Source organism: Bufo gargarizans, chromosome 2 (genome assembly GCF_014858855.1).
Source record: "Bufo gargarizans isolate SCDJY-AF-19 chromosome 2, ASM1485885v1, whole genome shotgun sequence".
Classification (NCBI taxonomy): domain Eukaryota; kingdom Metazoa; phylum Chordata; class Amphibia; order Anura; family Bufonidae; genus Bufo; species Bufo gargarizans.
The window spans coordinates 564,847,557-565,275,611 of NC_058081.1; the positions used below are offsets into that span (position 1 = coordinate 564,847,557).

At 44.3% G+C, this 428,055-nt stretch overlaps 1 protein-coding gene across 22 annotated transcripts; it reads left to right on the top strand.

The window, feature by feature from the left end:
• Window positions 1–128,668: 128,668 nt before the first annotated feature.
• Window positions 128,669–383,507, top strand: FLT3LG (fms related receptor tyrosine kinase 3 ligand). 22 transcript variants are annotated; one of them, XR_006387915.1, is made up of 15 exons: window positions 128,669–128,959; window positions 134,216–134,324; window positions 165,904–165,937; window positions 168,502–168,613; window positions 209,068–209,149; window positions 237,774–237,878; window positions 239,821–239,883; window positions 259,408–259,551; window positions 261,075–261,207; window positions 271,406–271,528; window positions 289,241–289,356; window positions 333,664–333,755; window positions 335,852–336,671; window positions 350,993–351,974; window positions 383,177–383,256. XR_006387915.1 is itself a non-coding variant. In XM_044281671.1 (13 exons), the coding sequence occupies exons 4-12, from the start codon at window positions 168,603–168,605 to the stop codon at window positions 307,586–307,588; spliced, it is 801 nt and encodes a 266-aa protein (XP_044137606.1). In that variant the 5' UTR covers window positions 128,669–128,959; window positions 134,216–134,324; window positions 165,904–165,937; window positions 168,502–168,602; the 3' UTR covers window positions 307,589–307,613; window positions 383,177–383,233. The 22 variants fall into 22 exon arrangements, 14 of the variants coding, with proteins under 14 accessions (XP_044137606.1, XP_044137598.1, XP_044137605.1 ...); XR_006387910.1 differs by having other exon boundaries at window positions 333,696–333,755; window positions 383,177–383,255; XR_006387912.1 differs by lacking the exon at window positions 333,664–333,755 and having other exon boundaries at window positions 383,177–383,255.
• The last annotated feature ends 44,548 nt before the right edge of the window (window positions 383,508–428,055 follow it).

The following is a 428,055-nucleotide window of genomic DNA, read 5'->3' on the forward strand; positions in this document are numbered from 1 at the left end:
TCAATGGGTCAGTGGAAAAATCGGAAAATGCACCGTTTGGCAGCCGCATCCGTGATCCGTGTTTCCTGGCCGTGAAAAATATATGACCTGTCCTATTTTTTTCACGGCCAACGGTTCACGGACCCATTCAAGTCAATGGGTCCGTGAAAAATCACGGATGCACACAAGATTGTCATCCGCGTCCGTGATCCGTGTCCGTGTCCGTTTTTTCCTATCATTTCAATGGCAAACTTGACTTAGATTTTTTTTTTTCATTTTTCATGTCCGTGGATCCTCCAAAAATCAAGGAAGACCCACGGACGAAAAAACGGTCACGGATCACGGACCTACGGACCTACGGACCCCGTTTTTGCGGACCTTAGAAAAAAAACGGTCGTGTGCATGAGGCCTTAGGCTACATATTTGAGCTATTGTAGTAGGTGCAAGATAATGAGGGCTAGTTGTGTTTTTAATAATTCCATACCTTTCCCTTAAATCAAAAATAAGGGTGGGGGGAAAGGTACAGGAGAGGCACCAAAACCGAGCAAAAAAATACACTAAAAATTATTTCGTATCAAGCATAAAACACCTGCTTATCCTGCTGACGACCCCCCAGTATAGTAAGTGCCTCATTGGATGTCTGTTCATCCATTTTATTCCTTGTTTTTAACGTTGGTTTTTAACCTCCACCTTTAACCCTCTGTGGTCACCACAGCAGGGACTTCATTTTATCTTATTTCAACAATTCTTTTTCTATTTTCCTTTTTTTTTATATATATAAAAAAGGTTTTCCATTTAGATTTAAAATTGTTATTAAAAGTTTTTTATGTTTATTATATATATATTTTTTTTTTTTACCTACATGTATAATATCCTAACATTTTAGCACCTTGATACGAAATAAATTTTAGTGTATTTTTTTTGCTCTGTTTTGGTGCCTCTCCTGTACCTTTCCCCCCACCCTTATTTTTGTTTTTTCAAAATCTACACTAAGTGCCCTGACTGGACACTTTTCGGCTGCCACCCTTGCGCTACTCAAACTCCAGTCACCACCACTGTCGGCGCCTACTGTAAGACACAAGGGGATTTTCCTTTCTAGATCCTTTAGTGTCTGAATAAACCTCCTCCTTTTTTTCTTCTTCTTCCTATTTCCCTTAAATCAACAGTTTAAAGGGGCTGTCCACAATTATGAAATAAACATGGCTGCTTTCTTACATATTATGTCCACATATTATGTCTAGTATTGCAGGTCTACTTAATTGAAGTGGATAGAACAGGGCTGCAATACCACACAGCCTGTGGGCAAGTTTGGTGCTCTTCATGGAAGAGTGCAGCTAGATTTTTTTTATAGTGGACAGGCCTTTAAAGGGAATCTGGCAGCTGAATCTAAGGGTCCATTCACACGTCCGCAAAATGGGTCCGCATCCTTTCCGCAATTTTGCGGAACGGGTGTGGACCCATTCATTTTCAATGGGGCCGGAATGTGCTATCCGCATTTGTGGATCCGCACTTCCGTTCTGCAAAAAAATACAAGAAAAGGCATTTTCTATGAAAGTGCCGGCGATGTACGGCCCGCAAAATGCGGAACGCACACTGCCGGTGTCCGAAAACGCATACCGACGTGTGAATGGACCCTAACTGTTTTGGTTCCATCTCACTCAGTGACCAGATTGCAGAGAATAGGCAAATTAGTTCCTGGGCGCAACTAGGTTGTTGCCGTTACACCCAGAGCCACCGCTCACTCTCCTACATGCCACGCCACCACTTCGACTGCCAGGGCCACGCAGTGAAGATCTAATTACGTCTGGCCCTTAAGTCTTACACCTGCGCCTTTGTTTCAGTGTTTGGCACAGTACAGTAAAGAAGCACCCCAGACAAACATTGGCCGGGTGCTCCTGTACTGTGCCTGAGCCAAACACTGAAGCGAAGGCGCAAGAGTGAGACTGTCAGTCAAAATGGTGGGAGCGTTGCCTGCAGGAGAGTGCACCTATGTGCTCATTTGCATATTATTGAAATGCTGTTTTCTCTGCGTTGCAGCCACGGAGCAAGATGGGACCAACACCAATATATTTAGCTGATAAGAGCACATCTCCCACGTGAGAGGTATTTAGTGACCGATTCCCTTTCATTAATGAACAGTCCCACACTAATAACATGCACCATGCCAGATTTTCGACCATTAATGTTATTCTAACCCTCAAATTGCAACAGAAACATGACTGGAAAGAAGTAAAGCTTATGTGAAGAGAACCTAACTAATGTGCTCCAGATCGGTCTTCATTCTGGGGCTCCATCATTTCGGGGTGTTGTGCATGTCTCTTGTACTGCAATCTCTCCGCACATGGCTGTGTTCACATGCTGCAGGCATATGGAGTTTTTACCAGTGTGTGAGCAGACATGTCATGGAAAGCAAGACCCTATAAAGCTATATCATGAAATAAATCTGGACATAATTTTATTGTGTGTAGATGTAAAAGTCTACATAAACTGTGGAAAAAGACAAACTTCTGCTTAAATATAGTGATAATTCCAACGCCCTGTATTCATTCTGCATATACTGTAGACTCACTTATATTTTCACAAATACATCCTGTGTGGGAGATTTTACTAAGAACTAAGGGTAAATATAGTTCAATTGTAAGCTGCTTGTGGTCTGAAGTAAAGAACATTGGGCATACACGAATGTGTAGGCCCCACAAATGTTACTGTCTGTGGTTGGAGATGAAGGGTCTACTACCTTCCTACTCTATTGGAAATTCAGTTATGTTCCACTTCAGATTGCATGAAATCTAAACCCTGCAGCTTAAGGGCAACTTATAAAAAGATCATACACTTCATAGTCTCTGGAGCTTCTGAGAACTGGAGACAGCGCGAGCAGCTAGACTTCCTCCAAATAAAGAACACTACAGGCATGTGCTCCTCAGCTTGACATGGCTGGTTACAGGGGTCAAAATTGTATTGACTACATGTATTGTCATCCACACAGTGCAAAAAAAAATAAAAATCCACTGCATATATCGACCTGTGTAGATTTTAAAGTTTTTTTGTTTTATTGACCTATCCTAAGGATTGATCATCATTATCTGATTGGTGGGGGTCGGACACTTGACACAACCACCAATTGGCTGTTTGAAGAGATCGGTCTCTTCACAGGTTTCCAAGCACAGCACTGTACATTGTATTATGGCTGTTCGTGGTTTTGGAGCTCAGGCGCATTCACTTCAATAGGACTAAGCTGCACATAGGCAACAGGACCAGTGAATGGGTCACTGGCCTGATTAACGAGGGTGTCGGGAAGCTTCCTGACTAGTTTGAACTAGCATAAAGCTTCTTTACATATTTTACTTTAGGAAATGTCATCTAAAAATAAGTCCCAGTGAATCCTGCAATGTAATAGACATCACTCTAATGACATTTTTACATACAGTAAGGGGTTGTCCCTTTAGGGTTTGTTAACCTTTAAGCTTCCTCAGAAAAATAAATCCTGACTGAGTCAAACCGTGCCGCAGATCCGTATCCATTGGCCTTATACCATCTATGCAATTGTGCTTCTTTCTTCATTGGTCCCCTGATGAACCGGATTATCTAATAGGGGACCTGCTTGAAAATTTGGAGACCACATACTATTTGGGACATATGATAAACTTGCATCATCCAGGACTGGGAACTACTAGACAGGTAGGGATTGTTTATTTAAGGGTAAAGCCACCGAGAAGTGGGGCCGCACCTTTCGGGGCAATTACTGCGCTTTTAGGCAGGGGCAGCATAGTCATTGAGGGACAGATTACCTGATGCCTAAAAGCAGACTCTTGTATATTGATGATCCACTCCTGAATACCTTGCTGCCTACTAAGAGATCTCTAATGTCAGTGGTGGTGAAAGTGACGATAATGACGTGTGTCGATGGACATCACGTGGGTGCCCACGAGAGAGGAAGAGGAGGGCAGTTCTGAGGTAGAGACGGAGCAGCAGATAGGTAGGAGAAGCAGGCAGAACATACAGTGCACAGGTGGCAAAAAGCAGACTGCTAATGTACAGTATCTGGAACGAGCCATCCACCACGCACGGTCACACGGCCAAATGCACTATATAGAAAGTATACAGTCAGGTCCATAAATATTGGGACATCGATACAATTCTAAAAATGTTGGCTCTATATACCACTACAATGGATTTGAAATGAAACAAACAAGATGTGCTTTAACTGCAGACTTTCAGCTTTAATTTGAGGTTATTTACATCCAAATCAGATGAACGGTGTAGGAATTACAACAGTTTGCATATGTGCCTCCCACTTGTTAAGTAACCAAAAGTAATGGGACAATTGGCTTCTCAGCTGTTCCGTGGCCAGGTGTGTGTTATTCCCTCATTATCCCAATTACAATGAGCAGATAAAAGGTCCAAAGTTCATTTCAAGTGTGCTATTTGCATTTGGAATCTGTTGGCTGTCAACTCTCAAGATGAGATCCAAAGAGCTGCTACTATCAGTGAAGCAGACCATCATTAGGCTGAAAAAACAAAACAAACCCATCAAAGAGATAGCAAAAACATTAGGCGTTGCCAAAACAACTGTTTGGAACATTCTTAAAAAGAAGGAATGCACAGGTGAGCTCAGCAACACCAAAAGACCCGGAAGACCACGGAACAACTGTGGTGGATGACCGAATAATTCTTTCCCTGGTGACAAAAACAGTTTGCTAGATCAAGAACAATCTCCAGGAGGTAGGTGTATGTGTGTCAAAGTCAACAATCAGGAGAAGACTTCACCAGAGTGAATACAGAGGGTTCCCCACAAGATGTATACCATTGGTGAGCCTCAAATACAGAAAGGCCAGATTAGAGTTTGCCAAACGACATCTATAAAAAGCCTTTACAGTTCTGGAACAACATCCTATGGACAGATGAGACCAAGATCAACTTATAGCAGAGTGATGGGAAGAGAAGAGTATGGAGAAGGACAGGAACTGTTCATGATCCTAAGCATGCCACCTCATCAATGAAGCATGGTGGTGGTAGTGTCATGGTGTGGGCATGTATGGCTACCAATGTAACTGGTTCTCTTGTATTTATTGATGATGTGACTGCTGACAAAAGCAGCATGATGAATTCTGAAGTGTTTCACAGTGGACGGCGCTTCACAGTGCAGATGGACAATGACCCAAAGCATACTACAAAAGCAACCAAAGAGATTTTTAAGGGAAAGAAGTGGAATGTTATGCAATGGCCAAGTCAATCACCTGACCTGAATCCGATTGAGCATGCATTTCACTTGCTGAAGACAAAACTGAAGGGAAAATGCCCCAAGAACAAGAACTGAAGACAGTTGCAGTAGAGGCCTGGCAGAGCATCACCAGGGATGAAACCCAGCGTCTGGTGATGTCTATGTGTTCCAGACTTTAGGCTGTAATTGACTGCAAAGGATTTGCCACAAAGTTTTAAAAAGTGAAAGTTTGATTTATGATTATTATTATGATGTCCCATTACTTTTGGCCCCTTAACAAGTGGGAGGCACATATGCAAACTGTTGTAATTCCTACACCGTTCACCTGATTTGGCTGTAAATACCCTCAAATTAAAGCTGACAGTCTGCAGTTAAAGCACGTCTTGTTTGACACAATTCAATTTTTTTTTCGCTCTATACACCACCACAATAGATTTGAAACGATGTCCCAATATTTATGGACCTGACTGTATATCACACCAGTAGAAATTATTCGTTCAAATAGCGCTTGTCATTGTGTAGCTGCGGTAACACAGCAAAACCGCAAACAAATGCTGCACTACCCAAATGCACTACAGGGAGTGCAAAATTATTAGGCAAATTAGTATTTTGACCACATCATCCTCTTTATGCATGTTGTCTTACTCCAAGCTGTATAGGCTCGAAAGCCTACCACCAATTAAGCATATTAGGTGATGTGCATCTCTGTAATGAGAAGGGGTGTGGTCTAATGACATCAACACCCTATATCAGGTGTGCATAATTATTAGGCAACTTCCTTTCCTTTGGCAAAATGGGTCAAAAGAAGGACTTGACAGGCTCAGAAAAGTCAAAAATAGTGAGATATCTTGCAGAGGGATGCAGCACTCTTAAAATTGCAAAGCTTCTGAAGCGTGATCATCGAACAATCAAGCGTTTCATTCAAAATAGTCAACCAACAGGGTCGCAAGAAGCGTGTGGAAAAACCAAGGCGCAAAATAACTGCCCATGAACTGAGAAAAGTCAAGCGTGCAGCTGCCAAGATGCCACTTGCCACCAGTTTGGCCATATTTCAGAGCTGCAACATCACTGGAGTGCCCAAAAGCACAAGGTGTGCAATACTCAGAGACATGGCCAAGGTAAGAAAGGCTGAAAGACGACCACCACTGAACAAGACACACAAGCTGAAACGTCAAGACTGGGCCAAGAAATATCTCAAGACTGATTTTTCTAAGGTTTTATGGACTGATGAATTGAGAGTGAGTCTTGATGGGCCAGATAGATGGGCCCGTGGCTGGATTGGTAAAGGGCAGAGAGCTCCAGTCTGACTCAGACGCCAGCAAGGTGGAGGTGGAGTACTGGTTTGGGCTGGTATCATCAAAGATGAGCTTGTGGGGCCTTTTCGGGTTGAGGATGGAGTCAAGCTCAACTCCCAGTCCTACTGCCAGTTTCTGGAAGACACCTTCTTCAAGCAGTGGTACAGGAAGAAGTCTGCATCCTTCAAGAAAACATGATTTTCATGCAGGACAATGCTCCATCACACGCGTCCAAGTACTCCACAGCGTGGCTGGCAAGAAAGGGTATAAAAGAAGAAAATCTAATGACATGGCCTCCTTGTTCACCTGATCTGAACCCCATTGAGAACCTGTAGTCCCATCATCAAATGTGAGATTTACAAGGAGCGAAAACAGTACACCTCTCTGAACAGTGTCTGGGAGGCTGTGGTTGCTGCTGCACGCAATGTTGATGGTGAACAGATCAAAACACTGACAGAATCCATGGATGGCAGGCTTTTGAGTGTCCTTGCAAAGAAAGGTGGCTATATTGGTCACTGATTTGTTTTTGTTTTGTTTTTGAATGTCAGAAATGTATATTTGTGAATGTTGAGATGTTATATTGGTTTCACTGGTAAAAATAAATAATTGAAATGGGTATATATTTGTTTTTTGTTAAGTTGCCTAATAATTATGCACAGTAATAGTCACCTGCACACACAGATATCCCCCTAAAATAGCTAAAACTAAAAACAAATTAAAAACTACTTCCAAAAATATTCAGCTTTGATATTAATGAGTTTTTTGGGTTCATTGAGAACATGGTTGTTGTTCAATAATAAAATTAATCCTCAAAAATACAACTTGCCTAATAATTCTGCACTCCCTGTATATAGAAAGTATATTATTGGTATATCACACCCCTACTAGAATCAGTTTTTTTGAGGGGCAACTGGTATATCACACGAGTTGAAATTATTTGTTCCAATAGCGTTTGGCACTCTGTGTAGAAATTAATATTAGAAGTATTTTACACCCCTAAGTCACACCGATCGATAGCACACCTATACCAGTCCTTAAATTGACTTTTGTGGCACTATTAGCTAGCGTTTGGTGTCCCTAACAGCCTGTCCCTGCTCCACACAGACTGAGACTGAATGTAAATGGCTACCAGATCAGGTTTGTTTATAAGGTAGGGGGTATGTCCATGTGCTGAAACGTCTCAATTGGCTGTACTGTACCACCTGATGGATGTGTCATGGGTCAAAGTTCTTCACAATGTAAAAGAATATGGCGCCGGCGGACATCGCCATATGTTCGCCCGTTAGGCGAACCGCGAACAAGCAAAGTTTGCAGCGAAAGAACCGCTGGGCGAACCGCAAGGCTATCTCTATTTGTGGGTGTAATGTGAAAACATATGGAAAAGCTCAGAGTATAAATACCTTTTCAAGGCACTGTATCTGTCACCGCGAGAACTCTGAGAAGCTCTGACAGACGTTCTTCAGTACCTCTTGCTGTCATCTAGTTGCACTGATTGCATCCCTTTATATCCCCTCCCATACTGCATCACTTTGCGGTTTATACAACTTCCTGGATTGTGCTCACTGCTAGATGCTGCAACTGCTGGGTCCTCAGATAAGTCTTTTCCTTTATTTGTGTTTTCCTCTTGGCTTGATTCTAGGTGACCCTGACTCTCTCCGTATTAAGTGCAGGGAGCCGGTGGTCGTGTCCCCTCACTATTGTAGGGTTTTCAGGTGTCACTCAGTCTAGGTATGAGGGCATGCAATTTTCTATCATTAAGATCTTTGCATGGGCTGAGCAGTCAGGGAGAGCTCTAGGGCTTTTATAGCGCTCACCCATATGTTCCTTAGTTTGGGATCAAGTCAGTTGGATCTTCTAGTTTTCTGCAACACCATCCGTGACAAGATCTTTATTAGCAATACCTAATAATTTAATTTGTCCGGCGTATAATAGACCCTGTGCAAAAACTTAGGGCCCTATTACACAGGCAGATAGAGCAAACGATTGAGGGGAGGGAAGCATTTCCTCCCGTCAATCGCCTGCTCGCAAGAGGAGGAGACTGCTGCTAATATATTCAGTATATGGACAAGCAAATGCTCTGCACGGTAGGCAGACATCTTTCCTACGGGCACTGAGAGGTTTTTTCACCCCTCTGCAGCCCTGATCGCTGCCATTGGCCGTATTTTGCAAACTGGCCAATCGCAGCTCCGGATGGAGTTTTATCCATTTATGGAGCTGTAGGGGGGTTGCACTGAAGTGACTAGTGCTGAACTAGTCCGCACCTGTCTCCCCCGAGGTGAGGCAGGGGACACCAGTGTTTGGCATCCCCTGCCCGCACTGCGATTGGCTGGAACAACGCTCCAGCTTATGGCAGTGCTCTAGCAGCACAGAAAGGACTGAACCTCTCTGCAGGCAGCCATTCTAGCTGGTGACTGCATGCAGAGAGGTTCTGTCCTTTTCTGTGCTGCTTATTAGCTTGCTGGGACTTGTGGTGCAATACCACTGCTTTTTGATCTTTTGCTGCTGAAAGAAGAAAAACATCTGGAATTGCTGGAATTTTTTTCATTTGTAGCAGTTCCAGATCCCTAAACCACCTTCCATCCCTGTCCCTTTCTGTCCCCCCCCCCCCCCCCCGTCCTTTATTTACGTTTGGTCCGTGGATTTTTTGGGTCATTTGTTTTTACAATTTTCTAGCTCTGCACAACTTTTTCTGCATGTGAACTGTGAACGCCAAGTGCTGTTCAGTGCCTAATTACATCTGGTTAGATTTTTTTTGCCAATTTCTCCTTTTTTTTTTGTTCAAAAAGAAGAAATTGTAGTTAGGGCTTTATATAAATATATATAGAGCTCTCTCTCTCTCTCTCTCTCTCTCTCTCTCTAACATAAGATAAAAATACAAATCAATTCATAAAATTATCATGTGGAATAAATAGTGCATATCCAAAAATCACATATATTCATATAATACCCTGCACTGATAAACTACATGTATATAAGTGTAATATACAGTATATCTGGTACAAACATGATTAGACAATAATGTGTTAATAGAGTGCCATGCGCAATGAATTAATTATGCTGAAGAGAAAAGCGCGAAGGACAAAGTTAACTATACACACCAGATGGATCGCGATCTCGTGTATCAGCAACGCCATAGTTCGGCGTGTCAACATAGCTACCGCGCATGCCCAAGGGTGCATATAATGATCAAGGACCTCATGATGTAAGGCCGCTAGTGGAGCCTGCGCAGACCAGTAGCTTTCACCACGCGGCCATCTTGGAAAAGGTCAAAGACGACCTATGTCACAGGCGCATGCGCCCAACGTCATAAGGATAGCTGCGCCACATTAGTGATATGGCAAAACCATATCTAAAATGAATAAGGACTCACATGAGGCACTCTCCGACAGTACATAAATCACAAAACTGGAGTCACACGTTAAGTGGAAACGAATATGGTAAGACAACCGAGTGGTAGGATGTATAAAAGATTTTCCTTTACAAGTATATCGACAATTGACGCAGCCTAGACAAGGAAAACACCCCAGTCCAGGCTGCGTCAATGTAGATTGTTTCATGGCTCTTTTAGATCCCACATCTGCACTAACCAACTGGTCACGTAAACACCTTGATCTATGATACGAAAATAATGGAGGAGATCTGAATTCTGGGACATTGTTAAGACAACCACCTAATATACTCCAATGTCATCTGAAAATTCTACTGATATCAGTACTCAATTCATTGAAGGTAGAGCTGAACGAATTCTGTCTGGTCTCGGTTTGGAACTATGACAGGCCAATGTACTAGCCCTATTTAATTTACATTTTAAAAAAAGCTGACGGCGAAACGCGCGTCGGGGCACAGTCTGACAGTGTTGTGGTAGATACTTGGGTCAGTATGCTAGATCTTCTGCCATTTTCATGGTACTTTGCTATGGCAGTGTGTGTGATAATGTCAGTGGGATCCAGGGTCGGAAGTCTGACTCTGTGACCATATAATGTGGACAGGATAACACTTTTTGTATGCACTGATTGCACTTTCCCATATACAGGTCCTTCTAAAAAAAATTAGCATATTGTGATAAAGTTCATTATTTTCTGTAATGTACTGATAAACATTAGACTTTCATATATTTTAGATTCATTACACACAACTGAAGTAGTTCAAGCCTTTTATTGTTTTAATATTGATGATTTTGGCATACAGCTCTTGAAAACCCAAAATTCCTATCTAAAAAAATTAGCATATTTCATCCGACCAATAAAATAAAAGTGTTTTTAATACAAAAAAAGTCAACCTTCAAATAATTATGTTCAGTTATACACTCAATACTTGGTCGGGAATCCTTTTGCAGAAATGACTACTTCAATGCGGCGTGGCATGGAGGCAATCAGCCTGTGGCACTGCTGAGGTGTTATGGAGGCCCTAAGCTCATCCAGAGTGTTGGGTCTTGCGTCTCTCAACTTTCTCTTCCCAATATCCCACAGATTCTCTATGGGGTTCAGGTCAGGAGAGTTGGCAGGCCAATTGAGCACAGTAATACCATGGTCAGTAAACCATTTACCAGTGGTTTTGGCACTGTGAGCAGGTGCCAGGTCGTGCTGAAAAATGAAATCTTCATCTCCATAAAGCTTTTCAGCAGATGGAAGCATGAAGCAAATTTTGCATGTCATTCGGAAATCAAGGTGCCAGAGTCTGGAGGAAGACTGGGGAGAGGAAATGCCAAAATGCCTGAAGTCCAGTGTCAAGTACCCACAGTCAGTGATGGTCTGGGGTGCCATGTCAGCTGCTGGTGTTGGTCCACTGTGTTTTATCAAGGGCAGGGTCAATGCAGCTATCTATCAGGAGATTTTGGAGCACTTCATGCTTCCATCTGCTGAAAAGCTTTATGGAGATGAAGATGTCATTTTTCAGCACGACCTGGCACCTGCTCACAGTGCCAAAACCACTGGTAAATGGTTTACTGACCATGGTATTACTGTGCTCAATTGGCCTGCCAACTCCCCTAACCTGAACCCCATAGAGAATCTGTGGGATATTGGGAAGAGAAAGTTGAGAGACGCAAGACCCAACACTCTGGATGAGCTTAAGGCCGCTATCGAAGCATCCTGGGCCTCCATAACACCTCAGCAGTGCCACAGGCTGATTGCCTCCATGCCACGCCGCATTGAAGCAGTCATTTCTGCAAAAGGATTCCCGACCAAGTATTGAGTGCATAACTGAACATAATTATTTGAAGGTTGACTTTTTTTGTATTAAAAACACTTTTCTTTTATTGGTCGGATGAAATATGCTAATTTTTTTAGATAGGAATTTTGGGTTTTCATGAGCTGTATGCCAAAATCATCAATATTAAAACAATAAAAGGCTTGAACTACTTCAGTTGTGTGTAATGAATCTAAAATATATGACTATAAGTCTAATATTTATCAGTACATTACAGAAAATAATGAACTTTATCACAATATGCTAATTTTTTTAGAAGGACCTGTTTACTGTTGCACCTGCACTTTATATGTATGAATTGTAATTGCCATACACCTGAAGACTGAATAGATTTTTAAATGTTCTTAATGTCTGTGAGGCCAGAAATGGTTGTAACTCTGTGAGTACCAATAAAATTGATGATTATTTAAAATGCAATTATTGATGGAGTTCTAATTTGTGATTTGAATTGATCTATGTATCTATATATTGGTTTCGCTAATGGTGATACTGGATTGCTTACGTAGCAAATAGAGGGAAACAAGTTTTGGTTGTCTGTGTGGCATTGACCTGGTCCCTAATCTGAGCTGCTGTTAACCTGCGATTTCTGAGGCTGGTGACTCAGATGAACTTATCCTCCGCAGCAGAGGTGACTCTTGGTCTTCCTTTCCTGGGGCGGTCCGCATGTGAGCCAGTTTCTTTGTAGCGCTTGATGGTTTTTGTGACTGCACTGGGGGACACTTTCAAAGTTTTCCCAATTTTTCAAGCTGACTGACCTTCATTTCTTAAAGTAATGATGGCCACTCGTTTTTCTTTACTTAGCTGCTTTTTTCTTGCCATAATACAAATTCTAACAGTCTATTCAGTAGGACTATCAGCTGTGTATCCACCTGACTTCTCCACAATGCAACTGATGGTCCCAACCCCATTTATAAAGCAAGAAATCCCACTTATTAAACCTGACAGGGCATACCTGTGAAGTGAAAACCATCAAGCGCTAAAAAGAAACTGGCTCACATGCGGACCGCCCCAGGAAAGGAAGACCAAGAGTCACCTCTGCTGCGGAGGATAAGTTCATCCGAGTCACCAGCCTCAGAAATTGCAGGTTAACAGCAGCTCAGATTAGAGACCAGGTCAATGCCACACAGAGTTCTAGCAGCAGACACATCTCTAGAACAACTGTTAAGAGGAGACTGTGTGAATCATCGCCTTCATGGTAGAATATCTGCTAGGAAACCACTGCTAAGGACAGGCAACAAGCAGAAGAGACTTGTTTGGGCTAAAGAACACAAGGAATGGACATTAGACCAGTGGAAATCTGTGCTTTGGCCTGATGAGTCCAAATTTGAGATCTTTGGTTCCAACCACCGTGTCTTTGTGCGACGCAGAAAAGGTGGACGGATGGACTCTACATGCCTGGTTCCCACCGTGAAGCATGGAGGAGGAGGTGTGATGGTGTGGGGGTGCTTTGCTGGTGACACTGTTGGGGATTTATTCAAAATTGAACCAGCATGGCTACCACAGCATCTTGCAGCGGCATTCTATTCCATCCGGTTTGCGTTTAGTTGGAGTCAGTTTAGAATTTTGCACGAACGCACCATCTGCGTGTGTGCATTTTGCAACCACTGAGCATCGACCAGTAGTATCCATTACTTATCGCGTCTGCTCAGTTTGCACTGCCCGTTTTTTTTTTTACAGAAAAAACTTTGTGCAGAAAATACTTATTTTTTTGCAGAAAACACAATTTTTTGTATAGAAAAGACAATTTTTTTCTCATTTTTCCTTAATTTAATTTAAAATTTATTACAAGCCCCTTCACATATTACTCAGTATTGGAGTGTGGATGTCTTGTACCACACTCGAATTTACAGTAATACCATGGCTCGTAATCAATTCCAATCATTACTTAAGTTTTTGCATTACAACGATAATGCACAGTGCCCACCCCAGAATGACCCCGCATTTGACCGTCTGTTCAAAATTAGGCCCGTCCTTGACCACTTCAACGCAAAGTTTTCAGAAGTGTGCACCCCAGAACAAAATATCTACATAGACTAATCCCTATTACTTTTTTAAAGGGGGGGGGGGGGGGTAAGATTTTGCCAGTACCTTCCCAGCAAGCGGTCAAGGTATGGCATAAAACTAACAAATCTGTGAGAGTAGCTCTGGGTACACTCACAAGTTCCGGGTTTATGAAGGGAGGGAAACCAGGATTGAACTCCCAGAATGTCCCCCAGTCCTAGGAATTAGTGGGAAGATAGTGTGGGACTTACTGCACCCACTGCTCGATAAGGGTTACCATCTATACGTGGATAGATACTACACGAGTCTACCACTGTTCCAGTCCCTAAGTTCCAGAGGTACTGTGGCGTGTGGCACAGTACGCAAAAATCGGAGAGGTCTCCATAGATCCCTGGTAGTGCAACCACTAAGAAAAGTAGACAGTCGTGCTCTTCTCATTGAGAACATGTTGGTGGTTAAGTACAAGGACAAGAGGGATGTCCTTTTGCTGACCACCATTCACAGTAACACCAGCTCCCCTGCCCCAGTACGTGGTACCACTACCACTGTACCCAAACCAAACTGCATTCTGGAGTACAACAGGCACATGGGTGGGGTTGATCTTTCAGATCAAGTTCTGAAGCTCTACAGTGCCACACGAAAAACAAAAGTGTGGGACAAAAAGCTGGCCGTGCACATTGTACAGATGGTGCTGTACAATGCTTGAGTGCTATTTAGATGTAGAGGCCAGGCAAGAACATTCCTACAATTTCAAGAGGTGGTGATAAAGGCCCTAATTCTTCCAAACCAAGCAATGGAGGGCTCCTGTACTTCTGCAAGTTATGGTGCCCGAGTTGTACCTGGGCCACATTTACCTGGTGAAGTCTCCCAAACAGCGAGGAAGGGAGGGACCCAAAAAAGATGCAGGGTGTGTTCCAAAAGAGGGATAAGGAAAGACACCATTTACTACTGCGAAACCTGCCCTGAAAAAACTGGCCTGTGCATCAAAGATTATTTCAGAATATACCACTCATCCATTGAGTATTAATTTAAATTCATCCTTGATGTATCCTGTAGTTTTACCACCTTATATCTCTGATTTAGTCTACATAGCTTACATATCCACTTTTCACCAACCACTACACATTAATTTCTGTGAAACACCTGTTAGGTCAAAAGTGCCCTTTCCACCACTTAAAATGTTCGTACGGGGGTGCTCTTTTCAAAATGGGGTCACTTCCAGTAGGTTTTAATTTCTCGGGACCTCAGGAATTTTTTAACATGCAACATGACACCTAAAATCCATGTCTGTTTATTCAAGCCTGCAAAAACTATATTTTGCACTTTGCCTCTAGAGCCCTGCTGTGCACCCATACAGCAGGCTACAAGCACATGTGGGGTGTTGCTGTATTCAGGAGAAAATAGGTAACAAAATGGGGGGTACATTTTGTTCTGTTACCCTATGTGAAAGTGAAAATGTGGGTGTAAAGCAACTTTTTCTGGAAAAAATTTCTATTTTTCATTTTCACAGCCAAGTGTTTCCTAATTCTGTGAAACGCCTGATGGGTCAAAGTGCTCACTACACACCTTGAAATACTCCTTGAGGAGTCTATTTTTGGAATGGGGTAACTTTTTGGGGGATTCCACTGTAGGGGTACCTCAGGGTGTCTTCATATGCGACATAGTCTCAAAAAGCCAATCCTGCAAAATCTGTCCTCCAAAAGCCCTATGGCGCTACTTCCCTTTTGAACCCTGCCATCTGCTCATACGACCGTTTTTTAGCACATTTTTTTTGGGGGGGGTTGTAAACTGGAGAATCAGGGTACTAAATTATGAGGTTTATTTTCCTTTTAACCCTTGCTATGTTACAGCGAAAATTGAAGAAAATGGAAAATCTGGAGAGAAAAAAAATACATTTAGAAATTTTACCTCAATTTCCCGTTAATTCTTGTGGAACACCTCAAGGGTTAGGAAAGTTTGTTACATCAGTTTTGAATAATTTGAGGGGTGTAGTTTCTATTTCCATTACATAAGCCCTTAATAAATCACCTTATAACTGAACTGGTGCTTAAAAAAAATGTAAGCCTTCTAACGTCCTAAATAAATGAAATGACATTTACAAAATTAAGACATCATAAAGTAGACATGGAAAATGTAAATTAATAACTATTTTGTGAGGTATCACTATCTGCCATAAAAGCAGATACATTCATATTTAGAAAATAGTGAATTTTTTCAAAATTTCTGTCAATTTGGGCTTTTTAATAAATAAAAAAAGGTGAAATATTTTTACTCAAATTTACAATTAACATGATTTACAATATGTCACGAGAAAACAATCTCAGAATACCTTGGATAAGTAGAAGCGTTCCAAAGTTACAAACCGGATTCCCAAAAAGTTGGGACACTATACAAATCGTGAATAAAAACTGAATGCAATGATGTGGAGGTGCCAACTTCTAACATTTTATTCAGAATAGAACATAAATCACGGAACAAAAGTTTAAACTGAAAAAATGTACCATTTTAAGGGAAAAATATGTTAAATCAGAGTTTCATGGTGTCAACAAATCCCCAAAAAGTTGGGACAAGGCCATTTACACCACTGTGTGGCATCTCCCCTTCTTCTTACAACACTCAACAGACATCTTGGGACCAAGGAGACCAGTTTCTTAAGTTTAGAAATAGGAATGCTCTCCCATTCTTGTCTAATACAGGCCTCTAACTGTTCAATCGTCTTGGGCCTTCTTTGTTGCACCTTCCTCTTTATGGTGCGCCAAATGTTCTCTATAGGTGAAAGATCTGGACTGCAGACTGGCCATTTCAGTACCCGGATCCTTCTCCTACGCAGCCATGATGTTGTGATTGATGCAGAATGTGGTCTGGCATTATCTTGTTGAAAAATGCAGGGTCTTCCCTTAAAGAGATGACGTCTGGATGGGAGCATATGTTGTTCTAGAACCTGAATATATTTTTCTGCATTGATGGTGCCTTTCCAGACATGCAAGCTGCCCATGCCACACGCACTCATGCAACCCCATACCATCAGAGATGCAGGCTTCTGAACTGAGCGTTGATAACAACTTGGGTTGTCCTTGTCCTCTTTGGTCCGGATGACATGGCGTCCCAGATTTCCAAAAAGAACTTCGAATCGCGACTCGTCTGACCACAGAACAGTCTTCCATTTTGCCACACTCCATTTTAAATGATCCCTGGCCCAGTGAAAACGCCTGAGCTTGTGGATCTTGCTTAGAAATGGCTTCTTCTTTGCACTGTAGAGTTTCAGCTGGCAACGGCGGATGGCACGGTGGATTGTGTTCACTGACAATGGTTTCTGGAAGTATTCCTGAGCCCATTCTGTGATTTCCTTTACAGTAGCATTCCTGTTTGTGGTGCAGTGTCGTTTAAGGGCCCGGAGATCACGGGCATCCAGTATGGTTTTACGGCCTTGACCCTTATGCACAGAGATTGTTCCAGATTCTCTGAATCTTCGGATGATGTTATGCACAGTTGATGATGATAGATGCAAAGTCTTTGCAATTTTTCGCTGGGTAACACCTTTCTGATATTGCTCCACTATCTTTCTGCGCAACATTGTGGGAATTGGTGATCCTCTACCCATCTTGGCTTCTGAGAGACACTGCCACTCGGAGAAGCTCTTTTTATACCCAATCATGTTGCCAATTGACCTAATTAGTGTTAATTGGTCTTCCAGCTCTTTGTTATGCTCAAATTTACTTTTTCCAGCCTCTTATTGCTACTTGTCCCAACTTTTTGGGGATTTGTTGACACCGTGAAAATTTGAATCAACGTATTTTTTCCTTTAAAATGATACATTTACTCGGATTAAACGTTTGATCTGTCATCTACGTTCTATTACAAATAAAATATTGACATTTGCCATCTCCACATCATTGCATTCAGTTTTTATTCACAATTTGTTTAGTGTCCCAACTTTTTTGGAATCCGGTTTGTATTACCACATAAAGAGACACTGATTTGCAAAAATCGGACTGGGATTTAAGGGGAAGAGTGGCTCGGTAGTGGAGGGGTTAAGGGAGTGTAATTTTTATTGTTTTAGATTATTGAGAAAAAAAACATATCTAAGGCTATCTGTTTTGGTTTTGCACATCAGGATGCATCTGTTCTGTTAGGATGCAGTTGAGTGAAATCAAAACGGATCCGTCACTAAATACATTGAAAGTCAATGGGTGACGGATTCTGTTTTTTAGGCTCCTAAAAGAACGGATCCGTCACCATTGACTTAGGGTGCATTCACATCCGCGTTTAACGTTTCGTTCTTCTGATCCATCAGAAGAAGAAAGAGAGAAAAAAAGACAGACTCAAAAGGATGACAACTGATGCAACAGAATCAGTTTTTTTTACAGGATGTTTTTTTTTTTTTTCTCTCTCTCTTCTGACAGATCAGAAGAACGGAAAGCTAAACGGTGATGTGAATGCACCCTTAGGGTACTTTTACACTAGCGTTATTCTTTTCCGGTATTGAAATCCGGGAAAGGGTCTCAATACCGGAAAAAAAAAAATGCTTCAGTTTTGTCCCAATGCATTCTAAACGGAAAGCAATCTATTCAGTATGCATCAGGATGTCTTCCGTTCCGTCCCTTGTACAGTATTTGACCGGACAAAATTCCGGAACACTACCGCACTTGCACTTAATTTCCATTGAAATGTATTAATTCTGGATCCAGTACCAAGTGTTCCGGAAATTTCTGTATCGCTGGATCTGGTTTTCCAATCTGTGCATGCGCAGTACTTTCTAGCTTTGAAAAAATGTAATACTGGATCCGTTATTCCAGATTTAAAAAAAAAGGAAAAAAAGATATCCACGGTCTCGAAACGTAATGCTGCCGAAACGGACGACATTCTGATACATCCCAAATGGATCTCTTTTTCCATTCCGAATGCATGAGGACTAAACACTCTGCCGGATCTCAATACTGGAAAATAACAACGCAAGTGTGAAAGTAGCCAAAAATAAACTGAGCCAGGAATATGGGTAGTGTCTTTCAGTTTTGGAAATGTGAGAAAATTTAATTAATCTGGGAAGAGCTGTTCTACATAAATAGGAGGCCCAAAAAAACTCGTACTACAATCATCAACCAAATATGGAAGATGTAAATGAAGTCAGATGAGAGTTTTAGGGAAAAAAAGGAGATTAAATTCCTCTTTAGTTTGGAAAGAGAAGTTTGCCAGGCTTTTCCTACTATCTGAGTTGGTGCAATAGGGGCATGCAAACTTGGGGCTGCAAGGCCACACTATTGTGTAGCAGTTTACAATGAATGTAGAGAGATCAAAGGGGTTGTCTCATCATAGACAATGGGGGCATATCGCTAGGATATGCCCCCATTGTCTTATAGGTGTGGGTCGAGAACGGAGCCCCGCAAGGTAGTGGCTGGAGGACTCCGGTCCGGCCACCACCAAACCGGCTCCCCATAGAAGTGAATGGGAGCATACCGAGCATTTGCGGCCCCCGCTCTTGTTCATTTCTATAGGGCCGACAGAAATAGCTGAGCCAGAGATCGGCTATTTTTGCCGGCCCCATAGAAAATGAATGGAGGGCATGCACAGTATGCCCTCCTTCACTTGCGGGGCTCCATTCTTGATATAGGTGTGGGACCCGCACCTATAAGACAATGGGGGAATATCCTAGCGATATGCCCCAATTGTCCATGATGAGACAACCCCTTTAAATGTTGGGTAATCATAGGAACAAAGGATGCAATTAATCCGTCCAAAGCTAAAACTTGGGAGGGAAATTTGTGAAGAAAAAACACAAATATGGGCATGTAAATCGTCTTAAAAATTATGTTGCAATAAAAAAAATGACAAGGGCAGGGACAACCACACTTTATTCTTCAACTCAGTTAAATGGGTTGTTTTTCAAACCAGCACCTGACACTGAATACTTTTGTAATTGCATGTAGTTAAAAATTTTGTATAGTGCCACCTGCTGTTCGTTCCCTGTCCAGCTCACTGGGGTGGACTCACTTGCTCAGTTCCATTCTTAAGCTGTGACCAGCTGCAGCAGACAGAGCATGCCCTCTGCGAAAGGATAGTATGAGCTGCCACCTTTAAATAAGTCTAGTAGATCAATTGGGGCAATGAATGAAGAGATCACTGGATCCATGTAAGGTACAGAGCTGGTTCTAGCTTTATTAGAAAAAGGTTGTCATGTACTGCATGATGTCCAATTTTCATTTTTCTACATTAATAATGTGATAAATTCTTTAAGCACGCAATAGTGATCCACCTCAGCTCTAACCAGAACACCCAGGTATTTGAACTGAATAGCACATTGGGGCTGACCTGGGAGGTGTAGAGGGGGTGATGGGGATCCTGCTAAAGAAAACATCGATTTGGCCCAATCCACCTGCAACCTTGAAGAGGAACCAAACCATTCAGTTAATACAAGAAGAAAAGCTATGGCAGAACCATCATCCACCAAACAACCAGCGTTTTATTAGCTGAAAGGGGGATTGTGTCACCAATTGATACCCAGAGATTTCCCTTAACCCTTTCGGGACATTACATTTTTCCAGTTTTGTTTATTCTCTGCATTCCTGGAGCCAGAACTTTTTTCTTTCTTTCCCGTTCACATAGACTTAAATGAAGGCTTGGTTTTTGTGGGACAAGTTATACTAGGTTTTTCCAGGACAAGTTATACTTTCTAAAGACATATGATATTGCACATGATGTAGTAAGAAGCTGGAAAAAAATCCAAATGGGGTTGAATTTGAAAAAGAAAGAAAAATCTAAATCCGCCACAGTTTGTGAGGTTTGTTTTTATAGTGTTCCCGATGCAGTACAAGTGACCCATGCCCATTCTTTTCATCTTCATATTTTGACCTCCATAACATTTTTATAGTTAAGTCTATGGCTTATGAGTTTTCTGATTGCTTTTGTAATGACCGGCGTCACGCAAAGGGAGGGAAAAGGGAAGGCCCTGCCCAAGGGAGAGGGAAAGGTGGTGACCCCTGACTCACCTTGCGGCTGGCACCTGACTGCCCTGACGTCCCTAGACGGGTTCCTCACCCGTACGCCGATCACGTGCCTAAACCCTGGCTTTCCCTAAGATGAGCCCTAGGTAGTGAATGGGGCGGTGGGATCACTAGTCCGCACCACTGACACTAAGAAGAAAACACCAAGGAGAGGACAGACAATACAGACAAACATATAATCCCAGGTGGGCGACAACAGCAGACCACAAAGGCCCAACAGGGATCCGGAGGGTAACGTTCTGGAACAACAACCAGGGAACGCAGCAACACAGCTCCAGTGGGTCAGTATAGAAGTCCAGGCAGGAAGCTCTATATCTGGCAACCAGAGAAGTGTGAGAGGGGAATATAAGGAGGTTGGGAGTGCTGGACAAGGAACAGCTGAGGAGAAGGAGCTACGGATCCCTGAGTGAGCCAAAAAGGGTTGGCCATTTTGGGATGCAGCAATATCTATGATGATTATTTTTTTATTGTTTATTTTTATTCTGGGAAGAGGGTTTGATTAGAATTTATATATTTCTTATATTTTTAATTTCTTACTTTTTTATAGGCCCCCAAAGGCCTAGCAAAATGTCATTGTCAGATTGCCATTTCTATTTAGCAATGAGATTTATTACATTGCAAAACAAAAAATTCTGCATATTCCAATGTAGTTCTGCCACCTGCAGGCCTACATTTGAAAATACCTGTGAAAGGTCTGGTAGTCTCCAGCAGGCTCAGGCCTTTCAGAAGAAAGAAATGGCTCCCCTGACCGCCACGTGGGGGAGCAGTTTCAGTCCCGGAAGCAGCTCTCAGATGCCGTGGTCACATCTGACTACAAAATCTGAGGGGTTAAATGTCTGCAATTGGCATGAACGCCAATCGCAGACATTAGCATCAAGTTTCTGCTGTTTAAAACAGCACAAACCCAGCTGCTATTTTTACAGACCAAACTTTTGCAGTATATTATGGTGGACGTCCAGAAAAGGGTTAATGAGTTCAGATTGCCAAATTTCTGCCACCAAGGGCTCCATGAAGCTTTAACATTAGGTAAAATACAGTGCCTGACCTGGAAAATCCTGGGAATGAAGGGACATTAATTTACAATACCCTGAGGGACTTCTTCATATGACCTAATTACAGATGGTTTTAAAGATGCCAGGTACTTATACTTCCCTATACAAGTTAAAGCAAGTCAATAGATTGTTTACAAAGGGTATGTTAGAGTTTTATGCTGAAGAAATCGGCTCTCAAATCACCGCTGAGTTACAACATGACTTCTAAATAACTTTATTAAAAGGTTGTTTACTTTTTTGTAAAAAGGTTCTATGACATGAAGGCGTTATAGTAATTGTTCTTATACAGTAATTCCTAAAAATGAAATCTATGATGCTCCAAATTATAGTGGTTTCTCCAGGGGTAAGAGTGTATGACCGGTCATGAAAAGAATCACACATAGACAGGATATGTGGGATAACTCTTCTGGCTTCCCTCCAGAAGCTTCCATAACATCTTAAAGGGGTTGTGTCACTTCAGCAAATAGCATTTATCATGTAGAGGAAGTTAATATAAGCCACTTACTAATGTATTGTTATTGTCCATATTGCCTTCTTTGCTCGATGGATTCATTTTTCCATCACATTATACATTGCTCGTTTCCATGGTTACGACCACCCTGCAATGCATCAGAGAGGGCCGTGCTTGCACACTATAGAAAAAAGCATGAGCCTATGTGCACTCCCATGGTCCCGGCCACCAGCCAGTACTTTTTCCTATAGTGTGCAAGCACGACCACTACTGATGGATTTCAGAGTGGTCATAACCATGGAAACGAGCAGGGTATGATATAATGGAAAAATGAATCCAGCCAGCAAAGGAGGCAATATGGACAATACAGTAGTAAGTGTCTTGTATTAATCTTTGTCTACATAATAAATGCCACTTGCTGAAGTGACACAACCCCAATAAGGACCTGGTTACTGGTGCTTTGTGCCCCAGGATGAGCATTCTCGTCCTGCGGTCCTTCCCCTGCTCCACATGCAGTGCCACGATTAGCGGTAGGGGTCCGACTGTTACTGACAGCCGGACCCCTTCTGCATCCACCAGCATCTCGATAACACTAATACCGGTGGATTAACCTCTCATATACTGTGGTCAGCGCTAACCGTGGCATATGGGAAAAGGGGGTCAGTCAGCACATCCCAAAGCGCAGGAGCACGTTGCTATGGCTGAGAACAAGACTGTTAAACTAGACATACAATGCAACAGCTCACTGCAAACCAAATAAAGTACAAAATTGCGTCACAATTGCAAATGCTATGCTAATAAGTTAGAGATGCTTGGCAAATCATTTTGTACAAAATTATTTGAGCCCGTCTGCCGCGCGTCAAGGCGATCTCTAGTTAGACAGGTTCCTAACACAAAATTCTATCTGTTATGTGCCATGAAGGCTATCATATAATTCAGCAAGTGTAGGTTCCAGGCATATGGGAGGTTCATTTTCCGCACTGACTGCGGCATATGGGAGGTTCGTTTTCCGCGCTGAATGTGGCATATTGGTGGTTCGCGCTCACTCTTGATCCACTGCGCTGCAGTGACAGGGATCCAATGGTCCGCAATCCGGAAGTTCCGATGCATGTTCTATTTTTTTGCGGTGCAGACGGATTACGGACCCATTCAAGTTGAATGGGTCTGGATCCGTCTGCGGAATCCACACGGAATGGCAGAGCATTTGTGTAATAAACTGATAGTCAATGCAGTACAATACCGACGTTTTGTACTGCATTGAAACAGGGATCAGACCTGTTTCAATTACATTTTCAAGTAAAAAAAAAAAAAAAGACCCTTTCCCATAAAAAGAGACATATAAAATTATAAAAAATAGAAAAAAAATATGAAAAGACATATTAGGTATCACTGTGTACATACCAACCTGCTCTATAAAAATTTCACATGATCCACCCCGTCAGGTGTACACCATAAAAAAAAAACTGTGCCAAAAAAGCTATTTTTGATCAGCTTACATCACAAAAAGTGTAATTTCAAAAATGCTTTTAATGTGTAAAACCTAAATATGTTAAAAAATATGTTATTAGGTATAGCCGCATCTGTAAAAACCTGCTCTATAAAAATATCACATGATCCAACCTGCCTGGTGAACGCTGTAAAAAAAAAAAAAAAAAAAAAAAAAAAATTGTGCCAAAAAATGTATTTATTTTTGTCACTTTACATAAAAAAAAGTGTAATACCAAACAATCAAAAAGTCATGTGTACCCCAAAATAGTACTAATCAAACTGTCACCTCATGCCGAACAAAAATTAGCCTTTACATAAGATAATGGCCCAAAATAAATAATAATATGGCTTTCAGAAAAAGGAGACACAAAAACATGATTTTTTTTCAATGCTTTATTATGTAAATCTGAAACAGAAAAATAAAAGTGGATATATTTCATACTGTCGCGTCCGTAACAACCTGCTCTATAAAAATAACACATGATCTAACCTGTCAGGTGAACGTCATAAAAAAATAAAAATAAAAAACTGTGCCAGAACAGCCATTTTTTTGTTACCTTTCCTTACAAAAAGCATAATATAAATCATATGTACCCTTTGTAGCCACTCTTCTTTCGGGTTAAATATGAGGGCCCTAAACGAGCCTCTAACAGAGAATTTCTTAAAGGGGTTATCCGAGTTATGGAAAAAAAAAAATATTATAAAACTTAACAGGACATACATATACATTAGTTAAGCTTGGTTTCTTAAGAGGAAACCCATACTTACACCTTTGCACAGTTCTGTTATTATTGCTTTGTTTACATGCTGCAGCAAAGCTGTGGGGTGTGTAACAACAATGACTGAGCTCTCCCTAATGAATATTGGTGGGTGTGAATAATCATGATCAACTAGCTCACACAGGCAGAAGATCTTCCTGTCACATTGCAGATACACAGATATATATGTATCTAAGCTATATGACAGCTATACAGTACAGACCAAAAGTTTGGACACACCTTCTCATTCAAAGCGTTTTCTTTATTTTCATGACTATGAAAATTGTAGATTCACACTGAAGGCATCAAAACTATGAATTAACACATGTGGAATTATATACATAACAAAAAAGTGTGAAGCAACTGAAAATTTATCATATTCTAGGTTCTTCAAAGTAGCCACCTTTTGAATTGATTACTGATTTGCACACTTTTGGCATTCTCTTGATGAGCTTCAAGAGGTAGTCACCTGAAATGGTCTTCCAGCAGTATTGAAGGAGTTCCCAGAGATGCTTAGCACTTGTTGGCCCTTTTGCCTTCACTCTGCGATCCAGCTCACCCCAAACCATCTCGATTGGGTTCAGGTACGGTGACTGTGGAGGCCAGGTCATCTGGTGCAGCACACCATCCCTCTCCTACATGGTCAAATAGCCCTTACACAGCCTGGAGGTGTGTTTGGGCTCATTGTCCTGTTGAAAAATAAATGATGGTCCAACTAAACGCAAACCGGATGGAATAGCATGCCGCTGCAAGATGCTGTGGTAGCCATGCTGGTTCAGTATGCCTTCAATTTTGAATAAATCCCCAACAGTGTCACCAGCAAAGCACCCCCACACCATCACACCTCCTCCTCCGTGCTTCACGGTTGGAATCAGGCATGTAGAGTCCATCCGTTCACCTTTTCTGCGTCGCACAAAGACACGGTGGTTGGAACCAAAGATCTCAAATTTGAACTCATCAGACCAAAGCACAGATTTCCACTGGTCTAATGTCCATTCCTTGTGTTCTTTAGCCCAAGCAAGTCTCTTCTGCTTGCTGCCTGTCCTTAGCAGTGGTTTCCTAGCAGATATTCTACCATGAAGGCCTGATTCACACAATCTCCTCTTAACAGTTGTTCTAGAGATGTGTCTGCTGCTAGAACTCTGTGTGGCATTGACCTGGTCTCTAATCTGAGCTGCTGTTAACCTGCGATTTCTGAAGCTGGTGACTCGGATGAACTTATCCTCCGCAGCAGAGGTGACTCTTGGTCTTCCTTTCCTGGGGCGGTCTGCATGTGAGCCAGTTTCTTTGTAGCGCTTGATGGTTTTTGTGACTGCACTTGGGGACACTTTCAAAGTTTTCCCAATTTTTCAGACTGACTGACCTTCATTTCTTAAAGTAATGATGGCCACTTGTTTTTCTTTACTTAGCTTCTTTTTTCTTGCATAATACAAATTCTAACAGTCTATTCAGTAGGACTATCAGCTGTGTATCCACCTGACTTCTCCACCACGCAACTGATGGTCCCAACCCCATTTATAAGGCAAGAAATCCCACTTATTAAACCTGGCAGGGCACACCTGTGAAGTGAAAACCATTTCAGGTGACTACCTCTTGAAGCTCATCAAGAGAATCCCAAGAGTGTGCAAAGCAGTAATCAAAGCAAAAGGTGGCTACTTTGAAGAACCTAGTTATGGCCGTGACTCCTTGGGAGCCACATACAGTTGCCCGCGGTTTGGGTAGTTGTTTCAACCGCAGCTTGAGGCATGTTGTTGTCTGCCTCAAGTGCGGTTGCCGCGGACAACAGTGATGTGTGCGGTTCCCTTGGAGTTGTGTGCGTGTGTGTATGCACGTTTGTATGTCTGGTGTGCACTTTGTGTTCTGGTGTGCACTTTGACACTTTCCCTTCACTGTGGCTGCCCGTGGCAACGTTTGGTATGATGTACATGTGGTGGCAGTGTCCCGGCCTTCGGGCTGTCTCCCAGGACGGCTGCCACCCATGTCGTTGGCTGCGGCAACAGCCACAGTGTGATCTTCGTTTGGTCACTTCCCTTTTATGTGTGTTTCCCTTCTGTGGTGCTGGAAGGGTTAACTCCCTTCCCAGTGTGTGTGTGTGATGTCACTGGGTGTGTCCGACTGTGGGGTGTGGCTTCTTGGCCTATATAGCCTTGGTGTGTGGCATGGCTCAGGAGGTTGCTTCAGTCATGCTTGGCTGGAGCAGCCTCATGTGCATATTACCTGCCAGTGAGAGCTACCCCTGTGGTCATACTGTCACGGCTGAGGATGGGGAAAACCCTCAGCCGTGCGATGCCCGGTGATGTTGTGGCTGCTCGACCAGGAGAACAGGATAGGGAGCAGGTCACCTCCTCAAGCATCCCTAACCTGACCCTAACTCCTACCTGCATGGGCCGACCTTTAAGGTAGGAGGACCCATGCGCAGGAACCTCGGAGCCCTGACTTACCCTCTGCAGATCCCTGAGCTAGGAGCTGGGTAAGATGACCTACTCCTCCAAGGTACGGAGGAGCAGGAGTCTCAATGGCCAAGCTGCTGGGAAAAAGGGGAACCGAAACAGACTAATGGAAATGGCAGGTGAACTAAGAAGTTCCACCAACCTGCCACAGCCTTGCTGACTGGATCCCTGAGCTCACACAGAATCCAGAACCATTAGCTGCACAAACCAAACGAACAAAGGTCCCAACAGTACATCACATGGACATCACATACAACATGACATAAAACATAAAGTGACATTCTCTTTATGACCACAGGGGTCGCTCTCACTGGCAGGTAATATGCACAGGAGGCTGCTCCAGCCAAGCATGACTGAAGCAACCTCCTGAGCCATGCCAAACACCAAGGCTATATAGGCCAAGAAGCCACACCCCACAGTCGGACACACCCAGTGACATCACACACACACTGGGAAGGGAGTTAACCCTTCCAGCACCACAGAAGGGAAACACACATAAAAGGGAAGTGACCAAACGAAGATCACACTGTGGCTGTTGCCGCAGCCAACGACATGGGTGGCAGCCATCCTGGGAGACAGCCCGAAGGCCGGGACACTGCCACCACATGTACATCATACCAAACGTTGCCACGGGCAGCCACAGTGAAGGGAAAGTGTCAAAGTGCACACCAGAACACAAAGTGCACACCAGACATACAAACGTGCATACACACACGCACACAACTCCAAGGGAACCGCACACATCACTGTTGTCCGCGGCAACCGCACTTGAGGCAAACAACAACATCATGCCTCAAGCTGCGGTTGAAACAACTACCCAAACCGCGGGCAACTGTATGCGGCTCCCAAGGAGTCACGGCCATAACCGTGGCCGTGACACCTAGACTATGACATATTTTCAGTTGTTTCACACTTTTTTGTTATGTATAAAATTCCACATGTGTTAATTCATATGCTATATGTATCTAAGCTGTATGAGAGCTATATCTATCTAAGCTATACCATAGCTATATGTATCTAAGCTATATGACAGCTATATGCATCTAAGCTATATGACAATTATAGGTATCTAAGCTATATGACAGCCATATGTATCTAAGCTATATGACAGCTATATGTATCTAAGCTATATGCATCTAAGCTATATGAGATATATATGTAGCTAAGCTATGTGACAGCTATATGTACTGTATCTAAGCTATATGAGAGATATATGTATCTAAGCTATATGACGCCTACATCTATCTAAGATAGCTTAGATACATATAGCTGTCATATAGATTTGATACATATAGCTGTCATATAGATTTGATACATATAGCTGTCATATAGCTTAGAAACATATAGCTGTCATATAGCTTAGATACATATAGCTGTCATATAGCTTAGATAGGATCACAGGAAGGGAGCTGGCACACTGTTGAATCTTTCTGCATGGCTGCCGGCACCTGTAAGGATCGCAAAAGGCGCGATCCCTCACAGGAGCCGCGGCAGCCAGAGGAGAGAGAGGGGGGCGAGCACACAAGGCTCTGACGTTTTGTGTACAGAGCCGGGCCATTCCCTAAGGCAGGGAGAAGCCTGTACACGAGATGTCACCACTGGAGCCTGGTGGATGACGTCAGGGGTCACGTGACCCACATCGTCAGTTCAGAAACACTGCAGAATAAATAATGTGAGTAAATTACAAATATATTTTTAATAATCGTATATAACATATATAGATATAACTCTGATAACCCCTTTAAGGGTGCTGGCATACATTGCAGTTGTGACATGCATTCAGGATGCAGTTTTTTTTATTGTAGCTAGTTGAAATTAATTAAATAATTCCCACAATGCAGAACACTAGGGTTTATTGAGGCTGCTAAACTGGCTAAATTGAAAACTGCATCCTGAATGCATGTCACAACTGCACTGTGTGCCTGCACCCTAAGGCTGGGTTCACACGGGCGTTGGGCATGTTTCTTCTTCACAGAAGTTCGGGATTGGGTTTGGTGTTAGGTAGATTTTATTATTTTCCCTTATAACATGGTTATAAGGGAAAATAATAGCATTCTTAATACAGAATGCTAAGAAAAATGTCCATTGAGGGGTTAAAAATAATAAACAAATTGGTCGCGTAGCAGATCTCCTCTTCTTTCTTCTTGATCTGGGTAAAGGACCTTTAATGACATCACTGCGCTCATCACATGGTCCATAACATGATCCATCACCATGGTGATGGATCATGTGACGGACCATGTGATGAGCGCAGTGATGTCACCACAGGTCCTTTTTCTCCTGTGCATCAAAGAAGAAGACAGAAGAGAAGTCGGGCTGTGCGACTGAGGTGAATTAAATATTTTTATTATTTGTTTTAACCCCTCCATCCCTATTTTACTGTATTAAGAATGCTATTACGTTCCCTTAAAACGGCCCCTGTCACACGGGTGAGTTTTCCCGCGTGGGTGCAATGCGTGAGGTGAACGCATTGCACCCGCACTGAATCCGGACCCATTCACTTCAATGGGGCTGTGTACATGAGCAATGTTTTTCACGCATCACTTGTGCATTGCGTGAAAATCGCAGCATGTTCTATATTCAGCGTTTTTCACGTAACGTAGGCCCCATAGAAATGAAAGAGGCTGTGTGAAAATCGCAAGCATCCGCAAGCAAGTGCGGATGTGGTGCGATTTTAAAGTTAATTTACTGTATTATTTTCCCTTTTTAACATGGTTAGCATGGTTATAATGTTGTGAGTGTGGGGATGTCAGCACAGGTCCTGCTGAATGAAGATAGAAGAATCTTCTATCTTCATTCAGCAGGACCTGCGTTGACATCACCGCTCTCACCACGTGGTGAGCGCGATTACATCATCAAAGGTCTTTTTGCAGGTCCTGAAAGAAGATGATGCCGGCTGCGCGATCAAGTGGATATGGTGAGTTAATTTTTTTATTTTTTAACCCCTCAATTGACATTTTAGTAAGCATTCTGTACTAAGAATGCTATTATTTTCCCTAATAACCATGTTATAAGGGAAAATAATAAAATCTACAGAACACCTAATCCAAACTTCAGTGAACCACATTCAGTTTTTTATCACGCGCGTACAAAATGCTTTGCACTCACACGGAAAAAACTGACTGAAATTGCGTGCGCACTTGCACAGGTTTCCCGCAATGCACACGCGACGCATCCGGAGAAAATCCGTGACTCATTAGGTCTGGATGCGTTCAGGGTGCGTTCAGTGAAACTTGCACCATTTTGCAAGCAAGTTCAGTCAGTTTTGTCTGCGATTGCGTTCAGTTGTTCAGTTTTTTCTGCGCGAGTGCAATCCATTTTGATGCGTTTTTCAAGCGCGTGATAAAAAACTGAAGTTTTACAAACAACATCTCCTAGCAACCATTAGTGAAAAACGCATTGCATCCGCACTTGCTTTCGGATGCAATGCGTTTTTCACTGAAGCCCTATTCACGGGGCCAGGGCTGCGTGAAAAACGCAGAATATAGAACATACTGCGTTTTTCACGCAACGCAGAACTGATGCATGAAAAATCACGCATTGCACCCGCGCGGAAAACTTGCTCGTGTGAAAGGGTCCTAAGGCTGTCTTCACAGGTTTTTCCACAAACAAGGGCAAAGCCAAAGTATTTTTGCTGTAATCTCAGAAAACCGCAGCAAAAAACACTGAAATGAGGGTGCAACATTTAGGCTGGGTTCACACGGGCGTGACGGATTGGCTCAGGGTGCGTTCAGTGAAACTCGCACTATTTTGCAAGCATGTTCAGTCAGTTTTGTCTGCGATTGCGTTTAGTTGTTCAGTTTTTTCCGTGCAGGTGCAGTGCGTTTTGATGCATTTTTCACGCGTGTGATAAAAAACTGAAGGTTTACAAACAACATCTCTTAGCAACCATCAGTGAAAAACGCATCGCACCCGCACTTGCTTGCGGATGCAATGCGTTATTCACGCAGCCCCATTCACTTCTATGGAGCCAGGGCTGCGTGAAAAACGCAGAATATAGAACATGCTGCGATTTTCAAGCATTGCAGAAGTGATGCGTGAAAAAAAACGCTCATGTACACAGCCCCATTGAAATGAATGGGTCAGGATTCAGTGCGGGTGCAATGCGTTCACCTCATGCATTGCACCCGCGCGGAAATCTCGCCCGTGTGAACTCAGCCTTACACAGCCTAACAGGATTTTTATAAATGGGTTTTCTAAGGCTTGCGAATAGAGTTGAGCGAACACCTGGATGTTCGGGTTCGAGAAGTTCGGCCGAACATCCCGGAAATGTTCGGGTTCGGGATCCGAACCCGATCCGAACTTCGTCCCGAACCCGAACCCCATTGAAGTCAATGGGGACCCGAACTTTTCGGCACTAAAACGGCTGTAAAACAGCCCAGGAAAGGGCTAGAGGGCTGCAAAAGGCAGCAACATGTAGGTAAATCCCCTGCAAACAAATGTGGATAGGGAAATTAATTAAAATAAAAATTAAATAAATAAAAATTAACCAAAATCAATTGGAGAGAGGTTCCATAGCAGAGAATCTGGCTTCCCGTCACCCACCACTGGAACAGTCCATTCTCAGATATTTAGGCCCCGGCACCCAGGCAGAGGAGAGAGGTCCCGTAACAGACAATCTGGCTTCATGTCAGCAGAGAATCAGTCTTCATGTCATAGCAGAGAATCAGGCTTCACGTCACCCACCACTGTAAGAGTCCATTTTCATAAATTTAGGCCCAGCACCCAGGCAGAGGAGAGAGGTCCCGTAACAGACAATCTGGCTTCATGTCAGCAGAGAATCAGTCTTCATATCATAGCAGAGAATCTGGCTTCCCGTTACCCACCACTGGAACAGTCCATTCTCAGATATTTAGGCCCCGGCACCCAGGCAGAGGAGAGAGGTCCCGTAACAGACAATCTGGCTTCATGTCAGCAGAGAATCAGTCTTCATATCATAGCAGAGAATCAGGCTTCACGTCAGCCACCACTGCAACAGTCCATTGTCATAAATTCAGGCCCAGCACCCAGGCAGAGGAGAGAGGTCCCGTAACAGACAATCTGGCTTCATGTCAGCAGAGAATCAGTCTGCATGTCATAGCAGAGAATGAGGCTTCACGTCACCCACCACTGCAACAGTCCATTTTCATAAATTTAGGCCCAGCACCCAGGCAGAGGAGAGAGGTCCCGTAACAGAGGATCTGGCTTCATGTCACCAGAGAATCAGTCTGCATGTCATAGCAGAGAATCAGGCTTCACGTCACCCACCACTGCAACAGTCCATTTTCATAAATTTAGGCCCAGCACCCAGGCAGAGGAGAGAGGTCCCGTAACAGAGGATCTGGCTTCATGTCACCAGAGAATCAGTCTGCATGTCATAGCAGAGAATCAGGCTTCACGTCAGCCACCACTGCAACAATCCATTGGCATATATTTAGGCCTAGCACACAGGCAGAGGAGAGAGGTCCCGTAACAGACAATCTGGCTTCATGTCAGCAGAGAATCAGTCTTCATATCATAGCAGAGAATCAGGCTTCACGTCAGCCACCAATGCAACAGTCCATTGTCAGATATTTAGGCCCAGCACCCAGGCAGAGGAGAGAGGTCCCGTAACAGAGGATCTGGCTTCATGTCAGCAGAGAATCAGTCTTCATGTCATAGCAGAGAATCAGGCTTCACGTCACCCACCACTGTAAGAGTCCATTTTCATAAATTTAGGCCCAGCACCCAGGCAGAGGAGAGAGGTCCCGTAACAGACGATCTGGCTTCATGTCAGCAGAGAATCAGTCTGCATGTCATAGCAGAGAATGAGGCTTCACGTCAGCCACCACTGCAACAGTCCATTGTCATATATTTAGGCCCAGCACCCAGGCAGAGGAGAGAGGTCCCGTAACAGACGATCTGGCTTCATGTCAGCAGAGAATCAGTCTGCATGTCATAGCAGAGAATCAGGCTTCACGTCACCCACCACTGCAACAGTCCATTGTCATATATTTAGGCCCAGCACCCAGGCAGAGGAGAGAGGTCCCGTAACAGAGGATCTGGCTTCATGTCAGCAGAGAATCAGTCTGCATGTCATAGCAGAGAATCAGGCTTCACGTCAGCCACCACTGCAACAGTCCATTGTCATATATTTAGGCCCTAGCACACAGGCAGAGGAGAGAGGTCCCGTAACAGACAATCTGGCTTCATGTCAGCAGAGAATCAGTCTGCATGTCATAGCAGAGAATCAGGCTTCACGTCAGCCACCACTGCAACAGTCCATTGTCATATATTTAGGCCCAGCACCCAGGCAGAGGAGAGAGGTCCCGTAACAGACAATCTGGCTTCATGTCAGCAGAGAATCAGTCTGCATGTCATAGCAGAGAATGAGGCTTCACGTCACCCACCACTGCAACAGTCCATTTTCATAAATTTAGGCCCAGCACCCAGGCAGAGGAGAGAGGTCCCGTAACAGAGGATCTGGCTTCATGTCAGCAGAGAATCAGTCTGCATGTCATAGCAGAGAATCAGGCTTCACGTCAGCCACCACTGCAACAGTCCATTGTCATAAATTCAGGCCCAGCACCCAGGCAGAGGAGAGAGGTCCCGTAACAGACAATCTGGCTTCATGTCACCAGAGAATCAGTCTGCATGTCATAGCAGAGAATGAGGCTTCACGTCAGCCACCACTGCAACAATCCATTGGCATATATTTAGGCCTAGCACACAGGCAGAGGAGAGGTTCATTCAACTTTGGGTAGCCTTGCAATATAATGGTAAAATGAAAATAAAAATAGGATTGAATGAGGAAGTGCCCTGGAGTCCAATAATATATGGTTATGGGGAGGTAGTTAATGTCTAATCTGGACAAGGGACGGACAGGTCCTGTGGGATCCATGCCTGGTTCATTTTTATGAACGTCAGCTTGTCCACATTGGCTGTAGACAGGCGGCTGCGTTTGTCTGTAATGACGCCCCCTGCCGTGCTGAATACACGTTCAGACAAAACGCTGGCTGCCGGGCAGGCCAGCACCTCCAAGGCATAAAAGGCTAGCTCTGGCCACGTGGACAATTTAGAGACCCAGAAGTTGAATGGGGCCGAACCATCAGTCAGTACGTGGAGGGGTGTGCACACGTACTGTTCCACCATGTTAGTGAAATGTTGCCTCCTGCTAACACGTTGCGTATCAGGTGGTGGTGCAGTTAGCTGTGGCGTGTTGACAAAAGTTTTCCACATCTCTGCCATGCTAACCCTGCCCTCAGAGGAGCTGGCCGTGACACAGCTGCCTTGGCGACCTCTTGCTCCTCCTCTGCCTTGGCCTTGGGCTTCCACTTGTTCCCCTGTGACATTTGGGAATGCTCTCAGTAGCGCGTCTACCAACGTGCGCTTGTACTCGCGCATCTTCCTATCACGCTCCAGTGCAGGAAGTAAGGTGGGCACATTGTCTTTGTAGCGTGGATCCAGCAGGGTGGCAACCCAGTAGTCCGCACAGGTTAAAATGTGGGCAACTCTGCTGTCGTTGCGCAGGCACTGCAGCATGTAGTCGCTCATGTGTGCCAGGCTGCCCAGGGGTAAGGACAAGCTGTCCTCTGTGGGAGGCGTATCGTCATCGTCCTGCCTTTCCCCCCAGCCACGCACCAGTGATGGACCCGAGCTGCGTTGGGTGCCACCCCGCTGTGACCATGCTTCATCCTCATCCTCCTCCACCTCCTCCTCATCCTCGTCCTCCTCGTCCTCCAGTAGTGGGCCCTGGCTGGCCACATTTGTACCTGGCCTCTGCTGTTGCCAAAAACCTCCCTCTGAGTCACTTCGAAGAGACTGGCCTGAAAGTGCTAAAAATGACCCCTCTTCCTCCTCCTCCTCCTCCTCCTCCTGGGCCACCTCCTCTTCCATCATCGCCCTAAGTGTTTTCTCAAGGAGACATAGAAGTGGTATTGTAACGCTGATAACGGTGTCATCGCCACTGGCCATGTTGGTGGAGTACTCGAAACAGCGCAACAGGGCACACAGGTCTCGCATGGAGGCCCAGTCATTGGTGGTGAAGTGGTGCTGTTCTGTAGTGCGACTGACCCGTGCGTGCTGCAGCTGAAACTCCACTATGGCCTGCTGCTGCTCGCACAGTCTGTCCAGCATGTGCAAGGTGGAGTTCCACCTGGTGGGCACGTCGCATATGAGGCGGTGAGCGGGAAGGCCGAAGTTACGCTGTAGCGCAGACAGGCGAGCAGCGGCAGGATGTGAACGCCGGAAGCGCGAACAGACGGCCCGCACTTTATGCAGCAGCTCTGACATGTCGGGGTAGTTGTGAATGAACTTCTGCACCACCAAATTCAGCACATGCGCCAAGCAAGGGATGTGCGTCAAATTGGCTAGTCCCAGAGCTGCAACGAGATTTCGCCCATTATCACACACCACCAGGCCGGGCTTGAGGCTCACCGGCAGCAACCACTCGTCGGTCTGTTGTTCAATACCCCGCCACAACTCCTGTGCGGTGTGGGGCCTGTCCCCCAAACATATGAGTTTCAGAATGGCCTGCTGACGTTTACCCCGGGCTGTGCTGAAGTTGGTGGTGAAGGTGTGTGGCTGACTGGATGAGCAGGTGGAAGAAGAGGAGGAGGAAGCCGAGAAGGAGGAGGTGGCAACAGGAGGCAAAGAATGTTGCCCTGCGATCCTTGGCGGCGGAAGGACGTGCGCCAAACAGCTCTCCGCCTGGGGCCCAGCTGCCACTACATTTACCCAGTGTGCAGTTAGGGAGATATAGCGTCCCTGGCCGTGCTTACTGGTCCACGTATCTGTGGTTAGGTGGACCTTGCTACAGATGGCGTTGCGCAGTGCACACTTGATTTTATCGGATACTTGGTTGTGCAGGGAAGGCACGGCTCTCTTGGAGAAGTAGTGCCGGCTGGGAACAACATACTGTGGGACAGCAAGCGACATGAGCTGTTTGAAGCTGTCTGTGTCCACCAGCCTAAATGACAGCATTTCATAGGCCAGTAGTTTAGAAATGCTGGCATTCAGGGCCAGGGATCGAGGGTGGCTAGGTGGGAATTTACGCTTTCTATCAAATGTTTGTGAGATGGAGAGCTGAACGCTGGCGTGTGACATGGTTGAGACGCTTGGTGACGGAGGTGGTGGTGGTGGTGTTGGTGGTACATCCCCTGTTTGCTGGGCGGCAGGTGCCAACGTTCCTCCAGAGGCGGAGGAAGAGGCCGAGGCGGCAGCAGCAGAATAGGCCGAGGCGGCAGCAGCAGAAGAGGTAGCAGGGGGAGCCTGAGTGACTTCCTTGGTTTTAAGGTGTTTACTCCACTGCAGTTCATGCTTTGCATGCAGGTGCCTGGTCATGCAGGTTGTGCTCAGGTTCAGAACGTTAATGCCTCGCTTCAGGCTCTGATGGCACAGCGTGCAAACCACTCGGGTCTTGTCGTCAGCACATTGTTTGAAGAAGTGCCATGCCAGGGAACTCCTTGAAGCTGCCTTTGGGGTGCTCGGTCCCAGATGGCGGCGGTCAGTAGCAGGCGGAGTCTCTTGGCGGCGGGTGTTCTGCTTTTGCCCACTGCTCCCTCTTTTGCTACGCTGTTGGCTCGGTCTCACCACTGCCTCTTCCTCCGAACTGTGAAAGTCAGTGGCACGACCTTCATTCCATGTGGGGTCTAGGACCTCATCGTCCCCTGCATCGTCTTCCACCCAGTCTTGATCCCTGACCTCCTGTTCAGTCTGCACACTGCAGAAAGACGCAGCAGTTGGCACCTGTGTTTCGTCATCATCAGAGACATGCTGAGGTGGTATTCCCATGTCCTCATCATCAGGAAACATAAGTGGTTGTGCGTCAGTGCATTCTATGTCTTTCACCGCTGGGGAAGGGCTAGGTGGATGCCCTTGGGAAACCCTGCCAGCGGAGTCTTCAAACAGCATAAGAGACTGCTGCATAACTTGAGGCTGAGACAGTTTCCCTGGTATGCATGGGGGTGATGTGACAGACTGATGGGGTTGGTTTTCAGGCGCCATCTGTGCGCTTTCTGCAGAAGACTGGGTGGGAGATAATGTGAACGTGCTGGATCCACTGTCGGCCACCCAATTGACTAATGCCTGTACCTGCTCAGGCCTTACCATCCTTAGAACGGCATTGGGCCCCACCATATATCGCTGTAAATTCTGGCGGCTACTGGGACCTGAGGTAGTTGGTACACTAGGACGTGTGGATGTGGCAGAACGGCCACGTCCTCTCCCAGCACCAGAGGGTCCACTAACACCACCACGACCATGTCCACGTCCGCGTCCCTTACTAGATGTTTTTCTCATTGTTATGGTTCACCACAACAACAAATATATTATTTGGCCCAATGTATTGTATTCAAATTCAGCGGGATATAAATTTGAGGCCTAGTATTTAGGCGCTGGGTGACCGGTATGGATTTAGTGACAGAATTAGACTTGGAAATGCACAGAAGCGTGTGTGTGAAGTTATTCTGAATGACCCTATGTGCACCTTGAATATTATATACCCTTTTTGGGATAGATTTCAAATAGCTCTGATATAGCAGGAACCACTAAATTATGAAATTGCTAAATTGGGAATTGTATTTCAACCCAGAACAAAAAATGTGCTTTGACGGACACTAAATATCTTGCCCAGCAACAACAGTACAGCGGTAACGAGAGATTTAGCAGGATATAAATTTGAGGCCTAGTATTTAGGCGCTGGGTGACAGGTATGGGTTTAGTGACAGAATTAGACTTGGAAATACACAGTAGCGGGTGTGTGTGAAGTTATTCTGAATGACCCAATGTGCACCTTGAATATTATATACCCTTTTAGGGATAGATTTCAAATAGCTCTGATATAGCAGAAACCACTAAATTATGAAATTGCTAAATTGGGAATTGTATTTCAACCCAGAACAAAAAATGTGCTTTGACGGACACTAAATATCTTGCCCAGCAACAACAGTACAGCGGTAACGAGAGATTTAGCAGGATATAAATTTGAGGCCTAGTATTTAGGCGCTGGGTGACAGGTATGGGTTTAGTGACAGAATTAGACTTGGAAATACACAGTAGCGGGTGTGTGTGAAGTTATTCTGAATGACCCAATGTGCACCTTGAATATTATATACCCTTTTAGGGATAGATTTCAAATAGCTCTGATATAGCAGAAACCACTAAATTATGAAATTGCTAAATTGGGAATTGTACTTCAACCCAGAACAAAAAATGTGCTTTGACGGACACTAAATAACTTTCCCAGCTACAACAGGACAGCGGTAACGAGAGATTTAGCAGGGATATAAATTTGAGGCCTAGTATTTAGGCGCTGGGTGACAGGTATGGGTTTAGTGACAGAATTAGACTTGGAAATACACAGTAGCGGGTGTGTGTGAAGTTATTCTGAATGACCCTATGTGCACCTTCAATATTATATACCCTTTTAGGGATAGATTTCAAATAGCTCTGATATAGCAGAAACCACTAAATTATGAAATTGCTAAATTGGGAATTGTATTTCAACCCAGAACAAAAAATGTGCTTTGACGGACACTAAATAACTTTCCCAGCTACAACAGGACAGCGGTAACGAGAGATTTAGCAGGATATAAATTTGAGGCCTAGTATTTAGGCGCTGGGTGACAGGTATGGGTTTAGTGACAGAATTAGACTTGAAATACACAGTAGCGGGTGTGTGTGAAGTTATTCTGAATGACCCAATGTGCACCTTGAATATTATATACCCTTTTAGGGATAGATTTCAAATAGCTCTGATATAGCAGAAACCACTAAATTATGAAATTGCTAAATTGGGAATTGTACTTCAACCCAGAACAAAAAATGTGCTTTGACGGACACTAAATAACTTTCCCAGCTACAACAGGACAGCGGTAACGAGAGATTTAGCAGGGATATAAATTTGAGGCCTAGTATTTAGGCGCTGGGTGACAGGTATGGGTTTAGTGACAGAATTAGACTTGGAAATACACAGTAGCGGGTGTGTGTGAAGTTATTCTGAATGACCCTATGTGCACCTGCAATATTATATACCCTTTTAGGGATAGATTTCAAATAGCTCTGATATAGCAGAAACCACTAAATTATGAAATTGCTAAATTGGGAATTGTACTTCAACCCAGAACAAAAAATGTGCTTTGACGGACACTAAATAACTTTCCCAGCTACAACAGGACAGCGGTAACGAGAGATTTAGCAGGATATAAATTTGAGGCCTAGTATTTAGGCGCTGGGTGACAGGTATGGGTTTAGTGACAGAATTAGACTTGAAAATACACAGTAGCGGGTGTGTGTGAAGTTATTCTGAATGACCCAATGTGCACCTTGAATATTATATACCCTTTTAGGGATAGATTTCAAATAGCTCTGATATAGCAGAAACCACTAAATTATGAAATTGCTAAATTGGGAATTGTACTTCAACCCAGAACAAAAAATGTGCTTTGACGGACACTAAATAACTTTCCCAGCTACAACAGGACAGCGGTAACGAGAGATTTAGCGGGATATAAATTTGAGGCCTAGTATTTAGGCGCTGGGTGACCGGTATGGATTTAGTGACAGAATTAGACTGGGATATGGCCAAAAAATAACCACACTATTGCTGGTTAAATGCACTTGGTGACGGGCGCAGCTTGCCCCTGATGTAGTATATGGCCAAAAAATGAACAGACTATTGCTGGTTAAATGCACTTGGTGTCACAGCTTGACCAACCACACTACTGAGGGTTAAATGCACTTGGTGACGGGCGCAGCTTGCCCCTGATGTAGTATATGGCCAAAAAATAAACAGACTATTGCTGGTTAAATGCACTTGGTGTGACAGCTTCACCCTGATGTAGGCTTTAGCCAGAAAACAACCACACCATTGAGGGTTAAATGCACTTGGTGACAGGCGCAGCTTGCCCCTGATTTTGTATATGGCCAAAAAATGAACAGACTATTGCTGGTTAAATGCACTTGGTGTGACAGCTTCACCCTGATGTAGGCTTTAGCCAAAAAACAACCACACCATTGAGGGTTAAATGCACTTGGTGACAGGCGCAGCTTGCCCCTGATTTTGTATATGGCCAAAAAATGAACAGACTATTGCTGGTTAAATGCACTTGGTGTGACAGCTTCACCCTGATGTAGGCTTTAGCCAAAAAACAACCACACCATTGAGGGTTAAATGCACTTGGTGACAGGCGCAGCTTGCCCCTGATTTTGTATATGGCCAAAAAATGAACAGACTATTGCTGGTTAAATGCACTTGGTGTGACAGCTTCACCCTGATGTAGGCTTTAGCCAAAAAACAACCACACCATTGAGGGTTAAATGCACTTGGTGACAGGCGCAGCTTGCCCCTGATTTTGTATATGGCCAAAAAATGAACAGACTATTGCTGGTTAAATGCACTTGGTGTGACAGCTTCACCCTGATGTAGGCTTTAGCCAAAAAACAACCACACCATTGAGGGTTAAATGCACTTGGTCGCAGCTTGTGCTGGCGCACCACAAGACACAAAATGGCCGCCGATCACCCCAGAAAAATGTGACTGACAAACGGTCTGGGCAGCCTAAAAACAGTGAGCAATTGAGGATCAGCAGCTCAATGATCCACAGCTGCAGATCGATCAGTTAATCAAGTCCTTTGGAGGAGTTAATCTGCCTAATCTCGCCCTACTGTCGCAGCCGCAACCTCTCCCTACGCTAATCAGAGCAGAGTGACGGGCGGCGCTATGTGACTCCAGCTTAAATAGAGGCTGGGTCACATGGTGCTCTGGCCAATCACAGCCATGCCAATAGTAGGCATGGCTGTGATGGCCTCTTGGGGCAAGTAGTATGACGCTTGTTGATTGGCTGCTTTGCAGCCTTTCAAAAAGCGCCAAGAAAGCGTCACAAAAGCGCCAAGAAAGCGACGAACACCGAACCCGAACCCGGACTTTTACGAAAATGTCCGGGTTCGGGTCCGTGTCACGGACACCCCAAAATTCGGTACGAACCCGAACTATACAGTTCGAGTTCGCTCATCCCTACTTGCGAATAAAAATTCAACAAAAGTATTCCTTTTGTGGAATTTTTATTAGGTCTTATGCACACAACCATATTTTTTTTTATCCACATTTTTGTGGTTTGGACATGGACCCAATTATCTATCCAGCAAAAAAAATATAAAATTGAACATGTCCTATTCTTGTATGTATTTTGCAGATGTACTGCCTAGTTTGGTACTCCAGGCTTGGCAATGTTTTTTTTTTTTTTTTTGCTTTTTGATAACTTTTTATGACATTTTTTTTAGGAAGGCAAGGCAAGGCCTTTTTTTTTTTTTTTTTTTTTTTTTTTACAAAATTCACTGATCGGGGAGGTTGCTAGTATGACAACACCAATTATGTTATGTATACATATATTAGATATATATATATATATATATATATATATATATATACACACTGCCTGTCCAAAAAAAAAAAAAAAAGACTTTAGATTTGATTACGGCACGCATTCTCTGTGGCATTGTTTCGATAAGCTTCTGCAATGTCACAAGATTTATTTCTATCCAGTGCTGCATTCATTTTTCACCAAGATCTTGCATTGATGATGGTAGAGTCTGACTGCTGTGCAAAGCCTTCTCCAGCACATCCCAAAGATTCTCAATGGGGTAAAGGTCTGGACTCTGTGGTGGCCAATCCATGTGTAAAAACGATGTCTCATGCTCCCTGAGCCACTCTTTCACAATTTGAGCCCGATGAATCCTGGCATTGTCATCTTGGAATATGTCCGTGCCATCAGGGAAGAAATAATCTATTGATGGAATAACCTAATCATTCAGTATGTTCAGGAAGTCAGTTGACCTCATTCTTGGAGCGTGTACTGTTGCTGAACGTAGACCTGACCAACTGCAGCAACCCCAGATCTTAGCACTGCCCCCACAGGCTGGTACAGTAGGCACTAGGCATGATGTGTGCATCACTTCATCTGCCCCTCTTCTTACCCTGATGCGCCCATCACTCTGGGACAGGGTAAATCTGGACTCATCAGACCACATCACCTTCTTCCATTGCTCCAGAGTCCAATCTTTATGCTCCCTAGCAAATTGAAGCCTTTTTTTTTCTGGTTTGCCTCACTGATCAGTGTTTTTTTTCAATAGTTTTTATTGAATAATTCAGATTCATACATGAAAAACTAGAGAAGTGGGAGGATGACAAATCCCCACTACTCTTGAACAGCACAGAACTTATTCCAGGTCTGGCAAATACAAATTTCGGATCATAATATTCTTATACATGTTGTACATCATGAAGACAGTTTATCAAAGAAATTGAGTGACTGTTATCATTTTGGTTACATATACCTAGTCGTGTTCACAACTCTAATTACTTAAAAGGAGCAACTAAAAAGTCTGAAATAAACGTCTGCGGGTTAAATTCGCAGGTCGCCAGCAATCAATGGGAACTTGAGGTCAAGCTTAGCGACTATTCTGTGAGATACATCCTTTGAGACACATCCGAGACAGGTCAAGGAGGGAAATCTAGATGGAAAGGAGGAGAGCCGACTGAGACTCAAATAACCCTTGAGTTAAGGAAAACCTGGCCTTACCCCGTGGGCCCTCAATAACCTCTGAAAGAAATCCAGTTACACCAAATCCTCAAGAATTTAGGGTGAGATCTCATTTCCCAAGAGGACAATTCCTCTAGGCGATAAATCTGGTCTATCTTTTGGAGCCATTGTTCTGTAGCTGGGACCTCGGTTGACAACCATAGAAGGGGGATTAGTAGTTTAGCCGCGTATATTAATTGTTTAAACAGTGCTAGATTGGATGGAGGAGGATCAGTAGGGAAAAGATTTAGAAGGGCAACCTCTGGTGATGGGACAATATTAGATTTACAGATTCTATTACAAGTCTGAAAAATCTTTACCCACCAACTAGCTAGGACCGGGCATGACCACCATATATGGAGAAAAGTACCTTTGTTTTCAGAGCATCTCTAGCATGTGTCCGAGGCCGATACAGAGTACAGGCATGTCTTGTCAGGGGTTTTATACCAGCGAGTGATAATTTTGTAGTTATTTTCCTGAATTTTGACACAACGTGAAGCTTTATGTGGGGAGTTAAAAATATTAATGACATCCTCAGGGGGGAAGCATTTATCTAGGTCCTTTTCCCATAATCTGATGAACGCCGGCGTCAGCGCAGTAGGGGGAGTCCTTATCCTGTTGTACCATTGTGAGATTGGTTTACGTGGGGGGGAATTTAAGGAAATCAGATGCTCAAACCAAGTTACAGGGTGTAATAAATTCTGTACTTGAATGTGTTGAGACATGTAAGCCCTTAAAAAGAACGTACCGTTAAAGCTAGAGCAAGGGACCTTCAATAGGTCATTTATCGCTTTGACAGAGAGCAGTTGTCCGTCTGCATAAAGGTCAATCAATCTCACCTTAGCCTTGATTATTTCAGTCGGTAGACTCTTTTGCAGGGCCTGGGGAGCCAGTTGTAGAATATCTGTTGTATTAAGAATAGAAGATGGAAAAGGAGAGCCAAGGGGAGAGGATTGCAGGGCCTTCCAGGCATTTAGGGTGGCCTTCATTACTGGAGAAATATGTGGATGGGGAGGCGGTATTGAAATTCGTCCAAGTAGCGCAGTTCTAAAAGGAAGTCCTAGTAAGGCTTCTTCCATAGGGACCCAAGATTTATGTTTGGGGGCTATCATCCAATCCACCACTCTGGTAAGTAAGATTGCTTTCCCATAGAGTTCAGGATCTGGTAATGAGACCCCTCCTCTCTCTCTCGGATAAGATAACAACTTGTAGGACAGCCTGGCTTTTTTCTTGTTCCATATGAAGGCTCGGAACATGGACCGAAGTTTAGTGTAATATGTAGAAGGGACTGGAATTGGAAGAGTCTGTTGGAGGTAAGTGAGCTTAGGGATAACTAAAGAAAGTAAAATATTTTTCCTCCGAAACCATGAAAGTATGGGGACATCCAGGGAATTCAGGTCTTCGGACAACTTGTTTTGAAGAGAAATATAGTTCAAGTTGAAGAGTTGGTTTGGATCCATGGACATTTTAATCCCCAGAAACGTTAAAAAGGGGGCAGACCAATTAAAGGGAGAATTTGCTTCCAGATGGTCTTTTAAGGATTTTTTAAGGCCTGTGGAGATGATAAGCGATTTACTGTGGTTAACTTTGAAGTTGGAATAGGATCCATAAAACTCCAAGTGTCTATAAATAATAGGGAGAGATCAGTGTTTTTTTTTTACGGCTACACAGCTGTTCAGTCCCAATCCCTTGAGTTCCCTTCGCATTGTGCGTGTGGAAATGCTCTTACTTTCACTATTATACATAGCCCTGAGTTCTACTGTTGTTTTTCTTTGATTTGATTTCACCAAACGGCTAAGTGATCGGCGATCACGATCATTCAGGATTTTTTTCCTGCCACATTTCTTCCTCAAATATGATGGGTCCCCATTATCCTTACAGTTTTTAATAATGCATTGGACAGTTCTTTACCCAACCATGCAGTGCCCCATGATTTAAGTAGTGGCCCCATGAAAGAGTGGGGATGGTGGCTCACCAGCTTTGGCAGTGACAGTAGTGGCCCTATAACAGAGTGGGGATGGGGGTCAACAGCAGTGGCAGTAACAATGACAGTAGTGGCCCCATAACAGAGTAGGGAATGGTGGCCAACAGCAGCAGCACTGACAGTGACAACAGTGGCCCCATGATAGAGTGGGGAGTGGGGGCAGCAGCAGTGGCAGTAAGGCTGTGTTCACATCACTGTTTATTTTTCTGTTCTTCTGATCCATCAGAAGAACAGAAAGCTAATAAAAAATGAAACCTGTATTTTGAACATCCATAAAGCCTCTTTCAGAAGGTCAGTATTTGTAAGCAAAGAACTGGAGTGGGTCCAAAACAGATATACACTCACCTAAAGAATTATTAGGAACACCTGTTCTATTTCTCATTAATGCGATTATCTAGTCAACCAATCACATGGCAGTAGCCTTAATGCATGTAGGGTTGTGGTCCTGGTCAAGACAATCTCCTGAACTCCAAACTGAATGTCAGAATGGGAAAGAAAGGTGATGCAAGCAATTTTGAGCATGGCATGGTTGTTGGTGCCAGACGGGCAGGTCTGAGTATTTCACAATCTGCTCAGTTACTGGGATTTTCACGTACAACCATTTCTAGGGTTTACAAAGACTGGTGTGAAAAGGGAAAAACATCCAGTATGCGGCAGTCCTGTGGGCGAAAATGCCTTGTTGATGCTAGAGGTCAGAGGAGAATGGGCCGACTGATTCAAGCTGATAGAAGAGCAACGTTGAGTGAAATAACCACTTGTTACAACCGAGGTATGCAGCAAAGCATTTGTGAAGCCACAACACGCACAACCTTGAGGCGTCTTTATTGAACCACAGGGTAGGGGTGAAGGTATCTTCTCAACGCGTTTTGGGGTATGAGAGAGACCCCTTCATCAGGAGCATATGAACCTTATGCTCCTGATGAAGGGGTCTCTACTATACCCCGAAACGTGTTGAGCAGATACCTTCACCCCTACCCTGTGGTTCAATAAAGACGATTGGCAAGAAGTGGGATTGGACTGCTGTCATTCCGTGAGATCTTATAGGCTACCCAGGTGCAGGAGGTAATCCGGAGGGTGTTTTGAGTTTATTCCATCTGATACCTCCTGGGTGAAGTGAGTTAAATTTGTTTTCTCTTTTAATCTACACTATGACATTGTCCAATTGATCTCTAAATGAATTTCTAAATGTGTATGCCACAAGTCTGTATACGTATATACACAAAGAAATACTTTGGAGACTTCAGTCTACGGATTGTTACTTTCCAACCAGTGGATCCACACAATATATATCTCCATCCGAGGGACTGTGGCGCCATTTAAAGGGGCTAAAAAACATTTTTGCTTCTGTTTTCTCTGTCTTCTCCTCCTCATCTGCCAGTTCATCCTCCTCAGGGCTCAGTTGGCCATGAAATGGAGGTGCCATGTCTTCTGTTCCCTCCCCAATCAGATTTGTCAGCATCCCTTCCAGGACATGAAGGAGTAGAAAGACATAATTCATCCCATAGTCCTGGCGACTGACAAAGTAGCCTCCTCAAAGGGCCTGAGCAAATGGCACGTGTCATGCATGAGCTGCCATTGGCTAAGGTGGAAGTTACACTGGGCAGTAGACTTGTCCGTCTTTAGCATTAAGAAATCGTTGACCACCTCCCTCTGCTCATGGAAACATTGTGTGATGTTGGGAAAGAGCATTTTGCCGTTGCAGCTCAAGAACTGTGTGTTTTGAATGGTAAGAGTGCATGCACAGTTTCCTGGACATTTTTAACAGCTCTTGCAGTTCAGTGGAAGACTTGAGGAACAAGGTGATGAGACTGAAGATGTGTGCCATTCAGGGTGCATGGGTCAGCCCTCCCTGAAGCAGCGCAGACAAAATGTTCTTCCCGTTATCAGTAACTATGGTTCGTATCTCAGCAGAGTAGCACATTGGCACAGAAATCCCAGCATTACAATGAGGAGGCGACATCGCCATCACATGGCCAAGTTCCTGGTGTGTCTAGGCCGTAACCACATTTACCCAGTGGGCTGTGAATGACATATATTGCCCTTGACCATAGTTACAACTCCATACGTCAGCGCTGTTGTGAACTCTACCAGACACCGAAAGGTCCAAGGACTGGCCCACTTTCTGCTCAAAGTACGTGTGCAGGGCTGGAACAGTTTTTTTGATAAAGTAATGTTGACTTGGGACTCTCCACCTTGGGTGGGCACAAGCCATCAGTTCTCTGAAATGTGCAGACTCAGCTACATGGAAAGGAAGGGACTGTAGTACCAGTAACTTGGCCAGGTACAAGTTCAGTTTCTGCATCGCAATCGCCTCGTGATTAATTGCTGTCGAAACAAGTGACAAGGAGTAGGAGCATCAAGAGAAATAGACGACATTGAAGTTGATGGGAAGGAACAACAGCTTACTTCTGCTGATGTTTTCAAGCCCTGACTGCTGGAGAGGGAGAGCGGGACGATGGGAGATGCAGTGGTTGCTGCGTCAGGCTGTAACACTAAATGAACGGCACGGGACTTGAACTTGTGATGTTGTAATTGGTTGTACTGTAATAGTTGTATATTACAGTGTGTAATAGAGGCATGGCTGTCATTCTATCTACTCAGCACTGTGCAATTGCATTTGCAGTTTGCCTTTCGGAGAGCTTATTTCCTCTGTCTATGAGCTCAGAAACCATGGGTCACTATTGATCATAGAATCTGCGGTGTTAAACTACTGGAATTAAAGTTATCTCCAATCACTGCAGTGAGTTTGGAGCTAGCTTACAACAGCTAGCACTCACAAGAGATGGCACAGGCACAGCTACATTATTTTTGTAGTTTATATCCAGTATGAATAGCTGTTCATAAGAATGAGCTAAAATTTCTCTAAGATTTGTACGACTAATCAACAATTACCGAAAACGTTTAGTTGCAGATATTGTTGCACAAGGAGGTCACACCAGATGCTAAAACCAAAGGTTCTTTTACAGCTCACAGACATGTGATAATGGATTGTTTTCTCAATAAATAAATGGCAAAGTCAAATAATTTTGAGCCATTTGTTTGATTTGGTTATCTTTCTCTACTTTTAGAACTTGTGTGAAAATGTGATGTAGTTTTAGGTCAAACTTAGGCAGAAATATAGAAAATTCTGAAAGGTTCCCAAACTTTCAAGGATCATTGTTTATGCTAACAGTTTTTGTTAGCATTGTATAAAATATCACTACCTTATAGATTGGTGTGAGAGGGTACTAAAACACTGATTTTAACCGGCAGTGGCTGTGGATCAACTGACCAGTGTCAACTAACCAGTTTGACTTTGGGCTAAGCCTAAGGTCGTTGTCCTGAAACTCCATAGTATTCACCCTTTAACTCCTGTACAAGTATCAGGACTTCGACACAAGGAACCAGCCAGGCTGCTACCTCCTGGAGTAGTGCTGGTGTATTTGGCTGCTGACCCACGGGGTTCAGAGACACCGATGCAAAGCACAAAGGACTCTGACAAAAAGTAGATTGTAGACACTAGACTGAAAAAATAGTAAAATTAGTAGAAAAGGTAATTAAAGTAGACTGCACACAGTCCAAAGCCAGGGCAGTCTGAGTACTTCCGTATTCCCAATAGCAATTCCGCCGTTGGGCAGGCATAGTACGTGCGTAGTCCAGGTCACAGTTCCAAGGTCAATGCAGGCTGCAAGGAGCAGAATTGGTAAGCAGGCAAGGTACGGTACATGGGTATAACAGTTCACCTCAGCTGGTTGGTATTTTTAGGCATATTTTCCCCATATACTGAAATCTATGGAAACACAGCTGAATAAACACCACCCAGAGCATGTTACTAGGATAGGTGAGGGGTACTCAACTAGTGGTAGTAAAGTTGCACATCCCTTGGTCTTTTGTCAGGTGAAGGTTGATCACCAACAGTAAAGATGCCATCTTTTTAACATTTTGCAAACTTTGTAGAACTATTTAAATTCTGATTTATTATTGGTTGTTAGTGGGAAAATTGGCATCTTTTCTCTTTCTCTTTTCCATTACATTTTGCATGAAGCCCCAGAGTTGTAGAACATACTTTGGCCTTTGCTTCTTGGATGTGTTCAAGCTTTGGAAAATGCTTTTTTCTGAGAAGTCCTCAGTGTTTCCACAAGGTCAAAAAAATAGTTTGATATTTCCCCCCTCATTTGCATAATTTTAATGGCTTACAACATCTGTCAGAAAGCAACAACTTCCACACATTAACAATCTCTGCATCACAAAATGGTTTCTTGTGTCTTCCTAAAATCCAAGCAACCGTCAGTGATGATTCGGTTGATTTTTCTTGCTAGGAATATGAACTAATGAGCCACTTTATAGATGCTACATATGGCGCAGTCAATGAAGCAGGATTTTTTTGCTCGTATCTGAGAGTTTTGTAGATAATTCTGTTCAACACCTTTGTGTTTTGTTTCATAATGTCGCTGTACATTACTACTTTTTATAAAGGCCACTGTTTCTCTACATATTAAACACAATTAGGTTTGGGTTGGCAACATTCATAAGACAGAAACCTCGATTTTGGGCCTACTTTTCTTTTTTTCTATTCATGTGTTAGCCATGGCTTATTACACCTTTTTTGTACAAGGGTGGACTAATAGGTAGGGCTGGCTGTCTTGCCTAGGGCAGTGATTGATGTATGGCTAGATGCTACCAGCCTCCTGGGACAAAGTGTGGCTTGGATGATGGGGCAATAATGCATCTGCAAGCTGTAGAGCTGTTACTAGAGGTGGCTAAGTAGTGGTTGTCCTCCTGAAGACCTGCAAAATATGGGAGGCCAAGGTGGCCTCAAACAGCACTGCGCTACCTTGCTGCGCTACCTGACAGCACTGTGTGCTACTCTAAGGTACCTTTCACACGAGCATGACGGGTTTAGGTCCGGATGCGTTCAGGGTGCGTTCAGTGAAACTCGCACCATTTTGCAAGCAAGTTCAGTCAGTTTTGTCTGCAATTGCGTTTAGTTGTTCAGTTTTTTCCGCGCTGGGTGCAATGCGTTTTGATGCGTTTTTCACGTGCGTGATAAAAAACTAAAGGTTTACAAGCAACATCTCTTAGCAACCATCAGTGAAAAACGCATCGCACCCGCACTTACTTGCGGATGCAATGCGTTTTTCACGCAGCCCCATTCACTTCTATGGCCCCTTTCACACGAGCGAGTTTTCCTCGCGGGTGCAATGCGTGATGTGAACGCATAGCACCCACACTGAATCCTGACCTATTCATTTCAATGGGTCTGTGTACATGAGCGTTGTTTTTCATGCATCAGTTCTGCGTTTCGTGAAAATCGCAACATGTTCTATATTCTGCGTTTTTCAAGCAAGTGCGGGTGCGATACGTTTTTCACTGATGGTTGCTAAGAGATGTTGTTTGTAAACCTTCAGTTTTTATATCACGCGCGTGAAAAACACATCAAAACGCATTGCACCCGCGTGGAAAAAAATGAACAACTGAACGCAATCGCAGACAAAACTGACTGAACTTGCTTGCAAAATTGTGCGTGTTTCACTGAATGCACCCTGAACGCATCCGGACCTAATCCGTCACACTCGTGTGAAAGGGGCCTATGGGCTTGCTGTGATTTTCACGCAACGCAGAACTGATGCATGAAAAGCAACGCTCATGTACACAGACCCATTGAAATGAATGGGTCAGGATTCAGTGCGGGTGCTATGCGCTCACTTCACGCATTGCACCCTCTCTGAAAACTTGCTCGTGTGAAAGGGGCCTAAAGATTTCCTGCTCATTCTCAGGCCTCATGCACACGACTATACAGGGAGGGCAGAATTATTAGGCAAGTTGTATTTTTGAGGATTAATTTTATTATTGAACAACAACCATGTTCTCAATGAACCCAAAAAACTCATTAATATCAAAGCTGAATATTTTTGGAAGTAGTTTTTAGTTTGTTTTTAGTTTTAGCTATTTTAGGGGGATATCTGTGTGTGCAGGTGACTATTACTGTGCATAATTATTAGGCAACTTAACAAAAAACAAATATATACCCATTTCAATTATTTATTTTTACCAGTGAAACCAATATAACATCTCAACATTCACAAATATACATTTCTGACATTCAAAAGCAAAACAAAAACAAATCAGTGACCAATATAGCCACCTTTCTTTGCAAGGACACTCAAAAGCCTGCCATCCATGGATTCTGTCAGTGTTTTGATCTGTTCACCATCAACATTGCGTGCAGCAGCAACCACAGCCTCCCAGACACTGTTCAGAGAGGTGTACTGTTTTCCCTCCTTGTAAATCTCACATTTGATGATGGACCACAGGTTCTCAATGGGGTTCAGATCAGGTGAACAAGGAGGCCATGTCATTAGATTTTCTTCTTTTATACCCTTTCTTGCCAGCCACGCTGTGGAGTACTTGGACGCGTGTGATGGAGCATTGTCCTGCATGAAAATCATGTTTTTCTTGAAGGATGCAGACTTCTTCCTGTTCCACTGCTTGAAGAAGGTGTCTTCCAGAAACTGGCAGTAGGACTGGGAGTTGAGCTTGACTCCATCCTCAACCCGAAAAGGCCCCACAAGCTCATCTTTGATGATACCAGCCCAAACCAGTACTCCACCTCCACCTTGCTGGCGTCTGAGTCGGACTGGAGCTCTCTGCCCTTTACCAATCCAGCCACGGGCCCATCCATCTGGCCCATCAAGACTCACTCTCATTTCATCAGTCCATAAAACCTTAGAAAAATCAGTCTTGAGATATTTCTTGGCCCAGTCTTGACGTTTCAGCTTGTGTGTCTTGTTCAGTGGTGGTCGTCTTTCAGCCTTTCTTACCTTGGCCATGTCTCTGAGTATTGCACACCTTGTGCTTTTGGGCACTCCAGTGATGTTGCAGCTCTGAAATATGGCCAAACTGGTGGCAAGTGGCATCTTGGCAGCTGCACGCTTGACTTTTCTCAGTTCATGGGCAGTTATTTTGTGCCTTGGTTTTTCCACACGCTTCTTGCGACCCTGTTGACTATTTTGAATGAAACGCTTGATTTGCAATTTTAAGAGTGCTGCATCCCTCTGCAAGATATCTCACTATTTTTGACTTTTCTGAGCCTGTCAAGTCCTTCTTTTGACCCATTTTGCCAAAGGAAAGGAAGTTGCCTAATAATTATGCACACCTGATATAGGGTGTTGATGTCATTAGACCACACCCCTTCTCATTACAGAGATGCACATCACCTAATATGCTTAATTGGTAGTAGGCTTTCGAGCCTATACAGCTTGGAGTAAGACAACATGGATAAAGAGGATGATGTGGACAAAATACTCATTTGCCTAATAATTCTGCCTGTATAGATATATATATATGCACACCCAGCTCTATATATACCCTAACTCTGTATATACCCCTGCTCTGTCTGTATGTATATATATATATATATATATATATACAGTTGCAAGAAAAAGTATGTGAACCCTTTGGAATGATATGTATTTCTGCACAAATTGGTCATAAAATGTGATCTGATCTTCATCTAAGTCACAACAATAGACAATCACAGTCTGCATAAACTAATAACACACAACAAATTAAATGTTACCATGTTTTTATTGAACACAGCATGTAAACATTCACAGTGCAGGTGGAAAAAGTATGTGAACCCTTGGATTTAATAACTGGTTGAACCTCCTTTGGCAGCAATAACGTCAACCAAACATTTCCTGTAGTTGCAGATCAGACGTGCACAACGGTCAGGAGTAATTCTTGACCATTCCTCTTTACATAACTGTTTCAGTTCAGCAATATTCTTGGGATATCTGGTGTAAATCTCTTTCTTGAGGTAATGCCACAGCATCTCAATCGGGTTGAGGTCAGGACTTTGACTGGGCCACTCCAGAAGGCATATTTTATTTTGTTTAAGCCATTCTGTTGTTGATTTACTTCTATGCTTTGGGTCGTTGTCCTGTTGCAACACCCATCTTCTGTTGAGCTTCAGCTGGTGGACAGGTGGCCTTAAGTTCTCCTGCAAAATGTCTTGATAAACTTGGGAATTAATTTTTCCTTCGATGATAGCAATCCGTCCAGGCCCTGACACAGCAAATCAGCCCCAAACCATGATGCCCCCACCACCATACTTCACATTTGGTATGAGGTTTTGATGTTGGTATGCTGTGCCTCTTTTTCTCCACACATAGTGTTGTGTGTACAACTTAACTTTGGTTTCATCTCTCCACAGAATATTTTGCCAGTACTGCTGTGGAACATCCAGGTGCTCTTGTGCAAAGTGTAAACGTGCAGCAATGTTTTTTTTGGACAGCAGTGGCTTCCTCTGTGGTATCCTCCCATGAAATCCATTCTTGTTTAGTGTGTTAGGTATCGTAGATTCTCTAACAGGGATGTTAGCATATGCCAGAGACTTTTGTAAGTCTTTAGCTGACACTCTAGGATTCTTATTCACCTCATTGAGTAGTCTGTGCTGTGCTCTTGCAGTCATCTTTACAGGACGGCCACTCCTAGGGAGAGTAGCCGCAGTGCTGAACTTTCTCCATTAATAGACAATTTGTCTTGGACTGATGAACAGCAAGGCTTTTGAAGAACCCTTTCCAGCTTTATACAAGTCAACAATTCTTAATCGTAGGTCTTCTGAGAGCTCTTTTGTGCGAGGCATCATTTACATCAGGCAATGCTTCTTGTAAAAAGCAAACCCTGAACTGGTGTGTGTTTTTTATAGGGCAGGGCAGCTGTAACCAACACCTCCAATCTCATCTAATTGATTGGACTCCAGTTGGCTGACACTTCACTCCAATTAGCTCTTGGAGATGTAATTAGTCTAGGGGTTCACATACTTTTTCCACCTGCACTGTGAATGTTTAGTTTACATGGTGTGTTCATTAAAAACATAGTAACATTTAATTATTTGTGTGTTATTAGTTTAAGCAGACTGTGATTGTCTATTGTTGTGACTTAGATGAAGATCAGATCACATTTTATGACCAATTTGTGCAGAAATCCATATCATTCCAAAGGGTTCACATACTTTTTCTTGCAACTGTATATATATATATATATATATATATATATACCCCCATCTCTGTACAGTACAGACCAAAAGTTTGGACACACCTTCTCATTCAAAGAGTTTTCTTTATTTTCATGACTATGAAAATTGTAGATTCACACTGAAGGCATCAAAACTATGAATTAACATGTGGAATTATATGCATCACAAAAAAGTGTGAAACAACTGAAAATATGTCATATTCTAGGTTCTTCAAAGTAGCCACCTATTGCTTTGATTACTGCTTTGCACACTCTTGGCATTCTCTTGATGAGCTTCAAGAGGTTGTCACCTGAAATGGTTTTCACCTCACAGGTGTGCCCTGTCAGGTTTAATAAGTGGGATTTCTTGCCTTATAAATGGGGTTGGGACCATCAGTTGCGTTGTGGAGAAGTCAGGTGGATACACAGCTGATAGTCCTACTGAATAGACTGTTAGAATTTGTATTTGGCAAGAAAAAAGCAGCTAAGAAAAACGAGTGGCCATCATTACTTTAAGAAATGAAGATCAGTCAGTCCGAAAAATTGGGAAAACTTTGAAAGTGTCCCCAAGTGAAGTCAGAAAAACCATCAAGTGCTACAAAGAAACTGGCTCACATGCGGACCGCGCCAGCAAAGGAAGACCAAGAGTCACCTCTGCTGCGGAGGAGTTCGGAGACGTTCATCCGAGTCACCAGCGTCAGAAATCGCAGGTTAACAGCAGCTCAGATTAGAGACCAGGTCAATGCCACACAGAGTTCTAGCAGCAGACACATCTCTAGAACAACTGTTAAGAGGAGACTGTGTGAATCAGGTCTTCATGGTAGAATATCTGCTAGGAAACCACTGCTAAGGACAGGCAACAAGCAGAAGAGACTTGTTTGGGCTAAAGAACACAAGGAATGGACATTAGACCAGTGGAAATCTGTGCTTTGGTCTGATGAGTCCAAATTTGAGATCTTTGGTTCCAACCACCGCGTTTTTGTGCGACGCAGAAAAGGTGAACGGATGGACTCTACATGCCTGGTTCCCACCGTGAAGCATGGAGGAGGAGGTGTGATGGTGTGGGGGTGCTTTGCTGGTGACACTGTTGGGGATTTATTCAAAATTGAAGGCATACTGAACCAGCATGGCTACCACAGCATCTTGCAGCGGCATGCTATTCCATCCGGTTTGCGTTTAGTTGGACCATCATTTTTTTTTCAAGAGGACAATGACCCCAAACACACCTCCAGGCTGTGTAAGGGCTATTTGACCATGAAGGAGAGGGATGGGGTGCTGCGCCAGATGACCTGGCCTACACAGTCACCGGACCTGAACCAAATCGGTTTGGGGTGAGCTGGACCGCTGAGTGAAGGCAAAGGGGCCAACAAGTGCTAAGCATCTCTGGGAACTCCATTCAAGACTGTTGGAAGACCATTTCAGGTGACTACCTCTTGAAGCTCATCAAGAGAATGTCAAGAGTGTGCAAAGCAGTAATCAAAGCAAAAGGTGGCTACTTTGAAGAACCTAGAATATGACATATTTTCAGTTGTTTCACACTTTTTTGTTATGTATATAATTCCACATGTGTTAATTCATAGTTTTGATGCCTTCAGTGTGAATCTACAATTATATATATATATATTTATACCCCCAGCTCTGTATCTACCCCAGCTTTGTTTATACACCCAGCTCTGTGTATATACACCCACCCCGCCTTCCCTTCTCCTCATGCCCAGAAATTTTTTGTAGGAATGGGCCAGAGGGCGCAGGTAGCAGACACATACCTGAAAAAGCGAGCGATGTGTGCATGTGCCGCTCCTGTTCACTGCTGCGCTGCTTCTCCTGCCTGCCGCTCCGTCTGGTCTTCAGGAACTTGGTGAGTATAGCGCACTGCCCGCTAGTACTGTTCGCTAATTGGCGGCATGTGGCAGGCACTGTCTGCTGAATCAGGAAGTAGAATGGGCGGCCTTCTTTTATTGATTGTGTGGGAATGGGAGGATTAACAAGGGGCAGGGAGCGGTCCCCCAATGTATGTGAAGGGATGGTCGGGGGCACTGACACATGACAGGCCAGAGCGCTGTCTTTATCATACAAAGGGTATGCTAATGACAACACTGGCCTGGGATGTATTTTACAGCCCCTAATAGACATGGCAAAGTGCCAACGCCTGGGATGTGTATTGGTAGCTGTAAAACACATTGCAGACTGGGTCTCGGAGAAAGAGAATGCACGCTCCCGTGTGGAGCGAGGAGGAGTTACAGAGAATCCGTCAGATGACGGATTCTTTGTAAATCCACTGAGAGCAGCCTGCTGTGCATAAGAAGCACAGCAGGCTGTAGAACCAAAACAAAAAACAGATAGAGAACCAATTGGAGAAATGATTTTCTCCATAAAATAAATTAGTGTAAAAATATAATAGTGGCAGTGATTTCCTCTTGACTAATAGGGGCGTTCAGAATTAGGCGATGGTCATCTGATAATGTGGGGAGAAGGTTAGCATTAAGATAAGGTGAGCTAGATGTTACTTCCTCTGAGGGTGCAGTGTATAGAGATTCAAAAAAGGATTTAAATTGCTCCTCGATAGCCAGAGGATGAGAAATGGAAGATCCCGTGTGTAGCTTCAATTTGGAGATTTTCATAGCAAAGGAAAGGTTTGATGATGGAAGCTAGCAATCTGCCTGGTTTATTGCCCCAATGAAAGAATCTATGTTTTTGATAGTTCACATCTAATAGTAAAATGTAAGTTGGTTGTGCACACCTCATATGGAATATGTATATATATACACAGAGCCTTCCTTAAGTAAGTATCAAATATTTATTATACATATAAAACAATTTATTAAAATATTGTATGAAATCACTGATATTCGAGATATTTGTCAATGAGGGCCTTGATATATGGTAACCGTAGTGGGATAAAAACTTTAATATGGTTCAGTCCCTGGGATGATTATCTCTTAATAAAACCAGATATTGTGCCAGCAAACTAATAATAAATGTATTATAAATAAATAAATAAATGAATAAATAAGTGAATTAATCTATCACAATTGATCCAAAATAACACCACAATATGATATGTGCAAAGATATGTGAACCTGCAAAGGAAAATAGTTGAAAGACCGTCCACAGTGGGACCTCCTGGATTTGGTGTGTAGGATAAAAGATAAGAATTATTAAAGGTGCAAAACTTTCATTGGTGAACAAAATTATAGGCAATATATAGCCACAATGGAGTGAAAACCACAATAGTAATACTAAAAGCACGTTGCGATATATTTCATCCAGCAGGTCAGCGATGTTCCCACTGCACTATAGAGGACAATTGTTTTTTGTCCAACAGTAATGGAAATTATATATCATCCAGCAATATTATGACCGCAATAGTTAAAAACCACAAAAGTATAAAAATAAAAAATATGTTCCATCCAGCAGGTCAGCGATAGTAACACTGCACTATAATGAAGAATTGTATTTTGTCCAGCAATAGTAAAGATTGTATTTCATCCAGCAATATTATAACTGCAAAAGTATAAGAGTTGTAGTTCCTCCAGCAGAACAGCGATATTAAAACCGCACTGTGATATACAGGGATTATATTTTACCCAGCAGATTTGTTCAACTTTGGTAGGATTTCAATGTCTATTGAAGTTGGATACTCCCAAGTATATTGCTATATATCGTTTCTCCAAATAGATTACCATATACAATGTATCAATATGTCGGATCTCTCCAGCTGGAATGTCATATAAGTACGGGTTCCGTCATGCAGTCTTGCGATTTCAGTCTATAAACCGGCTTATTAATATTGGTTCACTTAAAGTAGCTGAGTATTGCATCTGTTATTCACAGTTGATTGTCTCTGGTTTCGGATCCTGGTCTAGGCGACCTGGTAGTATCGCACTGTTTGTAATAACCCACTGATGTTATTAGTATCTGTGGCCGCGGCGTCCCACGTGCCTACACAGCTCGCAGTGCTTGTACCTTCCGGACTATCCTCACGAATGCGGGATGATTACAGGGCCCAAGTTGCAGGTTAGCATAGCCGAACATATCAACAATATAAAAAAAAGGGTATGACAACCACTCCCTATCTAAACATTATTAAACACATCATAATCAGGATCCTACAGGTTCAATATTTACTGCGCTTGAAAAGGTCCCTACACATTGGAGAGGAGGCAATCACATCTTTAGAATGTCTAGACTGGAATCTAAAAGAATTTACGAACTAGGCACCCTCCTCCCCAATGGATTCAATGCTGACCTCGAAATCTTTGGCTTTTTATGAATGCTATTACTGATGTGAGACGCTCCTTGCTGACGTGAGATAGCAGTCAGGCTATTTTACCAGCACTACTATCTCCCCTCCGCATTCAGCGTCCACATCCATACTTCCATCAACAAGTGATGTTTTTTGACATTTATGATGTTTTTGGTCTCCTATTAATTGCCTTCCACTAACATCACTGCTTACAAGAATTATTAGTGATTGTAATATATAGTATATACAACACTATATAATATGACATTTCTATATCTACTCTTATTTTATCACTATTATTTTTTATTCATGTCTATAGCTATCATATAATCTCATTAAACCAGCTATATATCCAAATCATAAGTTTGTGTATTGTAAATTAACTGTATATTGAAAAAACTGCACCAAAATTGCAATGCGCTTTGTCCAACTGCACCCATTTCCGCTATCTTTCCCCTGCACCCAGCGTTCATATTCATATTTTGATCAAGTATGTCTTTTGGTCTCCCATTAAACATTATCTACTAACATCATTGCTTGCAAGAAATAATAGCGATTGCAACATATATTATACTAGCAGAAGGGCCCGGCTTTGCACGGGTACATTTCATCTATTTAATTTTATGTTGCCGTGTGTCATAAAAAGATATCAACAGTTTTCCCCATAACAGTGACCTCTACAGTACCCGCCCCTTTAACAATGACCTCCACAGTGCCCGGCCCTTTAACAATAACCTCCACAATGCCCGCCCCTTTAAAATTGACTTTCACAGTGACCGCCGCTTTAACAGTGACTTTCACAGTGACCGCCGCTTTAACAGTGACTTTCACAGTGGTCGCCGTTTAACAGTGACTTTCACAGTCGCCACCCCTTTAACAGTGACTTTCACAGTGACCGCCCCTTTAACTGTGACTTTCACAGTGACCGCCCCTTTAACTGTGACTTTCACAGTGACCGCCCCTTTAACTGTCAACGCCCCTTTAACTTTGACCGCCCCTTTAACTTTGACCGCCCTTTAAATGTGACTTACTGTGACCGACCCTTTGGCCTCATGTACACGACCGTTGTGTGCACCCGTGGCCGTTGTGCCGTTAGACGTTTTTTTCTGCGGCTCCATTGACTTTCAATGGGGCCGTTGAAAACTCGGCTTGTGCACCGTTTTTACACCGCGCCCGTGACCCGTGTTTCTAGGCCGTGAAAAAAATAAGACCTGTCCTATTTTTTTCACGGCCAACGGTTCACGGGCCCATTCAAGTCAATGGGTCCGTGAAAATCACGGATGCACCCAAGATTGTCATCTGTGTCCGTGATCCGTGTCCGTGATCCGTGTCCGTGATCCGTGTCCGTTTTTTCCTATCATTTCAATGGCAAACTTGACTTAGAATTTTATTTCATTTTTCATGTCCGTGGATCCTCCAAAAATCACGGCAGACCCACGGAAGAAAAAACGGGCACGGATCACGGTACAGCGGAACCACGTTTTGCGGGACGTTAAAAAATACGGTCGTGTGCATGAGGCCTTTATCTGTAACTTTCACCGTGACCTCCCCTTTAACTGTGACTTTCACAGTGACCGCCCCTTTAAGCAGTAAAGAAATATGGCTCGGTTGTTATGGAAACCTTGAGTAAAACTGTGTTTATGGTAGTTGGGATTTGAAGAGAAAAACTTGCAGGCTTGTATTTGGGGGGGCTCATTTTTTGGGAATATATCAGGAACGGTATGTCCTAGAGAGCTGAAAACCTTCCCGAACACCTGATGTACCTATGTGCCAAATTTGGTGAAGATCAGTCCAGTCGTTTGGTCGTGCATAAAGAACGTCTAAACAGACAGAAATTAATTTTTATATATATATGAGATAAGAGATAATAGTATATACAATATGATATTTCTATTTTACTATTATTTTTTATCTATATCTATAGCTATACGTTTAAACCATAGTATTGTGCATTGTAAATTAAGGCCTCTTTCACACTACCGTATGGCTATTTCAGTGTTTTGCGGTCCGTTTTTCACAGATCCGTTGTTCAGTTTTTTTGTTTCCGTTGTGTTTCTGTTTCCGTTCCGTTGTTCGGTTCCTTTTTCCGTATGGCATATACAGTATACAGTAATTACATAGAAAACATTGGACTGGGGATAACATTTTTCAATAGATGGTTCCGCAAAAACGGAACAGATACGGAAGACATACGGATGCATTTCCATATGGGTTCCGTTTTTTTTTTGCGGACCCATTGACTTGAATGGAGCCACGGAACGTGATTTGAGGGCAATAATAGGACATGTTCTATCTTTCAACGGAAAAACGGAAATGCGGAAACGGAATGCATACGGAGTACATTCCGTTTTTTTTTTGCTGAACCATTGAAATGAATAGTTCCGTATACGAACCGTATACAGAACGCAAAAAACGGCCCGCAAAATGAAAAAAAAAAATACGGTAGTGTGAAAGAGGCCTAAATGTATATGAAAAGCTGCACTAAAACCGCAATGTGTTTTGCCCAACTGCACCCATTCCTGATACAACCATGATATCTGCAGTAGAAGAGTGAATCCAAAGCAGGTTTTCCAACCGACTTAAGATACTGACCCAATAAGACTATAAAAGGTCTACCATATCTGGGGGTCTCCTAACCACTGAGGAAGGAGACTGAGATCTCCAAAACGCGTTTTGGTGAGAGAGGATCCACAGCTAAATATCATTTATCAGCACCGGACCCCCATGTCCTCAAGAGCGCTCTAATCAAGTATTTTCCTGATGCTGCAACTGCAGCTACGTAAAAACTATCCTGCACCTTGGGCCCTGTAATCATCCCGCATTCGTGAGGATAGTCTGGAACGTACAAGCACTGCGAGCTCTGTAGGCACGTGGACGCCACGGCCACAGATACTAATAACATCAGCAGGTTATTACAAACAGTGCGATACTACCAGGATCCAAAACCGGAGACAACCAACTGTGAGTAACAGATGCAATACTCAGCTACTTTAAGTGAACCAATATTAATAAGCCGGTTTATAGACTGAAATCGCAAGACTGCATGACGGAACCTGTACTTATATGACATTCCAGCTGGAGAGATCTGACATATTTATACTTGTGGTCGGGGTTAATAATGGCGAGAAGGAACTGACCCCATCTGCGGCCCCCTCAACTCTAAAGTGGCTAGAATTATGCCGTAACCGCGGCGATGTAGGGACGCCTGAATAGAGGGCAAAAACAGCAAACTTAAAAGGCAGGATTTTCCTTTATTACAACACAAAATTACAGAACCAGATTCTGAAAAGCAAGCGACATTTCGACCTTAGGATGAGGAATATACCTGCTAAAACACGATGACCGCCAGCGACCTAACTTTTGGATGACGTGCGTTGGCACCTGATTTTTTGAAGCTGCGGATGCAGCCCCGATGCGGAATGAATGACCCGACACCGAAGCTGGATCCACACATAAGCTGGCCAACAGAGGGCGTATATGGGACACAAATTGGTGGGTTGTGAGAGGCGATTGGCCAAAAGGCAATAATGGACTACTCGGCCCAAGGCCATCTAATGCTGCCAGTAACTGATTGAGTACACGGACGGGGCACCAATGGTGTTCTGTGGGGAAGAATGACACCTGAGCCGGAGGACCCACCTTCTGTTTCGACGCTGGCTACAGAAAAGAGAAACTCTCAACACTCGGAACCAGTTGGCTAATCGCTACGAACTTACTGCTGTTGGAGGAGCTCGTGAACTCACCAGGTCTCAAAACACATAAAAGGCTAAATAAATAGCAGCTTTGAGCACTAGGCTAAGGAGGAAACCATAAGGACCCTTGTCTAAGGCGTCAGAGAGATCACGGAAAACCTGACCTGAAATAGCCTGTCTACGGACCCGTCCTTTCACGCTACATTTACCCAGACCCCTCAAAGCGGCCTTAACAGCGTGGACAGAGAATAAGGAACCCCGATCCGGGTAGCTCACAGCCAGAAAGTGCTGAACACCTGCTAGGTAGGACCTAACCGTATTATGGGATAACTTCGACTCGGAGTGACAAAACCCTATGAAAGCAAGAACATATTCTATAAAGCTGGACTGCCCCTGAGGGAACCGCTCCTGGAACCTACAATATGTGTTCCACCCTGTGTGGTAAGCTCTGGCCGTATTAGGTGAGAGAGATTTAGCAAGCGACATGTGCGCAGTAGCTAGGTGTTCAGTTAGACCAGGACTAGTGACTCGTGCGGAGGAATCATGGCACCTGTGATGTCCGCTTCTGGCATGATCTGAAAGAAAAGGGAGGTATTAGCTCGTGACAAGGCATCCGCTGCCATGTTTTGTGTACCAGGCAAGTGTGCACAACTGAAATGGAAATGATGCATTAATGAAAGTTGTACTAGACGCCTCAGGAGACTCATAATATGTAAGGACTTAGACAAACCGCTGGTTAAAATATCGATAACAGCTACTTTATCTGTTACAAACAAAACTGAGCAATTAGACCAATTGCTACCCCAAACACGGGCGGCCGCGACCATGGGATACAACTCAAATAGTGCTGAGGTCTGCAAGAAACCCGGGATTCGTCTGACTCCAACTGGCCACTCGCCTGCCAACCAATGGGTGCCAAAAATGGCTGCAAACCCTGAACTTGCAGCTGCGTCAGAAAAAATTACAGGAGAACTACTACATATTGCGGGAATGAAAAAGGGAAATTCCTTTCCACTGGTGGAGAAAGTGATCCCACATGTGAAGATCCGCTAGAGCCAGACTGTCTAAGTGCACCGGGCTGTGCTGACAAGGTGCTGAGGGGAGGAGTGTCAACAAACGAGAAATGAAGGACCGGCCTTGTGGGATTATACGCATGGCGAAGGTCAGCATGCCCAACGGTGATTGGAACTCGCCTTAGTGGTCACAGTAGTAACCGTGGACCTGTGTATCACTTCCCTGATCCTGACCAGTTTATCTGTGGGTAACTTCGCTAGCATGTTTTGCGAGTCTAAAACAATGCCCAGGAAAGTGATGACAGTGGACGGACCCTCAACCCTCTTAGGGGACACTGGGACGTCTAACCGAGAGAAACAATTCAGAAGCTTCTTGAGACCTACTGGGGCAACTCCTGGCCTCTCTATCAGCAAGAAGTCGTCTAAATAATGGATGACACGCTCACACTGTACCTTGTTCTCTAACACCCAGTGGAGGGCCTGTGCCAACTGATCGAATAACCACGGGCTGCTTTTAGAGCCAAACGTGAGCTTCGAAGAGAAGTAATACTGGTCTCTCCACTTAATCCATGCCACTGCCAGAGGGCCGGCATGATCGGGAGAAGCTTAAAGGCGTCAGATATATCCGCCTTAGACAACGCTGCTCCAGGACCTAAGTGCATGATAATAGCTATGGCTTGGTCAATGGAGGAATACTTCATGCTAACCTCCTCCGATGGGATGAGGGAGTCGAGACTAGCTACATGGGACCCATGCGGGGCTGACAAATCAATGATTTATTTATTTTATTTTTTTCTTATATATTTTTTTTCCTTTTTTTAAGAAAAACTCTGGCGATACTCGAGAAAAGGGAAGCACGGACCTAGAAAAGAAACATCAAATCATGAAACACCAGTGTACAAGCGTAAACAGGAATTAAAACGAAACAATAGTAATGCGGAAACCAAAAGTAACTACGGTAAACTGAGTGGAACAAACGCGCTGCATGTACGACTGAGTCTAGTGCAAAGAATCATACGGCGTAAGACCATTGCTGTGTAGCAGTACTATAATATAGTACCAAACTGAGAATAAATCCTGATTAACCTACACAAACAGCCTCAGCCTCTTTTTTTTTTTTTTTTTCTAATATGACACAAAGTGCTGCAACTTAAAGAGAAGCCTGCTGAGAAACTACAAAAGGGGTGCTTAACAATATTGCCTAAACCACACTTGACCCCCCCCCCCTTATATATACGAAATATTTTATTTTAACTCCTTAGTGACCATTAATACGCCTTTTACTGACTTAAACAACGGAGGGTTTAGCTAAAACAGCTTGCTTAATCAATCAGTACATGTACTTAAAATGGTGCATTAAAAACTATAACTTGTCCTGCAAAAAACAAGACCCCATACAAGTAAATTGATGAAAAAACACTTGGTCACTAAGAGGTTAATCTTCACCAGCAAGCAGGGTTCTGACCTGTGCACTGAGCTGGAGCAGGCAGACCTGACTAATAGACCACCGAGCCTGCTGCAGCTCAGGCTCCCTACCTTCCTATCTAACTGCACGGCGGCCCGTGCAAGACTTTACGGCTGCGCCGAAGTTGGGAACACGCTGTCCCCTGAAACCCTACGATGAATGGCCGCGTGGGGAGCCGCACGTAGCTCCCTTGCCGATCGTTCCGGTGCGGTGGTGCTCCCCCTCACCTTGGGGAGCCGAAACACCGCCGGCCGGACTACGTGGACATGGATGCTGGATGAGGCAGCATACTCACCTTTGACCGCAGACTCGTGAGCCCAGGAACGCTGCCGACACCTGCCTGCATGTGTGGTAGGTAGAAACAAGACGAGACGTTCATTGAGGGAGGGGTGTATGCCGGATATAAAGGCAGCTACACCCCTCCCACAAATGCAGGCCAATAAATCGGCCTTTACACATTGTATATGGTAATCTATTTGGAGAAAAGATATATAGCAATATACTTGGGAGTATCCAACTTCAATAGACATTGAAATCCTACCAAAGTTGAACAAATCTGCTGGGTAAAATATAATCCCTGTATATCACAGTGCGGTTTTAATATCGCTGTTCTGCTGGAGGAACTACAACTCTTATACTTTTGCAGTTATAATATTGCTGGATGAAATACAATCTTTACTATTGCTGGACAAAATACAATTGTTCATTATAGTGCAGTGTTACTATCGCTGACCTGCTGGATGGAACATATTTTTTATTTTTATACTTTTGTGGTTTTTAACTATTGCGGATGATATATAATTTCCATTACTGTTGGACAAAATACAATTGTCCTCTATAGTGCAGTGGGAACATCGCTGACCTGCTGGATGAAATATATTGCAACGTGCATTTTATTGTTACTATTGTGGTTTTCACTCCATTGTGGCTATATATTGCCTATAATTTTGTTCACCAATGAAAGTTTTGCACCTTTAATAATTCTTATCTTTTATCCTACACACCAAATCCAGGAGGTCCCACTGTGGACGGTCTTTCAACTATATTCCTTTGCAGGTTCACATATCTTTGCACATATCATATTGTGGTGTTATTTTGGATCAATTGTGATAGATTAATTCACTTATTTATTTATAATTAATTTATTATTAGTTTGCTGGCACAATATCTGGTTTTATTAAGAGATAATCATCCCAGGGACTGAACCATATTAAAGTTTTTATCCCACTACGGTTACCATATATCAAGGCCATCATTGACAAATATCTCAAATGTCAGTGATTTCATACAATATTTTAATACATTGTTTTATATGTACAATAAATATTTAATACTTACTTAGGGTACTTTCACACTTGCGGCAGGACGGATCCGACATGCTGTTCACCATGTCGGATCCGTCCTGCGGCTATTTCGCCGTGCCCGCGGACCGCCGCTCCGTCCCCATTGACTATAATAGGGACGGGGGCGGAGCTCCGGCGCAGCACGGCGGTGCACGGAGAAAGCCGCCGGACTAAAATTACTGCATGTCAGGCTTTTTAGTCCGGCGGCTTTCTCCGTGCACCGCCGTGCTGCGCCGGAGCTCCGCCCCCGTCCCTATTATAGTCAATGGGGACGGAGCGGCGGTCCGCGGGCACGGCGAAATAGCCGCAGGACGGATCCGACATTGTGAACAGCATGTCGGATCCGTCCTACCGCAAGTGTGAAACTAGCCTTAAAGGGAATCTGTCACCTGCTTTTACCATTTTAAGTTGTCACCATCTCCATGTTCACTAAAGTACCTTATTTCCAGCAGTCTTCTTTTTCTTTTATTTTGTTTTGTTCTTTTGATATAAAAGCGCTTTTTATGATATGCTAATGAGGCTCCAAGGTGCCCAGAGGGGCGTTTTTTTCCTTCTCCGGTGCCCAGTGACGCCCCCCTGCAGTGCCCAAGAATGCCTCCTGATCCTCAAATAACCTCCCACAGCCCTGGCAAACGGTTCCGCCCCCTCTCCACGTCATAGTCTACCTTCTAGAAATGCCCCGTCCTTCTTCCTGTCGGCAGTCAGAAAACTTGCGGAGGCGCAGTACCGCCTGCGGCCTGCACGATCATCAAGCTCCTGAGGGCAACAGCCTCAAATGTCTCACTGGGCATGCGCTGAGCCCAGTGATGTAACCTGAGCGCTGTTGCCCTCAGAAGCTTGATGATTGCGTAGGCGCAGGCCACAGGCGGTACTGCGCCTGCGCGAGTTTTCTGGCTGCCGACAGGAAGAAGGACGGGGCATTTCTAGAAGGTAGACTATGACGTGGGGAGGGGGCGGAACAGTTTGCCGGGCTGTGGGAGGTTATTTGAGGATCAGGAGGCGTTCTTGGGCACTGCAGGGGGGCGTCACTGGGCACCGGAGAAGGAAAAAAAACGCCCCTCTGGGCACCTTGGAGCCTCATTAGCATATCATAAAAAGCGCTTTTATATCAAAAGGACAAAACGAAATAAAGTAAAAAGAAGACTGCTGGAAATAAGGTACTTTAGTGAACATGGAGATGGTGACAGCTTAAAATGGTAAAAGCAGGTGACAGATTCCCTTTAAGGAAGCCTCTGTATATATATTGTAAGGGATCGTCTCTAATTCGGGGGTCAGTCTCACAGAATTATCTTCATAACCACTGGGTTTCAGGTCCAAACAGTGCAATTTATTTTACACTCTTCATACACTACATGGCATAAAACAAAAGCCTGCCCGTCTGGGCTCTACCTAGACATAATAAACATCATGGAACCAGGTGCGGCTTACCCCAGACATACAGTCCACCAGCCCTCAGGCTGTAACAAATGCAATACCTTTGGAGGTGGTTGTGGTCTAGCAGTCCTCCCGACTCTGACCTTTCAATGCTTGTTCCCGGGCGTCCCCCAAAGTCCAGGCTATTACATAGCCTCGTGGCCCCTCAGCCTTGCCTAGCTGAGACCACACTGACAGAGCCTCACCAGACCTCTGTCTGCACACTCTCCAGAGTGAGACCCACCCAAGATCCAGTAGCAGGATTAAATAGGATCCCTGGACATGAGCATGCCCTAAGTCCCAGACTGGAACCTGGGGAAACACCACCTCAATGTTCACGATGCCACATATTCCCCCCCCCCTCTGTTCAAACCTGTGGGGGTGAACACATGTACCAACTGGATGCTCGTGACAGGGCATCCGCATTATACTGCCATCTTCCGGCTCAACATTCCCCCTGGAAGAGATGGCCAGCGTCACATGCTTCCCTTTATTTTGCCAGAGCCAGGCCATCAGAGCTTGGTTTGTCATAAACACTGCCTTCCTACCTAGACTACAGTGTCTAAGGGGCTCCTCCGACTTCTCTGCGCTGGAGAACTTCGCTTTCTGGCTTGCTTCTTTTCCAGATTTCTTCTTAGGCCCCCAACCTATAACTTCCGCAACCTTTACAGCCGAGTTTTCCACGGGGAGTTCCCGCCTCCTCCTTTTGTTGGAGATCCGGCTGGTCAGTTTTAAACCACCCTTCAGCCGCTCTAATGTCACCTGGTGTTCCCACTCACTTTGTTTCTTTAGTCTATCACCAGATAGCACTTCTCTTTTTTCTTTAGTCCCCACAGGGGTTACCTCAGGTTTGGCTTCAGTATCAGAGTCTTCTCTTCTTCAGTGACTCTCCCCACTTTGGCAGACCCCTCTTTAGCCTTATCCTTGGTCTTTGGAACATCTGAGGATTTCTCCCACTCCAACTCATCGGGCTTAGCTTCTTCAGCCTTTGAGTCTCCTTTTGGAGTCTTCATTCACTTTGTTAGCTTTCTCATCCTTCTCAGACACGGCATCATATACTTCCAATCTAAATCCCTCCTCCTCTTTCTCATCACGGTTGGAGGTACTGGGGACACCAGGGTCTTCACTAGACTCGTCGTCTTCTGGTATTTTCTCCATAGGCTCATCACCCAGGATATTGTTCTCCTTTCGGGCAGGATTCAGGAGAGCCAGTCCATTGTAGTAGACAGGATCCTCATACTGGTCATCCGTCTCCCCGTATTCCTTCCCCAGAAGACTGCTGGCTTTCTGGAGGGCATTGACAGCAGAGGAAATGTCTTTCATGACCAGGTCCTGGCCACACACTGCCATGAATTTCTTGTCTTCTGCATCCACATCAGCCCCATCAACTGGTTCAGCAGATACATCTGCTCTCTTCTTCTCTGCCTCGGCCGACACCACAGCGCCACCATCTCCAGTCCCATTCCTAACAGGCTCTGGCTTAGACTTCTTGACGTCTTTGAGAGGACTCTCCTCTTCAGGTTTCTCATTTACCACCTGTTGCTCGAGAGCATGCTTAGATTTCTCCAACTCAAAGACGTTCTTCCTGACGTCATCTTTTGAGCTCATGATGAGATATTCCATCTCTGCTCTGAGTTGCCTGTTCAGCCTCTCAAATTTATCTCACTCCTCAAGCACTTTTCCAAGGGCTCTGGCCAAGGAGAGGACTTTGGTCTCCTTCTCCCGAGCATCAGCCTCCGCTCGGTCACGTTCTTCGGTATATCGAGCCGATATGTATTTCTCTTCAACCATGGTCAAACTTCTTCAGTTTTTTCTCCAATCTAGACACAGTTTGTCTCTGGTCGAGTTGATCGAGTTGAGCCATCCTGGCTTCCAAATGTCTTTTCTCCAAGAGAGCAGATTTTTCTGAGGCGCTGTTTAAGACCTAATCAGCCAGCTCATCCCTTTCCTGCTCTGCATGACGTCTGGATCGCTCAGAAGCTACAAGTTCCTCTTGGAGAATTTCTGCTCCTATTTGTGACTCTAGATCCTTCAGTTCATTCATCTCTTTCTGAGTCTCTTCCTGTGACTCCTCTGGAGCTTTCTGCAGTTGCTCTGCGATTACCGCTAGTCCCTTCTCTAGTGTATCTAGGGACTGTGCAAATCGAGGGAAAACATCTTCAAGTTTGTAGCTGTATTGACCTGTCAGGTCATCTACCCCTGCCTGGGTATGGGTCTCAGACAATAAGCTTCCATCTCCCCAGTCAGCTCTCGTCCTGTCCGGTATAACTGTCATCTGGTCGCTACTTGTAACCACCTTAGTTTCACCAGAAACTGACATGGCAGCCTTACTCTCTGAGCTGCTATCAGCCACATTACATATATCACGTGTCCCACTTTTGTCATCATCATCCCTGACCACACACAAGCTAATCCCCACATTGGACATTTCCTCAGTAACCATAGAACCCAGTGGAGACTGCATACCCCCTTCTGGTACGTGTGGTACATACTCTAGCCATGCCACATTGTCTAGAAAGGGGTCTACTAGCGGTGTTCCTTCAACATTTATCAACACTTTTACATCAGACACATGTTTACCAACAGGGGGAGCTTCTTCCCCAATAACAGCCTGCAAAGGAAAAGGCATGTCATTATTATCACATATTTCACATGACATCACATTCCCATTATGCATTTCGGCAAACATGGTACCATCACTTTGCACCTTATCAGCTCCACTGTTTCTAATGGTCACTTCATTTAATGGGCTAGGTATCAGTTCTGCGGGAGTTACGTGACCGACCGCAGAAGTGTTTCTACCCCACAAATCACGGAACAACCTTCTCTCATGTACAGGCGAATTTACGGCAGCAAGTCCATCAGTCCCAGCTGTCACTATAGCCTCACCCTAAATCAGACAGTCCTCATTAACCGCATGTCTGTCCAGCATATTTATCACAGGTTTCCATATTGTGCTACCTCTTATCCGGGCCATCATAGGGTCTCTAATTTTCTCCACCCCATGCCTAGCCTTGGTCACAGGCATTTTGGGCAACACAACAACCTTCTCCCCTGCAAAGTCCTGCGAGGGAGCAACCGCAATAGGCTTCTGGCCCTTTAACTCCACACACATCAAAACAGTTTTCAGCAGCACCTGCTGTCTCGCCGTTGCCCCTAGCAACCGACCGTTGCCCTTCTCTCATGGACAACCTGCCCGCATCCGACACCAATTGTAAGGGATCGTCTCTAATTCGGGGGTCAGTCTCACAGAATTATCTTCATAACCACTGGGTTTCAGGTCCAAACAGTGCAATTTATTTTACACTCTTCATACACAACATGGCATAAAACAAAAGCCTGCCCGTCTGGGCTCTACCTAGACATAATAAACATTGTATTCCTAACTCGGCTATACGATAGCGTTCCCACATGGAACCAGGAGCGGCTTACCCCAGACATACAGTCCACTAGCCCTCAGGCTGTAACAAATGCAATACCTTTGGAGGTGGTTGTGGTCTAGCAGTCCTCCCGACTCTGACCTTTCAATGCTTGTTCCCGGGCGTCCCCCAAAGTCCAGGCTATTACATAGCCTTGTGGCCCCCCCAGCCTTGCCTAGCTGAGACCACACTGACAGAGCCTCACCAGGCCTCTCCTGCACACAGACTCTCCAGAGTGAGACCCACCCAAGATCCAGTAGCAGGATTAAATAGGATCCCTGGACATGAGCATGCCCTAAGTCCCGGACTGGAACCTGGGGAAACACCACCTCAATGTTCACATTGCCACAATATATACATATTCCATATGAGGTGTGCACAACCAACTTACATTTTATATTTATTTTTTACCTTATAGACAGGATGTGTCTATACTGGGTGGAGCACCCGCTCCATATAGAACAAAGAGGTGAGCCGTCACAACCCAATACATTCACATCTAATAGTGCCCGCTCATGTGCAACTGCCTCCGCGTCCATTTTGGCATTTAGGTATTGTTGTTTTGCTTCAGGAGTGTTACAAAGCTTACATTTCTTATATGCTTGAGTAAGGCCCCTTTCACACGGGCGAGAATTCCGCGCGGGTGCAATGCGTGAGGTGAATGCATTGTACCCGCACTGAATCCGGACCCATTCACTTCAATGGGGGTGTTCAGATGAGCGGTGACTTTCACGCATCACTTGTGCTTTGCATGAAAATTACAGCATGTTCTATATTCTGCATTTTTCGCGCAACGCAGGCCCCATAGAAATGAATGGGTCTGCGCAAAAATTGCAAGCATCCGTAAGCAAGTGCGGATGCGGTGCGTTTTTTACGCATGGTTGCTAGGAGATGATAGGGAATTTGCAAACCCATTAAAGTCTAATCACTGTATTATTTTCCCTTATAACATTGTTATAAGGGAAAATAATAGCAGTCTTAATACAGAATGCTTACTAAAATGTGCCTTGAGGGGTTAAAAAAATAAAATAATTTACTCACGTCATCCACTTGTTTGCGCAGCCGGAATCGTCTTCTTCTACTTTCAGGACCTGCAAAAGGACCTTTGATGACGGTGACATCAGCGCAGGTCCTGCTGAATGAAATAATCTTCTATCTTCATTCAGCAGGACCTGTGCTGACGTCACCGCGCTCACCACATGATGAGCGGGATTACGTCATTAAAGGTCCTTTTGCAGGTCCTGAAAGAAGAAGAAAGAAGACGATGCCGGCTGTGCAAACAAGTGGATGAGGTGAGTTAATTAAAATTTTATTTTTTAACCCCTCAAGGCACATTTTAGTAAGCATTCTGTATTTACAGTGAGAGGACGTGATGACGTGATGGAAGCGTTTCGTCCTCCCTCAATGAAGGTTTACCTCCGTGGTGTGTGGCGGACTCCGTGATGGACGGCGGCTCTGACTTCTGCTGATTCCTGCTGCTGATTATCTGGCTCTGGATCTCCCTTGCTGTATCTCCACTGGCTGCTTTCCCTATTGTGTGATCGTCTCCGGACAGAAGAATCTCCCCGTTGTGCCTGTGATCTGAAGTTGGAGTGCGATCTGCTGGCTGTGGCGTTTCCACCTCCTCCTTGTGTTACAAGCAGATGCCAGGTCTGTTTGCCTCTCTGCCCTGCCGTCTCATAGTCTCCTAGTGAAGATTTTGCAGCTCTGCGGACTCCCTGTGCTATTCCTCCGTATCGACGTAGCTGTGCAGGTTTTACCTGCCTCATTGGCTCCTGGCTTCACTTCCCTTTGCCTTCTCTCTGTTGTTAGTTTCAGGATTTCCTGGACTAGAGCCGGGGGTTGAATCAGAATGGAAGACCCTGAAGACCCTGAGAAAACTTCAGATCGGTGACATTTATCCTGGCTGTTCCCCCTGGTCTGGACTCTTTGCTCTCCCTCTCTCCTTTGTGCTGTGTGTTTGTTTTTTGTTTTTTTATCTAACCCTATTCGATCTCAACTAACCCCTAGGGTCAATTCTATCCTCTAACCCCTACTCCCCTGATTTCCTGGTATTATTGAGCAATTACTAACTTTCATTATTGAAGCTTTGTGGTAAAAAACAAAAAAACAACAACGATATATACGATATATAAAAGCTATACTGGGATAGGGAGAGGGAAATAAAAAAAAGGCAAGGGAGGGGGACGCTGAGGAGAGAGAGCCTGAAGAGAGAATAACAAGGAAACCTCAGGGGGTCAGAGGGGGAGAAGAAGATAAGGAAAGAAGATAAAGAAATAAAGGAGAAGAAAAGAAAGAAGAAAAACAGGAAGAGGAAAAAAAACTAAAAACTAATATATAAAAGGGAGACGAGAAAGGGGAATGCAAAAAGGGAAAAAAGAAAAAAAAAACGCCCCCAAACAGAATAGACGTTTAGGTCGGGACTAAAAGTAAAGGTGGATACTAATATGAGAAAGAATACGTGTGAATATAGATCGGAGGAGGCACTTGAGGGGGATCCCCATATTGCAGATGGGGAGATGCCCATGGACAACCCCTCTCCATTAGAGGAAATTCTATTAATTGTTAAAAATAATGGAAAAGCGATAGAAAAAATGGCCGTTCAATTGGGGTCAATACAGACGTCCTTATTATAAAAGATGATTTGACAAAGATCCGGGACAGAATTAAAGAATTAGAGAACACAGTGATTAACCTGGAACAAGAAGTGAAAGCATTAAAAGAGGAGAATATCACAGCAAAAATAGACTATAACTATCTGGAAAAAGAAAAAAGTTGATTTGGAAGATCGGTCAAGAAGATCTAATGTACGAATTATTGGTCTAATAGAAGACGCTGATGATAAAAAATCTAGTAGGAACAATACAATCTATTATTTTTGATAATTTTGGGAAGGAACATTTTTCATCTTTATTTTTTATTGAAAGGGCCCATCGAATTCCTGGGGGTAAACACCTTCCGGGGCGGCCACCAAGGACGATAATAATTAAGATGGTGGCCGCGTCGGATAGAGATATGATTTTGAGGCAAGCACATGACTCTCCCCCGATTCTGTATAATTGATGTAAACTTTCCCTTTTTCCTGATTTTTCAAAAGAAGTTAAAGATAAGAGCCGCACCTTTCTGGGTGTTAAAAAACATCTACAGACCAAGGATATTAAGTACTCTTTTTTTATATTCGGCTAAATTAAGGATTGTGTTTAATGACACTGTGCTCTTTTTTGAGTCTCCAGATGCGGCCACCAATTGGCTAGATCGGAACAATGTTTGAAATCTGTGTTCTCTACTTCTGTTCTTTTTTGGAGGTTCGGTGGAGGGAGTGGGGGAGGGATGGTCCTAGTTAAGAGGTCTGTCACTTTTAGTGATGGAGCAAGAGGGTCATGGGGTTTTGGGGTGGGGGGAATTAGAGGGGAGGTTGGGCTATGGTGTGTCTATACTTGAGGTGGGGAGCGGACTGAAGCTAGGGGAATCTATTAATTGGATACCTTAGGAATAAGAGATGGTAACAAGAATATGTACGTGGAATGTTCGGGGTCTGGGGGAGAAGATAAAAAGGCAGGTGGTCTTAGATCTAATAAGGAGGCATTTACCAGCTATAGTTTGTCTGATAGAAACCCATTTCACACAGGATGCAATTGTTCGACTCGGGGGAAGATGGGCCACACAGGTTTTTAACTCTACATATACTAGCTATTCCAGAGGAGTAACAGTCCTTATTCATAATTGGACCAATTTTGTATGTCTGGCATCTTCGCTTGATAGACAGGGCAGATATGTGTTTCTCTATGGGAGGTTGGATCAGAACTTATGTATTTTGGCCTATATTTATATCCCTCCTCCTCTCTGTATACAAGTGCTGATCTGTTTGATGACGTTTGTGGACAATGGCCTGACTGTCTGGTTATATTCAATGGGGATTTCAATTGTGTGATGAATCCAGAGGTTGATAGGATTACTATGGGAAGGAATATCTACTCCCCGACTCAGGGGTCCCCCTTGGCTCGGTTTTGCCAGGAGGTTGGCCTTGTGGATGTCTGGGACTATTTATTCAAAGGAAAAAGAGCGTATTCTTGAATCGTATGTCTAGAATCGATCTGGCCCTGATAAATACAGGATTTATAAATTGGATCAAACGTATCAAATATGAGACCAGATCTGTTTCAAATCATGTACCCCTCCTAATAGAGCTGTACATGGGCAGGAATAGTTTTAGGCAGAAACCCCCATTCAGACTGAATCCCCATTGGCTATTAATAATTGATAATCATAAACAGATAGAAAATTAGATTTCTTCCTTTTGGGATAAAAATGCCTTTTCAGCTAAATCTCAACTTGTTTGGGATGCATTCAAAGCAGTTATGAGAGGGATTTTTATCAGCATAATTGCTAACCTGAGTAAATGCTATGCCATCAAGCAGAAAGAACTAGAGGAAGCAGCTGTGGCTGGGATGAATGGATATACTAAGTTAAAATCAGAGGAAGCTAGAGAAATTATGCAGAGGACAGGCCAGGCTTTCTCTGATTTTCTTCTGGATAAAGCGCAACAGAAAATATTTCTCAGAGGCCAGGCGTCCTGGGAAGATGCTGGCTAGGGTAATAGCTAGCCAGGATCCAAAAAAAGAGATATGCAGTATTTGAAATAATGGAAATATTTATAAATTATTTCTGTCATCTATATGAATCAGAGAGTGTTATCTCAGAGGAGGCGATTGACTCATATTTGGATGCTATTTCCCTTCCAGTTCTCACAGCTATTCAAAAAGAACGTTTGGAGAGGGACCTATTTATTCAAGAGGTAGATGACGCAATTAAAATTTGCTCAGGTAATTCCTCTCCTGGAATTGATGGATTTTCATATGAGTTTTATCGTAGATATAGGGAGTTTATTCTTCCTCATCTATGGCAAACTCTCTCTGATTCAATAAAGGAGGGATCTCTTCCAGAAACAATGACAGAGGCTGTTATTAAATTGGTATTAAAGAAGGGTAAAGACCCCAATGACTTAGGGTCATATAGACCAATTTCTCTTCTTAATACAGATATTAAACTTTTCTCTAAGATCCTGGCGATCAGGTTAACTAGTGTTATAATATCAATTATACAGCCAGACCAGACTGGTTTTATGCCTAGTAAAGGGACCCATTATAATTTACATTGTCTTTTTACTAATTTACAGACGTCTGGAGGGGATTCACGAATGGAGTTTCCTGTGGAGAGTGCTTCATAGGATGGGATTTGGCCCCAGGTTTATCGGTATGATAAAACTTCTGTATAGTTCCCCTACAGCAAGATTGAATATAAATGGGTATCTTACAAGAAGTTTCCCTATGACTCGCCAGGGATGTCCACTGTCTCCCCTCTTATTCGACATCTATATTGAGCCCCTGGCTGTTACGCTGGGTTCAGACCTGAGCGTTCTGAAACGAGCGCTCTGTATGCGCGATTGTACGGGCGTTTACAATCGCGCATACAGAGACTGGCGTTCACACATTGTCACGCGTTCCCGAATTTCTATGTGCGGGAACGCGCGACAAACGCCCAAAAAAAAGCTCAAGCACTTGTTTGAGCGTCGGGCGTTTTACAGCGTGATCGTACGCGCTGTAAAACGCCCAGGTGAGAACCATTCCCATAGGGAATCATTGGTTCTTGCCTGTTGTGCGTTTTACAGCGTGTAGGAACGCGCTGTAAAACGCTCAGGTGTGAACCCAGCCTTAGAGTGAGACAGGACCCTAAGATTTTGGGGTTTGGGATACTAGGAATCGAAGATCGATTCTCCCTTTATGCAGACGATATCTTATTTTATGTTCGACAGACACAATATACTTTGCTGAACATTACTCAAACGATACACCAATTTGGAGAGTTCTCTGGTCTGGATGTAAACCGGGAAAAAACTACCTTTATGCCTCTGGATAATAGGTTTATGTCGTTAGATAACCTTTCACTCCCTAATGAGGCCCCTATGAATACTCTGAAAATTTCAGATTCCTTTGAGTATTTAGGTATTATAATCTCTCCTAGGGTGGAAGACTTTATTTCGCTTAATCTGACTCCACTGATAAATAAGCTGAGGTCCAAAATAACAACATGGCTCCGTTTATCTCTGTCGAAGGCTGATAGGGTATCTCTGGTTAAGATGGTGATCCTTCCCCAGATATTATATGTCTTTAAGAATTCTCCAGTTTGGATTGGGGATAGATTTTTTAAATTGATAGAAATAATTATTAGGGACTTATTATGGGGGTGAAAACGTGTAAGACTTAAATTAGATTATTGGTATAAGCCCTTGGAGAGAGGAGGAGTTAATCTCCCTTCCTTCAAGGGCTATTTTTTGGCCGCTCAGTTTTGTTTTCTTCGTGAGTGGATGGATAGTCCGCTCTGCAAGCACTTAGTGAATAGATCTCCTTTTGATAATTTTTTTACACTGCTGGAGTTGGATCAATTGACCGACCTCAATAGAGAATTTTAATCCGCCAGGAATTTGCTTATGAAATCATGGTATTTGATTAGACTTTGGTATGGGGTGAAAGGGTTAATTGGATGTACTCCGCTGTGGTACAATAAGCACTTACAAACTTTAGCTGAATTAAGTAAAGATTTATATTGGCAAAAAGGTAATATTTTTTATTTGACACAGGTAGTAGGAAGTGGGGATATTGTTTCGTTCACGGTATTATCACAAAGACAAAAATCACAGAAATTATCATGGTTTCGGTATTTACAGTTAAGATCGGGACTGTTAAGTATTAAAGAAAAAAATTGGTTGCAAATTCACACTTGTACATAATTTACCAAATTGATATTGTATTTGGGGCAAAAGATGAAGATTTTTCAACTTTATAAAAGTTTAATTACAGCACGATTTGGTGGTATCTGGTCCCCGGGTCAGAGGGCCTGGCAAAAAGAATGTTTAATGACACTTGGAGGATCAGGAGAAGTTAGCTCAGGATCTAAAACTTGTATCACATAATTTCAATCACGTTTTGGTGCTGTTTAATGTTTTACATAGACTTTATGTCACTCCTTCCTGGCTTAATAAATGTGGTATTAGGGATCATTCTAATTGTCCTAGGTGTGATGTTTCTAATGCAGATTATTTGCATATGTTCTGGTCTTGTCCAGAGCTGAAACAATATTGGGAGACTATTCACAACTATATAGAGAAAAAACTGGACGTTTGGATTCCTTTTATTGCTGAATGTTGGGTATTGGGGGATCTTGCCAAGGTGGGTTGTCACCAATATAAGCAAATTCTTTTGTTTAAATTAATGTTTTTGGCAAGACTCCTAATAGCACGCTATTGGTTTGTGCGAGATGCCCCTAGTATTAACACATGGTTAAACTTGGTAAAGACCAATAAGAGATACAAACATATTTTGCATAAGCAAAGAGATAGAGAGAGAAAAAATGGAGCAGAATTTGGGGAGAATGGAACCCATAGAGCTCTCTCCGGTCTCCATCTCTTCATCCACCATTCTTCGGTCATGTTATGAGGGCTGGTGGAGAAGTAGAACACATCATGGGATGGGAGGGATGGGAATTGGCGCGGGGTGGGGTTTTACTTTGGAAAATGATGCTAATGTTGTAAATTGTTTGTTAATATTAAAATAATAATAAAGTTAATAAAAAAAAAATGCTATTATTTTCCCTTATAACCATGATATAAGGGAAAATAATAAAATGAATAGTACACCTAACCCAAACCCGAACTTCAGTGAAGAAGTCTGGGTTTGGCTCTGTGTACCACATTCCGTTTTTTCTCACGCACGTTCAAAACGCATTGCACACACGCGGAAAAAAACTGAACATTGGAACGCACTCGCAGTCAAAACTGACTGCAATTGCATGCCTACTCGCACGGTTTTCCTGCAATGCACACGCGACGCGTCCTGAGCAAATCCGGGATGCCCGTGTGAAAGAGGCCTAAGACGAGTTCTCCGCACGGGTGCAATACTTGAGGTGAATGCATTGCACCTGCACTGAATCCGGACCCATTCATTTCTATGGGGCTGTGCACATGAGCTGTGATTTTCACGCATCATTTGTGTGTTGCGTGAAAATCGCACCATGCTCTATATTGTGCGTTTTTCACGCAACGCAGGCCCCATAGAAGTAAATGGGGCTGCGTGAAAATCGCAAGCATCCGCAAGCAAGTGCAGATACAATGCGATTTTCACCCATGGTTTCTAGGTGACAATCGGGATGGGGACCCGATCTTTATTATTTTCCCTTACAACATGGTTATAAGGGAAAATAATAGCATTCTTAATACAGAATGCTAGGTAAATTAGGGATGGAGGGGGTAAAAAAATAAATAAATAATTAAAATCACCTCATCCACTTGTTCGCGCAGCCCGGCTTGTCTTCTTTCTTCTTCTTTGATGATCTGGGAGGAAAAGGACCTTTGGTGACATCACTGCGCTCACCACATGGTCCACCATGGTGATGGACCATGTGATGAGCGCAGTGACGTCACCAAAGGTCCTTTTCCTCCCAGGTCATCAAAGATGACAAGTGGATGAGGTGAGTTTAATTTAATTTTTTTTATTTTTTAACCCCCTCCATCCCTAATTTACTTAGCATTCTGTACTAAGAATGCTATTATTTTCTCTTATAACCATGTTAGACAGAATACCTAACCCAAAACCCGAACTTCAGTGAAGAAGTCCGGGTTTGGGTCTGGGTACCACATTCAGTTTTTCTCACGGGCGTGCAAAATGCATTGCACTCGCGCAGAAAAAAACTTAGAACGCAACGCAATCACATACAAAACTCACCCCACTCGCAGGCAAAATCACGCAATTTTCCCACAACGCACCCGCATCCTATCCGGCCCTGACACGCAACGCTCGTGTGAAAGAGGCCTAAGGGTTTTTTGGGTTGAGGATAACGAGGCCATTAATTTTTTCCGTTTATGAGAGACATAAGAAATAATCTGACCTCGGATAACTGCCTTGGATGCTGCCTAAAAAAAGGTTAATATCTTCCCTATGGCTCTCATTCTCAGAGAAATACGTCATCCAGAAACCAGAAAGCATATCCTTAAAATCCTCGGAGTGGAATAAATATGAAGGAAAATGCCATCTCTTATAGAGAGGAATTGACGTGGTTAGGCAGACTCAAAAATGACAGGTGCATGATCTAAAATCTAAATATCCATAATTTGGGACGATTTCAAGAGGTGGATGCATGCATGAGGGGAAAGGCAATTCTCGCATTAGAGTTATGTACATGTGAATAGTGAGTATATTCAAAATATGTGGGGTGCAATAATCGCCAGGGATCTATAAGGTCTAGATGATTAATAAGTGTTTGAATAGTGTTAGATGTATTAGCGGGGGAAGATGAACGCTGTTGAGATCTACCTGAAAGCGTATCACGAAGATCAATAAAATCCCCCCCCCCCCCCACTATGACATTATTTACATCCCAGGTGGCTATAACTGTCAGCAAAGAAGGTCCTGTTGGATGCATTAGGAGCATATACATTTACCAAACAGTAGGTTGTACCATCAATAATGACCTTCACCAGGAGATACCTGCCCGCTGGGTCCTCAATAATTTTCAATAATTTATGTTGGATCAGTGAGCTAAATAGAATAGCCACACCCCTAATTTTCCTACAAAAATTGTCCAGCAGGAGCTTGCAAACTGGGTTAAAGGCTCTTCACTTTTCTACCACTGCTGAGGAAAAGTCCGGGAATAATAGAAGCTTGGAGTTCTCGTAGCTAACTGTAGAGGCTTGGCAGAAGGCAGCCATTATTCTGAGTTTATCCTGATAGTTGAGGATCCGAAAAATAACAGGTCTCGGTTTAGAGGAGTTGTCAGCTCACGAGGGGCCCACTCTGAGCGCGCTCTACCAGAATTTTGTATGTGGAGCCCCCCAACTTTAATTCTTGGGGTAGCCATTCAGAGGTGAACCATAAGAGTTCATTGGGACGGATGGTTTCAGGTACTCCAATAAGGCGCAAATTGTTATGCCGGGATCGATTTTCCAAGTCATCCACCTTGTTTTGCATGATGAGCAGTTGCTCTTTTTCTTCCAATTGTTCGCGGCAGGAGTGGACTGTGTCTTCCAGATAAGAAACTTACTGTTCGACCTCTGTTAGGCGGGTATTATGGGTAGTTACTTGAGAGACCATAAGGTTAAATGAGGACTGGAAGGCCTCCAGCCTAGTATCAATAGTTGGCATGAGTAGATCAGAGATAGCCTGGGCGGTCGCTTTTGAGGCAGGGCCGGCCTTTGGGGTGTGCGGGCTGTGCGGCCGCACAGGGTGCCATAGCAACAGGGGCGCCGGACGGCCGACACAGCCCGCCGAACTCTAAGTGAAGTCTGTCTACTACAGTACAGTACTACTACTTACTAGTACTGTACTACTATTAATATATTTTGTCGCCGCCGCCCGCCGGCCATCTACAGCACAAGAACATGTATGAGTCAGTCACGGTCCGGACTAGAGACTGAGTGAGGAGGGGGCGGGGCGCGCGGCTGCTCTGCGCTCCGCTCTGCTGCCTGGACAGAGCAGAGCAGACCAGACTGGCTGCTGGAGTGTGACAGGCCGCAGCTGCCGCACAGGCAGAGAGAGAAGAAGGAGGCGGAGCGAGCGCCAGCCAGCAGCAGCAGCCACAACACAGAGTGAGACTCCCACAGTCCACACACAGCACAGGTCAGCAGATGTATGTATAATATTAGTTTTAAAACTTTTATGATTGCCAGGCCTCTAAGAAAAGGGGAGGGAGGGGGCTATTACCTAATATTTTATGGGAATTGGGAATTTAAATGATGTCTCCTGACTCCTTTGCTAGCAGGTGGAAATTTGCCAGACGTCCAGGTGAGCCCAGAGCGGACAGAGGTCAGAGAAGGGGACACCGCCCGGCTGTACTGTAGAGCGCTAGGCAGCCCCACTCCAACAATCTCCTGGAGGAAGCAAGATGGTATCCTACCCCCTCAGATGAGAGGATGAGCCGTGCATGCGGTGCTGCAGATACTAGGGCTGCCACGATTAATCGATGTAATTGATAATAATCGATAACTGGATTCGTTGTCGACGAATCCAGTTATCGAATAATCGCCGATTCGTTGCTATGCGGGCGGGCGCCGGGCGGGCGGTTTACTTTAAGTCGCTGCATCTTTATTTTACCTTACAATTGTGACGCTCCAGTAACAACTACAGGCAGAGAGGAGGGCGGCGTAACGTCACTTACTCACGTGACCCACTTGCTCCGCCTCCTTCATTCATAAAGTGGGCGGAGCAGGTGCGTCACGTGAGTAAGTGACGTTACACCGCCCTCCTCTCTGCCTGTTAGTTGTTACTGGAGCGTCACGATTGTAAGGTAAAATAAAGATGCAGTAAGTGATTAGTCTGCTGTGAGCAGCAGGGCCGGCGCTGCTATGGAGAGGGGGATCGGTCTATGGCACCGCTATGGGGAGGGGGGAGGATCTGTCTATGGCACTGCTATGGGGAGGGGGGATATGTGCACTGTTATGGGGAAAGGAATATGTGCACTGTTATGGGGAAAGGAATATGTGCACTGTTATGCCCATAACAGTGCACAGATCCCCCTCTCCATAACAGTGCACATATCCCCCTCTCCATAACAGTGCACATATCCCCCTCTCCATAACAGTGCCATAGACAGATCCCCCTCTCCATAACAGTGCACATATTCCCCTCTCCATAACAGTGCACAGATCCCCCTCTCCATAACAGTGCCATAGACAGATCCCCCTCTCCATAACAGCGCCACCCACGGATCCCCCTCTCCATAACAGATCTTCCTAGGCCATTATTCAAATAATCGTTAGCTGCAGCCCTAGCAGATACATAGAGGTCCTTACTGTCACAGGTCGTGCATGCTCACCGCTGCTCCCTATGGTTATTTTCCCTCTCACTTTCTATTCCTCCTGTCTCTCTCTCGGCCCGTCCATCTGCTCAGGCCCTCACCTCTCTTGGTTTCCTTGATTTCTGAAGCAGCAGCCTGGAAGCTATCCAGAGGCGGATTCAGGAGCTGCAGGTATCTGCTATAACCTGCAGAAGCCATTGACATAGATACTGCCCTGGCCAATGCCTCAGACCTTCCATACAATGGTATAATGATGAGCGATCGGTCACTCCCTCCATCATAGGCTGCCCATGGTGACACATACTGTAGTGACCAGTGGCTCTAGCAGGAGTTAGAACGGCCATGATGTAAAACTACCCCTCACGTATTGTCTGACACTGCACAGACCTGTTTTCTTCTTCTCTACCTAACATCTCACCAAATCTACCTTTACCTGTCCCCTTCTACCACTACCCTATCTCCATTGTCAGCAGAATTGGTAAGGTGCTGCACTTTTTTGGGGACTTAACGGAATGGAAGGTTTTAAATGGAGCCGATATTGGAGAAATGGGTGTGACCACTGAAGGGGTGTGGTTACTGAGGGGCGTGGTTACTGAGGGCGTGGTCACTGAGGGGCGCTGTAAAGCTTTCTCGCACAGGGCGCCTAAAGGCCTAAGGCCGGCCCTATTTTGAGGTATCCATAATAAGGTCTGTAGACGTATTTACTGGAGCGGATGGAGTTTAACTGCAAGTCAGGGTTCTAGATCCCTTAGCAGCAGCAGAACTTTTCCCCATAAACTTATCCATGGGGTAGCAAAAAAGGTGTATATTCACTGTATAGGTTGAGGTTTAATGCTAAAAAGAACCCAGCAGTCACATTTAGCAATTGTATTACATGAGGAACCGAACAAAAGGTCCTAAGGAGTAATGAGGTGCTGAATATATGTAACTTATAGCAGCTATGGGTTTAGTCCCTCAATATGAAGATTCAATGGTGGACAGTACCAGAAAATAATGCAGGCTTAGATGTATATAATAGCCCAGCAATACGAGGGTTAATGTGATCAGAGAGACAGTCAGATGAAGCTAATGCAGCTTCTCCGGTCCAGTGGTAAACTGTAACTGGTGCAGGTTCTGATTGTGCAGCACTAGTATAACCTGGGCCACAAGCAGCCTATGGCAATGAAATAAAATATATGGGGCAGAGACTCACCCTGCAGCGCTGGTTCTGTGCTCAGAGAGTAATGGCGTGAAAATGGTGGTGCGCCCACCGGGATGTCCAGCAATCAAATAAAAAGGCTTATACGCCCCTGTACCCCTTTGTAAGCTCACCCGGTCCAGCGGCACAGTTGGATGGATGTTGCAGAATGGCGGCCTGGTATGCGCGGTAGCGCTAATGATTGTGCACTGCAATAACTGCAAATAGCCATCGCTGCCACGAGGCAATGGAGGAGGAGACGGTACAGGCCGCAGTGGTGGAGGCCGTCTCTGTGGCCTTCGAGGTAGGAGGGGAGTCGAGCAGATGGTCCTTGCTTTGTCCCAGCCTTATCCGGATGATGACTGCCCTTGATACCCAACAGGGTGAGTGCAGGGCAGCCGCTGCAGAGCAGATGAGCCGGAGCTCATCTAAAATAAGGCCATCACGTTGCGCTGACTCCCAGAAGTCCCGTATAGTTTTTCTTGTGTTTTGATACTGATAAAATAATAAAAACCTTGGAAAAAATTTGGTTTATTTTTTCATCGCCATAATCTGACCCCTATAACTTTTTTGGAGTTATGTGTACAGAGCTGTGTGAGCATTCATTTTTTGCAGGATGATATGTACTTTTCATTGATACCATTATGGGGTGTGTACAACTTTTTGATCACTTTTTAATTTTTAGTGGGAAACACGCTCAGATGCCATAGTCAGAATTGACCACAGCATCGGAAATGTGAAATATCCTCGAACGGCATTATTGCCGGTCGCCAGTGGCGTCGCATCGCATTTCTGTTTTTTTACAATAGTGTTACTGGCACATTGAGGGGGCTTATTACAATACTGGCACATGATGATGGGGGGACTTAATACTGGCACATGATGATGGGGGGACTTAATACTGGCACATGATGATGGGGGGACTTAATAATGGCACATGATGATGGGGGGACTTAATACTGGCACATGATGATGGGGGGGACATAATACTGGCACATGATGATGGGGGGACTTAATACTGGCACATGATGATGGGGGGGACTTAATACTGGTACATGATGATGGGGGGGACTTAATACTGGTACATGATGGGGGCTTATTACTGGCACATGATGGGGGCTTATTACTGGCACATTGGAGGGCTTATTACTGGCACGTGATGGGGGCTTATTACTGGAACATTGGGGGGCTTATTAGTGCCACGTGATGGGGGCTCTTGTTACTGGCACGTGATGGGGGCTTATTACTGGCACATTGGGGGGCTCTTGTTACTGGCACGTGATGGGGGGCTCTTGTTACAGGCAGTGGCAGGTTATTGAGGGCGCTTATTACTGGCACATTATTGGTGGGCACTATAGGGGCATCTACTGAGGCCACAAAGAAGGGGTGTTTTATATGGGGGGCTCTGTACAGTAGCATTTTATACTGGGACACATTATGGTAGGTACTATGGGGAAGGGGTATTTTATACTTGTAAATTATGGGGGACACTGAGGGCATCTACTGGGGCACGATATATGGGGCATTTTAAAATGGTACATTATGGGGAGCACTAGCAGGAAGAGGGGAGAGGAGCACTATGGAGGCATTTACTGGGGGCACTATATAGGGGTATTTTATACTTGCACATTATGGGAGACGTTAGCTCAACTGGGGGCATAAGGGGGTATTTTTTGCACTGTCACATTATAAGGAGAATTATTTCTACTGGGGGGCATTATGGTGGGTTTCATTACTCCCCCCATGATATGAGCCCCCTAGTAGCAGCACCAGCCTCTCCCTGCTCTGCTATCCCTCTGCCCCTTCTCCAAATCCTTATTATGAAATCTTTCTCATTAGGATAAAACACAACATCAGCTCCACCGAGCCCCCGGCCAAGTGTTGAAGTGGCGTCCGAGATCCCCAAGGGCCAAGCTAAGTAACTGTAAGTGTTCATGTGAAATATGTTTATGTTATATATGTACACTCCTGTGAGAGGCGGGGAGGGAGATCTGTGGATGACACTGTTATAGGGGGGGTGATCTGTGGATGACACTGTTATGGAGGGGGAAATGGGGATGACACTGTCATGGGGTGGATCTGTGGATGACACATATAGCATAAGATGCTATATACGGTATGTGGCATCCACAGATCCCCCCCATAGCAGTGTCATCCACAGATCCCCCTCTCTATAAAAGTGTCTACCACAGACAGCTGGACTTTTCTTCCCTGTTGCGGTTTTAGGTATTGGGTAAAGTATCGCAGCATTTCTAAGCGTACTTGTGTAAATGTATCGTTGTTATAGCTGCCCCCCCCCTACTTTTGTCCTGGCCCCTAGTGTGCCCCCCCCCCCCCCTTCCAATTTGAAAGCTAGAGATGCCACTGCTGGTCGCGGACATGAGCCGTGGGTATCTGCTGTATGAAACATCAGGCACCCCAATGCTATGGTGCCTACTCCGCTCAGGAGAGGGTGCCATCTTTAAAAGCTTGTGCAGTACAGCGCTGGTCGGGAAAGGGTTAAAGTGTACCCAACCTTTTAGTAACATTGCATTAATTAATTAATCAGTTTTCTCCTTTGTATGCTGAATGTCTAGTTTGAAGTTCTCCCAGTTCTCACCTTGAAACCAGACAAGGGGTTAAGAGTCAACTTATTCCTTTTCTTTCTGAAGATTAAACATTGACCTCAGAATGTACTAGGAATCCAATGGCATACATCCAATCCCAGTCGTAATCTGCATCTTTGTATCCACAATCAGATCACTACATATTGTGAAGAACTTGTAATGAATAAACTGGGCACTCTCAGGATATAGGGATCATACAGTTATTTATTAGTGTGTAAGACAATAAAAAAGAACACTAAAAAGAGAGAGAATATGGCCCTCCTTTTGGAAATCTATGTACTAAACAGCACTTCCTCACTATAACTAGCACTCTGAATCTAGATAAGTACTAATAACTTGTTATGGCATATTCTTGAAATAAAACGGCAATAAAATGGTACAATCGATTGCTAAATCACAAATTATTCACACAATAAAAAACGCATATATAGCGTAGACGCTGAATGTTCACTGGGAAAACTACAAATGTCACTGTTGCGAGTTATTCCCAAACTCACTGATAAAGATCTGAAGCTCCAAAGTGACAGTTATGAAAAGGCACCGTGGCGTGATAGTCCCACAACAAACAGGTATAGCGGCGTCCCGCTCTACAGTCGTGGCCAAAAGTTTAGCGAATTACATAAATATTTGAAATTGGAAAAGTTGCTGCTTAAGTTTTTATAATAGCAATTTGCATATACTCCAGAATGTTATGAAGAGTGATCAGATGAATTGCATAGTCCTTCTTTGCCATGAAAATGAACTTAATCCCCAAAAAACCTTTCCACTGCATTTCATTGCTGTCATTAAAGGACTTGCTGAGATCATTTCAGTAATCGTCTTGTTAACTCAGGTGAGAATGTTGACGAGCACAAGGCTGGAGATCATTATGTCAGGCTGATTGGGTTAAAATGGCAGACTTGACCTGTTAATACCATTGTTAACCATGGTGACCTGCAAAGAAATGCGTGCAGCCATCATTGCATTGCATAAAAATGGCTTTACAGGCAAGGATATTGTGGCTACTAAGATTGCACCTCAATCAACAATTTATAGGATCATCAAGAACTTCAAGGTAAGAGGTTCAATTCTTGTTAAGAAGGCTTCAGGGCGTCCAAGAAAGTCCAGCAAGCGCCAGGATCGTCTCCTAAAGAGGATTCATCTGCGGGATCGGAGTGCCACCAGTGCAGAGCTTGCTCAGGAATGGCAGCAGGCAGGTGTGAGTGCATCTGCACGCACAGTGAGGCGAAGACTTTTGGAAGATGGCCTGGTGTCACAAAGGGCAGCAAAGAAGCCACTTCTCTCCAAAAAAAACATCAGGGACAGATTGATCTTCTGCAGAAAATATGGTGAATGGATTGCTGAGGACTGGGGCAAAGTCATATTCTCTGATGAAGCCTCTTTCCGATTGTTTGGGTCATCAGGAAAAAGGCTTGTCCGGAGAAGAAAAGGTGAGCGCTACCATCAGTCCTGTGTCATGCCAACAGTAAAGCATCCTGAGACCATTCATGTGTGGGGTTGCTTCTCATCCAAGGGAGTGGGCTCACTCACAATTTTGCCCAAAAACACAGCCATGAATAAAAGATGGTATCAAAACACCCTCCAACAGCAACTTCTTCCAACAATCCAACAGTTTGGTGAAGAACAATGCATTTTCCAGCACGATGGAGCACCGTGCCATAAGGCAAAAGTGATAACTAAGTGGCTCGGGGACGAAAACGTTGACATTTTGGGTCCATGGCCTGGAAACTCCCTAGATCTTAATCCCATTGAGAACTTGTGGTCAATCCTCAAGAGGCGGGTGGACAAACAAAAACCCACTAATTCTGACAAACTCCAAGAAGTGATTATGAAAAAATGGGTTGCTATCAGTCAGGAATTGGCCCAGAAGTTGATTGAGAGCATGCCCAGTTGAATTGCAGAGGTCCTGAAAAAGAAGGGCCAACACTGCAAATACTGACTCTTTGCATAAATGTCATGTAATTGTCGATAAAAGCCTTTGAAATGTATAAAGTGCATGTAATTATATTTCACTACATCACAGAAACAACTGAAACAAAGATCTAAAAGCAGTTTAGCAGCAAACTTTGTGAAAACTAATATTTGTGTCATTCTCAAAACTTTTGGCCACGACTGTAGATTCAACCAGTAGCGTCCCACTGGGCGAATAGCATTCAAGTCTTGTTAAGTCTCCTGTCAGCAAATATTCGATTAAAAAGATAGTCTTACCGGAAAGGTTCTCCTCACCACTTTGCTGCACACCGTCGCTCTGCTGGGTCGCGTTTTTATAAATTACCTCCAGACTTTTTTGAGCGGTCAGGTTGTTGAAATCCCACTTAGGTAAAAGTTTGGCATGTGCAGCCCGGTCTCTGCTGTAGGCTGTCACGGATTCCTTATACTTTAACCTTATCGTGGTGTTGAGCAGTGTGGTACGAGGTTCTGGCACTATCTGTTGGTCCTCACTCTTTCAAAGTTCGGGGTCCTGTTAGAGCTAGGCGCGTTTCGGGGCTTAAGGTTGCCCCTTCCTCAGTAGCTACCCAGATAATACTGCTCAGGTTCTGAAGACTGCTAAAGACTCCCTTTCATGATGACTAGTTTACTTTCAGGTTGCCCAACTTCCCTTTCAAGTCAGTAAGTAGGTACCATTCTGTGTACTGGAAATTTTTCATCATTTTCTGAAATTCAGCTTCCGGTAGCTGCTTACTAAAATATACCTTCCACTTATCAAAAAAATGGGACATTTTACACAACTTTTGTTTTTATGTTTCTAATTGAGTCATCAATAGGAAGTATCTCATTTGTAATTGAACTTCTGCGATTGAGGGAGCTTTCGGTTGTAACCATGAGTTCAATAGACATTTGAGTGCCACCAGTAAAGCACCATCTACCAACCTAGGTACTGCCAACTTATCTGGGAAGTCGTGAAACAGAACTACCAGAGGTTCTAGTGGTAGGTCTAACTGCCATATTCTCTTTATCCAGTCAAGAGTTTTTTTTCCAGAATATACCTACTTGTGGACATTCCCAGATACAATGATCCAATCCTGCTTTTGATAAATGGCATTTAGGGCATTCCGTTATCCTGTCAGGTAGGCTATTCTTGAATGGGATGTTAAAGGCATAAATTGCCCTATGCAGCAATTTAAAGTGAGATTCCCTCAATTTTTCACATGGGACTGCTCTCCTCACTCTCTCCCATCCCCCCATAATCTTATCAATTCTTTCACTGAAGCCCAAAAGTGGTTTCCATCTCTGGAATCTTTTAGTGGACAAGCTATTATCACCCTTTTCTCTCAGGGTTTTGTAAATGTCAGAAAGTGATACTTTATCTTCTCTTTGCTTCAGCAGAATGTCAAAGGGATTGGAAATTCTTAACTTGGTAATATTGTAGAAATTGCTCCCTATAAAGCCCATATTTATTTTGTGGTTCCCCCAGCGATAGATATCTAGGTTCTGCCTCATAAATAATATGCAACATTTTGTGTACCTAGCAATCTCCAGGGATGAAACAGCTTTGTTTTGCTTAGATTGAAATCTGGATGATTCCGTAAAGGCATATGTTTAGATGCTAAAAATGAGAGACTGAACATTTTCTGGATCTCCTTCCAGGTGACCACCGTATCCCTGATCACTATTGAGTTTTTTATATTTGTATGTAGAGAACCCAACCTGGAATGAAGTAGAGATACAAAATCATATCCTCCCGCCAACTCCCTCTCCAGACTGCAATTAGAGTAATGTGATGTCCAATTTAGCCAATCTCTACAATGTCTGAAAAGACATGCCAAGTTGTAACTTTTGATAAATGGCATTTAGGGCATTCCGTTATCCTGTCAGGTAGGCTATTCTTGAATGGGATGTTAAAGGCATAAATTGCCCTATGCAGCAATTTAAAGTAAGATTCCCTCCATTTTTCACATGGGACTGCTGTCCGGGTCTCCTTCCAGGTGACCACCGTATCCCTGATCACTATTGAGTTTTTTATATTTGGATGTAGAGAACCCAACCTGGAATGAAGTAGAGATCCAAGATCCCATCCTCCCACCAACTCCCTCTCCAGACTGCAATTAGAGTAATGTGATGTCCAATTTAGCCAATCTCTACAATGTCTGAAAAGACATGCCAAGTTGTAACTTTTGATGAATGGCAAAAGTTGTAACTCCTCACATCCGGCAATTTTAACCCTCTTTTATTTATAGGGTCTCATAATGATCTTAAAGCTATACGTGTTTTTTTCCCGGACCAAATAAAATTAGTAAGGGCCCTATTTAGACAAACAACATCTGCATGTCGGAGTAAAATTGGCATAGTCTGCATAGGATATAATAGTTTTGGGAAACTAATCATCTTGATTAAGTGACATTTGCCCATCGCTGACAGTGGCAAATTTTGCCAACGCTTTAGTTCCTGCTTTATTTGTGCAAATAATGGCAGGTAAATAAGGGTGTATAGAGAGTGAGGTGTACGCCCTATTTTGATCCCTAGGTACGTGATGTGGGTTGTGACTAAAGACACCGGACAGTCTCTCAGGACGAAATCTCTACTATGGTTTCCTATCCCTATAGTCATTAGCTCGCATTTACCTTGATTTACCTTAAAGCCTGAAAAGGATTCAAATTCCCTCATAACATTAAAGATCTTGTTAATATCCCTTTGTGGGTTTGACAAGAACACAATGATGTCATCTGCGAACAGTGACAGTTTAATCTCCTGCTTACCTATTTTGATACCTTCAAATATTTCTGTTGACTCTGCCCCGGCCGGAAGTGCGTCTGTGCTAGCAGGTGAGCTAGGAGGACGTTCCCATTCAAAATACAGACTAAGAGATAACGGCAAAGAAAGAAGTACTAAGAAGTAATAAAGAAAGAAGGGGTACACCTAAAAATCCACAAAGGAAAACAACGCAGAAGGATTTAAGGTACAGATACCGTTGCTATTTTAAACGTCTGACGTTTCCTCCAGAGATTATTGCACACATACCCCAGATATCTGGCCGACACACCGCGGTAGTATTGCATACAGACCCCTCACACAGACAGCTGGCTGACACACTGCGGTTTTATTGTATATGTACCCCTTACATAGATAGCTGGTGACACACTGTGAGATATACCCCTTACACAGACAGCTGTCTGACATACTGGGATTTTATATAACTCTTTGTCCCCCCCCCCCCTTTCCCTCTTTCCTCCTTTTTCCAAAAGAGGCAGTTAACCATTTATCTAACCTATTTAAAGGGCAGTAGCTGCTTGGTTTGTAATTCCAACGCTAATGCCCAATATCACCGACGGGTGATATTGTATTATTACTCATATTATATATATATATTTAACTGAAGGAGGACAACAACTCCTTCCTAGGGCATTTAGCTGCGGAATCATCTTACACAGACTGATTTTTTACAAACCCCAAGCAATAGGAGCGCAGGGAGGTCCACCTTTTATTGCACATATAATCAATAGTAACTCGCAGCAACAGACGTGTGAACTGGCAGGTCAGCCGCCAACGCTGCCCAGTCCGCCCAAGCCTTACCATAACCAGACCAGGTCCATGGCACACTGAAGCTCGAATAAGGGGTATCAGCTGTTCATCGGTATGTGCCACAGGTGAGTAGGGTACCGAAAACCCTCCGGCGCCGCGTCCGGCACAAGCTTCCAGAATTCTTGCCAACGAAAACGTGAGAGAGCATCAGCAGCAACATTGACAACACCCGGAACATGTGAGGTCCGTAAATAAATGTTTCATTGCAAACATTTAAGTACAAGGTGACGTAACAAAGACAAAACTAGGAGAGAAGAAGAGGACAATTTGTTAATGCAATGTACAACCGCCATATTATCAGTCCAAAAACAAACACGACTGTTTTGCAGTTTGAAACCCCATAGTTCAATAGCGACTATAATGGGAAATAGTTCTAATAAAGTAATTATAGAGCAAAGACTGGCAGTGCGCCATTGAGATGGCCAGGAGGCGGCACACCAGACCGATCCCAAAATGGCGCAGAAACCCAGGATCCCGCAGCATCGGTAAAGAAGGACAGGTTGGGGCTGGAGATTTCAGGAAGCTGCCAGCACATGTGGCCGTTATAACACTGGAGGAAGTCACGCCACACATATAGGTCACGCTTCAATTGCAGGGTTAAACGGACGTGGTGATGGGGATTATAGATACCTCGTGTCACCAGAGATAAACGTCGTGAGAAGACCCTGCCCATGGGCATAACCCGGCAAGCAAAAACTAGAAGCCCGAGAAGGGACTGAAGCTGCTTGAGGATGACAGATTTTACCACGCAAAAACCTTCAATAAGGGCGAGGAGCTTAGACAACTTATCCTGGGGAAGTTGAAAAACCTTTGCAGAGGAGTCAATTTCAATACCTAAAAAGATAATAGAAGTGGCTGGGCCCAGGGTCTTATCAGCAGAAAGAGGGACGCCAAACCTGGACATTAGAAAACAAAAAGAGTTCAAAAGAAATTGACACTAGGAGGAATCTCCTGGGGAAACAAAAAGAAAATCGTCCAGGTAATGGATGATGAAGCAGGAACCATTTTCATAGCGGATAACCCATTCCAGGAAGGAGCTAAATAATTCAAAGAAATGGCAGGTAATGGAGCAACCCATGGGGAGACACGTGTCGTAATAGTACTGCCCATCTACCATGCAACCCAGCAGGTTATAACAATCAGGGTGCACCGGAAGCAGACGGAAAGCTGCCTCGATGTCAGATTTTGCCATCAATGACCCCCTGCCAGCTTCCCGAACTAAAGTTACCGACCTATCAAAAGAAACGTAGGAAACAGAGGAATCGTCTTTTGGGATACCGTCATTAACCGAGGTGGTAAATCAGGCAAAAGCACCCGGGCTTCCGCTTGGGAACAAGTCCCAAAGGTGAAACTCGGATCTTGGCAAAAGGGGGAAAAGTAAATGGGCCAGCTATTCTTCCCAATTCTACCTCCTTGCGAATGTTATCTCGCATTTGGGTAGCGGCTGGCAGAAGGTAAATTATCGGAATGAATGAGGACGCTGGAAAAATAGAAAGGGATGAAAAAACCGAAGGAAAAGCCAAATCGCAGCTGTGCCTCTGCACTTTTATTGTGGTATTGGTCCAGCCATGGGGACATCGCGACCACGCTCACTGGAGTCTTTCCCACTAGAGGGGGCTAAGGGTCTGGGGGGGACAAATCATGCCCAACGGATGGCCGAATGGGACCCACCACAAACTGAGCATTTGTGTTTGTACTTACAGAGTGCGAAGAATTTGCAGTGTCCTTCGTTATAAAGCCAGCAGGCTCCTGTTCTGAGAATGGCGACAGGCCCCTGGCCGCCGGAAAGGAGACAGGGGCCGCAGCTGGAAAGGGGGGAATTCTCTGAGACATCATCAGACGTAACCAAAGATCTGTGGCTTTGACTCCCCAACCAATTTCTGGTTGGAGTGCCAATCGTCTACGGAATTCTTCATCATACCGCCACCAAGCGGACCCCCAGTGAGGCTTGTAAGCACTATATATGGAATCCATGTAAACAAATAATTCTGAACAGTGTTCTGGGTGCTGCAATCCCATAACATAGCCCAAGACTGAAAAAGCTTGTAACCAATTACCCATGGTGTGAGCTACCTTAGGCCTGCGATCTATAACTCTATTGGAGTTGGGCCTACGCTCCTTATCAACTATGTGCTGATCAACTGTAATCAAGGACCAAATATCGAAATACTGGTTGTTCCAAATTTATATACTGTGGTTCTATTCTGCTATTAATAAAACACCTATTTTGGGCAAAAATCTTTAATTGCGTATCTGTACGTGTGAGATACACCCTTTACATACTGTTGTTCTATTCTGCTATAAAAAAAACACCCATTTAGTGCAAAAAACTAAATTTTTCAGCCTTTGCTGCATATGTCATTGTGAGATACACCCTTTTAGATACTGTGGTTCTATTCTACTATTAATAAAACACCCACTTAGGGCAAGATCCTAAATTTGAGAAATATGAGGAGATGTCAAATAAGGGACATGGCCCCGATCGTGGTGCTGCTGGTGGAGCTCCTGTTGCAGGGAGATGAAGTGGTCGATCTGTGCCAGATACACGAACAAGTGAAACACCTTCCTCAGATGCGAGTAGGCGACAGACCCTGCAGCGGTATTTGGTCGGGCCTAATGCGGCTTTATGAATGGTGAGGCGAGAACAAGTACAGACGATAGTAGATTGGGTTGCTTACAGTGCCTCCAGTTCCTTCACATTGTCTCCCACCCAGTCTCCTGCTGAAAGATCAGAGTTGGCACCTGCAGACGATGTCCATCAGTCTTTCACCTCACCCCCTTGCAAAGCAGCCAAGCAGTCTGAGCCCCAAGTCATGCAGCAGTCTCTTCTGCTTTTTTATGACTCTGTTAGCAGGGTTTTCCAGGGCCATTCACATAGCCCTGCCCCAGAAGTCGAAGAGATTGAATGTACCGATGCCCAACCACTTATGTTTCAAGATGAGTACATGGGAGGACCATCGCAGCACTTCTCGGATGATGACGAAACACAGGTGCCAACTGCTGGCGCTTTCGAAAGTGTGCAGACCGACAAGGAGGGCAGGGGTGAAGACTGGGTGGAAAATGATGTGGAGGACAATGAGGTCCTCGACCCCACATGGAATTAAGGTCATGCGAGTGAACTGTGTAGTTCAGAGGAAGAGGCGGTGGTCACACAGAGCCACCAGCACTGCCACTAGTCCCCTAGACAGTACGCCTGCTATTGCCCACCTCAGCAAGGGACCGAGCACACCAAAGCCAGCTCCAAGGAGCTCCCTGGCATGGCAGTTCTTCAGACAATGTGCTGACGACAAGACACGAGTGGTTTGCACGCTGTGCAATCAGAGCCTGAAGCAAGGTATAAACGTTCTCAACCTGAGCACAACCTGCATGACCAGACATCCAAGTGAAAAGCACAAGCTGCAGTGGAGTAGACACCTCAAAAATCAAGAAAGATCTGCCAGCAACACCACCAGCTGGGTCACCAAGCAACTCCACAATGTCCCACGGAAGCGTTCAGCTCTCCATCTCTGGATCAGAAGAGGAAGTACCAGCCCACCCACCCGCGATCCCTGGCCCTGAATGCCAGCATTTTAAAATTACTGGCCTTAGAAATGCTGTCATTCCGTCTGGTGGAGATGGGGAGTTTTAAAAGCCTTATGGCGGTGGCTGTCCCAAAGTACATTGTGCCCAGCCGCCACTACTTTTCCAGGCGTGCCATCCCTTCCCTGCACAACCAAGTGGGGGAAATAATCAGGGGTGCACTGTGCAACTCCATCTGTGGCAAGGTGCACCTCACTACGATACGTGGACCAGTAAGCACGGTCAGGGACGTTATATCTCAATAACAGCACACTAGGTAAATGCAGTGGCGGCTGGGCCCGAGGCGGATAGCAGTTTGCCGCATGTCCTTCCACCACCGAGGATTGCAGGGCACTTCAGTTTGCCTCCTGTTGATTCCTCCTCCTACTCCACTTCCTCATTCTCTACCGGATCCTCATCCGGTCAGCGTAACACCTTCACCACCAACTTCAGCACAGCCATGGGTAAACGACAGCAGGCAGTTTTAAAACGTATCTGTTTGGAGGACAAACCCCACACCATGCAGGAGCTGTGGACGGGCCTTGAAAAACAGACCGATCAGTGGTTGGTGCCAGTGAGCCTCAAGCCCAGCCTGGTGGTGTGCGATAATGTGCGAAATCTCGTAGCAGCTCTGGGACTAGCCGGTTTGACGCACATCCCTTGCCTGGTGCATGTGCTGAATTTGGTGGTGCAGAGATTACTTAAAAATTACCCCGATATGTCAGAGCTGCTGCATAAAGTGCGGGCCGTCTGTGCGCGCTTTCAGCGTTCTCACCCTGCTGCTGCTCGCCTGTCAGCGCTGCAGCGTAACTTCGGCCTTCCCGCTCACCGCCTCATATGCTGGCCAGACTGTGCAAACAGCAGCAGGTGATAGTGGAGTTTCAGCTGCAGCACGCACGGGTGAGTCTCTCCGTGGAACAGCACCACTTCACCACCAATGACTGGGTCTCCATGCGAAACCTGTGTTCCCTGTTGCGCTGTTTCGAGTACTCCACCAACATGGCCAGTGCCGATAATGCCATTCTCAGTGTTACTATCCCACTTCTATGCCTCCTTGAAAAAACGCTTCTGGCGATGGAAGAGGATGTGGCACAGGAGGAGGAGGAGGAAGAGGAAGAGGGATCATTTCATAGGGTTTCCGGCCAGTCATTCACAAGTGGCTCCGAGGATGGGTTCCTGCACCCACAAACGCCAGGTACAGAATTGTCCAGCCAGGGCACAGTTCTGGAGGATGAGGAGGAGGAGATGGAGGAGGAGGAACCATGTTCACAGCAGGGTGGCACCCAGACCAGATCATGGCCATCACTGGTGCGTGGCTGGGGGAATACAGAGGACACAGATGATATACCTTCCACAGAAGACAGCTTTTCCTTGCCTCTGGGCAGCCTGGCACACATGAGTGATTACATGCTGCAGTGTCTCCGCAACGACCGCCGAGTTGCCCACATTCTAACTTGTGCTGATTACTGGGTGGCCACGCTGCTGGATCCCCATTACAAGGACAACGTACCATCCTTAGGTGGAGCGTGATCGCAAGATGCACGAGTACAAGCGCACGCTGGTAGACGTGCTGCTGGTGGCATTCCCACCTGACAGCAGGGGCACAGTGGAAGAACAAGGTGAAGACAGAGGAGGAGGAAGAGGTCGCCAATGCAGCTTGGGCACCGCCAGCACCTCAGAAGGCAGGGTTAGAATGGCCGAAATGTGGAAAAGCTTAGTCAGCACACCACAACAACCAGCACCGCCAGCTGATATGGAATGTTTTAGCAGGAGTCCGCATTTCATCAACATGGTGGAGCAGTATGTGTGCACACACCTACACGTACTAAATGACGGGTCTGTCCCCTTCAACTTCTGGGTATTCAAATTGGGCACATGGCCTGAGCTTGCCGTTTATGCCTTGGAGGTGCTGGCCTGCCCTATAGCCAGTGTATTATCTGAACGTGTGTTTAGCATGGCAGGGGGTGTCATCACAGACATGTACAGCTGCCTGTCCACAGCCAATGTGGACAAGCTCACGTTCATTAAAATGAACCAGGCATGGATCCTACAGGACTTGTCCGTACCTTGTGCAGAATAGACATGTATACCGGCCTTACCCAGCCATTATTATACTACAGCGCAATTGCTCATTGTTGTATTTTTGATTTCCTGTTCGTCCTTGGCAGCACACACCAAAGGGTTAAGTCCCCTAGGTACAACCAGAATAGAGACCAATTAGCAAGCAATAGATTGATTAATTACATAGTACCTCCCAGTATAAAGCACCACAGAGCACACAGAGCCATGTATTTTATTTTCTCTAGGCACTTGAAGAGACCACAACTCCCACAGTTATCCCCTGCCAGGAGTGATACTTTCAGTCCCTCACCCTGAAGATGGACGCGAGTGTGTTTTCCCCAGTGCAGTCGGCAGCACCTCGCTCCATTCTCTGCTTGCCTCCCTCTGCATAGTGTGGGTTGAGGTTGAGGCAGCAGAGACGCGCGCTATAGGGGAGGCGCATGCGCGAGATGATACTGGGGAATCGCGACGTCTCGCGCATGCGCACTCCGCTGGCGCGTCCCGGAAGTATTTAACTCCGTGGTACCGTTACTATGGGCGCTCGCCAGGACGCTACTCCCACTGCTTGCCGAGGTAAGTAAGGAGAACGTTTGGGGATAACATGCTTGGCAGGATCTGGCATAGGTTTGATACAGCTGTCCCTTCCTCTGTGCACACTGTTCGGTGGTGATTGGGGTGAAGGAATGATTTTTACTGATACTCCTTATCTATTGTCAGATGTCTGCCTCCCCCGAGGAATCTCGTAAGAGAAAAAGAAAATCCAGACACGGCTCCTGCAGGAATTGTGAACAACCTATGCCAGATGATGCTCTTTCTGATCTGTGTCAGGGCTGCACCTCTGTTCGTTCTGAGTCTCCTCCCTCCCAGGATAATGACTTTCTGCACTGGTTTAAGGAGCAGCTATCGTCTGTTTTTAATGAAATCAGAACCTCCAATAAAAAAACCAAAAAATCGCAGGAAACCTCGGAACCTCAGTTTGCCTTATCCTCTGACAGTTCCTTGTCTGAGGGAGAGATAGACTCAGATTCTGAGGATATGGAGGACACTATGCTGTTCCATAAGGAGAACCTGGGGGATCTTATCAAAGCAGTCAAGCACACTATTGAATCCAGTAGAGATATTTCTAATAAGTCAAAATGTGACAAGCTGTTTTACTTTCCTAAATCAGGATGCAAAGCCTTTCCAGGGCACCCGCTGCTCAATGAGTGGCTAAAGCAGGATTGGGATAAACCGGATAAGAAACCGGATCCCAGTTCCAGATTTAAACATACATATAAATTAGCGGACGACACGTGTAAAGATTGGTTGTCAGTTCCTAAAGTAGACCTTCCGGTGGCCAGATTGTCAAGGAGGGCGCTGTTTCCTTCTGAGGAGACTTCCTTGATCAAGGATCCAGTAGACAAGAAGGCGGAGTCTTTTTTGAAAAAAGCATATGCGTCCACTTCTTCTTCTTGTGTACCGGCCTTAGCCTCTGTGCCAGTGGCAAGATCTCTGCGGATCTGGCTGTCCCAATTATCTCATGACCTGGAAGATGGAGTCCCAAGGGAAGAGATTTTAAAAAATATCCCGGTTATGAAGCATGCTTCTGAATTCTTGTGTGATTCGCCATTGGATTCATTAAAATTTGCATCACGTTCTCTGGCTCTCACTAATGCCGCCAGAAGGGCCATATGGATTAAGCAATGGTCAGGTGACCTCTTGTCAAAGTTCCACTTTTGTAATCTTCCATTCCAGCCCACGTCCTTGTTTGGCCCTCAGTTGGAAAAAATTCTGGAGTCATTAAATGACAGCAAAACTGCTAAATTCCCGGAAACAAGAAGGAAGCCTTCCAGATCCTTTCGTTTCCAGAGAAGAAGATCTCCTAGATTTCGGAACAAACAGCAGTTTGACAGACAAAGAAGATTCCGTAACAACAGACAGGAGAGACCTGACTTCAGGAAAAAAGATAAGAAGCCCACAGAACAATGACGCCAGGCCTCAGCCCCGGGTAGGAGCAAGATTAAAAGAATTCACCGCAGCATGGGAAAACACATCGAACGACGCCTGGGTCATTTCCATTATCCGGAGAGGTTATGTCCTGGAATTTTCAAAAATCCCTCCAGACCGGTTTCTTATAAACCAGACAAATCCAGTGATCCTTCAACTGTTAGAGGAATTCACAGAGAAGGCGGCATTGGAGCCAGTGCCTTATATGGAGGCGGGCAAAGGCGTCTATTCCAAGGTTTTCCCGGTACCCAAACCAGGGAACAAGTGGAGGCTAGTAGTGGATCTAACGTACCTAAACAAGTATATTGCCAAGAAGAGATTCAGAATGGAGTCAATCCGATCGGTGATATCGCTATTAGAGGAGAACAGCTACATGGCATCGGTAGATCTCCAAGATGCATATTTACACATTCCAATCCTTCCCAAGCATCGGAAGTATTTAAGAATAGCGATTCGAACTCAACACAGAACATCGCATCTTCAGTTCACCTGTTTACCCTTCGGGATATCATCAGCACCCAGGGTGTTCTCAAAAGTAGCAGTAATCCTGACGGAAGCATTGCACCTCAAAGGCATATGTTGCATACCGTATCTAGACGACTGGCTTCTGATAGCGAACTCTGCGGCTCAACTATCAACAGATCTGAAAGAGGCTCTACTACTGCTCCAGAATCATGGGTTTCTGGTAAATCACAAAAAATCTCAACTTGTTCCTTCTCAGGAGATAAAGTTTCTGGGATTCATTCTGAATTCAAAGAAGATGAATGTCAGGTTATCCGCAGAAAGGATAATAGCTATCCAGAAACAGGCCTCACACCTGATCTCTGCCCCCAGAGTGACATTTCGGCAGGCCATGTCTCTACTGGGTCGGTTAACTTCCTCAGTGGATGCAGTTCCATGGGCAAGAGCTCACTTCAGAGAGCTACAACATGCCATCCTCACAGCATGGGACAAGAGTTATCACTCCCTGGACAGGAAGTTTGTGATACCAGTATCGACGCGTCATCATCTCAGGTGGTGGATGTCAACCAAACGCCTTCAACAAGGCAGAAGTCTGCAATCCCAAAGCCAGATTCACCTCACTACGGATGCCTCCTCCTGGGGTTGGGGTGCCCATGTCGACAGTCTGTGGGTGCAGAGGAAGTGGAACACAGCAGATTCCAAAAGGTCCTCCAACTGGAGGGAGCTAAAGGCGGTACGCCTAGCCTTAATTCATTTTCAAGATCATCTGAAGAACCGCAGTGTCCTAATCCGGTCAGACAACATCTCCACGGTGTACTACATAAACAAGCAGGGAGGGACGAGAAACAGCAGTCTCTCCAGGGAATGCAGTCTTCTGATGGCTTGGGCCGAAGTATGGACCCAAGAGATAACAGCAGTCCACGTAAAGGGTGCATTGAATGTCATGGCCGACCTACTCAGTCGCAAGAAGATGCTCCCGGGAGAATGGAGTCTCAATCCGGCGGTGTTTGCAGAGATCGAGAATCGGTGGGGAGAACCTCGTATGGATGTAATGGCAACGGAACAGAACAGGAAGACCCAAATATTCTGTTCCATTTACCGCTCCACGCAAGCATTTGCGATCGACGGTTTATCAGTCAGTTGGAAAGAAGGTCTGATTTACGTCTTTCCTCCAGTTCCAATGATCTCAAAGGTACTCAAGAAGATTCAGCAGGACCAAGCAGAAGCAATTGTGGTCCTACCTTATTGGCCACGAAGAACATGGTTTTCCCTAGCTCTCCGTCTATCCAGAGGGAGGATTTGGAAGATTCCACCCAGACGGGATCTCCTCAGTCAGAACGGGTTTCTTCATCCGAACCCCAACAACCTCAAGTTATCGGTTTGGAGACTGAGCGGGATTCTTTAATTCACCTAGGTCTTCCCACGGAAGTGATCAATACTCTCCTAGCTGCTCGAAAACCAGCTACAGTTAAGGTTTACAACCGAGTTTGGCGCATCTTTAAGACATGGTGCCAAAGCAACTCAGAAAACCCAGAATCCCTAAATGCGATCATTCACTTTCTTCATGAAGGCTTCAAAAAAGGTCTGAAAACGAATACATTGAAGGTTCACTTTACTGCAATAAATGCACAGCAACAAGGAAAATTTTCAAATAATCCATTAATCCGCACACTTTCTTCAAAGCCTTGAAGAATATTAATCCTTCCTTCCATTCTCCAATTCCATCCTGGGATCTGTCTGTGGTATTGTCCACTTTGTGTAAACCTCCATTCGAACCGCTTGAAGAAGCTTCCATAAAACACTTGTCTGGGAAAGCCTTGTTCCTAGTAGTAATCACATCAGCAAGACGTATAAGTGATCTACAAGCCCTATCCTGTAGGGAACCATATTTCAGAGACCTAGGCCACTCCGTGGTTCTACGCACAATGCCAGGTTTCTTGCCCAAGGTTGCTTCAACTACCAACATTAACCAGGAGATATCGCTCCCAGTAATCCAGTCTGATGCTCAAGACCAGGATCAAACTCATCTCCTGGATGTCAGAAGAGTTCTTCTGTCCTACCTACAAGTCACTTCATCATTCAGAGAATGTGAAAGCCTCTTTTTGCAGCATCAGGGCCCTAATAAGGGTAAAAGGGCCAGTAAAGCAACTTTAGCGAGGTGGATCAAAACAAACTATAGAGTTGGCCTACTCAATGGCTGAGTTACAGTGTCCATTGTTATTAAAGGCCCATTCAACAAGGTCTACAGCTTCGTCCTGGGCTGAACTGGCGCAAGTCCCATTGGAACAAATCTGCAGAGCCGCAACATGGTCTACATCATCAACCTTCATTAAACACTACAGGCTAGACATTCAGGCAGCAGAAGAGGCTTCTTTTGGCAAACGGGTGCTACAGTTGGCGGCCAGTGCTCCCTCCCTTTGAGTACTGCTTAAAAATCCCTTTGGTGTGTGCTGCCAAGGACGAACAGGAAAACGAAAATTTACTTACCGAAATTTTTGTTTCCTGGAGTCCGTAGGCAGCACAATATGCCCACCCTTAATAAATTATTGCTGCATACAATACATGGCTCTGTGTGCTCTGTGGTGCTTTATACTGGGAGGTACTATGTAATTAATCAATCTATTGCTTGCTAATTGGTCTCTATTCTGGTTGTACCTAGGGGACTTAACCCTTTGGTGTGTGCTGCCTACGGACTCCAGGAAACAAAAATTTCGGTAAGTAAATTTTCGTTATTTCCCACTCTTTTGGGGTGTACCCTAATCAAAAATAAGAATTAAAACCAAAAACCAGTGTTGGCTACCTCGTCCTCCTCCACTGCCGCTTCCACTACACCGCTACGTTTACTGCCTCCTCAAACTGCTACTCCATATGGAACTCCACCTCATAAATCAAGTTTTTTGGGGGGGTTTTTGTACGTATTTTATTTTAGTTTATGTCATTTCACTAATTGCTCTGTTACATTTTCAGGTGAAATTCACTAATTTTTGGGTGTGATATGCTACTGCTATACCTAGTGGACAGGTTAACAAAATTCACTAATTGCTCTGTTACATTTTCAGGTGAAATTCACCAATTTTTGGGTGTGATATACCACTGCTATACCTAGTAGACAGGTAAAAGAAATTCACAAATTTGTGTGGTAAATTTCCAGGTGAAATTCGCCATTTTTTTGGGTGTGATATACCGCTGCTATACCTAGTAGACAAGTTATAGAAAATTACTAATTTGTCCGTTTCATTTTCGGGTGAAATTCCCAGAGGAAGGCATCTGCCGAAACACGCGTCGGGGTTACGTGGCTCTCCTGAGGTGTAAATCCCCATACTATGGGTATGTAGACATTTAATGCTCTGGTGAATCTTTGGTACTTAGCTATACCCACTTGGGTTATCCATAAGTGGAAGCTGCTTGTGTACCCCAGCCATATTATTATGTATATGGAGTTTTAAGCTGTCACTATATATCTATATTTTTCTGTGGCATTTGACCATTGATGTGGTGACCTCTTATGCATTTGCGCATTTATTTATTATTAAATCCTCATTACTAAGACAGTCCATTACAAACATCAAACATTATTCATTATTCTTACATTATAAACACAGCATATATACAGTTATTGTTGCCCACCCCATTTACCCCTGTGCTTGTTGGTTGGTCCCCTTCCGGAAAAAAAAAACCACACATCACCTGCCTTCCTCGCCATCACCGCTATCCCCCACCCCGGGCCTCTATATGTTCAGCCATTTCTGCCACAGTCTAGTAAATCTAGCTTTTTTATTTATTGATACTAGATGGAATCTCTCACTAGCAATCGAGATTCTGACCAGATTCTCCCATTCCTTCACCGTAGGTGACACACTGCTACACCAGTATATATGTATTTCCTGGCGTAAAATAAGAGTTTTATTGCGTTTTCTCGATAATTTAAGTTGTCTATCCCGTCCATTACCCCAAGGATACATGTTTCAAACTCTACCGGGACTCTGCACCCATGATATGTCTCTATCCCTTCGTTTACCTTTCCCCAGAATTCTTGAATCTCTCTACATGACCAAAGTATATGGACGTCATCCGCTCCGATCTGTCCACATTTTTTACAGTCGACATCTTGAGATTTATAGAATTTCCTCAGGTCTTTAGGGGAATAGTATAAGCGGTATAATATATCAAATTGGGTAAACCTGTAGGAAAAGTTACGTGAAACCCTGTTTTTTGCCAATATCGCCTTTTCCCAGAATTCTATCTGTTGAGAGACAGATTTTTGCCATTTATACTATAAGCAATTGACTGCTTTCTTTTCTGTCCTCTGTTGTAATAAAACTTGATATATCCTTGATATCAGCTTCTTACTCGCAGTTAGCTTAGTTATATTGGCTATAGGCTGCGGAAGGGTAGATATATGTATTCCCTTTCCTACAGAAGTCCGCAGGGCGTGTTTCAATTGAAGATAAAAAAAGTCAGATCTCTACTTTCTAATCCACAATTATTCATAAGATCTAAATATGCAATTATGTCACCCTTCTTCCATATCTGTCCCAATTTATATATTCCATTTTTCCACCAGACTTCTTGTTGTATTAACTTTAGTTCTCTAAGATAAATATTGTCCCATAGTAGAGTATCCGCATGCACTCTCATCTGTGGCCACATATCTCTTACCTCCTTCCAGATTATAGTCCATAACACAAATAATGGTATTTTTTTGGTTTGCTGTTGTGACAAGATGTCAGCTTCCACCAATTGAAAAATATTTCAATTATTTAATTTTGGGGTAATCCTTGGGGTTAGGGGTAATTTGAATGCTTAGATATTTTACTGGTTCATCTATTTTCTTACTTTCCAGTTGACCCAGTATTAAGTTATTTAGGGAATCAATTGGGATACAGGCCGATTTTCCCCAATTTATTTTTAGTCCGGCATATTTACTATATTCATCAATTATCTGGAAGATCCTCAGAAGTGAACCATGTGAACCCACGAACAGCATAATATCATCTGCGTATAGAGCAATTTTTTCTTCATGTGATCCATACTTAAAACCCACAATCCCCCTATCTTGCCTGATCATATCTGCTAAGGGTTCCATCGCTATGGCAAACAGCAGGGGGGAGAGGGGGCAACCCTGCCTAACCCCCCTGCTGATAGGTATGTTATCAGAATACTCTCCATTCACTATCAATCTTGCGAATATTTCAGTATATAATAGCTTAATCCAAGAGACCAATATATCGCCAACTCCCATTTTCTTTAATGTTGCCATTAAAAAAGGCCATTCTATGGTGTAAAAAGCTTTTGAGGTGTCTAAAGTTAAAATCATACGCTCACCGCTGTTTGTACGTTCCACTTGGGTATTTACAAAGTATCTTATAATGTTTTCAGTTGTTCTTTTACCCGACATGAATCCCGTCTGATCCTCATGTACCAGTAGCGGCAGCATCTCTCTAAGCCTAGCTGCCAGTATTCTTGCTAGTAACTTATTATCCGTATTGATCAGTGAAATGGGGTGATATAAATATGGAGAAGTTGGATTTTTGCAGGGTTTTAAAATAAGAGTAATCAGGCGGTCCACATTTTAAGCAATTTTGGGATCATATTTCTCTATATTGGGAATAAACCTTAAACTGGATACTGTCTGTGCCTGGGGTTTTATTTTTGGTTATCTTTAATAGTGTATTATCTACCTCCACTGGATATAAAGGAGTTTCCAGCCTTTCTCTCTGATTTATAGTTAATGAGGTAATTGTAATTTCCTCCAGAAATTGTTGTATTTGTACTAAATTCTTATTTGTCTCTCATTTTTGGTTTTCCGCCATCAGTTCTCTTTTTGTTGTTCCGCCATCAAAAATAATTCATCTTCCATCTTGGTGACTTTGTCTATCCATTCCTTATAATTTTGCTCTATAGGATTTTCAATATATATTTTTTTCATATCTTTCCGCTTCGTGTTCTAGTTCTAATATTTTCCCCCTTAATTTTTTTTTTTGTGTATTGCCGTGTATTTTAAATAATCCCTCTAATAAAGGCCTTTGCGGCCTCCCAAACCGTACTAGTTTCCGCTGAACCTTCATTTATAAGAAAATATTCCTTGAACGAGATTCCCCGTTTTCCATAGTTAACTTGTTCGATATCTAGTGAACCTTTATTATTAGTGAAGACTAAATTTTTGAAGACTATTTTTATATCTTTTTCATCTTAATTCCACGAAATTATTCTCATGTAAACCTATAGTATTATCTCTCTCTTGCCTATGATGGTCCAAGGGGAAAGGAGGGAGAGTGAAAGGGGGAACGCGGGGGCGAGGGAAAGAGAAAAAAAAAAAAACACACCTCCTACGGCACAGGTGTACCAAATACCCACCCTCATATGACCCAGGATAGCCTCAGCCCTGGCTCTATTACTTAGCATTGCCCCCACCCTGCCCGACCCCAGCCCACTATACATCAGATCTTTTCTCTGATCCACTCACTCACCGACTCCGCTGAGTCAAAAAAACTGGTTCTATTATCCCATTCAATCCGAAGTTTAGCTGGAAACATCCTTGAGTACTTGTCATTATTCAGACGTAATATTTTTTTTACTTCAATAAATTGACTTCTTTCTTTCACCGTTTCCCTTGTGTAGTCGGAGAACAGCATCACGTCTGCGCCCATGTGATCCAGCCTACCCCTCTTCCTAGACCTACTTACTATCTCCTGCTTGTCCCTAACTTGATAATAGATTAATCATTACCTGTCGCGGTCTTGTTCCGGTCTTCTGTAGAAGATCTTCCGTCTCGGATATTCTTTTCTCTGCTTCTGAGAGTCTATCTTTATACTTTTGTAAATCTGCTCTAAGAAGTCCAACTACTTCCTTAATGTTCCCGGTCTGGATAGAGAGGTCCTTTATTGCCGTACTGCAATTTTTTATTTCTTGAAATATATCCTGCAGACTTGGCACTTGTTCCCCTTGTTTGGGGTTATTTTCGTCTGCCTCTTTTTGTTGTTTAATACCTCTACCCAGTCCGGGATTCCTCATCAAGCATGTTCAGAATAATATTTTCCAACAAACCAAGGGATTCACCCTCTGGATCCTGCAATATATCCTCCTTTTTTTTTGGGGGGGGGGGGACGGGGGGGTACGGGGGGTGCTAGTCTTTCCTTGCATATTAGTCAGTAGCTGTTTGGACTTTTCAGCTTTTTTGAACATGGGGGAGATTGAAGTGTTCAACTCAGGTTGTCCCCTCCCCTTTTTTCCTGCTCCCTGTCTAGCCATTTTATAGTCCGTGGACCACTATACAGCTTCCTAGAACTATAGTGAGGTAATTGACTCAATACACTCTAATAACCAATACAGACTAGTGATAGTTATCTTAATACCTTGGCGCAGAATATTTAACCCTGCGCCCTTTGGCTCCGAGGACCCTTCCTCCCGTAACCCTGTGTGTGACAGGCTGCCTACCAACCACCAGATTATATAGCTGCTAGATTACCAACAAGCAGGGCTTTTCAATATGTGGACTGTCGGTCACAAAAGGGGAATCAGTGGGTTGCACTTTTGCCCGCCCACCGTTTAAGATCGTACATATGTTGTTTCCGCATCGACCCACACATAATCCGTTCAATACAGAAACACAACTATAGATGCCTCCCGGTAAATAAAACATCAGTTAAATAAAATAGTCCCGGTTAGCTATCGTTAGTATAGTATTGTTGGGGCCTTTATGTTGAGTGTCCAGGTAGTACGATTAACAGTTAGTAATACACAGCGGTTAATGAGTTAGCACAGTTAATGAGTTAGCACACTTGGCAGTTAAGCAGAAAATTTCTGTTGCAATGGAGCCTAGATTGCGAGCGGCTGTTAGTTGTGTTAGATCCAGAACTTTCCGATAGGAGGTGACTCCCGTTGTCCCCTCAGATGGCCTTCAGTTGGACTTTAAAGTAATAACCTTCCAATTGTCATTCAAAAGAGTGTTTCTTCAGGGAGGAACAAAAATACCAAACTTCAAAAAAGCTAAATTTAGCCAACTAAGAGAGGCCATAGGCCTAACTAACTGGGACAAAGTCCTCAAAAATAAAAATACAGCCACAAAATGTGATATTTTTAAAATCATCCTAAAATCTAATTGTGAAAGGTACATACCTTATGAGAATAAAAGGTTAAGGAACAAGAAAAAAAAACTATGCGGATAAATAGAACTGTAAAGAAAGCAATACATGACAAAAAGAAAACATTTAAATCACTAAAACAGGAGGATAGCGAGGAGGCACTGAAAAATGATAAGAAAAAAAATAGAATATGTAAAAAACAAATAAAAGCTGCCAAACTAGAGACCGAGAGATTCATTGCCAAAGAGAGCAAAACTAACCCTAAAATGTTCTACAATTATATAAATGGTTTAAAAGTATAAATCTGAAGTTGTCAGCCCTCTACATAGTAATGAGGGTGGAGTTGCAGAGAGCGATGAGGAGAAAGCAAATTTTGTAGAAGGCTGTGCACAGTAAAATATAATTTTTTGCAGATGACACTAAACTGTGTAAAGTAATTAACACAGAAGAGGACAGTATACTGCTACAGAGGGATCTGAATAGATTGGGGGCTTGGGTAGATAAGTGGCAGATTAGGTTTTACACTGACAAATGTAAGGTTATGCACATGGGAAGGAATAATGCAAGTTACCTGTACATACTAAATGGTAAAACACTGGGTAACACTGACATGGAAAATTTATTTTAGTGAACAGCTGTAGAAACCAGTGTCAGGCAGCTGCTGCTAAGGCCAATAAACTAATGGGTTGCATCAAAAGGGGCATAGATGCCCGTGATGAGAACATAGTCCTGCCACTTTACAAATCACTAGGTCAGACCACATATGGAGTACTGTGTACAGTTCTGGTCTCTTGTGAACAAGGCAGACATAGCAGAGCTGGAGAGGGTTCAGAGGAGGGCAACTAAAGTCATAACCGCATCCGTTTTTTTTGCGGACGCACAATTTGCGGACACAAAAAACAACTGTCGTGTGCATGAGGCCTAAGTGGGGAAAATTGGCTTCTACTTCACAGTTTTTTTTTTGCCTTCCTCTGGATCAGCTTGCAGGATAACAGACCGAACTGGATGGACAGATGTCTTTTTTTCGGCCTTATAAACTATGTTACTATGTTACTGGTCACTGAGATGGTCTAAGGAAGGTCAGCCAGCCGAAAACCTTCACCTGTCTGATCTGCGATTATTAATTCCAATAAGAACATTAAAACGTCTTTTGGAGTATGCACGCAAATGTAGTCTGACCATGCTTCTTCTGCTGTTGGCTGCTGTCTATACTTTAAGAGGAGACAGATCAGAGGAAGAAATAATACATGACCGTAGGACCAGACCACACAGTCTGTAATGTCCCCAAACAAAAGTAGATTTTTAACAAAGGTTATTTTCAACATTAATACTAACTACAGCGGCTCACCTCCTTGTAGCTCTGGATATGGTGCTCTGTGAAAATGACTCACCTCGTCAAAAATAAAGAATTATATATAGCTAAGACAGGCACTCCTCAATTGAAAACATTCAAAGAGAATGTATCCTTTATACCAGGGGTGCACAACCCGCGGCCCACGGGCCCCATGCGGCCTGCAGAACCAAGTTTTGCGTCCCCCGTCTTCCTGGGCAGAAGCACAGCTGATTGTGTGATTAGCTGTGTTTCTGCCGACAGTGCCACATGACAATGGATGACAGCTCCTGCTCCTGCACTGTAGCAGGAGCAGGTTGGACCCCCTCCTGGAAGTGATAGTGAGGAAGCCAAGGAGAAGGCAGAAGCACTTTATCAGCGCTTCTGCCTTCCCCTCAGATAGATTAGCGGCACAATGAGCGTCTTGGGGCAGAGGAGCGCAGAGCTGCAGGGTCACGAAACCCTGATCAGCTCTGCCTTCTACAAACCCCCACAGGAGGCTGGTTACCCCTATTACTGGGCCTCCTTTGGATACCCCAGTTACAGTGGAAATAGTAAAAAAAAAAAAAAAGTCTCTCATTGTCTCCCAAAGGTCTTTCAGTGATGTCTTAGGGATAAATTATGTGTAAAAAATATGTAAAAAATAAGTTAGAAAATTTTGAAAACGAAATAAAAAAGAAAAATACAAATAAAAGAAAAAAAAAAGAAGAAAATATTATGTGGCAATTTTTTTATATTACAGAAAAATACCATAAAAATGAAAAAAAAAGGAAAAAGTGCAAAATAATAGAGTATTCATTGCCCCCCCCCCCCCCCAACAGACTTTTTATGACCTCTTGGGGGACATATTATGTGGCAAAAATATATTTTAAAAGATAAGTAATAAACCAATAATAAAAATAATATTAATATTATCAAAAACATATTAATAAAATACAAATAAAAGTTAAAAAGAAAAAGAAAAGGTGCAAATAAAAAAAAAAGGGTCAGTGTCTCCCAAAGGTCTTTTTATACAGAGGTAAATAGGTAAATTATCCCAGGGCGCAAGAATCCAGTCCAGATGGTGATAGTGAAAAGATACATTTATTGCAGAAGTACAACGCGTTTCGGGGAGTAGTTCCCCTTCATCAGGTATATAACACAGCATATGTTATGCAGTGTTATGTACCTGATGAAGGGGAACTACTCCCCGAAACGCATTGTACTTCTGCAATAAAAGTATCTTTTCACTATCACCATCTGGACTGGATCCTTGCGCCCTGGGATATTTTATCTATTTACCTCTGTATCCTACCACTTCTTGGAGACCTCAGGTATCTCTGACAAGAAGACATCCCTCCGCGGCTGCAGATCCACCAGCGAATCGTGACTCCAGTACATGTCTTGACAAGCTTTCACTAAAGTTGTGCCTACAGGTAGCACATCCATCTAAGGTGAGCCCTGTACTGGAACCATTTATTTTATCTGTCTACCAATGGTATTACCCTATGGTGCACCCTGCTTTAGCTTCAACAGCAAAAAGTAAATCCTGTGAATCCAAAGGTCTTTTTATGGCCTCTTGGGGGACATATCATGTAGCAGAAATACATTACAAATTAAGTTAAAAAAAGATTTAAAAAAAAGAATAAAAAATTCTTAAAAGATAAAACACCCACACCAACCAAAACTGTCACCATTACTGCCCCATTCATGTTAAACTATACATATTATATAACAAAACAGCCTACACAAAATAGGGAACTAATTATAGTTTGAAAAAAAAATACTTTTTAAAAATGTTTTACACAGTTTCCTCCAAATAAAACTACAAAAAAATTAATTATAAAGTCCTATGTGTCACGTAAAAAATAGTTGCAAAAATTATTTTGGTAGTTCAACAAATAAGATACACAGTTACAGCTGTTTGAATCACTGTTGCTAAATCACAAAAAAAGTGTCTGGTCATTAAAGGGTTAACCAATGAGCTCCTTCCCCACTAGTAAGTCAAAGCGCTTACTGGTTATTGCAGGGCCCCTATAACGGCGGGAGGCGGTAATAACCAGTGAGCGCCAGTCTCTGCAGTGAAGGAAAGCGCTTACTGGTTATTGCAGGGCCCCTATAACGGCGGGAGGCGGTAATAACCAGTGAGCGTCAGTCTCTGCAGTGAAGGAAAGTGCTTACTGGTTATTGCAGGGGCCCTATAACAGCAGGAGGTGGTAATAACCAGTGAGCGACAGTCTCTGCAGTGAAGGAAAGTGCTTACAGGTTATTACAGGGCCCCTATAACGGCAGGAGGTGGTAATAACCAGTGAGCAACAGTCTCTGCAGTGAAGGAAAGTGCTTACTGGTTATTACAGGGCCCCTATAACGGCAGGAGGTGGTAATAACCAGTGAGCGCCAGTCTCTGCAGTGAAGGAAAGTGCTTACTGGTTATTGCAGGGCCCCTATAACGGCAGGAGGCGGTAATAACCAGTGAGCAACAGTCTCTGCAGTGAAGGAAAGTGCTTACTGGTTATTGCAGGGCCCCTATAACGGCAGGAGGCGGTAATAACCAGTGAGCGCCGGTCTCTGCAGTGAAGGAAAGTGCTTACTGGTTATTGCAGGGGCCCTATAACGGCAGGAGGTGGTAATAACCAGTGAGCAACGGTCTCTGCAGTGAAGGAAAGTGCTTACAGGTTATTACAGGGCCCCTATAACGGCAGGAGGCGGTAATAGCCAGTGAGCGCCAGTCTCTGAAGTGAAGGAAAGTGCTTACTGGTTATTGCAGGGCCCCTATGATGGCGGGAGGCGGTAATAACCAGTGAGCGCCAGTCTCTGCAGTGAAGGAAAGTGCTTACTGGTTATTGCAGGGCCCCTATAACGGCAGGAGGCGGTAATAACCAGTGAGCGCCGGTCTCTGCAGTGAAGGAAAGTGCTTACTGGTTATTGCAGGGGCCCTATAACGGCAGGAGGTGGTAATAACCAGTGAGCGCCGGTCTCTGCAGTGAAGGAAAGTGCTTACTAGTTATTGCAGGGCCCCTATAACGGCAAGAGGTGGTAATAACCAGTGAGCGACGGTCTCTGCAGTGAAGGAAAGTGCTTACAGGTTATTACAGGGCCCCTATAACGGCAGAAGGCGGTAATAGCCAGTGAGCGCCAGTCTCTGAAGTGAAGGAAAGTGCTTACTGGTTATTGCAGGGCCCCTATAACGGCAGGAGGCGGTAATAACCAGTGAGCGCCGGTCTCTGCAGTGAAGGAAAGTGCTTACTGGTTATTGCAGGGGCCCTATAACAGCAGGAGGTGGTAATAACCAGTGAGCGCCGGTCTCTGCAGTGAAGGAAAGTGCTTACTAGTTATTGCAGGGCCCCTATAACGGCAAGAGGTGGTAATAACCAGTGAGCGACGGTCTCTGCAGTGAAGGAAAGTGCTTACAGGTTATTGCAGGGCCCCTATAACGGCAGGAGGCGGTAATAGCCAGTGAGCGCCAGTCTCTGAAGTGAAGGAAAGTGCTTACTGGTTATTGCAGGGCCCCTATAATGGCGGGAGGCGGTAATAACCAGTGAGCAACAGTCTCTGCAGTGAAGGAAAGTGCTAATTGGTTATTGCAGGGCCCCTATAACGGCGGGAGGCGGTAATAACCAGTGAGCGCCAGTCTCTGCAGTGAAGGAAAGCACTTACTGGTTATTGCAGGGCCCCTATAACGGCGGGAGGCGGTAATAACCAGTGAGCGCCGGTCTCTGCAGTGAAGGAAAGTGCTTACTGGTTATTGCAGGGCCCCCTATAACGGCAGGAGGCGGTAATAACCAGTGAGCGTCAGTCTCTGCAGTGAAGGAAAGTGCTTACTGGTTATTGCAGGGCCCCTATAACGGCGGGAGGCGGTAATAACCAGTGAGCGACAGTCTCTGCAGTGAAGGAAAGTGCTTACTGGTTATTGCAGGGCCCCTATAACAGCAGGAGGCGGTAATAACCAGTGAGCCGATCGACATGTTTTTTATTTGCGGCCCCTTGAAGGGGCAGGAAAGGGGGCGTGGTTACCGTGACTTGAAGCAAATAGGCCGCTGCCTCTGCGACTTCAAGCCTGACTAGGGAAGCGCGCCGGCAGGGGATTAAAGAACGTTTTTACAGCTTTCACTTCATCTGCTGCAGGAAGAAAAGGATCGTTACAAACACGCTGCTGGCTACTCTCAGGTACTGCTGCAGGCTTGGGATGTTTGTTGGAGGTGACAGGTTCCCTTTAAGAGCAATAAGACACAGTTGTGACTCATAGCATCAAAATTATTGTGGGCTGTGTGTGTAATAGACACCAGTTAGAAAATCAACTGATTATTGAGGCATATCACCTTGAATAACCACGTGGTGAGCGCGATGACGTCAGCGCAGGTCCTTTTGCGGGTCCTTCAAGAAGAACAAAGAGGATCCCGGCTGCGCGATCAAGTGGATGAGGTGAGTTATGTTTTTATTATTTTTTAACCCTCAGTTGACATTATACTTAGCATTCTGTATTAAAGAATGCTATTATTTTCCATTATAACCATGTCCCAGGTCATACATTCCTCATCTCCTTAGCAACCATCTGTGAAAATCGCCTCGCATCCACACTTGCTGCGATTTTCACACAATGCACAAGTGATGCATGAAAAACATCGCTAATGTACTCAGGATTCAGTGCGGGTGCAATGCGTTCACCTCACACATTGCACCTGCGCGGAATACTTGGCCGTGTGAAAGGGGCCTAAGTGTTCATGCTAGGAGCTGTAGTTTCACAGCGGCTGGAGTACAGAAGGTTGCGGATCCCTGCCCTAGAGTATGTCCACAAAATCAGAAAGGGGCTAGCAACCCCAGGGTAATCATATTAAAACTTAACTTTTAATTTCCTTGTGTATGTGAGGTGCCATACGCTACAAGGACATTAAAAGTTACATTTTATGATCATCCTGGGGTTGCTGGCCCCTTTTTGATTTTTGAATTTCCTTTGGGATGACTCTACTGACACAGTGTGACCTTTATATTGGTCTAGTAATATCTGTTTTAGGTCCACATGGGTCATAAATGGCAGCGGAAAATCCCCCATTTTCCTATGCACTACAAATGGTGAAATCCGCAGTTAAATTCCACAATATCAGTTGACACCATGCGGATTAAAAATCTGGACTTCAAGTCAATTTCTATGCAGCACGTAGATGAGATTTCCTAAGATATCCAGTTTACGGGTACCGTAAATGTGGCAGATGGAGTCCACATGAAAGCTCATTTGTGTTCACCGTGTGGAACATGGGTGAGTTTTTGATAGTCCATCTGAAAGACACCTTAGGTACGGTATGTGCCCATCTGCACTGAAGCTTTCCCTCAGGGGCCAGTATTCTTGCCATCACACAATGAAGATCACTATAGACCAGCGAGAGTAAACCTTTTGCCCAAACTGCAACCCAAAACTCACATATTCATCGCAAAGTGCCAACACGGCAATTTGACCTGAATACTACAGTCCAACATAGTATGTCTTCCATGTACTTTCTATCATTTAGCTATAATAGACTGCAGCGGCGGATTGGCCTGAGAGGAAATTTCCTGGTGGGGCGATGCACAGGGGGCTACATGAGCCCTTATCATGGCTGGCCAGTGGAAGTTTTGGGGGGGATTTACAGTGGATATAAAAAGTCTACACACCCCTGTTAAAAAAATGAGACAAAGATAAATCATTTCAGAACTTTTTCCACCTTTAATGTGACCTATAAACTATACAACTCAATTGAAAAACAAACTGAAATCTCTTAGGTAGAGGGAAGAAAAAAATATATGAAAAGGAAATAATATGGTTGCATAAGTGTGCACACCCTTAACCACTTCAGCCCCGCTAGCTGAAACCCCCTTCATGACCAGAGCACTTTTTACACTTCGGCACTACACTCCTTTCACCGTTTATCGCTCGGTCATGCAACTTACCACCCAAATGAATTTTACCTCCTTTTCTTCTCACTAATGGAGCTTTCATTTGGTGGTATTTTATTGCTGCTGACATTTTTACTTTTTTTGTTATTAATCAAAATGTAACGATTTTTTTGCCAAAAAATGACATTTTTCACTTTCAGCTGTAAAATTTTGAAAAAAAAACGACATCCATATATAAATTTTTCGCCAAATTTATTGTTCTACATGTCTTTGATAAAAAAAAAATGTTTGGGCAAAAAAAAAATGGTTTGGGTAAAAGTTATAGCATTTACAAACTATGGTACAAAAATGTGAATTTCCGCTTTTTGAAACAGCTCTGACTTTCTGAGCACCTGTCATGATTCCTGAGGTTCTACAATGCCCAAACAGTAGAAAACCCCCACAAATGACCCCATTTCAGAAAGTAGACACCCTAAGGTATTCGCTGATGGGCATAGTGAGTTCATAGAACTTTTTATTTTTTGTCACAAGTTAGCGGAAAATGATGATGATTTTATTTTTTTTATTTTTTCTTACAAAGTCTCATATTCCACTAACTTGCGACAAAAAATAAAAAATTCTAGGAACTCACCATGCCCCTCACAGAATACCTTGGGGTGTCTTCTTTCCAAAATGGGGTCACTTGTGGCGTAGTTATACTGCCCTGGCAATTTAGGGGCCGAAATGTGTGAGAAGAGCTTTGCAATCAAAATGTGTAAAAAATGACCGGTGAAATCCAAAAGGTGCACTTTGGAATATGTGCCCCTTTGCCCACCTTGGCAGCAAAAAAGTGTGACACATCTGGTATCGCCGTACTCAGGAGAAGTTGGGGAATGTGTTTTGGGGTGTCATTTTACATATACCCATGCTGGGTGAGAGAAATATCTTGGCAAAAGACAACTTTTCCCATTTTTTTTATACAAAGTTGGCATTTGACCAATGAGGGGCATGGCGATTTTTTTTTTTTTTTTGCATAAGTTAGCGGATATTGATTTTTTTTTGTTTTTTTCTCACAAAGTCTCACTTTCCGCTAACTTAGGACAAAAATTTCAATCTTTCATGGACTCAATATGCCCCTCACGGAATACCTTGGGGTGTCTTCTTTCCGAAATGGGGTCACATGTGGGGTATTTATACTGCCCTGGCTTTTTAGGGGCCCTAAAGCGTGAGAAGAAGTCTGGAATATAAATGTCTAAAAATGTTTACGTATTTGGATTCCGTGAGGGGTATGGCGAGTCCATGTGAGATTTTATTTTTTGACACAAGTTAGTAGAATATGAGACTTTGTAAGAAAAAAACAAAACAAACAAAAAATTTCCGCTAACTTGTGCCAAAAAAAATGTCTGAATGGAGCCTTACCAGGGGGGGGGGGGGGGGGGGTGATCAATGACAGGGGGGTGATCAATGACAGGGGGGTGATCACCCATATAGACTCCCTGATCACCCCCCTGTCATTGATTACCCCCCTGTAAGGCTCCATTCAGACGTCCGTATAATTTTTACGGATCCATGGATCGGATCCACAAAACACATGCAGACGTCTGAATGGAGCCTTACAGGGGGGTTATCAATGACAGGGGGTGATCAGGGTGATCACCCCCCTGTCACTGATCACCCCCCCTGTAAGGATCCATTCAGACATCCGCATGATTTTTTACGGATCCATGGATACATGGATCGGATCCACAAAACACATGCGGACGTCTGAATGGAGCCTTACAGGGGGGTTATCAATGACAGGGGGTGATCAGGGTGATCACCCCCCTGTCACTGATCACCCCCCCTGTAAGGATCCATTCAGACATCCGCATGATTTTTTACGGATCCATGGATACATGGATCGGATCCACAAAACACATGCGGACGTCTGAATGGAGCCTTACAGGGGGGTTATCAATGACAGGGGGTGATCAGGGTGATCACCCCCCTGTCACTGATCACCCCCCCTGTAAGGATCCATTCAGACATCCGCATGATTTTTTACGGATCCATGGATACATGGATCGGATCCACAAAACACATGCGGACGTCTGAATGGAGCCTTACAGGGGGTTATCAATGACAGGGGGTGATCACCCCCCTGTCACTGATCACCCCCCCTGTAAGGATCCATTCAGACATCCGCATGATTTTTTACGGATCCATGGATCGGATCCACAAAACACATGCGGACGTCTGAATGGAGCCTTACAGGGGGGTTATCAATGACAGGGGGTGATCAGGGTGATCACCCCCCTGTCACTGATCACCCCCCCTGTAAGGATCCATTCAGACATCCGCATGATTTTTTACGGATCCATGGATACATGGATCGGATCCACAAAACACATGCGGACGTCTGAATGGAGCCTTACAGGGGGGTTATCAATGACAGGGGGTGATCAGGGTGATCACCCCCCTGTCACTGATCACCCCCCCTGTAAGGATCCATTCAGACATCCGCATGATTTTTTACGGATCCATGGATACATGGATCGGATCCACAAAACACATGCGGACGTCTGAATGGAGCCTTACAGGGGGGTTATCAATGACAGGGGGTGATCAGGGTGATCACCCCCCTGTCACTGATCACCCCCCCTGTAAGGATCCATTCAGACATCCGCATGATTTTTTACGGATCCATGGATACATGGATCGGATCCACAAAACACATGCGGACGTCTGAATGGAGCCTTACAGGGGGGTTATCAATTACAGGGGGTGATCAGGGTGATCACCCCCCTGTCACTGATCACCCCCCCTGTAAGGATCCATTCAGACATCCGCATGATTTTTTACGGATCCATGGATACATGGATCGGATCCGTAAAAATCATGCGGACGTCTGAATGGAGCCTTACAGGGGGGTGATCAATGACAGGGGGTGATCAGGGAGTGTATATGGGTGATCACCCGCCTGTCATTGATCACCCCCCTGTAAGGCTCCATTCAGACGTCCGTATGCTTTTTGCGGATCCGATCCATGTATCCGTGGATCCGTAAAAATCATACGGACGTCTGAACGGAGCCTGACAGGGGGGTGATCAATGACAGGGCGGTGATCAATGACAGGGGGGTGATCAGGGAGTTTATATGGGGTGATCATGGGTGATCAGGGGTTTATAAGGGGTTAATAAGTGACGGGGGGGGGGGGTGTAGTGTAGTGTTTGGTGCGACTGTACTGACCTACCTGAGTCCTCTGGTGGTCGATCCTAACAAAAGGGACCACCAGAGGACCAGGTAGGAGGTATATTAGACGCTGTTATGAAAACAGCGTCTAATATACCTGTTAGGGGTTAAAAAATTCGGATCTCCAGCCTGCCAGCGAGCGATCGCCGCTGGTAGGCTGGAAATCCACTCGCTTACCTTCCGTTCCTGTGAGCGCGCGCGCCTGTGTGCGCGCGTTCACAGGAAATCCCGGCCCTCGCGAGATGACGCGTATATGCGTGACTCTGCGCAGGGCCGCCACCTCCGGACCGCACATCTGCGTTAGGCGGTCCGGAGGTGGTTAAACTAATACTTTGTTGAAGCACCTTTTGATTTTATTACAGCACTCAGTCTTTTTGGGTATAAGTCTATCAGCATGGCACATTTTGACTTGGCAAGATTTGCCCACTCTTCTTTGCAAAAACACTCCAAATCTGTCAGATTGCGAGGGCATCTCCTGTGCACAGCCCTCTTCAGATCACCCCACAGATTTTCAATCGGATTAAGGTCTGGGCTCTGGCTGGGCCATTCCAAAACTTTTATCTTCTTCTGGTGAAGCCATTCCTTTGTTGATTTGGATGTATGCTTTGGGTCGTTGTCATGCTGAAAGATGAAGTTCCTCTTCATGTTCAGCTTTCTAGCAGAAGCCTGAAGGTTTTGTGCCAATATTGACTGGTATTTGGAACTGTTCATAATTCCCTCTAGCTTAACTAAGGCCCCAGTTCTAGATGAAGAAATACAGCCCCTTGGCATGATGCTGCCACCACCATGCTTCACTGTGGGTATGGTGTTTTCTTGTGATGTGCAGTATTGTTTTTGCGCCAAACATATCTTTTGGAATTATGCCCAAAAAAGTTCAACCTTGGTTTCATCAGACCATAACACCTTTTCCCACATGCTTTTGGGAGACTTCAAATGTAGCCAGGCTTGGATGTTTTTCTTCGTAGGAAAAGGCTTTCTTCTTGCCACTCTACCTCATAGCCCAGACATATGAAGAATATGGGAGATTGTTGTCACATGTACCACAAAGCCAGTATTTGCCAGATATTCCTGCAGCTCCTTTAATGTTGCGGTAGGCCTCTTGGTAGCCTCCCAGACCAGTTTTCTTCTCGTCTTTTCATCAATTATGGAGGGACGTCAAGTTCTTGGTAATGGCACTGTTGTGCCATATTTTCTCCACTTGATGATGACTGTCTTCACTGTTTCCATGGTATATCTAATGCCTTGGAAATTCTTTTGCACCCTTCTCCTGACTGATACCTTTTAACAATGAGATTCCTCTGATGCTTTGGAAGCTCTTTGTGGACCATGGGTTTTGTTGTGGGATGAGACTAAGAAAATTTCAGGAAAGACCAACTAGAGCAGCTGAACTTTATTTGGGGTTAATCAGAGGCACTTTAAATGATGGCAGGTGTATGCCGACTCCTATTTAACAGGATTTTGAATGTGATTGCTTAATTCTGAACACAGCTGCATCCCCAGTTATGCAACCACTTATGCAACCACATTATTATATTTTTTTTTTTTTGTTTTCTTCCCTCCACCTAAAAGATTTCAGTTTGTTTTTCAATTGAGTGCTACAGTTTATAGGTCACATTAAAGGTGGAAAAAATGTTTTACATCACAGAAACCTGACATTTTAACAGGGGTGTGTAGACCTTTTATATCCACTGTATTTCGTGCTGCTGCTGGCAGTATTTTGTGATGGACTGTGGTATTTGGCTCTGTTGGCGCGGTATAATGGTCCACAATATGGTATTGCTGGCCCTGCCTTCCATCAATTTGGAACCGACTACAAAACGGGGCCACTTTTAGTATTTTTTCAGGGCCACTTTAAACTCCCAGTCCGCCTCTGATGGCCTGCCTACATTCAATGTGCTGCCTGTGCTGTTTATAGTGCGCAGTGCGCTGATGAATGGCAGGGGAAGTCTAAGGTATATTAGTACACCATAGACTTTTTCCAGGGTGCGGGTGCCCCCAGAGAGGGCTCTGAGTGCCACCTCTTGCACCCATGCTATAAGTTCACCACCACTGGTATAGACCCTATTACAAGTCAACTGGGCCTGGGTCAGGTGCAGTTCTGGTAGATAAATATGGTTTCCTAAACAAGGGGTTAAAAGTTTTTTGTGACTTTTTTATACTGATGACCTGACCTATCCTCTGGATAGGTCATCAGTATCTGATCCACAGGGGTCCGACACCCGGGAGCCCCGCCGATCTGCTGTTTGAGGTGAGCGCTGCTGCCTCCTCACTGCTTGCCAAGCACAGCGCTGTCCATTGTATAGTGGCTGTGCTTGGTATTGCAGCACAGACCATTCATTAGAATGGGATTGAGCTGTGCCGAGGTCATGTGACTGATTAACGTGAAATCACTGGCCTCTAGGGTAAGCTGCTGGAAGGCTGTGAGCACCATGGCTTTTACAAACAGCTGCTCGACGGGGGTCCTGGATGTCAGACCTCCACTGATCAGTATAAAAAAAAAAAAAAAACTTTACTATACCCATACTACAAGTCAATGTGATCTTATGGATGGATGTCATTTGGATCCATTATGGTTACCGTCATAGTGCAGATGTCATAAAAAGGAAGACAAAGGGATTGTTCGACATCAATGAAAAATGCGTGGATGGCTGGAAATAGCTTGAAAAAAAAACGGAATTAGACTTACCGGTAATTCAGTTTCCATGAAATCACCATGACGGCCACAAGGAGATTGACCCATGACCTCTGTGGGGGCAGGAAACAGAGAAGAGGTTAAATTGCCCCCTCCCACCACCGCACCTCAGTGTTCCAAAGATATCAAGTGCCAGAAGTGTCCTAGTATTTCCCAGTATTACACCATACCAGAAAAATACCGGTGAAAAACAAAATTTCAACAAAATTTCAACAAAAGAAGGGGAGGGAATGTATGGGCCGTCATGGTGATTTCATGGAAACTGAATTACCGGTAAGTCTAATTCCGGTTTTCCCATATTATCACCATGACGGCCACAAGGAGAGTTATAAAATTATTTTTTATGGGTGGGGGCAACCGCCTGGAGAACCTTCTGACCAAAGGAGAGGCCAGAGGTTCCAGACAAGTCCAAACAGTAATGTTTCACAAATGTGTGAATACTAGACCAGGAGGCGGCCCTGCATATATCATCCAGGGAGGCCCCTGCTCTTTCAGCGAAGGTAGTAGATACAGCTCTGGTAGAGTGGGCTCTAATATTGGAAGGAGGATCCAGATTCTGGTTCTTATAACATAAGGTAATAGTGTCCTTAATCCATCTTGCAATGGAGGATTTTGAGGCCCTGGATCCCTTATTCCTTCCAGCAAATTGGACAAGCAGACTGTCAGACTTCCTAAAGTCCCTAGTGGCTTCCAAGTATCTAATAACTGCACGCCTAACGTCAAGGAAATGAAATTGCTCTTCTTCCTGATCCTTGGGATTGTTGAAGAAGGATGGAAGTAGGATCTCCTGGCCTCTGTTGCGGTCTGAGGCCACCTTTGGCAGGAAACCTGGGTCTAGTTTAAGCACAATCTTATCCTCAGTGATGGTAAGGTATGGTTCCCTAATGAAGAGAGCCTGAATCTCTCCCAGTCTCTTGGCAGAGGTAATTGCTATAAGAAAGGCAGTCTTGAATGAAAGCAACTTGATTGAACAATCCTCCAACGGCTCAAATGGGGAACACATAAGATTGTTGAGAACTAAATTTAAGTCCCAGGTTGGGCTGCGGGACCTAAGTGTGGGTCTCAGTCTACGTGCAGCTCTAATGAATCGTTTGATCCATCTATGGTCTGCCAGGTCGGAATCAAAGAAGGCGCTTAATGCCGAAACTTGAACCTTTAAAGTGGATGGAGAAAGGCCCATGTCCAGGCCCCTTTGTAGAAATTCCAGAATTTTCTGGATACTGGGCCCCACGGAATTTGGATTTTCCTCGCCCGACCATGAGCAGAATCTCTTCCAGATCTTCAGGTATATCGCGGAAGTGACCTTTTTCCTAGAACATCTCAGGGTGGCTATAACCTGGTCTGACAGGCCCTGAGACCTTAAGAGGGAGACCTCAGGATCCAAGCCGTGAGCTTCAGGAACTCCGGATGAGGATGTAGCAAAGGACCCTGGTATAGGATGTCCCCCCTGAGTGGGAGTCTCACTGGTTCGTCTATTGCTAGCTTTAATAGAGGGGCGAACCAACTCCTCTTGGGCCAGAACGGAGCGATCAATATTACCGTGGTTCTCCCCTCCTGAATCTTCTGAATGACCCTCGGGATGAGCGGCAATGGAGGGAATGCGTACCCTAGATCCCAGCACCATTTTAGGGAGAAGGCGTCTACTCTCCAGGGATGGTCCCCAGCATTTAGGGAGCAGAATGTTTGCACCTTCGTATTTCTCCTTGATGCAAACAGGTCTATTGTAGGAAGCCCCCATCTTCGGGTTAGCATATTGAAGACCTCTGGGTTCAGTGCCCACTCTGTATGATCTATTACCTGTCTGCTCAAAAAGTCCGCTTCTAGATTCAGGGATCCCTTCAGGTGCATTGCTGAGATGGACTTTAGTTCCTTTTCTGCAAAGGAGAAGATCTCCTCTGAGATACTCTGGAGTCTCCTTGATCGAGTACCCCCCTGGTGTTTTAGGTAGGAGACCACAGTCACGTTGTCCGATAGGACCTTCACATGCTGATTTCGTATCAATTGCTTGGCGGCGAGAAGGGCTTCTCTTACTGCATACAGCTCCCTGAAATTTGAAGACTGAGCAGATATCAGACGCTTCCACGTTCCTTGGAAATAGGCTCTGTCGATTTTTGCTCCCCAACCGGATTGGCTGGCATCCGTGAAGACGGTAATCGACGGTGATCTGATCCATGGGACTCCCTGGGACAGATTCCTCTCCTTCGTCCACCATGAGAGGGACTTCTTTACTAATCCTGGGATTGGGAGCTTGGAGTCCAGAGAACCCTTCTTCTTGTTCCAGTGGGACAATAGCCAGGTCTGAATCACACGGCAGTGAGCCTGTGACCACTCGACCGAGGGTATACAGGAGGTTAGGAGGCCGATTAGGCTCATTGCTTCCCTCACTGAGCATTTTTTCCCCCGTTGGAAGTGCCTCACCTTGTTTATCAGGGACTGGATTTTGCTCTGTGGAAGAAAGGTTGACTGAGTTACGGAGTCTAGAGTAACTCCCAGAAATCTCACCTTCTGGGATGGAACCAACATTGACTTGGGTTCGTTCACTATCCAACCTAGTTGAGATAGGCGGGACAGAAATACTTCCAGGTCCGACAGCAGGAGATCTTTTGAGTCCGCTATGACTAGGAAATCGTCCAGATATGGCACTATATTTAATCCCTCCTGTCTGAGAGGGGCTATCATCTCTACCACAAGTTTGGTGAAGAGCCTTGGAGCGGCTGAAATCCCGAAGGGCAGTGCTATAAACTGGAAATGACGAATCCGATTGGAAGGGTCTAGGACAGCAAATCTTAGAAACCTCTGGTGATCTGGGTGAATGGGGACGTGCAGATAGGCATCTTTCAGGTCGATCGAGCACATAAATGCCCCTAGCTTTATCAACGGCACTAAGGATCTGAGAGACTCCATCTTGAACTTTCTGTAAAGAAAAAACTTGTTCAGTTGTTTTAAGTTTATGATGGTCCGGAAGTCTCCTTCCTTTTTCCTTACTAAGAATAGGGTTGAATAGTACCCCTGACCCCTCTGAGATGCGGGGACCGGGATTACAGCACCCTTCTTCACCAAGTCCTGGACTCCTTGAAAGATGTTTAGGTTGGAGAGTCTGGTAGGCAACCTCGTGATGACGAATCTTGCAGGGGGGAGAGAGGTGAACTCGATCCTGTAACCTTGCTGAATGATGTCCAGGGCCCAGGGATTTCTTGATGTTAATGACCATGGACCCAGGAAATCCTTCAGTCTCCCCCCTACAACGGCGTCATTGTTTGTCCTCAGATTTGGACTGGGGCTTGAGAAGGAAGCCCCTTCCTCTACCCCCTTTGGGATAAGACCAGCGGCCTGACTTGCCTTTCCCTCTAACAGACTTATTCTGTCCGCCGTAGGACCGAAAGGACTGGTTCTTCCTAAAGGACCTTTCCTCTGGGAATCCCTTTTTCTTGTCGGCCGCCTTCTCAAGTATCTCGTCTAGGACCGGCCCGAATACATATTCTCCTGAAAAGGGGATGGATATCAGTTTTAGCTTAGAGATTCTATCGCCCGACCAGGACTTCATCCACAAAGTCAGACGAGCCGCATTGGACAACCCTGCCTCCCTAGCACAGAATCTGATAGACTCAGCAGATGCATCTGCCAGGAACCCTGTAGCTGATTTGAGTAGCGGTATGGACTGCAGGATCTCTTCCCTGGAGGTCTTCCTGCTTAGGTGGTTCTCAAGTTCCCGTAACCACAGGTACATAGACCTGGCTACCGATGTTGCCGCAATGTTGGTCTTGATGTTAAACATGGAGGCCTCCCAAGCTTTCCTTAAAAGGGCATCTGCCTTTCGCTCCATGGTGTCCTTCAATTGGGCAGCATCCTCAAACGGCAGGGCAGTTTTTTTGTTAACCTTTGCCACCTGCACGTCAACTTTAGGGGTCCCGTCAAACAGCTTAGACTGAGAGGGGTCGAATAATAATCGATTTTTAAACTCTTTGGAAATCCCCAATCGTTTCTCAGGTTCTGACCATTCCTCCAGAATCATTTGTCTAATGTGTTTGTTTATGGGGAAGACCCTGGATTTTTTCACCTTGAGTCCCCCAAACATTTCGTCCTGAATAGAAACGGACCTAGGGGTCTCTTCAATCCCCATTGTTGCTCTGACTGCCTTTAACAAGTCATTCATCTCCTCCGAGGAAAAATAAAACTTCCTATTATTTTCGTATACCTCCCCCTCAGAGAGAGATGGATCATCCTCCCACTGCGTGGAGGTAGAAGCTTTATCGCCTGCGTCCTCGGATCCGGAAGAAAAAATCCTGGAACGCGGACGCTTGCGAGAAGGCTCGTCCTGGGGATCAGACTGAGCAACTCTAGCGGCCCGAATTTCTTCCTGAACCACCGATCTGATATTTTCCATAAGGGACGACTGTTCCTCCTGGATTACATCAGAAATACATGCTTTACAAAGCTTCTTTCCATAATCGTCAGGCAGTTTCCTTGCACAAGAGATGCAGCGAGGAGGTTTTTTAAGCTTTTTTTGCGCCTCTTTAGCCTGAAACAGATATGGAAATAGCGGTATCAGAAAATAAGGCTTTGGCAAAAAAAAAAAAAAGAATATCGTGCCATAAGACAAGCGGATCCCCAGAGGGATACTTACAGGAGGCAGAGGGGGAGCATCCAGCTCCATAACAGTTTGTACCTCAGGACCTGACATTCTGTAGGGTAAAATGCAGCTGCAGTACTCACAGACCTCAGATCAGCGTCCTTATGGCAGCTCCCGCCTTTTATTCAAACTGCTCTGCTCCTGCGCTTTACTTCCGGGTTGCGGCCGAACCCGGAAGTGACGTCACCGACGTCGGCGTGCGCACACGCCGGCCGCTACCAGCCCGACCCACAGGGGAGGAGGAGGAGGAGAATTGCGGCCCGGGAGCAGGCTCCAGACCAGCCGGAGCGAGTCCTCCCGATACCCCCCAGCCCAGCATGAGCACGCGGCCGCCGGCGGACTGGGGGAGCTCCGATGAGCCTCAGGTAACCAGGAGGCCCCTGGAGACAACGAAAAAGTAATAAAACAAAATCCTATCTTCATCTCCCTGCCGCCGCAGGGAGACTCTTCTCTGACCCTGGCCACAGTGGGGACAGGAACACTGAGGTGCGGTGGTGGGAGGGGGCAATTTAACCTCTTCTCTGTTTCCTGCCCCCACAGAGGTCATGGGTCAATCTCCTTGTGGCCGTCATGGTGATGATATGGGAAAACATGATTCTAGTCCCTTCTATTCATACTTGATGTTTCGTATCAGTTCAGGTAAATGCTGCTGTCAATCAATGGCCTCATCAGTGACATCATATATGACATCACATGTGACAGCTGAGCCTCTGAAGGAGTAATGGTCAGTCATGGCTGCCCTGGATAAGCTTGCCAACTGAACAGTCTCCACAAAGAGGAACTCAAAAGGATTTTCCGAGATTTTCTGATTACCTTTCTTCAGTATAGGTCATCAGTATGTGATTGGTGGGTTCCGACACCTGAGATCACCAATGATCTGCTCTTTGAGAAGGCACCAGAGCTCCCAGTATCACTGCTGCCTTCTCTGCGCCCACTAAGCACAGCGCCATACATTGTCTAGTGGTTGCGCTTGGTATCGCGTTCTGCCCCATTCACTTCTATGGGGCTCAGCTGCGCCTAGGCAATGTGACCGATGAACGTGATGTCACTGAGAGAAGGCCCCGATGCTACTGTGAGCCCTGCTGCCTTCTCAAACAGCTGATCGGCGGGGGTCCCAGGTGGCGTTCCCCCACCGACAGGGCTGTCTTTAACATTGATTGGACCCTGGGCAAGAATATACTTGGGCCCCCTGGATCCCATCTTCCCACACCCTAACATGCAATCACGCCCTTCACCACAACACACACAATAAAATCCACACACCTCGTAGAGTAGTAAACTTTAATAATGATGAGTGGCCACTAGAGGTGTTCCTTGGCTGTAATGTAAATGCTGCCTTTTTTTCTGAAAAGTCAGTGCTTACATTAAAGGGTTTCTACCACTTGGATTTGACATAATTAGGTGTCAGACACTAGCGCTCCGCTAGTGTCTGCTCTGCCAAACTATCCTGCTATAATAGATTTTGGGGCAGCCGTTTACCTAAAAAAAGAACTTTTATTAATATGCTAATGACCCTCTAGGTGCTATGGGGGCGTCATTAGCACCTAGAGGATCGGTCTACCTTCTCAAGATGCCGCCGCTCAGCGCCTCCCTCCAGCCCGCCCATCTGCTTCGGAATGCAGCAAACGGACGACTTCACGCGCATGCGCCGTGCGCGGCTGTATTCGGCGCATGCGCAGTGAATGTCCGACCGCTTCCCTGCTCAGATATCTCCACTGCGCCTGCGCCATTTCTCGTCTCTGCAGTTTGACAAACAAAATCTTAGTTTACTACTTTTCCATCATCGTCCCATCTTCTGGACAAATCATCCTACCACCCCCAATACTGTGCTCCTGTGCTCCCCAATACGATACTGCAGAAACAGATAAACCCCCTGATAATACTAGTACCATGCAGATAGTGCCCTTCAATAATTTTTGGCACACAGTGCCCTAAAATAACTGCGCCCAGCAAATAGTGCCCCTGACACTAATAGTGTAAACATAACGTCCCCCAAAAATAATTGTGGTAAGCTGATACTGTGCAAAGGTGCCCCCACAGTAATAGTGCTCCCAAAAGTCCCACCAATAGGAATAATTCTCTGCTAGAGCACAGATGGTAGTAATAGTGCTCCTACAGTGCCCCCAACATGTTCCCACTGTGCCCCAGAAGTAATAATGCTCCCATAGTGCCAATACTTGTAATCATGTTCCCCATAGACCGCCAGTAGTAATAAAGCCTATTATAATGCCCCCCAGTAGTAATAATTCTCCTTATAATGTGACAGTGCAAAAAATACCCCCTTTTAATGCCCCCAGTTGAACAAATGTCCCCATAGTGCCCCCATAATGTGCCAGTATAAAATACCCCTATATAGTGCCCCTAGTAAATGCCCCATAGTGCTCCTCTCCCCCTTTTTCCTTGTTCTCCCCATAATGTGCCCCAGTATAAAATACCCCTATACAGAGCCCCCCATATAAAATACCCCTTCTTTGTGACCTCAATAGAAGCCCCCATTGCCCCCAATAATGTGCCAGCAAGAAGTGCCCCCATAGTGCCACTCAATAATGTGCCAGTAAGATGTGCCTCCATAGATGCCCCCAAATAATGCGCCAGTAACAATTGCCCCCAATAATGTGCCAGTAACAATTGCCTCCATAGATGCCCCACAATCGTGTGCCAGTAACAAGTGCCCCCAAATTTTGTGCCAGTAACAGGTGCCCCCCAATCATGTGCCACTAACAGGTGCCCCATAGATGCCCCCCAATCATGTGCCGGTAACAGGTGCCCCTATAGATGCCCCCCAATCGTGTGCCAGTAGTAGTACCATATAAAAACAATAAACACTTATACTTACCTACATCAGGCTGGCAGTGATGTGATGCAGGCCTCTTCCAGCCTGTGTCTTGTGCTGTACGGCCTAGTGCCTGCAGCCTATCAGAGGAACGGGGAAGGGACACTTCTCTCCCTCCCCCGCCGCAGCACTTCCATCTGTATCGCTGTCCTGAGGACGGCGATACAGATTACTATGGAGATGAGCGCTTCCACAATGGAAACGCTCATCTCCATGTGCCCTGCCGCCGCCCCCCACGTCACCCAGTGGCCAGCGGGGCTCAAGAGGCAGCTGCCTTGGGCCCCCTGGAGAAACTGGGCCCCGGGCAGCTGCCCCTTTTGACCCGCGTTAAAGACGGCGCTGCCCACCGATCAGATACTAATAGCCTATCTAGAGGATAGGTCATCAGTATAAAACCCCTTTAATTCCCTTGGACCCAAGTCAAAGGCCTCTCGGCCAAACAAGGCCTCAACTCTGCACTTACCAGGGACAAAGAGCACATAATAACCGGCTCCAGGCGGCTTTCCCTTTGGAGGAGATTGCGGCTCTGGTTTATTTCCCAATTATCGTTCCAAGGCCTGTTTTAAAGGGCCAGACAGTGATTTATGGGGTGGTGAACCAACAGGTTAGAGGTCATGGACAGGGCAGGACCCCTGAAGCAGAGCTGCTCTTTGTGAGCTCTATTACAGGGGGGGTCCCAAATAGGGACCCCCTGACATCCACATGTCGAAATTAGCCTCTATAATAAGTCCCTATGAATATCTAAAATGGGAAAGTCCATTTTGGGGAGGGGTCCCGGGCATTTCCCAGGGGAACACTCAGCCCTGACGTGCTGGCTCCGCTTCCCTATGAGGGCAGGCATCTGGGCCGGAGCCGGGGGAGCACCGAGTCCGAGTCCTGCTTTCACTTTCAGTTTAAATTCCGAGAAATCCCTCAGAGTCTAATGACCGTTCTCCTGCTCTGCATCCCTCTGCGCCAGATATCTGCAGAAGGGCGCAAGGGGATTTCCACAGGACCTATAGAGCCGTGGGTGGCGACTTCTATTTAACATTCTGGAGATTAATACGGAAAACAAGTCGTGTTAGAGTCGAGCCATGTACAGCAGAAAGGGCGCAGTGTGAGACATCCGAGGTAAGTACCTGAGGCTGAGCGCTGGCTGCCGCAACCTGTGGGCTACTGTGCAGGCAGCAGGGCGACTGCTGGAGAAGGGTCCTGGTGGGCTACTTACTGCAGCTGTATACTGCTAGTTATCCCATAGATAATAGATGGATATGTGGTTAGATAGACAGATAATAGATATGTGATTGATAGATAATAGATATGAGATAGATATGTGATTGATAGACAGGTAATTAATAGATATGTGATTGATAGACAGGTAATTAATAGATATGTGATTGATAATAGATATGTGATTGATAGACAGATAATAGATATGTGATTGATAGATAGATAGCTATTAGATAGATATGTGATTGATAGATATATAATATATGGATATGTGATTAGATAGATAAATACAGAATATAAATATGAGATAGGTAGATATATAGATATTTGATAGACATCTAGATAAATAATAGACCGGTATGAGATTAGATAGATGATAGATATGAAAATGATAGATGATAGATAGATAGGAGATAGATATGAAATACAGATAAATACAGGCATGGGATTTAACCAGTTCCCTCCAGTTCTCCAGATCCAGTTGTTAAAATTACAACTGGATTGGAGAACCGTGTTCCGGCTGAGTCCCGATCCGGTGCTCTGGCGTCGGCAGCGGGAGATGTTCGCTTCCATTGCTGTGCGCGCCGCTGATAGTTTAGCTCCTTAGTTGGGTGGTATGTGTGTATAGTGTATATATGGTGTATTTATGTAGGTGTGCCATGTATATGGTGTATGTACCTGTAAACAGGTGTCATGACAGCGCATGTCCGCCATTGAGCAGGGAACCGGTTGTTAAAAATTTGAATCCCACCCCTGGATAGATAGATGGATAAATAGATATTAGATAGATGATAGATATGATATAGATAGATCATCAATAGATATGAGATAAATATGATAATAGTTATGAAAATTAAATATACATGGATGATACACATACAGGTGAAACTCGAAAAATTAGAATATCGAGCAAAAGTCCATTTATTTAAATAATGCAAATTAATAGGAATTGCATTAATGCAGCTTAAAATTAGAATATTGTGAAAAGGTTTAATATTCTAGGCTCAAAAGTGTCACACTCTAGTCAGCTAATTAATCCATACCCCCTGAGCAAAGGGGACCTGAGATTGTGACTTTGGGGTTTCATAAGCTGTAAACCATAATCATCCAAATTATACCAAATAAAGGCTTGACATATCTCGCTTTGCATGTAATGAGTCTCTCATGTGTTAGTGTCACCTTTTAAGTTGCATTACTGAAATAAATGAACTTTGCACGATATTCTAATTTTTCAAGTTTCACCTGTAGATAATGGATAGATATATAGATATAATAATAGATAGATATTTATTAGATAGATAGAAAAGATAATAGATACAAAGGAAGAATTTCTGCAGCACTTCAAAAGTAAAATTAATGAAAAATGGTTTATGGTCAATAAACCATTTTTCATTAATTTGTGCAAAAACCCTGCAATGTCTTAGGCCCCTTTCACACGGGCGAGTTTTCAGAGCGGGTGAATCCGGACCCATTCATTTCTATGGGGCTGTGCACATGAGCGGTGATTTTCACGCATCACTTGTGTGTTGCGTGAAAAATCGCAGCATGCTCTATATTGTGCTCTATTCACGCAACGCAGGCCCCATAGAAGTGAATCGGGCTGCGTGAATATCGCATAGCATCCGCAAGCAAGTGCGGATGCGGTGCGATTTTCACGCACGGTTGCTAGGAGAGGATCGGGATGGGGACCCGATCTTTATTATTTTCCCTTATAACATGGTTATAAGGGAAAATGATAGCATTCTGAATACAGAATCCATAGTACTATAGCGCTGGAGGGGTTAAAAAATAAATAAAAAATTATTTAACTCACCTTAATCCACTTGTTCGCGCAGCCTGCATCTCTTCTGTCTTCTTCTGTGAGGAATAGGACCTTTGATGACGTCACTACGTTCATTACATGGTCCATCACATGATCTTTTACCATGGTGATGGATCATGTGACGGACCATGTGATGAGCGTAGTGACGTCAAAGGTCCTATTCCTCACAAAAGTAGACAGAAGAGATGCCGGCTGCGCGAACAAGTGGATTAAGGTAGGTTAAATTATTTAAACATTTTTTTTAACCCCTCCAGCCCTATTGTACTATGGATTATGCATTCAGAATGCCATTATTTCCCCTTATAACCATGTTATAAGGGAAAATAATACAATCTACACAACCTTGAACCCAAACCTGAACTTCAGTGAAGAAGTTCGAGTCTGTGCACCACATTCAGTTTTTTATCACGCGCGTGCAAAACACATTTCACCAGCGCTATAAAAACTGAACAGACTGCAAACTGACTGTAATTGCGTACCTACTCGCGCGGGTTTGCCGAAATGCATCCGGACTTTATCCAGACACGCTCGTGTGAAAGAGGCCTTAGTCCTGTCACAGGACCTTTCTCAAGCTTGAAGGTCCTGTTATAGGACTGAAGGTTTGCATTTTTGTGCACATGGGTCAATATACTGTTTTATTAGATTTACTTTTGTAGTGCTGCAGAAATCCTCTCTTTGTATTGGACTTTCCTGGTCATCTTTCTGCTGGCACCACATCTTTGTTTTTGTTACCGTGCTGCTACTTTTGCTTTGTTTTTGATAGTGGCAGGATGTTGAATCTCCTTAGGCCTCTTTCGCACGAGCGTCACAGATTGGCACTGGATGCGTTCAGTAAAACTCGCACCATTTTGCAAGCAAGTTCAGTCAGTTTTGTCTGCGATTGCGTTCAGTTCAGTTTTTTTCTGCGCAGGTGCAATGCGTTTTGATGTGTTTTTGGCGCGCTTGAAAAAAACCTGAAGGTTTACAAACAACATCTCTTATCAACCATCAGTGAAAAACGCAGTGCATCCGCACTGTGTTTTTCACTGAAGCCCCATTCACGTCTATGGGGCCAGGGCTGTGTGAAAAACGCAGAATATAGAACATGCTCCGATTTTCATGCAACGCAGAACTGTTGCATGAAAAACAAAGCTCATGTACACAGACCCATTGAAATGAATGGCTCAGGATTCAGTGCGGGTGCTATGCGTTCACTTCACGCATTGCACCCGCAGAGAAAACTCGCTCGTGTGAAAGGGGCCTAAAGGTGCAGCAGAACCAAATACCACAGTGCAGCACAATATACTACCCCACCAGAACCAAATACCACAGTGCAGCACAAAATACCGCCCCAGCAGAACCAAATACCACAGTGCAGCACAATATACTACCCCACCAGAACCAAATACTACAGAGCAGCACAATATACTACCCCACCAGAACCAAATACTACAGAGCAGCACAATATACTACCCCACCAGAACCAAATACCACAGTGCACCACAATTTACTACCCGACCAGAACCAAATTCCACAGTGCAGCACAATATACTACCCCACCAGAACCAAATAGCACAGTGCAGCACAATATACTACCCCAGCAGAACCAAATACCACAGTGCAGCACAATATACTACCCCAGCAGAACCAAATACCACAGTGCAGCACAAAATACTGCCCCAGCAGTATCAAATACTACAGGCAGCACAATATACTACCCCATCAGAACCAAATAGCACAGTGCAGCACAATATACTACCCCACCAGAACCAAATAGCACAGTGCAGCACAATATACTACCCCAGCAGAACCAAATACCACAGTGCAGCACAAAATACTGCCCCAGCAGTATCAAATACTACAGGCAGCACAATATACTACCCCATCAGAACCAAATAGCACAGTGCAGCACAATATACTACCCCAGCAGAACCAAATACCACAGTGCAGCACAAAATACTGCCCCAGCAGATTCAAATACTACAGGCAGCACAAAATACTGTCTCAGCAGAAGAGCTTCTGGGACAATATATTGTGAAGTTGAACTGTGGTATTTGGTTCTGCTGGGGCGGTATTTTGTGCTGCACTGTGGTATTTGGTTCTGCTGGGGCGGTATTTTGTGCTGCACTGTGGTATTTGGTTCTGCTGGGGCGGTATTTTGTGCTGCACTGTGGTATTTGGTTCTGCTGGGGTGGTATTTTGTGCTGCACTGTGGTATTTGGTTCTCCTGGGGTGGTATTTTGTGCTGCACTGTGGTATTTGGTTCTGCTGGGGCGGTATTTTGTGCTGCACTGTGGTATTTTGTGCTGCACTGTGGTATTTGGTGCTGCTGGGGTGGTATTTTGTGCTGCACTGTGGTATTTGGTTCTGCTGGGGCGGTATTTTGTGCTGCACTGTGGTATTTGGTTCTGCTGGCGTTCAGGTGTCCGCCTGCTGAGCGGAACGGAGGACAAACGGAGCCATACTGATGCATTCTGAGCGGATCCGCATCCACTCAGAATGCATTAGGGCTGGACGGATCCGTTCGGGGCCGCTTGTGAGAGCCTTCAAACGGAACTCCCAAGCGAAGCCCCAAACGCAAGTGTGAAAGTAGCCTAACTATATAAGATCTGGAGCAGGGGCTGCCTGGCATACAGGAGAATAGAGCTCTACGTGCTGTACCTCCTGTAGGCTTCCACCCTAGACAGGGTACACGCAGGATACTCCCTTTTCTTTGACTTGCCTGTTTACCTTGTTAGCTTCATTTGCAAACTGAGAATTAGTGGTACTGGATGAATACGCCAAAACACATGCATCAGAACTCCAGGCTAAAGAAAAAAATCCCTTGGACACGTCTCACTCCCAAATTCAAAAGACAGATTATATTTTTTGGGTTGACAAACTAGACATTGGACTGACGATTGGCAGCCTCTAAACTGGACTGTGGACTGACTGCAGGGCTTTCACCCGACTGTGTACTCACCAGCGACAGTAATTATACTACACTAGACTGTGGACTGATTGACCTGAGAAACAATGTGCCTACCCAATGTTCTACCTTCCTGCCCCCACTAGAGGGAGCTTGCAGCATACTGTAATGCATAGACCGTCCTGGAAACTCTGGCGCGCACTGGCGCGCGCTGTTTCAGTAGCTCCCATTGCTGTGCATTCTGAGTTAGGGAAACAGCGCAGCCTGCTTCTGTAGTTCCCATGCACTGCAATGTCAGCTACTGAAACATCAGCGCGTGCCACTGTTACCCTGCCGACTGATGATCAAGACTATGTCTCATATCGCCTTAGTAACGGCGAGATAAGACAACCCCTCTAAGACAGAATATCTGATGAATATATTCTGACAATCTACATATTTTATCCAGCAAGGTAGTACCATGTACACATGGACCTCCACGTGGCACCGTGATGTGAGGCAGCTGGCTGTGCACCACCCAAAGTTGGATTTTTGGATTTAGTCCTACTTCAAAGCAAGTAAGTACTTGGATCTAGGACTAATACATTTCATGTGCCAACATATCGAATCTAACAGCACCATGATAGTGCTGACAGGAGAAACCGTGGGGTCATTTATCAAACTGGTGTAAAGTAGAACTGGCTTAGTTGCCCATAGCAACCAATCAGATCCCACTTTTCATTTTGGACAGCTCCTCTATGTTTATGCTTTCTTCCAAAAACAGTGCCACATCTGTCCACAGGTGGTGTGTGGTATTACAGCTGTACATTGTGGCAAAAATGGCGACAAAACTGCAATGTGCTATGATCCATAAAGGCAGACATGTCAGGCTACTTTCACACTCGCGTTTTGCCTTTCCGTTTGTAAGATCCGTCATGGACTCTCACAAGCGGTCCAAAAGGGATCAGTTTTTGCCCTAATGCATTCTGAATGGAAAAGGATCTGCTCAGAATGCATCAGTTTGCCTCCGTTCAGTCTCCATTCCAATCTGGAGGGGGACACCAAAACACTGCCTGCAGCATTTTGCTATCCTTCTGACGAAACTGAGCCAAATGGATCCTGGCACACAATGTAAGTCAATGGGGACGGATCCGTTTTTTGTGACACAATAGAAAATAGCCGTCTTGGCTATGTTACAGAGAATTCAAACGGATCCGTTCATGACGGATGCATGCGGTTGTATTATTGTAACGGATCCGTTTTTGCAGATCCATGACGGATCCGCCCTAAACACAAGTGTGAAAGTAGCCTAAACATGCCTGCAGTCAAAGGGTGGCTGGTCAAAGATATGTGTTAGTTTAGGAGGTTTGGTCTGGGGTCTGTACTTGGGGGGGGGGTATGCCTTCCCCCAACCGTGCTGTTAATCATAGCACATGGTCGTTGTTGGATGTGACCTATGGTTGTGGTACAGGTAAATATTGGAATGAATGCAGTGCTCCCACAAGTGTGGCCCTTTAAATATCCGATAGGCAGGGGTTCCAGGCAGGGGAGGGCTGGCAGCCTTAGTCCTGGGGGGCAAATCCAGTCAAGTGGCCCATTTTTAGCCCCGCCCATTATTTAAGCCCCATCTACAGATAATAGGCCACTCCCAACAAACACTGTACAGCTGACATTCTATAGTTGCGGCCTGTCTCTACAAATTATACGGAGAGGGGAGAGCGTGTCCTGGCTGCACTGTCTGCTTCACATTATACAATGGAGCTTCACATTATACAATAGACAGCAGCCGGCTACAGCCAGGAAGCTCCTCCGCTCTCCTCCCTCCCCAGATCCTGCTCAAGGCTTGTGGTTCCCCCCACCATCTGCCACCCGCCCGTGGCCTGCTGCCCCCATTTCGTCGTTCTCACCCAGCTCTGAATCCTCCTTCTGCAAATGGCAGGGGAAGGAGCCGGAGCATCTCCTCTCCTACATAGCGCCACATACCTCTCACATCCAGTGATGTCACCTTTGTTGTAGACGTTCTCTTTCTTTATCTTCTCCATTCAGACCAGACCGCCATGATGATTTTTCTGCCATCTCCCGTCTCTGCAGAGATTGACAAACAGACATTAGTTTCCCACATTTCCATCATCTTCTGAACACCCTTTCCTGCCACCCCCAATACTATGCTGCAGAAACAGTCCCCCTGGAAATACTACTACCACACAGATAGTGCCCCCAATACTGCGCCTGCTGTGCCCCCAATACTATGCTGCAGAAACAGTCCCCCTGGAAATACTACTACCACACAGATAGTGCCCCCTTAAACAATGATTGGCACACAGTGCTCTAAAAAATAACTGCGCCCAGACACTAATAGTATAAAGATAATGTCCCCCAAAAATAATTGTGCTAAGCTGATACTATGCCAGGGTGCCCCCCAAAGTAACAGTGCTCCCCAAAATCCCACCAATAGAAATAATTCTCTGCCAGAGCACACTTAGTAGTAATAATGCCCCTTTAGTGCCCTAGTAATCATGTTCCTCATAGGCCCCCAGTAGTAGTAAAGCTCCCCATAATACCCCCTAGTAGTACTAATTCTCCCTATAATATGACAGTACATGAAATACCCCTGCTTAGTGCCCGCAGTTGAGCTAATGTCTCCATAATGTATGCCAGTATAAAATACACCTATATAGTGCCCCAGTAAATGCCCTCATAGTGCTCTTCTCCCCCATCCCCATAGTGCTCCACTCCCCCATAGTGCCCCCAAATAATGCCCCATAGTGCCGCTCTCCCCTATAGTGCCTCCCATAATGTGCCAGTAAAAAATGCCCCCTTAGTGCCACCAAATGCCATAGTGCCCCCATAATGTTCCAATACAAAAGGCCCCTTTAGAGCCCCCACTTCCCCATAGTGCCCCCAAATAATACCCCTATAGTAACACCAGATGCCCCATAGTGCTGCTCTCCCCTATAGTGCCCCCCAGAATGTGCCAATAATAAAAAAAAAGCCACTTTAGAGCCCCAAGATACCCCCATAGTGCTCCTCTCCCCCATGGTGCCCCCCCATAATGTGCCAGTAAGAAATGCCCCCATAGTGCCAGCTCCTCCAATAGTGCCAGCTCCCCTCATAGTGCCAGCTCCCCCCCATAGTGCCAGCTCTCCCCCCATAGTGCCAGCTCTCCCCCCATAGTGCCAGCTCTCCCCCCATAGTGCCAGATCCCCCCAATAGCGCCAGATCCCCCCCATAGTGCCAGCTCTCCCCCCATAGTGCCAGCTCTCCCCCCATAGTGCCAGCTCTCCCCCATAGTGCCAGCTCCCCCCCATAGTGCCAGCTCTCCCCCCATAGTGCCAGCTCTCCCCCATAGTGCCAGCTCCCCCCATAGTGCTAGCTCCCCCATAGTGCCAGCCCCCCTATAGTGCAAGCCCCCCATAGTGCCAGATCCCCCCAATAGTGCCAGATCCCCCACCAATAGCGTCAGATCCCCCCATAGTGCCAGCCTCCCCATAGTGCCAGATCCCCCCAATAGTGCCAGATCCCCCCAATAGTGTCAGCCCCCTTATAGTGCCAGCCCCCCCATAGTGCCAGACCCCCCCCCCATAGTGCCAGATCCCCCCCATAGTGCCAGATCCCCCCCATAGTGCCAGATCCCCCCAAATAGTGCCAGATTCCCCCCAATAGCGCCAGATCCCCCCAATAGCGCCAGATCCCCCCAATAGCGCCAGATCCCCCCAATAGTGCCAGATCCCCCCCCAATAGCGCCAGATTCCCCCCATAGTGCCGGCTCCCCCATAGTGCCAGATCCCCCCCAATAGTGCCAGATCCCCCCAATAGTGCCAGATCCCCCCCAATAGTGCCAGATCCCCCCCAATAGTGCCAGATCCCCCCCCCAATAGCGCCAGATCCCCCCCCCAATAGCGCCAGATCCCCCACCCATAGCGCCAGATACCCACCCATAGCGCCAGATACCCACCCATAGTGCCAGATACCCACCCATAGTGCCAGATACCCACCCATAGTGCCAGATACCCACCCATAGTGCCAGATACCCCCCAATAGTGCCAGATACCCCCCAATAGTGTCAGCCCCCCCTTTAGTGCAAGCCCCCCCTATAGTGCCAGATCCACCCCACATAGTGCCAGCTCCCCACCCCACATAGTGCCAGCTCCCCACCCCACATAGTGCCAGCTCCCCACCCCACATAGTGCCAGCTCCCCACCCCACATAGTGCCAGCTCCCCACCCCACATAGTGCCAGCTCCCCACCCAACATAGTGCCAGCTCCCCACCCAACATAGTGCCAGCTCCCCACCCAACATAGTGCCAGCTCCCCCTGCAAAGAAAACAAAAAAAACCAAAAACACTGATACTTACCTCCATCAGCAGCGATGCAGGCCTCTTCTGGCCTGTGTCCCTGCTGTGTGCCGCCCGATTCAGGCGGCGCCATGATAATGACGTCATCGCGCTGCCTGAGCCGGCCTCTGATAGGCTGCCTATCAGAAGAACAGGGGAGGGACACGCCTCTCCCTGAGTCCCTCCCCTGCCCCACAGCGCACAGCACCAGCCAGCCGCCGCTGCTGCAATTATATCCAGGGCCGCGCTGCCTGTGGTGATCGGCGGTGCGGCCCTGAAGAAAAAAATATATAAATAATTTTTTATAAAGATGGGCGGCCCAGCGGCCGTTTTTTTAGGGCGGCCTGGGGGGCAATTGCCTGCCTGCCCCCCGGCCCAGCCCGCCCCTGGTTCCAAGAGTCCGACCTCTACTGATCTGATATTGATGACCTATCCTGAAGATAGTGTTGGATATTTCACACTATTATAATATATTTATATTTTTTTAAATCAGATCATTTTTATTATTATTTTCATATATATATATATATATATATATATATATACACACATACACACATACATTTGGGATACAAATATGATCATCAACAACGTGCAGAGGGACACTGTCAGGCCCAATAAGTATTTTTAGCTATCTATATGCATGCACAGGTCTTCTAATGTGTATTAAAAGTATATAAGTATACCCCCTGTCCACCTTATGAATACAGTAAAATCATGTTTGATAACCTGATAGAACCGCTCTCCTTTGCGCCAAGGGGCGGTGTTTCAGCTCCACTTGTGCCCAACCGCTGTTTTCAAGCGCCGCCCAGCTCATCAATATTCACTTCACTGGGCGGCTTCTGCTGTCCCCGACGCAGGCGTTTTTTAGACATATCTGCAGCAAGACATGTAGTGGCTGTGATCGCAAAGCCGGCGCAGGCGCAGCTGAAGCCGCCTCAGCTATGTTTATGGGACGCAGGCGCAGTATTATTGTGGCCACTGGGAGTGCCGGGCAAGGTATCCCGCGCATGCCCAGAAGCTGCAAGTGAGGCCGATGCCCAAAGCTTTCTATTGGGCATGCGCCGGATCTCGGAGCGTCAGGGACAGCAGAAGCCGCCCAGCGAAGTGAATATTAATGAGCTGGGCGGCGCTTGAAAACGGCTGTTGGGGCGCGGCTGGGCACAGGTGGAGCTGAAACGCCGCCCCTTGGGCGCAACGGTGAGCGATTCTATCAGGTTATCAAACATGATTTTACAGTATTTAAAAGGTGGACAGGGGTTATACTTATATGTTTTTATTACACATTAGAAGACCTATGCCTGCATATATACATATATATAGCTAAAAATACTTATTGGGCCTGACAGTGTCCCTTTAAAGACGTAATCGGCGCAGGCGCAGTGAAGATGCCAGCGCAGGGACCGGTCCGACAGTCACTGCGCCTGCGCCGAATACAGAAGCACACGGCGCAGGCGCGAGAATTCGGCCGAGATGGAGAGAAGTAGGCTGTCAATCTAGAGGAGAGGGGCGGGCTGGAGCGCACTGGGTGCAGGAGTAGTGAGTAGACGGAGCCTCTAGGTGCTGAAAAGACGCCCCCATAGCACCTAGAGGCTCATTTGCATAGGAATAAAACTATGTTTTTAAGCTTAACCGCTCCAGACAAAGGCGATACATGAACATGGTTAGGTACAGCGGACACTAGCAGATCGCAAGTGTCAGACAGCGAAATAGGTGAAAATCTGGTGGTAGAAACCCTTTAAATCCAGCTTCGTTATCAGATCATGCATAGAATGAAAAGATAATAAGAAATTACATTTGTATGCTCACATGTAAGAGACGAAAAAATAAAAAAGACCAAACAATTACCTCCCCCCTACCCCCTCTTGAACCGCACCCAGCTAGGTGTGAAATGTAGATCGTTATCATTCTCCTAACTTATAGTACCAGTATTCATATCAATAAAGATATTTTGCTGACAACCATATTGTGTCTTTCCTTCCCTCTAAGTTTCTTATCTTAAAGTGTTACTCCTCATATTAACCATCAGAAGATGCCTGGATGGCAGCCCTGGCGTTGTCATCCACAAACCCCAGATAGATTCAAATTTCTTGAGTGTACCTCTCTTGGTATATATACCCTTCTCGATCTCTATTAGCGTATTCATGCGGGTGATAAATTCCTGTCTGGTTGGCATTTCAGTGCTTATCCAGTATTTTGCAATCAGTTTCCTAGCATTGTACAGACGTCTGCCAATACCTATTGTTACGCCCTCCACCGAGTCGTCTTGTAGGAGGCCCAAAACACAGATCTGTGGGTCAGTCTGACCTCATAGATGATATCTAAGACATCCCGCCAAAAGGGGCCCAGAGCTGTACATTCCCAGGGGCAATACACTTAGGGCATTGAGAAGTGTCTCGCAGTCCCACCTTGTGCAGGAACATGGGTGTCCTGTACACTCTATGTATTGAGTATAAGGCCTCATGCACACGACCGTTGTTTTATTTTGTGTCCGTTGCGCCGTTTTTCGTGATTTTCTGCAGACTTATTGATTTTCAATGGGTCAGTTGAAAACTCGGCTAATGCATCGTTTGCCATCCGCGTCCGTGATCCGAGGTTCCAGTCAGTCAAAAAAATATAACCTGTCCTATTATGTTTGCGGGAAACGGTTCAAGTCAATGGGACCGCTAAAAAACCCGGAGGCACACAAGATTGTCATCCGCGTCCGTTTTTTTTTCCGATCATTTAACTGGCAAACCAGTCTTAGACTTTTTTTTTTACTTTCCTTTATGTCTGGTGGTCATCCAAAAATAAAGGAAGACACACGGAAACAAAAACGGAAACAGATCACGGAACAACGGAACCCCATTTTGCGGAACACAACAACGTGTGCATGAGGCCTAACTGTGAAAGCCTTTGAGGTTCACATAATGACAACATAGGACCTCTTTCCAGCACTTCCGTCAATTGTAAGTGCGTCAAAGGCCCCACATCTGCACTCATTGTCAGACTGGGGTGCCTAGGGCCCACCAGTAAAATTTATTTTGGGGGCCCACCCAAAGGATACATTAGAATATTACCTGCTAACACAGCAGCAAGATGCTACCAGAAGATTGAATATGGGGGTCCCTGCAGCAACTTTGAGAAGGTAGGTCCTGGGGAGAAGAGGACACTGGTAGCGTTCCTCTATAACTAGAAGTCATCTGAGCTCTGATCTTGTCTGTAATAATACACTGGGGAGTTTCTTTAATATTCTATTGTGTTTTCTAAATGAATATAGGCTGGTTAAGATGCTGTGCATTGAATATATGTACAGTACAGACCAAAAGTTTGGACACACAAAAGTAATGGTAAAGCAATGATAAATTTCTCCCCATGAGCTTGAAACATTCACTGATTAAATCTGGGAAATTCCACTTCGAGTAACGTAATGTGAATTCGAAGGATTTGAGAATGAATAAGCTTACGCAGACTAAGTGAATAAATATATACAGTACACACCAAAAGTTTGGACACACCTTCTCATTCAAAGAGTTTTCTTTATTTTCATGACTATGAAAATTGTAGATTCACACTGAAGGCATCAAAACTATGAATTAACACATGTGGAATTATATACATAACAAAAAAGTGTGAAACAACTGAAAATATGTCATATTCTAGGTTCTTCAAAGTAGCCACCTTTTGCTTTGATTACTGCTTTGCACACTCTTGGCATTCTCTTGATGAGCTTCAAGAGGTAGTCACCTGAAATGGTTTTCACTTCACAGGTGTGCCCTGTCAGGATCAATAAGTGGGATTTCTTGCCTTATAAATGGGGTTGGGACCATCAGTTGCGTTGTGGAGAAGTCAGGTGGATATACAGCTGATAGTCCTACTGAATAGACTGTTAGAATTTGTATTATGGCAAGAAAAAAGCAGGTAAGTAAAGAAAAACGAGTGGCCATCATTACTTTAAGAAATTAAGGTCAGTCAGTCCGAAAAATTGGGAAAACTTTGAAAGTGTCCCCAAGTGCAGTCACAAAAACCATCAAGCGCTACAAAGAAACTGGCTCACACGCGGACCGCCCCAGGAAAGTAAGACCAAGAGTCACCTCTGCTGCGGAGGATAAGTTCATCCGAGTCACCAGCCTCAGAAATCGCAGGTTAACAGCAGCTCAGATTAGAGACCAGGTCAATGCCACACAGAGTTCTAGCAGCAGACACATCTCTAGAACAACTGTTAAGAGGAGACTGTGTGAATCAGGCCTTCATGGTAGAATATCTGCTAGGAAACCACTGCTAAGGACAGGCAACATGCAGAAGAGACTTGTTTGGACTAAAGAACACAAGGAATGGACATTAGACAAGTGGAAATCTGTGCTTTGGTCTGATGAGTCCAAATTTGAGATCTTTGATTCCAACCACTGTGTCTTTGTGCGACGCAGAAAAGGTGAACGGATGGACTCTACATGCCTGGTTCCCACTGTGAAGCATGGAGGAGGAGGTGTGATGGTGTGGGGGTGCTTTGCTGGTGACACTGTTGGGGATTTATTCAAAATTGAAGGCATACTGAACCAGCATGGCTACCACAGCATCTTGCAGCGGCATGCTATTCCATCCGGTTTGCGTTTAGTTGGACCAGCATTTATTTTTCAACAGGACAATGACCCCAAACACACCTCCAGGCTGTGTAAGGGCTATTTGACCATGAAGGAGAGTGATGGGGTGCTGCGCCAGATGACCTGGCCTCCACAGTCACCGGACCTGAACCCAATCGAGATGGTCTGGGGTGAGCTGGACCGCAGAGTGAAGGCAAAAGGGCCAACAAGTGCTAAGCATCTCTGGGAACTCCTTCAAGACTGTTGGGAGACAATTTCAGGTGACTACCTCTTGAAGCTCATCAAGAGAATGCCAAGAGTGTGCAAAGCAGTAATCAAAGCAAAAAGGTGGCTACTTTGAAGAACCTAGAATATGACATATTTTCAGTTGTTTCACACTTTTTTGTTATGTATATAATTCCACATGTGTTAATTCATAGTTTTGATGCCTTCAGTGTGAATCTACAATTTTCATAGTCATGAAAATAAAGAAAACTCTTTGAATGAGAAGGCGTGTCCAAACTTTTGGTCTGTACCGTATGTAGTGCAGTAAGTATACTGTTCTATGTGCTACTTGTGCAGGAGGTGGGAGACTAGGGGCCCCCCTTCTCAGGGGCCCACCGGGGGATTCACCTGTACCCCTGTGGGCCAGTCCGAGCCTGTCTGCACTCCATTTATCCTTGACCTTTAGTGGGAAGCGGTCATGATAAAATGACAGCAGGGTTTTCTAAAAGGTGGAGATAACCCCCTTAGTATCCCCTCCCTTTCCTGATCTGGTCCGCTATGAGAGATGCCTTTATCGCGAGGTCAGTTACCTTCCCCTGTACTGCGAGGGCATGGCGCAGTTGGAGGTATTGATAAAAATTGGAATTAGCAATGTTAAATTTCTCTTTTAATTGTTCAAAACTCTTAAAGGTTCCGTTAGTACTGCAAGCAGCGTTTTGGTGTCCGCCTCCAGAGCGGAATGGAGACAGAACGGAGGCAAACTGATGCATTCGGAATGGATAAGGATCCGCTCAGAATGCATTAGGGCAAAACTGATCTGTTTTGGACCACTTGTCAGAGCCCTGAACGGATCTCACAAACAGCAACCAAAACGTGAGTGTGAAAGTAGCCTTAGGGGGCATTCACACCCCCGTAGCTGCAAAATATTGATGCAGTTTATCTGGGCCCCACTGAAAAAGTTTGCAGGCCCCATTGAAAAAACGCCTCTTCTTGTCCACAAAACGGACAAGAATAGGACACATTCTATAATTTGTGGTTCAGCATGGAGAAACGTCCAGTCCTATTTATATCACATAATATCAATTGGTTTGATAATTTTTTAGTTTTATCTTTATAATCAGTAAATAAAGTTCACAAAAGGTGTAACAATATTATTATTTTCCTCTTTTTTTACAATATAATAAGCCCATATTTCTGCCCTAACATCCCCTTTCCCTAATTGAGCCGAAGGATAAGAGGGAGAGAGGTTAGACTTGACACCGTATTTTTCGCCCCATAAGACGCACCCCCCCCCCCCCAAAAAAAAGTGGGGGGAAAATGCCCCTGCGTCTTATGGGGCGAATGCTGCCATTTTACATCGCAGTCTCTTCACTGTTTCCTGCTCGCCATCGACATTTCAGCGACTAGGTCATTGGTATGGGATACTGGACAACCTCCTTAATAATATCAGACACAGATATAGTACCATATCAGTGTTCTGTTCATACGTAATACATACATTAGGAAAGCAGAACAGATTATTAAACTTGGCCTCATTGGATTACTTATAAGGTCGTGCAAGCCACTTTAAGGCAATTAGCTTCTGCCAAGAAAAGAAGACGTCTCAAAAATTCTTGCATAACCAAGACTTGTGCTGATAATAAAAAAAACACAAATATCATTTGGAAGTAATTACAGATTTCTGTATCTGGAGACTGGAGCAAAGTGCAGTGTTTAAAGGGAATCTGTCACCCTGATTTTTATCTACAGTAATACGTGAGTAGCAGTGCAGATAAGGAGTCCAGATCGCTATTTTATTTTTCCTACTGCCCACTGTTCCTCTGCTCTAAACGTTCAGAGCTGCACTGAAATACATTGTCAGGACTGCCGTGCATGCGCACATGAGTCCTCTCCAGGGCCGGCCTTTGGGGTGTGCGAACTGTGCGGCCGCACAGGGCGCCTTGGCAAAAGGCAACTGTAATGGTCATGTACACACACACACAGGGGGGAGGAAAGTGATCACTGCGCTGCACCCTCACCCCTGGCCCTGCCTACTTGCCTCACGAGTTCTGATGACAGGGGACAACTGGACGGCAGTCCCTAACTTAGGATACGTGCAGGGAAGACAGACAAGACAAATAACGGATAGTGAACGCACCGGGTCAAAACCAAGAGGACAATGCAGTACAGAGGGATCAGCAAAGAATGGTCAGGAGAAGCCGGGGTCATAAATACCAGAAGAGTCGATAAGTACCAAAGGAGTCTGCAAAGAATAGTCAGGTGGGAGCCGAGGTCAAAATGCCAGGAGGAATGCGCAGTACAGGAGGAGCAGGCAAAGGATAGTCAAGGAACAGGATCAGGTAAGTATACAGGTATCCAACAAACTCCAGGAACCTAAATTACCAGGCAACCTGTGACCAGCAGACTGCCTGTATTTATAGTGGGGAGTGAGGGTCATGTGACATGGCCAGCGTCACATGACCGACAGACCGTCCAGTCGAGCGCCGAGTGATCAGCTTAGCGCTCAAGGCAGACCTAGGAGCAGGGAGCTTTGCAGCTAGCAAAGCCTCCCTGGGAACGAGGTCAAACACAGATCCTCGCTCCTGAAGCTAAGCAGCAGGTCTGCGGCTGATGGGAGACCGAGTGCGCCTTCGGCACCCCGTTACAGCAACGGTCTCTTACAGCAGGCCGGCCTGAGATTGTGTGAGGCGAGCTCAGCAGCTGCCAGGTCAGGTTCCGGAGCGTGGAGGAGGAGCTTAGAGGCACAGGCGCAGCGTCCAAGTGCTGCGCCTTCACAGAGAGCCGCGGAAGGGTCCGCTCAATGTGTGGGGGCTGCGGCCGGTGCTCTGCAGACAGGGAGGGAGCAGAAGACTTCAAATAGTGAGTACCTGTTCTTATTATGTTTTTTTTTACCAAATATCTTTCATTAAATGGGGGCAGGATCTAATTAAGGGGGCCAGGGGACTGTATAAGGGTGAGAGACACTGGGTATGATTAAGGGGGCAGGGGACTGGATAAGGGTGACAGACACTGGGTATGTTTAAGAGGGGAGGGGACTGGATAAGGGTGACACTGGGTATGATTAAGGGGCAGGGGACTGGCTTTGGCTGACACTGGGTATGATTAATGGGGGCAGGAACTGGGTAAAGGTGACAGGGTATGATTGAGGGGGCAGGAGACTGGCTATGGGTGACACTGGGTATGATTAAGGGGGGCAAGGTCTAATTGAGGGGGCAGGGGACTGGGTAAGGGTGACACTGAGTATGATTAGGAAGGGCATGGGACTGGGTAAGGGTGACAGGGTATGATTAAGGAGGCAGGGGACTGGCTCTGGGTGACACTGGGTACGATTAAGGGGAGAAGTGGATTGGGTATGGGTGACAGGGTATGATTAAGGGGAGCAGGGGTCTGATTAAGGGGTGCAAAGGGTTGATGAAGGGGTGCAGCCTGGGGATTGATGAAGGGGTTGATCTATACCTGCAGTACAGGGTTTTATGTATTATTCAGTTGATCGCTAGGTGGTATCTAGTGCAGCCCTATGTTATTTGGTATTTTGTTTATCTATGCTTTATTTGGCGCAAATGTTGGTGTACTGCATTTAGGAAATTCATATTATCTGTACACTGCTACTGCGAATCTTGCATTTCTTTTGAAAGGGCCTCTCTTTTAAATATATATATTTTTTTATTGTATCATGTAGCAGCATTATGGGTCCCAATGGGGGGGGGGGGGGGGGGGGCACAAGATTAGCTCGCACAGGGCGCCTGAACACCTAAGGCCAGCCCTGGTCCTCTCCATTATGTTAGCATGGCACAGGATAGCAGTCCGGACTGTGTATTTCAACGCAGCGTTCGGTGCAGACGGCAGGGGTGCAGGGGCAGTAGGAAAATAAAAAAATGAGAATCTAGACTAGTTCTCAATTTCACAAAGAGATTCGCTTCATGGCGAATTACTTTATCATGAAGGGCATTTCTTTGTGATTAGCGAGTGCAATGACGGGGAACGGAGTCACTTGCTGTCATTGAACCCCTCAGATGGCGCATTCATCGCTGATCGCGGCATCTGAGATGACCATTGAGGGCTGTCAGGGGTTAATCTCACCTTACAAAATACTCACCTTATCCATTTGATTGTGAAGAGCCCGCTGCGGCAATCTTGCTTGAAGATCCAGGGCGAAATCTCACACGGTGCGTGATGATGTCATCACGCTGGTTGGTGTGTTGATATTATACGTCACTGAGCATGAGATTTCACACAGGGTCTTCAATCAAGATGGCCGCAGAGGACTCTAAGTGCAAATGGATGAGGTAAGTATGATTTTTATTTATTTTTTACCACCATTTTAGGGAAAATTGTTTCGTTACTACGAAGCACAAGTAAATTCGGCTTTGCGGCAAATACAATTTTCCCAGAAATTCAAATCGAAGTCCACTTTGTGAACTTCGATTCGCTTGACACTTATTACCTCAGATAATAGTCCAAGATTGTGGGGACTAATTCTCTTTAACCTCTAGGTAATTGGATTCCAGAGCACCCCCCCCCCCTTTTTTTTTTTTTTGCAAGGTGCATGTATGTAAATGATGAATTCTTGTTATAATAGGTTGAAAGGAAGGAAATCCGACACTCAAAATGGATGAAGTCGTAGGTTCCTTTATTTGGTCATGCGATGTATCAGGTACAGAGGTACAGAATGATTAATAACCAGTGATGCCCTTGTCAGTCTACGCGTTTCAAACGACAACGCTCTTAATGACTGAGGAGTGTTCTAGAGTTACCACTTATGTAAGAAAAAAATGAAAAGGAGAAACCTCCCACTTCCTCTTCTGGCCACTCCCCTGGGAGTGGGTCAGCAGGTGCGGGGGGGGGGGGGGGGATGGATTTCAAATCATTACTCGTGATAGCAGACTGAAAACTCCCAGGTCCTAATTTTAACCCCATAATACATCACAAAATTAATTTTTTATATGGATAAATTAATTTTGTGATGTATGGGGTTAAAATTAGGACCTGGGAGTTTTCAGTCTGCTACCACTAGTAACGATTTGAAATCCCCCCCCCACCCCGCACCTGCTGACCCACTCCCAGAGTGGCCAGAGGAGGAAGTGGGAGGTTTCTTCTTTTCATTTTTTTCTTATATAAGTGGTAACTCTAGAACACTCCTCAGTTATGAATAAGAACGTTGTCGTTTGAAACGCGTAGACTGACAAGGGCATCACTGGTTATTAATCCATCATTCTGTACCTCTGTACCTGATGTATATCGCATGACCAAATAAAGGAACCTACAACTTCATCAATTTTGAGTGCCGGATTTCCTTCCTTTCAACCTAATTCTCTTTAACCCCTTCAGCTCCCTGCCATTTTCCATTTTTGTTTTTTACTCCCTATCTTCCCAGAGCCATAATTTATTGATTTTTCTGTTCTCATAGCAGTATGAGGGCTTGTTTTTTTGCAGAACAAGTGTTCTATTGGCACCATTTAATATTGCAGATGATGTAGTGGAAAGCTAGAAAAAAAAATTCAAATGGAGTGGAATTGGGAGAAAAATGCAATTCTGGCACAGTTTTATCTGTTTTGTTTTTATGGCATTCTCTATGGGGTAAATCTGACCTGTTACCTTATGATATCACATTTATTAGCTAATTTTTTGTGTGGGGCGATCAGACCAGTAGTTTTTATTGATACCATTTTTAATGATGTATGACTTTTTGATCACTTTTTATTCAATATTATTAGGGAGGTGAAGCAATAAAGAAAATCAGCCATTTTGATATTTTTTTTTTCATTTCGACATTTACAATACGGGATAAATATATTTATATTTTAATAGTTTGTGCATTTTGGGACATGGCAATGCCTATGATGTTTGTTTTGTATTGTTTCTATTTATGTTAATTATAGGGAAAGGGGGTCATTAGATTTTTTTTTATTTTGTTGAATATAAATTATTACATTGCTTGTCCAATACATTGCAAGATTCATTGCAAATTTGCTCTGCCACTTTCCTTACCCCATAGGAACTACAGCTGTAAAAGCCTTGATTACTTTGGGGAGATCAGGGCCTTTACATAACACCAATGGCTCCCCCAATCACAGTACAGGGGAGCCGTTCAGGCCCCAGGAGCACAGTGCTCCCGAGGAAAGCTGCATTGGATGTCATAGTCACAACCATGGCGGTTCTTATATATTAGAACCTGTTCCAGAGCTGTTTCTTTGGGCTACCTGCTGCTTTTTGTTACCTTTGCTGCTCAACTGATGTCATTTTGACACATGTGACTGCTGAATCCCATATCAGGCCTCAGTTTTATCACTGCATGGTGAACGCTGTGGACAAATAAAAATCTTATGGGTCTTGGAATAAAGCAAAAACAAAACCCCCAAATAATAAAAAAAAAAAAAAAAATCTATTTTGCAAAAGTAGAAATACGTAAAAAAAAAAAGTAGATACATTTTGTATCATCATCTCACACAATAAAGTTATCAGGCAGAGATAAGATTATTATATTATATGAATTATTATTAATATCATATATTAAGATTATAATATAGAAAGTTCATTTTGTGGCAGGATATTGAGCCTGCTTCATATTCAGTTTGTGCCAAGTTTACGACTTTGATTGTTAAATGTGTCTAAATCCGTGATGTTGTAGAAAGTGGTGAAGGTAAGATGTGACGCATTGGGGGAGTTTTCTGAAAAACTGGTGCAAAGTAAAACAAACCTGGTTGCTTATCGCAATCAATCAAATTGATCATTTTATTTTCCAAATGAGTTCTGAAAAATAAAAAAGGTGGAATCTGATTGGTTGCTAGGGGCAACTATGTCAGTTTTCATTAGCACTAGTTTTGATAAATCTCCCCTGGTGAGCCACAAAAATCCCCATTTGTGATAAAAGCGCTTTAGGGCTTTACACTGTCAGAATGTGACCTGCTTTTTACAGTATGCCTCCTTAGAGCTGGTACCCTTTCCCCTGCCTGAGGTGAACCATAAAATGGCAACCCCTTTCCTGCACACTAGGGTGGGTGTGCAGGTACAGTAGAGGACAGATAGCAGAGAAAAAAAGACACATTTTATGTTCACATGTTATAAAATTACGTGCTGCATAACATCTGCAGTGTAATCATTACAGATGACAACTACTAAACAGATATGTTACGTTATTCGCATATCATGCCAAACATGAGCAAGGCACGATACGGTCAGTATGCCGGTACTACATCTGTTTTGGACTGTATTGCTTCGGGTGAGTTGGACTAAACCCGATAGGAGTCGATCACCCACGTCTACTGCTAACCCTGGAATACTGCTCATTGCCTGCATGTGTTAATATTTAAAGGGTAACTGAATGTTTTCATCAAAAAAATCTATTTTAGCATATGTTACTGCTGCAGCAGCATTATGCATAAAGCAATATTTTGTTTCTTCACATAGCACTGTTTTGAGTTTTTCCCCTTAGTTATTTATGGCTGTTTAAACATTTACAATATGAGGAACTTCTCAAGATGGCTCCTCTGCCAGTTCTGAGGCCAAAACTGCTTTCCCTCACTTCCTATACACACTTGCTGTAGCCAGCAGCTCCCTTCCAGCCAATCAAATTGGATTACTGAGAGACACGCCTCTTCACTCTGAAGCCTAATGTAGGCAAGCAGTGTGAAGGACCGCCCCTCCGTCTTCCTGTCTTCTTAGCCAGAGACAGACAAGCCATAGCAACTGTCTATTAAGGGAGCAGTGGAAAGGGACAGAGGACATTAATGGAAGCTGTTATTATAAGGTAATTACAGATCTTTTGACAATCATCGACAGTCTAACTCAGGTATACTGCCTAGCTCTCTAATAAAGAGCAATCTGCCACCTGATCTGGCAAAGGCATACCTCCCAACTCAAAAAAGGACAATACAGGGGCCTGTGTATCGCACTGTGGCAATTTTTTTAATACTAAGCTACGTCTTTATTTCATCTAGTGCATATCTATACACACCCAATTATGCCCAGTCCCCTTAATGTCTCAACAAGGTAAATCCCTCTTAGTGCCACCTCACAGTAGTTATTCCCCCTTAGTAGGGCTGCAGTAAGTGACTATTCCAGTAATCTAGTATTCTATCGATTATTTTTTACGATTAATTGAGTAATCTAATAATAAAAAATAAATTAATAGACTGTTTTCCTTTATAAAAACTCAGACCCCCTGCCATCAGTCCCCAACACCCTTCGTTCCCCCCTATGCGATCAGCCCAAGTGCATCAGTTCCCCCAGTGCCATCAGCTCCATTATCCCACAGTGCCATCAGCTCCACTATCCCCCAGTGCCATCAGCTCCAACCTACCCCAGTGCCATCAGTTTCGTTCCCCCAGTGCCTTCAGCTCTCCCCCACCCCAGTGCCTTCAGCTCTCCCCCACCCCAGTGCCTTCAGCTTTCCCCACCCCAGTGCCTTCAGCTCCACTCTCCCAGTGCCATCAGCCCCTCCATGCCATCCATTGTCATGTCACCCACTCCCCCAGTGCCATCAGATCAGCCCCTCCATGTCCCCCAGTGCCATCAAATCAGCCCTTCCATGTCCCCCAGTGCCATCAGATCAGCCCCTCCATGTCCCCCAGTGCCATCAGATCAGCCCCTCCATGTCCCCCAGTGCCATCAGATCAGCCCCTCCATGTCCCCCAGTGCCATCAGATCAGCCCCTCCATGTCCCCCAGTGCCATCAGATCAGCCCCTACATGTCCACCAGTGCCATCAGATCAGCCCCTCCATGTCCCCCAGTGCCATCAGATCAGCCCCTCCATGTCCCTCAGTGCCATCAGATCAGACCCTCTATGCCCACACTCCCCCACTGCCTTCAGATCAGCCCCTCCATGTCCGCCACTGCCATCAGATCAGCCCCTCCATGTCCCCAGTGCCATCAGATCAGCCCCTCCATGTCCCCCAGTGCCATCAGATCAGCCCCTCCATGTCCCCCAGTGCCATCAGATCAGCCCCTCCATGTCCTCAGTGCCATCAGATCAGCCCTTCCATGTCCCCCAGTGCCATCAGATCAGCCCTTCCATGTCCCCCAGTGCCAATAGATCAGCCCCTCCATGTCCCCCAGTGCCATCAGATCAGCCCCTCCATGTCCCCAGTGCCATCAGATCAGCCCCTCCATGTCCCCAGTGCCATCAGATCAGCCCCTCCATGTCCCCAGTGCCATCAGATCAGCCCCTCCATGTCCCCCAGTGCCATTAAGTGGGAGAACTTGCACAATTGGTGGCTGACTAAATACTTTTTTGCCCCACTGTACATAACCCTTGTTCATAGTAAATCATATTATTCAACATATTTTTCCAAACCACAATTTATGGAATGCTAGTAGACGTCCACGGCTTAGGAATCTGCATCCTGTCACACATCAAGGCTCTCACTATAGCACCAGATATGCACTTTGGAACCATAAGAGATGTAGTATCTGCTAATATACAAATCACATGTCAAAGTGGCACTGTTATCTGATAAGACTCACTGAGTATTAACCCCTTGGTGTCGAGGCCTATTTTCATTTTTGCATTTTGGATTTTTCCTCCCTACGTTCCAATAACCATAACTTTTATTTTTCCGTTCACATAGCTCAGGGGTGGCCAACCCGCGGCTCCTTTCACCTTCGTTTGTGGCTCGCTCTGCAGCGCTCTGTCTACATCAGTGTCGGATTATAACTGGGGCGTTTGGGTCGGCAGCCCCGGGCCCAGGGTGAGTGAAGGGCCTATGCCGATTTGCTATCACAAACGCCCCATTTTGCGCCACCAGTAACATATAACAAATTAATAATCTGCAGCAGCAGTGCTTCACTCAGGCGCTGCCTGCTGCAGACAGTAACAGCTGGCCCGGGTCAGCTAAATGTGCAAAAAGGCCAATACTTACCAACCTTTAGGTTGGTAAAATCAGGGCATCCTAAACCCTGCCCCTGGGAACGCCTGGACTCTGACTGGAAACACCCACTTATGGGCAGAGTAATTGTCAGCTCCGCTGATTGTTGGCCTGGGACAGTCTGAATTTGCTGGGACTGTCTTTGAAAATTAAGGAAAGTCCCTGCAAATTCGGGACAGTTGACAATTATGAAGATCATAATATGAAATCCATGCCATGACTAACAATTTATCAGAACTCAGCTTTACTAACCCCCTCCTGTTTATTTCAAGAGTTAAATAGTAATTTTTGCCTTATGATTTTGTAAGGCTACTTTCACACTGCCGTTTCAGGGTCTGCCTGTGAGATCCGTTTCAGCGCTCTCACAAGCGGCCCCAAACGGATCAGTTCAGCCCCAATGCATTCTGAATGGATAAGGATCCGCTCAGAATGCATCAGTTTGCCTCCGTTCAGCCTCCATTCCTCTCTGGAGGTGGACACCAAAATGCTGCTTGTACGCCTGATGATGCAGAGCCAAACGGATCCGTCCTGACTTACAATGTAAGTCAATGGGGACGGATCTGTTTTCACAGACACAATATGGTGCAATTGAAAACGGATCCGCCTCCCATTGACTTTCAGTGTAGGCCAAAACGGATCCGTTTGCATTAGGCTACATGCACACGGCAGTGTTTTTTTGCGTCCTCCGTTCCGTTATTTTTGCGGATCGGATGGTTTCCCATTCATTTCTATGGATCCGTTAAAAATGTGGTGGACTCATCCATTTCTTGTCCGCGTCCTCTCTCCATGTTTTTTTACGTCCGCAAAAAAAGTATTGCATGTCCTATTCTTGTCCGCAATAAACGTTTTGCGGACCCATAGAAGTCAATGGGTCCGCCAAAAAATGCGGATGACCAACGGAAGCTATCTGTATGTCATCCGCATCAGTTTTTTTTTTTTTGCGGATGGTTGCTGGGAAACCTGTATATATAAAATTTCAAGAATTACAGCCTTCAGTTTTTTTTGCGGACCGCAAAAAAAAACCTGAAGACACGGAAACACAACCTACAAAATTTACAGACAATCGGAATGGATGTAAAAAAAACAGGAACACGGATCTGCTATTTGCGGACTGCAAAAAACTACTATCTTGTGCATATAGCCTTATCATGAACACTGATGAGCGTTTGCATTATCAGTGCGGATCCGTCTGTGCAGATACAAGACGGATCCGCACCTAACGGTCAGCCTGAATTCTTAAAATGCGGGAACGTACAAAGTCCGCGGTCTCAGAGGAGGCGACAGCTACTGACGCGGAAGCTGCCGCAGCAGAGTAATTGCACCTTAAGGTGCATTTGACCCTTCGGTCTAACGGGTCCTGGAGATTACTACCGTCATCTGACGTGACTAGGGTCCTTTTGGACAATTTGGATATCGCCGTGTCAACCTTTGGAGGCGGTACCCAAAGGTCAGACTCCGATTCCTGGAGGGGAAACATGAGTTTGAACCTCTTGTTGAGGACTGGACCCTTCTCTGGATGTTTCCATTCCGTAAACATGAAACGCTTAAGATTTTCGTCCACTTTGAAGGTTCTTAACCCCCTAGAGGTGGACGGCGGAGCTTCCCCTTGCTCAACATCGCGATCCCTTGACCGGATGGAGCGTAAAAGCCTTTGAGTTTTTTCGGCTGGGGACAGGAAAAGTGAGTCTTCGTCGTCCGAGGAAGAAGAAGAATGGTCGTCCACGGAGATTGCTTCCAGCATAGGCATCGGACCCGGAGATGATTCTCTTGGTCTCTTTGAGGCGAGGGCGCTCTTAATTTCAGAAATGGAATTTCCCATAAAGTCCTTCATCCACCCAAACATGTCGCTTACAGTGGGTTGCGACGGAGGGGGACGACATAACTGACACCGATTGTACTGATAGGAGTCCGGCATTGGCATCTCGCAGGAAGCGCAGACTAAATGTCTCTGCTTGTGGGCAGATTTGCCGCGCTGATCACCGTTAGGGGACGCCATCTAGAAGAAACGTTCAGTTTAGTAGTAATAGTAGTAATAGCCACAGACTGTAGCTTTAGCTCTCAGTAGTAGTAGCAGCCACAGAACTGTAGCCTTAGCTCTCTGCTCAGAGAGAGGAAGTACTCCTCTTGTTGTGGGCTTATATAGGTGGAAAGCTCCACCTCTGACCTTAGCTCGGCCCCCTCTGCAATAGCTCCGCCTCACTTAAACCTTTCCCTGAAAGCTTAGGAATATTAGCTTTTAACACATATATATAACATATATCCTTAATTCTGCAGCCTGTGGGGCTCATATTACCAAAATACACCTGCGTTAGGATAAACAAACCCAGCACGGAAACCGGTAGTCGTCGATGACGCACTTCCTGACGGCCGTGCAGCAGGAGCCGGCGAAGAGACGCCAGCGATCCAAACCCTGTAGGCGGACAGAGTGCCGATAGGCTCCGCCCCTGTAGCCTGGAACTGCCGCTACCACAGGTGCAGCATGCGGCGGATAACGGACCAACGATACCGTAGGCAGAGGGGACCGAGGGCGACTTTTGGTCAGGAGCTAGGACCATCAGTCAAGCGGTAGGAAAATCTTTATCAAAAACGAAAAAAAATATTTTTTAAGTAACAGGCCGCAGCCTGACCCGTCCTACTGTCCACAGAGACAGAGAAAAAAAGCACTGAATTATGGGCAGTGTGCCCTTTATAGGGGTGGGTTTTCTACTAATTATTTAATTATTGCTTGGTAGGAAATTTATTGTCATCAAAAATTCCACCTGTCCTACTAGTTTCACAGGGGAGAACTCCCCACTTGTGCTGCTGGTTAGGACGTAAGGGAAATGTTACTTACCGCTCAGCAAACAACGTTTTGATTGCTGGAGCTCATCTTACACTGCAATAACTCGTGCTCTGTAATCGGACCAGAAAGGTTGGTTTGCTGACTTTCTGCCCACAGTCCCAGAACAAGCAGGCAGCTTACATCTTGCCCTGTGACACTCAGCAGAGGGCATGCGCTGACCGGAAGAATGGATCCGGCATTCCGGTATTTTCAATGCCGGATCCGGCACTCATACATTCCGGCAAGGCATTGTACTCATATGCATTCAGGCAAGTCTTCAGTTTTTTTCGCCGGAGATAAAACCGTAGCATGCTACGGTTTTATCTTTTGCCTGATCAGTCAAAACTACATGAAGACATCCTGATGCATCCTGAACGGATTACTCTCCATTCAGAATGCATGGGGATATGACGGATCAGTTCTTTTCCGGTATAGAGCCCCTGTGACGGAACTCTATGCTGGAAAAGAAAAACGCTAGTGTGAAAGTACCCTTACAATACTGCCTGAATCCTTCTGGGCATGCTCTCGATCAGACTCAAGCATGTCTCAACCGAAATCTGTTCCCAGGTCTCTTCTACATGTTCCCAATGTCGGTGCATATTGGTGGACTCACTTTCGTATAAATACAGCTTTTTCTTCAACTCTACCCACAAGTGTTCGATTGGGTTGAGGTCTGGGCACTGTGTGGGCAAATCCAGCACCTCTACGTCATTGTCATTGAACCATTTATTTGCCAATCTTGGATGCCAAAGAGGCACAAAAATTACTTATGTAACCGAATGGAAAAAAGTTAAAGGGGTTTTGCCACTTCAGCAAATAGCATTTATTATGCAGAGAAAGTTTCCATGGTTACGACCACTCCGCAGTCCAGCAGAATGACTATGCTTGCACACTAAAAGCACCAGTCTACGTGAGCTCCCACGGTCCCGGCCACCAGAGAGGCTGGCATTTTTTCTTATAGTGTGCAAGCACAGGCACCGCTGCTGGATTACAGGCTGGTTGTAACCATGGAAGCGAGCAGTGTATAATGTGATGGAAAAGTGAATCCAGCCAGCAAAGGAGACAATATGGACAATCATAATACATTAGTCAGTGCCTTGTATTAACGTCCTCTACATGATAAATGCCACTTGCTGAAGTGAGACAACCCCTTTAAGACCGCCCCCGGTCAACTATAAGTGACTGAGAGCTACATATGTACACATGTATACACCCTCAGGCCTCATGCACGCAAACTTATTTTCGGTTTGCAATTTTTACAGATCCAATGCAGACCCATTCATTTCTATGGGGCAGCAAAAAAATGTGGACAGCACACGAATATGTGTGCTGTCCGCGTCCATTTATCATGTAGAGAAAGTTAATACCAGGCACTTACTAATGTATTGTTATTATCCATACTGCTTCCTTTGCTGGCTGGATTTGTTTTCCCATAACATTATATACTGCTCTTTTCCATAGTTACAACCACCCTGCAATCTATCAGGAAAAATGCCAGCCTCTCTGGTGGCCAGAACCGTGGGAGCTCACGTAGGCTGGTACTTTTTTCTATAGTGTACAAGCACAGCCATGCTGCTGGACAGCAGGGTGGTCGCAACCATTCAAACTTTCTCTGCATAATAAATGCTATTTGCTGAAGTGGCAAAACCCCTTTAAGGCTTTCAAAGGCACATGTGCTAAAAAAGAGTGAAAATGTGCCTGGTCAGGAAGGGGGTTAAATGGCCTGGTCTCAAACTGGTGAAAACTACTTAAAAGGATTGTGTTAGTGACCTGCTCCGTGTTATTTGCTGGTTATTTGTTTTATGACTATGTGGTGAATGTGACAGTGATGAACTTATATCTGCAACCACATTTTCTGTGTCATTCTATGTTCTTGTAGAATCATATTTTTTTCTGTTTTTAATTTGCTAAATAATCATAGTACAAAAAAAAAAAACATTTAATTGCCATACATATTTAACAAAAAAAAACACCCAAACTAAAGAGAGAGAGGGAGAAACGGGAGAAAAAGAAAAAAAAAAGTCTTATTTCAGAAAGCCAGAAACATCCTCAAGTAGTGACAAGATCCAAGAAGACCAGGCATCTATGTATTTATCATAATATCCTTCATACATACATAACCCTTGTTCATAGTAAATCCAAACCACAATTTATGGAATGCTAGTAGATGTCCACAGATTAGGAATCTGCATCCTGTCACACATTAAGGCTCATCAAGCACCAGATATGCACTTTGGAACCGTAAGAGATGTAGTATCTGCTAATATACAAATCACATGTCAAAGTGGCACTGTTATCTGATAAGACTCGCTGAGTATTAACCCCTTGGGGGTCGAGGCCTATTTTCATTTTGATCTTTCCTCCCCACATTCCAATAACCATAACTTTTATTTTTCCGTTCACATAGCTCAGGGGTGGCCAACCCGCGGCTCCTTTCACCTTCATTTGTGGCTCGCTCTGCAGCGCTCTGTCTACATCAGTGTTGGATTATAACTGGGGCGTTTGGGTCGGCAGCACTGGGCCCAGGGTGAGTGAAGGGCCTATGCCGATTTGCCATCCCAAATGCCCCATTTTGCGCCACCAGTAACATATAGAAAATTAATAATCTGCAGCAGCAGCGCTTCACTTAGGCGCTGCCTGCTGCAGACAGTAACAGCTGGCCCGGGTCCCGCCCCCATCAGCGCAGTGGTGGAAGGCTGGAACGAGGTGGAGTGGACTCAGAGCACTGAGAGCGGTCACGTGACTCAGTCACTCACTGCAGCTCCGCCTCCTCCTCTGGCACAGAAGGCGAAGCTGCAGTGCTTATCCCCGCCGCCAGCCGCTGATGTGCCCGCCCACGGCCCCATGCCCCCATCTGTGAGTGTACCTGTGTGTGACCTAATGCCCGCCACCAGTCTTCTCAGTGCCAGCCAAGCTGTCAGATTCATCAGACCGCAGGCTGGGTCTGTGGGGGTGGCAAGAAGTGGCGCAGCAAGCGCTCAAGCAGCAGCCAGAGTGAGCAGCAGCCAAAGCTCCATCCATAGTAAATTTTAATGAATGTTAATAATGGTACGCAGGGCAGGCTAGTGGGCACTCAATCAGAGCAGCAGTGGCAGAGAGACTCACTGAGGGTTTTTTTCATACATAAATGTAATGTTAATTCTCTGGAGTATTTCTGATAGTGACGGGATAATGTTGCTTTTCCAATTACAAGTGATGGACATTGTTTTAGCGAGAAATAGATTCGCCAACGCTAGTCTATATTCGGAAAGGTATATAATCCACCATTTTGATGGTCAAACACTCGGTGGGCTGGGCATGTGTGAGGAGAAGGATCAATTGTAATCCAACATTTTGATGTTCAAATACTCGGTGTGCTAGGCTGGGCATGGGGTGTTATCTGAGCATGAGGGTGTCATCTGAGCATGGGGCGGTCATCTGAGCATGGATGGTCATCTGTGCATGGAGCGGTCATCTGTGCATAGGCGTTCATCTGTGCATGGGGTGGTCATCCGTGCATGAGCGGTCATCTGTGAACGAGGCAGTCATCTGAGCATGAGCGGTCATCTGTGTATGGAGCGGGTGTGCTGCTACGCAGTTAAATTTATATAGTTTAGTTCGTTGAACCAGTCATATATTCTATATTTGGTTATATGCTCCCATCTAGTGGTCGTTTTTGGTACTGTGCTTTGTTTTTCTGTTCATGATCTGTCATTCATTTCTTTGCTCCACCCTTCTTCTGTGTACCTCACTTCCTGTATCTTCATTCTGCTCCAGGCATTTGCACAAGGTACACATGTATTCTGATGTATGCTTACAAAAGCATCATCTTTTGACCGCACAATACCAGAATCCATCTGTTCTGCTGTACTCTGTTATCTTGCTTACAGAATAAAGCAATTTACACGGATAAACTCAGTGTTGGTGAGTTCAAGCTATCTGATAAGGATTGTCCGCAGTGATTATATCTGCTTATACAGGCCAGGCATAGAGGTCTCACTAGGCATAAATCGCTATTACAACAATCTGAGTCAGAATAGTCAAAAGATGCATAGCATTCCTACAGCCTGCTGTGTACCTAATCTACAATCAAGCTCAGTGCCATCCGCCATCTAGTGAAAGCACATGGTCGCACAAGCTTACTGCACTTCAAGTGAATGTTCTTCTTAAAGAGACAGTACAATTTTTTTTGCTAAACCGTAAAAAATGTCTAGACAAGGCTCTGAACACTTTTTTATGGCTGAATCAATGTAGATACATCATGCCTCTGAACCGGCAGGCGTACAGGGAGCAGATTCTGCAGATATTACCGAATAGAGTGTAAGAACCAAACGTACAATAAAACCAACACAGAAACTCAGTGAAAACTATCAAGCCACTAGAGATGAGTTCTCCAGTAATCTGTCAGACCACTGGGACAGAACCTCACACCGCATGTCAGTTTTGTCACACTCTAATGATCAACCAGCTGAAATAAGAGACTCTATAAATCACCTATTTACTGTGTATGTACACTACCAGCAGCTGTCAGCAAAATACCCAGTCTTCTTGCAGGACTCTAATATAGGGTATTCTTCAGCAGAACTGACTAGGACTGATGCACTGAACCAATAAAGGGATCTCGCAGTGCAAAATGCTAAGCTTAAGGCAGAACTCCGCATTACTCAACTGCAGGAGATCAGATCTCACAGATCCACCACAACCAAGCGCACTGCACTTTCTTTCAGATGCTCTCGTTCCAGAAGATCAGCATTAAGCGACAAGTTAATAGAGGCCCGTGCTGATGCCGAATCAAACAAGGCGCAAAGCTGCTTTACCAGAAAGCAAGCAGAGATGGAAGCTCAGAGGGCAGCTCAACAAGTCAAGATGGAAGCTCAAAGCAAAGCTCTCCAAGCAGAGGCAGATTCACAAATAAAGATTCTGCAAATGGAAGGGGAGGAAGCAGTTTCCCTAGCAAGGCTGAAAGTCCTTGAACAAGCAATGGGACAAAGTACTAATTTAAACTGCCTTATCCAGCAAAACTGGAAGAGCACCAACAGTGAATACGTTCTTAAGCATAAAATCTGCAAAGATACAGTTATCTCCTGTACCTCCAACTAACAATACTGTTCTGACTCCCAACACAGAGACCTCTCAGCTCTATATGCCTGAGCCTCTTCAAGTCAACAAAGCAAGTACATCTATGCAGCAAACCGGATCAACTCATGTCAACAACAAGGTGACTTCCAGTGATAGGCCGCAGCTCAAACCAAAGCCAGCACAAGCCTTAGAGACTACACCACAAACTACACCACAGTTATATGCTCATGCAACATCACTGTACCCTGGTAAACCTCACCCTACATCACCAGAGAACTTTCACAACCAAGGGGTTCCACAAGTTACTTTGACACCAAGGAGTGAGAGACCAGACATGAATGACTTTGCCAGATACATGGTACTCCGTGAGCTCATTAACACCAGCCTCTCAAGGTTTGATGACTGTCCAGAGAGCTACAGGGCCTGGAGATCAACCTTCAAGGCTACTATTGCCGATCTCAACCTTACTGCTAAGGAAGAACTTGATTTGCTTATAAAGTGGCTGGGACCAGAATCTGCAGGTCGTGTTAAAAGACACAGAACAGTACATGTTGACCACCCAGATGCACGTCTTGTTGCTGCATGGGCAAGACTTGAGCAAGCCTATGGTAGGTCCGAAGCCATAAAAAGCGCTCTATTCAAGAGACTGCAAAACTTCCCAAAAATAGGGAACAAAGACTACTGCAAGCTCCAAGATCTGAGTGACCTCCTCATGAAGCTAGAGTTGGCAAAGACTGACCCACGTCTACCTGGACTAAGCTTCCTGGACGCCGCTCATGGTGTCAACCCAGTGGTGTCTAAACTGCCATATGGCCTACAAGAGAAATGGGCACAATAGGGCTCAAGATACAAAAGAGACTATAATGTATCCTTGTCTCAATTCTCATACTATTGCAGGTTCATTAGTGATCAAGCCTGGATGAGAAACGATCCCAGCTTCAGCGAACCCAACCTGCCTGCTTCATCCTCACCATCATCAAGGTATGATAATACAGCAGCTAAACGTAGAGACTTAAATAGAGCAATATCTGTTAAAAGGACAGACATCTCACCCTTTGCAACCTCACCTATTGATCAGGGCATTGTAGATGACAGAGATAAAGACCCTAATCGTCAGTGTCCTATTCACAAGAAGCCTCACCCTCTTAAGAAATGTCGTGGGCTTAGGGCAAAGACTTTACAAGAGCGTAGGGAGATTCTCTGGAAACTTGGCATATGCTACAAGTGCTATGCTTCTTATAGCTATTTTGCTAAAGACTATAAAGTTGTCATCAAGTGCACAGAATGCAGTAGCGACAGACATGTTACACCCATGCATCCTACTCCACTTCCAGACAACCTACAACAGCTTCCTACCTCCACTCCCATCTCAAATCATGGCGGGGAGCAACAAGGTCATGCTCCAACCAAAGATAATGTCTCTTCTTCATGTACAGAAGTCTGTGAAAAAGGCAAGGAATACAAATGCTGTGCCAAGATATGCCTAGTCAAGATATACCAAAGGGATCATCCTGAGAAAGCTGCTAGGATGTATGCCATAATAGATAAACAGAGCAACAGATCCCTGGTTAAGCCTAAATTCTTTGAGATCTTTGGCATAGAGGGTCACACAACACCATATACTCTCATAACCTGTTCTGGTCGTGTAGAGACCTTTGGCAGAAGGGTTGATGGATTCATGGTCTCTCATATCAACAAGGAAGGGGGCATACCCCCACCAACGTTAGTTGAGTGCGACCAGATACCAGACAAAAGGGAAGAGATTCCCACTCCAGAAGCTGTGTATCAACATCCTCATTTAATGCACCTTGTAGATGAGATTCCTGCAATGGACAAGAGAGCTGAAATCTTAGTCCTGTTAGGAAGGGACATTCTCAGAGTACATAAAGTACGCGATCAGTCGATGGGCCTGACAACACCCCTTATGCACAAAGACTTGACCTAAGCTGGGTGATAGTGGGTGATGTATGCTTGAATAGGATGTGTACGCCATCTGAGATCCACTCCTTCAAGACTTGCTTGTTGAGAAACGGACGTGCATCCCACTTCAAACAGTGCCCTCACCATTATGAAGTAAAGGAGAAGCTTCTTGACATCATCCAAATACCTGATGTTACTCCCATCCTTTGTGATGACAACCTAGGTACCACAGTGTTTTGTACTACAAATGAGGACAACAAAATAGCCTTGTCAGTTGAAGACAGAGAATTCATCAAATCGATAAGGAATTCTTTCAGGATGAGTCTAACAGTTGGGTTGCACCAGTACCTTTTCGTGCTACAAGGGCCAAACTCCCAACCAATTGTGAATAGGCTTTATCCAGATTAAACTCACTTCAACGAACAGTAAGGAACAGGCCTGAACCAGCGCCACCACTTCAAAGACACGATGAGTGCTGGTATCTGCCTTTCTTCGGAGTGTATCATCCACGTAAGCCAAAACAAATCAGGATAGTATTTGACTCCAGTGCCAAGCATCAAGGTGTATCCCTAAACAATGTTCTTTTCACTGGCCCGAATCTAACCAACAACCTTGTTGGCGTACTTATGAGATTTAGAAGAGAACCAGTTGCCATAACTGCTGATATTGAACAGATGTTTCATTGCTTCATTGTACGTAAAGACCATAGGAACTTCCTAAGGGTTCTGTGGCACCGTGACAACAACATGGACAATGAGATTATTAAATACTGCATGAAAGTACATGTTTTCGGAAATAGTCCCTCACCCGCTGTTGCAACATATGGTTTACAAAGGACTGCCGTTGATGGAGAAAAGGAGTATGGCGCGGATGCTAGACACTGTTGAGAAAGACTTTTATGTTGACGATGGACTTAAGTCTTTACCTACAGACAAAGAAGCCATAGACCTGTTCCAAAGGACACAAAGTATGCTTTCTGGCTTTCTGAGGCCAACCTCAGACTACACAAAATTGCCTCAAATAGTGCTGTTATGAAAGCCTTTCAACCTGGTGATCATGCCACAGGGTTTAAGGACTTAAATCTGGGAATGGACATGCCACCTATACAGAGAAGTCTGGGCCTCCGGTGGGACTTATTAAAGGACACTTTCAGCTTTCAAGTCAGCTCTACAGACAAGCCATTTACCAAGCGTGGGTTCTGTCAGTGGTAAACAGCCTATACGATCCAATGGGATTTGTGGCTCCCATCACCATACAAGGTAAAGCCTTACTTAGACAGCTCTCAGAGTCTATTAAAGATTGGGATGCTCCACTGCCATCTGACAAGCTTTCAAAGTGGGAGTCCTGGAAGCAATCTCTACACGCCTTAGATGGAATCCATATATCACGCTGCTACACCTCAGCTTCCCTTGCTACGAGCCGGAGAAAAGAGCTTCACATCTTCTCAGACGCATCTACTGAGGCCATTGCGGCTGTTGCCTACCTCAAGGTGAGAGACTCTTTTAATCAAACCCACATAGGGTTTCTGTTTGGGAAAGCTAAGTTAGCACCTAAGCCTGAGCACACAATTCCTAGGCTTGAACTTTGTAGAACTGTGCAAGCTGTAGAAATCACAGATTTCTTATTACGCGAGCTAGACATTTAGATAGATTCTACACAGACAAATTCTACACAGACAGTAAGGTTGTTCTGGGCTGCATATATAACCAGACTAAATGTTTCTATGTCTACGTCAGCAACCGTGTAGAAAGAATCAGGAAATCATCTAAGGCTACTTTCACACTAGCGTTCGAGCGGATCCGTTCTGAACGGATCCGCTCATATTAATGCAGACGGTGGCTCCGTTCAGAACGGATCCGTCTGCATTATAACTTCTAAAATTTCTAAGTGTGAAAGTAGCCTGAGCGGATCCGTTCAGACTTTACATTGAAAGTCAATAGGGGACGGATCCGCTTGAAGATTGAGCCATATGGTGTCATCTTCAAGCGGATCCGTCCCCATTGACTTCCATTATAAGTCGGAACGGATCCGCTCGCCTCCGCACGGCCAGGCGGACACCCGAACGCTGCTTGCAGCGTTCAGGTGTCCGCTCACTGAGCGGAGCGGAGGCTGAGCGCTGGCAGGCGGATGCATTCTCAGTGGATCCGCCTCCACTGAGAATGCATTAGGGCCAGACAGCTGCATTCAGGGCCGCTTGTGAGCCCCTTCAAACGGAGCTCACGAGCGGACACCTGAACGCAGGTGTGAAAGTAGCCTAAACCTGAACAATGGCATTATGTCCCATCTGAAATTAAACCTGCAGATCATGCTACTAGGCCAGTGTCTGCAAGTGTATTTGCAAATTCTTCCTGGTTAACAGGTCCTGAATTCCTGCTGGATCACACAGAAGAGACCATGGCTGACGTCTTTGGTCTTCTAGAACCTGACAAGGATCCAGAGAACCCAACTACCCTTACCCCAGCTACCCTGCTTATCCAGAAGCTTGGGTCCATTCCTGTTCCACCTGGAAACTTTAAAGACGGAAATCTGTGCTTTGATCAATGGAAGCGAGTACAGAACCTTGCCAACCGCTTCTGGAATCGTTGGAAGATGGAGTATCTTTCCACTCGGCAAGGACGCAGGAAATGGCAATAACAGTACCCTAACATACAAGTTGGAGATCTCGTTTTGCTTAAGGACCAGCAAGCCAAAAGAATCAAGTTGCCTATGGGACTTATTGTGAAGAGCGTTCCTAGTGATGATGGTAAGGTACGCAAGGTGGAGGTGAAAGTTGTAAGACAAGGGACTGTAAAGACTTTCATCAGGCCTATCACGGAACTTGTTCTGCTCTTGCTCTTTGGTGAATTAACTTATTGCCTATGCTGCTGAATCCTACCTGAAACTTCAAGCAAGAAGTGTTTGAACTTTACTTGTTACATTTGAAGCCTTACATTTAGTTGTTGCATTATATGCCTGTTCTCTTTATGTTTTTCAGGTCCTCGGACATCAAGCAAATGACTGTTGTTTATTTGCAATTATATAACTACCGTTATGGTTAAATAGTGATATTTTCAATGCCGAACGGGGAGTGTGCTGCTACGCAGTTAAATTTATATAGTTTAATTCGTTGAACCATTCATATATTCTATATTTGGTTATATGCTCCCATCTAGTGGTCGTTTTTGGTATTGCACTTTGTTTTTCTGTTCATGATCTGTCATTCATTTCTTTGCTCCACCCTTCTTCTGTGTACCTCACTTCCTGTATCTTCATTCTGCTCCAGGCATTTGCACAAGGTACACATGTATTCTCATGTATGCTTACAAAATCATCATCTTTTGACCGCACAATACCAGAATCCATCTGTTTCTGATGTACTCTGTTATCTTACTTACAGAATAAAGCAACTTACACGGATAAACTCAGTGTTGGTGAGTTCAAGCTATCTGATAAGGATTGTCCGCAGTGATTATATCTGCTTATACAGGCCAGGCATAGAGGTCTCACTAGGGATAAATCGCTATTACCACAATCTGAGTCAGAATAGCGGTCATCTGTGCATGGAACGGTCATCTGAGCATGGGGTGTCATCTGAGCATGAGGGTGTCATCTGAGCATGAGGGTGTCATCTGAGCATGAGGGTGTCATCTGAGCTTGAGGGTGTCATCTGTACATGGGGCGGTCATCTGAGCATGAGGGTGTCATCTGTGCATGGGCGGTCATCTGTGCATGAAGTGGTCATCTGAGCACGGGCAGTCATCTGTGCATGGGGCGGTCATCTGTGCATGGGGCGGTCATCTGTGCATGGGGCAGTCATCTGTGCATGGGGCGGTCATCTGAGCATGGGGCGGTCATCTGTGCATTGGGCAGTCATCTGTGCATTGGGCAGTCATCTGTGCATGGGGCGGTCATCTGAGCATGGGGCAGTCATCTGTGCATGGGGCGGTCATCTGAGCATGAGTGTGTCATCTGAGCATGGGGCGGTCATCTGAGAAATCTTGAAACACATTGTAAAAAAACAAAGATTGCCAGAAGTCTCACTAAAGGTAGGAAAAGTGGTTTAAATACACTTTTAAATGTTTGAAAACTCAATTGCAGTAATACTGTCGAGTGTACGCATATTATTGTAAATGTATAGCTTGTGGCTCCTGGCAGTCATACGTTTTTTTTTTCTGTCTCTTTGTGTCTGTAAGGTTGGCCACCCCTGACATAGCTATATGAGGACTTATTTTTTGCGGGACACGATGCATTTTTTAATGCCATCATTTAATTGACCATATCTTGTATTGGAAAAAATTAACTGCTGGGGCTCCGATCGGAAGGCAGAGAGATACAGGTGCCGTGATCAGCGTTGATTGCGGCACCTGAGGGGTTAAATGACAATGGCAGCACGATCGCCGCTCCCTGTCAGTGTGGGTGGCTGCCGGCTGTATGGAGTGGACCCGCTGCAGAGGCCAGCTCCATACATCCCCTCACACATTATGACATACAGTTACGTCATAATGTGCAAAGGGGTTAAAATCGAGAACTCCCAATACTGAAGCTTTCAAAGAAGATGAATCGGGTCAGCCGACCACTAAAAACATTTTGGACATTTATCTGAAGATCTTTTCTGGATTTCAAATAAAAACCTTTATCATATAATATAATCTGTGATTAATGTGCCAATGTGAACACACCCAGGAAGCATTATATGACACATATGTAATAGTAGGAAAGAAAATCTTCTCAATGCAATTGTTAAATATCACTTTTCCTTTTTTTTTTTTTTGCTGCCAGTTCAGGCCTCATGCACATGGCCGTGCCGTTTTTAGCGGTCCGCAAACCGCGGATCCGCAAAAAACGGAAGCCGCTCGTGTTGCCTTCCGTAATTTGCGGAACGGAACGGCTGCCGGCAATATAAATGCCTATTCTTGTCCGCAAAGTGCGGACAAGAATAGGACATGTTATATTTTTTTAACGGGGCCGCGGAACCGCTGGGACCCGCACCTATATCGAGAAAGGACCCCCGAAAGTGAAGGAGAGCGCAGTGCGCAGGCGCAGCCGTCCTCAATTAATTTTTATGGGGCCGCCGAAAATAGCCGAGCGCTGGCTCGGCTATTGCCGTCTGCCCCATAGAAATGAATGGGAGCATGGGCCGCGCATGCGTGGCACGCTCCCATTCACTTCTATGGGAGAGGCGGGGATTAGCGCTTGGTAGTGGACGGACCCCGAGAAATCTGAGGTCCTCCGGCCACAATGCTCCCTGCTCCGTTCTCGATATAGGTGCGGGTCCCAGCGGTGGGACCCGCACCTATCAGACAATGGGGGCATATCCTAGTGATCTGCCCCCATTGTCTATGATGGGAATACCCCTTTAATTGATAATATCTGAACAATGCACAGTGGGGCAGACAGTACTACAAGTCCTCCTTTATTTCTTGGAACATGAAAATGGCTTGGATATTAATGGAATGAAGATGGATGGCTTGGATAAGTAAAAGTGTTCCAAAGGTATTACCACAGTGACACAGTGAGAGGTTTGGTCTGGGAAAACAGGTATTTTCCTCCCAGCATGTGCTGCTGGGCTGATTTACAGCCAGGTGAGGTAAAATACTGGACCGGATTTTAAGTGCCGGTCCGGGTTTTGGCAGCACCTGGCTGTCCTTAAATAGGCAGCTGGGCTCCAAAGCCAGGTCTTTGTGTTGGGATCTGGGAGCCTGGTGTCTGGATGAAGGCTTGCTACCTGTTTGGCGTGAAAACAGGTTGGTGCTGCTATGGTCAAGGACTCTTTGAGGCAGAATTGCCGCATGGTGTGAATTACCACCAACACCGCAAGGTGACTTTTTGTTTGAATATGACTGCTTGTGTTGTCACTTGCCTAAAGTGTCAATAAAACACATCTTTATCCATCCTGGGATAGTAACTACATAATTGACTGAAAATACCCAAACGGAATTCCCCAAACTTTTTATGGTAGCTTGGCGTTTGTAATTTGCCTTGCTTTATATTTCAGAGATGTTTGCACTTACAATGGATAATTATTAGTTTAATGAATAATCAATGTTCCTGGGATGTTAAACAGAGGCATACTTCACAGCAGAAATCTGACGAAATATGCAGAGGGGGTAAGTTACTGTGTATAAGGTCACCTTTTTTTTTTAATTGAAATCGATATTGGCCTATGTGTTTTTTTGGAAATTTTGCAGAACCGATGAAATAGGGATATTGATTTAGGCTGAGTTCACACAGGCGAGATTTCCGCGCGGGTGCAAGCGGGAGGTGAACGCATTGCACCCGCACTGAATCTGGACCCATTCATTTCTATGGGGCTGTGCACATGAGCTGTGATTTTCACGCATCACTTCTGCAATGCTTGAAAATCGCAGCATGCTCTATAGTCTGCGTTTTTAACGCAGGACAGGCCCCATAGAATTGAATGGGGCTGAGTGAAAAGTCGGATGTGGTGCGATTTTCACGCATGGTTGCTAGGTGACAGTCTATTCACTGTATTATTTTCCCTTATAACATGGTTATAAGGGAAAATAATAGCATTCTGAATACAGAATGCATAGTAGGTGGTCCATTGAGGGTTAAAAAAAATATAAAAAATTAACTCACCTTCTCCTCTTTAACCCTCAATTGACCACCTCCTAAGCATTCTGTATTCAGAATGCTATTATTTTCCCTTATAACCATGTTATAAGGGACAATAATAACATCTACACAACACTGAACCCAAACCTGAACTTCTGTGAAGAAGTTTGGGTCTGGGTACCACAGTCGGGTTTTTATCACGCGCGTGCAAAACACATAGCACCCGCGCGATAAAAATTGAACGTCGGAACGCAATCGCAGTCAAAACTGACTGCAATTGCGTACCTAATCGCGCGGGTTTGCCGCAATACACCGGGACGCATCCAGAGCTTATCCGGACACGCCCGTGTGAACCCAGCCTTAGGCCTCATGCACACGACCGTTGTGTGCATCCGTGGCCGTTGTGCCGTTTTCCGTTTTTTTTCGCTGACCCATTGACTTTCAATTGGGTCCGTGGAAAAATCGGAAAATGCACCGTTTTGCAGCCGAGACCGTGATCCGTGTTTCCTGTCCGTCAAAAAAATATGACCTGTCCTATTTTTTTGACGGACAACGGTTAACGGACCCATTCAAGTCAATGGGTCCGTGAAAGAACACGGATGCACACAAGATTGGCATCCGTGATCCGTGGCCGTAGGTTACTTTCATACAGACGGATCCGAAGATCCGTCTGCATAAAAGCTTTTTCAGAGGTGAGTTTTCACTTCGTGAAAACTCAGATCCGACAGTATATTCTAACATAGAGGCGTTCCCATGGTGATGGGGACGCTTCAGGTTAGAATATACTGAAAAACTGTGTACATGACTGCCCCCTCCCTCCCCTGTAGTTAACTCATTGGTGGCCAGTGCGGCCGCCCCCCCCCCTCCCTCCCCTGTAGTTAACTCATTGGTGGCCAGTGCGGCCGCCCCCTCCCTCCCCTGTAGTTAACTCATTGGTGGCCAGTGGGCCCTCTCCCCTCCCTCCCCCTCCTAATTAAAATCACCCCCCCCCCCTATCATTGGTGGCAGTGGAGAGTACCGATCGGCGTCCCAGTGGAATCGCTGGGGCTCCGATCGGTAACCATGGCAACCGGGACGCTACTGCAGTCCCGGTTGCCATGGTTACTTAGCAATTTGTAGAAGCTTCATACTTACCTGCGAGCAGCGATGTCTGTGACCGGCCGGGAGCTCCTCCTACTGGTAAGTGACAGGTCTGTGCTATAGGCAATGCGCCGCACAGACCTTTCACTTACCAGTAGGAGGAGGTCAGGGCCGGTCACAGACATCGCAGCTCGCAAGTAAGTATGAAGCTTCTACAAATTGCTAAGCAACCATGGCAACCGGGACTGCAGTAGCGTCCCGGTTGCCATGGTTACCGATCGGAGCCCCAGCGATTACACTGGGACTCTGATCGGTACTCTCCACTGCCACCAATGATAGGGGGGGCGATTTTAATTAGGAGGGGGAGGGAGATGGGGCCCACTGGCCACCAATGAGTTAACTACAGGGGAGGGAGGGGGGGGGGCGGCCGCACTGGCCACCAATGAGTTAACTACAGGGGAGGGAGGGGGGCGGCCGCACTGGCCACCAATGAGTTAAAAACAGGGGGGGGGTCTGCCCCCTGCTGCCTGGAAGCACCTGCCAGGCAGCAGGGGGCAGTCATGTACACAGTTTTTCAGTATATTCTAACCTGAAGCGTCCCCATCACCATGGGAACGCCTCTGTGTTAGAATATACTGTCGGATCTGAGTTTCACGATGTAGCTCATATCCGACAGTATATTCTAACATAGAGGCGTTCCCATGGTGATGGGGACGCTTCAAGTTAAAATATACCATCGGATTGGAGAAAACTCCAATCCGATGGTATAAAAGAACTCCAGACTTTACATTGAAAGTCAATGGGGACGGATCCGTTTGAAATGGCACCATATTGTGTCAACGTCAAACGGATCCGTCCCCATTGACTTGCATTGTAATTCAGAACGGATCCGTTTGGCTCCGCACGGCCAGGCGGACACCAAAACGATTTTTTTTTCATGTCCGTGGATCCTCCAAAAATCAAGGAAGACCCACGGACGAAAAAACGGTCACGGACCTACGGACCCCGTTTTTGCGGACCGTGAAAAAATACTGTCGTGTGCATGAGGCCTTAGGCAGCAGCAATTTTTTTTCTTGGTTACAGTTCTAACATTCCCATCCGGTATATTTGTTTGATCCCTTCCTGCCGGGAGTAATATGGTAATATTTAGATATAAAGTATTATGTATGATGTTACATAATGTACGGTATGTTTTTGGCTACTAGCGTTTGTTGAAAATTGGCCGCAGCAACACAAGATTTCTTGAGACGACTTCTTCTTAGGGCTCATGCACACGACAATATGGCTTTTTCAGTTTTGTGCAGATCCGTTGTTCCGTTTTTTCTTTCTGTTGTGTTTCCTTTCCGTTTTTCCGTATGCCATATACAGTAATTACATAGAAAAAATTGGTCTGGGCATAACATTTTCAATAGATGGTTCAGCAAAAACGGAACGGATACGGAAGACATACAGATGTATTTCCGTATGTGTTCCGTTTTTTTGCGGACCCATTGACTTGAATGGAGCCAAGCACCGTGATTTGCGGACAAGAATAGGACATGTTCTATCTTTTCATGGTACGGAAATACTGAAACGTAATGCACACGGAGACACTTCAGTTTTGGTTCAGTATATGTACCGCATACTGAACTCAAAAAACGTCCCATGTACTGAACGTAAAATACTGTCGTGTGCATGAGCCCTTAAGAAGATTCTTTCATTTATTCAGAGATAAGAGCAGCAAGACAGCATTGAAATAAATATAAAAGTCAGGCAGAATATGACATGTGGTAGATGGAGGTGTGAAGCGGCGTAGAAAAAAGTCAGCGATGTGTGTCCTTATGTCCCCAAACACGCTTTTCTTATAAGTTTGAAAAATGACCAATATGGTAGAGGAAGCTCACCAGTTACCCTGGAGCCCAGCCCACTGACCACCCCACAGAATTTCTATAGCCAAGATAATAGTAATAATAATGGCTGGCTCACAGTAATTTGCACACAATTCCACCATTTAATATACAGGGAGTGCAGAATTATTAGGCAAGTTGTATTTTTGAGGATTAATTTTATTATTGAACAACAACCATGTTCTCAATGAACCCAAAAAACTCATTAATATCAAAGCTGAATATTTTTGGAAGTAGTTTTTAGTTTGTTTTTAGTTTTAGCTATTTTAGGGGGATATCTGTGTGTGCAGGTGACTATTACTGTGCATAATTATTAGGCAACTTAACAAAAAAAACAAATATATACCCATTTCAATTATTTATTTTTACCAGTGAAACCAATATAACATCTCAACATTCACAAATATACATTTCTGACATTCAAAAACAAAACAAAAACAAATCAGTGACCAATATAGCCACCTTTCTTTGCAAGGACACTCAAAAGCCTGCCATCCATGGATTCTGTCAGTGTTTTGATCTGTTCACCATCAACATTGCGTGCAGCAGCAACCACAGCCTCCCAGACACTGTTCAGAGAGGTGTACTGTTTTCCCTCCTTGTAAATCTCACATTTGATGATGGACCACAGGTTCTCAATGGGGTTCAGATCAGGTGAACAAGGAGGCCATGTCATTAGATTTTCTTCCTTTTTACCCTTTCTTGCCAGCCACGCTGTGGAGTACTTGGACGCGTGTGATGGAGCATTGTCCTGCATGAAAATCATGTTTTTCTTGAAGGATGCAGACTTCTTCCTGTACCACTGCTTGAAGAAGGTGTCTTCCAGAAACTGGCAGTAGGACTGGGAGTTGAGCTTGACTCCATCCTCAACCCGAAAAGGCCCCACAAGCTCATCTTTGATGATACCAGCCCAAACCAGTACTCCACCTCCACCTTGCTGGCGTCTGAGTCGGACTGGAGCTCTCTGCCCTTTACCAATCCAGCCACGGGCCCATCCATCTGGCCCATCAAGACTCACTCTCATTTCATCAGTCCATAAAACCTTAGAAAAATCAGTCTTGAGATATTTCTTGGCCCAGTCTTGACGTTTCAGCTTGTGTGTCTTGTTCAGTGGTGGTCGTCTTTCAGCCTTTCTTACCTTGGCCATGTCTCTGAGTATTGCACACCTTGTTCTTTTGGGCACTCCAGCGATGTTGCAGCTCTGAAATATGGCCAAACTGGTGGCAAGTGGCATCTTGGCAGCTGCACGCTTAACTTTTCTCAGTTCATGGGCAGTTATTTTGCGCCTTGGTTTTTCCACACGCTTCTTGCGACCCTGTTGACTATTTTGAATGAAACGCTTGATTGTTCGATGATCACGCTTCAGAAGCTTTGCAATTTTAAGAGTGCTGCATCCCTCTGCAAGATATCTCACTATTTATGACTTTTCTGAGCCTGTCAAGTCCTTCTTTTGACCAATTTTGCCAAAGGAAAGGAAGTTGCCTAATAATTATGCACACCTGATATAGGGTGTTGATGTCATTAGACCACACCCCTTCTCATTACAGAGATGCACATCACCTAATATGCTTAATTGGTAGTAGGCTTTCGAGCCTATACAGCTTGGAGTAAGACAACATGCATAGAGAGGATGATGTGGTCAAAATACTCATTTGCCTAATAATTCTGCACTCCCTGTATAACACAATATATAAAAACTATCTCTAAATTTACATTGTCTAAAAAACACAATTCATATCGTCCATTTCATCAACACGGTCCCTTTAAATGCGAAGCTCACGCATGTATAAAAAAAAAAATGTAGAAATAAAAACATGGTTTCATTATTTGTTTCTTCACTTTGGGCGTGGGGTTAGTAATATTAGTTATTTAATTGCATTCACACAGTTCCAATAATTAGTTATAAATATACTATTAGTTATACTATTAGTTATAATTAATAGATCTGTGTGAATGCAATTAAATGCTGGCTCGGCTATTTTCGTCTGCCCCATAGAAATAAATAGGAGCAGGGGCTGCGCGTGCGCTCCCATTAACTTCTATGGGAACAGCGCTTAGTGGTGGACGGGCCCTGGAAATCCGGGATCCTCCCTCCACAGCTCTCCCTGCTCTGTTCTCGTTGTAGGTGCGGGTTCCAGAGGTAAGACCAGCACCTATCAGACAATGGGGGCATATTTTTGCGATATGCCCACATTGTCAGATAGAAATATAAGATGTCTGACTAAGGGCCCTTTCACACTTGCGTTGTCCGGATCCGGCGTGTACTCCACTTGCCGGAATTACACGCCGGATCCGGAAAAACGCAAGTGTACTGAAAGCATTTGAAGACGGAGCCGTCTTCAAAATGCGTTCAGTGTTACTATGGCACCCAGGACGCTATTAATGTTCTGGTTGCCATAGTAGGAGCGGGGAGCGGCATACTTACAGTCCGTGTGGCTCCCGTGGCGCTCCAGAATGACGTCAGAGCGCCCCGTGCGCATGGATGACGTGTTCCATGTGATCACATGATCGATGCGCTTGGCGCGCCCTGCCGTCACTCTGGAGCGCCCGGGGAGCCGCACGGACGGTAAGTATGCTGCTCCCCCGCTCCCCACTACACTTTACCATGGCTGCCAGGACTTTAGCGTCCCGGCAGCCATGGTAACCACTCTAAAAAAGCTAAACGTCGGATCCGGCAATGCGCCGAAACGACGTTTAGCTTAAGGCCGGATCCGGATCAATGCCTTTCAATGGGCATTAATTCCGGATCCGGCCTTGCGGCAAATCTTCAGGATTTTTGGCCGGAGCAAAAAGCGCAGCATGCTGCTGTATTTTCTCCGGCCAAAAAACGTTCCGTTCCGGAACTGAAGACATCCTGATGCATCCTGAACGGATTTCTCTCCATTCAGAATGCATGGGGATAATCCTGATCAGGATTCTTCCGGCATAGATCCCCGACGACGGAACTCTATGCCGGATCCGGACAACGCAAGTGTGAAAGGGCCCTAAGACAACATGGCGGACTGTCAGATCTAATCCTGATTCTCAAACAGTGTTGACTGACAAATGTTCATCAAGGGCTGATGTCATTGCCGTATAACAGTTCTGTACGACCACTTAGTAACATAGTTTATAAGGCAGAAAAAAGACATCTGTCCATCCAGTTCGGCCTGTTATCCTGCAAGTTGATCCAGAGGAAGGCAAAAAAAAACTGAGGTAGAAGCCAATTTTCCTCACTTTAGGGGAAAAAATCCTTCCTGACTCCAATCAGGCAATCAGAATAACTCCCTGGATCAACGACCCCTCTCTAGTAGCTATAGCCTGTAATATTATTACACCCCAGAAATACATCCAGGCCCCTCTTGAATTCCTTTATTGTACTCACCATCACCACCTCCTCAGGCACAGAGTTCCATAGTCTCACTGCTCTTACCGTAAAGAATCCTCTTCTATGTTTGTCTACAAACCTTCTTTCCTCCAGACGCAGAGGATGTCCCTTCATCACAGTCACAGTCCTGGGGATAAATAGATGATGGGAGAGATCTCTGTACTGACCGCTGATATATGTATACATGGTTATTAGATCTCCCCTCAATCATCTTTTTTCTAAAGTGAATAACTCTAATTTTGATAATCTTTCAGGGTACTGTAGTTGCCCCATTCCAGTTATTACTTTAGTTGCCCTCCTCTGGACCCTCTCCAGCTCTGCTATGTCTGCCTTGTTCACAGGTGCCCAGAACTGTACACAGTACTCCATATGTGGTCTGACTAGTGATTTGTAAAGTGGTAGGACTATGTTCTCATCACGGGCATCTATGCCCCTTTTGATGCAACCCATTATCTTATTGGCCTTGGCAGCAGCTGCCTGAAGCTGTTTCTACAGCTGTTTGCGGTTCACCAAATTTCCTAGGTCTTTTTCCATGTCAGTGTTAGGCCTCATGCACTCGACAGTATTTTTTTGCGGTCCGCAAAAAGGGGTTCCATTGTTCCGCGATCCGTGTCCATTGTTCCGTGATTGTTTCTGTGTGTCTTCCTTTATTTTTGGAGGATCTCCAGACATGAAGGAAAGTAAAAAAAAAATCTAAGTCAAGTTTCCCATGCAAATGATAGGAAAAAAAAACGGACGCGGACGACAATCTTGTGTGCCTCCGTGTTTTTTCACTGACCCATTGACTTGAATGGGTCCGCGAACCGTTGTCCGTGAAAAAAATTTTTTCACGGACTAGAAACACGGATCACGGACGTGGATGACAAACGGTACATTAGCCGATTTTTCCACAAACCCATTGAAAGTCAATGGGTCAGCAGAAAATCACGGAACAACGGACATGGGACACAATAATGGTCGTGTGCATGAGGCCTTACCCAGTGTTTTACCATTTAGTATATACAGGTGACTTGCATTATTCTTTCCCATGTGCATAACCTTACATTTGTCAGTGTTAGGCTCCATTCACACGTACACAATTTCGTTCCACATTTTGCTCTTCCAGGTCTGCAATTTCGTTCCCCCCAAAAAATAGAACATGTCCTATTCTTGTCCGCAATTGCGGACAAGAACAGGCATATTCTATTAGTGCCGGCAATGTGCGGTCCGCAAAATGCAGAACGCACATTCCCGCTGTCCGTGTACACGTTGCGGACATGTGAATGGAGCCTAAAACCCCATCTGCCACTTCTCTGCCCAAGCCTCCAATCTATCCAGATCCCTCTGTAGTAGTATACTGTCCTTTTCCGTGTTAATTACTTTACACAGTTTAGTGTCATCTGCAAAAATTTATATTTTACTGTGCAAGCCTTCTACAAGATCATTAATAAATATATTGAAGAGCATAGGGCCCAATACTGACCTCTGAGGTACCCCACTAGTGACAGTGACCGAATCTGAGTGTGTACCGTTAATAACCACCCTCTGTTTTCTATCATTGAGCCAGTTACTTACCCACATACAGACATTTTCTCCCAGTCCAAGTATTCTCATTTTATATACTAACCTTTTATGTGGTACAGTGTCAAATGCTTTGGAGAAGTCCATATATACGACATCCATTGATTCGCCGCTGTCAAGTCTAGAACTTACCTCCTCATAGAAACTGATTAAATGAGTTTGTCTTTTACATATTCTGTTTTTTTCTTATAGTTTTTCAATGCGACCCTCCTGTTTTAGTGATTTAAATGCTTTCTTTTTGTCATTTCTTTCTTTCTTTACAATTCTATTTATCCACATAGTTTTTTTCTTGTTCCTTAACCTTTTATTTCCATAAGGTATATACCTCCCACAATTAGATTTTAGGGTGGTTTTAAAATTATCCCATTTTGCAGCTGTATTTATTTTTTTATTTTTGAGGACTTAGTCTATGGGTTTTTTGAAGTTTGGTATTTTTGTTCCTCCCTGAAGAAACACTTTTTTAAATGACAATTGGAAGGTAATTACTTTATGGTCACTGTTTCCCAGGTGTCCCCCGACCCACACATCTGTTGTTCTGTCAGGTCTATTGGTTAATACTAAGTCCTTTATGGCTGTCCCTCGTCAGGTCCTGAACCAGTTGGGAAAGTTAATTGTCTTTGGTTATTGCCAAGAACCTGTTTCCTTTATGAGACATACAGCTTTCAGTTTCTCAGTCTATATCTGGGTAGTTGAAGTCCCCCATAATGACAACCTCATTATGATTTTCCGCCTCGTCTATTTCGTTTAGAAGTAGATTTTCTGTGGACTTTGGTATATTAGGTGGCTTATAATAAACTCCTATTAGTATTTTATTATTGTTTTTCCATGTACAGTAGTTCTACCCACATTGACTCTACATGTTCATGTCCCTCACTTATATCTTCTCGGACTGTGGGCTTTAGTGGTGCAGAAATGTCATACATCATCCATAGACTTCATTTAGGCCTTACTGTACTGGTATATACTTTGTGTTTCATACTAATATTATTTTTTATGTCATATTCCATTGGAACCATATAACATCTTGTGGAGGGCCTACCATTCCTTAGTATGGCACACCTGGACTGTATGTGCTGTCATACAAACTACTACCAACAACTTTGCCATGTGTACGAGGTCTTAGGGACAGCACTGACATGATTAGGGTCCATTCACACGTACGCATTGTTTTGCGGATCCGCAAAACACCGGACTGGCACCCCAATAGAAATGCCTATTCTTGTCCTCAGCTGTGGACAAGAATAGGACATGTTCTATTTTTTTGCGGAGCTGCAGATCGGAAGTTTGGGGCCATGGACCGGAAATGCGGATGCGGACACATTGAAAATGAATGGATCTGCACCCGTTCCGCATAATTGTGGAACGAATCCGGACCCAAAGTGCGGACGTGCGAATGGAGCCTGAATGAAAAAGCCGGGACAAGCTCTCTTGGTATCAAAGGCAAATGTATCAGAATTCCCCCATCCCTAAATCAATTAATTCCTGCCAATCCCTGCAATTCCTATCTTAAATACTGAACATTTCCATTCATCCTGTTCCCATCACACATGTGCAAATCTTAATGCAGTCCTGTTGACCTCTCCTGTCTGCAGTAGGGCCTGCAACTCCATGCTCCATCCTCACTTAATATACGGTGTGTGTTTTTTTAGAATTCGTAAAAAGCCTTCCCCTATCCTCAATAGCACCCTAGGTGACTGCTAACTTCACCTACTCTTTAGTCTGCCCCCAACTAGTGGTGGGAGAAGTATAGAACAGCTGGCGGTCTAGTCATCTTCAAATAGGTTCTTATTTTCAGCTAAAGAATGAATAGCCTGTAGAACTACTTTTGCAGTAAATGCTGATGTTTGTTTTAGTGAGCATGTGAAATCTATTAAAACTGGGAATAGTTGCTCCAAGTTGATCCAGTGTATCTGAGAATACCATGTCATGAACTCTAATTAGAGATGAGCGAATCGAAGTTGACGAAGTGGAATTCAATCCGAATTTTAGGAAACATTCGACTCACACCAAAGTCGAATTTCTTCACGCTTCATGGTAACAAATCGGCTTTTTTACTAAAATGGCTGCTGCATGTGTTAGGACATGGAGCAAAGAACTCTGGGAACGAGGGATCACCCACAATGCCATGCATGCAGCCAATCAGCAGTCATCCATCCCTGTGATGTCCCAGCCCCATTAAACAGCCTAAGCCATCTTGGATTCTGCCATTTTTCTGTGTACTTAGTGCAGGGAGAGACGTCAGCAGGCGCTAGGGACAGTGCCAGGAGCGATTCTATTACACTTTGCTGCACTAATTGGGGATCCAAATAGCTGTTATATGTCTTATCAGCCGTTCAGCGGTGAACGTACATTGTTTGAGACATTTTTGTGGTGTATTAATAAGAAAAAAACATATGTCTTATTAGCTGTTTTGCGGTGAACTTACATTGTTCTACTGCCATTTTTGGGGTGTATTAATTAATTTACATTTAATTATTTTATTTTGCAGTATGTCATACAGACAAGTGACAGGCCCTTCAAAATGAACAGGCAGTGGCCATAATGTTTCTGTAACAGACACAAGTAGCAGCAGAAGAGGGGGGGTGGCAGCATGAGTCGCAGCGAGGGGCCTGAGCATCCAGTGTCATATTGCGGTCGTGTCTTGACCAGCAACCCAGTGGTGCTTGAGTGGTTGACTCGGTTTTCTACTTCATCACAAGTGGCATCAGACACCCCCAGCCAAGAGTCGGTGGGTTCATCTGACACAATGCTTAGTTGGCATGGCACGGGAGCAGGCCCTGTGCCCCCAACTGTCCCCAATTTTATAGCAAGATGAGTTATTGCTATTGTACGTTACTGATACTGGGCATTAAATTCCTATCTAAACAGTCACAACATCAGGGTCGTTATTGTATGAAGAATAGAAGGGAGAATGGTTGTTGTTTCCAGATGCTCACCTTCGGTGCATATATATATATATATATATATATATATGTATTCAATATACAGTACAGTCCAAAAGTTTGGACACACCTTCTCATTCAAAGAGTTTTCTTTATTTTCACGACTATGAAAATTGTAGATTCACACTGAAGGCATCAAAACTATGAATTAACACATGTGGAATTATATACATAACAAAAAAGTGTGAAACAACTGAAAATATGTAATATTCTAGGTTCTTCAAAGTAGCCACCTTTTGCTTTGATTACTGCTTTGCACACTCTTGGAATTCTCTTGATGAGCTTCAAGAGGTAGTCACCTGAAATGTTCTCCCAACAGTCTTGAAGGAGTTCCCAGAGATGCTTAGCACTGTTTGGCCCTTTTGCCTTCACTCTGCAGTCCAGCTCACCCCAAACCATCTCGATTGTGTTCAGGTCCGGTGACTGTGGAGGCCAGGTCATCTGGCGCAGCACCCTATCACTCTCCTTCAGCCTGGAGGTGTGTTTGGGGTCATTGACCTGTTGAAAAATAAATGATGGTCCAACTAAACGCAAACCGGATGGAATAGCATGCCGCTGCAAGATGCTGTAGTAGCCATGCTGGTTCAGTATGCCTTCAATTTTGAATAAATCCCCAACAGTGTCACCAGCAAAGCACCCCCACACCATCACACCTCCTCCTCCATGCTTCACGATGGGAACCAGGCATGTAGAGTCCATCCGTTCACCCATTCCTTGTGTTCTTTAGCCCAAACAAGTCTCTCCTGCTGTTGCCTGTCCTTAGCAGTGGTTTCCTTGCAGATATTCTACCATGAAGGCCTGATTCACACAGTCTCATCTTAACAGTTGTTCTAGAGATGTGTCTGCTGCTAGAACTCTGTGTGGCATTGACCTGGTCTCTAATCTGAGCTGCTGTTAACCTGCGATTTCTGAGGCTGGTGACTCGGATGAACTTATCCTCCGCAGCAGAGGTGACTCTTGGTCTTCCTTTCCTGGGGCGGTCCGCATGTGAGCCAGTTTCTTTGTAGCGCTTGATGGTTTTTGTGACTGCACTTGGGGACACTTTCAAAGTTTTCCCAATTTTTCGGACTGACTGACCTTCATTTCTTAAAGTAATGATGGCCACTCATTTTTCTTTACTTAGCTGCTTTTTTTCTTGCCATAATACAAATTCTAACAGTCTATTCAGTAGGACTATCAGCTGTGTATCCACCTGACTTCTCCACAACGCAACTGATGGTCCCAACCCCATTTATAAGGCAAGAAACCCCACTTATTAAACCTGACAGGGCACACCTGTGAAGTGAAAACCATTTCAGGTGACTACCTCTTGAAGCTCATCAAGAGAATGCCAAGAGTGTCCAAAGCAGTAATCAAAGCAAAAGGTGGCTACTTTGAAGAACCTAGAATATTACATATTTTCAGTTGTTTCACACTTTTTTGTTATGTATATAATTCCACATGTGTTCATTCATAGTTTTGATGCCTTCAGTGTGAATCTACAATTTTCATAGTCATGAAAATAAAGAAAACTCTTTAAATGAGAAGGTGTGTCCAAACTTTAGGTCTGTACTGTATATGATTAAAAATACAAAAATGACATTCCCCCAAAAACAATATACAGGAAACAGGTTACAAATAGGAAGGGATTTTGATGCTTGGCCCTGAAATCTCGTATAGGCGCCTACTTTACACAGGCAAGAGTTCAGTTGTTCCATGCCCAGTAGATCTCACTCGGCTGTCCTCACTCTGAGATCCAACCTGCGCAATTGAACTCCTGCTTGTGCATGTACCGGCGCAGTGGAGCTCTCAGGAGCAGGAACAATTTACTAGGGTTGATCATCTTGTAATATGTGTCAAAAATATATTGGTTACACATACTTTCTAAAATTGGAATATGCTATCACAACCAATCATAGAATAAAAATATTAAATAGAGAAACATACTAGAATGTTTAGTACTTTTTTCATTGATGGCCTATACTCAGGCTAGTCTATCAATAACTGAGCGGCGGCAGACGGACACCCCAAACCCCTGTTGATTCGCTGTTCTGCAGTAGCTCCGGTGCCGAGAGTCAGCAGCAAAACAACCCAGCTCCATGCTTTGTGTATTGATTGTGCCAGCTTACTGCAGGTCAGCTTCCATTCACTTCAATGGTAGCCGAGCTGCTGTGACCCAGAACAGCTACTAAACTTTGGAGCTACACTTCCTGTTCCATTTAGAGTAGTAGTTCCAGTGTCAGGCTGCAGGGAATAGATGGGGGAGCTGTGTAGTGTTGGACCCTCACTAATATGATATTAATGACCTATCCTGAGGATAGGTCATCAATATCAGGAGCCTGGAAAACCCCTTTAATTAGTCATATGATGGCATTGGGTCACTGTGCCATTGCTTAGTAGCATGTAATCAGGAATGCTAGGGTGTTGAGGATAATACCCATAGTGGGTTGAAACAGTTCTATTTCTTTTGATCTTTTTGCATTATTGAGTAACATTATTAAGTAACGCATATGGAGGCATTGTTCAGTTTATGGTGAGATGATGATTGGGGCCCAAGTAATCACTAGAACTATAAACCCTGGTTTCCCGTTTTCTCCTGCACAAGAGCAGGGCGTGGATGAGTTTGAATGAAGTCATGGTCAAGCCCACCTCTTCTGATTCATTCAAAGTCGACAGCACTGAAAGAGTACAGGGTGTATGAGCTACTGCTAATGCATTCAAACACTGCTCCCTTGGCAATTGGTAGGGGTCCCAAAGTTCACATCCTCACAGTATTTGTCTTTTCCTAAACTCTATAGTGATACCGTATGTTCACTTCTGCCTTAGAAGGTCTTTACTGTTTCCAAGTAGATTTTTAAACCTACTGAATGTTAACATGGAATTGCTTGTGACTTTAGATCAAACTGCACATGGTTTGTTTGCCATCTGTAACAGGGAGACACTTTCAGTAGGTCTGGATAGTAGCACACTGAGCATGAGTACAGGAGTACTTTTGAAAAGTCTATCCCCTTCACCCCTTCAGTACCGAGCCACATTTCACCTTAAATCCCAGATTTTTGCAAATCTGACGTGTCATTTTATGTGGTAATAACTCTGGATTGCTTTTACTTATCCAAGCCATTCTGAGATTGTTTTCTCGTGACACATTGTACTTCATTGCGTTGTACTTCACTAGCGTTTTTACTGGATCTGGCAGGGTTCAGCAAAATCGCTTCCATTACTGATAATACAACCGTCTGCATCCGTTATGGACGGATCCGGTTGTATTTAACATTGCCAAGACAGATCCGTCATGAAGTCCATTGAAAGTCAAAGGGGAACGGATCCATTTTCTATTGTTGCGTCTTGCTCTACATCCCAGGACGGAAAGCAAACTGCATCATGCTGCGGTTTGCTCTCCGGTATGAGAACGCAACCAAATGGAAAGGAATGTGTTTTGGAGCGTTCTGTTCAGTTACATTTTGTCCCCCTTGACAATGAATGTGGACAAAACGGAAGCGTTTTTTCCCCCGGTATTGAGACCCTATGACGGGTCTCAGTACTGGAAAATATTAATACTAGTGTGAAAGTAGCCTTAATATGTTTTATCTTTATTTATAAAAAAAAAAAGTTAAACATTTTACATTTCCAATATGTCTACTATATGTTGGCATCATTTTGTAAATGACTTTTCTTTTTTTTTAGGACGTTAGAAGGCTTAGAATTTTTATTTAGCAATTTAAGTTAGATTTAGCAATTGTTAATACTTTTAAGAAAATTTCCAAAACCCTAATTTTTAAGGACCAGTTCGGTTATTAAGTCACTTTGTGGGGCTTGCATGGTAGAAAACACCCACAAATGACATTTTAGAAACTGCAACCCTCAAGTTATTTAAACCAGATTTTACAAACATTGTTAACCCTTTGGACTTTCCATTTTAATCAATTTTTCCTTTATGTGTTAAGGGTTAACAGCCAAACAAACCTCAATATTTATTACCTTTATTACAGTTTCTGTAAACTTCAGAATCAAGGTAATAAATATTGAGGTTTGTTTGACTGTTAACCCTTAACACATAAAGGAAAAATTGGGCGTGGGTAATTATGTTAATGAGTTTTACTCCAGATTTATCATTGCAACTTTTAAAAAAAACTAGCTATCCAGGAGGAGGGTGGAGTAAGAGGAGTAGCTTCTTTAGACAAAAGTGTTAGGTCTAAGGATAAGATAAATTTATCAAGTAACATGAGACATTTGATAACTGTGGCATAAAGTACTCCAATGCAGATGCATGTTAGCCATGGTAGCGTGTACATGTACTTTATTTCATATTGCTTGTAGGTGCTAGTCTGATTTAGATTTTTAGGGGCATGAGACTAGACCTGTCCATCAGTGGCTTCCATTGAATAACATAGGAAACAGGCCATGCACAGTGTTATTCAAAAGGATGTATCATCCAGCACCTCTGCTGCCTCACCTTTGTCCACCCATGGGTGTCCTGCTCTCATTCCTACAGCACTGTAAGTATAAAATTAACCCATTCTACCCCAGGCCAGTTTCCACCCTCCTTCCCAGGCCATTTTTTTTTGCTAATCTAACATGTGTCACTTTATGTGGTAATAACTTTGGAACACTTTTACATATCCAAGCCATTCTGAGACTGTTTTCCCGTGATACATTGTACTTCATGACAGTCATAAATTTGAGTCAATATATTTCACCTTCATTTATGAAAAAAAAAAAATAATTTACCCAAAATTTTGAAAAATTCACACTTTTCAAAATTTCTCTGCTTTTAAAACAGAAAGTGATACCTCATAAAATAGTGTGGGGACTCCCTCTGGTAGACAGCATTAGCGGACGCAGTATAGAGGCAACAACAAGTTCTTTGGATCAAACAGTTAAGTGTTTTATTCAAACTTTAGGCAAGTGACAAAACAAGCAGTCATATACAAACAAAAAGTCACCTTGCAGTGTTGGTGGTAATTCACACCATGCGGCAAGTCTGCCTCAAAGAGTCCTTGCTGATAGCAAAACAGGTAGCAAGCCTTCCTCCACACACAAGACTCCCATATCCCAACACAGAGGCATTGCTTCTGAGCCCAGCTGCCTATTTAAGGACAGCCAGGTGCTGCCCAAACCCGGACCTGCATTTAAAATCCGATCCGGTATTTGACCTTACGTGGCTGTAAATCTGCCCGGCATATCATGCTGGGAGGAAAATACCGGTTTTCCCAGACCAAACCTCTCACTGTGTCACAATAGTTATTACTTAACATTCCCCATATGTTTTCTTTATGTTGGCATCATTTTGTAAATGTTATATATATATTTTTTTAGGACGTTAAAAGGCTTAGAATTTTAGAAGCAATTCTTAACATTTTTAAGAAAATTTCCAAAACCCACTTTTTAAGGACCAGTTCAGTTATGAAGTCACTTTGTAGGGCTTACATAGTAGAAACTACCCATAAATTACCCCATTTTAGAAACTACACCCCTCCAGGTATTCAAAACAGATTTTACAAAATTTGTTAACCCTTTAGGTATTCCACAAGGATTAAAGACAAATGGAGATGACATTTCTAAATTTCACTTTTTTGGTAGATTTTCCATTTTAATCCAGCTTTTTCTGTAACACATCAAGGGTTAACAGCCAAACAAAACTCAATATCTATTTCCCTGATTCTGTAGTTTACAGAAGCACCCCATATGTGATCGTAAACTGCTGTATGGACACAGGGCAGGGTGCAGAAGAGAAGGAGCAATATATGTAATGTCACATTTGAAGACCCCCTGATGCACCCCTACGGTAGAAACTCCCAAAAATTATCCCCATTTTGGAAACTATGGGATAATGTGGTCGTTTTGTTGGTATTATTTTGAGTTAATATGATTTTTGATTGCTCTATATTACCCTTTTTGTAAGGCAAAGTAACAAAAAAATTGCTGTTCTGGCACTGTTTATATTTTGTTGTGTTTTTTACAATGTTACCCTGACAGGTTAGATCATGTGCTATTTTTATAGAGCAGATTGATACAAAAACACCAAACATGTTTTTATGTCTCCATTTCTTTTTATTTTTCGTTGGAAGAGTTGACGTTTTTATTGGTACCATTTTTGGGTACATATGATTTTCTGATCATTCAATATTACAATACAAAATTACTACAAAAAAAATGTTTTTATACAGCAGGTAATTACAGATACAGCAATGCCTAATATGTCTATTTTTCTTTATTTATTTTAGTTTTACTAAAAGAATAATCATGTTTTAGTGTCTCTGTATTCTGAAAGCAATTTTTGCGGTTTGATTGGAACTATTTCGGGGTACATATGACTATTTGATCACTTTTTGTGATGTAAGGTGACAAAATAATTGATGTTTTAGCACTGTTTTAATTTTTTTTACAGCGTTCAGGTGACTGGGTGGATCATGTAATATTTTTATAGAGCATGTTGTTACGGACGTGGAGATACCTAATATGTCTGTTGTTTTTTTTTGTTTTTTTTTGTTTTTTTACCCAATAAAAGCATTTTTGTCTCCATATTCTTTTTTTTTTTTTTTATTCCAAGAATTTTATTAAGAATCAAGCAAAATTTTCCATACAAGTTCATATCCAACTCATTATTACTTTTATTCCTTTTTAACCCCACCCTTTAATACCCTTCCTTCCACTGTGGTGCGTCTCTCTGAATGAGGAGAAGTCAAGGCAAAGAAATTTAAAATTTCCAAACACCCCATATCCTGGTCCATTTTTCCTCTATATTCTATAATCTTAGATTAGACAATATGTTCCCCCAATCATCTAATTGTATGGTTGAACATTTAGCTCCCCAAGCCCTTTGTCCAGGAGAGCATGTGTTATTAAATAGTGCTTTAAAGGGGTATTCCCATCTCAGACAATGGGGGCATATTGCTAGGATATGCCCCAATTGTCTGGTAGATGCGGGTCCCACCGCTGGGACCTGCACCTACAACGAGAACAAAGCAGGGAGCGCTGTGGCTGGAGGACCCCGGATTTCCCGGGGTCCGTCCACCACCAAGCGCTGCTCCCATAGAAGTGAATGGGAGCGCATGCGCAGCCCATGCTCCTATTCATTTCTATGGGGCAGACGGAAATAGTCCAGCCAGCGCTCAGTTATTTTCGACGGCCCCATAGAAATGAATGGAGGGCGGCTGTGCATGCGCAGTGTGCCCTCCTCTCATTTCCCTGCTCCGTTCTCATTGTAGGTGCGGGTCCCAGCGGTGGGACCCGAACCTATCAGACATGGGGGCATATTCTAACGATATGCCCCCATTTTCTGAGATGGGAAAACCCCTTTAACCACCTCCCGACCGCCTAACGCGCCGATGCGTCCGGGAGGTGGTTGATTTACTCCTCCTGGACGCAACGGCGCGTCATCTCGCGAGACGCAAGATTTCGTCACAGCCGGCCCGCGCATGCGCATCGCGGGCCGGCATTTCGTCGCAAAGTATTTCGTCAGCAACCTGCCGGCCAATGATCGCGGCTGGCAGGTTGCTGATTTTTAAAAAAACCAATCAGAAGCCAGATAACCCATCATATTAGTAAATATGATGTGGTTATATGGCTGCTGTGCTCCTCTGCTCCTTCTTTTGGTCGGTTGGTTCCAGCAGAGGAGCACATATCACTGTGAGTACCCACCAACACCACACTTAGCCCTCAGATCACCCCCCTGAACCCCTATTAACCCTTTGATCACCCCTTTGATCGCCCCTGTCAATCACTAGTGAAAGGAAAAAAGTGATCAGTGCAAACTGTCACTTTTTTTTTCACTGTTATTGACCGTTAGGTTTTAGGTATAGTTTAGGCCCCTTGGTTAGGTAGTTTAGGGATCAGTTAGCGCCCAGCCCACCGCACCGCAGTCCGTTATTCGCTGATTAGCGTATTGCTAATCAGCATTTGTACTTTTATAGTATCTGGAAGTGATCAAAACTGATCACGGTCAGATCTATAATTGTATTAGTGTCACTTTAGTTCTCCCTCCACCCAAAACGCAGTGTTTGCCCGATCAGGCCTGATCGGTCGCCCACACGTGCGTTCGCCCACACCCGCCCCACCGCAGTGACAAAAAAATATTTTTTTTTTGATCGCTGCACATTCACTTTACACGCACTGCGGCGATAAAAAAAAAATCTGTTTTGATATTTTTTATCAACCGCAGCGGCCTCCGGTACTTCGCTAGCCTCCCATTTGTAAGACAGGCTTGCTTTTTTTTTCTTGGGTAGTCTCAGGGAATACCCCTAAATTTAGTTGCCCACATGTCAAACAGGGGGTATTCTTCTGAAGAGGCCTACAGGCTTCTGACCCAGTCGGATGAGGAATGGGAACCCTCATCTGATGAATCTAGCGGGTCAGAATACGAACCTGTAGAAAGCAGTGGCTCTCTGACCCAAAGTTCGGACGAGGAGGCTGAGGTCCCTGATAGCACCAGGCGTACCCGGCCCCGTGTCGCTAGACCGCAGGTTGCGCAGGATCCGCTTCAAGAGCAGCAGAGTGGGGCTGGTGCTGTCGGATTACGTGGTGAGGCATACACCAGCAGCCCAGCCCTTCCTGGACCTAGTACCAGCACTGCCGTAGAACATGGTGAAGTAGCGAGCACCAGAAGGGCAGTTGAAGCTGGTACGGTGGCACGTGCAGTAGTGACCCCGTCGCAGCCACCTGCAAAGACGTGCCCGTAGAGCCCCTAGAATCCCTGAGGTGCTGGCAAACCCTGATTGGCAGTCCCCAACTTCAGCCGCACCTGTAGTTCCCCCTTTCACCGCCCAGTCTGGAGTTCGGGTTGAGACAGCTCAGATCGGTTCGGCCCTGGGATTTTTTGAGCTGTTCTTGACTGCGGAGCTCTTAGACTTAGTTGTGGCAGAGACAAACCGGTATGCCACACAATTTATAACCGCTAACCCTGGGAAGCTTTTATGCCCAGCCTTTCCGGTGGAAACCAGTCCAAGTTTCCGAAATTAAAACTTTTTTGGGCCTCCTCCTCAACATGGGTCTAACTAAAAAGCATGAATTGCGGTCATATTGGTCCTACGAACCCAATTCATCACATGCCCATGTTCTCTGCTGCTATGTCCAGGACACGATTTGAGACCATCCTGCGTTTCCTGCACTTTAGTGATAACAGCACCTCGCGTCCCAGAGGCCACCCTGCTTTTGACCGGCTCCACAAAATTCGGCCCCTCATAGACCATTTCAACCTGAAATTTGCAGATATGTATACCCCAGAGCAAAACATCTGCGTAGACGAGTCCCTTATACATTTTACTGGGCGCCTTGGCTTCAAACAATACATCCCAAGCAAGCGCGCCCGGTATGGGGTCAAATTGTATAAGCTCTGTGAAAGGGCCACAGGCTATACACACAAATTTCGTGTCTATGAGGGAAAAGATCAGACCCTGGAGCCGGTCGGTTGCCCTGACTACCTGGGGAGCAGTGGGAAGATAGTCTTGGACTTGGTGTCACCCTTATTCGGCAAGGGGTACCATCTTTATGTGGACAATTTTTACACAAGTGTGGCCCTCTTTAGGCATTTGTTTCTAGAACGGATTGGCGCCTGTGGTACCGCGCAATCTAGTTGCGCGGGCTTCCCCCAACGGCTCGTTAGCACCCGTCTTGCAAGGGGGCAGAGGGCCGCACTGTGTAACGAAGAACTGCTCGCGGTGAAATGGAGAGACAAGCGTGACGTTTAAATGCTCTCCTCCATTCACGCAGACACGACAATACAAATTGAGCGAGCAACCCGTGTCATTGAAAAGCCCCTCTCAGTCCACGACTATAACCTTCACATGGGAGGGGTGGACTTCAATGACCAGATGTTGACTCCGTATTTAGTTTCCCGCAGAACCAGACGCTGGTATAAGAAGGTGTCTGTATATTTAATTCAATTGGCTCTGTATAATAGTTTTGTTCTCTACAGTAAGGCTGGGAGAACTGGATCCTTCCTAAAATTTCAGGAAGAGATCATCGAGAACCTCCTGTACCCAGGAGGTCCCGTGGCCCCATCCACCAGTGTAGTTAGCCGTCTACACGAGCGACATTTCTCCAATGTCGTTGCTGGTACCTCAACCCACCCGTCACCCCGAAAAAGATGTCGTGTCTGTAGCAGGAGTGGAATAAGGCGTGACACCCGCTATTTCTGTCCTGACTGTCCTGACCACCCTGCCCTATGCTTAGGGGAGTGTTTCCGAAAGTACCACACACAGGTACACCTAACATAGAGATCATCTCACCAGGACAGGCACACAGGGCTGTTAGGGCCCATTCACTCACTGCTGCTGCAAACGTCTCCTTTCACCTGGGACAAAGTGCATAACGCACTTCGCCACATCTTTGGGCGATTTGCGCTTTGCACATTGACCCATGGGTAAGGAGAGGTTTGTTCTATAAAGGTAAAAAAACAAAAAAACAAAAAAAAAAACACCAGTAAGCAAACACGTTAATGTTTAGTTCAAAAAGTTTAAGTTTACATGTTCTGTTCCAAAGTTAATAAAATTATTGCGTTGCGGCCTGGTTTTTTCTTTTTTTCTTTTTTCTTTTTTTACCTTCCAGGTGGACCAACCGATCGACTAGCTGCAGCACTGATGTGCATTCTGACAGAAGCACGCAAGTCGGTGTATGCGGCGCTGCAAGACGAGATTTTCTCCTCTGCAGTAACAGATACGTTTGCCGAGGCTGAACGGAAAATAAAAATCTCATTACCTGTATGCTCAATATAAGGAGAATAGCAGACACTCCTAATGCTGGCCATACATGTAATGATTGCGGAGACCCTCAAATGCCAGGGCAGTACAAACACCCCACAACTGACCCCATTTTGGAAAGAAGACACCCCAAGGTATTCGCTGAGGGGCATATTGAGTCCATGAAAGATTTAAATTTTTGTCCTAAGTTAGCAGAAAGTGAGACTTTGTGAGAAAAAAAAAAAAAAATAAATCAATTTCCCCTAACTTATGCCAAAAAAATACATTTCTATGAACTCGCCATGCCCTCAAGTGGGATCACATGTGGGGTATTTATACTGCCCTGGCTTTTTAGGGGCCCTAAAGCGTGAGAAGAAGTCTGGGATCCAAATGTCTAAAAATGCCCTCCTAAAAGGAATTTGGGCACTTTTGCAGTCTAGATGCGCAAAAGTGTCACACATCTGGTATCGCCGTACTCAGGAGAAGCTGGGGAATGTGTTTTGGGGTGTCATTTTACATATACCCATGCTGGGTAAGAGAAATATCTAGGCAAAAGACAACTTTTCCCTTTTTTTTATACAAAGTTGGCATTTGACCAAGATATTTTTCTCACCCAGCATGGGTATATGTAAAATGACACCCCAAAACACATTCCCCAACTTCTCCTGAGTACGGTGATACCAGATGTGTGACACTTTTTTGCAGCCTAGGTGGGCAAAGGGACCCACATTCCAAAGTGCACCTTTCGGATTTCACCGGTCATTTTTTACAGATTTTGATTGCAAAGTACTTCTCACACATATGTGCCCCTAAATTGCCAGGGCAGTATAACTACGCCACAAGTGACCCCATTTTGGAAAGAAGACACCCCAAGGTATTCCGTGAGGGGCATGGCGAGTTCCTAGAATTTTTTATTTTTTGTCGCAAGTTAGTGGAATATGAGACTTTGTAAGAAAAAAAAAAGAAAAAAAAATCATCATTTTCCGCTAACTTGTGACAAAAAATAAAAAATTCTAGGAACTCGCCATGCCCCTCACGGAATACCTTGGGGTGTCTTCTTTCCAAAATGGGGTCACTAGTGGCGTAGTTATACTGCCCTGGCAATTTAGGGGCCCAAATGTGTGAGAAGTACTTTGCAATCAAAATGTGTAAAAAATTGCCTGCGAAATCCGAAAGGTGCACTTTGGAATATGTGCCCCATTGCCCACCTTGGCAGCAAAAAAGTGTGACACATCTGGTATCGCCGTACTCAGGAGAAGTTGGGGAATGTGTTTTGGGGTGTCATTTTACATATACCCATGCTGGGTGAGAAAAATATCTTGGTCAAATGCCAACTTTGTATAAAAAAAAGGGAAAAGTTGTCTTTTGCCTAGATATTTCTCTTACCCAGCATGGGTATATGTAAAATGACACCCCAAAACACATTCCCCAACTTCTCCTGAGTACGGTGATACCAGATGTGTGACACTTTTTTGCAGCCTAGGTGGGCAAAGGGACCCACATTCCAAAGTGCACCTTTCGGATTTCACCGGTCATTTTTTACAGATTTTGATTGCAAAGTACTTCTCACACATATGTGCCCCTAAATTGCCAGGGCAGTATAACTACGCCACAAGTGACCCCATTTTGGAAAGAAGACACCCCAAGGTATTCCGTGAGGGGCATGGCGAGTTCCTAGAATTTTAAATTTTTTGTCGCAAGTTAGTGGAATATGAGACTTTGTAAGGAAAAAATAAATAAATAAAAATCATAATTTTCCGCTAACTTGTGACAAAAAATAAAAAGTTCTATGAACTCACTATGCCCATCAGCGAATACCTTAGGGTGTCTACTTTCCGAAATGGGGTCATTTGTGGGGTTTTTCTACTGTTTGGGCATTGTAGAACCTCAGGAAACATGACAGGTGCTCAGAAAGTCAGAGCTGTTTCAAAAAGCGTAAACTCACATTTTTGTATCATAGTGTGTAAACGCTATAACTTTTACCCAAACCATTTTTTTTTTTTTGCCCAAACATTTTTTTTTTATCAAAGACATGTAGAACAATAAATTTGGCGAAAAATTTATATATGGATGTTGTTTTTTTTTGCAAAATTTGACAGCTGAAAGTGAAAAATGTCATTTTTTCGCAAAAAAATCGTTACATTTTGATTAATAACAAAAAAAGTAAAAATGTCAGCAGCAATGAAATACCACCAAATGAAAGCTCTATTAGTGAGAAGAAAAGGAGGTAAAATTCATTTGGGTGGTAAGTTGCATGATCGAGCAATAAACGGTGAAAGTAGTGTAGTGCAGAAGTGTAAAAAGTGGCCTGGTCATGAAGGGGGTTTTAGCTAGCGGGGCTGAAGTGGTTAACTAATGATTTATAATATTGATCAATCTTAAACTTGTCACCTGCAATTCCCATTAAATAATTTAAAGGTGTAGAAGTATCTACCTGTAACAAAGATTTTTCTTTATTGTGCAGCGCCGAACATAACTGAAAATACCTAAACCAAGATAGATTCATTATATTCTCTCTTTTTGCTAACTCCAAAAATGACAGTATTTCCCCATTCCTCACCACCTGTGCAACATAAAAAATATTATTTTTCTGCCAATACCGATCCTCTACCAATTCATCTAGAATAATGATTATGCCAATGGGGCGTACAACTCAAAAATCCCTTTATTCCGAACCAGCCTCTAATAGTACACCAGTACTTACTAAACAGTTTCTCAGCCTCTCTATAATACTCTTGTATATTAGATAATTAGCCGGATTCCAGTAAGGTAAACATGCTATCATAGGAAGATCTGCTCACCAGGATCCTGCATAATAGACTTTTCTTCCATTTACAAAATAGACATAACTGTGCAGATATAAAGTAACCCTTAAAATATGGAAGGTTCAACCCTCCTTTTTCTGTCGGTTTATAAAAATGTTCCATTTTAAGTCTTATACGCTTTCTTCCCCAAATTATCTCATTAATAATTTTCTCGGTTAGTTTAAAAATGTATCCTCAATCCATATTGGGGAGTTCCTCAGAATGTATAGGATCTGGGGTATGTACAGGAACTATCGGCCCTAGATAGAGGAAGTCTGAGCCACGTCGCAATTTTGGCTCTCATTTTAGTTATCAATGGAATTAGATTAAGGAGAAAATAATCTTCGATTTTAGGAGATATCAACATACCCAAATATTCAAAGGAGTCAGAAATCTTCAAGATATTCAGGGGCCCCTCATTAAAAAGCGGAAAACGGTCTAAGGGCATAAGAGTGGTTTTTGACCAATTAATGTCAAGACCTGATACTTCACCAAAGGAATTAACCATTTGAATAATTCTTGTTATTGTAATATTAGTATTCTGTATAAAAAAAATAATACATCATCTGCATATAAGGAAATGCAATCCTCCCTTCCCAGTATCCCAAACCCTTCAATCCCAGAATCTTGCCTTACCCTAGCAGCAAGAGGCTCGAAATATATATCGAATAGTAATAGGGAAAGTGGGCATCCTTGACGGGTACCTCTATTCAGTGCAATGCTGTCTGTCAAGCCCCAATTAATATTCATCCTAGCCTTGGGGGACTTATGCAAAAGCTTAATCATGTTTATGGACCTAGCTCCGAATCCCATTTTTTCCAAAACCTTTCAAAGGAATCTCCTCTTCACCCTATTAAAGGCCTTAAAGGCATCAAGAGACAGGATAGAGCGAGATACCTCCCCCCTCCTCGAGAGATTGTATATTCGCAAATACTCAATGTAAATTATATAATTGATGTAATAACCTTAGCAAGCTTTGTAGCGAGAACCCTTGAAAGAAGCTTTACATTGGTATTCAATAAAGAAATTGGCCTATATGCCTCCATATCAAAGGGGTCCTTGCCTTTTTTTAATATTAATATTATTACAGCTGTCATTAATTCTGGAAAGGCACCATTCTCCAATGATTCCATAAATACCTTCAATAAACGAGGGAGAGTGACCTCCCTGTATTTAATAGTAAAATACATATGGTAATCCATCTGAACCAGGGGAGGAGTTTCCCGAACAAGCCTTTATTGCAGCCTCCAACCCCTGTAGAGAGAATTCATGATCGAGAAATTCTCTTTGAGTATCCGTTAGGACTGGTAGGGTGATTGAATCCAGATATGCATCCACCATTTCATCTGGGGTGTTCTTATCTGATTTATATAAGTCCGCAAAATACTTAACAAAAATTCCTTATATAGATTCTTGATCATCTATAATTAATCCTTCAGGTAAAGGAATAGTTGCTATTTCTTTTTTTTTATCCTGATTCAAAACCACCCTGGCCAACAGTTGGGCGGCCCGAATCAGCAAAATATTTTTGTCCCTTAAAGAAAAGCTTCTGCTGTGCCTTATCCAGAAGAAAATCTGAATATGCCCGGCTTGCGTTCTCCATAATTTCCCTATTTTTTTCTGTTTTATTCCTGGAAAATTCCTTCATAGCACCTACAGCTAACTCTTTTAGTTCCCTCTCTTTCATACCATTCCCCTTTCTCAAGTTGAAAATGTTACTAACAAATAGGCCCCCCATGAATGCCTTAAAGGCATCCCATACCATTTGTTTTTTTTCTGAATTATAATTAATATCCCAAAAACTGACAATTTCCTGTTCCTTCATTTTGTGATTATCCATTATGGAGATCCAATGGGGATTGAGTCTAAATGGGTGTCTTACCCAATATTTATCAATCATGGATACTTCCAGAGTAAATGGTACATGGTCTGATAAAGCCCTGGCCTGATATTTCAGCCACTTTATAAATCTAAGAGAGTTTTTATTTATCAATGCCAGATCTATCCTAGACATGGAATTTCCAGATTTACTTACACAAGAATGCGCTCTTTTCCCCTTCCCTAAATAACCCCATACATCACATCTATAAAGCCTGATTCCAAACAAAATCATGCCGAGGGGGATCCTATCAGTTTCTGGATTAATGACAGAATTAAAGTCCCCATTAACTATCGAAAGACATTGAGGCCATTGGTCCATAAAGGTTTACAAACAATTAAGTACATACAAAGAAAATGGTGGGTAATATAAATAAAGGCCAAAATACATAGTGTGCCAGCGAGTTTTCTATAGAGAAATACAAATCTACCTTGCTTATCAGGATGCCCAGCAGACAAAATCAATCTGATTATGAACTAACATTGTCACTCTAGAATAACTAGAAAAGGTGGCGTGACAAATCTGTCTGGCCCATCCCCTATCGATCCACCTGACCGTTTCCTCGGTGAGGTGAGTTTCAACTAAGCAAACAATCGCTGGTAGATGTCTCTGTACCAAATCAAGAATGGCCTGTCTTTTTAGCTCCACTCCTCCAAAGAGACATACCGCTATCCATCCCATAAACCCCCCAAACCATTTGATCCGCCACATTACTGCACCAGATCTCTTACCCAAGATCTCTTTAGAAAAGTCAGGAAAAAATGACACTTCCATTGTATAAAATAGGAGGGCATTCCCTAGCCCTTCTCAAAATGATATCCCTGCCTCGTCAGACCAATATCTTCGCCAGAAGTACTCATGGCTGCCTTCCTGGGATAGGTTCTCCCCCTGGCACCCGATGTGCTCTTTTACCCAAAAATAACGGTGAAAAATGTTCCTTTCCAAATTTCTCCAAAATTAAGGTCTGTATCATTTCAGCTGAACTTTTCCCTTCTGCGCCTTCGAGTAGACCTATAATTCTCACATTGCATTGCCTCAACCTGTCCTCCAAATCCACAACTTTTATTTTAAGAGTATTCACATCCGTACTCAGGGTGGAAATTTCGGATTTAAATGTTTTTGCTTCAATCTCCAGGGCCCCCACAGATTTTTCTATGGTTGTAACTCTGCCCCGTATCTTTGAGATATCCTCCCTTATCAGGATCACATCAGACTGGATTGCCCCAAGTTGCATTGAAATATTTTATATTAGTTCTCCATTTTTATTAACCGCCACCAAAATTTCTTTTAGCAGGGAAGATTCAATAATAGGCGAGTCATTTATATCCTCTCTATCCACCCCCTCCTCCTGAGAAGAATCATCTGCTAGTTATTCCACTCAGCAGTATTTTTTAAAACATTGGAATCAAACATCCCTTTTTGACCTGCTATTGCTCTTGTCATCAAATTAGGAGACTTCAAAAACTGATCGATTTTGGCTGATTCTGTAGGCTTCTACCCCATTTTAGAATAGTCCGCTGATCACCTGTTTTGCTTAGGACCCTTTTTTTCCCCATTTTTCTCTCTTATCTAGTGTCGAGCGAGCATGAACGGGCGAACTGGTGTTCGGCTCGAGCATAGCTATGCTCGGCACATGGCAGTACTTGGCCGAGTACCGCATGTGCTCGAGCACCATGCTGGAGTCTCCTCCCCGCACGTTTCGCAGCTGATAAGTACTGCCCTCACTGTAATGCCAGTAGCCATGTTGGCTACTGGCATTACAGTGATTGGCTGGCCAGAACACGTCATCGGGTGCATGTGACGCATGTTCGGCTCATTTGTAGTCAGGGAGAGCTGCGCTTCGGAAGGGACAGAGAGTGTAGGGAGTCTGATCGCAACCAGTTCAGTAGAAAAACTTTTCAAAGACCCAGAAGTCCTTTTAAAGACTATTGTGTGTGGTGGCAGTATTTTATAGCTACAATACAGTACAATTTTTTTATTTTTTGCAGCATTTTCAATACTTTGTATTTAGAGGCTGTCTGAAGTGACTAGAGACATCTGTCCAATACCTGCTGTGTGTCAGGGCCATAAATTGGAGAAATATAAAACTGAAAATTACTATATTTTTTCCATCATTTTCAATACTTTTTTTATAGAGGGTGTCAGCAGTGACTTGTGACATCTGTCCAATACATTCTGTGTGTCAGGGCCAGAGATAGGAAAAATATAAGTGAAATCTATGTTCCTTTTTCCATATACTCTGCTTGCTGTGAACTGTGACATCCGTGCCACATCTTGTGTGTCAAGCGTGCATATAACATTTAATATGAAGAAGGCGAGCAGTAAGGGACGGGGAAGTGGCCGTGATGCTGATGATTCACGCAGAGGCCGTGGCCCTGGGCATGTTGGAACTGTGCCTGCTGCCAGAGCACAAGAAAAACAATCATCCACGATACCTAGCTTCATGTCCCAGTTTGCAGGGCGTCGCAGGACAAAACTCTTGAAGTCAGACCAGTGTGACCAGGTGGTCGGTTGGATTGCAGCAGATAATGCTTCCAGTTGGTTAAGCACCACCCTGTCTTCCACCAAGTCCAGTAGCCAAGTCTGGTCAACAGAATCCTCTCCCTGATCCTCCTTCCTCCCACCATGGAGAGTCTGGTCAAAGAAGTGATCCCACACTCGGAAATTCCGAGGAGCTCCTTTCTTCGCCATTACTTGATTTGGCCCTCTCGCCAAGCACGCTTGAAGAGGGACATGAGATCTTGTGCCCTGATTCCCAACCTCTTGAGCATCCACAGTCACAAGAACATGACGGTGGGGAAAAGCAATTAGTTTTTAATGAGGTGGGTGATAATGAGACACAGTTGCCAATGAGTCAACCACAATTACTGTCTCAAGAGGTTGATGAAGATGATAAGACACAGTTGTCAATCACTGAGGTTGTGGTTAGGTCAACAAATCAAGAGGATTGTTGACCTAAGGAAGTGGAAGAGGAGGTGGTGGACGTTAAGGTCACTGACCCAACCTGGGGCGGTGGAAAGCCGAGCATGGACAGCAGTACAGAGGGGGAAGGATCTGCAGAACCGCAACAGGCTGGAAGAGGCAGTGGGGTGGCAAAAGAAAGAAGGCGGGCCACACCAAACAGACCCACAACTGTTCCACGGAGCATCCCCTTGCATAAATCTCCCTTGCCAAGGGGTAGGTGTTCCGCAGTATGGCACTTTTTTTAGGAAAGTGCGGATGACAAAAGAATAGTAGTTTGCAACCTGTGCCACACCAAAATCAGCCAGGGCGTGAACACTAGCAACCTCACCATCACCAGCATGATCCGCCACATGGCATCCAAGCACCGTAATAAGTGGGACGAATGCCTGGGTCCACAATCTGTGTCTGCGGGTCACACCACTGCCTCCTCTTCCCCTATGGTAAGTTCTGGCCAATCACCTGTTGAAGGCACCTCCTGCCCTGCACCTGGACCTTCGCAAGCACCATCAGCGACCACATCCACTTCCCTGTCCCAGCGCAGCGTCCAAATGTCATTACCCCAGGCATTTGAACGCAAGCGCAAATACCCAGCCATCCACCCACAGGCCATACCACTAAATGTGCACCTTTCAAAATTACTGGCCATGGAAATGTTGCCATTTAGGCTTGTGAACACTAAAGCCTTCCTCAGCCTGATGTCGGCGGCCGTCCCGCGGTACTCTGTTCCCAGGCGCCACTATTTTTCAAGGTGTGCCGTGCCCGCCTTACACCAACATGTGCCCCGAATCGTCACACGTGCCCTGACCAACGCAGTTACTGGGAAGGTCCACTTAACCCTGGACACATGGACAAGTGCATTTGGCTAGGGACACTACATTTCCCTGACGGCACACTGGGTGAACATTGTGGAGGCTGGGAGCGAGTCGTACCCTGGGATGGCACAGGTGCTACCGACGCCGAGGATTGCTGGCCCTAATTCCATCAGGGTTTCTGCCAGCACCTACGTTAGTGCTCCTACCCCCACTTCTCCCCTCCACCTCCTCTTCCATTTTCACCTCCGAATTATCCGTGCGCAGCACCAGTCAGCCGGAAGCAGTGTAGCACTGCAGTGGGGAAGTGGCAACAGGCCGAGCTGAAGCTAATATGCTTAGGGGACAAACAGCACACTGCCGCAGAGCTGTCGCAGTGGATAAGAGACCAGACTGAGCTGTGGCTCTCGCCAATCAACATATAACCAGGCATGGTTGTGTGTGATAATGGCCGTAACGGTGGCGGCTTTGGAGCTCGGCAAGCTCACACACATCCCATGCCTAGCCCACCTCTTAAACTTATTTGTTCAGCGGTTTGTCAAAACCTACCCCAATTTGCCTGAGCTACTGGTGAAGGTGTGCTGCGTGTGTGCACATTTCCGCAAGTCATCAACAGCTGCAGCCGGTCTGTCAACACTGCAGCAGCGCTTTAACTTGCTAGCTCACCGGCTGTTGTGCGACGCAAGCATGCGCTGGAACTCCACGTTCCACATGTTGGCCAGGCTTTGTGAGCAGCAGAGAGCAGTAGTGGAATACCAGCTGCAACATGGTTGTCGCCTTTCCAGTCAGCATCTGCTAATTGGAAGCGAGGAGTGGGCATGGATGTCTAACCTCTGTGATGTTTTAAAAAAACTTTGAGGAATCAACACAGATGGTGAGTGGCGATAACGCTATTATCAGCTCAAACGAGCGAAACGGTGCAATACCTGAAGGTCCTTGTTGAAAAAATGCTCCAAAAATTTCCATCTGACAACGCTGGTGGCGGAGTCCGTACTTCCTTGGCCAACAGGAGGGGAGACAAGGGGAACACACAGCAGTTCCAACAGAGGCAGGGCAACACTCTCCAAGGCCTGGGACAGTTTCATGACACCCCGCCAGCACCCTCACCCTGGTGCGCGGCCTAGTGTCACAAGGAGGGAAAAGTTTTGGAAGATGGTGAAGGAGTACATAGCAGACCGTGTCAGCTTCCTTAGTGATCCCTCAGTGCCTTACAACCACTGGGTGTCCAAGCTAGACACATGGCACGAACTGGGGCTCTATGCCTTGGAGGTGCTGGCCTGCCCTCCCGCCAGCGTTTTGTCTGAGCGGGTATTTAGTGCTGCTGGTGGCATTATAACAGATAAGCATATCCGCCTGTCAACTGAAAATGCTGACAGGTTGACTCATGAAAATGAACAAGGCCTGGATTGCCCCAGACTTCTCGACTCCACCAGAGGAAAGCAGATGAACAAAGGCACTTTAAATGTGTTGTTTAATGTACTCAATACACTGTATTCCCATGCACCCCTTCCACCACAAAAAAGGGTATATGGTTAAATCTTCCTTTTCTCATGCTCCTCCTCCTCTTCCATCATATCAACATGCTTATTCGTCACATATAATGCCCTCGCATATAATTTTTTAAAGGGTCAGCTCACCTGCAGGCCCTCGCATATAATGTTTTAAAGGGTCAGCTCAACTGCAGGCCCTCGCATATCATTATTTAGAGGGTCAGCTCACCTGCAGGCCCTCGCATATAATGTTTTACATGGTCAGCTCAACTGCAGGCCCTCGCATATAATGTTTTACAGGGTCAGCTCAACTGCAGGCCATCACATATAATGTTTTACAGGGTCAGCTCACCTGCAGGCCCTCATATATAATGTTTTACAGGGTCAGCTTACCTGCAGGCCCCCGCATATTTTTTTACAGGGTTAGCTCACCTGCAGGCCCTCGCATATAATGTTTTACAGGGTTAGCTCAACTGTAGGCCCTTGCATATAATGTTTTACAGGGTCAGCTCACCCGCAGGCCCTCGCATATAATGTTTTACAGGGTCAGCTCACCAGCAAGTCCTTGCATATAATGTTTTACAGGATCAGCTCACCTGCATACCCTCACCTACAATCTTTTACAGGGTCAGCTCACCTTCTGATGATGACAGCGAAGTCTTGCCTGTTGGTACTCTGGCACACATGACTGACTTCATGTTAGGCTGCCTTTCCCACGACCGGCGCGTTATACGCATTTTAGAATAAATCTTTTTTATTTATTTTAAAGAAGTAAAGTAGTAAGATAACATAATAGTTTCACAATGAAGTTTACTCATGCAGTTAGTCTTAGTTATACAATAGCAGTATATGTAGGTCATGTTATAACCGAAATAGGGTGACACAGGACCCTTGGAGAATAAGCAATGACAAAAATAGGGGAAATAGGGGAGGGAAAAGGGGGAGGGAGGAAGGGAGAGGCGGGTAAGGGAGTAGCGATAGTAATAGTAAGTGGGACTGGAGAATAGGTATTAACCAGGTCCCACCGCTCCCACTGTTCATTGAGTGTTTGAGTATCTGGGAGAGTCAAGGGGAGTAGTGAGGACTAAGGAACCATGGACCCCAGGTAAGCTGCCTAAATTTGAGAGAAGATAACTGTAGACGGTAGTGAGTGTTCATATCTACATGATGTGTTGAGTTCCTGTATGACTTTTTAAATGGTCAGTAGAGCAGGTTGTTTCCAATGACGAGTGATTACTAGCTAAGCGCTAAGGAGGATGTGTCCTACTATGTTCCTGTATGGAATGGCTATGTTATGTATGCCCAAAAAAAGTAGAACTAGTTCCGGGAGTGGTTCCATAGGTTGAGTTATTAAACTCGATAGTACACCAAAGACACTTTGCCAGTAGGGAGTGATTATAGGGCATGACCATAAAGTATGTAGCAAGGATCCTATATTACCACAACCTCACCAGCAGTAAGGGGAGGTTGACGGGTAGATTGTATGTAATCTTTGTGGAGTGAAATACCAGTGTAGGAGGGTTTTCAGACCTGCTTCATAGTGGGTGACGCATTTAAAGTTAGAGACTAAGAATCTAATAGCTAGAGCCCAAGTTTCATCCGGGAAGGACTTTCCTAACTCCGTCTCCCATTTTTTGATGGGTAAAGATTTGGCAAAGGTAGCTTTGTTTTCCAGTAAGTCATATATATATGTTGTGGTGTGTCTTTTAAAAAGGGATGGAAACTGGAATAATCTCATGACGTCTGAGTTAATTGGAGGTGGGGATTGCATGATTTTTGCAAGAAAATTGCGAATTCTCAAGTAGTTGTAGAATTCCGTGTGTGGGAGCATGAATGAGCGTTGAAGTGAATCAAAGTGAAGAAGGGACCCTTCCGCCATAATTTGAGAAATGGCACTAATTCCTCTGGTTCGCCACATTGTCAGATGAATATCTGGGATATTTAGTTCTAATGTGCGTGTAGTAGCATGTTGAAGGAGGAGGGAGTTCGAGTCACTCTGTGTTCTGTAAATTGTAGACCAGAGGTTGCTAACATGTTTTATCGTTAGTAGTTTTGTTATTTGGCAGGGTTGGTTTCCATAATAAGTGGATTAAGTAGTCTTTTAGCGTAGCATGGTTCATGGCGTGTGATTCAATCTGAATCCAAGACTTCGTGCCATCTGAGGACCACCACTCCCGAGCAAAGGAAAGAGCTATCGCTGTGTGATAGTCTTTGATATCAGGGAGACCCAGTCCACCGCAATGTTTTTTCTTAGACATTAAGGCTCTAGCCACTCTGGGTTTGGAAGACCCCCACATGTACCTGCTCAGAATAGCTTGCGCTTTCTTGAAAAATAATGTAGGGACCGGGATTGGGAGGGCCCGAAATATGGGGTATATCTGGTGTTTTACCGGGCTTTGGAATAGTGACTATTAATGCTTCAAGCATGTCTGGGGGAAAGGGATGTCCTTTTTGTACTCCATTGAACATGTCTAGCATGAAAGGTGTAAGAATGGGTTGGAATTGACGGAAGTATTCATTAGAGAGCCCATCAGGTCCTGGGGATTTGCCCAAAGGGAGCAATGCCATTATCTTGTTGATTTCTAGGTTTGAGAATGGGGCGTTGAGTGAATGTAGTTGTGCTTGGGTAAGCGTAGGGAGAGATGCGTGTGAGAGAAATTCTTCAACCAAGGTGGGGTCATTTTCTGGCAGCGGGGTTCTATCTTTCAAGTTATAGAGTGTTTGATAGTATAATTTAAATTGGTTAGCAATGTCTTGGGAGTCTATTAATTTTGACTTAGTTGTAAAGTGCAGTAGGTGTGGTATTTTGGACTTGGATTGTTGGGTCTTTAGTTGTTGTGCCAAGAGTCGACCCGCCTTGTTTTCTTGGGAATAATATTTAGATTTAAGTCTGAGGAGAGATTTGTGGTAGTTTTGGAGCAGTAAGCTACTCAGTTTATTTCGTGCTAACCTAAGTTCGTTGGAGAATTGGGTTGTGGGGTTGGTTTTGTTTATTTTCTCTAAGCTGGCTATTTGCTCTAAAAGTTTGCATAATGTCTATCTCTTTGAGTTTCTTTACTGTAACACTCAGCTTAATTAAAGAACCTTGTGGGCCTGCCATAGAGCAAACTTGTTTGTGACTGACCCGGCATTAAAGTGGAAGTATTCCTTTAAGGCCTCATGCACACGACCGTTGTTGTGTTCCGTTCCGCAAAATGGGGTTCCGTTGTTCTGTGATCCGTTTCCGTTTTTGCTTCCGTGTGTCTTCCTTTATTTTTGGAGGATCACCAGACATGAAGGAAAGTAAAAAAAAGTCTAAGTCACGTTTGCCATGAACGGTAGGACAGGTTATATTTTTTTTACGGACTGGAACCACTGATCACGGACGACAAACGGTGCATTAGCCGAGTTTTCAACGGACCCACTGAAAATCAATGGGTCCGCAGAAAATCACAAAAAATGGAACAACGGACACGAAAGGAAACAACGGTCGCGTGCATGAGGCCTTGGTGTGTAGAACGTTCCAAGTAGGAGCTCTGTGTGATTGAAACCGTTTTTCAAGGGTGATGGTATTCGGGGCGTGGTCTGACCATTTAATGAGGCCAATATCAGTGGAGCGTGTATGGAGTAAGGAGGTGTGGTCAACTATAAACATGTCTATACGTGATTTCTTTGAATGGACCGCGCTGCACCAGGACAGAGCTGAAAAATCCTCCCTTCCAGATCTCACAGGAATTTCCTGGACATGGGTAAGCAGTCCCTCCACAACAGGTAACCCCCCCCCCCCCCTCCACGGCCGGTGGCCCGTCCGGACCGCATTAATTTTTTTTTTTTTATTAACACAGTCACAGTGCACAGTAAAAACACACAGGCAGCCCGGCCCGGCCCCGCCCCCTTCACCGCCTGAGTCCACCTCCTCCTCCTCCATCTAGTTACCTACCTCTTCTTTTGCTCGTGCGGCAGTGCGCCCCAGGCCTTCCTGCTTCAGCCTCCAGTCCTGACCTGACTACTCCTCCTTGCTTTCACCCTAGCCAGGCCGAGCCGCGGACCGCCCACGCCCCCGCCCACTACACTGGGGCGGGCGGTCGGGCCTGGCTGCCTGTGTGTTTTTTACTGTGCACTGTGACTGTGTTAATAAAAAAAATGAAAAAAATAAATAAAATGAATGCGGTCCGGACGGGCCCCCAGTGGCGTAGGGCCCCATAGCCACTGCTATGGTTGCTATGGCGATCCCTACGCCACTGGTTGTAGGACAGAGTTAAAGTCGCCACAGAGGATCACTTTACCTTGTCTGAGTTTGTTCACATTGCACATGAGTTTATGTAGGAAAGCCAGCTGGTGTGAGTTGGGTGCACAAAGGTTTACTAGCCTGTATGTAATGTTGTTGATGGCGCACACTAGGATAATATAGAGGCCATTCGGGTAAATTTTGGTCTTAATGGGGGTGTAGGCAACAGTGTTCTTGACAGCAATTAAGGTACCTCTCTTTTTCTCGTTGAAGTGTGAGTGTAAAATGTTGGGGAACAGGCGGTGGTGTACTCTAGTAGCGTCTTCTTGAAGAAGATGGGTTTCCTGTATACACAAGACATCAACATTAGTGGTTAATGCTTCTTTCCACATATAAGACCTTTTCTGAGGACAGTTGAGACTTTTTATATTGAGAGACATAATCTTAAGACCCATGACGTTGGATAGGATGTAGCTATCTAGGCTGTAGAGAGACAGTAAAAACACTCTATTGACGTAGTATATCAAGCCAGTGGCTCTACACACAGTGAGAGCTGCAGGACAAGTGGGGGAGGGAGGAGTGGAGGGGGAAGCAAAGTAGTGAGGGAAAAGGTAAGTTACGGTAACAAGTAAAACAGTAACAACCGTTGAGACAGATAATAAACAGGACGGTGATAACTGTCTTAACTCTGGAAGGGCGGAAGTCCAGTGCTAGAGCTAGAAGAACCGGAGAAGGTAGGTAGTTGGTGTCAGAGGCCCTGCACCATATTCTGAGAAAGGTGATATCATGATGCCCAAATGAAGCACAACACAGGAAAAGATGAGTAGTATGATGCAGTTGTAGAGGTTATGGTTTATGGAATATCATCCACAGGAGACAGTTCCAGGACATCAGTCTCTTGATGTAAACGGGGTTGCAGGAGCTATTGGGGCGGTATCAGCCTCCATATGTCCCGGCGGTGGAATCTGCCATAGTTGGAGGAGTTTAATCGCATGGGTTTGTCCATTTCTACAGAAAAGAATATTCAGGGGGTACCCCCACTTGTAGGGGACATCTTGATTACAAAGAGTTGTCGTAATTGGTAGTAGAGCTCTGCGTCTGCAGAGGGGGACCATATAAAGGTCAGTAAAAAGCTTAACTTTTTGGTAGGGAGCTGGAAGTGGGGTCTTACCCTTTGCCGCAGCCATAAGTGCCTCCTTAGTGTGGAAGAAGTGGATGGGTGCGAGGGTGTCACGCAGAATATTAGGGCCTAGGTGCGCAGGTTTAGAGATCCTGTGGGCCCTATCGATATTCATGTCAGGGGCTGGGATCTGCGGTAAAAGCGCTCTCATTAGTCCTTTTAGGTATGCTTGCAACTCTTGTGGAGCAACGTCTTCAGGAATACCCATGAATTTCACGTTGTTTCGCCTGGAACGATCCTCCAGGTCTGCCATCTTTAGTTTCATGGCTTCAAGCTCATCCGCCATATCATTGTGGGCATCAATAATCGCATTTTGGGAGGATGCAAAGTCACCCATTTTCGCTTCCACATGGTAAAGTTTATCCTCAGTTGTTTGCAGTCTGGCTGAGAGAGGGTTAATCAGTCCTGCAATGTCTGCCTGCAGAGAGGATTTTAAGCTTTGAGAGAGTCCTCTGTAACAGGTTTGTCAGAGGTGGGTAGCATTTGGAAGGGGTCCAGGGGTGCTGCACTGTGTGGTATACATGTGTACTCACTGAGCTGCGGGTGGTCTCTGGCTTCCCATGTAGTCATCTGAGGGTGAGGGTTTCCCAGTGGGTGATCCCGCTGCGCATGAGGTCTGGCGCCATTTTGGATCCCAGTAGGAGCATGTATCGGAGCTCTGGCCTCTTCTGGTGTCGGTGGGAGCGACGGAGGCGACATGTTCAGCAGGTTAGTACCGGTAGATATGTCTGGTGGAGACGGTGAGCGCACTGTATGAGCAGGCGACATGGCGCTGATAGGGGAAAGCGGCAGGGCCTTATCTGTGGTGTCGGCGCCATCTTTGGATCTTCCCCTGTCGAAATAGCTCTCCAGATTTCCGTCTTGTAGCTTTGGTATCTGATTTCTGGTCTTCCCGATTGTGTTGGAGGGGGGATCAGGCATCTGTCGGAGCTAAATAGTGCTGCTCGGATATCAATTGAGACGGGGCAGACGAGATTGCAGTCGCTTAGGTGCAGGAGCTCTTTCCTCAAGCGGCCATCACGCTCAGCAGCCTAGCCAAGCCCCTGTTATACGCATTTTAGACAACACGTATTACTGGTTGTTCACCCTGCTCGACCCCCGCTACAAAGATAACTTCTCATCTCTTATTCCTCTGGTGGAGAGGACAAGCAAAACGGTACTATACCAGAATGTCCTTGTTGAAAAATTGCTCCAAAGTTCATAGGGCAGACATCCAAATAGATCGTCGCCGTTACGGGGACATGCGATCGCCTAGAAGTTATCTAGAGTTAACAACGCGGCAGCAGGCCCTCACCTACAAGTCCAGTCTCAGTAGCCAAGAGTCTGGTCAACACAATCCTCACCATTATGGCACACTGGGTGAACTTTGTGGAGGCCGAGAGCAAGTTAGCTGCTGGCACCAGACTTGCCCTCCAATAGATCCTCGTTAACGGAAAGTGTACTCTCCTGTACCCTCCTCAAACCCCCTGCATGCCGCAGTCAGTTTTGACCGCAGTATACAACGGGTTAATACGATGAAAACACAGATGCCTGCATATGCAGCAGGGGTCAGGTTGTCAGTGACTGCCGGGTCCGTGCCGCTGATCAGGCGGGTGCAGCTGGTCCTTAAGTCATGGCTCCCAGCGCCGTACATGTACAGCAGAGGTCCTCTATGGGTTAAATCTCTGCTCTTTGTATTAATAACATGAGAGGGTGTAATGACTGAATACCAGGTTACCCTCTATGCTTAGTCATGCAGAGCCAGCTGCACAAATGACTCCTAAGCATAGGCAGAGCAGAGATCTAAATGTATGAATTGGACATTTTATTGCATCTTTTCCCATAAAACTACATACCCATCTGCTCAGCTCCTCCTGCTCCAGAACTTTCTGTCTGCAGATTGCACTGCATTTTGTGGTGACAGTTTTCCTTTAAAACTGAAAAATGTGCAGTTTATTTGGTCATCAAGTATAATACATTGTCCATGAAACTGACAAGATATCACCAAAAAGTGGTCATCACACCTTATCATGGGCCCTACTCTTATGAGACGCCCCTACAGATGTACCTACTGTTAAAGAGTCTGTATGAGATTATAAACAAGGTCAGCGGCACTGGTACAGTGATGGAGCTGAGCTGCAATACCAGACTCAACCCACTCATAAGAGTGGCGCTGTTTTAAAAGACAGGTAGCCTTTTTTTTTATAATCCAGTGATAGACAATAGCTTTGTGCCTACAGTGTCTAATAGGGGAGGTGGCTGTGATCTTTTTCAGTTGCATGCACCCTAAGGCTACATTCACACATTCAATTTTTTTAACGGCTGTCACACAACCATTTTCAGAACCATGGAAGTCTTTGGTTCTATTCACACGGCGTCTTTTTAACAGGCCGTGGATAACTTATGTCATAAAACAGGACAGAACATACAATTGTGGGGGGCAGTTTTTAATGGCCGTTTTTCAGAAAGGCATCAGTTAAAAAACTTTTTTTATATTATTGGAGGGGGTGTCATGCGAAAAACATTAAACATTTTTCAAGCTAGCACCTGGATTTGAATACTGTAATTGCATGTAATTAAAAAAATGAGTATACTTTACGGTAGTCTGTAGAGCTCTTCAATAAATTGTATCTGTATAGCTCCCCCTTCTATTTGTTATTTTTCTTATTCCTCTGTCCACCTCACTGAGGTGGTCGCAGGCATTCAGCTTCAATCCTCAAATGTCACTAAGGGCTCATGTACACGAGTGTGTGCTGGCCGTTCTGTGTCATTTGCGGTTCCCAATGCACGGCAACATCCATGCGGCGGCCGCAGACAGATCCAGACCCATTCATCTTGAATGGCTCCGTGATCTGCCCGCACCGCAAAAAAGTAGTGCATGCACTACTTTTTTGCGTTGCGGAGGCACGGACAGAAAACCCACGGAAGCAATCCGTAGTGCTTCCGTGGGCTTCGGTTCCGTGTCTCCGTTCCGCATCTCCCGGATTGCGGACACATTGAAGTGAATGGATCTGCGATCCGTGATGCGGGATATACAATAAGGAGATCTCTGGTTCCACGTGAGGTATAGGGTTGGTTGTAGGTTTGTTAGAGATTGTCATGTACTATATCATGTCTGATTAAATCTTTTACATAAATCCTGGCATAACTCTTTTAATTGATTCTTTGTCCTTCTTTATCCAGGAAATCGCTGCTTTCTTTTTCACACCCAGTTTCTAAATTCAGCTATGAGGAGATGATTAATTGTCATGATTCAAGGGGAAAGGTGAGTTTTTGTTTCTTCATGATGTGATATTGAAGATAAAGTAGCTCTGGCACCAGGATCAACCCTAGTAAAGCAGACATACTGCCTGATAGGGCTCATCATGCTGATTAAAACTATACCTTTCTTTTGTCTGTATGCTAAATAGCTGCAGAAAAAAATGGTGTTTTTATTCATATGCAAATGAGCAAGTTTGAGCACCAGGAGGCGGGTATTGTTTTAATCAGCATGATGAGCCCTCCCAGCCAGTATGTCTGGTTTAAAGGGGTTAAATGTAAAAATATGTATAGGAAGACTGAGCACTCACCAGCTGGACCAATTGGAGACTAAGAACAGATAATAGCAATAATATTTAATAGCCCTATATTCAATCTACATCAATAAAATCTATAATACATTATAAATCATTATAAATATATCACCTAAATAAAAATATTAAAACAGAGCTGTAAATACAATGTGAAAGGACAAAGTATGCCTAATATATATGCAATAAAAATGTACCCAATATATAGATAGAGAAAATCACAATGTAAATTGTAAGTGGGGCAGGTATTGACGATAAAAAATATCTAATTGATATATTCAATAGATGTTCAATAAATGCTCAATAGGACAGAAATATGTTCAATGAGAAGTAAGCCAGATGAAGTATTCGAATATCAGTTCACTTGTTCAAGTGCAATTCAGTCCGAAGGACCGAGCGAACATACGGTCATCCAATCAATGGATGTAGTTCACTTATTCAAGTTCGATTCAATCAAAAGGCCAGATGAGCATACGGTCAATTAATGTATTACAACTGTTGGTTTTGCCGTCTGATGTGAGTGTAACCGTGGCGTCCCACGTGGCTCACTGTATCAGATCCGGCGGTACCTGATTCCAGACGCTTGCTTGGGGTGGTTCGGAGGTTCATGCAGTTCCCAGCATAGAGGGACTCCTAGCAGTATTCACCGATGTTGCAAGTCTTAGCCTGGTTGGCGGTTAACAAGGTGTTCCCTTCCGACAGGGTTAAAATCCGGTTATCGGGATGTTGGGGTCTCATAAAAGTTCATCAGCTGATGTTCGAGGTGTACAGAAACCAAACGCGTTTCGGGGTCTTTTCCTGGCCCCTTCCTCAGTGGTAATCTGTAAGGGGGTTTGATCCCCTTTTTATACCCAACATCCTTTAGGATAAGGTGGAACAAAAGTGTGGTTTTGGATCCAATCACCAAAAAAAAGTGTGGTTTTGGATCCTGATTGGATCCAAAACCACACTTTTGTTCCACCTTATCCTAAAGGATGTTGGGTATAAAAAGGGGATCAAACCCCCTTACAGATTACCACTGAGGAAGGGGCCAGGAAAAGACCCCAAAACGCATTCTTCGGACTGAATTGCACTTGAACAAGTGAACTGATATTCGAATACTTCATCTGGCTTACTTCTCATTGAACATATTTCTGTCCTATTGAGCATTTATTGAACATCTATTGAATATATCAATTAGATATTTTTTATCGTCAATACCTGCCCCACTTACAATTTACATTGTGATTTTCTCTATCTATATATTGTGTACATTTTTATTGCATATATATTAGGCATACTTTGTCCTTTCACATTGTATTTACAGCTCTGTTTTAATATTTTTTATTTAGGTGATATATTTATAATGATTTATAATGTATTATAGATTTTATTGATGTAGATTTAATATAGGGCTATTAAATATTATTGCTATTATCTGTTCTTAGTCTCCAATTGGTCCAGCTGGTGAGTGCTCAGTCTTCCTATACATATTTTTACATTTATTCCTGCTTATGACTGGGTGAGTCATTTTAGACTTAGTAGCACCCATTCCACAACCATTTACAGAGTGAGCCACCATATTCTCATTATATCTCATTTTTGGTTTAAAGGGGTTGTCTCACTTCATCAAATAGCAATTATTATGTAGAGGAAGTTAATACAAGGCACTTACTAATGTATTGTGATTGTCCATATTGCCTCCTTTGCTTGCTGGATTAATTTTTCCATCACATTATACACTGCTCGTTTCCATGGTTAAGACCACCCTGTAAACCATCAGTGGTGGCCGTGCTGGCACATTATAGGATAAAGCACTAACATATGTGCACTCCCACGGTCCTGGCCAACCAAGAGGCCAACGCTTTTTCATATAGCGTGCAAGCACGGCCACCGCTGCTGGATTGCAGGGTGGTCGTAACCATGGAAACGAGCAGTGTATAATGTGATGGAAAAATGAATCCAACCAGCAAAGGAGGCAATATGCATAATCACAATACATTAGTAAGTGCCTTGTATTAACTTTCTCTACATAATAAATGCCACTTGCTGAAATGAGACAACCTCTTTAATAGGGTTGATCGTGGTGACAGAGCCGCTTTAATTTAGCATCAGTTGGACCAGATAGGTTTTGTATTATGAGACATACTGGAAGACCAAACATGTCATCTCCTAACTTTTTTTAAATCATAAATATTTGAGTGAATCAAAGTCCCCAAAGTAGATCGAAGTGGACTTTGATCCGAATTTCAGGTAAAATTCGATTAGCTACGAAAACTGAATTTCCTTGTGCTTTGTGGTAGCATAAAAAAAAATAAAAAATAAAGAATCATGCTTACCTTCTCCATTTGCTCGCGACGGGCCGGCCTCTGCCATGTTGGTTGAAGATCTTGCACGAAATCCTGTGTGAGGTGACATTTAACATCACCACTCTGGCCGACGTAATGTCATCACGGGCCGCACTAGATCTTCAATCACGATGGTGGCTGCCAGTCCGTTGCGAGCCAATGGTTGAGTAAAGTATAATAAAAATTATTTTTTTTAAGTTTACACCCGATTATTTGTGTCAGATGCCGCGATCATGTATGAACATGAGGGTTAGAATGACGGGGAGCGGTGCAATAGCAACTCTTTGTCATTGCACCCACTACCCACTATTTTTTATTTTTTTGAAAAGCAGCAGACTAAAATTTTTGAATACTTTGCTCATCTCTAATCATAATCTTGCTTAGTCTTGAGTTTGCTGGTGTGTGTGGGATGGGTATCATTATGCATTTAAATACCTTTAGTAAGGCTGGGTTCACACGGGAGTGACGGATTTGTTCAGGATGCGTCCCGGGTGTATTGCGGAAAACCTGAGCACGAGTAGGTACGCAATGGCAGTCAGTTTTGACTGCGATTGCGTTCCGTTGTTCAGTTTTTATCGCGTGGGTGCAATGTGTTTTGCACGTGCGTGATAAAAAAATGTATGTGGTACCCAGACCCGAACTTCTTCACTGAAGTTCAGGTTTGGATTAGGTGTTGTGTAGATTGTATTATTTTCCCTTATAACATGGTTACAAGGGAAAATAATTGCATTCTGAATACAGAATGCTAAGTAAAATAGGGCTGGAGGGGTTAAAAAAATAAATAAAAAAATAATTTAACTCGCCTTAATCCACTTGTTCGCGCAGCTGGCATCTCTTTTGTCTTCATCTGTGAGATAAAGGACCTGTGGTGATGTCACTGCGCTCATCACATGGTCCATCACATGCTCTTTTTACCATGGTGATGGACCATGTGATGAGCGCAGTGACCTCACCACAGGTCCTTTACCTCACAGATGAAGACAGAAGCGATGCTGGCTGCGCGAACAAGTGGATTACGGCGAGTTAAATTATTTTATAATTTTTTTAACCCCTCCAGCCCTATTTTACTTAACATTCTGTATTCAGAATGCTATTATTTTCCCTTGTAACCATGTTATAAGGGAAAATAATAATGATCGGGTCCCCATCCCGATCGTCTACTAGCAACCGTGTGTGAAAATCGCACTGCATCCGCACTTGCTTGCGGATGCTTGCGATTTTCACGCAGCCCCATTCACTTCTATGGGGCCTGCGTTGTGTGTTAAACGCACAAGATAGAGCATGCTGCGATTTTCACGCAACGCACAAGTGATGTGTGAAAATCTCGGCTCATGTGCACAGCCCCATAGAAATTAATGGGTCCGGATTCAGTGCGGGTGCAATGCGTTCACCTCACGCATTGCACCCACGCGGAAATCTCGCCCGTGTGAACCCAGCCTAACTGTATTTGCAAATGGAGCAGGCGGCGCAGGCTGGCACAGTAGTGATAATGGGAGATTTTAACTATCCAAACAGATTAAGAACATGGTTCTGACAAGAAAATTCCTGAGATTTTTGCAGGAATTTTTTTTGGGCCAGTCTGTAGAAGATCCTACTAGAGGCGATGCTCTTCTGGATCTAGTAATTTCTAACAATGCAGAGCTTGTGAGAAATGTCACTGTCCATGAAAACCTTGGTAACAGTGACCACAATATAATTATATTCCAACTAAACTGTAAAAAACAAGCTCAGTAGGTAGGGCAAAAACACTTAATTTCAAAAAGACGAATTTCCCAGGGTTGAGTGCTGCACTTCAGAACATAGACTGGGAGCAACTATTGTCACTAGAGATGAGCGAATCGAAGTTGACAAAGTGGAATTCGATCCGAATTTCAGGAAAAATTAGATTTGCACAGAATCTGAATTTCCTCACGCTTCGTGGTAATGAATCGCAAATGGCTGCAGCACGTGTTAGGACATGGAGCAAGGAACTCTGGGATCGAAGGATCACCCACAATGCCATGCATGCAGCCAATCAGCAGCCAGCCAGCCCTGTGATGTCACAGCCCTACAAATAGCCTCAGCCATCTTGGATTCAGCCAATTTCCAGTGTACTTAGTGCAGGGAGAGACGTTAGCAGGCGCTAGGGACAGTGCTAGGAAAGACTTTCAAACTTTTATTTTGCTGTATAGAAGTTAAGGGAAAGGATAGGGAGGAATCATTCCACAGTATTCAAGCAGAACAGGGTTCAGTAAGTGAGTTTACAGCCTGGGTAATAGGAACAATACGGTAATAGGAACAAGACTGCGGATCCAAATTGCCATTATACAGCTCTGTAATTCCAACAAAAAAAAATATATTATTTGCCAGTTTAGCGGTGCAGTTATACGTTCTAAAGCCCTTTTTGCCATGTATTAGTGGCAAAAAATATATATACCGTATATTTGCCGTTCAGCGGTGCAATTATATGTTCTAAAGCCTTTTGTGGCTTGTAAGTGGAAAAAAATAAGGAACTATTTGCCTTTCAGCAGTGGAGTTAAAGGGCTTCTGTCACCCCACTAAACCGTTTTTTTTTTTTTTGTTTTGTTTACTTATAATCCCTATACTGCGATTTATGCCTACATAATCTAATTAATCATTTTGGTCCAGTAGATTGTGTTAAAAACGTGCTTTTAAAATATGCAAATTACCTTGCTACCAGCAAGTAGGGCGGCTACTTGCTGGTAGCAGCCGCATCCTCCGATCCTAATGACGCCCCCTCCGCATTGTGATTGACAGGGCCAGGGAACGGGATCGTTCTCTGCTGGCCCTGTTCGCATTCAAAATCTTGCGCCTGCGCTGTACCTGTCTTCAATTGGCGCAGGCGCACTGAGAGGCGGACGCTCGCTCGGCCGCTCCATCGTCAATGCGCCTGCGCCGGGTGTAGATGTGACGTCATCGGCGCAGGCGCATTGAGGATGGAGCGGCCGAGCGAGCGGCCGCCTCTCAGTGCACCTGCGCCGACTGAATACCGTTACGGCGCAGGCGGCGAGATCTTGATAGCAGACAGGGCCAGCAGAGGACGATCCCGTTCACTGGCCCTGTCAATCAACATGCGGAGGGGCGTCTTTAGGATCGGAGGATGTGGCTGCTACCAGCAAGTAGCCGCCCTACTTGCTGGTAGCAAGGTAATTTCCATATTTTAAAAGCACGTTTTTAACACCATCTACTGGACCAAAATGATTAATTAGATTATGTAGGCATAAATCGCAGTATAGGGATTATAAGTAAACAAAAAAAAAAAAAAACGGTTTAGTGGGGTCACAGAAGCCCTTTAAATGTTCTAAAGCCCTTTTTGGCGTTTATTAGTGGAAAAAAAGGCTTATTAGCTGTTGTGTGGTGAAGTGAGAAAATTAAAGACTTTCTTAGGGTGTTTTAATTTCCTTTTTATTTATTTATTTGATCAAACAGTATGTCAGACAGAGAAGTGACAGGTCCAGCACAGGATAGTGGCAGAGGCCTAAATGTTTCTGGCGCAGGCACAGGTCGCAGCAGAGTAAAGGAGTAAAAGAGGCCTGAGCTCCCAGTGTCATCTAGCGGTCGTGTCTTGATGCCATCCACTTTTCTCCCTACTCCACAGAACTAAGGCCGTGAACAAGGTCTAAGACTAGACCGAAACGTGGGCCAGTGGCTATTACTTTTGGATGGATATACAAAAGAAAAAATATATATATAAAAAAGATATGAAATAAAATAAGCAACTACTAAAACATTTACAGAGTGCCGTGGTCTCTTGATGAAATGTGTCTTGACCAGCAACCTAGCGGTTCTTGAATGGTTGACTCGGTCATCCACTCATAGGGTGAGTATGTAAATAATTATTTCCCCTTTCTTACGGGAGGTAATATGCTCACCTGTCAGAGTTGCACCAATTGGGTGCAACTACAATGAAGGCTAAGTACTCGTGAGTAGGGATCGACCGATATTGATTTTTTAGAGCCGATACCGATAATTTGTGAACTTTCAGGCCGATAGCCGATAATTTATACCGATATTCTGGGAATTCTCATTTTTGAAAAAAAAAATTAAAATTTCCCACAAATCTGCTGATAATTAATGTTTATTGTTAATGTGTATTTTTTTTTGTAAATCTTCCTTTTTCATTTATACTTAATATTTTGGTGTTTTATTTTTATTTTTGTAACTTATTTTTTTACTAACTTTTAGCCCCCTTAGGGACTAGAACCCTTGTCCTATTCACCCTGATAGAGATCTATCAGGGTGAATAGGAGCTCACACTGTCCCTGCTGCTGTGTGCTTTGTGCACACAGCAGCTTGGAGCTTATCATGGCAGCCAGGGCTTCAATCGTCCTGACTGCCATGGTAACCGATCGGAGCCCCAGCATTACACTGCTGGGGCTCCGATCAGAGGAGGAGGGGAGAGGGGATCCTGTGGGGGGGGGGGGGGGGGGGAGGGCGCACTGCGCCTCCAATGTTTTTTAATACTGGGGTGGGGGGGCGCCACCAATGCTTAATACTGGGAGGGCTTGGGGGGGGGGGCGCACTGCGATGTCTAATACTGGGATTGGGGGCGCGCACTGCGCCACCAATGAAGATTAATCTCTCATTTATTCATATACAGGAGGCGGGAGCTAGCTGCAGAATCACATAGTCAGCTCCCGACCTCTATGAGCTGTAGCTGCGATCCGCGGCACCTGAGGGGTTAACTACCGTAGATTGCAGCTACAGCTCATAGAGGTCAGGAGCCGGCTATGTGATTCTGCAGCTCCCGCCTCCTGTATATGAATAAATGAGAGATTAAGCTTCATTGGTGATGCAGTGGCCATAGCTCCTCCCCTCCTCTTGTCCCCTGCCCTTTCATTGGCGGCAGCGGCAGCAGCAGCAGCAGCACAGGGGGAGGAGACACTGCTTCCTTCTCCCCTGTGCTGCTAAGGGGAACACGGAGAGCGCTGACAGCAGCGCGATCTGTGTTCCCCATACGCTATCGGAACATCGGCAAAATAGATGCCGATACCGATAGCGGTCAAAATCCTAAATATCGGCCGATAATATCGGTAAACCCGATAATCGGTCGATCCCTACTCGTGAGGGTTGGTTGGTGCTGCCAACTTTGTCCAAACACCCTTCGGTCAGTGCCGAACCGCCGACCGGGTGAGTATGAGAGCTGTGGGTTTGGTGGACCAAGAAAGTCCAAGAGAAGCGGACAGAGTAACGGGCGCAAATCCACAACCAATGGTAGAAAACAGTTTGGATTAATCAGGACAACGCGTTTCGGGGTCATGTACCCCGAAACGCGTTGTCCTGATTAAACTAAATTATTTTCTACCATTGGTTGTGGATTTGAGCCCGTTACTCTGTCTGCTTCTCTTGGACTTTCTTGGTCCACCAAACCCACAACTTCGTACCAAGTGACATCAGACAAGAGTCGATGGGTCGGAAGCAGGCCCTGTGCCCTCATCTGTCCTCAACCTGCCTTTTCTGTTCCCTCAGCCAGAGAAGTATATATGCTGTAGGCTCAGCTCCACTATATAGCGAGGACGAGCTACCAGAGGACAGTCAGCAGCTACTGCCAAGATGTGGAGAAGACATTCGCCGCTTCCTCCGGTAGGCGGGCAAGTAGTGATGAGTAAAGTGGCGTGGAAGCTGGTGTTGCGAGCAGTCAGGCTCCTGACCCAGAGACCGTTGAGGAGGACATCAGTGATGTGCCGACAGTATTCGATGATGATGATGTAGCAGATCGCACTTGGGAGTCGGGTGAATTAGGGGCTTCATCATCATCGGGAGAAGAGAGTGGCAGCTTGCCCGTGAGGCAGCGGCAGAGACAGCAAGTCCCTAGCGTGGCCGGGAGTCAGCAGGGTGGCAGTAGTGGGAGGTCGGGAGCCAAACATGCCCAGAATAGACCACCTGCTTCGCAGGAGCCTTACTACTCGGAAAGTATTGGTGCAGGGGTTCACGGAAGCAGCGGCGGTAGCAGTCAGTCAGTGCTTAATGTTGGGGGTAAAAGCACCTACTCTGCGGTGTGGCAGTTTTTGTTAAGCCGCCAGAGGAGGTGAACATGGCCATTTGTAGAATCTGTGGGCAGAAGGTGAAGCGTGGCAAGGGTGGCAATGTTGGCACCACGGCCCTGCATCAACATATGAAGCATCACCATAAAGTGGCCTGGGAGAACTGTGGCTCTGATGTGGTGGTACAGCCTGCTGCAGGAACCGCCACATCAGGCAGTCAAGGCTCCACCATCTCAGCCGAAGGGAGCCGTCTGTATTTCCCATCATCTGCTGGTCCTGATGCTTCTGCTCCACCTCCTCCTCATAAGTCATTCCGTCAGCAATTGATCACCGAAGCGATTGCCAAGACACAACAGTATGCCTGCACTCATCCAACAGCACAGAAGCTGAATGTGCTCCTGGCCAAGTTGCTGGTACTGCAGTCCCTCCTTTACCAAGTGGTGGACTCTGCACCTTTCAGAAAACTGATGGATTGTGCCGAGCCGAGGTGGAGAGTCCAAAGCCGTCATTTCTTTGCCAAAAGGCAGTACCAGCCCTGCACAAGTATGTAGAACAGAAGGTGGGCCAGTCTTTGAGCCTACTGGTGTCTGCCCAAGTGCAAGGCAGCGCAGACGTGTGGAGCTGTAAGTATGGTCAGGGACAATACATGTCCTTTACGGCCCACTGGTTGAATGTGGTTCCTGCACAGCCACACCAGCAACTTGGCCAGGTGATGCTGCTTCCGCCTCCACGTTCCCACGCCATTGGTACTGCGACAATGTCCGCCTCTGCCTCATCCTCCACCGTGTTCTCAGCCTCCACTGCAGGGACAATTCACAGTGCCCCTCCAGCATACCACATGTGCAGGGCACGGCGGTGTCACGCTGTTCTGCAACTCGTTTGACTGGGAGAACGGAGTCACACAGTGGAGGAACTGCTCTATGTCCTATATGAAGAAATCAAATCCTGGCTCTGCGACAACGCAAAATCGGAACCATGGTGACCAACAACCGAAAGAACATGGTGTCGGCGCTGCGTCAACATGGCACTCGTGTTCAATCTGGTTGTCAAGCGGTTCTTGAAGTCTTCCACCCAGCTGCAAGACATCCTAAAAAATGCCATGAAATGTTGCATGCACTTCAGCCACTTGTACACCGCAAAGCACACCATCCTTAAGCTGCAGCGGCAGAATGGCATCCCCCAACATAAGCTGATATATGACGTTTCCACCTGTTGGAATTCCACCCTCCATATTTTGGACCGACTATACGAACAGAGAAAGGCCATAAACTAATTCTTGATGATCCAAGCGGACAGGAGTACTCCCCTGTGTAACTTCGATGTCAGCCAGTGGCAGCTCATGTGTGACACCTGCCATTTGCTCAGGCCCTTTGAGGAGGCCATGTTATTTGTCAGTCGCCAGGACTACGGGATGAACAACGTAATTCCACTGCTTCATGTTCTGGAACAGATGCTGGTAAATCTGTCTGGTCAGGGGACTGGAGATGGGGCACCTAGATCTCATGGCCACATGAGTCCTGTAGGGGCTGAACTGGAGGAGGAGGACATTGGAGCACAAGCAATGTGTAGCAAAATGGGTGTTTTTTTACACAGGTGACAGTAGAGGAGGATCAGGAGCAGCCAGAGGAGCTACAGGGCGATGAGAAAGACGACGCACAGGACCCAGACACACCATGGCAGTATGCAGTGGAGATGGAGGCAGGGAGTCCCTCCAAGTCACTTGCACAAATGGCATGCTCGCTTGTGTAGTGACAGCCGAAATGTCACCATTCGACAGATGGATGACTTCTGGCTCTCCACCTACTGGTCCAAAATGGGGGCTTTTTTTTACACCCGCTTAGAGGGAGGACAAACTGAATGACTATAGAGACATCCTATGTAGTCAGTTGGCTGCTGCCTATCTGCACCATTGTCCATCCTCTTGCAGGTCTGACCGGGAGGACCCTCTGCGCTCACGTTTCTCTGCCATGGCTGCTGTGGCAGGGTGGCAGGGTGCGGGGGCGGCGGGGGGGGGGGGGGTAGGAGCAGTTCCAGCTCCATCAGCAGCAACTCGAGTCTAGAGTCGCTGATGAACAGCTTTCTTTACCCGCCTAGTGAAGAAACTACTCACCAGCAGCAGCAGCAGCTAGACCTGGAGCAGGACCTGAACCATCAGGTGGTGGCATACTTGGACAGCACCCTGCCATCCCACATTGAATATCCACTGGAGTACTGGGCAGGCAAACTGAATTTGTGGCCGCAACTGGCATAGTTTTCCCTGGAAAAGCTGTCCTTCCCAGCCAGTAGTGTGACATCAGAGCGGGTGTTTAATGCGGCGGGGGCCATAGGTCCCCCAAGAAGAACTCGCCTGTCCACCCAAAATGTGGAGAGACTGACCTTTGTCAAGATGAATCAGGTGTGGATCAGCCAGGATTTCCACCCACCAATGCCTGATGCATCAGAAACCGGTTTCTTTTGGCTACCTGCCTCAGCTACTATTCTGATGCTGCCACCCGCCTGATACCACACATCTGATGCCAAGTGCTACTTCTTTCACCCACCATCTTCAGTAGGTACTGGTATTGCCACCCACCTCCCGACTTGGTCACTGGGTCAGTCTATGGTCTCCTGATGCTGCTGCCACCTCCACACTATGTCACCTTGCCACTCTGTGGTCTCCTGATACTGCTGCTACCTTAACACTATGTCACCTTGCCACTCTGTGGCCTTCTCATGCTGCTGCTGCTGCCGCCACCTACACACTGTCATTGTGCCACCCTGTTGATGCTGCCGCCACCTCCACACTATATCACCTTGCCACTCTGTGGTCTCCTGATGCTGCTGCCACCTCCACACTATGTCACCTTGCCACTCTGTGGTTTCCTGATACTGCTGCTACCTCAACACTATGTCACCTTGCCACTCTGTGGCCTCCTGATGCTGCTGCTGCCACCTACACACTATCATTGTGTCACTCTGTGGCCTCCTGATGCTGCTGCCATCTCCACACTGTCACTGTGCCACCCTGTGGCCACCTCCTGATGCTGCTGCCGCCACCTCCACACTCTGTCATTGTGCCACCCTGTGGCCTTCTGATACTGCTGCTGCCGCCACTCCTGATGCTGTTTCCACCTTCAGATTCTGTTATTGTGCCACTCTGTGGTCTCCTCATGCTGCTTCCACCTCATCACTATGTCATAGTGCCACTCTGTGGACTTCTAATGCTGTCCCCACCCTCCCCACCTTTTGACTGGGCCACTATTTTGCCTTTGAGGCCTGGCTGACATCATAATTTATTTGATCCTTCTTCTGATCTGTCAGAAGGAAGGAAAAATGAGATGCACAATGTATAATGTATATCTAACAGCTGTAAGGCCTGCATGACATGGTCCCTATTTTACATCAGAATTGGCTTATAATTTGGTAGCAAAAGCATGAGTGGGTACAAAACACAGAAGACAGCTTTATCTGTACTGATGGATTATTGACCAAATGCTGACCGAGGATCTGTTTTTTGGGGGTTTATTGTTCTGACAGATCAGAGGAAGGGCAAAATTATTAGTGATGTCAACACAAACTTACTGCTGACACCCTCTTCACTCTGTCAGGGGGCTCTACTTGTATAAGCGTTTAATAGAACAGGTTCTGTAGACAGCTATGTGGGATCAGCTGCCGATGGTGTAAAAGGAGTGCAGTTCTTCTTGACGCTAACATTGACCTTTAAGGCCTTTAAGGCTGAGTTCACACTTGAATTATTTGTTCAGTTTTAGTCCAGTAACTGCCCAAATAAGTGAAGTGTGCAATGATTCTAAGAGCGACGCCTGTGATCTGCATGTCATACAAACTCACAGTGTTATTTCACTACCACAGCAGACTCACTATGTGTGTTACTGCAAGGCAGTTACTGCAAGGTGTTCTACACCACTATAAAGGCTCTCTGCAGCCAAGTATTCCCCACGAATAAGTTCGGATTGAACCAAATTTTTCTAAAATTGTCACATAATGCCACTAATGCTAAAGGGGAGTGCTTTAAATTTACTTTGGAGAGGTAACAAGTACAAGCGAATAAAATTAAACCCCACATGGCTTACAAGTCTAAAAAGTGCAATAAATTGCAAAAAGAGGGCTTTTAAGAAATACAAATCAGAGGGGTTAGCTGTAGCCTTTAAAAAGTATAAAGAACTACTGTATTTTTTGCTTTATAAGACACACTTTTTTCCCCGTGGCCGTGCGTCTTATAAAGCAAATACTAGTGAGCGCTTCCATTACAGAAGCGCTCACTAGTATGCATTAGGTGCCAGGAGCAGGGAAGAATCGCTGCAAGCACTTCCGATACTCACCCTCCCTCGTCTTCTTGCTAGGGTTCGCTCTCCACTGTCCTGACCCCATACAGTGTCAGGACATAGTGCGCACACTATGACCTGACGCTGCACGTAGTCAGGTGACAGTGCTGCGAGGGTCGAAGAAGACAGGGGAGCGCGACGCCGGAGCAAGAAAGTAAGAACAACCCCAAAACATTTTTCAAATACATAAATGCAAAGAAACCTAGGTCAGAACATGAAGGACCCCTAAATGATGGTAACGGGGTGTTGGTCACTGGGGATCAAGAGAAGGCAGAGTTCCTAAATGTTTTTTTTAGCTTTGTATATACAAAAGAAGAGAAGGCATCTCATGAGGGTAGTGCCACTGGTGTAAATACCTCAAATAACATACTTGCCTGGCTGACTGTAGATATGGTCCTTAATATAAAAAAAATATTTAAAGTGAACAAGGCTCCAGGTCCAGATGGATTACACCCTAGCGTTCTAAAGGAGCTCAGTTCAGTTATTGCTTTGCCTCTGTTCATAATATTTACAGATTCTTTAATGACAGGCATTGTACCAAGAGACTGGCGCAAGGCGAATGTGGTGCCCATTTCCAAAAAGGGTGCTAGGTCTTCACCAGTAAATTATAGACCAGTAAGATTAACATCCATAGTGGGAAAAATGTTTGACGGCCTTCTACGGGACTACATACAGGATTATGTCCATAATATAAGTGATAGCCAACATGGTTTTACTAAGAACAGAAGCGGTCAAACTAACCTGATTTGTTTCTTTATGAGGAGGTGAGTAGAAGCCTGGACAGAGGGAAGGCTGTCGATATTGTTGTTTTGGACTTTGCAAAGGCGTTTGACTCGGACTAATGGGTAAATTGGGGTCTATTGGTTTAGAAAATATAATCTGTAATTGGATTGAAAAGTGGCTTCATGATCGTATCCAAAGAGTTGTGGTCAAGGATTCTTACTTTGAATGGTCCCTGGTTATAAGTGGTGTACCCCAAGGTTCTGTGCTGGGTCCGCTATTATTTAACTTATTTATTAATGACATAGAGGATGGGATTAATAGTGCTGTTTCTATTTTTGCAGATGAAACCAAACTTTGTAATACAGTTAATGGAAGATGTTAATAAGTTACAAGCTGACTTGGACAAACTTACTGTTTGAGCCTCCACTTGGCAAATGAGGTTCAATATAAATAAATGTGAAGTTATGCACTTGGGGGCTAATAATCTGCATGCAGCATATGTCCTAGGGAGAGTAAAACTGGGAGAGTCACTTGTTGAGAAGGATTTGGGTGTATTAGTAGATAATGGACTCAATAACAGAATGCAATGCCAGTCAGTTGCCTCTAAAGCCAACAGAATTTTGTCTTGTATTAAAAGAGGTATGGACTCTCAGGATGGGATGTAATATTGCCACTATACATATTGTTGGTGCGGCCTCAACTGGAAAACGCAGTTCAGTTCTGGGCTCTAGTCCATAAAAAGGATGCCCTAGAGTTAGAAAAAGTATAGATGAAAGCAACTAAACTCATAAAGTGCCTGGAAGATCTTAGTTATGAGCAAAGATTAAATGAACTGAATTTGTTTAGCCTTGAAAAAAGACGTCTTAACCTGTACAAATATATAAATGGACCATACAAAAAATATCAAGGGAAGCTATTCTATGTTAAACCCCCTAAAAAAAAAGGGGCCACTCCTTACTACTGGAGAGAAAAAGATTGTCATAAGCAGTGTTCCCTCTAAGCTGCGCGGGTGAGCGGCCGCGCAACAATTATTGTACCCCCACTCACAAGTTTAATAAGTCCACTCAGAGCCTGCTCACCAGCTCGGAAAATGCCTACACTTGCCCACACTATTGATGAGTTCTTAAAAACTTCCTTCTTCCGTAAGCGGCTCTGCGGGGCGTCGCCTACCACATATTCCCCCGCTACTGCTGCCTCCTCCTCCTCCTCCACAGTAGAGGAGGACTGAGCAGCAGTGCACAGGCAGAGGTAACGTGGAGGCGGCATTGGCGGTCTGATGGAGAGAAGGGCCCTGCTGCTAATGTCCCCCGGCACCATAAATCTCGCTGCTGTGCAGGTGCAGGAAGGAGACAGAGCAGTCCCTGTTCATGAAATCCTAATGTATTCCTCACATCCAGTCCCAGAGCAGTCACTCTGACACCGCCACAGTAATAAGGGGGCGCTAATATTTATTAAACTGGACACACTCAGTGACAACAGGCATTCTGGGTCAGTAAGGTCTGTTCCCTACCAGGAAAAGTCACTTTGTGGAGTTTGTCACGTACGGAGATACGGTGCTACAGGGCCGAGCTTGTTAGGTGCAGCAGGGCCGAGCTTGTTAGGTGCAGCTGGGCCGAGCTTGTTAGGTGCAGCAGGGCCGAGCTTGTTAGGTGCAGCAGGGCCGAGCTTGTTAGGTGCAGCAGGGCCGAGCTTGTTAGGTGCAGCAGGGTCGAGCTTGTTAGGTGCTGCAGGGCCGAGCTTGTCAGGTGCAGCAGGGCCGAGCTTGTCAGGTGCAGCAGGGCCGAGCTTGTCAGGTGCAGCAGGGCCGAGCTTGTCAGGTGCAGCAGGGCCGAGTTTGTCATGTGCAGCAGGGCCGAGCTTGTCATGTGCAGCAGGGCCGAGCTTGTCATGTGCAGCAGGGCCGAGCTTGTCATGTGCAGCAGGGCCGAGCTTGTCATGTGCAGCAGGGCCGAGCTTGTCATGTGCAGCAGGGCCGAGCTTGTCATGTGCAGCAGGGCCGAGCTTGTTAGGTGCAGAAGGGCAGGTGCTTACTGTATATGTTGGGGTGAAATCCTACTGTGTCCTTACATTGAACTGTAGCCGCATGTACCGACTGTTCACAGTACAGACACTGCGGCCTTAAACAGTACATTTACAAATCCAGCTCTGCTGCATTTGTTCACAAATCTCTGTGTGCCTATACTGCAATAATATTTCTTTTCTTTAGTTCTATCCGCTTCTATAAAAGCTGTGTGAAAGCCAATATTGCTGCCATTCCGACCTTCACACAGCTTTCCCAGACCGCAGAACGTCGGGTGCACCTCTGCCTGAATGTGCATTCCACCGAGACCTTCTCCACACAGCTGGGGGCAGATATAGGTATAGGCTGTATATAGGTCTAGACCGTATATAGGTAAAGAATGTATATGGTTATAGGCTGTATATATGTACATAGGTATAGGCTGTGTATAGGTATATCTATCTATCTACCCCACAGGGGTTATATTGTCCGGCATGGTGTAACCTCCATACATTTGCTGTACAGTATACATTATAATCCCTGCACCATGCTATACAATATACATTATAATCCATGCACCATGCCGTTCAATATATAGTATAACACCTACACTGTGGGGTTATGTTGTATATTGTACGGCATGGTGTATGGATTATAATGTATATTGTACGGCATGGTGTATGGATTATACTGTGTATTGCACAGCATGGTGTAGGGATTATACTGTATTGTACGGGATGGTGCAGGGGTTACAATGTATGCTCTTTAATGTGACAATTATTTTAGGTTTTCCCATCGCCCACCTTTTTTGGGGCTGTGCCAAGCTTTGAGCTGACCCCGCTCAGCAGCTGCCAAGGCTTAGGGAGAACACTGGTCATAAGAGGCGACAAGCATTCTTTACAGTAAGATCTGTGAACCTCTGGAATAGACTGCCGCAGGAGCTGGTCACAGCAAATACAGTAGATGGCTTCAAAAAAGGTTTAGATGACTTTATTTAAAATAACATTGAGGCTTATGACAATGTATAGAAATCTTGTTCTACGCTCCCTTTCCCTTTGGCCCAACCCCTTTTTAAAAGTAAGATGGAAATTGATCCAGGGATTGATATAGCAGAATTACAGGTTGGACTTGATAGACTTTTGTCTTTTTCTATCCTTAACAACTACAGTATGTAACTGTGTAACTAGTTTATGTGCCTTTTTGCTAGGTATTGTGATATCTATGTGCAGTTTGTTTCCAGATTCATGAAACCTAGTCTATTGGCTTTAAGTGCCTCCTGGAATATGTGGTTCCATGGTGTTGTCTGTATTGTAGTTGTGTTAGCTGTGGGTTGCGCTTCCTGTTTGCTGGCTGGCCTTTGATTTTCTACTGTCTTGCTAGACTTTGCAATTATTGGTCAGTTTCTGCCAGGTTTCATTCCTCTGACCAACATCCATCTCTGTTATATAGTTACATAGTTAATATGGTTGAAAAAAGGCATAAGTCCATCAAGTTCAACCAAGGCATAGGTGGGGATGCGAATCCCAGAAGGAATTGAGACTCAGATTTCTACACGTTTTCATAAGCACTAATGTTGTTTACTTTTAAGAATTTATCTAAACCCTTCTTTAAAACTCTCCACTGTTCCTGCGGTGACCAAGTCCTGAGGAAGTCTATTCCACAGATTCACAGTTCTTACAGTAAAGAAGCTTTGATGATTCTGGAGACTGAACTTTTTCTTCTCCAGTCAGTTAATCATGTCCGCCCTTAGATGTCTCTTCTCAAGACTAAATAAATTCAATTATTTTAATCTTTCTTCATAGCTAAGACCCTTATCAGTTTAGTCGCTCTCCTCTGTACTTTTTCCAGCTGCAGTGCATCCTTTCTATGGACTGGTGCCCAGAACTGAACTGCATATTCCAGATGAGGCCGCACCAACGCTTTGTAAAGTGGTAGTATTACATCCCTGCCCTGCGAGTCCATGCCTCGTTTAATGCATGACAATATCCTGGTGGCCTTAGAAGCAGCTGATTGACATTGTATGCTGTAATTTAATCTACCATCCACAAGGACACCCAAATCTTTCTCTGAGTGACTCTCCCAGTGTTACAACACCTAGGACATATGATGCACAGAGATTATTACTACCAAGATGCATAACTTTACATTTGTCCACCTCATTTGCCAAGTTGATGCTGTGACAACCACCCGCCAATCCCGTCGTACTATGCCACAGTTGCCATACAGGTCTCGTCCACTAAAGACTTCTGGAGGCGAATCCACTGTGAGCACAGTAGACGTTTAAGATTGGTTGGTGTGCCCATACATGATACAATCGTGATTGTAGGTACAATCTGTAAAATAAAAGTGATTGATTTTGCCCTGGAAATCAAATCAATTTGCTGCCACCACTCTTCGTATTGAATCGGGGCAAAAAGACCCCAGCTAGCTAATCCTAAAGGGAAGAATTTGTTATTTGCAACCTAGCTAACCAATTAACAATTTATAAAAATAAGACAATGCGGTAGTATGTCTCTTCTGAGGACAGAGTTCTTAGCATAGACCAGATAATCAAGTAACAAGGGCAAAACTATTCTAAAAACTATACACAAAAAATATATACAGCACAGACCAAAAGTTTGGACACACCTTCTAATTCAAAGAGTTTTCTTTATTTCCATGACTATGAAAATTGTAGATTCACACTAAAGGCATCAAAACTATGAATTAACACATGTGGAATTATATACATAACAAAAAAGTGTGAAACAACTAAAAATATGTCATATTCTAGATTCTTCAAAGTAGCCACCTTTTGCTTTGATTACTGCTTTGCACACTCTTGGCATTCTCTTGATGAGCTTCAAGAGGTAGTCACCTGAAATGGTCTTCCAACAGTCTTGAAGGAGTTCCCAGAGATGCTTAGCACTTGTTGGCCCTTTTGCCTTCACTCTGCGGTCCAGCTCACCCCAAACCATCTTGATTGGGTTCAGGTGACTGTGGAGGCCAGGTCATCTGGCGCAGCACCCCATCAGTCTCCTTCATGGTCAAATATCCCTTACACAGCCTGGAGGTGTGTTTGGGGTCATTGTCCTGCTGAAAAATAAATGATGGTCCAACTAAACGCAAACCGGATGGAATAGCATGCCGCTGCAAGATGCTGTGGTAGCCATGCTGGTTCAGTATGCCTTCAATTTTGAATAAATCCCCAACAGTGTCACCAGCAAAGCACCCCCACACCGACACACCTCCTCCTCCATGCTTCACAGTGGGAACCAGGCATGTAGAGTCCATCCGTTCACCTTTTCTGCGTCGCACAAAGACACGGTGGTTGGAACCAAAGATCTCACATTTGGACTCATCAGACCAAAGCACAGATTTCCACTGGTCTAATGTCCATTCCTTGTGTTCTTTAGCCCAAACAAGTCTCTTCTGCTTGTTGCCTGTCCTTAGCAGTGGTTTCCTAGCAGATATTCTACCATGAAGGCCTGATTCACACAGTTGTTCTGGAGATGTGTCTACTGCTAGAACTCTGTGTGGCATTGACCTGGTCTCTAATCTGAGCTGCTGTTAACCTGCGATTTCTGAGGCTGGTGACTTGGATGAACTTATCCTCCGCAGCAGAGGTGACTCTTGGTCTTCCTTTCCTGGGGCGGTCCGCATGTGAGCCAGTTTCTTTGTAGCGCTTGATGGTTTTTGTGACTGCACTTGGGGACACTTTCAAAGTTTTCCCAATTTTTCAGACTGACTGACCTTCATTTCTTAAAGGGAACCTGTCACCCAAAAATCGCCTATTAAGCTGTTTACAGTACCTTATAGTGCTGTATAGTCGTTTCCTGATGCACTTTTTGTTAGTTTTGCAGCATGTATGCTCAGTCAGAAATCGATGTTATATTCAGCTGCTGCCCCGTGCTTCAAGTCAGGCTTGAAGTCACGGGGGCAGCGGCCTCGGCGTCTTACATGGCCCTCTCCCCGCCCCCTGCCTCTGTGACTGACAGCCGAAATCCGATTCCGGGACCGCGCTCAACGGCCGCATGCGCAGTAAAGGGCGGCAGGAGCGCGGTCCGGGCGCGGGCGCGTTTGATACAGGATGCCGGGCGCGGGCGCGTTTGATACAGGATGTCGGGCGCATGCGCAGTGCGGCGAAAGTAAGACGGCGCGTAGTACGCGCGGCAGCCGGGACCGCGCTCCTGCCGCCCTTTACTGCGCATGCGGCCGTTGAGCGCGGTCCCGGAATCGGATTTCGGCTGTCAGTCACAGAGGCAGGGGGCGGGGAGAGGGCCATGTAAGACGCCGAGGCCGCTGCCCCCGTGACTTCAAGCCTGACTTGAAGCACGGGGCAGCAGCTGAATATAACATCGATTTCTGACTGAGCATACATGCTGCAAAACTAACAAAAAGTGCATCAGGAAACGACTATACAGCACTATAAGGTACTGTAAACAGCTTAATAGGCGATTTTTGGGTGACAGGTTCCCTTTAAAGTAATGATGGCCACTCGTTTTTCTTTACTTAGCTGCTTTTTTCTTGCCATAATGCAAATTCTAACAGTCTATTCAGTATGACTATCAGCTGTGTATCCACCTGACTTCTCCACAACGCAACTGATGGTCCCAACCCCATTTATAAGGCAAGAAATCCCACTTATTAAACCTGACAGGGCACACCTGTGAAGTGAAAACCATTTCAGGTGACTACCTCTTGAAGCTCATCAAGAGAATGCCAAGAGTGTGCAAAGCAGTAATCAAAGCAAAAGGTGGCTACTTTGAAGAATCTAGAATATGACATATTTTCAGTTGTTTCACACTTTTTTGTTATGTATATAATTCCATATGTGTTAATTCATAGTTTTAATGCCTTCAGTATGAATCTACAATTTTCATAGTCATGAAAATAAAGAAAACTCTTTGAATGAGAAGGTGTGTCCAAACTTTTGGTCTGTACTGTACATTAAAACTGACAGATAAATATACCTGCCAGTCGAACAGATTAGTTGGATAGAAATAGGTAAGAAGTGGAAGGGAATAGATTGTCTGTATGTTCAGAATTACTGTGGTAAAGTCCAGTAAAAGATAGTCTTTGAAGGAATAATCCAAGATGGCGGGGTGCCCGTGTCAAGCGGGCGGTAGTGATGTTAGTCAACGTCAGATGGTAGATGAAGGACTAGGATCTGCGTGGGTCACTTGGTTTTACCCACTCTAGAGCTGGGAGTGGCTATGACACGCACAAGTCCAGCCTTGTGTACTTGGAAGAGCGGCAGTCCTTGCCCTGAGAGGGAGAAAATCTGGCAGCATCATTGCTTTCTCCGTACTTTATTAGGAAATAAAGTTCATATTTGTAATCAGGACAATTTTGCGCATCATCTGATATCAAATATGACTGGAAGACAATACAGTGTGCCCAAGAACCATCATATCTCAGAGAGGGAATTTCCGATTTGTTTGCGTATTTCCAGGAAGGTGTGTTAGAATAAACCAAACAACCTCTGAAGAGATGGTTTCTTTCATATTTTCCTAACCCATGAAATATGAGGAAAATATGGGAAAAATATGAAGTCTATGGATTTGAGGTGACTTTCAGGTCATCTTTCTTCTTGTACCAACCAGCTGTGTGATAAGGATCTGTCCTTTTCTTCTGAAGTTTGCTGCCCAGGCTAAAGGTGTGAGACCTCCTGCGATGCAGGAGCCTCACAGACTGGGAAGATGAACTTTTTATGAGGTTGGATGTATAACCTGGGGTGCTCCTCTGTCCAGGAAGATTCTTTTTGCACGGAAGTGCTAATTGACTCTGATCTGTGAGCTGTGCTAGCAAGGTGAATTACTTCTGAGTTGAAAAGAAGAAAAAAAAAATATATATTTTAACTCTGTGTGTGCAGGAGGAGGGCTCTTGTGATTTTTTTCAACCGGATGCATTCGCGATTTCTTTGAATTGCTGAGATCGCGAAGCGTCACAGATGCCCAAAGTGTTCAAGTATATGGACATCTTCCATAGACTACAGACTTCCGCAATTAAAGCGCTCATCTCCATGTGCCCTGCGGCTGCCGTCCCCACTTCTGAGCATCTGAGCAGCTGGGGGGGTGCAATTGCCCTGTTGCCCCCCCCCCCCCCCCCACTGGATCCGCCAGTGGCTTGCTTAGGGTTTTACTAGGGAAAGTTCACGGGTAGGGAAATAGCAGGAATCCAGCAAAATTAGAGGGATTCAACAGATTCGTCTTCCTACCTCTGGTGTAATCTATCTGGACCCGAAGGGTAAATGTGAACAAGGCTATTTAACTTGTCTTGGATCATATCTACAGTTAGCCAATTGAGTATATTACTGGATGTACTAACAGCCCTGGCACCACCAATATCAGCTCCTTTCTCTTCTTTTGTATATACAGAGCCAAAAAACCCATTTAGTAACTCTGCCTTTTCCTTATCTTCAGTGACTCCCCCCCCCCCCCTTACCATTATTTAGTGGACCTACCTGCTCAGACCTATGTTTTTTAGCATTTATATAAAAATAATTTTTGGGGATTTCTTTTGCTCTCTTTTGCCACCTGCTGTTCGTTTTGTATCTTTCCTAATTTTATCTCCTTTTTACAGATTTTATTAAGCCCTTTGTAATCTTCAAACGCTACAGCTGACCCCTCAGATTTGTATTTTTTAAATGCCCTTTTTTGTCTTTTATTGCCCTTTTTACAGTAGCTGTAAGCCATGGGGGGTTTAATATTAGCCATTTATACTTGTTACCTAAAGGAATAATTTTTTTAGTGCAATTACTCAATGTGGATTTAAAGCTCTCCCATTTATTCCCAGTATTATTATGTGACAGCAGCTGCTCCCAGTCTATGCCCTGAAATGCTGCCCTCAACCCAGGGAAATTAGCCTTTTTAAAATTCAGTGTCTTTGCTCTGCCTGACAGAGTTTGCTTCTTATAGTTTAGGGGGAATATAATTATATTGTGGTCACTATTATCTAGTGTTTCTCGAACAGTAACATTTCCAACAAGCTCTGCATCATTAGAGATTACCAGATCCAACACAGCATTGCCCCTAATGGGAGCTTCTACAAACTGGCCCATAAAGTGGTCCTGCAGTAAGTTAAGGAATCTTCTCCCCTTTGCTGTTGAGGCAGAACCATGACCCCAGTCAATGTCTAGGAAGTTAAAATCTCCTATTAAGACCACTGTACCAGCCTGTGCCGCCCGCTCTATTTGGTTATACAGTTGTGTTTCTATCTCCTCTGTGATGTTAGGGGGTCTATAGATTACACCAAGTATTATTTTTTCTGTGTTTATTTCCCTTTGAACTTCCACCCATAAGGTTTCCACATGCTCACCAACCCCACAATTGCTTCTGTTGACCTGTATGCCACCTGTCTTTTGTCTTTTCCATTGCCAGCTTCTATTTTTCTCATCCATCACCATCCTTATCCAGTTTTCTGTCATCTATGGATGAGTTTATTATTCTGAATTTGTTCCTTTGACAATCTGATAGTTGCATTGTATATTTTTTTGGGTAACAGCTGTAATTCTGCTCAGCTCAAGTCCTGGGGGTATCTGAGTAACAAAAGCTTTAATTAGAACTTAGGAAAGGTGACTGCTATAGTTGAAGTCAAGTTCTGCAATCTTGCAAATTAATCGCCAGTGTGACATTATAACCGGCCACACCAGAAGCCATATCTCTTTGGACAGTGATCCTGTGTGGACTTTTGGTGCTCAGATTCAGGCTTTGGGTTATTTGATGCAAAATGTGCTTGCTCAATAGGTTTTTTAGAAACGACTCACTAGCAATTTTCAGGGAGGTGATCCTACTGCTGCAGCTTATCCTGAATCCTGTATACATTTAGTGATCTGGTGATCATTCTAACTTAAAAAAATATATATAAACTTGCTAGGGTTGTATTTTAGGCCTAGATCTTTAGGGTCAGAGTCCAAAAGAATTGGAATTATTAAAACTCTGTTGAACAGGGATCCTCAGTCTTGGGCATTTCATCTTAGGCCTGAAGATCCTGCTTTACAAAGTGTGTGTCATGGTTTCCCCCTCCCCTGCTGCCTCCATGCGGCCGCAGCATTCGGTTGCTGGGGGAACCAGGATTGCAGAAAGGCCCTTGCTGACGTCAGAGCCCCAGGCCAATGAGGAGGTGCACTGGGGCTCCCGAACGTCAGGGCGCATGAGCGACAGCTCCAACAATGCCGACATGAGCTGCCTTTCTTTCAGTATAAGGCCTCATGCACACGAACGTATTTTCTTTCCGTGTCCGTTCCGTTTTGTTTTTTTGCAGACTGTATACGGAACCATTAATTTCAATGGGTCCGCCAAAAAAACGGAAGTTACCCCGTGTGTATTTCATTTCTGTATGTCCGTATTTCCGTTCATCAAAAAAATAGAACATGTCCTTTTATTGTCCGCCTAACGGACAAGAATAGTACTGTTCTATTAGGGGCAAGCTTTTCCGTTCTGCAAAATACGGAAGGCAAACGGACATCATCTGTATTTTTTGAGGATCCGTTTTTTCTAGATTGGACTTTGTGACTCTGTTATCGGCTTCTGCCGTTTGGTATCGTATTGATCTCCTGGTTCTGACTCTTTGACGTGTTTTGGTTTTGTCATTTGTCTCTGGTGTGCTTGTACTGTATTAAGCGTCTGGCTTTTGACCGTTTTCCCATACAACTACTCTCTCTGTTTTTGTTTGTGTGCCGCTTTTCACATATTGCAGTATAAGGGCTGTCGTCTAGTTGTGGGTCACTGCCTAGGTAGGGATGGTGGGTACGGGCAGTTTAGGGTTGCACTATCCCTGTTTGCATGTGATGATAGTCGTTATCCAAAAAGTGTGGATGCATTCGACCAGCATTGGGGGTCTATAAGATGACCTTGATGCAGCTTTGTCAGCTTAAAGAGCATCTGTCAGCATGATCAACCCTATTAAACCACTGATAAGCCCCTGTGTACAACAGAAATCAGAAAGAGCAGAGATTTAACTGTATAAATTACAAGTTTTCCTGAATCTTCTCACATATAACTATATATATATATATATATATATATATATATATCTGCTCAGCTCCTCCTGCTTATAACATGCTGCCTGAAGATTGCATTTCATTTCCTGGTGACAGAGTTCCCTTTAAAGTGTTTCTGTCATAAAAAAAATCGTTATGTAGCTAGCTGCCATTAGCGATGTGCTAATGTCAGCAGAACATAACTATGACTTATATCTCCCTGCCTGCCGCCGTTCTCACTAAATAATGACTTTCATAATATGCAAATGAGCTTCTAGGTGCTAGTGGGGCGTTGCTGCAGCACCTAGAGGCTCCGTCCTCTCACCGTTTGGCACGCCCTTGTTAAGGTGATTGACATCCTCTGTCTCCTCCGTGCCCCGCAAATCCTGCGCCTGCGGCATCCATTTTAGTATTGGGCACCGTGAGTGAAGGACGGCAGCAGGCGAGTGTGGCAGCAGCGTGGTATGAAAACAAGGGGGAAAGGAGACTGTTAATCATATTGTTATACGGAAAACACACAGAAAATGCAAGTGCGTTTTTATGCTTTACATGCAAGCATTTTCCATTTGCAACCAATCTGAAATGAGTATAAAAATAAAATTACTAAATGCATAAAAACTAAATGTACATACACTTATTATATAACAACTGTTTGATATAAAGTTACATATGGATAATGTAGCAAAATAAGATCGATATATTCAGACCATATATACATCAAGATGCAATTGTTTATCTATTTGACATCTTTTTTAAATTTGTAAAATAGTAAGTTTAAAGACGGCTCAACTGCTCATTAAATGGCAGAGGTGCTGAACTGCTGATGTGACTCGCCCAGTCAAAGGAAGGGCAGCATTTGGTGAGAAGGTAGCAGGCACACTCGTAGATGGGATTGTATAAAATAGCTTTATTTAGAATATTTGTATAAAATCTTGTATATATGGTTTCAAGAATGGCGTGGAAATAGAGGGCATTTGGTGAGGACTCCGGACACTGGGTGTGTGTGCCGGATGGGGTAAAGGAAGAATGTGATGTGTGGTATAGTAGCTGGTATCAGACTTTGGTGAAAAAACTAGTGGGGCGCCGCACTCAGGTTCAGAACACCAATTCCCCCACAGCATTTTTTCTGCTTGCAAAGACCTTATGCAATATTATCCGTGACTGTATACACAATTATACACTACCTCGCAGCCAGACATTTCCTTTTCAACAAGGATATTCCACTACTAATAGTCGCTGGGAAGGGCGACTACTCCACTGCATCCTATTAAAAAGCGCTATACAATAGAGATCACCTAGAAGTACCACAAGTCATACAGCTAAGACAGCCATATTCATCAAATAATTTTTCATTTTTAATATATTTTTATCCTTTTTTTATTTCCAATTTTTTTTAATTTGTATTTTATATTTGGAAATTAGACAATTATAATCCATTCCATAATGTTGATATTACAAAGGGACCAATGGAGATGAGTACTGCCCCCCAAAATGGAGGGATTAAAAGGATAATCCATATGAACTATATACAGAGCCAATGGGAAAAGAGCATGTGAGCTCCGAAACGCATTTGGCAAATAATAATCTAAGATATCCAAAGCGGTGAGGACCCCTGGCAAGTGTATAGACAGTTACTTCACTAGAAGGGCAAGCGCAGAATATACAGCGCATCAGGCCGGCAAGTACAGGGGCCAAACACCACTTTATTTTATCAGTGATACACTATTATAGAAACACTGTGAATGAGACCGTGTATCAACTAGAAACAAAGATCTAGACACAACGCGCCACAGCTCATGGTGTTCAATCCATTTCCTTTTGTAATGTTGTTTTACATTAGAAAATAATAAAAGTGAGGTTTTAATAATTAGTTTGGTATAAGGAAAAAAACGAAGGCGATGAAGTCTCTGGACTAATTGTATTTGTAAATAGTTAGGAGGAAGTATTCATATTGAGACAACTTCTGTGATATCAGTTCACTCTCCCTCCTATCTACCGGTAGTTATTTTGGGGTATCTCTGGGTAGCCCACTGTAATCCAGGAATTGTTTGATCAGAAAAATGTTTAAATTCCTCAGTTCTAGTCACGGCCACTAGTGTCCAGAGTTTGCCTGCTGAGCATCATTCATTTGCTGATGTACCTCCCCCTCATAGAAATGATGACTGTTTCATTGACCTAGATGTCGGTAAATATATTTCCAAAGGGAGGATTTACTCCTTGTCTGCTCCAGGGACACGGAGGATCCGCAGAAGGGATTCATCTGTCCTTTCAGTTACCCAGCTGCTTCTGGATTCTGGCTGCTGGCCATGAAAGATGGTTTTCTTCGTCTCTGTATTGACTACAGGGGACTTATTAACATCACCATGCATAACCTGAAGCCCTTAAAGGGGTTGTTTCACTTCAGCAAATAGAATTTATTATGTAGAGGAAATGAATACAAGGCATTTTCTAATGTATTTTTATTATTCATATTGCTTCCTTTGCTGGCTGGATTCATTTTTCCATCACATTATACACTGATGGTTTCCATGGTTATGACCACCCTGCAATCCAGCAGTGGTGGCCTTGTTTGCACACTATAGGAAAAAATACCAGCCTATGTGCACTCACACGGTTCCGGCCTCCATAGTGTGCAAGCATGACCACCACTGATGGATTGCAGGGTGGTCGTAAACATGGAAACAAGCAGTGTATAATGTGATGGAAAACTGAATTTATCCAGCAAAGGAAGCAAAATGGATGATCACAATACATTAGTAAGAGGCTTGTATTATTTTTTTCTACATGATAAATGCCACTTGCTGAAGTATCATCTCAGGATCATAGGCTGCATCCAGGGGCGTAACTACCATAGCGGCAGACCATGCGACTGCTTTGGGCCCAGGGTGAAAACGTGGTCAAGACTCTACCCTCTAAAGGAGCAACTTTTAGCAAATAAGGCAGTGAAAAAATAGCCCAAGGATCATTGAAAGGGGTTTAGGCGGAAACCCTTCTGTCCTGTGTGGGGGGTCTGGTTTGATCCTTGCTATGGGGCCCTTACTTCTCTATGTATGCCCCACTGGCTGCATCCCTATTCCTTTTTCTCCCAGAATGTTTTTACTACAGAATTAAACACATACTGTATATAGGTAATCGGGAATCGGTGGGAAGAAAAAGGAATGGAAGAACTAGTTGGAGAGGCCAGCTGTGGTATATATACTATAGATCATAAGATCACATAGGCTGAAGTGATGCAATAATGTTTTTATTTTGCCATTATTTCCCAAGATTTCCTTTATCGCCACATTTGAGATATGATCTGCGGGGCACTCTTTCTGGTTGGATCTTCTTTGAATTGACCTCGGTAATTAAGCTGTTTTTGGGCGCCAGCATACGACTATTTTTCTTCATCTGATTTTTTTTTTTTTACACATTTCACCTATTCATTTCTATGAGGCTATGCACTCTTCCTTCTTTTTAAGGATCTGTGAGCCTAATCTGAAAATCTTGGCACAGTTTACAGTCTTGTCCCTTATTTGCAGATGAGAATAACAATTTCTATTAATGGGAATTAGAAAATATATGAAATGCAGATATCGATATTTTGGAAGTCTGTTTTTTGTGGACCAAAATATGGACCTTCCGTGTGTGCATAAGGCCTTTGATTCACGAACGTTCTTCTTTTTCAGAGAACTCATAAAAACAAACACCATCCATCATGTGTCTCATTCCGTCAAGCTTCAACCACACCTACAACTGATGTCATATTGTTTCTCAAATAGCAGCACCGCTAGCCCCCCATTTTACTTGCTGGGCTTCTTGGTTTGTGAACAAAAATGTTTATTATATGTTAGACAGGGCTTATTTTTTGGCCAACATTTATTGAAGGTGTATGAGCTCCCACGTTACTTATCATCATCATCATCCTGTCCACCTCAATGTCAAAAACGACATAGAAATTTTGTTGTAGGCTTTTCCATAACAAAAACATTTGTGTCACCTTAAATTTTCCTTTTTGATTTAGGGTATTGCGTTTTTCTTGCTGGTGATTTGCTCAGGACTCAGCTATAGTTGTAACTTTAACCACAACCCCATATCAGATGATTATATGAAGAAAATAAATACAATGGTGAGTTCTTTGTAAGATTTTTACTTATTGTAATTAATACTCTCCTAGCACTTTGGTTACGTTCTGATTATGCAGAGTTTTTATACACAGTTGAATCACAATATTATGACCACTTCCTACTTTTGAGGTCTGCAGCACGTAGCTCATGAAGAAGATCACAAGTCGTGAGCTGGCTTGGTGGGTATATAAGATGTGCGATAGGCTGTCTGCACACATATTCTTTGTTGCTGTCATGGGTAAAAGGTACGATTTTACCAGAATCGCAAAAAAGGATGATTATTGGCTTTCGAGCCAAGGTTGGCAGTATTTACCTCTGCAGTTTGTGAACTGTTCACATGCTACAGTGATGAAAGTGCATCTTGAGTGGGCAAATAAGCAACGCGGAAACTGCAAAGCACCACGTGCCATTGAGAGGTGAACGTCGCATACGAAGGTGCACAAGGTGGACCAACATGCTACAGTGGAGCAGCTCACCACTCGCCCGACATATCTAAAACACCAGTTCAGTGAACCCTTTGCTAACGAAGTTGCATCAGCAGAAAAGGTTTTAATTGTTGCAGCAGTTTTGGAATTGGACCTCCACTGAAGGGCTGTCTTCTCTGATGAGTCACATTTTCTGCTTCATCAAATGGAAGGACGTTGGTGTGTCAGGTGAGAAACATCAGACCAAACAGCTTGCAACCTTTGCTGAAAGAACACAAGCTGGTGGTGGCAGTGTACTGGTCTAGGGAATGTTTTCCTGGCATTCCTTGAACCCACTGATCCATGTGCAAGGCACTCTCAATTGATTTAGGTATGAATCCATCCTTGCAGATCATGTACGCCCATACATGTTGATTTTCTTCTCTGGGGCAGATGAGAGCTTCCAGAAAGACAGTACAACATGTCACATGGCTAGAAATGTCTGACACTTGTTGGAAGTTCATGACCAAGACTTCCAAGTACTACCCTGGCCACCTAGTTCCTCAGACATGAACCCAATTAAGCATCTATGGAACCACCTTGATCTTTGTGTTCACTCTATGGATCCTCCCCCCCCCCCCCCCCCCCCCACACACACCCTCCAGCAGCTGTGGTATGCACTGGAGTGAGTATGGCTCCAGATACCTGTGACAACCTACCAGGACCTTACTGAGTCATTCCCAGCCTATCTAGTTTCTGTCCATGCTGCACACAGTGATTACTCTGGATATTAGCTGATGGTCATATTAATGTGACTTAACTGTGTATATTGCTATAATGGTAACATCCTTGCAGTAGAAGTTATTGGACACTGTGACTGGTAATGTTTAACATTGTAACAATTTGCCATAATGTTTTACATATACTTTCTCCTGTTTTTCATCATTCTTTAGAAGGCTGTTCACATTTGCGTAGGCATTTCCATTCCGGCATTCTATGGGCCAGATTTATCATTACACTTACATCTTACTCCACTTTTACATATGTCCAAAGTCACTTTTGGCTAAGTCAGATTTATTAATGGTCCTTTAATACTGTGATAAATGTGGTTTGACAGTAGCAGTTTATCCTTCCGTAAGCGGCTTTACAAAAGTCGCACGTCTTTACGAAGTACAGTTTTAGCGATTGAACAAAAATTTTCGACTTTTTCACTCCATTATTTTGACTTGAGCTAATGAGAAAATCTGGCCCTATGGTTTTTTTTTTGCTATCAAAATGATGGAAACCCTATCGGAAACCAACAGCCGCCATTAAGAATCATATTGTTTGATCAGTCAATACTCCGATGCTGCACAGAGTAGAAAGGATCATTAAAGTATCAGAATATGCACTGATTTTATATACCATAACTTATTTTGTCTTATTATATCTCTTTATCTTATTCCCAACTTAACCTTTACCTTTCCCATATGTTCTTCTATGTACTGTTTGAAAACTCAATAAAAAAAAGAGTAAAAATTATTTTATTTTATTTCTAAAGGCAGGATACATACCACACAATTGTCAAGTAGAGAGGCCAGTAATAGTTCCTGAAAAGAAGGAGGTAATGTACCTTTACATTTTACATCAGTGTGTTCCTTTCAACTTCATACAATTTTAACAGTGTGGACAGTGAAAAAGATTATAGGAAAGGACACAGATTTATTTTGCTTATATGGGAATATTTAAAGTTAGTATTAAATGCAGTATTTAAATATACTATAGATGAGCGAATTTCTCAAAAACTCGATTCAGACGGTTCGCCGAATTTTCCGATCTGAATTAATTCATGCCAAATCGCGTTAAAAAACAGCTAATTCCTGGCTGCAGAGAGCCTGTATAGTGGGGTAGATTACTGTGCCTCGCAGCGACACGCATAGTGAGTCTGCTGTGGTAGTGAAACAATACTGGGAGTCAGTATGACAAGCAGATGACAGGTGTCACTCTTAGAATCACAGCACACTTCACTTCTTTGGGCAGTTACGGGGCCAAAACTGACCAAATAACCCAAGTGTGAACTCAGCCTTACAGGTCGATGTTAGCGTCAGGTATAAAGAACCGTGCAGAGGCCCAAGATCCTACTATAGCGTGAAAGAGCACACTTCTTTTACACCGTCGTCAGCTGAATCCACATAGATGTCTACAGAACCTGTTCTATTAAACGCTTATACAAGTAGAGCCCCCCTGACAGAGGAGTGGGTGTCAGCAGTAAGTTTGTGTTAACGTCACTGATTATTTTGCCCTTCCTCTGATCCATCAGAACAATAACCCCCCCAAAAAAACGGATCCTGTCTGTTGAGCATCTGCCTTCACTCAGTCAGCATTTGGTCAGTAATCCATCAGTATTGCTAATGTAAAAAAAAAAAAAAAACTGGAGCGGATCCAAAACAGAGATGACACATGAATAGAATATTTGCATGTCTTCTGTGTTTTGTACCCACTCCTGCTTTTGGCTACCAAATCATTGGCCAATTCTGATGGGACCATACAGGCCTTACATCTGCTACACAGACAGGATCTGTTGTGTGTCTCATTTTTTCTTCCTTCTGACAGATCAGAAGAAGGGTCAAATAAGTGATGATGTCAGCCAGGCCAAAAAGGCAAAATAGTGCCCCAGTCATAAAGTGGGGAGGGTGGGAACAGCATGAGAAGTCCACAGAATAGCCCAATGTATGGAGGTGGCAGCAGCATCAGGAGACCACAGAGTGGCAAGGTGACACAGTATTGAGGTAGCAGCAGCATCAGGAGACCACAGAGTGGCAAGGTGACATAGTGTGGAGGTGGCAGCAGCAGTAATAGGAGGTCACAGAGTGGCAAGGTGACATAGTGTGGAGGTGGCAGCAGCATCAAGAGACCACATAGTGGAAAGGTGACATAGTGTGGAGGTGACAGCAGCATGAGGAGGTCACAGAGTGGCAAGGTGACATAGTGTTGAGGTAGCAGCAGCATCAGGGACCACAGAGTGGCAAAGTGACATAGAGTGGTGGTGGCAGCAGCATCAGGAGACCATAGAATGGCAAAGTGACATAGTGTGGAGGTGGCAGCAGCATCAGGGGACCACAGAGTGACCCGATGACAGAGTGGGGAGGGGGGTGGCACTAACAGTACCCACTGACGATGGGTGTAAGAAGGAGCACTTGGCATAAGATGTGTTGCATCAGGCGGGTGGCAGCATTACAATAGTAGCCAGAAGAAACCGGTCTCTTTTGTCAAGGTTTGGGTGAGGCATGATGATCTAATCTGATGCATCAGGCATTGGTGGGTGGAAATCCTGGCTGATCCATGCCTGATTCATCTTGACAAATGTCAGTCTCTCCACATTTTTAATGGACAGGCAAGTTCTCCTTGGGGTAACTATGCCCCCCGCCGCACTAAACACCCGCTCTGATGCCACACTACTGGCCGGACAGCACAGCTTTTCCAGGGCAAACTTGGCCAGTTGCAGCCACAAATCCAGTTAGTTTGGCTGCCCAGTAGTCCAGCAGATCTTCAATGACAGCTGGCAGCGTGTACTCCAAGTATGCCACCTCCTGCTGGTTTTGGTGCATGCAAAGTTTCCTGGCCATTTTTAGGATGTCTTGCAGATAGGTGGAAGACTTCAGGAAATGCTTGACAACCAGATTGAACACGTGCGCCATGCAGGGCGCATGGGTCAACCCTCCTTGACGCATCACCGACACCATGTTCTTCCCATTGTTGGTCACCATGGTTACGATTCTGAGTTGTCGCTGAGAAAGCCAGGATTCGATTTCTTGATGAAGGACGTGGAGCAGTTCCTCCCCTGTGTGACTCTGTTCACCCAGGCAAACTAGGTGCAGAAAAGTGTGACACCACCATACCCTGCACATGTGGTATGCTGGTGGGGCACTGTTAATTCTCCCTGCAGTGTAGGATAAGGAGACAGAGGCGGACATTGTCGCAGGACCAACAGCTTGAGAACGTGGAGGCGGAAGCAGCGTCACCTGGCCAAGTTGCTGGTTTGGCTGGGCAGGAACCACATTTACCAAGTGGGCTGTAAAGGACATATATTGTCCTTGACCCTAGTTACAGCTGCACATGTCAGCGCTGCCATGCACTTTGGCAGACACCGACAGGCTCAAGGACTGACCCACCTTCTGTTCTACATATGTGTGCAGGGCTGGTACTGCCTTTTTGGCAAATAAATGACAGCTTGGGACTCTCCTTGGCACGTCACTTATGTTCTCCTCAACGGTCTCTGATCCAGGAGTCTGACCTCTCACAACACCAGCCAGCTCCCACGCCACTCTCCTCATTGCTACTTGCCCGCATACCGGAGGAAGCGGCGGATGTCTCCTCCAGATCTTGGCTGGGCAATAGCTTCTGACTGTCCTCTAGTAGCTTTTCCTTGCTGTATAGTGGAGCTGAGTCCACAGCATATAGTACTTCTCTGGCTCAGGGAACAGAAAAGGACAGTGGCAGGTTGAGGACAGGTGAGGGCACAGGGAATGCTACCGTGCCATGCCAACTAAGGGTTGTGTCTGACGAACCCACCAACACTTGGCTGAGGGTGTCGGATGTCACTTGTGACGAAGTCGAAGATCTAGTCAACCATTATAGCTTGCAGCATTCTCAAATTGCAGCATTTAGATATTCAGGAGATACTCAGGAGTAGAGTTGAGCGAACACCTGGATGTTCGGGTTCGAGAAGTTCGGCCGAACATCCCGGAAATGTTCGGGTTCGGGATCCGAACCCGATCCGAACTTCGTCCCGAACCCGAACCCCATTGAAGTCAATGGGGACCCGAACTTTTCGGCACTAAAAAGGCTGTAAAACAGCCCAGGAAAGAGCTAGAGGGCTGCAAAAGGCAGCAACATGTAGGTAAATCCCCTGCAAACAAATGTGGATAGGGAAATGAATTAAATTAAAAATTAAATAAATAAAAATTAACCAAAATCAATTGGAGAGAGGTTCCATAGCAGAGAATCTGGCTTCCCGTCACCCACCACTGGAACAGTCCATTCTCAGATATTTAGGCCCCGGCACCCAGGCAGAGGAGAGAGGTCCCGTAACAGAGAATCTGTCTTCATGTCAGCAGAGAATTAGTCTGCATGTCATAGCAGAGAATGAGGCTTCACGTCAGCCACCACTGCAACAGTCCATTGGCATATATTTAGGCCCAGCACCCAGGCAGAGGAGGGAGGTCCCGTAACAGAGAATCTGTCTTCATGTCAGCAGAGAATTAGTCTGCATGTCATAGCAGAGAATGAGGCTTCACGTCAGCCACCACTGCAACAGTCCATTGGCATATATTTAGGCCCAGCACACACACAGGCAGAGGAGAGAGGTCCCGTAACAGAGAATCTGGCTTCATGTCAGCAGAGAATCAGTCTGCATGTCATAGCAGAGAATGAGGCTTCACGTCAGCCACCACTGCAACAGTCCATTGGCATATATTTAGGCCCAGCACACACACAGGCAGAGGAGAGAGGTCCCGTAACAGAGGATCTGGCTTCATGTCAGCAGAGAATCAGTCTGCATGTCATAGCAGAGAATCAGGCTTCACGTCAGCCACCACTGCAACAGTCCATTGTCATAAATTTAGGCCCAGCACCCAGGCAGAGGAGAGAGGTCCCGTAACAGACAATCTGGCTTCATGTCAGCAGAGAATTAGTCTGCATGTCATAGCAGAGAATGAGGCTTCACGTCAGCCACCACTGCAACAGTCCATTGGCATATATTTAGGCCTAGCACACAGGCAGAGGAGAGAGGTCCCGTAACAGACAATCTGGCTTCATGACAGCAGAGAATCAGTCTGCATGTCATAGCAGAGAATGAGGCTTCACGTCACCCACCACTGCAACAGTCCATTGGCATATATTTAGGCCTAGCACACAGGCAGAGCAGAGAGGTCCCGTAACAGACGATCTGGCTTCATGTCAGCAGAGAATCAGTCTGCATGTCATAGCAGAGAATGAGGCTTCACGTCAGCCACCACTGCAACAGTCCATTGGCATATATTTAGGCCCAGCACCCAGGCAGAGGAGGGAGGTCCCGTAACAGAGAATCTGTCTTCATGTCAGCAGAGAATTAGTCTGCATGTCATAGCAGAGAATGAGGCTTCACGTCAGCCACCACTGCAACAGTCCATTGGCATATATTTAGGCCCAGCACACACACAGGCAGAGGAGAGAGGTCCCGTAACAGAGAATCTGTCTTCATGTCAGCAGAGAATTAGTCTGCATGTCATAGCAGAGAATCAGGCTTCACGTCAGCCACCACTGCAACAGTCCATTGGCATATATTTAGGCCCAGCACACACAGGCAGAGGAGGGAGGTCCCGTAACAGAGAATCTGTCTTCATGTCAGCAGAGAATTAGTCTGCATGTCATAGCAGAGAATGAGGCTTCACGTCAGCCACCACTGCAACAGTCCATTGGCATATATTTAGGCCCAGCACACACACAGGCAGAGGAGAGAGGTCCCGTAACAGACAATCTGTCTTCATGTCAGCAGAGAATTAGTCTGCATGTCATAGCAGAGAATGAGGCTTCACGTCAGCCACCACTGCAACAGTCCATTGGCATATATTTAGGCCCAGCACACACAGGCAGAGGAGAGAGGTCCCGTAACAGACAATCTGTCTTCATGTCAGCAGAGAATTAGTCTGCATGTCATAGCAGAGAATGAGGCTTCACGTCAGCCACCACTGCAACAGTCCATTGGCATATATTTAGGCCCAGCACACACAGGCAGAGGAGGAGAGGTCCCGTAACAGAGAATCTGTCTTCATGTCAGCAGAGAATTAGTCTGCATGTCATAGCAGAGAATGAGGCTTCACGTCAGCCACCACTGCAACAGTCCATTGGCATATATTTAGGCCCAGCACACACACAGGCAGAGGAGAGAGGTCCCGTAACAGACAATCTGGCTTCATGTCAGCAGAGAATTAGTCTGCATGTCATAGCAGAGAATGAGGCTTCACGTCACCCACCACTGCAACAGTCCATTGGCATATATTTAGGCCCAGCACCCAGGCAGAGGAGGGAGGTCCCGTAACAGAGAATCTGTCTTCATGTCAGCAGAGAATTAGTCTGCATGTCATAGCAGAGAATCAGGCTTCACGTCAGCCACCACTGCAACAGTCCATTGGCATATATTTAGGCCTAGCACACAGGCAGAGGAGAGAGGTCCCGTAACAGACAATCTGGCTTCATGTCAGCAGAGAATCAGTCTGCATGTCATAGCAGAGAATGAGGCTTCACGTCAGCCACCACTGCAACAGTCCATTGTCATAAATTTAGGCCCAGCACCCAGGCAGAGGAGGGAGGTCCCGTAACAGACAATCTGGCTTCATGTCAGCAGAGAATTAGTCTGCATGTCATAGCAGAGAATCAGGCTTCATGTCAGCCACCACTGCAACAGTCCATTGGCATATATTTAGGCCTAGCACACAGGCAGAGGAGAGGTTCACTCAACTTTGGGTAGCATCGCAATATAATGGTAAAATGAAAATAAAAATAGGATTGAATGAGGAAGTGCCCTGGAGTCCAATAATATATGGTTATGGGGAGGTAGTTAATGTCTAATCTGGACAAGGGACGGACAGGTCCTGTGGGATCCATGCCTGGTTCATTTTTATGAACGTCAGCTTGTCCACATTGGCTGTAGACAGGCGGCTGCGTTTGTCTGTAATGACGCCCCCTGCCGTGCTGAATACACGTTCAGACAAAACGCTGGCTGCCGGGCAGGCCAGCACCTCCAAGGCATAAAAGGCTAGCTCTGGCCACGTGGACAATTTAGAGACCCAGAAGTTGAATGGGGCCGAACCATCAGTCAGTACGTGGAGGGGTGTGCACACGTACTGTTCCACCATGTTAGTGAAATGTTGCCTCCTGCTAACACGTTGCGTATCAGGTGGTGGTGCAGTTAGCTGTGGCGTGTTGACAAAAGTTTTCCACATCTCTGCCATGCTAACCCTGCCCTCAGAGGAGCTGGCCGTGACACAGCTGCCTTGGCGACCTCTTGCTCCTCCTCTGCCTTGGCCTTGGGCTTCCACTTGTTCCCCTGTGACATTTGGGAATGCTCTCAGTAGCGCGTCTACCAACGTGCGCTTGTACTCGCGCATCTTCCTATCACGCTCCAGTGCAGGAAGTAAGGTGGGCACATTGTCTTTGTAGCGTGGATCCAGCAGGGTGGCAACCCAGTAGTCCGCACAGGTTAAAATGTGGGCAACTCTGCTGTCGTTGCGCAGGCACTGCAGCATGTAGTCGCTCATGTGTGCCAGGCTGCCCAGGGATAAGGACAAGCTGTCCTCTGTGGGAGGCGTATCGTCATCGTCCTGCCTTTCCCCCCAGCCACGCACCAGTGATGGGCCCGAGCTGCGTTGGGTGCCACCCCGCTGTGACCATGCTTCATCCTCATCCTCCTCCACCTCCTCCTCATCCTCGTCCTCCTCGTCCTCCAGTAGTGGGCCCTGGCTGGCCACATTTGTACCTGGCCTCTGCTGTTGCCAAAAACCTCCCTCTGAGTCACTTCGAAGAGACTGGCCTGAAAGTGCTAAAAATGACCCCTCTTCCTCCTCCTCCTCCTCCTCCTGGGCCACCTCCTCTTCCATCATCGCCCTAAGTGTTTTCTCAAGGAGACATAGAAGTGGTATTGTAACGCTGATAACGGTGTCATCGCCACTGGCCATGTTGGTGGAGTACTCGAAACAGCGCAACAGGGCACACAGGTCTCGCATGGAGGCCCAGTCATTGGTGGTGAAGTGGTGCTGTTCTGTAGTGCGACTGACCCGTGCGTGCTGCAGCTGAAACTCCACTATGGCCTGCTGCTGCTCGCACAGTCTGTCCAGCATGTGCAAGGTGGAGTTCCACCTGGTGGGCACGTCGCATATGAGGCGGTGAGCGGGAAGGCCGAAGTTACGCTGTAGCGCAGACAGGCGAGCAGCAGCAGGATGTGAACGCCGGAAGCGCGAACAGACGGCCCGCACTTTATGCAGCAGCTCTGACATGTCGGGGTAGTTGTGAATGAACTTCTGCACCACCAAATTCAGCACATGCGCCAAGCAAGGGATGTGCGTCAAATTGGCTAGTCCCAGAGCTGCAACGAGATTTCGCCCATTATCACACACCACCAGGCCGGGCTTGAGGCTCACCGGCAGCAACCACTCGTCGGTCTGTTGTTCTATACCCCGCCACAACTCCTGTGCGGTGTGGGGCCTGTCCCCCAAACATATGAGTTTCAGAATGGCCTGCTGACGTTTACCCCGGGCTGTGCTGAAGTTGGTGGTGAAGGTGTGTGGCTGACTGGATGAGCAGGTGGAAGAAGAGGAGGAGGAAGCCGAGAAGGAGGAGGTGGCAACAGGAGGCAAAGAATGTTGCCCTGCGATCCTTGGCGGCGGAAGGACGTGCGCCAAACAGCTCTCCGCCTGGGGCCCAGCTGCCACTACATTTACCCAGTGTGCAGTTAGGGAGATATAGCGTCCCTGGCCGTGCTTACTGGTCCACGTATCTGTGGTTAGGTGGACCTTGCCACAGATGGCGTTGCGCAGTGCACACTTGATTTTATCGGATACTTGGTTGTGCAGGGAAGGCACGGCTCTCTTGGAGAAGTAGTGCCGGCTGGGAACAACATACTGTGGGACAGCAAGCGACATGAGCTGTTTGAAGCTGTCTGTGTCCACCAGCCTAAATGACAGCATTTCATAGGCCAGTAGTTTAGAAATGCTGGCATTCAGGGCCAGGGATCGAGGGTGGCTAGGTGGGAATTTACGCTTTCTATCAAATGTTTGTGAAATGGAGAGCTGAACGCTGGCGTGTGACATGGTTGAGACGCTTGGTGACGGAGGTGGTGGTGGTGGTGTTGGTGGTACATCCCCTGTTTGCTGGGCGGCAGGTGCCAACGTTCCTCCAGAGGCGGAGGAAGAGGCCGAGGCGGCAGCAGCAGAATAGGCCGAGGCGGCAGCAGCAGAAGAGGTAGCAGGGGGAGCCTGAGTGACTTCCTTGGTTTTAAGGTGTTTACTCCACTGCAGTTCATGCTTTGCATGCAGGTGCCTGGTCATGCAGGTTGTGCTCAGGTTCAGAACGTTAATGCCTCGCTTCAGGCTCTGATGGCACAGCGTGCAAACCACTCGGGTCTTGTCGTCAGCACATTGTTTGAAGAAGTGCCATGCCAGGGAACTCCTTGAAGCTGCCTTTGGGGTGCTCGGTCCCAGATGGCGGCGGTCAGTAGCAGGCGGAGTCTCTTGGCGGCGGGTGTTCTGCTTTTGCCCACTGCTCCCTCTTTTGCTACGCTGTTGGCTCGGTCTCACCACTGCCTCTTCCTCCGAACTGTGAAAGTCAGTGGCACGACCTTCATTCCATGTGGGGTCTAGGACCTCATCGTCCCCTGCATCGTCTTCCACCCAGTCTTGATCCCTGACCTCCTGTTCAGTCTGCACACTGCAGAAAGACGCAGCAGTTGGCACCTGTGTTTCGTCATCATCAGAGACATGCTGAGGTGGTATTCCCATGTCCTCATCATCAGGAAACATAAGTGGTTGTGCGTCAGTGCATTCTATGTCTTTCACCGCTGGGGAAGGGCTAGGTGGATGCCCTTGGGAAACCCTGCCAGCGGAGTCTTCAAACAGCATAAGAGACTGCTGCATAACTTGAGGCTGAGACAGTTTCCCTGGTATGCATGGGGGTGATGTGACAGACTGATGGGGTTGGTTTTCAGGCGCCATCTGTGCGCTTTCTGCAGAAGACTGGGTGGGAGATAATGTGAACGTGCTGGATCCACTGTCGGCCACCCAATTGACTAATGCCTGTACCTGCTCAGGCCTTACCATCCTTAGAACGGCATTGGGCCCCACCATATATCGCTGTAAATTCTGGCGGCTACTGGGACCTGAGGTAGTTGGTACACTAGGACGTGTGGATGTGGCAGAACGGCCACGTCCTCTCCCAGCACCAGAGGGTCCACTAACACCACCACGACCATGTCCACGTCCGCGTCCCTTACTAGATGTTTTTCTCATTGTTATGGTTCACCACAACAACAAATATATTATTTGGCCCAATGTATTGTATTCAAATTCAGCGGGATATAAATTTGAGGCCTAGTATTTAGGCGCTGGGTGACCGGTATGGATTTAGTGACAGAATTAGACTTGGAAATGCACAGAAGCGTGTGTGTGAAGTTATTCTGAATGACCCTATGTGCACCTTCAATATGATCTACCCTTTTAGGGATAGATTTCAAATAGCTCTGATATAGCAGAAACGACTAAATTATGAAATTGCTAAATTGGGAATTGTATTTCAACCCAGAACAAAAAATGTGCTTTGACGGACACTAAATAACTTTCCCAGCCACAACAGGACAGCGGTAACGAGAGATTTAGCGGGATATAAATTTGAGGCCTAGTATTTAGGCGCTGGGTGACAGGTATGGGTTTAGTGACAGAATTAGATTTGGAAATGCACAGTAGCGGGTGTGTGAAGTTATTCTGAATGACCCTATGTGCACCTTGAATATTATATACCCTTTTAGGGATAGATTTCAAATAGCTCTGATATAGCAGAAACCACTAAATTATGAAATTGCTAAATTGGGAATTGTATTTCAACCCAGAACAAGAAATGTGCTTGAACGGACACTAAATAACTCGCCCAGCTACAGCACTAGGGACAGATTTAGCTGGATATAAATTTGAGGCCTAGTATTTAGGCGCTGGGTGACCGGTATGGATTTAGTGACAGAATTAGACTTGGAAATGCACAGAAGCGTGTGTGTGAAGTTATTCTGAATGACCCTATGTGCACCTTGAATATTATATACCCTTTTAGGGATAGATTTCAAATAGCTCTGATATAGCAGAAACCACTAAATTATGAAATTGCTAAATTGGGAATTGTATTTCAACCCAGAACAAAAAATGTGCTTTGACGGACACTAAATAACTTTCCCAGCCACAACAGGACAGCGTTAACGAGAGATTTAGCAGGATATAAATTTGAGGCCTAGTATTTAGGCGCTGGGTGACAGGTATGGGTTTAGTGACAGAATTAGACTTGGAAATACACAGTAGCGGGTGTGTGTGAAGTTATTCTGAATGACCCAATGTGCACCTTGAATATTATATACCCTTTTAGGGATAGATTTCAAATAGCTCTGATATAGCAGAAACCACTAAATTATGAAATTGTTAAATTGGGAATTGTATTTAAACCCAGAACAAAAAATGTGCTTTGACGGACACTAAATAACTTTCCCAGCCACAACAGGACAGCGTTAACGAGAGATTTAGCAGGATATAAATTTGAGGCCTAGTATTTAGGCGCTGGGTGACAGGTATGGGTTTAGTGACAGAATTAGACTTAGAAATACACAGTAGCGGGTGTGTGTGAAGTTATTCTGAATGACCCAATGTGCACCTTGAATATTATATACCCTTTTAGGGATAGATTTCAAATAGCTCTGATATAGCAGAAACCACTAAATTATGAAATTGCTAAATTGGGAATTGTATTTCAACCCAGAACAAGAAATGTGCTTGAACGGACACTAAATAACTCGCCCAGCTACAGCACTAAGGACAGATTTAGCGGGATATAAATTTGAGGCCTAGTATTTAGGCGCTGGGTGACAGGTATGGGTTTAGTGCCAGAATTAGACTTGGAAATACACAGTAGCGGGTGTGTGTGAAGTTATTCTGAATGACCCAATGTGCACCTTGAATATTATATACCCTTTTAGGGATAGATTTCAAATAGCTCTGATATAGCAGAAACCACTAAATTATGAAATTGCTAAATTGGGAATTGTATTTCAACCCAGAACAAGAAATGTGCTTGAACGGACACTAAATAACTCGCCCAGCTACAGCACTAAGGACAGATTTAGCGGGATATAAATTTGAGGCCTAGTATTTAGGCGCTGGGTGACAGGTATGGGTTTAGTGCCAGAATTAGACTTGGAAATACACAGTAGCGGGTGTGTGTGAAGTTATTCTGAATGACCCAATGTGCACCTTGAATATTATATACCCTTTTAGGGATAGATTTCAAATAGCTCTGATATAGCAGAAACCACTAAATTATGAAATTGCTAAATTGGGAATTGTATTTCAACCCAGAACAAGAAATGTGCTTGAACGGACACTAAATAACTCGCCCAGCTACAGCACTAGGGACAGATTTAGCTGGATATAAATTTGAGGCCTAGTATTTAGGCGCTGCGTGACAGGTATGGGTTTAGTGACAGAATTAGACTTGGAAATACACAGTAGCGGGTGTGTGTGAAGTTATTCTGAATGACCCAATGTGCACCTTGAATATTATATACCCTTTTAGGGATAGATTTCAAATAGCTCTGATATAGCAGAAACCACTAAATTATGAAATTGCTAAATTGGGAATTGTATTTCAACCCAGAACAAGAAATGTGCTTGAACGGACACTAAATAACTCGCCCAGCTACAGCACTAGGGACAGATTTAGCTGGATATAAATTTGAGGCCTAGTATTTAGGCGCTGGGTGACCGGTATGGATTTAGTGACAGAATTAGACTGGGATATGGCCAAAAAATAAACAGACTATTGCTGGTTAAATGCACTTGGTGTGACAGCTTCACCCTGATGTAGGCTTTAGCCAAAAAACAACCACACCATTGAGGGTTAAATGCACTTGGTGACAGGCGCAGCTTGCCCCTGATTTAGTATATGGCCAAAAAATGAACAGACTATTGCTGGTTAAATGCACTTGGTGTGACAGCTTCACCCTGATGTAGGCTTTAGCCAAAAAACAACCACACCATTGAGGGTTAAATGCACTTGGTGACAGGCGCAGCTTGCCCCTGATTTTGTATATGGCCAAAAAATGAACAGACTATTGCTGGTTAAATGCACTTGGTGTGACAGCTTCACCCTGATGTAGGCTTTAGCCAAAAAACAACCACACCATTGAGGGTTAAATGCACTTGGTCGCAGCTTGTGCTGGCGCACCACAAGACACAAAATGGCCGCCGATCACCCCAGAAAAATGTGACTGACAAACGGTCTGTGCAGCCTAAAAACAGTGAGCAATTGAGGATCAGCAGCTCAATGATCCACAGCTGCAGATCGATCAGTTAATCAAGTCCTTTGGAGGAGTTAATCTGCCTAATCTCGCCCTACTGTCGCAGCCGCAACCTCTCCCTACGCTAATCAGAGCAGAGTGACGGGCGGCGCTATGTGACTCCAGCTTAAATAGAGGCTGGGTCACATGGTGCTCTGGCCAATCACAGCCATGCCAATAGTAGGCATGGCTGTGATGGCCTCTTGGGGCAAGTAGTATGACGCTTGTTGATTGGCTGCTTTGCAGCCTTTCAAAAAGCGCCAAGAAAGCGTCACAAAAGCGCGAAGAAAGCGACGAACACCGAACCCGAACCCGGACTTTTACGAAAATGTCCGGGTTCGGGTCCGTGTCACGGACACCCCAAAATTCGGTACGAACCCGAACTATACAGTTCGAGTTCGCTCATCCCTACTCAGGAGGTAATCTGGAGGTGGATACAATCTAAAAAAGTAAGATTTGTTTGTTTAAAACCTTTCCCCTCTTTAAAATGGCAGACCTGGTTCTGTGCAGGAATTGTTGTGCTTTTATTTCAGGTTCCACTCTTACTGAGAGTAGACAGCTCTCCGTAATGCAGCAGGAAATTGCATTTTTGAAATATGAGATTTGTAAATTAACTGTTAAACTCAGGCTGGGAACGTTGCAATGCCACTGCCACAGAGGCCCCCTAGAAATGGAAGATGGGTTACTGCAGGTTCTGGTAGACTTAGAGTTGTGGATAGAAGACATGTCCCACAGCCTGTGGCTCTCCATAATTTATTTACAGCACTTTCAGAGCGCAAGAGCAACATGGAGGATGGCTCAGGCACAGTGGTTGAGAAACAATCATCTCCAATGCCTAAAGTATGCAAGACTGTAGTCAAAGACAAAAAAAGGATAAGGTGAGGACTGATAGTAAGCAGCTGTTGGTGGGCGATTCTATCTTAAGAGGTGTGAAGTTTGAGGAAAATTTGTTTTGTGAGATGTCTACCTGGTGCTACCGCTAGCAGGGACAGACGACGTATCCTTAATATTGTTAGGCAAGCAAAGCAGGAAAGGGAGGTGGATGTTATCCATCTTGGGACAAATGATCTGGCTTGCAATGAGGTTTCAAAAGTGAAGGAAGCTTTTCACACACTAGGTAATGATATACGGTGTGCATCGACTGTTTCATTCCCTGCAGTTTTGCCTGTGCATAACCTTCAGCATGACAGGCAGATGCGCATTAAGGAATTTAATTCATGGCTTGGTGAATTGTGTCTGAACCAAGGGTTTGGCTTTGTGTCTCATGTTAGCTCTCATTGGAATGGAAAAGAACTGTACGAGAAAGATGGTTTGCATCTTTCTGTCAAGGGAACAAATGTCCTCAGTGAACAGTTCAAAGTATTTGCTAATGAGCATTTAAACTAGGAAAGCAGAGCAAAAGAGTGATAATCCAGCAGTCCGACTGCCCCCCGGAACAATGCCAGAAGATGCCAGTAGCACATAGGTTAAGTAATGACAAGCTCAGGGTCTTGTCTACAAATGCTCGCAGTTTAGGGAATAAGATCAATGAACTTGAGTCTATAATGTCATCTGAGAATATAGATTTAGTGGCTGTTACTGAGACATGGTTCAATGGGAGTAATGACTGGGATATAACAATACCAGGGTACTCTCTATATAGGAAAGACAGGGAAGGCAAGAAAGGGGAGGGGTGGCCCTGTATGTGAAAGATAGCAAAAAAACTAATTTAATACAAGTTAGCGAGACCAATTTAGAGTCAGCTTGGGTTACGTTGCAGCTTGATACTCATGTAGGTGTGATATATAGACCACCTGGCCAAGTCAAAGAATTATGGTAGATGATCTACTAGTTGAGGAAATAGCTAAAATGACATTGAAAGGGGAAGTTATCATTATGGGAGACTTTAATCTTCCTGATGTAAACTGGAAAACCAAAATAGCTAGTTCTGCTAGGAGTACAGATGTTTTAAATTCCCTACTGGGATTATCTCTACAGCAAGTAGTTGAGGAGCCAACCTGGATGGAGGCCATTTTAAATTTAGTATTTACAAATGGGATTTTGGTATCTGATATTACTGTAGGGGAAAGCTTGGGATCTAGTGATCACCTGTCAGTGTGGTTTACTATAAGTACAGTGACTGAGTCACACCACACAAAAACAAAAGTTTTATATTTTTAGAAAAACAGACTTTTCTAAAATTAGATTAGAGGTATACGAGTCCCTATCAGATTGGAACAGTTTCAATGGCGTCCAGGAGAAATGGGACTACTTAAAAGTGGCACTATTTAAGGCAACAGATAATTGCATTAGGCTAGTCAGTAAAAGCAAAAAAAGGAAGAGACCACTGTGCTACTCAGCAGAAGTGGCCAAAATCATTAAAAAAAATTGCATTTAGTAATTATAAAGAAAAACAAAACGAGGATGGCAGGGAAATTTATAAGATTAGGCAGAGAGAGGCCAAGCAAATTATAAGAGCTTCTAAAGCACAGGCAGAAGAGAAATTAGCTCAGTCAGTGAAAAAAGGTGATAAGACCTTCTAAAGTTGATACATAAATGAAAAAAGGAAACTAAAACAAGGAATTACCAAATTAAAAACAAAAGAAGGTAGGTATATGGAAGAAGATAAAGAACTAGCTGACTGCCTCAATGAACACTTCTGTTCAGTTTTTACAAAGGAAAATAAAGGAAAAGGACCTCAGTTAGGGAGTAAAACTAATGAATCCTTTGATGCATGTGTCTTTACAGAGGAAGAGGTTCTAAGTCAGCTGTCTAAAATGAATACAAATAAGTCACAGGGGCCTGATGGTATACACCCAAAGCTATTAAAAGAGCTTAGTGGTCACCTAGCAAAACCATTAACATATTTATTTACCAATCACTGGTAACAGGAGTCGTCCCAAAAGATTGGAAATTAGCAAATGTTGTGCCCATTCACAAGAAAGGTAGTAGGGAGGAATCGGGCAACTATAGGCCAGTAAACCTGACATCAATAGTGGGGAAATTAATGGAAACCATACTTAAGGAGAGGATTGTTGAACATCTAAAATCCCATGGATTGAAAGATGAAAAACAGCATGGGTTTACTTCAGGGAGATCATGTCAAACTCATCTTATAGATTTTTTTGATTGGGTGACTAAAAAAATAGATGGAGGAGGTGCAGTAGACATCGCTTATCTAGACTTTAGTAAGGCTTTTGATACTGTCCCACATAGAAGGCTTAACAGTAAATTGCAGTCTTTGAGCTTGGACTCCCATATTGTTGAATGGATTAAGCAGTGGCTGAGGGACAGACAACAGAGGTTGTAGTCATGGGAGTATATTCAGACCATGGTCTTGTTACCAGTGGGGTACCTCAGAGATCTGTTCTGGGACCCATATTGTTTAATATCTTTATCAGCGAAATTGCAGAAGGCCTCGATGGTAAGGTGAGTCTTTTTGCTGATGACACAGAGATTTGTAACAGGGTTAATGTTCCTGGGGGGATACACCAAATGGAAAAGGATTTAGGAAAACTAGAGGAATGGTCAATAATCTGGCGACTTAAATTTAATGTTGCTAAGTGCAAGATAATGCACCTGGGGCGTAAAAACCCAAGAGCAGAATATAAAATCAGTGATACAGTCCTAACCTCAGTATCGGAGGAAAGGGATTTAGGGGTCATTATTTCAGAAGACTTAAAGGTAGGCAGACAATGTTATAGAGCAGCAGGAAATGCTAGCAGAATGCTTGGGTGTATAGGGAGAGGAATTACCAGTAGAAAGAGGGAGGTGCTCATGCTATTTTACAGAGCACTAGTGAGACCTACTTTGGAGTATTGTGCGCAGTACTGGAGACCATATCTCCAGAAGGATATTGATGATTTCGAGAGAGTTCAGAGAAAAGCTACTAAACTAGTGCATGGATTGCAGGATAAAACTTACTAGGAAAGATTAACCACTTAAGGACCACAGGTTTTTACCCCCCTACTGACCAGGCCCTTTTTTACATATCGGCACTTCACAACTTTAACGGTTTATTGCTCGGTCATGCTACTTGGCACCCAAATTAATCTTACCTCCTTTTCTTCTCACAAATACAGCTTTCTTTTGGTGGTATTTGATTGCTGCTGAGACTTTTTCTGGTAAAATTGTTCAAATATAATTACATTTCTATACAAGTTGTTGTCAGAATTTATTGTGCTACATGTCTTTGGTAAAAAAAAAAAATCCAATAAGTGTATATTTATTGGTTTGTGCAAAAGTTATAGCGTTTACAAACTATGGTACAAAAATGTGAATTTCCGCATTTTGAAGCAGCTCTGACTTTCTGCACCTGCCATGTTTCTTGAGGTGCTATAATGCCAGGATAGTATAAATACCCACCAAATGACCCCATTTTAGAAAGAAGACACCCCAAAGTATTCACGGAGGGGCATGGTGAGTTCATGTATAATTTTTTTTTTTTCACAAGTTAGCGGAAATTTCTGCTAACTTCTGGCATTTCTGCTAACTTCTGGCAAAAAAAATTAAAAATCTCCCACGGACTCACTATGCCCCACAGTGAATACCTTGGGGTGTCTACTTTCCGAAATGGGGTCATTTATGCGGTGTGTTTACTGTTCTGGCCTTTTGGACGGGGCTAAATTGTGAGCAACCCTGTAAAGCCTAAAGATACTCGTTGGACTTTCGGCCCCTTTATGCACCTAGGCTGCAAAAAAGTGTCACACTGTGGTATCGCGGTACTCAGAAGAAGTAAGGCAATGTGTTTTGGGGTGTATTTTTACATATACCCATGCTGGGTGAGAGAAATCTCTCAGAAAATTGACAACTCTCTATAAAAAAAAATTAAAAGTTGTCATTTACAAAGATATTTCTCACACACAGTATGGGTATATGCACTCCTGTGAGCGCGCGTTCACAGGAAATCTCAGGTCTCACGAGATGACGCCAGTAGGCGTCACTGAGACCTGAGAGCTCTGCCGTCCGGACGCCTATCGGCGTTACCGTGACGGCAAGTGGTTAAAGGACCTTAACATGTATAGCTTGGAAGAAAGACGATACAGAGGGGATATGATAGAAACTTTTAAATACATAAAGGGAATCAACAAGGTAAATGAGGAGAAAATATTTAAAAGAAGAAAAACTGCTACAAGAGGACATAGTTTTAAATTAGAGGGGCAAAGGTTTAAAAGTAATATCAGGAAGTATTACTTTACTGAGAGAGTAGTGGATGCATGGAATAGCCTTCCTGCAGAAGCGGTAGCTGCAAATACAGTGGAGGAGTTTAAGCATGCATGGGATAGGCATAAGGCCATCCTTCATATAAGATAGGGCCAGGGGCTATCCATAGTATTCAGTATATTGGGAAGACTAGATGGGCCAAATGGTTCTTATATGCCGACACTTTCTATGTTTCTATTGCTGGTCAAGACACGACCGCTAGCTGACACCGGCCTCTCAAAGTGACCCCTGCTGCCACGTTCCATTACTCTGCTGCGACCTGTGCCTGCACCAGAAACATTTAGGCCTGTGCAGGGCCTGTCATTTCTCTGTCTGACATACCGTTCGATAAAATAACTAAATAAAAAGGGCTTTAATTTAGAACATTTAACTGCGGCCATGAATGGCAAATAAAGTTTTTTTTAAACTAATATACGCTAAAAAGGGCCTTCATTTTCTTACTTTACCACACAATGGCTAATAAAGCCTTTTTCTTTTTCCCCACTAATACACGACAAAAAAAAAGACTTTAGAAATATATAACTGCGGTCGTGAACTGCAAATCATATTTTTTTTTGCCACTCATACACTCCCAAAATTGCTGTAATTTTTTCACTTCACGACACAACGCCCAATAAGCCCCTTTTTATCTCCACTAATACACGCCCAAAAAAGGATTAAGAACATATAACTGCAGCCATGAACGGCAAATATTCCTTTTTTTTTGCCACTAATACACGACAAAAAGGACTGTAATTTTCTCACTTCACGACACAACGGCTAATAAGCCCTTATTCTTTTTCCCCACTAACACACAACAAAAAAAAGACGTTACAACATATAACTGCACCGCACAAGTGCTACTCCAATAAGAATAATGGTTTGCAGGAATTACAGATGTATCATTTATTGCAAACCTGAAATGAGCAGCAGTATAATGGCAATTTGGATCCGCAGTTAGTGCAGCAAGGTGTAATAGGATTGTTCCTATTACCCAGGCTGTAACCTCCCCTATTGGACCCTGTTCTGCTTCAATATTGTGGAACAATTCTTCCCTATCTTTTCCCTACACTTCCAATGCTTTTTCCCTGAACTTATAAGTTTTCAAGTCTTTCCTAGCACTGTCCCTAGCGCCTGCTAACGTCTGCTATCTGCACTAAGTACACTGGAAAATGGCTGAATCCAAGATGGCTGAGGCTATTTATAGAGCTGTGACATCATAGGGCTGGCTGGCTGGCTGCTGATTGGCTGCATGCATTTCATTGTGGGTGATCCCTCGTTCCCAGAGTTCTTGCTCCATGTCATAACACGTACAGCAGCCATTTTAGAAAAAAATGTGATTTGTTACCACGAAGCGTCAGGAAATTCCGATTCGGTGCAAATCGAATAATTCCTGAAATTCTGATCGAATTCCACTTCGTCAGCTTTAATTCGCTCATCTCTAAATACTACTGTATGTAAAATCCCCTGCCACCGATGTTCCAACATAACTCACTTCCTGCTGCTCTCCACTTCACCAATGACTGTCCAAACAAAGAGGAAGTTAAAGACCCAGGACAGGAAGTAGAATACATGGAGTGACTTAAAAAAAATGATATTCAGAAAACCATACACCCGTTTTTTGTAAAAAGAAAACACGTACAATATTCACATATATTGTAGGTTGATAATATGTAATAAAAAAACTGTTGATGGAAATGTCCCTTTAAGGTATATCTTCTGACTCACCTAAACACGTTCTTAAGCTTAGCATCCCTCCTGTACGATACACACCTCTTTCTGGTGTAGATCTTGTAGCATGAGAATTTTCTTATAATTATAAAACAAACATTTGCCTTGAATTTTCAGGACCAAAACTGCATCCATTTGTTGGAGTTGTTTTTGATCAACTATACTCTGGCAAATATAGGAAGAAATGGAGGATCTGAATTGGACAAAATGATCCTAGGCTTACAATATGAAATTTACTTCCTTGAGGAATGCTCATTTACGGTATGTATATCTAGTGGGACTATCAGTGTAGGGAATGCAACACAATTTCCTTTTCCATATGGAAATACATGCCATATGACAGTTAGACCTCATACGTGTGTGTAAACTTGGTAACTGCATTTGTGAATTGCAATGTTCTATTTTTGACTGAAAGTTTTCATATTAGCTCATTCAGATTGCTGTGTTTTACAGTCCGCAAATTGCGAATCTGCAAAATACCGATACCGGCCATGTGCATTGTGCATTTTGCTATATAGAAATGCTTATTTTTATCTGCAAGAATAGGACATGCTGTATATTGTTTGCAGGGCAGCAAAATGCAGAACTACGGATGTGGACAGCACTCGTGGGCTGTCCGCATGTTTTGCAGACCTATTGAAATGAACGGGTCCGCATCCGTTCCGCAAAATTATGGAATGGATGTGGACCCATACATATGGCTGTTTGAACGAGGTAATGTATGAGTTCCATGTACTTTGATATGACTTGGCCTTAGCAGTGACATGTGCAAGCTCAATAATGCTCAGCCTGCAGAATCCCTACTGAGGCCACTTATTGGTCTGTAGTAGTAACAGGCACGGAGTCTTCCAGTCACACCTTTGTCCAGGCTGGGGCAAGATGTAGAGGAGATAGAGCCACAATGCAGGAACTGGGACAACCAGAGCAGGTGAATGTTTTTTTTTTTTATTTATTCACACACTATCCACCCATTTTTTTTTGGTTGAGTCTCAGACAAGCCCTTCAGTTGTGCCATGGATGATAACTAATGCCCCCCACACTGTCCTCTGTATATATTTAATGGCACTCAAGCACCCTCAATATATATAATGCACCTCCGTTGTCCCTCAGTATATATAATGCCCCCTTCCCTCCAACCGAACAAAGTAAAATAAAAAAAGTGGAAAAAATATTTACATCTCCACAGGCACATACAGGAGCACTTACACTTGCTCTGCACCTGAGGCAGCAGGACCTGACTCTCCGCATGATCATGTGACATCACAACGCTGGGAGCATCAGGTCCTACTGCCTCCAGTGCAGAGCAAGAACAAGTATTCCCATATGTGCCTGTGGATAGGTGAGTTTTTTTCATAGTGTACACATTTTTAGACGGGTGCACTTCTGTCTAACCAGCCATTAAAAACGGGCCATTGATTTCAGTGGTGCAGTCAAAATGGCATGTGAATAGCCCCATAGACGTTTGCTTGCCACAAGCCTGGTGTGCCCAAACTGCAGGAGTTACTGTACTTTACATTAGTTTTTTTTATGACCTATGGATTTATTATTCATTTATCTCGGTTTCAGATGTTCCACTGTGATCACTTATTGTAAAAACTGCATTTATGGGATACCTTTAGGGTTGCCAGTAGAAAGTCCTTTCTGCTCAATTGATGCATATACAATTTTACTTGATTTGTACAATTAAGTTGGATCTGTTGGGCAAAAAGCTGACATAGGTCTGGAATCTGCAGCTCTGTTTGCACTCAGGTTGCCATAACTGTATTCTGTCCTCCATTTTGTAGATTCCATCAGCTTGCCCTAATGAAAGTGTTACCATTTCCACCATTTTGCAAAATCTAAATACGTCTCTCGCAGCACTGAAACCTCATATTGAAAACAACTTCTCACATTGCTTGCGTGTAAAGTGTGCAGCAGGTAAGTGATCACCAGACCTGTAACAGTCTACCAAGCGTGGCATATAAATATGTCTCATGTGTTGAGCTTACATTCTGAACATCCGATGGATGTAAGTAGGGTAAAATTTCTAGCAGTGCTTCCTTAAAGGCTGTGGGCACCTTTTGGGGCAATTTTTTAAAATTTTTGCATTGTACTCATTTTGAGCTAAAAATCTTTTTTTTTCAGTTGGCCTTTATGAATTTGGTGCCCTTTTCTCTGTACAGGCCTGTAGCAGGCATTGTATTTTTCACTCTTTTCGTCAGGCAGCTCAGCTGACGCGCTCCTGATTGCTGACCTTATAAACACTCTATCTTACTAGACTGTGCTTAAATAAGTGTTTATGACCTTTTAGTAATTTAGACATAGGGATTATAAGATGAACAGCAAAAAATGAAAGTCATTGGACTCCAACAGTTGAGCTGGTGTAAAGAAAAACTGGCTTAGTTGCCCATAGCAACCAATCATCTTCCGCTTTTCATTTTCCAAAGGAGCTTTGAAAAATAAAAGGTGGAATCTGATTGGTTGCTATGGGCAACTAAGCCAGTTTTCTTTTACACCACTTTTGATTAAGTGTATGCAATCTTGAGATATGTATGGTGCATGAAGAACCTAGGCCAGAATTGGTCCCTAACTGCTCCAGCTGGTGCATTTCTAGAGCGTATGTGTCTATATGTAAGTCAAGATGTTTCTCTATCAGTACAACCAACAGGGCACTGACCTATTTATGAGTTTAGCTGTCAGGTCTGGTTGCTATGGATTTACTGTATTTATCGGCGTATAACACGCACAAGCGTATAACACGCACCTTCATTTTAAGAGGGAAATTTCAGGAAAAAAAGGGTAGCTCAGAACTTTTTTTTATTAATATTAATACCACTTATAAGGTAAATAATGTAAAAGGATGACACTTATGGGGCTCTGTGGATGACACTTATGTCATCCACAGATCCCCATAAGTGTCATCTACAGATCCCCCATCAGATGGATAAGTGTGGAGAGATGAGGCGGGAACACTCATGGCGGGGCCCGGTGCAGTGACTCTACTCTAATACACCGGGCCCCGCAACTGTTAAACATTCAATCTGACTCTATATCTAATTGTACGGTACTTACTGTAGTACCGGAGGTATAACATTAAGACGGCGCAGACCGGCATCTCCCTCGGTCATGCGCCGCCTGTCTCAGCTCCCTCCTGATGCGCTGCCTGCCACAGCTCCCTCCTCATGCGCCGCCTGCCCCAGCTCCCTCCTCATGCGCCGCCTGCCCCAGCTCCCTCCTCATGCGCCGCCTGCCCCAGCTCCCTCCTCATGCGCCGCCTGCCTGCTTATCTTACTATATGAATGAACAGGCAAGCGGCGCATGACAGAGTAAGCTGGGGCAGGCGCCGCATGACAGAGGGAGCTGGGACAGGCGGCGCATGAGGAGGGAGCTGCGGCAGGCGCTGCGCCGTCTTAATGTTATACATTCGGTATGTAAAAACATGGCTTCTTAACTTTATATCGGCGTATAACACGCATACATCATTTGCCCCCTATTTTCAGGGGGAAAAAGTGCGTGTTATACGCCGATAAATACGGTACTTCTCAAGAAAAGAAATGTTGTTTTCAGGCAGCACAAGTCTAGCAACCAGTCTATTAGGCAAGTGTTCCACAGAAGCCTTTAACTCCCTGTAAAATTGTAATCGTGACCATGTCAGAAATGTTTTTATGGGAACCTTGCTGCATCATAATCACAGTTTTAGGCAGCATTTTTCATTCATTTTTATAGGCAAAGCACTCTCAGTGGGGATCTCTCAAATTCTCCTTCTGGGGGGAATCCAGCATTTCTGTGTATTACATATGACAGCCCATTGATCCTTGGGGGTACCAGCCAAGAGTTAGAGCTCGTTCACACGAACATGTGAAGCCCGTGCTGTGGACCGCAAGTTGCGGTCCGCAGTGCACAGGCACCTTCCGTGGGGCAGGCAGGCGCATGGGGATCACAGACCCATTCACTCCCTCCGTTCCTTAAAAAGATAGAGCATGTTCTATATTATTGCGGTCCGGAGGCATGGAACGGAACCCCAAAAAGCACTCCGTAGTGCTTCCGTAGTGTTCCGTTCCATGCTTCCGTTCCGCACTGTGATGAAACTAACCTCTCTACTGGGTTTTGGAGGGTCCTGTTTGCCAGCCTCTTGCCTCAGGATTATGGCATATATTAACTTTGAAGGAGAAGATAGACCAGCTGCACAGCCTAAATCTGTGAAACTGTTTTGGGCAGGAAAGCCATGCTTGCGATCGGTCAAATATGACTTCCATGGAATTCGGGAACTGCTCAGATCTGGGTGATTTTTGGATATGTTGTTTGCCCAGATCAGAGCTATCCGTGGATATATAATTTATAGGGATATGTGGGGTTGTGAGGTGTTTTGGGAAAAATGTGTGTTTTCTGCCTGTGAGTGATTAAGTTAGCCCATTATGTTTGGTAATTGTATCACAGTCAGAGCCCATTGTGTTTTGTCAATTGTGTTTGGTAATTGTATCACAGGCAATGCCCATTGTATTTTGTTGATTGCATCACTGACAGAGAAGGGGGGGGGGGGTTGTGTACAATTGCTGGGAAGGTTTCAATACTGTAAATGCATGTGATTGGCTAATGTATAAACTGTCACAGTCTTCCACAATGTCCCCAGGGGGAGTGTCCCTTGCTGGAAGACCTGCATAAAAGGCTGACATGTAGCCCCATTAAAGAGTCCTGTTTTACCCTCAACATAGAGCATCATCTCATGTGTGGGGGGAAAGGCTGTATCTACACTGGGGATTGCTATATGCTGTATACTCCCCTGGCTATAATCACTGAGCTCTTTTAAGAGCTGTTCCTGCATCACTCTTTGAAGAAAGAAAGGTTCACCCACTGGAGCCCGGAGCCTTGTCATAGGTCCAGGGTGGGTAGAGGATGGCGAGATCCCAACCAAGCGGCGGCAGTTCATGGGGTCTGCAGTGCTTACAGTGTCAAGTGGAGTGCTTGGAGCCCCCGGGAAGCACTAGAAGCATCCATCAACCAAGGTACCCAGTCAGGGTGCCAGGAGATCCGTTACACACACCGTTCCGCATCTCCGGATTTGCTGACCCATTGAAATGAATGGGTCAGAATCCGTGATGCGAAATGCCCAAGGGACGGTGTCCGTGTATTGCGGATCCGCAAATGCGGTCCGCAATATGGGTACAGGACACCAACGGTCGTGTGAACAAGCCCTTAAACTGTGATCAGCATACTTTTAGGGGGCTCTTAAAAGAAAGAGCTGAATATTTATCAATTTGATAATGTTGGAACGAGGAAGTAAGAAGCCTGGGAACAAGAGATCACCCACATTTTCCAGTGAACTTAGTGCAGGAAGAGATGTTACAGGCACTAGGGACAGTGATTAGGAAAGACTTTAATGTGGAAATATAACTATTGAGCAGTTCAGGGAAAGATTATTCATAGTGTAGGGATATAAGAAGGAGGCATTATCCACACTGTAGGGAGAGAGCAGGGACCAATTGCAAAGCCTGGGTAATAGGAGCTACTTTATTACACCTTGCTGCACTAATTGGGGTTACAAAAAGTACTGCAGATTTTAGTTTTTTTTTGCATTCTTTGATACATCAGTAATTCCAGTAATCCTTGATTCTGTTTTTGGGGTGAAATTGCAATCTGATACAACACGTTTTGGGGTGTTTTTATTTTATATATAAGTACAAGAATTTATCCTTAATTTTGGGGTGAAATTGCAATCTGATACAACAAGTTTTAGAGTGATTATTTTTTAATTTAGAAGTACATCCATTCATCCTTGAGTCTGGAGTGAAATTGAAGTCTGATACAACCAGTTTTGGGGTGTTTTTATTTTATATATAAGTACATATTTTGGGGTGAAATTGCGGTCTGATGAAAGTTTTGGGGTGAATTGTTTTTATTTATAAGTACATCCATTCATCCTTGATTCTGGAGTGAAAGTGCGGTCTTATGCAACCAGTTTTGGGGTGTTTTTATTTTAAATATAAGTACATCCATTCATCTTTGATTCTGGGGTGAAATTGCGGTCTGATACTACAAGTTTTAGGGTGCTCATATTATATTACACGTAAATATATCTCTTAATCCCTAGTTGGAGTTGGTGAGAAATTGCGGCCTGACACTACTGCTCTTTTAGCCTTACAGTTACAGTAAAGTATGTCAGACAGACAGGTGACAGGCCCTTTTAAGAAAAGGGGCAGTGGCCAAAATGTGTCTGGAACTGCCAGGAGTAGCAGCAGAAGAGGGGGGAGGTGGGTAGCAGCAGTCGCAGCGACAGGCCAGAGCTGCCGGTGTCATCTAGCGGTCGTGTTTTGACCAGCAACCCAGCTGTCCTTGAATGGTTGACTCGGTCTTCTACTTCGTCGCAAGTGACATCAGACACCCCCAGCCAGGAGTCGCTGGGTTCCTCTGACACCACACTTAGTTGGCATGGCCCGGGAACAAGCTTTGTGCCCCCACCTGTCCTGAACCTGTCTCTGTCATTTTCTGTTCTGTTTTTCTGCCGTCGGCTCAGCTCCACTTTTCAGCGAGGATGAGCTTCTAGAGGACAGTCAGCAGCTACTGCCCAGCCAAGATCCAGAGAAGAGATCCATTGCTTCCTCCGGTAGTTGGGCAAATAGCGACGATGAGAGTCGCTTGGGAGCTTGTGTTGCGAGTGGTCAGGCACAATGCCCTGAGACTGGTGAGGGTGATATCAGTGACGTGCAGACAGTAGCCGATGATGTAGCCGATCGCACGTGGGAGCCAGGTGAAGAGGGGGCTTCATCTTCATTAGGAAAAGAGGGTGTCAGCTTGCACGTGAGGCAGCGGCTGAGCCAGCAGGGTGTTAGTGTGGCCATGAGTCAGCAGGGTGGCAGAAGTGTGAGGTCTGAGCCAAATGTACCCGGGGTACACCATCTGCTACGCAGGAGCCTACCTGTCTGGAAAGAACTAGCAGTGCACGGGTTCGCGGAGGCAGCGGCATTCAGCACGAAGTGGTGAGGGGAAAATGCCATACTCGGTGGTGTGGGAATTATTCATCAAGCAGCCGGAGGACGTCAGCTTGGTGATTTGTAGAATCTGTGGGCAGAAGGTGAAGTGTGGCCAGGGTGCCAATGTTGGCACCACAGCCCTGTGTCAACACAAGCAATGTCACCATAAAGTGGCCTGGGAAAACCATGGCACTACACTAATGTACTGCATCACCCAGTGGCCTGCACCCCTTCTCTTGCAGTCAAGGCTCCACCACCTCGGCAGAAGGGAGCTGTGTTTCCTTCCCTTCATGTACTGGTCCTGATGCTCCTGCTCCTCCTACTCCTTGTCACTCATTTCGTCAGCAATCGATCACCATCGCGATTGCAAAAAGACAATAGTATCTGTGCACTCATCCAACGGTGCAGAAGCTAAACGTGCTCCTGGCCAAGTTGCTGGTACTACAGTGCCTTCCTTCTCATGTGGTGGACTCTGCACCTTTCAGAGAACTGATGGCTTGTGCCGAGCAAAGTTGGAGAGTCTCAAGCCGTCATTACTTCTCCAAAAAGGCTCTACCAGCCCTGCACACATGTTGAACAGAAGGTGGGCCAAGTTTTGAGCCTGTCTGTGTCTGGTAAAGTTCACAGCAGTGCTGACATGTGGAGCTGTAACTACGGTCAAGGACAATATATGTCCTTTGCGGCCCACTGGGTAAATGTGGTTCCTGCCCAGCCATACCAGCAACTTGGCCAGGTGATGGCACTGCCACCTCCACATTATCAAGCTGTGGGCCCTGTGCCAATGTCCTCCTCCGCTTCCTCATTCTCCACCTTGTCCTCAGCCTCCACTGCAGGCACAATTCAGAGTACTACTCTAGCATACCACCTGTGCAGAATACAGTGGTGTCACACTGTTCTGCACCTGGTTTGCCTAGGCAAACTGAGTCACACCAGGGTGGAACTGCTCCACTTCCTTTAAGAGGAAATTGAATCCTGGCTGTCTCCTCGCCAACTGTGCCCTGCATGCCGCACGTTTTTAATCTGATTGTAAAGCATTTCCTGAAGTCTTCCACCCAACTGCAAGACATCCTAAAATGGCTAGGAAACTGTGCATGCACTTCAGCCACTCTTACACTGCAAAGCATGCCCTCCTTGAGCTGCAAAAGCAGAATAGCATTCCCCAACATCTCCTGATATGCGACATTGGAACTCCACCCTCCATATGTTGGACCGACTATATGAGCAAAGGAAGGCCATCAATAATTTCTTGATGATGCAGGCAGACAGGAGCACTCCCCTGTGTAGCTTCAACATTAGCCAGTGGCAGCGTATGCGTAACACCTGCCGTTTGCTCAGACCCTTTGAAGAGACCACCTTAAGTATCAGTTTCCAGGACTACGGGATGAACAACGTCATTCCACTCCTTCACGTCCTGCAGCAGATGCTGCTAAATCTGTCTGGACAGGGGACAGGAGACAAGGTGCCTACATCTCACGTCCACTTGATCCCTGTGGGGGATGAACTGGAGGTGGTGGAGGCGGACATTCACGCACAAACAATGTATACAGAAATGGGTGTTTTTTCTGCACAAGTCACAGGAGAGGAGCAGGAGGAGGTAGAGGATGATGAGGAAGATCAGGCAGATTACCCCGAGACACAGTGGCAGTATGCAGTGGAAATAGAGACAGGGAGTCCCTCTGAGTCCCTTGCACAAATGGCCAGATGCATGCTGAGTTGCTTGTGTAGTGACAGCCGTATTATCACCATTCGGCAGAGGGATGACTACTGGTTGTCCACCATGTTAGACCCTTGTTACCGCTCGAAAATGGGGTTTTTTTCCACCAGCTGAGAGGGAGGATAAACTCAACTACTACCGAAGCATCCTATGTAGTCAGTTGGCCGCTGCCTATATGTGTCATCGTCCATCCTCACGTGGGGAGCCCTCTGTGCTCACTTTCCACTACCATGGCTACCGGAGGAGGGGGGGGGGGGGGCAGGAGCAGCACCAGCCCCATCGGCAGCAACTTAAGTCTGGAGTCTCTAATGAGCACTTTTCTTCATCCACCTACTGAAGAAACCACCCGCCAGCAACAGCAGCAGCAAGACATGGAGCAGAACCTGAACCAGCAGGTGGTGGCATACTTAGACTGCACTCTCCTACCCGACATCAAAGATCCCCTAGACTACTGGGCAACCAAACTTGATTTGTGGCCGCATCTGCCATAGTTTGCTCTGGATAAGCTTTCCTGCCTGACCAGTAGTGTGACATCAGAGCAGGTATTTAGTGCGACAGGGGGCATATTTACCCCAAGGAGAACTTGCCTTTCCACCCAAAATGTGGAGAGACTGACCTCTGTGAAGATAAATCAGGTGTGGATCAGCCAGTATTTCCACACACCAGTGCCTAATGCATCAGACTAGATCATTCTGGGTGCCACACCCAAACTTTGTGAAAAGAGACCCCTTTCTTCTGGACACCAGCCACTATTCTGATGCTTCCACCCGCCTGATGAGACATACCTGCTGCCATGTTCTCCTACTGCCACCCACAATCTTGTTCTGTTACTGCCACTGCTGTTGCCCCCCACCCTGTGACTGGGCCACTGTGTTTACTCCTTATGCGTTTGCCACCCTCACCACTCTGTGACTGGGCCACTGTGTTGACTCCTAATGTGGTTGCCACCCTCACCACTCTGTGACTGGGCTACTATGTTGACTCCTCATGTGGTTGCCACCTAACCACTCTGTGACTGGGCCTTTGTGTTGACTTCTCATGCGTTTGCCACCCTCCTCAGTCTGTGACTGACCACTATGTTGACTCTTTATGCGGTTGATTCCTCACCACTCTGTAATTGGGCCACTGTGTTAACTCCTCATGCGTTTTCCACCCTCTCCACTCTGTGACTGACCACTATGTTGACGCCTCATGTGTTTGCCACCCTCACCACTCTGTGACTGGCCACTGTGTTGACTCCTTATGCGTTTTCCACCCTCACCACTCTAAGACTGGACCACTAGTGTCCATGTTTAACCTTGTTGACATCACCATTTATTTTACCCTTCTTCTGATTTGTCAGAAGGATGGAAAAATGAAAAACACAACAGATCCTGTCTTTGGATCATCCGTAAGGCCAGTATGACCGGACATATTTTGCATCAGGATATGCTCATGATTTGGAAGCCAAAAGCAGGAATGGGTACAAAACACAGAAGACATGCAAACTTTCCAGTCATGTGTCATCTCTGTTTTGGATCCACTTCAGTTTTTTTGGGGCCTTTGCAATACTGATGAATTACTGACCAAATGCTGACCGTGTGAAGGCAGATGCTTAAAAGGCAGGGTCTGTTTTTTTCGGGGTTGTTCTAATATAACACATCAGAAGAAGGGCAAAATAAACAGTGACACCAACACAAACTTACTGCTGACACCCTCTCAGTTTTGGCCCCGTAAGTGATTCTAAGTGTCAACTGACGGTCTTACAGATGCAAAATAACTATTTCACTACCACACCGAACTACCTATGCATGTTTCTGCAATGCACAGAGTTCTACACCAACATACAGGCTCTTTGCAGTCAGGAATTAGCTGTTTTTTAATGCGATTCGTCACAAATAAATTTAAATCGAATCAAATCTTTTTGGAAAATTCAGCAAACCGTCCAAATCAAATTTTTGAAAAGTTTGCTCATCTCTGTTTATGAGCTGTCTGGAGGGAAGTCTGTGAAGGAAACATAGCAGCCTATACCATATTGTATGTGAAAATGTGTTGGCTGTAGAGGACAAATGGTTATTTTATTTTAATTTTTTTATAACTACTATAAGAAAAATGTATTTTAGCCTAAAATATGTCCAAAGCCTTTTAACCTTAACTTACCTTAGTGCACCACTGATAGGTAACCTCTTTATGTGACATAAAACATCAATAGGTGAATGTAGGAAAATGAAAAACAGTAACTTGTGACTACAGGGTTTGTTTGTAGCCTATAACCATGGAGGAACAAAAGTCTGCATGGGAGTTGTATGCCCAAAATGGTAGGATAATCAAGATTATTTGCAAAGAGGCTTAATTTTTTTTTTTATTCCAGGTACATTGAATTTCTAAAACTGTCGCACATAGTCTTACACCATTAAGATAGCTGGTTTATAATTGAGTGCAAAGAAGAAAGAAGCAATTGAGGGGTGCTCCAACTATGCTATCTCTTAAGAAGCCATACCAAAACTTCTTATGGGCGAGGCTGCTCATCTTAAATAGTTGTGCTCAGGCGCAACTCTTCTCTCTTGCTCATGCACACGAACGTATTTTCTTTCTGTGTCTGTTTCGTTTTTTTTGCCGACCGTATGTGGAACCATTCATTTCAATGGGTCCGCAAAAAAAAAAAAAGTTATTTCTTGTGCATTCCGTTTCCATATGTCCGTATTTCCGTTCTGCAAAAAATACAACATGTCCTATTATTGTCTGTATTACGGACAAGAATAGTACTGTTCTATTAGGGGCCAGCTGTTCCGTTCCGCAAAATACGGAATGCACACGGATGTCATCCTTATCTTTTGCGGACTGCAAAATACATACGGTCGTGTGCATGAGCTATAAGGCTGAGTCCACATCACTGTTTAGCCTTCTGTTCTTCTGATCCGGAAAAGGCTCGTATGGGTGCTAAATGTGCATAACTGATGCTCAAGATGCGTTTTTTTTTTTCTGTTCTTCTGACGGATCAGAAGAACGGAAAATTAAACAGTGACGTATACTCTCCCTAAAACACATCTCCTCTAGAATAGAACATAATGGGGAAGATTTTACTATGGAAAATGCTCCAAAATTCGGGTGCAGTTTGCACCAAATAATTGACATGCTTTGCACCATTTTAGACATGTTAGACACTTTTTTCTCGTCACCCACCAAGGGGATGTGGTTGAGCAGAAAGGGGATTTTACCTCATATGATTTGTGGCTCCATACTTTATTAGAAACACCACTTGTAAATCACCAGATTTTAGAGATATCACTGTCTGTAATGGATGTCTAGGAGGCATCATTGCAGGTGACTGCACCTGTATTGCTTGTTTTTGGTCCAATCCCATCTGGTAGAATACCATAAGGTGCTCCCTTAGCTTTTTTTTTCCTGCTTGCATGTGTGACTGTTTTTGTATATAGCGTTTTAATGTACAGTAAGGTAGATTCTTTTTTTCTAGGAGCTGAACATATTAGTACTATGAGAAATACTATTGCAACAAGAAGACATAACAAGGGTCATCAAGATTCCAATCTAGCTGTGAGAAGTGAAGAACCCACAACTCGCATGGTAAAGCTTAATGGTATGTTCATGCCATTTGAGTATAAGAAACAATCAAGCACAAAATGAAGGGCTCATGCACACAACTAAGTGCCCGACTCCGGAACCAATCGCTGAGCCAAGTAGACTCTTATGGCTGCACAAAGAACATGGAAGCCATGTGTGATATATTTTTCTAAAAGAGTATATCCATGTTTTTAATCCATATTTTTGCTCTCAATGAAAAAAATAAGCGTTATGCAATAGTAATATCATTATTTTATATGCTTAGTAACGTGTCTGATGCTACAGTCTTAAATTTTTCCCAGACTTGTTACTAACATGCAGTAGGTAAAACCAAACACAATGCCACCGTACTCTGCAGACATTGAATATATAGATTTTACATTTTATTAATGCAATATTCACTAGATAAATGTAATGAGGTACAGTACCGACCAAAAGTTTGGACACACCTTCTCATTCAAAGAGTTTTCTTTATTTTCATGACTATGAAAATTGTAGATTCACACTGAAGGCATCAAAACTATGAATTAACACATGTGGAATTATATACATAACAAAAAAGTGTGAAACAACTGAAAATATGTCATGTTCTAGGTTTGTCAAAGTAGCCACCTTTTGCTTTGGTTACTGCTTTGCACACTCTTGGCATTCTCTTGATGAGCTTCAAGAGGTAGTCACCTGAAATAGTCTTCCAACAGTCTTGAAGGAGTTCCCAGAGATGCTTAGCACTTGTTGGCCCTTTTGCCTTCACTCTGCGGTCCAGCTCACCCCAAACCATCTCGATTGGGTTCAGGTCCGGTGACTGTGGAGGTCAGGTCATCTGGCGCAGCACCCCATCACTCTCCTTCATGGTCAAATAGCCCTTACACAGCCTGGAGGTGTGTTTGGGCTCATTGTCCTGTTGAAAAATAAATGATGGTCCAACTAAACGCAAACCGGATGGAATAGCATACCGCTGCAAGATGCTGTGGTAGCCATGCTGGTTCAGTATGCCTTCAATTTTGAATAAATCCCCAACAGTGTCACCAGCAAAGCACCCCCACACCATCACACCTCCTCCTCCATGCTTGGTGGGAACCAGGCATGTAAAGTCCATCTGTTCACCTTTTCTGCGTCGCACAAAGACACGGTGGTTGGAACCAAAGATCTCAAATTTGGACTCATCAGACCAAAGCACAGATTTCCACTGGTCTAATGTCCATTCCTTGTGTTCTTTAGCCCAAACAAGTCTCTTCTGCTTGTTGCCTGTCCTTAGCAGTGGTTGCCTAGCAGATATTCTACTATGAAGGCCTGATTCACACAGTCTCCTCTTAACAGTTGTTCTAGAGATGTGTCTGCTGCTAGAACTCTGTGTGGCATTGACCTGGTCTCTAATCTGAGCTGCTGTTAACCTGCAATTTCTGAGGCTGGTGACTCGGATGAACTTATCCTCCGCAGCAGAGGTGACTCTTGGTCTTCCTTTCCTGGGGCGGTCCGCATGTGAGCCAGTTTCTTTGTAGCACTTGATGGTTTTTGTGACTGCACTTGGGGACACTTTCAAAGTTTTCCCAATTTTTTGGACTGACTGACCTTCATTTCTTAAAGTAATGATGGCCACTCGTTTTTCTTTACTTAGCTGCTTTTTTCTTGCCATAATACAAATTCTAACAGTCTATTCAGTAGGACTATCAGCTGTGTATCCACCTGACTTCTCCACAACGCAACTGATGGTCCCAACCCCATTTATAAGGCAAGAAATCCCACTTATTAAACCTGACAGGGCACACCTGTGAAGTGAAAACCATTTCAGGTGACTACCTCTTGAAGCTCATCAAGAGAATGCCAAGAGTGTGCAAAGCAGTAATCAAAGCAAAAGGTGGCTACTTTGAAGAACCTAGAATATGACCTATTTTCAGTTGTTTCACACTTTTTTGTTATGTATATAATTCCACATGTGTTAATAGTTTTGATGCCTTCAGTGTGAATCTACAATTTTCATAGTCATGAAAATAAAGAAAACTCTCTGAATGAGAAGGTGTGTCCAAACTTTTGGTCTGTACTGTACATAACTATATTGTGATCAAATCATTTCCTCTTTTAGATGGAACCCTCCTCTATGTACCTTACTCAGTTTGTAGCTGGAGCCTACTTTCCCTACAGTCATTTTGTCAGTAAAAGCAAAAAAAAGGAAGAGACCACTGTGGTACTCAGCAGAAGTGGCCAAAATCATTAAAAACCAAAAGATAGCATTTAGTAATTATAAATAAATAAAAAACGAGGATGACAGGCAAATTTATAAGATTAGGCAGAGAGAGACCAAACAGAGCTTCTAAAGCACAGGCAGAAGAGAAATTAGCTCAGTGAAAAAAGGTGATAAGACATTCTTCAGATACATAAATGAAAAAAGGAAACTAAAACAAGGAATTACCAAATTAAAAACAAAAGGAGGAAGGTATATGGAAGAAGATAAAGAACTAGCTGACTGCCTCAATGAATACTTCTGGTCAGTTTTTACAAAGGAAAATTAAGGAAAAATACCTCAGTTAGGAAGGAAGACTAATGAATCTTTTGATGCATGTGTCTTTACAGAGGAAGAGGTTCTAAGTCAGCTATCTAAAATTAATACAAATAAGTCACAGGGGCCTGATGGGATACACCCAAAGCTATTAAAAGAGCTCAGCGACGAACTAGCAAAACCATTAACAGATTTATTTAACCAATCACTGGCAACAGGAGTCGTCCCAGAAGATTGGAAATTAGCAAATGTTGTGCCTATTCACAAGAAAGGTATTAGGGAGGAATCGGGCAACTATAGGCCAATAAGCCTGACATCAATAGTGGGGAAATTAACCACTTCAGCCCCGCTAGGTGAAACCCCCTTCATGACCAGAGCACTTTTTACACTTCGGCACTACACTACTTTCACCGTTTATCGCTCGGTCATGCAACTTACCACCCAAATGAATTTTACCTCCTTTTCTTCTCACTAATAGAGCTTTCATTTGGTGGTATTTCATTGCTGCTGGCATTTTTACTTTTTTTGTTATTAATCAAAATGTAACGATTTTTTTGCAAAAAAATGACATTTTTCACTTTCAGCTGTAAAATTTTGCAAAAAAAACGACATCCATATATAAATTTTTCGCCAAATTTATTGTTCTACATGTCTTTGATAAAAAAAAATGTTTGGGCAAAAAAAAAAATGGTTTGGGTAAAAGTTATAGCATTTACACACTATGGTACAAAAATGTGAATTTCCGCTTTTTGAAACAGCTCTGACTTTCTGAGCACCTGTCATGTTTCCTGAGGTTCTACAATGCCCAAACAGTAGAAAAACCCCACAAATGACCCCATTTCGGAAAGTAGACACCCTAAGGTATTCGCTGATGGGCATAGTGAGTTCATAGAACTTTTTATTTTTTGTCACAAGTTAGCGGAAAATGATGATGATTTTATTTTTTTTATTTTTTCTTACAAAGTCTCATATTCCACTAACTTGCGACAAAAAATAAAAAATTCTAGGAACTCACCATGCCCCTCACAGAATACCTTGGGGTGTCTTCTTTCCAAAATGGGGTCACTTGTGGGGTAGTTATACTGCCCTGGCAATTTAGGGGCCCAAATGTGTGAGAAGAACTTTGCAATCAAAATGTGTAAAAAATGACCGGTGAAATCCAAAAGGTGCACTTTGGAATATGCGCCCCTTTGCCCACCTTGGCAGCAAAAAAGTGTGACACATCTGGTATCGCCGTACTCAGGAGAAGTTGGGGAATGTGTTTTGGGGTGTCATTTTACATATACCCATGCTGGGTGAGAAAAATATCTTGGTCAAATGCCAACTTTGTATAAAAAAATGGGAAAAGTTGTCTTTTGCCAAGATATTTCTCTCATCCAGCATGGGTATATGTAAAATGACACCCCAAAACACATTCCCCAACTTCTCCTGAGTACGGCGATACCAGATGTGTCACACTTTTTTGCAGCCAAGGTGGGCAAAGGGGCACATATTCCAAAGTGCACCTTTCAGATTTTGCAGGCCATTTTTTACACATTTTGATTGCAAGGTACTTCTCACACATTTGGGCCCCTAAATTGCCAGGGCAGTATAACTACGCCACAAGTGACCCCATTTTGGAAAGAAGACACCCCAAGGTATTCCGTGAGGGGCATGGCGAGTTCCTAGAATTTTTTATTTTTTGTCACAAGTTAGCGGAAAATTATGATTTTTTTTTTTTCTCTTTTTTCCTTACAAAGTCTCATATTCCACTAACTTGCGACAAAAAATAAAAAATTCTAGGAACTCGCCATGCCCCTCACGGAATACCTTGGGGTGTCTTCTTTCCAAAATGGGGTCACTTGTGGCGTAGTTATACTGCCCTGGCAATTTAGGGGCCCATATGTGTGAGAAGTACTTTGCAATCAAAATCTGTAAAAAATGACCGGTGAAATCCAAAAGGTGCACTTTGGAATATGTGCCCCTTTGCCCACCTTGGCATCAAAAAAGTGTCACACATCTGGTATCGCCGTACTCAGGAGAAGTTGGGGAATGTGATTTGGGGTGTCATTTTACATATACCCATGCTGGGTGAGAGAAATATCTTGGTCAAAAGACAACTTTTCCCATTTTTTTATACAAAGTTGGCATTTGACCAAGATATTTTTCTCACCCAGCATGGGTATATGTAAAATGACACCCCAAAACACATTGCCCAACTTCTCCTGAGTATGGCGATACCAGATGTGTCACACTTTTTTGCTGCCAAGGTGGGCAAAGGGGCACATATTCCAAAGTGCACCTTTCGGATTTTGCAGGGCATTTTTTACACATTTTGATTGCAAAGTTCTTCTCACACATTTGGGCCCCTAAATTGCCAGGGCAGTATAACTACCCCACAAGTGACCCCATTTTGGAAAGAAGACACCCCAAGGTATTCCGTGAGGGGCATGGCGAGTTCCTAGAATTTTTTATTTTTTGTCGCAAATTAGTGGAATATGAGACTTTGTAAGGAAAAAATAAAAAAATAAAAAAATCATCATTTTCCGCTAAATTGTGACAAAAAATAGAAAATTCTAGGAACTCGCCGTGCCCCCCATGGAATACCTTGGGGTGTCTTCTTTCCAAAATGGGGTCACTTGTGGCGTAGTTATACTGCCCTGGCAATTTAGGGGCCCAAATGTGTAAGAAGTACCTTGCAATCAAAATGTGTAAAAAATGGCCTGCGAAATCCGAAAGGTGCCCCTTTGCCCACCTTGGCTGCAAAAAAGTGTCACACATGTGGTATCGCCGTACTCAGGAGAAGTTGGGCAATGTGTTTTGGGGGGTCATTTAACATATATCCATGCTGGGTGAGAGAAATATCTTGGCAAAAGACAACTTTTCCCATTTTTTTATACAAAGTTGGCATTTGACCAAGATATTTTTCTCACCCAGCATGGGTATATGTAAAATGACACCCCAAAACACATTCCCCAACTTCTCCTGAGTACGGCGATACCACATGTGTGACACTTTTTTGCAGCCTAGATGCGCAAAGGGGCCCAAATTCCTTTTAGGAGGGCATTTTTAGACATTTGGATCCCAGACTTCTTCTCACACTTTCGGGCCCCTAAAAAGCCAGGGCAGTATAAATACCCCACATTTGACCCCACTTTGGAAAGAAGACACCCCAAGGTATTCAATGAGGGGCATGGCGAGTTCCTAGAATTTTTTTTTTTTTGCATAAGTTAGCGGATATTGATTTTTTTTTGTTTTTTTCTCACAAAGTCTCACTTTCCGCTAACTTAGGACAAAAATTTCAATCTTTCATGGACTCAATATGCCCCTCACGGAATACCTTGGGGTGTCTTCTTTCCGAAATGGGGTCACATGTGGGGTATTTATACTGCCCTGGCTTTTTAGGGGCCCTAAAGCGTGAGAAGAAGTCTGGAATATAAATGTCTAAAAATGTTTACGCATTTGGATTCCGTGAGGGGTATGGTGCGTCCATGTGAGATTTTATTTTTTGACACAAGTTAGTGGAATATGAGACTTTGTAAGAAAAAACAAAAACAAACAAAAAATTTCCGCTAACTTGTGCCAAAAAAAATGTCTGAATGGAGCCTTACCAGGGGGGGGGGGGTGATCAATGACAGGGGGGTGATCAATGACAGGGGGGTGATCACCCATATAGACTCCCTGATCACCCCCCTGTCATTGATCACCCCCCCTGTAAGGCTCCATTCAGACATCCGCATGATTTTTTACGGATCCATGGATACATGGATCGGATCCACAGAACGCATGCGGACGTCTGAATGGAGCCTTACAGGGGGGTTATCAATGACAGGGGGTGATCAGGGTAATCAGGGTGATCACCCCCCTGTCACTGATCACCCCCCCTGTAAGGCTCCATTCAGACATCCGCATGATTTTTTACGGATCCATGGATACATGGATCGGATCCACAGAACGCATGCGGACGTCTGAATGGAGCCTTACAGGGGGGTTATCAATGACAGGGGGTGATCAGGGTAATCAGGGTGATCACCCCCCTGTCACTGATCACCCCCCCTGTAAGGCTCCATTCAGACATCCACATGATTTTTTACGGATCCATGGATACATGGATCGGATCCACAAAACGCATGCGGACGTCTGAATGGAGCCTTACAGGGGGGTTATCAATGACAGGGGGTGATCAGGGTGATCACCCCCCTGTCACTGATCACCCCCCTGTAAGGCTCCATTCAGACGTCCGCATGATTTTTACGGATCCATGGATACATGGATCGGATCCGTAAAAATCATGCGGACGTCTGAATGGAGCCTTACAGGGGGGTGATCAATGACAGGGGGTGATCAGGGAGTGTATATGGGTGATCACCCGCCTGTCATTGATCACCCCCCTGTAAGGCTCCATTCAGACGTCCGTATGCTTTTTGCGGATCCGATCCATGTATCCGTGGATCCGTAAAAATCATACGGACGTCTGAACGGAGCCTGACAGGGGGGTGATCAATGACAGGGCGGTGATCAATGACAGGGGGGTGATCAGGGAGTTTATATGGGGTGATCATGGGTGATCAGGGGTTTATAAGGGGTTAATAAGTGACGGGGGGGGGGGTGTAGTGTAGTGTAGTGTGGTGTTTGGTGCGACTGTACTGACCTACCTGAGTCCTCTGGTGGTCGATCCTAACAAAAGGGACCACCAGAGGACCAGGTAGGAGGTATATTAGACGCTGTTATGAAAACAGCGTCTAATATACCTGTTAGGGGTTAAAAAATTCGGATCTCCAGCCTGCCAGCGAGCGATCGCCGCTGGCAGGCTGGAGATCCACTCGCTTACCTTCCGTTCCTGTGAGCGCGCGCGCCTGTGCGCGCGCGTTCACAAGAAATCTCGCGTCTCGCGAGAAGACGCGTATATGCGTCCAGGAGGAATAAAGCAACCACCTCCCGGACGCATATACGCGTACAGCGGTCGGGAGGTGGTTAATGGAAACCATACTTAAGGAGAGGATCGTGGAACATCTAAAATCCCATGGATTGAAAGATGAAAAACAGCATGGGTTTACTTCAGGGAGATCATGTCAAACTAATCTTATTGATTATTATGATTGGGTGACTAAAATAATAGATGGAGGAGGTGCAGTAGACATGACTCATCTGGCCTTTAGTAAGGCTTTTTATACTGTCCCACATAGAAGACTTTTTAATAAATTGCAGTCTTTGTGCGTGGACTCCCATATTGTTGAATGGATTAGGCAGTGGCTGAGGGACAGACAACAGAGGATTGTTGTCAAAGGAATATATTCAGACCATGGTGTTGTTACCAGTGGGGTACCTCAGGGATCTGTTCTGGGACCCATATTGTTTAAGATCTTTATCAGCGAAATTGCAGAAGGCCTCGATGGTAAGGTGTGTCTTTTTGCTGATGACACAGAGATTTGTAACAGGCTGATGTTCCTGGAGGGATCCAATCCTTTTTTGATTTGCTGATTTTGCCACTTTTGTAGACAAATATGATCACAGGAAATTCTATCTGCTACACAGTAGTTTCTCTCTACAGGCTCCATAGGCTTTTAGGATTATATAGAAAACTTCCATTTCCCCTTCCTTGGCCAGATAATAGGAAGAGGATAACAAGAAGACTTGCAATATCCAATTCATATCCCATATTCACAAGTTATATTAAGTGCACAATGAGCACCTCATAAAGCTCTATGGAAGATACGGAAACAGTCAAGTGAGAGTGCCACTCTGTTGGGGAGGAGTCTTCCGTTGTAGATATTGGGGAGGTCCCAATTAGTTAGACCCCCCTATTGTCCCCTATCCTGCAGATAGGTCTTAATGCTGATAGCTGGAATGCCTTTTTGACAAATATTGCGTAAAGGAACAAATTCCTGTAGTTTACACAAAAAAGTGAAGACTATTTTTAAGTAGAGAGCTCCCATGTGGACACGTTCTGTCCTGTGATCTGACAGTTAATTCTTATATAGATATTTGTCCTCATTTATCAAAACGAACAGAAAATGTCGCCTTGTTACCCATTGCGACCAATCTTAGTGCAGTTTGCAAAATCAAAGTTGGCCTTTAATTGGTTGGTATGGGCAGCAAGGCCAGATTCTTTTTTTTTTGTAGACAGTTTTGATCAATGGGACTCATTTGTGTTGATCCAAGTCTTCACCCTAATTAATACCTGCATACTCATTGGCTTTGAATAGCAATGGCTCTATGTATTCAGGAGGAGGATGTGGGCACTGTCTCTGAGGGTGTAAGCCATGGCCAGTCTTAGGGGTGTGCAAACTGTGCAGTTGTACAGGACATATACCTTGTCCCTGCTAATGGCATACCACTGGTTCTGATGGCCTGGGTTCACAGAGACTGCACCCATGATCCCACATACTTACTGTTCAGACTTATGCAATACTGGCTGTACTGGATCCAGCTTTGTTCCCTAGTTTGTTAATTGCAAAGGGTTAAACTATCTGGGCACTGTATGGTATGGCTACTTGTGCACTGATAATATCATTGTATTATTTGGGCTAAGTCAGTGGTTTATCGGTGAAGATGTCCATGAAGGCTCCATGTTTGGTCCACATGGCTTTTTTTTTTTTTTTTGCCCTCCGTGTGTTATCCGTATTTAAAGGACACTGCTCAGCTGAAAATGTATTTAAAGAGCATCTCATATCAACGATCTGTGAAACAAGGACAAATCACTGATGCCGTCCACAGACTATAATGGGTGTGATGGATCGAATAAAAATAGGGCATTCGTCTGTGGTGTTACCCCGGGCCGTGGTAAATCATAGATGTGTGAATACACACATTAAAATCAATGGGTACGTGTGCTGTCCATGGAGCACACAGACAGAACATGTCTGTGTGATTCACTGACGTCTAAATAAGGTCTAAGGGGACTAGGTACCGTCCAGCTTAAGGGAGGCCTTTATGTGTATTATTGTGCTAAAAAATAATAATATATATATATATATATATATATATATATATATATATATGCACTCAATACCCAATAATAAAAAGTGACAATAGAATTTTTAAATTTTTTGATAATTTATTAAAAAATACAAAAATAAAATTTCACCCTTTTCTATGGCACTTGAAGTTTAGCTCTTTGTTATTTTAGAGATGTTTCTTGATTGGTGTCCGCCTGTGGTAAATTCAATTGATTGGACACTATTTGGAAAGACACACCGCTGGTTATAAAGGGTCTCACAAGGCACCGTTCTTCATGGCCGTCAGGTCTCTGCTGTTTCAAAAAGCAGAGACTAGCGGCTAATTACCAGGACTGGTAATAATGACGATCGCAGTAATTAAAAGCTTTAGATGCAGTGATCAAGTGAGATCACGGCATCTAAATGTGCAAAAATCCGGAAGCCCATTCCCTGTGGCCAATGGGGATGCCGGTAATTAGTTTGAATGGGCTCAGCCTCGCTGAAGGGGCTGAGAACACTCAAACTGCAATTCTTATTTTGGCCACCAGATGGCAGGCCAGCATAAGAAATGAGCAATAGTGATGTCCTGAACTATTCGCCGGCGAATAGTTCCCGGCGAACATAGCTTGTTCGCGTTCGCCACTGCGGGCGAACATATGCGATGTTCGGTCCGCCCCCTATACATCATCATTGAGTAAACTTTGACCCTGTACCTCACAGTCAGCAGACACATTCCAGCCACTCAGCAGCAGACCCTCCCACCCAGACCCTCCCACCTCCTGGACAGCATCCATTTTAGATTCATTTGGAAACTGCATTCACAGTTAGAGGAGGGAGAGTGTAGCTGCTGATTCAATAGGGAAAGCGTTAGCTAGGGCATTGTTCTGTGTCCACAGACTCATCTGCTGTAAGGACAGCATCCAGACAGCACCCCAAAAAGCCCATCTCAGGGCTGGTACATCAGTGTGCTTTTTTTTCTTTTCTTTTGTTATATATATATATATTTATATATATATTGCAGTTGCCTGGCTGCCCGTGTGTGAGCGGCTGCAGGCTCAGTCATAGACAGCACTGTGTGCACAGTGCACACCATTCATACAGGGTGTGACAGAAAATACCTCACAGATAAAAAAAAAATTATATTTAATATTTTTCTGTGACAATCACATTTGCAAGCCCTTGTGTGTCAGGCCCACACATACTGTATACTGCTAGTGGCTAGGCCTGCACTCATACCGTTACAGGGTGTCATTCACTCAAATACCTTGCAGAAAAAAAAACTATTCTATTGAAAATATAATCACTATTGCAAGCCCGTGTGTGTCAGGCCCACACAGACTGTACTGTGCCCACTGCCCACCACTTATATAGGGTGGTACAGTACCTTGCACGCATACTAACACTTATCTAATAAAAACTGACAGGCAGAGGCAGGCCACGCCGCAGGGGCCGTCGTGTTCGTGGTGCTGTGATTTCCACTGGCCCTGGAATAATGCCCAGTGTTCAGAGGCCACGTACCCTGAACCCAAAAAATTTGAAGAAAATAGTTGACTGGCTTACACAGGACACCCAATCTTCAACAGCTTCCGCTAAGAACCTTGACGCACCATCCTCCTGCAGCTCAGCTTTGGTCACCTGCTCTCAAGTTACCACTCTCCCGTCCACCGCCACCACCACCACTACCACCACAGCCACCACAGCCGCTTCACTTGATCCCTCAGAGGAGTTATTTACACATCAGTTGGATGAAATTAGTGATGCGCAACCATTATTGCCAGGGGATGTAGATAACAGGGATATGTCTCAGTCAGGCAGCATTACACACATGAACGTACAGTGTGATGATGATGTTGTTCCCGCTGCTGCTTCCTTTGCTTAGGTGTCAGATACAAGTGAAGTGGTTGATGATGACGATGTGTCCGTGGATGCCACGTGGGTGCCTGCTCGAAGAGAAGAAGAAGAGGGGGAAAGTTCAGAAGGGGAGACAGAGAGAAGGAGGAGACGAGTTGGAAGCAGGGGGAGGTCGTCGCAAGGAGCTAGTGGCACAGTCAGACAGCATGTACCCCGGGGGCAGCCAAACAGCACGCCAATCAACGCATGCTGTTGCCACCACCAGAATGCCGTCATTGCAAAAATCAGCAGTGTGGTATTTTTTTTGTGTGTCTGCCTCTGACAACAGCGATGCCATTTGCAACCTGTGCCAAATGAAACTGAGTCGTGGAAAATCCAACACCCACCTAGGTACAACTGCTTTGCGAAGGCACATGATCGCACATCACAAACGCCTATGGGATCAACACATGATGTTGAAGCAGCACACAAGCTCAAAGCCACCATCCTCCTGGTCCAGCATCTTCAGCCACATCAACCACTGCTGTCCTCCTTGCCCCCTCTCAACCACCCGCCACTCCGCCTCTCACCTTGAGCAGTTCCATCTCATCTTCCCACAGTCAGGTGTCTGTAAAGAAAATGTTTGAGTGTAAAAAGCCAATGTCACAGAGTCACCCCCTTGCCCAGCGTCTGACAGCTGGCTTGACGGAGCTCTTAGCCCGCCAGCTTTTACCATACCAGCTGGTGGAGTCTGAGGCCTTAAAAAAAAGTGTCGCTATTGGGACACCATAGTGGAAGGTACCCGGACAAATTTTTTTTTCTAATAAGGCAATCCCAAACCTGTACTCAGTGATTGAAAAGGAAGTCATGGCATCTCTGGCATACAGTGTTGGGGCAAGGGTCCATCTGACCACTGATACCTGGTCTGCAAAGCACGGTCAGGGCAGGTATATCACCTACACTGCGCATTGGGTCAACCTGCTGACGGCTGCCAAGCATGGAATGCGTGGCTCTGCAGCGGAGTTGGTGACACCTCCACGACTTGCAGGCAGGCTAGTGGCTAGGCCTCCGCTCATACCGTTACAGGGTGTCATTCACTCAAATACCTTGCAGAAAAAAAAACTATTCTATTGAAAATATAATCACTATTGCAAGCCCGTGTGTGTCAGGCCCACACAGACTGTACTGTGCCCACTGCCCACCACTTATATAGGGTGGTACAGTACCTTGCACGCATACTAACACTTATCTAATAAAAACTGACAGGCAGAGGCAGGCCACGCCGCAGGGGCCGTCGTGTTCGTGGTGCTGTGATTTCCACTGGCCCTGGAATAATGCCCAGTGTTCAGAGGCCACGTACCCTGAACCCAAAAAATTTGAAGAAAATAGTTGACTGGCTTACACAGGACACCCAATCTTCAACAGCTTCCGCTAAGAACCTTGACGCACCATCCTCCTGCAGCTCAGCTTTGGTCACCTGCTCTCAAGTTACCACTCTCCCGTCCACCGCCACCACCACCACTACCACCACAGCCACCACAGCCGCTTCACTTGATCCCTCAGAGGAGTTATTTACACATCAGTTGGATGAAATTAGTGATGCGCAACCATTATTGCCAGGGGATGTAGATAACAGGGATATGTCTCAGTCAGGCAGCATTACACACATGAACGTACAGTGTGATGATGATGTTGTTCCCGCTGCTGCTTCCTTTGCTTAGGTGTCAGATACAAGTGAAGTGGTTGATGATGACGATGTGTCCGTGGATGCCACGTGGGTGCCTGCTCGAAGAGAAGAAGAAGAGGGGGAAAGTTCAGAAGGGGAGACAGAGAGAAGGAGGAGACGAGTTGGAAGCAGGGGGAGGTCGTCGCAAGGAGCTAGTGGCACAGTCAGACAGCATGTACCCCGGGGGCAGCCAAACAGCACGCCAATCAACGCATGCTGTTGCCACCACCAGAATGCCGTCATTGCAAAAATCAGCAGTGTGGTATTTTTTTTGTGTGTCTGCCTCTGACAACAGCGATGCCATTTGCAACCTGTGCCAAATGAAACTGAGTCGTGGAAAATCCAACACCCACCTAGGTACAACTGCTTTGCGAAGGCACATGATCGCACATCACAAACGCCTATGGGATCAACACATGATGTTGAAGCAGCACACAAGCTCAAAGCCACCATCCTCCTGGTCCAGCATCTTCAGCCACATCAACCACTGCTGTCCTCCTTGCCCCCTCTCAACCACCCGCCACTCCGCCTCTCACCTTGAGCAGTTCCATCTCATCTTCCCACAGTCAGGTGTCTGTAAAGAAAATGTTTGAGTGTAAAAAGCCAATGTCACAGAGTCACCCCCTTGCCCAGCGTCTGACAGCTGGCTTGACGGAGCTCTTAGCCCGCCAGCTTTTACCATACCAGCTGGTGGAGTCTGAGGCCTTAAAAAAAAGTGTCGCTATTGGGACACCATAGTGGAAGGTACCCGGACAAATTTTTTTTTCTAATAAGGCAATCCCAAACCTGTACTCAGTGATTGAAAAGGAAGTCATGGCATCTCTGGCATACAGTGTTGGGGCAAGGGTCCATCTGACCACTGATACCTGGTCTGCAAAGCACGGTCAGGGCAGGTATATCACCTACACTGCGCATTGGGTCAACCTGCTGACGGCTGCCAAGCATGGAATGCGTGGCTCTGCAGCGGAGTTGGTGACACCTCCACGACTTGCAGGCAGGCCTACTGCCACCTCCTTTATTCCTCCTACTCCATCCTCTTGCATAAACTCCTCGGCTGAGTCCTCTTCTGCTGCGACATCTGGCTGCACATCAACTGAATCCCCCCAGCTCCCCAGGGGCTATTCCACATCCTGGATACGACAGTGTCACGCTGTCTTGGGGTTGACTTGCCTGAAAGCAGAGAGCCACACCGGTCCAGCACTCCTGTCCGCCCTGAACGCACAGGTGGATCAGTGGCTGACCCTGCACCAACTGGAGATCGGGAAAGTGGTGCATGACAATGGAAGCAATTTGTTGGCGGCATTGAATTTGGGCAAGTTGTCACATGTACCGTGCATGGCACCTGTGTTGAATCTCATCGTACAACGCTTTGTGTCTAAGTACCCAGGCTTACAGGACATCCTCAAGCAGGCCAGGAAGGTGTGTGGCCATTTCAGGCGTTCCTACACGGCCATGGCGCACTTTTCAGACATTCAGCGCCGAAACAACATGCCAGTGAGGCGCTTGATTTGCGACAGCCCGACACGTTGGAATTCAACACTCCTAACGTTCGACCGCCTGCTCCAACAAGAAAAAGCCGTCAACGAGTATTTGTATGACCGGGTCGCTAGGACAGCCTCTGCAGAGCTGGGAATTTTTTTGCCACGTTACTGGACGCTCATGCGCAATGCCTGTAGGCATTGCTGTGCTTTACACAGCTGATAAGGGGCATGACACAGCACAACGGGAATCTAACTGGGGAAGAGGTGAAAGTAATCCTCCTACCACGACCACGGCGGCAAGGACAGGACGCTTTACAGATGTGTTGTTGATGGAGGACATGCAAAGCTTTTTCAGTCCTACACATCGCCACAGCCCTTCGGGATCCAGCCTTAGAGAACGGCTCAACCGACAGGTGGCAGACTACCTCGCCTTAACTGCAGATATCGACACTCTGAGGAGCGATGAACCCCTTGACTACTGGGTGTGCAGGCTTGACCTTTGGCCTGAGCTATCCCAGTTTTCAATAGAACTTCTGGCCTGCCCCTCTTCTAGTTTCGTGTCAGAAAGGACCTTCAAATAATGCAGACAATTTAAAAAATCCCCATCAGTTCCAATACAAATCAAGTACAAAGCTCAGAATTTAATTATTCCAGGATGTCGTAATGGTTCGTTAATTCGACAATGGTTAATCAATTCGACACACGTCCCTGGATAGGGGCCATTACAGGGATTAAACTGATAGGAATAGTACTAGTTAAGACACTACTCATATAGGGTGTCACAGCACATTGCTCCGTGCACGCGCAGTGCCCCAACTTGGGAGTAAGAGGACCGACCAAGCTGCTTTTTCCATCTCCTGGTTCCTAAAATCAATTCAGTTTGGTGTATCAGAGTTTGGTCTGTCACTGTGAAGGCAGTCGGAAGGTACCCGGCCTAAATTTTTTTTCACAAGAGGCAATCCCACCCTAATATGGGACGTAACAGGGATTAAACTGATGAGAATAGTACTACAGAAAATAGCACTCATATCGGGTGTGACAGTAAATTGCACGCTGCAGACGCAGTGACCGTGGCGTGGATTCAAACAAAGGGGAGGGAGCCAGCGTTTTTTTAACCATCTCCTCGTTCGAAAAATCAATTTAATAAATGGACCCCAGATTGGGGATGTCACGTAATGGGGATTAAACTGATGAGAATAGTACTACAGAAAATAGCACTCATATTGGGTGTGACAGTAAATTGCACGGCGCAGACGCAGTGACCGTGGTGTGAATTCAAACAAAGGGGAGGGAGCCAGCAATTTTTTAACCATCTCCCCGTTCGAAAAATCTATTTAATAAATGGACCCCAGATTGGGGACGTATCAGGGATTAAACTGATGAGAAGAGAGAACTATAGAAAATAGCATTAATATCGGGTGGGACAGTAAATTGCACGGCACAGACGCAGTGACCGTGGATTCAAACAAAGGGGAGGGAGACCGATTTTTTTTTTAACCATCTCCCCATTCGAAAAATCAATTCATTTCACCTTTCCGGGGCCCTTGGTGTTGTACGTGGCTGGGTGGAGGAAGAAACCTTCAATGACATCAAAGGGACATGGCTAGCTTGGTATTCAACCTTGTGCAAATGGGAAGTGTGCGGTTGGGCAAATGGACTGTTTGCGGTTGTTTGCGGTGCATTAAAAGGGGAGTTTGGTCTGTCAATGTCTGTGAAACGGGCATAACCCTTACACTACCTGATCAATACAACATCATACCTGATCGTATACACACACTGGATGTTTTAAACCACGTTGTTCAAAAAAAAATTGGATTGTTAGGTGATTTATGCCCTTTATGGATTAAAATCCAACTCTGCGTCAACTATGTAATTTTCCATGGGAGTTTTGCCATGGATCCCCCTCCGGCATGCCACAGTCCAGGTGTTAGTCGCCTTGAAACAACTTTTCCATCACTATTGTGGCCAGAAAGAGTTCCTGTGGGTTTTAAAATTCGCCTGCCTATAGAATTCAATGGCGGTTCGCCCGATTTGCATGTTCGCGAACATTTGTAGAAATTTGCGTTCGCCGTTCGCGAACGGAAAATTTTATGTTCGCGACATCTCTAATGAGCAATTCTCAATAATAAGTCCAGTTTAAAAATACATTATTGTTCAAAATAAAAATAATTTTTTTTTTGTAGGCTCATATATGAGCTTCAAAATCATTACAAAAAATTTAAATAAATTTAAAAAAAATTTAAAAAATATATACGTTTAAATCACTCCCCTTTCCTTATAATAAAATAAAATACCTAAATAACACAAAATATAAATATCATGGGTTTTACCGTGACCATAAACGCCTGTACTAAAATATAAAAATATTTTTCCAATACTGAAAAAAGGGTCAAAATGGCCCTTTTCTTACCCAAAAATATGTAATAAAATGTGATAAAAATGTCACACACACTCCAAAATGTCACATCATTAAAAACTACAGATTGTCCCGCAAAACATGAGCCCCTACACAGCTCAGTAGATATAACTATAAAAAAGTTATGGGGGTCAGAATATGTTTTAATTTTTACACTATTTTGACATAAAAAAAACAATACATACGGGGTATTGTTGTAATCGTGCTGATCTAGAGAACAAAACCCGGAAAATGGTGGAGGAATTACCTTTTTTTCCCAATTTCACCCCATTTGGAATTTTTGTTACCGCTTCCCACTACATTGTATGCCATAATTAATGGTAACATTAGAAAGTACAACGTGTCCCGCAAAAAATAAGCCCTCATGCAGCTATGTGAACGGAAATATAAAAAAGTTATGGCTCACGGAAGATAGGAAAGAAAAATGAATACTCAAAAACAAAAAAACCTCTGGTATCCTAAGGGTTAATAAATAGTCTAATATGTTATATATTTATTATTTTCCATATACTAAAAGCTGTACTCTGATATCTCCATCAGTCTCATATAAAGTGAATAGAGTGGTACTGTGCATACGAGACCACTGCTCCATTCAAACGAATGACCCTAAACCCCCGTTTTTGTGATGCAAGGGGATCCAAGAGGTCATGCCCCCAGCAATCATACATTTATCAGCTGAACTGTGCATAGGTGATAAGCATTGTCTGTAGGTTGACATGTATAATGAGAAATTTTTGGTACAGGTAACAGTAAAATGTAAACTATTTGTAAAACTAAAAATTCAGGAAAATTATTTCAATTCAGTTAATTTGCAAGTTGTTTTTGTTTATATACTGCAGACCTAAATTATTATTATTTTTTTAGATGACTCATCAGATCAGATAAGTGGCGACCCTTTAAAACAGTCAAAAGGAACACGTAATCATTTTCCGACGATAGTGAGCGTCTGCGGTCTGTGCATTATACTATTCCTCATTAAGGTAAGCATGCAGCATTATACCTAACTGTATACCTTGCTTTATTCAGAAACCACCTGCTTTCACTGTTCCATCAAAATGGCCTCCTATTGGTTTTGATTGGAATCGTCAAGCTAAAAATAAAAGTTCTAATTTTGGGCAGAATGAGGACCGAAAATAATATTCAGTCAACAGCATGGAGGAAAAAAAATTGTCATCAGCATCAAATAGGCCTCATGCACACGGCCGTGGTCACAGTAGGTCTGCAATATGCGGGCACCGGCCATGTGCTTACCGCATCACGGATGCGGACCCATTTACTTAAATGGGTCCACAATCCAGAAGGTGCTGAACGGAGGCACGAAACCCCAGGGAAGCACTACGGATTGCTTCTGTGGGGCTTTTCTCTATGCCTCCACAACGCAAAAAAATAGAACTTGTTATATATTTTTTTCGGTGCAGACGGATCACGGACCCATTCAAGTTGCAGTCCCTAATGCACGGAATGGCCGAGCAACGGCCGTGTGCATGAGGCCTCAGTGTTATACTGGTAACTAGTGCCAGCATTTAACACTAAAATTGTTCTCCAAAATCAGAGGGAAAACTAGGGCTGATTTGAGAGGAAGATTCAGAACCAGATTTTTCTGCCTCTTATTTTAAACCACTCTCATGTGAACATTATACACTATGTCATAGAGGGTGTTATGTAGGAGTTACTGTGGCTAGCAAACCTAAAAACACATTAGATTGTTGGGAGATCCTTCCAATTTTATTGCAACCCATTCACATTATATTATATTATATTGGTTTTATTCTTTCCCACAAAACATGTTATAAGACAGGCATGCTCAACCTGCGGCCCTCCAGCTGTTGTAAAACGACAACTCCCACAATGCCCTGCTGTAGGCTGATAGCTGTAGGCTGTTCAGGCATGCTGGGAGTTGTAGTTTTGCAACAGCTGGAGGGCCGCAGGTTGAGCATGCCTGTTATAAGATATTCCTGAAGATGTCAATGAAAAACTGAAGGCAGATCTCTGAAAATAATGGCAACTATAAATGTAAATAGTGGGACACAACAATTTTGTAAAACCTACAATACATTGAGAAAGCCTTCAGACCCTTTCACAATTTTCACATTTTGATATGTTGTGGACTTGTGCTGAAATAAAATATATACTGTAAATTTCTGCGTATAAGACTACTTTTTAACACATGAAAATCTTCTCAAAAGTCGGGGGTCGTCTTATACGCCGGGTGTCGTCTCATATGCCGGTATACAGCGTGCTGAAACTTACTTCCTAGCAAGACTGGAGAAGCTGTCCTCCAGCTTCAGGGACAGGCGCCCTCTAGCTGAGCCACCGTGTGCTGCATCCCGGCCAGCCGCTCCTGAAGCAGCCCCCTCTTCCTGCTCTCAGTGGTTTTCTCATGCCGGCAGTATCATATTGCGTACTACCGCTCAGATCGTCTTGAAGACAGGGAGGGCTGGGCAGGCAGGGAGAGCTGACCCACCCAATCCAAGCAGGCTTTGTATGCAGTGTGCACAGAAAATACCGGTACATCGCTTGCCGTGATTGGCTGGTTGTTGTATACTGGGTTGGATTGGCGATTCTGAGGGAAGGCAGGGGGGGAGCAGGAGCATCTGCACTTCAGCCAATTCTAATGTTGGCGGATCTCTAATGAAGTTTGGTGTGCATCTTATCTGTGGTGAAAAAACAGAGTCTATCTGGGGAGCAGATACATGTGGTGGTGAATACAGTACAGCACCAGTATCTGTACCTGTACATACAGTACAGCACCAGTATCTGCATCGGTTCATACAGTATAGCACCAGTACATACAGTACAGTATACAAATGGCTAACAGTCAAGACCCCATCATGGCTCTACCAGCAAGAAGAAAGAAATATGAAGCCAGTTTCAAACTTAAAGTTGTAAACTTTGCCATGGAACATAATAACTGCGCTGCTGCAAGACAATATGGAGTAACAGAAAAGATGGTTTGTGACTGGAAAGCAAATTAAAAGCATTAAAGAGTATGCCGAGGGGTAAGTGTGCATTAAGGAGAGGCACCCCACATTGGCCAGAACTCGAAAAACATGTAGCAGACATGGTGAATGAGCATCGCCAAACGGTTATGTAGTGACACAAAATAAAATACATTTGTTTGCACTTCAGTGACCCAAATCTAACCCAGATCACAGCAACAGATTTAATGCCACAGCATCCTGGTGTACTAGATTCTTGGAAAGGCATAGTATGGTACTGAGGCAAAAGCCGAAAATTGCACAACAATTACCTGCAGATCTTGATGCCAAAGTTAATGTTGTTGGAGGGGTAGTCTTCTACGGCGAGTATAGCCCAAACCCTATATTTCAACTGGAAAAGTTGGGGGTCGTCTTATACGCCGGAAAATACGATATATATATATATATATATATGTACTCAATACCCAATAATGAAAAAGTGAAAACAGAATTTTTGATAATTTATTAAAAAGGAAAAACTTTAATTTTGCATTGGCATAAGTTTTCAGACACTTGAAATTTAGCTCTGGGGGCTTCACATTTCTCTTTGTTATTTTAGAGATGTTTCTGCACCTTGTTTGTTGTCCACCTGTAGTAAATTCAATTGATCGGACATTATTTTCAAAAACACACCGCTGGCTATAAAGTGTCTCACAGCTGACAATGCAATTTAGAGCAAAAACCAATTCATGAGGAGGAAATAACTGCCTGTAGAGCTCAGAGACAGGATTGTTTGCAGGCACAGATCTAGTGAAGGGTACAAAAAAACTTTGCTACACTGAAAGTTCCTAAGAGCACAATGGCCTCCGTGATTCTTAAATGGAACAAGTTTTAAACAACCAAGACTCTTCCTAGAGCTGGCCCTCCCACCAATCTAAGTAATTGGGGCAGAATGGCCTTGATAAAAGAGGGGACCAAGAACCCAATGATCCCTCTGGCTGAACTACAAAGATCTTGTGTGCAGATGGGAAAACTTCCAGAAGATCAACGATCTCTGTAGCACAGCACTAATCTGGGTTTATGGCACAGTGGCCATAAAGAAGTCTCTCCTCAGTAAAAGGACTCATGCACACGACCGTTGTGTGCATCCGTGGCTGTTGTTCCGTTTTCAGTTTTTCCGCGGACCCATTGACTTTCAATGGGTCCATGGAAAAATCGGAAAATGCACCCTTTGGCATCCGCGTCCGTGATCCGTGTTTCCAGTCCGTGAAAAAAATATGACCTGTCCTTTTTTTATCACGGCCAACGGTTCACGAACCTATTCAAGTCAATGGGTCCGTGAAAAATCACAGATGCACACAAGATTGTCATCCACGTCCGTGATCCGTGTCCGTTTTTTCCTATCATTTCAATGGCAAACTTGACTTTGATTTTTTTTTTCATTTTTCATGTCCGTGGATCCTCCAAAAATCAAGGAAGACCCACGGACAAAAAAACGGTCACAGATCACGGACCTACAGACCCCGTTTTTGCGGACCTTAAAAAAAAAACGGTCGTGTGCATGAGGCCTAAGACTGTGGGACAAAAACAAGACTGAACTTTTTGGTCTCAATTCTAAGCGTTGTCTCTGGACAAAACTACGCTCATCACCTGCCTAATTGCACCCCTACAGTGAAGCATGGTGGTGGCAGCATCATGCTGTGTACATGTTTTTCATCAGCTATGACAGGGAGACTGGTCAGGGTTAAAGGATAGCTGAATAGAGAAAAGTAAAGAGATATTCATAATGAAAACCTGACCCACAGTGCTCTGGACATCAGACTGGGCCAAAGATCCACCTTCCAACAAGACAATGACTCTAAGCACACAGCCAAGACAATGCTGGAGTGGTTTAGGGACAACTCTGTCAGAGATCAGAACCCAAACGAACATCTCTGGAGAGACCTGAAAATGGCTCTCCACTGACGGTCCCCAACCAGCCTGACAGAGCTTGAGAGGATCTGCAGAGCAAAATGGCAGAATAGCTCCAAATCCAGATGTGCAAACCTTGTGGCATCATATCCAAGAAGACTGGAGGCTGTAATCACTGCCAAAGGTATTTCAACTAACCCCTAAGTAAAGGGTCTGAATACTTATGTCAATGCAAGAATTTAGATTTTCATTTTCACTAAATTAGCAAAGATTTTGAACATTCTGTTTTCACTTTGTCACTATGGGGGTTTTGTGTAAAGAAGGATGGGGGGATTGATTTAAAAAAAAATTTGTACAAATCTACAACAATAAAATGTGAAAAAAGTGAAAGGGTGTGAACTTTATGAAGACTTTCCAAATGCATTACAGTGTGTGTGTGTGTATATATATATATACTGACTGGGATCCAGCAAATTTTTGTATGTAAACACTCACTTTTTTGCAACCCTCTCATCCCATGAAAACCCCACCCATGCGGCAATTTTCTGCTTTTTTATAAATGCTTTTACTGTAATTTTTAGCATCCATTTTGACAAGGGGCACATGACCGCTGCAGCCAATGACTGGCAGTCAGTGGTGACATCACTTGTGTGGTGCATGACCCACTTACTAGCTTCATGGGTGACACATCACTGCTGCAACCAGGAATTGGCTGCAGTGGTCAAGTGCCCAGCTGTGTGGAGACCCAGGACCTGCCCAGATGGTAGAGATGCGAATTATGGCACACTTACATATGCACGCACCTGATGTCAGCCCAGGACTATCCTAGCACCGCTTGTGTGCTTATGTAAGTGTGCCAAAGTAAGCACTAGTACACAGTGCAGCGGGGCAGAGAGGGGAGGCTGCCATGTAGTGCATGCTATAGTACAAGAGGCTGACAGAGGAAGGAGTGGGCAGAGGTTGGGATCAGCATACAGCTGCCAGGTAGCCATCTAATCCTCTGAACACCCCTTCCTATGCCAGCCTCCTGTATTATAGCATGCATGCAGTGGAAAATGGAAATGTGAATAAGGCCTAAGATCTCTTCCCCAATCCAAAAGATAGAGGATAAGTATTTGATTGGTGGGGATCTGACCACTCCAAATTCTTATGTTCTTAGGGTCCATTCACACGTCCACACTTTATGTCCGGATCCGTTCTGCAATTAAGCGGAACGGGTGCGGACTCATTAATTTTCAATGGGGGTGGAAAAGATGCGGACAGCACACAGTGTGCTGTCCGCATCCGCATTTCCGGTCTGCGGCCCCGAACTTCCGGTCCACGGCTCCACAGAAAAATAGAACATGTCCTAATGCGGACAAGAATAGGCATTTCTATTGGGGTGCCAGTCCAGTGTTCTGCGGATCAGCAAAACACTGCGGACGTGTGAATGGACCCTTATGGTGGGACAACCCCTTACTGAACAAAAATAAACAATACTGGAATACATTATGCTGCATACATTTGTAAAAAGAGAAACAAACATATATATGTAGATATATATATATATATATATATATATATAAATATACACACTAGCTATAGGACCCAGCTTCGCACAGGTATTGTTCATCTATTTCATTTAATGTTTGTGTGTGTTGTTAAAAGATATATCGTATAACAGTGACATCTACAGTACTCCACCCCCTTAACAGTGACCTCCACAGCCTTCCCCCCCTTAACCACTTCAACCCCGCTAGCTGAAACCCCCTTCATGACCAGGCCACTTTTTACACTTCTGCACTACACTACTTTCACCGTTTATCGCTCGGTCATGCAACTTACCACCCAAATGAATTTTACCTCCTTTTCTTCTCACTAATAGAGCTTTCATTTGGTGGTATTTCATTGCTGCTGACATTTTTACTTTTTTTTGTTATTAATCGAAATGTAACGATTTTTTTGCAAAAAAATGTCATTTTTCACTTTCAGCTGTAAAATTTTGCAAAAAAAACGACATCCATATATAAATTTTTCGCTAAATTTATTGTTCTACATGTCTTTGATTAAAAAAAAATGTTTGGGCAAAAAAACTTGTCGCAAGTTAGTGGAATATGAGACTTTGTAAGGAAAAAAGAAAAAAAAAGAAAAATCATCATTTTCCGCTAACTTGTGACCTGTAAGGCTCCATTTAGACGTCCGTATGATTTTTACAGATCCATGGATACATGGATCGGATCCGCAAAACACATGCGGACGTCTGAATGGAGCCTTACAGGGGGGTGATCAATGACAGGGGGTGATCAGGGAGTGTATATGGGTGATCACCCGCCTGTCATTGATCACCCCCCTGTAAGGCTCCATTCAGACGTCCGCATGTGTTTTGCGGATCCGATCCATGTATCCATGGATCCGTAAAAATCATACGGACATCTGAATGGAGCCTTACAGGGGGGTGATCAATGACAGGGGGTGATCAGGGAGTGTATATGGGTGATCACCCCCCTGTCATTGATCACCCCCATGTAAGGCTCCATTCAGACATCCGTATGATTTTTACGGATACATGGATACATGGATCGGATCCGCAAAACACATGCGGACGTCTGAATGGAGCCTTACAGGGGGGTGATCAATGACAGGGGGTGATCAGGGAGTGTATATGGGTGATCACCCGCCTGTCATTGATCACCCCTCTGTAAGGCTCCATTCAGACGTCCGCATGTGTTTCACAGATCCGATCCATGTATCCGTGGATCCGTAAAAATCATACGGACGTCTGAACGGAGCCTGACAGGGGGGTGATCAATGACAGGGGGGTGATTAATGACAGGGGGGTGATCAGGGAGTTTAAATGGGGTGATCATGGGTGATCAGGGGCTAATAAGGGGTTAATAAGTGACGGGGGGGGGGGGTGTAGTGTAGTGTGGTGTTTGGTGCGACTTTACTGACCTACCTGTGTCCTCTGGTGGTCGATCCTAACAAAAGGGACCACCAGAGGACCAGGTAGGAGGTATATTAGACGCTGTTATCAAAACAGCGTCTAATGTACCTGTTAGGGGTTAAAAAAATCAGATCTCCAGCCTGCCAGCGAACGATCGCCGCTGGCAGGCTGGAGATCCACTCGCTTAACTTCCGTTCCTGTGAGCGCGCGCGCCTGTGTGCGCGCGTTCACAGGAAATCCCGGCCCTCGCGAGATGACGCGTATATGCGTCACTGTGCGCAGGGCTGCCGCCTCCGGACCGCACATTTGCGTTAGGCGGTTAAAGGGCTTCTGTCACCCCACTAAACTCCTTTTTTTTTTTTGGCTTCTTATAATCCCTATACAGCGATATATGAACACATAATGTTATTAGTCATTTTGGTTCAGTAGATCATGAATGGAACGTACTTTTTATAATATGTAAATCACCTGTCTACCAGCAAGTAGGGCGGCTACTTGCTGGTAGCAGCCGCATCCTCCTATCATAAAGACGCCCCCTCCGCATGTTGATTGACAGGGCCAGCGAATGCGATCGTCCTCTGGCCGGCCCTGTCTGCTATCAAGATCTCGCGCCTGCGCCGTAACGGTATTCAGTTGGCGCAGGCGCACTGAGAGGAGGACGCTCGCTCGGCCGCTCCATCCTCAGTGCGCCTGCGTCGATGACGTCATATCTACACCCGGCGCAGGCACACTGAGGATGGAGCGGCCGAGCGAGCGTCCTCCACGAGATCTTGATAGCAGACAGGGCCAGCCAGAGGACGATTGCATTCGCTGGCCCTGTCAATCAACATGTGGAGGGGGTGTCTTTATGATAGGAGGATGCGGCTGCTACCAGCAAGTAGTCTACTTGCTGGTAGACAGGTGATTTACATATTATAAAAGTACGTTCTATTCATGATCTACTGAGCCAAAATGACTAATAACATTATGTATTCATATATCGCTGTATAGGGATAAGAAGCCCCAAAAAAAAAAAAAAAAGAGTTTAGTGGGGTGACAGAAGCCCTTTAACACTGACCCCCCACAGTGCCCTGTTGCCTTAAAATGGTACCTCCACAGCAGCCCACCACCTTACCTTTGACCTTCACAGCAGCCTGCCCCTTTAACAGTGAGTTCCACAACACCCCACCCCCTTGACAGTGACCTCCACAGGGGCCCACCCCCTTAACAGTGACCTCTACAGCACCCCGTCCCTTAACACTGACCATAGCAGACCTACCCCTTAATTGTGACCTCCACCGTTCCCTGCCCCCTCAACAGAGACCTCAACAGCGCCTGCCCCTTTAACAGTGACCTCCACGGCATTCTGCCCCCTTAACAGTGACCTCTATAGCGGACCATCCCCTTGAAGGAAATCTGTCACCAGGATAATCACTATTGAAGTAAAGCCATGGCCTAATAGCACTTAGTACCTCATTTCTAGATGTGCCTTTGTTTCAGCAATAGATGTTTCCTATCTTCTGAAAATCCAGTTTATTTGGTATGCAAATGAGCCAGTAAGGTGCCCAACTAGTGCCCAAGCCGCCCTCATGCTGGGAGCAGGAAAAAGTGGGGCAGAGTTATGGCTTGAACGTGATGTAGGAGGGGTGGGTGGACACATTGTGGCAGGAGGCGTGTCTGGGCTCCTTCCTACAAGAGTGACGCCCCTCTGGGCACATTACTGGCTCATTTGCATAACAAATACACTGGATTTTCAGAGGATAAAAAACATCTATTGCTGGAACAAAGGGACATCTGGAAATAAGGTCCTAAATGCTATTAGGCCATGGCTTTACTTCAAAAGCGATTATCCTGGTGACAGATTTCCTTTAACTGTGACCTCCCAGCAGCCTGTCCCTAGGGTGGCCAGAGGTCTGGTTTTAGGCTGGACAGTCTGGCTTTCAGACTCCCTGTCCTCCATCCGGCCCGGGACCTGGACAGACACAGGGATGTCCTTTTGAACAGCTCACTCTCAGACAGCAGCACTGTGCTGTCTGAGCAGGAGGTGCAGGGAGAAAGTTACCCTCCCTCCCACCCCTGCAACTTACAGAAGTTGATTTTTATCTTCATTTTTTCAATCCCCATCGGCTGCTGAGTGGGAGGGGGCATGGTCTCACCAGGTCAGAGACATGGCTTAGCGGAATCGGGGGCAGTGTTTTTAAGTCCGTCTTTTGAGGGTGGCCTGAATGGCCACCATACCTGCCCCTGAACTGTGTCCTCCACAGCACTCCGCTCCCTTACCAGTGTTATCCACAGCGCCCTGCAGCAGCGAAGAAAAATGGCTCAGTTGTTATGGAAACCTGGTTTAAAACTGTGTGTATGTGGAGACTAAGGGCCTGCGAGCTTCTATTGGCTGATAAGGGTCATGTGCCCAGGCTTCTATTGGCTAATTCATTTTTGGGGAAAATTTTACGAACGGTATGTGCTAGAGAGCGGAGACCCAGTCTAAAACCTTCCCAGACACCTGATGTGATTGTAAATGCGATGGTACATACACTCAACTTTATATTATACATATATATATATATATATATATATATATATACGCACACACACACACAGTGGCTATAAAAAGTCTACACACCCCTGTTAAAATGTCAGGTTTCTGTGATATAAAAAAAAATTGACAAATAAATCATTTCAGAACTTTTTCCACCTTTAATGTGACCTATAAACTGTACAACTCAATTGAAAAACAAACTGAAATCTCTTAGGTAGAGGAAAGAAAAAATATACAAATAAAATAATATGGTTGCATAAGTGTTACTTTGTTGAAGCACTTTTTGATTTTATTACAGCACTCAGTCTTTTTGGGTATGAGTCTATCAGCATGGCACATTTAGACTTGGCAAGATTTGCCAACTCTTCTTTGCAAAAACACTCCAAATCTGTCAGATTGCGAGGGCATCTCCTGTGCACAGCCCTCTTCAGATCACCCCACAGATTTCGGATTCAGGTCTGGGCTCTGGCTGGGCCATTCCAAAACTTTAATCTTCTTCTGGTGAAGCCATTCCTTTGTTGATTTGGATGTATGCTTTGGGTCGTTGTCATGCTAAAAGATGAAGTTCCTCTTCATGTTCAGCGTTCTAGCAGAAACCTGAACGTTTTGTGCCAATATTGACTGGTATTTGGAACTGTTCATAATTCCCTCTAGCTTAACTAAGGCCCCAGTTCTAGATGAAGAAAAAGAGCCCCAAAGCATGATGCTGCCACCACCATGCTTTACTGTGGGTATGGTGTTCTTTTGGTGATGTGCAATGTTGTTTTTGCGCCAAATATATATTTTGGAATCATGGCCAAAAAGTTCAACCTTGGTTTCATCAGACCATACCGCCTTGGTATATCTAATGCCTTGGACATTCTTTTGTACCCTTCTCCTGACTGATACCTTTTCACAATGAGATCCCTCTGATGCTTTGGAAGCTCTCTGTGGAGCATGGCTTTTGCTGTGGGATGCGACTAAGAACATTTCAGGAAAGACCAACTAGATCAGCTGAACTTTTCTTAGGGGTTAATCAGAGGCACTTTACATGATGGTAGGTGTATGCTGACTCCTATTTAACACTATTTTGAATGTGATTGCTTAATTCTGAACACAACTACATCCCCAGTTATAAGAGGGTGTGCACACTTATGCAACCACATTATTATTATTATTATTTTTGTTTTCTTCCCTCCACTTAAAAGATTTCAGTTTGTTTTTTAAAGTGAGTTGTACAGTTTATAGGTCACATTAAAGGTGGAAAAAGTTCTGAAATGATTTATCTTTGTCTCATTTTTTTACATCACAGAAATCTGACATTTTAACAGGGGTGTGTAGACTTTTTATACCCACTGTATGTATAATATATATATATATATATATATATATACACACACATATATATATATATATATATATATATATACACATACTTGTGGTCACGGCATCACGGCTACCTGTGACGCGTAAGGCTACATGACACGCTACCATCTACCTGCCTAACTAGGAACTAAGCGGCTTGGGAGGGTACACAGCACCGTAGTCACACCCAAGGGAGGCCCCTGCCTGGTATATAAGTGCTGCTGACGCCCCTCCCACAAATACAGGCCAATAATTATATAGAGAGACACAGACACATATATATACGCACATACACACACATATATATATATATATATATACACAAACATACAATGCCTCAGACTCAGATCCAACCAATCAAGGCCACTTCTCTGGTAAAATGGTTGTAATTAGCAGGTATTCCTGAGTGTTATATGTAAGGACTTGTTTTATCTGTCTTAGTTATCTGCTTATTTTATTTAAATCTTAATTTTCTTTTATCTTGGATGACATTTTGGGGCTTTGGAACCGATTACTCAAGTTACAATGGTTTCAACATACAGTGGTCGTTCTGGAACCAATTAATATTGTAACTTAAAGGACCACTGTATATATAGACATATACTGTACATATGCAGATACACATGTTAAATATACACACATGTATACATCACACATCATTTGTACAGTACACAAATGAAATGAACACACTTTACACACATTTAGGCTACATGCACACGACCGTATGTGTTTTGCGGTCTGCAAATTGCGGATCTGCAAAAAAGAAACAAATATCTTCCGTATGGCATAGTTTTTTGTTGCGGATCCATTATAATAATGCCTATCCTTGTCCGCAAAACAGACAAGAATAGGACATGTTATTTTTTTTTTGCGGGGCTACGGAACGGACATGCGAATGCGGAGGTGTGCTGTCCGCATTTTTTGCTGACCCATTGGAATGAATGGGTCTGAACGAACGGAACGAACCCGGAAACAAAATACGTTCTTGTGCATGAGACCTTAAACTTACTTTTTTGCAGGATGTGGGGGGTCCATCAGAGAAGGCTGCAGCTTCTGAGTTGCAGGTACAGGGCAGTCCTGGGATTCTCAGTGGCTGCAGACACTCTTCCCTTACCCTCCTTCTCCATTCAGCAGTGAGGAGGGAAGTCAGTTACAGGGTGTGAAGGAGGGGCAGTAATTAAGAGAGCACAGTGAGTTTAAGGTGGTATTAAGCTGCAGCTGCTAAGTGTAGGGAAAATCGGGAACAGCAACACACCTTCTTCCTGATCTGCCACTGCTACAATCTAGCACTGTTCGGGGCCACTTCTGAGCTCTCGCCTGAAGCAGCTGCTTCCCTGGTAGCTACGCCACTGATATATAACCAAACAGCATGAATGTTAGTGGCACCATCCCTACAGATATAGCATGACTCTGAATGGCACAGGAGTCTCTTATGGGTCTCTACGCAGAGTATGGATCATAGTGCACAGGTTACTTCAAAAGAAGATGAAAGTGCCACCAATCCCTCAAACACAGGGGGTCATTTATTAAATGACCCCCTTCAATCTGTGACAGATATACACCAGAAAACTGGCGTACATCATTTAGTAAATGACCCCTATAGTGTTTGTTCCAGTAGTACCTGGGTAGGATAGAAGTGCAATAGTCAACAACCATTTTACATGAACACAGGTTTCCTCTGGCCTAGACATGGCCTCTTCCCTTTCTGTAGATGGGCAGCAGCTCACATGAGACAATGAATAACCTGCATTTCTCAAAATGAATTGCAGTAAGCTCTTGTTAACAGTAGTCCCTTTTTATATAGCCCCAGAGATAAATATGGTATGTAAGGTCCCACCATTTTCTTCTCCCTTGTCTAGAGAGAGATATAGCTATGCATTTCTAATAATTTAGAAGTAGGAACATATGAATTATAAGTGTCTGGGCAGCTTCACCTGCTTCTCTATGAGATCACTATGGCGGCTCTGAGACAAGAGCAGGGAAGCTACTGAGCATGTTAGACCCTCACTCAATGCAGGAGAAGATGGACTAGAAGGATAGACAGCAGGGGACACCACCAAACAGGGAAATGTACATTAAAGTTCTCGAAACTTTGATTTGGCTGCTTTACTGAATTTCACAAAGAAATTAGCTTTGTGACTAATTGGTTTGTGCATTTCTTTGTGAGTAATGGGTGCAATGGCGGGGAACGGCAATGGTTCTGCCTCCGTCATTAAACCACTCAGATGCCCGCACAGAGACGCGAGACGCGAGATGACGCGATTAGCCGGCCCGCACATGCGCATCGCGGGCCGGCAATAGTTAGAGGGGGGTCGGGTCATCAGCTTGCCAGCCAATGATCGTGGCTGGCAAGCTGATGATTTTTGAAAAAAACAATCAGAAGCCAGTTAACACATTATATTAGTAAATATAATGTGTTAAATGGCTTCCCTGCTCCTCTGCTGGTCCTTTTGGTCGGTTGGTCTCAGCAGAGGAGCAGGAATCACAGTGAGTAGTACCAAACACTACAGCTTAGCCCCAGATCACCCCCCTGCACCCCAATTAACCCTTTGATCACCCCTTGATCGCCCCTGTCAATCACCTAGCGAAAGGAAAAAAGTGATCAGTGTAAACTGTCACTTTTTATTTTCACTGGTATTGACTGTTAGGTTTTAGGATAGTTTAGGCCCCTTGGTTAGGTAGTTTAGCGATTGGTTAGCGCCCACCGCACCGCAGTCACTGATTCGCTGATTAGCGTATCGCTAATCAGCATTTGTACTTTTATAGTATCTGTAAGTGATCAAAACTGATCACAGTCAGATCTATAATAGTATTAGTGTCACCTTAGCTCGCCCTCCACCCAAAACGCAGTGTTGGCCTGATCAGTCGCCTACACGTGCGTTCACCCACGCCCGCCCCGCCGCAGTGACAAAAAATATATATTTTTTGATCACTGCACAATCACTTTACAAGCGCTGTGGCGATAAAAATAAATCAGTTTTGATATTTTTTATCAACCGCAGCAGCCTCCGGTACTTCGCTAGCCTCCCATTTGTAAGACAGGCTTGCTTTTTTTCTTGGGTAGTCTCAGGGAATACCCCTAAATTTAGTAGCCCAAAGGACAAACAAGGGGTATTCTTCTGAAGAGGCCTATAGGCTTCTGACCCAGTCGGATGAGGAATGGGAACCCTCATCTGATGAATCTAGCGGGTCAGAATATGAACCTGTAGAAAGCAGTGGCAGTCTGACCTAAAGTTCGGACGAGGAGGTTGAGGTCCCTGATAGCACCAGGCGTACCCGGCCCCGTGTCGCTAGACCACAGGTTGCGCAGGATCCGCTTCAAGGGCAGCAGAGTGGGGCTGGCGCTGTCGGATTACGTGGTGAGGTATACAGCAGCAGCGCAGCCCTCCCTGGACCTAGTACCAGCACTGCCGTACAACATGGTGAAGTGGCGAGCACCAGAAGGGCAGTTGAAGCTGGTACGGTGGCATGTGCAATAGTTACCCCGTCGCAGCCACCGCACAGACAGGCCCGTAGACCCCCTAGAATCCCTGAGGTGCTGGCAACTTCAGCCGCACCATTAGTTCCCCCTTTCACCGCCCAGTCTGGAGTTCGGGTTGAGACAGCTCAGATCGGTTCGGCCCTGGGATTTTTTGAGCTGTTCTTGACTGCGGAGCTCTTGGACATAGTCGTGGCAGAAACAAACCGGTATGCCACACAATTTATAACCGCCAACCCGGGAAGCTATTATGCCCAGCCTTTCCGGTGGAAACCAGTCCAAGTTTCCGAAATTAAAACTTTTCTGGGCCTTCTCCTCAACATGGGTCTAACCAAAAAGCATGAATTGCGGTCATATTTGTCCACGAACCCAATTCATCACATGCCCATGTTCTCTGCTGCCATGTCTAGGGCACGATTTGAGGCCATCCTGCGTTTCCTGCACTTTAGCGACAACACCACCTCCCGTCCCAGAGGCCACCCAGCTTTTGACAGGCTCCACAAAATTCGGCCCCTCATAGACCACTTCAACCAGAAATTTGCAGATTTGTATACCCCTGACCAAAACATCTGCGTAGACGAGTCCCTAATACATTTTACCGGGCGCCTTGGCTTCAAACAATACATCCCAAGCAAGCGCGCCCGGTGTGGGGTCAAATTGTATAAGCTCTGTGAAAGGGCCACAGATTATACCCACAAATTTCGGATCTATGAGGGAAAAGATCAGACCCTGGAGTCGGTCGGTTGCCCTGACTACCTGGGGAGCAGTGGGAAGACAGTCTAGGACTTGGTGTCACCCTTATTTGACAATTTCTACACAAGTGTGGCCCTCTTCAGGCATTTGTTTCTAGAACAGATTGGCTGCTGTGGCACCGCACAAACTAGTCGCGCGGGCTTCCCCCAACGGCTCGTTACCACCCGTCTTGCAAGGGGGGAGAGGGCTGCCTTGTGTAACAAAGAACTGCTCGCGGTGAAATGGAGTGACAAGCGTGACGTTTACATGCTCTCCTCCATTCACGCAGACACGACAATCCAAATTGAGCGAGCAACCAGTGTCATTGAAAAGCCCCTCTCAGTCCACGACTATAACCTTCACATGGGAGGGGTGGACTTCAATGACCAGATGTTGTCTCCGTATTTAGTTTCCCGATGCACCAAACGCTGGTATAAGAAGGTGTCTGTATATTTTATTGGCTCTGTATAATAGTTTTGTTCGCTACAGTAAGGCTGGGAGAACAGGATCCTTCCTCAAATTTCAGGAAGAGATCATCGAGAACCTCCTGTATCCAGGAGGTTCCGTGGCCCCATCCACCAGTGTAGTTAGCCGTCTATACGAGCGACATTTCCCCAATGTCGTTGCTGGTACCTCAACCCAACCGTCACCCCGAAAAAGATGTTGTGTCTGTAGCAGGAGTGGAATAAGGCGTGACACCCGCTATTTCTGTCCTGACTGCCCTGACCACCCTGCCCTATGCTTAGGGGAGTGTTTCCGGAAGTACCACACACAGGTACACCTAGCATAGGGATCACATCTCACCAGGACAGGCACACAGGGCTATTAGGGCCCATTCACACAGAGCTGCTGCAAACCTCTCCTTTCACCTGGGACAAAGTGCATAATGCACTTCGCCACATCTTTGGGCGATTTGCGCTTTGCACATTGTCCCATGGGGAAGGAGAGGTCCTATAAAGGTAAAAAAAAAAACACCAGTAAGCAAAAAAGTTAATGTTCAGTTCCAAAAGTTAAATAAAGTTTATATGTTCTGTTCAAAGGTTATTATAAAGTTAATAAAATTATTGCATTGCGGCCTGGTTTTTTCTTTTTTGTTTTGTTTTTTTTACCTTCCAGGTGGACCAACCGATCGACCAGCTGCAGCACTGATGTACATTCTGACAGAAGCATTGCGCTGCTGTCAGATTACACACAAGTCGGTGTATGCGGTGCTGCAAGACGAGATTTCTCCTCTGCAGTAAAAGATACGTTTGCCGAGGCATATGAGCTGAGGAGGTGGCGGTGTTCATATGCTTTGGCAAACACTTTGTATATAAAAAAATATATAAAAATCCCGGCAATGATTTATTCATCCACATCGATTGATGTGAATGGAGAAATTGGGTTTGCCAGGGCATACGAGCTAAGTGGGTATGGATGTTGGGCGGAGCTCCTATGTCCTGGCAGACGCCTTTCCCCTCCTTCTTTTTTTTGGCAGAGATTTTTTCATCCACATTGATCGATGCGAATGAAGAAATCTGTGCCGTTCATTTTTTTCTTTCAGCCCAGAGGCTGAACGGAAAAAAAAAATCTCATTAACTGTATGCTCAATATGAGGAGAATAGCAGAAACTCCTAATGCTGGCCATACATGTAATTATTGCGGAGACCCTCAAATGCCAGGGCAGTATAACTACTCCACAAGTGACCCCATTTTGGAAAGAAGACACCCCAAGGTATTCGCTGAGGGGCATATTGAGTCCATGAAAGATTGAAATTTTTGTCCCAAGTTAGTGGAAAGTGAGACTTTGTGAGAAAAAACAAAAAAAATATCAATTTCCGCTAACTTATGCCAAAAAAAAAAAAATTCTATGAACTCGCCAGGCCCCTCATTGAATACCTTGGGGTGTCTTCTTTCCAAAATGGGGTCACATGTGGGGTATTTATACTGCCCTGGCTTTTTAGGGGCCCTAAAGCGTGAGACGAAGTCTGGGATCTAAATGTCTAAAAATGCCCTCCTAAAAGGAATTTGGGCACCTTTGCGCATCTAGGCTGCAAAAAAGTGTCACACGTGTGGTATCGCCGTACTCAGGAGAAGTTGGGGAATGTGTTTTGGGATGTCATTTTACATATACCCATGCTGGGTGAGATAAATATCTTGGTCAAATGCCACCTTTGTATAAAAAAATGGGAAAAGTTGTCTTTTGCCGAGATATTTATCTCACCCAGCATGGGTATATGTAAAATGACACCCCAAAACACATTCCCCAACTTCTTCTGAGTACGGTGATACCACATGTGTGACACTTTTTTGCCGCCTAGGTGGGCAAATGGGCTCACATTCCAAAGAGCACCTTTCGGATTTCACAGGCCATTTTTTACAGATTTTGATTTCAAATTACTTCTCACGCATATGGGCCCCTAAAATGCCAGGGCAGTATAACTACCCCACAAGTGACCCCATTTTGGAAAGAAGACACCCCAAGGTATTTCATGATGGGCATAGTGAGTTCATGGAAGTTTTAATTTTTTGTCACAAGTTAGTGGAATATGAGACTTTTTCCTCTAACTTGTGACAAAAAATAAAAAGTTCTATGAACTCACTATGCCCATCAGTAAATACCTTAGGGTGTCTACTTTCCGAAATGGGGTCATTTGTGGGGTTTTTCTACTGTCTGGGCATTGTAGAACCTCAGGAAACATGACAGGTGCTCAGAAAGTCAGAGCTGCTTCAAAAAGCGGAAATTCACATTTTTGTACCATAGTTTGTAAATGCTATAACTTTTACCCAAACCATTTTTTTTTATCCAAACATTTTTTTTTATTAAAGACATGTAGAACAATAAATTTAGCGAAAAATTTATATATAGATGTCGTTTTTTAAAAAAAAATTTACAACTGAAAGTGAAAAATGTCGTTTTTTTGCAAAAATTTTGTTACATTTCAATTAATAACAAAAAAAGTAAAAATGTCAGCAGCAATGAAATACCGCTAAATGAAAGCTCTATTAGTGAGAAGAAAAGGAGGTAAAATTCATTTGGGTGGTAAGTTGCATGACCGAGCAATAAACGGTGAAAGTAGTGTAGTGCAGAAGTGTAAAAAGTGGCCTGGTCATTAAGGGTGTTTCAGCTAGGGGGGTTGAAGTGGTTAAAGATCCAGCGCGAAATGATGCAAAGTGCATGACGACAACATATGTCACCGTGCGCTAAATTTTGCGTGGGATCTTCAATCAAATGGACCCCTGGTCACCTACTACATTCAAAACTGTGGACATCAATGGAGTAGTACAGCATAGGGGCATGGCCTGTAGACATCTACAGGATGCTCCTCAAACTTTGCTCCCATAGAAATAGTATTGACTTATTGAGTTCCTCTGATTTTAACAGATATATTTTGTATGGAAAAGGTGAAACGCATGATGCATAATCCAGCAAGGTAAAATTGTCTAAGAATATTGGCTGCAAATCAACTTATCCTAGGGCTACGCTGTGACTTTAGTTTTACAACTGTTGCATGAACTTGGAGTTCTGCAGTGGAGACACCCATAGAAATTAATGGAGTTGCGCAATTAATGCAACTTAGGCTACTTTCACACTTGCGCTTTCCTTTCCGCTATTTAGATCCGTGATAGGATCTCACTAGCGGGGGGGTGGGGGGAAACGCTTCCGTTTTGTCCTCATTCATTGTCAATGGGGACAAAAATGAACTGAACGAAATGGAATGCGTTTTTCTGTCCACGATGTTGTGCGGAGCAAGACGATCCATTATGACTCACAATGTAAGTCAATGGGGACGGATCTGTTTTATTTGACACAATAGAAAACAGATCCGTCCCCTATTGACTTTCAATGGAGTTCATGATGGATCCGTCATGGCTGTGTTAAAGATAATACAACCGGATTTATTCATAACGGATGCAGATTGTTGTATTATCAGAACGGAAGCTTTTTGGCTGATCCATTACGGATCCCGCAAAAATGTCGGTGTGAAGGTAGCTTTAGTCTAGGGCTACATAAAGAAACAGAGTTGCCTACATTTTGGTGTAAAACTGTAGCATAGTAATGACTCATGCAACTTTAGTGGTTCTCTATGTGGGAAAATGTCTCGAGCCAACTTGCAAAAATCATACCTGCAATTGTTTTTCTACAGGGAAACGCTGAAGTTGTGATAATGCTGCAGTTTTAGTGAAAATTTGGGGGTAACTCTGTGTCTTGGTAGCCTTTTCTCATAGATGGGGATTTTTTTAACTCAATGGGGGAAATTTACCATTTGAAATGTTTTTTTATGTAATTTTTAAGTCTGTCTTTAGTTTGCATTGCTGCACCAAATTAATGAAATACAGCTTAGTTTTATTAAATTTGGTGCAAGTGCTTGGGGTTGCCTGGTGTGGAGATGTAACTTTTTTTTTTTTTTTTTCAACTTTTTAAAATGAGCCACAACACTGTTCTGCCTGTGCATTTAAAGGGGTTATCCCTTGATTAATGTAAAAAATAAATAACATCATACATAACCTAGGACATAACCTCTTTCTAACAAAGCTAGAACCATCCCTGTACCCCTTATGGATCCAGAGATCTCCCCATTCATCGCTCCAGTTGTTCTGCTAGATGTATTTCAAACTGTTAGCTTAGGGAATGTCTCTTTTCTCAGGAATTTCGCCTTTCTGCTGCAGCTGGTAGCAGTTAAAGGATGGAACTGAGCATGTGCGGCCATCTCAGTGAGCAGGACACAGAAATGAGAAAAAGAGCAAACAGCAGGTGGCGCTATACAGATAGATTTGATTGAATAACTTAGTAGCTATAATACATTTTTAATTGCATGCAATTACAAAAGTATTCATATCCAGGTGCTGGTTTGATAACTTTAGAATATTATTTGTGGGACAACCCCTTTAAATGAGCATGCCACTACATAATATTATGCAGAGATATGATGTTATGGTATGGTAAAAACAATAAAAACCTAGTGGAACTTTAGAAAAAAAAACATAAAAGCAAATAAAAAGAATAAATAGATAATGATAAACACTAAAATAGGCCAATGGCATGACCACCACCTCAACATAATGAAGATCCTCTGCATTGTTGACACAGACTTGTATGTCATAGTAAGTTACATTTTTGAACAGCAGTTTTCTTTTAGTGATGGATTTCATTTCAGTATATTAATAGTGGGATTAAGTAAACTCCAGTGCTTATGACCCCTGCACATTAAGAGTTATTTGTATTATCTCTATTTTTTTTAACTAATGAATCTGCCCACCTTTCATCAATAAAGATCCGTATCCACAATTAATTACATCAAAGGATTTGTTTTTAGCAGTACATAGACAGGTCATATCATGAATAAGATGCAGTAGGAATCGCATAATGCGAATTGAGGACAACTAATAGGTTTTAACATTAGCTCCAAATGGGGTGGTCTTCTCTTTGACCTTTGGGGGTTATTATTATATCAGAGCCTGCAGCGTGGGAATAAAGAAAGCACTATTATGTACAGTAATAATCAGACTAGAACACAGTTTCGGAATAAAGATAAACACTTATGACATTGCAGCAATAGAACACAGCCTAGAAATACATATAAACACTACTATGATTTAATGACATAATACACAGCCGAGCAATAAAGACAACTTGATTGTGATATCATGACAATAGAACGCAACCTACAAACCATGTAAACACTACTATGACTTAATCACATAAAGCACCGCCTAGCAATAAAGACATTATTGTGACATCACAATAGAACACAGCTTAGAAATATATGTAGCCTTTAGTATGACTTGATCACATAATGCACAGTCTAGCAATAAAGACATTATTGTGATATCATCACAACAGAACATAGCCTAGAAATACATGTATACACTAGTGTGACTTAATCACATCCACAGCCTAGCAATAAAGACTAAATACCAGCCAGCACTGAAGCCAATTTTGGATTCATGTTTTAAAATTTGTTTTAAAGTTAAAAAATTGATGGCCGATGTTATACATCAAAGTGTCGTGAACTTCAGTGATAGCTCTGTTTACCTCGCTGGAGCCCTTACATTTTAATGCTGTATGGAGCCGTGTCTCCGTACAGCATTAAAACGAAGTTTTGAACGAATCGACTTCAGATCCGAAGCTCGATTCGCTCAACTCTATGACACTATCATAACAAAAAACAGCATAAGATAAAAAAAAACTGACATTGTCGCAATAGATCATAGCTTAGAAACAAAGACAACATTTTTACATCATCATAAAAGAATATGTATAAAGACAAGCACTATTGTGACATCATCTCAAAAGCAAATATAAATTCTATTGTATTCACCATCACAATAGATACAACCAAGGATTAAAGGCTTTGTGAGACTGGGACAATGGAACACAGTTTAGAAAATTCACACTTGAAACCCTGGCTTTTGTCACATCATCAGTTTAGAAAACAGCTTAGAAAAAACCTGAACATTATTGTGACTATATACAGGGAGTGCAGAATTATTAGGCAAGTTGTATTTTTGAGGATTAATTTTATTATTGAACAACAACCATGTTCTCAATGAACCCAAAAAACTCATTAATATCAAAGCTGAATATTTTTGGAAGTAGTTTTTAGTTTGTTTTTAGTTTTAGCTATTTTAGGGGGATATCTGTGTGTGCAGGTGACTATTACTGTACAATTATTAGGCAACTTAACAAAAAACAAATATATACCCATTTCAATTATTTATTTTTACCAGTGAAACCAATATAACATCTCAACATTCACAAATATACATTTCTGACATTCAAAAACAAAACAAAAACAAATCAGTGACCAATATAGCCACCTTTCTTTGCAAGGACACTCAAAAGCCTGCCATCCATGGATTCTGTCAGTGTTTTGATCTGTTCACCATCAACATTGCGTGCAGCAGCAACCACAGCCTCCCAGACACTGTTCAGAGAGGTGTACTGTTTTCCCTCCTTGTAAATCTCACATTTGATGATGGACCACAGGTTCTCAATGGGGTTCAGATCAGGTGAACAAGGAGGCCATGTCATTAGATTTTCTTCTTTTATACCCTTTCTTGCCAGCCACGTTGTGGAGTACTTGGACGCGTGTGATGGAGCATTGTCCTGCATGAAAATCATGTTTTTCTTACCTTGCAGACTTCTTCCTGTACCACTGCTTGAAGAAGGTGTCTTCCAGAAACTGGCAGTAGGACTGGGAGTTGAGCTTGACTCCATCCTCAACCCAAAAAGGCCCCACAAGCTCATCTTTGATGATACCAGCCCAAACCAGTACTCCACCTCCACCTTGCTGGCGTCTGAGTCGGACTGGAGCTCTCTGCCCTTTACCAATCCAGCCATCTGGCCCATCAAGACTCACTCTCATTTCATCAGTCCATAAAACCTTAGAAAAATCAGTCTTGAGATATTTCTTGGCCCAGTCTTGACGTTTCAGCTTGTGTGTCTTGTTCAGTGGTGGTCGTCTTTCAGCCTTTCTTACCTTGGCCATGTCTCTGAGTATTGCACACCTTGTGCTTTTGGGCACTCCAGTGATGTTGCAGCTCTGAAATATGGCCAAACTGGTGGGAAGTGGCATCTTGGCAGCTGCACGCTTGACTTTTCTCAGTTCATGGGCAGTTATTTTGCGCCTTGGTTTTTCCACACGCTTCTTGCGACCCTGTTGACTATTTTGAATGAAACGCTTGATTGTTCGATGATCACGCTTCAGAAGCTTTGTAATTTTAAGAGTGCTGCATCCCTCTGCAAGATATCTCACTATTTTTGACTTTTCTGAGCCTGTCAAGTCCTTCTTTTGACCCATTTTGCCAAAGGAAAGGAAGTTGCCTAATAATTATGCACACCTGATATAGGGTGTTGATGCCATTAGACCACACCCCTTCTCATTACAGAGATGCACATCACCTAATATGCTTAATTGGTAGTAGGCTTTCGAGCCTATACAGCTTGGAGTAAGACAACATGCATAAAGAGGATGATGTGGTCAAAATACTCATTTGCCTAATAATTCTGCATGTAGTGTATAACCACAAATCATAACTTAAAGGGGTTATCCAATATCATGAACAGCCCCCCCCCCCCCCCCCCCCTGCATGTGCGAACTGGGGGAACTGTTTATGATATTGGATAACCACTTTAAAATAAAGACAGACACTATCATGTCCTTATAATTTCAGAAGGTCTGGGCTTTTTATCTCTGTGCTTGGTGTATGTTAGCATTTTATATTGACAAGGCCTCATACACACAACCATATAATTATTGGTTCATATCTGATCTGCATTTTTTCGCAGACTGGATATGGATTCATTCATTTCAAAGGGACCGCAAACTGCTGTCCACATCCGTGCTGTCCACATCCGTGTGTCAGTGCCTGTTCTGTCTTCATACACGTTTACACAGTGTGTAGTCTATCATTCAGTATAAACCATTCCTGTCTTCAAAATAAGAGGATATATAAAAAAGGTCTCGTCTGCACTGGATTCGTGCGGTGAGCCGATGGACTCAAGGCGCAAATCACAACCCGAGCTTGGATACAAATTTTTTTTGTTTTGAGAAGACTTCGGCTCACCGTACGAATCCAGTGCAGACGAGACATTTTTTATATATCCACATATCTACCCAAGCGGCGGTTTGGCCCCCGCCCAGGGTCGTCTCAGACACCTACCAGCAGCACCAACCCAGACAACCTCCACCATTCGAACCTCCCTCCACTAAGGTTGCACCACAATCAGTGCAAACCAAACCAGGTGAGTAACTTCACTCATCCTGGGTAGGGGGAAGAGACATCAATTTGTTTACCCTCACCTAGGAGCGCCTTCTCTCATCTCTTGGCCATTTGTTCAAAATAAGAGGACTGTTCTCTATAGTCTAACTTGTTTATTGCCAAAACAGGAGTATTTGAGATTGCTCAATTGATTGGTAAAACTATAATAATACAAAAACTTGTATAAGTATAAAGCATAACATGTATCAGCAGAAAGCATAGGACAGCATGTATTATAACATTACACTAACACTGGGCACATGTCCAAAATAGCTGCCTATACATGGATTGCATGTCTATAAGTAACACTTATACCTAGCTAAACAGCACTGCATACATAATGTCCTTGAAATAAATGTAGAAGTCTCACCAGATATGCTTGCAAAAGGATGGTGGAGTATAAGAAGAAGATATGCAGGAGACAGCTCTGCTTATGTCCTGTAACATGGAGACTGGGCTTCTCTTTCCAAGAATGCACTACACTCCCACATTGCTTTGCACCTCCCAACAATACAATAATCTTTATTAACAGACAAACAAAGTGTAGTACATTTTTACGACCGCTAGATGGTGCTATAACCTAACTAATAACTACAGAAATACAACAGATGTGATCTGTAATGATACTGAAATCAATCTCCCTGTGCTGAAACAGAACACTACCCGTCTGGCGTCAACAGACGCCACCACTGGTTCTTTCTCTCTTAGCGCCCCATTTAGGTCAATAGAGGGATCAAGCTTTTCCAAAGCACTATCTTTGGAGACTGTTTGACTTTTGCTTAGATAGTCTATTTCCTTAGTATAAAATTTACGTTGTATCGTGCAAATTATTATGTTCTTGGACCTTTCCAGATTGGGAGCGGTAAAGGTTGCAGTGATGCCAACCTTTGCAGAGCTTATGGCTCACAGGTAATGTCTGAGCTGTATGAACTACGCAGGCTATAGCACAAAAGAGCAACATCCAGGTGTAGAACCTGTTGAAACAATGGAATTTGCGTTGGTGGTTCGAAGTCACTGTGCGTAGAGCAGATACTTCAGGTCGGATTTCTTCATCCCGGTCTACCAATTAGAATGTGTCGGATCCGATGTTGCAAGACGTTGAACGGTACAGGAATGCAGGACCCGTAAACCATGTTATGTTCTTAAGGTGGCTTGCTGCAAAAGATCTAGTTGCGTGATCCGCAGGATTTTGTTGTGTAGGCATGTAGTGCCACTGTTTAGGACAAGTGGATCTCCTGATCCTTAGCACCCGATGGCAGACGTAGATGTAAAAGGACTACCTTGCTGACCGTGTAAAACTCGACTTCTTCGAATCCTAGGTTTATTCCAGAAGTTATAAGTTCAGCCAACTCCACTGCAAGCACAGCAGCGCAGAGCTCCAGTTTGTTCGCGGAGTGTTGCCAGTTTGGGCCGGCTCATAACAAATCCTATATGGCATCTTTCTTTGACGTCTATGGTCTTTAGGTATGCTACGACAGCAATCGCCTTGACTGAAGCATCGCAGAAGATATATAGTCTTTGCATCTTGACTTCAGTTGACAGCATGGGAGCATAGGTTCGTGCCACGTGAATGCTGGTCAAAGCTTTGAGAGACTTCCTCCATCCTGTCCACAGGTCCTTTTTGTCTGCGGGAAGCAGATCATCCCAATCAGACATCTCTGTGGTGAAGTCTCTTAGCATCATTTTACCTTGGATTGTAAAATGCCTTACGAATCCCAGAGGATCATATAAGCTGTTTATGGCGGACAGAACTCCTCTACGTGTAAAGGGCTTTTCTTCCTTGCTAATTTGGAAGGTGAATGTGTCAGCCTTTAAATCCCAGAGCAAACCAAGGCTCCGCTGCATAGGAAGTGAGTTGGTACTAAGATCCAAGTCCTTTAGATCACTTGAATGGTCTTGGGGTGAGAAGGCTTCCATTAACTCACGGCTGTTGGAGGCGATTTTCTGCAACCTCAGATTTGATAGAGCAAGCATCTCTTGAGCCCTTTTCAGGAGACTGATTGCGGTCTCCTTCAAGCAGTCGTCCACGTAGAAATATTTTTCCACAAAGGATCTGACATCTGACTCAAATTTTGCTTCACCCACTCGGGCTGAATGTCTAAGACAATAGATAGCAACTGCAGGGGAAGGACTGTTTCCGAAGATGTGCACTCTCATTTGGTACTCTACAATGTCTCAGGGTCGTTGTTGCGTTACCAGAAGAACCTCAAGTAGTTTCTATGTTCTTCCTTGACGAGGAAGCAGTGGAACATCTGTTGTATGTCGGCCATAAATGCTGCGGAATCATAGAAGTACCTTCAGAAGTCTGTTGTTGAGGTCTGGACCAGACAGTAAGACATCATTTAGCGAAACACCTTCGCACCTGGCCCTTGAGTCTAATACTACTCGTATCTGCCCTTGTTTTTTTAGGATGATATACACTGAATAGGGGTAAGTACCAACACTCCTCAGAGTCTTGGATCATGGGTGCCATTTCTGCATGGTTGTTCTGGAATATTCTCTCCATGAAGGTAAAGAGATGTTCTTTCGGCTCTGGTGTTCTCTGAAAGGAAATAAATCAACTGTAGACAAGTTTTTTGTTGATAGGTAAGCGTTATTTCTGGGGTTCAAACGGTAAAGGTGTGACCCAGCTTTTTGACTGGTCTTTTACTATTCCTTGATCCATGATCTCCAAGAATAGCCTGTCTTCTATCGACATTGTGACCCTGTTGTCTTCTCTTGTCCTGTGGAAAACTGCACCCTAAGTGATCTTGCTCACCATCGCAGGCGTGGTCTTCACAGGAGGGATAAACGAAAAGACAAGGCACAGGAGCGCTGTGTGGCAATTGTTTTATCAAGAAACTGCTGAGACATGGTTGGAATAGGGAAGGACGTCCATTCTCAAGTGTGTTGGTGAGCATACTGTTGACTGAGGTCAGCTAGTGTGCTCCTCCTAGACAAACGTCTCCTATGATGACCCAACCTAGGTCAAGTCTCTGGGCGTATGAAGCATTTTGGGGACCGTTAATGAGTCCTCTAACCTCGTAGTATGTCTCTTCCAAGGAGTAAGACCATCAGGGTTTCTGGGTCCAGTTCTGGTATCAGGTGAGCTATCAGGTGGGAGTGGTATGCTGCTACCTCTGGTGTAGGTATTTCAGAACGGTTGTCAGGAATGTGCTTGCACTCCAGTATGATTGGCAGTGACAAGCAGGTCTGACCATCTATAGACTCCACCTTGTACCCAGTTGCTTTCCTCCCCAATGTCTCAACGGTATCTGCACATGTCTTTAAGGAGTAGGGAGAACTGGGCCCTACGATGTTGAAGGTGTTGAAGAAGGTGGATTTAGCTAAAGACCTGTTTCTTTCATCATCTAAGATTGCATATACAGCTGTGTTCAGAATAATACATAAAAATTGAAGCAAGCTCAAAATCCTTCTAATAGCTTTTATTTCCATACACACAAATGCATTGGGAACACTTCGCATTCTATTCCAAATCAAAACACAAAGAAAAAGATATCAAATTTGTGTTGTTCCTCTAAAAATAGTAAATATTAGACTTTTCAAAAAAAAATAGCAGTGTTTGTTTTCTTTATTACAAACTCAAACATTCACTATATAACTTGAAAAATGTTTGAAGATTTTGCTTTCCTTTGAATCACTTAACTAATATTTAGTTGTATAACCACTGTTTCTGAGAACTGCTGTACATCTGTGTTGCATTGAGTCAACCAACTTCTGACACCTGTGAGCAGGCATTCCAGCCCAGGATGGTTGGACTTCATTCCACAGTTCTTCTCTATTTCTTGGTTTTGCCTCAGAAACTGCATTTTTGATGTCACCCCACAAGTTTTCTATTGGATTAAGATCCAGGGATTGGGCTGGGCACTCCATAACTTCAATCTTGTTGCTCCAAGATGTTGCACGTTTACTGGTGTGTTTGGGGTTGTTGTATTGGTGGAACTCCCATTTCAAGGGCATTTTCTCTTCAGCATAAGGCAGCATGACCTCTTCAAGTATTCTGATGTATTCAAACTGATCCATGATCCCTGTTATGCGAGAAATACACTCACCTAAAGAATTATTAGGAACACCTGTTCTATTTCTCATTAATGCAATTATCTAGTCAACTAATCACATGGCAGTTGCTGCAATGCATGTAGGGTTGTGGTCCTGGTCAAGACAATCTCTTGAACTCCAAACTGAATGTCAGAATGGGAAAGAAAGGCGATTTAAGCAATTTTGAGCGTGGCATGGTTGTTGGTGCCAGACGGGCCGGTCTGAGTATTTCACAATCTGCTCAGTTACTGGGATTTTCATGCACAACCATTTCTAGGGTTTACAAAGAATGGTGTGAAAAGGGAAAAACATCCAGTATGCGGCAGTCCTGTGGGCGAAAATGCCTTGTTGATGCTAGAGGTCAGAGGAGAATGGGCCGACTGATTCAAGCTGATAGAAGAGCAATGTTGACTGAAATAACCACTCGTTACAACCGAGGTATGCAGCAAAGCATTTGTGAAGCAACAACACGCACAACCTTGAGGCGGATGGGCTACAACAGCAGAAGACCCCACTGCGTACCACTTATCTCCACTACAAATAGGAAAAAGAGGCTACAATTTGCACGAGCTCACCAAAATTGGACTGTTGAAGACTGGAAAAATGGTTTCTTGAACATTACAATGAGTTCACTGTACTAAAATGGCCCCCACAGTCACCAGATCTCAACCCAATAGAGCATTTTTGGGATGTGGTGGAACGGGAGCTTCGTGCCCTGGATGTGCATCCCTCAAATCTCCATCAACTGCAAGATGCTATCCTATCAATATGGGCCAACATGTCTAAAGAATGCTATTAGCACCTTGTTGAATTAATGCCACGTAGAATTAAGGCAGTTCTGAAGGCAAAAGGGGGTCCAACACCGTATTAGTATGGTGTTCTTAATAATTCTTTAGGTGAATGTAGGCCCAACACTGTAGTATGAGAAACATCCCCATATCATGATGCTTGCGCCACCATGCTTCACTGTCTTCAGTGTACTGTGGCTTGAATTCAGTGTTTGGGGGTCGTCTGACAAACTGACTCTAGACCCAAAAAGAGCAATCTTACTTTCTTCAGTCCGCAAAATGTCTCTTTAGGCCAGTCAATGTGCTCTTTGGCAAATTGTAACCTCTTCAGCACGTCTTTTTTTCAACATTGGGACTTTGCAGGAGCTTCTTGCAGATAGCTTGGCTTCACATAGGCGTCTTCTAATTGTAACAGTACTCACAGGTAACTTTAGACCTTCTGTGATCTTCCTGGAGCTGATTGTTGGCTGTGTCCTTGCCATTTTGGCTATTCTTCTATCCATTTGAATAGTAGTTTTTCGCGTTCTTCCACGTCTTTAATGTTTTGGTTGCCATTTTAAAGCATTTGCGATCATTTTAGCTGAGTAGCCTATCATTTTCTGTACTTCTTTATACGCTTTCCCCTCTCCAATCAACTTTTTAATCAAGGCAGGGGTGTGGAAATAAAAAAAATAAAAAAACTACTTGTCGAAGGACTAAAGCGGGGGCTCAATCTACTTGTCCTTCATGACAATCTACTTGTCCTGATACAAATTATCATTTTAAAATCAAATCCATATTTCAATGCACCGCCACACTTCCTTATACAGGTAGGCAGTCTTTGTGTTCCAGTCTTTGTGGTGTAAAATGACTCTAAGTTTAGTCCTCGTTCACACCAGATGATTATGTCCAGAATGCACAACATCGCGGCCGGCTCACTATGTTGTGGGGCAGGAGGGTGCGTGACGATCCTTTGAAGTGAATGGCACCATAGCCACAGGCGATCGGATGCACGGGATCACAATTATGCCTGAGGTCCGGTCAAAATGCTGCTTGCAGCATTTTGTTTGGACTGGACCACAGGCATAATGTGCCTTGCGATCCTGTGCAGCCGATCGCATTGCAGCCGTTGGGCATGGTTATGGTGCTAATCACTTCAACAGACCACTACGCCCTCTCCTGCCCCACAATATAGTTAGCTGGCCTCAATGCGGTACAGTGCATTCTGGACAGAATCAGGCCAGAACGCACTGCCTGGTGTGAACGAGGCCTTAATATGATCATAGCAATTAGTTTAGTGCACACTCTTGTTCTTAGCACATTACTACCCGTACCTCTAGGTGGCTTAGGCAAATTAGCTGCAGATGTGGCATGGAAAGTACCCCCCTCACCTTCCCAGTTTTACAACACCTGCAGAAAGGGGGTCCTCTGAGAGATGCTGGCAGAGTTGAGAGTTCTATCAATGCCCCTGGCTCTTTAACGGCTCTGTCACTGCTCCTCCCCCAAGCCGGATACGTGACAGAACCTTTCATTGCTCCACCCCTGCAGCTTTGTCATTTCTTCTTCCCCCGCTCCCTCACTACGGCTGCATCACTGCTCTACGCCCACTGCTCGGTCACCGCTAGTGTTAAGTGAACCCGGTGAAGTGCCCCCCCCCCCCAATCATTGGTGGCAGCGGCAGTTCCGGCTTCGATCGGTTACTATGGCAGCCAGGACGCTACTGAAGTCCTGTCTGCCATGGTCAGTTACTCAGCAGCATTATACTTACATGCTCTGTGGCCGTCCGACGCTCCTTCTTCTTGTAACTCACAGGTCTGTGCGGCGCATTGCTTATGCTTATAGAAATGCGCCACACAGACCTGTGAGTTACAAGAAGAAGGAACGCCGGGCAGCCACAGCGCATGTAAGTATAATGCTGCTGAGTAACTGACCATGGCAGACAGGACTTCAGTAGCGTCCTGGCTGCCATGGTAACCGATCGGAGCCCCAGCATTACACTGCTGGGATTCCGATCGGAACTGCCGCTGCCACCAATGATGGAGGGGGGAGGGCTCACTGCCCACCAATGATTTTAATACTGGGGAGGGGGGGCGCACTGCCCACCAATGATTTTTAATACTGGTGGGGGGGGGGCGCACTGCCCACCAATACAAACATTGTAGAAACATTCCCGGCACCCAACCTCTGACAGGGAGCTGCCGTCTGCGCAATTAACCCCTCAGGTGCCGCTGATGGCAGTGCCCTGTCAGAGGCGCGTCCCCATTACCATGGGAACACCTCGGGTTTAGAATATACAATCGGATCAGAGTTTTCTCCAATCTGATGGTATATTTTAACTTCAAGCGTCCCCATCACCATGGGAACGCCTCTCCACACCCAGCTTGTTGCCGATCCACTGCGTCCATTGCTCCGGTAAACAAAGCCATCTTATCCCTGCTACTTGCCCGCAGCAGGGCTAACCTACTGAACGAACTACCTGCCCGGCGCCTGGAACTGCATGTCCTGGGTGTCGGGTGATACGATTTCCACACCCCTGCAAGGTACGCTGTTCTTCTGAACAATAACTGGAACGACCCATTCTTCTCAGAGAGAAATGCACTGTAACCAGCATGTACAACATTTGCTGCCTTCCTTTCTTAAATAAGGACAATAATTGCCACCTGTTTTTCAAAGAATGAATGACCTCACTCATTAAACTCCACACTGCTATTATTTTAAACATGCCCCTTTTAATAAGTGATTGAATTACAGAGAATAAGCAGCATGCATGTCATGACTGTTGGGTCTGTTGGATTCCTATTACTCTATTAAACCTGCTGGTAAATTATTTGCCATGTAGAAATATAATTTCTACCAAAAAAAGTGATTGATCAGGTTAGTGATGCTTGACCTTGATCGCCTTATCTCGGTGGCCTACCGGATAAACTCTGACAAGGCAGATTTTTGAGCAGGACTTCCCTCCTGCGAGTCCTTTACAGATCTCAGTACAGTGAGAAGTGACTACTGCGGTGTGTTCGTCAGTGTCTATCCGTTTCCCGTCATGCTTCTCTGCTTGGGGTGATACCTTAGAGGGTGGTCCAGGGTGTAAAGCCGTGTTCTGTTCTGTGCTACCACGATCTATGTATATCACACTGACCTTACAGTTCCTGGCGAAGTGCGATGTTGTAGCTCAGCACCTGAAGCAGATGTTTTCTTTGAGGAATTCTTTGCAGTCCTCTAATGACTTCTCCCTGAAGGCTCTGCATTTTAGTAGAGGATGTGGTTTCTTGTGCAGGGGGCATTCTTTGGTAAGATCTTTGAGTTTGTTCTCTTCTTGGGAAGACTTAAACGGCCTGTAAGGAGAACCTGTGGAGGCAACGTTAGATTTGTGGACTGCCACTGGTGTTTTTTGAGGTTTAACACCAGGGGTAGTGGGACATGACAATGTAAAGTCAAAACTGGGATAGTTTCTGATCCTTGCCTGTTGAGTAACAAAGTCTACAAGCACCACAAAGGGGGGAAATAGTACATTGTGAACCTGTTTATAATAAAAACCATAAGCAATCCACTTCTCCTGTAGGTTATAAGGGAGTTTTTGGACAATCGGGTTGACACCTCTGGCAATGTCCAGGATTGCTAGCCCAGGCAGATCTCCTTCTGCTTGAGCAACCTGTACCTCTATTAACAAGTCGCTGAGTTCCCTGAGCTTCTGGTGACCCCTACCCACTATTCTGGGAAAATGATCAATTCTCTTAAATAAAGCATTTTCTATAGCTTCTATTGACCCATAACACTTTCCCACACCATCTTTAGGCCTTTGCGAGGATAGTTTATGTAAATGTCTCTGATTCTTTTGGCGTGTTCAGCAGATTCGCTTACAAGCCACTTTACCAAGAGATCTAACTCCTCACTATAGGAAAGATCTAAGTCTCTTATGGCGTTTTGGAAGGAGGCTTGCCATGCCTTGTAGTTCTCGGGGCGATTGGTTAACTTTCTAAGTCCTTTGGTAACCAGCTCATGTTTAGCAAAGAACTCAGTAAAGTCCATGGCGGCATGGTTAGCGCCAATACTACCCGGAGTGTTGTTGTTATTCTGCATGTGTGGTGTATCACCATACCTTTTAGGGGTTTCTGGCTTAGGAAAGTTTGTATAATACTGTTCTGATGCGAAGGGTGTCCCTTTAAATCAAAGTGAAGGTTGTAGCTTCTGATCTGTAGTTGTGGTAAGCATCGTATTGTCGCATACCGTCCTGCTGGAGGTACTGTGGTTCAAGGTAGGATCTTTGGCACTCTGTATAAGCTGGCTGATATACTGGAACACAGTCATCTTTTGTCTTGGGATGCTGATGGACGTATTCTGAGACACACTGTGTTGCATCTCATTAATCTAGGTCTGGCCCAAGTACTTGGCTGTGTTTTTCAGATCCAGGGAACTCCAAGGCTTCTAGGAACTCGGCTTTGGCTACTGCGGCTGCCGCTTCTTTCTCTCTGGCGAGTTTTTCCAGTGACACTTGCATGTATGCTGTCTCTTCTTCCATTGACACTTGTAGGTATGCTCTCTCTTTTCCTTTTGCCGCTTGCAGGTGTGCTTTCTCTTCTTCCTTTGACGCTTGCAGGCGTGCTGTCTCTTCTTCCAGTGACGCTTGCATGCGTGCTCTCTCTTTTTCCTTTGACGCTTGTAGGCGTGCTCTCTCTTCCTTTAGTTGCATCTCTTGTGCAGCAAACGAAGACCTTACTTTTGCAGCCTCAGCTTCTGCACAGACGAGAGCAGCCTTTTCTCTTATTGAGGACTTGCTAGAGCAACTTGCTTGTGATCTGGTCCTGTATGATGATGCCTGGCTAGCGGACATTGTGTGCCTTTTGCTGACTGCTTAATGTCTCTGTGCAGACTCGGTCTATGTAGGAAAGGACGTGGTCTGTATTGTGCTGTACTTGCTTGAGGCTGCACTCTCACTTCTTGTGACTGTATGGCAACCACTGCAATCTTATATGCAGGACCGCGTGTGTGGTGGCGGCTCCACCATCCTTGATGACTAGCATCTGTTTTACTGTTCTGTCTTCATACACGTTCACACAGTGTGCAGTCTATCATTCAGTATAAACCATTCCTGTCTTCCAAATAAGAGGACTGTTCTCTGTAGTCTAACTTGTTTTTTTTTTTTTTTTTTTCTTTAATTAGTATATCAAAACATTACAAAATAGAAAAACAGAATACAGTTCCCCCCCCCTCCCCCCCTGCCTGTGGTGCGTCAAAATAGAACCCCTATAAATAAAACTGTTTGACCTCAACTAATCAATCCTCCAACCACCCCATATCTTAATCCACTGATCCTCAGCTTCCCTCTGTTTGTACAAAATTTTCTCATAATTTTTTACCTTAACAATTAAGTTTATCCATGTATTTATATCTGGAGTGAATCGAGCAAACCAGGTCTGACTGACCAAGACTCTAGCCAACATCAATATTCTGCTCAGGAAGATCTTTTGATACTTGTGATTATTTAATTTGGAAAGATCATTAAGCACAAATACTTGTGGTTCAAAAGGGATTCGAACTTTTAGTTTATACATAATACAATTATTAATATTATTCCAGTAGTTTATAAGTTCTGGACAAGTCCATATCATATGAAGAAAGTCCGCTCCTACAGAGTCGCATTTAGGGCAGTTAGACGTGTCTCTTAACCCACATTTATTCATCCATAGGGGAGTGATATATAATCTATGGCAAATATAAAATTGTATTAGAACATGGTTGAAGTTCTGGGATAGTGAAACTAAGTTCCCAAAAATATTCTCCCACCCTTCTATTTGTAAGTTCGGACAATCCACCTCCCACGCTTTTTGTCCTGGTGACTGTGTATCACTAAACCGTGCCTTAAGTAATAACTTATATATATTTGAAATTTTTATTCTAGACAGTGTACCCCCTACCCAATCGTTCAAAAAAGATGAATTATCTATATCCAACACCCGTTTATCATCCAAACTGGATAATACTGAGCGCAATTGAAAATACCTAAACCATGAAAGGTTTCTTATATTATGTGTCATCTCTATAAATGGTTTAATTTCTCTATCTTTAACTACCTGTGAGATATACAGAATTTTATTCTTCTGCCAAAATGTGTCAGCTGCAATATCATCTAGCCTTTGTAAATATAAATTATGCCAGAGGGGCGTAAATGTAAGTGAACCCTTAACCTTCAACCATGTCCTAATTGTAGCCCACACTTTCAGGAGTAATTTTATAGTCTCTCTGTAGCCTCGCTCATAACTCTTCAATAGACCAGATTCCAACAAGGTAAAAATGTTATTGTGGGCATAGCTAGTTACCAACTTCCCCAGCAATGCACTGTTCTCTGATTCATAGCACCTCAATAGCTGGGCTGCAATAAAGTACCCTTTAAAGTAAGGGAGATTTAGACCCCCACACTCCACTGGTTTGTACAAATATTCCAGCTTTATTCGAACTCGCTTTCTTCCCCATATTAAATCATTAATTATTCTTTCCATGAGTTTAAAATATTTATCTTGTATCCAAATAGGTGTATTCCTGAGCACGTAAAGAAATTGTGGTAGTATCACCATTTTAACTAGTGAGACTCGGTCAGCTCTAGATAGAGGAAGTCTCAGCCAGATCCCTATTTTAGCTCTAGTCTTTACCATTATGGGGATCAAATTAAGTTGTACAAAATTTTCAACCCGAGGCGATATAGTCAAACCCAAGTATTGAAAAGTATCAACAATGTCCAACTGTGTCACAAGAGCCTCTTTCTGTGGCAGGGGGTCTATTGGCATCAAACTGGTCTTGGCCCAGTTTATAAGAAGACCAGACACCTCACCAAATGTTTTAACCATTTGAATAATCCTAGGAAGAGTAATTTCCGTATGGTCTATAAAAAACAAAACATCATCCGCATATAAGGAGATACAGGTCTTGTATTCCTAACGTACCAAATCCTTTAACCTGATCATCCTGCCTGATGGCCATCGCAAGGGGTTCGATATAAATATCGAATAACAAGGGGGATAATGGGCAGCCCTGCCGCGTGCCTCTATTTAAATCAATACTACTACTGAGGATTCCATTAAGACTCAATTTTGCCCTTGGAGATCTGTACAGTAACCTAAGAGTACGTATAAACTTTTCCCCAAAGCCCATCCTTGCGAGAACCTTCCAGAGGAAGCGCCACTCCACCCTGTCAAAGGCCTTGGAGGCATCCAATGACAGGATGGAGCGAGTGGTCCCCCCAGGGGCCTGAATATTAGAGAAAAGCCGATGTAAATTATGATGTGTGCCCTTGTTCTGAATAAAGCCACTCTGATCCGGATGGACAATAGAGGAAATGACCCTAGAAAGCCTTGTAGCCAGGACCCTCGCAAGAAGCTTTACATCTGCATTAAGCAGTGAGATTGGTCTATAAGATTCTAAATCTAAAGGGTCCTTGCCTTTTTTTGGAATTAATATTATTATAGCCTCCATCATTGAATCTGGCAGCTTCCCATCCTTCATTGATTCAGCAAAGACCTCCAGCAGTCTTGGAAGAATACAATCCCTATATTTACTATAAAATTCATATGGAAGCCCATCTGAACCAGGAGTGGAGTTAGCTGAGCATAATTTAATAGCTCCCTCAAGTTCCTGAATTGAGACCTCTAGTTCAAGTGCTCTCTTTTGCGTCTCAGTAATAGTTGGAAAGATGATCCTGTCAAGATAGAAATCTATCTTATCATCTGTGATGTTAGAGTCGGCTTTATACAGATCAAGGAAATAATCAACAAAGGCCTTCTCCACCGGGCCCTGTCTAGTGACCATCCTACCATCAGTCATTCGAACCTTATCTATATGTTTTTTGGATTGTTGACTTGAAATTACTCTGGACAAGAATTTACCGGGTCGCCCTGACTCGGTAAAATATTTTTGCCCTTTAAAGAAAAGGCTCTGTTGGGCCTTATCCAATAAAAACTTAGAATATATTTGTGTGGCTCTTTGCATATTTTCCCTGTTCTCCTCCGTCTTGTTCATGTGAAAGGATTCTGTCGCCAGTGCTACACGTTCTTCTAGATTTTTCTGTTTTTTCCCATACTCCCTTCTAAGGTTCGCGATGTTACTAACCATCAATCCCCTCATATACGCCTTAAAGGTATCCCATACCACTTGAATTTTTGCTGAGCCATAATTATTATCCCAGAATCGGCCAATTTCATTTTGAATTATTTCATGTGTCTTTATGACTGATAGCCAATAAGGATTTAGTCTAAAAGGAGGTTTTGGTGTATATCTTTCCTGAGATAAACAAAGTTCAAGTAATAACGGTGAGTGATCCGATATTGACCTCGTTTCATATTTCATTCGCTTTACCAATTTCACATGTTTACTACTTATCAATGCAAGATCTATTCTGGACATCGATTTACCTGCTTTACTAAAACATGAAAAAGCCCTTTTCCCCTGTCCCAGATATTCCCAAGCATCTTCAAATCCAGCCTCCAGGCAAAACCGTGCCAGGGGAGACCCCTGGACCGGACTGTCACTCCTGACACTCGTAGAGACCCTATCCCGTACAGGATCAATGACACAGTTAAAGTCGCCAATAATCAGTGTTGGACACTCTGGCCATTTATCCATAAATAGTACCAGAGAGTTAAGGACCGAAAAGGAAAATGGCGGTGGAATATAGACAAAGGCCAAAATACATATCTTCCCCCTTAACCTACAATATAAAAAAATAAATCTCCCCTGTTGGTCGACAGAGGATGCCTCTATAAGTCTATGTATCAAAAACAGTAACACCTCTCGAGTAGTTAGAGAAGGTAGAATGATAAGTATGCGCAGCCCATCCCCTGTCGACCACCCTAGAGGTCTCCTCAGTGAGGTGGGTCTCTAGCAGGCATACTATTGCTGGTAAATGGACCTGAGTCAAATCAAAAACCGCTTGTCTCTTTCCTCTATCCCCCAAACCACGTATATTCCAAGCAATAATTCTAGTCAACATTATCAACAACGGTTAGATGGAAAAAGAGGAAAGAAGAAAAGAAAAAAAAAAGGAAAATCACACCTATTTTGACGCACCACAGCCCGTCCCCACCCCCCCCACCCCCCTCGTACAGGCAATCCACCACATATTGTAGTAGATTTCTTTCCTATGACCATCCCTCCCGCACTCCCCCCACTCAGCCACCCCCATTAGGAAGCGAAGAGAAATACATTTAGGGGTATAAGCCCCTTATAACAAATATTATTCCCGCCAGGTCATAAATCAATTAAATCATCGATTATTTCGATCAAGCCAATCCGCGGCTTCTTCCGAGGTGTCAAAAAAAAGAATTTTATCATTGAAAATAATCCGCAGTTTTGCTGGGAATATGAGAGAATATTTAATATCCCTTTCTCTTAGCTTCTTTTTAACAGCCATGAATGTGCGTCTCTTTTCTTGTATATCTTTTGAGAAATCTGGAAAAAAGGCCAAACTATTCCCATTATATAGAACCGGTGAGCATTCCCTCGCCCTTCTCAAGAGGATGTCTTTATCCCCTGTAGTCAATAACTTAACAAGGAATGTCCGAGGTGGTCTCCCTGGAATTGGTTTTCCCCCCGGGACCCGATGAGCTCTTTCGATCATAAAAAAGGAAGAAAACGAATCTTTCCCAAAATTCTCAAGGATTAACTTCTGTATGAATTGGGTTGTTTTTTTTTCTTCCACACCCTCTGGAATCCCTATTATTCTCACGTTATATCTTCGTGACCTATCCTCAAGGTCCGCCACCTTTTTCTTCAGAAGGTTATATTCTAATTTAAATGTGGAGACTCCAGTATTTATTTTTTTGGATTGATTCTGTATCAGGGCAACGGAACTCTCAAGGTTGTTAACTCTGTCTCGCATTTTTGACAAATCGTCTTTTATTAGTCCCACATCAGCTTGGATAAACCCAAGTTGGGTTGTGACCGCCTGTATTAGATCCCCATTCTGTTTAACCGCTAGGAGTATTTCTTCTAGCGGAGAGGAGTTGTCATTAGGGATAACTTCCCCCATTATACCGTCTTCTTCTTCGGGGTATCTAAAGGCTTTTTGTGGTTCTAACTCAGTCATCTCTGAGTCGTCATTTTTTTTTGTGACAGGTTCCTTTTGTCCGCCCCTCGTATTAACCCTCAGAGACCTTAGGAACTGGTCTATTTTTGTTGTTTCAACAGTTTTGGACCCGAGTTTCTGACTTGAGAGGTCAGTCGAGCGCCTACTAGCTTTTGGGGCCATACCTTGTTCCTGCTTTTTTTTTTTTTTTTTTTCCTTATTCCGCCTCTTTTTCTCCTTGTGTATATGTATCGCTTCTTCTTCACTTTCCCTCTTTCCTTCTCTTCTCCTTCATAACCACCTCACTTTTTTCAAATGTAAATTCGTGATGACGTGATGACGTAGAGTACGTTGCGCTCTCCGCCTCCCCGCGGCTCAGCTGTCCTGCTGCCCGGAACCTCCTGGCGTCCTCGTGCTGATTTTTGTTCGCATCCTCTCTACGACCGTGAGATAAGCGCTACGGCCCCGACCGCTGAGCCCGGACGTGAGGGCCTGTTCTTAACTTCTGCCGATCCTGTCGTTCCTGCCGATCCTTTTTCCTCCTCTCCTCCTCTTCTCCTCACCGTGCCGCCGTGGTCAGCTCTGCGTGCGAAGTTCGTCTGTGGAGTTTGTCAGTGGAGTTCGTCTTCAGTCTTTGTTGATCCGTTGCTCTCCTCCCGGTGTCATTGTGAGTAGCCCTCTTGTGCTTCCCCTACTCGATGGTCTGCGAGACAGGTTGATGAACTATACTCAGGACTGCCGCCGATTCTCCCTTCTCTCTCCTCGTGTCACTGTACTTGACCCTCTCCTTGTGCCTCCAGTTTCCCCCGAAGTGTTCCCTCTCCTTCTTGATGTCGTTGTGACTAACCTCCCTGAGATTGTTGACTGTAACTAATCCTGAGTGGAGATCGACAGGCTGCTGGAGGACTCTTCAGGGGGTTTGTATGATCCCCATGATATATTTGAATCCCTCCCTGTGCCTCTAGATTTTGTCCACTATCCTCCCCTCTTCCTCTACACTGCTGGGATCAACCGTATTAACCTTACTCTGATAGGCTGTTGGAGTCTGTGTTCTCTTTATTTTCTGCTGCTGAGGCCCCTCAGGACTTCCGATTCGTGGTTGGAGGGGGAAGGTTGAAAACCGGTGGGAAAAATAAAAAAAATAAAAAAATACTCTTTTCAGTCTAACTTGTTTATTGGCAAAACAAGAGTATTTGAGATTGGTAAAACTATAAGAATACAAAAATTTGCATAAGTATAAAGCATAGAACAGCATGTATTATAACATTACATTAACAGTGGGCACATGTCGAAAATGTCTGCCTAGACATGGATTGCATGTCTAGCATCTAACAGTTACAACCTTTTTCCCTAAGTAACACTAATACCTAGCTAAACAGCACTGCATACATAATGTCCCTGAAACAAAGGTAGAAGTCTCACCAGATATGCATGCAAAAAGAGTTTAAAAAGAAGATATGCAGGAGACAGCTCTGCTGATGTCCTGTAACATGGAGACTGGGCTTCTCTTTCCCAGAATGCACTACACTCCCACAATGCTCTGCACCTCCCAACAATACAATAATCTTTATTAATACACCAACAACGTGTAGTACATTTTTAAGACCGCTAGATGGTGCTATAACCTAACTAATAACTACAGAAATACAACAGATGTGATCTGTAATGATACAGAAATGAATCTCCCTGCTCTGGGACAGAACAGTGCCGTAGTCCTGCAAAACAAATATAGAACGTGGCCTATAATTATCTGTTTTGTGGACAAGGACAGGATGTTTGTTTTGAAGGAAAAAAGAAAATGGTGGTAAACACATGGCCGGTATTATGTCAGTTATTTCCATCAGTTATTGTGAGGCAAAACCAGGTGTGGGTCAAAAGCACAGAACAGGTACAGATCTTTCCCTTACACCTTATCTCTGTGGATGCCTCACAATAACTGATGGAAATAACTGAAGTGTGAACTTGGCCTTAGTCTTTTTTGTGATATAAATGTTACCTGGAATCTGTGCCCGAAGACATAGCACTTTTATTAATTACTAGACGTTAATGGAATAGTGTGAAAAATGTAACATATACAAAATCACTGCTTGACACACATTCCACCGTTTTGGTGGTTTGATGCCTGGTGACATCAGCAAAATAAGACTGCAGTCACATTGTTATCTGCCTGTCTTTACTGTTTTCTTACTGAATGTATGTATGTTATATGGTACATATACAGGCTCAGATTAGGTTTTTTCACACTGGCTGCGTTTTTTGTCCGGCCGCATCTCTGGGCCATCCCCATTATAGTAAATGGGGCCGGGGCCGACTTCCGGTAGCACACATATGCAAACATTAGTACGGATCCATTAAGGCTGTTCCCCTGCCAAAACAGTCTGCCAGACAATCCTAACACCAGTGTGAAAGTAGCTTTACACGGAATAAGGTTAGGTTAACATGGAGTTTTTTGGGAGGAGGTTTTGAGGCAGAATTTCCTGCAGGTTTTTCAGCCAAAGCCAGAAGTGGTTTCAAATGAATCAGAAATACAAAGGAAGGACTCGTACTTCTCCTTCCTGCTGGATCCACTTCTGGCTTTGGCTGAAAAACCTGCAGGAAAATCCTCCTCAAAACCTCCTCAAAAAAACTCTGTAAAGCCTCATGCACACGAACATGTGCCAGCCTTGCCTGCGCTGCAGACTGCAAATTGTGGTCTGCAATGCACAGGAGCCGTGTGCCCGCGTCTGCGGACACAAGGCTCATTCACTTAAATGGGGTTTGGGATCCGCATCCAATGGTGCGCACCACAAAAAAGAAGTGCATGCGCTTCTTTTTTGCGGTGCGGAGGCAGACAGAAAACACCTAGAAGCACTGCGTAGTACTTCTGTTTGCTTCCGATCTGTGCCTTCATTCCACACCGTATCACCTGGATTGCCGCCTATGGTCATGTGCATGAGGCCTGAACCCTTAGGGCTCATGCACACGACCGTATGTATTTTGCGGTCCGCAAAACACGGATCCGCCAAAAAAAAAATGGATGACATCCGTGTGACATCTGTGTTGCATTGTTTTTTTTCAGATCCATTGTAACAATGCCTGTCCTTGGGCGCAAAACGGACAAGAATAGGACATGTTCTATTTTTTTGCGGAATGGACATATGGACACAGAATGCACACTTAGTCATTTTGTTTTTTTCAAGCCCCATTGAAGTGAATGGTTCTGCATACAGAAAACGGAAACTGAAAAAAAATATGTTTATGTGCATGAGCCCTTAGGCAGCTTTAAGGCTGGGTTCAGACCTCAGCGTTCTGAAACGAGCGCTCTGTATGCGCGATTGTACGGGCGTTTACAATCGCGCATACAGAGACAGGCGTGCACACATTGTCGCGCGTTCCCGAATATCTATGTGCGGGAACGCGCGACAAACGCCCAAAAAAAAGCTCAAGCACTTGTTTGAGCGTCGGGCGTTTTACAGCGCGATCGTACGCGCTGTAAAACGCCCAGGTGAGAACCATTCCCATAGGGAATCATTGGTTCTTGCCTGTTGTGCGTTTTACAGCGCGTAGGAACGCGCTGTAAAACGCTCAGGTCTGAACCCAGGGTAACATATCAGTTTTGTTTAGTGTTTGATCAGTGATTATCAAAACCAGGAATAGAGGCTAGGTAGAAGGTATAATGGAAAGATTTGCACCTGTTCTGTTTTTTTACCCACACCTGTTTTTGGCTCAGAATCATTGATGGAAATCGCTGATCAACCACTGACTGCATGAAACGGGCTATAGGCCACTTTCATACGGTCAGTATTTTGCATTACTATTTGTAAGCCAGAACCAGAACTAGACACTATAGAGAAAAATTATAATGGAAAAGTTTTTCTGTGTTTGGACCCACTCTTGGTTTTGGCTTACAAATAATGATAAAAAATACTGATCTCATACTGATCATGTGAAAGTGGCTTTAGTCTGTATTCTGTTTCCATGGAAACACATCTCTGCATGGTAGCATTTTATTTTTCATTTTTTGATCTTTACAATTCAGGAGATAATTTTTTAAAAATTTTCCATTGATGTACCCATATGAGGGCTTTTTTTTGGGGGGGGACAGGTTTTTAATAACACCATATTAGGGCACACAAAATAATTTGTTACATTTTATTAACTCTTTCTGTGGAGGAGTACAAAAAACAGCAATACCACCATTGCCATTTTACATTATAAATTTTGCCAATTTTTAAAAAACTTTTTTAAACTTTATTTCTTGATTTTCCACTCATTAAGCCTCATGCACACGTCCGTGAAAAAACGGACCGTGTGATACCGGCCTTCTTCTGAGTGCAGGAGCGCACCTCGTCATTGGTTGCTATGATGCGGTGCGCTTCCTGCTGCCGCCGCAGTACAGTAATACACTGGTATGATCTAGCAGGAATCCAGGCCGGTATCACATGGTCCGTGTTTCATGGACGTGTGCATGAGGCTTTAGTCCCACAAGGCGACTTTGACTTGCAAACCTTTGATTGCTTCCAAAACACACTGCACTAGCTAAGTAGTAGAGTGTAATATGCTGTCAGTAGAATACTCACAGGCAGTCCATTAGGCACAGCCTAATAGGCATACACATATGGCAGACCTGGGGGTCTTCACTATTGACTGCTGCATCTAGGGGGCTAAACAGCCAGGATTGGCACTTCTGCCGATTTGGGCCATTAGTGCAGGAGGTTAGCTGTCATACAAGAACTGATATCCTGCTGTTTGCCGCAAGGGAGATCCATGCAGTGCCTTAAACTAGGCAGTGGCCAAGAATAAAGCTCCTTAATGACCACCGTAAAAGGTGTATCGGCAGTCATTAAGGGCTTAAACATGACTGTGGTGGCCAATATAAGTATCTAGACCTGCTAATATATTTTATACTTCACTACATATATACAGTAATTGTTGAATTCTTGTTTTTACATAACTGTAGAAACCCATATTTATCAGTGTATTAAATGCACCATGTTATGGTCCATTTTACTCCAAAATAGTGCCTGATGTGCTGTGAAATATTTGTCACACAACATTTTGTAAAAGTGTAGTTGAAAGTGGTAGTGGTTTTCTGCTTCACCACAATTTAAATACCATAACTAGAAGCGGGATTCTACAACATCTGCTGTTTTTAGTATCTACATGTGACACCGTCACTCCTACCTGTACTTATAGAGGAGAGTCTGTGATGTTGATGTGCAGTGGTGAATACTTGATAGTTGTCCTGATCCTCCAGTCCGGTAGAAGCAGTCAGGCTGTGTAGTCGGAAAACGTGCCCCAGCCGGCAGCACGTTTCCTATTCAAAAAAGATTGTGCTCCAAATCAGAGCGCTGGTGACATCACACTGGCTTACAGGAGCTGTTGTGGACCAAAATTCTGACGCATTTCTAAAGGATCGCCTTTCTTCCTCAGGGATAGAGTCCTCTTGCCTGTGCTTCTCCTTAGGAATCCTTTTGGGTCTGGGTTATTCAGATCAGGTTATTGCAAGGCAGTCTTTAAGTTAGGGAGACAGAACACAATTTCAGTTGTCGAATGCGAATAGCTCCACTTCGCTATTTATATGTTATGTTTTTTATAAGTTATTGATGAGCTTTCTTTTATAAATCTTTATGGCATATATGTAATGTTGGTATTTTAAAGTTATAACACCCTAACCACTGTATCCTCTTGCTGTGGGGGTATTGTTCCACATCTCAACATCTCCTGCAAATTTTTATATTTACAATTATGTAGTTATGACTTCAATAAAGATGTAATGTTGGTACTTAAATGTGTGGTAGCGTTAATAAATTTTGGGTTTTTTACCCCAGTGGGGGCAAGGCTATTCAAATTGAAAATCCATCTTGTCTCATCTTGTGACAGGTATTTTCTTAAATCACCTCCTCTCCTTCCAGTTTTTACCTTTTCCATGCCACATACTGATGACTCTTCCACTTGCTATCGTGTACCTCCAGGTAATGTCTGGATAGGGGATGACCCTCATATTTTCTGTTAATATTGTATATGTGTTCTCTCATATTATGTATATGAGTGTATTACTGTACAGCACCGGGCGCACGGTGTCATAGCAACTAATGACGCCATGTGCTCCTGCACAGCAGGAATCCAGGCCGGTATCTCACTGTCCATGTTCCACGGACGTGTGCATGAGGCTTTAGTGTGTAATTTACGGTCTTCTATAAAAATGGTTAGATCCAGGAAGTTCACCTCTGAAGTCCAAGAAAAAAATCATTATTGTCTATTTCCTCCAGGAAGCTTTTCCATCTCAGCCCCCACCCCACCCTACCCTCTTTGCAATTCATGCGTTTATTTAGGAACTGCAAAGAAGGTTCCTTTACACACATAATAAAACAACATATCACATGCTACAGTAAAAGTGTGATATACAGAATAACCTGCCCATGTGAAAAAAATAAATAAATAAATAAATATATATATATATATATAAAAATAAAAATAAAAAATATGGCAGCACCAATTCACAAAAATAGTCACGGGTGCTATGTCCCAGAGTGTAACTTCTTACCCAGAAATAGAGAAGGAAACGGACAGCACTTCCAATAGAAAACTGTGATTTATTCAGCCCAAGTGGCACAGTGAGGCAATGTTTCGGCTCGGACACAGAGCCTTTCTCAAGAATAAACCATAAGTGCAATACAGAGTATAAATAGACAATGAATATTGATTACAATCCAGGGGTATATTCTTAAGGGATTGGTTTGCCTCATAATGTCCTTTTGCATTTTTTGTTTTGTCTTTGTTCTGTAGTGGTGATTATTGTTAAACATAAATGATCATACAAGTTTTTGATGATTCTATTCTCTTTCTCTTATAGTATTTCCGATGAAAGATGTGGAGTAATATGGAGAAGACATTAGCATACTTTATAGATAAACATCGTTATCACATGCTTGTCTAGTACATTTGTGTTATTGTTATCAGTGCCATTGTCCAGGTTGAGCCTTGATGTATATTTTTATATTGTATCCCATAGTTGTCAGGAGAACCCTGTTCTTGGCTGGGATAGGAGGCGTGTATGGGGCGGTGCTTAGATGCGCGATTGGCACAGCAGTGCCGTTCGGGCTCATATTGCATGCCCAATTATTAGGATGATGTACCCCCTTGACAAGGAGTGTCCATGTCCTATATTGGCTTCCTGCTAGCTGATATTATAATAGTATTACAACTTGGGACAACTTCGCCAATATCCAATATGGCGCTTCCCAACTCGGCTTGATGTGGGCATGCGCGTTGGAACATTGGTAGCAGCTTCCGGTCTGGCCGCGTCCGAATGGGGAGGAGATGCGTGATACGTCCACCCCGGATACGGCATGAGATCACTAGTGATGAGTGGGAGGTGCCATATTCGATTTCGCGATATTTTTCTATTTATCGCGAATAATATACGATTTAATTATTCGCGTATTACGAATACGCTTGCGCATTGCTAGTTGTTACACGCCGAGTTTGGCCATTGACCGCATGTGGATTTACGATGGTTCTGTCTGGTATGTTATTGATCTTATCCTTTGCTCCACCTGTTCATATTTTAATCTAATTATCATGATACACGGCAGCTGATATGTATTGGTGTAATTTATAGATTCCATTCATTGTTTGCACTTTATTATTATCAATTTTTGTAATCCACATGCAATCATGCTTTTTATAATCATTGTAATACACAGCATCATGTTATTTCACATTGTATTCACTATTTTTATTATATTTATATTGTAATGATCATGTTGATTCATTGCTCCACCCCTTGACCATGGTTGTCTATTTATACTCTGTATTGCACTTATGGTTTATTCTTGAGAAAGGCTCAAGTGTCCGAGCCGAAACATTGCCTCACTGTGCCACTTGGGCTGAATAAATCACGGTTTTCTATTGGAAGTGCTGTCTGTTTCTGTCTATATTTCTGGGTAAGAAGTTACACCCTGGGACATAGCACCCGTGACTATTTTTGTGAATTGGTGCTGCCATATTTTTTCTTTTTGTATTTTTACTTGTTTGGCTTAGCATAATTTTTCTTTGCTACCCTTAGCGGTTCATAATACCTTTTTGACTATGGATACAGAATTTCCACGTGGCCCCACCTACTCACAGGAGGAAGCAGAACATATTATGCGGGGCATTGGGGGAGATGCCACCTTTTTAAATACCCCATCAGTGAAAGAATTAAAGAAAACATTTGAGTTTTTATCCAAAAAGACGGCCTCATTCGGCCTACATATGACCACCTTGGGTAAATATTACAAGGCCCAAAGGATACCACGGGTCAGAGATCACATCTCAGACCCAATTTGTTTTTCAATAATTCTGTTTATTGCAAAAAACTTGAAGTTCTCTCCAACAGATATTCTCTGGACTTTATTCTCTTGAATGTGCTATACATACAAGAGGAACTATCTTCTACAGCGGTTGAGATGGGGGAAATTGAACGGGCGTTGCAGACCTCTATGTCCCCAGATGAACTTACTCTTTTCACAGACAACATAGCACTATATGTGTCCAAATTTAAGGCTGAGCTTGAAGAAGGTAAACGTTCCAAATGGACCAGGGATCTGGATGACTATAAAAGAGGCTCAATTTATTCATGGCAGTTTGAAAATGGCACCTCAAATCAGAAAGATAGGAAGAGAAAAAGGAATGTACAGACACCTGGAATGGAACAGTCTTCTTTTAGGGAGCAGACCCAACAACCAGCACAAAAAAGAGGCCGCACCAGACAGGGTGGCCGCAGACATCGAAGAACCTACAAAATGGCGCAACAGCAAATATCGTGCCCAGGCCGGCAAACCCCAGATGCCAAAGGGGAAATGACTGTTATTAATCTGTCATCCAAGATTCTTACCCCTGCACAAGTAAGTGTCTTGAATAAGGGATTGACTTTTTGTCCATCAACTTCGCTTAATTGGTTTCATTTAGATATAGATTTGTTATCTTTTTTTTACAGGATTAAACTCAAAAGCTTGGTTTTACAATAAGACACGGTCTGGTACAGCCCAATTGAGTGAGCTCACATTGGGCGGTCTAAGTCTGTCTCTTAAGAGTAATTTCTCTCCTATAATTAATGAACCTGCCATTGATGCCTACATGACTGTGGTCAGATCTGAATTATCACACTATAAAACACTATGTGGTGGGAGTGAATTTAAAAATCCTAATCTAACACGGCTGGAGATTTAGGTCATTGAACAATTGAGAAATTATCCCCTCCTTACTGTGAAACCCGCAGATAAGGGGGGTGCAGTTGTCGTCTTGGTTACCATCAAATATATTGCGGAGATCAGACGACAACTTGATGATACGGACGTATATTTAGCACTCCAGACTGCTCCTAAATTTGGACAACATTGACCTCAATGACTTACATTCAATACATCTAGCTTCCTTTGACGTGACGTCATTATATACCTCGATCGACCATGACCTTGGTATCATGGCAGTTAGACGTATGTTAGACATGTCGTCCCTTACTGCACAAGCGTGTGATTTTATTATAGATCTCCTCAATATTATTCTGAGGTAGAACTATTTTCTTTTTCAGGATGTATTCTACAAACAAATAAGGGGTGTTGCTATGGGGTCCAACATAGAACCTACATACGCCAAAATATTCATGAGATGTTTTGAGGAAGATGTCGTCCATGTTTCCCACCACCGCAGCAGGATGCTGAGGTGGTGGAGATACATCAACGACATCTTCCTTATCTGGACTGTGGACTGCTCCAAACTATTGGATTTTCAGTGCTACTTGAATAGTGTTAACAAGGAGTTGCAATTCACCCTTGTATACTCGGAAACTGAGATCCAATTTTTGGATACCACGGTCAGGTATCATGAGGGACAATTACATACGTATTTATTTACTAAACCGACAGATAAAAACACCCTCCTGCATTTTGACAGTGGACACCCACGTAACATGGTCAAACATCTCCCTTTCTCCCAATTTCTGAGAGCCAAAAGGATTGTTTCCAACCCCGATGTTCTTGATGACATGAAGTCATGGTTGACAAGTTTAAACAAAGGGGGTATCCTCCTAGATTATTACAGTCTCAAATTGACAAGGTACATTCTATTGACAGACACGATACATTGATGAGAAAGGATGTAAAAGGATCCCATCATAGGATTCCATTTATCTCACGATATACTGAGCATAGCAATGAAGTCAACTGGATCATCAGGAAACATTGGGGTATTTTGGGAGCTTGCTTGAATCAATTTCCGGAATTCAGGTCCCCTCCTTTGTTCTCCTATCGGAGATCTAGGAATTTGCGCGACCAGCTGGTGAGAGCTGATATTGGTCCCGGTCCTAGATCAGTACAGGGCACTTTGACCCAGCGGAGTCTGGGATGCTTCCCATGTTTCAGCTGTGTCAATTGTAAACATATTTGCAAGGGCAAAGTTTTTGTACATCCGATCACTGATGTGAGGTATTCTATTCCTTTTTACCTCACATGTAATTCTAACTTTGTGATATATGTCTTAAGCTGCCCATGCAAATTATTGTATGTGGGTGAGACATCAACAGATCTGAAAACCTGTTTAAACAACCATCAATCCACTATTAGGAAGAAACGCCAGGATTTGCCCATTCCCAAACATTTTTTAAATTAAATCACTCAGAGAAACAATTAAAATGTTGGATTATTGACCATATTCCTTTAGCCAGACGTGGAGGGAATAGAATTTTGCTTTTAAAAAAGAAGGAATTGTTTTGGATACATGCATTGAATACTTTGAGACCTAATGGTTTGAATTGATTACAATCCAGGGGTATATTCTTAAGGGATTCTTAAGTGATCATACAAGTTTTTGATGATTCTATTCTCTTTCTCTTATAGTATTTCCAATGAAAGATGTGGAGTAATATGGAGAAGACATTAGCATACTTTATGGATGAACATCGTTATCCCATGCTTGTCTAGTACAATTGTGTTATTGTTATCAGTGCCATTGTCCAGGTTGAGCCTTGATGTACAGTATATTATTTATATTGTATCCCATAGTTGTCAGGAGAACCCTGTTCTTGGCTGGGATAAGAGGCGTGTATGGGGCGGTGCTTAGATGCGCGATTGGCACGGCAGTGCCGTTCGGGCTCATACTGCATGCCCAATTATTAGGATGATGTACCCCCTTCAAAAGGAGTGTCCACATCCTATATTTGCTTCCTGCTAGCTGATATTATAATAGTATTACAACTTGGGACAACTTTGCGCTTCCTCGGCTTGATGTGGGCATGCGCGTTGGAACATTGGTAGCATTGGCCACATCCGAATGGGGAGGAGATGCATGATACGTCCACCCCGGATACGGCATGAGATCACACAGTCGAGACGCAACCTGGCCCTTGTGCATTGCTAGTTGTTACACGCCGAGTTTGGCCATTGACCGCATGTGGATTTACGATTGTTCTGTGTGGTATGTTATTGATCTTATCCATTGCTCCACCTGTTCATATTTTAATCTAATTATCATGATACACGGCAGCTGATATGTATTGGTGTTATTTATGGATTCTATTCATTGTTTGCACTTTATTATTATCAATTTTTGTAATCCACATGCAATCATGCTTTTTATAATCATTGCAATACACTGCATCATGTTATTTCACATTGTATTCACTATTTTTATTATATTTATATTGTAATGATCATGTTGATTGATTGCTCCACCCCTTAATCATGGTTGTCTATTTATACTCTGTATTGCACTTATGGTTTATGCTTGAGAAAGGCTCTGTGTCCAAGCTGAAACGTTGCCTCATTGTGCCACTTGGGCTGAATAAATCACGGTTTTCTATTGGAAGTGCTGTCCGTTTCCATATATATATATAGGGCCAACAAGTGCTAAGCATCTCTGGGAACTCCTTCAAGACTGTTGAAAGACCATTTCAGGTGACTACCTCTTGAAGCTCATCAAGAGAATGCCAAGAGTGTGCAAAGCAGTAATCAAAGCAAAAGGTGGCTACTTTGAAGAACCTAGAATATGACATATTTTCAGTTGTTTCAATTTTCTTTGTTATGTATATAATTCCACATGTGTTAATTCATAGTTTTGATGCCTTCAATGTGACTCTACAAACTTTTGGTCTGTACTGTATATATATATATATATATATATATATATACAGTACAGACCAAAAGTTTGGACACACCTTCTCATTCAATGAGTTTTCTTTATTTTCATGACTATAAAAATTGTAGATTCACACTGAAGGCATCAAAACTATGAATTAACACATGTGGAATTATATACATAACAAAAAAGTGTGAAACAACTGAAAATATGTCATATTCTAGGTTCTTCAAAGTAGCCTTTTGCTTTGATTACTGCTTTGCACACTCTTGGCATTCTCTTGATGAGCTTCAAGAGGTAGTCACCTGAAATGGTTTTCCCTTCATAGGTGTGCCCTGTCAGGTTTAATAAGTGAGATTTCTTGCCTTATAAATGGGGTTGGGACCATCAGTTGCGTTGTGGAGAAGTCAGGTGGATACACAGCTGATAGTCCTACTGAATAGACTGTTAGAATTTGCATTATGGCAAGAAAAGAGCAGCTAAGTAAAAAAAACGAGTGGCCATCATTACTTTAAGAAATGAAAGTCAGTCAGTCCGAAAAATTGGGAAAACTTTGAAAGTGTCCCCAAGTGCAGTCACAAAAACCATCAAGCGCTACAAAGAAACTGGGTCACATGCGGACCGCCCCAGGAAAGGAAGACCAAGAGTCACCTCTGCTGCGGAGGATAAATTAATCCGAGTCACAAGCCCCAGAAATCGCAGGTTAACAGCAGCTCAGATTAGAGACCAGGTCAATGTCACACAGAGTTCTAGCAGCAGACACATCTCTAGAGACTGTGTGAATCAGGCCTTCATGGTAGAATATCTGCTAGGAAACCACTGCTAAGGACAGGCAACAAGTAGAAGAGACGTGTTTGGGCTAAAGAACACAAGGAATGGACATTAGACCAGTGGAAATCTGTGGTTTGGTCTGATGAGTCCAAATTTGAAATCTTTGGTTCCAACCACCGTGTCTTTGTGCGACGCAGAAAAGGTGAACGGATGGACTCTACATGCCTGGTTCCCACCGTGAAGCATGGAGGAGGAGGTGTGATGGTGTGGGGGTGCTTTGCTGGTGACACTGTTGGGGATTTATTCAAAATTGAAGGCATACTGAACCATCATGGCTGCCACAGCATCTTGCAGCGGCATGCTATTCCATCCGGTTTGCGTTTAGTTGGACCATCATTTATTTTTCAACAGGACAATGACCCCAAACACACCTCCAGGCTGTGTAAGGGCTATTTGACCATGAAGGAGAGTGATGGAGTGCTGCGCCAGATGACCTAGCCGTCACCGGACCTGAACCCAATCGAGATGGTTTGGGGTGAGCTGGACCGCAGAGTGAAGGCAAAAGGGCCAACAAGTGCTAAGCATCTCTGGGAACTCCTTCAAGACTGTTGGAAGACCATTTCAGGTGACTACCTCTTGAAGCTCATCAAGAGAATGCCAAGAGTGTGCAAAGCAGTAATCAAAGCAAAAGGTGGCTACTTTGAAGAACCTAGAATATGACATATTTTCAGTTGTTTCACACTTTTTTGTTATGTATATAATTCCACATGTGTTAATTCATAGTTTTGATGCCTTCAGTGTGAATCTACAATTTTCATAGTCATGAAAATAAAGAAAACTCTTTGAATGAGAAGGTGTGTCCAAACTTTTGGTCTGTACTGTATATATATATATATATATATATACATATATATTCAGAACAAAAAGTGGGAGAAAATATGAGGGTCATCCCCCATCCAGACATTACCTGGAGGTACACGATAGCAATTGGAAGGGTCATCAGTATGTGGCATGGAGAAGGTAAAAACTGGAAGGAAAGGAGGTGATTTAATAAAACACCTGTCACAAGATGAGAAAAGATGGATTTTTTATTTGAATACCCTCCCCCCACGGGACTGTGGAGCTATTCGCATTTGACAACTGAAATTGTGTTCTGTCTCCCTAACTTAAAGACTGCCTTGCAATAACCTGATCTGAATAACCCAAACCCAAAAGGATTCCTAAGGAGAAGCACGGGCAAGAGGACTCTATCCCTGAGGAAGAAAGGCGATCCTTTATAAATGCGTCAGATTTTTGGTCCACAACAGCTCCTGTAGCTGTAAGCTAGTGTGATGTCACCAGCGCTCTGATTTAGAGCACAAGCTTTTTTGAATAGGAAACGTGCTGCCGGCTGGGGCACGTTTTCCAACTACACAGCCTGACTGCTTCTACCGGACTGGAGGATCAGGACAACTATCAAGTATTCACCACTACACATCAACATTGTGGACTGTCATCTACAAGTACAGGTAGGCGTGACGGTGTCACATATAAATACTAATTACAACTTAGAGGACAGGAGACGTGGTAGAACCCTGCTACTAGTCACCTGTACTTGGGTGCAGTCAGACAGTAAGCACAGGAATTCTTCTTTTAGGGTACTTTCACACTAGCGTTTTTCTTTTCCGGTGTTGAGTTCTGTCCTCTGGGCTCAATACCGGAAAAAAACTGATCAGTTTTGTCCTAATGCATTCTGAATGGAGAGCAAGCTGTTCAATATGCATCAGGATGCAACAGTTCAGTCCCTCTTACGTTTTTTGGACGGAGAAAATACTGTAGCATGCTGCAGTTTTCTCTCCGGCCAAAAATACTTATCACTTGGCGGAATGCCGGATCCGGCATTAATTTACATTGAAACTGACAAATGCCATCAGTTTGCGTCTGGATTTACGGCGATGGGCCTGCCTGCCGGAATCCTCTGCCGCAAGTGTGAAAGTACCCTTGCTTCTTCAAATTGTCATTGCGGCACTGACCTTTCTTGCAGCATACTCACAACATTTTTAAGTAAGAGCGCCAGTAAATTTGTTTTATTTCTATTTACCACAATTTAGACATATTTATGAACTGAGATTTTTTTTTTTAAACAATAAAAAATATTTGCATGTCTACACCGCAGAGAAAGTATAATTGGAGCCAGTGGAAAAGTTAATGGCAGTAAATGTCCCCATCCCACCCCAAAAACAAAACAAAAAAACTGTGCTGTAATTACCATGGGCTGTGATAATTAAGGGTTGTATTTTCTGAAAGGGTATGCATGCATGGCATTTTGACCCAAAGCAGGTACTTCAAATGGGTTAATCTCAAAAAGAAATTTAATACCTAGATACTTACAATCCACAGGATACTGGCATACTGCAAGTGTCTGATTGCTGGGAGTTCTGACTGCTGGGACCCCCAGTGATCACAAGAATGAGGGTGTCAAAGTTAGTCCACATGCACACGACAGTTGTTTTTTGCGTCCGCAAATTGTGCGTCCGCCCCAAAAAACGGATGCGGCATACGTTTTTTTTGGGAGGATACGTTTTTTTCCACATATCTCTTATTAATAAATGCCTATCTATGTCCGCAAATGTGATAAAAGTGGGACATGCACTATTTTTTTTGCTGAAGGGAAATACGGACAACGGACGTGGAACACAAACGTGTGAACTATCAGCATTTTTTTGCTGGCCCATTGAAATGAATGGGTCCCCATCCTATCCACCAAAAAAACGGAACGGAGGCCGAGAAAAACAACTGTCGTGTGCATGAGGCCTTAAGCAGTGGTGTGCATGTTTGACCACTGCTCCAATTTGTGGGACTGCTGAAGATAACCAGGCAGCGATAGATGAACAGAGAGGCGTAGCCGCAGAATGATGAGAGGATGTGGTAGTCTGGTGCGGTTTAATAAACAGTCAACCTCTACTGACGATTAGGCAGCATTCACATACTTTATGAAATGCAGGCATTACACATATATTCTGAGGCTGGGTATAGAGAGTCCATCACACGAGCTACCTGAGTTCCTTGCCAATAAACGTTACTATCGCCCCAGTCCAGCCGAGGAGTGCCACCTTTATGACAGACCAATATCTGTCCCTCAAAGGTGACTGGAAGACTGAAGCTTCTCACACAGTCAAAGCTGTGGAGTCCAGAGCCATAAACGAATGCTGCTTCATGCTCAATCTTTCTTTGAATGGCTGCTCAGCTAGCCCTCTTCTTCAGAGGATGACACATGGCATGGAAAGGACCAAGCCCAAGGGTTTGGCCTGCCCTATTCCTAGTTACTGTTGCCATATACATAGCCCTCAGGACTACAAACAGTAAAACAGCAGTTTATAATGAGATACAACTCTAAAAATAGCCATCACATATTTATCCTTTTAGCAGTGATCCACTGGGTCACTGCATATATACTTTATGCCTGGTTGTTTGGATCAGCTTATCTTCTTTTGCCATCCACGGCAGCAGGGGAGGGAGTCTGGAGCTGTTGTAGGATGGAGCAGTGGTGCTATACCGAGCTGTAGGATTTTTCAGAGGTCATACACTCTATGGAGACAGGACCTCTGGGGTGCAGCTATACATATATACAGTGGCGTAGCGTGGGTGCCATATAATGCGCTCCCCAACCTGTGGACACGCCCTTTCTACAGATAATGTAGCAGTCCTATGTAACACTACAGATAACACAGGGATAACTCTCTGAGTACAGATAATGTAGTAGATGGGTGTGAGGCCCTAGAATTCAGAACACGCACAGTGTGACCTGAAGTCTGGGGCCTGGATGCGGCAGGGTGGGCCATATTCTCAATCCACCCCCCAACCCTACCGTGAAACAAATATGTGTTTGGACATTACATACATCACTACAAAATATACAGTATAATACAGCACCACATACCTTATCCATCCAGTGACATCTCCTGTGATGTAGACTTTCCTCAACGTCTTCATTCGTAGATAAGACCGCCATGACATGTGCTTTCAGCTGCGTCTCATCTCTGCAGAGTTTTATTATTAGTTATTATTATTATTATTATTGTTATTTATAATGACCCCCTCTGTATAATATATAATGGCCCCTCTGTAATATTACGATATATAATGGGCCATTATACAGGGAGTGCAGAATTATTAGGCAAGTTGTATTTTTGAGGATTAATTTTATTATTGAACAACAACCATGTTCTCAATGAACCCAAAAAATATCAAAGCTAAATATTTTTGGAAGTAGTTTTTAGTTTGTTTTTAGTTTTAGCTATTTTAGGGGGATATCTGTGTGTGCAGGTGACTATTACTGTGCATAATTATTAGGCAACTTAACAAAAAACAAATATATACCCATTTCAATTATTTATTTTTACCAGTGAAACCAATATAACATCTCAACATTCACAAATATACATTTCTGACATTCAAAAACAAAACAAAAACAAATCAGTGACCAATATAGCCGCCTTTCTTTGCAAGGACACTCAAAAGCCTGCCATCCATGGATTCTGTCAGTGTTTTGATCTGTTCACCATCAACATTGCGTGCAGCAGCAACCACAGCCTCCCAGACACTGTTCAGAGAGGTGTACTGTTTTCCCTCCTTGTAAATCTCACATTTGATGATGGACCACAGGTTCTCAATGGGGTTCAGATCAGGTGAACAAGGAGGCCATGTCATTAGATTTTCTTCTTTTATACCCTTTCTTGCCAGCCACGCTGTGGAGTACTTGGACGCGTGTGATGGAGCATTGTCCTGCATGAAAATCATGTTTTTCTTGAAGGATGCAGACTTCTTCCTGTACCATTTTCTTGAAGAAGGTGTCTTCCAGAAACTGGCAGTAGGACTGGGAGTTGAGCTTGACTCCATCCTCAACCCGAAAAGGCCCCACAAGCTCATCTTTGATGATACCAGCCCAAACCAGTACTCCACCTCCACCTTGCTGGCGTCTGAGTCGGACTGGAGCTCTCTGCCCTTTACCAATCCAGCCACGGGCCCATCCATCTGGCCCATCAAGACTCACTCTCATTTCATCAGTCCATAAAACCTTAGAAAAATCAGTGTTGAGATATTTCTTGGCCCAGTCTTGACGTTTCAGCTTGTGTGTCTTGTTCAGTGGTGGTCGTCTTCAGCCTTTCTTACCTTGGCCATGTCTCTGAGTATTGCACACCTTGTTCTTTTGGGCACTCCAGTGATGTTGCAGCTCTGAAATATGGCCAAACTGGTGGCAAGTGGCATCTTGGCAGCTGCACGCTTGACTTTTCTCAGTTCATGGGCAGTTATTTTGCGCCTTGGTTTTTCCACACGCTTCTTGCGACCCTGTTGACTATTTTGAATGAAACGCTTGATTGTTCGATGATCATGCTTCAGAAGCTTTGCAATTTTAAGAGTGCTGCATCCCTCTGCAAGATATCTCACTATTTTTGACTTTTCTGAGCCTGTCAAGTCCTTCTTTTGACCCATTTTGCCAAAGGAAAGGAAGTTGCCTAATAATTATGCACACGTGATATAGGGTGTTGATGTCATTAGACCACACCCCTTCTCATTACATCACCTAATATGCTTAATTGGTAGTAGGCTTTCGAGCCTCTACAGCTTGGAGTAAGACAACATGCATAAAGAGGATGATGTGGTCAAAATACTCATTTGCCTAATAATTCTGCACTCCCTGTATATCCTAATAATACTGGGGGGGGTCAGTATATATAATAATTATAGAGGGGCCATTATATATGTAATAATAATACAGAGGGGGGCTATTATATATCCTAATATTACAGAGGGGTCATTATATAATAATTATGCAGAGGGGCCATTATATATAATAATTATACTGGGGGGCCATTATATATTATACAGTGGAACCATTATATATAATAATTATACAAAGGTGCCATTATTTATTATACAGGGAGGCCATTATATATATTAATTATACAAGGTGATCATTATATATTATACAGAGGGGCCATTATATATTATAATTATACAGAGGGGCCATTATTAATGGGCCCTCTATATAATTATAATATATAATGGCCCCCCTGTATAATTATTATATATAATGGCCCCTCTGTATAATATATATTGGCCCCTCTGTATAATATACAATGGCCCTTCTGTATAATATACAATGGCTCCTCTTTATAATATATATTGTCCCCTCTGTATAATATGTAATGGCCCCCATTCTGCCCCCACTTCCATAGTGCCCCCAATATGGCCCCTAGTACTTACATAAAAAATAAATATATACTCGCCTGTCTTCATCGCCTCTTGCAGCCTTTGCTCAGGTGGTCAGGAGCACATCACCGTGCCCTCTTGCGCCGCGTCATTACGCCATCTCGCGAGACACGGCGCAGAAGGTCACGGTGATGTAATCACGATTTCCTGCACTATTCTACTGCTTCATAGGCTTCAGGCCTGGCCTGAAGCTTATGAGACAGAACGGAGGGGATGGGAGCCATAGGCTTCCATCACCCTTATTATGCTGCCTGGCGCCCCCTACAATTTAGCGCCCGGCGCAACGCCCCCCCTCCCCCCCCCGCTACAACACTGCATATATACAGTACAGACCAAAAGTTTGGACACACCTTCTCATTCAAAGGGTTTTCTTTATTTTCATGACTATGAAAAATGTAGATTCACACTGAAGGCATCAAAACTATGAATTAACACATGTGGAATTATATACATAACAGAAAAATGTGTGAAACAACAGAAAATATGTCATATTCTAGGTTCTTCACAGTAGCCACCTTTTGCTTTGATTATTGCTTTGCACACTCTTGGCATTCTCTTGATGAGCTTCAAGAGGTAGTCACCTGAAATGGTCTTCCAACAGTCTTGAAGGATTTCCCAGAGATGCTTAGCACTTGTTGGCCCTTTTGCCTTCACTCTGCGGTCATCCGCTCACCCCAAACCATCTCGATTGGGTTCAGGTCCAGTGACTGTGGAGGCCAGGTCATCTGGAGCAGCACCCCATCACTCTCCTTCATGGTCAAATAGCCCTTACACAGCCTGGAGGTGTGTTTGGGGTCATTGTCCTGTTGAAAAATAAATGATGGTCCAACTAAACGCAAACCGGATGGAATAGCATGCCGCTGCAAGATGCTGTGGTAGCCATGCTGGTTCAGTATGCCTTCAATTTTGAATAAATCCCCAACAGTGTCACCAGCAAAGCACCATCACACCTCCTCCTCCATGCTTCACGGAGGGAACCAGGCATGTAGAGTCCATCCCTTCACCTTTTCTGCGTCGCACAAAGACATGGTGGTTGGAACCAAAGATCTCAAATTTGGACTCATCAGACCAAAGCATAGATTTCCACTGGTCTAATCTCCATTCCTTGTGTTCTTTAGCCCAAACAAGCCTCTTCTGCTTGTTGCCTGTCCTTAGCAGTGGTTTCCTAGCAGATATTCTACCATGAAGGCCTGATTCACACAGTCTCCTCTTAACAGTTGTTCTAGAGATGTGTCTGCTGCTAGAACTCTGTTTGGCATTGACCTGGTCTCTAATCTGAGCTGCTGTTAACCTGCGATTTCTGAGGCTGGTGACTCGGATGAACTTATCCTCCGCAGCAGAGGCGACTCTTGGTCTTCCTTTCCTGGGGCGGTCCACATGTGAGCCATTTTCTTTGTAGCGCTTGATGGTTTTTGTGACTGCACTTGGGGGCATTTTCAAAGTTTTCCCAATTTTTCGGACTGACTGACCTTCATTTCTTAAAGTAATGATGGCCACTTGTTTTTCTTTACTTAGCTGCTTTTTTCTTGCCATAATACAAATTCTAACAGTCTATTCAGTAGGACTATCAGCTGTGTATCCACCTGACTTCTCCAGAACGCAACTGATGGTCCCAACCCCATTTATAAGGTATGTCGGGTATATAAAGCAAATGCTTTATATAAATATAAAAAAAAATTATCGGGTCAAAAGAAAAATTATGCAAACTATATTGACCCGTTAGATGGACATAAACATCTCAAAGAGTTCAATCAAGAACCTGATTATTTTGTGCAATCAGTAAAACAGGGTACAAGCGTCTATGCAAAAATATAAATGGTTTATTATACAATAGGTTAAAATACAAACGAAAATGAATCAACATAAATTTCAATAATATACAATGATATGCAGTACCCAGAATTCACCACTATATGATACCACCAAAACACTACTCAACCAACACAAGAATATTATGCAATACAGCTTTAAATTTTGTGAGAAATATACAATCAATGGATTATGCGGAAAACTCAATCAAGATGACAGATACGAGCCCTTGCTCCGCCCAAAAATTATGACCAATCTTTCAGATAATGGTAGTATTGCAACAAAACGTATAAATTATTGGCTTGATATCAAACTAGGGAATTCAAAGATTCCCAACAAAGAGTTTCTCCAATATTGTCTCCTTTATTCAGTTATATGCATCTTAACTGAAATCAGAGAAAATACTGATGTAGCAACTAACGTTACACGTCCGCAAGTGAGCGGGTATCTGGCTAAGTATCAAGCCAATTAATTTAGATCAATACTACATAAAAACAAAATATACATTACCCAAGGGTCAAGTGATGTGCAGAGTCTTGGGGCAGCCAGCTCTCAAGAGTTTTTCCCGATAATCCAAATGATTCTCCAGAGATCTATAATCCCAATGTTTGTTTCTTTTTCTTTTTTTTTTCTCCCTTTTTCTTTTGGTAACTGGTTTCTTAACCCAAAACTTATCAGATGAACACGCCCTCCGAATTTAGAACTTTCCAATCATTGTTGGAGGGGTGTGTGCATTGATAAGGAGAATGGCGTCATAATACTACCCAGAATGCAATTTTGCTACTGATGTAGTATTAACCGCTTATATCTAGATGGCACTGTTGTATAAGCAATAAGCATCATACCATTAAGGGTTAACTCATACATGCCTAATATTTTCACTACTTCACACCTCTGACATCTAGAGGCCTTGTGTCAGGGCTGAGGGACAAACTTTGATACATGAATATATACTTTGAGGAACATCTAGACCATTCTCACACTGTGGAATTCATGTTCAGATAGGAAAAACAATGAAGCCTCAGAATCCGCAGGTGCGGTGTATCTTCTAACTTTCTAAATGTATAATATATTGTTACAATAACACTAGTTTTGAACAGTACAGTAATCTTCTCATGGACTTACTTTGGCCTACATGAAACTTCATACAAAACAGTGAATATAAATCAACATAGCTCTTAAAGGCAATGAATACTCATCATAACTAAAATAAGTAAGTATAACTGTTTAAACTTATGAAAAAGCACAACAGGTAAGAAATCCCACTTATTAAACCTGACAGGGCACATCTGTGAAGTGAAAACCATTTCAGGTGACTACCTCTTGAAGCTCATCAAAAGAATGTCAAGAGTGTGCAAAGCAGTAATCAAAGCAAAAGGTGGCTACTTTGAAGAACCTAGAATATGACATATTTTCAGTTGTTTCACACTTTTTTGTTATGTATATAATTCCACATGTGTTAATTTATAGTTTTGATGCCTTCATTGTGAATCTACAATTTTCATAGTCATGAAAATAAAGAAAACTCTTTGAATGAGAAGGTGTGTCCAAACCTTTGGTCTGTACTGTACATGTCAGCAGCAGCATACAGGCAAAGTACTGTGTGCTAATAAACAGAACAGCCGTCGGTACAATGAGCTGAGCTGTACACTGCGCAACATGGGATTGCTGAGGAGCTGCTTAGAAACCCACTGAAATACCAGTATGACCAAATATTGACTACAGCCTCTTCCTCTAGCTAGTTCCAGGGCAATAAGCTTATGATCTGGTGCACAAGCATCAGATCTAAAGGGCCTAAAGGGGTATAGCACATGGATCAAAAGATCCTCCCATTCATTGCTCTGCTAGATTTAGGGGAGTATCTTTTCTCAAGGGGGATGTCTTTCTTCTTGAGCTCTCATCCTATCACAAATGAGGAAGCAGTTGAAGGACAAACTGAGCATGTGCGGCCATTTCATTGAGCCGGACAGAGAAATAAAAAAAGGGGATAATACGGAGATACATTTTTTTTTTAAATAGCTCAGTAGATGTCTTAAATATTTAATTACATGCATTCACAAAACTATTCAGATCCAGGTGCTGGTTTGAAAACTGTAGAATATTTTTTGTGGGACAACCCCTTTAATGCTACCCCTGATCACAACTTGGTTGAGATTTGAGTTGTCTAAAATTATGCCTTATTGGATAAATGTGAGCCTATGTGTTTACACAGTTTGGTTGTGCTAGCAATATTAACCTGTGGTTTCTATGTCTCTATCTTTAGGTTGTTATTTAACATCATCTGCTTTCTCATCAATGTCCACACCTGGATCATATGGGGCATTATGGATTTGTACCAGTGAACTTTTTTCTTGAGCATCTGTTATATTGTGAAACAGTATTAATCTGCAAACCATATACATGCAAGTCCAGGCATGCAAGCCATATACTCAAACCATGCATCCATCCTGCTATTGCACTGGTAAAAGAGAAGACTCAAGATTTGTCTCAGCACAGCAAAAGAAATGAGCAACCTGAATATGACACAAAAAGAGGCAAAAATAATCTCAAACGGTTAAAGACGGAAACAAAACCATACATCTTGGTCTCGGTACTTTCTTCTTTATTTTGGGAATTTTTTGTGGCAATGTGAGACATAGGAATTGGACTTTTTTTTTGCCAAACCTGAGACCAACCAAAATGTTGAACTAAACCTTGACTCATATTTATGTATTGAGCAAAAGTTGATACATGGCTGTTGACTACCATTCTCAAATTACTGTATATAGTACTAGCGTTCTTCAGGTTTGTTCTAGTACTCATTCACATTTTTCCATGTGAGCCATGAAAGCTTCTAAAGTTCTGCCTATCAAAAATGAAGAACACCTTCTTATGGAGATTGTTATTAAAAATCCATATTCTTCATAACAGTTAAAAATATTCTGTATACAGTTCAGTATTTTCAGACTGAAATTTCTAGGTGGATGAGCAGGAAGTGGGAATGGGCTATCTAAATCAAAAGTTAACAATTGGTCCATGTTACCACCCTAATGGAGACACTGCTTCAGCAAAGCGTGGCAGGTAGCTTTAGCGGTGTGTGCAGCTTCTAAATTCTAGTCAAGGTCGCACTGTCTTTCGGTATAAAAATCTCATGAGCAAGGCTGTTGAAAGAAGCAAAAACACTATTTATTTGGCAAAGACTAACAAAATCCAGACTGGAACCCAACTCTGACTCCAGAATCTATGAGGTGTAAATTCTAGAAGAGGTATATAAGGAAAATTAACAATTTTAAGGTTTATGGTATATTATGTGATATGGATTTTCTCGTTTGGTATATATACTATATAACAATTGTAGAATCTGTGGTGTTTTGGGGGCAGATGAGAAAATGTCTCTCAAACATGGTTTTTCTATGGTTACCACTCACATATTTGATTTCTCCAAAGTTTTATCCTGGCCTAGGCTTTAATGAGGTTTTCCAGGCTCCCGATACTGACGACCTATGGTTCGGATAGCTAATCAATATCTGATGGGTGAGGGTACAACACTCCCACTGATCTAGTGCTGTAACTAACAATTTAAATGAAGCAGGACGCACAGCTCCATTTAAACTATAGAGGCCCTGCTGGGTTGCTGCAGCCCAGGTCTTACTAAAGTGAATGAGAGCTTAGCTGCAGTTACCTGGCACGATCATTACACTTTGAACTGAGCTGTGCTTCCTGTTCCATTCACAGTGCTATTTCCTGTGTCACAGGCTGCAGGGTACAGCTGATCCGTGGGGCTGCAGGATGTCGGACCCCCAACGATCGGATATTAATGACTAGTGTTGAGCGAACCCGAACTGCAAAGTTCCTGTCCGTACCGAACTTTGCAAGTTCAGGTACCCGGACCCAAACTTGAACTTTGCAGCAAAAGTTTGGGTTCGAGTTCAGTGTTCGGGCATTTAATAAAGCTTGTTGAAAGGCTGAAGGGCAGCCAATCAACAAGCTTTTAAGCTGTGGGCACTTAGAAGCCATCACAGCCATGCCTAGTAATGGCATGGCTGTGATTGGCCGGTGCATCATGTGACCCAGCAACAAGCTGGATCATGTGTAGCACAGCCTATCAGCTCGGAGTAGTGCAGGGACAGGAAGCAGGCAGCTGAAGTGAGGGACAGTGTTTTTTTTGTGGGTGCAATACACTAGTTTTGCACCCCTGACATAGAAATATAATAATAAATCTGGCTGTTAATTCTGTGGGTAACCTATAGCGATCTTTTATGGGTGCAATGCACCATCTTTGCACTCCTGACACAGAAATATAATAATCTGTCTGTTAGTTCGGTGGGTGACATATACCCATTTTTGGTGTGAGGTACGCCTGCACTGCATCCGTGACAGGGAAATTAATATAGTTAAAGGGGTTCTCCGGGCTTAACCTTTTTTTGGCTTTAAAAATCTAACCTGTGGAGGAAAGATTATTGCTCACATACTTACACAGTGCAGCCGTTCTTGAGATCTGCCTCCTGGTCACTTGGTCCCTCCAGATGGCTTTTCTGTTCTTCCAGGCAAAGTCCGTCTCCTTGTCTTCCACCCTTCTCTTCCTGGCTTGAGCAGGAGACGGATCGTCTCTAATGACGTCACCGCCTCCTGCAAGTTGAAGCGCCAGCCTCCGTCTTCTTCACCAACGCAGGCGCAGTACGCACAATTAAAGTGTGCATGCGCCGGTATCTCTGCTCCGGCTCCGTACAAACATGCACTGCACATGCGCCGGGACCGCCAGCCGTCTTCTGAGTGTACAGCATAGCGATCAGACACAGAGGCTGATCGCTATGCTGTGGAGGTCATTGTGGGAGCTGTGGATGGCACATGGGGTGCACTTTGGATGGCACATGGGTGCCCTTGTGGGCAATGTGGATGGCACATGGGTGCCCTTGTGGGCACTGTGAATGGCACTTTGGGGACACTGTGGATTTCATTAGGGGCACTATGGATGGCACATGGGCACTGTGAATGGCACATGGGGGCACAGTGGATGTCATTAGGGGAACTGTGGATGGCACATGGGGGCACTGTGGCTGGCACTGTTATAGGGGAATGTAGATGGCACTGTTGTGGGGAACTGTAGATAACATCTAGAGTGACCCCATAACAGTGATATTCGTTATTCACAGTGCTCCCATAACAGTATCACTGTTATGGGGGCACTGTGGATGTCACTGTTGATGTCACTGTTATGGGGGCCTGTGGATGTCACTGTTATGGGGACACTGTGGATGACACTGTAGATAAAATCTAGAGTGACCGCATAACAGTGATATCCACAGTGCTCCCATAACAGTGACACTTTTATGGGGGCACTGTGGATGTCACTGTTATAGGGGCACTGTGGATGTCACTGTTTTGGGGATCTGTGGATGTTACTGTTATGGGGGCCTGTGCATGTCACTGTTATGGGGGCACTGTGGATGTCACTGTTATGGGGGATCTGTGGATGTCACTGTTATGGGGGATCTGTGGATGTCACTGTTATGGGGGATCTGTGGATGTCACTGTTATGGGGGATCTGTGGATGTCACTGTTATGGGGGCACTGTGGATGATACTGTTATGGCAGCTCAGTATGAGTGATAGGAATCATGCAAACTACTGTGATCGGCCCAGGAATCCATGTCTCAGTCCATGTGTCAGCCACAATTTCCAGGCCAATCTCAGCTTCCCTGACCAGATAATAGACTGGCTGTATCATACATTACTGTCATATCGTCAGTTCGGTCAGGAGAGTGCGGTCGGCATGGGAGATGTGGTGACACGCGGACCGTGTTTCCCAGGCTGATCATGGTCTTATCTCATGTGCACTACACATGTTGGCACAAGAAAAACGCTTCAGCAGTCAGGACCAAAAAAGATAAAATTCGGCCTCATGCACAGGACCGTATCTGTTCTGCTTTCTCCAAGTAGCAGATCTGCTAAATAAGGATACTGCCTATGTGAGATGTGCATTTTTTTCTTTTGCTGTTCTGATATATGGATGTGAAAAGCACACTGATGAAGTCCATGTGTTTTCCACATCCGTATATCATTTCTGCAACAAAAAAAACATGTCCTTTTCTGGTCCTCATAATGCAGACCTGAAATCCATAGAAATCAACGGGACTGCAAAAAAAATGCGGGTCGCACACGGACAGTATCCTCATTTAGCGGATAAATGGATACGGTCGTGTGCATAAGGGTTTAGATAGACAGCTCAGCAGGCTGCATCATACAAAATGGGATTAGATACACAGCTCAGCAGGCTGTATCATACAAGGTGGGATTAGATACACAGCTCAGCAGGCTGTATAATACAAAATGGGATTAGATACACACTTCAGCAGGAAGTATCGCACACATATAGTACAGACCAAAAGTTTGGACACACCTTCTCATTCAAAGAGTTTTCTTTATTTTCATGACTAAGAAAATTGTAGATTCACACTGAAGGCATCAAAACTATGAATTAACACATGTGGAATTATATACATAAAAAAAAGTGTGAAACAACTGAAAATATGTCATATTCTAGGTTCTTCAAAGTAGCCACCTTTTGCTTTGATTACTGCTTTGCACACTCTTGGCATTCTCTTGATGAGCTTCAATTTTCACTTCACAGGTGTGCCCTGTCAGGTTTAATAAGTGGGATTTCTTGCCTTATAAATGGGGTTGGGACCATCAGTTGCGTTGTGGAGAAGTCAGGTGGATACACAGCTGATAGTCCTACTGAATAGACTGTTAGAATTTGTATTATGGCAAGAAAAAAGTAGCTAAGTAAAGAAAAACGAGTGGTCATCATTACTTTAAGAAATGAAGGTCAGTCAGTCCGAAAAATTGGGAAAACTTTGAAAGTGTCCCCAAGTGCAGTCACAAAAACCATCAAGCGCTACAAAGAAACTGGCTCACATGCGGACCGCCCCAGGAAAGGAAGACCAAGAGTAACCTGTGCTGCGGAGGATAAGTTCATCCGAGTCACCAGCCTCAGAAATCGCAGGTTAACAGCAGCTCAGATTGGAGACCAGGCCAATGCCACACAGAGTTCTAGCAGCAGACACATCTCTAGAACAACTGTTAAGAGGAGACTGTGTGAATCAGGCCTTCATGGTAGAATATCTGCTAGGAAACCACTTCTAAGGACAGGCAACAAGCAGAAGAGACTTGTTTGGGCTAAAGAACACAAGGAATGGAGATTAGACCAGTGGAAATCTGTGCTTTGGTCTGATGAGTCCAAATTTGAGATCTTTGGTTCCAACCACGTGTCTTTGTGCGACACAGAAAAGGTAAACGGATAGACTCTACATGCCTGGTTCCCACCGTGAAGCATGGAGGAGAAGGTGTTATGGTGTGGGGGTGCTTTGCTGGTGACACTGTTGGGGATTTATTCAAAATTGAAGGCATACTGAACCAGCATGGCTACCACAGCTAGCATCTTGCAGCGGCATGCTATTCCATCCGATTTGCGTTTAGTTGGACCATCATTTATTTTTCAACAGGACAATGACCCCAAACACACCTCCAGGCTGTATGAGGGCTATTTGACCATGAAGGAGAGTGATAGGGTGCTGCGCCAAATGACCTGGCCTTCAGTCACCGGACCTGAACCCAATCGAGATGGCTTCGGGTGAGCTGGACCGCAGAGTGAAGGCAAAAGGGCCAACAAGTGCTAAGCATCTCTGGGAACTCCTTCAAGACTGTTGGAAGACCATTTCAGGTGACTACCTCTTGAAGCTCATCAAGAGAATGCCAAGAGTGTGCAAAGCAGTAATCAAAGCAAAAGGTGGCTACTTTGAAGAACCTAGAATATTACATATTTTAAGTTGTTTCACACTTTTTTGTTATGTATATAATTCCACATGTGTTAATTCATAGTTTTGAAGCCTTCAGTGTGAATCTACAATTTTCATAGTCATGAAAATAAAGAAAACTCTTTGAATGAGAAGGTGTGTCCAAACTTTTGGTCTGTACTGTACATGTTTGGATTAGATACAGATGTGCATGGATGTGGGGGCGTGTCCAGCCTATGACTCATCACTGTGCAGTGCAGCCAGAGTTGTGTATCAATAAAGTTATGTATTCAACAAAACAAGGAGAGAAAGTAAACAGATCTGCCAGGATAAGGGTACTTTCACACAAGTGTTATTCTTTTCCGGCATTGAGTTCCATCCTAGGGGCTCAATACAAGAAAAGAACTGATCAGTTTTATCCTAATGCATTCTGAATGGAGAGAAATCCGTTCAGGATGTCTTCAGTTCAGTCTTTTTGCCTTTTCAGGACGGAGATAATACCACAGCATTTTCCCATTTAAATGCGTTAATGCCGGCCCCGAGTGTTCCGGCAAAATGGATCCGGATCCGTTTTTCCGGCTGACACCGGAGAGATGGGTCCGGTATTCCAATGCATTTGTCATACTGATCAGGATCCTGATCCATCTGACAAATGCCATCAGTTTGCGTCCGTATTGCCGAAACTGCCTGCCGGAATCCTTTGCCGCAAGTGTGAAAGTACCTTAATGTGATGTCTTCCAGGGGGGAAGGAAAGCTCAGACATAAAAAAAAGGTATTAAGTGCATATGTATGCATGGAGAGGGGTGTTAGGAGCACATAAAAAGAATTTGGATTTTGGGACCAGACAACCTCTTTAATCCATCTGTTAAATCGGTGGGTGACAGATACCCATTTTTGGTGTAAGGTACACCTGCACTGCATACGTGACAGGGAAATTAATATAGTTAATCCGTCTGTTAGTTCGGTGGGTGACATGTACCCATTTTTGGTGTGAGGTACACCTGCACTGCTTATGGGAACAGGAAAATGAATATAGTTAATCTGTCTGTTAGTTTAGTGGGTGACCTCAAAGAATGAGGAGAGCATCAAATAAGGGACGTGGCCCTGGTCGTGGTGCTGCTGGTGTTTGTGGAGCTCCTGTTGCAGGGAGAGGACGTGGTCGATCTGTGTCAGCTACACACCCAAATTAAACACCTTCCTTAGATGCATGTAGGCGTCAGAACGTTTAGCATTATTTTGGTAGTTTAGTGGTTGACCTCAAAGAATGAGGAGAGCATCAAATAAGGGACGTGGCCCTGGTCGTGGTGCTGCTGGTGTTTGTGGAGCTCCTGTTGCAGGGAGAGGACGTGGTCGATCTGTATCAGCTACACGCCCAAATTAAACACCTTCCTCAGGTGCATGTAGGCGACAGAACATTTAGCGTTATTTTGTAGGCCCGAATACCGATGTAAAAATGGTGAGGCCAGAACAAGAAGAGGCGGTAGTAGATTGGGTGGCTGATAGTGCCTTCTGTTGCTTCACATTGTCTCCCACCCAGTTCCCTGCAGCCCATGGGCATCTGTCTTTCACCTCACCCCCTTGCAAATTTGCCAAGCAGTCTGAGCCCCAAGTCATGCAGCAGTCTCTTTTTGATGACTCTGTTGGCATGGTTTCCGTGGACCATCCACCTAGCCCTGCCCCAGAAGTGGAAGAGATTGAATGCACTGATGCCCAACAACTTATGTTTCAGGATGTGGACATGGAAGAACCATGTCTCTGAAGATGACGAAACACAGGTGCCAACTGCTGCGGCTTTCTGCAGAGTGCAGACCGACAAGGAGAGCAGAGGTAAAGTGTGGGTGTAAGATGATATGGAGGATGATGAGGTCCTAGACCCCACATGTAATCAAGGTCATGCTAGTGACATGTGCAGTTCGGAAGAAGAGGTGGTGGTCACACAGCACCAGCCGCACAGCAAAAGAGGAAGCAGGGTTCAAAAGCAGAGTGGCCGTCCCCTCGCCAGTACTCCTGCTACTGCCCACCGCATCCAGGGACTGAGCACACCAAAGCTAGCTCCAAGGAGTTCCCTGGCGTGCCAGTTCATCAGACAATGTGCTGACGACAAGACGCAAGTGGTTTGTGTTAACCGTGTTTGTAGTGGTAGTGCAAACTAATGCCACGATGCAGCCGACAGCGTCTGTTTTAACAGAGGAGAGACATGACATGTGGCTCAGTTGATGTCCAACTTTAATATCTCAGTATCTTGTAATAATATACAGAAGAGAAAATAGGCAACCCTATACGTTAACATAACAACAATTATATTCTATCTATAGTTATAACACTAACCTGTTTTAACAGAGGAGAGACATGACATGTGGCTCAGTTGATGTCCAACTTTAATATGAGCACCAGGCCCTAACTCTCCTCAACCAGTGTAATCATGTTAGAGCTCCCTCTAGTGACAGCCTTATGTTTTTGTGCTGTTGGGAAGTCTGAATTTAACCCTGTCACACACTCCCCCTGTTTTTTTTCAGTGTCTCCTGACATTTATGCATGGAAGCAACCATAGTTCAGATCATCGCAATCGGCATATGTTGCTGGCAAAAAGTATGAACATGAGGGTATATAGATGGGCCCCTCTACCTCTGGGGAATCACAGTGCTGTTCGATCACATCTGCATGAACATTCCATTTTTGGAAAGATGGTTTTCCCAGGGTCTCATATGTGAATATCTTCTTTGGTATTCTTGTTCTCTGAGAATAGTCTGATTGTCGTGGAGGACTGTCATATCTCTGTTCTTCAGGATCATTTGGTATAACTGCATCCTTGTCACACCATGAATCTACTTGTTGTGAGGATGGTGCTACAGACCCTTCTGTAAAGTCTATGGGCAAGTCTTGGACTTCCTCATCTAATGAGCGATGGCTTTTCAGTTGTTCTTCTGCAAGTTCTATAGGCAGGTCTTGAACATTTTCCTCAAGCATACTGTGATTTTCCCGCTGTTGTTGTGAGGCATTGCGATCCCTAGGATAAAATTCTTGAGCCTCAGCTCGTAGTTGAGGAGTGATACCTTGCTCACTGTATTGAAACAGTTCCGGACAGTAGTAATACCCTTCATCTGAAGAATCTGAGTCTGTGCTTTCTGCATTGCTGTTTACTTCAGGTCTAGCTACTGGTCTGGTGTGAATCCTCTTCCCTGTTTTTCTTGGTGTGTTTTCCAGAGGTAAATCTCTGACAGGAAGCAACAAATTGCGATGAATCACTCTTGTTGGTTTATTGCCTTTTTCTGATTTAACTTTATAAATATGTTCTGGCCCTATCTGTTCAACCACCCTGTATACATCTTTTTCCCAGTAAGTGCGGAGTTTCCCTGGCCCTCCCCGCTCTGACAAATTCCTTACAAGAACACGGTCACCAGACTGAAGAGCGACTCCTTTGACATGCCTGTCATAGTACTTTTTCCCCTTTTGAGATGACTTTTGGCTGGTCTCAGATGCAATTCTATACGCTTCCTTCATTTTTAAAGCCCATTTCTCAGCATAGTCTTGAGGTGAAGCTGCTCCGCTTCCATTATCCAGGTCAAATATCAGATCTATTGGTAGACGAGGTGTCCTACCATATAGCAGGTAGTGAGGGGCGTAGCCAGTTGCCTCATGCCTGGTACAGTTATATGCATGGACTATGTGCGGGAGATACTCTTTCCACTGAGTTTTCTTTTCTTCTTCTAACGTCCGAAGCATTTGCAAAAGTGTTCTGTTCAGTCTCTCAACTGGGTTGCCTTGTGGGTGGTACGGTGTAGTCCTAGAATGGGCTATTCCTGACAACTGTCTCAACCTTCTAAAAAGGTGGTTCTCAAATTCCTTGCCTTGATCGTGATGTAATTTTTCAGGATATCCAAATACAGGGATGAAATTGTCAAAAATCTTCTCTGCAGCTGTTTTTCCCGCTTTGTTGCGAGTAGCATATGCCTGGGCAAAACGGGTGAAATGGTCCATGACTACCAGTATGTATTCATAGCCACCTCTGCTCTTCTCCAGGTGAAGGAAATCTACTGAGACAAGTTCAAAGGGAGCACTTGTTTTAATAGCACCCATAGGTGCCCGGTCTGGTACTGTTGGATGCTTCTGTATGAGACAGCTACATCTTTTAGTGACATAATCTGTTATCTCTTTCTGCATGAAAGGCCAGTAAAATCTTTCTCTTGCAAGCTGCATCACTTTATCTGCTCCACAGTGGCCCATGTCATTGTGTAAGTATTTCAACACTATTGGGGTTAGTTTCTCTGGAACCACTATTTTGTTCTGCCGTAGTAAAATGTCATCTTTCACACTCAGTTTTCCCCAATCATGTATGAGTTGTTTCCCTCTCCTTCCCAGGTCCGTTTTGTCTTCCCTTGAGGGTACGTCCTTCTTCAGTTTCAGATCCATCACCACTCGAATATCTTTGTCTTCTGCCTGAGCAGTTCTGAGCTTATCCTTTGTAATAATTTCCTGAGGATCAATAGCTCGAAATTTTTCTTCAACTTCTGGTTCTAGGGCTAGTGACATGGCCCAAAGATCTGCTTCATTAACCCTTGCATTGCTTCCTTTCCATATAGCAGAGATAGTCTGTGATGGAATCACCTTTGTAAATTCATCTTCATCTTCGGCCGTATTCAATGGCATCCTTGACAGAGTATCAGCATCTGCATTTTTCTTCCCTGGTCGATATTTAATATCAAAACAGAAATCAGCTAACTCCCCTACCCATCGGTGTCCCACGCTATTTAGTCTTGCTGAGCTGAGGACATAGGTCAGGGGGTTATTGTCGGTAAAAACAGTGAAAGTCGAAGCATAGTACAGATAGTCCCGGAACTTATCACAAATGGCCCACTTCAAGGCTAAGAATTCCAGTTTACCTGAGTGCAGGGGATAATTTTTCTCCGTGGGTGTCAGTGTCTGTGAACCAAACCCAATAATACGTAGTTTATTCTCCTGATGTTGGTACAGCACTGCACCCAACCCATCCTGTGATGCGTCAGTATGCAAAATAAATGGCAGGTTAAAGTCTGGATAAGCAAGAATTGGGGGTTTGGTTAGCAACGCTATTATCTTGTCAACGGTTTCCTGATGCTTTGTTGTCCATTGCACTGAGGTTCCTGAGGGTAACTGTTGTGTTCTTCCTGCCTTTACATGCAGCCTCTCCTTTGCTAAATTATTTCTACTTGTCTTCTTGGATTCTTTCTTTGTCTGCAGCAAGTCATATAGAGGTTTCGCAATTCGGGAGAAGTTTTGTATAAAGCAGCGGTAATAACTCAAGAACCCCAGTAGTTTTCTCACATCTCCCACTGTCCTTGGTGTTTTCTCTCTGACTGCTTGAATTGCTTCTGTATCTTTTGGGTCCAGTCGAATCCCATTGCCCGACACAAGTCTTCCTAGGAACCTCACTTCTTTTTTGAAAAGTTCACACTTATTTGGTCTCAACTTAAAGGGGTTGTCCCACTTCATAAAATAGGTTTTATCTAATCTATTTACCCCCACACAACATATCTTCCTATCCATGTTATTATCCAAAAGCTACCTTTCATTCAAAAAATCATGTAAAGCGATTCCTTTGTTGTTTTCTGTATCCCATGGATACGGCCTCTTTCGTCCGGCCGCATCGCTGTGCCGCGCCTGCGCACAACAGCTGAACAAGTACTCGGGCCGCCTCTCCATTCTTACAAGTACGCGCACGCCCGCGCATGCGCAAATACAGCAGGCGGGTGCCGGAATCAAATAGCCGGCACCCGACCTCTATGACAGGGAGCGGGACCTTAGGGGTTAACTGCCGCTGATCGCAGCCCCCTATCATAGAGGTTGGGTGCCGGCTATTTCACTCCGGCACCCACCTCCTGCATTTGTATTAACATTGGTGGCGCAGTGCGCCCCCCCCCCCCCCCCAGTATAATATACATTGAGTGCAGCCCCCTCCCAGTATAATAAACATTGGTGGCGCAGTGGGAAGTGCCAATGAGGGTTAAAAAAATAAATAAAAAATTAACTCACCTCCACCAATTGATCGCACAGCGGCCGGTCTCCTGTTCTATCTTCAGGACCTGTGGTGACGTCACTGAGCTAATCACATGGTCCATTACCATGGTGATGGATCATATGATGTACCATGTGATGACCACAGTGATGTCACCAAAGGTCCTTTCACAGGTCCTAAAGAAAGAACAGGAGACCGGCAGCTGCGCAATCAATTGGAGGAGGTGAGTTAATTTTTTATTAATTTTTTTAACCCTCATTGGCACTTCCCACTGCGCCACCAATGTTTATTATACTGGGAGGGAGCCGCACTGAATGTATATTATACTGGGGGGGGGTGGCCGCACTGAATGTATATTATACTGGGGGGGGGGGAGGGGCGCACTCAATGTATATTATACTGGGGGGGTGGCCGCACTGAATGTATATTATACTGGGGGGGAGGGGCGCACTCAATGTATATTATACTGGGGGGGGGTGGCCGCACTCAATGTATATTATACTGGGGGGGGGTGGCCGCACTGAATGTATATTATACTGGGGGGGGCGCACTAAATGTATATTATACTGGGGGGGGCCGCACTCAATGTTTATTATACTGGGGGGGGGGCGGGACCTCACATACGGCTCCATGTGGATGACTCATACACATGAACGAGCACGCAGGGTGAGTCATGAGGAGGCGTGGCCTTCACTCAACTGCCTGAGAACCAGGAAGTTATCAGGACATCTACTGCTGGTAAGATTAAAAAAGCAAAGTGGGACAACCCCTTTAATCCCATATGCACGCATTCTCTGAAAAATCTTTCTTAAACTTTCAATATGTTCCGGAAAAGTCTTAGAATAACACAGAACGTCATCAAGATAAGGTGAGCAACATTCATCTCTCAGACCTTCCAGGGTCTCTTCCATACACCTTTGGAATGCTGCTGGGGCATTCATCAAGCCAAAAGGGATCCTCACCCATTCATGTAGCCCCCATGGTGTACTGAATGCTGTCATGTGCCTTGATTCTTTGGAGATAAACCCTTGATGGTAAGCACTTCCCTGATCCAAAATAGAGAACCATGAGAATCCACTCAGATTATCTAAAAGATCTTGAGATCGTGGCAGGGGATGCCTATCAGGTACAGTCTTCTTATTTAATTCTCTGAAGTCAATGCACAGTCTCAAGCTGCCATCTTTTTTCCGTACACATACCACAGGTGAGGAGTAAGATGATTTTGACTTGCGTATCCACCCCCTCATTCATTAGCTTCTGTATATAATCTTTTACTTCCTGATATAAGGGTTTTGGTATGGAATTGTAGGACTTCTGCACTGGTATCTTGTCTGTTAAATTGATCTGCAGATTCAGATTAGGAATACACCCAATGTCTTCCTCCTCTTTTGCAAAAATGTCAGCCTCCTCCCACAACATCTGCCTAGCAAGTGTCTGCTCCTCTTCAGTGAGATGCTGTAGATCTACTGGCGGATTCCATTTCTCGCCTTGTAAGCTTTGGGCATTTGCTTGCATCATGGATATTGTATTCCTATTTTTTTTTTGTGTCGTTTGTTTTGCAGGTTTAATCTCATCCACAGGGATCTCTTCCATAATTGGGTAGATCATGCCTAACACAGTCCTTGGTTGAATGTATACAGTATGTTTAGTGGTGTTCTGAACGGGAATCTTTATCTGTTTTGTTTGTCCCCTGTGTATCTTCACAAGTGTAGGGAATGCTTCCAGACCCTCAAGACATTGACTGGGCAATAGTGGCTCAAACAGCACTGTTTCCTCGCCAGGCCAGGGACCAACATTACACCGAATCTCACATGATTTCCCTTTCAGGACCCTAATGCTTTGACTACCTGTATATATGCTACGTACCAACTTGTTATCTTTACTCATGGGTGACAATACAAGACCCACCAAAGCATTTGCTTTACATTTTCTTACATGTAATGCCTCACTTAATAGTATGGTGACACTACTTTGATCAGAGTTACCACTGTCAGCATTTTCTTTAATCAATTCTTCAATTGCATTAAACCCTATAATTGGGGTAAAGGGGCAATGTTGGCTAACTAACATGGGTACCACCATAGTTACCTTTTCTCTATTATTCTCAATTTTTAGTTCAAGCTCAACCCATCCATCATAAGGAATAACAGACCCATTTGCCGCTTTAATTGTTAAGCATTCGTTTTCTCCTAACAATTTCCCAATAGGCTGTACTGTAGCGTGCTGCTGGTATTGTTTTATCCAGCTTGCAGCCACAATACTGATTTGGGACCCTGTGTCAACAAGTGCTTTTGTGGACGCACCTCCCAAACTGCAAGTCAGCAAGCATTTATCCCCTATCAGCCTGGCTACTTTTCTCCTGTCCCCACTCTTTGGTTGGAGGGGCATTTCACTAAGTTTTGTGACTGTCTGGGACTTGTCTTGAGAACTGATCACTGGTTGTCCCTCACCTGTGACCATTCCTCGTTTCCCGAGAACCTTTTCTGTTTCATGCAGCCACGTGCACTGTGACCTTCCTGACCACATTTAAAACAATGCCAACATTTTTCTCTCCCCTCATGCACACATTGCTTACATTTAGGCACAGTCTTGGGTTTAACACTGTCATTCACTACCTTCACCGGCCCATGTTCATTCTTTTGTATTGCCCCTGCTTGTAGCAGCAATTGTACATTCTTTGTGAGAGCAGCAACTTGTGTTGTCAACTCTACCAGAGAGGGTTGGTTGTCACCAGCCTGGTGTCTGGATTCTCTTCCATCCTGTGTCTGGGTGACATTGGCAGTAGTCAGCCTGGATCTGCCACTTAATCTGGCTTGCCTCTCTGCTTCTATTCTGGCTAGCTTGGTAACTATTTCTAGCAGCACATCATCACTTGTAGATAAATCAGAAATATATAGCTTAATCTCTCTTCTAATCTCACTATATTTCTCACTTATTTCTCACTTAACCCCTGATATAACGTGTGAAGAAACACTCCTTGTACCAAATTCTTGTCATAGGTAATTGCAGCACCAACTTGTTGGGAAGACCACAAAACTTTCTGTTTTAGCCCCATAATTCTGTACACAAACTGCTGCGGAGTTTCTTTATCATGCTGTTTAGGGTTCATCAGTTCCTGAAACAAGTCAGTGCTGCTCCTGTCCTGAAGATGTGAGCGCAGAAACCTTTTCAGCTCTGCTACAGAAAGGTCCTCCTTGTTTACCAGCATCTCCTTAAAAGTTCCTGGTTTCACAGTTTTCAGCACAGTTCTGATGATTTCTGACTCTGAGTATCTTTCTTGTATACCTTCATCAATCTGTCTACATACACTGCTATATGTCAATTCAGAGTCCCAGTCTGAAATTTGCCCACCATGAATTTTAAACTCCTTCCTTGGCAGGTAAGCTGCTAAGTCCTTTAATGTAAACCCACTTTCTGCCATTTGCCCTGTCCTGTCCTTTGTGTGAATTGTGCTGTGCTCTCTGTTCACACTTCCATGTGCAGTGTCAGAGTGTCTTTCTGCTAGCAAGGACTCAGCCAGTTCTTTTATCTGAAGCAGGTATGCCTTGCCACTGTCCTCCATGCTGTACACCGCTTCTCCCTGTAAATGTCCCAGGATGTACTCACAGATCTCCTGCTCACTTGAACCTGTAGCTTGGGGAACTTCTTTTCCAGCGTCTCCCTGAATCTGTACAGCAAGTGAGTGCAACTGATCCTCAGACAATGTGTGCAGCAGCTTCTGGATCTGCCACTGCAGCTTCTTCACTGATGCTGCGTCCACCATCTTAGATCCTGTATAGCTTGCTTGAAGCCTCCTCTCTCCCTTTACTGTAATGGCAGCCTTTTCACTCTGTGACTGTCTTGCACGATAATTACATATCACGGACGAGCCCCCAAATGTTAACCGTGTTTGTAGTGGTAGTGCAGACTAATGCCACGATGCAGCCGACAGCGTCTGTTTTAACAGAGGAGAGACATGACATGTGGCTCAGTTGATGTCCAACTTTAATATCTCAGTATCTTGTAATAATATACAGAAGAGAAAATAGGCAACCCTATAGGTTAACATAACAACAATTATATTCTATCTATAGTTATAACACTAACCTGTTTTAACAGAGGAGAGACATGACATGTGGCTCAGTTGATGTCCAACTTTAATATGAGCACCAGGCCCTAACTCTCCTCAACCAGTGTAATCATGTTAGAGCTCCCTCTAGTGACAGCCTTATGTTTTTGTGCTGTTGGGAAGTCTGAATTTACCCTGTCACATTTGCACGCTGTGCATTCGGAGCCTGAAGCGAGGCATAAATGTTCTAAACCTGAGCACCACCTGCATGACCAGGCATATAAATGCTAAGCACGAGCTACAGTATAGTACACACCTCAAAAACCAAGAAAGATCTCAGGCTCCTCCTGCTCCCTCTTCTGCTGCGGTCTCGGCCTCTTCCTCCCCCTCTGGAGTGACAGTGGCACCTGCCACCCCGCAAACAGAGGATGTGGCAGCAACACCACCACCGTCACCAAGCATCTCCACACTGTACCATGGAAGTGTTCAGCACTCCATCTCCCAAACACTGGAAAGAAAGAGGAAGTACCCCCCTACCCACTCGTGATCCCTGACCCGGAATGCTAGCATTTTAAAATTCCTGGCCTTTGAAATTCTGACATTTCGTCTGGTCGAGACAGAGACTTTTAAAAACCTTTTGGTGGTGGCTGTCCCACAGTACATGGTTCCCAGCCGCCAGTACTTTTTCAGGCGAGCCATCTCTGCCCTGCACAACCAAGTGGTGGAAAAAGTCAGGTGTTCACTGTGCAACGCCATGGCAAGGTCTATATAACCAACGATACGTGGACCAGTAAGCACGGGCAGGGACTTTATATCTCCCTAACAGCACACTGGGTAAATGCAGTGGCGGCTGGGCCTGAGGCGGATAGCCGTTTGGTGCATGTCCTTCTACCACCGAGGATTGCAGGACATTTCTCGTTGCCTCCTGTTGCCTCCTCCTCCTACTCCGCTTCCTCCTGTACCGCCTTCTCATCCGGTCAGCGTAACACCTAACACCTGCACCACCAACTTAAGTAGGGGGAAACGACAGCAGGCTGTTTTGAAACTTATCTGTTTGGGAGAAAAACCTCACACCGCGCAGGAGCTGTGGACAGGCATGGAACAACAGACCGATGAGTGGTTGGTGCCACTAAGGCTCAAGCCCGGCCTGGTGGTGTGCGATAATGGACGAAATCTCGTAGCAGCTCTGGGCCTAGCCGGTTTGACGCACATCCCTTGGCTGGCGCATGTGCTGAATTTGGTGGTGCAGAAGTTCCTGAAAAATTAGCCCGATATGTCAGAGCTGCTGCAGAAAGGGCGGGCCGTCTGTGCGCTCTTTCAGTGTTTTTACCCTGCTGCTTGCCTGTCTGCGATGCAGCGTAACTTCGGCCTTCCCGCTCACCACCTCATATGCGACGTACCCACAAGGCGGATCTCCACATTGCACATGCTGGAGAGACTGTGCGAGCAGCAGCAGGCGATAGTGGAGTTTCAGCTGCAGCATGTGTGAGTCACTCTGCAGAACAGCACCACTTCTCCACCGAGTGGGCCTCGATGCGGAACGTGTGTGCCGTGTTGCGATGTTTAGAGTACCCCACCAACATGGCCAGTGCCATTATTACTATCCCACTTATATGTCTCCTTGAAAAAACGCTTCAGGAAAGCGTGATCGGAAGATGCGCGAGCTCATGGCATTCCCAGATGATAGCAGGGGCTCAGTGGAAGCACAAGATGAAGGCAGAGAAGGAGGAAGAAGTCGCCAACGCAGCTGGGGCACCGCCAGTACCAGCTTTGTCAGCACGCCACAACTGTAGACAGGCGGCTGTGCTTGTCTGTGATCACCCCCCCCCGCCGTGCTAAACACACGATTAGACAATACACTGGCCGCAGGGCAAGCCAGCACCTCCAAGGCGTAAAGGGCAAGCTCAGGCCATGTGCCTAATTTAAGGAACCCAAAAGTTGAATGGGGCAGACCTATCAGTCAGTATGTGTAGGCGTGTGCACACGTACTGTTCCACCATGTTGCTGAAATGTTGCCTCCTGCTGTTCCGTATTGGCTAGTGGTGCTGGTTGCCAACGTGGACAAGCTCACGTTTATTAAAATGAACCAGGAATGGATCCCACAGGACTTGTCCGTACCTTGTGCTGAATAGACAAGTATACCGGCCGCACCCAGCCATTGTTATACTCTAGCGCACTTTCTCCTTGCGTTCTCTTTTGGGGCCTTCTCAAATTTATAAAAAAAATACATAAATAAAGGTTAAAAAAAAAGAAAGAAAAACAAAAACACAGACTTGGCTATCTCCTTCTCCTCCACTCCCATTTCCACCTACACCGCCTCATCTACCGCCTCCTCAACCTCCTACTCCACTTTGACCTCTTCTTCCTAGTTCAAGATTATTATTTTTTAATTTTTTTCTATTCTGTTATTTTTAGTCATTTCCCTATCCACATTTGTTTGCAAGGCATTTGTCCTGCTCTTACCCCGATTTTACTTTCTTTTGTAGCCCTCTAGCCCTTACTTTGACTATTTTACTGCCATTTTAGTGCACCAAAGTTCGGGTCCCCATTGACTTCAATGGGGTTCGGGTTCGAGTGCCGGTCAAGTTTGGGTCCCGAACCTAAACTTTGACCCGAAGTTCGGCCGAACCCGAGCATCCATGGATCCACTCATCTTGAGAATAGGTCACCAGTACCAGGAGCCTAGAAAACCCCTTTAATTCCTATTTTAATGTCTATTTTTCAGGTGTATGCTAAAAAATAGAAAATGGACTAGTTCTTGAAACTCCAGAGAAACAGTTTCCAAAATATAAGGGCTCCTGCACACGACCATATGTATTTTGCGGTCCACAAAAGGATCCGCAAAAAACACGGATACTCGCTGTCGACATCGCAGTGATAAGCAGCTGTAATTACAATTAGAGTTGAGCGAACACCTGGATGTTCGGGTTCGAGAAGTTCGGCCGAACTTCCCGGAAATGTTCGGGTTCGGGATCCGAACCCGATCCGAACTTCGTCCCGAACCCGAACCCCATTGAAGTCAATGGGGACCCGAACTTTTCGGCACTAAAACGGCTGTAAAACAGCCCAGGAAAGGGCTAGAGGGCTGCAAAAGGCAGAAACATGTAGGTAAATCCCCTGCAAACAAATGTGGATAGGGAAATGAATAAAAATAAAAATGTAATAAATAAAAATTAACCAAAATCAATTGGAGAGAGGTCCCATAGCAGAGAATCTGGCTTCCCGTCACCCACCACTGGAACAGTCTATTCTCAGATATTTAGGCCCCGGCACCCAGGCAGAGGAGAGAGGTCCCGTAACAGAGAATCTGGCTTCATGTCAGCAGAGAATTAGTCTGCATGTCATAGCAGAGAATGAGGCTTCACGTCAGCCACCACTGCAACAGTCCATTGGCATATATTTAGGCCCAGCACCCAGGCAGAGGAGAGAGGTCCCGTAACAGACAATCTGGCTTCATGTCAGCAGAGAATCAGTCTTCATGTCATAGCAGAGAATCAGGCTTCACGTCACCCACCACTGTAAGAGTCCATTTTCATAAATTTAGGCCCAGCACCCAGGCAGAGGAGAGAGGTCCCGTAACAGAGGATCTGGCTGCATGTCAGCAGAGAATTAGTCTGCATGTCATAGCAGAGAATGAGGCTTCACGTCAGCCACCACTGCAACAGTCCATTGGCATATATTTAGGCCCAGCACCAGGGGCGGACTGGGCCGGGGGGCAGGGAGGCAATTGCCCCCCAGGCCTCCCTAAATAAACGGCCGCTGGGCCGCCCGTCTAAAAAAAAATTTTTTTTTTATTCTTCAGGGCCGCACCGCCGATCACCACAGGCGGCGCGGCCCTGGATGTAATGGCGGCGGCGGCTGTGAGCTGTGGGGCAGGGGAGGGAGAGGCGTGTCCCTCCCCTGTTCTTCTGATAGGCCGCAGGCACTAATGCCTGCAGCCTATCAGAGGCCGGCTCAGGAAGCGCGATGACGTCATTATCATCGCGACGCCTGAGCCGGCAGCACACGCTGCTGATGGAGGTAAGTATTTTTTATTATTTTTTCTTCTTTGCGGAGATCTGTCACTATAGGGGGGGGGGGCGGAGATCTGTCACTATGGGGGGGGATCTGTCACTATGGGGGGGAGATCTGGCACTATGGGGGGAGATCTGGCACTATGGGGGGGGAGATCTGGCACTATGGGGGGGAGATCTGGCACTATGGGGGGGAGATCTGGCACTATGGGGGGGAGATCTGGCACTATGGGGGGGGGAGATCTGGCACTATGGGGGGGAGATCTGGCACTATGGGGTGCACTATAAGGGGAGCTGGCACTATGGGGCGCACTATAGGGGGAGCTGGCACTATGGGGGGCACTATAAGGGGAGCTGGCACTATGGGGCGCACTATAGGGGGAGCTGGCACTATGGGGGGCACTGTAGGGGGAGCTGGCACTATGGGGGGCCTATAGGGGGAGCTGGCACTATGGGGGGGCCTATAGGAGGAGCTGGCACTATGGGGGGGTACTATAGGGGGAGCTGGCACTATGGGGGGGTACTATAGGGGGAGCTGGCACTATGGGGCGCACTATAGGGGGATCTGGCACTATGGGGCGCACTATAGGGGGAGCTGGCACTATGGGGGGCACTGTAGGGGGAGCTGGCACTATGGGGGGCACTGTAGGGGGAGCTGGCACTATGGGGGGGCACTGTAGGGGGAGCTGGCACTATGGGGGGGCCTATAGGGGGATCTGGCACTATGAGGGGAGGGCTGGCACTATTGGGGGAGCTGGCACTATGGGGGCATTTCTTACTGGCACATTATGGGGGGGCACCATGGGGGAGAGGAGCACTATGGGGGTAACTGGGGGCTCTAAAGGGGCTTTATTTTTAATTATTGGCACATTCTGGGGGGCACTATAGGGGAGAGCAGCACTATGGGGCATCTGGTGCTACTATAGGGGCATTATTTGGGGGCACTATGGGGAAGTGGGGGCTCTAAAGGGGCCTTTTGTATTGGAACATTATGGGGGGCACTATGGCATTTGGTGGCACTAAGGGGGCATTTTTTACTGGCACATTATGGAAGGCACTATAGGGGAGAGCGGCACTATGGGGGAGTGGAGCACTATTGGGGCATATGGTGGCACTAAGAAGGGGCATTTTTTTTACTGGTACATTGTGGGGGAGAGGAGCACTATAGGGGCATCTGCTGGGGGCACTAAGGGGCATTTTTTTACTGGCATATTATGGGGACACTATGGGGAAGGGGGAGAGGAGCAGTATGAGGGCATTTACTGGGGCACTATATAGGGGTATTTTATACTGGCATACATTATGGGGACATTAGCTCAACTGCGGGCACTAAGCGGGGGTATTTCATGTACTGTCATATTATAGGGAAAATTAGTACTACTAGGGGGTATTATGGGGAGCTTTACTACTACTAGGGGCTATGAGGAACATGATTACTAGGGCACTGTAGGGGCATTATTACTACTAAGTGTGCTCTGGCAGAGAATTATTTCTATTGGTGGGATTTTGGGGAGCATTGTTACTTTGGGGGCACCCTGGCATAGTATCAGCTTAGCACAATTATTTTTGGGGGACATTATCTTTATACTATTAGTGTCTGGGCGCAGTTATTTTTTAGAGCGCTATGTGCCAATAATTGTTTAAGGGGGCACTATCTGTGTGGTAGTAGTATTTCCAGGCGGACTGTTTCTGCAGTATAGTATTGGGGGCATAGCGGGTACAGTATTGGGGGCACTATCTGTGTGGTAGTTTGTATTTCCAGGGGGACTGTTTCTGCAGTATAGTATTGGGGGTGGCAGGAAACTAATGTCTGTTTCTCAATCTCTGCAGAGAAGGGAGATGGCAGAAAAATCATCATGGCAGTCTGGTCTGAATGGAGAAGATGAGGAAAGAGAACGTCTACAACAAAGGTGACATCACTGGATGTAAGAGGTATGTGGTGCTATGTAGGAGAGGAGATGCTCCGGCTCCTCCTCCTGCCATTTGCAGAAGGAGGATTCAGAACTGGGTGAGGATGACGAAAGGGGGCAGCAGGCCACGGGCGGGTGGCAGATGGTGGGGGGAACCACAGGCCTTGAGCAGGATCAGGGTAGGGAGGAGAGCGGAGGAGCTTCCTGGCTGTAGCTTGTTATATAAGCAGGTAGTGCAGCCAGGACGGCCTCCCCTCTCCGTATGATGTGTAGAGACAGGCCGCAACTATAGAATGTCAGCTGTAAAGTGTGTGTTGGGAGTGGCCTATTATATGTAGGAGGGGCTTTTAATGATGGGCGGGGCTAAAAATGGGCCACTTGACTAGATTTGCCCCCCAGGACTAAGGCTGCCAGTCCTCCCCTGCCCAGCACCCAGGCAGAGGAGAGAGGTCCCGTAACAGACAATCTGGCTTCATGTCAGCAGAGAATCAGTCTGCATGTCATAGCAGAGAATCAGGCTTCACGTCACCCACCACTGCAACAGTCCATTGTCATAAATTTAGGCCCAGCACCCAGGCAGAGGAGAGAGGTCCCGTAACAGACAATCTAGCTTCATGTCAGCAGAGAATTAGTCTGCATGTCATAGCAGAGAATGAGGCTTCACGTCAGCCACCACTGCAACAGTCCATTGGCATATATTTAGGCCCAGCACCCAGGCAGAGGAGAGAGGTCCCGTAACAGACAATCTGGCTTCATGTCAGCAGAGAATTAGTCTGCATGTCATAGCAGAGAATGAGGCTTCACGTCAGCCAACACTGCAACAGTCCATTGGCATATATTTAGGCCCAGCACCCAGGCAGAGGAGAGAGGTCCCGTAACAGACAATCTGGCTTCATGTCAGCAGAGAATCAGTCTTAATGTCATAGCAGAGAATCAGGCTTCACGTCACCCACCACTGTAAGAGTCCATTTTCATAAATTTAGGCCCAGCACCCAGGCAGAGGAGAGAGGTCCCGTAACAGAGGATCTGGCTTCATGTCAGCAGAGAATTAGTCTGCATGTCATAGCAGAGAATGAGGCTTCATGTCAGCCACCACTGCAACAGTCCATTGGCATATATTTAGGCCCAGCACCCAGGCAGAGGAGAGAGGTCCCGTAACAGAGGATCTGGCTTCATGTCAGCAGAGAATCAGTCTGCATGTCATAGCAGAGAATCAGGCTTCACGTCACCCACCACTGCAACAGTCCATTGTCATAAATTTAGGCCCAGCACCCAGGCAGAGGAGAGAGGTCCCGTAACAGACAATCTGGCTTCATGTCAGCAGAGAATCAGTCTTCATATCATAGCAGAGAATCAGGCTTCACGTCACCCACCACTGTAAGAGTCCATTTTCATAAATTTAGGCCCAGCACCCAGGCAGAGGAGAGAGGTCCCGTAACAGAGGATCTGGCTTCATGTCAGCAGAGAATCAGTCTGCATGTCATAGCAGAGAATCAGGCTTCACGTCACCCAACATTGGAACAGTCCATTGGCATATATTTAGGCCCCGGCACCCAGACAGAGGAGAGGTTCATTCAACTTTGGGTAGCCTCGCAATATAATGGTAAAATGAAAATAAAAATAGGATTGAATGAGGAAGTGCCCTGGAGTCCAATAATATATGGTTAAGGGGAGGTAGTTAATGTCTAATCTGGACAATGGACGGACAGATCCTGTGGGATCCATGCCTGGTTCATTTTTATGAACGTCAGCTTGTCCACATTGGCTGTAGACAGGCGGCTGCGTTTGTCTGTAATGACGCCCCTGCCGTGCTGAATATACGTTCAGACAAAACGCTGGCCGCCGGGCAGGCCAGCACCTCCAAGGCATAAAAGGCTAGCTCTGGCCACGTGGACAATTTAGAGACCCAGAAGTTGAATGGGGCCGAACCATCAGTCAGTACGTGGAGGGGTGTGCACATGTACTGTTCCACCATGTTAGTGAAATGTTGCCTCCTGCTAACACGTTGCGTATCAGGTGGTGGTGCAGTTAGCTGTGGCGTGTTGACAAAAGTTTTCCACATCTCTGCCATGCTAACCCTGCCCTCAGAGGAGCTGGCCGTGACCCAGCTGCCTTGGCGACCTCTTGCTCCTCCTCTGCCTTGGCCTTGGGCTTCCACTTGTTCCCCTGTGACATTTGGGAATGCTCTCAGTAGCGCGTCTACCAACGTGCGCTTGTAGTCGCGCATCTTCCTATCACGCTCCAGTGCAGGAAGTAAGGTGGGCACATTGTCTTTGTAGCGTGGATCCAGCAGGGTGGCAACCCAGTAGTCCGCACAGGTTAAAATGTGGGCAACTCTGCTGTCGTTGCGCAGGCACTGCAGCATGTAGTCGCTCATGTGTGCCAGGCTGCCCAGGGGTAAGGACAAGCTGTCCTCTGTGGGAGGCGTATCGTCATCGTACTGCCTTTCCCCCCAGCCACGCACCAGTGATGGACCCGAGCTGCGTTGGGTGCCACCCCGCTGTGACCATGCTTCATCCTCATCCACCTCCTCCTCATCCTCGTCCTCCTCGTCCTCCAGTAGTGGGCCCTGGCTGGCCACATTTGTACCTGGCCTCTGCTGTTGCCAAAAACCTCCCTCTGAGTCACTTCGAAGAGACTGGCCTGAAAGTGCTAAAAATGACCCCTCTTCCTCCTCCTCCTCCTCCTCCTCCTCCTCCTCCTCCTGCGCCACCTCCTCTTCCATCATCGCCCTAAGTGTTTTCTCAAGGAGACATAGAAGTGGTATTGTAACGCTGATAACGGCGTCATCGCCACTGGCCATGTTGGTGGAGTACTCGAAACAGCGCAACAGGGCACACAGGTCTCGCATGGAGGCCCAGTCATTGGTGGTGAAGTGGTGCTGTTCTGTAGTGCGACTGACCCGTGCGTGCTGCAGCTGAAACTCCACTATGGCCTGCTGCTGCTCGCACAGTCTGTCCAGCATGTGCAAGGTGGAGTTCCACCTGGTGGGCACATCGCATATGAGGCGGTGAGCGGGAAGGCCGAAGTTACGCTGTAGCGCAGACAGGCGAGCAGCAGCAGGATGTGAACGCCAGAAGCGCGAACAGACGGCCCGCACTTTATGCAGCAGCTCTGACATGTCGGGGTAGTTGTGTATGAACTTCTGCACCACCAAATTCAGCACATGCGCCAAGCAAGGGATGTGCGTCAAATTGGCTAGTCCCAGAGCTGCAACGAGATTTTGCCCATTATCACACACCACCAGGCCGGGCTTGAGGCTCACCGGCAGCAACCACTTGTCGGTCTGTTGTTCTATACCCCGCCACAACTCCTATGCGGTGTGGGGCCTGTCCCCCAAACATATGAGTTTCAGAATGGCCTGCTGACGTTTACCCCGGGCTGTGCTGAAGTTGGTGGTGAAGGTGTGTGGCTGACTGGATGAGCAGGTGGAAGAAGAGGAGGAGGAAGCCGAGAAGGAGGAGGTGGCAACAGGAGGCAAAGAATGTTGCCCTGCGATCCTTGGCGGCGGAAGGACGTGCGCCAAACAGCTCTCCGCCTGGGGCCCAGCTGCCACTACATTTACCCAGTGTGCAGTTAGGGAGATATAGCGTCCCTGGCCGTGCTTACTGGTCCACGTATCTGTGGTTAGGTGGACCTTGCTACAGATGGCGTTGCGCAGTGCACACTTGATTTTATCGGATACTTGGTTGTGCAGGGAAGGCACGGCTCTCTTGGAGAAGTAGTGGCGGCTGGGAACAACATACTGTGGGACAGCAAGCGACATGAGCTGTTTGAAGCTGTCTGTGTCCACCAGCCTAAATGACAGCATTTCATAGGCCAGTAGTTTAGAAATGCTGGCATTCAGGGCCAGGGATCGAGGGTGGCTAGGTGGGAATTTACGCTTTCTCTCAAATGTTTGTGAGATGGAGAGCTGAACGCTGCCGTGTGACATGGTTGAGACTCTTGGTGACGGAGGTGGTGCTGGTGGTGTTGGTGGTACATCCCCTGTTTGCTGGGCGGCAGGTGCCAACGTTCCTCCAGAGGCGGAGGAAGAGGCCGAGGCGGCAGCAGCAGAAGAGGCCGAGGCGGCAGCAGCAGAAGAGGTAGCAGGGGGAGCCTGAGTGAATTCCTTGGTTTTAAGGTTTACTCCACTGCAGTTCATGCTTTGCATGCAGGTGCCTGGTCATGCAGGTTGTGCTCAGGATCAGAACGTTAATGCCTCGCTTCAGGCTCTGATGGCACAGCGTGCAAACCACTCGGGTCTTGTCGTCAGCACATTGTTTGAAGAAGTGCCATGCCAGGGAACTCCTTGAAGCTGCCTTTGGGGTGCTCGGTCCCAGATGGCGGCGGTCAGTAGCAGGCGGAGTCTCTTGGCGGCGGGTGTTCTGCTTTTGCCCACTGCTCCCTCTTTTGCTACGCTGTTGGCTCGGTCTCACCACTGCCTCTTCCTCCGAACTGTGAAAGTCAGTGGCACGACCTTCATTCCATGTGGGGTCTAGGACCTCATCGTCCCCTGCATCGTCTTCCACCCAGTCTTGATCCCTGACCTCCTGTTCAGTCTGCACACTGCAGAAAGACGCAGCAGTTGGCACCTGTGTTTCGTCATCATCAGAGACATGCTGAGGTGGTATTCCCATGTCCTCATCATCAGGAAACATAAGTGGTTGTGCGTCAGTGCATTCTATGTCTTTCACCGCTGGGGAAGGGCTAGGTGGATGCCCTTGGGAAACCCTGCCAGCGGAGTCTTCAAACAGCATAAGAGACTGCTGCATAACTTGAGGCTGAGACAGTTTCCCTGGTATGCATGGGGGTGATGTGACAGACTGATGGGGTTGGTTTTCAGGCGCCATCTGTGCGCTTTCTGCAGAAGACTGGGTGGGAGATAATGTGAACGTGCTGGATCCACTGTCGGCCACCCAATTGACTAATGCCTGTACCTGCTCAGGCCTTACCATCCTTAGAATGGCATTGGGCCCCACCATATATCGCTGTAAATTCTGGCGGCTACTGGGACCTGAGGTAGTTGGTACACTAGGACGTGTGGATGTGGCAGAACAGCCACGTCCTCTCCCAGCACCAGAGGGTCCACTAACACCACCACAACCATGTCCACGTCCGCGTCCCTTACTAGATGTTTTCCTCATTGTTATGGTTCACCACAACAACAAAAATATTATTTGGCCCAATGTATTGTATTCAAATTCAGCGGGATATAAATTTGAGGCCTAGTATTTAGGCACTGGGTGACCGGTATGGATTTACTAACAGAATTGGACTTGGAAATGCACAGTAGCGTGTGTGTGAAGTTATTCTGAATGACCCTATGTGCACCTTGAATATTATATACCCTTTTAGGGATAGATTTCAAATAGCTCTGACATAGCAGAAACCACTAAATTATGAAATTGCTAAATTGGGAATTGTATTTCAACCCAGAACAAAAAATGTGCTTTGACGGACACTAAATAACTTTCCCAGCCACAACAGTACAGCGGTAACGAGAGATTTAGCGGGATATAAATTTGAGGCCTAGTATTTAGGCGCTGGGTGACCGGTATGGATTTAGTGACAGAATTAGACTTGGAAATGCACAGTAGCGTGTGTGTGAAGTTATTCTGAATGACCCTATGTGCACCTTGAATATTATATACCCTTTTAGGGATAGATTTCAAATAGCTCTGATATAGCAGAAACCACTAAATTATGAAATTGCTAAATTGGGAATTGTATTTCAACCCAGAACAAAAAATTTGCTTTGACGGACACTAAATAACTTTCCCAGCCACAACAGGACAGCGGTAACGAGAGATTTAGCAGGATAGCGGGATATAAATTTGAGGCCTAGTATTTAGGCGCTGGGTGACCGGTATGGATTTACTAACAGAATTAGACTTGGAAATGCACAGTAGCGTGTGTGTGAAGTTATTCTGAATGACCCTATGTGCACCTTGAATATTATATACCCTTTTAGGGATAGATTTCAAATAGCTCTGATATAGCAGAAACCACTAAATTATGAAATTGCTAAATTGGGAATTGTATTTCAACCCTGAACAAAAAATGTGCTTTGACGGACACTAAATAACTTGCCCAGCCACAACAGTACAGCGGTAACGACAGATTTAGCGGGATATAAATTTGAGGCCTAGTATTTAGGCGCTGGGTGACCGGTATGGATTTAGTGACAGAATAAGACTGGGATATGGCCAAAATATAACCACACTATTGCTGGTTAAATGCACTTGGTGATGGGCGCAGCTTGCCCCTGATGTAGTATATGGCCAAAAAATGAACAGACTATTGCTGGTTAAATGCACTTGGTGTGATAGCTTGACCAACCACACTACTGAGGGTTAAATGCACTTGGTGACGGGCGCAGCTTGCCCCTGATGTAGTATATGGCCAAAAAATGAACAGACTATTGCTGGTTAAATGCACTTGGTGTCACAGCTTGACCAACCACACTACTGAGGGTTAAATGCACTTGGTGACGGGCGCAGCTTGCCCCTGATGTAGTATATGGCCAAAAAATGAACAGACTATTGCTGGTTAAATGCACTTGGTGACGGGCGCAGCTTGCCCCTGATTTAGTATATGGCCAAAAAATGAACAGACTATTGCTGGTTAAATGCACTTGGTGTGATAGCTTGACCAACCACACTACTGAGGGTTAAATGCACTTGGTGACGGGCGCAGCTTGCCCCTGATGTAGTATATGGCCAAAAAATAAACAGACTATTGCTGGTTAAAAGCACTTGGTGTGACAGCTTCACCCTGATGTAGGCTTTAGCCAAAAAACAACCACACCATTGAGGGTTAAATGCACTTGGTGACAGGCGCAGCTTGCCCCTGATGTAGTATATGGCCAAAAAATAAACAGACTAATGCTGGTTAAATGCACTTGGTGTGACAGCTTCACCCTGATGTAGGCTTTAGCCAAAAAACAACCACACCATTGAGGGTTAAATGCACTTGGTCGCAGCTTGTGCTGGCGCACCACAAGACACAAAATGGCCGCCGATCACCACAGAAAAATGTGACTGACAAACGGTCTGGGCAGCCTAAAAACAGTGAGCAATTGATTATCAGCAGCTCAATGACCCACAGCTGCAGATCGATCAGTTAATCAAGTCCTTTGGAGGAGTTAATCTGCCTAATCTCGCCCTACTGTCGCAGCCGCAACCTCTCCCTTTGCTAATCAGAGCAGAGTGACGGGCGGCGCTATGTGACTCCAGCTTAAATAGAGGCTGGGTCACATGGTGCTCTGGCCAATCACAGCCATGCCAATAGTAGGAATGGCTGTGACGGCCTCTTGGGGCAAGTAGTATGACGCTTGTTGATTGGCTGCTTTGCAGCCTTTCAAAAAGCGCCAAGAAAGCGTCACAAAAGCGCCAAGAAAGCGACGAACACCGAACCCGAACCCGGACTTTTACGAAAATGTCCGGGTTCGGGTCCGTGTCACGGACACCCCAAAATTCGGTACGAACCCGAACTATACAGTTCGAGTTCGCTCATCCCTAATTACAATTCACTTCTATGGGACAGCTCTGTAGTATACACTTCAATAGGAAGGAACCATCACGTTGAACTTAATGGGGGGGCTTCTTGTAATTATCGGTACACCTGCTCACCGCTGCGATGTAGATGGCGAGGAGGTAAATAACAAAGGGAAGAAGCGCCTTTTCTTCAAACAGCTGATTGGCATAAAACTGGGTGTTTCCATTTTAAAGGATACGCACACTTTTGAAACCAATTGTGTTATTGATCTGTACTTAATATAAAAATGAAGCAGCATTGCAAATTGCCTTGATGAAATCCTGCTGTTTTGTGTATACAGGTCTCCTAGGGGGAGATTTATGAGACTGGTGTAACGTAGAACTGGCTTAGTTGCCCATAGCAACCAATCAGATTCCACAGCTTTGGAAATGAAGGGTAGAGTCTGATTGGTTGCTATGGGCAACTAAGCCAGTTCTACTTTACACCAGTTTGATAAATCCCCCCCTAGTGTCTTGATGGTTACAGGCATCTGATATCCACATGTATCTATGGCCACACCTCATTTTTTTGGTTGGCGAGAAGCTGCATATTTTATATGTAAATGTATTTTATGTGAATGTATTTTGTGCTTTCAACAGAACTAATAACATTTTGCTCCTTATGTCACTTTTATATGTCATCTAAGGGTTCATGCACACGACCGTGTGCCGGCTGGGCCCGTATTGTGGCCCGCAAAATACGGGCCCGGTCGCTATGGCACCGCATCACGGATGCGAGCCCATTCACTTGAATGGGTCTGCAATCCGGAAGGTTGGTGTGGAACGGAGGCACGGAAGCACTACGGAGTGCATGCATTTTTGTGGTGTGGATCGCCCACCCCGCGGACGGTGTGCATAAGCTCTAACTAAGAGGGCATGTTATGGGCGGAGCTGTGTTTAAAATATACATTTATCACAAAACTTGCTCCAAAATGTTTACAAAAAACATGATAAATGCCTAGATTGTGGGATGTAGTTCTGCATAGGAATTGTATGCACAGTATAAAAGGATAGTTTGCACATTTTTTTAAATGTTTATTTTATGTATATTAACCCCTTCCCACCCTGTAACTTACCATTATATTGCAGCAACAAGGTATTAACACGAACCACTGTAATGGTATGTCACAGTGATGGTGCACATACTGCAGCACAGCGGTATATAACCGACACTCTAAGGCTCCATTCACACGTCTGCAGAATGGGTGCGGACCCATTCATTCTCTATGGGGACGGAATGGATGCGGACAGCACACAGTGTGCTGTCCGCATCCGCATATGCGGTGCGCGGCCCCGATCTTTAGGTCCGGAACTCTGCAAAAAAATAGAGCATGTCCTTTTCTTGTCCACAGCTTGCGGACAAGAATAGGCATTTCTATGGGGGTGATCGGCTGGTGTGTTGCGGACCCGCAATTTGTGGGTCCGCAACACACCATGGACGTGTGACTGCAGCCTTACAGCCGGGATTGGAAATAACTCCAGTCCTGGCTCTTTAAGCCTTTAAACTGCGACTGCAGCATGTGAGTGGTTTTAACAAGAGAGGGGACTGCCTCTGTGAACCAATAGGTGTCCTTATGATGCCAATGGATTGCCATGGTGGTGAGCTACCTATCAAAGTCCAGAGGCAGGGCTTAATAGGCTGCCTGTTAGTGTAGCACTGTGCATAGTGCAGTACTTTGTGAGGGGAAAATGCATACTTCAGCAGTCCCCTGCCTGGCCCTCTCACTCAAATCCGGGAGAGGGGAGGGGGGGTTCAGGGCTGGATGCATTAAGGAGCAGAACATTATCCTGGTACCTCAATTTGCATATACAAAATCAATGATTTTTTTAGGCCCTGATTGGGATGTGGGAAAAAGTGCTGGAATCAGGAGATCAGAGCACATCTGATTCTTGATTTGGACTACTGTGGAGGTATGTGGTGACAGATTCCCTTTAAGGCCTTAATGAAACTTCTTCCTTAAAGGAGTAGTCCAATTTTGAAACAAATTGCCAAGAGCCACTACATATATAAAAATAAAATTCCACACTGTTGCCAGAATCACAGCTCTGGTTAACACAACCCCCCCCCCCCCCCCCGGCTTTGTTTGCATAGATGCAGTGATGACGTGCCATTTACCCCATGTCAAAGCTACAGCCAGTTACTGGGGTAGCCGCATAGCTTTTAAGGCTACTTTCACACTTGCGTTCAGAGCGGATCCGTCTGGTCTCTGCACAGACGGATCCGCACCTATAATGCGGATCATATTGTGTCAATGTCACCATATTGTGTCAATGTCAAACGGATCCGTCCCCATTGCCTTACATTGTAAGTCTGGACGGATCCGTTTGGCTCCGCACGGCCAGGTGGACACCCAAACGCTGCAAGTTGCGTTCGGGCGTCCGCCTGCTGAGCAGAACGGAGGCGAAACGGAGGCATACTGATGCATTCTGAGCGGATCCTTATCCACTCAGAATGCATTGGGGCTGTACGGATCCGTTCGGGGCCACTTGTGAGAGCCTTCAAACGGAACTCACAAGCGGAACCCCAAACGCAAGTCTGAAAGTAGCCTAACTTGGACAACCTCTCTGAGGGATAAAAAAAATGCCATAAGATTGCCACAGCCTATGTATTCCATACGCTTGTGTATATTACACTCACAGAGCTATAAAGATTGTAGATTACAGACTGTTAGGGCTGATGCACATGACCGTATGTATTTTGCGGTCCGAAAAAAACGGATCAGCAAAAATACGGATGACGCCCGTGTGCATTCTGTATTTTGTGGAACGGAACAGCTGGCCCCTAATAGAACAGTCCTATCCTTGTCCATAATGCGGACAATAATCGGACATGTTCTATTTTTTTATGCGGAACGAACATATGGACATACGAAAACTGAATACACACGGAGTAACTTTGTTTTTTTTGCGGACCCATTGAAATGAATGAGACAACCAATGAATATATTTCCCATCTATGTATATGCGACCCAATGTCAGAATCATTGGAACCAATAATAAAATATATGGACCATATATTTTATTATTGGTTCCATGGAAATGAATGGTTCCATGTATGGTCAGCAAAAAAAACGGCATGGAAAGAAAATATGTTCTTGTGCATGAAACCTTATACTGTAGAATTGATAGCCTCCAATAACATCTGTGACTTAAAGGGGTATTCTGGTTGTTTAACGTTATCCCCTATACACAGGCTATCTCCGGAACTCCCACAGAAATGAATGGAGCGGACGCATGCATTTGTGACCGCCACTCCGGTCATTTCAGGTCAGCTGCAGGGAGTACGGGTCCCTGTTCTCGTCATCGGTGGGGATCACAGAAGTAGGACCTCCATCTACCAGAGTTGACTCCAACCACACCACACCTCATTTTTGAAAACTCGTTAAAAAATTGGAAAGTTGCAGCTTGCTAATTTCTTTATACAAGTTTTATGGCGTTGACATGATAAATTACCCTATTGTTTCTTTTCAAAAACATAACAGGCATATGCCATACTATTCAAGTGAATTATGGACAGCTCTGTTTTATCATTGCATCTCAATAAACCTTTTTATTTTTAAAATATTTTTTGTTTTTGTCTTTATTTTGTTTTAATATATTTCATACCAGACTCATTTGCATGAGCATTGTTAAAGGGTGTGGGAGTAGCCACCCACCCAGCACTTTGGCTACTCCCAGTAAAAGCCGTCCCGGATCAGCTTTACAGCCATACTAAACAGCTGAAGTGTCAGACTGCAATCTGCCCTAAACATTTTCTGCTGTTTCTATATTGGCAGCATATTCTACAGCAACATACGAATATTGTGACCATTCACATCAGTACCTGTCCCCTATAGGGTTCACAGTCTGATATCTCAGACAAACACTGGAGCTAATTTAACCCCTAGACACTCAGTGCCGTACATGTACAGCATAGAAGCCAGGCTCGCTCAATCAGTGGCATTTCTAACAGAGGGGCTCCTACTGTATCCACCAGCATTGCTGAAAACGCAGTGCTGACTGCTGCATCTAAGAGGATTGCAGAGGAAGGGGGCTCCCTCTGTCTCTCCATTGTCTGGAAATAGCCAAAGGCGAAACATGCCTTGGGATTGGAGGCAGTGTGGTGGTCAGTGTTATTTCATTTTGTCTACCCTTGCTGTGTTACAGGAATAATGGAAAATGCATGACTAAATTAGTCATTATATGCTACTCAGCCGCAAGCTCCTACAATTGGAGAAGTGAGATACTTGGTGAACTCCACCTGCATGTATGAAAGGATGTTTGCATCTCAACCGTCATTTCATATGGCAACCGTGGACATTCAGTACATATTACATGTCTTAATTTTGACTAGCTGATTGTGAACACAGTCATGTCAGCTCCCTTGCTATTTATTCTTGGCGACCATTCTGAATGCATAGAAAATTTTTCCATTTTCACTTTTGTGTACTAATATCCTCTGCCAAAATTTTTCTTTCTGTTTTGTATTTTCATTTTATAAATTGTTATAGTATTGGCGGCTCCTCGATGTGGAGTGAAGTCACAACTTCAGTCAGACCTAGCAGATATTGTTTGATGCTAAGGGAGAGCACTGCTGTTGCTAGACCCTTCCTCTGCCAGTCAGGGCAAAGTCAGCTCCAGTAAGTAGGGGACCAGGAGAGCAGGGCAGGCCAGAGACAGGTGCTGGTAGTGGGAGACTCAATTATTAGGGGTACAGATAGGGCGATCTGTCACAAAGACCGGAATCGTCAAATGGTGTGTTGTTTTCCTGGCGCTCGAGTTCGACACATCGCGGATCGGGTTCACAGATTACTGGGAGGGGCTGGAGAAGATCCAGCAGTCATGGTCCATATCAGAACCAATGACAAAGTTAGGGGTAGGTGGAACGTTCTTAAAAATGATTTTAGGGATTTAAGTCACAAGCTTAGGGCAAGGACCTCAAAGGTAGTGTTTTCCGAAATACTACCTGTACTACGAGCCACACAAGAAAGGCAGCGGGAGATAAGGGAGGTTAAGAAGTGGCTCAAGAACTGATGTAGGAAGGAGGGGTTTGGGAGAACTGGGCTGACTTCTCTGTCGGCTACAGGCTCTATCGTAGGGATGGGCTGCACCTCAATGGGGAAGGGGCAGCTATGTTGGGGGAGAAGATGGCTAGAAGGTTGGAGAGTTTAAACTAGGGACTGGGGGTAGGGTAATTACGTTTTAGGATGGGAAGATAGTGCAGATAAGGACCGGGGGCAATGTAATAGGACTGGGGGAGGAATGAAAGGAGGAACTAGAATAGTTCAGAAGGAAAAGTGTAGGGTAAAAAATATACATAAACTTCTTAATTGTATGTATACTAAGCCTGACTAATAAAACTAGTGAACTAGAATTAGTGATGTGTGAGGAGGACTATGACATAGTGGGAATAACTGAGACATGGCTGGATGATAGCTATGACTGGGCAGTTAATGTACAGGGTTACAGTCTGTTTAGAAAGGATCGCCAAAACCGGAGAGGGGGAAGGGTCTGCCTTTATCTAAAGTTCTGTCTAAAGCCCACAGTCCGAGAAGATATAAGTGAGGGACATGAACATGTGGAGTCACTGTGGGTAGAAATACATTGAGGGAAAAACAATAATAAAATACTAATAGGAATTTATTATAAACCACCTAATATACCAGAGTCCACAGAAAATCTGCTACAAAACGTGATAGACGAGGCGGCAGATCATAATGAGGTCGTTATTATGGGGGACTTCAACTACCCAGATATAGACTGGGAAACTCATAAAGGAAACAGGTTCTTGGCAATAACCAAAGACAATAACATTTCGCAACTAGTTCAGGACCCGACTAGAGGGACAGCCGTACTGGACTTAGTATTAACCAATAGACCTGACAGAACAACAGATGTGCAGGTTGGGGGACACCTGGGAAATAGTTACCATAAAGAGTGTTTCTTCAGGGAGGAACAAAAATACCAAACTTCAAAAAAGCTAAATGTAACCAACTAAGAGAGGCCATAAGCCTAGCTAACTGGGACAAAGTCCTCAAAAATTAAAATACAGCCACAAAATTTGATATTTTTAAAAGCATCCTAAAATCTAGTTGTGAGAGGTACATACCTTATGGGAATAAAAGGTTAAGAAACAAGAAAAAAACAATGTGAATAAATAGAACTGTAAAGAAAGCAATAAATGACAAAAAGAAAGTATTTAAATCACTAAAACAGATGGTAGCGAGGAAACACAAAAAAAATAAGGAAAAAAATAGAATATGTAAAAAACAAGTAAAATCAGCCAAACTATAGACCGAGAGATTAATTGCCAAAGAGAGCAAAACTAACCCTAAAATGTTCTTCAATTATATACAGTTAATAGTAAAAAGTATAAATCTGAAGGTGTCGGCCCTCTACAGAGTAATGAAGGGGAGTTGCAGAGAGCGATGAGGAGAAAGCAAAGCTATTAAATATTTTTTCTCCACTGCATTCACTGAGGAAAATAAACTGTCAGATGAAATACAGAATGTAAACGTAAATTCCCCATTAAAAGTGTCCTGTCTGACCCAGGAAGAAGTCTTAAAAAGATTAAAATAGACAAATCGCCGGAACCAGATGATATACACCCTTGTATCCTAAGAGAATTAAGTAATGTCATAAACAGACCCTCATTTCTGATATTTAAGGACTCTATACTGACAGAGAATGTTCCACAGTATTGGTGCATAGCAAATGCGGTGCCAATATTGAAAAACAGAGCCCGGAAACTATAGGCTGGTAAGTTTAACATCTGTTGTGGGTAAACTGTTGGAAGATTTTCTAAGAGATTCTATCTTGGAGTATCTCAATGAAAATAAGCAAATAAAGCCATATCAGCATGGCTTCATTAGGGATCGGTCAAGTCAAACTAATTGAATCAGTTTCTATGAGGCGGCGAATCAATGGATGTCGTGTATCTGGACTTCTCCAAAGCATCTGACACTGTACCGCATGAAAGGTTAGTATATAAAATGAGAATGCTTAGACTGGGAGAAAATGTCTGTATGTGGGTAAGTAACTGGCTTAGTGATAGAAAACAGAGGGTGGTTATTAACAGTACACACTCAGATTAGGTCACTGTCACTAGCGGAGTACCTCAGTGGTCAGTATTGGGCCCTATTCTTTTCAATATATTTATTAATGATCTTGTAGAAGGCTTGCACAGTAAAATATAATTTTTTGCAGATGACACTAAACTGTATAAAGTAATTAACACGGAAGAGGACAGTAAACTACTACAGAGGGATCTGGATAGATTGGAGGCTTGGGCAGAGAAGTCGCAGACGAGGTTTAACACTGACAAATGTAAGGTTATGCACATGGGAAGGAATAATGCAAGTCACCCGTACATCTTAAATGGTAAAACACTGGGTGACATGGAAAAGGACCTAGGAATTTTAATGAACAGCAAACTAAGCTGTAGAAACCAGTGTCAGACAGCTGCTGCCAAGGCTTCTACTTCACTGTTTTTTTGCCTTCCTCTGGATCAACTTGCAGGATAACAGGCCGAACTGGATTGACTGATGTCTTTTTTGGTAGTAACATATTAACATAGTTTATAATGCCGAAAAAAAGACATCTGTCCATCCAGTTCGGCCTGTTATCCTGAAAGTTGATCCAGAGGAAGTAAAAAAAAACTGAAAACTGTGAGGTAGAAGCCAATTTTCCCCACTTAAGGGGAAAAAAATTACTTCCCGACTCCAATCAGGCTACAGTATAACTCCCTGGATCAACGACCCATCTCTAGTAGCTATAGCCTGTAATATTACACTCCAGAAATACATCCAGGCCCCTCTTAAACTCTTTTAGTGAACTTACCATCACCACCACCTCAGGCAGAGAGTTCCATAGTCTCACTGCTCTTACCATAAAGAATCCTCTTCTATGTTTGTGTACAAACCTTCTTTCCTCCAGACGCAGAGTATGTCCCCTCATCACAGTCACAGTCCTGGGGATAAATAGATGATGGGAGAGATCTCTGTACTGACCCCTGATATATTTATACATAGTTATTAGATCTCCCCTTAGTAGTTTTTTTTTCTAAAGTGAATATGCCTAATTTTGATATTCTTTTAGGGTACTGTGGTCCTCCCATTCCAGTTATGACTTTAATTGCCCTCCTCTCAACCCTTTCCAACTCTGCTATGTCAGCCTTGTTCACAGGAGCCCAGAACTGTACACAGTACTCCATGTGTGGTCTGACTAGTGATTTGTAAAGTGGTAGGACTATGTTTTCATCACGGGCATCTATTCCCCTTTTGATGCAACCCATTATCTTATTGGCCTTGGCAGCAGCTGCCTGACACTGGTTTCTACAGCTTAGTTTGCTGTTCACTAAAATTCCTAGGTCTTTTTCCATGTCAGTGTTACCCAGTGTTTTATCATTTAGTATGTACGGGTGACTTGCATTTTTTCCTTCCCATGACTTTACATTTGTCAGTGTTAAACCTTATCTGCCACGTCTCTGCCTAAGCCTATCCAGATACATCTGTAGCAGTATACTGTCCTCTTCCGTGTCAATTACTTTACACAGTTCAGTGTCATCTGCAAAAATGTATATTTTACTGTGCAAGCCTTCTACAAGATAATTAATAAATATATTGAAGAGAATAGGGCCAAATACTGACCCCTGAGGTACTCCACTAGTGACAATGACCCAATCTGAGTGTGTACCGTTAATAACCACCCTCTATTTTCTATCAATGAGCCAGTTACTTACTCACATATATACATTTTATCCCAGTCCAAGCATTCTCATTTTATATACTAGCCTTTTATGCTGTACAGTGTCAAATACTTTGGAGAAGTCCAGATATACGACGCTGCCGCTGTCAAGTCTAGAACTTACCTCCTCATAGAATCTGATTAAATTAGTTTGACATGACCGATTCCTCATGAAGCCATGCTGATATGGCGTTTTTTGCTTATATTCATTCACGTACTCCAAGATAGCATCTCTTAGAAAGCCTTCTAACAGTTTACCCATGACAGATGTTAAAACTTACCGGCCTATAGTTTCCGGGCTCTATTTTTGGACCCTTTTTGAATTGGCACCACATTTGCTATGCGCCAATACTGTGGAACACTGGCAGTATAGAGTCCTTAAATATTAGAAATAAGGGTCTGGCTATGACATTACTTAATTCTCTTAGGATACGGGTGTGTATGCCATCTGGTCCTGGCGATTTGTCTATTTTAATCTTTTTAGGATGCCGCTGTACTTCTTCCTGGGTCAGACAGGGCACTTTTAATGGTGAAGTTTATTTTCCTCAGTGAATACAGTGGAGAAAAAAACAATTGAATAGATTTGCATTCTCCTCAAAGCTCTCTGCAACTGTCCCCTCATTACTCCGTAAAGGGCTGACACTAGTGATGATCGAGCACCAAAGTATTCGGGTGTTTGGCTCGAACACATTGCTATATTTGTGTGCTCGGCCGAGCACCCGAGTATAATGAAAGTCAATCAGGCACCCCCTGCTCGGAAGACAGGAGGGTGTTTGGTTCATAAAAAAAAGGTTAGAAATTGATGGAAACCGCATCAAAATGGTTTGGAAACAGCATTAAGAGGATAGCTGGGTGCCTTTCAGACTCCTATTATGTACGACATACAATAAACAACCACACAAAGACTGTATGCCAAAAGCCAGGTATGTGCAAGCCATCCATCTATCCATGAAACAGATGACACGCTTAGTCAGCATACCTTACAATGACAGCCTTGTGCACTATGAGATATTCCAAACCAGCTCTCATCTGAATGAGAACCAATAAACCTTAGTTATTTTGCATCTGTTGTATGGCTTGGGTGTACCTGCACACCTAGATCAATATCATTAGAGCAACAAAAAGTTTTCCGATTGTCCTAGCATAATATTCAGTAACCTTTCTATACAGTTTTGTCATGTAAAAACTAATTTGCATAAATATGGGCATATGGGAATAGACATGCAAATGAGCAGAATATGCCTTGTTTTTCTGCTGTCATAAGACTATGAAAACCAATAGATGGTGCTATTGAGTTATGAACAGTGCCCTCTCTGGTTTCATAGTCTTCTGACAAGAATATTTGTCTTGTCATAAGATTGTCAAATCAATAGAGGGCGCTGTTAATAACTCAATAGTGCCCTGTATTGATTTCATAGTCTTCTGACAAGAATATTAGACTTATGAGAAGCTTATTAGTGTAGCCTTTTGCATGGAAAATTTGCAATTAGAATATTCGACACTAGGATGATATCTGACACTGGGAAAGCTGGGTAATAACTCGCAATCTACACTGAATTATTACCCAGCTTTTCCAGTGTCAGATATTATCACTGACTTACTACATAATTATTACATAATATTCGCTATATCGCTATATATTCGTAATATTCTAAAAAACGAATATATAGCAATATAGAGAATATTATGTAATAATTATGTAGTAAGTCAGTGATAATGTCTGACACTGGAAAAGCTGGGTAATAACTCAGTGTAGATCGCAAGATATTACCCAGCTTTCCCAGTGTCAGATTTTATCATTGTTATTACCCAGCTTTCCCAGTGTCAGATATCATCCTAGTGTAGATCGCGAATATTCTAATCGCTAATTTTTCATGCAAAAGGCTACACTAATAAGCTTGTCATAATATTCAGTCTAATATTCTTGTCAGAAGACTATGAAACCAATAGAGGGCGCTATTGAGTTATGAACAGCGCCCTCTATTGGTTTCATAGTCTTCTGACAATAATATTTGTCTTCTCATAAGACTGTGAAACAAATAGAGGGCACTGCTCACAACTCAATATCACCCTCTATTGGTTTCATAGTCTTCTGACAAGAATATTTGTCTTGTCATAAGACTGTAAAATCAATAGAGGGCGCTGTTCATAACTCAATAGGGCCATCTATTGGTTTTCATAGTCTTATGACAGCTGAAAAACAAGGCAGATTCTGCTCATTTGCATGTCTTTCCCATATGCCCATGTTTATGCAAATTAGTTTTTACATGACAAAACTGTATAGAAAGGTTATTGAATATTATGCTAGGACAATCGAAAAACGTTTTGTTGCCCTAATTATATTGATCTAGGTGTGCAGGTCCACTCAAGCCATCCAACAGATGCAAAATAACTTTGAGGTTTACTGGTTCTCAGTCAGATGAGAGCTGGTTTGGAATATCTCTGCTGCCATGGTAAAATATGCTGGCTGTTATCTGTCTCCTGAATAGATGGAAGGCTTGTACATACCTGGCTTTTGGCATATAGACTTTGTGTGGTTGTTTATTGTATGTCATACATAATAGGAGTCTAAGGCGCATCCAGCTATCCTCTTAATGCTGTTGCCAAACATTTTTGATTGGGTTTCCATCAATTTTTAAACCTTTTTTCATGAACCCTTTTCTCTCCCGAGCAGGGGGTGCCTGGGGTCTCCCATTGACTTCCATTGTATTTGAGCACCCAAATTATTCAGCCGAGCACTTGGATCTGCTGAGCATAGAGATGCTTGAGCCTAACAGCAGTTCGGCTGAGCATGCTTGTTTATCATTAGCCGACATCTTCAGATTTATACTTTTTGCCATTTACAGGTCCTTCTAAAAAAATTTGCATATTGTGATAAAGTTCATTATTTTCTGTAATGTACTGATAAAAATTAGACTTTCATATATTTTAGATTCATTACACACAACTGAAGTAGTTCAAGCCTTTTATTGTTTTAATATTGATGATTTTGGCATGCAGCTCATGAAAACCCCAAATTCCTATCTCAAAAAATTAGCATATCATGAAAAGGTTCTCTAAACGAGCTATTAACCTAATTATCTGAATCAACTAATTAACTCTAAACACCTGCAAAAGATTCCTGAGGCTTTTAAAAATTCCCAGCCTGGTTCATTACTCAAAACCGCAATCATGGGTAAGAATGCCGACCTGACTGCTGTCCAGAAGGCCATCATTGTCACACTCAGGCAAGAGGGTAAGACACAGAAAGAAATTTCTGAACGAATAGGCTGTTCCCGGAGTGCTGTATCAAGGCTCAGTGGGAAGTCTGTGGGAAGGAAAAAGTGTGGCAGAAAACACAGCACAACGAGAAGAGGTGACCGGACCCTGAGGAAGATTGTGGAGAAGGACCGATTCCAGACCTTGGGGGACCTGCGGAAGCAGTGGACTGAGTCTGGAGTAGAAACATCCAGAGCCACCGTGTACAGGCGTGTGCAGGAAATGGGCTACAGGTGCCGCATTCCCCAGGTCAAGCCACTTTTGAACCAGAAACAGCGGCAGAAGCGCCTGACCTGGGCTACAGAGAAGCAGCACTGGACTGTTGCTCAGTGGTCCAAAGTACTTTTTTCGCATGAAAGCAAATTTTGCATGTCATTCGGAAATCAAGGTGCCAGAGTCTGGAGGAAGACTGGGGAGAGGGAAATGCCAAAATGCCTGAAGTCCAGTGTCAAGTACCCACAGTCAGTGATGGTCTGGGGTGCCATGTCAGCTGCTGGTGTTGGTCCACTGTGTTTTATCAAGGGCAGAGTCAATGCAGCTAGCTATCAGGAGATTTTGGAGCACTTCATGCTTCCATCTGCTGAAAAGCTTTATGGAGATGAAGATTTCATTTTTCAGCACGACCTGGCACCTGCTCACAGTGCCAAAACCACTGGTAAATGGTTTACTGACCATGGTATTACTGTGTTCAATTGGCCTGCCAACTCTCCTGACCTGAACCCCATAGAGAATCTGTGGGATATTGGGAAGAGAAAGTTGAGAGACGCAAGACCCAACACTCTGGATGAGCTTAAGGCCGCTATCGAAGCATCCTGGGCCTCCATAACACCTCAGCAGTGCCACAGGCTGATTGCCTCCATGCCACGCCGCATTGAAGCAGTTATTTCTGCAAAAGGATTCCTGACCAAGTATTGAGTGCATAACTGAACATAATTATTTGAAGGTTGACTTTTTTTTGTATTAAAAACACTTTTCTTTTATTGTTTGGATGAAATATGCAAATTTTTTTAGATAGGAATTTGGGGTTTTCATGAGCTGTATGCCAAAATCATCAATATTAAAACAATAAAAGGCTTGAACTACTTCAGTTGTGTGTAATGAGTCTAAAATATATGAAAGTCTAATGTTTATCAGTACATTACAGAAAATAATGAACTTTATCACAATATGCTAATTCTTTTAGAAGGACCTGTATATAATTGAAGAACATTTTAAGGTTAGTTTTGCTCTCTTTGGCAATTAATCTCTCGGTCTCTAGTTTGACTGATTTTATTTGTTTTTTACTATTTCCCAGATGTCCCCCAACCTGCACATCTGTTGTTCTGTCAGATCTATTGGTTAATACTAAGTCCAGTATGGCTGTCCCTCTAGTCAAGTCCTGAACCAGTTGGGAAAGGTAATTGTCTTTGGTTATTGCCAAGAACCTGTTTCATGTATGAGATATACAGGTTTCAGTTTCACAGTCTATATCAGGGTAGTTGAAGTCCCCCATAATAACGACCTCATTATGATCTGCCGCCTCGTCTATCTCGTTTAGTAGTAGATTTTCTGTGGACTCTGGTATATTAGGTGGTTTATAATAAACTCCTATTAGTATTTTAATAATGTTTTTGCCTCCATATATTTCTACCCAGAGTGACTCCACATGTTCATGTCCCTCACTTATATCTTCTCAGACTGTGGGCTTTAGACAGGACTTTACATAAAGGCAGACCCCTCCCCCTCTCTGGTTTTGGTGATCCTTTCTAAACAGACTGTAAAAATGTACATTAACTGCCTAGTCATAGCTATCATCCAGCCATGTCTCAGTTATTCCCACTATATCATAGTCCTCCTCACACATCACTAATTCCAGTTCACCTGTTTTATTAGTCAGGCTTAGGGTTGGACGATATCAAAAATATACCCACGATAACGATATTAAGAAATTTATCACGATAACGATATATATCGCAATAAATGCCCATTTAGAAGAAAAAAACACTTGGGGCCACAAGGAGACGTTACACTGTATGGGGGCAGCCACAAGGAGACGTTACACTGTATGGGGGCAGCCAGGCAGCCACAAGGAGTCGTTAGACTGTATGCGGGCAGCCACAAGGAGACGTTATACTGTATGGGGGCAGCCACAAGGAGACGTTATACTGTATGGGGGCAGCCACAAGGAGACGTTATACTGTATGGGGGCAGCCACAAGGAGGCGTTATACTGTATGGGGGCAGCCACAAGGAGACGTTATACTGTATGGGGGCAGCCACAAGGAGACGTTATACTGTATGGGGGCAGCCACAAGGAGACGTTATACTGTATGGGGGCAGCCACAAGGAGACGTTACACTGTATGGGGCAGCCACAAGGAGACGTTACACTGTATGGGGGCAGCCAGGCAGCCACAAGGAGACGTTACACTGTATGTGGGCAGCCACAAGGAGACGTTATACTGTATGGGGGCAGCCACAAGGAGACGTTATACTGTATGGGGGCAGCCACAAGGAGACGTTACACTGTATGGGGGCAGCCACAAGGAGACGTTACACTGTATGGGGGCAGCCAGGCAGCCACAAGGAGTCGTTAGACTGTATGCGGGCAGCCACAAGGAGACGTTATACTGTATGGGGGCAGCCACAAGGAGACGTTATACTGTATGGGGGCAGCCACAAGGAGGCGTTATACTGTATGGGGGCAGCCACAAGGAGACGTTATACTGTATGGGGGCAGCCACAAGGAGACGTTATACTGTATGGGGGCAGCCACAAGGAGACGTTATACTGTATGGGGGCAGCCACAAGGAGACGTTACACTGTATGGGGCAGCCACAAGGAGACGTTACACTGTATGGGGGCAGCCAGGCAGCCACAAGGAGACGTTACACTGTATGTGGGCAGCCACAAGGAGACGTTATACTGTATGGGGGCAGCCACAAGGAGACGTTATACTGTATGGGGGCAGCCACAAGGAGACGTTACACTGTATGGGGGCAGCCACAAGGAGACGTTACACTGTATGGGGGCAGCCAGGCAGCCACAAGGAGACGTTACACTGTATGTGGGCAGCCACAAGGAGACGTTATACTGTATGGGGGCAGCCACAAGGAGACGTTATACTGTATGGGGGCAGCCACAAGGAGACGTTACACTGTATGGGGGCAGCCACAAGGAGACATTACACTGTATGGGGGCAGCCAGGCAGCCACAAGGAGACGTTAATTGTATTAATCATTGGTGGCAGTGGCCACAGGGTCCCCCTCCCATCATTGGCGGCAGTGGGCCCCCCTCCCTCCCCAGTATTAATCATTGGAGGCCACAGGGTCGTCCCCCCATCATTGGTGGCAGTGGGCCCCCCCTCCTCCCTCCCCAATATTAATCATCGGAGGCCACAGGATCGTCCCCCCATCATTGGTGGCAGTGGGCAGTTCTGATCGGAGTCCCAGCAGTGTAATGCTGGGGCTCCGATCGGTTACCATGGCAGCCAGGAAGCTACTGAAGCCCTGGCTGCTATGGTATGTTAGTAAGCAGCATTATAGTCACGTGCGCCGTATCGCCGTTTTTTTAATACTGCGGTATATCGTGATACCGGTATATCGCCCAACCCTAGTCAGGCTTCTGGCATTAGTATACATACAATTAAGAGGTTTATGTATATTTTTTACCCTACACCTTTCCTTCTGAACTGTTCTAGTCCCTCCTTCCATTCCTCCCCAGTCCCATTACCTTGCCCCTGGTCTCTTTCTTCCCATCCTATTAGGTAATTACCCTACCCCCAGTCCCTAGTTTAAACACTCCTCCAACCTTCTAGCCACCTTCTCCCCCAAAACAGCTGCCCCTTCCCCATTCTGGTGCAGCCCTTATAAACTATGTTTCTATGCTATGTAACCGTACATTATTGTTTGATCTTAAAGAGACTGACTGGTCTTTGTATTTGTTGGAAAACTTAATAAAATTCTTTATAATAAAAAAAATGTGAACTCCAATTCCTGTGGAACACCTAAAGGGTGAACAAAGTTTCTAAAGTCAGTCATGAATAAGGGGTAAAGTTTATAAAAGTGGTTAATTTATGGGTAAATTCTATTTTGCTAGCCCCTTCAGGAATAAATTGGTTCTTAAAATTTTTTTTTTAAATTTAATAAATGGCTTCTAAAATTCTAAGCTTTCTAACATCCTAAAACAATAACATGACTTTTACAAAATAATGCCAACGTAAAGTAGACATATGGTGAATGTTAACTAATACCCATTTTGTGAGGTATCGCTATCTGACTCTCACCTACAGTGGAATCCTTCAAAAGAAACCTGAAAACCCACCTCTTCAGACAAGCCTACAACCAGTGACCCTGCTGCCTCTATACCGCCATGACCAACTTCACCCTCACCTACTGTGTCCTTCTCCCATACCATGTAAATTGTAAGCCTCACTGGCAGGGCCCTCTCTCCTTCTGTACCAGTCTGTAGCTCGTCTTGTTTATGCTTAGTGCAATTGTCTGCATTATGTATGTATACCCCTTATCATATGTACAGCGCTATGGAATGAATGGCGCTTTAATAATAAATAATAATAATAATGATCTGCCTTAAAAGCGAAATTCTATTTTAGAACATTGTGAATTATTATTTTTTTCTGTTAATTTTGTTTTGTCAATGTAAAACATGTTAACTAAAATTTATCACTATCATGAAGTACGATGTGTCATGAGAAAACCATCTCAGAATTGGTTGGATAAGGAAAAGCATTCCAAAGTTATTAAAACATAAAGTGACACATCACAGTTACAAAAAAGCTGACCTTGCTTGGTCTTGAAGGGTTTAATAGTGAACTGTTGAAGTATTTTTTGGAGTGTGGGAGGAAACCCATGAAACCATGGGAAGAACATGGAAACGCCATGCAGATGTTGCCCTTCATTTCCTTCTTGATTTAGGGCCAGGACCAAGTGCTACACAACAACTCTGCTCACCATGAGCTTTATTTCAGTATTGTGAAGCTGAAGTACATATTTTGTTCCCTGTTCTCAGCCATTTCTGACTAGGGAGAATGTAAATAAATGGTAATAGTAGGATGATAAAGTTATCTCTACCCCCTTTGAATCACAGAGCCTCCAGAGACATCTACTTACATATATATGACTGTCTCTGGCAGATATTTCTAAGAGTGTCACTTCATTGATTGCAATAGAAGAAAACTAGCGGAAGAACTGATGTGTCTAGCAATTTTATTTTGTAATATAATTTGTAATTGATATTAATTCTACGCCCCTAAATAGGGATGAGCGAACCCGAACTGTATAGTTCGGGTTCGTACCGAATTTTGGGGTGTCCGTGACACGGACCCGAACCCGGACATTTTCGTAAAAGTCCGGGTTCGGGTTCGGTGTTCGTCGCTTTCTTCGCGCTTTTGTGACGCTTTCTTGGCGCTTTTTGAAAGGCTGCAAAGCAGCCAATCAACAAGCGTCATACTACTTGCCCCAAGAGGCCATCACAGCCATGCCTACTATTGGCATGGCTGTGATTGGCCAGAGCACCATGTGACCCAGCCTCTATTTAAGCTGGAGTCACATAGCGCCGCCCGTCACTCTGCTCTGATTAGCGTAGGGAGAGGTTGCGGCTGCGACAGTAGGGCGAGATTAGGCAGATTAACTCCTCCAAAGGACTTGATTAACTGATCGATCTGCAGCTGTGGATCATTGAGCTGCTGATCCTCAATTGCTCACTGTTTTTAGGCTGCACAGACCGTTTGTCAGTCTCATTTTTCTGGGGTGATCGGCGGCCATTTTGTGTCTTGTGGTGCGCCAGCACAAGCTGCGACCAAGTGCATTTAACCCTCAATGGTGTGGTTGTTTTTTGGCTAAAGCCTACATCAGGGTGAAGCTGTGACACCAAGTGCATTTAACCAGCAATAGTCTGTTCATTTTTTGGCCATATACAAAATCAGGGGCAAGCTGCGCCTGTCACCAAGTGCATTTAACCCTCAATGGTGTGGTTGTTTTTTGGCTAAAGCCTACATCAGGGTGAAGCTGTCACACCAAGTGCATTTAACCAGCAATAGTCTGTTCATTTTTTGGCCATATACAAAATCAGGGGCAAGCTGCGCCTGTCACCAAGTGCATTTAACCCTCAATGGTGTGGTTGTTTTTTGGCTAAAGCCTACATCAGGGTGAAGCTGTCACACCAAGTGCATTTAACCAGCAATAGTCTGTTCATTTTTTGGCCATATACAAAATCAGGGGCAAGCTGCGCCTGTCACCAAGTGCATTTAACCCTCAATGGTGTGGTTGTTTTTTGGCTAAAGCCTACATCAGGGTGAAGCTGTCACACCAAGTGCATTTAACCAGCAATAGTCTGTTCATTTTTTGGCCATATCCCAGTCTAATTCTGTCACTAAATCCATACCGGTCACCCAGCGCCTAAATACTAGGCCTCAAATTTATATCCAGCTAAATCTGTCCCTAGTGCTGTAGCTGGGCGAGTTATTTAGTGTCCGTTCAAGCACATTTCTTGTTCTGGGTTGAAATACAATTCCCAATTTAGCAATTTCATAATTTAGTGGTTCCTGCTATATCAGAGCTCTTTGAAATCTATCCCAAAAAGGGTATATAATATTGAAGGTGCACATAGGGTCATTCAGAGTAACTTCACACACACCCGCTACTGTGTATTTCCAAGTCTAATTCTGTCACTAAATCCATACCGGTGACCCAGCGCCTAAATACTAGGCCTCAAATTTAATTCCCTCTAAATCTCTCGTTACCCACCGCTGTACTGTTGTTGCTGGGCAAGATATTTAGTGTCCGTCAAAGCACATTTTTTGTTCTGGGTTGAAGTACAATTCCCAATTTAGCAATTTCATAATTTAGTGGTTTCTGCTATATCAGAGCTATTTGAAATCTATCCCAAAAAGGGTATATAATATTGAAGGTGCACATAGGGTCATTCAGAATAACTTCACACACACCCGCTACTGTGTATTTCCAAGTCTAATTCTGTCACTAAACCCATACCTGTCACCCAGCGCCTAAATACTAGGCCTCAAATTTAAATCCCTCTAAATCTCTCGTTACCGTTGTCCTGTTGTAGCTGGGAAAGTTATTTAGTGCCCGTCAAAGCACATTTTTTGTTCTGGGTTGAAGTACAATTCCCAATTTAGCAATTTCATAATTTAGTGGTTCCTGCTATATCAGAGCTATTTGAAATCTATCCCAAAAAGGGTATATAATATTGAAGGTGCACATAGGGTCATTCAGAATAACTTCACACACACCCGCTACTGTGTATTTCCAAGTCTAATTCTGTCACTAAATCCATACCGGTGACCCAGCGCCTAAATACTAGGCCTCAAATTTAATTCCCTCTAAATCTCTCGTTACCCACCGCTGTACTGTTGTTGCTGGGCAAGATATTTAGTGTCCGTCAAAGCACATTTTTTGTTCTGGGTTGAAGTACAATTCCCAATTTAGCAATTTCATAATTTAGTGGTTTCTGCTATATCAGAGCTATTTGAAATCTATCCCTAAAAGGGTATATAATATTGAAGGTGCACATAGGGTCATTCAGAATAACTTCACACACACCCGCTACTGTGTATTTCCAAGTCTAATTCTGTCACTAAACCCATACCTGTCACCCAGCGCCTAAATACTAGGCCTCAAATTTATATCCAGCTAAATCTGTCCCTAGTGCTGTAGCTGGGCGAGTTATTTAGTGTCCGTTCAAGCACATTTCTTGTTCTGGGTTGAAATACAATTCCCAATTTAGCAATTTCATAATTTAGTGGTTCCTGCTATATCAGAGCTCTTTGAAATCTATCCCAAAAAGGGTATATAATATTGAAGGTGCACATAGGGTCATTCAGAGTAACTTCACACACACCCGCTACTGTGTATTTCCAAGTCTAATTCTGTCACTAAATCCATACCGGTGACCCAGCGCCTAAATACTAGGCCTCAAATTTAATTCCCTCTAAATCTCTCGTTACCCACCGCTGTACTGTTGTTGCTGGGCAAGATATTTAGTGTCCGTCAAAGCACATTTTTTGTTCTGGGTTGAAGTACAATTCCCAATTTAGCAATTTCATAATTTAGTGGTTTCTGCTATATCAGAGCTATTTGAAATCTATCCCAAAAAGGGTATATAATATTGAAGGTGCACATAGGGTCATTCAGAATAACTTCACACACACCCGCTACTGTGTATTTCCAAGTCTAATTCTGTCACTAAACCCATACCTGTCACCCAGCGCCTAAATACTAGGCCTCAAATTTAAATCCCTCTAAATCTCTCGTTACCGTTGTCCTGTTGTAGCTGGGAAAGTTATTTAGTGCCCGTCAAAGCACATTTTTTGTTCTGGGTTGAAGTACAATTCCCAATTTAGCAATTTCATAATTTAGTGGTTCCTGCTATATCAGAGCTATTTGAAATCTATCCCAAAAAGGGTATATAATATTGAAGGTGCACATAGGGTCATTCAGAATAACTTCACACACACCCGCTACTGTGTATTTCCAAGTCTAATTCTGTCACTAAATCCATACCGGTGACCCAGCGCCTAAATACTAGGCCTCAAATTTAATTCCCTCTAAATCTCTCGTTACCCACCGGTGTACTGTTGTTGCTGGGCAAGATATTTAGTGTCCGTCAAAGCACATTTTTTGTTCTGGGTTGAAGTACAATTCCCAATTTAGCAATTTCATAATTTAGTGGTTTCTGCTATATCAGAGCTATTTGAAATCTATCCCAAAAAGGGTATATAATATTGAAGGTGCACATAGGGTCATTCAGAATAACTTCACACACACCCGCTACTGTGTATTTCCAAGTCTAATTCTGTCACTAAACCCATACCTGTCACCCAGCGCCTAAATACTAGGCCTCAAATTTAAATCCCTCTAAATCTCTCGTTACCGTTGTCCTGTTGTAGCTGGGAAAGTTATTTAGTGCCCGTCAAAGCACATTTTTTGTTCTGGGTTGAAGTACAATTCCCAATTTAGCAATTTCATAATTTAGTGGTTCCTGCTATATCAGAGCTATTTGAAATCTATCCCAAAAAGGGTATATAATATTGAAGGTGCACATTGGGTCATTCAGAATAACTTCACACACACGCTTCTGTGCATTTCCAAGTCTAATTCTGTCACTAAATCCATACCGGTGACCCAGCGCCTAAATACTAGGCCTCAAATTTAATTCCCTCTAAATCTCTCGTTACCCACCGCTGTACTGTTGTTGCTGGGCAAGATATTTAGTGTCCGTCAAAGCACATTTTTTGTTCTGGGTTGAAGTACAATTCCCAATTTAGCAATTTCATAATTTAGTGGTTTCTGCTATATCAGAGCTATTTGAAATCTATCCCTAAAAGGGTATATAATATTCAAGGTGCACATTGGGTCATTCAGAATAACTTCACACACACACGCTTCTGTGCATTTCCAAGTCTAATTCTGTCACTAAATCCATACCGGTCACCCAGCGCCTAAATACTAGGCCTCAAATTTATATCCCGCTGAATTTGAATACAATACATTGGGCCAAATAATATATTTGTTGTTGTGGTGAACCATAACAATGAGAAAAACATCTAGTAAGGGACGCGGACGTGGACATGGTCGTGGTGGTGTTAGTGGACCCTCTGGTGCTGGGAGAGGACGTGGCCGTTCTGCCACATCCACACGTCCTAGTGTACCAACTACCTCAGGTCCCAGTAGCCGCCAGAATTTACAGCGATATATGGTGGGGCCCAATGCCGTTCTAAGGATGGTAAGGCCTGAGCAGGTACAGGCATTAGTCAATTGGGTGGCCGACAGTGGATCCAGCACGTTCACATTATCTCCCACCCAGTCTTCTGCAGAAAGCGCACAGATGGCGCCTGAAAACCAACCCCATCAGTCTGTCACATCACCCCCATGCATACCAGGGAAACTGTCTCAGCCTCAAGTTATGCAGCAGTCTCTTATGCTGTTTGAAGACTCCGCTGGCAGGGTTTCCCAAGGGCATCCACCTAGCCCTTCCCCAGCGGTGAAAGACATAGAATGCACTGACGCACAACCACTTATGTTTCCTGATGATGAGGACATGGGAATACCACCTCAGCATGTCTCTGATGATGACGAAACACAGGTGCCAACTGCTGCGTCTTTCTGCAGTGTGCAGACTGAACAGGAGGTCAGGGATCAAGACTGGGTGGAAGACGATGCAGGGGACGATGAGGTCCTAGACCCCACATGGAATGAAGGTCGTGCCACTGACTTTCACAGTTCGGAGGAAGAGGCAGTGGTGAGACCGAGCCAACAGCGTAGCAAAAGAGGGAGCAGTGGGCAAAAGCAGAACACCCGCCGCCAAGAGACTCCGCCTGCTACTGACCGCCGCCATCTGGGACCGAGCACCCCAAAGGCAGCTTCAAGGAGTTCCCTGGCATGGCACTTCTTCAAACAATGTGCTGACGACAAGACCCGAGTGGTTTGCACGCTGTGCCATCAGAGCCTGAAGCGAGGCATTAACGTTCTGAACCTGAGCACAACCTGCATGACCAGGCACCTGCATGCAAAGCATGAACTGCAGTGGAGTAAACACCTTAAAACCAAGGAAGTCACTCAGGCTCCCCCTGCTACCTCTTCTGCTGCTGCCGCCTCGGCCTATTCTGCTGCTGCCGCCTCGGCCTCTTCCTCCGCCTCTGGAGGAACGTTGGCACCTGCCGCCCAGCAAACAGGGGATGTACCACCAACACCACCACCACCACCTCCGTCACCAAGCGTCTCAACCATGTCACACGCCAGCGTTCAGCTCTCCATCTCACAAACATTTGATAGAAAGCGTAAATTCCCACCTAGCCACCCTCGATCCCTGGCCCTGAATGCCAGCATTTCTAAACTACTGGCCTATGAAATGCTGTCATTTAGGCTGGTGGACACAGACAGCTTCAAACAGCTCATGTCGCTTGCTGTCCCACAGTATGTTGTTCCCAGCCGGCACTACTTCTCCAAGAGAGCCGTGCCTTCCCTGCACAACCAAGTATCCGATAAAATCAAGTGTGCACTGCGCAACGCCATCTGTAGCAAGGTCCACCTAACCACAGATACGTGGACCAGTAAGCACGGCCAGGGACGCTATATCTCCCTAACTGCACACTGGGTAAATGTAGTGGCAGCTGGGCCCCAGGCGGAGAGCTGTTTGGCGCACGTCCTTCCGCCGCCAAGGATCGCAGGGCAACATTCTTTGCCTCCTGTTGCCACCTCCTCCTTCTCGGCTTCCTCCTCCTCTTCTTCCACCTGCTCATCCAGTCAGCCACACACCTTCACCACCAACTTCAGCACAGCCCGGGGTAAACGTCAGCAGGCCATTCTGAAACTCATATGTTTGGGGGACAGGCCCCACACCGCACAGGAGTTGTGGCGGGGTATAGAACAACAGACCGACGAGTGGTTGCTGCCGGTGAGCCTCAAGCCCGGCCTGGTGGTGTGTGATAATGGGCGAAATCTCGTTGCAGCTCTGGGACTAGCCAATTTGACGCACATCCCTTGCTTGGCGCATGTGCTGAATTTGGTGGTGCAGAAGTTCATTCACAACTACCCCGACATGTCAGAGCTGCTGCATAAAGTGCGGGCCGTCTGTTCGCGCTTCCGGCGTTCACATCCTGCTGCTGCTCGCCTGTCTGCGCTACAGCGTAACTTCGGCCTTCCCGCTCACCGCCTCATATGCGACGTGCCCACCAGGTGGAACTCCACCTTGCACATGCTGGACAGACTGTGCGAGCAGCAGCAGGCCATAGTGGAGTTTCAGCTGCAGCACGCACGGGTCAGTCGCACTACAGAACAGCACCACTTCACCACCAATGACTGGGCCTCCATGCGAGACCTGTGTGCCCTGTTGCGCTGTTTCGAGTACTCCACCAACATGGCCAGTGGCGATGACACCGTTATCAGCGTTACAATACCACTTCTATGTCTCCTTGAGAAAACACTTAGGGCGATGATGGAAGAGGAGGTGGCCCAGGAGGAGGAGGAGGAGGAGGAGGAGGAAGAGGGGTCATTTTTAGCACTTTCAGGCCAGTCTCTTCGAAGTGACTCAGAGGGAGGTTTTTGGCAACAGCAGAGGCCAGGTACAAATGTGGCCAGCCAGGGCCCACTACTGGAGGACGAGGAGGACGAGGATGAGGAGGAGGTGGAGGAGGATGAGGATGAAGCATGGTCACAGCGGGGTGGCACCCAACGCAGCTCGGGTCCATCACTGGTGCGTGGCTGGGGGGAAAGGCAGGACGATGACGATACGCCTCCCACAGAGGACAGCTTGTCCTTATCCCTGGGCAGCCTGGCACACATGAGCGACTACATGCTGCAGTGCCTGCGCAACGACAGCAGAGTTGCCCACATTTTAACCTGTGCGGACTACTGGGTTGCCACCCTGCTGGATCCACGCTACAAAGACAATGTGCCCACCTTACTTCCTGCACTGGAGCGTGATAGGAAGATGCGCGAGTACAAGCGCACGTTGGTAGACACGCTACTGAGAGCATTCCCAAATGTCACAGGGGAACAAGTGGAAGCCCAAGGCCAAGGCAGAGGAGGAGCAAGAGGTCGCCAAGGCAGCTGTGTCACGGCCAGCTCCTCTGAGGGCAGGGTTAGCATGGCAGAGATGTGGAAAACTTTTGTCAACACGCCACAGCTAACTGCACCACCACCTGATACGCAACGTGTTAGCAGGAGGCAACATTTCACTAACATGGTGGAACAGTACGTGTGCACACCCCTCCACGTACTGACTGATGGTTCGGCCCCATTCAACTTCTGGGTCTCTAAATTGTCCACGTGGCCAGAGCTAGCCTTTTATGCCTTGGAGGTGCTGGCCTGCCCGGCAGCCAGCGTTTTGTCTGAACGTGTATTCAGCACGGCAGGGGGCGTCATTACAGACAAACGCAGCCGCCTGTCTACAGCCAATGTGGACAAGCTGACGTTCATAAAAATGAACCAGGCATGGATCCCACAGGACCTGTCCGTCCCTTGTCCAGATTAGACATTAACTACCTCCCCATAACCATATATTATTGGACTCCAGGGCACTTCCTCATTCAATCCTATTTTTATTTTCATTTTACCATTATATTGCGAGGCTACCCAAAGTTGAATGAACCTCTCCTCTGCCTGTGTGCTAGGCCTAAATATATGCCAATGGACTGTTGCAGTGGTGGGTGACGTGAAGCCTCATTCTCTGCTATGACATGCAGACTGATTCTCTGCTGACATGAAGCCAGATCCTCTGTTACGGGAGCTCTCTCCTCTGCCTGGGTGCTGGGCCTAAATTTATGACAATTGACTGTTGCAGTGGTGGGTGACGTGAAGCCTGATTCTCTGCTATGATATGAAGACTGATTCTCTGCTGACATGAAGCCAGATTGTCTGTTACGGGACCTTTCTCCTCTGCCTGGGTTCTGGGCCTAAATTTATGAAAATTGACTCTTACAGTGGTGGGTGACGTGAAGCCTGATTCTCTGCTATGATATGAAGACTGATTCTCTGCTGACATGAAGCCAGATTCTCTGTTACGGGACCTCTCTCCTCTGCCTGGGTGCTGGGTAGTGTTGAGCGCGAATATTCGAAAAGCAAATTTTTTTCGCGAATATCGCAACTTCGCGATTTCGCGAATATTTCGAATATAGTGCTATATATTCGTAAAAACGAATATTCGTTTTTTGTTTCCCCCCCCCCCCACAAAATTACAGTACACATATAATTGATTGTTTCCCAAAGGTCCAACAGCTCAGATCTTACTCACATTGCCTAGAAAGTGATTGAGGCGCGAATCTTCGTAAGGCGATTTTATTAGCGCACATGCGAATATCGGCACGTCCCAGAACAGAGGCAAAGGGCTTTGCATTCATACATTAGTGAATTGAGTTGCGAATCTTCGTAAGGCGATTTTATTAGCGCACATGCGAATATCTACACTTGTCCCAGAACAGAGGCAAAGGGCTTTGCATTCATACATTAGTGATTGAATTGAGCTGCGAATCTTCGTAAGGCGATTTTATTAACGCAAATGCAAATATCTACACTTGTCCCCAGAACAGAGAGGCAAAGGCCTGTGCATTCATATAGTATAGCACCATATTCGCGAATACGTAGAACTTCGTAAAATTCGATTTACGAATATTCGTATTTTTTATTTTACTTTCCACCTTACAGATTACATTGATCTGTACTCTGTCAACTACTGTCATCACCCCCCACTGTATCTCGATTGATTCCCAAAAGTCTCACATTCCCTAGAAAGTGATTGAGGTGCGAATCTTCGTAAGGCGATTTTATTAGCGCACATGCGAATATCTACACTTGTCCCAGAACAGAGGCAAAGGGCATTGCATTCATACATTAGTGATTGAATTGAGTTGCGAATCTTCGTAAGGCGATTTCATTAGCGCACATGTGAATTTTGCATAGCATATGTATTATGCGATAATTCGAATTATCGCATATGCGAAATAATAACGAATTTGAATAATCGCGAATATTTTACGAATATTCTTTCGAATATTCACAAAATTTCGCGAATTCGAATATGGGACATGCCGCTCAACACTAGTGCTGGGCCTAAATTTATGACAATGGACTGTTGCAGTGGTGGGTGACGTGAAGCCTGATTCTCTGCTATGACATGCAGACTGATTCTCTGCTGACATGAAGCCAGATTGTCTGTTACGGGACCTCTCTCCTCTGCCTGGGTGCTGGGCCTAAATATATGCCAATGGACTGTTGCAGTGGTGGCTGACGTGAAGCCTCATTCTCTGCTATGACATGCAGACTAATTCTCTGCTGACATGAAGACAGATTCTCTGTTACGGGACCTCTCTCCTCTGCCTGGGTGCCGGGGCCTAAATATCTGAGAATGGACTGTTCCAGTGGTGGCTGACGTGAAGCCTCATTCTCTGCTATGACATGCAGACTAATTCTCTGCTGACATGAAGACAGATTCTCTGTTACGGGACCTCCCTCCTCTGCCTGGGTGCTGGGCCTAAATATATGCCAATGGACTGTTGCAGTGGTGGCTGACGTGAAGCCTCATTCTCTGCTATGACATGCAGACTAATTCTCTGCTGACATGAAGACAGATTCTCTGTTACGGGACCTCCCTCCTCTGCCTGGGTGCTGGGCCTAAATATATGCCAATGGACTGTTGCAGTGGTGGCTGACGTGAAGCCTCATTCTCTGCTATGACATGCAGACTGATTCTCTGCTGACATGAAGCCAGATTCTCTGTTACGGGACCTCTCTCCTCTGCCTGTGTGTGTGCTGGGCCTAAATATATGCCAATGGACTGTTGCAGTGGTGGCTGACGTGAAGCCTCATTCTCTGCTATGACATGCAGACTGATTCTCTGCTGACATGAAGCCAGATTCTCTGTTACGGGACCTCTCTCCTCTGCCTGTGTGTGTGCTGGGCCTAAATATATGCCAATGGACTGTTGCAGTGGTGGCTGACGTGAAGCCTCATTCTCTGCTATGACATGCAGACTAATTCTCTGCTGACATGAAGACAGATTCTCTGTTACGGGACCTCCCTCCTCTGCCTGGGTGCTGGGCCTAAATATATGCCAATGGACTGTTGCAGTGGTGGCTGACGTGAAGCCTCATTCTCTGCTATGACATGCAGACTGATTCTCTGCTGACATGAAGCCAGATTCTCTGTTACGGGACCTCTCTCCTCTGCCTGTGTGTGCTGGGCCTAAATATATGCCAATGGACTGTTGCAGTGGTGGCTGACGTGAAGCCTCATTCTCTGCTATGACATGCAGACTGATTCTCTGCTGACATGAAGCCAGATTCTCTGTTACGGGACCTCTCTCCTCTGCCTGTGTGTGTGCTGGGCCTAAATATATGCCAATGGACTGTTGCAGTGGTGGCTGACGTGAAGCCTCATTCTCTGCTATGACATGCAGACTAATTCTCTGCTGACATGAAGACAGATTCTCTGTTACGGGACCTCCCTCCTCTGCCTGGGTGCTGGGCCTAAATATATGCCAATGGACTGTTGCAGTGGTGGCTGACGTGAAGCCTCATTCTCTGCTATGACATGCAGACTAATTCTCTGCTGACATGAAGACAGATTCTCTGTTACGGGACCTCTCTCCTCTGCCTGGGTGCCGGGGCCTAAATATCTGAGAATGGACTGTTCCAGTGGTGGGTGACGGGAAGCCAGATTCTCTGCTATGGAACCTCTCTCCAATTGATTTTGGTTAATTTTTATTTATTTAATTTTTATTTTAATTCATTTCCCTATCCACATTTGTTTGCAGGGGATTTACCTACATGTTGCTGCCTTTTGCAGCCCTCTAGCTCTTTCCTGGGCTGTTTTACAGCCTTTTTAGTGCCGAAAAGTTCGGGTCCCCATTGACTTCAATGGGGTTCGGGTTCGGGACGAAGTTCGGATCGGGTTCGGATCCCGAACCCGAACATTTCCGGGATGTTCGGCCGAACTTCTCGAACCCGAACATCCAGGTGTTCGCTCAACTCTACCCCTAAACAAAATATCAAATACACATCCTTTACAATATATTTCTATGAAATTTCCATACTTCAACCATAAGTTTTAGTAGCAGCAATAACGAGGTCAGCAAATTATTTGCTGTAACATAGTACAGTATTACTACTTGAAGCATTTTAATCCTCTAACGGGATTCCCTTCAGAAAGATTTATTCACTATCAGTTATCTGCCTCCCCTGCTGCCCTTCAAGCCATTGAAGACCGGGATGCCGGAACATCTAATTCTCCTCCAGATGTGTGTTTTTCTGTCTTAATTATTCTCTAGCCTGGATTTTTATCCTACATTTGCTTCATCGGTTCTTAGCTTTGGCTTTCTATTTTCCGCCTGGCAGTAGTCATCGTAAGTAAGGCTGGTCCATCCGTCCAAGGTACATTCCTGGTTATTTTATATATGTGTTTATATGATGCCACCATAGGCTGTACACTTCACTCTGCCATGGGATATCTTGTCCTGAAGGGTTATTGTCTTTGTAATCTACTTGGGTTTCTATTAGGGTTTATTACCTTGATGTCATTACAGATTTTCTGATATTTGTTAATCTGCTGTATTTGTCTAGTCTGAGCTAAAACTTATGGTGTGCTGTCTTGATTTACATAGAGGCAAAAAATTAAAAAAATGCATAAATCATTAAGAAAATCTAGATGCTTATAACAATGTTGCAATATATGATATGAGTATGTGATATGTCAATTAATTAGAAAAGTTGTAATAATTACAACATTAATACAATTAAACATGCACAGGTCGAATTGCTGTATTGTCAACAGCACTACAGAAAATTCACCTGCAAGTGTAAAAAGACCCTTAGACTAGCGCATCCATCCAAGAGCAAATTAATCGTAGACATATTGTAGATGTAGGATCTTGTGATTTGTATCCTTCATATACAGAAGAAAAACAATTTCATTAGTATTATTCAAGTTTCAGCTCTTCTTGTGGGAAGTCTATACAAGAATATACAGTTTTTTAGCATGTGATTGACTACATAAGTATATTCCATAGGTCATTTCAGCTAATTTAGTTAGTTTAGCTTGCTTCCACTAGGTGATATTGTATAAACCACATAAAGAACCAAAACACATTCAACCAGGTGGACCATTCTTTTACTCTATGGCATTTAAATTACAATAAAGAATTCTGACAGCCTATCTCATGCTTAACTACTAGCATAATTACTATGCTTCTATTGGATGGAAGAACACTATCAATTCATGGCCTACAATATGAAAAAAATGCCCAGAATCAAATGTTTCAGTTAACAATTTTAGTATGTATCTGGATCTAGGGAAAGGGACAGTAGATAAACCTAGATTGTAAGAAGAGTGTTGAATGCAAAATGCTGCATATCTACCTGTATTTCTGTGCCTTATTTTGAGTTAGATTATACAAATATGATTTGTGTGCAAATACCATTTCGCATTATTATTCCATACATCATTTGGTAACCCATGGATCACCTGTTTTGATTGTTCCTACACCCAGGAAAATCTTTGTCTTTTTATGAATGCTTCTTTTATCCACATTCGATCGGAGTGTAAACTTACAAGTATAGTTTATGAGTTCATCAGCTCTTCATGACGATCATAAAAGGAGAGAAAGTATAAAGGACAGGTACGACTTTATGTCTCCTCTTGTTTTAATTCACTCCTTGTTTTGGTTTTTAAAACTGCATCAGGAAACCTAACCATATGGATGCATCCTCACAGTTTGAGGAGGCTCTTGCTTTCATTATGTACCTACTTGTAAGTTTTCATTTTACTTCTTTGATATGTGGCTACAAGAATTATTTTTTGAAAGAAAGTTTCTTGTTGTGTATGCCTTTCTATTATTGTTAAAAAGTTCCTATGACACTATATTGGAACTGTAGGCACTAGAGATGAGCAAATGAACTGGAAACTAATAGGATTTGACCCGAATTTAGTAAAAAAAAAAAAAAAAAAATGTGGGAAACAGAAGAGAAAAAAAAATCAGATCATATCCTAGGAGACCTCAGAGTTGGAACCAAGTCATTTTAGTTGGCTTAATCTCAAATTGGATTTTTGAGTGATCGTTCATTTCTAGTAGACATTCCTTGTGGCTCTGCCTGGTATATATATATATATATATATATATATATATATATATGTACAAATTATCAAACACTTAATATTTCACACATTTCCTAGGCATTTTATATAGATCCTGGCAGGGTATAAAAATGTTCCTTCCAGATTCAAAATGCCATTTGTTTCAAAAAGTGTGGACATTTTGCTTTCTTCTGTGCAAGAACAAGTGTCAAACTATGAAGAGCTCTTGTGTGAGAAAGAAAATTAAGGGCAATTCAAAATTTCATTCTAGCCTTCCTTGTTGCAACAAGTGAGGACAACAGTGATCTCTTTCTCTTGTTGTTTAATAAGAAAGTCCTGTTCAACCGCTAATTTATAATAAATGTAGTTTAATTTGCATTTCCTTCATGTTTTCACATCAATTAAGGCTTCTTAACATTTAATACTTCTTAACATTTCATACTTCATACATAGGAGTGCTTGTAATTCTATATATTTTGCCTAGGCAAAGTATATGAAAGACAGACATTTTATACCTTGCCTAAATACTTTAGGCATTCTATAGAATGCCTGAATTTCATACATTGACTGTGATAGATAGAAAGATAGATATATGTCAGGATATACCTATAGCAGGATATCAGTACCGTATTATGGATTCATACAACAAAGATTTGTGATATCTACATATACATAAACCTTAAGTGTTAGTCTTCACTCTATAGTGCAAATACTTACAACTACATATAAGGCTTTCCACAACCTGTCCACTCTTTACTTCACTGACCTGCTTTCTTGATAAATCCTGACACGTTAATCTCAAATTCTCACAGGACCTCCTCCTTTGTTCTCCTTTTATCTTTTTTTCACACAATCGACTGCAAGATTTCTCACATGTCTCTCCCCTACTCTGGAACTCACTACCCCAACACATCAGAATCTCCTCCAAATTCCAAACTTTCAAGGGTAACAATAAAACATACCTTTTCAAATAAGCCTACCATCTGCAATGAGCATGTCACCACCACACAGCCACACGAGCAGCCTATACCCTCACCTACTGTAGATTGTAAGCTCTTGTGGGCAGGGTCCTCTACCCCTCTTTAGCAGTCTGTTAATAGTTTCTTGTTTATTGTATTCTTATATTTGTGTAACCCCTTCTGGATGTACAGCGCTATAGAATTAATAATAACGTACACTATATTAATAAATTAATTAACTGTGTCGAACAGAGCTATAATTCTGGCCCAGGTAATACATTTTTGAAGCTATGCTGCACTGCATGGAATCTCTGGTTTGGTTGATTACTCCATCTTATTTAAAAGCTCTTTAAAGGGCTGGATATTGACTTATAAAATTGCCACCTTTTTGTGGTACTAAAGAGTTTTCTTTTTTCTTGAGAGATACTTTGTAAACTTTTTACCAGGGAGCATTGCCCTTAAAGGGGTTCTATTCTGATCGGCAGTGGTTTGACACTCGGGACCCCCCCAATCAGATGTTTAGGAATGCAGCGGCACTCGCAGTAGCACCGCACCTTTCTCACTGATTCCTGTACGCCAGTGACATCACTGGTCTGGGGGAAGCAGCGAGAAGGCAAACAGTCGATATGGGGAGGTCCTGGGTGTCACACCCCTGCCAATCAGATGCTGATGACCTATCCAAAGGATAGATCATCAGTTAGAAAAAGGTATAGAACCCCTTTAAAGAGCATTAAAATGAAAACCATATCTTATACTGTGGGGTAAGTACAAGCAGTTATCACCAGTAACCACTGGTGGCTGTAATTTATTAAGCGTCTTGGGATTTCTAGTTAGTAGTATAATATAAAACAATTTTATATGACATAATGGATGTCACAACAGTACTTATGGAAATGTAAGCAATTAGTAGTACTATGGTACCCTAGAGTTATGCACAGAAGTAGAGATAGGGAGAATTATAGCAAGTCTGTATTACATAGAAACATTTTCCAGAAATAGAGTGACTGACCCATGACACAATCACAGCAATGTTGGAAAGCAAATATTTGCATAGTCACTTCCTCAAAATGCCAATGAAAAGTTTTTGAGCATTGAGAATTGGGAGTGTATAATTGTATGAACTGGCCTTATACTTTATATACGTAGCTGTCAGCAGAACGCCCTCTCCCCCAATCCCACTCCTTATCAGATTAGCCGAGTATATGTGTTTTTAGTAAATTTAACTGCTCTTAACTCGATATGATCATACTTGTCAACTTTTTTTTAAATGGCTTCCAGAGGTCTGCTGATTTTATTTTCTGGGCATGTCGACACCTTTTTTTTTTGTGAGGCACACCCTCTTTAATGAATCAGCACCTCCCCCTCAAGGTGTGTTTGGTCACTGGGGCTGAATCTGATTTCTCAGTGCCACACACGGTTACGGTAATTCAGTATCAGAATTAGAGCTGGAGCACCAATGCAGAGCTAGTACCATCTGCACTAGAGCCTTGACAGGGATTCCTAGCTATTAGTTAGAGACTGTCCTGAGGGGATGCCCTTTTCAGGGCATGTGCCCCCGACTGACTGGATACCTCTAGCTGAGGCTAAGTAGGGGCATATTAGGGCTAGTAACCCAGCTCTGCCTGGACCCACTCTATTGACCGTTCCCCCGATTTGCCTCAAACAAACAAGTTGTATATGGTAAGACAGTTCATTTTTTTATGTGCACTGGTTCATTTTCTTGCACTTCAGTTAGTCTTTTTTTTTTATTCTTGACTAATATCTTTGAGCTTTTATACTAAATAATTCAAGGTTAAGTCTTAGCTTATAAGGTACTTCTTTTGGCTCATGCCCTTCGTTCCCTCGTCAGATTACTTAGTACCTCCATTTAGAACTTCATATAGTCAACTATTACCTTGGCTGTGTTTGTTGTTATAAAATCTGACATAATACCATCTAAGAAAATGCGGAGAGGAACTAAGGAAGGGTTAGGTTTCTTTATTTTGTTGTAGAATTTCTGTGTTTAGTGTTACCTTTACTAGAACATCAAAAAAACTGACAAAAAGATGGGTATTCCAGAAATATAGAAAAGGGACAGGATGTGATTCTGATCTTATTTTAAAGACCAGAACCATAGCTCTAGCTGCTTCAATTCCAGATATGAGTGGTTAAAGCAGTCCATCCACTTTAACCTGCTGCCCAAGCTCTGCAGACAGTGAGAGCTATCTGCTGAAAGTGCCATAGTTGCATAGGCAACCCTGGCACACTGCAGCCCTAGCAAGCCCTCAAGCCCTGACATAGTTCTCAGGGGCCCTGCCAATGAGTAAGACATTGGGCCAGTATATAAACACAGTGACTGCTGATTATAACACACAGACACTTTTTAGCAAGATTGCGTTATATAGTCTTAAAAATACAGTATATAATTTGTTTAGTTCTAGTGAAGAATTAATTATCTTGTGACAATGGTTTCTGTCAAGGTGTGGAATATATTTGGCAGCAAGTGAAACGTCAGTTCTTGAAGGTGATGTGTTAGAAGCAGGAAAAATTGACAAACATAAGGATTTGAATGGCCAAATATTGATGGCTACATTACAGGCTTATATAATGTCCAAAATGGCAGGCCTTGTGTGTTTTCCCAGCAACCAACATACAGTCCTGATCAAAAGTTTAACTTGAAAAATGGCAAAAAATCATATTTTACATTGTTGGATTGTAACAAGGTTCCAAGTAGAGCTTCAACATGGAACAAGAAGAAATGAGAGTGAGACAAAACATTTTTGGAGCATTCAATTGAAAATAACGATTAAACTGAAACAGGCTGTTTTTCAGCTGATCCAAATTCTAGGACCAAATGCCTTTAAAAGGCCAAATCTGTGGAAAGATGTGGATTCATTGTCATTTTCTGTCAGGTAGTCACACGTTGTGATGGCAAAGGCAGAAAAACTCTCCCTTTTTGAACGTGGTCGCGTTGTTGAACTGCATAAGCAGGGTCTCTCACAGCGCGCCATCGCTGCTGAGGTGGGACGCAGTAAGACAGTCATTTGGAATTTCTTAAATGATCCTGAGGGTTATGAAACTAAAAAGTAAAGTGGAAGACCCAAAAAAATTTCATCAGCACTGAGCCGGAGGATCCAATTGGCTGTCCGTCAAGACACTGGAAGATCCTCGACCCAAATTAAGGCCCTTACTGGTGCTGACTACAGCCCCATAACGATCAGACAGTATCTGAGACTGAAGTGCTTCAAAACCAAAAAAAGTGTTTAAAGACCTTGTCTCCTTGAACGCCACAGAACTGCTCGTTTGGACTTTGCAAGAGAGCACCAAACATGGGACATTCAAAGGTGGAAGAAAGTTTTATTCTCTGATGAGAAAAAATGTAACCTTGATGGCCCTGATGGTTTCCAATGTTACTGGCATGACATGCAGATCCCACCTGAGATGTTTTCTACGTGCCACAGTGGAGGGGCGCCATAATGGTCTGGGGTGCTTTTTCCTTCAGTGGAACAATGGAGCTTCAGGAAGTGCAGGGGCGTCAAACGGCGGCTGGCTATGTCCAGATGTTGCAGAGAGCATTCCTCATGACTGAGGGCCCTCGTCTGTGTGGTAACGACTGGGTTTTTCAACAGTACACAATGCCCGCAGGACAAGGGACTTCTTCCAGGAGAATAACATCACTCTTTTGGCCCATCCTTCGTTTTCCCCTGATCTAAAACTAATTGAGAACCTTTGGGGATGGATGGCAAAGGAAGTTTACAAAAATGGACAACAGTTCCAGACAGTAGATGGGCTTCATGCGGCTATCTTTACCACTTGGAGAAATGTTTCCACTCACCTCATGGAAACGCTTGCATCAAGCATCACGCCGAAACAAATTTTGGAAGTGATAAACAATAACAGCGGAGCTACTCATTACTGAGTTCATGTTTGCAAGTTGGAGTTCTGTTTTGGGGGGGGGGGGGGTTAGTTTTTTTGGGGGGTGTGGTCCTAAACTTTTGATCAGCTGAAAGACAGCCTGTTTCAGTTTATTCATTGTTTTCATTAAATTGAATGCTCAAAAAATGTTTTGTCTCACTCCCATTTCTTCTTGTTGCATGTTGAAGCTCTTCTTGGAACCTTGTTAAGATCTAGCCATGCTAAATATGATTTTTTGATCAGGACTGTATTTTGCAGACATATTGGAAAACTATAATGAACTATAAAGATAAGTAATACATGTCTATAGGTCAGATACTAATGCTGAACACATTAACAGCATTTACTGTGAGCTCAAAAGTGCTGGAAATTGCAAAGTGACACGCTCAAGTACTACCAGCCTCAAAAAAAATCATGGACATGTAATTTTTTCATGGACAATGGAAAAAAGCCCCCTATTTTTATGGACTGTCCAGGACCATGATCCTTTGGCAGTTAACCAGTTGTCCTTCCTTTGCCAGCTGGTTAACTGTCAAAGGATCATGGTTGTCCAAGGCTCATTAATGCGTGTGGGAATCATGTGAGCATCAAAATTGGACCATGGAGCAATGGAAGAAGGTGCCTGGTCTTGGTATATTATGTGGGTGAGTCACTTACCTCAGGAAGAGATTTCACCAGGATGCACTATGACATTTTATAGACAGGATCACTATGTGGCACAAATTATTTCACCAACTAGGGGACATGGCTTATGAAATCTAGCAAATGTCATGAGATATCAACAAAGGCTATATTAGTAAGTGCCATATAGTTATCTTACATACACATTTATCAATGATAGCCAGAAAGTGCCAACCCCCTTTAATCTGTACTGCCATTTTCCTCTTAAAAAGAAGAGGATTTCTCCTGGTGACCCATCCAAACAAGCCATAATTGTTCAATTGTATTGTCATGAACGTGAACATTTTACTGAGGCCTGTAGAATCTAAGATGTAACTGTTTTGCAATTTCTCTAGGCATTGCTTGACTTTGGGATGAATTTGCTGGGACATCCAATTCTTCGGGAGGTTGTCAACTGTCTTCAGTATTTTCCACTTGTGAACAGTCTTTCTCACTATTGGCCTCAAATTGTTTCTAAATGGCCTTATAACCCTTTCAAGATTGATTGGCAGCAACAACTGCTTCTCTGAAATCGTTGCTGATGTCTTTCTTCCTTGGTAATGTTTTAAAAAGGCTCTGTCAGCATGATCAACCCTATTAAACCAAGCACACTGCCTGGTAGGGCTCATCACATTCCCCTGTCCCCTTGATTGACAGGGCTAGACATTGGCATGCTGAGGGCAGAGCTGTGGTGTTGTGTCCTAGTATGTACATATCATGTACACTACTTACTGATAAGTGCTCAGTCTTGCATGTAGAGATCCAAGGTTTGAATCTTGTGAGAAACTTTCAGCTATTTTGAATTAATGTTGAGCGAATCAATGTGAAACTAATTGACTTTGATACAAGTTTCAGGAAAAATTTGATTCGCCGCGAGGCCAAACATTTGATTCGCCGCTGGTAGTAATGAATCAATGTTCCCTGAAACGGCCATCTTGATTGAAGTAACCACACAAAATCTGGTAAAGTGTGATGTCATCAATCTGGCCGGGCACAATGATGTCAGCAGAGATTTTGTGTGGTTTCTTTAATTAAGATGGCGGTGACGGCTTCTCTGCCAGCAAATGGATGAGGTGAGTATGGTGTATGTATTTTTTCACCCCTGATTAACTCCTGAAAGGCCTTAATGTTACTGTCAGATGGCGTGATCAGCGATGAATGCGGCATCTGAGAGGTTCAATGACAGGGGGCGTGCCGATCACCATTCCCCATCTTTGCGCCCTTTACATACTATGAAATGCAATTCGTGGCGAAGTAAATAGTAATTAATCAAATTTCTTTGTGAAATTTGGTGAACGAGCCGAATCAAATTTTTTATAACTTTGCTCAACTCTACTTAGCATATTGAGAATAATGTTTTTTATACTTAACCCCTGCTATGCTGGGCCAGTTTTTACCTTCCTGCAATTGTGACATGTGTCACTTTATGTGGTAATAACTTTGGAACGATTTTACTTATGTAAGCCATTCAAGCATTTAAAAAGGCCTCACTGGCCGAAACATTGCATCTAGAATATAGGACGTGCTTGAGGACGTGCTGTCTCCACCCAATTTTTTACTTTGTACTTCATGACAGTCATGAATTTGAGTCAATATATTTCACCTTTATTTATGAAAAAATCCCAAATTTCACAATTTTCAAAATGTCAATTTCTCTGCTTTTAAAACAGAAAGTGATACTTAACCACTTCCAGACTGGGCCATTTACCCCCTTCCTGACCAGGCCTAATTTAGCAAATCTGACGTGTCAGTTTATGTGGTAATAATTTTGGAACAGTTTTACATATCCACGCCATTCAGAGATTGTTTTCTTGTGACACATTGTACTTCATGTTAATGGTAAATTTGAGTCAATATGTTTTGCCTTTATTTATAAAAAATCCAAAAGTTTATGAAAATTTGAAAAAAAAATCACTGTTTTCTAAATTTGAATCTCTCAGATTTTTAGACAGATAGTGATGCTTCATAAAATATTCATTAGTTAACATTCCCCATATATCTACTTTATGTGGCAATTATTTTGGTAATGTAATTTTATTTTTTTAGGACGTTAGAAGGTTTAGAATTTTTGAACCAATTTTGGAAATTTTTTAAAACATTTCCAAAGTCAACTTTTTTAAGGTTCAGTTCTGAAGTCACTTTGTGGGGCTTAAATAGTGGAACCCCCCATAAATGACCCCATTGTAGAAACTAAACCCTCAAGTTACTCAAAACTAATTTTACTAACTGTATTAACCCTTTAGGTGTTCCACAAGAATTAAAGCAAAATGGAGATGAAATTTCTAAATTTCACTTTTTTTGCAGATTTTCCATTTTAATAAAAAAGAAATCTTTAACACATCAAGGGTTAACAGCCAAACAAACCTTAATATTTATTACCCTGATTCTGCAGTTTACATAAACACCCCACATGTGGTCATAAACTGATGTAAGGGCACACGTCAGCGCGCAGAAGAAAAGGAGCGCCATATGGTTTTTGGAAGTCAGATTTTGCTGAACTGGTTTTTAGATGCCGTGTTATATTTGAAGCCCCCCTTACAGTAGAAACTCCCCAAAAATGACCCCATTTTGGAAAACAAGGGATAAGGTTCCAGTTTATTGGTACTATTTTGGGGTACATATGATTTTTAATTGCTCTATAGTACGTTTTTTGTAAGGCAAGGTAACCAAAAAATGTCTGTTTTGGCACAGTTTTTATTTTTTACTTTTTACAACATTCATCTGGCAGGAAGAATTGATGTTTTTATTAGTACCATTTTTGGGTACATATGATTTTTTTGATCATTCATTACTACACTTTATGAGGCAAGGTGACCAAAAAATTGGTTTTTAGAACAGTTTTTATTTGTTTTGTTTTTTACAGCATTCAGCTGGTCATGAGCTGGTCATGAGACATTTTTATAGAGCAGATAGTTACGGACGTGGAAATACCTATTAAGTCAACTTTTTTTTATTTATAATACAATAATAGCAGTTTTGAAGAAAAAAAAATCATATTTTAGTGTCTCCATTGTCTGAGAGTCATATATTTTTCTTTTTGACCGATTGTCTTAGGTAGGGTCTCATTTTTGCGGGATGAGGCGACGGTCTGATTGGTACTATTTTGGGGGGGCATGCGCCTTTTTGATCGCTTGGTGTTGTAATTTTAGTGATGTAAGGTGAAAAAAAATGTTGCATGTTGCATTTGTTGAAATCATACAAACCTGCATAGAAAATACAAAGCCATGATGATACTTGCGATTCTGGTAGAATTTATTTGGACCCAAATAAAAAAAATTGCTCATCTCTACTTGTAAGTTTATGCCAGGAATTAATTTCCATGCACTATTTAATGTCAAAATTGAAAATGTCACTGATTTATGGATTAAATGTTATCCACAACTGGCCAGATGCTGTTTTCAGACCATAAATTGATTATTGCTGGAACTTTGCTCCTAAGAATTCAGCTGTGAGATTTTTCTGCATATGTTATTCTTGGAATTATTTCAGGTTTATCTGCAACTTTAACCCAGTGCCCTCGTTTATGTGCCAGCTGTCCTCTTATCTTCATATTCTATACAGGTACCATAGTAATCAATGATTTATAGACTAGGTTGCAGCATGACTGGGACTTTTACTCTTTGCGAACAAATGTTGAGCTCAAGCCAAATTCTACAATTCAGCAGGTATGAGCCTTATAATGGTGCCATTAAAGTGACATGTAAATGGGTGGCTTTAAAAAAAATTGTAATTAAAATAGTGTCTCCAAACTTTGGCACTCCAGCTACTGCACAACTACAACTCTCAACATATCCAGTTTGGAGTTTTAGTTTTACACCAGCTGTTGAGTCACAGCCTAGGGATCTCTGAATTTGATACGGTATAATCAATTAAAAGCTTGTTTACATTTGTGTTGGAGGCCTTATTGCAAAATCTGTCAAAAACAGTGGACGAAAAAGTCCTATATGAAGAGCAGACTTTCAAAGAGAAGCTGAACAGACCCCGTTATAAGTCAATGGAATCTGTTTGGTACCCTTCAGTTCAGCTATGGGCCAGATTAGGCACTTCTGTTATTCCCCTTGTTGAGCTTCTCTAACGGAGGAGAACAATCAATGGACATAACCAGTGGTGATGTGAAATAGCCCTAGGCATAGCAATGGCTAATAAAAATGTAGCTCATTTGCAAAATTTAGTACAAAATTGAGACGGAAAAAGATTGGAAGGATTGAGAAATGTTTGTGATCTCTTAATTGTCACTTTCATTAAAGTTAATAATGTCTCATCCCCTCCCCCCAATTATTTATAATTGCATGTTTCGTGCCTACATATTCTGCAGCACTGTACAGAAATTGTCATAATATCAGTCACAGTCCCTGTTACCAAATGGGCTCAATCTATTTTCCATTGCTCAAGCTCATACACATTAGAGCCAATTTCATGTGATGCCAAATAATCAGTAGGTTTTTGAAGTGTAGGTGCCACCCATGTACAAAAGTCGAATATACAGGTGTGAGATTGTTTTTGGTGCAGAAGAAAGATGGGAGTCTCCGGTTCTGTGTGGATTATCGGAAGCTGAATGCTCAGACTGTTCGGGATGCTTACCCACTTCCACGGATTGAGAAGTCGTTGTCAGCCCTGAGCCACGCAAAGTTGTTCTCGACTCTTGACCTGGCCAGTGGATATTGGCAGGTACCGGTGGCCAAGAAAGACAAAGCGAAGACGGCTTTCATTCTATGGGACTCTACAACCGGATGCCATTCGGTCTGTCCAATAGTGATGAGCGGCAGGGGTCATATTCGAATTTGCGATATTTAGTGAATATTTTGTATAATATTCATTGAATATTCGCGAATTCGAATATTCGTTATATTCTACAATTTTTTTACTCGAAAAATCGGCAAGGTAACGATCGCGTAATATGCAAATTTTCGCAATGCAGGTACAGGTACGCCCTGTGTATTTCTGATCCCCTCCGCGCGGTGGGCTGTGATCGGAACTGGGTGCCTGCTGAAATCAATCAGCAGGTAGCCTGAGTCAATGCCGAGAGGAGTCCTGTGACCCCCCCATATCTGCGATTGGGGTCAATTCAGACATGCGGTTTGCAGCACTTTTGGAAGTTTCTGATCCCCGCAGTCCTGCTGGGATCAGAAACTTAAAAATGCCTTTTTTTTATCTTCCCCCCTGCAGCCCTCTTTCTGATGTGATGGTGGGTGCACGGGGGGGGATGACGCAAGCTTGTAAAGCATCACACAGATGTCAGTCATTTAACCCCTTCCATGCCGTAGTATGGAAGGGGTTAACAGGGAGGAAGCTCCCTTTCTCTCCTATAGGGGGCTGCTGTGCCTTTTTAGCCCCCTATTCTTGACGGGATCACAGAAGGAGGGGGCCCCCCTCCCTCCCCATCACTCGCTGCTCTGTTGTGGCACCGGGTGATGGTTACCATGGCAACTGGACGCCTTCACAGGCTTCCGGCTTTCCATGGTGCTGATCAGACTTCTGCTAAAGGCAGAAGTCTGATCAGACTAAGTGTAAAGTGAAAATACAGTACTGTACACTATATAGTGTACTGTATTGTATTATACAGACATATGACCCACTGGATCTTCAAGAACCAAGTGGGTTTGGGTAAAAAAAAAGTTAAAAAAAGTAAAACAAAAAAAAGTTAAAATAAAAAACACATTTATTACTGATTAAAAAGTAAAAAAATAAAATTCCCTACACATGTTTGATATCACCGCATCTATAATGACCTGATCTATAAAACGATCATGCTATTTTCCCCTCATGGTGAACGCCATAAAAAAATAACTATGATGAAATTGAAATTTTGCCCACCTTACTTCCCAAAAAAAAGTTATAAAAGTAATCAGAAAAGTTGTATGTACGCCAAAATAGGACCAATTAAACCGTCACCTCATCCTGCAAAAAATGAGCCACTACATGAGACAATGGCCCAAAAAATAAAAAACGATGGTTCTCAGACTAAAACATGATTTTTTTTTCAAAAATGCTTTTTTATGTTAAACGTAAAAAAAATTGGCATATTAGGCATCACCGCGTCCGTATGAACCTTCTCTATAAAAATACCACTTGACCTAAACTCTGAGGTTAACACCGTAAACTAAATTAAATAGAAACAATGTAAAAAAAGCCATTTTTTGTCACCTTACATCACAAAAAGTGTAATAGCAAGTGATCAAAAAGTCGTATGCCCCCCAAAATTGTGCCAATCTAACATTCATCTTATCCCACAAAAATTATACCCTACCTAAGACAATCACCCAAAAACTGAAAAAACTATGACTCATCAGACTATGGAGACACTAAAACATGTTTTTTTTGTTTAAAAAATGATATCATTCTGTAAAACCTTAATAAATAAATAAAAAGTATACATATTAGGCATTGCCACGTCCGTAAGAACCTGCTCTGTAAAAATACCACATGACCTAACTCCTCAGATGAATGTTGTAAATAATAAAAAATAAAAACGGTGCCAAAACATCAATTTTTTGGCAAATTTTCAATTTTGATCAATTTTTTCCCCTAACAAAGCAAGGGTTATCAGCCAAACAAAACTCAATATTTATTGCCCTGATTCTGTAGTTCACAGAAATGCCCCATATGTGGTATATGGCCACACAGCAGAGCACAGAAGGAAAGGAACGCCATATGGTTTTTGGAAGGCAGTTTTTGCTGGACTAGTTTTTTGACACTATGTCCCATTTGAAGTCCCCCCCGATGCACCCCTAGAGTAGAAACTCCAAAAAGTGACCCCATTTAAGAAATGACACCCATCAAGGTATTCAAAACTGATTTTACACGCTTTGTTAACCCTTTAAGTGTTCCACAAGAGATAATGGCAAATGAGATGAAATTTCAGAATTCCTATTTTTTTGTTACTTTGCCTCACAAAAAGTGTAATATAGAGCAACCAAAAATCATATGTACCCTAAAATACTACCAACAAAAATGTAGTTTCTAAAATGGGGTCACTTTTTTAGAGTTTCTACTCTAGGGGTACATCAGGGGGATTCAAATGAGACATGGTGTCTAAAAACCAATCCAGCAAAATCTGCCTTCCAAAAACCAAATGGCGTTTCTTTCCTTCTGCGCCCTGCTGTGTGCCCAGCAATTTACAACCACATATGGGGTGTTTCTGTAAACTGAAAAATCTGAGTAATAAATAATGAGTTTTGTCTGGCTGTTAACCCTTGCTTTGTTACTGGAAAAAAAATTATTAAAATGGAAAATCTTCCAAAAAAGTGAAATTCAGAAAATTAGTAAAATCTGTTTTGAATACCTTGAGGGGTATAGTTTCCAAAATGGGGTCATTTTGGGGTGGTTTCTATTATGTAAGCCTCACAAAGTGACATCAGATCTGAACTAGTCCTTAAAAAGTGGGTTTTGGAAAATTTAAGAAAAATTTCAAGATTTGCTTCTAAACTTCTAAGCCTTGTAACGTCCCCAAAAAATAAAATGGCATTCCCAAAATGATCCAAACATGAAGTAGACATATGGTGAATGTAAAGCAATAACTATTTTTGGAGGTATTACTATGTATTATAGAAGTAGAGAAATTGAAACTTGGAAATTTGCTAATCTTTTCAAATTTTGGGTAAATTTAGTATTTTTTTATAAATAAAAAATATTTTTTTGACTCCATTTTATGTCATGAAATACAATAAGTGACGAAAAAACAATCTTAGAATGGCATGGATTAGTAAAAGCGTTTTAAAGTTATTCACACACAAATTGACACGTCAGATTTGCAAAAAATGGCCTGGTCCTTAAGGTGAAAATGAGCCTGGTACATAAGAAGTTAAGCACGGAGTAGGGATGAGCGAACCCGACCTGTATAGTTCGGGTTCGTACCGAAGTTTGGGGTGTTCGTGACACGGACCCAAACCCGAACATTTGCGTAAAAGTTCAGGTTCGGTACTTTCTTGGCGCTTTTTGAAAGGCTGCAAAGCAGCCAATCAACAAGCGTCCTACTACTTGCCCCAAAAGGCCATCACAGCCATGCCTACTATTGGCATGGCTGTGATTGGCCAGTGCAGCATGTGACCCAGCCTCTATTTAAGCTGGAGTCACGTAGCGCCGCACGTCACTCTGCTCTGATCAGTGTAGGGATAGGATGCAGCTGCTGCTGTTAGGGCGAGATTAGGCAGGGATTTACTCATCAAAAACACTTAATGAAGTGATCGATCTACAGCTGTGAATCATTCAACTTCTGCTAGTTAATTGCTCACTGTTTTTAGGCTGCCCAGAGCATTTTTCTGTCACTTTTCTCTGGGGTGATCGGCGACCATTTTGTGTCTTGTGGTGCGCCAGCACAAGCTGCCACCAAGTCCATTTAACCATCAATAGATTTTGCTATATCCTACATCAGAGGCTTGGCTGTGCTTATTGAAATTCACTTGCAAAAATAGCAATCCCCTAAATCTGGTGTTCCAGCTGTGGCTAGCCAAGTGTAATACTGTCTTCTGTCTGGCAAAGGATATTTTTTTTTTCTGGGGTGAAATTCAATTGCCAAAATAGCAATACCCTAAATCTGGTGTTCCAGCTGTGGCTGGACAAGTTTTTTAGTGTCCGTCAAAGCATAGTTTTTGTTCTGGGTTGAAATTCAATTCCCAAGATAGCAATACCCTAAATCAGTGGTTTCTGCTGTTGCAGGCCAAGTTAAAATCTGTCCATAAAAAGGTATATTACACTCAGCGTGCATCTCCAAGTGTATTTTTTTCCGTCAAAGGGTATATTACACAAACTGTTAAATTACAATTGCTGAAAGCATAAGCCTTTAAATTTGCACGCACTATTGTGCATCTCACATAGTGTATTTCTGTCCGTAAAAGGGTATATTACATTCAAGGTGCAAATTCAAGTGCTGATAGGGTCATCCTCAATAACTTCACGCGCTGCCGTGCATCTCCAAGTGTAATTCTGTCCGTAAAAGGATACCTTTCATCCAGGGCCTAAATACTAGGCCTACAATTTATATTCCCCTAAATCTGTCGTTACTGTTGTGCCTGTATTAGTGTAATACTGTACTTAAATAGATAGCCAGATAGTGTTAGGTGCCTGTAAATAAAGGCCTGAATTTGAATTCAATACATTGGGCCGAATCATTTTTTTCTTATTGTGCTGAACGGTAATAATGAGGAAAACATCTAGTAAGGAACGCGGACGCGGACATGGTCGTGGTGGTGTTAGTGGACCCTCTGGTGCTAGGAGAGGACGTGGCTGTTCTGGTCCTAGTGAACCAACTACCTCAGGTCCCAGTAGCCACCAGAATTTACAGCGATATTTGGTGGGGCCCAATGCCGTTCTAAGGATGGTAAGGCCTGAGCAGGTACAGGCATTAGTCAATTGGGTGGCTGACAGTGGATCCAGCACTTTCACATTATCTCCCACCCAGTCTTCTGCTGAAAGCGCACAGATGGCGCCTGAAAACCAAGCCCATCAGTCTGTCGCATCACCCCCATGCATATCAGGGAAACTGTCTGAGCCTCAAGTTTGCAGCAGTCTCTTATGCTGTTTGAAGACTCTGCTGGCAGGATTTCCCAAGAGCATCCAACTAGCCCTTCCCTAGCGGTGGAAGACATAGAATACACTGACGCACAACCACTTATGTTTCCTGATGATGAGGACATGGGAATACCACCTCAGCACGTCTATGATGATGACGAAACACAGGTGCCAACTGCTGTATCTTTCTGCAGTGTGCAGACTGAACAGGAGGTCAGGGAGGAAGACTGTGTGGAAGACGATGCAGGGGACGATGAGGTCATAGACCCCACATGGAATGAAGGTCGTGCCACTGACTTTCAGAGTTCAGAGGAAGAGGCAGTGGTGAGACCGAGCCAACAGCGTAGCAAAAGAGGGAGCAGGGGGGCAAAGCAGAACACCCGCCGCCAAGAGAGTTCGCCTGCTACTGGCCACCGCCACCTGGGACTGAGCACCCCAAATGCAGCTTAAAGGAGTTCCCTGGCGTGGCAGTTCTTCAAACAATGTGCTGACGACAAGACCCGAGTGGTTTGCACGCTGTGCCATCAGAGCCTGAAGCGAGGCATTAACGTTCTGAACCTTAGCACAACCTGCATGACCAGGCACTAGACGCTCTACTGAGAGCATTCCCAAATGTCACAGGGGAACAAGTGGAAGCCCAAGGCAAAGGCAGAGGAGGAGCAAGAGGTTGCCAACGCAGCTGTGTCACCGCCAGCCCTCTGAGGGCAGGGTTAGCATGGCAGAGATTTAGAAAAGTTTTGTCACCACGCCACAGCTAACTGCACCACCACCTGATACGGAACGTGTTAGCAGGAGGCAGCATTTCACTAACATGGTGGAACAGTACGTGTGCACACCCCTCCACGTACTGACCCATTCAACTTCTGGGTCTCCAAATTGTCCACGTGGCCAGAGCTAGCCTTTTATGCCTTGGAGGTGCTGGCCTGCCCGGCGGCCAGCGTTTTGTCTGAACGTGTATTCAGCGCGGCAGGGGGCGTCATTACAGACAAACGCAGCCGCCTGTCCTCAGCCAATGTGGACAAGCTGACGTTCACAAAAATGAACCAGGCATGGATCCCACAGGACCTGTCTATCCCTTGTGCAGATTAGACATTTATAACTACCTCCCCTTAACAATATATTCTTCTACTCCAGGGCACTTCTTCATTCAATCCTCTTTTTTTAATTTTACCATTATATTGCAGGGCTAACCCAAAGTTGAATGAACCTTTCCTCCGTCTGGGTGCCAGGGGCCTAAATATCGTAAGCTGGCCTGTTCCAGTGGTGGGTGACATGAAGCCTGATTCTCTGCTATGGGACCTCTCTCCTCTGTCTGGGTGCCGGGGCCTAAATATCTGACAGTGGCCTGTTCCAGTGGTGGGTTACATGAAGCCTGATTCTCTGCTATGGGACCTCTCTCCTCTGTCTGGGTGCCGGGGCCTAAATATCTCACAGTGGCCTTTTCCAGTGGTGGGTGACATGAAGCCATATTCTCTGCTATGACATGAAGCCTGATTCTCTGCTATGGGACCTCTCTCCTCTGTCTGGGTGCCGGGGCCTAAACATCTCACAGTGGCCTGTTCCAGTGGTGGGTGACATGAAGCCTGATTCTCTGCTATGACATGAAGCCTGATTCTCTGCTATGGGATCTCTCTCCTCTGTCTGGGTGCCGGGGCCTAAATATCTCACAGTGGCCTGTTCCAGTGGTGGGTGACATGAAGCCTGATTCTCTGCTATGACATGAAGCCTGATTCTCTGCTATGGGACCTCTCTCCTCTGTCTGGGTGCCGGGGCCTAAATATCTCACAGTGGCCTGTTCCAGTGGTGGGTGACATGAAGCCTGATTCTCTGCTATGGGACCTCTCTCCTCTGTCTGGGTGCCGGGGCCTAAATATCTGACAGTGTCCTGTTCCAGTGGTGGGTGACATGAAGCCTGATTCTCTGCTATGACATGAAGCCTGATTCTCTGCTATGGGACCTCTCTCCTCTGTCTGGGTGCCGGGGCCTAAATAGCTGACAGTGGCCTGTTCCAGTGGTGGGTGACATGAAGCCTGATTCTCTGCTATGACATGAAGCCTGATTCTCTGCTATGGGACCCCTCTCCTCTGTCTGGGTGCCGGGGCCTAAATATCTGACAGTGGCCTGTTGTAGTGGTGGGTGACATGAAGCCTGATTCTCTGCTATGGGACCCCTCTCCTCTGTCTGGGTGCCGGAGCCTAAATATCTCACAGTGGCCTGTTCGAGTGGTGGGTGACATGAAGCTTGATTCTCTGCTATGGGACCTCTCCCCAATTGATATTGGTTAATTTTATTTTTATTCATTTCCCTATCCACATTTGTTTGCAGATTTTCCTACATTTTGCTGCCTTTTGCAGCCCTCTAGCCCTTTCCTGGGCTATTTTACAGCCTTTTTAGTGCCGACTCCCCATTGACTTCAATGGGGTTCGGGGCGAAGTTCGGGTCGAGTTCGGATCCCGAACCCGAACATTTTCGGGAAGTTCGGCCTATCTTC

Excerpts from the sequence above, each read along its gene's own strand:
- FLT3LG (XM_044281659.1), top strand. Across the intron at positions 209,150-237,773 it reads GTCATGATTCAAGGGGAAAG|GGTATTGCGTTTTTCTTGCT; the intron begins GTGAGTTTTTGT and ends TTTTTGATTTAG. Across the intron at positions 239,884-259,407 it reads TAGTTCCTGAAAAGAAGGAG|GACCAAAACTGCATCCATTT; the intron begins GTAATGTACCTT and ends TTGAATTTTCAG.